General features: G+C 36.6%; 15 protein-coding genes across 20 annotated transcripts; 7 read left to right on the top strand and 8 right to left on the bottom strand.

Moving 5' to 3' along the window:
- The first annotated feature begins 10901 nt into the window (after positions 1-10901).
- On the top strand, positions 10902-26906 carry LOC106142313 (solute carrier family 35 member C2). Its single transcript, XM_013344032.2, has 5 exons — positions 10902-11276; positions 12577-12864; positions 19557-19809; positions 21289-21455; positions 22988-26906. The coding sequence occupies exons 1-5, from the start codon at positions 11091-11093 to the stop codon at positions 23300-23302; spliced, it is 1209 nt and encodes a 402-aa protein (XP_013199486.1). The 5' UTR covers positions 10902-11090; the 3' UTR covers positions 23303-26906.
- A 681-nt stretch (positions 26907-27587) lies between these two features.
- LOC106142306 (F-actin-monooxygenase Mical) lies at positions 27588-86701 on the top strand. Of its 4 annotated transcripts, XM_060953702.1 has the most exons (29): positions 27588-27703; positions 42290-42475; positions 48835-49011; positions 49720-49887; positions 51035-51119; positions 51493-51680; positions 52596-52766; positions 53347-53544; positions 54201-54405; positions 54967-55143; positions 56633-56803; positions 57535-57671; positions 58672-58741; positions 59461-59816; positions 59904-60803; positions 62558-62683; positions 63165-63302; positions 63638-63769; positions 64120-64194; positions 65504-65658; positions 66407-66649; positions 67429-67583; positions 68034-68146; positions 71219-73504; positions 74427-74456; positions 76984-77116; positions 78419-78601; positions 80091-80172; positions 80884-86701. In XM_060953702.1, exons 2-29 carry the CDS (start codon positions 42299-42301, stop codon positions 80918-80920), a joined length of 7068 nt encoding a protein of 2355 aa, XP_060809685.1. In that variant the 5' UTR covers positions 27588-27703; positions 42290-42298; the 3' UTR covers positions 80921-86701. The 4 variants fall into 4 exon arrangements, with proteins under 4 accessions (XP_060809685.1, XP_060809682.1, XP_060809683.1 ...); XM_060953699.1 differs by lacking the exons at positions 27588-27703; positions 42290-42475; positions 59904-60803; positions 74427-74456 and having other exon boundaries at positions 48878-49011; positions 59461-59522; XM_060953700.1 differs by lacking the exons at positions 27588-27703; positions 42290-42475; positions 48835-49011; positions 49720-49887; positions 59904-60803 and adding an exon at positions 50224-50281 and having other exon boundaries at positions 59461-59522.
- Positions 86702-93455: 6754 nt separating this feature from the next.
- LOC106142291 (NADH dehydrogenase [ubiquinone] 1 beta subcomplex subunit 10-like) lies at positions 93456-93932 on the bottom strand. The gene has a single exon (XM_013344007.2). It carries the CDS (start codon positions 93930-93932, stop codon positions 93465-93467), a length of 468 nt encoding a protein of 155 aa, XP_013199461.2. The 3' UTR covers positions 93456-93464.
- A 22141-nt stretch (positions 93933-116073) lies between these two features.
- LOC106142296 (CUB and sushi domain-containing protein 3) lies at positions 116074-149557 on the top strand. The gene is made up of 12 exons (XM_060953827.1): positions 116074-116080; positions 116520-116723; positions 132643-132855; positions 138394-138826; positions 140421-140629; positions 140944-141120; positions 142010-142189; positions 144523-144702; positions 146075-146397; positions 147200-147390; positions 148136-148138; positions 149114-149557. Exons 1-12 carry the CDS (start codon positions 116074-116076, stop codon positions 149448-149450), a joined length of 2457 nt encoding a protein of 818 aa, XP_060809810.1. The 3' UTR covers positions 149451-149557.
- A 3164-nt stretch (positions 149558-152721) lies between these two features.
- On the top strand, positions 152722-168242 carry LOC106142305 (SET and MYND domain-containing protein 4). The gene is made up of 15 exons (XM_060953822.1): positions 152722-153124; positions 153527-153785; positions 154375-154555; positions 156537-156681; positions 157966-158118; positions 159109-159243; positions 159915-160122; positions 160408-160606; positions 161520-161616; positions 162362-162548; positions 163273-163420; positions 164405-164542; positions 165900-165979; positions 167145-167221; positions 168010-168242. The coding sequence occupies exons 1-15, from the start codon at positions 152934-152936 to the stop codon at positions 168200-168202; spliced, it is 2391 nt and encodes a 796-aa protein (XP_060809805.1). The 5' UTR covers positions 152722-152933; the 3' UTR covers positions 168203-168242.
- Positions 168243-176164: 7922 nt separating this feature from the next.
- LOC106142311 (transcriptional repressor CTCF) lies at positions 176165-194831 on the bottom strand. Of its 2 annotated transcripts, none has more exons than XM_013344029.2 (15): positions 194708-194831; positions 193370-193452; positions 192575-192714; positions 191702-191845; positions 190554-190744; positions 189852-190021; positions 189226-189362; positions 185590-185740; positions 184539-184705; positions 183435-183571; positions 182062-182180; positions 181315-181439; positions 179271-179487; positions 178024-178151; positions 176165-177731 (listed from the first exon to the last, which is right to left on the bottom strand). In XM_013344029.2, exons 2-15 carry the CDS (start codon positions 193449-193451, stop codon positions 177675-177677), a joined length of 1965 nt encoding a protein of 654 aa, XP_013199483.2. In that variant the 5' UTR covers position 193452; positions 194708-194831; the 3' UTR covers positions 176165-177674. The 2 variants fall into 2 exon arrangements, with proteins under 2 accessions (XP_013199483.2, XP_013199482.2); XM_013344028.2 differs by lacking the exon at positions 194708-194831 and adding an exon at positions 194293-194641.
- Positions 186116-188844, bottom strand: LOC132903990 (uncharacterized). Of its 2 annotated transcripts, XM_060953839.1 has the most exons (4): positions 187915-188844; positions 187604-187840; positions 187270-187441; positions 186116-187159 (listed from the first exon to the last, which is right to left on the bottom strand). In XM_060953839.1, the coding sequence occupies exons 2-4, from the start codon at positions 187813-187815 to the stop codon at positions 186806-186808; spliced, it is 738 nt and encodes a 245-aa protein (XP_060809822.1). In that variant the 5' UTR covers positions 187816-187840; positions 187915-188844; the 3' UTR covers positions 186116-186805. The 2 variants fall into 2 exon arrangements, 1 of the variants encoding a protein (XP_060809822.1); XR_009657546.1 differs by lacking the exon at positions 187604-187840 and having other exon boundaries at positions 186896-187159.
- A 6549-nt stretch (positions 194832-201380) lies between the features above and the next one.
- Positions 201381-209454, bottom strand: LOC106142312 (zinc finger protein ZFP2). The gene is made up of 2 exons (XM_013344030.2): positions 209216-209454; positions 201381-204358 (listed from the first exon to the last, which is right to left on the bottom strand). The coding sequence occupies exon 2, from the start codon at positions 204309-204311 to the stop codon at positions 203745-203747; it is 567 nt and encodes a 188-aa protein (XP_013199484.1). The 5' UTR covers positions 204312-204358; positions 209216-209454; the 3' UTR covers positions 201381-203744.
- An 18343-nt stretch (positions 209455-227797) lies between these two features.
- On the top strand, positions 227798-228985 carry LOC106142294 (nucleoside diphosphate kinase 7-like). Its single transcript, XM_060953739.1, has one exon. It carries the CDS (start codon positions 227798-227800, stop codon positions 228947-228949), a length of 1152 nt encoding a protein of 383 aa, XP_060809722.1. The 3' UTR covers positions 228950-228985.
- Positions 228986-230457: 1472 nt separating this feature from the next.
- Positions 230458-243008, top strand: LOC106142309 (gamma-soluble NSF attachment protein). Its single transcript, XM_013344027.2, has 8 exons — positions 230458-230678; positions 232601-232668; positions 232868-233022; positions 233683-233838; positions 235379-235449; positions 236593-236740; positions 238415-238654; positions 239286-243008. Exons 1-8 carry the CDS (start codon positions 230626-230628, stop codon positions 239367-239369), a joined length of 975 nt encoding a protein of 324 aa, XP_013199481.1. The 5' UTR covers positions 230458-230625; the 3' UTR covers positions 239370-243008.
- Positions 243009-246483: 3475 nt separating this feature from the next.
- LOC106142308 (uncharacterized) lies at positions 246484-248881 on the bottom strand. The gene is made up of 2 exons (XM_013344026.2): positions 248656-248881; positions 246484-248341 (listed from the first exon to the last, which is right to left on the bottom strand). Exons 1-2 carry the CDS (start codon positions 248786-248788, stop codon positions 247929-247931), a joined length of 546 nt encoding a protein of 181 aa, XP_013199480.1. The 5' UTR covers positions 248789-248881; the 3' UTR covers positions 246484-247928.
- An 8984-nt stretch (positions 248882-257865) lies between these two features.
- Positions 257866-258775, bottom strand: LOC132903940 (uncharacterized). The gene is made up of 2 exons (XM_060953538.1): positions 258421-258775; positions 257866-258146 (listed from the first exon to the last, which is right to left on the bottom strand). Exons 1-2 carry the CDS (start codon positions 258651-258653, stop codon positions 258047-258049), a joined length of 333 nt encoding a protein of 110 aa, XP_060809521.1. The 5' UTR covers positions 258654-258775; the 3' UTR covers positions 257866-258046.
- Positions 258776-261145: 2370 nt separating this feature from the next.
- Positions 261146-264840, bottom strand: LOC106142293 (potassium/sodium hyperpolarization-activated cyclic nucleotide-gated channel 1-like). The gene is made up of 4 exons (XM_060953824.1): positions 264552-264840; positions 263192-264246; positions 262460-262633; positions 261146-261283 (listed from the first exon to the last, which is right to left on the bottom strand). Exons 1-4 carry the CDS (start codon positions 264838-264840, stop codon positions 261161-261163), a joined length of 1641 nt encoding a protein of 546 aa, XP_060809807.1. The 3' UTR covers positions 261146-261160.
- Positions 264841-266566: 1726 nt separating this feature from the next.
- Positions 266567-268074, top strand: LOC106142292 (cyclic nucleotide-gated cation channel alpha-3-like). Its single transcript, XM_013344008.2, has 3 exons — positions 266567-266808; positions 267246-267419; positions 267970-268074. The coding sequence occupies exons 1-3, from the start codon at positions 266617-266619 to the stop codon at positions 268072-268074; spliced, it is 471 nt and encodes a 156-aa protein (XP_013199462.2). The 5' UTR covers positions 266567-266616.
- Positions 268075-272296: 4222 nt separating this feature from the next.
- On the bottom strand, positions 272297-472476 carry LOC106142307 (adenylate cyclase type 6). Its single transcript, XM_060953665.1, has 32 exons — positions 472402-472476; positions 437560-437713; positions 410106-410544; positions 398513-398707; positions 372116-372209; positions 339153-339292; positions 320776-320954; positions 319703-319857; positions 318327-318447; positions 313759-313915; positions 312713-312862; positions 301517-301638; positions 294711-294803; positions 288411-288557; positions 287867-288025; positions 287064-287208; positions 286625-286722; positions 285578-285734; positions 282797-282894; positions 282189-282273; positions 281739-281855; positions 281083-281157; positions 280465-280625; positions 279778-279917; positions 279038-279147; positions 278494-278713; positions 278114-278245; positions 277554-277678; positions 276929-277081; positions 276377-276527; positions 275886-276085; positions 272297-275645 (listed from the first exon to the last, which is right to left on the bottom strand). Exons 3-32 carry the CDS (start codon positions 410208-410210, stop codon positions 275436-275438), a joined length of 4194 nt encoding a protein of 1397 aa, XP_060809648.1. The 5' UTR covers positions 410211-410544; positions 437560-437713; positions 472402-472476; the 3' UTR covers positions 272297-275435.
- Positions 472477-475039: the final 2563 nt, after the last annotated feature.

The following is a 475039-nucleotide window of genomic DNA, read 5'->3' as shown; positions in this document are numbered from 1 at the left end:
TTTAGGCAGATGTTAACGTATAAATGTTATAGGGTTTGTGATGTTGTTGTAAAATTTTTTAACATGAATTGTGCTAAATGATTTTAAAATTGTTGTGTACAAGTACCGTGCGATACATATATGTAGATATTGTCCATTTATTGTGCAATTTTTGCGCAAATTTTAAAGCCGCTTTAAACGTAGGGTCCTGTTGCGTATAGAAATTGATCAGAGATAATATTTACGTTATATATTACAGACCTTGTACATAAATTGAACAATTCCCAGCCTACATATCGTATCTTTACTATAACTAGGTACCGTTTTGAGTACCCGGTGCGATATTCGACGAAATTAGTCCAACTTTTCGGAATAGTCTAGTTTTGTCAAGGTTAAACGAATTCTTCCTACAACGAGCCTTTGCTTAACTTGTTCATCCTGACGCGTGTAGTAAAAAATCGTTGGTTGATAGAAATACACATAGGATAAAATAGTTGGATGCATTAAGTGGTGAGCGTTAAGCGGGCAAAATAAATAATATCACCCGGGGATTTATTCAAGAATTTTGACAGCGATAAGTCTATACATCTACCCTCTTATCTTTGAGACGCGCAGTGGTGAAATAGTTTTCATTTTCTTTTATATTCCTGCAATTTGTTGCTTTAGAATATTTACTATAGTATCAAGAATACGAGGGGTGATCAAAAAGTAGTGATAATCTGTATACATAGGTAGGTATAATAAAATTAATAAAAATATTTTATCTGTACATTTAGTAATTTTGACTGAAATGGATAGAGGGACATTTAGAATGAATAATAGAAAGCAAAAATTTTATTTTCGAATTTTTTTGTCTGTGTTTCTGTATCTATAACCACGCTTATCTCCGAAAGTACGGAACCGATTTACTTAAAACTTTCACCAATTGCTTTGTTTTAACTCAGAAAAACATTTAACGTTTGTTTGAATGGTCACTTGGATCTGCCATCACAATTTGTTCAACTTTTTTTATGGTGTCTTCGCTGGTAGACGTCGACGGGCGTCCCTCACGATGTCATCTTCTGTTGATGTTCTACCCATCTTAAACTCCTTGGACCAACGCGTAACTGTGGAATGTGGAGGAGCAGAGGCTCCCAGTGTTTCCACTAAGTCAGCGTATAAGTCTTTAGTAGACATTTTTAAAGCAGAAGTATTTTATGACGGTCTCACTTCTTGTTTTTCCATTTTCTTTCTATCACTTCGTCGGCTGGTATTCAAATGAATGTGTGTCTCGTAAATTACGACTTATTTAAATGATTTTTATATCGTGAGTTAGTGAGGATACTACGTAATTAAAGTCGCTTTTTGAGATTTTTACCCGCATTACAAGTATGCGATTATCACTACTTTTTGATCACCCCGCGCATATCGATTTTTTTTTAAAGTTGTCAGTTTAGTAACCTGCGTTCTTAAGGCCGCTTGGAGGATTTTCATTTATATTTCTTGTTTGGCTAGGTTGCGTCAAAATGCATTCGATTTTATGTTGCCGTATAGACTTTTGGATCTCTTCTATTTCTTGTTTGGGTAGGTTGCGTCAAAATGCATTCAATTTTATGGTGCCGTATAGAGTTTTGGATCTCTTCTATTTTTATATCGTGAGTTAGTAAGGGTACTACGTAATTAAGTTTTTTACCCGCATTACAAGTAAGTATGCGCTTATCACTATTTTTTGATTATTCCTCTCATATCGTTTTTTTTAAAGTAGTCTTTCTATTAATGTGCGTTCTTTAGGCCGCTTGGAGGATTTTCATTTTAGTTTTTGAATTATTATCATTATTCATTAAGTGCGTGGCCAGATTATTTAGATGTTTGTCCATTTTATTCTTTACTGATATCATTGAGCGTTTACTGCTTTGCAGGTTTAGGTTAGTCTGAAGTAAATATGAAAAAAAAAAGTTCTTCAAGAAGTTTGTTGGAGGATCATTTTAATTTGAGCTATTTTCCATTGTTCTTTCGAAAGTTGTTGCTTTCTTTGAGTAAGTTTTCTTGGCCTTTGGATTTCTTGAATTTCATTCTCCGTCTGGTGGCACAAAAATTAACTATTGCACAACTGGTACACACATTACTGGCATGTCTCAGGCTCCTGTTGCGTTTGGAGCTGAGGTTTTTGTAAAAGGAATACGGCAACATGAAATAATATTTTGGACCTTTGCTTTTCTTACATTTAATTTTCCTTGTAGTTGTACCAAGATAATATTGTTTCGTTCATATTCTTGAAGTATGATTCTCTTGTAACATTGGTGGTGGAGACAATGAGGCTTCAATATCGACTGCAGAGGTGGTTGCATGTGTGGTGCCTTCTCATGACATGACGCTCTAAAATTGCCATTACTACTAGTACTGTAACATTTATTACAATGTACCCTTGGTTTTTTTCTCCTTCACGTTAACCTTTCACGGTTCCACTTAGATTGTTTCGTTCATTTTCTTGAAGAATGATTCCCTTGTGGCAGTGGTGGTGGAGACAATGATGGCTTCAGTATCGACTGCGGAGGTGGTTGTTAGTGTGGTGCCTTATCCTGACGGTTCTGCGGGTCACTGGTTCCAACCTTCACGATGTGATGAAGATACATTTTACTTTTTTACGGTATAAAACCGAAAATCAATTTTCTGTTGCTACGAGTATATGAGCCTTTGGATTTCTTGAATGTCATTCTTGGTCTGGTGGCACAAATATTAACTATTGCACAACTGGTACACACATTACTGGCATGTCTCAGGCTCCTGTTGCGTTTGGAGCTGAGGTTTTTGTAAAAGGAATACGGCAACATGAAATGATATTTTGGACCTTTGGTTTTTTGAGATTTTTACACGCATAACAAGTATGCGATTATCACTATTTCTTGATTATCCCTCTTATATCGGTGTTTTTTAAAGTAGTCTGTCTAGTAACGTGCGTTCTTTAGGCCGGTTGGAGGATTTTCATTTTAGTGCTTTGAATCAATATTCATTAAGTGCGTGGCCAGATTATTTAGATGTTTGTCCATTTTATGATTTCATTGAGTGTTTACTGCTTTGCAGGTTTCGGTTTGTCTGAAGTAAATAAGAACCTAGCGCGCTTCCTTGTGGCATTCCTGCTCGCGATCTGTGTGTAACTTAGTTATTTATTTTCCCTGCTTAACTAAGAAGAATCTTTCGGCAAAGTTAATTTTCACGGAGATGTAATAGTAGAATTAGAGTAGTTTTTTTATTTTGTATAATAAACCTTTCTGCTTAAACTTTTTCGAAGGCTTGGGAAAGATATTAGCAAATTAAACTTATCCTCCAACGGGACCTCCTGAAGATACATCTTTCTCCAGGTCAATCAGCCTGCTGTCAATATTGTCAAATATCAAGTATGGTTTTAAAATAACGATTAACACAGAAATAGCCAAAAGGGAGTTCGTCTGATCTTCGGTTTTATTAATAACGGCATTGTACTCGTACAAAAGAAAAAGTGCAATACTGAAGCAAGGAATCAATAAGGCCTATTAAAAAAATGTATTTTAACTTTAGTGTTTTTTGGTGACTCACCGATCCCAGATAAACCCAGCGAAGATTTTCTGCCCCTGTAGTATGACACGCATGACGCTGTTTTCATCGCTTTTTATTATGACGTGACGATGAAGACTACTATCTCACATGGCTATCCAAGGGATACCCATTTATTCTACTTATGAATGTCCGCTATCCCCCCACCAGCCATGGCTATACCAACCTTCGGGTTATACGAGCCGAATCATGATCGGAATGCGTGGCTCACGCGTTTGCTCTCTGATAGCGCACCCTTTCTTGACTCCCTACAAAATCTTAATATTAGCGCCTTTTAGTTGCGTGTTACTTACCCCTATTCCTGTCATAATAAAAAGCTTAACAGCGATAGATTTTCGCGCGATAAAATCTTCGGCGCGCGTGTTGTACTATCGGGGAAAACCTCGCTGAGTTTTGGTGACTCTCTAAAAACACTTAAGTTAGAAAATTAGATATTAAATGAATTTTAATTCTTTATCTTTAATAGGCCTTACTGTTTTTAATTTTAATAGGCCTTATGGAATTTCCTTCCTCTCCCCATTCTATGCACTTGTTATTGTCTTTAAAGCCGTTATTGCTAAAACCAAATGTGTCTTATAATTAACAGTGATGATTCAGCATCCCCCCACCGCCCATGGCCCTACCAACCTTCCGGTTATACGAGGCGAATCATAGGAGGAGAGCGTGGCTCTCACGTTTGCTCTCTAACAGCGCACCTTTTCTTGGCTAAAAACATATTTATTTAGTGTCCCTTTAGTTCTGCATTACTTACTTCCTATTTTTGAGGGGCTGAGGATACAAGTTACGCGAGGCGGCGTAGCCATGCTATCGCTAATGCTAATGGGGTTAAATATTATTATTTATTTAGATTATGCACTTAAAAGATTATTTTATCTGAATGCTATTTCAGTTACCGTTGTTCTGAAACCGTCAGCTATTTTCATGATTGCGGTCATAAATAGCCATTTCAATTTTATGTTGCTGTACAGACTTTTGGATCTCTTCTATTTCTTGTTTGGCTAGGTTGCGTCAAAATGCATTCAATTTTATGGTCCCGTATAGACTTTTGGATCTCTTCTATTTTTATATCGTGAGTTAGTAAGGGTACTACGTAATTAAGATTTTTACCCGCATTACAAGTAAGTATGCGATTATCACTACTTTTTGATAATGCCTCTCATATCCATTTTTTTAAAGTAGTCTGTCTAGTAACGTGCGTTCTTTAGGCCGCTTGGAGGATTTTTCATTAAGTGCGTGGCCAGATTATTTAGATGTTTGTCCATTTTATTCTTTTCTGATATCATTGAGTGTTTACTGCTTTGCAGGTTTAGGTTAGTCTGAAGTAAATATGAGCCTATGAAAAGTACTTCAAGAAGTTTGTTGGAGGATCATTTTAATTTGAGCTATTTTCCATTGTTCTTTCGAAAGTTGTTGCTTTCTTTGAGTAAGTTTTTGACCAGGATCCGACATTTCTTCGAATTATTATTTTTTTCTTTCTTGCTTTTAATGGTTTAAATGAATTTTTTGCCTTTGGTCTTCTTAGACGAGTTAGTCATTGTCTCGATGAGGTGGCTGTGGTGGTGCATTTGTCTTTATTGCGCTCTAAAATAGCCATTACTACTTGTACTGTAACATTTATTACAATGTACCCTTGGTTTTATTCTACTTCATGTTAACCTTTCACGGTTCCACTTACATGATATTCGTTCATTTTTTTGAAGAATGATTCCCTTGTGGCAGTGGTGGTGGAGACAATGATGGCTTCAGTATCGACTGCGGAGGTGGTTGCAAGTGTGGTGCCTTGTGCTGATGGTTCTGCTGGTGACTGGTTCCAATCGTCACGGTGTGATGAAGATACATTTTTCTTTTTTACGGTTCAAAACCTAAATCAATTTTCTGCTTCTACGAGTAATTGGGCCTTTGGATTTCTTGAATTTCATTCTCCGTCTGGTGGCACAAAATTTAACTATTGCACAGCTATAGCATTTCTGGCATGTCTCAGCTGAGGTTAATGTAAGAGGAATTCGGCAACTTGAAATAATATGTTGGACCTTTGTTTTCTTATATTTAATTTTCGTTGTGGTTCTACCAAGATGATTTGTTTCATAGTTGAGATTTTTGTGGCGTTTGCACTTCTTAGACTAGCAAGTAACGGACAGGGGAGGGAGAGTATCCCCGTGTTTTCGTTATCTCGGCAGTTGTTTATTTATTTACCCGCCATACAAGTATGAGATTATCACTATTTTTCGATAATTTGTCTCATATCCATTTTTTTAAAGTAGTCTGTCTAATAACGTGCGTTCTTTAGGCCGCTTGGAGGATTTTCATTTTAGTTTTTTTAATTATTATCATTATTCATTAAGTGCGTGGCCAGATTATTTAGATGTTTGTCCATTTTATTCTTTTCTGATATCATTCAGTGTTTACTGCTTTGCAGGTTTAGGTTAGGTTAGGTTTAAATTTTTCAAGAAGTTTGTTGGAGGATCATTTTAATTTGAGCTATTTTCCATTGCTCTTTCGAAAGTTGTTGCTTTCTTTGAGTAAGTTTTTGACCAGGATCCGACATTTCTTCGAATTATTATTTTTTCTTTCTGAAAGCTGGATGCTTTTAATGGTTTAAATGAATTTTTTGCCCTTGGGTCTTCTTAGACGAGCTAGTCATTGTCTCGATGAGGTGGCTGTGGTGGTGCATTTGTCTTTATTGCGCTCTAAAATAGCCATTACTACTAGTACTGTAACATTTATTAGAATGTACCCTTGGTTTTATTCTACTTCATGTTAACCTTTCACGGTTCCACTTACATGATATTGTTTCATTCATTTTTTTGAAGAATGGTTCCCTTGTGGCAGTGGTGGTGGAGACAATGATGGCTTCAGTATCGACTGCGGAGGTGGTTGTTAGTGTGGTGCCTTGTCCTGACGGTTCTGCTGGTGACTGGTTCCAATCGTCACGGTGTGATGAAGATACATTTTTCTTTTTTACGGTACAAAACCCAAAGCCTTTGGATTTCTTGAATTTCATTCTCCGCCTGGTGGCACAAAAATTAACTATTGCACAGCTATAGCATTTCTGGCATGTCTCAGCTGAGGTTAATGTAAGAGGAATTCGGCAACATGAAATAATATGTTGGACCTTTGATTTTCTTATATTAAATTTTCGTTTTGGTTCTACTAAGATGATATTGTTTCATAGTTGAGATTTTTGTGGCGTTTGCTCTTCTTGGACTAGCTGGTAACAGAGACAGGGGAGGGAGAGTATTCCCGTGTTTGCGTCATCTCGGCAGTTGTTTATTTATTTACCAGTTCATGTACACAGAAAACATATATGAATGATAATCACAAGAAAGAATAGCCCATAAGTTCTGCTTATTTCTAAAGAAATCTCTTCCAGCTACTCTTTGGCTGGAATTGTCCTGAATATGGTCCAAATTCGTCTTTGGCTGGCAGGTCATTCTCTTGACGAAGTGGTAATTTAGATACATTATTCCATTTTGTGGTACAAAAGTCAGTTCATTTTTCATAAATCTTTGGATACCTTGAATTTCATAATAGGCCTGGTTGTACCAAAATGTTATAGACACTGCTGGCGTTTGATCTTCTTGGTCTAGCTGACCATTCCCTTGATGAGGTGGCTTGCATCTTCTTGGACTGGTAGTTCAAAGTGGTAATAGTAGCTTATTTCTTTATTGTGGTCCAAAATAGTCATTCCAATTTTAAGTGGCTGAATAGACTTTTGGATCTCCTCTTTTTCTTGTTCGGCCCGGCGGCCCAAAATAGCCATTCCTGTTAGTACTGTAAGTATCATTTATTCGGTTTTCTTCTTCTTCATGTTAACTTGGTTTCACCTAGCTGATATTGTGTCCTAAGGCTGTTTGTTTGGTTGTTTTGCTTTTGGTTTTCATCGTCTTAAACTCAGTTTTGGTATTGGTGGCGTTGATCTGGATATTGTTTAAATTCCATCTTAGGCTGTCAGGTCATTCCCTTGATGAGAAGGCAGTGGTCATTTTTTTTCGGTCTAAAGGAGCCTGAAATGGCTTTTAGTTCTTAAAGTGTTTCATTCTTCGCCTGGTTACGCTAGATGGATTTCTTCTGAATCATGTCCAAAATAGCCATTACTGCTAGTATTTTACATTAATTTAACTTCAAATTCGAGTGGCTATTTTGGACTGCAACAGAGGAGAAATGCATCGCCACTAGAACTTCGTCATGAGAATGCCCTGCTAATCCAAGACTTAATGCCAGATATGCCACAGCTGTGCAATACTTAATTTTGGTGCAACCAAATGAAAATACAATATAAGAAATTTAAAGGGCTCTTATAGAACTGAAAGCTGAAATGGCTACTTATAATTCATGTACACCCTGGTTGCACCTAGATGATATTGTTTCATATCTGTGGTTCAGGTTTTCGTGGGAACATGGTTTAACTTCATCATCTTGGACTGGCTGGTCACTCTCTTGAAAAGGCAATAGTAGCTTCTTCCCTTTTTGTGGTCCAAAATCGCCATTTGAATATTTTCTATTTCATTTTCATCGCGGTCGTACCAAAATGATATTGAGCCATTTCTGGTGTTGATTCTCTTCGCTGCGGCCATAGTGAGATCTAGAAGTGAATGAGAAAATATTCTATTTATGTTGTAAATGCGAAAGTTTCTTAAGATGTTTTTTGCTCTTTCACACAAAATGTTCTGAACTGATGAAATTTAGTACAATATTAGCTGGACTAACACATAGGGTACTTTATACTCGACATTCCCACGGGAGCGACGCCCCTTGGTGCAGCTAGAAAGACATGTTTTGTCAACACTCCTGAATAGATCCACTGATCTAAAGAAACGGGCAATAAGGACTTATCTTGCCTCGGAATCATGAATTCATTCGGTGCAACACACCAAAATTATGTTGTTTTTTTATTCTGCAAATTTAAAGCGTTCTGTCTTTTATCTAGGTTTTTTAACTTCTTTAACGACTTCTCGGTCTGGCTTTAGGATAATATTAGCGAATGCCGAACATGAAATAGAAGAGATCCAAAAGTTGTTCGGCCTGGTTGCACCAAAGCTTTATTAAGATTGGATGTGTAATCGCTAATGTTATCCTGGCACCCTGGAGCATAGAACGCACGACGCCATTTTCCTCACGCGACTATCGTTGTTTTGCTTTTTATTAACGATAAAAACTGCATCACTCTTACCATGCTACAGGGGCTGATGCTGTTTCATTAATGCCAGACCAGAAAGACGACAGAAATGCCTCAAATATGAAACAATATCATCTTTGTGGTGCAGACAGACGGAAAATTAAATTCAAGAAATGCGAAGGCCTTTTATTGGCAAATGCATGAAACTAAAGATATTGAACGGATCAAAAAAAAAAATGTTGCAACTGGATTATGCCCGCTGCTTTGCTCACTAATGTATTCATTAAGCAGATTTTTAGATTACCTCCAGGTACACTATGAACCTGGAAAATATTACCAAAATTATTTTTTTTTTCAAATTGACTTTACCAATGAATCTTTCTTTTTTACCCGGGTAGTATCACCTAGTTGCATATAGTGCCTTTACGCACTGTACGTAAAGTGGCACGCAATGTCTTGTGCAGTCAGTGCGTGCCACTATGGTTCAATTTATGTTCCGGGTCTGTACACAGTAAGGTCACGTTTTGAATATAGTAAATACCTAGTTTTTGATGCGTAAAGACATCGCAAATTTTACGCCAACAATATGGTGGCTTTTCAAATATATTTTGAATCAAAGGAATAATGTACCTAATTGCAAATTGACCATGAATCAGAATTTGTAAATGCGGCTGTTTTGTACAGCGCAGATTTGAAAAATGTTAAGTCCATGTACTTTATTTTACATAGTAGGTATTTATTATGAAATAAAGCATACGAAATATGTAATTTTTAGTATTTCTTTTATTCTGTCCTTTATTCTGAAATAGTATCCGGTGGTGGTTTTAAATATTAATTTCAAACATAAAATCTCATGGAGATCAATCATTCATCAATTCAATCATCAACAAATCAATCATCTTTGGTCATGTCGGAGGATGAATGAAGGAAGGTTAACTAAGCAAATATGCAAAGAGAGTGGGAAGGCCTAGAGAAAGTACCTTGATCAAATCGGAGACGGTCTGGCAAAAGATCAGATAAAGAGTATCCCAAACCGACGAGCTTGCATTTTGAATGTAGATAAGAAAAATAATGCAATATGCAGGGATTGCGGCAAGTGGAGAGATGTAGTCTCTGCCTGTACCTCCGGGAAAGAGGCGTGATTTATGTATGTAGGTATGAAATGTACTAAATCTGAAACTACACAAGTCCCAACCTTTCTCTTTTACCCACCTAGTCCCAAAACAACTTAGCTTCAGCACCTTGGAAGTAAATCTGTGCAAGCGCTTGTATGATATCCTCATCCTTTTGGCGTTGATCCTGGTTGCGACCTCAGCTCCCTGAAGAAGAGCCTGGGGTACGCCGATGCCTACGATCCTAGATTTAGTGAGCCAGGTTTCACACGAAGCGACTACCGTCCTGTTTGCCATTCTTCCTCTTGGCTTTAGTCCCGGTTGCATCCTCACCACTCTGAAGAGGAATGCGGGGTATGCCTTTGACCATGGATGCTAGATTGGGTGAGCCAGGCTTTTACACGAAGCGTCTCCCGTCTTAACTCCGCAATCTTTGCAGGGGTACCCAACCCGTAGGTACTGGATCAATCCTGGTTACACATCCAGTTGCCTGAATGAGCAGCTTTCGTCACGATGTTTTCCCTCACCATAAGAGCATCGGTTAGTTTATAAACTAACGGACATAACTTCGAAAATAGAAATTAGTACATGGCCCGGGTGGGATTCGAACCTGTGCCTTTTGAGCCACACGCATTTTAAGTGGACACTGTACCAATACGACCACCGACACTACAATTGGATTGGGCTACATTATATTTGCCTTATAAAGTACGTTTCCTCACAATAAGAGGATCGGTTAGTAGGTAATCAAACTATGTAATGTTAATATTCAGAAAAATTTCAGAAAATGGTCCTGCCTGGTAATTCATTCCCGTTTAAATGTCTCATCAACTCTTTTTGTATCACTTCGGAAAGCTAAAGAGATAGATAGACAGAGTGGATAAGGTCATATCTTAGGGTATCCTAATTAAGGTGTCAAATATGCCTTGTTTTGTTACACTCCGTAAAACTCTTGGTAACGAACATTGAAAGGGCTATATCTTTGGAGACCACTTCCTATTAGGTAGTTGCTTGCAAATATAAAACGCATGTTATTAATTGCTGGCAACATTGTTAACTACGGTTGGCAAAATTGAAATACGTCAAAGTCGTAAGAAGACAGCACTGACTGACGTATTTGTATCTTGGCGTTGGCGTTTGCGTTTGGCAGAAGTGCTGACAAACTGGTACATTTCGGTCGGGTCGTTAGGTCGCTACAATAAATATTACAAAAATAAATTCCTGCTGGCCGTTTGTAACACATAAGACATTATTGGTAGCTGCTATGCAACAAGGTGACATAATAAAAAGAGTACGATCGCCCTGCGCTCGAAATGCCAGGCGCAAAATATGAGCAGCTGCCGCTTAGTGGCGACGCTGACGAAGACGTGTTTACAACTAAACCAAAAGGAAAATGGTCTGAAATTTGCGTGCAGAAGAGCCTTTTATCTCTAGGATTAATACTTCTTTACTTCTCACTGTCTATTGGGCTGACCTTCTACCAGGGATGGCTGTTGAAGGTAAAGAATCCTTATCAGTGTACTAGCCTGTTTTCCTCTATTTTTTGTTTCTGTAAACATTAAGAGGCTTAGTTTGTGATTTTAAGTTTTGGTCGTAGTAAAGGGTTATGGGACTGTGAAGACAATAAATCAAGTTGGTGGTTACAAGATGATAATTTCATTCCACTCAAATTTAAGCTAACATTTTTCTCGGGTAGCATAGAATAACATGATGTTTATCAAGTAATGAGAGAAAAGCTTAGAAAGGTTCCTGGAACCAATAAAAAAAGTATAGGACCACTCCATCTTGTTCCTATAGATGTCGTAAAAGGCGACTAAGGGATAGGCTTATAAACTTGGGAATGTTCTTTTAAGCGAGGGGCTAGTTCTGGCACTATTTGAATCTCAATTCTATCATTAAGCCAGACAGCTGAATGTTGCCTATCAGTCTTTTTAAGACTAATAGCTATGTCTACCCAAAAAAGGGATATAGACGTGACCATATGTATGTATGTAATAATATTAGTTAAAAAAATCAGTCATGTAGGTTTAACTAACACTGTTTAACCTGTAAGAGGTATGATAAATATATATAGTATAGTATGCTATTGTTATCATTGGATGTTAAAAGATTAGTTTATCTTGCACCATAAACATTTCAACAGATAACAATTAAATTTAATTGCTTTTGTCGACATATCTACTTCTGAAATCAATTAATTTATGTATATAGGTTGTTTTTATGTGTGTATTGGTTTTTTATTTTTATACATACATATATAAATAATATATTTTGGTTGAATATAAGAAATCCCAATTGGAAAATATACTATGAACTAAACAAAAGAATTGATATTTAAATAGTGGCCGTTTGTAAGTCCATCACCCACAAGAGGAATCCCAAGTTTATTAGCCTTTCCCTTAATCGTCTTTTACAATATCCATGGCAAATATATGGAGTGGTCCTATTCTTTAGTGCCGAAAATATGGCACCTTTTAATGGTTACCTACTTTAACAGTGGCTTTGAGATAAGATTCTGATAAGACTAATAATCCCATGCATATAATTATGGCATGTGATTTGCGGCACTATATAATAAAAACACTCCATATCTTTACCATGTATGTAGTAAACAGCGACTAAGGGATAGGTTTATAAGCTTGAGATTCCTCCTGTAGACAATTGGCTGTCACTATACGAATCTCAATTCCATCATAAAGCCGTTGAGCCAATTTGGGACGTTTGGCTCTGTCTATCCCGTAAGGGATATAGTAGACATGACTAGCTACATTACAACTAACTCAAAAAAATTCTTTTTAGGAGTTCTCCTACCCGCTAACAGTGGTGATGTACCACCTTGTGGTTAAATGGATGCTATCGGTCCTCGTCCGGACGGTGCTATACTTCATCACCGGCGTTTCCCAGCTAATGCTGCCGTTCATCACCAGTCTCAGGTCCGTGGCTCCCACCGGCCTGGCCAGCGGTATCGATGTTGGCTTCTCCAGTTGGGGCCTACAGCTTGTGACGATATCCTTGTACACCATGACCAAGTCAACCACAATCATATTCATCCTGGGCTTCGCTATTCTACTTGGATTGGAGAAAAAGGTGAGATGTGTTTCTTGTTTTTTTTTTTTTCAACAACAAAAGCGTTAGGCAATATGCTTGAGTAGAAATCAATATGAGAATGGATGAAATGAATGGTTTTTGCAGTTGTTAAGCTCTTAATAATTCAAACTGACTTTTTTATAAACAATATACATTTATCACATATTACGCGACTTAGTCCGGTGGTGTTTTTTTTTTTCGAAATTTAAAAAAGATTCATTCTGTAGATAGCCATTGTAGAGGTAACATACAAACAAATAAAATTATTTCGCACTTATTATTATAGTTGGGATAAGTAGAGATAGCATTCGACTCAGACATTATGTATCTTTATCGTTATTCGTAGGCGTAGTTACAGGGCGAACAGACTATTCTGTTAATGTAATTCTAAATTCTGGTGTCACCAACCATCTAACTGCGTGGGCGCTGCTCAGTCGACCCTTTTTACGCTCATGACAGAGTTTCAAGTTTCAAGTCAATTGTGACTTCCTTTTATTATTAGAATAGAATAGATTTATTTTCAAAATTGGATACAAGGTATCACTTATTGACGGCACATCACTAAAATCTAATTATAACTACTACCGCTTCCAAAGCGCATGTATAGAACAAAGTACACTGCAGCATTTTCACCGGACGTCAATTAACAAATATAGATCTCTTAAATCTAAATCTTGGACGAATGCACATTGTCTACATTAAAAAACATGAATGAATGTAGAACTAATTAGTCATTGGCAAACAATAATAAAAACTAATAGAAATATACTTGAAACTGTAGGCAACCTTCTTCATTTATATTTAATTATTTATTATATTTAACAGGCAAAGTTAGCTGGCATACATATCTGCATGTTTGGTTAGCAAAAAATATCAGAATTTTTTTTTGGAAAATATTTTTATTTGTGTAATCAATTATAATACAGTGCTTCAGTCATTTGATCATTTATCTCCTCTTCTGTCTTATTTAGTATTTTCCAGAACTTTCGTCAATACTTCCTTAAGAAATGATTCCGCGTTCCGAGCATCTTGCTATCATCCAAATGTTATAAGGTAAAATCCTTGGCTAATGATGTGGAGCGAAGCGTGTAAATGCTATTGTTTTTTTACCTCGACAAAAACAATTTTAAAAGTCAGGTGTGTAAAGCGATTTCACGAGTAACTCAACATTTAAATATTTTGTTTTCTTAGTATACTGATATTATAAAGCTGAAGAGTTTGTTTGTTTGTTTGAACGCGCTAATCTAAGGAACTACTCGCCCGAATTGAGTCTTTTTGCGTTGAATAGACCATTTATCGAGGAAGGCTGTAGGCTATATAACATAACGCTGCAACTATGAGGAGCAAAGAATTAATGGAAAATGTGAAAGAAAAATGAGGAAAATTATTCATCCTTGAGGGCTTCAATGATGCCCATAATAACTATTCCACGCGGACGAAGTCGCGGGCACAGCTAGTATATTATACATAGTATACATATATAGTACAAAAATTCACAAATTCGCCTTTATTACCGCGTCATAGAGTTCCGTGCAAGGTAACTTGACATTCTCTGGACTGTACATTCGCCTTGTGGTTATTAGTCAAGAGCGTACCTTGGGTTTTCTCTCTACAGCCAAGAGGAAGGAGATATATTGACCAGGATGAGGAAGATATATTGAAAAGACAGGATCACCTACAATGCATACGAGTATATAATGTAGGTATATACTACTATATTGAAGAGAAAATATATTTATTTTTTGCAAGCTCTCTACTGGAACGATTTTTATGATATTTGACACAGAGACAGATAAAATCTTCAGGCGTAATTGTGATACTTTTGTTCTGGATATTGCCATAGTAGCGAAGTCCCGCTCAGAAGCTTGTATATCAGTGTAAGTACCTATTGAGAGAGAACCTGTACCATTTTGATGATAAAATGTAAAAGAAACCAGCCAAGTAAACACGAAGGGATCTATACAATATAATCACCTAAATATACATGTTCTAATCTGTTTATGAAAATCGAACAAAATTTACTTAAAAATTACCCGCAATTTATTATTTTTTTTTTGTTATATTTGTAGATATTTTTTGTTATAGCGGCAATAAAAAGGCTTGAGTTTAGCAAAAGGGTCCCGCTTTTTAGATACAGAATTCTTATAGACACCAACCTCGCTAGAAAAGGTTTCTAAGATAAATTATCTTAATAACTCTGTGACGAAGGTACAAGAACAGTAGGTAACTTGTTGATAGTTATTTGCTCGAGCGAATTTATATTTTATGCTGATCTAGTTTAAGTTCCGAATAGCTCATCTTCTTATTATCAATTCATTGCAGTGCAGCTAAGCGAATTCCCACTTATGATGGTAAAGGCTAAAGGCTAATTGTTATTTTTATAATTAACCTTGGCTTTGCTTCTTTTTGCCGTTGCATTGAAGTGTGATAGATTATTTTTATGTTTATAGATTCGAATACTTACATATAAAGATACATATAATCACATCTTTATCCCTTGCGGGGTAAACAGAGCCACGTTCCACCACGTTCGGCTGTAGGTATGGCTGAGAACTGGAGCTGAGATTTAAATACTGCTTTTGTTCTAACAGGATATAGTAAAATCACCAGGTGCCGTGTTTTAATGGAATTTCATCTTTCCCATGGATATAGTAAGAGGCGACTAAGTGAAATGCACATTTATCTAGGTGCAGTTTTTCATTTTCATAATGGTTCAGGTTGCGGAGGTCAGACGGGAGTCAACCAATTCATGGTCAAAAAGTGGACCCGGGGCTTTTCTCCGGAGATGTTGAAATGTAACCGGGATTAACACTATCTAGGCCGAAGAGAAAAGCACCTCTCACTTTGGGGCTATGGCTTTTGGGGTTCCCAAAACTGCGTAGGTACCTCAATCTGTTTTATCCCATATACTTTTATGTTAATTTATTCACATGCCGCGTGGTTCCCGGCACCAATAAAAAAATGAATGGGACCACTCCATCTCGTTCCCGTGGATGTCGTAAAAGGCGACTGACGGATAGACTTACAAACTTGGTATTCTTCTTTTAGGCTATGCGTAAGCAATCTGTCATTATTTAAATCTCAATGCTATTATTAAGCCAAACAGCTGAACGTGGCATATCAGTATTTTCAAGACTGTTGGCTCTGTCTACCCTGCAAGGGATATAGACGTGATTATAGGTATGTATGTATATTTATTCACCTACCTATATGTATCCACGGCGGTCAAAGGGTTACAAATGAAGGGCGTAGGTGTCGATAACAACAACAGAATATTCTTAGAATCCATTAATTCCAGACGATCTGTCGTTGAGATAATATGTCTTATTTTCGCTAAAAGTACCAGTAAATATATGTTAAAGTTATTTTTTTGACATCAACCAATGTTTTGAAACCAAAAGATATGACAATTATTAAGTGATGTTTAAGTTACCCATAATAATGAATAAAATTTTGAAATTAGATTTGAAACAAAATATTCACCCATTTTTTTGTTTCTTAGCACAGCGTTTTGATATCAAAGTTTTGTTTTTTAAGCTTTTTTTAACCGCATTGATTCACCCGCGCGATTTTAGCGCCACCTAAATAAGAATACAGATTTTTCGCTAAACTCGCGGTAGCTATAGTTTTTACCGGGATGAATGAACTTATGTCCTTCCCCAGTCGTCTTAATTACGCGAAATTTCAAAAGTATTGGTTCAGTAGATAATGCTTGAAGAGGTAGGAAACAAACAAATTTACTTTACGTTTATAATATTAGCTTGGATTTATACTCGCGGTCTTTTGTCTTTTCCACTCAATCGGGCATATACATACATACATATGGTCACGTCTATATCCCTTGCGGGGTAGACAGAGCCAACAGCCTTGAAATACATAGGGCATATAAAGACAGCATATTTTGTAAGTGATTTCTCTAAGCACCTTTTCAGGCTTACAACTGGGGCAGTCACTTTATCTAAAACCATAACTTTAGTTTAGTAGGTTTAGATATTATTAAAAACACACAGTTTTTAGGAGAATATTGCTAAAGGTTTCTAGATAAATATTATGTAAAATTTATTTGTTTATCACGATTAAGCCTAAGAAGTCAAATTTCATTTGATGTTTTTGGATGTTTGAGATAATAAATCTGTGATAAGCATTTCTACGTAAAATCTTTGTAATAAAGCAAGTAAAATGATGTTAAAAACATTTTTTAAGAAAATGTACCTAAGACTAGGTTGACTAAGCAAATATACAAAGGACTGTTGGAGTGGGAAGGCCTAGATGCAGGCCCCTCTTCCCCACTGGGCACTATGGGCACGTGCCCAGGGCCCCGCGATCGAATGGGGCCCCCTAGTTCCTGCCAGATTACAGAAAAACATTAATTTTGAAAAACTGTTAATAGTGACTTACTACAATACCTACGCTTATTCGCTTTAGTTTGCTGCATGCACATAGCTATACCTTGTACAACACAGCTTGAACTTTTTGAAAGATGGTTCAGTGATGCGAAACAGAAAATATCTATTGGTATAAACAATTATGTTAGCTAAATATGTGGCTGTATGTATGTTTTAAACTATTCAAAATAAATTAATTCATTCATCAAACAATTTTATTGCACTAGACATAAAAACATTGAGTAGGTAAGAGACCATTGTTTTCAGTTAAGACTTTCGGAAAATGCTTGAGTGTTTAACAGGTACTTTTGTGTTGTGTGTCTATTCTTAAGATTATTAACAATTTTTAAAGTTATTGAAATAAAATATTGTTCGTCGTTGCAAAGTTACATCGATTTCAGATTTGATATCCGTAAAAAGATCAAATTATTAAAAACAACTATAAACAGGGTATAAGTACTTCACTCTCGCTAAAAAATGAGGTTTTCCGATATTAGTATAATTTGGTTAATTTAAATACCTATATGTAGGTATAAGAATACAATTAAAACAATACAATTTGATGCGGTGTGGTTTATGTCTTATATAAACTTATTTGGACGTCATAACTACGAAACGAATAAAAAATGAATTAAGAAGTACAATGCTTCAGGAGAGATTAACTAGCTTGTCGCTGATGTCCATAGAATGTGATATCCTCAATACCATAGATTTTGAAGAAGTGATTAACGATTTTGCTCATCTTAAATCTAGAAAGAACCTTTGCAATCAACATAGAATTTATCTAAGGATTTATGCTAAGCGATTTACTTTTGTAAATATTTTTTTATATTTCCTTATATTTTATAGTTAGTACCTAAATAAAAATAAATTAGATCCTACTTTGTCTAATTTCTTTATCTATTATAACTAAATAGTGTTTTCTCAAAGTCATAGGGGCCCCATGATCCTAATGTGCCCAGGGCCTCAAATAGTTTAAAGACGGCCCTGCCTAGATGAACGTATCTTGATCAAATCGGAGACATTTTAGTAAAATATCAGGTCAAGAGTACTAACCCGAAACCGACGAGCTTGCTTGAAGAGAGTTATGAATGTGGTCGAAGCGGGAGAAGTATGCGGGGAGCGTGGCAAGTGTAAAGATGTTGTCTCTGCCTACCCCTCCTGGAAAGAGGCGTGATTATGTATGTATGTATGTATGTATACATATCAATACAAATCCATAAAAAAAATATATATTACTAGAGGCCGCCCGCGACTTCGTCCGCATGGAAACCCTATCAATCCCGCGGGAACTCTGGGATAAAAAGTAGCCTATGTGTTATTCTGGGTCTTCAGCTACCTACATACCAAATTTCATGGTAATCGGTTCAGTAGTTTTTGCGTGAAAGAGTAACAAACATCCATACATCCATACAAACTTTCGCCTTTATAATAGTAGTAGGATAAAAATCTCATATTAATCAGAACAATGTAGAATACCTATGTATTCTCTCTTCCACATTCTATTCTAAGTTTGGATATTTGTAAAGTTGACGTTGTTGAAGAAAATGCTGCAGTACAGTTTGCTACCGCTTCTTCTGCACTGACGCCTTGGAAGCGGCAGCAAACTTAGTTTTAAGTAATTTATTTGACGTCAACCAATGTTGTTAAACCAAAAGTATTGACAATTATTAAGCGATATGAAGTATCCTATAATAATGAATAAAAATTTTGAATTTGAAATTTGAAAAAAAAAATACAAACGAGACGAATTCAAAACCTACTCTATAAGTAAAAACGAATAAAAAAAAATTCACAAGGTTAGAAATATCAATATTTCTGAGTAAAAAAAAATGTCAAGTGTGGACAACCCTTATCAATAAGAGGTATGAAAAATAGATGTTAGCCGATTCTCAGACCTAGGTACTGAATATGCATGCAAAATTTGGTTAAAATCGGTAAAGCCGTTTCCGAGGAGTACGGTACGGAGACAAACATTGTGACACGAGAATTTTATATATAAGAAGATTTGAATTATTCTTGAGTATTTTGACGGCCTCTGTGGCTCAGCGGTAGTACGCTTGTCTGTGACACCGGAGGTCCCGGGTTCGAATCCCGGACAAGGCATGATGAGAAAAGATCTTTTTCTGATTGTCCTGGGTCATGGATCTATATAAGTATTTATTATAAAATATAGTATCGTTGAGTTAGTATCTCGTAACACAAGTTTCGAACTTACTTCGAGGCTAACTCAATCAGTGTAATTTGTCCCGTATATATTTATTTATATTTATATTTATTTAAACAAACGATTGTATCTCTTTCCAGTCCTGGTCTCTCGTCGGCATAGTGTTCATGATATCGTCTGGGCTAATCATGTTCACGTACAAAGCTACTCAGTTCAACCTGCATGGCTTCAACTTCCTATTGTTGGCGTCATTCGCGGCCGGTCTCCGTTGGACCTTCGCGCAGCTCCTGATGCAGAAGTCCAAGCTGGGGCTCCACAATCCTGTCGACATGGTGTTTCATGTCCAGCCCTGGATGTTCGCCTCGCTGTTGCCTTTTATGGTCATGTTTGAAGGTAAACCATACCACCTTAAGAAAATGACTTCATTTAATTTGGTTTTTTGCCGATTTCAAAAAATAATGTATGTATGTTTGTATGTGTGTATGTTTGTCCGCTATTATCTCGCGTTTCGCTGAACGTATTTTGATGCGGTTTTCAGGAAAGTGTTTGTAATACTTAGGAGAAGGTTTCAGAAATTTAACCCACTTCAAAAAAGGAGGATATCGATTGGAAGCGGTTCAATCTTTTCAAATGTTGTTATATTTTCACAGGTATGATTAAAATAACTATCGTTATAGTACACTGGTCGCTCGCTGCTCGTGCAGCTCGTTCAAAATTGTTGTTAAACTGAATCATAGAAAAGTGTTATTCGACGAAGCATTTTTGGCATGAGCACATTTATTCTGGGAATTTCCACAGAAGCGAAATTAGGACTGGGGAAAAGCTAATAAGTATAATCCTTACATACATACATACATATTATAATCACGTCTATATCCCTTGCTGGGTAGACAGAGCCAACAGTCTTGACTACTTATAAAATACAAAAGTAACTATGTCTCTCTGTTAAGCGTTCCCGTCTAAATCACAGAATCGGTTTTGATAAAATTTGGTAAAAAGATAGAGTTGACCGTGAGGAAGAACTGGATTAATTTAATTTGCGAAAAGTGGAACAAAGGGATTAAAAGATGAATGTTTTTATGGACACCGCGCAGACGGAAGACGCAGGCAAAAGCTAGTACCTACTTACAAAATAAACATAAATTTCAGATGATATCGTAACTATAGAATAAATGTAACTTCATTGATTTTCTTGTTTTGAGCCTCCTCGTGTCAATTTAATTATGTATGGCTGTTTGTGTGTGTGCCTTAATCTCCATAATCTGCCCACGATTCGTTCAAGGACAGTAATCCCGTCCGTAACATATCAAATTTATTTATACTTCATTAAACAAAATTATGAGAAATTATATAGCTGCAGAACCTACTTTACAGGCTGTTTCTATCGTTATTATATATACATACATACATACAAACAATCACGTCTATATCCCTTGCGAGGTAGACAGAGCCAACAGTCTTGAAAAGACAGATAGGCCACGTTCGGCTGTTCGGCTTAATGATAGAATTGAGATTCTAATAGTGACAGGTTGCTAGCCCATCGCCCAAAAGATGAATCCCAAGCCCATTCCTTAGTCTCCTTTTACGACATCCACGGTAACGAGAAATGAGAGAAACTGAATGTGAAACCATGATTCAATACGTGTTAGATTCCCCTGCAAAGGATGCGGAGGTCAGACGGGAGTCGCTTCGTGGAGAAACCTGACTCACCCAATCAAAGATTAAAAATTCCTTTTAAAAAAAACGTCTTACATACAACATATAATTTCGTCTTTATCCCTCACGGGGTAGACAGAGCCGGCAGTTCAATGAAATGCCACGTTCAGCTGGCTCAATGGGTGGATCTTAATTTTTTTTTAATTCCTCTTTCAGGCATGACTTGTTTTTACTACCTCCAAAGCCTTGATCATGGCGAGCTTCTGCCTACCATTCTGAAGGTCACCGTCGGCGCCACCATAGCTTTCGCGATGGAAATCAGCGAGTTCCTCGTCGTCACGTACACATCTAGTCTCACGCTGTCCATTGCTGGTATATTTAAGGTAATAAGCCGCTGTCTACCCCCGTTTCTAATGCGGCGAGCTTCTGCCTACCGTCCTGAGGGTCACCGTCGGCGCCACCATAGCGTTCGCGATGGAACTCAGCGAGTTCCTCGTTGTCACGTACACATCTAGTCTCACGCTGTCCATTGCTGGTATATTTAAGGTAATAAGCCGCTGTTTACCCCTGTTTCTAATACAGCGAGCTTCTGCCTACCGTCCTGAGGGTCACCGTCGGCGCCACCATAGCGTTCGCGATGGAAATCAGCGAGTTCCTCGTCGTCACGTACACATCTAGTCTCACGCTGTCCATTGCTGGTATATTTAAGGTAATAAGCCGCTGTCTACCCCTGTTACTAATGCGGCGAGCTTCTGCCTACCGTCCTGAGGGTTACCGTCGGCGCCACCATAGCGTTCGCGATGGAAATCAGCGAGTTCCTCGTCGTCACGTACACATCTAGTCTCACGCTGTCCATTGCTGGTATATTTAAGGTAATAAGCCGCTGTCTACCCCCGTTTCTAATGCAGGGAGCTTCTGCCTACCATCCTGAGAGTTACCGTCGGCGCCACCATAGCGTTCGCGATGGAAATCAGCGAGTTCCTCGTCGTCACGTACACATCTAGTCTCACGCTGTCCATTGCTGGTATATTTAAGGTAATAAGCCGCTGTCTACCCCCGTTTCTAATGCGGCGAGCTTCTGCCTACCGTCCTGAGGGTCACCGTCGGCGCCACCATAGCGTTCGCGATGGAAATCAGCGAGTTCCTCGTCGTCACGTACACATCTAGTCTCACGCTGTCCATTGCTGGTATATTTAAGGTAATAAGCCGCTGTCTACCCCTGTTTCTAATGCGGCGAGCTTCTGCCTACCATCCTGAGGGTCACCGTCGGCGCCACCATAGCGTTCGCGATGGAAATCAGCGAGTTCCTCGTCGTCACGTACACATCTAGTCTCACGCTGTCCATTGCTGGTATATTTAAGGTAATAAGCCGCTGTCTACCCCCGTTTCTAATGCAGCGAGCTTCTGCCTATCATCCTGAGGGTCACCGTCGGCGCCACCATAGCGTTCGCGATGGAAATCAGCGAGTTCCTCGTCGTCACGTACACATCCAGTCTCCGCTGTCTATTGCTGGTTTATTTATGGTAGTGTTGCTAATCGATATTCCAGTATCGATAGTCTATCGATAGTTGAGTAAAAACAATAGAATCGATAGGATTAATGATAGTATCGTTATTATTGACTCTTGCAACTAACTGTCAAAACTCTCGATACTTAGTATTAATAAGTACCTACCTATCGATAAATAAATAAATAATATATACGGGACCAATCACACAGATAGAGTTAGCCTCGAAGTAAGTTCGAAACGTGTGTAACGGGATACTAACCCAACGATACTGTATTTTAAAATAAACACTAATATATCTCCTACCGCTTCCGAAGTGCATGTGTAGAACAAGCAACGGAACAAACTGCACTGCAGCATTTTCGCCGGACCAAGTTATTTATGTTAATGTTTGTTTTTTTTTTTCAGGAAATGTGCATACTAGTCTTAGCTGTAAAAGTTGGTGGGGACAAATTGAGTTCTATCAACGTAGTCGGTCTCGCCGTTTGCTTGCTGGGTATCATCGGCCACATAGTCCACAAGGTGCTTGTTATAAAGGCCGTGGCAGGTACAGTCAGCGCCGTAGATGAGAACTTCGAAGTCATCAGGAATCGGGCTAAAGTTGGTGACGGCAAATCCGAACCGCTCCTAGAGGCCGATCCAAAATGGCCGATAAGCGACGACAGCGACCTCGACACGAACACGGTATTACACGAAATTATACAGAGGAGGGATTTTAAGTAGTACACGTGGAATATCGACTTCAAAGCGCGAATTATTTGACGACGTAAAATGAAAAAAAAAAAAAACAAGTATTTATTTTTCAATTTACGTTTTGAAGTCGGTTGAGTGTCGTCAAATGATTTTTTTTTTGTTAGTAGGAAACGTTTATATCTCGTATTTAAATAAACAATACGAGACATGTTTTATGTAAATCAGTAATAAAAAAAATATTTTATTTTGCAAGATGAGCTGTTCAAAACAAATTACTGTGATGGTTTCCTCTTAATTTTATCTAACCGAATTCTGCTAACATGAAATCAGTGTAGAAATGCCATTTAAAACTTATAAGGCTTTATATGTGTATATCTTATTGTTTAAAATTAATATGAGGCTTCTAAAATTAGCACTGTGTGGATTCTATGTAAACTGATATCTTGTCATGAAGTATGATATTTTTATTTTCAATTTGTATTTCTACCAGCATGGTAAATACTATTCAAATTTTGTTAATGTTCCAAATGTCTAACATCACCATTGAAATAGAATAATATGAGACAATAGAAGTACCATATAAGTAGTACTTGAAATTATAGGAATTTATCTTCATTCGTCTTGCAATTTTCTGTGCAGTTCTAAAGCTGTCAAATAAATCTCATAATTGAGATGCAATATAAAAGATGATGTCTGAAACATCAGTTGCGAGGTCATATCCACCAATACTTGGCGCTTCTATAGTCTTTTAATGTTCCAAAATCTATGGTTATGGTATGCTAAGTGAGGAGATTTGACGAGAACAACAAAAATTAAGGTAAAAAGCCTTTATAATATACAATACAGGGTCACATGTTATTATATACAATCTAGCAGGACTAGATTGCCTACATTATATACTACAGCTTTGTTCATTGCCTTGATGTTCGTGTCATTTTGCGCGTCAGTTTCAAAATAACCAAGTATACAGACTATACAACAAATTATAATGGTTCTCGGATGAAAGTTGACGTCGATATGTAAGTAAAACCTTGTCCGATCCACGAAGGTCGTTTTAGGAGGCATATGTACGTTTTTTTTACCAATTTCCGTCAGAGGATAATTTAAAAGAGATATAAAAAAATATAATGTTACATTTTAGACGGTGAGGATGCCATATTATGACAACACTAACGTGCTGACTTTGTCGCTCGTCTGCAGCACAAGCAGCCATAGAGGCGGCGTTGTCAAAAAATTATAACCTTATTTATTTCTTCCAATCCTTCCTTGTTTTTGAAATATGTCGTTTTCGGATCGAACAGGGTTTTTGTTACATATTGTAAGTACCTATATACATATATTGTTTTAACATATTTCCTCTCGCTTTCCTCTAGTTAATAGGTTGACTAGTTAATTACGTGAAATAAATAGAATAGTATTTTTATATCAACAAGTTTAGAGAAACCGATATTGATAGAACAAGAAAATATCGCCCACTTAGACTATGTTTAAAGATTTCACTGTAACCAATTCTGTCCCTCACTTAACAAAATGTAGATTAACGCTAGATTTTTCACAATTCTCACGCGAGCGAGGTCTCCAAGGAAAATTTATATTTATATAGCATAGGTTAGTGAAAGTGTGTATTATGTAAAATCAATATATTTTTACATTGATAGTCAAATCATTTGACAGATATACAAAAGTAAATATACATATATATATATGAAATATTTTTTGTAACCGAAATACATAATGCTGGTCATTAGTGGACTCCGCGCTTTTTAGCCAACGGTTGCCATTTGTTATTGTACCATTGTTATAAAGTCGATTTTTGTACACTGAATAATTAAATTGACAAGAAATAGAAGTCAGAATAATAGAAAACAATAGAAATGCCATATTGAGAATTGAGAAGCAATACGAAAATTTTTGTCCCGGTTTCCACCAAAGCGGTGAGAAGTGGAGGCTAAATGTGATATGTTTGGAATATGCCCAATCAGTTTTCGTTATTTCCACATCTTCACGCCGCTTAGCTTCAGTGATAATGGATCCTTCCTTTCCTTTCCGCTTTCGTGGAACTTGGGCCTTATGGCGGTAACAACTATCAGTTGCGACGTCATGTTCACCATAAAATACTCGCCATTTCTATGGTTTAATATTGTTATGATTTCTATGGGATAAATTTTCCATAACATAAAAGTAATATATTTATGCCTAGCTGTCTATTGACAAGAATTTGCATATTATATTTGTTAATGCAAACGTTCATATTATATAACTGGATAAACATGGACGCCAGGAGTAAAATTGTACGGCTTTTAAAGGAAATAATTAGCTTGCTGCATGCAGCATTTCGTAAAAATATATACATGTACCTTTGACATTTATTAATTTCAAATCAAAAACTTAAAAAGAGGTAAAACGACATAAAAAAAATCACAGAAATGGCATTAATTGAAATTGAATTTAATCAATTTTTAGTGTGGTCTATCCTTCTTTTTAAGTTTTGAATTAAAATAAAGAGCAAAATAAAATAGTAAACAAAAAACCGATGTAAACGAGTGTTTTAGTAGTAATGATAAGAACAACCATATAAATGATTCCCCCATATCATAAAATCTATGGTTTACCCGCTATAAAAAAAATATATTATATGTAAAAGATACGTTTCTAAGCAGTTTATACAAGTTTGTAATTGTATCGTTGTTGTATATTGTGTGTGTAAACACCATGTTATGATTGTTCATTTAATTGGCAAGTACATTCCCTTGAAATTCCATTTTTCTTATTTTAATTTATAATTTGAATAGTAATGCACTTTGTAAATTGTAGCTTTTACATGAGAAAGTTAGTGTTGCCAACCTCAATGTAGAGTGAAGCTGTTTAAATGAAATTAGCGTTTTTAGATCACATATTCCTTGAAAATTGTCGTCGAATTACCCTTTTTTGAGACAAAATGTAAAAGGAACAAAATAACCGTAAATTTGGATGTTTAAACTGAAAATTGAGTTGTCATAGAGAATAGTTTAGAACCACAGGGCTGGGAATAGACCTGACAATCTTTTTTTTGTTTTTATGAAAACAGCTAAATCTAAGCAATTTTTTTGTGTGGAATTTGCGTCATAAATTTATGTCGAAGTCACTGTTATTTATTTTATTTTCCAAGGTACCTATTTTAATTCAACTATAAAATTTCATATTCAGCTATTTTAATATATTGTTATTTACCTATAAAATAACGCTTACTTTGAAATTAAAATTTATAAACTGAGGTGTGGCGCAATCAGCACATGCTAAAGCTACAATTTCAAAAGTAGTAGGTATTATCCTTATGATATATTTTCTTTTGTTACGAGATTTGTTTTTATTTTAATTGTTATTTTATGTAAATATTTTAAATTAATCGTTTGTGTAAGTACCTATTTCGTTTTGATATATATTGCCTACTTTTGGTGGAAGTAAGCACAAACCATAGAGGGAACAAACCTCTATGGCACAAACTGTACATGGACCAATATTTTGCATTTAAAAATAAATATACATAACAATATGTACAGGATATAGAAATTAAGCTATCTTATGATCTATTGCTTTGATTTGTCGACACAAGATTATTTTGTTAAATTGTGAGTAAATAAACGAATAAAACCAAGGTAGTATGAAGTTATTTTTCAAACATTAGTCAAAATAAATGCCCTAGATATTGAGAGCTTCTAATCTCATAACGCAGAGGGAACCAAGATCATAGGCTTTTCTTTAAAGTTGGGTTGGCTAGGTTTTCTTTTTCAACTTTCTACAATTTTTGGAAGGACAAAGGAAGAACGAAATTTATGTATTTGACGAATATGAGCAATTTGACGACGTATGGGATGTGTATCTTGGATCGAACCGACATACTGTTTAGTAAAATAAAAGAGAGTGAAGGGTACTTCACTAAAGAACATTTGAAACTTCCGAACAAACTCCTTGGCGTATACCAAGAAGGTTGCCTACAGGTTGTTTGATTTGACCTTTGAAAGAACTCCTTTGATCAGATTATTAAGTCAAGTGTAAAAATCTCGTGAATCATTCGACAAGGAATTTTTAAAGCACTTGAGAAATGATGATCGGGATAGATGCTTATGTATACAAATTGGTCACTTAAACATATCAAATTCTTTCTGGATTATGCACATGCGTGGACCTCGGTCGAGAGGGTATACTAACTAGATACACAACAATTTATTTAAGGTAAATTGTAATTTACCATTATATGTATTCGGCAGAAAAAGTGGTAGTCTATGACCTAAACAACAATGGCTTATGCCTATTCAACGACTGTAAAAAAAAGAAACTGACATATGCTGTCATCTCTGATTACTTTGAGACTTTTCCTCTCCTCTCTTGTTAGTTTTTAGCAATGGTCGCAAAAGGAGTGGATTGGTTTTAGTTTCAATTTTTAATTTGCAGGTCAGTAATTTTATATATTTTTTAACAATGACGATTGTTCAGATTTGTTCATTTTTTTCTATAGTTTTAAGAGATTGACACTCGGACCAAATGATAGTCATTTATTGAGATCTTTATTATAATAATTATCTAATTCCGTGGCTACTTTCAGCGTGTTTTACTATGAATTTATAAGCAAAATGTTTTTATTTTCGTACTTCGCTTCACATCATGTTGTAATCTACGTGGGTGGTATTGTTAGTGTGTGATGTGGTACCAATTAGTGTTTTCGCGAATGTTTTTCTAAATTTACTCCGTGCATTCACCTAGGGCAGTCAGCGTAACACTTTTCTGAAAGTGATTAGTGTGCCGATCCCCGATGGCCGAACCTAAATACGAATTTACATTGAAAATAAACGTAGCTGAGACCTTTTGAACCAGTAAGTCACTGATTTAATTGTATTTGAATTATCCAAGTTTAATTACCTTAATAAATATTTTTGTTTGTGTATTATGTTTACTCTAATAAGTTCTGAAAGTTGTTCGATGTCGAACTTAGTACAGTAGCTATCAGATATTCATGATAATAACAAAACTTGTTGTGTGTGACAGATATTATATTATCTGTGACAGTTATAGAGGTTATTTTTGGTACTTGCTCAAGGAAACAAAGGATTTGTTTTTATTTTGTTTATTTGCTTGTGTTCACAAATGGTAATATAAGTAACATTTTAATTAAAAACATATACCTACCTAGTTCTTCTTATCAATATTTGTTTATTTAAATTTAATCCTTTTGTTATTCCTGTTCAGTAGATATAGTTAATTTGTATGTAATCTTGCCAATAAATAACACAAAACCATTACAATCTATCATGTGCCAAGCAACATTATTTTGGGGAATATCTTCTGTTTTCTACTGCTATGTAAGACCAAAAGAGTGATCCAAGTATATAAAATATAAAAGTGATATATACTTTAAATTAAGATAAAGAAATAATACAAGATGTATAATTTATGTTAAGCGGGATGGCTAATTCTTGGATTGAGATATATAAATCATCTAGCTGTGCCCATGACTTTGTCCGCGTGGAATAGTTATTTTGGGCATCATTGAAGCCCTCAAGGATGAATAATGTTGTGTTGTTTTTTTCACATTTTCCATTATCTCTTCACTCCTAATAGTTGCAGCGTGATGTTATGCCTTTCTCGATAAATGGTCTATTCGACACAAAAATAATTTTTCAATTCGAACCAGCTGTTCCTGAAATTAGCGCGTTCAAACAAACAAACAAACTCTTCAGATTTATACTTTCAATTTCAAAAACCTTTTTTATTGCTGACTTACTGATTTACAATTACACATATACAACATATATAATAAAAACACATCAGTATCCATCAGCATATCCTTTAGACACAAAGGCCTCCTCCAGATCTTTCCACTTTTTCCGGTCCCTTGTGAGCCTCACCCACAAGGCACCTGCGGTGTGTCATATACTATCTGCCCATCTCCTTCTATGTTGACCTCTCCTTCTAATTGTTCCACATCTTGGGGTCCAGTCTGTGATCAGTTGTGACCACTTCAGCACTTTGTCACGCATCATGTGGCCTGTCCATCACCACTTCAGTGTTTTCACCTTTATATTAATATCTTCTACTTTTTCTTGTTTTCTATGCTGCAGGTTGTGTCCTAGCATGCTCCTCTCTATGCTTCTTTGGCATGTTTTTAGATTGTTTGAGTTTCTTTTGGTGGCAGCCCAAGTTTGACATCCATCAGTCATTATTGATAGTATGTAGGTATTAAATATCTTCCTTTTGATTGCAATACTGTATTATTTGCTTTTCATTATATCCTTGAGATTTATAATGTTAGTATACATAGATTTGTAGTATTTATTCTATTGGTATTACCTACATAATATCGATCTCAATATGTTTGTTTGTAATATCTTTATTGCACAGAAATTTACATAGTTAAAAGATTAAGTACAAAGTTATAAAAGAAATAAATCACATGCAATGTTAATAAAACATAAATTTGGACGTATCTATAAAAATGTAACGTCATAATAATGTAACTTCAAAATTTCTACTTTTTGAAACTTCACTATGACACACAGTTAATAATGATAATGCAAAAGGTAATGTTGAATGTCACAGAGACAGACCTACAGCACAGAGGGTTGCCGATAAATTATCTAATATTATCAAATTGTAATTTTAAATTTTTATTTATTATTATAGGACATTTTGAACATCACTTAATAATTGTCATATCTTTTAGTTTCGCAACATTGGTTGACGTCAAATAAATTAAGTACTTAAAACTGCAGCTTTTTAAGTTTGGCAATTAGGTACCTATATATTTTTGTTTGTCGTATATATATATAGTAAATGAATCAATTAATGACCCGTATAAAGACGTGATACGGGGACCCGTTACGGGGTAGACAGAGCCAATGTTATGTGTCAAAACAACGTATGTAGAAGGTATTTAGCGGAGGTCGCCTAGTATTTTATACGTCTCTGGCCTCCACACAGTACCTTCATAAGCACATATTATTATGTTTATTTTAATGCATCTGCCTTCCTTGTTTCACTTCAAAAGATTCTTTGTTTGTGACGTCACAGCCGGACGTGCATTGCGCGCACGCATTATTTCAATTAAAATTATAGTATTCAACGCGCTGTGTTGACCATTCAAGGTAAACGCTCGGGATTCGAACTGAGGATCCTTCGTTTCGCTCTGTTTGTGTTTATTATCAGTAGGATTGACTATTTTTTCCTATTTTATTTGTTTAACTATTATATTTCGTTTTAATGAATTATCGCTTAATTATCCAACATGGCCTCTGGGTGTTTGCCATTGGGTTCAAAGTGAAAAAGTGGAGGTAGTACCAACCCGTTTGTGTTCCTAATAACACAACCAAACCTTTCAAATCGTATAATGTAACTTCGTATCTCTGCAAATCGGGTGGAAGCCATAATACCTATGTAAAGAAAAGAAAGAAAACCAAACACGAACGGTTGCAAATAATTCGTGAGATAAGTACCTACTTTAAAATTATATTTAGTATATTTTTCAGAAATCGCTCAAATTCCTTTCACCGCTTTCATGCGGTTTCGAAAGTATAATATATTTTTTTATAAGGAGTGTTAATTATTACTGTGCTACTATTTTTTATTAGATTATATGTTTCTCCTTCATTATATAAACTTCATTAAAAAAAGAGATGCCAGTTTCACTACTCGTCTAAAAGGAAACGTACCGTTTATTACCGTTCCGTCGGGAATTTCGGGAAATTAGATCTTAGTAACGCTAGACCACACAAGGAGTCTACATGCCTTTAATATTTAGACCTAATATTTGGGGTTGGGCGTTGATAACATCAAGTCAATACCGCGTGAATTAAGCGCCATTTTCAAAAAGAGACGAATTAGACGCCCTCTACAAAGCGACGAAATACGCACCACCTAGAAAAAGCAAAGAATTTAGCGCCACCTACAAAAAGCGAGAAATTTAGCGCCACCTACAAAAAGAAAGAAAATTAGCGCCACCAACAAAAAGCGAAGAATTTAACGCCACCAACAAAAAGCGAGAAATTTAGCGCCACCTACAAAAGAATACCAGTTCTTCGCAAATCCCACGGGAACTATAGTTTTTACCGGGATAAAGGCTACATTATGTCCTTCTTAAGACATCATTATATAAACGTGATATTCATGTATATATATCAAGAAGATTTATTCAGTAGAAAAGTGGTAACAAACAAATAAACTTATTTTCACACATATTTGGGATACCTGTGCGGCGGGGTGATGATGAGAAGAGATGGATGGACGGCGTAAAGGATAGTATGAGGAGAAAGGGGGTGACCAGTGAGATGGCAATTGACAGAAGTAATTGGAAAAATCTAACAAACTGTGCCGACCCCGCGTAGAGAGTGGGAAAAGGTAACGACGAAGAAGACCATTGCGGCGGGGTCGACTGACCTGACTGAGCTAACGGTCACGCTAAGGCACATTTAACATGCTCTCCTCTCGTTTTACATAATAACACTACCATCTTGCTCAGCTGTGGCATGTAATTTGTATAGTTATACTTTGGTTATTTACATATATATTACACTAGCTGTGCCCGCGACTTCGTCCGTGTGGAATTATTATTTTAGGCATCATTGAAGCCCTCAAGGATGAATAATTTTCCCCGTATTTTTCACATATTCCATTATTTCTTTGCTCCTTATAGTTGCAGCGTGATGTTGTATAGCCTAAAGCCTTCCTCGATAAATGATCTTTTCAACGCAAAAAATAATTATTCAATTAGAACCAGTAGTTCCTGAGATTAGCGCGTTCTAACAAACTCTTCAAATTTATAATATTAGTATAGATGCGAACGGCATATCAAGTAGCAAGTAACCCTACGATGCCGTGTGGTTCCGTTCGAATGAAATATCTTCACAAATGAATCTAATCACGTCTATATTCCTTGCGGGGTAGACAGAGCTAATAGTCTTGAAAGGACACACTAGCTTTCTCGCGAGGTTTTGTTTCCGTGGAAAATTCCAGAAAAATGTAACCCAAATCATTCCTGAAATTCTGTTCTATCTGTGTACCAAATTTCATCAAAATCGGTACTGAAGTTTGCCACGGCATCGCCCGTAATAAATGCATAGCCTATTATAACACCCGCGGATGCACTTAATTTACTTGTCACTAATTTTAAGTGACGTAAAATTGAAATATAAACTGAAAAAAAAATACGTTCACCCGTTGGTTTCTTCATTTACCTAATTATTGGCTTAATTATAACATTAAACCGCCTCCATGGTCCAGTGATCTAAGTAGTTGCATAACGACTAGAAGGGCATAAATTCTTATTCAGTTTTAATGCTTACATTCTAGGGTTACACTAAGATTGATAAAACTTATGTCTTATCCATTCTCCGGTTTTATATCTTTGGTACTTTCTACGACATGGCTCGAAAGAGAGAGAAAATAAGACTATTGACTTTCAACATCTGCGAATAAGGGAGTATGGGGCCAATCCATGTACTTTCCTTATCTCCTATTATTTAGGGACTAGCTGTGGCCGCGACTTTATCCGCGTAGAATAGTTATTTTGAGCATCATTCAAGCCCTCAAGGATGAATAATTTCCCTCGTTGTTTTTCACATTTACCATTATTTCTTCGCTCCTAATAGTTGCAGCGTGATGTTATATAGCCTAAAGCCTTCCTGAGATTAGCGCGTTCAAACAAACAAACTCTTCAGCTTTATAATATTACGAGTAGTATAGATAATCAAAAATACAAAACATACAGATGAGAAAGTCTATTATTCCTGTCACTATTTGAAAGTCAATCATATCGTAAAGCCAAACAGCTTAACGTCCCCACACATACATACATACATATGGTCACGTCTAACATATCCCATACATATCCCTTGTGGGGTAGACAGAGCCAACAGTCTTGAAAAGACTGATAGGCCACGCTCAGCTTTTTTGGCTTAATGATAGAATTGAGATACCAGGTATACCAGGTGGCCCTTTTAAATGATGTTGGCACTGTCTACCACGTAAGAGTAGACGTGTTTATATGTATGTACAACTAGAGGCCGCCCGCGACTTCGTCCGCATGGAAACCCTATCAATCCCGCGGGAACTCTGGGATAAAAAGTAGCCTATGTGTTATTCTGGGTCTTCAGCTACCTACATACCAAATTTCATGGTAATCGGTTCAGTAGTTTTTGCGTGAAAGAGTAACAAACATCCATACAAACTTTCGCCTTTATAATAGTAGTAGGAAGAGGGAAAAAGGCGTAATTTTACATGTGTAAATTCTACAAAAGGCAATGGAAATGTCGAGTGAAAACAGTAGCATTTTCTCGAGCACCAGATATTCTCGTCCGGGCGTGTTACGGTACAATTGCGAAATATTCGCACACTATTTTTGTAACCTGGACATGTTCCAGCCGCGCCGCGCTTCCTCCCCAACGGAGCCATGTTAGTAAACAAACGAAACGTACCGTTGCTCCGAAACTAATTCCTTTTTTATACAAATGCTGTGTGGTAGAAATAACTGGACGTTTTGAAGCATTTTAGGCGATGGGCGAGCAACCTATCCCTATTTGAATCTCAATTCTTTCATTAAGCCAAATTTTAAACGTTGCCATTCAGTCTTTTCAAGACTGTTGGCTCTGTCTACCCCGCAAGGGATATAGACGTGACCATATGTATATTATGTAATTAAAACTGTAAGTAAACAAAATGTACAGCATTCCCCTGGCAGTCATATTCTAATTTATGACATGTTTCAACTATTCGAAAGGCGAGCCTTGATGACGCCCACTCGGTGAATTACACCAATTTGTTGTTTTGAACCGACTGTTGTTATGTGGGTTAAATTATTGGACAATTAAAACAATTAGTGTGTTAGTATACTCATAAATACAGGACAAAAACTTTTAACATTAAATATTTTGATTCAGTACGTGTAGTCTCTGTAGTGTGAGTGTTTTACGTCGAAATTAAAAAGCGATACAGCTATATTTTTTGACCGAACCACTGGGTTGAAAATTTTGCGTGTAAGTTCCTTATTTGGTCTAGGGATGCACTAAGAGAGGACTCCCCAGAGTTCCCGCGGGAATTAAACGGGATTTTTCAACGCGAGCTTACTCTAGTAGTGTTATGAGACTCTTCCATTCTTGTATTATACCAACTAATATTATGAATGCGAAAGTAAGTTTGTTCGTTAGCCCTTTACTCGTCATATGCTGCTTAATTGAAAAGAGGCGTGATTTTATGTATGTATGCTGCTTAATCTTCTTGAATTGCCGTGTGGTTCCCGGCACCAATACAAAAAAGAATAGGACCACTCCATCTCTTTCCCATGGATGTCGTAAAAGGCGACTAAGGGATAGGCTTACAAACTTGGGATTCTTTTTTAGACGATTGGCTAGCAACCTGTCCCTATTTGAATCTCAATTCTTTCATTAAGCCAAATTTTAAACGTGGCCATTCAGTCTTTTAAAAACTTTTGGCTCTGTCCACCCCGCAAGGGATATAGACGTGACCATATGTATCTTCTTGAATAATCGTAATCTGCAGAAGGACATGGGGTACGTTTCCCGTAAAGTTCCGGTGGGATTTAAAAAAAAAAAACCTGTACTCTTTTGTAGGTGGCGCTATATTCGCGCGAAGCCGCGGGTAAAAGCTAGCTTTCCTATAAACGAACTAAAGTTTTAAAGTTGCTTTATTTTTTTTTTGTCTCTATTATCAAATGTAAAGCTGCTATTGTCTAAATAATTATTTGCGAATGACGCGGCATTGTCTTCTGTCAGATTACCTCGATCCGTGGAGACGATAAAGGGAGCGATAAATTTATCTTATCAAAATACGGTTACCGAGAAGTGCCGTATCGCAACGCGAAACGTTCGTATGCGACGTCTTATTGTTTTTGTACGAAAATCCATAGTTTCATTCTTACATACATACATACATAAGATCACCCCTCTTTCCCTGAGGTGTAGGCAGAGACTACATCTTTCCACTTGCCACGATCTCTGCATACTTCCTTCGCTTCATCCACATACATATACGAGTAGTTTGATTTTTACTGGCTTTTATCCGCCCTAGTGAATTTAAGGCTACCCACAAAAGAAGAATAAAGGATTTTCGCAAATCCCACGGGACATCCGGAATCCCACATTTTTAACCAGTATGAAAAGTACCATATGTCCCTCTCCAGAGACTAATATACATGAAGATTAGTTCAGCAGATAACGCATGAAGGGGTAACAAACTTACTTTCGCATTTAAAATATTAGTTGGTATTTACAAATGTATTTTGACGTACGTAAGATCCAAGGCAAACAAAAACAGTTTTAGTGGATAAAGACAGGGACAAAATAATAGCTAGTACTGTTATAATTTTGAAAAAATATCTTGCTTTTTTCTTTCTCTGATTTTTATGCCATTTTACGTTCTCACTTTCTGGACTTGCAAATTTTGGTAACTAGATATGTATGGATATGTACCTACCGTGATAAAATTATGGAGACCTATAGAGCGGGAAGGCCTAGACTAACGTAACTTGATCGAATCAGAGACGTTTTTGCAAAGGGTCAGGTCTAAACTACCCGAACTCGACGAACTTGCATGAAGAGAGTTAGCAATGTGGATGAAGCGAATAAACTATGCAGGGATCGTGGCAAGTGAAAACATGTGATCTCTTAGTACCCCTCCGGGCAAAAACGTGATTTAATGTATGTGTTATGGTTAAGGTACAAATGCTAAGGTGTCAGTGAGAGTCCCCCGTCTGAGAGTCCTTCGTGTATAAAAACTGGCCTGTGCTGTTATTTGCCAAAGTATTCACAATCGACGGTTGCCTTTCTGAATCTGTAACTAATATTATAAAGCTGAAGAGTTTGTTTGTTTGTTTGAACGCGCTAATCTCAGGAACTACTGGTTTGAATTAAAAAATCTCTCTGATGAATCTTTTTGCTTTGAATAGACCATTTATCGAGGAAGGCTTTAGGCTATATAACATCACGCTGCAACTATAAGAAGCAAAGAAATAATGGAAAATATGAAAAAAAAACGGGGAAAATTATTCATGCTTGAGGGCTTCAATGATGCCCAAAATAACTATTCCACGCGGACGAAGTCGCGGGCATAGCTAGTTATTAATAAGTTGCTTTGACCACAAGTTTAAGAGGTCGTTTGATACCCCGGCTGTGCTCGCATTAATCATTGCAATTAATTATGTGTATCTCATGAAGTTTGTAATGTAATGCCCTTTCGTCTCATTACCGTTATTATCTTAAAATATCTCCTTTGTTTATTTACTGATCTTATCGCTGCATAAATATATAAAAGATAATTGAAACATTGACTTTTCTCTGCGTTGGAATTATAAATGTTGATTTAAAGCTCACTACAGAAAATACTAACGTTAAAATTGAGTCTGTATTTGTGGCTAACTAATTAACTAACCCAGATGGTGTGATGAGAGATTTTTACGCAGAGTTACTGTATTAATAGAATCAAGCTTAGGATATGGGTTTGAATAGTTATTGTGGTTTATCTATTATATTTTTTTTATGTGGTTCTAAGGACATCCATGTTTCAGTTAGGGGTCGTGGTCCAATGCGTGGTGAAATGCCTGCGATCCCATGATGCCCTCAAAATGGCAAGAAGTGCGCACGGAGGGGTTTTAGTTGGTAGGCTGGTATATTAGGTGCCAGGAGTCCCACACTCTCCCGGGTGAAGACCCGGGGGGCTGTCCGTAAAAAGGATTTCCCCTTCGATAACAAAAAGGGTCGTGGTCATCTGCTAAGTTTACCGAGGTGGACCATTCATTTTTATTTGTCTATCGTCCACCTAAGCACACCCGAATGAGCGGGTACATTGGTTTTATTTCATTTCTTGGAACCACTCGGCCATCGCTCGAGTTAGAATTAATCCTGTGAATGAATCACTATTGTTGGAAGTATACGGTACTCCAACTTGGTATTAGAAGTACATCGTAATATTCAATGGCGAATTTGTAGTCATTTCGGGTTTGTCAATGAACTCTTTATATGCTAAACATGTTCTGAACTGCCGCCACTGAAATTGACCGACAGTGAATGAGATTATTACTATGGATCAAGGTCAAATGCCAAGCGTGATGTGATCAAAATGTGCCTTATGAAGTTACAAAGAATTCCTGGTTAATCTTCAATAAGGAATGGTAATGAGACTCTTGAATATCGGGATGACGCAAGGAAGTTGTTTTTCATGGTCATTAATATCATCGAAATTCTAATAAGGAAAAACAATACACATACACATGGTCACGCCTATATCCCTTGCGGGGTAGACAGAGCCAACAGTCTGAAAAGATAAAAAACAAAGGAGTCCGATGGCCTTGTGCCATCGGACTCCTCACCACAGGGTGAGGGAAATAGGACTTTAGGAAGTATAACATATCAAGATATCATATGACAATATATCAAGATATATCAAGATTTTGGATCATCGACAGGACGAAGAATATTTTTTACTTCTTCACATATCAGATCATCTTCATGTGCCGTGTGGTCCGTGCAGTTTAGAAAAGGATCACTCCAAGATCGCTTTCCAATGGATGGCGCATCTATTATCGTGACCCAGAATGTGTTAGGTTCCCCTGCAAAGGTTGCAGAGGTTATACGGAAGTCGGTTCATGAAAAAATCTGACTTACCCAATTCAAGATCATGATTAATAGGTGCACAACATGCCCCTCTTCAGAGAGGTGAAGTAAGATGGTGATGAGGATGTAAACAGGATTAACTCTAGCAAGAAGAAGATTAGATTTGCCGTGTGGTTTCCAGCACCAATACAAAGAAGAAAAGGACCACTGCATCTCTTTCCCATGGATGTCGTAAAAGGCGACTAAGGGATAGGCTTACAAACTTGGGATTCTTTTTATGCGATGGACTAGCAACCTGTCACTATTTGAATCTCAATTCTATCATTAAGCCAAAAAGCTGAACGTGGCCATTTAGTCTTTTCAAGACTGTTGGCTCTGTCTACCCCGCAAGGGATATAGACGTGACCATATGTATGTATGTAGAAGAAGATATGTATGAAATGTGCTTCATGGTAGTACGTAGGAGAATGCACGACAAGATGTATCGGTCACTATCGGTCAAATCTGGTTAACATAAATGGAGGAGAGGAAATGGTGCATTTGTGAATTACAATTCGAGTTTAAGACTACTTGGCACGCAGTGGCGGGTTCGTCGACTTGGTTCGCCAACCGGGGACGGTCAGTGGGCCACGGGTTAGAATAGCCGTTACCGTTTCATTTGTTCGAATCCCGCGGGATGCATACTGATTGGTTGAGTTTTTCTAACTGTTTGTTTCTTTTTCTAATTCAAATCAAAAACGAATTTTGATGAACTGATGTGCTGTATTGTTTTTCACATAATGCGGGTTCTTTGTTGCGTCGTCAGGGTTGGAGTCTGGAGTTTTCGATCTAACTTTTTATTTACTATCTCATCGTTACCTTTTTCCACTCTTAACATGGAGTCAGTAATTTTTAGTTTCTACCAAGTTGTTCTATCACATGCCATTCATTAGTCACTCATTTCCTACTCATGCTTTACGCCATCCATACATCTTTAATTCTGGTCTTCCCCTATTTCTAAAATCTTCCACTTCCATTTAAGGCGCTGCTATTAATATGACTTGTCTCGTCCCGTTACCTACGGGTCTACTCTCTCATATTTGCGCATTGAACACTCGCCACAATGCTTCAGGGCCTGTGGTCGCATTATACTGGTCTACTATGGGTACTAAGAAGTTTTACACGTCAATAAAACATGATAAGAGTCTATCAAAGCTGGTGCCTATCCCACACTACATGCACTGTTATTAATTAAGCCGCTTGGCTGGCTGCACAGTGCGCATGCGTTGCAAAACCCGAGCTTGGTTCCTGAAACTGGGGCGGTACAATCAACACAGATCAACTAATCTAATCATGAGAATTTTTGCTCCGTTAAGAAAGATACATTATTTGCGAGTGTTATAGGCTAAAGTGGTAAAAGGTCAGGTCAAGAGTACCCGAAACCGTCGACCTTGCATGAAGACAGTTATGAATGTGGATGAAGCGAAGGAAGTATGCAGAGATCGTGGCAAGTGGAAAGAGGTAGTGTCTGCCTACCCCTCCGGGAAAGAGGCGTGATTTTATGTATGTGTGTTATAGGCTATTTAATTATATCGGCTAAGTCGTGGTGGTATATTGTCAAATAGCATTGTTAAATGCATTTTTTTATCCGCGACCCACCGATCGTGTACCACATTTGTAAAGCTTTAAAGATATGATTAGGCTTTCTTCTGTAAACACACGGCTACTAAACCACCGGAGGTATGTGTATCCAACACCTCCGAATGAGGAATTAACCTCGTAAAGTATAGACATCAAGCTGTCAATAAATATCAGAATTGGGATGCAGTAATAAAAACGTTACGTTGTCACATCAGTTGCGACGTCTTCATCATTCACCAGTACTTACCACTTCTAATCTTGTATTATTCCGAATTCTATGATTAGTGCCTGTCTTTCACAGATCTTAGCGTAAAGTCACGCATGAATAACGTTTCTTTTAATAAACCTTACATTCTAGATTTTTATTGATTGTTTCATATCATAACCAGTGCCATAGAATTTTTGCGTAGGGTTAAGAATAAAAATGTTTAAAAGTCCATTCTGCATACTGTACAACTAGCCAATAGGCGTAAATAATTATGAGCTCTATGTCTTTGTAATTAGTTCTAGATTGTACTGATGTGTGAGCAGGCAGACAGGTCGTTGTCTGTATGTTCTAGGTTTATGACTAAAGTCAAGAAGTTGCCAATTCATTTGGGTGGCGGCAAATTACGATTATACATTTTGATTATATTGTGGTTCCCGGCTCTTTAAAATAGGACCACTCCATATATTACCATGAATGTCGTAAAATGCGACTAAGGGAAAGGCTATTCTTTTTTTAGGCGATGGGCTGACAACCTGACACTATTTGAATCTCAATTCTATCATTAAGCCAAATAGCTGAATGTGGCCTATCAGTCTTAATAAGACTGTTGGCTCTGTCTACCCCGCAAGGGATATAGACGTGATTATATGTATGTAGTATTTTGTACAGATATGTCATTACATCAGTCATTCAGTGTCCTCTTTTACATACATATGTAGATTGTGTCATGAATCGCGCGTGACGCATTTTTATTTCTGAATCGATATTTCTAAAGTGTTTTGGGCATCGTGAGTCAGGGGTTTGGTGCATTCATTTGAGAGTGAAATAAACGATTAATTTTGATTATTCGCGTACAATAATTAATGTTATCGTTAGTTGAACACAAGCAGTATTGATATCGGCAAAGTTATTCTTGTTTTCAGAACTCTTTATATTGATAACTAGCTGTGCCCGCGACTTCGTCTATATATATTGAGTAAAACTGAAGTGTAGAAGAAAATAAAGTTTTTGTTTTAATATTGTTGAAAGTGAAATTATATAGTAGAAATACATACATATGGTCACCTCTATATACCTTGAGGAGTAGACAGAGCTAACAGTCTTGAAAAGACTGAATTTCCACGTTCAGCTATTTGGCTTAATGATAGAATTGAGATTCAAATAGTGAAAGGTTGCTAGCCCATCGCCTAATAAAGAATCCCAAGTTTGTAAGCCTATCCCTTAGTCGCCTTTTATGACATCCATTGGAAAGAGATGGAGTGGTCCTATTCTTTTTTGTATTAGTGCCGGGAACCACACGGCAACGTGGTCATCCTGTATCTTAAGCCGCGTGTACATTAACTATAAATAGAAACACCAGTCACTGCGTGCGTTGCATATGTCAGTTCCCAACCCGTAGGTATATTTAGATGATTTATTTATACATTCGCGTGATATTAATAGATCTATCTATATGTTTTTGATTATGTGTATGTTTATTACATATATCATGTCATAAACATAATATGCTTACAAGTAGTCGAAAAAAAATAAACAGGTATTATGTTCAAATATTTTTTTGGTGTAAAGTGTTTTAGTTTATAAATTTAATTTATGTACATACATACATATAATCATATAGGTCATCACATCTATTTCTCTTGCGGAGTAGACAGAGCCAACGGGCTTGAAAAGACTGATAGGCCACGTTCAGCAGTTTGGCCTAATGATAGAATTGAGATTCAAATAGTGATAGGTTGCTAGCCTATCGCTGTAAAAGGCGACTAAGGGATAGGCTTATAAACTTGGGAGTCTTCTTGTAGGAGTATCTGCTTTTTTGAGACTATTGGTTCTGTCTACCCCGCAAGGGATATAGACGTGATTATATGTATGAAAGTACTAGCTGTGCCCGCGACTCCATCCGCGTGGAATAGTTATTTTGGGCATCATTGAAGTCCTCAAGAGTGAATAATTTTCCCCGTTTTTTTTTCACATTTTCCATTATTTCTTGGCTTTTAATAGTTGAAGTGTGATGTTATATTGCCTTAAAGCCTTCCTCAATAAATGGTCTATTCAACACAAAAATTTGAATTTTTCAATTTAAACCTGAAAGTTCATGAGATTAGCGCATTCAAACAAACTCTTCAGCTTTATAATATAAGTATAGATAAACAATTATAGGCGGACGACGCCGCAGTCTGAAGCTAGTTTCCCCGTGAATAACACTGCTCATATTCGACTCGGAACGCGTAACGTAAACTATTGCATGAATTTGCATCACATTACATAAACCATAGGTACAATGTGGTATGAGAACTTTCCATACAACAGTACAAAATCTATACTAATATTATGAATGAGAAAGTTTGTGAGTATGTCAGGATGTCAGTATGGATGTTTGTTACTCCTTTCACGCAAAAACTAATGAACCGATTACGATGAAATTTGGCATGTAGGTAGCTGAAGACCCAGAATAACATATAGGCTGCTTTTTATCCCGGAGTTGCCATTCGGTCTTTTCAAGACTGTTGGCTCTGTCTACCCCGCAAGAGATACAAACGTGACCATATGTTAGTATGCATGTTACTCAGAAAAATAATGTCTTTTTGTTCATTTCAGCCCGTTAAGATGAACCGGGGTGGTCGCGTGGAGGTGACGCCGCCGGAGTGCGCGCTGGCGGCCGAGATGTTCGACCACTTCTGCGCAGCCGGCACCATGAAGCAGATCCTGGCACTGCATCGGGAGATCTGCAACACGCTCACTCTGAAACCTAATAGACTCCCGGACTTCTATCCGAAGCTGAAGGTACGTTATACTGACGGTATAGTTTCCATGTGAATATGATAGAATTACTTGAACTTCTTACTGTTGGAACCTGATTATGGAACAGTTGTGGAATGTTCGGCGACTCCTGCGCAACCGGCAATATTAAGCAGATCCTGGCACTGCATCGGGAGATCTGCAACACGCTCACTCTGAAACCTAATAGACTCCCGGACTTCTATCCGAAGCTGAAGGTACGTTATACTGACGGTATAGTTTCCATGTGAATATGATAGAATTACTTGAACTTCTTACTGTTGGAACCTGATTATGGAACAGTTGTGGAATGTTCGGCCACTCCTGCGCAACCGGCAACATTAAGCAGATTCTGGTTCACACTTAAACCTAACAAAATCGCGGACTTCTATCCGAAGCTAAAGGTACGATATACTGACGGTACAGTTTCTATATGAATATGGCCTAATCTGGTCGGTAATAAATGATAACAGGGCCAGCTGTGGATAGAATAACTTAAACTTCTTACTGTTAGACTCTGGTTATGGAATTATGGAACAGACCTTAGATCAATGTTCGGCCACTCCTGCGCAACCGGCTCCATTAAGCAGATCCTGGTTCACGCTTAAACCTAACAAAATCCTGGTCTTTTATCCGAAGCTAAAGGTACGATATACTGACGGTATAGTTTTCATGTGAATATGGCCTAATTTGGTCGGTATTAAATGACAACGGCCAGTTATGGATAGAATTACTTGAACTTCTAACTGTTGGAACCTGGTTATGGAATTATGGAACAGACCTTAGATCAATGTTCGGCCACTCCTGCGCAACCGGCAACATTAAGCAGATCCAGTTCACGCTTAAACCTAACACAATCCCGGTCTTTTATCCGAAACTAAAGGCATGTCATATTGACTGTTCTACTATTATCATGATGTATCATATATGATGAACCCAACCGGGTTAATTCCTCTTAGCAACGGTCACTGGAGGTCATAACAAGCTTAAGTCACACGCAGCTTGGTACCATGATGCCGATCCTCACACAAAATGTATCCTTCTTTAGAGCCTTTGACCAGATCCATCTCAGCTGTTGTACCACCCTTGATGGTACAATATATACATACATATGGTCACGTCTATATCCCTTGCAGGGTAGACAGAGCCAACAGTCTTGAAAAGACTGAATGGCCACGTTCAGCTATTTGGCTTAATGATAGAATTGAGATTCAAATAGTGACAGGTTGCTAGCCCATAGTTTACAAGCCTATCCCTCAGTCGCCTTTTACGACATCCATGGGAAAGAGATGGAGTGGTCCTATTCTTTTTGTAATGGTGCCGCGAAACACACGGTACAATATATTGTTTAAAAATACCTATTATATTAAAAAGCTCGCATGTTTCCCATCGCGTGTCAGCCATAACGGATTATAATTAGTGGTGATCTATTGTTCTATGGTCAGAACAACTTATTCTGTTGACATTTATGCCCGGACAAGGTCAAAGGGCGGTCTTTTTCGTGTGATAACATTGGCACAACAAAATAAGCCTTAAAGCTTTGGTCCTAAGGTTTATTAATTTTATTTGATAAATTTTAGATATAGACAATCTTTTTTATTCACTTGAACAAGATGTCTGCGCACCGGTCTGGACTATATCGATTGGTTGGAATTATAATGAGAGCTGCCGAATTTAAACTCAATTTTTGGCTGGAGACGGCCAAATCACAATCGAATGAATCGGGCTAATGAAACATTATTAATCTTCTTTTCTGCCCAAAGTAAAGAAAAATTTATATACATACATAAAACCACGCCTCTTTCCCGGAGGGGTAGGCAGAGACTACCTCTTTCCACTTGCCACGATCTCTGCATATTTCCTTCGCTTCATCCACATTCATAACTCTCTTCATGCAAGCTCGGCGGTTTCGGGTACTTTTGACCTGACCCTTTACCAGGACGTCCTTAATTTGATCAAGATACGTTCGTCTAGGTCTTCCCACTCCGACCTTTCCCTCCACAATTTATATTACTAAAATTAAAAACATTAGGGCCATGAATAGTAATCATTAGATATTTTAGGGTCGTTTTAAAAATGATTGTCTACCCTGATATTAGAAAACATACAAAATTTCCAATCGAAACACACAACATTCGAACCAATATAACACAAATGATAAAACCATCCTTTTTGAAGTATATTAATAGACTAAATTAGTTCTGCACTCTCAGGCATTGTTTCTTGGAAACAAAAATTTTAAAGCGCGCCGTTGACAGCGCTACATCTAAAATATATTGCATACTGACTGGCTCTATTCTGAGCGTTTCCGAATGAAACAATCTATCAGATTTCATGCGTACTAACTAGATTTCCAGTAACTGGCGCCGGGCCAGGATCGGCGTAAGAGTATAAAGAAACTAGTATTATTTAATAATTTTGATAAATTCAATATTTATAAGCCGCAGATTGATTAAATAAAGATAGAAGTACCTAAATGTAACAATATACCCACAAATAAAAAAATTTACAAACAAAATAAATGAATTGACGAAGCTCCACTTAACTCCACCGACAAGAGTTGAGCTCTTAAATTTTAGAAGTCTTGCAGCTTCGCTCTCGTATTTACCGCCACCTTCAACTTTGACCGCGCGAATTTAGCGCCACCTACAAAAGAATACAGGTTTTTCGCCAATTCCACGGGAACTATAGTTTTTACTGCAATAAAAAGTACCCTATGTCCTTCTCCAGACTTTTAATTATATATACTTACGTACTTGGGATTTTTCTTTTAGGCGACAGTAAAGCAACTTGTCACTATTCGAATCTCAATCTATCTTAAGCCAAATAGCTGAACGTGGCCTATCAGTCCGCTCAGGACTGTTGGCTCTGTCTACCCCGCAAGGGATATAGACGTGATTATATGTATGTATGTATACTTACGTAAAATTTTTAATAAGGTTGGTTCAATTGATTAAGTGTGAAGAGAAACAAAGAAGTTGCTCCTACGGTGAGGGAAAACATTGTGAGGAAACCTGCAAGCAATTGGATGTGTAGCCATGATCGATCCAATACGGGTCAGGTTTCCCCTGCAAAGGTTGCGGAGGTCAGACGGGAGTCGGTTCGTGTAAAAACCTGACCCAAACTAGGATCCATGGTCAATGGCACACCCCGGGCTCCTCTCCAAAGTGGTGAGGATGCAACCGGTGGAAGGTGGAAGAAGAAAACAAGCAAGGTCACAGGCAAGAGCTAGTTAATGATAATATTTTATTCAGCGTATCGACTGGCTTTCAGTCCGCTTTGAAGGTCGAGTTTGTATGTCAAGTGATTTCCTCGTAAATCTGCTACAGAGTGTTAAATTGAATGATTTATTGAAAACGATTTTGTATATTGCTAAGCAAAAAAAAATAATTATACTGATTATTATTATACCTGTCCCTTATTGAATCTCAATTCTATCACTGAGCCAAACGGCTGAACGTATCCTACCTATTACATATACCTATCAGTCTTTTTAAGACTGTCGGCGCTGTCCACCCCGCAAGGGATATAGACGTGATTATATGTATGTATGTATGTGCACACAATTAGGTTAATGAGCACTTGTGTATACAACAGTGCCTTTTTGAAATTTCCTATGAGTTCTGCAACAATCTTATCTCAATTTCCGATTACCCTTTATCTCGTTAATTACATTGTTTTTATCAGATAAGTGATGATAATTTTGCACAGCGATGTTTTGTTTATTTTGTTATGTGTATTGCTATTTTTGCCTGAAGCGAGTTTGTGAATGTTTGGTATGATCAAAACAGTTTAGTTCATTAATTATACACATATATATTTATGCCATATGGTTCTCGGCACCAATAGGAAAAAGAATACTACGACTCCATCTCTTTTTCCATGGATGTCGTAAAAGGCGACTAAGGGATAGGCTTATAAACTTGGGATTCTTCTTTTAGGCGGCAGTCTAGCAATCTGTCACTATTTGAATCTCAATTCAGCTGAACGTGGCTCTTATCAGTCTTTTTAAGACTGTTGGCTCTGTGTACCCCGCAAGGGATATAGACGTGATCATATGTATATATGTATGTTTATAATTATGTATATACAGTATGGCCTTTACGTCACTATTTGAATCTCAATTCTATCATTAAGCCAAATAGCTGAACGTGGCTTTCAGTCTTTTCAAGACTGTTGGCACCGTCTATCCCGCAAGGGATATAGACGTGACCATATGTATATATGTAGAAAAAAGAAACCATTAACGTCGGTACAGTGACGTCTATAAGTGATACCTTGTATCCAATTTTGAAAATAAATCTATTCTATTAGAATTTGTTTATACTGTTAAACATAACTTTACTTTTGGTGCAGACGATTAAAAATCAACTTAGCGGCTGGTCGAAAGCGATTGTCGGCCGTAATTTCCCAGTTGTAACTACTCTGTTTGTATGATGCATACATTCATTGAAATAAATGTTCCGTACCTTATTATCTGACACCACAGACATAGTTCTGGCTAGATACCGCTAGTTCGTAATTTTTACGAACACTAAACACGTCAAGGTTTATTTTTGATTACTGTACAGTCAACAGGGCGAAATAAATGATGATCTCGCTTAATACCACTGAGTTGTCGGGAGATCTTACTGTTTACAGTTCAATACAGCGTGATGAATAATAATTTTGATATAATAGAGTCACGACACTTTACTTATTTAACTTCTACAGATATCGACTGTCTGTGACGACTAAAATAAAACAACAGTTTTAGAAAAAAATCTGTTGGTCTATTTTACCACGTGGACGTACACATTAGCGGGGTCTAGCTATATCTATGTCTGTGGCCGCCACCGGGTGGTTACCATACATGCATATGTATTGTTAATTCGTTTCTCGCGTGCTCATAGATCTAATGGTCATCTAGAGTGTCGCGTTTAGCATTTTTTGTCTAATGCTATATGTATTTTTTTTTAAATCGTAACTTAAGCAAGCGACTTTCCTTTGTCTCGTATTAAAATGGATACAAGGCGCTTTCACTTTGTAATTTTAAAATTATGCGCATGTTTTGTTTTGAATCCGCTTGTTTGCGAAATTCATGACTTTTGTGAATTGCGTAATGTTTTTTGTTTTTTTTTTTATTCTGTAAAATATGAAGAATTCCAACTGGTGGGATTTGGTAACTGTTAATTATTCCGCTCACAAATTTTTCGCTGAGCATATTACAGTTACAAATAACTTGAAACATAAAATATAAAGGCAATCCCATTATTATAAATGTGTAATTAAGTTTGTTAGTTACCTTTTCACAATTAAAGCTCTGAACTAATTTTTATGAAATTTTAAAAAGGACATAAGTTAATTTTTCACACCACCGGCGCCACCCACATTTTAATAAATTTACAATGGCATGAACATGCGTCTCATTTTTGTATTATTCTGTCAGCCAATCAGCACATTTTACACTCAAAACAGCCCCTTGAACCTGAATAAAATCCACATCTTTAGGTTTGAAACCCGAGCCAATGTTCTTGTAACAGTTCAAGGTGAAGAGAAACGTTCTACACTGGACTTTGTATCCAGAGGAGAAAAGGCTGGGAATCTAACTAGGAACATGTTGGATGAGAGAGAAAGGCATGGGATATACTAGAAAATAGAGCGAGAAAGAGTGATAACGGGAATATATCGAGATGTATGAAGTGTCCGTTCTTAAGTTAATATTTTTGTATTTAATTATCTTTGTGTGTATTTGCGAAATTTAACTAATGCTCGTGTGTTAAATACAAGAATAACTGTCTCTGCTGTTGTTTGAAATTTATGTAATTATCGTACATTTTACTGCCTGTGCGAAGATTTATATTATTTATGTCATAATGTTAATACGCGCACTGACGAGACGTTTTATTGCGAACTTGTCACAATTGTTGTTATGTATGTATGTATACTCTCATCTTTTCATTCACTGTGTGACATCTAAATGTATTTTTATTTCTGTTCCAATTGGAAATGAAATATTTTGAATTCATTTATATAACTTAGAAAATAAATCTTATAAATTTGTTATTTCGTTTACGCGATGAGTTATTAAGCTGTTAATGTTTCTAAATTTGGATTTTATCTCAGCTTCCTGCCGGTATTGTGACTTAGGGTCTGTCTACCCTTGATTGATGTGAATAACCTTTTCCTTAAGCTACGATCTTCAAAGCCATTTATACAAAAAACAAAAACAATGTCTAGAGTGAAAAGAGGATAAGCGTGGATGTAGCTAAATATACGGGATCGTGGCAAGTGAAAAATTAAAGTCTCTGACCACCCCCATCCCTTCCCCGAGAAAAAGTGGCGATTTCACATATGATCTAAGAACCTTATTTTAAAATTTACAGGCGAAACTGGCAAGCTCGTGGAAAGCTCAAGCGCTGTTCAAGAAATTCGACGCGCGTGCCAATCACAAGGTGTATCTGAAGGGGCGGGCGTGCTCCTCCACCAGGGCCCTCATCATAGGTGCCGGCCCCTGCGGTCTGAGGGCCGCTATAGAGTGTCAGCTGTTGGGCGCCAAAGTGGTATGTTAATTACGCTAAAGTCTCATTAAGAACTTCGATTTAACGAGCACTAGGTGTATAGGAAGTTAGCTGCTGGACTATTCACGGGCTAATAAAAAGGGCTGAACTTGCTTCTTCATCAGGGCCGTCACCATATGAACCGGTCCGTGCGGATTTAGGGCTCCTATAGAGTTATAGAGTGTTACCTGTTGAGCTATAGTGTTAATGTTAATCATGTGTATGTATGTATGTCGATTAAACTTTATATGGACAAAAGTATGTTTATTATACATTATTATTATCACCCACTCAAAGGTTCTCCGCTTAACCCAATGGTAGACTGTTAGATAATGCTATTAGCATTAAGTACGCCTATTGTACTTCAGGGTTTGGTCATGTGGAGGAGGTTGAATGAAAGCAGGTTGACTTAGCAGATATACAAGGAGAGTGTGGAGGGAAAAGTCGGAGTGGGAAGGCCTAGACGAACGTATCTTGATCAAATTAAGGACGTCCTAGTAAAGGGTCAGGTCAAGAGTACCCGAAATTGCATGAAGAGAGTCATGAATGTGGATGAAGCGAAGGAAGTATGCAGAGATCGTGGCAAGTGGAAAGATGTAGTCTCTGCCTACCAATCCGGGAAATAGGCGTGATTTTATGTATGTATGTATTGTACTTCACAAATTGTAATTGTTTAGATAATGAATAAATAAATAAAACCTCTCGTCCCAGGTGGTAATCGAAAAACGAGATCGTATGTCGCGCAACAACGTACTACATTTATGGCCGTTCGTTATCCAAGACCTCCGTGCTCTCGGCGCGAAGAAGTTCTTCGGCAAGTTCTGCGCAGGCTCCATAGACCATATCAGCATCAGGCAACTGCAATGCATCTTGCTAAAGGTAATAGTCTTCTTAGACCTGAAGGTAGTACCGATTGCATCTTCACTTCTTTGGGTGCTAGTCTGATGTGTATCTTAGACCTGGATTGGTCAGGTTTATGCAAGAAGCGATTCCTTTTCCATTTGTCTCTTTCCAAATTCTGCGTAGGCTCCATAGACCATATCAGCATCAGGCAACTGCAATGCATCTTGCTAAAGATAATAGTCTTCTTAGACCTGATGGTAGTACCGATTGCATGTTCACTTCTTTGGGTGCTAGTCTGATGTGTACCTTAGACCTGGATTTGTCAGGTTTATACAAGAAGCTATTCCTTTTCCATTTGTCTCTTTCCAAATTCTGCGTAGGCTCCATAGACCATATCAGCATCAGGCAACTGCAATGCATCTTGCTAAAGGTAAAAGTCTTCTTAGACCTGAAGGTAGTACCGATTGCATGTTCACTTCTTTGGGTGCTAGTCTGATGTGTACCTTAGACCTGGATTTGTCAGGTTTATACAAGAAGCGATTCCTTTTCCATTTGTCTCTTTTATTTCCAAGTTCTGCGCATGCTCCATAGACCATATCAGCATCAGGCAACTGTAATGCATCTTGCTAAAGGTAATAGTCTTCTTAGACCTGATGGTAGTACCGATTGCATCTTCACTTCTTTGGGGGCTAGTGTAATGTGCACCTTAGACCTGGATTGGTCAGGTTTATACAAGAAGCGATTCCTTTTCCATTTGTCTCTTTTTTTTTTCAAATTCTGCGCCTGCTCCATTGACCATATCAGCATCAGGCAACTGCAGTGCATAATTGACTATTGCTTACACGATTTTTCCGACATCCACGGGAAAGATATGTAAAGATTGGTCCTATTGTAAAACGTGAAGAACCACACGGCACATATGAATCGTGTTATTTTACTTTGCATAAGTTTATTGTGCTTGGTTTTATTTATATTCAAAAATTTTAACAATTATTATACGATACTTCATATCACTTAATAATTGTCATATCTTTTGGTTTCACAACATTGGTTGACGTCAAATTGCATTACTTAACCAATTTTACTGCCGCTTTCAAAGCGTCAGTGCAGAAGAAGCGGTAACAAACTGCACTGCGGCATTTTCTTCAACTATAATAAAATAATATCTTTCTTTTACCAATAGGTGGCGCTACTGTTAGGAGTGGAGTTTCACGAAGGCGTCAGTTTCGAAGAACTACTGGAGCCTACGGACACGGAGAATTCTGAAAGTGATTATATTGTTGTTTTAATTTTTTGATACATACATACATACATATGATCACGTCTTGATCCCTTGCGGGGTAGACAGAGCCAATAGTTTTGAAAAGACTGATAGGTCACGTTCAGCTATTTGGCTTAATGATAGAATTGAGATTCGAATAGTGACAGGTTGCTAGCCAATCGCCTAAAAGAAGAATCCTAAGTTTATGAGCCTACCTCTTAGTCGGCTTTTACGACATCCAAGTGAAAGAGATGGAGTGTAGGTCCTATTCTTTTTTTTTCCTATTGGTGCCGGGAACCGCACGGCATTATTCATTATACATTTGTAGCGGCATTCGGCAGTATACATTTGTAATCCTATCGATATTTTAAAAATTTCAGCACTAGGTTGGCGAGCGCGTGTCTCACCACCGGACCACCCGGTCGGCCTTTACGAGTTCGATTCCCTGCTCGGCGCTGACGGCAAGCGGAACACGCTGCAGGGGTTCAAGCGTAAAGAGTTTCGCGGGAAATTGGCAATGGCGATAACGGCCAATTTTATCAATAGACATTCTGAACAGGAGGCCTCGGTGAGTGGATACCTGCCATTTTTTCTTCACACGTCTTGTGACCTTGCGGGGTTGACAGTGCCGATAGTCACAAGTCTCAAAGTATAGATAGTTAGTATTCCCCTTTAAAATACAATACATTTTACCTTAACATGTCTTGATAACTTACGGGGTTGACAGTGCCAATGGTCACAAGTCTCAAAGTATAGATAGTTAGTATTCCCCCTTTAAAGTACATTACATTTTACCTTAACACGTCTTGATAACTTACGGGGTTGACAGGGCAAATAGGCACAAGTATCAAGGAATGGATAGTTAGTATATAATTTTTACCCTTTATTGCATTATTTTAATCTCAATTCTATCATTAGGCCAAACGGCTGAACGTGGCCTATCAGTCTTTACAAGACTGTTGGCTCTGTCTACCCTGCAAGGGTTATGGACGTGATTATATGTATGTATGTATGTATACTATTTATTAAATAATAAACATATAGTATCGTTACAAGACTGTTGGCTCTGTCTACCTATATAATTTTTACCCTTTATTGCATTATTTTAATCTCAATTCTATCATTAAGCCAAACGGCTGAACGTGGCCTATCAGTCTTTACAAGACTGTTGGCTCTGTCTACCCCGCAAGGGGTATGGACGTGATTATATGTAAGTATGTATGTATACTATTTATTAAATAATAAACATATAGTATCGTTACAAGACTGTTGGCCCTGTCTACCCCGCAAGGGATATGGACGTGATTATACGTAAGTATGTATGTAAACTATTGATTAAATAATAAAAATATAGTATCGTCGAGTTAATATCTCGTAACACAAATATCGAATTTACTTCGTGGCTAAAAAAATCTGTGTAAAATGCCAAGGTAAAAAAAAAATAAAAAAATATGCCTCTTTAAATGTACTTCTTTTGCTTCAGGTGCCAGAGATAAGCGGCGTGGCATTCATTTTCAATCAAAAGTTTTTCAAAGAGTTGTACGAAGTGACGGGTATAGATCTCGAAAACATAGTTTATTACAAGGACGACACACATTACTTCGTCATGACCGCTAAGAAACACAGCCTTTTGGATAAGGGTGTGTTGCTTAACGTGAGTATAATTTCGAATATTTTTTTCTATTATTGTTTGTTTGTAAATACTTTATTGTACTTAACAAATTTTTTGCAGTACATAAAAAGATTATTATGGGACAATTCAATATCATTTAATAATTCTTACATCTTGCACTGCACTCTATCATTTTCTTTAATAACGTCAACTAAAAGTTATAATTATTATCTTATATATAAAAGTCTAGCGTCCTCCGAAACGGCTTGAACTAACTCAATCTGTGTAATCGGTCCAAAAAAAGAAAAAAATTAAAATCTTATTTTTAAATGTAGGTATAGATGATGGAGAATTTAAACTTCGAGCTTCCACTAGAAATTACTAGTTATATATATATATATATATATATATATACATATATATATATATATAGTCAATTGTTTTAAGGATCGGCTAGACAGACTTTATAAAAAATCTCCAAGCATCAAAATTCACACGCATCAGTTTAATGAGCTGCTAGTGTGTCTATAAAGTATATAATAATATAATATCAAAACAACATTTGCCGGGACAGCTAGTATTCTTATATACATATACATATATATCTATATATTCTTCACAGGACTACTCCGAAGTGTCGCGTCTACTAAGCGTGGAGAACGTTGACCGCGCCGCGTTGATGCGTTACGCTCAGGAAGCGGCTAGATTCTCCACCGACGGCCGGCTTCCATTGAGAGACTTCGCACTGAACCATTACGGGGAGCCGGATGTAGCGTTGTTCGATTTCACTTCGATGTACGCCGCCGAGAATGCTAGTATTGTGAGTATAACACGTTGCACCTTTAACCAGAACGATAGTAAACTTTGAACAGAACGATTGTCATCTTTTGTTGGAACGTTCGTTTTTAATGGAACGATTGTCAACATATAGTGATTTCGCATTGAACCAGATGTAGCGTTGTTCGATTTCACTTCGATGTACGCCGCCGAGAATGCTAGTATTGTGAGTATAGCACATGTCAACTTTAACCAGAACGATGGTAAACTTTGAACAGAACGATCGTCATTTTTGTCGGAACGTAGAAACATATAGAGATTTCGCCTTGTGGCCTTTCAGTCTTTTCAAGACTGTTGACTCTGTCTACCCCGCAAGGGATATAGACGTGATAATTGTGTTGCGTATGTACATATGTATGTAGAGAACCACATACATACATATATACCATCCCGCCGGTTCCCCATTAGGGTAGGCAGAGACTATGGATTTCCACTTGCTACGATCCTTGCAGATCTCTGTAAAGACGCTAAAGCAATCTCTTCCAGTCAACCTTACGCGAGAGGAAATTAAAATAGAAAGCCGATTGGAATGATGTCCTGAGCATGAACCTATTAATTATTATTCATTTTGTTCCAATTGTGATACATGAAACGTTCTCACGAGTCATACATGCATCTAAAACAGTCCTATATTAATAGGTATACGAACGTCACGGTCGCCGCCTCCTCTGCCAATTGGTGGGGGACAGTCTACTGGAGCCCTTCTGGCCCACGGGGTCCGGGTGCGCCCGGGGGTTCCTCTCGGCCCTGGACGCGGCCTGGGCCGTCAGGACTTGGGGCCAGAGCCCTACACCTCATCCGTTGGAAGTCATTGCTGAGAGGGAATCGATTTATAGGCTGTTGGGTGAGTGTTTTTGCATTGAGATAAAGACTATTATTTATTTATTTTTAATACTGGCTTTCAGTCCCGGTTGCATTGTAAACAATTTGGGGAGGAGCCCGGGGTATGCCATGGATCCTGGATTGGGTGAGTCAGGTTTTTACAAGAAGCGACTTCCGTCTGACCTCCGCAACCTTTGCAGGGGAGCCTAACCCGTATTGGATCGATCATGATTATATATCCTGTTGCCTGAATGTGCAGGTTTCCTCACGACGTTTTCCCTGACTGTAAAATATAGACTATTAACTTTTACCTTGAAACAGAATCAACACATCATTTCAGCTTCATGACTCCTATAAAGATACTTCTATTTAAATTGGAACAACTACATAAGAATAATAACTTTTCACCCCCAGCTCAAACGACCCCCGAGAACCTTCATCGAGATTTCGGCGCGTTGTAAAATATAGACTATTATAATAACTTTTACCTTGAAACAGAATCTAATTTCAGCTCCATGACTCCTATAAAGATATTTAAATTGAAAAAAAGACATACATAAAAATAATAACTTTTCACCCCCAGCTCAAACGACCCCCGAGAACCTTCATCGAGATTTCGGCGCGTACACCCTTGACCCCGGGACCCGGTATCCGAACCTGAACCGGACGGCCGTGACCCCGCACAGGGTCACAGGGTTCTACGACTCTGATGACCCCCTCCCGTTGGATGCTAAGCCTTCAGCCAGGAAGAGAAGGAGAGGTTTGTAATCTGGGGATCAGTGTATCACACGTTATAATAGAGGTGCGCTGTTCTCGCATTTGCTCTCTCCTCTAAAAGCTGAGCCTTTTATTGACTCCTGTACAAAGTCTCATTTGTGTTCCTTTATTTCTGTATTATTCACCCCCTATTCTAGTTGGGGAACTAAAAATATGTAAAAAAAAATAAGTCAAAAATATCAAGGGGAGAGATTTATGAATGATTGTGATTAAATTATGAAGTCTAGGTCTTTGCCAAAAATATATAGGTTTGTATGACATTAATGTAGTTATGACACATCACTTTAGTTACATATTACGCTACATCCGGTGACAGGGTTCTACGAATCATCAGTCTTCTACGACTAGCAGGCTTCTCGACAGCCAGGAAGAGAAAAAGCCATGTCAAAACTACAAAAAGATATGATCTGTCTTTGCTGTGATAATTTTAATAACATTTTACCTTTTTGTTCCTGTTACATACATACATATGGTCACGTCTATATCCCTTGCGGGGAAGACAGAGCCAACAATAGATGGAATTGAAATTCAAATAGTGACAGGTTGCTAATCCATCGCCTAAAAAAGAATCCCAAGTTTGTAAGCCAATCCCTTAGTCGCTTTTTACGACATCCATGGAAAAGAGATGGAGTCCTATTCTTTTTTGTATTGGTGCCGGGAACCACACGGTATTGGTCCTGTTCATTGAAATAAAATATATTTAATTATTAATTTTCCCTACAATAAGTGCTTTATTCTATTCATCATACATACATACATAAAATCACGTCTCTTTCCCGGAGGGGTAGGCAGATATTACCTCTTTCCACTTGCCACGATCTCTGCACACTTCCATCGCTTCATCCACATTCATAACTCTTCATTTTTCAGTGAACTCTTACTAATATATAAAACAATCGGACTTGAAAAAAAATCAAAACATAATATTTTTTACGATAAATTTTTTTTTGTGCCGTGTGGATCCCGGCACCATTACAAAAAAGAATAGGACCACTCCATCTCTTTCCCACGGATGTCGACTAAGGGATAGGCTTATAAACTTGGGATCCCTCTTTTAGACGACGGGCTAGCAACCTGTCACTATTTGAATCTCAATTCTATCACTAAGCCAAACAGCTGAACGTGGCCTATCAGTCTTTCCAATACTGTTGGCTCTTGTCTACCCCGTAAAGGATATAGACGTGATCATATGTATATATGTATGTACTAGCTGTAGCCCGCGACTTCGTCCGCGTAACCCACACTAAAAATGACGAAGTTTCATACAAACTTGCAACCCCTATTTCACCCCCTTAGGAATAGAATTTCCAAAAATCCTTTTTTAGTGGATCCCTCCTAATTAAAATCTACCTTCCTGCCAAATTTCATCTTTATTGGCTCAGTAGATTTCGAGATTTCGTGATTCCTAAGTGAGTGTTTTTCGCTTTTATATATATAGATGTATGTAATTTTAATATCTTTTTTCTACACAGAATCGGATGTATCCGAAGAGGCTCTCATCAACTGGGTGGGATGGTCGGAAGGTGGTCTTCGGGCTGCCGCCAGTGGTCCAGCTCTGTCAGCGGCCGTGAGACGATACAGACCGGACTTGCTGCCGTGTGGTGCCTCGCCCAGGGCTGTATATCACAGTCTTCATGAGCTCGGTGAGATGATAAACTTGCAATATGGTGGAGAAATGTGCCGTGTGGTTACCGGTACCGATACGAAAAAATCTAATAGGACCACTCCGTCTCGTTTCCATGGATGGCGTAAAAGGCGATTAAGGGATTGGCTTGTGAAATTGCGATCTTTTTTTGAGCGATGGGCTAGCGACCTGTCACTATTTGGATCTCAATTTCATCATTAAGCCGAGCAGCTGAACGTGGCCATTCAGTCTTTTCGGGACTATTGGCTCTGTCTACCCCGTAAGGCATATAGACGTGATTATATGTGTGTATGTATGATCGAGAAATATTAGGAAATACATATGTTTGTACATAAATCACGCCTCTTTCCCGGGGAGGTAGGCAGAGACCACATCTTTCCACTTGCCACGATCCCTGCATACTTATTTCGCTTCATCCACATATAATCACATTATACAAATCCATACATACAATAATCTCATCTATATCCTTTGCGGATCTTAACTCTCTTCGTGCAAGCTCGTCGGTTTCGGGTACTCTTGACCTGACCTTTCACCAGAACGTCTCCGATTTGGTCAAGGTACATTCTAGTCTAGGCCTTCTCACTCCAACAGTCCTATTCACACTACGTGTCTGAAGTAGGCTTCATTAGATGTCTGTAAACATTAACTTACTCTTAAACATTAACTAACTCTTATTTAATTAATTTGTCTGTAAACATTTACGTATTTAATTGATTTCTTGTACAGGCATTGCGCCCCTCCCTTCAGGGGGTACGCTGCGCGATGTTCCCGACGCCAAAATCAGGACGTACTTGTCACGAGTGTACAACTTCTTCAAGGGAGAAGTGCCCCACGTACAACACGACTCCAATGTCTTCGATCAAGTAAACTTCTTTATATTTATATAATACTAGCTGTCCCGGCAAACGTTGTTTTGCCATATAAATAATTTTAAGGGTAAAAAATGTTAAGGGTAGGCAACCCTTATCACTAAGGGGTATGAAAAATAGATGTTAGCCGATTCTCAGACCTACTGAATATGCATGCAAAATTTGGTTAAAATCGGTAAAGCCGTTTCGGAAGAGTACGGAGACAAACATTGTGACACGAGAATTTTATATATAAGATTAGCTTTTACACTTTTAGCGCCATCTACAAAAGAAACGACGAAATTAGCACCACCAACAAAAAGCAATCGAATAAAACGCCACCTACAATGGAAAACAGGTTTATCACAAATCCCATAGTAACTGTTATTATTCTTAATTAGTTAAATACAGTATATAACCCGTGAAGAGGTAACAAACAGACAAATAAACTTTTTGCTTTAGCATTTATAATAACAGTAGGGTAAATCTATACTAATATTATAAAGCTGAAGAGTTTGTTTGTTTGAACGCGCTAATCTCAGGAACTACTGGTTCGAATTAAAAAAATATTTTTGTGTTGAATAGACCATTTATCAAGGAAGGCTTTAGGCTATATAACATCACGCTGCAACTATAAGGAGTGAAGAAATAATGGAAAATTTAAAAAAATATTCATCCTTGAGGGCTTCAATGATGCCCAAAATAACTATTTCACGCGGATGAAGTCGCGGGCACAGCTAGTATCAAATAATACTTGTAATTGCCGAGCGTCGATAGGTAGACAGCTGAAATTTTAGATGCTTAAAATTTTCACAAAATGTTAAGTTGTATAAAATTTTCACAAAATGTTAAGTTGTAAGTTATCTTTCTTAATTAATAATTAAATATAAATAAAGTAATTATCAAAGGGATCTTTTTTTTAATATAGATAATGTATCGGAACCCTACGTGCGCGAGACCGACTCGCGCTTGGCCGCTTTTTTTATTTATCCGACTGTTGTGTGGAATCTTTCAGATCAAACAGTCTCTTCAAAAGGAGAAACATATGCGAAATTCGACCGAGCACTCCGTTTCTGTGTACTCGAGTAAGTAACCACAATATTGATTGAATTGTTTTATGAAATTTATAAACATATAAGTAGGTATTATACGGGACATATTACACAGATTGAGTTAGCCTCGAAGTAAGTTCGAGACTTGTATTACGAGATACTAACTAAACGATACTTTATTTTATTTTAAAATAAATACTTATATAGATAAATATCCAAGACCCGGGCCAATCAGAAAAAGTTATTTTCTCATCACGCCCCGGCCGGGATTCGAACCCGGGACCTCCGGTGTCACAGACAAGCGCACTACCGCTGCGCCACAGAGGCTGTCAATTATATTTATATACATAGAGAATGCGAGATACGAGATCTGATCTTAATCTCAATCAGATCGTAATCAGATGCATCTAAAAATTTGAGTGTATGTTAGTTTATATATATTTTATTTATGTATATATCTATTAATAATTTATTTGAAATTAATTATAATAACGCATCCTTAATGCTTTTTATGTGGGCTGCCTCTTTCATTATGAATTTTCATTTTTATGACCATGCGTATATCCGAGCTCAACAATTTCTCAGCGTATTTTGATTCTGATAAGTCAAATAAAGTGACCAAAAATAAAGCTAGTGACCAAAAAAGAAGCAAGGATGAGTTTCCTCATACATTCACTAAATCAATAATCATCGTGTCAAAAAAAAAAAATTCGATCCTAGCATCTCTCGTTCACGATCACGACTGTTTTCAGACGCGGCGGACGCCGACAAATCGCACTCGAGCTACCGTAAGAAGCGGCGTTCCGTCCGACAAGTAAGTACCGATCCCGCCGACTACATCCGACGAAAAATCGGCCGACTCCAGCTGGACGACATCACCAAACTGGCGCGACTGATCGACGGACACGACGACCTGTCGTCCGACACGCACGCGGACAAACAGACAGACTTACAGGAGCAAATTTTGGCGCTTTTAGATCCTGACGAATCACCCGATCCTAAGGTATTGAGGGAATCGTTAGCGCAACTCTTACAAGGTACAACGAAAACTACGGTGGCTAATACGAAAATATCTAATTACTTTCATGGTAATGGTAACCAGGATAAAGTTAAAACACAACGTAAACTCAAAGGTTTAGATGCGTCTACGTTGAAAATACCAGACTTTTCAGACATATTTCAGGATGGTGAGAAGCCGGTGAAACCTCCGCGGAAATTGAAAGGGCTAGATCTTTCCACTATGAAGATACCTGATTTCTCAGACATTCTGCAGGACGACTCGGCCGATACCGATGTCACTTTGGTGACAGAGACTAAAGCGCAAAAGAAAGAGTTAAAATCGGCCAGTTCTAGTCCAAAAAAGAAGGAATTTATTAGGTCGTCTTCCACGGAAGGCCCCTTTCCGCAGAAAGGGCGACGCCTTTCCGATGTCATGGACTGCCAAAAAAGGAGACATTCGCAAAGTCCCGACGTACGCGCCCCGTTCGCGCGATCAAATTCGGTCGGGTCACCGGAGATAGCTCAAAACACGAAGCGAATCGCGCAAATATTTGAAAATCACAAGCGTAGACACACACCGAGTCCTGAATCACGAACGGTCAGGTCCGGTTCGGTCGGCACTCCGGAGATGGCTTTACGAATGCAACGCATGGCGGAAATCATTGAGGGTAAACGTCGCAACACGCCCAGCCCGGAGAGATCCAAGAGATCGGAGTCGATCGGAAATCCAGAGATGGCGCTGCGGAGGCAGAGGGTCGTAGATCTGATTAAGGGACAGAAACCGAAAGAATTGGTGCAACCCCAGAGAAGAAACTCTGGTGATACTAATATGGCGTTTCGCATGCAACGGGTCTCGGATATGATTCAGAAGAAAAATGCGGAAGTGAAGCGGGCTAAGGGGGGCGGCAGAAGGCGGGCCGCCAGAGAGATCATGCGGCAACGCTTCGAGAAGAGTTTGCAGATGTTGGCGACAGAAGCTAGAGTTGACTTACCATCGGCAGACTTGGAGAACGACTACGGCTTACAGCAGTACCGGGCGAGCGCCCCACACTTTGGCGAGCGCGTGCGCAACCTCGAGAAACAACTGCAACACTACGTGAGAAAAGTTTGACGTTGTGTGACGCATGAACTAACTCGACAAAAGACCCGCAACGTCTCGTGTGATGCACGGTATTAACTTTTAAAAAAAAGTGTGTGCATGAAATAAATTTGGCAATTCATAACGTGTTTCCTTACACTGTGTTCACTAACTTGAAGAAGAGACGGTATGTAGAGTGATATAATATAACGCGATCGCACTCGGAACGTGTGTAAATATTAAGGCTTCGTTTTGGTGACGAGCGTTATTCGGGATTGTCATGTCTTTTATTACATGACCACCCGTTTCGTAGCTGTCATCTCAACATAAAATAATGCAGTTTCTATTGGCAGGGACATGCTATGTAATTTATTCGTGTAATACCTTGGTCATATCTTTTATCAATCAAAAGCGCTATTGATTCAATATTTTTATGTAATAAAGAAATTAACTTTTTTACTAGTATTGCCAGGAATTTATCATGGCATGTTCGTGCAAGATTTGGTCAATTACAAAGCAGCAAAAAGCTTATATTTTCCATTTTCGGTTCCGTCTCGTCTTTCGCACAGGCTATGCGGATGGGCGCTTCGACACGCTAAGATATAATACTACAAAATTAGCTACCATTGTCTGTCTTACTCTATTTATTTTGGTATGAGAGAATTTGAATTAATTGCTCTCTGCGGAACAGGGGTAATGTACTTGCCTCTGAATTCATTAGTCCCGGCTTTGATTTCAGCCCCCTTTATTTACGAACGCTGACAATGCTTATGATATCTCTCTTTCTATCATTTCCAAAGAGACAGAAAGAGATGATAGATAAGACACATGTCATGTCAAGCTTCGTGAATAGACTGTAAATTTTGTCTTTGATTTGTTATAACAAATAGATTTTCTTAGGACTAGTCTCTATTTTGAGACGATAACAATCTTTGTTATTATTCCTAATTTGTTTATACCAATAAATTATTTTCTAGACAATATTATATCATGCCAAAATAAATAGATATATATTTTCCTTTTCTGTCAAATAATCTAGAAGAATGGTGGCTAGTTGTATAGCATCCGCTTTGTTCGAGCGGCGGCCTATTGCTTATAACGTCCGGTTGAATTTCAAGTTAACAATACAGGTTATTACTTGCATGGTATAAAATAATAGGTGTGATCTAATATTGAGTAAAACATCTTCATAGCATGAAAAAAATTGTATGCAATTGATAATTTTTTCCGTATACATTTAAATTTATTTATATTCAAACCTGGCTTCGGATAAAGAGTGTTTTTATATCAAAGATTATGTAGACAAATCTAAGATACACCTGTTAAGGTATATGCCATTATGTAACTGCCTGTATTTGTAAATCAGCAACATTTGTTATCTAGCGACAGCGGCGAGCGAGCGCCCATACGCGGCTACAATCACTGCTGCATTCCAGTCACCCCAAATAATTTGATTCGTAACATTTTTTTTGCGAAACGAAATCCAAATTTGACGTATGATTCGTTAAAACTTCCAAAAAGTAGAATATATGGAATAGTTTTTGCTGTTTGATGTTTTTTTTTTGGTACAAATATTGCCAGATGTCAAAATTTGTTTTAGAGAATTTCACGTTTTCACGGCACGTTCTTCGTTTTCCAACAATATTTACTAAAATGATATCATTCCATAAATGTCATCATTTGGTTTTTCTTTCAAACAAAATTTGTTACGAATCACCCTGACGGACGGAACCAATACGTCAACAGTGTACTAATGCGGTGTCCATTGACAGGAGGAGGGGCGTATCGTGGGCGGTGGGGGGAGAACGGCGGGGGGCGGGGCGCGCGTCGCGAAACTAGCGGCCGAACTGTCCGGCTCTTCAGCCACTAGTGCCGCGCCAAAGTCTTCGAAACCTAAGGTGCTTTTTATATTTTTGTATGTTTGTAACGAATGAACTTGAGAACGAATAGATTGATTTTCATGAAATTTAGGCACATAGAATAGAAGAAAGTGACATAGGCAATGTTTTTGTGGAATTACTCAAGGCTGTAAAGTTCCGCGTAAAAGGTAGTTATTTTACTAATGACATGTGAAGATTAAATGTAAAGTAATAATTTGTAATAACTCTGTTATAAATTTTTCAATTCTTTTTATCTATAAAATACGCTACTATTTCGGGGACCCATGACTTTTAATTAAATTCTACGCTTCAAGGTTGCACATTTTGTAAATCTACAATTTGAGAAATAGTTTACTAACACTAATAAAGTTATCGATAATATTTTCCTTTCGTTTTGTTGTTCGCGGCAAAAAAACATCCCCGCACTACGGTTAGGGAAATACCCTGAAAATAAAACGTTCAAAACTGAAACTATATGTGTTCATTTTTGATATATCAGGACCTGATGCGATCCGTCGGTAAGATTGAGCGTGACGACTGGAACGTGAAGGAGATTGAGAGGAAGATACTGGAGAATAGACTCGGCAGGCCTGAGCCCAGGGCCGCCGAGAAGGTGCCCAAGTGGGATAGGGAGCAGGTGGGTAATCTTGGATACCTTTGAATGCATAGTTTATGATTATTGTTAACATTGAGCGTTCAGAAATTTTATACAATTCGTTGTCGTTCGTAATGCTTAGTTTTTGAACGTTTCCTCATCTGTCACTAATAAATTTATTAATTAAAAAAAAAGCTAGGGATTTTTTTTTATTTGACATTTGTGAATTGGTGAAATTTGTTGAAGTTTGTTTTTAAAAATAAAAAACGAATTCGTCGTCGTTCTTTCCTAACTGTTTAATTTTTTTAATGAGGTTTATTGCATCAACAAAACTTCTTTTTTTTTTTAATTTATTTATGTTTATCTGTTGTGTGCAGTTTCTCGGCCGCCAAAGAAGACTGAAGGAAGGTGACGCCGGCGAAGAGAAATGGTGCGAGATTGACGAGACTCTCAGCAAGTTGGATCAGAAACTGCGCGACTCTGGCCGCCCTGACCACGGCACTAACAAGGTCTGACTTCTGTACATGTTCTCTTTGATATTTTATATCATCTCTACATTCCTAACGGGGTAGACAGAGCCAACAGTGATCATTTCTCTCCTCTGTTCTCGTTCTGTCTTCTTTAGAGTACATACATACATAAAATCACGCCTCTTTCCCGGAGGGGTAGGCAAAGACTACCTCTTTACACTTACCACGAGATCTGCATACTTCCTTCGCTTCATCCACATTCTTTAGTTTCATTTATCTTTATCATTCTTTTCTTCATTTCTTTGGTGTATTTAATATATTTCCTAATTTTCCAATAAACTTCTCGCAACCAACAATAATTATTTGAATATTCATTTGTGTTTTCTCAGGTTGCCAATTTAGCCACGAAGTTTGTGAAGAAGGAGGAGCCTGATAATGTTGCCAAATCCGTGCCAAAGGAAGAGGTGAGAGACTCCTTTAATTACATACATACATACATATAATCACGTCTATATCCCTTGCGGGGTAGACAGAGCCAACAGTCTTGAAAAGACCGATAGGACACGATCAGCTTTTTGACTTTAAGATAGAATTGAGATTCAAATAGTGATACTCCTATAATTAATATTTTAAAAAGCCTTACTATCACGTTTATACCGCCTTGGATGTATGCGACGGCGCGAATAGCGTAACCTACCGCCAAAACACACCGTATGAAAACTCAATAAAATTACAACCGTATTACAATTACATTAAAGTTCAAATCCAAAAACAAGATGGCTCCTGCTATCTCTCATAATAGTAGTACAATAGCGGGCAGTTCTGTTCGCGAGTTCAAATAGCGCGCTCTGATTGGCTCAACAGATAGAAATATTTTCGCGCCATACAACAATTACACGTGCCTTTTTATTGCCGTGCGGTTCCCGGCACCAATACAGAAAAGAATAGGACCACTACATCTTGTTCCCATGGATGTCGTGAAAGGCGACTAAGCGATAGGCTTACAAACTTGGGATTCCTCTTTTAGGCGACGGGCTAGCAACCTGTCACTATTTGAATCTCAATTCTATCATTAAGCCAAATAGCTCAATGTGGACTATCGGTCTTTTCAAGAGTATTGGCTCTTGTCTACCCCGCAAGGGATATAGACGTGATCATATGTATGAATGTATGTACGCAACAATTACACTTCTGCGCAGTTACATCTGTGTAATAAAAAAAAAGTAGTTATTCTGTGCCTTAAGATTAGGACAACGCCTAATTAGCTAGGGCAAATTGATTCAGTGTTTTAAAACCTATGTATATATTTTTTAATTATCTCCAAAAATAGCATTGTATTTGAACAAGATGTTGTTTTCTTGTTCTGTGATATTTACATTTCTTACATTTCTATGAGCTACACCTACCCTTGCGAGATTTCTCCTCAATTAAAAGTCAATAACACATATTATAATAACGTATCTAATTACAATAATTTGTTACCGCTTATTATGCACTGACGCCTTGGAAGCGGCGGTAAACTTAGTTTTAAGTAATTTATTTGACGTCAACCAATGTTGTTAAACCATACGATTTGACAATTATAAAGCTATATGAAGTATCCTATCCTTTGTGGATGAAACGAAGGAAATATGCAGAGATCGTGGCAAGTGGAAAGAGGTTGTCTCTGCCTACCCCTCCGGCAAAGAGGCGTGATTTTATGTATGTATGTATGTATGTATGAAGTATCCTAAAATAATGAATAAAAAATTTTGAATTTTTTGAATTTTACAGCTCAAGAAATCATGGCGCGGCCCGTCATTTGCTGGGATGCAGTGTGCTGCTTGCGGTACTAGAGTGTTCGCGGCCGAAGGTGTGACTGCGGACGGGCTGCATTTACACCGAGCATGCTTCAGATGCGCCGTTTGTAAGACTGTCTTGAGGCCTGGGTGAGTGTTTTTCCTGGATAAATAAACAGAGACTACTTGACCACTTTGTATGGTTGATGATGATGTTTACGTCGATTTTATTTTAAAATTTGTATGACTTACATACATATATAACATACATAAAATCACGCCTCTTTCCCGGAGTGGTAGGCAGAGACTACATCTTTCCACTTGCCACGATCTCTGCATAGTTCCTTCGCTTCATTCACATTCATAACTCTCTTTATGCAAGCTCGGCGGTTTAGGGTACCTTTACAAGTTAGTGTGAGTGTTTTACAAGTTATTATTTCAAAATATTGTAATATGTGGATAATGTGAAAGAAGTATTTGGGGAAGAGAAAGAAGAAGGAATGGAAAAAAGCCTTGACGAACGTATCTTGACCAAATTAAGGACGTCCTAACAAAGGGTCAGGTCAAGAGTACCCGAAACCGCCGAGCTTGTATGAAGAGAGTCATGAATGTGGATGAAGCGACGGAAGTGTGCAGAGATCGTGGCAAGTGGAAAGATTTAGTCTCTGGCTTATTATAAACTTGGGATTCTTCTTTTAGGCGATGGGTAAGCAACCTGTCACTATTTGAATCTCAGTTCTATTATTAAACCGTACAGCTGAACGTGGCCTTCTTTTCAAGACCGTTGGCTGTGTCTACCCCGCAAGGGATATAGATGTGATTATATGTATGTATGATAATAGTTCGACTTCTTACCATCTTAATTTTAAATAATCTTTCTATACTTTTTTCGCAACAGTAACTATACAATGGAACGATACGGCAGCCGCTTAGTCTGCTTACGTCACTCCGGGGTCAATGTCCCCGACGCGATAACCCCGGGGTCATTGGCCCCGCCCCCACCCCGCAGCGAAGCCCCCACCCCCACACCTGAGAGGATCAGCTTGGAGTTGTCCGATAGCGGGGCGAGAGAAATCGATGAAGACGAATGGACTGATAGGAACTTCTTGGCTTCGGAGACGTCTTGCGCTGGTGGACTAAGGTAATTGATGGTTTAAACACTATCCTCTTCTTTATAGTCAATCCCCCTCCCCCCCGCCCTTACCTTCAGGGGGTATCTAGCGGCTTTGATTGTTACGTTATGATAGGGTTTTAAAGCGGACGAAGTCGCGGGCGGCCTCTAGTTGATTATAAATTAATACACTATAGCACACAATCCTTAAAAAAATTTAGTATTAAAAAATCTGGCAGAGATAAGATTTAAGAATTGTATGCTTTATTGTAACACATTAAGATCCATTTTTGAAATATAAACATCTTTAAAATGCCGGATCTAAATTCGGACATTTACGTTTTGTTTGATTTATCTCTCATCTCTGACTTTTTTGTTTATAGGATCGAGTATATTATAAGTATATTATACTATATGTATTCAATTTGTAAATTTAATATACATATGTATAGTGTTTGGTATAATATAATACATTTTATGTCATAATGTGCCGTGTAGTTCCCGGCACCAATACAAAAAAGAATAGGACCACTCCATCTCTTTCCCATGGATGTCGTAAAAGGCGACTAAGGGATAGGCCTACAAACTTGGGATTCTTTTTTAGGCGATGGGCTAGCAGCCTGTCACTCTTTGAATCTCAATTCTATCATTAAGCCAAATAGCTGAACGTGGCCATTCAGTCTTTTCAAGACTGTTGGATCTGTCTACCCCGCAAGGGATATAGACGTGACCATATGTATGTATGTATGTTTATGTAATAAATATTATATACGACTAAAATTTAAATATTCATTCGTAAATTTACGCAGCGACGAAGAAGAATCCAGTTCGGACGAGTACACGGACGCTGACGACAGCGGTGACGACGCGCAACAGTCGCCGCTGCCCGCGCTGACGTCGCAACCGCGACACGACGTATACTTCTCTGACGACTCATTTGGTTACGACGACTATTCCGACACGGGTGAGTTTTTTTTTTTTTAATGTAAATTGTGCTCGGTGAATACTTAGACGGTTGAAACTTGATCAAATCGTAGACTTGATTTTGATGGAAGATCGGGTTAAGAGTACTTTAAAACCAATGAGTTTGTGTACAGAGAGTTATGAATGCGGATGAAGCGAAATAACTATTACACTTTCAAGAAACATACATACACACATAAAATCACGCCTCTCTCCCGGAGTGGTACGCAGAGACTACCTCTTTCCACTTGCCAAGATCTGTGCACACTTCCTTCGCTTCATCCACATTCATAACTCTCTTCATGCAAACTCGGCGGTTTCGGGTACTCTTGACCTGACCCCTTACCAGGACGTCGGTAATTTGATCGAGATACTTCCAAAAAAACAGGCGTGATTTTTGTCGAACTCGATCCAGATATAGATTTACCAATAACATTTTTATTCGCAACAGGCGCAGAATCATCAGGCAACGAGTCGTGTTCGCGCATGCGCGAAGCCCGCGAGGCCCGGCGTCGTGAGGTTCCCCCCAGGCCCGACGCTAGGCCCCCCACTGACAGCAGCGAGGCTAGTAACTGCACCGTCGCCTAGCCTCGACGTCTAGGCTAGGCTAGATCTAGGCTAGGCTAGCCTGCGAGGGAGGTGCGCAATGACCGCACGCCGCCCCCGATATGCGCACAATCATTTTCATTCGTCCGTTTTCGTTACGTGATTCTGAGACTTACTGATGTATTAGATTAGTTCGATGTTATTTTGATGAACTAAAATCTGTTTTTTAAAGGTCTGCTTTACCATCGTCACAGATATGACTGAGTTATTTTGGAATTATTAAATAAGATTCCCTAAAAATATTTTACTTTACCAAAGAGGGTGGAATCTGAAAAAGTGATACATATATTATTTTGATACAATTTCCTTACCTAAAAAAAGACATACCAAAGAGAGAGTCTTTAGCAGCACTACTTAGACACAGATTATAGAAATATACTCAGAACACTCAGTATAATACTTTAACTATACAAATAACTCTTCCAATCTACTTAACTACTCTCACTCGTACGATTAGAGAGAGAGAGAGAGAGAGACGTAACACGTACGTTGATTAACATCCGAGCATGACGTCATAGCTTTATCATTGGGGCGGCGGCGGCGCGGTAAGAGTGTAGTGTGACCACACTAACTTCCGTCTGAGAGAATTTACTGTTTTATTTATTATATATACAAACATATAGTCACGTCTCTTTACCTTGCGAGTTAGACAGAGCAATGAGTCTTGAAAAGTTTAGCTGTATGGCATTATGATGGAATTGAGATTCAAATTGTGACAGGAATAGATTCCAATTTTATAAGCCTTTAGCTGTTAGTCACATTTTACGTCATCTATGGGAAAGATGGAGTGGTCCTATTCTGTTTCTATTGGTGCCGGAAACCACACAGCATTATTGTATATAATTATTATTTTATGACCATTTTAAAGGAAAAGAACAGTTGATACTTATTTATAATTTATTATTAAAAAAAATTAACAGTGAAATATTTCAGAAAATTCATATTGTAGGTCGTGTATAGTAGTACCTAATTTAATTCATTCTATACATTTATATCAACAAAATCCGATGTTTGTAGCATTTTGTATGTTAATAGATGTGTCAGTAGAGTACATTTTTCCTTTTTTATACAGAGAGAAGTTCTTTTTTTACACACGTAACATTACATTTTCCATAAAAATAAAACAGTAAATTCAATTTTAATTTGATGGCGTTTTTTGTTTTTTTTTTATATGTTTTATTGTAACATCATTAATATATCGTTCTATGTCAATGCTTTTAACATAACCTAGAAATTACATGTTGTGAAAACGACTTCCTATTTACTACACCAACTTAAAAGGCAAAAGAGATTTCTGAAAAAAAGTCGAAAATTTAATCCCGGACTCTTGTCATTTTGACAAATGAATTGTTTTATACATAGTATATCTGTACAGTTAAAAAAATTGAAATGTTCTTCTAATTATTTAAATCGTCCCCTTGTCGTTTCGTTCTTGGCAGAACGGTCATAACGGTTATTTTTATTTTACAAACCCACCTGGGCTATGTACCAATGACAATTTTCGAAGATATGTACATTAGTTTGAATACTAACCGATGTTCTTACGGTGAGGAAAAACATCGTGAGGAAATCTTCACATTCAGCCAACTGGATGTGTAGTAATGATCGATCCAATACGGGTAATATTCCCCTGCAAAGGTTGCGGAGGTCAGACGGGAGTCGCTTCGTGTAAACACCTGACACACCCAATCCAGGATCCACGGTCAAAGGCATACCCCGGGCTCCTTTCCAGAGTGGTGAGGATGCAACCGGGACTAAAACCAGGTGGAAGAAGACATTATACAAACCCAAAGACTTCTTAAAGCCGAGAGATAATGATGATCAGATCATGAGCCATTGTAAATTTTACCTTATGCCCAAGACTTATAGCACAAATTTTAATGCGTATCTCTTAGCGGTTGTTATATAAAAAATTGTTAGCCTTTACAGCGGCCTACTACTTTATATGTATATATGTATGATCTATGTATGTATATGTAAATAGCGGTGTTGTTTTATGTGTTTGTGGGTGTTATATAATTAGTATAGTATGCATATATTGTTATATTATATTTATATACAATGCCATCTAGCGGGTAGACGGTAAGTTAGTGTGACACTTGGTTTTGCGCACCTCTATAAAGCGCGTCTTTTTAGCGGAGACTGGGGTGAAGTTATATTCGGATATTTTCCCTTGTATTAAAAGCGATTATTGGATTTTTTTTACTGCAATTCTTTTTAAATGTCTATATTAAAAAAGTTATTTTCTTTTGTATTGAAAGATATTATTGAAATTATTTGACGATAAAAGAAGAAAAATTGACGATAATATGTTTTTGAATCGTCAAATTGAATGAGTACTGAGGTATTTTGTTCTGTGGTCAGTATATACAAAAAAAAATATTATATAGTATATCTTCACCCCGGCTACCCACTTTTCACAACACAATACTTAATGTTTTCTTGTTAATAAAGCAACAATTTCTGCGCAACAAGTCAACAGTTCTATGTGTTAGAAACATTGCTGGAAGAAATTATATTGATTGGAATATTAATCTTAAACATAGAAGTTTTGTTAGAGCTATGCATAAACTTGTATTTTAATTATTATAATCTTATAATTCATGTGATAGTTTCGTTAGGGTTTGCGTTGAAGTGGTTGCTTACTGATAATTATACAATTTATGCGCATGCGCAGATAGTCAGGGCTTATTATATGCGATTATTTTTATTGTGACCGTTGGGCAGTAATGAAATCGTCTATTCTACGACCTGCTATCAAGTTCTGTGTTCAATTAATTGCTTAAAAATGTATTTGTTGAAGTGAATAGATAATGTTTCTATGGTATGTAATTTAAATAAAAGTTAATTTATTTCGTCTTATCAGGAATACCAATATTTTTATTCACTTCATCAGACTGCCATGCAATGTTTTGTTAACAACTCCGTTTCTCGTTTTGGGTTTATAGTTCAATCTCCCAAAACTAGACACTTTCTTTGCTGATCCTTGAGTCGATCAGTGGGTCATTTGGGTGATGCGACTGTAAACAGGTGGAGTCGGAGGAGGAAAGCTCGTCGAGTTCCGTGTCTTCCGCCACCGAAGTGTCCACCGACAGCGAGTTCGCGGAGGAGCCCCCCGCGCCCTCGCCCCCCGCCATCCTCGTCACGGAACCACCCCCCCCAATAGAGTACCCCCTCAGCAGAACAAGATCCGCGGGAGGAATCGCCACGAAACGAGCCCTAGAACTCAAAAAACGATACCTCCTCGGCGAACCTTCCCCGCCAGCAGTGAGAAAGTCCGAATCGACGTCACAAATCGACACCAAACTGGAAGCTTTCCGCTCCAATATAACAGAGTTTCAGAAAATGTTACACCCCGCCCCCTCCCCCACTATACACGTGCAAAGACCGATCGTAACTTTCCAACTCGTCGAAGAAAAGAAAACGCAACCTATGCCCGATATCATCAAGAATTTATGCGACGCACCGGTCGATTTGCTCACAAAAGGAGATTTACCATTTTGCGAGAAAAACTGGAAAGATGAATCTGTAGAGGAGAAGAACGTAGAACCGGACTTAGATTCGGATTCTTTGTCGGAAGACGACTCGTCACACACTGAGACGGCGCCGAACCAATCCGTGCCGAGAGTGGAAGTACACGACGAAGGTGGTGAATTGATTCAGCTCGATAGTCTGACGTTGATCAATAGTTCGGAAGACAATGACGAGAAAGCGTCGGGAACTGTGACGACGACTCTGCCCACTGTGATCGCGGCGGAATCGGAATCGTCGGAGTCTGGACGCGATGCGACCACTTTAGCCATGACGGAGACTGAACTATCAGACTGGGCGGCTGAAAGTGGGGTATTAGAAGACTGCGGACTCGAAGACAGGGAGGAGAGACGACGCGCCGCTCCTAGGACACTGAGTGGGCCGAAAAGTGTTCACGATGCGAAAAACATATCCGCTATAACGTCCCACGTCTGCGGACGATCAAGTCCCGACCCTGTGGTCTTCTCGAACGCCTTCGAAAACTTCGAGTTCGCAGATGAAGGTGAACAGGATCCGTCTTTAGAAACCCCCGCAACCCCTCGAAACGAAGGCTACATGGAATTTGTAGACGACGATTATGACGCGTACTCTCCCAGCAACGATCGGTCCATGAACTTTATAGAAAGCAGCTTCTCAGAAACTGTCCTGAAACCCATCAGCCAAGAAGCTAGTAGCCATGAAATCGTCGATACTACCCCCACCATTGACCCGACCAGCCCAGGAAGTAACACAGATAATCAAGAATTTCCGATTAATGAATACGAAATACCCGAAGATCTGAAGTCACCTCAATTGCTAAAATCGATCGAAAATGTATCTAGTGAAACAGGATCCAGTGAAAAAGAATCAAGTGAAAAATTATCAAGTAAAAAAGATTCAAGCGAGAAAGACTCTAGTGAAAGAGCAACAAATGACAAAAGATCAAGTGAAAAAGATTCTAGTGAAGTAGGATTCAGTGAAAAAGGATCAAGTGAAAAATCGAGTAGCGAAAGCGCAAAAGCAGGTGACGATCGAAAGACGAGTGAAGAAAGTAAAGAATTACCCGCCGTTGAAAGTAAAATCGAATCGCTCAGTCTATCAGACTTATCACCACCTTTAGAGAAAGATAGTTCGGATATGGAACGGAAATCGGTTATGAAGAGTGAGACTTCGATGTCACTATTTGACGAGTCCCTCCTCAACCCTCGGGTAGCTCATTCGCCGAAAAATGTCATCCCATACATGACCAATTCGCCGATAACCTACACCGGGCCCGCGTCGATGCGTCTTTACTCGCCCGCCATCTGTCGCTCGGCCAGCGAGAACTTCACTAGATCCAATTCTAGAAGTACAGACTCGCCATCGCGGAGTATAGAACTGTCGATATCGATAAACTTGAGCTCCGGCTCGATATCGCCAGTCAGTCCCACGCCGCTGCGCGAGACTACAGACAAAGTTCAAGAGATTAAGAGGGAAAGAGAGGAACAGACTGAGGTCGTTCGAAAGCTCGTCTTAGAGCGGCTGGGAAGCGGTCCGCGGGCGGCGAGGAAGTCTTCACGACGAACACGCATCGCCCCGGCGAACATTCCCCCTCCCGTCCCTCCCCCGCCCGTTATGCCGAGCCCCCCTCCTCCCCCTCCCCCGCCAGTTATCCCCTCCCCTCCGCCAAGGCCTGCGCCCCCTTTGATGCCTCTACCTGTCACTCCTTCCTTCTCAGACCCTGAGCTGGCGAGAGAAAGAAGAAGCAAAGGCATCATGAAGAGCATATCAAGTTACCTCAATAGGCGGCTCGGACCACGACACAAGGTAAAAATTTAAATAATTATCTACTCGTATTTAACCTGCATTACGTGCTTCTTGACAGCTCTTGAATGCATCGTGAAAACGGTCTATGTCAACTTCAGAATATTTATTCGATGAAACGTTACAGATTAACAATATTTTGAGGAATCATATTCATTTGAAATATAAAAATCATATTGGTACGTGCATTCATTTGAAGTTTGTTACGATTATAGGAATTGTACGTATCTACAAAATGAGTTATGCGTCGTAATATCTTTTCTCATCCATTGGCACACCATGACATTTGCATAAAGAAAAACATTAAAAGGCACTTCAGGCCTTGCTTTTAGAGCACCCATTTTCAAAATTACGTCATAGATACACACTTTTTTGAAGATGTAATTAATTTAGAAATTCATGAGATGTGTCCGTAATCATAAATGTAAATAATTTTGGGTAGATTAATTACTAAAACAGGGAGAGGTTTAGATTAAGAGTGAGTTGTGTAGGGTGTCCAAAATTCGAATCTGAACAGAATCGGGGTTGCCGTTAATTTGACAATCATATATATATATATATATATATATATATATATATTTAAATATTATATATAAAAATAATATAACATCTGACCAATCCATATGAGAGTATTCTATAGTTGAAATATAGCTAATGACAAAATTTATAATAACGTAATATTTTGAAATGTAATTGACAAACTTGGTCGGCCGCAAAATAATCCTGTTTGAATTAGGGCTGCATTATTTTTATGAATCCTTTTTTTTTGTACCTAAAAAAATAAATATAATAAATACGCAAACTTTCTACAAATACCTGTCAACAAATGTAGATTTATTTACATATTCGCAATAATGGCAACCCTGGGCTGTATTATCAAAATTTAGTTGGACACCGGTAGACTAACCCCAGTTGAACGTTTCAGTGGCGTTCGGAGCCGATCCTGGCGGCGCACGTAAGCAAACATACATGTCGCATGGCTCTGTCTATCATGCTTGGTGATATCTCTTACCGCTTTCAGTTTTTCGTATCATGATCTTGCCGAACGTTTGGTCAAAAGTATTGTTCAAACATTTGACAAAACGAATTTTCGTACGAAACGTTTCATCATAAAATTAATAATTAATGACTGTATAAAATTGGCGTGAATTGGTGAAAGTGACAAAAATGATATGATCTCCATATCATTTCATATTTATTTGACAGCTTTAAAAGTGAACACACACCGTACCTATAGTTTCAAGTAAAGTATAATATGTTTCAATTCCGATTTCCATGGTTCGCGCCAAACGTCAGAAGTTTGTTCAAATATTTGATCAAACATAATGCCGTTTTTCATTTCAGAATCTGGTCAGGTCATGCTGAAAAATAGTCTTACTCTGAATGTCCTAGTTCTATTTTTGCATTTGCATTTATGTTTATATTATTTTGATGTTTAATGAATCGATCCAAGGTCACATTAAATCATGGTGCATGAAATCAATCACTTTCTGTCGTGTGTTGTATTGTATTGTAGGCTGTGGCTTGTTGGCTCAACTTTATTGTAAATATTTCACACTCTCATCATGTTCCATATTTGACAATGAGGTAATATGTAAACAAAGACATTAGTGAACTTTTAAATGCACGTAAGTTGACCGACTCGGTTTATAGATTACGATCAATGCCAGAAATAAGCACTAGTGGTGGACATTCACCATTTTAGATAAACTTATATGCCTTTATATATATATGACTCTGTAAATCAAGAAAAATGTCTTTACAAGAGTAAATAATACAAGTCACAGTAATCTAAGCTATGATACGTGCATAGAAATATGCGCGTCTTTTCTGAGTTGTGTACATTAGTTTGAGTGCTAACCAGTGCTCTTACATCGTGAGGAAACCTGCACATTCAAGCAAATAAATTTGTTACCACAATCAAACATGGGTTAAGTTCCCCTGCAAAGATATTGGAGGTCAGCATCGTTTTTAAATCTGACTCACCCAATCCAGGATCCATGATCTAAGGTGGAACCCAGGCTTGTCTCCAGAGTGGTGGGGATGCAACCGGGACTTACGCTAGGAGGAAGAAGATAATTGATGTGAATAAAATGTAGGGGTTATTCTATAATCTGGAAACCGAGTGGTTATCGTGCGACATCGCGTTAGGTTAAATTACACTAGCTATTTCAAAGTCATTCCATTCATTTACCAATATCATTGTCTGAAAAATTTATGGCTTGTACGGGGTGATTGTCGTGTTATCGTCTTACATCATTATTGCATTAAGTTTTGGAGAAAATAATGTATGTTTAAGAACTTTGGTTGTCGGCTAGTTCTGTCCTTTCAATTTTCCATTATAATTTTTCGTAAGATCGGACATACTTTTAACAATTTAGTGATTTTAACATAATCATTGGTTTTCTAATTAAAATGTGGCATTTATTGAAAATTAGAGGCCGCCCGCGACTTCGTCCGCATGGAAACTCTATCAATCCCGCAGGAACTCCGGGTTAAAAGTAGCCTATACATAGGTATATTATTCTGGGTCTTCAGCTACCTACATACCAAGTTTCATCGTAAGCGGTTCAGTAGTTTTTGCGTGAAAGAGTAACAAACATCCATACTGACATCCTGACGTACTCACAAACTTTCGCTTTCATAATATTAGTAGGATTTATATGTTATTATTCTATTATTCTATGGTTCGTATTAACGTAATATTATAAAACCATATTAAATACCCAGAATAAAAATTTATATCTATTTTTTCCAAAACTGTCTGCAGACAGCACATTATCTAGTATTTCCGATCTTATTTTAAGTCTGTATTCTGTTGGCTACGCATGTGGAACTTAGGCCTCTCAATTTGGCAATTGTTGTTTTAAAACGGCGAATATTTTTCGAACGTTCGTCTCGCCAGTGAGACAAGAACACTATGAAGATTGACGCTGCTTACGCTTGTGTTATTGCATTGATTAAGAACATTTTCCAATTAAATATTTATGTAGAACAAGCATTTCAAAACCCTATTGATTGATTATATAATAGTTTCGAAAAGTTCTTAAGTATTAATTGAGATTATTAGTTTAAGAATAGTTTTAATTTTTTATTATTTAAAGTAAGTATTTTCTTGTAATCAATAATAATGATCAATCCACACTATTAATAAAGAGAAATATTTGAATTTGTGTATATTTGTAACGAATAAACTCAGAAACTACTGGATTAATATTCACGATATTTGGCACAGATATACCTTCAATAGACCTTCGGGAGTGACATATGTTACTTTTTTCTAGAATTTTCCACGTAAGCGTAGTCCCGCGTAATAGCTAGTAAAAAATATAATAGGCCAATAGTCGTTGCTATAATTTTTAAATAACATTTTGGATTTCGTAAATATTACTATTAAAATATATAAAAAAAATGTTGTTTGTCTAAATGTCTAACAGTTTCGAACAACCAATAAAGCATTTCCACGTGTTATGGTATCACAGGACCCCGGTCACCAGTCGCGGACGCCCGCCTCGCACAAGTCCACTGGAGCCCTACAGGAGGCGCCGCCCGTGCCCCCGCCCCCAGCCGGCTACTGCCCGCCCGAGCCCCGGGTTCTGCCCTCAAGACTGCCGGGTATGTTTGTCTGTTTATATACGGCTTGTTTTGATGATTTATTAATAGCTGTTATAGCTTATTGGACTGCTAATATCATACGGTCGTGATTAATACATACATACATACCTACATAAAATCACGCCTCTTTCCACTTGCTACGATCGATGCATACTTCCTTCCCTTCATCCACAATTAATAATTAATTAGTCGTGATTAATATTTGACAATATCCATTTAATTAAAAATGCGAATGTATGTTTGTCTGTCACCTCTTCACAGTTAATAAACTGGGTAGGACATAGGGTAGACGCAGGCGAAGCCGCGGGTTAAAGATACAAATATAAATAAATACATATCGGACAAGACATACGGATGTGGGTAACCCCAAAAAAACAATAGTGTGATACGAACTCAAAGATATATATGTATATGAAATACATCTTATAATATTTGTGTATGAAAAATAAATTTACAGACGGGTTTGTTGTTCTTATTATATTTTACTTTTTGTAAAATTGGAGTTTAGAATACTAGTGTTAAAAACTGGGGTTTGATTTTTATTTATTTATTTGTTCAAACTTATTATTGCACATAAAAAAAATGTACAATTAGGTGAACTTAATGCGATGTGACATTCTCTACCAGTCCAACCTTTAGACCAAACTGAATGGTTAAAAATAAGATCAGTTTAAGATAGATAATTTATGTAGGTATCTGTTGTGTAATTTTGCATCATACATACATACATACATACATAAAATCACACCTCTTTCTCGGAGGGGTAGGCAGAGACTACCTCTTTTCTTTGCATCATAATTCCTATAAAATGTGTAGAACGAGAGGAATGCTTTTATACATCTTTATTTTTATTTTATGTTGTTTGCATAAATGTAGCGTGGTTAATCACTCATATTTAATCAGCCATTGTGCTTTATCTACGAAACATGCATTAAATATTAGAATCATTTTTATTATTTTAATGTATCATTACTTGTTAGTGATGTGCATTCGATACAGACAGATATACAAGTATTTGGTTTCTCATTATTTATAGGCAGAGCTCAAGTTACAATTATTTTAAACGTTAACAATGAATAATTTTCAGTTTTATTATTGTAATATAATAGCTTATTTTACAAAGACTTCATTATTTTTAGTTGAAACTAAAAATACGAAAGTTATAGATAATTTTTATTTTCCCTTGCCTTTGTCTAAAACGTCAATGCACGTCACTGCAGAGTTGTAGTAACATTTTTTGTCTAAAAACATTCGAGCTTACACGTTTAACCCGTCACGTGAAACGACTAACGTCCGCAAAAGGTCCGTCGCAAGCGAGCGTAGCTGTTGACGTGGACGAGCGTGACGCGATGCAGCTGTGGTTCGAGGCTCGGTGGGCGCGGCTTGTCGCTCAGAGGAGATTGCGGGAAGAGCGAGCGGAGCGGGACGAGCTGAGCGCCAGGCGAGTGGCCAGACTTGAGCGCAGGCTCACCAGGCCTCTGTCTGGTAAGTAACTTTACGGATACTGTCGCTTTGGGCAGAAGCTCTGTGGTTCGAGGCTAGGTGGACGTGGCTTGATGCTCCTGCTAATCGGAGCGCGAAGAGCTGAGCGCTAGGCGAGTGGCCAGACTTGAGCGCAGGCTCACCAGGCTTCTGTCTGGTAAGTAACTTTACGTTCGTCTCTCGGATACTGTCTCTTTGGGCAGTAGCTCTGTGGTTCGAGGATAAGTGGGCGTGGCTTGATGCTCCTGCTCACCGGAGCGGGAAGAGCTGAGCGCTAGGCGGGTGGCCAGTGGCTCAAATACTCTAGTTGGTCGGTTGGTTGGTTGGTCTCTACTCTAGTACTCTCTTTGGGTAGTAGCTCTGTGATTCGCGATATCGCTCAGAGGGAGAAGCGAGCAGAGCGAGCTGAGCTGAGCATAAACCGGGTGGCGAGGATTGAGCGGAGATTCACTTCATTATTGAGATGACGAATTAAGCAGCATTTTAAGTGCTGTTATTTGTTTAGTAAGTAACTCTCAAGTTAGCTGCTCAGAGGTGCAAAGCAAGGTCATCCTACACGCAGCTCTGCTCTGGTCAATAGCTCTGTTATCGGCGCTTATTGAAACTTAGAAGAAAGACAGAGACTCTTTGTATCTGGTAACTTACTCATCTACACATTAGCAACATTATTTAAATTCCTTGTTATCAATCGAGAATCACAATTGATTCAATCAATGATCAATATCAATACTGACAGAATTTTCTGTACCAGGCACATCAAAGTAAGTACCAAGTACAAAGCTCGTGTCATATTATATCAGCACATATTCATGCTATTGAATGCCTGTTCTATTTTTGTTTCTCATTTTGATTTAACCACATTTGGCATGAAAACTTTTATAACGAATATTTTTGTTTCATAATTAGAACCTAAAATATACAGTGGGCTACATAGTAAAGTAAATCACCTTTGTCACATCTATGCAGACGCAGACGCAGTCACGCAGGTGTCAACTTTTCAATGTGGCCCACTGTACTTGCCGACCTCCAAAAACTTGCGATTCGAGATATTTATTCACTTTTTAGAGTAGGAGGGGAGAGGGAGGCCACAATAGTAAATCAATGCAGTTTGTTACCGCTTCTTCTACACTGACGCTTTGGAAGCGGCAGTAAACTTAGTTTTAAGTAATTCATTTGACGTCAACCATTATTGTTAAACCATACGATTTGACAATTATTAAGCGATATGAAGTATCCTATAATCCTACTACTATTATAAAGGCGAAAGTTTGTATGGATGTTTGTTACTCTTTCACGCAAAAACTACTGAACCGATTACCATGAAATTTGGTATGTAGGTAGCTGAAGACCCAGAATAACACATAGGCTACTTTTTATCCCAGAGTTCCCGCGGGATTGATAGGGTTTCCATGCGGACGAAGTCGCGGGCGGCCTCTAGTAATGAATAAAAATTTTGAATTTGTTCGATGTGGACCGTTGTGTGGTGTTGCAGCCGAGCAGCAGGCGGCGACGGTGGCCGAGCTGGTGCAGGTGTCAGCGCAGAGGGCGGCCCACAATGCTCTGCTTGATGACAGGTCAGTTTAACGTTGTCTTGAGATGTGGTCTTGTTGTTATCCTAGTGGTCATTTGAGTAAGTGGACATTACGGTCTGATCCGGAAGGGTCGCGACAGATGTGTAATGCTCCTTTTTTATGCCTTTTTCTTTTCATACCTACGTCCAAGTTATTGTTAGATCGTGTTGCAACAGAGGTCAAGATATGATTTTTGTAAGGGAATTTTAGTAGTCACAAATTCCATAGGTTAAGAACTATATATAGAACTGGCTTAAATTAAACTTACTTTTATTCTGATCTACTGACAAAAACCAAAGTCCATGTGATTCAGAGACACTAACTTCTTATTTTAAATTTGTGTGGTTCTCGGCACCAATGAAAAAAGAATAGGACCACTCCATCTCTTTCCCATGGAGGTCGTTAAGGCGACTAAGGGATAGGCTTATAAACGTGGGATTCTTTTTTTGGCAATGGGCTAGCAACCTGTCACTATTTGAATCTCAATTCTATCATTTAGCCAAATAGCTGAACGTGGCCATTCAGTCTTGTCAAGACTGTTGGCTCTGTCTACCCCGCAAGGCATAGTGACCATGTGTATGTATGTTAAAAACATAAGATGTACGAAAAAATAAAAAAAAAATAATCGGAAAAAGAGACTGAACCACTGCGCCACAAAAACCAGCATTCACCATTTCGTTCACGGCTTTAGTATTTTTTCTTTTTCTTTCACAGACGACGCACCGCGGCCGGCGGCGGGTTGGGAGGGTAACCCATCTTGAACCAGACCTTCATCCTGTTGCTTAACCTTATAATATGAGCTTTATTCGTGCTGATAACTGCGTAACCAATATAACAAGGGATGGGCATCTCTTTTTGTTACATTGAACATTGTAACCTGTTTACTTAAAATCAAGATCTTCGGAATCGAGCAATGTATGAAAAACATAGTCATGGAAATAAATGATATTTTGTTAAAATTTTTGTACCTGGTGTAGGTTCTTGCGAAACAAATTTTACTCTTTTTGCATGCAGATATACATTTATATGTAGTTCAAGATATTTTTAATCTGTGCTCATCTGACAGGTATTCGGATGGCACCGTCGCGCAAATGTTTGTAATGGCTTCTAGATCTTTCCGAGACTAAAAGTATTAAGGTATTAACATTTATAATAACTCTTGATTCGATCTAGTATTTAGTTACGTACTAGTTTTATTTATATGACTTTTTGTGTTCTTCCGACGGATTTGAGTTGTGCCTCTTGGGGCACAGTAGACAGTTATAGCTATATATGTTTTATTTAATTAAGTAGCACTTTATTGTAGTCGTTAATTTTATTCTCAGGTCTGAATAGAGACACGGGTCGATTTGAAGAAGATACGATATTTGTACACATTGGGCCAACGCATTGGGCCCAATATGTAGAGGACTATTTTGGGAAACGTTTGGGACGCATCGTAGTTGGTCGTTGGCCCTGTACACATTGGGCCAACGTATTGGACCAAGGCGTCTGCGTTGGCGGTGTGACATTTGCATACTGCTCAATAAATAATCGTTTTTTTTTTTAAGTTTCTACGTTTTGCATGTTATATATTGAAACGTACGTTGTAATAATGTACATGATAATAATGTTGGTTACCAAGTTTTAGTTTTACTGGGGATTTTTTTTGTATATTTTTATGCACGAGATTATAAGAAGAAATTAGGTATAAGAAAAAAACCGGCAGAGAATGCCTTGTGGCATCAAGTCCACCTGTTATACATTTTACGTGCAGAAAATTTTAAATAAATAAATATTTTAATATCTACCAAAAATGGGCTGAAATCGATATCGTGTCTCTATTCATTACTAATAAATAGTTCACCACGTGTAATCAAGCTTTATTTTATACTTAGTTAATTCGGCTGATAGGTCACAAAATCGCAAACCTGCCTAAATCAGGGCGGCCTTTGCAAACTTCGGCAAAACGACCCATTATTGGGCAAACGGTGTGCTAGATATGCCAAAAGTTACATATTTTTATTGTATAGTTGTATTTACTGCTAAATGTATAGAGATTTTAAGGTTATGCGGTGTGCCTACGCATTATTATTCATTTTGATGGCGTGGCGCCAAAGTAATTTTATGTAGACATCGTTGGATTGAAGATTAAGTGTTTTGTTTAATCTTGACTACACTGCGTAGTCTGAAGTTAAGCTGCTTACGGTCGGATATCGCGTTTGGTACATTTTTTTTCTATTACGCGTGTATATTATTGAAATTGATTTTGTTAGATTCGGGTGCTACTTGTGAAAAGTTTATGGCCAGTTTCATACTGAAAAATATCAAAGCAATAATTGTCTCTTTTTGTAAGTGATCTCAGATATTCATCAATCATGTGCCTAAAGTTTTTTTTTAGATGCGTATGGTAATATTCTTCACTCAGAGCCTATATGTGAAACAAACTCAATGTAATGTACTATATGCTTTACCAAAACCATATTTGCCCAAAAGCGGTCAGTACTTTGGCCTTATCTATGATAGATTAGGCCAAGATTATGATAAGATCACAATCAAAAAACTTCCCTCGATCCACTTTGTCAGACGTCGCCACCAGCTGAGGCAATTCGCTGTATATTCGGTAGTGTAATAGTGTAAATTTCTATATATTTTTGTATGCGGGTAGTTAGAGGATCGTGTTGGCTGCAATCACTCATCACAAGGACTCGGCACTTTCAATTTATCATCATATCTAATGATTGCAGTTGACACGACCGTTGGTCTTATTGAACGGATAGAAGCATAGAATTCGGAATAATATAAGACCATAGAAGTGGCAAGTAGAGTGACATCATATCCTTTTTATTTTGCATCTCAATTCTGTGATGTTTTTAACAGTTTTGCTTCTGCGCAGACAACTGTTTGCAAGAGATGCAAGGCGTTGATACTCAAAGTTTAAGGTACAATATAGCATTTCTGCAAAGCACGTGGAATTGATATTCAAATAGTGACAGGTTAAAAGCCTGTCGCCTACAAGCTAAAAGTGGATTTTCTGTCTTTTCTAGATTGTTTGCTCTGTCTACTATATGTTTAGAAGTATAGCCACTTCTATTGTCTTATATTATTCCAATTTCTATGCGTTGAAAGGGTTGCTATTATTACTTTAACATTTATTTCTGTAAAACAAGGAATTCCGCTACAGAATTTTTATATAATCAACTTTATGTATACAAAGGTGTTTTTCTAATTAAACTGTCACTTTGCATTAAACACATTGCGATATGTATAAGGTTTAACGAATACAGTCTACAAAACATAGAAACTGTTAAAAACTTTGTAAAATCATTGATCATTCCGACATCTATAATTCGCATCCCGAAATGAAATTCTGCGAGCATATTTCTAAATGAGAACTGTAAATGTTAGTTTTGATAGCAACCAAGTGTGCATAATTATAGTTGGAGAATACTTTGCAATTAAGGTATATCTATATAATATTTAGATTATTTTTAAACATTATGTTAAACCAATTTAGGTTTTATGTTTCACTCGACATACGTCCTTACTGTACAAACGTTTTATTTTGTAATATATTTGTAATCCGTGCGGGCGGATTAAGGTTAACGTTTTTTGACAGTTGAAATTGATTTTTGGATGCGTTCGGATTATCATACTAAAAATTTAAGGTGTAATTGAGTGATATTTTTTTATTAAATTTCGTATTTTACAATAATACTTAATAGGTATGACCTTTAAAGCATTGAGTTGGTAAGTATAAATACGCATTGTCAGTATTAAGTTGCATAACACAAAAAAAACACTGAAAATGATTAGATATTCTTTAGTATTATGATCCGAATGTTTATATATGTTATTTTTTTTTGGTAAGACATTGTTTATGGTATATTAAAATATACGTTCTCCCCTCTATATCTCAGTTTGTCTAGTTAATTGTATCAGTTTATAAATTAGTATTATTTGACACCTTGGCTACAACACTCATTTTTATTAAAAAAATATATTTTTAGGTTATTTTTTTTTAAGTATTATTAATCAAACTTTAATATTCTGAAAATTATATTAAATATTCAAATCGGTAATAACAATTTTTATTATTACTGTATATATTATGACCCCTAAAAGCTTATATCACGTGCCTAAGAGATTTGTCCATTTTAAAGTACATGACGGTGTATTATTTGATATATGAGTAACTGAGTCATTTGAATATTGAGTTACATAATAAAATTGTATGCGCGTGCGTTTTTATGTATGTAAAACAATAGAGGATATTTTTGTATGATAATGAAATAGATTTACGTATGTAAGTTACTTTTTCATATCAACCGAACAATTCGAAGCAATAACTGTATGTTTTATTTGTTTGTAAGTTATTTTTTTTATCGCTGTGGCGTTAACTAGTGGCCTGTGTTTCGAAATAAATAAACAACATTTATTTGAAAAAGGTATATTTATTTTCCTCCGTAATAAATGGCCTTCAAGGTAAAGTTGTAGCATATAGTATTCTTTGCCAGCCGATGCTGTAGCAGTGACGGAAGGTATCGTGAGGAAACCTGCACATTCAAGTAATTGTACGTGGGACCTACGTGTACAAAATGACCCTCAGTAGATCTGTGAGACAATTTAAACTCTCACAATCGCTTAAATGACCACAGATTTAACATTGTGTGCTACATTTTGTTAATAATAATACTAATGTTTCTTTGACATTTTCTTAATATTGTGTGTTTTGTGGGTTACAAGCTAACGTATGTCATTATTGTCTGTGTATCACATAGGACACTAGTAAACGCATGCGCAGCATCACAGCCACAGACATAGATCCAGCTTTCTTTATTTGTTCAAAATGTTTAACCAACTTTTAGACTTTCTTTTTAAAAGTGTTTCATTAGAAGTTCTTCAGTAGTTGTCATAAACCACAGAAAGAAAATTATTTAAAAAAATTATGATAAAAATATGATGAATAAAACGACCAGTATATGAAAAAAAAAAACAAATAAGTCTGTCGACCCAAACTGCGGTCTTTACAGTAAGTAAAAAGAAATGGTACACTTTTCATACATACGGGTGAACTTGCAGTGTCTAGCTGGTTCTATGTCTGTGGTCATCACACATTCGCGTACAATACTTGATAGCAATGCCTTACAACTTATGTAGGAAGGTGAAATACTTTATATCATACAAAAGTTTTTTTTTTTTAATATAAATATCATAAGTGGTAATATAAAATTATGCAATGCGAATTGTATTTAAGAACAGAAAATAGCAATTAAAAGTAAATTTTTGAACTTATAAGCAATAATTAAAAACATGGTTTTCGTAATAAATATCAATAATCTAAATAAGGTATTATATAAAAAGATTAAAAAGGTATATTATACACAAACAACTCCACGTACAGAAAATACAGTATAAACATCTATAAAAATAACTTTTTTTTAATTTTTAATCATCAGCTGTATATTGCATATTTTTATTTTAAACTATGTCTAAGTTCATTTTAAGCTGTAAAAGGTCATCATTGTGGGCTTACTAATTAGCTTGTTTCTTGAAAACTTAGTTAAGTTAGTGATAGTATATTTTTTTACGTGCATCAAATCAGCCGTACATTTTTTATGAGGATTTACAGTGGGCCACATTGAACGATTCTACTATACTAGACTAATACAGTTTTCTATGTGGCCCACTGTACCTGTGATTGGTTAGGCTACGTTTACACTGCAATCAGAAATTAACTTTTAAGTGACAATGTATTTAATTCTTGTATCTTTGCCCTTCGACTTGGTTTTATATTAATTAACCTATTTTTTTCACTGCAACGGAACTTTATTAATTCTTCTTTCTTAAATATATATATATAAATATTAATGTGACTGATTGACTGACTTGTCCACGCATAGCCCAAATAGCTGAATGCTAGATATTTGTACATGGAACCTCAATGCTAAAATATAATGGATCTTGGATACAATACAGTAAGAGAAGATTTCCCGAAAGTCTAACGGAAAGAAAATAAAACTCCAGTTTTCGTTTCGGCCTTAACTATTATATTTATATTTATTTCATGACGCGAATGAATTGCTGAAATTGTCATTTATATATTATGTATATATTTTTATATTCAGCCATACAGCTGAGCGTGGCCTTTCAGTGTTTTCGAGGCTATTGGCTCTGTGTACCCCGCAGTGGATATAGACGTGGCTATATGTATTTATGTAATTAGATCTAGATTTTATGTGTTTTTCCCTTAGTAGCACTTCCTTTTAATCATACTATCTCGAAACACCCAAAAATTCAAGATGTAAAGCTGTCTGACGGCAAGGGAATTTCTTTTTCTATACTAATATTATAAAGCTGAAGAGTTTGTTTGTTTGTTTGAACGCGTTAATCTCAGGAACTACTGGTTCGAATTGAACAATTCATTTTGTGTTTAATAGACCATTTATCGAGAAAGGCAATAATGGAAAATGTGAAAAAAAAAACGAGGAAAATTATTCCTCCTTGAGGGCTTCAATGGTGCCCAAAATAACTATTCCACGCAGACGAAGTCGCGGGCACAGCTAGTAATTTTATATGACAGTTGGTCCAGAATTGTATGTCACATAGTCTCTATGACTTTCATTCTCCTTTTCCTCAGAAGTAATATGAATAAAAACCAATGTAAGGTTCTACACAAATCGATGTACCTCCTTTTGTACGGTTAGGTAATATGAAAAACTAATACAAAAGTAATATATGACAGTTTGCAGTTTCATTTTTATTTGCCCTCTTCAGTTTAGGGGTTATTATATGTTGGTGTAGCGGGAGTGATGATTCGGGCTCGACCGCCACCAAAGGGAAGATCTTCCGCCAGGCTAGGTGTGATGCCTGGGGAACCGCGCGACAGACGATGTTGTGTCGGAGGTTGTATATATGCTCCAATCTGTGAAATCTTTGCTTGCGCGATTTAGATTTTACGCTTTTTTTTATTTTTAAAGCTGGATACAGGTACCTATCACTTTTTGACTTCACATCACTTTAATGTAATTTTATCTACTACCGCTTCCAAGGCGTCAGTGCAGAAGAAGCGGTAACAAACTGCACTGCAGCATTTTCTTTAACAACATCAACTTCACAACTATTCAAACTTAGATTAAAAATATTAATATTAATTAGATTTCTACGGACCAATCATAATTCGTTTGAAAATGGTCAGAGATATAAAATAAAGAGAAATCCCTGTCTTTAAATAGTCGTAAACGCTATCACTCACGATGCGCCATTAACCCAAAAATATAATCAGCGCAGCCTATGTAAGGATAAGGAAAAGTGCTTCTAGCATTCCTGCGATCGGCCTTCACGAATTTGGACCCTCTTTTATGCGCTATGAGGTGTGGAATGGATCGTGCTGTGATTACATTTTGTAAATGGAAGGTACTGTATCGGAGTTTATCGATTATCCTTTCACGAATGGAATGGGACGTGTAGGAATGCGTCACCGTGATAGTGGAGCATCGGCCCCTTACTGGCTTCAATTTTAGTACGAAGAGAAAAGTTTACTTCTTCCATTGGGAAATTAAGACTGTTAACAATAGGTAAGTATATAAGTAAATAATAAATAAATATATACCGGACAAATAACACAGATTGAGTTAGCCTCGTAGTAAGTTCGAAACTTGCGTTACGAGGTTCTAACAACAGAGAGTTGAGTTTATCGTAATGTCATAATTAAGCAATTAATTATGACATTACAATAAACTTATAGTCAATAACGAAATTAAAATCCATACGAACACACAATTGAAAAGACTGAAAAGCTATGTTCAGCTGTATAGCTTAATAATGGAATTAAGATTCAAATAATGACAGGTCGTTAGCCCATCGCCTAAAAGAAAAATTTCAAGTTTATAAGCCTATCTCTTAGTCGCCTTTTACGACATCCATGATAAAGAGCCGGAGTGGTCCTATTCTTTTTTTTATTGGTGCCGGAAACCACACGGCACTACTATCCTAATAAAAATACACAGGTAATATGCATTATACAAAATGGTGTTCGGTTTCCATGGATGAAATGTGTCTGTCTAAGCAATTGTACGTGTGAAATATATCTAAATGCTTATAAATATCTATATAAAGTTTTGTAGGTACCTAAGCATATCGTGTAAAGCGTGGGAAACTGTTGAAGAAATTGTTGGACTACGTCCAGAATCATAAGAGTATTCATTTTAACTATTAGGCCGCTTCCCTAGGTAAACCGCCCGATAGACTTAAATAGGCTTATTACACTTTGATCACCCAGGTGATATCACCTGGGTGATAATTATTATGTGAAAATATCATATAAAAAATCATTGACGGAATATTATTCCGTATTACAATAAAATACACAATAAAATAAATAAATATATACGGGACAAATTACACTGATTACCTAAGTTAGCCTCGAAGAAGTTCGAGACTTGTGTTACGAGATACTAACTCAACGATACTATATTTTATAATAAATACTTGTACAGATAATCATCCAAGACCCAGGCCAATCAGAATAAGTTTTTTTCTCATCATGCCCTTGTCAGGATTCGAACCCGGTAGGTACCTCCGGTGTCACAGACAAGCGCACTACCGCTGCGCCACAGAGGCCGTATAAATAAGTTAGTAATACCTTTATTTCCTTTTTAAATGTTACTTTGTCCAAATTTTTTACATAATTCGGTAATTTGTAAAAAAATACCCTAATAGAAAACCTTACCCATATCGGACAATGTTTACACATCTATTACCTGATATTTTCACTTATTCTCAAGATTTTCTCATGACCATGATAAGAAGGCGCGGAGTGATCACTAAATCATAAGTAAGTAAATGTTTTATCATTCACTCATTACAAATATATAACAGTAGTAGAGTACAAAGGCGGGCTTATCCTTAAGTGGGATCTCTTCCAGTCAACCTGACATTAAGAGCATACAAAATTGAGGCAAGGGTTAAAAACAGGTCATATACGAGTTATGATGCTTAAGACTTAAACAATTATTTACGTTCATATGTAAATATGTTTGCTAGTTGCGCATCGGGCAACCACGGATCTAAAGATACATAGTATATACATACATATGGCCACGTCTAGATCTTTTGCGGGGTAGACAGAGCCAACAGTCTTAAAAAGACTGAATGTCCACGTTCAGCTTTTTGGCTTAATGATATTATTGAGACAGTGACAGGTTGCTAGCCCATCGCCTTAAAAGAATCCCAAGTTTGTAAGCCTATCCCTTAGTCGCCTTTTGCGACATCCATGGGAAAAAGATGGAGTGGTCCTCTTCTTTTTTGTATTGGTGCCGGGAACCAGACGTAGGTAGACAGAGCCAACAGTCTTTTTACCCCGCATGGGATATAGATGTGGTTATATGTATGTAATAATTTTAAGATACCTGTACGTAGGTCAGATTGAGCACTCTATTATGCACGATAGTTACTCTAGCTATCACGGCAGATCAAATTTACAAGGTGCCACGCGTAGAGAATTCTTGAACATACCTCTAGGGCCTTTGCCAATGGGAGGTCCATTAGAAACTAAGGTTTATTCTGCAGCTTAATGCATTTAGAGCTAGGTTTTAATAGGCAGATAAAAGATCTTACTAATATTGTAAATGCGAAAGTTTGTGAGAATGTAAGTATGTATGTATGGATGTTTGTTACTCTTTCACACCGATACTATTGAACAGATTACGATAAAATTTGGTGTGTAGGCTAGCTGAGGATCCAGAAACATTGGCTACTTTTTATCCCGGAGTTCCCGCGGGATTGGTTGTTACGTCGCGGACGAAGTCGCGGGCGGCCTCTAGTATTCCATAAGTATTTGCAATAGCGCCTTAACAAATGAGGTATGAAATTCAAATAGTTTATTTGTAAAACATAGGTATTTTTTACCCGACTACGGCGAATCAGCAAGGAGGGTTATGATATTAACCTGTAAGTATGAATTGAATTCTTCTTTTAGGCGATGGGCTAGTAACCTTTCAATAATTGAATCTCAATTCTGTCATTAAGCCAAACAGCCTTTCAGTCTTTTCCAGACTATTAGCTCTGTCTACCCCGCAAGGGATATAGACGTGACTATATGTACCATGTAAGAGAGTGAATGCCTAACAAAAGACATAAACGCGTCTTGGTTGTATTATACTTACGTTAAATTGCATTCGAGTAAAGTGTTCTCGTGTCAGAAGTGCCTTAATAAAGTGTCACGTTTGTAGGCGTTCGAAATTTGAATCACGCAGAGCCCGGGGCGCGGGAAATTGGTTATTCGGCACGCGAAATCTCCGCAGGGAGCATAGGTGTGTCACCAGGAGCTAGCAACAATATTTATAGAGTCTGCATTGACACCGTCAATTAATTTCCAGCTGAACTTGGCCTTTCTAAGTACCCTAGATTTTTCGGGATGTTGGCTCTGTCTACCCCGCAAGAGATAATAGACGTACATGTATGTATGTTAATATATGTATGTACCTATGTTAAATGTATGTATGTAAATATTCTCCAGCGGCGAGCTTGTATGAAAACAGTAATGTAGTGCAAATATTGTAGCCTCTGTCTAGGCCTACTCCTCCGGGAAATGCACATGTAAATATTCTCAAATAAGCAACATAGTAAAACTAATGTATTTAGAATAATACATGACAATAGAAGTAAATATAAGTGAACGTGACGCTGAAAATTATATTAGTGACATTGACCATTACTTTATCATCTTACATCCTAATTCTTAAATTAAATTAACGACTGCGCAGAAAATTACGTGCTATGAAGCGATGAAATTCATTCCTATAGTTTCAACTAAAACAAGATACGCATTTTAACCGCCTCAAAAATATAGAATTACCGTTTTGAAAGGGTTACTTTGAAGTTAATGCCCTTTACTCGTATAGTTTCATGAGTTCCAAGGTTTATGTTATATTCAGGTTTGGGCGTAATTAACCCTAATTGTTATCATTTCCCCGTAATAATACGCTGTGAGTTTTTTTATAAATGAGTCAAGTTTGTGACATTTGGTTTGAAATAAAAAATTTATTTTGTCCGGAAGAAATTATTCAAAACTCACAGAATAACATCGAAATTGGTAACTCTATTTGCTTCGAGGTCCCCAGGCCAATGCGTAGGTGGTGGGGTAGTGATGCGCAGGCGCACCTGTCGCTTCCACCGGCTTCAGTACAGCGCCGACCGCCGCGATTCACGCGCGCCATGACAGCGCACCTTAATAAAAAATCGCCGCGTGTGTCCTAACGGAACTGTGAGTTAATATGGATGTGATATACTTGTGTTTTTCATTGCTTTTGCTGCAAGGTGGGTTAACATTTCATTTAATAAAATCATAATTTTTTTTTTGCAAAAAAAAAATTGCTTGTTATTTCTTATTTTTGTAATTAAGATATTAATAACTTATTAATTAAAGTTACTTAATATTTTAATTAATCGAAACATGACATATTTATAAAGTTAAAATCGTCATTCGTTCAAGTAAACAGTCATAACTGGGTCACCGTTCGCTACCAACTTTCCTACTGTCTCTCCGTTTTCGAGAAATCATCTCTCAATGAGATATTTATATTTATCGCCTCTATTACTTATGATATAACGACTTTCTAAGTTTTTTTTTATAAATATTATATTTCAATTAAGAGAAATTACGAAATAGGTATATTAGCATTGCAAGTGTATTCGGAATCTATTTTTACGAAACAAGATAAATTAATACCAACTTAATTTACCATTATAAAAATTAGGTATTCATTCCTTAGTCCAAATTCTCACCTTGTATTTTCTGGAGTTGGAAGACGCCAGCAAGATTAGGAAAGGCAGGTGTCGTACGAGATCTTTCCTTCAATATGAGAACATAGCATTTGTTAAGTTCAAAAATATGCACCGGGAAGGCCAAAGAGGGATTTAGAACCGGTAATATTGTTCAAGTAATCTCAGTCCAAAAAAGTTCTATTCAGCTTAAAATATATATATAAACGAATATAAGTTACATTTTAGCAAAATGACAAAAAAAAACTTACTTATCAGCAAACCCTTCAGGAATACAAGAAGGCAAAAGCAAAATAATCTTCGAGTAAAAACATGACTTGTACCCAATCCAGGATAACAGGCAAAGGCGCGCCCCGGGTTCTCTTCTAGAGCCGGCAATAATACCAAGAAGAAAAATATCACTTAGGTAATAATCCTTTTACAGTCTTTCCCAAAAATTACCATAGATAATAATTTTTTACGGTTATTCACACCGTAAATAGCAAAACGCATAAAAGATCGAAACGGGTGTTCCTTGGCCAATTGTCTCATACGCGTCCCTTACAAATAAAATCTTTAGAAACGAACGAACGTAAAACACCCAAGGAATCGAAGTCCCAAGTCTAGCCATTATTGCTATACCGTTTCAAGTTAAAAGCGACAAGCTTCATTGAGGATTACGTACTTACAAAGTGCGAGTTAAAAAGTTTTAAGTGAAAAGCTTTCTAAGGGATTACGTATATATTGCGAGGAATAACTCGATTAAATTGACGAATCAAGCAAGTAAAATCAATATTTTAAGGACCTATGTGATTTCTTAATACGTACTTTTACTTTACTTTTTTGTTGTCGGACCAAAATAGCGTATAAATTTTTCAAGCAGTGTTTTTTTTCAGCACAGTACTTTCATATAACGATTTCCACTCCTTTAAAAAGAGCTTCCTGTGAATAATGCAACACTTGCAATTAATAAAAGTACCTACCTCTATACAAATACAAATTCGCAAGACTGGTTACGAATCAGTTATGAAGTGTCACCAAATGTTTGGTTTGAGTTATTTATTCGATGTCAACCAACGTTGTGAAACCAAAAGATCTGACAATTATTAAGTGATGTTAGAAATTTTCTCATAAAAATAAACTAAAATTATGAATTTGAATGGTTGAATCGAGAAATGATGAAATCGGTAGAAGTTTGAGATCATTTATTGAAATGAAATCAATTGTTTTGTCTTGCGTTACATCACCATGCAGACGAAAACGACAATAACATTAGGGTTTATTGGCAATGACTACATCATACAAACATACATACATATAATCAAGTCTATATCCCTTGCGGAGTAGACAGAGCCAACAGTCTTGAAAAGACTAACAGGCCACGTTCAGCTTTTTTCCGACGATAGAATTAAGCATCACCTAAAAAGAAGAATCACAATTTTGTAAGCCTATCCCTTAGTCGCCTTTTACGACATCCATGGGAGAGAGATGGGAGTGGTCCTATTCTTTTTCGTACTGGTGCCGGGCACCACACGGCACTAATTTCGATTCACTCATTTTTTAGTCTTATCAGAGAGTGGACCGTAGCGTTTCTCGAAAATCATGCGGTGTTTCTGCTTCATGTAAGCCTTCCTTGCCGTACCATTGGCGCCCAGGTCACCGTATTTGATAAACCAGCATTCTTCAGCGTCCTTGTACCTGTCCAACAGAGATTTGCACTGTGTCAGATGATCAGGGGACTCGTAAAGCATGCAATCCTCGTATCTTTGACGGAGTATGCTCAGTATTTCCGAGTCGACCCGTTTGTCGCGTAAAAATTGCGAGTTGGCCTCGAAATCGCACACGGCGTCGTCGGCGTAACACTGGTCGATGGTTTGCACACGGCGGTACTGCTTGTGGTACCAGGGGTACTTCTCCTGGTTGGGGACCACCACGGTGTCTTTGAACCAGGTGACAGGGCCGTCTATTGTGTCGTACAGTGTCCGCATGAACGCTCTGAAAAGGTTATCGTCCTCTGACATGATTTATATTTGTAATAAATAAATAAATTATTGATTCAGATGTGTTTGTTTCGTGGCGTTTGGTGATGGTGAGACTCGAATACATGTGACAATGACATGACAATAAGCATAATATTTTTAAGGTTTAGTTACAAATAGTTTGGTTACAAGTTGAAAAAGTTCAATGAAATTTCGAGATAGGTATTGTTCTTGTTTTATAGTTTTATTGCACCATAAGAGTAAAACAGAACAAAACAAACAGAAATTCACTAAATGTATTGTGTAAAAAATATTAAGGATATTACTTAATGCAACAGAATTAAACTTAATGGCGTTTACACTTATTAATATTATTTTATTTCTAAAACGGGATTTAAACATTTTAAGTAAGTAATTGTTGAAGCGTCCCGCGATCTCCCCCATTTTTCGACAGGAAGTTCTGTTCCCTAACTTCCGTTTACCAAACAAAGACAGCTGATTCACCTGTTGTTAGTTTTCTTATATTTTTTTTTTTCAAAACCTTTTTATCCGGAATTACACTTTGTTTATCTTGTATTATAAATTATTTCATAACCAGAAAAACCTTAAACAGATTATTACATACATACAATACATAAATAAAATCACACCTTTTCTAGAGGGATAGGCAGAGACTACGTCTTCACTTTTATTACCTACCATTGTGCCAAAAGGTCAGGTCAAGTAAGTACGAGTAACCGCCGAGCTTGCATTTAAAGAATTATGAATGTAAATTAAGCGAAAATAATAACATGCAGAGATGGCAAGATCTCTTTGCAATATTATAAATAGGCTTATTACATAAAAAAAAAAACAAAGGCAAAATCATGACGAAAACAAATCAAAACAACTTATCATTTCATTTCGTACGATCCCGGAGCCGACAGCCGTGAGCCTGCGCAGGAATGCGTTTACCTGCGCCCGCGCACGCGTGATCCCACAAAAAGTGGAATGTCGAATGCCTCTGGACATTCGTTCCTCAATTATATTCTGGAATAAAGATTACGCTTGTATGTCGTTAAACGCGCTCGTCAGCTTAGAAACTTCTGTATGCATTTTGAAACCAGCAAAAAATCCAAAAAATAACTCTTTAATGAATACTTTCGGTATCATAACTGGTCAATGCCAAATCAGTTCAGTCAGTTTGGCTTGTGGGTTGTTATTATAAAGTTAGTTTATTCAATTGATTGTTATATACGACCAAATATCTAACCAGCCTTTTGTATCTGAATTTTCTGAATGTAAATCTCATTTCACATGGCGCTAACGATTTACAATATAATGATACGTTTCATTTTAAATCGTATTTTATCGATTAGAATAGAATAGATTTATTTTCAAAATTGGATACAAGGTATCACTTATTGACGTCACATCACTTAAATCTTATTATTTTATTTTATTTCCGCTTCCAAAGCGCATGTGTAGAAGAAGCGGCGGACAAATTACACTGCAGCATTTTCATCGGACGTCAATTTACAAATATAGATTTTAGATTACTTAGGAATATTTAATATGGCGAGTTTAAAATTCCGCTTTTCTTCTTTATTTTTTAAACTTTGCTCTTGTTGGTGGATTCAAGTAGAGTGCTTGACAATCATCAAATCACAAATATTTATGAAGTATATCCTGTACATACATATAATATATAACCACGTCTTTATTCCTTATGGGTGAGACGGAGCCAAAAGTTTTTAAAAAGGCCACTATGACCACTTTTCTTTTCTGACATGACACCAATTTTTTTCACAGTCTCCATTATTTCTTCGCTCCTAACTCGATAAATGATCTATTCAACACAAAAATATTTTTTTCAATTCGAACCAGAAGTTACTGAGATTAGCGCGTTCAAACACACAAACAAACTCTTCAGCTTTATAATATTAAATATAGATAATATGAACAATACATACATACATACATATGGTCACGTCTATATCCCTTGCGGGGTAAACAGAGCCAACAGTCTTGAAAAGACTGAATGGCCACGTTCAGCTATTTGGCTTAATGATAGAAATGAGATTCAAATAGTGACAGGTTGCTAGCCCATCGCCCAAAAAAGAATCCCAAGTTTGTAAGCCTATCCCTTAGTCGCCTTTTAAGACGTCCATGGGAAAGAGATGAAGTGGTCCTATTCTTTTTTGTAATGGTGCCGGGAACCACACGGCACTAAAGCCTTCCTCGATAAATGGTCTATTCAACACAATAATAATTTTGTCAATTCGAACCAGTATTCCCCGAGATTAGCGCGTTCAAACAAACAAACAAACTCTTCAGCTTTATAATATCAGTATAGATATGAACAATAGACATAGACATGTCAAATCGATATGGAGTACAATGTTTCGGGCGTGTAGTGTACGGCCGGTGCTACTTTCACTCGGTACAGGGTACAGTGGGCTGAGTCATGGCGTGACACAGTTTCCAGTCGCGACAGGTGTCCCTCAGCGTCGTCTTACATGTTTCTTTTTGTTGTCATTTGTAATAGGAACTTAGTTTTTAGTCGTGTTACGTTTTTACCGAAATCCGAAAGGGTAAATATGAAGATTCTGGCATACATATGTACTTATAAATTTAAGACCTTAAAGATTTAATGGTTCAAATTGAATAATTATTTGTGTTGAATAGACCATTAATCGATGAAGACTTTAGGCTGTATAACGCTGAATAGTTGCAGCGTGATGTTATATAGCCTAAGTTAGGAGCGAAGAAATAATGGCAAATGTGAAGGGAAAAAAACGGGGAAAATTATTCATCCTTGAGGGCTTCAATGTTGCCCAAAATAACTATTCCACGCGGACGAAATTGCGGGCAATGCTGGTAGCAAGATAAATATGGAAGGGTTAAAATTGATAGATTTTGTTCACTGGGTCTTGTTTACCCATGGCGCGTCTCATGCACTAACTAACAAACAAACAAACCAACTCTTCAGCTTTATAATATTAGTATAGATTACCCTATTCGTAATTTAGTCAATATTGCTTCATTCCTACTACTACTAAGAAGTAACGTCGTGACACAATTTCTCGTCACATCGCGACAGGTGGCTCTCTATCATTAACTCATCTTTTTTTTTATTGTTATTCTAGTTGTTGTTTTCTTTTTCATCAGCTTTTATTTTTTTATGTTCTAACGGCCATTGATAGAAACCCTTTCTTAGTTCAGTGAGATCTTCTTCATCGTGTCATCATTACTTACTCGTCAACAGGCAGAGTTTTATTGTCATTTTAACGGTTCTGGGTTTAGACTTTGCTCTTATAATATACCTTTCCTAATCCTACTACTATTATAAAGGCGAAAGTTTGTATGGATGTATGGATGTTTGTTACTCTTTCACGCAAAAACTACTGAACCGATTACCATGAAATTTGGTATGTAGGTAGCTGAAGACCCAGAATAACACATAGGCTACTTTTTATCCCGGAGTTCCCGCGGGATTGACTGTTACGTAATGATAGGGTTTCCACGCGGACGGAGTCGCGGGCGGCCTTTAGTAATAAAAAAATAGAAGGTTACATGAAAATAATGGCTTTCCGACGGAATTGACATTAAATAGGGACAAGTTGTAGCTATAATTAGAATTCAACATAACAGTTATAAAGCTTATGATCAATTGATACGCGAGATCCACCTAAATCAAACCAGGGACGTTCTGGTGAAAGGTCAAGAGTACCCGAAACCGCCGAGAAGCATGAACAGCTTATAAATGTGGATGTAGCGTAAGAAGTATGCAGGGATCGTGGCAAATGGTAAGATGTAGTCTCTGCCCAACCCTCCGAGCAAGCGAAGCCACGAGCGCTCGCTAGTAAGCCTTAAAAAGTTACAATGTCGCGAACCAAGGATATCGCTAGTGATCTTCAAGTTCACGAGTAAGGTCGTCGACCCTACGCGTTACCCTGAGAAGTAAAAGTCCAACGATCTGGTGAAAGTGCTCGTAATTAACAAGTGTAACTCGGCCTCTGCAAACGTAGAAATTCGTTATTTTGTTTATTGTTTACCCCCCAGTGTTTGTTTACATTATGTTGTTACTAGAGGCCGCCCGCGACTTCGTCCGCATGGAAACCCTATCAATCCCGCGGGAACTCTGGGATAAAAAGTAGCCTATGTGTTATTCTGGGTCTTCAGCTACCTACATACCAAATTTCATGGTAATCGGTTCAGTAGTTTTTGCGTGAAAGAGTAACAAACATCCATACAAACTTTCGCCTTTATAATAGTAGTAGGATGTGCTTTGACATTGACAGGAACCTCGTGTAGATTTGTAGTTTGATTACTACCAAAATTGGACATTACATACACTCTGTACATCAATTCATTTGAATTGGACATTTCATTTGAAATTATTCTTAGAGTTTATATATTACTAGAGGCCGCCCGCGACTCCCTCCGCGTGGAAACCCTATCATAACTTAACAATCAATCCGGGAAACTCCGGGATAAAAAGTAGCCTATATATTATTCTGGGTCTTCAGCTACCTACATAACCGAAATTCATCGTAATCGGTTGAGTAGTTCTTGCGTTAAAGATTAACAAACATCCATACTGACATACTCACAAACTTTCGCATTTATAATATCATAGTAGCATTATTTATTTTGAAGACTTTTTGTTCTGTCTACTCTGTAAAGGATAATGATTCATGACAAAATTTTCACGAGAAGAGAAACATTTGGAAGACACTATGTTTTATCTTCGCTCCCGGACCAGCACGGAGGCTTGAACCAGCTTAATATGCCTATTTCATAATCACCATAAGTGCTAGGAACCACATAGCTACCTATGTTAATGTTAATCAATACTTGAGATTCATCTTTGAGGCGGTTGGCTAGCAACCTGTCACTGTTTGAATCTCATCTCTATCATTAAACCAAACAGCTGAACATTACTTTTGAGTCTTCTCAAGAATCTTGGCTCTGTCTTGCCGGTGTAGACTTTATGTATATGTATTACTTTTATTTTAGTAAACAAATAATTTTCGCGTCCGAATATTAACATTCCGAAATATTGCACAAAGGTCCACCTCCCCCCCCCCTCCCCTCTTCCCCCGGCGCATCGGGGCCACCAGCTTGGGCAACTTCCCTTAGAAATCAAAGTGGAGTATGTAATATAATGATTGTTGGTCAGATAACATAATTGTTAATAGCTGTTTATGTACGCGCGTTAAACGTCCAAGGTTCTCATACAAGTATGCCAAAATGTGTAACGTTTTATCAATTAATGGATCTACAGTCAACTTCATCATCGGTTTTCTAGTTAGTGTTGATGATCGATAGTTATCTATCGATAAAAAAATTGAGTGAAAGCAAAAGTATCGATAGGACTATCCCGCCACAACACTGGCTTTACCAACCTTCCGATAATTGTCGCCGAATCATGGAGATTCAGAAGAGTTCAGAGCACGCTGCGCTCGCGCATGTTCTCTGACAGCGCACCCTTTTTTTAACTCCCTAGAAAATCTTATAAGTGTCTTTTAGTTGTATGTTACTCTCCTCCTATTCTAGGCTGGGCTGATAATACGGCGTATACGACAATACGGACTAAAGTCCGATAAAAATGCTGCAGTGTAGTTTGTTCCGCCGCTTCTTCTACAGATGCGCTTTGGAAGCGGTTGTAGTTATAATTAGATTGAAGTGATGTGATGAGTGAAGTGATGGGCTAACAACCTGTCACTATTTGATTCTCAATTCTATCATCAAGCCAAAAAGCTCTGACCACGTTCAGAGCTTTTTGTCTTTCTATCAGTCTTTTCAAGACTGCTGGCTCAGTCTACGCCGCAAAGTATATAGATGTGACTAGATAAGAATACCCAACGGTGTCCAGATTCATTAGAATTTTAAATCGGCAAGGCCCGGGTACCGTTTGACCCTAGGCCCTGACCACGAGAGAAACCTGTCTTTTGTAGCCCATCAGGTTGACCATAAGCCACCTGACTAATCGCCATAAACCATAAAAACTGTAAACTTAAAATATACGACGACATTTTTTAAACCAGTTTTAACGGAGGAAAATAGTGATATTGAATAACTGATTTTATACATTCGCGTTGCATTTATAGGTACAATTTATCCAACTAATATTATAAATGCGAATGTTTGTGAGTGTGTCAGGATGTCAGTCAATATGGATGTTTGTTACTCTTTCGCGCAAAAACTACTGAACCGATTACGATGAAATTTGGTATGTAGGTAGCTGAAGACCCAGAATAGCATAAAGGCTACTACTTTTTATCCCGGAGTCTACGCGGACGAAGTCGCGGGCGGCCTCTAGTAAATAATACAGGAGTATTAAAGGCGCGCGCGCGGACGTTTTTTTCTTCTTCAAATTAAAATTCAAAACTTTTATTCATTATTATGGGACATTTCAAACATTTGAATCTAAATTCTACCATTAAGCCAAAAAATCTATTTAAGACCGCTCTAGCTCTGTCTACCCCGCATTTGATAAAGACCTGAATATGTATGTATCTAGTTAAGCTTAGTGAATCAACAGCCAACTAGAGTAGCGTTGAAAATTCCGAAAGAAACAAATTGTTTTTTTCGGTGAAAGAAACGTTTTTTCGTTTTTTACCGTTTTATTGGTTTGTTACATTGAAATATATCAAAATAAAACCTTGGGAAAAAAAGGTTTTATTGAGAAATTCGTCGTTTGTTTCGAAAAAAAAAAACGATTGTTAAACTATATATATATTCTATGTATAATTACCAATTTTTAAAACAATGAAGCATATTGTAAGGTAATCAATACTTTTCCTATCGTATTTTTTCGTTTCTTTCATATTTTTCCGTTTTATTAATAAAAAACATGAAATATTTCATTCTTATCTTTCTTGAAACTTTCGTAAAAAACTTGTATAAATACGAGGGAATTTGAAAAAAACCGGAAAATTTCCCGCTTTTTTCAACCCTAAACTAGAGTCAAACCTGACCTTGACCACGACCTCGGAAGCGGCACGACAAGTCCTGTAATTTCACTTCCATCGCTCACCAACTACCGCCGCGACCCGGTTTCGCCCGAGCTAACTGCGCATTGGACTCGTAACGGCGAATGAATGCCGGCGTCCGCTTACACACGGAATGCCATTACTATGTACCTTAGTAGAGCCTAGATTGTAAATTTACTACTTACATACTATCACGTCTATATCCCTTGCGGGGTAGACAGAGCCAACAGTCTTAAAAGGACTGACAGGCCACGTTTAGCTGTTTGGCTAAATGATAGAAATGAGATTCAAATAGTGACAGGTTGCTAGCCTGTCGCATAAAAGAAGAATCCCAAGTTTATAAGCCAATCTCTTAGTCGCCTTTTACGACATCCATGGGAAAGAGATGGAGTGGTCCTATTCTTTTTCTAATGGTGCCGGGAACCACACGGCACTTACAACTTGGTGCCGATTCATGTTTATGTAATCATGTGTCGAACCGTTAGGAGAATGAAACTGCATAATGCAGAGAGGCGCTAGTTCAAATCTTGCAGTGCAGAAGAAAATGCCGTAGTGCAGTTTGTTACCGCTTCTTCTGCACTGACTCCTTGGAAGCGGCAGTAAACTTAGGCTTAAGGAATTTATTTGACGTCAACCAATGTTGTGAAATCAAAAGATTTCACTATTATTATTAATAACAAAATTTGAATTTTAAAAAGTAGCCTATGTTCTTCCTCAGGGTCAACTCTTAATCTCCTTAGCGAATTTCATCAAAATCGGTTTAGAGGTTTAATCGTGAAAGCGTTACAGACATACAGAGTTACTTTCGCATTTATTAATAATATTATAGTAGGGATCTCGCACGGCGGAAATGAACCCTTAACCTAAACTAAAGGGAATTCGCAGAATTTCGCGTAACGAGAGTAAAAGTCTTTAGTAAAAGTCATAAAACAAACCACAAATTCTAACCGCATCCTCTAAATGTGACCCACAATTCACTAATGTGTACTAAATGTGACTCACAACATGACTAACTTTCGAGTAAGTCGGTAAGAATATGACGTAACACATGCGATTCATCGCGTGAAAGCGCTTTCTTTGTGACGCAAAATTTGCGACCCTAATCCGACGGAATAGAATTCACATGGATGCGTTATGTATTAAAATATACAGTATGGGAACTTTTGATTATATCTTTGTGAGGTCATAAATTATAGGAAAAGCGTGTTAGTGACGCGGTAATAGAGGCCCATTTGCAGTGAAGTCGGTTAGTTGCTGTAAACTATACACGCATAACTATAGTTTTACACGATTACTTAAAATATATATTGAGACTATGTGCCGTGTTATTTTCGGCAATTTAGAATAGAACATATTTTTCCAATGGATTCCGTAAAAGGCGACTAGGGGATGGGCTTCCAAAATTTCAGATTCCTCCTATACGCGACGGGCTAGCAACCTGTCACAATTTGAATCTCAATTCCATCATAAATCTGAACGTGGCCTTTCAGTCTCTTAAGACTTAACTCTGTCTACCGCGCAAAGGACATAAACGTGACCATACCTATGTATTGAGACTATTTTCTCTAGGTTTATTGTCTACCGTAATGTTCTTTGTTTTCGGTGAGGAAAATATCTTGAACCAACCTGTGTGACCCTCATCCAAAGAATTAGGTTCCCATTGCAAAGGTTGTGGAGGTCAGACGGAAAGCATGCGTGCACGCATTAAAGACACTCTCTTATCACAATGTTAGGCAACAAGATTGGTCTTATCAGTCAACGACTGATATAAGATGTCAGGATATTCATAAGCTTAATTGCGGGTAAGTGACTTAAGTGATAAGGGAATGTTGTGATGTGAAAGAAGATGTAGTTACAGGAATAGAAAAGGGTATGTTAAGATGGTTTGGTCTTGTGGAGAGGATGAATGAAAGCAGGTTGACTAAGCAGATATACAAGGAGAGTGTGGAGGGAAAGGTCGGAGTGGGAAGACCTAGACGAACGTATCTTGATCAAATTAAGGACGTAATGGTAAAGGGTCAGGTCTAGAGTACCCGAAACCGCCGAGCTTGCATGAAGAGAGTTATGAATGTGGATGAAGCGAAGGAAGTATGCAGAGATCGTGGTAAGTGGGAAGGGGTAGTCTCTGCCTACCCCTCCGGGAAGGAGGCGTGATTTTATGTATGTATGTAAATTGCGGGTTCAGCTTTCATTACATACAATAGAATAGATTTATTTTCAACATTGGATACATGGTATCACTAATTGACGTCACATCACTTAAATACTTATAATTATTACTCCTACCGCTAATCTTAATGTGTGCTCATTTGTTTCAATAAGGTGAACAATTCTGAAATAATAAATTAATATGCTATGATGTAGGTAGATATGCTGTAGGATCGTTGCAAGTGGAACAAAGATATAATCTCTGCCTACCCTCCAGAAAAGTGATAGGATAAAATAATAACAAGCATAGCATAGCTTGTATGAAGAGAGTTATGAATGTGGATGAAGCGAAAGAAGTATGCAGAGATCGTGGCAAGTGGAAAGAGGTAGTCTCTGCCTACCCCTCCGGGAAAGAGGCGTGATTTTATGTATAATTATGCTAGCCCATCGCCTAAAAAAGAATCCCAAGTTTGTAAGCCTATCCCTTAGTCGCCTTTTACGACATCCATGTAAAAGAGATGGAGAGGTCCTATTCTTTTTTGTATTGGTGCCGGGAACCACACAGCATATTTTATGTATGTATGTGTGTATGAACCTTCGACCAACTATAAACTTTTTGTTTGTGAGTCTAGTTGTTTCTAATGGCCGGTAATTTTATTCTACGCAGCTCTGTCCTACTGAACGACATTGTGTGGACCACAGAGCTGAGCATTTTTAATTTAACTAGCCGGTTGACTAAGCAAATATACAAAGGAAAGAGTTGTTGGAAGTGAGTTATGAATGTGGATGAAGCGAGAGAAGTATGAAGGGATCGTGGCAAGTGGAAATATGTGGTCTCTGCCTACACCTCCGGGAAAGAGGATTTATGAATGTAGGTATGTATGTAAAGTTTAAAATCTATAGCACGGTCCAAAAAGAAGGAAAGAAAATAAATGTACTTATTATTACAAATTTACCGACTAAGTTTTAAATATACAACTTATTTACACATACGTTTTATATTTTAAAGTATTTTTAAACGTCATATGTTTAAATGATAGCCGTGGTTGAATTCCAATTTGATTTGATTTAATTTTTTTGCTAGCTGTGCCTCCACCTTGGGCCGCGTGGAATAGTTATTTTTGGCATCATTGAAGCCCTCATAATTGAATATGATGAAAAATTTTCCCCGTTTTTGTCACATTTTCCATTATTTCTTTGCTCCTTATAGTTTCAGCGTGATGTTATACAGCCTAAAGCCTTCCTCGATAAATGGTCTATTCAACGCAAGAAGAATTTTTAAATTCGAACCAGTAGTTCCTGAGATTAGCGCGTTCAAACAATCAAACGAACTTGTTACGAACTCCATAGAGTGTTCCGAACTCCTTTGTAAAGGACAAACATTTTGTAATTTAAAATAAGAAAAATAAATGACAGTCTGTTTTGAGTGTGCATCATCTTTTCTTTACCAGCGCAAATATTTTACTATTTTCAGCTTATTTCCTATAGAACTCTTCAGCTTTTTAATATTAGTATAGATTTTCTACAATGAATCTGTTTTGCTACCGAGATGAGAATGGAGAAGTAAGTTACTTTTCACGCGAACGGAGCGGCGGGCGAAAGCTATATCATATTATTATTTCGAATCAAATCATTTTTAGTATACTTAATTTGGCAGTGTATCATTCAATCAATGTTTTACTGAACAACCAAATGTTAAAAGCTTCACTGAGACTATAAAGGCACAGTCTGTCTACATATACATACATTTTATTTGTTACAGCCGCCACGAACCCCAACCCTCGGGGTTCGAGGTCGGAATGTCCGTTAGATGGCAGTATCCGATAATGAAACTCGCAATGGTTTTCCACGACGATGCCCTTATATACGCCGGGAAACGATCGCTTGTCAATGATTTAAGAATAAGCCTTATCTCTCTTATAAAATTTTCCTCAATTTTTTGATAGCATTCACTGGGTGAAATCAGTGAATGCTACTTTAATTTACAGTAATGTATTTATTATTGCCGTGTGGTTCCCGGCAATTCAACCCAACAGAAGCAATCCATCTCTTATCCGTGGATGTCGTAAAAGGCGACTAGGGCAATGGCTAATAAACTTAGGATTCTTTTTGTAGGCGATGGGCTGCCAACTATAGTAGAACCGCCTAAATGAGTCCTCGCCCGCGGAGTACAGGGGCGCGGGGGTATGACGACGAAGGGGAACGAAAGAGGTGTGGGCGGCGGTCGAGCGTAGCGTGTAATACAAGGGGCGAAATGTTACTGGACATTTCTTGAGATATGTGACGTCATAGTGGTTAGCGGCAAACAGGTGAAGATTTTTATTAAAAAAATAATAATGGCTATACAAAATTTGAATGAAACAACTGTAAACTATACAACGTGTTCCTTTTGTTATCCCATAACTCCATGGTATCAACGAGACCACGTACATGAATTAAATAGCATAAGCATTTTTCGATTATTGTTATTTTCAAATTTTTATTTTTCATACAAAACAATTCGATAAAAATGTGATTTTATGATATATAGGTATGATATGTAGGTAAAAAAAAGGTAATAAAGTTATGTATGTAATATTTATTTATGCAAAATTTATCAAAATTATAAATCAATCACTTATGTCCATAATATCACTATCACTGGAACTTGATTCTTCACTTTCACAACAGCCATCATCAGAATCATCAGAATCGTCTTGCACATTAATAATAAAATCAACAACTTCATCTAGGACTCCATCATGTTTGCAATATTCGTCTTCGATTTTAATCACGTGTTTAACACAATTCTCCCATTTCTCTTTGGGATATTCAGCAAATAATCTCTCTAATATTTCTTTTTTCTGGTCCAAATTAGAGTCGATACTTTTTTGTGCTAATTGTCCTTTGATATCACCCCAGACCAACTCAATTGGGTTCAGGTCTGGGTGATATGGAGGCAAACGCAATACTTCGTGTCCGTTTCTTTTCAATACCTCGTCAATTTTGTAAATATCTTCTGTGAAATTACTTTTAATTAATTTATATAAGTCATCCTTTCTAAGTTTTTCATCAAAAGGCACGTTATGTCGTCGTAGCCATTCTTGCATAGTTGGCTTGGTAGAAGCCATAGTTGGCTTTTTCTCTTCTCGAACCGAATGATAAGCTGCGTTGTCCATTACTATGACAGAATTTTGCGGTATATTAGGCATGAGCTTTTCATTTATCCATTTACTGAAATTTGCGAAATTCATAGAATCGTGATAATCACCTGTTTTACATTTGGATTTGAATATCACAAGGGCTCCGTCTACAAATCCAATTTGACCTCCACAATGTACGATGATCAAACGGTCCCCTTTACCAATATGAGATAGAACGCCAAGTTCATCCTTTGATTGCCAACATTTTGAAACGTTATGAGACGCGTTTACATAAGTTTCGTCAAGGTATAAAATATGTCTTCCTTCTCTACGATATTTTTTAATAGTATTTAGGTATTTCCACCTCCACGATGTGATATTTGGCTGTTCGATAAGGAGTTTCCTTTTAGATCCGCATTTCTTAAATTTAAAACCTAGATCATGTAATAATAGCCTTAAATATTCCCTGCCGCAGTGTAATATATTCTCTTCTCTAAGTACAGCGTTCAAAGTTTTCAGAGTAGGTATTTTTTTGAAAATTGTGTAAAACTGAGTGACTTTTCTTCTTACCACTCCTTTTGTGAAATCGTCTATTTCCACTCTTTTTCTACGAACCTGTTTTGGTTTTCTCGGTGATTTAAATCTCTCGTTGTCATTTAATGCTTTCCCTTGTTGTACAATTCTAGATACAGTCTTTTCTGATAGTCCAGTAACTTCTGCTACAGTTTTATTTAAAGGTATATCTTGTTTATATTCATCAGAATTTGGGTCGAGTTTCTTTTTTCTAAAATATTCATATACGTTAAACGCCATTTGTTTGCACTGACTATTAATTCTATGTCCGAAAATATTTCGACTCATCTTGAGAATGTAATCTCATGTATAATTTTCACAAGGCGTCCGCAACTGTCAACACGTGTGATCGCTAACCGCGTAGCGAGCGAACTGAGTTTTTACAAGAATGCGCCCGCCGCCCGCACCTCTCTCGGTCCCCTTCGTCGTCATACCCCCGCGCCCCTGTACTCCGCGGGCGAGGACTCATTTAGGCGGTTCTACTATAGTCACTATTTTAATTTAATTTCCATCACTAAGGCGTAAAGCTGAACGTTGCCTGTCAGTTTTTCGACGCTGCTGGCTCTGTCTACCCCGCAAGGGATAGATTATATGAATAATGTATAGGTTGCACAGTTATTATGACTAGTTTATGAATAAATTACTAATCGATGCTCTTTAGTTGAGGGGAACATGCAGGCATTCTTACTTTATTTCTAACTAGAGGCCGCCCGCGACTTCGTCCGCATGGAAACCCTATCAATCCCGCGGGAACTACGGGATGAAAAGTAGCCTATTTGTTATTCTGGGTCTTCAGTTACCTACATACCAAATTTCATCGCAATCGGTTCTGTGGTTTTTGCGTGAAAGACAAACATCCATACTGACATACTTACGAACTTTCGCATTTATAAATTAATAAGTAGGATTCAAAAGAAGACTTGAAATTGACTTGACTTGTGAAAATTTCGTAACGCCTAAAATTCAATTATAGGTACTTCAATATCTTAATACCATAATTATGTCGTACAATCGAACGTGGTCTTTCAGTCTTTTCGGGGCAGCAATGGCTCTGTCTATTCCGCAAAGGATATAGATGAGATTATTGTATGTATGTATTTATATAATGTGATTATGTGAATGAAGCGAAATAAGTATGCAGGGACCGTGGCATGTGGAAGATGTGGTCTCTGCCTACCCCTGCTGGAAAAAGACGTGTTTTATGGATGTGTGTATGTCTACATATGTATGATCTCTGATTTTTGAGAATCACTGGCTGAGACGGCTGAGGCCCGGGGGCAGAAAGTTATAATGATTTTCATTTTTTAAAACGACGGCTAACTAGTGTTGCCAATCGAAAGTCCACTATCGATAGGCTGTCGATAGTTCAGTAAAAGCAATTGTATCGATATGACTATTGACACCCAACAATACTATCGATTGTAGGAATCAAAGATTAATATCGAAAGCAATCGATAAAATCTTTACTATTGCTGCTGACCAATGCAATAATTATCGGTAGGTATCTGTACTATCGATAGTTTCGGTCTATCGATAATTCAAATTATTTTTTTTTTATTCATTATTATGGGACATTTCAACATCACATCTTTTGTTGGTTTCACAATATAGGTAGGCGTCAAATAAATTACTTAGTTACTGTGTAAATTTCTATGCAATAAAGATATTACAAAAAAACAAACAAATTACTTAAAACTAAGTTTACTGCCGCTTCCATACCGTCAGTGCAGAAGAAGCGGTAACAAACTGCACTGCAGCAATTTCTTCAATAACGTCAACTACACAATTATCCAAACTTAGAATAGGAATTTAGACGAGAGAATACATTGTTATGGTTAATTGATTTATACGAAATTGAAATATAGACAGCAATATCGAATCAAGCTCACTATCGATAGACTGAAACTATCAATAGAATTGTAGTTTTATTTAGTTTTGATGTTATTGTACGAAACTGAGCTATCGATACTATCCATGATTTCCGAGGTCAATTATCGATAGTGAAATTATCGACAATTGGGCAACGCTACGGCTAACAGAATGGGCATCTAAATAACTTTAGACTGCCCGCGACCTGATACCGGAGAATACATTTATCTTATCTCGACGCTCATGATTGGTATTCGTCGGATAATGACTTCTTCATTTGAACTGAATAAGATTGATGGAGTTATGATTAAGTTCATTTCTTTATTACATTCATACACATACATAAAATCACGCCTTATTCCCGGAGGGGTAGGCAGAGACAACATCTTTCCACTTGCCTCGATCTCTGCATACTTCCTTCGCTTCATCCGCATTCATAGCTGTCTTCATGCAAGCTCGGCGGTTTCGTGTGGGTAGACTACTATCTACTTTTGACTTGACCCATAAACTGAAATAATGGTTAAACATACATTCATACATATCATCATGGCCTTTTACCTTACGGGGTAGAAAGAGCCGCCTTGGATATACTGTAAGGCCACCTTCAGCTGTGTGGCTTGGTGATGGAATCACAAATGAAAATAGTGTCAGCCCAGTCTGATATGGGAAAATGATAATGGGTTAAAAAAATGGAAAAAATGAATTATCTCAGACGTGAGACGCTGGTACACTGATTATTTTGTTCCCGTGAAAATAATTATCTATTCTTATATCAAATTTCAACAAATTTGTTACGACCATTTTACACAAACGCTAGTACAAACAAAAAATAGCTTAAGCATAGGATGTATCGTGGTTAATGCAATAGCTAAAAGTGCTAGTTCCCTTAGTCGCATTTAACAACATACATACATATGGTCACGTCTATATCCCTTGTGGGGTAGACAGAGCCACCAGTCTTGAAAAGAGTGATCGGCCACGTTCAGCTATTTGGCTTAATGATATAATTGAGATCAAAATAGTGACAGATTGCTAGCCCGTCGCCTAAAAAAAGAATCTCAAGTTTGTAAGCCTATCCCTTAGTCGCCTTTTACGATATCCATGGGAAAGAGATGGAGGTATTGTTGCCGGGAACCACACGGCGGTTAACAACATTAATAGAAAGAGTGGTTCTTTTCTAACGTGCCACAAACTGAACCTATTTATATATCACTTAAAACATCATGGGTCTCGTTTCCCCCCCTAAAATATAGCGGAACTCGGCGTAACGGCCTGTATCTACATTTTAACGACAATAAAAGTATATTTAGCATATAATGTTAGCGAAACATCTGTGATTTACTCTCGATTTAAATATTTAACTGTAGTACAGTCGAGAACATAAGTATATAGGGCTTCGGTGTACAGTCAAATTAATTTTATCAACTGACCGAAAGTAAATTTCCATAAAAATGTACAATTATGAACAATAGCTATGTACATATAATTTTCTAAAAATCTTATCGTTGTACCGTAATAACGTTAAAATTGGTAGGTCAAGTCGAACCTTGATCAATTCGGGCGATAGGTCAGGTCAAGAGTACCCAAAACCGATGAGCTTGCATGAAGATAGTTATTAATATGGTTATTATTGGTAATCATGGTTATTAATAAGTTATAAATCCGGTTCAAATGCGTAATGCACATAATAAGCACATGTTCAGACTATTTTCGAATTGATGCACATTAGTTTGAATACTAACCGATGTTCTCACGGTGATAGAATTGAGATTCAAATATTGACAGGTTTCTAGCCAATCGCCTAAAACAGGAATCCCAATTATATAAGCCTATCCCTTTTACGCATTTAACGACATCCATGGGAAACAGAAGGGGTTGTCCTATACTTTTTTTCTATTGGTGCTGAGAACCACACGGCACAATCATTATATATATTATAAAACTAGAGGCCGCCCGCGACTTCGTCCGCATGGAAACCCTATGAATCCCGCGGGAACTCCGGGATAAAAAGTAGCTTATATATTATTCTAGGTCTTCAGCTACCTACATATCAAATTTCATTATAATCGGTTCAGTAGTTTTTGCGTAAAAGAGTAACAAACATCCATACTGACATACTCACAAAGTTTCGCATTTATAATATTAGTAGGATTTATTTGAAATTACATAGCTGTCATTTGCGTTTTGTTATTCCAAGTCTGATTCTTTTTTGTTATACCACGTTTTATAGTGACTGACGTTTCATGTCAAGTCACACGGGAACGCTGTCGAACGGGATAAAAAGTATCCTATGTCCGTCTCCTGGCTCAAAGCTACCTCCCTACCATTTTTCAGCCAAATCTGTGCTGCCGTTCTTGAGTTATAAGTGGTGTAACTAACACGACTTTCTTTTATATATATAGAAGATTAGGTATGTTGTTCACTGTACTAACGAGTTCTATCGAAACAGTTATTTTAATTGTGAACCTGAAGTTCCGAGCGGTATCGGTTAGCGGTATCTTTGAGAATTATTGTTCTGATTATAATAAACTACTATAGAATTTATAATATGCCGTGTGGTTTACCCGCACTTTAGGACCACACTATTTCTTTCCCATGGATGTCGTTAAATGCGACTAAGGGTATAGTCACATATTTATCTGAGTTTCAGTATGCTTTCATGCTGATCTAGTAGCGAAAACATAGCGTGTGCCAACTGCTTCTCTTCCCGCTCGTGCAAATTGTAAAAGTCAATAAAGGGAAAAGCTCTTAAACTTGGACTCTTCTTTTAGACAATGGGCTAGCAACCTGTCACTATTTGAATCTCAATTCTATCATGAAACCATACAGCTGAACGTGGCCATTCAGTCTTTTCGAAACTGTTGGCTCTGTCTACCTGGTAAGGGATAAAGATGTGATAATATATACCCGTATATATAAAAATAAATAAATATGTAATAATAAGTCGCTACTATCCCTTAACTTAATATGTTTCTTTGAATTACCTGGTTGACTGGAAGAAATCCCTTACAGGGATAAGTCCGCCCTTGCACATCGTTATTTTTAATGAATTTTTTGTACTACTAAAAATTTGTTGCAAATACTTTATTGTACATAAAGTATTTACAAACAATAAGTCAAAAGTCTAGACTTAACACATTCACCGCTCAAACCGAGCCATCAAGAAGAAAGTCAGCGTTTACAAATCAAAACAAGTGCATGTCATCTCACCAAGCAACGGCAGAGTGGCTGCACTTAGTTGCAACACCATTACACCAGTCAAGAAAGCGTGGTGACCCCACACCCGACGTCAAAGCCAAAACGATATCAATGTCAACGGAACAAAGCACAAAATCTAATACAAAAGTCTTAACGCGAGTTAACGTCTTAGATCCCCACGATTCGCGGGATTGTAACCTCACAAAATTAATTTTACCGTCGCGCTTTTCAATTTCCACGTCTTTTGAACTTTATTTACTTAGCGTTAAAGTGGCGTTTCATTTCGTAGTGTTGAGGGAAAACGTGGTAATATTGTTGACAAGTTCCGCATTAGACTCGCGACGAAACTTTCAGGCATTAAAATAATTAAATGATCGTTACTTTATCAAAATAGCTATTTATTTACACCATACACTTTAAACATATATGCGTAATGCAATAAATCTATATTTATTTTTATAAAAGAGGATTAATTAAGGAGGATTTTATTTTTTGCCGTGTGGTACCCGGCACCAATACAAAAAAGAATAGGACCACTCCATCTCTTTCCCATGGAGGTCGTAAAATCTTAAATCTAAATCTCTTAAAAGTATCTTAAAGCTGAATAGCTGAACGTGGCCTATCAGTCTTTTCAAGACTGTTAGCTCTGTCTACCCCGCAAGGGATATAGACGTGATTATATGTATGTAATATAATAGGTTCAAACAGTAACAATATATTTCTTTATATGTATGTATGTAAACAGTATATTATTAAACTTCTTCTGCCACCATCTTTTTTCACTAAAACCACTATCTTATACTATAGATACTAATATTACAGTTAGAAGTTAGTTAGAAGTTTAGTTAAGTTAGAAGAGTTTGTTTGTTTGAACGTGCTTATCTCAAGAACTACTGGTTCGAATTGAAACATTCTTTTTGCGTTTAAGGCTTTAGGCTTTATAACATCTCGCTGCAACTATAAGGAGCAAATAAATAATGGAAAGTGTGAAAAACAAAACGGGGAACATTATTCATCCTTGAGGGCTTCAATGATGCCCAAAATAACAATTCCACGCGGACGAAGTCGCGGGCACAGCTAGTCAATGTGATATGTTTTTAGCTGCCACTCCGTCGCTGTGATGAAATATGATTTGGCGACCTGAAAATCATTATTAAGGCATTAATTCACTGCGGGGTAGACAGAGCAAACAGTCTTGAAAAGACTGAAGGGCCCCTTTCAGCTGTATGGCTTAATGATGGAATTGGGATTTAATTGGTGACAGGTTGCCGTCCCATCGCCTACAAAGATAACCCCAACTTTATTAGCCTTTCCCGCGTCGCGGTCGCAGCTAGTCTCTGATAATATTATCTTATTGTGTCATATGATTAATTATCTATGAGTGTCAATGTCATTGTCAAGAGAGATAGACTAACAGTTTGTAACGGACATACAATAAATCAGTTTGTCATGGCGTCATCATGAGACCGAAGCTTGAATGTTCATAAATTCCTGTATGAAACACTTATCTATATACTTTACATCGTACGAAGTTATATAAATGCAAAAACTGGTAGTCAACCCGCAAAAAGATGGGACCAAAAGCTTCCGACATACTTACTCTGTGTTAGAAGCGGATTCATAGTCATATCTACCAGCAGCAGAACCGCTACTATAGCGCTGACGGCCATCTTGCATCTGAGCTGCCACTTGAGCTGTAAGCCCAGGCTGATGAGCAGCTCAGCCACTATCCTGGTCAGCTCACCAGCTGTGCGCCAACGACGCCAGAGGATGGCGGAGTTCAAGGCGAATAGGGCGGCGCCCGAGCCACAGATGTAGGCCTGAAATTAACATACACTTTGAAATCTATATAAGGTAATATTATAAAGCTGATGAGTTTGTTTGAACGCGCTAAACTCAGGAACTACTGGTTCGAAATGAAAAATTCTTTTTGTGTTGAATAGACCATTTATCGAGGAAAGCTTTATGCTATTTAACATCACGCACCAACTTTAGGAGCGAAGAAATAAAATAAAATGTGAAAAAAAAAACGGGGAAAATTATTCATCCTAGAGGGCTTCAATGATGCATAAAATAACTATGTCATGAGGACGAAGTCGCGGGCACTGCTAGTTTTATGATCAATACTTATATAGGTAGATGAACATCCAAGACCCAGGCCAATTAGAAAAAGTTCGTTTCTCGTCATACCCTGGCCGGAGTTTAAACCCGGGACCTCCGGTGTCACAGGCAAGCGCACTACCGCTGCGTCACAGAGGCCGTCCATCATTGCCAGAGAATAGCAGAGTTTAAAGCGAATACTGCGACTTGTGGGCCACAGATCAGGGCAACTTATACGTCACAAATGTAAAAATTAAAAAAAAAAGACTGACACGTCAGCTGAATTGCAAACTGGAATGAGACGACCATTCCAGTTCCCGACTCTCAACTTTTGTGTCATGTTCCCAGCAGCATTTTTTATATGCCTTACTATTACATTAGTGAAGTTACTAACACGATATTGTTGTCATATACCGTGTGGTACCCGGCACCAATACAAAAAAGAATAGGACCACTCCATCTCTTTCCCACAGATGTCGTAAAAGGCGACTAAGGGATAGGCTTATGAACTTGGGATTCTTTTTTAGGCGATGGGCTAGCAACCTGTCACTATTTGAATCTCAATACCATCATAAAGCCAAACAGCAGAACGTGGCCTATCAGTCTTTTCAATACTGTTCGCTCTGTCTACCGCGCAAGGGATATAGATGTGATTATATGTATGTATGTAGGTTATATTACCTGAAAGGCTTCCGCTCCACAGTCGTTGGTACCCGCGCAGACAGCCAATCCTATCATGCACACTGTATAGGTCACCAGGAGACCCCCAGTCACCGACTGCTCCCAACGGAATATCCTCATCGACCTTGAGAGTTATAGAATAGAATAGATTTATTTTCAAAATTGGATACATAGTATCACTTATTGACGTCACATCAGTTAAATCTAATTATAACTACCTACTACCGCTTCCAAAGCGCATGTGTAGAAGAAGCGGCGGAACAAACTACACTGCAGCATGTTCATCGGACGTCAATATACAAATATAGATCGCTTAAATCTAAATCATGGACGAATGGCCATTGTTTACATTAAAAAACATGAATGAATGTAGAACTAGTTATTTCGATACGAATATTTCGTCAAATAAATAAAGATAAAGATAAAATAAAATATGTACACACTGTACAAATTATGTCAACACCATATAGTTATAAGGAAGTCAATTAATTTTTACCTCCCTATAGAGGTAAATAAATGTCTCGTCGCCTCTAACATAGGAATGAACCACACGGGTTGATAGTTCTGAATCATACATATACATATGAATAGGTACATACACCTTCATTTTAGGCTGTAATAGTCGATTACTTACTTACTGGTCACTGTTTCAGTAATTAGTAAACAAAATCAAGTCTTATATCTTACTGGGAAGACAGGGCCATCAGTCGCAAAAAGAATGAAAGGCCACGTTCGGCTTTATAGTGGAATTGAGATTCAAATAGTGACATGTTGCTAGCCCATCGCCTACGAGAAGAATCCCAAGTTTATAAGCGTGTCCCTTAGTCGCCTTTTACCACATCCATGGGTAAGATGTTATTCTATAACTTACAAGAAGAATCCCAAGTTTATTAGCGTGTCCCTTAGTCGCCTTTTACCACATCCATGGGTAAGATGTTATTCTTTTGATTGAATGATTTTATACTCTATTCTTTAGTGCCGGGAACCACACGGCGCATACTTATCTAAGTATTTCATAATTAAGTTAATTTTATTACCTGACATGCATAGTGATCAAAGACACAATGGCGCCGAGGGTCAGGAGACGGAGGATGAGCATCACGATTCTCTCCTTATCCTCCATCGTAGCGGTCAGCATTTCTTCTAACTGGACCACATGCAAATGGGGCATCTTCGAGCAAAATCTCACAGATTGAAACTCGTGGAAATGATTTAACTAATTATTTAAGTTATTAAGATGCATGGAAAATGTAAACGGTTTATTGTAAACTATATATAAATGTACATATGTCGATTATATAGGTACATATGAATAATGAAATTTTAAATATGACTTGTTGAAAATGACAGATTGGATTTAACTGACAGGATTTGTGCCGTTTTCTTGACAAAGGAAGAAATATATGTACATTTCCTAAGAGGGTAGGCAGAGGCTGTCTTTCATTTATCATCAGAGGTAGAAATTTTAAAAAATAATAAATATCATTCCGTGTAGCTGAGCATTTTTATGATATGCTACGTATGTAAATTAATTAATTAATGAATTCTATCATTAAGCCATATAGCTGAGCGTGGCTAGCAGTCTTTTCAAGACTGTTGGCTCTGTCTACCCCACAAGGGACATAGACGTGACCATATGTATGTACATATGTATGTAAGGACTTGATGGGATGCATGTATGTATGAAATGTGACATAATACTATAAGTATACTTACTTATTTTTATCAACAGTTTCTGAGCTAGAGTGTGAAAAGACAAACAGACGAACATGTGAACCCAGATTCTTTCCTAAGTAATGCGCAACCATCCTTATAACCTAAATTAATGAACGATGTTTTTGTTACACTGTAGCAGTTAAATGTATGTAATGTAAAAATATCTAAGTTTAATAATAAATAAATAAAATAAATGTGCCTCTTACTACAATGCCTACGATAAGAAACACTAAATAATCCAGCCATATTGGTTACAGGTTACGCATCGGCAACATGCCGGTTTCCTGGTGCGCCTGCGCACTCGCAAGTGACTTTCTCGGACGAAGCGCGGGTGGAGGGGACCGTGGCTACCTACACCTGCGAGCGGGGGTTCGAGCTCCTGGGGCCCGCGCGCAGGGTCTGCGGACCCAATGGAAGATGGACCCCTGACGGGATTCCCTTTTGTGGTAAGTTGTTAAAACGATAGACTGGTTCAATGTTGCCCTGCTTAAGTCAAACAGAAATTGCCAAATAAACCACACGCTCTCTCTAGTTTGGGAAATAGAATGAAATAGAATTGTTGCACATCAAGGAAAAGGAAAGGTCGGAGTGGAAAGACCTAGACGAACGTATCTTGATCAAATTAAGGACGTCCTGGTAAAGGGTCAGGTCAAAAGTACCCGAAACCGCCGAGCTTGCATGAAGAGAGTTATGAATGAGGATGAAGCGAAGGAAGTATGCAGAGATCGTGGCAAGTGGAAAGAGGTAGTCTCTGCCTACCCCTCCGGGAAAGAGGCGTGATTTTATGTATGTATGTTGCACATATTTTAAGCACAGAAGTCAATTCTATATAAGGAGACCGCTGAAGTTGAAGAAGGAGACCTGTATAACAGCTTCAAAATAATTCGGAAATCTCATGGTTACGGGGTCTCGACGGAGGTTCTAAATAGGTTTATAACTTCTTTGTTACAAAGCATTTTGTATCTGGCTCGAACTTATTTGCAACTAAAAATAAAGCACCACACATAAATGTTACATACAGTTAAAAAAATTAAAAAAAATTACACCATCAAAATATGGTTTCAATAAGTACTTATCGAATATGTAATGAAATTTATAAGTATCACACGAATTCAAAATAGCAGCAATTAAACAATATTTACTACTCCATCGAAATATTTCGGTACATTATAAAATAATAAGTACTAGTTAACAGCTGAACGTGGCCTGTCAGTCCGTTCATTACTGTTGACCCTGTCTACCCCGCAAGGGATATAGACGTGACTATAAGTATGTATGTAACTACTAGTAAATTTATTTTTAAAAGGTACGAATTTAATTTTTTAAAATGGCAACACTTACTAAATATGGTCGTATTGTTTAAAAAAAAACGGGTGCATTTATCGAACGTATTTAAATTCGCTATTTGCTTTAACATTACGAGTGTTACGCCGCGGGATTCGCTGTCAGAGGCTGACCCACTTTTACTTTCTTCGAGAAATCACTTCTCATGAGCGAGTATCGTCTAAAAAGCGGAAGGCCATTGTCAATATGGATGTCTCCCACCGCTCTCTCTCTCTGCGAAAGTCTATTGTGCCCTTGAAGTCTTCACTGGATGGAAAATCTTCTATGGGTTAGTATTAGATTGTTTTTGTTCAGCACCAATGCAATACGTTATTGGTTAACTGTTATGTATTGCTAATAATTCTGTTGTGTTCTTTTTCTAAAATATTTTTTTTTTCTTTCTTTCTGTCTGTATGTATGATCACGCTTATCTCCGAAAGTATGGAACCGATTTACTTAAAACTTTCACCAATTGCTTTGTTTTAACTCAGAAAAAACATTTAAATTTGGTTTCATCAAAATCGGTTCACTAAAAAAAGTTATCGTCATTTTAATGAACTCAAGGCATGAGTTTGCCTGAAAATAAGTTTACGCGGGAAAATCCGAAATTTACGCGGACGAAGTCGCGGGCAACAGCTAGTTTGAAGTAGTTTTAGAGGTTTTTGGTGAAAATACATAATAAATTTTAAGCTCATCTGCTATGCTTTCAATTTTAATTAAAAGTAGAGAAATTTCAAGTTTACATAATGTGACGTAATTTCCAATTTCCATATTACATTGGTTACGTTATGATGCAGAAATTAATTTCGTTGATTTAATTAATTGTATTAAATTGTTTTGATTGATTCCGCTTATTATCTTTAAGAAAGTTGAGCACAGTCTTCTTCGCATATGTACATACATATATAAAATTCTCGTAATGTGAAAATCACTGGTAGGTGGGATGATACGAGTATTATAGGTAATCATTGAGTAGCTACATAAATCATACGGAATCACCATCATTGTTCACAAACTACCAGGTTGTATATAGTTGCATGTATACATACATATAATAGACAGACATATAAAAGATAGACATTGCCGGGTAGACAGAGACAGCAGTCTTGAAAAGACTGATATTGTGACAGGTTGCTAGCTCATCGCTTAAGAATCCCAAGTTTATAAACCTATCCCTTAGTCGCCTTTAACGACATCCTATTCTTACTTTTATTGGTGCCTGAAACCACACGGCAAATATATAAATAGTTTCACGAACATATTGTGTACAAATTTCAATAAAACGTCTATAATTTTAGGCCAGGTGGAATAACAAAAAGAGATTAACTTTCTCCTAACTATTAAAGTGGAAAATTCTTCATCATCATAATTCCTTTATACTGTTCCGTCAAAGAAATCTTTATACTAATTACATGATATTATTCTTTCTAAACAAAATAATACTCATGTAATCAAAGGTTATTATTAACTAACTATATAAAAACTTTTTGTTTAGTAGTGAGAGTTTAAGAGTTCGTGACTGACAGACAACGCACAGATAAAACTTGTATGTGATGCGAAAATATAGCGTAAATTTTCTTTGGGGACTTTACCCAATACTTAAACGGGTCACGTCTATATACCTTGCGGGGTAGATCACTTAGTCGCCTTATACGACATCCCCGGAAAAGAGATGGAGTGGTTCTAATCTTTTTTCTATTTGTGTCGAGAACCACACGGAACTTTATTATAGGCAAAACATATAAACTTAAAATTGGTTAAGTATCTTTATTCAATGTACATACATACACACATATAGTCACGTCTATATCCCTTATATGCGGGGTAGACAGAGCCAATCTTTAAGAGACTGATAGGCCACGTTTCAATATTCATATCCCGTTTTTGTCTCAATATTATTTTCTAAGATAATCAGATACAACTTCGATAGTACACCCAGTTTGCTCGATCGGTTACAAACAAACAAACAGACAATTACATAAAGCGAGGCACGGACAGACAATGACACCTGCCTACCTGCTATCGCGGTAATAGTAGATAGTGAATACTGACCGACATTGGGTACCGTTACTTGCAAATGACAAGCTGAAGCGGGAATCTTTATATGTATTAAGGCAGAAAACTTTATAATATTTATAAAAAAAATCTTTATTTTTACGTAGAAAATTTTATATTTTACGCAGAAAACTTTATATATAGGTACGCAGAAATCTTTATAATACTTAAAAAAACTTAATATTTACACAGAAAACTTTATATTTATATTTATATATATATATATATATATATAAATATAAATATAGCCAGTTATCGTATATAGTATAGCGACACCGGTCTGACATCGGCAACCATTGCAGGGGACACCAACCGATATTGGATCTGTGGTTGCACGACCAATTACTTGAATATGCAGGTTTCCACACGATATTTTTCCTTACCGTAAAAGCAACGGTTAGTACTTAAACTAATGAAAGTAATGAGTAAAAAGATTATTTTTAAAAAGTGACTGAAATACGATTTTGTTATCACGCTCCATGTCGATTTGAACCACAGACGCTCAACGACGTAATCGCTGTCTCTTGTCACTCGACCCAATGAAAACTTCTCCATATTCTGGAATTTTAAAATGCAAACCATATCACGTTCGCACGCGCCCATGCTGTCGGTCAGTAATGAATGCTCTCTTGATGGCATTCGTAATGAACCGCCATAAATATAAATAGCCTCGGAGGTGTCATTGTGTTGGGAATACGCAAGCGCAATATTAACTTTTTTTAAAGAAAAAAAAAACATGCTTTTTCTTTTTCGTCTAAAGGTTCGGTCGTGGAAATTTGTAGGTGTGGTATATTAATAAATGCGTGATGGAATTGAGATTCAAATAGAGACAGGTTGCTATCCCATCGTCTACAAGGAAAAACCAAAGTTTAGGAGCCTTTCCTTTATTCGCCTTTTACGACATGCATGAGAAAAAGGAAGCTTTTTGTGTTCCGTAGGTGTCCATGTAAAAAAAAGGCTTTTTACAGAGTGGAAATGGCACAAGTTGAAATCTTTATGTGATTATATACTAAAGATTTTTTTTTAATTTTGTCTCTTCATGAGTTTAATAAACCCGATAATCTAATGTTAATCTCTCCTTTCGTTCGCCAATAGCAAAGCCAATAGTAAGCCAGCTATTTCAAAATAACTTCCCTGGTATAGTAGACGCATGCGCAGCTCAAGTTGCAACTGCAACGGTCACGCCATCTGGGGCGGAAAGGTAAAACTTCTGTCGCCGTTAGTACGGTATCACTAGACTTCTAAGGAGTTAGGGATACGATATCAAATTATTTTTGTAGGTGTTCAACTTGGTCAATCGCTTACGCGAGAAATCTTTAATTAAAGAAATCTCGAAATACTATACTTCTAGAATAAAAGGTGGCAACTTGGGATTCTTCTTTTATACGATGGGCTAGCAACTTGCCACTACATTAATCCCAATTCTATCATTAAGCCAAACAGCTGAACGTGGCCTTTCAGTCTTTTCCAAACTGTTGGCTCTGTCTATATTGTAAGTGATAAACACATGACTTTATGTCTGTAACAAAATAAGGAGATGGAAATTTGCTATGATTAGGGAGTTAAGAGTTATTTGCAACACTTTGTTCTCAAGTACAGTTAAGCCCGTCTACATGCGATAACTGGCTGTAAATTGACGCAAATTGAGCAGTCACGCCATCTAGCGGCACCAGCTGTGATCTTATTGGAATATCGATCGCTATAATGTTGTGATCGGCGTTACAATAACGTTTTGCCAAGTCGGGTTCTGGAAACTTTTGAAGATCAAGTTGTAGGTACTATGAAGTTGGCTTGAAACAAATTTGCTGTTGTGTGTGAGGATACAAGCTTAATGAAACTATATCACTAGATAATTTTCCCATGAATGTCGTAAAAAGCGACTAAGGGATAGGCTTACCAACTTGGGATTCTTTTTTAGGCGATGGGCTACCAACCTGTCACTATTTGAATCTCAATTCTATCATTTAGCCAAATAGCTGAACGTGGCCATTCAGTCTTTGCAAGACTGTTGGCTCTGTCTACCCCGCAAGGATGAAGTCCTATTTTCTCTGTGTGTATCTATGTTAGTATGCGCTTCGGAAGACAAAAGACATATTTCAAACTATAAGTAAATCAAATTATTTAAATTTCTATTTTCTTCCTGGACATAAAAGACAGACAGTAATTGTTCTTCAAAAGAGAACCTGACCCAAATTCCTCATATCACGAGAAATGCATTACTTAGCAAGGTGCCGCGAACTGCTAATTTAATATCGTAACGTCCACTTTGCCATCGGGTGGTCATTGACCTCTGAAACAATAGGGAAGACGCCAGTGAGGAAACAAAGGAAACAAGCAAAAATAAAGAACTTTGATTTTAAATAAAATAGTTTTTAACTTTAAATAAAGAACACGAGGTTAACAAACATAGACGCATATCTAGTGTCTTAAAAGGTATGTAGGTACTTAAAATCAGGCACTTTTTCTGGAAAAGTAGGCAGAGACTACTAGTCCACTTCGTTAGGTTAAACGTCGATTTTTCATATTTGTATGACTTACAAAATATATAACATACCTACATAAAATCACACTTCTTTTTCCCGGACGGCTAGGCTGAGACTAAGTAAATAACACTTGCCACGATCCCTGCATAATTAAGAAAATTTCGCTTCATCAACATTCATAACTCTCTTTCATGCAAGCTCGGCGGTTTCGGGTACTGTTGACCTGACCCTTTGCCAGGACGTCCTTAATTTGATCAAGGTACGTTCGTTTAAGTCTTCCCACTCCAATCTATACTAATATTATAAAGCTGAAGAGTTTGTTTGTTTGAACGCGCTAATCTCAGGAACTACTGGTTCGAATTGAAAAATTCTTTTTGTGTTGAATAGACCATTTATCGAGGAAGGCCTTAGGCCATATAACATCACGCTGTAACTATTAAGAGCGAAGAAATAATGGGAAAATCCTTGAGGGCTTCAATGATGCCCAAAATAACTATTCCACGCGGACGAAGTCGCGGGCACAACCAGTGTTGTATATTTACGTACTTAGTCGAATTGCTTTCATTCATCCTCGCCACGTGACCAAACCATCAAGCTCTCATCCTAGCCGCTATACCATAAAATCCACAACTCACTATAAATTAGCACTCTATCACTACGCCAGACAGGCCAACATTATAACTGTTTTAAATCTTAAAAAGTATGGTGCCGTGTGGTTCCCGGCACCAATACAAAAAAGAATAGGACTACTCCATCTCCTTCCCATGGATGTCGTAAAAGGCGACTAAGGGATAGGGTAACAAACTTGGTGTTCTTTTTAGGCGATGGGCTAGCAACCTGTCACTATTTAAATCTCAATTCTATTATTAAGCCAAATAGCTGAACGTGGCTATTCAGTTTTTTCAACAATGTCGGCTCTGTCTGCCCCGCAAAGGAAGACGTGTCGTAAAAGTACGAAAGTAAGAAGGACGTGTTATATTTACATACCTAGAGCGCTCTGTTGAAAGCGAGAGCGTTCTGGCCTCAGAAGAACAATCCTATGGAAGTGCCCTATGCATGTACTTTTCCTGCATACCTAAATAAACAAACCCGGATATAAACATGGCGGACTAGAGATGTTCATTTAGTCGATAATATTTTATCGATGGACGAGTGAGTTAAGATGTTTATTTCCGAATTAAATTTATAAAAAAAAAAAAAAAATTACATCGGGAATCCTTACTATCTTGGCTATAATCTAAGGTCCAACAATATTGTATCTATTACCTATGTCATTCTGATAAAGTGTTTGGAAATCAAATATAATTACATACATAAATAAAATCACGCCTCTTTTCCGGAGGGGTAGGCAGAGACTACCTCTTTCCACTTGCCACGATCTCTGCGTACTTCTTTCGCTTCATCCACATTCATAACTCTCTTCATGCAAGTTCGGCGGTTTCGGGTACTTTTGACCTGACCCTTTACCAGGACGTCCTTAATTTGATCAAGATACGTTCGTCTAGGTCTTCCCACTCCGACCTTTCCCTCCACACTCTCCTTGTATATCTGCTTAGTCATCCCGCTTTCATTCATCCTCTCCACATGACCGAACCATCTCAACATACCCTTTTTTATTCCTGTAACTACATCTTCTTTCACATCACAACATTTCCTTATCACGATGTTCCTTATCCGGTCACTCAATTTCACACCCATCATACTCCTTAACGCTCTCTTTTCCACTGCATTTGTTCTGTTTTCGTGCTTCTTTTGCCATACCCAACTTTCACTCCCATACATTAATGTCGGGACCAACACGCCCCTATACTGGCTGTGGCCAGTCGAGCCTTTTTGGATAGTTTCTGACTGCTCATAAAGGCATGCAAAGCTCCATTCACCATGTTCCCCGCGTTCACTCTCCTTTCAATATCACTATCACACTTGCCATCTGATGTAAACTTTGATCCTAGATATACAAACTCTTTCAATTGCTCAACTTTTTCTCCTCCAATCAAAATATTACATGCTGTCATTTCTTTCTCCATTTCAAAAACCAGTGTTTTAGTTTTACTTACGTTAACTTTCATTCCTTTCTCTTTTAAAGCTTCACGCATACAGTTTACCATCTCCTGTAATTCTTCCGCTGATGACGCCAATATAACCTGATCGATCGGCATAGAGCAGACATTTGACGAGTAACTCATTCATCCTTAATCCAATTTCAGACTCTTTCAAATCTGTCAAACTATCCATAAATAGGTTGGCGGACGAAGTCGCGGGCACAGCTAGTTTATCGATAAGATTCTATGTTCGATGATGTTCAACACTAGCACACGTGTTTATGTTTTCGATGTGAATGAAATATTGAGAATATTACAATTTTTTAAAGCTCACAACAAAGAAGATTAAAAGTAATAAGGTTTTTAAACACATTTCATTAAATACACTGTATGATAGACCATAATTTAACCAAATATTAACCACTTACCGGTGAAAGGTTAAATTCGGCCTATTTTTGCTTTGGCATAAGCCACAATATGCTATTGAACACTTCATTTGTTGTTTATTAACGATTAATATAAGGACAACTTGGTAAACAACAGAAAAACACGGGATTTCCTCGGAAAAACGTAAAATCCTCACGGTGATAACTTCCACGAGTAAGCTAAGCGGGCTACTTAAGATGGCGGTGCTCCAGCACAAACACATCGAAGCCAATGAAGAGGGTGCTGATAAAAGAGTGTAAACGTTTTTTCTCCCGTTAAACCACTGTTGTGAGAAAGAGACAGATATATCAGTTTTTATTTCTGAGTCAAGTTAAACAATTAGGGCACCTCCATAGAATATTATTTCATTGGTTCTGGCAAACGAAGCAAAGTCCGCGCCGCTACCGACGCGGAAGTGACTTGACTTACTGTGTAACTACTGTTATTTTACTGTGAATCAATCAGTTAATTTACTTGCTTTAATAAACTATTTTATTAGGTAAAATGTGTTTAGCGAAGGTTTAACGCAGTTTTTAAAGCGCGGTTAAATACCGCCGTTTCGCTTTTTATTTTGACGTGAAAAGGGACAGCGATAGATAGATAGAGACAAAACGTTTAAATACCACCGTTTCGCTTTTTATTTTGACGTGGAAAGGGACAGCGATAGATAGATATAGACAGAACGTTTATTCGACAGCGTTACAGGCACTAAACAAATAATACGATTGTTTATCGAGCGATAAAAATGTCATCGCGCGTGCGATGCTAGGACACGCAGTTATTATCTCAGAGCGCATACGCAGTTGTGGTTTATTTTTGTGTCCTATTCTTTTTTGTATTGGTGTCGGGAACCATACGGCATAATGTTATATACGCTCAAATAAAAAAAATGGACTAAAGGAAATCTTTGTACAAGGGCACTACTATTTACAATAAACTAAAACAATGGGCCGAACTAAAACCTATCTTAAGTCTTAAGTATAAATATATCTTAAAATATTATATTAGTAAATTTTACTAGTCCGTGGCGCCACAAATTTTACTAAGATAAACCATAACGCGTTTTTACACGACGTCTAAATGTGTTAACGCCATCTAGTGACACATTTTACAATTATTGCACACAAAGAAACTAGCGCCCGACGGCGAACCACGGTACTATTCTTTACACGAATTTATTTTAACTACTAGTTAGTTAGTATTATATACCGATCACAGCATGTGGAAAGATGTAGTCTCTGCCTACCCCTCCGATAAACAGATGTTTTAATATATGTTAGTACTTGTGCCGTGTGGTTTCCGGCACCAATGAAAAAAGAATAGGAAGTGGTCCTATTATTTTTTCATTGGCACATCTCCTTCTCATGGATGTCGTAAAAGGCGACTAAGGGATAGGCTTATAAACTTGGGATTCTCGTTTTAGGCGATGGGCTAGCAACCTGTCACTATTTGAATCTCAATTCTATCATTAAGCCAAATTGTTGAACGTGGCCATTCAGTCCTTTCAAGACTATTGGCTCTGTCTACACCGCAAGGGATATAGACGTGACCATATGTATGTATGTATGTTAGTACTGGTCCCGATGGGCCGCTGGTAACTAGGACAGAGTCATTCACGCGACGCGGTAGTTAACATGAGTGCGGCAGGGCTGCCGATGTTGTGTAAAATAAAACTGATTGACTGACTGACTGAAATATAAAAAAATAGCATAGCCCAAACGGATTATCTAGAATTCACCGCGAATTTAACGCAGTAATGGAAATTGACGGGACGTGATTAAAATCTAGCAATCTGGCCTTTCAGTCTTTGCGAGACTGTTGGCTCTGTCTACCCCGTATGGAATGAAGAAGTGATTATATGTATGAGTTTGTATGCATGTTATCGTAAGAATCTCGCTGTAAATGATGTGACTTCGTATAAAACTGGGAATGAATACACTTCCTAATAACAATAAAAGTGAATAAACTTACTTGCGGGCGTATGCAGTTAATCAGATTTTATTTTGGTCAGTTTTTTAATTGAAAATTATTTGTTTAACTAATTGTTGCCTAGCCAGAATAAATACTTTTTTAAAACTACCTAGATGCCAAAATTTAAATAATAATATTTTTAGTCTTTTTTAATATAATTAATATTAGAATAATTTTTTTTTAATATAATTAATATTATTTAGGAATCATATTTATGTATGTAATTAATGAACTTTTTATATTTATTCAACATATTTATTAACATCTATAATATAATATTTACATTTTAGATTTGTAACACCCACATTCCACATCTAAAAAGTGTTGTAGTGTTTAGAAAACTATTGGTCGGAAAACCCCAATAAGGTTAATGAAAATAATAATAAATATATATGTATTTATTTATGTATTTAAGTTGAAATATTGAACTAGATTCTGAAAACAAGTACTCTATTTAAACCATTTTTATTAACTCCTAAACAAAGGTTTTTGTGTCAGCCCTACATAACGGGTGCGCGTGCGCACTTGTCACTAACGGTGGCGACCGCGACCGGTTCGGACGATCGATGTTCAATCGCATACTATTATACTATACTTTACTACTCTTGAATGAATGAATACATTATTGTGCACGATACAGCAAGAAATTTTATAGTGCCGTTCGGTTTTAAGCATTTTAGAACAGAATTAAACTTTTAACATAATTTGATAATAATACCGTGTACTTTCCGGCACCAATATAAAAAAGAATACGACCAATCTATCTCTTAATAATATTTCTCACTGCTGTCGTAAAAGGCGATTAAGGGATAGGCTTATTAACTTGGGATTCTTTTAGACGATGGGCTAGCAAGCTGTCACTATTTGAATCTCAATTCTATCATTAAGCCAAACAGCTAAACGTGGGCTATCAGTCCTTCAAGACTGCTGGCTTTGTCTACCCCGCAAGGGATATAGACGTGACCATATGTATGTATCTCTCCATCAGTTTGGGCTGTCTGTTGATATGTCAGTCAGTCTGTATCCTATATAAATATAAATGTGATATCTTATATATAAAATTCTCGTGTCACAATGTTCGTCCCCGTACTCTTCCGAAACGGCTTTACCGATTTTAACCAAATTTTGCATGCATATTCAGTAGGTCTGAGAATCGGCCGACATCTATTTTTCAAACACCTCAATGATAAGGGTTGTCCACACTTAATTTTTTTTTTATCTAGAAATTACTTAAAAAAATATTTATAAGGCAAAACAACGTTTGCCGGGACAGCAAATAGATATTTAAAGATTGGATGTGTTCATAAACTGTTATAACAGTTCACATCGATGTGACACTAGCAACATGCGTAATCGATCAATCATATCGATATCTCGAGCGAAACATCGGCTCGATCGCGGTCGGCCACACCGTTACGACACACTTCGCAGGCCCGTTTCCAGGGCTGGATTGCTTACTGCAGTGTAGTTTGTTCCGCCGCTTCTTCTACACACGCGCTTTGAAAGCGGCAGTAGTTATAATTAGATTTAAGTGATGTGACGTCAATAAGTGATACCTTGTATCTAATTTTGAAAATGAATCTATTCTATTCTATTCCATTCTACTATAATTTACTAGTATATAAATTAAATATATACGGGACAAATTACACAGATTGAGTTAGCCTCGAAGTAAGTTTGAGACTTGTGTTACGAGATACTAACTCGACGATACTATATTTTATAATAAATACTTATTATACATAAACACCCAAGACCCAGGCCAATTAGAAAAAGTTCTTTTCTCATCACGCCCTGGCCGGGATTCGAACCCGGGACCTCCGGTGTCACAGACAAGCGTACTACCGCTGCGCCACAGAGGTTATAGGTTATAGATAACTAGTTGAATATTCCTCTTGGATTTTAGTTCCAGTTGTACATATTGATACGTGTATATCCCTTGCGGGGTAGACAGAGACTCAGTATCGAAAAGACTGAAGGCCACGCTGGCTTCATGATGGAATTGAGATTCAAATAGTGACAGGTTGCTAGCCGATCGTCCCAACGAAGAATCGCCCGGTTTATTAGCCTATCCCTTATTCGCCTTTTACGACATCTATGGGAAAGAGATGGAAAACCCAGTTAGTATTTTGTTCTCGGAAACCTAATGCGGTTAACAAAGAGGCTATTGTTATAAAGAAAGGCAACATAAGTTTAGTCACTACGCCATTGTTCCCCACAATACACACGTAATATGTGGTATTACTTACCAAAGAAGTGGTATATAGTCGTATTAACACTGTTATGCGAAGTCTACCCCGCAAGGGATATAGACGTGATTATATATGTATGTAATTATGTATGTATGCCTGAGAATAATCTTTAAACCCCAAAATTACTGTCTAAATTGGGGTAAACCACTACAGAATGTAACAGTTTTGATATTAACTTTTTAAAAGTTTGTTCTTTTTTGTGTTTTTAAATGGCCAGCATCACTATATGTCAGATTTTTTTAAACTGCCTTAATAAAAGGCACGCTAAATATATTAATCAATGCTTACAGCGTTCAGATAAAAATGAGTAAGTTTATCGCATAATTAATTCAAAGTAGGTATCGATAACTCGAAGATTATCACAGACGGCCCAGACAGAGCCAACAGTCTTGAAAAGATTGATAGGCCACGTTCAGCTGTTTGGCTTTATGATGGTATTTAGATTCAAATAGTTACAGGTTGTTAGCCCATCGCCTAAAAGAAGAATCCCAAGTAATCATATAAGCCTATCCCTTAGTCGCCTTTTACGACATCCATGGAAACGAGATGGGGTGTTCCTATTCTTTTTTTTATTGTTGCCGGGAACCACACGGCACTTACTTACTTATAACAATAATCTTAATTGAATGTAAAGCGGCCACGATCAAATGACCATTGAATTGGCAAGTGCTACTTGACTTAAATAAGTTGGTCTGTCCTTGTATGGTGTTCGTATCGAGTTTGATGACGCATGCAAATTGTCACCCGACCCACAGACCCGTGGGGTCAATGGCCCACTGCCGAGAAAGTGGGACGCTTCTAATTATAATTATATATGGATATTCTCGGCTGTGCCTCCGCATACATTTTATAATATCGTTAGTCGGTGTAAGTTTTAAGGACTGAATGCTAATAAGGTGTTAAGTAAATTATAATAATTAGCCCAGTAGGAGTATCGGTTAACGTTCATACTAATCTAGGTAACTATGTTTTTAAAAAAAATATTTAAAATTTTATGAATCTCTAACTTATCTGTAACTTCGGTCAGCGACGCTTTTTATTGTATCGCACACATATAGTTAACTAGCTGTGCCCGCGACTTCGTGCGTGAAATAGTTATTTTGGGCATCATTGAAGCCCTCAAGTATGAATAATTTTCCCCGATTTTTTTCTCATTCTACATTATTTCTTCGCTACTAATAGATGCAGCGTGATGTTATAAAGCCTTCCTCGATAAATGGTCTATTCTACAAAGAATTTTTCAATTCGAACCAATAGTTCCTGAATTAGCGTGTTCAAACAAACAAACTCTTCAGCTTTATAATATTAGTATAGATATAGTAAGTGGACACGAACTTTTATATTTATAGCAATTTTAACGTTTGGGTCGTTAAAGTTATTAAAATAACATCCCCATTCTAAGAGTATTAGGAAATATACAAAATCTAGTAAATAGTATATTTATTTAATCTGTGTGTACAACAGTTGGACTTAATACCACAAGGCGTTCATGTATTGTATATAGTGCATGGGACAAGACAAATTTATGTGAATTTTTGATAGGAAACGTTAATATAATTTAGGCATAAGAGTTTGTTGAAAAATATTCAACGTAATAATAAAAATCAACCACTACAAATCGATATCGACTCCTTTTGTGAAGTCGGATAAATTTCTAAAACCTTCTAGGTAAGTGTAAAACTTCCTGAAAACCGCATAAAAATCGGTTGAGCAAAACGCGAGACAATCGCGGATATACATACTAAGAACAAACAAACATACATACCTACAGGTCAAACTCAGAACCACTTTTTTATTGTAGACGGTTAAAAATCTTCACGACGCAGATACGATGAAAGTTAGACTAGAATAAGTTTCTCAATGTTTAGGTATCCTATCCTAACATTCACTTTAATTCTATAGAAATGTTAATAAATTCTTACTAATTTTATTTTGGAACCGCTGATTCAGAGTAACACTTTCCATATTGAATCATTCATGAATGACTTGGCACAGAAACATTTAGAGAGCTCTGAACAAGGATAAAGCTTTGAACTTTGACACACGTTAAACTTTCTTTCAACTATAAAATTATATTATTTAGAAATATGTATACTTAGTGCCGTGTGGCTCTCGGCACCAATACAAAAAAGAATAGGACCACTCCATCTCTTTCCCATGGATGTCGTAAAAGGCGACTAAGGGATAGGCTTTCAAACTTGGGATTCTTTTTAGGCGATGGGCTAGCAACCTGTCACTAGTTGAATCTCAATACTATCGTTAAGCCAAATAGCTGAACGTGGCCATTCAGTCTTTTCAAGACTGTTGGCTCTGTCTACCCCGCAATGGATATAGACGTGACCATATATGTATATGTATGTATACTTATGAAATCACGCCTCTTTCCCGGCGCGATAGGCAGAGACTACATCTTTTTCACTTCCCACGATCTCTGAAGTAACTTCCATTCTCATCTTACCTCTGTGAATCTTTAATAGTCAACCCAACCCTTATTTCAGTTGCCTAAAATGTGCACGTCTCCTTACAATGTTATCCCTTACATTAATCAAATTGAATATCGGTCATTTTAAACTTGAACAAAAGAGGTAAGTGGGATTCGAACACATAAGTAAGTCGTATATGAATCTGCTATCTTAGCACTCAACCACCGTAGCTCTGATAAATGTAACTTTCATTACAAATAAACTGGTCCACTTGAAATCTCATGTTTTTACCGTTCACATCGGTCCACATTCAGACAACTTGTCACGCGTTAAAACCTACCTGATATAGGTACAGACATTATGCGGATGAAGTAGACAGTACGTGTTACTGATTACCTATTTCCACGGAAGTTTGATTGAAAATAAGTGTATACATTTGTGTAAAGACACATATATACATACATATAATCACGTGTATATCCATTGCGGGATAGACAGAGCCAAAAGGCTAGATAGCTCTTTTAGGAGTTGGGCTAGCAACCGGTCACTAGTTAAATCTCAATCCTATCATTAAGCCGCAGACAGCTAAACGTGGACTTTCATTCTTTTCGAAGCTGTTGGCTCCCGCGTATGGAGTGATCAAGTACATATGTATGTGCCGTGTGGTTCCCGGCACCAATACAAAAAAGAATAGGACCACTCCATCTCTTTCCCATGGATGTCGTAAAAGGCGACTAAGGGACAGGTAGGCTTATAAACTTGTGATTCTTCTTTTAGCCGATGGGCTAGCAACCTGTCACTTTATGAATCTCAATTCTATCATTAAGCCAAACAGCTGAACGTGGCGTTTCAGTCTTTTCAAGACTGTTGGCTCTGTCTACCCGGCAAGGGATATAGACGTGGCCATATGTGTGTATACATACATACAATTAAAAAAAAAACACTTTTGCGTCCAAGTTAATTGGTAGTTGTTTCATGTTAGTACGGTACGATTCATATCCATTATACGAGTAATATCTCATAAGTTATGTAACGTGCGTTATTGAGCATTACTTTCAAACTTGTTTACAGCAAATTGACAGGTTTTCAGCGGACGCCGCGTCGGGCTATACATTACATGTATAAAATCACGCCTCATTGCAGGAGGGGTAGGCAAAGGTATTATATATCTTTCCACTTACCACCCTCCGCTCTCCGCATACTTCCTTCGCTTCATCCACATTCATAACTCTCTTCATGCAAGCTCGGCGGTTACTTACTCTTGACCTGACCCTTTGCCATGACGTCCTTAATTTGATCACTTTTCTTCAAGTAAGGACGTCGGTTTCAGATACCATTGACCTGACCTTTTATGAGAACTGCTGGATTAAAAATAATGAAATTGTTTCAGTGCTCAACGTAGCCGCCGGGAAGGCTCCGATGCAGGTCTCCACGGACGAGGGCGGAGTCCCCCAACGCGCCCTGGACGGCAGCACCGCAGCCTCCTTCAGCGCTGACACCTGCACCCTGACTAAGCAGGAGAGAGTGCCCTGGTGGTACGTCAACCTGCTGGAGCCCTACATGGTACAACTGGTCAGATTGGACTTTGGGAAACCTTGTTGTGGTGAGTCAATTATTAACACATACATACATACATAAAATCACGCCTCTTTCCCGGAGGGGTAGGCAGAGACTACCTCTTTCCACTTGCCACGATCTCTGCATATTTCCTTCGCTTCATCCACATTCATAACTCTCTTCGGCGGTTTCGGGTACTTTTGACCTGACCCTTTACCAGGACGTCCTTAATTTGATCAAGATACGTTCGTCTAGGTCTTCCCACTCCGACCTTTCCCTCCACATCTCCTATTATTAACGATTAAAAATTAAGCATTACCATTCAAAGCGGCAATGCAACCAGCCTTCTGGGCACTTTGCCGTGAGCAGACGATTACTTACACGATTTATTAATTATAACGAGTATTTTTTCTCTTTTCTCTTTTTATTATAATTAATATTGTTTAACTATATTATGTTTATTTTTAAACAGATGTTTGTATATGTAAAATTTGAAGTATTTCGAGAGTGTGCTGTTCAAATCTATTTTTCTTTTTTGTTAAGAAATTTCTTGTATTTATTGTTTATTGCGAAAAATTTAGTACCAGTTCGTCTCCGCCCGTGCTAATCGAGAATCTTATAAATTTCCATTCCCGTGTGTATTTCGAAAAATTCATTTAAAATGAATCTCAACATAAGGAAAGCAATTTAGGCTACGCGTTGATATTTCAGTCACTTAAACCGTATCCCTAAGACACATACTTACATAGATGACCCTCTAAGTACCTAGGTACAAAAAATTGAGAAATTTCAGTTAAATTGCTATAAAACTTTAATAACGTCCAATTTCTCAGCCCAATTGGCATGTATACCCGATGGTCTGCGGCACCCAACCAGACTGGTCCCTCCCAGGTTCGCGGCGCAACCGTGTCAGAACGGCTGCGCGTGCGCATTGGCACGTGACGTGACCGCTGATAGATCCTATATGTTAGAACTGCAACACTGGCTTCCGTAGATAGTGGTTTTAAGCATAGTAAACTCTTACGGTCGGTCATCGTGAGGAAACCTGCACATCTAGGTTACTGGATGGGTCACCTTATGGGTACCATGTAAATTGGGTTGGACGAAGGTTGCGGAGGTCCCAATCCAAGATTTATATCTGTGCACCTTGGGCTCTTCTGATAGGTGAGGATTCATACATACATATATACGGGACAAATTATTCAGATTGAGTTAGCCTCATAGTAAGTTCGAAACTTGAGATACTAACTCAACGATACTAGATTTTAGAATAAATACTTATATAGATAAACATCCAAGACCAATTTGAGAAAGTTCGTTTCTCATCATGCCCTGGCGGGGATTCGAACCCGGGACCTCCGGTGACACAGACAAGTGCACTACCGCTGCGCCACAGAGGCCGTCATGGTCAAAGGAAGCGAGACTACTTGAGATCTGTATTACAAACTTCCAGACATTGATCATCTAGGCTCCACATAGCAGCAGCTGATAACAGCTGCTTATGCAAACTGGCATTAAATAGTATATCCTTTGAGCCGAAAATTTGTATTTATTTATTTCATCAAAACTTATTCTATCATTACAGTCATAAAAACCAATGCGATAGAAAAAGCACCTTATACCTACATTAAATTCTTACACAATATTAACAACTAGCGACCCGCCCCGGCTTCGCACGGGTGCAAAATTATAAATGTTATTATACATAAAAACCTTCCTCTTGAATCACTCTACCTGTTACAAAAAACCGCATCAAAATCCGTTGCGTAATTTTAAAGATTTAAGCATACAGACAAACAGACTGAAATAGCGACTTTGTTTTATACTATGTAGTGATTATAACATAGAACAAAATATATCGTGGTTCTTATAAACTCGCTCAGAGAACAATGAAAAATATCTTTTCTCCCAGCTATTTCGTTGAGAGTGGCCAGTGTCAGTATTGGCAGTTAAAAAGCTGCGTAGGGCTTTTAAAACGGGTAGCCAGTAGTTCAGTTCAAAATCCATCACTATCAGTCCAATCTCATCATTATTACAGTACAGACTAGGATCTGCGGAACGAATTGTCCCTCCAACCCACTCGTTAAAGGGAAGGTACTTGATGTTTTGATGAACTCTGCAACCTGTTTCATTGTCACAGACTTATAGGTAGTGTCTATTGTTAATGAGAAGACAATTCCCAAACTGATAACAACGCTAACGAACCATAAACGCGACCTCTGCTAGGAAGGTCGTCTTATCTAGTTAATTAAGAATGAAGTGCCGTGTGGTTCCTGGAACTTTGGAGCGGAAGCATCTTCCACGTGGACGTTGTAAAACGTTGATTATTTTTACAACATCTAGTTACCTTCCACTAGATTTTTACAACAACAATAATCCAAATGGAGTTAGGTTTTCCTGACTGGCTAAAAGCAGATATAGCCAAAACAAGAGCTTCCAAAATCACAAGCGTACATATAGGACGTACATACATTCTTACATACTCACCTACCAATCCTCTCTTCTTCAATCTCCTTGCGGGGTAGACATAGCCAACAGTCTTGAAACGACTCATAGGCCACGTTCAACTGTATGACTTTATAATGAGTTGGGATTCGAATAGTGACAGATTCCTAACCCATCGCCTTAAAAAAACAATCCCATGTTTATAAGCCTATCCTTTAGTCGCCTTTTACGAAATCTCTTTTTACGAAAAGAGATTTCTGTTGGTTCCGGGAACCACACGGCACATATATGACGTCTTAATTCTAGCACACTCTAAACACTGAAAGGCGACTTGCAGCTGAAATAATTGTAGATTCAGATAAGGTTGCTAGCCCATTGCCAAAGATGAGCTGCGCTCGGTCGCCCAGGTACTGAGGTCTATAACGTTGTATATGTATAATGGCGTATTCAATTTATAAACTGCGTTGTTTATGTGTAACGGCGTAGGCAATTCATAAACTGCTAGATCTGTCATCAATTTTATTAATTGCAGTAAGGCTCTACCATTAACTAGAAAGTATAACTCGAATTTATGAATGAAAAAGCTTTTTATTAGCTTTCTAATGCCCAACTATAGCGTAGACGGTGGCGAACATAATTCAGACTGATGGGACTTCGGGTTAAAAATATTCCCTGTGATTCACCTGTTCCGACTTTTCCCTCATAGAGTGAAAGAGTTTAGTAGCAGACTTCAAAGTAACAATACCCTCCGTAGCAATCCGTAAAAACCTATCGCTATTTCAATGCGCGTGCAATGCTAAAGTTGATAAAACAAATCCTCGGTCTAAGGTTCGATTCCTAGCGTAAAAAAAGAAATAGTAGGTAGGTACTATACTACCTAATTTGTTTACACGTGGTTCTCACAACTATTGTTTTGACGTAGGTACCTATCTTGTTTTTTACACTTTTGTGGAAGCAACTACAAATTCTGACCGTTTATTTTGGACTGTTATAGGTTCATAGTTATATGTTGTTTATTTACTCAAAACGAAACAGTTCGTAGTTACGAAAAATGTGCAAAAAATTTGACCGGTTCAAGACAATATTTTTCATGGTTTTCTAAATAGAAGCATATCGAACTGGAAATGAAAGTCTACATTTAAGGGGGCATTGGCGTGGAAAATTTTCAAATTTGAACTGTACGGATCGTTGATGGAGCGACGGCTTTCCACCCGATATACAATAACGAAAGTACAGAATTGTTCCAATGCGTTTTATGTATCTAATAATAATATTTGTTACAACTTGGGATTCCATTTGTCTCATTCAGAAGTCCAAAGGTAACTCACCTACAGCAATAGTGCTGTTACGTAAAGTAAATTTTGCCGTGTGGTTCCCGGCACCAATAGAAAAAGTGACAATTCCGTCTCTTTCCAATTAAGTTGTAAAAGGCGACTAAACTTCTTATTTGAGGCGATAGGCTAGCAATCTGCCACAATTTGAATCTCAATTCTACCGTCAAGCCAAATAGCCGAACGTGGGTAATCAGTCTTTTAGGTCTATATCCCTTGCGGGGTAGATATAGCCAATAGTCTTAAAAAGACTGATAGGCCACGTTCAGCTGTTTAATGATAGATTTGGGATTATAATAGTGACAGGTCGCTAGCTTGTCGCCTAAAGAAGAATCCCAAGTTTATAAGCATATCCCTTAGTCGCCTTTTACGACATCCTATTGTCCTATTCTTGGTCCTATTGTTTTTCTAATGGTGCCGGTAAACACACGGAACTACTACAAGTTATACTTCTGCACGAATCTATTGTTTACAAACCGAGATTAACCCAGCTACAGATTCGTATTATTATATTAAATTGTTAACCGCGGCGTCGTCGCAAGCCTCAGCGATCCCAAATAAGCATTTCGAAGTGAAAGTTTCAGACGAAAGCCGGGTAGGTATGTCTAAATAGCGGCGTACACGCACTCTATTAAAATATTACGATGTATTACGTGTATAGGTCATGCCATGAGAGACGCCGTTTACGCGGAGAAAGCCGCGCATTCATGCTTGTATGTAGTTTAATAAATTTAATGACATTTATTTGCGGTATGAAACCGCCGAGCTTGCATGAATAGAGTTATGAATGTGGATGAAGCGAAGGAAGTGTGCAGAGATCGTGGCAAGTGGAAAGATGTACCTAGTCTCTGCCTACCCAACCGGAAAAGAGGCGTGTTATGTATGTATGTATTTGCGGAATAAAGCTGTGTAAAGTTTTTGCTAAGTCCATTTTTTTATGTTCACATCATTATGTCTGAATTCTGAAGTAAGTAGACCTATTCAATATAACATAACATATCATCACATCAATATCCCTTGCGGGGTAGACACAGCCAACAGTCTTGTAAAGGCTGAATGGCCACGTTCAGCTGTTTGGCTTAATGATAGAATTGAGATTCAAATAGTGACAGGTTGCTAGCTCATCGCCTAAAAGAGGCGACCATATTATGTATGTATCTTTATAAACATCCCCTGTTGTTACTCCCGGCGACGTCCTGGTCTCTCTAGAGACCTTATAAGCCAGTGTTAACATTGTTACATATCCCAGGTCCCTAGAAGCCCGCAGACACCCCCTCAATATATATCAACATCCCCCTGGCGTAACCTCTGGTTACATCCTCACTTCTATAGAGGACTTTATATAAGCCAGTCTTAACATTGTTACTTTCCCCAGGTGCCAACAAGCCCGCAGACACCCAACTGATAATCAAAATCCCCCTGGCGTCCACACCCAACTTATAATCATCATTCCCCTGGCGTAATTCCCTGGTTACATCTTCACCTCTATAGAGAACTTAATATAAGCCATTCTTAACATTTTTACGTGCCGTGTGGTTCCCGGCACCAATACAAAAAAGAATAGGACCACGCCATCTCTTTCCCATGGATGTCGTAAAAGGCGACTAAGGGAAAGGCTTATAAACTTGGGATTCTTCTTTTAGGCGATGGGCTAGCAACCTGTCACTATTTGAATCTCAATTCTATCATTAAGCCAAATAGCTGAACGTGGCCATTTAGTCTTCAAGACTGTCGGCTCTGTCTACCCCGCATGGTAAATAGACGTGACCATATGTATGTATGTTATTAAAATTGTTACTTTTCCCCAGGTACCAACAAGCCCGCAGTGATCGTGGTCAGAGTGGGCAACAACCGCCCCGACCTGGGCACCAACCCTATCTGCAACCGTTTCACCGGATTCCTGGAAGAAGGCCAGCCTCTCTTCCTGCCTTGCAACCCTCCCATGCCAGGGGCCTTCGTCAGCGTCCACTTAGAAGCCTCAACACCAAGCCAGCTATCCATTTGTGAAGCCTTCGTTTACACTGACCAGGCGCTGCCCATAGAAAGATGCCCACAGTTCAGAGACCAACCCCCAGGAAGCACAGCGACTTATAATGGGAAATGCTACATATTTTATGATAGACAGCCGGCGGATTTCAGAGACGCCTTAGGCTTCTGCCGGTCAAGGGGAGGCAGTCTGGTGGACGAGAGCAACCCAGCGCTCCAGGGATTCATCAGTTGGGAACTGTGGAGACGGCATCGGTAAGTTGGCACTGTGTATTTTGCTTGCGAATTTTGTTTTATGTGGTATTTTCAGGAGTTTACGAGGAGGTTTTTGATATTTAGTTAAGTCTATTTAAGAGTTTTAATTTATTTTATTAAATTTTTATTATTATTATATTATATTGGTATTTTATTAAAATACTTGACTGGTAATTTAATAAAATAAGTGTAATTTTAATAAAATACCTGACTGGTAATTCAAGACATATTAGGTATCCAAAAGAAATTAATTTCAATTTTATCGTTTTGGCACACTCCTCATTCATTATGTACCTACCTATATCAATTATTGTGTAAAAATGTGTTTTTTTTTTTAAATATTTAAACCACGAACAGACACAAGGACGAAGTGAAACTTCCTTTAAAACTTAATTTAAATTACTTGATCTTAATATAAGAATAGATTGTATGTAATGCTTACAATCTATTCTCGTATTGTGACTGATTGCTGGTAGCTAATGCGAAATTGATGTGTATTAGATATATTATTGATTATGTGAAATGTTCACAATCCAATTCACTAAATCTTACACGATTCTGTTCTTAATTTCAATACAACTTCAATTTGTTTATTGCGTGTCTTAGCTTCGTCAGCGTCTCATTATCATCTTTATATAACAGTTGAAGACTTTCATGGATGTCGGATAGATTGGGACGTAAAAAATAAATGTTAAATTTTGTCTATTTAAGTAAACGCAAAAGGTGATTCTCTGACTTAAAATAAAAATTACAAAGGTCCATAAACAGTCATAAACTATTGATATTTCATTGACAAAAATGGTTCGGCTTCTTCTTTATCTAAAATTTGGCGATCAAAATCGCCATTGTTTTAACTAATATAACTATCTATAGCAGCCTTTCTTGAAGTTATTTCATAATACGAACGTAACGAATGAACCTCTGTCGTCATATACGCAAACACCAAGCGGAGTTTTCGCAGAGTATAACAGAATTACAGATCCGTCACGCATTCCGAAACGGCAGGACCACCTGTCGTCAAAGTCCGTTAAGCGCCGCGCCGCCGTGGAAGTCTCATGTGCGGGGAGCCACCTCGCCTTGGTGGTTTATAGGACGTGGCCCATAATTTATCTCGTGAGCAGTGTGTACCATTTAACATCCACCGGCTGGGAAGCACGTCGACTCATAAACTTAGACAAAGCAAACTTTTACTTCCCTTTTTATATATTTGTTCTTTTATATCATATATTTAAGTAGGTATCAAATGTTGGTAACCCAAGAAAATAAGCGTCTCAATATTTTGAATTTGAACAATGTTTTAATATATGTACCTATGGCCATGCGAATTGTAGCGAGTCTCTTTTCAATGCAATCAATATTTTAAATAAATTCAATTATGAACTAAATAACAGAGAGAATAAGAGAATTTTTATAAAAACCTGCTACTTACTATCAATCAAGAAACCGATATTTCCTTAACAACCTTTAATAAACACTTATATAAGCTACTTAATTCCATCATTATTTTCAACTTCGCAATCTGCAAATTCCATAGCTGATATTTTTAGACGATATACCAGCATTACCAGAATTGACCACCGAATGTGTTCGACAGAAGCGACAGCAGCAGCCAATACTGGATGGGAGCCGTCCGCGACCCCCAGGATCCCACCAACTGGAAGTGGGTCAACGGGAATGACGTCACAGTGTCCTTCTGGAACGCCCCGGGGGGCACCGAGGACTGCGCCAGGTTTGACGGGAGCAAGGGCTGGCTGTGGGCAGACACCGACTGCCAGGCGAGACTGAACTACATATGCCAGCATCGTAAGTCTCTTTTTAGTTGGTACAGCATTGCGAACTTGAATCATTGTGTTATTCTGTGCGAATTGCATTGCGAACTCTGATTTCATTGATGGGATATCAACCAATGGGTCTACCAAATTTCCGTTTGGGTTCCAACAACGACCCGAGTAATGAAAGTGATGCGCTGTTCTGGACTTTATGTCTTTGACAGCGCGCTCTTTCTTTACTACCTATAAGTTCTGGGTTATGTATTTTTCCTATTAAGTTGATTGCGCTGTGGCGAATGATTTTTGATGTCCAATTTTCTGGTTCTTAGAAAACTATATGTTCCACAGAACCCAAAGCGTGTGGTAGGCCTGAACAGCCGCCTAACTCGACCATGACCACGGAGAGCTTCGAAGTGGGGGCTTCAGTGGAGTACTCTTGTGATGAGGGACATCTGCTCGTGGGACCCACGGTCAGGACCTGTCTGGATACTGGCTTTTACGACGAGTTCCCGCCAGTTTGTAAACGTAAGTGTTGTTTTGACAGCGTCCATAATAGAATAAACTTTGCTTAACATATATGGTCACGTCTACGTCCCTTGCGGGGTATACAGAGCCAACAGTCTTGAAAAGACTGAATGACCACGTTCAGCTATTTGGCCTAATGATAGAATTGAGATTCAAATAGTGACAGGTTGCTGGCCCATCGCCTAAAAAAGAATCCCAAGTTTGTAAGCCTATCCCTTAGTCGCCTTTTACGACATCCATGGGAAAGAAATGGAGTGGTCCTATTCTTTTTTGTATTTGTGCCGGCAACCACACGGCACATAAACGGCAACTTTGCTAAACGTCTGCATAATTATCATCCACCTAGCGCATGTACCGCGGTTCAATTTTTTCCCCCTATAACCTAACATTCCAAGATTTCTCCCGTCTCACCTACGTGGCCCTGATAACAGTAAAACTGGGATGATGGTGACTAATGACTGTTGCATTTTTCGAATGTGAACTTAACAATTCAAGCCGTTTTTCACTACATCTACCACATTAAATAAAATTCCTTGATAAATCATCGATTAGTCCAAATAACATAGTTGTAAGTGTATTAATATAATAAATAATATATATATATATATATATAGGACAAATTACACAGATTGAGTTAGCCTCGAAGTAAGTTCGAGACTTGTGTTACGAGATACTAACTCAACGATAGGTACTTTATTTTATAATAAATACTTATATGGATAAACATCCAAGACCCAGGCCAATCAGAGAAAGTTCTTTTCTCATCATGCCCTGACCGGGATTCGAACCCGGGACCTCCGGTGACACAGACAAGTGTACTACCGCTGCGCCACAGAGGCCGTCAAGTGTGTTATATGATGTTTGTCCTACAAACGACTGACTTACCCAGGTATCGAATGCGGCTTCCCCGCCGAGATAGCCCACGGATCCTATTCCCTGATCAACGGGTCTGTGTCCTACTTATCACACGTGCAGTACGCTTGCGATGTCGGGTACGAGATGGCGGGACGGTCACGATTGGTTTGCGATATCGACGAGAGGTGGAATGGACCACCACCAAGATGCGAAGGTGAGTCACGTCTATATCCCTTGTGGGGTAGACAGAGCCAACAGTCTTGAAAAGACTGCTAGGCCACGTTCAGCTGTTTGGCTTAGTGATAGAATTGAGATTCAAATAGTGACAGGTTGCTAGCCCATCGCCTATAGAAGAATCCCAAGTTTAATAGTATATCCCTTAGTCGCCTTTTACGACATCCATGGGAAAGAGATGGAGTGGTCCTATCCTTTTTTCCATTGGTGCCGGGAACTACACGGCTAATAATAATAAGGTTAGAGATAGGAATAGTTATAGGGACTGATATACATCATCGCTAGTGTTTTGTTTCGTTGTTACCTGAATGCTATCGATGTGGAACCAGCTCTCCGAGTAGAAAAGACGTAGGTAAAGATGTAGGTAATAGGCGTTCTTATGGATAACAGTCTTCTTTAGAAGTAATGTCTTATATGAGAGCTTGTAACAGGAGGAGTTATTTTGGGCATCATTGAAGCCCTCAAGGATGATTAATTTTCCCCGTTTTCTTTTTCACATTTTCCATTATTTCTTTGCTCCTTATAGTTGCAGCGTGATGTTATATAGCATAAAGCCGATAAATAGTCTATTCAATGCAAAAAGAATTTTTCAAATAGAACCAGGAGTTCCTGAGATTAGCGCGTTCAAACAAACAAACAAATTCTTCAGCTTTATAATATTAGTATAGATAACCGGACGGTCGATGGAGCCATTGGTGGTAGAATAGTGTATTTAAAGTCATAATTTTTTTACCAAATAATATGAAACGTTATCATTATTCTAAAAACACAAATTGATCAATTTGTCGTACGATATTATCACTTAATGGTATAAAGATAATCTGGACGGCTGTTTCTCAAGTCCGTACCGTGACACCATGTCACAAGTCAATGGGAGTCGGCTTTCCTTCACAATCAGACCTAGAAACGTGATGCTATCGCCTCCTAGCGGCAACGCGACGATTACCGCCATCTGATAGTTTGATGGAACAACGAAGGTGTAGAAATAAATAAATATAATACGGGACAAATTACACAGATAGAGTTAGCCTCGAAGTAAGTTCGAAATTTGTGTTATGAGGTGCTAACTCGAACGATACTATTATTTCATAATAAATACTTAGATAGATAAACATCCGATGTCACAGACTAGAGTATTACCGCTGCGCCACAGAGGCTGTCTAAATAGGTATTAAGTGAAGTTGGCAGCAAATCGACGGTTCAAAGGCTATTTGGTTCATATTGGTATATGGCCAATTGAGTTAATCTGTGGGTTATTTATTGTGTTAAAGTAAGCATACCATCTTATGGAATTTATGATTAATAAAACAACATACAAAAATGACGCCTCTTTCCTGGTGGGGTAGGTAGAGGCTATATGTTTTCACTTGTCACGATCCCTGCATACTGCTTTCGCTTCATCCATATTCATAACTCTTATCATGCAAGTTCGTCGGTTTCGGGAACTATTGACTTAAAACAATGATTTTAACAATAGTGCGAGTTGTACGACATTAAACGAGTCTAACGTATTTGTACGGAATTGCATTAGTGTCATTCCGTACAAAGTCGTTATCACTTTTTGGTCTGACAAAGTATTTTTATCGCTTTCATTTGTATTTCGAGCCATAATAAAAGTTTTAACGAGAAATAAAATAAAACGATTCAAAGAAATTGAAACATGAACATATATCTTTTTGGTCTTTGAACATTTTGTATGGTCTTCGCTGCTTAATTTCTGCACCTAACTGTGTTCTGTGCGGTCGCTCTCCCGTATGGGAACGCGACGTTTTTCACATGAAGCGAGCTTTCTCTGAGCGGAATTGAAATAACAACGTGACAAGAGTTATTTCACTTCTTTTAATTTTCAATGTTACAATACAATTTTGAGTGACAGCGTCGCGCGATTTTTTTGTTGGGACTTGTGGCGTAGAGATGTCACCATACTGCTACTGCTATACAAAATATTAAAAAAAAAACTAGGAACATAGGTACCTATTGACAAATTAGCCATCGTTAATGGTTCGCTTCTGTGGACATTGCCAAAAAAATAGCCTATTTGACCTCTCATTTACTGTGATTATGGATAGGATGGATGCAAAATATCCAACCCCTGTAGAATGGCAAGCGAGACTCCGTTTTTAACGCGCGAAAAACTGACGCGGTAGCGTGTCCAGAATATAAGCAGCACTTCCACAATGTTTCGTACTTATTTCTATAACTCGTTCGCTTATTAGTTTTACTTTTTTTTCTCCGCTAACAAACTGCTATACGATACTATAACGGAAATCAAATCAGGAAAATTATTACCAACATACAACCATCTTTACACAGTGATCCACTGCGAAGACCCGCCCCAGATCCCGAACGGTCGCGTCTCCCTCCCTCAGAACACTTCGGTATTTGGATCCGTGGCTGAGTACGCGTGTCTCCGGGGCTTCAAGCTGCAAGGATCCCGCAGGATAGCCTGTCTCGCCACCGGAGTGTGGGACAAGCCGGCACCTCATTGTATAGGTAAAAAATATTACATATGATCACGTCTATATTCCTTGTGGAGTAGACAGAGCCAACAGTCTTGAAAAGACTGATTGAAATAGTGACAGGTTGCTAGCCCATCGCCTAAAAAAAGAATCCCAAGTTTGTAAGCCTATCCTATCTAATAAATAATAATAATAAATATGTACATACGGGACAAATTACACAGATTGCGTTAGCCTAGAAGCAAGTTCGAAACTTGTGTTTTTAGTTTTGAGAGCCTTCTCTTTCTATGAAATATTGGCATAATATTTTTACTACATAGATACCTACTGCTTGAACAAATTACAAACATTTCATGTCGAATAAATTTGCTGGAAGGTATCATTAAAAATTTTAATTAGGTACAATATACATATAATCCTATATCCCTTGCATGGTAGACAGAGCCAACAATCTTGAAAAGATGGATTGATGGCCAACGTTCAGCTTGTTGGCTTAATGATAGAACTAAGACATAAATAGTGGCAGGTTGCTAGCCTGTCGCCTTTAAGAAGAATCCCAAGTTAATAAGCCCTAGTCGCCTCTTACGACATCCATGGGGAAGAGATGGAGTGGACCTGATTCTATATTCTATTCAAATTCAAAAAATTCAAAATTTTTTATTCATTATTATACATACATACATACATACATATGATCACGTCTATATCCCTTGCGGGGTAGACAGAGCCAACAGTCTTGAAAAGACTGAATGGCCACGTTCAGCTATTTGGCTTAATGATAGAACCGAGATTCAAATAGTGACAGGTTGCTAGCCCATCGCCTAAAAGAGGAATCCTAAGTTTATAAGCCTATCCCTTAGTCGCCTTTTACGACATCCATGGGAAAGAGATGGAGTGGTCCTATTCTTTTTTGTAATAGTGCCGGGAACCACACGGCACTGTAATAGTGCCGGGAACCACACGGCACATTCATTATTATAGGATATTATTATATCGCTTAATAATTGTCGTATGGTTTAACAACTTGGTTGACGTCAAATAAATTACTTAAAAACTAAGTTAACTGCCGCTTCCAAGGCGTCAGTGCAGAAGAAGCGGTAACAAACTGCACTGCAGCATTTTCATCAACAACGTCAACTTCACAATATTAAATTATACTTAGAATAGAATGTGGACGGGAGAATACATTGTTCACGGGAGATTTATATATTTATGAGATTTAATATTGAAAAAAGAAAAAAAAATATATATATATATATTATGGATTGCCAATTTTAAAAAGATTTATGTACAGAGTGTACTGAAATTTTGATTTAAGTTCAAATTAAACTACTATTAATGCCGGGAACCACACGGCAATTTATTTTCAAATTTATGTAAATCACATTCCATTATTCTTTTTTTAGCGGAAGAACGCAGCACAACGACATCAAGCACAACCACTTCAACCACCGCTACACCTTCTACAACCACCCCTCCCCCCGCTACGTTACCCACTACCCCTCGCTTAGTCTTACCGTCACGAAGACCGGCTCCTCGCCCCTCGTCCCCCGCGCCCTTCGTTCCCCCTGAGTCTAAACGGCCACGCCCGAAGACCACGACAGAACGGACCACAACGAAAGTGTATGAAAGACCACCTGAAAGAAAGGTGACGGTGGGCGATGCGCAAGAGTCGCCTACGAGCCACGTCCCGCATATCATCGTGGCTAGCCATCCAAGAGAGAATCAGGTAATTGATAATGACATTAACAAATTTAAAACGATTTTAACGTAAGGTATAATCAATAGAAATTGGTTTCTGACCACGATTATGCAGTGGGTCCTGATACTGGTAGGTAACTTCGTCTGGATAAATAATTCAAATAAATTACTTAAAACTAAGTTTACTGCCGCTTCCAAGGCGTCAGTGCAGAAGAAGCGGTAACAAACTGCACTGCAGCATTTTCTACAACAACGTCAACTTCACAATATCAATATGTTGTTGTAGCTACTAGGTAAAAGAACCTGCTTATTATCATAGTCATCTTTTACGACTTTCACGGCAAAGAGATTGAGTGGTCCTATTCTAATTACTAAGTAAAAGATATGTTTATGTAGATACAGCTTAATATGCGGGCCGACTAAAAAACTGTTCTATTGTAATTTAGATCGTTATCCAAACAGTTTAGAAAACTTCAGCCTTATGTGATGACATTTTAAAATATGGTGGGACAAAGCGTGATTCGCCATTTTGGGAAGCGAGCCTCGGATGTGACGAACGTGAGTGAAAGTGTTTGTTTACGCGAATCAATTAGATGCGGTTGACACGACATGCTTCATCACGCCGATGAGCCTCGTTAGAGCGAATGTCGCTTTTTTTACCAGACTACAAAAAAGGGTCTCACGGATTTTAACCATAACAGATTGCCAGAATTTTTTAATAGTACCATTATTGTATAGCCTTGTTTCTCTTGCCAAGTCAAATGTTTGGTATAAAAAAAGAAAAAAATAAATTAAATGGAAGCTAAAATATTCCAAATTTAAATTTTCAGATTCTCGGCAGCGGCAACAACATTCGCGCGGAACAGACTCCTCGCGTCAACGTTCCGTTATCCGTAGATGGCGAAAGAAGAGAAACGGTTGGCGCCAGATTGAACCTCGGCGCCGTTGTTGCACTAGGAGCGTTTGGCGCTCTTGTTTTCTTAGTGGCCATTATTACCACCATTGTAATCCTTGTAAGGAGGTGAGTTATTGCTTCGATTCGAAATTTAAACGGAAATAGTGTTGTGCGGGCCATTCGAAGAATGTGATACCACAGTTATAAATACTCATCGAATTCCCACGTACTTAGTGCTCAGCTAGGAATTTTGCGATAAACGTTAATATACTTACATAAACGTTATGCGTTTGGCTAGTTAACTCACATGTATTTGTTAATCATGAATATGTTTTCGTCATTTAGGTACCTACTTAGGATAGTCGTCACCCAGATAGAATATTTTAAAATGACAAACTTATTGGTATCTGACTTCAGCGGTTTCCTTTTCGTCTCCTCTCAGCCCCTATTGGTATGACATGAGTACCTTAAAATATAAAACCTCTTACTTTCCATTTCAACAACCAACTTACTTTCTTAATTCTTATGTTAGACAAAGTAATTAGCCTTTTAAAATATTGTAGATGAAAAAGAATGAAGGAGGCAAGATATGAAGATAAGCCCTAATTGTAGATGAATAAGGTTATTTATGAATATAATGTTTTAAACTCTCATATACTCTTCAAGAAAGAAGACAGTCTTCATAAACTTCATTTAAACTTAGAACACACAAAGGGATTATTCCATGATAATTAAAATGAAAATATTCGAATTTCAATTAAATTAAACCCGTATTATTGGCCTCAGCGGAGGTCAGAAGCATCCTCCAGCGGCAGTCCGCGAGCTACCCTCAAGATGGTACACCCTCCTGGCCCTTCCGTTCCCGGACCAGCAGGTCGGGAGGCGGGAATTCGTGAGGGCCCATCGACACACACACCGCGCAGGACATTTCTCCAATCCTTTATAGCGTGCGTTTATATTTTAAGGTACAGCGCGTCGACATGGTGGCTGATAGGACGAAAAAAGTGTATAAAAAGGTGTATGTAATAAATAGGTGGTCAGTATCAAACTTCGAAATTTAAACTTCCTAATTTTTTTTTTTTAATTTTAATTTAGGATCAATACGTAGACACAATACTTTAAGCAAATGAATAAGTGCGTTCAGTCTATATTTTGTTTAAGCAGACCTATCGATGGTGAACGTTAAGATAACGTAGCTTATGCTAAACTTTTGTTTACGATATAAACGATTCCAGTGTTAGGGCATTCTATCGTAGCCACCGTGTCAGGCAGCGCAGCACAGCACGGCACGAAAAAGCACGCCAACGCGCACTCCGTCACGTAAAAGTAAAAATCACTCGTTTATATAGGCGATACTTTATTTAAAAAAAGAATAACGTTTCGTTTCACAAATAGTATAAGTAACTTATAAATAGTTAGTTAATACGACTTGAATAGCGATTTACAATGTACAAATAATTACAATTTGTTGCACAATCACTACCACTGTATATACAAAAACACTATTTGTTACACACATATCTAGTATTTTTTTATGTCTAGCACAATGTTCCTATGTTTACAGAATACAAAATATACCTATTTATGTTTAACTATATTTGTTTTAAATTACGACTATACATATACTTACGTAAATTTATACCTACTGTTCAAATTAAAGCCCTATAGGTAAACTCCATAGCACTATTCTGGTAAAACTACATAATAAATAACACATAATGTACTAGCGAGTTAATACCTAGGCATAACAGAGACGGTCTACTCGTGTTAAATCAATTAGACCATCGTCCAGCTGTCTAACTAACAATACAGAATGTTCTAGAAAAATAACGGTTCTTCTTACCGACAGGAAAAACCACGACGGCAAACGCTATCGTCACCACGTCTCGCCCGACTGCAACACCGTAGCGTCACTAGACTCATCGTCATCAGAGTCGCGGAGCGGCCTCAACCGGTACTACAGGCAGGCCTGGGAGGAACTGCATGAGGCCGCGGGCGGAAAACATGGCCATAGGAGACACGACAGGGAGGCCCCCAAGGACGGCTCTGAACTCGTGGTGTCCGACGTCTACCCCGCCCCCCACGCGAGGGACAAACGGCGACACCACCACCACCACCACCACCGCGAGTCCAGACACTCCGACTGGCCTCATCGTCCCCACCATAATCATAAGCCTAGATATTAATTTAGATTTAAGATCAATATTCGATGTTGTTACAGGGTCGCTTTTAACCGTTATGAAAACGGTTCTAAATTCAAATTAATACTTTTTTTTAACGTTTCTTTATACGAAAGCGGATAAAAAAAAAATTTGACAGTGAAGTTATCGATTCCCTCCAGGATTCGTTGTTTTTGACATTTTCCATTGTCTAAGTTTGACCATAAAGAAAAACATTGGTAAATTTTACTTTTTTCTGGTAAATTGTAAGAAGTATTTTCTATTTGACTAGGTACTTTGATGTCTTAATGTGATCTAGCTGTTATCTAAAATGCAGCTAGCATTAATAAAACTGAACCAAATAACTGCGCAGGTTTTCATTATCTTATTCTTTGTTGATTTACGCCCATGTTAATTATAAATATAAAACAAAATATCGTACACTACCCCTGTGTTATTATTATACTTATTATAAAAATAATTATTCATGATTACTCTAGACTTCTAAAGTATTTTATTAATTAATAATTTATTTACAAAACTTTTTGCTTATCTATGATTACCTTGATCTTTTCTTAGACATTTTCACTTGCAGAATCTATAGGACCAATTCACATTCAAAAATCATCATTTTTATGTTAAAACCTAGGTACCTTATATGTAATCGAATATAAAATTATATGTAAATAATTATATTTTTAAGATGAGATTGAAGTTAATCATTGTTCTTGCTCTAACTTTCTTTTGTGACTCGTTTTAAACATAATTGTAAGATAAAAACTGTGAAAATATAATCAATGTGTAATAGGTTAGGTACCTTTATAGTAAGTATATACTTATTAAAAATAATGTGGTATAAATTTAGTTAGTGGACTTTCAAGAAAAATAAAGCTTGTTATTGGGAACTGGTCTTGTAATGTTTATGGGTTACAAAATGCAGGAAATTATATAAAAAAAATTCATTTTTTTAAATCGTGCTGAATTATAGGTACGTAACCAAAACAAAATATGTTAAGATATAGTAAAATGAAAGAAACACCGCTTATAAGGGGTGGCATAGGGATCGGAGGGTAAAGGGGAAAAGTGCCCCAGGGTACCAGACTGCATGAGCTCCCCGGCTTCATAATGATTGATTTTAATAATTCCTGCCGCTTTTATCAAAGAAAGAAAGGAAGTATCATGTTTTTTTTTAGAACTACTGCTGACAATTATTCAAACATTTTTTATGTACCTAATGCCTACACAAGTACTTTTGGTTGTTACACAGCTATGCCACAACCCACAAATCATTATAAAACAGCTCCCAATGTCGGGTATCGCTCAATATTATGACATGTATGCTCATATCTACAAATGGTACAAAGTATTTTTTAATTTGTATTGCTCGAAAACAGTAGTACAAGTCATTGTATCGGCGAGTACGTTGGTTTGAATCGTAAATAATAATGTGCCATTACACAGGCAGACATCATTTAGTAAGATTTCTAACGAACGTTTTATAGGTTTAAAAATTTAAAATAATTTACTTTTCTAGCGTTTTTATTGCCACAGATTAAAAATCAAGCATCAAAATAGACCAAATAACAGCGATGATAAAATAAAATTATGTTAGCTAAAATGTAAGCGTTGTGATTGGTTGAAATGACACAACTCCGCTTCTGCGAAAAACCATATCAATTATTTGTCGTCGTATTATTCATATTAAACCTTTATTGTGTTTTGGTAACAATATGATTTTATTTTGAATATTGTGAAGAAAACGTTCGATGTTAATCTTACCTACTTTAAAACGTAAGGAAATTCACTTCATTTTCATATTATAATTTGTTTTCGTGGGGCCAAACGTCTACTGACACATGTATTTTAATGCTACATTAAATTAAAAATGCATCTTTAATACATATTGTCAAAGTGCATTTTCACTTAACCCCACTAAATACTTTTCGAATGTGATCCGTTCGTTTATAAAAATATTACTCTATTAAATTTTGAACAGTAGACACTGGTCTCTAATTAAGTAAACCGTTAAATTAAAGATGGGAAACTGCATTAAAGCGTCGTTTACTGAAAACCAGTGGAATACTAGTTATTTGTAAAATACAGCTTTAGTTTACTAAAAGTTGTGTTAACTCGCTTTATCGCTCGTGAAATATTTTAAACGTCATCTGAAAGTTTACATTTATTTAACGCTGATGGACATTTGTAATAATGTAGGTATAATATAATAAAATAATTAACTAATTGGAAACAAGAAATATATATATCAGTGAACTACTTATTCTCTTTTTTCCAAAGTACGTTCACTTTATTTCACGAGCCTGCACAATCTATACATAGGTAGGTACACGATTACCTAATTACTAACTTTACCTAACTTTATGTAAATAATAATATTTTAAAATGTGAAATACTTAATTGTGCAAGGATATTTTAATATAAGCACATTAGCGTAGTATTAAGTATAATAATAAATCGACAATTCTATTTATTGAGTACGAAATAGCAAATAGTTTCGATTTATATTTGTATTAAATCGCTTAGAGGATTTTGTGCATATACGTTCTACCTACAACGAAGTGAAAAAAACGATGATAAGTAGATATAAAACATTTGCAAATGAATGGATAACGGTGAAAGAAATTGTGTCAAATTGTATTGCATCGAAATGGGTATACTATAAATAAATTTGTGATTATCTGTACTTTATGTGGTTTCATTTGTTGTATAAATAAAATCTCAATATCATAATTATTACAATATACAACTTCATAAATTTTAAAACATCACTTTATTTACCTACATAGAAAGTAATTTTCCTAAAACTTTTTGACGTTTGTGAGCGCAGAAAACTCGTACCCTTTGCGATAAATATAGGTGCCAGTGATAAATAAATGGGGTCAGTTGCTAATGTCCTCTTCATATATATTGCTACGCCACTACCCATAAAATAACAGGTATCACTCAATATCAATAAACATTCGATAAGTATTATTTCGAATGAATTAATTCTGTGATATTACAGATTCTTTATTTTCTCAAGCCAATGCATTGGTAGATAGATATACATACTTAGTAAGTATTTATTAGTGTTCCGCAGTTTCAATTATATCATTCTTTTCGAGAGTCGTCGGCTCTCGATAAATAAATGTATAATATAATCTGTCACAGATTTAAATAAAAATATGTGTAATTATTTTAACAAAATTATCTGTCATGATTTTGGCTAGAAAGGAACGTAACACTCAGTCAAATGTCAAAACAACAACAATCTGTCAATATCTGAATCTGTCGGTTGAGGGAAAATAATTGTGAATAATTGGAAGGGGTGGAATTTGGTTGAGGAAGGGTGGATGAAATCAAACTCCTTGCACTGCACTGCACTCAAGTTAGGAATTGGAAGACAATATTCAATAGCGTTATAGATTTTAGAAATAAGATATTAGGTATAATGTTATGCTAAAATTAATGGCCTAATAAGTTTAATTTGAAAAAATTTTGGTGTTAGTGGTCATGCCTTTACAAAGTGCCGATAACATGTCGAATTCCTCGCACAAAATGAAAAAAGTAAAGCTACGCGACGACTGCGTTAAACGATGGGAAATAATGCTGCTTCTACTCTCTTCAGAAGAGAAGAAAATCGACAGAACGAGGGAGAACGAAATTGACACTATAAATTACTTCTACAACAATGAGCGCGTAAGGTAATATTCAACTTTTCTTAGCGTGTTGACTCAAGGAGATCATTATTACAAGGATCAGTATAGTTATGTGATCAGTCGCATCCTACAGATAGATATTCAGTGTACAGGTGGTAGAACTTATAGGGCAGAATAGTGTACAATTTCAAGAACACTCAATAGTATTGGTATCAAAGCTTGTGGTTCAACAAACATAGCATAAAAGTGAAAACAGTCTTGAAAGGCCATGTTAAACTGCTTGGCTTACTGATAGAATTAACATTTAAATAGTGACAGGTTGCTAGACCATTGCAAAAACACCGCCATTTACAATATACACGGAAAAAAGATTGAGTGGTCCTATAATTTTTCTATTGATGCTGGGAACCACACAGTACTTATATTTGTTTACTCATTATTCCATAGAAAGATTCTATTTCATTGGTTGGAAGAGCTGCACATGGGGAATGCAAAGAAGATTTCAGAAGTCCACACGGCTCAGAAATGTGACGAGATCTCCAACTTGTGGAAGGAACGCGGCAATGAAAAGTTCAGGATGGCTTGCTACGAAGAGAGCTGGGAATTCTATTCTAACAGCGTGTTGTACGCGCACCAGGACGGAGATGTCTTCCCTTTGGCTTTGGGCAACAGGTCTGCTGCCTTGTTGAAGATGAAGAAATTTAAGGTGAGTCATTTGGAAAGGAATATTTAATAATTATTGTTTTATTTTGCTTCATTTACTTAATGGCTTTTAAAAGGCTGTTAAAAGCTGGTCATTGGGAATTGTTAAGTACCTAATGTAAGAATATACATATAGATGTGAAATAAAAATTATTAATTTCAAAGAATGCGTATGGCAAACAAAACGTAATTATAGCATAGTAAATGAATGAAATAGAAGATACAGAGTGTAAACGAGACAGAATAAAAATATGACTTAATAGTTAGGCTGTCTGTTGTATGTCAATTAGGTGGTGACTTCTTTTATATATTAACTAGCTTTAACCCAGGGATACGACTTTAAAATAATACAGATATTTCGGAATTCCCACGGGAATATAGTTTATTACCTCGAAAAATACCCTATGTCCTTCTTCAGATTCTTAATTTCTTTAAATATATACATATTTAAAATTTCAAGAATATTGGTTCGGTAGATAACTCGCGATAAAACAACAAACAAATAAACTTATTATATTAGTACTAGTATGATATAGACTTATAAAGATATAGACTTTGCACAAAAAATTTATTCACTAAACATCGCTTTACAGGAGAGCTTGTCAGACATAGAACTGGCGTTGACGCACGGCTTCCCGACCGACAAACGCCACAGATTGCTGCTCCGACAGGCGGATTGCCACTTCGAACTCCAAGACAGGGAGAAGTCGCACGAGGCGCTCCAACAAGCCGTCGCACACGCAGCTAGTCTGCGCTTGTCTAAGTCTGATGCAGGTAATGTTTATAAAACTTACTTTCGAGGAGGTTCATCTCATTTCGGCACTAAATTCTACATGTCATACATATGGTCACGGCTATATCCCTTGCGGGGTAGACAGCCATAGTCTTGAACAGACTGAATGGCCACGTTCAGCTATTTGGCTTAATTATAGAATTGAGAAATTCGTATTGAAATAACTAGTTCGACATTCATTCATGTTTTTTAATGTAGGCAATGTGCATTCGTCCATGATTTAGATTTAAGTGATCTATATTTGTATATAGACGTCCGATGAAAATGCTGCGGTGTAGTTTGTTCCGCCGCTTCTTCTACACATGCGCTTTGTAAGCGGTAGTAGTTATAATTAGATTTAAGTGATGTGACGTCAATAAGTGATACCTTGTATCTTATTTTGACAATAAATCTATTCTATTCTAAAATGTAGGTACTTTTAATTTATAGGTACATACGTAAAATCAAGCCTCTTTCCCGAAAGGGTAGGCAGACTTACCAAATTTACAAGGAGAGTTGGAAGGCTTGCATGAACGTGCTATAGCAACTTGCGAATTAAGTAAAGAAAACACGATTAACAAAATAAATATATATAGGATACTATTTTTACAATACACTAACTTAAAATATAATCGATGGAAAAATTGTGAAAAGAAACAAAAAACTATTAAACAAAAACGCAACGAAATTCATAGAAGATTCCGCGATTTCAAATTGCCGGGCGCTAGGTATTCTATTAAGAGACAGGACCGTATTCTAGGGGCCGGACTCAGCAGAAAGTTAAATACGATATAATTTACAAATAAATAAAAACTTTAAATATTAATTATAAAACAAATTTTAAACTTAACCTAATACCCGCTATAGTACTTATGAACAAATCAGGCACGACTTGGCGGATGGTCAGGTCAAGAGTATTGAAGAGCTTACATGAAGAGAGGTACGAGTGTACCAAGCAAAGGAATTGCGGTAATAATCGGAATATTGCGTTCTGCGCGGGCAATTATGCTATACACACACACACACACATGGTCACGTCTATATCCCTTGCGGGGTAGACAGAGCCAACTGTCTTGAAAAGACTGAATGGCCACGTTCAGCTATTTGGCTTAATGATAGAATTGAGATTCAAATAGTGACAGGTTGCTAACCCATCGCCTAAAAAAGAATCCCAAGTTTGTAAGCCTATCGCTTAGTCGCCTTTTACGACATCCATGGGAAAGAGATGGAGTGGTCCTATTCTTTTTTATATTGGTGCCGGGAACCACACGGCACTGTTTTTTTTTGTACAATAAAGTTTAAATAAATAAATTAAAAAAAAAACAGTATGTTTCTGCCAAGTAGTAATATCTCGGTCTACCACTCCGGGAAATACGCGTGATTTTGATAATATATTGATTAATGACTATATGGGGCATTGTTTATCTTTATTGAAGTAATCAACAGCACATCATCCTACCCAAATTTCAAGTCTTGAAAAGACTGATAGGACCGAGCTCGGCTAGATTCTATCTGAAAGCCAAATATGTTCAGCTATTTGGCTTTCAAATAGAATTGTAATTCAAACAGTGACAAGTTGCTAGCCCATCGCCTAAAAGAAGAATCCCAAATTTAAAAGTCTATCCCTTAGTCGTTTTTACGGCATCCATGGGAAAGAGATAGAGTGGTCCTATTATTTTTTTGTATTGGTGCCGGGAACCACACGGCACTTATTCTTTGTTCCAAGTTCATAATATAAGTTTCTTTTTGTACCATGTAATTATACCGGAACAAAATAAGTAAGTAAATAAGAATAGTCTTTTTTCCATTGGTACCGCCGGGAACCGCACGGCACTTATTCTTTGTTCCAAGTTCATAATGACTTTTTGTACCATGTAATTATACCAGAACAAAATAAGTAAGTAAATAAGAATACCTAGTCTTTTTTTCCATTGGTACCGCCAGGAACCACACGGCACTTATAAGTTTCCACTGTATTTATAGCGGAGTTCGAGCGTTACGTGAAGAAGCTGGAAGACAGTCTCCAGCACACCCCGTTGCTGCAGCCTGATGCTGATGAGCCGCTGCCATCGTGCCTCAACGGAGACAACCCTAACTTCGTCGCCGCCTCTAAAGCCTTGGAGCTTAGGTAAATAAATCTATACTAATATTATAAAGCTGAAGAGTTTGTTTGTTTGTTTGAACGCGCTTATATCAGGAAGTACTGGTTTGAATTGAAAAATTATTTTTGTGTTGTACAGACCATTCTTCGAGGCAGGCTTTGGGGTATATTATATCATGCTGCATCTATACTAATATTATAAAGCTGAAGAGTTTGTTTGTTTGTTTGTTTTAACTCGCTAATCTCAGGAACTACTGGTTAGAATTGAAAAATAATTTTTGTGTTGTATAGACCATTCATCGAGGAAGGCCCTAGGCTATATTATATCTCGCTGCAACTATTAGGAGCGAAGAAGTAATGGAGAATGTGAAGAAAATTGGGGAAAATTATTCATCCTTGAGGGCTTCAATGATGCCCTAAATAACCATTCTACGCGGACGGAGTCGCGTGCACAGCTAGTCTATACTAATATTATAAAGCTGAAGAGTTTGTTTGTTTGTTTGAACGCGCTAATCTCAGGAACTACTGGTTCGAATTGAAAAATTATTTTTGTGTTGTATAGACCATTCATCGAGGGAGGTTTTAGGCTATATAATATCATGCTGCAACTATTAGGAGCGAAGGAATAATGCAAAATGTGAAAAAAAAACGGGGAAAATTATTCATCCTTGAGGGCTTCAATGGTGCCGAACATAACTATTTCACAGCTAGTACTAATAATATAGCTTCACCAAAAATGTTGCACAACTCGTTATATTGCGGATTTATTAAAAGTGAATTAGAATAATGAGTGTTGCCAGTTCAATATTTTAATTCCCAACGTTGGTGTTATGATAGAATGATAGAATTGAGATTCAACTAGTGACAGGTTGCTAGTCCACCCTAAAAAGAATCCCAAGTTTGTAAGCCTATCCCTTAGTCGCCTTTTACGACATCCATGTGAAATAGATGGAGTGGTCCTATTCTTTTTTGTATTGGTGCCGGGAACCACACGGCACATTTATTTTATACTAATATATATATATATATATATATACATACATATATGTATATATACTAGCTGTCCCGGCAAACGTTGTTTTGCAATACAAATAATATTGAAGTTATGTCTAGTTAAAAAAAATGTTACGGTGGACAACCCTTAACACTTAGGGGTATGAAAATATATATAGATGTTAGCCGATTCTCAGACCTACTGAATATGCATGCAAAATTTTGGTTAAAATCGGTAAAGCCGTTTCGGAGGTGTACGGAGACAAACATTGTGACACGAGAATTTTATATATAAGAAGATGTATCTTTTTCTAACAGACGTAGCGACACAGCGGGCAGGTACGTGGTGGCTGCGCAAGAGTTGCGGCGCGGCGACGTCATCTTCTCAGAGGAGCCGTACGCGTGGGTAGCGTTGCCTTCCAAGCAGCCTATATGCGAGACATGCTGTACGATAACATACAGTCCTGTGCCGTGAGTTCATAAATAAATAAATAATAAATATATGTATATGGGACAAATTACACTGATTGAGTTAGCCTCGAAGTAAGTTCGAGACTTGTGTTACGAGATACTAACTCAACGATACTATTTTTCATAATAAATACATTTATAGATAAACATCCAAGACCCAGGTCAATCGGAAAAAGTTATTTTCTCATCACGCCCTGGATTCCATTCCGCCCAGGATTCGAACCCGGGACCTCCGGTGTCACAGACAAGCGTACTACCGCTGCGCCACAGAGGCCGTCAAAGTTCATCTCCCCTCTCTTTCATCTGACGACGGTGGCGACCGCTTGTCTGTGACACCGGAGGTCCCGGGTTCGAATCCCGGCCGGGGCGCGATGAGAAAAGAACTTTCTCTGATTGGTCTGGGTCTTGGATGTTTATCTATATATGTATTTAATATGAAATATAGTATCGTTGAGTTAGTATCTCGTAACACAAGTATCGAACTTACTTCGAGGCTAACTAAATCTGTGTAATTTGTCCCGTATATATTTATATTTATTTATATTTCATCACGTGAAACAAAGCATCCTGCTATTCTCAGTTCCCGCTGGAATTTCGCGAATCCTCAAAGTGCTCCCCTAGACCATATAAGAAACCTACATGACCATTTTCATATATCTAGCTGGACTCAGCAGGTTTGTTTGGGTGTTGAAGCCAGTCTTTATTACTTACGGGTTAGACAGAGCCAACAGTTTCGCAAAGACAGAAAGGTTCAGCTGTATGGCCTAATGATGGAATCGAGATTTAAATAGTGACAGGTTACTAGCCTATTGCCTACATAAAGAATCTGAAATTTATAAGCTTATCCCTTAGTCGATTTTATGATATCCATTGGTAAGAAATGGAGTGGTCCCATTCTAATGTGCCAGGAACCATTTGGTCATAATCTAATTACAAATAAAAAATATATAGAACATAGTTTTAATTTGATTACGTGTTTTTTTTTAACAGTTGCGCCATCTGTTCCCGTAGCGTGTACTGTTCCCTGTCGTGCCGCTCCCGCGGGAATCCCTTCCACCGCTGGGAATGCGTGGGAATGCAAGCCGACCTCTTCGGGGCCATCGGTATAGCGCATTTAGCTATAAGGTGAGTTAAATTAATATGTACTTAAATTGGTGATACTGGCCTAAATTTAGTCATTATTTTTTTTTATATTCCAATTTCAAACAAATTTGTATTAAATATAAATCATAAAGATGAACGATTCAAATTATTTATGTATTGAGTAATTTGAAAGTGGTACTACTGGCCACTAAGAAAAAAAGAAGTAAAATAGAATATTGCACAAAATATTTAAAAAAGAGAAGTGCGTATTTTACAATGTAAAATGTATTAATTTAGTTAATTTTTTATAATTTCATGGATTAATACCTAATACTAAAAATATAATTTCAGTGAGTTATTTCAGAAAGTGCAGTTTTAATTTCTATAAAAACAAGTTCCGACAAAGATCATCGAATAGTTCTGTATATTAAACATATTGAATTCCAATTTAAATTTAAATGTAAATTTTAGAATTTATAACTTTGATGTCCTGATGTTTCTTTGTTTTTCTATTTTATTTAAATTCAGGTACTTAAATGTTAGAACTGGACACGCTTTTCCTTGAATATTGTATTTATTTTGTATATACATACATACATACATAAAATCACGCCTCTTTCCCGGAGGGGTAGGCAGAGACTACCTCTTTCCACTTGCCACGATCTCTAATATTATTATTATTTTGTATATATATATATATATATCTTTTTCAGAGTATTACTTATAACAGCGAACGCGGGGTTTCCCCCCGTCCCCTGCGGTCAACCCCCGCCCACCACCGCCGAGGAACTGTTCGCCGCGTACTCTAAGGTCGATGACCTCAACATATACAGGGCGGACTCACCGCCATTCTACAGGATGTTCAATCTCGTGACCAATTTCGATAAGATGAACAATTTCGATTATATACAGTATGCTTTGGTAAGTATTTAAAGGTTTTTTTTTTCTTGCCAAGTTCCCCTAGTTTACAAATTTTCTCACCCCCACCTTCTCTAAGGGGGCAATATAGGGGGTCAGCTCTTATTTATATTTTACCAGTGAACTTTTTCAAGGAACGAATTCGCGGGCAACATCTAGTGTTATTATTAAGTGCATTAATATTCTTAGCTGAACGTGGCCATTCAGTCTTTTCCGGACTATTGGCTCTGTCTACCCCGTAAGGGATATAGACGTGACTATATGTATGTATTAATATTCTTTTTTTAGACAGCAGTGATGCTAACGATTTACTTGGAGAGCTACACGGAGTTCTTCGAGCATCTCACGTCTAGAATGCCGTACAGGCTGACAGAGCCCCAGCTGAAGACTTTCTCCGCGGCGCTCATGTTGCGAAGTCTCGGACAGCTCGTGTGTAATGGACACGCGACCTTGTCGCTGATGACCTTCGATGATGATGACGCTAAAGGTGATGATAATATGTTTCTTCTTCTGGTCTTAGTCCCGGTTGCATCCTCACCACTCTTGAGAGGAGCCCGGGGTGTGCCTTTGACCGTGGATCCTGGATCGGGTGAGTCAGGTTTTTACACGAAGCGACTCCCGTCTGACCTCCGCAACCTTTGCAGGTAAACCTAACCCGTATTGGATCGATCATGGTTACACATCCAGTTGCCTGAATGTGCAGGTTACCTCATGATGTTTTCCCTCACCGTAAGTGAACCGGTTAGTATTCAAACTAATATTATTACCTATTCTATTTTATATTGGTGCCGGGAACCACACGGCATCATACTTACATATTATTGAAAATTTTGTTTTTATCTCTAAATGTCATATAAATTGGTAGGAAGAATAGGACCACTCCATCTCTTTCCCATGGATGTCGTAAAAGGCGACTAAGGAATAGGTTTACAAACTTGAGATTATTTTTTTAGGCGATGGGCTAGCAACCTCTATAGTCACTATTCGAATCTCAATTCTATCTTAAATCCAAATAGCCGAACGTGGCCTATCAGTCCGCTCAAGACTGTTGGCTCTGTTTACCCCGCAAGGCATATAGACGTGATTATATGTATGTATGACTTTTGGAGTTTAATCGTTACAAACAAGAATACAAGTATTTTCTGACTGAGTAATGTTATATAGTATGTAAAAACATATATTATATATATGTGGGATTACTACTCAGTTAGATTTAGCAAAACAAATATTTTCTTTCAGTTTCTTTAAAAGGTTTTTTCATTCACACTCCTTGACATTTTACGTCATTTTTTTCTTCCAAAATAAATGTTGCCAGTGCTAGCAATAACTAAAAATAACGAAACAACTCAAATAAAAAACGTTCTCAACCCACATACCTACTGATATATGAATTGTTCCAGGGTGCACGGTGTCCGAACAGGAAGTGAGGCGAGCGACCGCCATATATCCGTCGGCGGCCATGATGAATCACTCTTGCGATCCTAATATCATCAACACGTATGTATACCGAGTGAACGGCAGTGCCGTGTGGGTCCCCGGCGCTTTAGAATAGGACGAATACCATGTGTGTCGTAAAAGGCGACTAAGGAAATGTTTAATTAACTTGAGATTCTACTTTTAGGCGACGGGCTAGCAAATCGAACAGCTGAACGTGGCCTATCAGTATTTTCGAAACTGCTGGCTTTGTCTACCCCGCAAGGGATATAGACGTGATTTTAAATTTATGTGTAATAAAATGTATTCTTATCTATTCATCTGCATTTTTGATAGAACTGGCCAGAAAGACTGATATCCACCGACAGTTAGCGACATTGTTTGTCTATATTTCTGCCTTACAAAGTTATTATTATTATTTATTTTTTGGTTTAACTATAACTCTGACCCCCCCTTTATTGTCAGTTTTTAATGTGACAATTAATGTTGCAATAATGTTTTTTTTTATTTTAAAACTCTGTAATTATCATATTTTAATGGTACCTATGTCTCAAGTAAAGATTTATTATTATGTTTATTTGACGTCAAACCAATGTTGTTAAACCAAAAGATTTGACAATTATTAAGCGATATGATATGAGATCGTGGCAAGTGGAAAGAGGTAGTCTCTGCCCACCACTCCGGGAAAGGGGCGTGATTTTATGTATGTATGAACTATTATATCCTATAATAATGAATAAAAATTTTTGAATTCGAATTAGAATTTTGTCGTGCCATTGAGCATCACATCAATCTTTGTCACTTTCAGTTTTCACAACAACCGCCTCATAATCCGTTGCGGCCGAGAACTTCACCCCGGAGCGGAAGTGCTCAATTGCTACGGGCCGCACAAGGCCAGGGAGCCTACGGCGCATCGCCGGGCGCAGTTGAAGGCTCAATACATGTTCAATTGTAACTGCGCGGCGTGTAGCGACGGCCAGAGGAAGGATTTTGTGGTAAGAATCTCAGGCACAAACATAAACACAAGCACAAACACACACACACTAACACAAATGAAACACAGACACAGACACGAACATAAACACAAGCACAAACACACAGACTAACACAAATGAAACACAAACACGGACAGAGACACAAACACAAACACACACACACTAACACAAATGAAACACAGACACAGACACGAACATAAACACAAGCACAAACACACAGACTAACACAAATGAAACATAAACACAGACACGGACACAGATACAAACATAAACACAAGCACAAACACACACACTAACACAAATGAACATAAACACAGACACGGACACAGATACAAACATAAACACAAGCACAAACACACACTAACACAAATGAAACACAAACACAGACACGGACACAGACACAAACATAAACACAAGCACAAACACACACACTAACACAAATGAAACACAAACACAGACACGGACACAGACACAAACATAAACACAAACACACACACTAACACAAATGAAACACAAACACAAATACGGACACGGACACAGATATAAACACAAAAACACATACACTAACACAAATGAAACACAAACACAGACACAAACACTATAGTTTAAGTTCTATTTTTACTTTTTCATAAACAAAGAGAAATTTAGTACTTAAAGGCACTTTTTATTCCTAGAGTCATCCGCGTAATATTCACATAATATAATATGTTTATTATGTCACCAGTTGCTATTCACCGCGTACGCGTGTCAGTCGTGCAAGGGCCCCGTGGTTTGTGGCGGTAGGAGGGCCGCGTGCCCCCAGTGTCACGCCGAATTCCAGCTGGACAGGGCGTTGGCGGCTATAGATCACGCGGACGAGTTGTTGGCTCAGGGTGAGGTGGATTTCATTTCAAAAAAAAAAAAAAAAACATACATACATACATATAATCACCAAGTCTATATCCCTTGCGGGGTAGACAGAGCCTACAGTCTTGTAAAGACTGATAGGCCACGTTCAGCTATTTGGCTTTAAGATAGGATTGAGATTCAAATAATGACAGGTTGCTAGCTCATCGCCTAAAAGAAGAATTCCAAGTTTATAAGCCTACCCCTTAGTCGGCTTTTACGACATCCATGAGAAAGAGATGGAGTGGTCCTATTCTTTGTTGTATTGGTGCTGGGAACCACACGGCAAAAAAAATTTTGTATATTTAAATTTTGGCGCCTTCCATTATGGCGACATGTGTCAATGTCATTTGTATCTCTTCTTCCCTTCAAAAATAAACGCTATACTGTGTGGCTGCATAAGTGTGCTATTATTTAAATCGTTTAATAATATTATATTTAAATTGCTATCATATAATTAAATCAACAATAAATAAATATATAGTGCAGTGTGGTTCCCGGCATTAGTAGAATAAAAGAATATGCCCAGTCCATCTCTTTCCCATGGATGTCGTTAAAGGCTACTAAGGGATATGCTTATATACTTGGGCCAGCCCATCTCGTTCCCATGGATGTCGTAAAAGGCGACTAAGGGATATGCTTATTTACTTGGGATTCTTCTTTTAGGCGATGGGCTAGCAACCTGTCACTATTTGAATCTTAATACAATCATTAAGCTGAACGTGCCCTTACAGTCTTTTGACGACTGTTTGCTCTGTCTACCCCACAAGGGTATATACCCGCTACTATCTGTATAAATATATACCTACGGGAAAATTACACACACATTGAGTTAGCCTCAAAATTCGAGTTCGAGACTTGTGTTACGAGATACTCGTATCTCGTTTTAAAGAAGTTTTTAATATTTTCTTTTATTTAAAATATTTTTTGTTAGCTGACTTGCAATTCTAATATATCTTGTAATATTCAAGCGGACAGCGCGGGCACACTGGAGCAGAAATGCGAGCGGAGCCAGGCGGCGTTCCGAGTGAAGCAACAGGTGTGGCACAGGCACCACACGGGCCTCAGGGCATTGGCAGACCGCCTGGCTAGATATTACGCGGATCTAGGTATGGTATTATGAACGCTTGATGTTGGTTTCCCTATACAGGGTGACTTTTAATTCAACTGCATAAATTTAACTGTTAAGTGTACTCATCTAAAGGATATTTAAAAACGTTAAAAGAAAAATATCGGTACATGTTTCAGAAAGTACGAAAAAAAATAAAAGTATCAAAATCCACGATCCTAAATACGTCATATCACCCCGCCAGCCGGCGGAAAAGCGACGCGTAAGATTCAGAGGTCAACGACACAATACATTCAGCTGAGCGATCTCGACAACTCTGTACTTTACTTGATCTTGATACTAGAAAAATAATTTATTTTTCAGACATTTATTAACATGTTTAGTTTTAATTTATTTTTGTAGTATTGGTCTTTAATAAAGCGTGTGACGTAGTTTTTGAGGGTTTTTTAAATGTGTTGAAAATGATGACGTTTAATTTAAATAAAAATAGGCTCAAACAGCTCAGAAACATGGGTGTAGTGTATGTTTAAAAGGATGCAGTTGTTTTAAATGTCACCATGTCTATATACATACATAAAATCACGCCTCTTTCCCGGAGGGGTAGGCAGAGACTACATCTTTCCACTTGCCACGATCTCTGCATACTTCCTTTGCTTCATCCACATTCATAACTCTCTTCATGCAAGCTCGGCGGTTTCGGGTACTTTTGACCTGACCCTATATGTATATATAACATACATACATGTGGTCACGTCTATATCCCCTGTGGGGTAGACAGAGCCAACAGTCTTGAAAAGACTGATGGGCCACGTTCAGCTGTTTGGCTCAGTGATAGAATTGAGATTGAAATAGTGACAGGTTGCAACCCCATCGCCTAAAAGAAGAATCCCAAGTTTAATAGTTTAACCCTTAGTCGCCTTTTACGATATCCATGGGAATGAGATGGAGTGGTCCTATTATTTTTTTTCTATTGGTGCCGGGAACCACACGGCTATCGTATATATAACACTGTACTCAATTCTAAAATCAAGCCAAAAAGCTGAACGTGACCTATCAGTCTTTTCATGACTGTCATCCTATTATTGAAATCCAATTTTCAAAGGGGGATTTTTTGGAACGAAGTTAAAAAACATAGTTCTATCACGATTAGTTAGTTATACGTATACGCCATAGCAGCGGTTGCCATGATGTTGTTTATTAGAGAGATGTCAAAAATAATTTTCATTGTTACATGTTTTTAATTTATACGTTGAATAACATTGACATCTTAAACTGATTTTTTTCTCCTAGGAATTAAATAACTTTATAACTATACTTCCTACACACGCATATGAATTTTTACAGCAATACAAAAATCTTCATATATGTATTTTTCTATACCTACATATTTTTTTCAGGTGATTTCACAAAAAGCGTGGAACTCATCAAACAGAATATACAGAGTCTGGAATATCAATATGGTTCCTTCAGCGTCGAGGTATGTGCGTCATCTTCCCTCCTCGCTTTAGTCCCGGTTGCATCCTCCATTTTCTGGAGGTGGGCGTTGAGATCTGCAACACAGTTTCATAACTTCTGCAGATGTCATCGTTATCCTATGTTACTTAAATTGTACTTGTTCTTGTTTCCAAATTAAATATTTTTCATTTTCATTTTCGTTTGTCGGCGTCTGTGGCGCAGCGGTAGTACGCTTGTCTGTGACACCGGAGGTCCCGGGTTCGAATCCCGGCCAGGGCGTGATGAGAAACGAACTTTTTCTGATTGGCCTGAGTCTTGGATACATACATACATAAAATCACGCCTCTTTCCCGGTGGGGTAGGCAGAGACTACCTCTTTCCACTTGCCACGATCCCTGCATATTTCCTTGAGTCTTGGATGTTTATTTATATAAGTATTTATTATTAAATATAGTATCGTTGAGTTAGTATCTCGTAACACAAGTCTCGAACTTGCTTCGAGGCTAACTCAATCAGTGTAATTAGTCCCGTACATATTTATTTATTTATTTATCCTCACCACTCTGGAGAAGAGCCCGAGGTGTGCCTTTGACCGTGGATCCTGGATTGGGTGAGTCAGGTGTTTACACGAAGCGACTCCCGTCTGACCTCCGCAACCTTTGCAGGGGAACCTAACCCGCATTGAATCGATCATGGTTACACATCCAGTTGCCTGAATGTGCAGGTTTCCTCACGATGTTTTCCCTCGCCGTAAGTGCATCGGTTAGTATTCAAACTAATGTAAATAATTTGGAAAAATGTCATTGGTAGATGGCCGAGGTGGATCGTTATGTACTTTTTGTTAACCGTCTTCAAAATGAAGAGGTTTATCACGTCTTTTTTCCGTCGTCGTCCGATGAAAATGCTGCAGTGTAGTTTGTTCCGCCGCTTCATCTACACATGCGCTTTGGAAGCGGTAGTAGTTATAATTAGATAGATAGATAAAAACTTTTATTCAGTTGCTACAGACATAAAATACAGAGTTAAACAAAACATTATAAAAAACACAGTTGAGATGCATTTGCGTGCAATTACACAATTAGATTTAAGTGTGACGTCAATAAGTGATACCTTTTATCCAATTTTGATAATAAATCTATTCTATTCGTTAGAGACGTGATAATACAAACTAATGATATTGTTCCCAGGTGGCGCACGAGCTGAGGAAGCTGGCTGAAGTAATGCTGACGAGGATCATAAGGTCACCCCACAATCCTGATTACAGGTCAGAATGACTTTTATTATATAAAATTAAATCAAAAATTTTCGTGTGGTTCCCGGCACTAATGAAAAAAAAAAGAATAGGACCACTCCATCTCTTTCCCATGGATGTCGTAAAATGCGATTAAGGGTTAGGCTTATAAGCTTGCGATTCTTCTTTTAGGCGATAGGCTAGCAACCTGTCACTGTTTCAATCTCAATTCTATCTTAAAGCCAAACAGCTGAACGTGGCCTGTCAGCCTTTCAAGATCGCTGGCTCTGTCTACCCCGCAAGGGATATAGACGTGATTATAAACATATATAAGTAACCTGTCACTATTTCAATCTCAATTCTATCATTAAGCAAAATAGCTGAATGGCCTATCAGTCTTTTCAAGACTGTTGGCTCTGTCTACACCGCAACAGATATAGAAGTGATTATAAAGATATATAGAACATACATACATATAGTCACGTCTATATCCCTTACGGGGTAGACAGAGCCAACAGTCCCGAAAAGACTGAATGACCACGTTCAGCTGCTCGGCTTGTTGATGGAATTGAGATCCAAATAGTGACAGGTTGCTAGCCCATCGCCTAAAAAAAGGATCGCAATTTTATAAGCCTATCCCTTAGTCACTTTTTACGACAAGAGATGGAGTGGTCCTATTCTTTTTGTTTTGGTGCTGGGGACCACACGGCATTACAAGATACAAGATATATAGAAAGATAATTTTTTTTATTGTCGAAAACAAGTAACCATTCTTCGATGACACGTCAACGTTAAAAGTAAATTTTAATTCCTCATCACAGAGATTGGTGTCTCGAAACGCACAAAATAACAAAGAAGGCGGTCCAGCTTTTGGACCTGAACTACGGGTGTTGGGAACCTTTGGTGAAGCGGCTGAAGGAGCAGGAGGCCACGGTGGCGGCTCTGCTGGCCAGCAACAGGGCTCCCAATGACGACTGCATACACCATAACCTACATTATAACCTCAAAATATAGCTTTGAGTGTTGTTGAGGTTCATTTCTATCTGATCGGAATGATGTAGTATACATTTATAATTATATTTATAAATATATATATATATGTATATATAATCATGTCTCTGTCTCTCATGGACAACAGGGCTCCCAATGACGACTGCATACACCATAACCTACATTATAACCTCAAAATATAGCTTTGAGCGCGAGTTGTTCTATCTGATCGGAATAAAGTATGCATGTATAAATCTATATATAATTATATTGTATTATCTACATATATATATACAGGGTGACTTTTAATTCAACTGCATAAATTTAACTGTTAAGTGTACTCATCTAAAGGATATTTAAAAACGTTAAAAGAAAAATATCGGTTCATATTTCAGAAAGTACGAAAAAAAATAAAAGTATCAAAAACCCACGATCCTAAATACGTCATATCACCCCGGCCGGCGGAAAAGCGACGCGTAAGATTCAGAGGTCAACGACACAATTCATTCAGCTGAGCGATCTCGACAACTCTGTACTTTACTTGATCTTGTTACTAGAAAAATAATTTATTTTTCAGACATTTATTTACATGTTTAGTTTTTAATTTCTTTTTGTAGTATTGGTCTTTAATAAAGCGTGTGACGTAGTTTTTGAGGGTCTTTAAATGTGAAAATGATGATGTTTAATTTAAATAAAAATAGGCTCAAACAGCTCAGAAGCATGGGTATAGTCTATGTTTAAAAGGATGCAGTTGTTTTAAATGTCACCCTGTATACAGTATTATTGTCCTGATATACATATATACATTCATATATACCTGATATATACATTCATAAAATCATGTATCTGTCTTACGGGGTAGACACGAGTCAAGTCTAACAGACTAATCGGAATAATACAAGACTATTAAAATTATATGTTATCAGGATTATTACACGATATAGGATGTTTTATATTATCCTGTAGTTACAAATATATAATATTATATATATATGTAACATGTAACAAAGGAACAGCTCCACACGAATAAAACGAAATATCTCTATTATCGGCGTAACTTTAATTTAAATTTCAAATCTCCAGACCTAGCGGTTTGGGTTGTGAGTTACAGTCAGTCAGTCACTTTTTTAGATACGGATATTTTGTAGACACTTACACGATAGAAGTTTTTTGACCGCAACTTCATAGGCGCCATTTTTTCATTGTTGCCAGCAAAGTTGAAAGCAAAAAAAAATAACTAGACCAGCTAATATTGAGACTTAGATTCGATAATTTTAAAATACATTAAATAGATTACCAACGAATTTTATTATTTTTATATTTGTTTTCTACAATTATAAAACATACGGATGCTACATAAATAGATATATATTAATACTATATAGACGAATATGACAAAAAAGCAATATACCTATATAATTACATATTTTTTGTACAAACGTGTCTCACAGCATTAGAACAGCCAGCGAAAATCTATCGCTATCCCGTTTCAATTCACAATGAAAAGTGAAACGGCGATAGATTTTCGCGCGATGAAAACGGCGTCGCGCGTCATATGCTACGAGGGTAGTTAATGAAAATTAAATATAAGGCCTTTTATAGTGGATTCTAAGTAGGTATATCGTATTTAAAAATTAACAGCAATAATATGAATTTACAAGTATGCACGCACAATTTGTGAGTATTTCGCAATACATTTCTCACTAGTTCGTTATTCGTTTAACTTTTTCATAAGATAATATTAAGTCGTAACATTCATTAGTTGTAATTAACGAAATTATATGTACGAGTAGCTATACTAACTATGCAAATTGCAAATTCTTCTATTCTATTCTATTCTTACAGCAAATCATATGGTAAAATAAAATAAATATTGTTGACACCGGCGAGTTCTACAAAGAAAGACCTTTTTTTTTGTTGAAATTCAGTAGACCTGTCCTGTAACCATGGAATCTGCAAAAAATGTTGAAAATCATTTAGGTGTGTTTAATTGGTGACAAAATAAGACATATTTTTTATGTATTATTACACTTTCTAATTAGGTATGGCTTTGCGTAACTTGTCATCTTATATATAAAATTCTCGTGTCACAATGTTCGTTCCCGTACTCCTCCAAAACGGCTTGACCGATTCTCATGAGATTTTGTGAGCATATTGAGTAGGTCTGAGAATCGGCCAACATCTATTTTTCATACCCCTTGGTGATAAGGGTTGTCCACCCTTAACATTTTTTTGTACTAGAAATTACTTAGGTAAACATTATTTATATGGCAAAACAACATTTGCTAGTTTACTATACTATTATCGTAGATATAGAGTACAGTAGTTTTTTTATAGCTAAAATATATTCAGTTCGTTCTCGTTGGTAAAGCCTAATGGCTTTAAAACATACAGGGTGTCTGGTAAATCGCGTTACATATTTAAGGGCATAGTACGCTTAACTTTATAAAACTTTATTTTCTTCTTTATTTGGAACGAGAATAACGATACTGAGTGCCCCCTTTCAATAAGTACCGCTATTTACCACACACCCTATAGAAAGAGAGATAATGAGTCTTTTTGACGACGTTTGTGAATCGACCCTTGTATATACATATATATATTTACTTATTTAGAAAATATAAAAATAGAATTAAATTTCTCGATACTTGGATACGACAGCTTGTGTTTTAAATAATGTAAAGTGGAAAATTATAACAAATTTTTTTTATTATATATATTACTTATTATATCCGTCACTGCTATTCAGTACAAAATATAATCGAAATAAGTAATCGACGATGTTAAGACCAATTGCAACCAGTGAATTGATAAAATGTAATTTTAATATTATACCTATAATAATGTTATTTTCATATTGTATATATTTAGTGTAATAATGGCAGTAATTTCACTAAGTCAGTGCGTCCGCTTGGTCCTCAATTTCATTGTAAAAAATATTATAGGACAATTTCATAAATTAAGACGAATATTTTTGAAGAGGAAATATTTTCCTATAATTTTTTTAGCAGGTAGAATTTTTTTGTAGTTAAGCAGCAATAAGAGTAAATGTAATCTTCGTGTGACTTATATTTGAACTAGGGTATGACTTATAAGTTTATAAATATAAGAAAATAACCACAAGATAAGACTTTCCTGTATGCTCAAATCTCGTATTCATTTGCAAATTATTTTTTCATCAAAATATACTCGCTAAAGAAAACAAGTTTAAGTTGGTGTGGTATATAAAGTGTCGATTAAAAGTGTTTATTTTTATGAAAACTTGAGCATATAGTCGACTCTTAACTATGTAACTTACAAATATTTCTTAGATTTAGATTTCAAGACTATAACGAGCACTAATTTTTGTTCTCGTCAAGAAACTAAGGCCTAATTTCAGCGTGCGTTTCGATCACTTGTAATGAGACGGTGACCAGTACCAAAGGCTGTCCTAGACCTGGGTACTCGGTTTCTGATCATGTCAGTACCGGTACAGGTCTACCACTTTTTTAAGTTACATCGGCATTGTTCGACGGCGCAGAATAGTACAACCGACCGCCGAATCTGGCCGAATGAAAACTTTAGGGAAATAACGAACTTATTGCTACTACATAGGATTTGAAATCCCAAAACAAGAGTCGTGTATCTCGCTCGTTGTACACCTACCGCGACGCCGCGACGGCGTGGCGCTCCTGCGAACTCCAGACATGGCGCATACGCAATTAGCCTATAGAGAACGGTTTTGATCCCGCGTTCAAATGGCGCACTGTGATTGGCGCAGATATTTTCGCGCCATGACAAAAATTGATTTCTGCGCAGGTACATCGGTGTAACTTATTAAAGTGGTGGTACTGTACCACAATGTCTACATTAAGACAAGTGCACCAATATGAATTGATCTCAGAATGATGAGAAGAATATTTGATAATACTTTAATTACGAGTGCATAGATAGATATACACTGTAGACTTAAAATATAGGTGGAATAAAGAAACGAATAGTGAGATTTTAATATTTGCAGTAGTTTAATAGATTGTATAAAATAACGCATTTTCATATTGTTATATTTTTCAGACATGTATTTATGATCAATTTTGTTTTAATTATCTATTATTATTATGTAAAATACATTGCATATACCATTTGCGATATACCAATGGTATTTTATGCTGTAATATTTAAAAAAACCGCGTGGTACCTATGTTTTGATAAAAAGCAATTTTAGAAGTATGCACCTGCAACTATTTCGCAGAGAGCCATACCTAGTAAGGACTGGCTTCCACTATTCATCCCATGAATATATGTATTTGTATCAAATTTTTATAACTTACGCAAAAAACGAGATAAGATTAGCATCGCTTACGTAATACACGTTCATGGCTAGTGGCTTAATTTTTTTAATTTATTGCTTATATAACAATTGAAGAATTTGAAACATAACCTGACTACAAACTCCTTTCCTTCTTGTAAGACACGATCGCGCGGAAAACTATCGCTGTCCCGTATCACGTCATAATAAAAAGCGAAAAAGCGATAGTTTTGCGCGCGATAAAAAAGGTCGTCGCGCGTATCCATACTATGGAGGCTAAGGCTGGAACGTGATTATAGGCTCTAACAAGACGGACGGCATTTCAGTTATCATCCAACGGATAATTCCCGTTCAGTGGACATGCAAACCTACCTCGCAGTCATACAGTTAAATTGTATTCGGCGTGTAGTCGTGTGACTGTATACGAATTGCAATTTGCCGTTGAAATGCGGACAGTCTGCATAGCGCTATGATTCTGGACCTCAAAAGCACGTAACGACTTAGCAACAGCAAGTTGATAAGTTACCTACATAGTAAAGACAAAAGGTACCGGCAAGCTGATTTTGATAATGATTCTTAAAGCGTGTTTTGTTATTTGTTCTTCGTTTCTATTTAATTGTTTTAGGCTTCTAGTCTATGTACCTAATATAAAAAAAAATGTTATAATGACACACTTTATTAATGTATTTTCATCTACTTACATAATTACTGGTTTGCAGTGCCTATGATATAATCCAATATGTATTTAATATGTCATTTCCATACATATGTATTTGTGTCATTATATATATTATAGATTTTAAATGTGTTTTACTTAATCCTTTACAAAATGCGAGTAAAAAAAACAACCCAGCCTTGTTGAATCGATTTATTTCATCGATGAATTAAGTTTACAATTGTTGCAACTTGCATCTTGGCCTATCTTATACACTAAACAACTATACAACAAACAATTAAATTTGTATTACATATTTCCATAAGCGATGTCATGACTACCGCGCACTATTACGTGCGCAATATAATAATCTAGTTCTATTTATATGTGCAATGTGTCTATTAATGAAAAAGTGGTACAAAAAGTAAATTGTACATATATCCACGGCCCCATTTTATTTTTGGGCGAAACGTATAATTTGCCAAATGAATGTCAAATGTTTGAAAATTGTATCTTTATTAAATGGTTTTATTTAGCTCACCCCGTTTGTTTTATTTAATTCAGGGCCGCAGATAGAATTATAATCCTAATAGAGACGCGGACAGGCTTATAATTCTTAATTTATTCGTCCCGTTCCTTATCCCACAATAGGCTAGATGACTCATTTTTTCCAAAAAATATATACTTAATTACATTTTGAATATCTATAAAGTCTCAAAAATTAATTTAAAATCATACATTCAGTCAGAAAAGTATCGGGAATGGATTATTTATTTATGGTTCCAAATTCAAATTTTTGTTTTTTTTGTTGTTATTAGATTGGCACAACTGTTTTCCATTTTGGCGCGGAGTTTGAGTTGCATCTGTTGTTTACATTAAATACAGTGCTATTTTTAGTTATATCATATCTAGTGTGTATTGCTAATTTCATAATGGATAAAAACATCGAACAAAGAGTTTGTCTTAAATTTTGCATTGCCAATGGAATATCGTGTTCGGAGTCACTGAAAATGTTACAGAAGGCTTACGGTGAATCGACTTTATCAAAAACTCGTGCTTATGAGTGGTACAAAGCGTTCAAAAGCGGTCGAGATGTGATGGAAGATTTGCCTCGCTCTGGTAGGCCATCAACGTCTGCAACTGAAGTTAACATCGCAAAAGTGAAGGAAATAGTGACTGAAAATCCTCATTCAACTTTGAGAGAGATAGCCACCGAATTTTCTGTATCTCACGAGTCGATCCGTACCATTTTAACTAATAATTTGGGTATGAAACATGTTGCCGCTCGGCTAGTCCCAAAAGACCTGAATTTTTTTTCAAAAACTCAATCGCATGAGAGTCGCTGTTTATTTATTTATTTATTTATTTACATGCTAGAACGAGTCAATTCCGACCCAACATTCATGAAACGCATTGTTACTGGTGACGAGACGTGGGTTTACGAGTTTGACATGCAAACTAGTCAACAAGCTTCGGAGTGGCGCCTTCCAACTGAACCGAAACCGAAAAAACCACGCCAAAGTCGTTCAAAAGTCAAAGTCATGTTGACTGTTTTCTTTGACTATCGCGGTGTTGTGCACTCGGAATTCTTGCCGGAAGGTCAAACGGTAAATAAGGAATATTATTTGAGTGTTATGCGGCGTTTAAGAGAGCAAATCCGACGAAAAAGGCCAGATTTGTGGAAAGAAAATTCTTGGATTTTGCACCATGATAATGCACCTTCGCACAAGGCCATCATTGTGAACGAATTTTTAACCAAACACTCAACAAATACCATCGAGCAACCACCATATTCACCAGATATGGCTCCAGCCGACTTTTTTCTTTTTCCTAAACTCAAATTACCACTTCGTGGCACCCGTTTTCAATCGGTAGAAGACATAAAAGAGAATTCGCGGCGAGAACTGACCTCAATTCCGGAAACAGCGTTTAAAAAATGTTTTGATGATTGGATTATTCGTTGGCGTAAGTGTATCGTTTTTAAAGGAGCATATTTTGAAGGTGATAAAATAAATTTGGATGAATAACAAACAGTTTGTGTATTATTGATCTTTTCCTGCTACTTTCTTGACAGAGTAGTACTTTTCAAAAACGGAACAAATCGAATTCTCTGTCCGCCATGTTAGTCTTAACTGTGCTCTGACGTCATTGTTAACTCTCATAAAGTTTGAAGATAAAATCATGAAAAATATTGTTTACTATAGTTGTTATAAATAAATATTCCCCGAGCTTCATTTGAAGTAGGACACTGTACTGGCATTTGTAAATTAGAAACCAGTGAAAATTAAGCTCAAAGATTCCGTTAAATACATACATACATACAACCCAAGCTAATAAAAGCGTAGTAAAAAGAGGCTACTGTTACCTACAAACTCTTTTTAAATTCTGTCCATGAGATTATCTTATTTACAATAAGTAGCATCGAATCATGGACGACGGCGTTTTTTGACATATCAAATTAAACATGAAAAAATATTTTTAAAATGGGGTTCCTAGATTAATCTCGCGCTATTAATTATAAAAATTGATTTTGATTTCCTGAGATTATTAATACGATAGGAAATATTAATTAAATATAGGAAAATTTAGAGTCAACTAGCTCATTTCCGGATTCAACAACCTATCAAATAACATAATAAATGATGATACATAGTCATATAAAAATCAACGTGTGCCAGACGATAATTCTATAGTTACACATCCATCTGGCGAGAAATTAGATACTTATTACTAATCAAGTGTCTTGTTCACAACAAAATTAAGTGTTTTTTTTTTATATATTAGAAAATATAACTACACATTACGTTGTAAATCTTAAAATAATATTTACTATTTCTGTACATAGTGACAAAAGTTATCATTCCGCGATTGGAAGAGAAATATACTTTACCAATCAGACACACAACGATTAGTAATAATACTATTACTCGACGTAAAATAGTATTGCAACGATAAGCAACACTGCTACCTTAACAACCCATGAAAGTCAGCCGGACTAAGGTCTCCCCATAAAATGTTTTGGGGAGACCTTAGTCCGGCTGACTTAGGGGGGAATTTAACCTATACTTCCCGCGTGTGGATCGAGAACGCAACCTTTGCAAGAAAACCTAATGCATATTGGATCGATCATGGTTACACATCCAGTTTTCTGAATGTGCAGGTTTCCTCACGATGTTTTTCCCTCACAGTATTCAAACTTATGAGTAAGTAACTTCGAAAATGAATGAATAAATGAAAAAAGGGATGGCCAACCTGTATTATTTACGCCATACGTATTTTAACCTTGCAGATTCAACCACCGACTGTCTTAATGAGTAGCAGTGTTACTCAATGGTACTACTAATTGTGGTGCGTCTAATCGGAAACAATCGAAAATAACAGGTACCCGCTTGTAATAATGATCATGTCAGCATTCATGCTTATTTATACATAAGTTTTTTTTTTACAACGATAAAAATATTACATAATTATGATTGTAGCATCATTGGCGGAATGTCAAATTTATACGGGTTATGTCACAAATTGCCACTTTTATTATTTTATTGAGGAACATTAAATTACTATTTAAACAATGTGGGGTTCCGGTTTTATACATAAAAAAGAAGCCAAAGATGTCATGTTATGATATATATATGTTAAAAATGTCACAAGATACAGGGCATCTGATGATGATCAATGTCAAATCAAATGTTCCCTTACAATCAAGACCCAAGGGATGTAAACCCAAAGAGCCGTCAAAATAAAGAAGTGACGTGGCATATGACGTCACAAATATTCTTACACACTGTACGTTGTACACTCAACAACACATCAACCTACCCAAATTTACCGCAATTTTACCTATATTACGGCATCATAGTGCCATGCATGCATGCAGTATGCAGTAACTTTTCATACGACTGTATGTTATGTATTCGTCCTTTTCCGAAGATGGTATCGTGCCAGACACCAAAACAGAACATAATACAATAGAAATACATACTAAGAAGAAAAATCTTTCCTCAATTCTTAAGTTTCAATAGAATATATGTGTCAACATAATTATTTTTCATGATAATTTATTATAATGTCAGATTTTACATAAAAATCTTGATTTATATAATTTCATACAATATTTTGGAACAATAAGACTATAGGTATATATGATACATATATATTATATTAAATCTTATATTGTTTATAAGACTATACAGATGGTTGTGACGCCATAACCTTTATATCTTGTATATATGTATTTATGTACTTGTTTCAGTATTCGCAAAATGTCATCTCACGTGTCCTATGCAGTTTATCAGTTCAAGCCCTTAGCCCGTGTTTTTACAGTGCATGTTTTATATTGAACTGATAATGGACGATAAAAAAATATTTCAACGTCTACATACAGTAACAAAAATGTTATTCGTTTTTTCACAGTCCATTCAAAACTGGAACCCACAACGGCTATTGCGTGATTGGACTAAACAATGACAGATCGAAATTCAAATTGAAAAGAGGACATCCACGTTCGATTGGCGGTGTTGCCAGTTCATGCTGCGAAAAAGTACCAACTAATTTTAACCCAGACGGAGAACGATTTTCTCATTGAATTCTTCTTCGGGCTCTTCCTCCTCCTGAAAAGAAAAAATAAATTTAACAAACTAGCACTAATACATATAATCACGTCTATATTCCTTTCAGGGTAGACAGAACAGGCTTAAAAGACTGAAAGGCCATGCTTAATGGTGCAATTGTGATTCGAATTATTGACATTAGATAACGATTAGTGACAGGTTGCTAGCCCATCGCCTGCAAGAATATCCCTTAGTCGCCTGTGGTTTGCGACATCCAAGGGAATGATAGTGAGTGGTCCTATTCTAGTGTCGGCAACCACACGGCAGAGTTTTACATATATTTCATACTCACGTCGAACCCGAAGCAAGTGTCAACATCCTTCTCCAATTTAATGTTCCGCTCGGCCGCCCGCGCCGCCACCACCACCTGCTTCACATCCTTCACTTCTTGTTCTTCCTCATCTTCTTCTTCTTCCTCTTCTAGAAAAACAAATTTATCCGTGTGATAATGCATAATAACAAAATGAGTGTAGGTGGTTGAATAGGTAAGGTTTGCCCGGTGAAAAATGCATGATACGCATATGTCATAAGTTTTTTTTATTAATTTATTTGTTTAATCTTTAGGTTTATTTTGTCACTTATGTTTTAAGTCTTTTTTTTGGCTTTCTAGTTTCTTTGCAATTTGACACAATTCAAACTAGTTGTCCAATATTTTTTTACTTGTTTTGAAGACACAAATGGTTTTTTCTATATTTAAATATATTTATTTATATTATATTAAATTGAATTATTTGAAAATCTATATTTGCATTGGAATAGCCTTCTGGTTTGTTTGGAATTTGATACAACTCGGCTTCCAGTGACTATTTTTGAACTATGTACATTAGTTTGAATACTACTCGATGCTCTTACGGCGAGGGAAAACATTTTGAGCGAAACTGCACATACGGGCAATTGGATGTGTAATCATGATTGATCCAATATGGGTAAGGTTACCCTGTGAAGATGGAGAAGAGACCCTTTAGGAGGTCAGATGGGAGTCGCTTCGTGTACAAACCTCACTCACTCAATCCAGGATCCACTGTCAAAATATATAACCCAGGCTCCTCTTAAGAATTACAAGGTTGCAACCGGGACTAAAGCCAGGAGGGAAATGAGGAAGAAAATGCATAATTTCAGGTTAAAGTTTATATTATTTTAATGATCTCCAGGAACATGTATTGTTGCAAACCTTAAAATTGCAGACTTGTGTCTTCCGTCTGAGGTGACACTGGCTAACAAATAGATCCAATCACAAAATAAAAAGAAATAAGCTTGGCGCAAGAAAATTAAAGGTGTTCCCCCACTATGTTACACTAACTTGCGACTTCGGCAAAGCAAATATCCCAACTACTAAGTAAGTTTGACTGCTTTTGTCTCTCCACGCATTATCCACTAAACTAATCTTGAAATTTTGCGTATAAACAATTAAATCTGGAGAAGGGTACCGTGTCCTTACGACCAGGTAAAAACAAAAGTTAAAATGCCAAAATAAAAAAAAAATAAAAAAAATTACGCCACTTTATAATTTTTTTTTTAATTGTCCATGTACAAAGGTACCTTGCTCCTCCTCCATATAATCGGGCGCCACCAGCGCCACCTGCTGCTCGCTGCCGTCTTCCAGCTGGATCACCTCGAGGAACACGTACTGCTCCCCGTCGCCGTCCGACACCGGAACTATCTCCCCCCTCTTCAACTGATCGATGCCCAGCTTCACGATGTTGGCAGCTGCCTCTTCCTCCTCGTTTCCTGACTCCTCGTGCTCCGGCGACATAGGCTGGTGGGAAGAATTAGAATTTTTTTTAATATAATTTGCGAGCGTCGTTGATTTTATTTACAGATTACATCTGTGATACATTAAAAATATAAATATTTGTGTTTCAGTATAATTATTTATGAGTAAAAAATATTTTCCAATTCATAATTTGATTTTGCTAGAGGCTGAAAAATATTTCGCATCCGCAATTATCATATTTATAAAATTGGGACCAATTTTCTTATCAAGATTTTATTCAAAAGGCTCTTTAAAAATGTTATATGTGAGCTATATAGAAATGGAACATTACAGTTGGCAAAATAGAATGTTAGTTAATGGACCACATAACCAAAAAGCATAAAATAGGGAATTTAATTGGAACGCACAGTTTGCAAAAAAAGTCACAAGCTTAGCTGCTATGGCGCGCGGAGCATGGTATCTTATTGCTATTATAAAATATATTCTAAAATGGACTCTTCCGGCCTCCATTTACAAGAACTGCCTCCATTTTTTAATTTAATACATAAAATATTAACAAGACAGCACAAAATACAATTTACTTTCGCAGCGTTTTGTTTTTTTTGACTGAATATAAAATATGGGCCAATATTTTTTTTACAATATACGCATAATACCATAATTTATTATGTGTTATTACGAATGTCAAACTGGAGTCGTTTCGTGCAAATCCCTACTTATCCAAAGAGGTAACCTTTCTCCAGAAAGTTAAGACTGTCATCTGGATTAATGCCAGGAGAAAGAATATAAAAACAATGAAAAGAATTGATTTTTAGAAACACTTGGCCAATAAAAAAATGTATTGTAAAACATTACAGATAGCATCGTGTATATAAGAAAGTTCTTCTAACACTTCTAGACTAGATATTAAAATTTTTATTGTTTATCTCTCCCACATCGCGTGAAAAAATAAAAACAAAAAATGATATACTGACAAATCACGAACTTGCGTATTTATAAAATAAGTGGGATATCCGCTGAACATTCGCAGTAAGTTATAATAAGAGGTGATTTCGCAAAATACATTAAATCGCAAAGCATGTGTCGCAGGAGTATAACAAAAATAGAAATTTGTTTAATTAAACATTTTGATCAAATCACGGGTCATATCAAAACAAAAACACTTTTATTATTCCTCTAAACAAATCGAGTGGTTGGACAGATACCATTACGGGATTGAAGGAAAATATTTTTAATATAAAGAATCTGACTCTCATTAATGAAAGAGAGTGAGTCAGGCAATTTTTAAGTTCGCTAGGCATCAAAATCGGTTCGATACTTTGAGAGTTAATAATGATGTTATGATTACAGAATTTATCAGAATCGCGAGGTCTACATTCATGGTGCACATCAGTCCACAACTTGTGTTAGAATATTCGCGTGGCCGCACCGAGCGATTATAAAATATATGAAATAGATATAATATATATTCGCTATGGCAATAGAATTTTGTTAGAGCTAAAATTAAAATAAAATTTAAAAAGAAAAATTAAGCACTTCTTTCGCGCGCTAAGCTTGGTTTATTGGTTTAAGATGCTAGACTGCGGTAAAATAGGTCTAGTTTATTATACCAGCAAGGACAACAACAAAAAATTAAACAATGTTTTTGAAAACTATAAAAAAAATTAATTACTCTGAGGTCTCTTCAATTAATTATTTAGTATCTTTTAAGTTCATCTTTTAGGCGATGTGCTCTTAAAGCCAAATAACTGAACGTGGCCTATCAGTCTTTTCAAGACTGTTGGCTGTCTAGCCCGCAAGGAATATATACACGTGACTATATGTATGTACGTATCTTTAAAGTACAATACAATACAACGTAATACTGACCTCTTCCACATGTATTTCTCCATCAATGATCTTGACCTGCCTCTGCCTGCCGATCTTCAGCGCCATGGCCCGCTCCTGGTGGCCGGAGTCAGGGTCGTGGACGGCCAAATGCCGGATCAGGTTGCCTGAAAACAATTATAATTGAACTAGCCATCCCGCAAACGTTAATTAAGGACGTCCTGGTAAAGGGTCAGGTCAAAAGTACCCGAAACCGCCGAGCTTGTATGAAGAGAGTTATGAATGTGGATGAAGCAAAGGAAATATGCAGATATCGTGGCAAGTGGAAAGAGGTAGTCTCTGCCTACCCCTCCGGGAAAGAGGCGTGATTTTATGTATGTATGTATGTATCCCGCAAACGTTTTGTTTTGCCATATAAATAATTTTCAAATAATTTCTAGTTAAAAAAAATGTTAAGGGTGGACAATCATTAAGGGGTATGAAAAATAGATGTTGGCCGATTCTCAGACCTACTGGATATGCTCACCAAATTTCATGAGAATAAATAGGTCAAGCCGTTTCGTGGGACAACGGGAACGAACATTGTGACACGAGAATTTTATATATATGATTTAGGAAAATCAAAGCAGTAACATGTCAGCTGCTATTTCGCTGATAATATTGAACCTTAAAGGTACACAAGGTTTATACATAATGCTAATAGCATTCCCTACTTTTTAACTTTTAGAAAATAGCGTACCGATATATAAATCTGTATGAATTAAAGATAATCCAGCTAAGTGTTCTCACCTTTATGTGCAAAGGTCCGTTTACATTCGTGGCAAGTGTGCGTCTTTTCCTTGGGCGGCTTGGCCACGTAATTCGGATTGTGGTATATGTTTTGATGCCGCCGCAGCAACTGCTTTTGCCTAATAAAACCAAATAAAAAAATTTGCATTCATATAAAATATTCTAATTTTCAATTATTCTTAAGCAAATGAAGATATTAATAAACACACTTTCCCATTAATAATATGTACTACTAGCTTTTCGACTCGGCACGGATGGCATTCATAGATAATATTTTTTAATGTCAGTATGGATGTTTGTTACTCTTTCACGCAAAAACTGAACTACTACTGAACCGATTACAATGAAATTTGGTATGTAGGTAGCTCTGAAGACCCAGAATAACATATAAGCTAGGTACTTTTTATCACGGAGTCCCCACCGGAACGATTTCACGCGGACGAAGTCGCGGGGGGCCTCTAGTAAGTAATAAAGCAATTCCTAGCGATTCGTCAAGGTTTTATTGTCTTTTTCCTCCTTGCCGTAGTGACGGTAACATCCTCATCACTCTGGTGAGGAGTCCGGGCTACGCTCTTGACCATGAATCCCGGATTGGGCTAGTCAGTTATTTACATAAAACGACACTCCCATCTGACTGTAATTAACAATAGTAAGGTAAGTTTAAACAAACAATTTTCAATTTGAGTAACTAGCAAACAGCTGAATGTGGCCATTCACTCCTTACAAGACAGTCGGCCCTGTCTACCCCGCTAGGGATATAGACGTGACCATATGTATGTATATACATAATTTGTACATATTTTATTTTATCTTTATTTATTTGACGGAACATTCGTATTGAAATAACTAGTTCTACATTCATTCATGTTTTTTAATGTAGACTTAGCATTCGTCCATGATTTAGATTTAAGAGATCTATATTTGTACATTGACGTCCTATGAAAATGCTGCAGTGTAGTTTGTTCCGCCGCTTCTTCTACACATGCGCTTTGGAAGCTGTAGTAGTTATAATTTAGAATTTAGTGATGCGACGTCAACAAGTGATACCTTGTATCCATCCAATTTTAAAAAATAAATCTAATCTATTCTATTCTATGCATGTGTGTAACTAGCTGTGCCCGCGACTCGGTCCGCGTGGAATAGTTATTTTGGGTATTATTGGAGCCCTCAAGGGGTTTTTCACGTTTTCCATTATTTCTTCGGTCCTAATAGTTGCAGCGTGATGTAATACAGCCTAAAGCCTTCCTTGATAAATGGTCTATTCAACACAAAAATATTCTTTTCAATTCGAACCAGTAGTTCCTGAGATTAGCGCGTTCAAACAAACAAACTCTTCAGCTTTATAATATTAGTATAGATTCGAAGTAACCCACCTGAACGACTGGTCGCACAGATCGCAAACGAACGGCTTCTCGTCAGTGTGCTTCAGCATGTGAGACTTGAGATGTCTGAGCGTGGTCGAAGCGTACGGGCACAGTTCGCACTTGTAGCACTTCTCGCCTTCGTGTGTCTGTGAAACCGTTCAACCGTTTTTCATTAACAATTTATAAATCTGCCGTGGTATAACTAAAATGCCGTTATCTGACATCAGGATTTACACCTTACACCTTTACCAGTAAAATAAGAAAAAAAAATCACTTTCGATCTGTATATACGACTTTTTGGTACCTTTAAGTCATTAATAGGCGTTCTCATTGATGAATGGCATCAGTTTAAATTTTTACCGCAGTTTTTGACGTTTTACTTAAAACAAGGATTTGGCAGATAACGGCATTTTAGTTATACCAGGGCAGAAATGTACTTATGCACTAGATGTGTATATGTATGTGGGAGAAGTTTTGTTTTTTTATTTTTATTTTTAAATCCTTTTTGCTGGCTTGACCTCTTACTTATTTTTACACTGGCAACATTAAGACATAGAATAGAAAGTCTGTGGTACGATGTAAGACGTTGTGTTTTTTAAAAAGACCAATAAAATAAGAAGATTTACGATATAATTCCGCATTGTTTTAATTTCATTCCCACATATATACATACATATATATAGTCACGCAGCGGGGTAGACAGGGCCAACAGTCCTGAAGAGACTGACAGGCCACGTTCAGCTGTTTGGCTTTGAATGATAAAATTGAGATTCAAATAGTGACAGGTTGCTAGCACGAAAAAACGTTAAAAGCATATCCCTTAGTCGCCTCCTACTCCCATAACCCCACAAACTAGTCATTGGTATATTTCACTTCCATCCATTTCATTAGCATATGTGACCTCGTATATTAAATAAATAAATAAAAAGCCTTTATTTCCGAACTTTTGACATTTTTACATAATTAAAACAAAGTAATTAAAACTAAAGTCTACATTTAACTACAAAAGGTCTCTCAGTTCGGTGTGCCTTATGGCAAAGGCCTCCTCCAGACCTCGTATATTACTTTATAGAATTCCGCTTCAAAACATGTCAATAAAATCTTTGACCTTACCTTATTGTGAACTTTGCAAGAGTAGCGGTCGGGGAAAGATTTTCCGCATCGTTTGCACTTCAGCGGTTTGTCAGAAGTGTGCAGTTTCTGAACGTGTATGCGGAGGTCAGTTTTGCGACCACATTTGGCCGGGCATAGCTCACAAGCGAACACAGGCTTTTCGGCAACTGTTGAAATTAATTAAAGATTTAAATCATAAGATCCTTGATGTAAATAAACGAGATTTGAATTACTTAGTGCCAGGTGGTTCCCGGCACCATTACAAAAAAGAATAGGACCACTCCATCTCTTTCCATCGGATGTCGTAAAAGGCGACTAAGGGATAGGCTTATAAACTTGGGATTTCTCTTTTAGGCGATGGGCTAGCAACCTGTCACTATTTGAATCTCAATTCTATCACTAAGCCAAACAGCTGAGCATGGCCTATCAGTCTTTTCAAGACTGGTGTCTCTGTCTACCCCGCTAGGGATATAGACGTGATCATATGTATGTATGTATGTGTTGAATTACTTAAATGCATTTCTATTTATAAAATAAACTTATTCAATTAAGTAGTTATTTTCAAAACTGAACATTGTAAAGTTTTAAAAAATATAAAATCATTCTTATTTTTTTTCGTCCAGGCGTTAGTCCTGGTTACATCTTCACCTCTCGCCCGGTTTTGGGAGGTGTCTTCATAAAACTAGACTCCATAACAACCTCCGCAATCTTTTGCAGAACTTAAACCATTATTGGATCATGGTTACACATCCAGTTGCCTGTAGGTTTCTTCGCGATGTTGTCGCTCCCCGTAAGAGCATCGGTTAGCATTCAAACTAATGTTAACTCAGAAAACCATTGGTATATTTAGGAGTTAGGATCTAGCTAGGATTTGAACCTACGCCCTCCACTCGAGTCACGCGTTTTTAAGTCAGGCATCTAAGCGAGCCCCTTCTAAACTGTCACGCTTCAAGGGAAAGACATTTAGATTTTCATTCGCTATTGAACCAGGCATTTTCCTTCCATCTCACCCGATGGCAAGAGACGATCAAGATGAAAATTAAAGACTTACCATTGTGTATGAGTTTGTGTGCTTTCAGCGAGTTGGACTGAGCGAAACACATGTTGCAGTGATCGCACTTGTAAGGCTTCTCCCCCGTGTGCGTTCGAAGGTGACGCTTCAGCTTGAACATGTCCGGAGAGGCGTACGTGCAGTGTGGGCACTGTCAAAGAAAAGGTAACTTTACAAAATTATTCGATCAATAGCGAACCGGTACGACTTTGAATGGATAGCGTTATTGATTACCATACAAATAGGGAACATGCAATAATTTTAGTTTTGATTTCATTTTAAAGAATTCCATGTAAAATAAGTCTTAACATATTAAAAAAATTAAAACAATCTAATTTATCGTAAAAAAATGCGGCTTTAAACTGATCGTTTAAATTTTCGCGCCAAAACGGACCTACACTTCCAATGACGTCACACGTGTCTGACACTGGTCGTGCTTGCCTTCGTTGATTACAGTGTTTCCACAATGAGGGGAATTCCCCTTTTAAGGGGTAATCAGGGTCCAGAGGGGAAGAAAATGGGGAAATTTTAGGTAATCATATATTAATTTTTATTATATATAAAATTATATCGACGGCCTCTTTGGCGCAGCGGTAGTACGCTTGTCTGTGACACCAGAGGTCCCGGGTTCGAATCCCGGTCAGGGCATGATGAGAAAAGAACTTTTTCTGATTGGTTTGGGTCTTGGATGTTTATCTATATAAGTATTTATTATAAAATATACAAAGTATCGTTGAGTTAGTATCTCGTAACACAGTCTCGAACTTACTTCGAGGCTAACTCAATCAGTGTAATTTGTCCCGTATATATTTATAAAAAATATATTTAAAAATTAAACTTTTAGTTACAACAAAAGTGCCAAAACTACAGCAAAATAATTTTTGAGGGGAAAAAAGTTCTGAAAAGTGGAAATCGGAATTGAGGCATGGGGAAAGAAAATTTTTATAGTGGAAACACTGGTTGATTATCATAAATTGCAAATTTTCTCGACTTTCCACTAAGTTTTTTGTAATAATTTAAAATGGAATATCCATCCACATCAAGTGATCACAAGACATAATACCGAAAAAATTCGGATAAAAAGTCGTGTTGATTCATGTTTTGTGCCTATGTGTCCATCTACTTTAACAAAGTTTCTAAATGCCTGTGTAGATCATTTTCTCATACCCCAAATAGACTATAGTATAATCATTTGTTGTGCACTTGTTAATCACCTTTAATTAAAATTGAATAAAAAACAATATTTTCGAAGCATAGTTTTATTTAATAAATTTATGAAATATTTGAAAAACAAAAAAATGTGCTTATATATTATATATATATCTTTTAATTTCGGAAATACAGCATCTATCCAGAATTTCTTTGCAATATTCATTACAGATACAATGCTGTTATCATATGGCACACAACATTTTGGTGTTATTTTATTGTATTTCACATAGGAAAGTATGGCAGCTTCGGTTGAAGGATATTTGACTTCTATTGTATAATTTTCAGTAAGCCCGTCAGGTGTTGCTCCAAAAATAGGATACTCGGCATTAAGAAGTAGTCCAGCTTCTTCAATTTCAATCTGAATTGCAGAAACAAAAATATGAATTATGTACTACAAAAGCCTTGAACCAAACATTACAAATTTCTTTTATTCATAATATTCAAACAAACAAAAACCACCGAACTTACCTTTTCTTTCTTGCTTACTACTTTGAGAACTTTTTTTTCTAGTATTTTCCCTCTACTCATCGCAATGGAAGTAAATTTTGAATGTTCTCCCATAATTGCGTTCAGAAGGGAACCATTTATAGTTCTACAGTGAGCGGCTTCATAAAGAGTTGAGCCAGTAATTCTGCCGTACCTGTAAAATAGAAAAATAAACTTATATACAGCTAATATGCCAATCAAGTTTATGTTATGTGAGTATGATAATGAGTTTATTTTGTCAAAATATTTTTTTTATTCATGGTATTTTAGTGATAAATACAATAAACAAAACTAAGCTAGAAGTCTTACTACTTACCTCAACTCAAACAACATTGGTGAATCACTTTGATGTTTGGTGGTGGAAAATACCATATTTATATTATCAGTGGTCATTTGCTTTGATAATGCTTCAAGAAATGATTCTGGAGAGTCCAACTTTCCAATCAAGCTTGAACACACCTTATGAATGCTTGTCTTATTGAAAGTAGCGAAGAATACTTCCCTGACAATCTTTTTTATTGACAGCATCTACAAATTCTTATAAAATATCCACCTAAAAATATGCAGTTATTATTGTAACACACATTTAACTTCTTTTCAATCTCTTTAAATAAAAAAGCTGCTTACTTGAGAGAAACTGTGATTGACTGAAACTTGACCCATTTCTTTGGCTTTTATGACAGATTTTCCAGAAGCACATGTAGATAATTTCGACTTCTTCCAATAGCATGTGACGGACGTAATTAGAGGCTGCTCAGACCTTCTGTGCACCATAGCAATAGTGCAGCAGCATGCTTGCACCCACTTGTATATGATAAAGTTTTAGTCATGATAATAAATACCTCATAGCATTTAAAATAATCTTCTTTATGAACAGTTTAATTATTCATTAATGTCGTAATACTTGACCTGCAGAAGCTGCACAATCTTCGCATTGGCAGGACAGAACTAAGCTTTGTGCTTCATTTATTACAGCTGTAACACGATAACCTTCTTTTCGTACTTTGTGCTCTGGAGTAACTCGACTTTTCACTGTACATAATTAATCCATCTCCATCTCTTTTAATTTGCACATAACCGATTGCGTTATCGCCGTAAGATTCTCTCGTTGAGCTAAATTATAACTGCTATGTTTAGAAATTGCTGAATAAAATGCAAACAACGTTTAAAAACATTCATGCATACCGTACTAATTTAGTGCCTTTCATTTCTACACTTGAAAACTCTGCACTCACGACAAAAAATTTTTTTTTGGTAAATTTTTGGAGTCTGTTTTATTAAATCTAACTTCCATTTTTATTAAAAACGTAAATAATACGTAAATAAAGCACTACTGCCTATTAATCGCAAAGTTAACTTCTAAAAGTTGACACAGCACGAGTGACGTCACTGAACGCTGATTGGTGTTTTGAAATGCGTTTCGTTTAACGTAATTTTAATTCGTAATAATTGCTAAAAATCAACATAATTTAAAATAAAAACGTTGAAGAAGTTCTTCTTTTATATTTTTTTAACATTTTATACGTAAAATTTTCATAAATATCATATTTGCATCTTCCCTATTTTCATAAACCGTTTTGGTATTTATATAGTATCTTATGTTAGAACGTTATTTGCAACTATATGCATACCAAATTTTTTTTTAATCGATTAACTAATAACACAAAGTATAGAAATGTTGCAAAATGATTGGAAACAGTATCACAGTGTAATATTTTTAAACTTAAAAAGAGACATTGATACTAGACATTTCGATACTGTTATTTCTAAAATTGCGACTATGAGAGAAAAAAGTTATAATACCTACCAAATAGGGCCGTTCTTCTCCAAAAACATTTATTTAAATTTTCTATACGACTGAAAAGTAAATATTAAGGGCCGTTCTTATCCCTAAACAGTAATTCAAATTTCCTATACAACTAAAAAGTAAATAATAACCTGATAAGGTCGTTCTCCAGTGTGGCATCGAACGTGACGGCGTAGCTTAGACAGTTCCACAGACGCGTAGTCGCATTCCGAACACTTGTGCGGCTTCTCGTGCGTGTGTTTGTACCGGACGTGGCGCACGAGTTCACCTGATCAACATAAATTAATGATAATAAACTTATTACGGTCTAATCCTCCTTAGGTTGATTGCTCACTGCCGAGTATTACGATGTACATACATACATGTGATCATGTCTTTATTGTACATACATACATACATGTGATCACGTCTTTATTGTACATACATAAATGTGAATCTCGCGAAGACTGAAAGGGCATGTTGAGAAGTACGGTTTAATGATGGAGTTGAGATTCAAATGATGATTTGTGATGTTTTTATAAATCATAGGTAATCAAATCACGTCTGTATCCCCTGCGGGGTAGACAGAGCCAACAGTACCATAAAGAATGTGAGGCAATGTTTAGCTGTGTGTCTTAATGATATAAGAATAGGTAAAGAGCAATTTATTTACAAAAATTACCATAGCTCAAATTGTGTAACCAACTAAATAAACTATGGATGGACGAAACTAATTATCAAAACTAACAGTAACAAATGACAAATTTCAGCAACTCACCGGACGTCGTGAATGGACTCTTGCAATACTTGCAGATGTGCGGTTTGACTCCGTTGTGCATGTTCAAATGATTCTGCAACGAGGCGACAGTCTTGAAACCGCGCTCGCACACATTGCACTTGTGCGGGCGGTCCTCAGAGTGAGTCTTCATGTGGCGAAGGAGGAGGTACCTGGGGCACAATCGACGGTTAATTAAATATAGAAACGTTGTGAGGAAGTGCCGTGTGGTTCCCGGCACCAGTACAAAAAAGAATAGGACCACTCCATCTATTTCCCATGGATGTCGTTAAAGGCGACTAAGGGACAGGCTTAAAAACTTGGGTTTCTTCTTTTAGGCGATGGGCTAGCAACCTGTCACTATTTGAATCTCAATTCTATCATTAAGCCAAATAGCTGAACATGGCCATTCAGTCTTTTCAAGACTGTTGGCTCTGTCTACCTCTCAAGGGATATAGACGTGACCATATGTATGTATGTATGCATGCTGTGAGGTAAGCTGCACAATCAAGAAACTGGATGTGTAACCATGATTGATCCAAGGTTAACCTGCAAAGGTTGCAGAAGTCAGACGGGAGTCGCTTCATAATAAATACCTGACTCACCCAATCCAGGATCCATGGTCAAAGGCATTACACAGGGCTCCTTTCCAGACTGCTGAGGATGCAACCGGGACTAAAGCCAGGAAGATTTAAAAATAATTACCTCCTGTGACTGGTGTATGTACAGAAACTGCATGTGAAATGTGGCCTCAAGTACTGACGGGAGGTCTTCTTGCCACCAGTGACCGGCTTCGGTTTCTTCTCAAGCAGCTCCTCGGCTTCGGACTGTTGTTGCTCCTCATCGTTGGCCTCCTCCTCGTCAAATATGTACACATCATCGTTCTTCTCTTCTTGCTGGTTGGACAAATGGCTTTGTTCAATTTTTATTTTATTTACTGCATATCATTTTGTTCAGTTCAGTTCTGACTACTGCAAAAGGCACTGGCTTATAAATTGGCACAACATGAACCCCGTCGGGTTTTGAGTGGAACGGCAAGCGGTTTTGTCAATTTAATTAAGTATAATTTGATTTAATTCAATTTGATTTGTTCATTTAATTAAGTTTACTTCTAAATGTGAAGTTCATTCTTATCATTTTAATTACATAATTTGACAACTTGATTTGATCTGTGTTCAATTGGATGTTTGTTGCAACTAGTAACACCAAATTTATTATTCTTATAAGAAATGTTTTGTGTAATGGCAACATCAACATCTTGTTTGTGTAAAAACACGTGTAATGGACGCTTTTTTTACCGCAGTGAGGAACCATCAGCCCCACACGAATAATACGCAGTCAATGAAGGTCGGCATAATGTTAGACTTGAACTTATTGCAATGTGTTTGTGGATATTCACCTAATTACTCAAGATATTCATTCAATTGCAGTAATTCTAACAAAAGCCCATTTATCTCATTCCATCACATCTACATATTTTAGGGGTGTATTATACTTTTTCCAATCGGGTGATTACACATTTTCATATCCTACTAAGTAACCTGTAAGGATGTGTGGATGTATGTTTTTCACACTGAACTTGCCGACTGACGGATTTTGATGAAATTTGTTAAATATATAGAATATAACCTGGAATAACGTTATATTTAAATTATATTTCAATATTAAAGGCGTAATTTTATTCCGTACAAATAGTATGTCTACTGTACAAATATTTTCAGTATCCAAAACGGTTAATACAACAAAGATAATTATTTGACTAATAAAAATTTAAATTTTTAATACATTTATCCAGAGATCCCATAGCGCAGCTAGTTTAGAATATGACAGAGAGAGAGAGATGTTTGACTTACTTCCACCTTTCCCACTTGATCTTGAACCACAAGAACATAGCTGACCTCCCCAGTGCTGGTCTCCGATGGCATGATGGTGACGGTCTGGTAACGGTCCCCGTCCACCATCATCTGCTCATCTTCAGGCATTGCCGCTTCTATGTTCTGATGACAATATTATATTTATTTATTATTAAAATTTCGATTAAATCAATAAAAACAACGTCTATTCCACATTTCTATTCTAATTGTAAGTTTGAATAACTGAAAAGATGACGTTTTTTGAAAAAAAAAAAAAACTACAGTATGTTAAATACCATTTCCTTGATCTGCTTTCATTCAACCATTTAAGAATTCCCTTGTCTATTCCTGTCACCTTAATTTCTTTCACACTACGACATTTCCAATTATACACTGTGCTTCTTCTGCCAAACTTTAAGTTCCATACATTAGTGTTGGGACCTACACCATTTTATCCACTGTCAGAAAAGCCTTTTATAGTTTCTGATTGCCCACAGGCTGGATAGGATAACTAGATTCTGGGAACATGGACCAATGAGTGTTTAACACGTTAAGCGCCAAGGTACCTCCGAGGCAAATGTTGTGGAAATTGCAATTTTATTTGCTTATATCTTACATCCCATGATACGAAAATACTATGTGAACTTAATTTTATTTTTTTACCTGTTCTCCTAACCTGTTTTTTTTTAAGTTGTATCATATGATATTCACCATGTTCCCAGCATACAATCTCCTTTCAATACCACTATTATCACACTTTCCATCTGTTGCAAACTTGGATCGTAGATATTTTTACAAACTCTTCCAGTTGCTCCACTTTTTTACACTTTTAAAACTAGACTTATGTTATTAATAGAAACCAATAGCGCTAACCTGCACATTTTCTTGAGAGACTGTTGCGGGCAAGGAGACAATGTTCTGGTTGTCCCCTGCGGGCTGGTAATAATAGCGCCCCTCCTCGTCCACAAAGTAAGTGATACCTGCGTTGGCATCCTGTTCTTCTTCACCATTCACTGTTATACAATTTAACTTTTAGTCTTTGGCTTGTCTATGAAAATCTAGATTTTGTTCTGCCAGTGTTAAAATTTGTAGGGATGGAATTCACATCCATGAAGAAAAATAATTATTTAAGACATGACCATATTAATATATGTACGTACTTATTAGGTCTTCTATGTTAGTCTGGGACCAAAAGAAAAACATAGATAGAATCCTGCTGCTTCTTCTCTTATGTAGATGGTAAAAGTCAATCAAAAGATAAAGCATCATATAACCAGTACAAATATTCCTATTCTAGGGTTAGACATAGTTCTCTTAGGTTACGGCGGTTAGACAGCAGTCGCTCTGTGTAAAAACAAATTAGTAACCTCGTCAAATCTAAGATAGGACAGGAGTAGTGGACCTCGGACTCTGCAGACGGACACTGGATCTAACCAGGAATACATACACTTAGACAAAGAATGTTATAGTAGCAAAAACAGCGAGGTACTGCTCTTGTGAATCTTAGATGATAGCTTAGCACTATCTTTGAATCTCAATTCCGTCCGGCCATACATTGCCTTCTCATTCTTGGCTATAGGCTCTGTTTAAGCCTAAGGCAATATGTGATTGTATCTTCAACAGTGACAAATAAATAGAAACAAATGTTACGAATCTAGCATTACTCACCAGTGAGGACAGTAGCTGTGTTGCTTTGATTGATGAAAGTCGGAATAAGGCTCTTGCCTTTCCCCTTTTTATCTGGAGGCATCCTGGTAACAAATATTGAGCGATGAGTTTGTTATAGTAAATTTTTATTGCACAGAAATTTACACAGTTACAAGAAATAGAACATAGTCATAAAAGTGTTTTGTTAAATGTAGACATAGAAGAAATAAAGGTTATTAGTTCGGGCTGAATCCACTTTATACATACATAAAGGCATACAGTTGCCAAAGATAGTACGGGCATTAAATTAATCTGTTAATCTAAAAGCAATATAAGTAATTCTACTAAGATTTTTATTAGTTTTGTCTTTGCAGTCCTATCCGAAAACTTATACTTAAAAGAGTTTTTAAGTATTTAGTATTTTGATGCTTATTCTTTATAAATGGAATTAATTATGAAGGATGGTTTGTCAGTTTCTTTTCCTAAAGAGACATTTGGCTTCTAATCCAGGTTCCTATTCAGGAGGAAGTCAACTCATACACTGCACAAAAGTACTCACCTACAGTGCAAATAAAATTGAATATTAAATATTTTAAGCCTATGTTAATGATTTTGGAGGAAAGAACACAATATTATTGGTCAAAACACGGGGCGCTCCTAGTAGATATATACACCTACGTGGATCTAACACCTACGCTTTACAAAATCAATACAGTTTTCAGCTTTTATGTAGGCAGTTCGCAATAAAGTCGATGAAGATGCCCATTATTAAAAATAACTACAGATACAACACCTTTGTTTTATTAATCCGAATTGAATAGCCTTATCGACAATTAGGTATTTATCAATCCTATGACTGAATTTACTAGCATAAACCATAATAATTTTTTTTTTATATATTATATGCAAATCCACATGTGATATCGGAATAAAATTTCGCCTACCTGAACACTTTCCCTGGAGTTTTAACACTTTTCATGAATTTATCATAACTGATGGGGAGTTACAACTTCAAGGATTAGAAATCAAGTAGGAGGGCCGCCATCTTAGTAACATGTAGTTTTGCTTCATGGTATCGTATCGAGTATCACAGAAAACAATAATAAAACACAATAATTCACAAAATATAATCAACATCCACAATAAACAAAACAAATTAGCGCCACAATCTGAAAACTAGAAAAGATCACAGACGGCGCTGTCGTCTATGTGAAGTTATTCTTCTGACAATGAATTCATGGAATTTTCATGTAATTAATCCAATCTTTGTTCTAACGTATATGCACTATTATTACTGAAATATTGGTTAAAATTACTAACACTGAAAAAAACACGTAAAACAAACACTAAAATAGATACCTGAGTGCCTTTTTAGAGCTTCTAAAATTTCTCAATGGGGGCGTTTCAATCAATTTCGACGAGGCGATAGTGACGCCGTAATGGCGGCGGATATGAGAACTACAAGTGAACCGGAAACAGTTGGGTAATGTTGCCAGAACAAGGAAAAAATTGACTTTTTAAAAATGTTTTCTACGGCAATGGATAAAAGTATTTTTACATGAAAATATAACCAACCTGGATAATTAAAACTCAAAACTCTGATGAACTTTTTCTTTGCATATCTTAAAAATCAGTTCTAATAGAATTAGAAACATTATTTCCTTTTAGACTCCTTTCGTTTCATTTCCAATAATGGTCTCTATGGTCTATTGCGTAGCGGCGGTAGCGGTAAGAAGTGCGCTTGTCTGTAACACCCAAGGTGACACTGGAGGTCCCGGGTTCAATTCGAATCCCAGCCAGGGCATAATAAGAAACGAAGTTTCTCTGATTGGTCTAGGTCTTGCATGTAAATTAATCTATTTGTATTAATTATATAATAAACAATGTAGAGTATAAGTAAAGTTTCGTTTAATTTCTCGTTATACAAGGTTTGAACTTACTTCGAAGCTTATTTAATCTGTGTAATGTGTCCCGTACATATTTATATTGGTAATTTTTCCTCTGATATAATAATATTTGATATTTCTATCCTTTCTTACTTTTCAGTTGACTTTAAACAGAGAGAGAGAGAGAAAGAGAGAGAGAGAGAGAAAGAACATAATATTTAATTTATGTAATCGTATGTATGTAACACATATAATAGCTTCGTTCGTGACACGAAACAGTAAGGAAAATTTAAACGTTGAAAATATATTTTAAAAGTTTTACGTATCTCTTTGTAGATACCTTATATATCAATTCATTGAAAAAAAAACATATATAATAGTTACCTAGTCTGTCATTTTATGAATCTCATTTTCATGCAAAAGCCAGCTGAAAGTAAGGGATGAATACGTGATATTTATTTATGTTGGTACCTTGGTAGACATTTCATATGCATGTAATTATGCCTCTTTCCCGGAGCGGTAGGCGGAGACTAGGAACATCTTTGCTAAGACCCCATACTTCTTTTTGTTTTGGTAGGTACCTATAGATAATTTATCTTTTCCCAACATAAATTATAGTTCCAAGCGCTATTTTAGGTGCTATACTTTTAGGTATAGAATAGAACTTAAAGCTTAGGGTACGTCTAGTGCAATTTTGGTACTTAGCTTCCAGATTTATAACGAGGTATAGTAGGGTAGGGGCGATTTTGGGGAGATTTCATCGAACGGCTTCGTTAGGTACCTATGCGAGCATAATTGTATGCACTGTATTTGGGTACCAGATTATACGGTACAGTCGACGGCAAACAAAAGACTTGCTTTTCAAATTCAATTTCAAAATTTCAATCATCACTTTATCATTGTCATCGTATATTTTGGTTTCACAACATTGGTTGACGTCGAATAAATTAATTATAACTAAGTAGGTTCACTACCGTTTCCAAAGCGTCAGTGTTAAAGAAGCGGTAACAAACTGCACTGCAGAATTTTTCTCAACAACGTCAACTTCACAACTATCCAAATCTAGAATTAGAATTGAAATCATCATAATTTTAGTTTGTTTGAAAAGGGGTCACGTCGCATGATTTTTTGCAGTTGACTATACCTTCATTATAATCTCAGGTCAGACGGGGGTAGCTTCATGTGAAAACCTAATTCCATTGTAGTCACAGGAGGGTCCCGGACTGACCTCCAGAGTCAGAAAGCAACAGGAATTACTTTAATGATGTTATTACACCTTTTATCGTAATATCATTTTCTGGCGTATTTACATAAGTACATAAAATCACACCTCTTTCTCGGAGGGGTAGGCAGACACCACTTCTTTGCACTTGCCATGATCCCTGCATACTTTTTTCGCTTCATCTATATATTTTTATAGGTACACCTGCATAGCATGACATGGTAATAATAAGTACCTGGGTGACCAAGCGGAGCGGAAAAATTATTTTTCCCGGACGTGAGACCTAAGCTGGGTCAAGTAATTGCCCCAACGTGCACCTATACTTCAAATTTCAACGGAATCGATAATGCCGTTTTTCGAAAACTCGAGTATAAATATGTATATATAGGTATTATATTATACAAATATTTCTTGTATTATATGAGGTAGTCTCTGCCTACCCCTCCGGGAAAGAGGCGTGATTTTATGTATGTATGTTTCTTGTATAATAAGTAAAGGATTAATTAATTCCGGCACCTCGGGAGGGTAGAATACGCGCACAAACTGTGCCTACATAGATAGACCTATTGTTAACACATTCTATTCAAGGAATATTATTGCTTCAAATTCTAGAAATTCAATACGTAGGCTAGCAACTACATTTAATTTTCATTTCTGTATTTTGGCCTCTGTGGCGCAGCGGTAGTACCTACGCTTGTCTGTGACATCGGAGGTCCCGGGTTCGAATCCCGGCCAAGGCATGATGCGAAAAGAACTTTTTCTGATTGGCCTGGGTCTTGGATGTTTATCTATTTAAGTATTTATTATTAAATATAGTATCGTTGAGTTAGTATCTCGTAAATAAAGTCTCGAACTTACTTCGAGGCTAACTCAATCTGTGTAATTTGTCCAGTATATATTTATTTATTTATTGTTTTGTGATGTGCTAGCAACTGTCACTACTTATTTGAATCTCAATTCTATAATAACATCAGAACGTGGCCATTCAGTCTTTTCAAAACTTTTGGCTCTGTCTACCTAGTAAGGGATATAGACGTGACCATATGTATGTATGTAGGTTTTGATGTAATGGGATTTTATTAAGGTTCTATGTGTTACCTACCTAATGGTAACACATAGAACCTTAATAAAATCCCATTAAATAACATTACATAACCTAATGGTTATGTTATTAGGTTAGGTTCTAAGTATATGTAGGACCACTCCATCTCATTCCCATGGGTGTCGTAAAAGGCGAATAAGGGATAGGTTTATAAACTTGGGATTCTTCTTTTAGGTGATGTGTTAGCAACCTGTCACTATTTGAATCACAATTCTATCATTAAGTCAAACAGCTGTATCAGTCTTTTCAAGACTTTCGGTTCTGTCTACCCCGCAAGGGATATAGACGTGATTGTATGTATGTATTTTATTTAATTACCTGAAACTAGACGGCACATCTGAGAGTAATGTAACTAACTAATGCGATAGCTCGCAAAGCCGATACCAATACGTTGGTTGTCTGTCTGTCTGACCGATGAAATTTGTAAAGGGTGGTAATAAAATTACCGTGCATTGGAGGATAAACATCAACACAACTATCTACACATAATCATTCATTTCATTCATTTTCGACTCATTATCTAACACTAGCTGTGCCCGTGAAATAGTTATTTTGGGCATCATTAAAGCCTTCAAGGATGAATAATTTCCCCCGTTTTTTTCACATTTTCCATTATTTCTTCGCTCCTAAAAGTTGCAGCGTGATGTTATATATCCTAAAGCGATCGATAAATGGTCTATTCAACACAAAAAGAATTTTTCAATTCGAACTAGTAGTTCCTGAGATTAGCGCGTTCAAACAAACAAATAAAAAAACAAACAAACTCTTCAGCTTTATAATATTAGTATAGATAATCACGTCTCTATCTATAGCCATGTACAACAAAAAAGAGTTCCTATTATATTTTACTTGCCGTGTGGTTCTCGACATCGCATCAATAAAAAAAATAATAGAACCACTAAATCTCATTTCTATGGATGTCGAAAAAGGCAACTAAGAGATAGGCTCATAAACTTGGAATTCTTCTTTAAGGCGATGGGCTAAGCAAACTGTCACTATTTGAATCTCAATTCCACAATTGAACCATACCTACAGCTGAACGTGCCCTTTCAGTCTTTTCGAGACCGTTGGCTCTGTCTACCCCGCAAGGGATTACAGGCCGGAAGTACTCCTGTACTGAATAATTAAAGTAGATGCGGTGATTCAACTTTCCACGCGAACTATGTCTCCTGGACAGCTAAGTATTAATAAAAAAAATTGTCTTTATAAATGTGCCGTGTGGTTCCCGGCACCAATACAAAAAAAAATACGACCACTCCATCTCTTTCCCATGGATGTCGTAAAAGGCGACTAAGGGATAGGCTTATAAAATTGCGATCCTTTTTTTAGGCAACGGGCTAGCAACCTGTCACTATTTGGATTTCAATACAATCATTAAGCCGAGTAGCTGAACGTGGCCATTCAGTCATTTCGGGACTATTGGCTCTGTCTACCCCGTAAGGGATATAGACGTGACTATATGTAGGTATGTATGTATATATAATGTAGTTAAGTTAGGCGTTGGGCTGGCTTCGCAGGTCTGCCGCCTGCTGTTAATTAATCGGGTTTGTCCCCCCTGCTATATCTATGGAAAAAGTCTATGTAGTCTATGCATGTCACCGACAGTCTATGCCCCGGGGCACTCCACACCTCGGAACACCTAGGATAAGTGAGCTGCCCACTCTCCGTAGTATAAAAAATCATAGTAAAATTATAAATGCGAAAGTAAGTTTGTTTGTTTGTTTTCTTTTCACGCGTTATCTACTTACACAACGAATCTTCTTGAAATTTCGGATATACATATGTATAGATATAGTTCAGAGTATGGAGAAGGACATAGGGCACCATTCATATGTTATAATTTTAACCAGCCTGCGACTCATTCGTATTTTTTCTTGTAAAGATTTTAATTTTTTATTTCGACAGAAAATCTCTAAACTAATAGGTATTACTTACATTAACTCAATTCTATCATTAAGCCAATGAGCTGAACGTGGCCTATCTTTTCAAATCTTTTGGCACTGTTTGCCTCACAAGGGATGTAGACGTGACTGTATGTATGTATTACACAAAATGCGGAAGTAATTTTATTTCTTTCTTTGTTTTCTCTTCACGCGTTATCTAGTGAACCAAGCTTCTTGAAATTATGCGTACATAGGATACTATTCATCCCGGTTAAAACTAAAATTCTGTATTCTTATGTAAGTGGTGCCGTGTGGTTCCCGGCACCAATACAAAAAAGAAGAGGACCACCCCATCTCTTTCCCATGGATGTCGTAAAAGGCGACTAAGGGATAGGCTTACAAACTTGGGACTATTTTTTAGGCGATGGGTTAGCAACCTGTCACTATTTGAATCTCAATTCTACTTATCATTAAGCCAAATAGCTGAACGTGGCCATTCAGTCTCTTCAAGACTGTTGGCTCTGTCTACCCCGCAAGGGATATAGACGTGACCATATGTATGAATGAATGTGGTGCTTAATTCGCGCGGGCGAAACTGTGGGTTATAAGCGAATACTTTCATCACTCACCCATCTCCTCTCTCTACTTTTGCGCCTGAGTAAGGTAAAGCATCATTAGAACAAGATGATGTGAATGTCCATTCTGTACATTAATAGTTAGGTATTATTTATTATTTGCTTTAACGTACTACAGCCCCGTACCACGGCACGCACGACGCCATTTTTACTGCGCGAAAATCTATCGCTGTTTCGCTCTTTATTATGACGTGAAACGGGACAGCGATAGTTTTTCGCGCGGGAAAAAATGGCGTCGCGCGTGCCATGGTACTGGGGCAGCTTTGATTTACCTGAATGCGATATTGCATACTCGCACCTACGCAAATTATTCAACGATGCAGAACAAATTCAATTAGTTATATAAAAAATCCTTTAACTTTTATGTAATATGTTTTCAATAATTTTAATACTTATATTCAATTATTCATTTTGCAACGATTTATTTTATTTTATTTTTTTTTTTACATGTTGTACAACTTTCGGATTTAAGTAAATTAAGGATTTAATTTTTGAACAAGCTTTACGTCTGCGATAAATACATAGATGTATATGTATACATATTATAAGTAGGTAGGTAGTCTTATGTAATCGAATAGGTACCTAATAGATTATCTGGAACTCTTGATTCAGCACCTTACCCGAAGTCCGCTATAAAAAATTGTGCATCTAGATCATGTTCTTAGGATTTTGTAATAAAAGATTTTTTTCTTATAGACGGTTCTAGAAAAAATAACGAAGATAATACTCTAGAATTTTGAAAAAAGAACATACTCCTACTCCATACTCGTTAGGTTAATGATATCTATAGGGGTTGCAATAATGTTTTTTTTTTACCATGACAATATTTTGTATATTATTTACTTCCAAAATAGTGTTCTATCAGCAAAATTTTCATTCTGATATTTAGGTAGATATAAGATAATTTTGATGAAAATTATAATGGTTTATACGTGTACAACCTTTCGTGAGTCTGACTTGCGCTTGGCCGTATAATAATATATTCATACATACATATATCATGTCTATATTCCTTGCGGTGTTGACAGAGCCAATAGTCTTGAAAAAGCTGAAAGGCCACGCTCATCTACATAATAACCTATATGGCTTTATGATGGAATTGAGATTCAAATAATGAAAGGTTTTTCGCCCATCGCCAAGAGTAATCCCAAGTTTATAAGCTTATCCCTTAGTTGCCTTTCACGACATATATACCTACCTATATTCGAATCTGTGTATATTCTATAGTATAATGAAATAAAATAAATTTTTATTTTTTTCTTTCACATTTATTTAATGAAGAATGACGTTAAAATGCATCGTCTAAACACAGTAGTCTTAAGTAACAAAAACTTTATCACAGTACTAAAACTTAAATGTCCTCTTTCATGGACTAGTTGAAAAACTTGAAAACCAATAAATTATACAACACTTAAATCTAAAATAATAATAAAAAAAACAGTTTCGTATAAGATTTAGAAAAACACTTCAAAAACCTAAATGTAATTCCAAATTAAGAAATGACGACGCCATTTTTTCTTATTGAACTAAGTAGGTATAGATTAAATATGTAGTGTAATGTCATAAGGGTTCCATGCATGAAAATAAAAGTTCTACCTTTGTGGTTGTATTACGTAAGTAGTACTTATTCTTTTCAATAAAAGGTACCCATTAAAAGCCTCTAATTATTACATATGTATGAGATTAAAATGATTGGATTTGTATCACTTAATTCTATTGAAATTACGTTACAATACCGGATTGGCCAGTTATTTGAATATTATATAAATTTTGGTATTTAGTGGTTACTACTGCTTATATTTCTACCAAATAATATTAAGTACAATAACAAATACAGGACAAGACATAATAATATGACTTAAATAATTGTTTGTATTTAAAAAAAAACAACTTATTCTATTTGGAACTTAACCAAGCTTAAGCTTATAAGTAATTAAAGTAAACAAAAATTATACCTTAATTATACAGATGAGTAGGACAGAGCTAACGCCAGTGTTTAAAAAGCCACGTTATCCTTCAGGCTTGCATGTAGGTTTTGTAAGTTTTAATTAATTATTATTTTAGGTTCATATCCATGCTTCATTTAACTGGAGTTTCATTTTGTCAAAGTGAAATAGAGATTAGGTATGAATAAGTTATATGAAAGTTCACGCTTACTACATAGCCTGTAACGGTTATATTTTTTCATCTCTTTTATTATTTCTTGGCCAATATAAAAAAAAGTAATTTTTTTTTTTAATACGTATAACATTCTTCTTTAATAAAACAAATTAAAAACAAAGCGACTGAATTTCTTATTGAAATGATTCTGTGAATAAAATATGACCGATATCATTTATAATTGCAACGTAAAATTTTGACGATAAAATTGAAATACGTAAGTATCAGTATTTTAAAGTCAAGCAAAAGTTAATGAGACATAAAATAATGTTTAAATTTTAAAATTAAATATTGACATTCAGAAATATTTGCACAGTTTTAATATTATTTATTCAGAAAGAGAGGAACTGATATTATTCTTAAAAAGGACCTGCTTATTTTTAACTTGTCGATGCGTTGTCTACCTCTGAGTGAATTAAAAGTCTTACATTGCAGAAAATATTATTATTGTATTAACTAAACAGAATGTCTTTTAAATTACTACAAAATAACGAAACATAACTTTTTGAAATTTAGATCGTACAAAATTGTCATATTGAATCAAATTCTTGTTAGTATAATTAATTTATATTGACTTTTTTTTACGGCTGGACGCATTGTAGGTATTACGTTTTGCCAAAAAGTAAAAACAAAGGAAGCTACATTAATAGTTTAAAAAATATTGAAAAATATAAAAGTACTTAGGTACAGTATACAGTTTATAAATTTAGAATTTTTTGGATTATACCCAAAAAATTCTATTAAGACTTATGATCTATGTAAGTAGGTACATATAAGGATATTATAGGTAAGAAATGCGACATGATAACTACATTAAGAAGCGTCATGAAGGAGTAAACTAATCGAGTCGAGGCTCGTCTCCAAAGAAAAGGCCACGGAATGCCTACTTAGACCTACGCATAAAGCCTACCCTACGAGTACTATATGACCTTAACATTATTTTGGCACAAAATGAAAAATCTATTCAAAAATAAAATACACGCACCCCTAACAACCTACTTTTTTATAACTACATAACACCGAACGATACAAATCTAAAGCATATGATAACAGCGGCTAGGAAATAATTATAACAGTTTCTTTAAAAACAATAATAAAAAGTACCAGTTCAAATTAAAAATTAAAGTAATAAACGATTAAGTAAAATGTAGAGATTCCGGAAATTTGTTGTTTTTTAAGTAAGATCCTGATAAGTTTTGAATTTTTGGCAAATGCTTAAAGCAATGCCGCATACTCCTCAATTATATACCAAAAAATAATCAATAAAATAATAAACATAGAATATTTAAAAACTACAAAAAATAAAATGAATAGAACAGCAATATTGAATTCCCTTAAGGTAAACATATCGCTTTGCGCGGAGCAGGACTTCGCTGAGCAAGCAGTTGCAAGAGATGAAGTCTCGCGCTCGCAAGGAGATATGTCTTACCGCGCTGCGGCTGACTCACGCCGGAACTTTGGAATGAAGGCAGTCTTGAGAAGTCGATCGGACGCGGAATGTGACAGCTTCAAGCTGGCTGGGAGCGTCGCGAGTGCGTCCTCATGTGTCGCGTGATCATATCTCGGCGACAGGCGGCGTAGGGGCAAGACGGACACCGGTACGGCTTCTCTCCGGTGTGGGTCCTTTGGTGCGTGGCGAGGTGATCCGATCGGGAGAACACCTGTCCGCACGCCGTGCAAGTGTACGGTTTGATGCCGCTGTGGAGCCTCGCGTGCCGCGTCAGCATATCAGACCGGGCGAACCTGCGACTGCATACTTCGCACTCGTACGCGCGTACGGCCTCGGACGCTCTGTTGCGGTGTCTAGATGCCACGTGTTTCGCGAGCCGGTCGTGGACAGCGAATGACTGGCCGCATGCGCCGCAAGCGAACGCCTGGCCGTCCGGGACGTCTGATTTGATTGACAGATCGAGGGGCGCCTCGTCTTGTTCTTTGTGCTGGTCGAGCAGCAGCCAGCGCGGGGGAGGGTAGTGGTTGTTGTTCCTCATTTGGACGGCTAGTTTGTCGAGGAGCCGGGACAGCCGCCTCCGTTTGTGGAGGTGGCGCGGGCTGGTCGGCGCCGACACCTCGGCCATGCTACGGCCGTGCGCGAGCTCGGTGCTCGCCAGCGGTGGGCTCCAGCCTGCAACAATACATGCATTGCTTAATACATATTTTATTATTTAAGTAATAAATGTTCATGGCTTACCTAACATTAATAAGTATCTTTACAATATTTAAAGTATATACCTATAAATATTTTTATTATAAGCATATTAACATTGATATGTGTATTTATATTTATAATAAATTGTTTATAAGTATTTATAATTATTAATAGCAGTTTTTCATCAAAAGTGAAGTAGATTATTTAAAATCTGGTTTGTAAATAATATTATAAAATAATAAATTTATATTTATCAGGATTCATATAAAATTAATTATCAACAGACTATATACCTACTACTTATTAATTAACTATTAATTCGAATACAATATTTTGTAACGAAAATAATGTTTACTTGCTGAATTTTGATACGGGTAATTACAGTTACTGTTCCACGTTGAATGCCGTGGAAATCTGACCCCCCTTCCTCCCTCCTTCATATTCCATACTATCGAGTAATTGTTTTTATTTTGCCCTTATTTGGGTGTAATATGATAAAAGAAAAATATATCCATGTTATAAACATACTTTCATAAAAACACACGTTAATTGTTATTTCTCCGTACTGATTATTTCTTGTTTACGTTTTTCTTTTTGCTGCGAGGTAATACATATAAGTACCTAATATTACAAAAGCTGTTGTGGTGGGTGTTAGGTAGGCAAGAAGATATCGTATAAATTTTGCTCAAATCTTTTCAAAATATTAAGTTATATTTCATACTTCTGAAGTTTTAGGTAGGTATGAAATTTTAATAACTTAATTATATTGAAAACATATTTTAAAACGTATAATCGTTTTAAAATCAAACTCGAACAAGTCAAACTCGAAAGTGAACAGTTAATTTATAAAATATTATTGAAAAAAAAAATATATATATATGTACAAATAAATCATAAATAAATCAATGGCAGGTGATGTTACTTTTTGCGTTTTTAACAAATTGGTAAAATATTAAGTAAACAGATAATGTTGCACCTTTGCCGCATCTGTCCCCATCTTAAGGTTATCCCGGGGCTGCGATTGGTGAGTTTATCGAAATCCCTGGACCAATAGGGTGCCACGGTTTCTTAAGGCCCCCTAATGTTTGATTATAAAGAAACTGAACGGTTTTTTGCCAATGCAAAAGAGGCGGTACAGCGGAAGAGAAAAATAATGAGCGTATAGAATTGAAACTGTATCGTAACTTATACTTACGGTAATAATTAAATATTTATTTTTAATTATTAAGAATTTTTTAAATTACTTCAGTGTCTTTTGAGTGTGTTTTATTTTTAAAAATTTTCTTTTTCGTGTATCAACACTAAATTAAAAAAAAATATGCAATAAAAGGTTGTCTTATTAAAAAAAAAAAGAAGAATACCTACTAACCTATGTAAGTTAGTACGTAGAAAAATATTTATATCTTATATATAAATATTTATAACAAATTGAGATGTAGTCAAATAATAAAAAGTCAAAATTACAATATATTAAAAGTATGAACAACCCCATATTTATTATTGCGTAAAAGTAAATCAACGTCCTTGAGCACTTTAATTTTAAACTACATATACTTTTAAAATATATATAAATTAATTACAATGAATAAATAAATTTATTTAAGCAAAGGGAACATAATTTCACTAACAAATATTACATATATTATTTTTAATACATTATCTCATTTCTCTATGATCGTACGATTACTTGCAATTATGAGTGACACTTTTGTTATCTATTTAATTTATGGTGAGGGTAGCAGACTGGTTTCTGGATTATGGTCCACCCTATGGCCAGATGGGCTAGTGTAAGTGCTTTCAATAGAGCTTTGTGTTACCTGGCTATTGTGTACTTACAAAGCTTTTGGGATGATCCATAAGTAGGTACATATTTATTTTTAAGTGTCCATATAAATAAACGTGATTTTTTCATATGTTTTGCCCAATATTAAGATCGGGAAAAATATTCACAGAACATTTAATTGTTTATTACCTTCCAAAATTAATAATTAAATAACAATAAAGTAAATTATTATTTTTTTGTTTACAATGTGTCATAACTGGCAAGTTATAAAAAAAGAACAAGAAAATTTTAAACTGCGCATTGGATTCTTTTTTGCAATTTTATAACTAGAACATAGGTATCTATAATAGAACCAAATTGTTATACAATCCTACTACTATTATAAAGGCGAAAGTTTGTATGGATGTATGGATGTTTGTTACTCTTTCACGCAAAAACTCCTGAACCGATTACCATGAAATTTGGTATGTAGGTAGCTGAAGACCCAGAATAACACATAGGCTACTTTTTATCTCAGAGTTCCCGCGGGATTGATAGGGTTTCCATGCGGACGAAGTCGCGGGCGGCCTCTAGTTAATTTATAAATACGTTCATCCGTTTATTACATTGCAGTGCCAGTTTCAAGTTAAACCAAAATGCAGTTTTACTTCATCCCAAGATCATCTACAGTTTATTTCCATGTCCAAGTTTTACTTTTTATGAAGTGTTTCGACAGTCTTCAGCAGAAGAGCGTATTTTGTTTATCGACAACGCCTTTTTATTAATTTCTTTGAACTTATAAGGAGTGGACCGTGGACCGATTGGCGCTAGATGGCGTTGTTATAAAAACTCAAGAAATGGCATGGCATTTGGTATTTCTTCATATTAGATTTCTCAATAAACGTGAATATTAAAAAATTAAAAATTTAAGTAACAAACGTGATGATGGTACGGAACCCATCGTGCGCGAGTCCGACTCGCACTTAGCCGGTTTTTATCTTCTTTTATGTGTTAGTAAATACTTTACCTACTTTTTGTGACATCAAAGAAATCAAGTAAGTACGTTTAAGTAGATTTAGTATTTTAAAAGAAACTTTACAGACAAACATTACTATGACTTCGAAAGATACTTTGACAAGATCTTTTAAAGATCGTATTCAAATGTTTTGTGTTTTTTTTATTTTTATTTTATTTCCAAGTTGCGCGTCGGTGACCGCTTTCTAACTTTATAAAATCTTTTTGTATGATTCTACTGAGAAAGCAATCGTAAATACATTTCGATTTCAGAAAGAGATAATATCATAATTTATGAGAAATATATTTTTAGATGCAGAGCAATGAGCTCCTTATACAGAATTACACTTAGATTTAAAAATATCTGATTAATTTCTTTTAACATTTTTAAGTTAATTTAATGAAAAGTGTCCTTAGCTTGTAATAGTTTGAATAAGTATAATTTTATATAAAATTTCTTCTTTATAAACTATTAATTATATGTAATACCTACCTACCTACTTACTTAATAGGTACTGTATAAAATATTCTATAAACAACAAGGATTCTCAAACTTAGGTAAGTAAGTAGGTACTTATCTTTTTAAAACACCAAATCTAGGTTATTTGTATATAACAGCGTTGATTGAAAATTGTAGATACATTAGGTATATTTATTTTGTGACATCGTACTGTTTTGTTTTCTTGAAAGTCTGGAAAACAAAACAGAGATACGATCTAACGACAACTGAAACAAAACAACTAGGAAACATACGAAAAAGAATTCTTTCAGGAGCAAAGATTCTTTGATTAATTTGTTTTTTTTTTCTTTTAATTTATATCTTGCATTAAAATTATCAGCCATTAATGACTTGTGTACTCTACTATTAGATACTAGCCATTATCCGCACCTTCGCCCTCGTGAATTTACAAAAAAGCGACAAATTTAGCGCCACCTACAAAACAATACAGGTATTTCGCAAATCCCACGGAATTGATACCCTATGTCCTTCTCCAGACTACTAATTATGTAGGTGTATGTGATATTTTAAGAAGATTAATTCAGTTGTTAACACGTGAAGAGGTAACAAACAAACAAATAAACTTACTTTTGCATTTAGTTGAGATGGGAACCATCCCATATATATATAGGTATACATAGCTACCAAGGTATATTGTTTGGTTTCGGCTTTGAGATAATTGATAATGAAGTCCAAACGTAGATCATAGAACTGTTAGTTAGTTGCTTTTCCATTTTCTGTAGTATCTTGATTTGGTCATATTACATCACTTTCCGATTTTTATGTCACAAATCCGCCATTGTTTGTATGATGCTATTCTTTTTAGATATTTTGAAGTAGAACAAATAATTTATAATTAGGTAAAGTTTACGTAACTTATTGACCCAATGTCTTTCTTTCAGGATTTATCGACAGTTTGGTTTATTGTTAAAATGTTTAGCTGTTTGTATTACCCTATCTACTGAACTAATTGTTGGTAGGTAGTTCTACCTACCACTTTTGCTTAGGTATCCCAAAAATTGTATTGTTATAAAGATTAGGTTAGGTTGCATTTTTTGTGCAGCAGTTGCATTTTAGATAATCATTGTTTACTGTTTTGATTATTAAGGTGACATGACGTTGTAAGCTACCCGCTATTTGTAAATTCAGCGAAAGTATGCCTAGTTAAGAACCAAGTAGGTATATTCTTTTTTTAATTAAGATTTTTATTTTGCAATATCTGAGCGCACATTGAATTAAGGCTTATAAATTATATTATCAGGTATAATTTTATTCTGTGATAAATCTGAAATCCGCTATGGTTTCACCATATTATCTGTTTAATCTTGTTGTAAATGTTAAATTGTATGTTTAATGAATTCTTATTTAATACTGTATTCTTTTTGGGCAGGTGGAAGGTAAGTATAGGTATTGTCTTCTTTGAATTCTTTTTTACTTGTGATAAAAAGTTTAAAACCAACAACATTACAAAATATAACCCTGTCAGCACGGATCTCCGCACAGAATACCTACTTGATCTATAGTTAACTTCAAAATAACACTGTGAATAGCTACGTACATGATTCAAAACGTTCAAAATGCACTTTCCAGAGTCAGGAATCCGATGCATCTATCCAAAATCGTTTCTCACAATTCGCGAATGTGTGTTTGTGGATGCACTTGGTTTAGCAAAAGTGTAGGTGCGTACGGTGAACGGTACGTAAGGTCGTCGGGTCGGGCGTGCGACCGCCGACCGGTCTGTGCGCCCCCGCGCACCGGCTTCTAAATTTATCACAACACACGTCTTACTCGTGTCGCGGCCCGCGTTCGACTGATCTGACGGCCGCCCCCGCGCACCTGTAGCGCCGCGAATTGCACTCCGACGCATGTGGAAGCCTGCGCTTGCGCCGGTTTGCGCGACAGCGGGTGCATCTTTTTTTAATGACACATTTTTGTATCTATAATGCTGGCTCTGCTTAATAAAACCGCCAGGTCTGGTAATCAGCTCAGCACGTCAAATCGTGATAGGTGATATAGCATTTCATGTTCATCATTCTACTTACTACATATACCTACTTATATTGTAATATTCAGTTAGTAGTTATGTTTGTAGTAAGGTACCTATATATGGATTCAAAATGTAGATACCTAAAAAACGACCTACTTAAGCAACTAAAAGCTAAACATATTATGCAAATTACTGAAGTCTGAATAAGTATCTATAAGTTGACTTAAATACATACACATCTGCTAACAGAACATATTTAGCATAGACCTACTAAAATTAAATTTATTTCATAAAAAATATGGGTTCTGTTTACAATATCGGGAAGGACGTGAGAATCAACATTTATATGAATCCGAAGAGAAATATTTGCAACGATAATCGATTTTAGCATGTAAAGTATTAATTTCTCCGGTTCTTACAAAAAAAGTTCAATTTTTATTTTATTTTTTTGATCTAGAAAATAAATACCTATTAGTATTTGAATTCACATGTTGTGGATCTGTACACTTTTTATTTTTAACCGACTTCAATAAAGATGTAGGTTCTCGATAAAAACCGTATTTTCTTTTGCTTGAACTAGAAAAAATACCTACTTTAGTTTTATTTTGAAAACCCGTCAAACTTGCTGTTTCTGATTTCATAATTAAAAATTATTTTGGGCACAGAGCTTCCCTTTACTAATTTAATCAATTTATTTGCACTAAATAACCTATTATAAGCTGTATTAAACAATGTCATTTCATCAATCTGATTAACAGTATCCATTAAAAGCTTTGCAACTTTCTTTGTTTTTTCGACCCCAATATATCAATTACTAGAGCTTTAATATAACTTCCGTATTCATTTCATTGCTAATTGCCAATATGGAGCTTTTGCGAAATTGAATGTTTAAAATTAAAAAAGAATTAATTTAAAAATAATTAAATTTTAACATTTTGTATGTTATGTTACGTGGTACTTTAATATAGATTTCAATTACACACTGATGTAATATGTAATATATATATTTATATGTAATTAATATACATATTCAAAGTCTATTTGGGCAGTAAACAATTTTGATAAAACATAAGAAATACAACAAAGTTACTTATCAAAACATTTGAAGTCAACTGGTTTTAAAAAAATTGTCTAGGGTCAACACGCCATTCTAGACGTAGCTACGAGTAGGTAGATAAGTATTACTTAGTTGGAATTTTATAATCTGATCAACAAACTATAAAAAAGCAATCGCAAATAGCAATTAAATCGCAATGCAGCAAATAATAAAAAAAATATTGTGTATATAAACGTGTGACTAACATTTGCGAAAAAAAAACAAAGGAATTGGCGGGAAACCGCAAAACTTACTTGTCAAACTTAGCGCCAGGGCGGCCTTCGAGTCTAACATCGCGTTCATTTTTTAAAGTTTGAAAAAAAAAAGAATATACCGAACTGTACAAACAACACAACACTGAAATTTAAAAATAAAAAAAAAACAAAAGTCGGGCTTGCGGAGTTGCGTCCGTGCCGAAGTTTACACACGGAATGACTAGTAAGCAATCACGGCCGTACAAGAAAAATAATAAGATTATTGTCCATGGTCTCAAGAAGGGGCCGGACCTGGCAGATGTAGGGGTTGCGTCGTGGGAACGGGGGTGGTCCCGGGCGTTCAGCTGCCTGTGGGAGTGCATAATGACGTCATGAGGTCAAAAGGTTGAGGTTCACCGTTTTGGAATCTGCGCTTGCTGTACTAAAAAATATGCAAATAGTGTATAGAGTCATAGAAGTAACTAATGAAGGGAACAAGAACTCCATACCTAGCCAGATTGAAATGTCTACCTTCCGATTTTTGTATTTAAAAATTAAATTTTCCTTTGTAATATTTTTCACTTGATGTCGAACTGATTTGCTTGTGGTGAGAAAATGTCCATCAGCTCCTCAGCTTTTTAAGTTTCTCTATAAAAAATTGACTGTGAACTTCTTAGGTCAAAGAATAAATTAATTCTTTATAATTTCTTTAATTAATAAATTAATTCTTTTTATTAATTAAATAGATAATAAATAAATGAATTAATAATTTTATAAAGTTACATTAAAAATATTAAATTTTTAATAATTCCTGTTTGAATGAATTATTAAATTATAAAATATTTTCAGAGAATAAGCATTGCCATTCAACGCGTCAATGCTACCAGCCTTTCGGGGCATATTGCCGCGGAAAAAGAATTAAGCTAAGGGACTAAACAATTTATAAATTTATATAATATAGGATATAAAATAGATCCTTAATTACTAAAATTGAAATTATCAATTATAAAAAGAACCTTAAAATTAAATATACATTTCGTCCCGGTACACCTACTAAGTATAACTACCCAAATTAAATAATGTGTAGTATCTTTTACTAATAAAACTATCTTTTCTAAGTTGCAACATACACTTCAATACTAACAAAGCGCTCTTAACTTAATGATAGAAATGGTTGGCACTTGACTTCTCAATAGGTTGAGAATGGAAACAGTTCTATTTCAATTTTTCCCGCCCGATGGAAATGTTATGAAAATATTCCTCTACTTTTTCCCGGATTACGTTTCATAAGCTTTCAATTGTTTTGTTTACGATTGCAAAATATACATTCAGTCAGAAAAGTATCGGGAATGGATTATTTATTTATGGTTCCAAATTCAAATTTTTATTTTTTTTGTTGTTGTTAGATTGGCACAACTGTTTTCCATTTTGGCGCGGAGTTTGAGTTGCATCTGTTGTTTACATTAAATACAGTGCTATTTTTAGTTATATCATATCTAGTGTGTATTGCTAATTTCATAATGGATAAAAACATCGAACAAAGAGTTTGTCTTAAATTTTGCATTGCCAATGGAATATCGTGTTCGGAGTCACTGAAAATGTTACAGAAGGCTTACGGTGAATCGTCTTTATGAAAAACTCGTGCTTATGAGTGGTACAAAGCGTTCAAAAGCGGTCGAGATGTGATGGAAGATTTGCCTCGCTCTGGTAGGCCATCAACGTCTGCAACTGAAGTTAACATCGCAAAAGTGAAGGAAATAGTGACTGAAAATCCTCATTCAACTTTGAGAGAGATAGCCACCGAACTTTCTGTATCTCACGAGTCGATCCGTACCATTTTAACTAATAATTTGGGTATGAAACATGTTGCCGCTCGGCTAGTCCCAAAAGACCTGAATTTTTTTCAAAAACTCAATCGCATGAGAGTCGCTGAGGACACGCTAGAACGAGTCAATTCCGACCCAACATTCATGAAACGCATTGTTACTGGTGACGAGACGTGGGTTTATGAGTTTGACATGCAAACTAGTCAACAAGCTTCGGAGTGGCGCCTTCCAACTGAACCGAAACCGAAAAAACCACGCCAAAGTCGTTCAAAAGTCAAAGTCATGTTGACTGTTTTCTTTGACTATCGCGGTGTTGTGCACTCGGAATTCTTGCCGGAAGGTCAAACGGTAAATAAGGAATATTATTTGAGTGTTATGCGGCGTTTAAGAGAGCAAATCCGACGAAAAAGGCCAGATTTGTGGAAAGAAAATTCTTGGATTTTGCACCATGATAATGCACCTTCGCACAAGGCCATCATTGTGAACGAATTTTTAACCAAACACTCAACAAATACCATCGAGCAACCACCATATTCACCAGATATGGCTCCAGCCGACTTTTTTATTTTTCCTAAACTCAAATTACCACTTCGTGGCACCCGTTTTCAATCGGTAGAAGACATAAAAGAGAATTCGCGGCGAGAACTGACCTCAATTCCGGAAACAGCGTTTAAAAAATGTTTTGATGATTGAATTATTCGTTGGCGTAAGTGTATCGTTTCTAAAGGAGCATATTTTGAAGGTGATAAAATAAATTTGGATGAATAACAAACAGTGTGTGTATTATTGATCTTTTCCTGCTACTTTCTTGACAGAGTAGTACAATAGCATTTTGCCAAGTAAGTACTTACACGCTTACATTGGTACAAAAATTTTATTGTAAGTACACGGTAAAAATATCAATATTTTTATCATTTATACTTCGAAATATGACTTTATAAGTAGCGTTGTTTAGATTTTAAGTTTTATGTCTTAATACTATACTGTAAACGTATGTTTATAATTTATAAATAAACTAGCTGTGCCCGCGACTTCGTCCGCTTAGAATAGTTATTTTGGGCATCATTGAAGCCCTCAAGTTTTTTCACATTTTCCATTATTTCTTCGCTCCTAATAGTTGCAGAGTGATGATAAATAGCCTAAAAGTTGCGGCGTGTGTATAGCCTAAAGCTTTCCTCGATAAATGGTCTATTCACCACAAAAAGAGTTTTTCAATTCGAACCAGTAGTTCCTGAGATTAGCGCGTTCAAACAAACAAACAAACTCTTCAGCTTTATAATATGAGTAGGTAGGTATAGATTCTAACGACTTACCTAATCACGGGCTCTTTTTCCTTAGAAGTAAGACTGGGATAAGCGTCTGTACAGTACGATCTAATATCTTCTAACTTAATATTGGATTTCCATTAAAAACAGAGTATCAGAAAAACCTAGTGAATTAAAAAAAAAAAAAAACATTATCCACTTCGCTAAGGATTTAATTTATTTACCAGTACCCGCAGTGGGGGCGGATTAAATACAGGCTTTTTGGCTACCTCCTAGGTCCCCTCGGATTACCTATCAGACACCCTAGCCGTCCATTCTGGTGATTAACCAATTTTTATTACACTGTAAACATAGGTGATATTACAGATGTGCGGTCTCGGCAATTCAGAATAGAACATCTTTTTTTCAATTAATGTCGTAAAAGTAGAGTGAGGATAAATGTGCAGTTTACAGCTTTATGAGTTTCTTTGGAAAGGATGCGGAGGTTAGACGGGAGTCGCTTCGTGTAAAACTTACCCATTATAGTCATAAGGCGCAACTTTTCAATTTCAAAATCCAAATTCAAAATTTTTATTAATTATTATAGGACACTTCGTATCACTTAATAATTGTCATTATCTTTTAGTTTCACAAAATTGGTTGACGTCAAATTATTACTTAAAACTAAGTTTACTGCCGCTTCCAAAGCGTCAGTGGAGAAGAAGCGCTACCAAACTGCACTGCAGCATTTTATTCACCAACGTTAACTTCACACATATCCAAAGTTAGGATAGAAATGTGGACGAGAGAATACATTCAGTCAGAAAAGTATCGGGAATGGATTATTTATTTATGGTTCCAAATTCAAATTTTTGTTTTTTTTGTTGTTGTTAGATTGGCACAACTGTTTTCCATTTTGGCGCGGAGTTTGAGTTGCATCTGTTGTTTACATTAAATACAGTGCTATTTTTAGTTATATCATATCTAGTGTGTATTGCTAATTTCATAATGGATAAAAACATCGAACAAAGAGTTTGTCTTAAATTTTGCATTGCCAATGGAATATCGTGTTCGGAGTCACTGAAAATGTTACAGAAGGCTTACGGTGAATCGACTTTATCAAAAACTCGTGCTTATGAGTGGTACAAAGCGTTCAAAAGCGGTCGAGATGTGATGGAAGATTTGCCTCGCTCTGGTAGGCCATCAACGTCTGCAACTGAAGTTAACATCGCAAAAGTGAAGGAAATAGTGACTGAAAATCCTCATTCAACTTTGAGAGAGATAGCCACCGAACTTTCTGTATCTCACGAGTCGATCCGTACCATTTTAACTAATAATTTGGGTATGAAACATGTTGCCGCTCGGCTAGTCCCAAAAGACCTGAATTTTTTTCAAAAACTCAATCGCATGAGAGTCGCTGAGGACATGCTAGAACGAGTCAATTCCGACCCAACATTCATGAAACGCATTGTTACTGGTGACGAGACGTGGGTTTACGAGCTTGACATGCAAACTAGTCAACAAGCTTCGGAGTGGCGCCTTCCAACTGAACCGAAACCGAAAAAACCACGCCAAAGTCGTTCAAAAGTCAAAGTGATGTTGACTGTTTTCTTTGACTATCGCGGTGTTGTGCACTCGGAATTCTTGCCGGAAGGTCAAACGGTAAATAAGGAATATTATTTGAGTGTTATGCGGCGTTTAAGAGAGCAAATCCGACGAAAAAGGCCAGATTTGTGGAAAGAAAATTCTTGGATTTTGCACCATGATAATGCACCTTCGCACAAGGCCATCATTGTGAACGAATTTTTAACCAAACACTCAACAAATACCATCGAGCAACCACCATATTCACCAGATATGGCTCCAGCCGACTTTTTTCTTTTTCCTAAACTCAAATTACCACTTCGTGGCACCCGTTTTCAATCGGTAGAAGACATAAAAGAGAATTCGCGGCGAGAACTGACCTCAATTCCGGAAACAGCGTTTAAAAAATGTTTTGATGATTGGATTATTCGTTGGCGTAAGTGTATCGTTTCTAAAGGAGCATATTTTGAAGGTGATAAAATAAATTTGGATGAATAACAAACAGTTTGTGTATTATTGATCTTTTCCTGCTACTTTCTTGACAGAGTAGTACATTGTTCAGATTAATTGATTAGGTAAATGAAATACGTACCTATTAAAATAAAAAAAAAAAATGTGCCGTGTGGTTCCCGGCAACAATAGAAAAAAGAATAGGACCACTCCATCTCTTTACCATTGATGTCGTAAAAGGCGACTAAGGGATAGGCTTATAAACTTGGGATTATTTTTTTAAGCGATGGGCTAGCAACCTGAACCTCAATTCTATCTTAAAGCTAAATAGCTGAACGTGGCCTATCAATCTTTACAAGACTGTTGGCTCTGTCTACCCCGCAAGGTATATAGACGTGATTATATGTATGTTTATGTCAAAAAACCCATACTTCTCTCTAGAAATGTGAGAATTTAACTGGACGAAGAAGAGAAATTTAAAAATAAATGTTTCTATCAATATTGTTGGTTCTACAGAGTTATTTGGCACCAATTTATAATTCAACAATTCATTCGCGATTCATAATTTGCGTACTACAAATGCTTCATAATTCACAACTGTATTGTTCCGCTATTTGTGACAACTAATAGGCTTTAACTGATATTTAAATATGTTGCAGCTGTTGTGTTGATAATTTGCTTGAATTTAAGTTAGGTAAGTATCTAAGTGAAATGTTATATAAATTATAGGTACCTAGATTAGGTACTTTTGAACAAAAATAGCCAAAATCGGTACATGCGTTCTGGAGCTTCGATGCTAAAGAAATCATCTTTAATAGCTGTACATGTAATCAAGTCTTTATCTCTTACGGGGTAGACAGAGCCTATAGACTCGCAGAGACTGAAAGTCCACGCTCACCTGCATGACTCAATACCTAATGGAATTGAGATTCGAATAGTGACGGTTTGCTAACCCATCGCCCAGAGGAACTTCAAGTTTATAAACCCATCCCTAAGTCGCCTTTTACGACAGAGAGGTGGCAGATCTATTCGAAAGTGTCGGGAATCACACGGCGAACTTATAACAGCCCGTCGTTTTTGCGAAGAAAAAAATAAAAATAAAGCCTAGGTTTCGGACTATAGGTCTGCTCAAATATACACACACTGAAATTGGAAGCCCTCGAAAAAGCTCGTTATTTATTGCAGTTCAGTTATTACAACGTCCATAGGGGAAAATAATATTTTTATTCAAATTTCTTTTTTATTTTTATTTTTTTTAATCTCTTCGTCAGTGTTTCGTGTTTGGAATGCCTAATGGTTTAACGGTAAAAGCTTTTGAACCATATTTAAACCTACATAACTAGCAATACAACACACATCGCAAGCCCTTACGGGGCAGACGGAGACAATAGTTACAACTCTACAAGCATCAAAATTGATCACAGGTAATAGACAAACCTTTTTTTTTATTTAGGTACTTATTGTATTTTGAAATCTGAATTGGAAACTGTTGCGATGACACTTCGGATAGTTCTATACATTTTCTTAGCATAATATTCAAATATAACGTATTACACGTCTTTATCGCTTACGAGGTAGACAAAGCCAATATTTACAAGACTTCAAGGCCGCTTTTAGCTGGATGATTTATATTTATAATCATTGTTGTCAGAAGGTTTCATTCTCTGCAGGCCTAACTAACGGTAGCTTGAGTCTAATTCTGTTGCTGGTAGATAACTATTTTTTTAATGTTTTTTTTTGTATACATAAAAATATTATAAAATTGTAATTTAAGAAATTTCAATAAATAAATTGATAATTATAATCGCAAAAAATAATGCAAGAGAATTTGCGGGGTTATTTTAAAGAAAGCCTGCGGCTAAAGCTATAGTAAGTAACGTGCATTCCCACGCGCGCCGCGGCATGAGCCGAGCCCTGCCCACCTGGCTGGGGGCTGAATAAAGGAATAAACTTATATCGGTAAGTACTTTCGTTCCGAATAATTTTATAGGAATTCGCAAGGAAACGGTTTTTCTACGACCTTAAATATATGCGAGTGATGCATGTCGTCCAAGTAAAAAATAACTAAACAAATAAATAATTAATGTAACAAAGTACTTTGCCGTTTTTTTTTTAATTACATTTTTAATTTTTATCACTTAGTTTCTCTAAGATATATAACATTGGTTTTTTGTTGTTGATTTTTTTTAACTTTTAAGTTTACATAATCTATACAATTAAAAAAATATATTTGACGTCTTTGGTGAAAATTCTGCGATGTAGTTTGTTCAGACGGCTTGGTTCCGACGCTTCTTCTATTTATAGGTATTTGCGTTTTTTTGTGTTGATACAAAAAAAAAGAATTAGAAAAAGCGCCAGAGACTAAAGCCTTCTAAAATTTCTAAAGGAGGAAGGAGCGTTTTTTTGTGATTCCGTTAATCACGTGAAAACTACAAATCATTTTTAATAAACATTTTTATAAATAAAAAATAATATTTCTATTTTTAATGTAGTGTACTATGCATACATTTAGGAATGTTATTCAAATTCCGTTTTTTCATGGGACTGTGCTAGTATCCATGGAAAAAAAAATCACGTACACATTGCCAGTACAAAAAATTATTTACCTTTTTTTTCTGGGATATTCCCACGATGATGGCACGGGCGCCACACCTGGCTGGCGCTTCACCCTTGTTCATGCACGTTGCACAATATACATTATACACCCCCGCATGACTTTGTACCCTCGGGAACTAGTGCCGAAAGTAGAGGTGACCATACAAATCGAACTTATAACTTATTTTTTATGTGTATCTAAATAATTTTGTGTAATTTTTTTTTTGTGAATTGGTGTGATTTAATTTTTTTTTTATTTGCATCAAGTCTTTTCTTCTTTATTTACGTCCTCCAGAAGTGCACCTCTATGATGACGTCTGTTATAATTATCATGGATTTTTCAAGTTTTGAAAATACGAAGCTAGTCTCTAGTCTGTCCTCTGTATTATTTGAAGGGAACCAAATATAATATGAACCGGTTCTGAATCTCCGGTATTCTCAAGATGTTTTCCCTCATTGTAAGAACGTCGAATAGCAAACAAACTATATGCACTACAAATCTTGAAGAAGAGTCATTATAAGCCGTGGCCATGATAATTGACTACTTACCAATCAACTTGATCCAGAAATACATTTTGTTAGTACCTAATACCTATGTAACTTGATAACTTTAGATCTTACGAGTATGTTACGTTCCCATGGATGTCGTAAAAGGCGACTGAGGGGTTGGCTTATAAACTTGGGATTCTTCTTTTAGGCGATAGGCTAGCAGCCTGTCACTAATTGAGTCTTTTCAAGACTGTTGGCTCTGTCTACCCCGCAAGGGATATAGACGTTATTATACGTATGTATGAATGTAGGTATGTTTAAATATTGAGTCTTTTTTCTAATTATTAATCTACTATATGTTTATTGACAAATGTTAGTCAAAGGTCTAGTCAAGATTTAAATTTCTTAGATCTTACGAGTATGTTACGTTCCCATGGATGTCGTAAAAGGCGACTGAGGGATTGGCTTATAAACTTGGGATTCTTCTTTTAGACGATGGGCTACCAACCTGTCACTATTTAAATCCCTTCGATTGATTTCATTGACTTCAGCTTATTCAAGATTGTTGTCTCTGTCTACCCCGTACGGAATGAACTCGTGATTGTACGTATGCACCTATCACATTTTTTTTTTTACCCTACGCACAGAACCGCACCTTACTGTGTCATCTTAGGTCACTGACGTTCTCTCGTACAATGCGTGGGAGTTTGGGGTGTGAGCGCCGCCAGGTGTTACACTCGTGCTGTAAATTTTGCTGACTGTGAGAACTTTGAGATTCTTGAGACTCCCTCGATTAACTATACATACATACATATGTTCACGTCTATATCCCTTGCCGGGTAGACAGAGCCAACAGTCTTGAAAGGACTGAATTTCCACGTTCAGCTAATGATAGAATTGAGATTCAAATAGTGACAGGTTGCTAGCCCATCGCCTAAAAAAGAATGCCAAGTTTGTAAGCCTATCCCTTTGTCGCCTTTTACGACATCCATAGGAAAGAGATGGGGTGGTCCTATTATTTTTTGTATTGGTGCCGGGAACCACACGGCACTATGATAACTATGATTTACTATGGTTACTTAAAAGGTACATAGGTACCTACTTTGGTTAACTATCACATAAACTTATGATATAGTTAACCAAATGAATATATCTATATAAGGTAACAAACATACATACATATAGTCACATCTATATCCCTTGCGGGGTAGACAGAGCAAACAGCCTTCAAGGGATTGATAGGCCACGTTCAGCTGTTTGGCTTTATGATAATATTGAGAAATCAATTCAAATAGTGACAGGTTGCTAGCCCATCGCCTTAAAGAATCCCAAGTTTCGCCGTTTACGACATCCATGGGAAAAACGTGGATTGGTCCTATTATGTTTTCTATTGTGGCCGGGAACCACACGGCACTAAAACGTATAAGGTAACCAAAAAATAAATGTAGGTATTTTCTCTAAAATAAGTCATACAGTTGGAGTAGCCTTCGGGTCGAGGGTTTTTTGTCTCATACATACGTATAATTAATAAACGATCATGAATTACTGCGGCGCAATAAAAAGTTATTGTAATGTATATAATCATACTCACTTTCGGGGTAGACAGAGCCATATAATCTTGAAAGGCCACGTGAAAAATATTGTAAATTTTAACTACTTTTGTCTGCCTGTTGGTTAAATATTAAATAAAAAAAAAACAAAGTATAATAATGCAACTAGGTATACTATCGAAAAGTAATTTTTTTATTCAATTCTCATTTTTTGTAAAGTCATCTATTCGCATGCTATCTAACGAACGGTTAAAATAATTATTAATTCTTAACAAAAAAAAATATACAAAATAAATAAAAGCAAGTAAACCGGTATTTACATACATACATATATACATAAAATCACTCCTCTTTCCCGGAGGGTAGGCAGAGACTACATCTTTCCACTTGCCACGATCTCCGCATACTTCCTTCGCTTCATCCACATTCATAACTCTCTTCATGCAAGCTCACCGGTTTCGGGTAAACCGGTATTTACAGAAACTAAACCACAGAACTAAACCCTCTCCCTCTTTCTATTATTGTTTACGAAAATTTAACACAGAACTGAATTGTGAGAGGACATTAATTCCTAGCAGTTTGATAGTGCGAAAAGCATAGAGGGAGCCGTGGGAATCACCCTCCGCCTTGTAGGGTAGGGGAGTCAGTTCACACGAACCCACCTGCCTTTGCTTGCTAATAATACCGGTGTCCTACGATTCAGAGGTGATTTTTTTGAGGAACTAGATTGATTAATATGTAAGTAAGCTAATGAAGTAGTCTCTGCCTACCTCTGCGGGAGAAAGGCTATATAACATCACGCTGCAACTTATAGGAGAGACGAAATAATAGAAAAATGTGAAAAAAGCGGGAATAAATATTCCTACTTGAGGGTTTCAATGATGCCCAAAATAACTATTCCACACGGACGAAGTCGCGGGCACAACTAGTATATAATATATGTACAATTTTCCCGCGGATAAATACTGTAATATTGAGAAATTATTCAAAATTCAAAAATTCAAAATTCAAAATTTTTATTCATTATTATAGGATATTATTATATCGCTTAATAATTGTCGTATGGTTTAACAACTTGGTTGACGTCAAATAAATTACTTAAAAACTAAGTTTACTGCCGCTTCCAAGGCGTCAGTGCAGAAGAAGCGGTAACAAACTGCACTGCAGCATTTTCATCAACAACGTCAACTTCACAATATTAAATTATACTTAGAATAGAATGTGGACGGGAGAATACATTGTTCACGGGAGATTTGTATATTTATGAGATTTAATATCGAAAAAAGAAAAAAAAAATATATATATATATATATTATGGATTGCCAATTTTAAAAAGATTTATGTACAGAGTGTACTGAAATTTTGATTTAAGTTCAAATTAAACTACAATTAATTACGAGGTTCCTGTGCCAAGCTCGAGCCAGATGTTTTTATCATTAAGGTAATCATCAGTCCTATAATAAGCCTTCCCACAAAGTACTTTCTTTACATACTCTTTGAATTTTCGGTTGGGCATATCAAGAACAGACTCCGGCAACCTATTATAAAATCGTATACAGTTCCCCATAAATGATTTACTGACTTTGCTAAGCCTATGAAACGGCATGATATTATAAAAAAAACAGCTGTATGATATGATAAGAATACCTTCTCCATTTATAAAAAGACAATTGGTCTTTCACATAGAATCTTGTAAACGTGTGGATATCAGACGTAATGACGGAACGGCCGAGTTTGCAGAAAACGATACTTCCCACGCTGGCGGTAGTCTCGGAAAAAGTACCAACTGAATATTTTAACATTTTTGAATTAACTTTATTTTATGTAATTTAAATTGTAAAGAAAAAAATATATTGTAATTTTGTTATGTTTTTTTTTGCAATTTTTTTCGTTTTTACATTGTTTATATAAAATTCATTTAATTTTTTAAAATCTTTTCGTGGAGTCAAAAAGCGGAATCCGGATAAAAATACATTTTTGTAATGTTTTGCGATAAATGATAGTGGACGCAAGCGGAACTACAGGTAGGTATTTTTAAATTATCAGATGTGTAGCGGGAGCGATGATTCGGCTCGACCGCCCGCTAAAGGGAAGATCTTCCGTCAGGCTAGGTGTTATGCCTGGGGAACGCGGCTCCGACGATGTTATATCGGAGGTTGTATATATGCTCCAATCCGTGAAATCTTTGCTTGCGCAATTTTTGACGCTGAGACGAGACTTTTCGCTGTTATTGACTGATGGCAACGCGTGATTGTATTTTTGTGACTACTGGCATACCTATAGATGTCACTACAGATGGTTTATTTATTTATGAACTCAAACTCAAAAATATTTATTGCAACATGTGGTTGGAAATATATTTTAATAGTAACAAATCTTCAGTTTTCAGCATGCAATATTATTTATCATTGATAATATTAACGTTAGTATAACCCATATTACGAAAAAGATACAGACAAAAAAAAATAAACTTTAAACATAACATTACATAGAACATCACTAAGTTATTTACCTTGCTGGATATTCGCCTATTAAAAAAATGCTTTTTATGACACGATGAGGAAAAACAAAATTAGGTAGGATTCATAAAATAATATTTGTAATCGGCAAAACTCAGTTGGTCCCACATACATGACACACGTGGTGTTATCTCTGAAACTTTGCTAATATTTGATGATATCGCATAAAAACACAATCATATACAGACTTGACACGTAGGGTAACTTATCTGTATATTATATAAAGGGAAAAGTGACTGACAATATCTATGAGCGCAAAAAAAAACTACTGAATACATTTTGCTGAAATTTGACAAGGTACCATGGCGATACCTATTATAATCTAGGCGTGCGCTAAGGGACGATTTGCACACATTCCTGACATAGCTATCCGTGCGAATAAGCAAAATTATGTATATTTGTACTTTATCATAAGGAAAATTCAATAGAAACAATGTACCTATCACTTATCCTACAATCAATTGCATTATAATCTAGGCGTGCGCTAAGGGACGATTTGCACACATTCCTGACATAGCTATCCGTGCGAATAAGCAAAATTATGTATATTTGTACTTTATCATAAGGAAAATTCAATAGAAACAATGTACCTTCACTTATCCTACAATCAATTGCTTTCTCCGTGAAGTACTGCGATCACTTTTAAAAAAATAGGTACCTATGTACCTAACTAAATAATAAATATACTTATTATACGGGATAAATTACATAAATTGGGTTAGCCTCGAAGTGAGTCCAAAACTTGTGTTACGAGATACCAACTCACGAGATAATATATTTTATAATGAATATTTATAAAGATAAATATCCAACACCCAGGTACATCAGAGAAAGTTCGTTTCTCATCATACCCTGGACGGGATTTGAACCCGGGACCTTCGGTGTCTCTCCGTCTCTTTAGTTCAGACGGTAAATTTTATCTACTAGTGTACCACAATTTGGGATTCTTTTTTAGGCGATGGGCTAGCAACCTGTCACTATTTGAATCTCAATTCTATCATTAAGCCAAATAGCTGAACGTGGCCATTCAGTCTTTTCAAGATTTTTGGCTCTGTCTACCCCGCAAGGGATATAGACGTGACAATATGTATGTATGTAGTTAAGGTTCATTTTGTCCAAAAAACTGAAAGGTCACATGAGGTAAGTAATTTTGTTTAGAATTGAATAGAATCGATTTATTTTCAAAATTGGATACAAGGTACCTATTACTTATTGACGTCACATCACTTAAATCTAATTATAACTACGAGTACTACCGCTTCCAAAGAGCATGTGTAGAAGAAGCGGCGGAACAACCTACACTGCAGCATTTTCATCGGACGTCAATATACAAATATACCTAGATCTCTTAAATCTAAATCATGGACGAATCCACATTGTCTGCATTAAAAAAACATGAATGAATGTACAACTATTTATTTAAATACGAATATTTCTTATTGAAATAACCACGCAAATTGAAATTAAGATCTTGTTCCAACCAGAAACTACATAACATTCATCGATAATTAAATTACAGAAATCGGTATGTCGGAATAATCCAATGTTTAATTTGAATGACCGACCCTCGGTACAGACAGACAGAGTGATATAAATGTATCTATCATAATCAGTGTTCAGTTACATGTTACGAACGGTATGTTCGTAATAGGTGGTCACGGCTGTGTACGGAACTAAGGGGTTGTATAGTGGGGTGCGGCTCCAAATATACACACACGTGTTTTCTATCAAAAGCCTCTGGCAATAATTTGCGAATGAAATGAAATATCTGAAAGCCTGTCTCACACATCGGTTTTGATAATATTTTGATGTAAAGTTCAGTTTGAAGCGATATTTTTGTCGATGTCGAATTTATTACATACATACATATGGTCACGTCTATATCCCTTGCGGGGTAGACAGAGCCAACAGTCTTGTAAAGACTGAATGGCCACGTTCAGCTATTTGGCTTAATGATCAAATTGAGATTCAAATAGTGACAGTAGAACAGTGACGTCGAATTAATTGGTTTATGTACTTAATAGGTAATAAACATTATAATTGAAGCAATATTAGATGTGCCGTGTGGTGCTGACACTTTAGAACAGAATCCCTACATATATTTTGCATGGATGTCGTAAAAAGCGACTAAGGGACACTTAAGGTTGCTAGCTCATCGATTGCAAGAGGAATTCAAAATTTAGCGCGGGCCCAGCTAGTGACAAATATATTGATAGTTAGGTGTATGACAGGCTTAAAATGAGATATCTATAAAACTGACCCCCCTTCCCCCCACTTCAGAAGTCTATAAAAACTATGCTCTCCGTATGGTCGTTTAAGAGTGATATTTCGAACACACAAATCCTGGTGAATTAAAAAAAAAAAGGAACAGTTATCTATGTGGCTTTTCTTTTTTCTGTCTGTGGTATTGCGCGGGATATTCACTTGTTTGCTGATCAATAATTATTTATTGATGATTTATTGGATTTCTGTAATATCTATGTACGAATATAAAATCAGAATTTAATTTTTTTTACTATGGCAATCATCAAAGATGGGTAATGTAGTAAGTAGTAAAAGTAAAGGTAGAGTAAGAGTAAAGGTCAGGTCAAGAGTACCCGAAACCGCCGAGCTTGCATGAAGAGAGTTATGAATGTGGATGAAGCGAAGGAATTGTGCAGAGATCGTGGCAAGTGGAAAGAGGTAGTCTCTGCCTACCCCACGAGAGTAAAAGTTGTGAGTAGTAAGAGTGACGAGTCGGTGGTCGAACTGTTATGCTCTCTGATTGAAAAGCGTGATGCACAGGAAGGCGCAGGTTCAAATCTAACTCCGGCTGTTTCAATGACTCTTCAGAAGTATATACAAGTTTACATATAAAGATTGAGAAATAATAAATCAGGTATTTACACGAAGGGACTCCCGTCTGATCTTTGCCACCTTTACTAGCGAATGTGACTGGATGATTATGCCTAGGTATTCCCTTATTCGCATTTTACAACATCCAAAGGACAGATCTCAATTCTATCGTTAAGCCTATCAGCTGATCGTGGCCTGCCTGTCTTTCAAGATGTCGGCTCTGTCTGCCCCGCAAGGGATATAGACGTAGACGTAGATGAAATGGTCTTATCAACTGCCGAGATCCACACGCCACGATATAATTTTACTAATACATACATACATATGGTCACGTCTATATCCGTTGCGGGGTAGACAGAGCCAACAGTCTTGAAAAGACTGAATGGCCACGTTCAGCTATTTGGCTTAATGATAGAATTGAGATTCAAATAGTGACAGGTTGCTAGCCCATCGCCTAAAAAAGAATGCCAAGTTTGTAAGCCTATCCCTTAGTCGCCTTTTACGACATCTATGGGAAAGAGATGGAATGGTCCTATTCTTTTATGCATTGGTGCCGGGAACCACACGGCATTTTCCTAATATGCCGTTATAATAGTTTAAATTATTTACCGTTGCTTCAATAGCCTTTCCGTTTCACCCCTGCTTAAATCGGCGGGCGGCGGCGGGGTGTTTAGTTTATCCCACGTCAGTGTTGCTATTATTATTAATTCAAATCCTACCATGTACCGTTTGAACACCTGCTTATCGGTGAATTGTAGGTACGTGGAATTGAAGGGGAGATGGCCAAGTTTGAGGGGGATAACTTAAGACTCGACAATAATGCCAAGTAAACAATAAAAAAAGCAATTACGGCACTATATTGCGGCGATTGTATAGAATAGATTTATTTTCAATGTAGTCGATGATGTAATGATTTCTTTTGTCAATTTTAAATCAAAGGTGACGCAAGTTTTAAATATTTGAATCAACACGGAAAGTAGGAAAATAGTTACAAAATTTTCTCTTAATAATCAAATGTGTTAACTTGGATTATTTACCTATTCACTATACTATAATATAGTTTACTATACACGTTAAAAAGGACTGATTAATACTTAATTATCATAACCTACTTTAAGCTGATTCTGATCTGATTCACCTGAGACACCTGTAGGGTACCTAATCGAAGAACTCAATACTATTATTAAATATTTTACTGACTTTTTAAATTAACTTTTAAAAAAGTCATTGCGTTGTTTGAATTTTGTGATTTTAATAGATACTTAATTAAAATATGTCTACAATGCATATACATATGGGTCAAATATAGTAATTCATAGGTAGTTTGGACTCTCAGAAGTAAAAATACCTACCTACTTCTTTATCTTTCTTCTTCATCTTTGTCTTCTTTTATACCATACATTTGTATGTAAGATAAAAAGTCTATTCTACTTATGTATGTACGTAAGTAGAACGTACATAAAATCTCGCCTTTTTCTCGAACGGGTAGACAGAGACTACATCTTTCCACCTTGCCACGATCTCTGCATAGTTACTTCTTTAACTTTGACCTTTTTCTTTAACCTTTTTATCAATGACATAATGTCAAATAGGTACCATTAAAGTGAGGTCTAGATGTCTGCAACGATGTCTGTTTCATTGATTAGTTTTTTCTTGTTTTTAGGTATATGTACCTACTGAGTTTTGATATTTTATTTAGCTGATACTATTTTGGGGTAATTTATTTCATAATATTGTTTATTTTCGAAGTACCTATTTAATTCTTACAAAAATGGTTTATGACTTTTTTGATAAACATATTTTCCTCTGCGAGATGTATGTCGAGGAAGCAGACAAGATACAGAAGTTGATTCTGAATTTCTTCCCATTTGATAATTCGATTCAAATAGTTGATCCGGAACGTGGTAAATTTCTACTGCGAAGGATGCAGCTGCCCACTCTGAAATTAGAAATGTTGCAAGTGGGCAACATTGTTAACATATTCTCCAAACTACTCCTTATAACGGACTGCGCACCTATTACACGTAAAAAGCTATTCAAAAACTTCGAAAAGACATTTGCTCTCATCAAACCATGCTCACCAAACATCCACGGAAACATCATCACGTTTATTTTAAAGAACGGCTTCCGCATAACACGTATGAAAAACGCGAGAGTGACTAAAGATTTCACAGTATTAATGTACAAAAACATATCGAACAACGAGAAGTTGCCGATTATTATCGATTATCTAACAAGTGGTGAAGTAATAGGACTTGAATTAGTCGGTCCCAACGCCGTGGCTAAGTGGCGCAACTGTCTGGGCGCCACCGATCCGAAAGAGGCTGCCCCTGGGACCCTTAGGTATCTCTTTGGTGAGAACACGCTTAGAAATGTTGCACACGGCTGCAATGACGTTGAAGATGCCAAAATAATACTAGACGAGTTTTTTGGTTATGTCAACAATATACCTAAAGTACCATTCCGAGCTACGTTTAGAAATTGCACTTGCTGCGTGATCAAACCGCACGCAATCTTTGACGGACATTTCGGCTCGATTATAGAAATAATATCTACATCGGGGAAATTTTATATATCAGCAATGGCCATGTTTAGGGTGAACGTTGCAAACGCTAAAGAGTTTTTCGAAGTGTACGAGGGAGTGTTGCCAGAATATGAGGAGATGGCAATTCATTTGTCGGAAGACAAATGTCTCGCATTAGAAGTTAAAGCTCTTGATCCTAATGTGAATTGTGTTTGTGAATTTAGGAAGCTGTGTGGACCCCGAGATCCGGAATTGTGTAGGCAACTCTATCCGGATACAATAAGAGCTAAATTTGGTAAAACTATTCTCCACAATGCTGTCCATTGCACGGACCTACCAGAAGACGGTGAAACAGAAGTTGAATATTTCTTCAAACTTATTTCTGTTAGTAGTGATTAATGAATTTTTTCCTTTGTATTGGATATTTTAGTGAGTTTTGAGATCCATCTATCGGATGGAAAGCAAGATAAAGGTATTAAGGTGGTAAACGCAAGCTTGAATAATGGCCTATTCAATCAACTTTTGTTTTATTTTATTTACATAAACTTTTCCGTAAAAAGTATTATAAAAAGTCCTAAAAACCCATATACCTATAGTCTTATCTAACTTGTCATAATTCGGACTGTCAGGATCGGGCTTATAATTAGGAATTACATCTAACAAATAATTAATCAACTATTGGGTAAGTCAGGTTTTAAAAAAAAACGACTCCCATATGACCTCCACGACCTTCCCTTATTGGATCATAATAAAAGCTGCACTACATGAATGTTCTTTTTCCCTTAGTAGCCTTTTACGGGTTCCATATGAGAAATAGAGTTGCATCATGTGCTGGGCCCGGCAAACGGTGTGTGAGGGTCGGTTTATACAATTTGTCTCCGGGTTCCTAGACCAAGCGGCATCAAGCTATATACGAGTAAGTATATATACAATCCATAGCTATCCATAATGCAATAGTAATCTATGTCATTTAGTTTATGACGGCCATGTAATACCTATTAGCTTTTTGCTTTATCAGTATGTTCAGTGTTACTATGAATGTATGTGACTATTCAATCTCTGCAAGACTTTTGGCTCTGTCTACCCGGTACAAAGTCATATAGACGTGTTTATGATGTATAAGTATGTATATTCGTTAAGTTGTTACCTTTTTGTATTGCTGCAACTCACACCCTAATAAATTTGTATTCCATATGTACATTGTAAATTGTGTGTAGCAAATCAAATAAATGAATTATCTATAACTATCCATAGGTTCATCCTCCATCAACAGAATCAGATATTTGTCTACGTACATACAGGTATTAAGGTATTAAACGAACGTCCCTCATTTTTCAATCGTCTTCTTCTATTTTTAACCGGGGCACAATTTTATTACGGTCGGGGCGCGACACCCCGGGGGCATATTTCATATTGAACACCTAGGGTTCTAGGTAACATGCTAACTTTAGTCTGGGCTTGCCAGGGATAAAACAAATTGCGCCATTTTCATCGTGTAGTCGACGTAAGTACATCATGTATGTACACAAAACGAACACATCAGTTACCCCGGGAGGTTTTCTGAAATGTAGGTACATGTAAAAATATTATACTGAAATATTTGGTGTTTATCATCATGAAAGCATAAAGAACCCATGAAAGGACATAAAAAAGATCTTGAAGTCAATTATTTAGCGGCACAGCCGCTCATTTGTACCATGAATCTTTACTTAAAAACGTTAATAAATAGCCTTCTCTGTACGTAGCTCACTAAACTTGAACCTCTTCAGGTTTTATTTATTAAGTAGCATACAGAATAAGCAGAATAGCAAATAGTTAGGCAGACAACATGAGGAAAAACGTAAAAAAGTAAAATGTCACTGTCAGCTGGCCTGACTTCAGACTGTCAATGTCACAATGATAATCGTTTCTTTCTTTCTTTCCTTTCTTCACAGTTTGTCTCTGTTTGTCTGTCCATGGTTTGTCTCACTCTGTGAATCATTATTGATTTTTCTTATAATTTTATCTTCGGCTTCTCACAATCATATTTTACTTGTGTTAAATCTTTAAATCCTGCAATCTCTCATCTTTTCGCTATGTCCGCCAAGCTTCATGAGGCCCAAGAACATTGTAAAGCTGCTGAGAAATTGTGAGTAAAAACATTTCATAAAACTGTTTTTAGGACACGCATTTACCCTGTTTGGAATAAATTCTTAAGTCATGATAGTTTAATTAGCAAGACTGAACTCATTTGTTCAGCGCCACAAATATCATTCTTGCTTGCTAATTAAATAATACTAAAATTTTATAATTTACTTAAGATGTTTTTATATATTTGTATTTGGTCTTAAAGTGAAGAAAAAGCAGTGTGTACCAATTGTTTCTCTTTTCGCAAATATTGTAACAGTCCGTCAAGAGAAAATATTATAAACTTGTTTTGCATAGATTGTAATAGTCAAGGGTACACTTTATTAACTTGGGATCTTCTTTTGGAGCTAGCAACCTAGCAATGTCTTTGAATAGCAATTCTATCACTAAACTGATCCTCTTACTTTATATAGTCCCTGTTGCACCCTTCACTATAGTGTTTCTGCACCCTTTATAGTGCTTCGGACCTGGGTCCACTTTCTTATCTCACCTTAATTCTGTTTAACATTTTTTGGACACTGTGTCTTCATTATTTCATTACTTTTAGTATTATTTACCATTTCTTTTTCTCATTTTTCTACTAGTTGTATGCATCAGCGAATTGTAATAGTTTTTTAAATATTTTGCCCTTAGACACACCTGTTTTAAGATAATGAACTGGATCTGTTCTATTTGTGTACACATTATGTTGTTTTTTATTGTTTATGATCTGTTTGGTATTAAGTAAATATATAAAAATGTGTCCCGTCTGCGGCATCTTCAGTTTTCAGACCATCACAAAGCTATTCTATCTATCCTTCAAATGTGGCCTTAGAGTTTTATGACGTACATACAGTCACGCCTATAAAGACGTAACTGTATGTACGTCATAAAACTCTACCTACTACTCTACTACTACTACCCTGCAAGGGATAACCCTTGTAGGGTAGACAGAGCCAGCAGTCTTGAAAAGACTGAAAGGCTACATTCAGTTTTATGGTTTAATGATGGAACAGAGATTGGAATAGTGACATCTCAACAAGAGGAATCTCAAGCTAATAGCCCATCCCTAAGTCGCCTTTTACGACATCCATGGGAATAGAAGGATATAAACTGGTCATATGATTTTTTCTATTAGTGCCAGGAAACACAGCACCAATTTCATGACTTTGACTCATTATACATATTCCTAAGAATAAGAAGAAAGAATAGATTGTCTATGTCAGTAGATAGATATATGTATAGTCAAGTATAAATCACTGTTTCTTCTGTAATTTTGATGCTGATGCGAATTTTAAAACTAATAAACAATTTTAAAATAAACTGTCATAAAGTTATTTACTGTGGGCTGGTAGATTTGGAATTGAGTATTTTTTTTATTTAAGAGTTAACTTTTGTCTGTGGAGTAGAGTGAAGCTCACAGTTGAGCCAAATAAATAAAATAAGACTGCTTTGAAATAATTTTTCAAGTCGTATAAAGAATTTTTCGTAGTTGGTTAAAAATGAGACCACTTTATTATTTCCCACGGATGTTGTAAGAGGTGACAGGTATTACAAAAGCACTAAAAAGATTTATTTTATTGTTATTTTTTGTATTTAATGACAAGAATTGTTTTTAACATTGCTATTGCGATTATCCTTATTATTTATTTTTATCTTATAAATATTTAAAAAAAAGTTATTTAAAAAAGGTACACCTAATTAAGTACCTACTTGGAAATATGAATTTTATACATTTACTAGCGACCCGCCCCGGCTTCGCACGGGTGCAAAATTATAAATGTTATTATACATAAAAACCTTCCTCTTGAATCACTCTACCTGTTACAAAAAACCGCATCAAAATTCGTTGCGTAATTTGAAAGATTTAAGCATACAGACAAACAGACTAAAATAGCGACTTTGTTTTATACTATGTAGTGATATATTCTTTTTTCATTATAGCTTGAAAACATCTCTGCTGAAATGGAAACCGGACTTTGACTCGGCCGCGGACGAGTACAGTCAAGCAGGTTTGTGTTCTGATCTATACTAATATTATAAAGCTGAAGAGTTAGTTTGTTTGAACGCGCTAATCTCAGGAACTACTAAAAAACAGTGAAAAATCCTTGAGAGCTTCAATGATGCCCAAAATAACAATTCCACCGGACGAAGTTGCGGGCACAGCTAGGTATATATGTATAATACTTAAAAAATGTTATGTTCTTCCAGCGCAATGCTACCGCATCGCTCGCGACCTGAACAAGGCCAAGGAATGTCATCTGAAGGCGTCCGAGAATTATCAGAAGAATCGCTCCTTCTTCCACGCCGCCAAGGCGTTGGAAAACGCCATCATAGTCACCAAAGAAACGGCTAGTCCGGAAGAGGTATGTATATTATAGTTAGGAGTCATCTCGACAGTAGGTATATATGCGACGGCTCATAATAGCGGGTCAGATTATAAATGCGCTACCGCTGAATCAAACCGAACGAGAACTCAATAAAATAACGACACTATTACAAGTAAATTAAACTTAAAATACAAAAGCAAAATGTCTACTGCCCTCTCGCTCATAATAGTTCCGTTGGCACGTTCAAATTGTGCGCTCTGATTGGCTCAACTTTTCAAATAATTTCACGCTATACAAAAATTAGACTCGCAGATCGCATCGGTGTAACTTATGTAGTAATTCTGTAAGAAACAATAAAAAAATGATAGAGAAACCATGATAAACATAAAATTAAAATAGAATTATGTACTGTGAAAAATTACGTAATTAGGTGCCGTGTGGTTCGCGGCACCAATATAAAAAAGGACCTCATCTCAATCCTTTCTCATGGATGTTGTATAAGGAGACTATGGTATAGGCTTACAAACTTGGGATTCCTCTTTTAGGCTAGATCTCAATTTCAATTTCATCATACAGTCATACAGCTGAACGTGGCCTTCCTGTGGCTCTGTCTAATCCGCAAATTATATAGACATGACTATATTTATGTATGTGTATATATATATATATACATATATATATGTGAATTTCTTTCAGATATACAACCTAGCTTTGGAGTCGTCAAAGTTGTACCAGCAGTACGGATCAGGCGACTCCGGCGCAAGTGTTCTGGACAAAGGTGCCAAGATAATCGAGGAGAGCAGGCCGGAACTGGCGGCCAAGTTGTATCAGATGGCCGCTGACGTATCCTCGGTCAGTATTTATTTATTATTTATTTATTACTAGCGACCCGCCCCGGCTTCGCACGGGTACAAAGCTGAGAGTCGTAAAAAGTAAATGACAAAAAAATGTTTGATATCCTTGAGTGATATATATACCATCGTGGAGTTTTCTATAGACCTATTCAATGTGTACAAATAATTAGTACATTATTTTAAAAAATCTCATAGGGTTCAGCCTGCGTTTGCAATGTAAGCGGAAAAAATATGGTAATTAACGACATCACATTAGAAACCTCAAAAATAACAGTATTTCTCCACTATTCAATGGATGTTATTATACATAAAAACCTTCCTCTTGAATCACTCTGTTACAAAAAACCGCATCAAAATCCGTTGCGTAATTTTAAAGATTTAAGCGTACAGACAAACAGACTAAAATAGCGACTTTGTTTTATACTATGTAGTGATTAAACTTAGATATTTTTACATTTCATACATTTAACTGCTACAGTGTAACAAAAACCATTATATGTAGGTTTGAATGTACACTGGCACTCATCGTTGTACATCCATAAAATGTAAAATAGTTTTACAAATGCAATGCTACGCATCGCACTTAGCAAAATACAAGTGAAGAATGTCTCGGTACCACACGGGGTGAATTACGCTTGCTGAATTTTATAAAGAAAGTATTTTTTTAATTTTGTTTTAAGATTTTTTGGTATTAATTTCTTCTTTCAATGTTGATGGTACGTTTGTACTTGCGTACGTTTTTACTTTTCGTCAGTATTTGAACTTGTTACCTTTTAAACTGACGTGCCCCAAGAGAGCCTTGCTGCTAATTGTGTGCCAATAAATACATACATACATAAAGACACGCCTCTTTCCCGGAGGGGTAGGCAGAGACTACCTCTTTCCACTTGCCACGATCTCTGCACACTTCGCTTCATCCACATTCATAACTCTCTTCATGCAAGCTCGGCGGTTTCGGGTACTTTTGACCTGACCCTTTACCATACTAATAAATCAATATATACGGAACAAATTACAAAGATTGAGTTAGACTCGAAGTAAGTTAGAGACTTGTGTTACGAGATACTAACTCAACGATACTATATTTTATAATAAATACTTATATAGATAAACATCTAAGACCCAGGGCGATCAGAAAAAGTTCTTTTCTCATTACGCCCTGGCCGGGATTCGAACCCGGGACCTCCGGTGTCGCAGACAAGCGTACTACCGCTGCGCCACAGAGGCCGTCAATGGTCTTAAAATTGAGGACGTTGCGAACGGGACTGAGTGGAAGCCAAAAGGTCGGAAAGCGGTTTTGAACTTGATAAATTCTGATATAGGTATAATTAATGCATTTAAATTGTAAAAGGAAGCTTCCTTTTACACGTTACAGCCAATTGAATAAATGCATTAATTATAAATCAGAATTTATCAAGTTCAAAATAAAACACTGCCGGCACTGCCGTGTGGTTCCCGGCAATTTAATTGATGTGCCGTGACGGCGCTAACCATTGGTACCTATATCGGTAGATTTAACTGTTAAGTGTTTATTGCAGTCTGAAAGCAGCCAACATCAAGGTTCCGAATACATAAGCAAGTCATCGAGGATACTCGTCCGGCTTCAAATGTAAGTTTACATCTTATAATATAAAAGTCTCGTGTCACAATGTTCGTTCCCGCACTCCTCCGAAACGGCTTGACCGATTCTCATGAAATTTTGTTAGCATATTGAGTGGGTCTGAAAATCGGTCAACATTTATATATACATATATTTTCATACCCCTTAGTGATAATGGTTGTCTACCCTTAACATTTTTTTTTAACTAGAAATTACTTAATAATTATTTATATGGAAAAACAACGTTTTCCGGGATAGTTAATATATATAGTCAAGTCTATATCCCTTGCGGGGTAGACAGAGCCAGCATAATTGATGGGCCATGTTCAGCTGTTTGGCTTTAAGATAGAATTGAGATTCAAATAGTGACATGTTGCTAGCCCATCGCCTAAAAGAAGAATCCCAAGTTTGGGTATAAGCCTACCCCTTAGTCGCCTTCTACGACATCCATGGGAAGGAGATAGAGTGGTCCTATTCTTTTTTTTTTATTAGTGCCGGGAACCACACGGCAAAGTTTACATCTTATATATAAAATTCTCGTGTCACAATGTTTGTTCCCGTACTCCTCCGAAACGGCTTGACCGATTCTCATGAAATTTTGTTAGCATATTGAGTGGGTCTGAAAATCGGTCAACATTTATATATACATATATTTTCATACCCCTTAGTGATAATGATTGTCTACCCTTAACATTTTTTTTTAACTAGAAATTACTTAAAAATTATTTGTATGGCAAAACAACGTTTTCCGGGACAGTTAATATATATAGTCAAGTCTATATACCTTGCGGGGTAGACAGAGCCAGCATGATTGATGGGCCATGTTCAGCTGTTTGGCTTTATGATGGAATTGAGATTCAAATAGTGACAGGTTGCTAGCCCATCGCCTAAAAGAAGAATCCCAAGTTTACAAGCCTATTCCTTAGTCGCCTTTTACGACATCCATAAGAACGAGATGGAGTGGTCCTATTCTTTTTTCTATTGGTGCCGGGAACCACGGTACGGCACGGTATTTTTTTAATTATTAATATCTCATATTAACTAATCAATTATTATTATTTTTTTATTGGTGCCGGGAACCACACGACAAAGATACGTTCGTGTACGTTTTCCACCAGAATTCGAGGGTTTCATTCAAGTTATTGCTTACAGGTATGACCAAGCCGTGGACAGTATTCGCCACGAGATAGGGTTCCATCAGGAAGCTCAGAATGTTGGCGCCATCGGTAGGCTCACTGTCGCCATTGTTCTCGTTCAGTTGGCCAGGGGTGACGCTGTCGCAGCTGAGAAAGCCTATAAGGTTTCAAATTTTATATATATATGTATATTATTCTATAAGGTTTTAAATTCTTAAGACTCTGTGAGTTTCGGGCGTTTCATAAAAAGGGCGCAGTCGGTAGGCTCACTGTGGCAATTGTTCTCGCGCAGTTGGCCAGGGTTATATATATATATATATATATATATATTATGAAGTTCGTTGGTAGTAATAACTTCTTCCCTATTATAAGATATAATTAAACATACAGTGTACATCTTTTTATTCAAGGATTGATCGGTGAAAACACATTCAGTGACATTATAATATAGATTATAAACTCCTTTCTAGTATAAGCACACAATATGCTCCCTTAATCTATATAACACTATGCCACCTGTAACTATAACATTTTATAGTAGGTCAGTATCGACAAGCCCTTATGTTGTAACCACCCAAAGCCACATTCTGCACATCCAAACACTGTCAGTCTCTATCATTTCACATCTAACGCCTAACTGTAAAATAAAACCATAGCAAAATATAACTAACCACTACCAACAAACTTCATATTATTCTATAAGGTTTTAAATTCTTAACACTCTGTGAATTTCGGGCGTTTCATAAAAAGGGCGCAGTCGGTAGGCTAAATAAGTAAATGTATATACGGGGACAAATTACACTGATCGAGTTAGCCTCGAAGTAAGTTCGAGACTTGTGTTACGAGATACTAACTCAACGATACTATTTTTTATAATAAATATCTACTTATATAGATAAACATCCAAGACCCAGGCCAATCGGAAAAAGTTCTTTTCTCATCATGCCCTGGCCGGGATTCGAACCCGGAACCTCGCGTCACAGACAAGCGTACTACCGCTGCGCCACAGAGGCCGTAACTGTGGCTATTGTATTTGTGAACGTAGGAGTCGCTGATAAAGCCTATTGAGTTAATATCATACCTACATACCATGACGCCTGTTTCCCATTGGGGTAGGCAGATACTATAGAATTCCACTTGCTGCGATCCTTAGAGACCTCTCCCGCTTCCTCCACACTCATTACTCTTTTCATGCATATTCGACGATTACGGGTACTCCTAACATCTCCCTTTTTCAAGACATTCTAAATTTGTTCCTTGAAATTTCGACGAGGACAGTAAACTATTAGAAATGATATTAAAATGATACAGTAAAATAATAACAGCAAAATATCATGCTATGATGATAAGTAAAATATCAGTAATATATTGAAGTGGGACAGGTAAATATCACTACTCATGATATCGCGGTTTATTTTTTACCTATTTTTCAATGAGTTATCAATCGTGGCGCCTTTTGTAGCCTAAGTATTATGACCTAGGCTAATTCTAACAATGACTGTGGATTATTAATGAAAATGTACATTTTTTTTACGTTATTCGTTAACGTTTTTGTATTGGTGCCGTGTGGTTCCCGACACCAATACAAAAAAAAGAATAGGACCACTCCATGTCTTTCCCGTGGATGTCGTAAAAGGCGACTAAGGGATAGGCTTACAAACTTGGGATTCTTTTTTAGGCGATAGGCTAGCAACCTGTCACTATTTGAATCTCAATTCTATCATTGAGCCAAATAGCTGAACGTGGCCATTCAGTCTTTTCAAGACTGTTGGCTCTGTCTACCCCGCAAGGGATATAGACGTGACCATATGTAAAAGTATGTATGTATTCGTTAACAGGAATGGGGCAACAATTGCGAAGCGCCCGAGATGCAAACTATTGAGCAGCTCCTCCAAGCTTACGACGAGGAAGACCGTGAGTCCGCCAAGAGGGCGCTGGCGTCGCCGTTCATTCGCAACATGGACGTGGAGTACGCCCGGTTGGCCACCACCATTCCACTGCCAGAGGGCATTGACCCCGCGCCAAAGGCTCAGGTCAGGGAGAACGCCGCACCGTCCTATGTCAGCCCGAGTGTCGCTGTGAGTTCACTTTTGTATTTAGAACGTTGTTAAGTTTAGTTATTTGTGACCGGGAGGGCGCTAGTGTCGCCTAGGAAAATTGCTGTGGAGTCGTACAAGAGGGCGCTGGCATCGTCTTTCATAAAGACAGAGGCCTCATGTCAGCCCGAGCGTCGCTGTGAGTACAGTTGTCTTTTTTCTTCTTCTTCCTTCTGGTTGTAGACCTGGATTCATTCTCACCACTGTGGAGAGGAGCCTGAGGTACGTCATTGACCATGGATTGGGTGAGTCGGGTTTTACCACCTGACCTCCGCGACCTTTGCAAGGGAAGCTAAAACATTATTGGCTTTAATCATTCGTACTGATGAGTACAGTGTAATTCACATTACATTTACTCAGTCAATGAAAGGTTTCTTTAAAGGCCCTTGTACACATTGGCTCGACCCATTGGGTATATTTTTCGGTTGACGAATAGTATCGAATTGATGAGATGATCAATGTATAAAGACTGTGTGTGTGGACGCGCAATAACCGATAACATTCGGTTTTTCAGCTAAAGTTCGCGCTAACTACGATTTTTACACAAAGATTTTTTTTTCATTGGCCCAATGTGTACAGGCGCGTTAAAAAAACTAAAATCTTGTTATTACAGAAATATGGTGGTGAGGAATCTCCATACGAGCCGGTGACATATGAAGAAAAGAAGAAGGGCGACGAAGAAGAAGATTTATGTTAAAGAGGCTAATAAAAATGTTTCGGCAGTCGCACAATGGTAAGGCCTGAATCTTTATCAAGTGTGTAAAAAATAAATGTACCAATAAAAGTCATGAAAAAAAAAAAACTATCTGGCAGTCTAAAAAATAAAAATAATTAAAACAAAATTAAAAAAAAAATATTTTTTCGTTCTTTAAATTTAGAATTTTTTTTTCTGTTCCCATCTCTTGACGTGTCTGGGTGGAATAGAAAGGTGAGGGGTAGTAAAGATTTTCAAGGTAATCACATTTGGAATAATCACTCACTCAGTCACAAATCCAACTTCTTTGGTTTCGATAGATATTTTTCTTTAAACATTTTGGCTTCCATAACTGTCTACTTGCTATAGAAAGACTACAGACTTAAAAAAAAATTCCACTGTGACTCTTCACACACACTATTGTCACATTTATTTTTTATAAACTTTACTATCGTATTGTCTATGTATCTATATGGATGCGTTGTAAAGACGATTTTATGTATTGCGTATTTTTTATGAAAATATTTTCAACAAGAGAAAATGTCTACTTTGATTTGCGTAGCTTAATAAAACATTAAGACATATTTGTTTATATGAATCAAATTGGTCTTTATACTTGATAAGCTACTATTTGGTCGGCATCTATTATAAAATTTCATATAAAATTAAGCAAAATTTACTTATTTTGAACTTGCTCAAAGTATTGGAAAAGTCAGTTTAAATTTCTTAATAATAATAATCGTTTATTTCACCATAAAACAGTATGACTGGGTATATATCTCAGTATCGGGAGTTACAGATTTATTATACGGTGGGTTGGCAGCTGAATTAGGATAAGAATATAGGTTGCCAACTCTCCATCCCAAATAGAAATGAGATGTTTAAAACATTGACAAAGTTATTATTTTTTATTAAAAAAAAAAAACTTTTCACCTTTAACTTTAGTACATCGAATACAGTTCCCGGCATGTCAGTTGACATATGCGCAATTTTGTTTATGGCCGGCCACTATAGCGTTGCGCACATTCCGCCATTTTGTATCAACTTAATATAGGCACTAAAAAGCGTGTCACAAAATTAAATCTTAATTTATTATTGTTGTCGCAATATACGATACTAGGAGGCGGAGGAAAGCTTAGTACGTACCGGTTCTCATAACTTACCGGTATTAAAAGTACCTATTTCTAGGGCATATTTCTATGCCCCTCCATGTATTGTATATTGTATAATTTACTTATAATTGTTGTCGCAAAGCTTTAATGTTTGGGTGTTTATAAGAAATTATAAGAAATATTATGTATATTTTGTAATTTTATTTTAGATGAAAATTAAAATTCTAATTAATATATAGTAGTATATTATTAATTAATTTAATATTTTTTTTACTGATTGTAACATACTTTTGCGTAACAATTTATTTTATCAATATACTTATATAATATAGGTGCTTACATTTAGTGAATTATTCATCAATAGATAAATTAACTATTTTCGTATTTGTAAAGTATATTTACTGCGTTAAATATCATAGGTTCTGCAAATTAAGTGCAAATAATTCAGTTTGTATACACTGAAGACGTGGTACATTCCACCTGTATGTGGTTGATATGCTGCACTCCATTCGCCGAGACGCCGAGACGTCAAAAATGTAAATGGACTTTATTTGAGACTAGCTTTTACCAGCAGCTTCGCCGGCGCGTATTCAAAGCCTGACGCGCTTATTTATATGAATTTTAGCGCCACCAACACCTTTTGTTTATTTTTAAGTTGGTACTCTAAGATCAACTCGCGCGAATTTGGCACCATCAACAAAAGAATGCACGTTTTTCGCAAGTCTCACGGGAATTTTAGATTTCGCCTAGATAAAAAGTACCTTATGTCCTTCTTTAAATTCTTATATATATTTTTAAAATTTCAAGAAGATTTAACCAATCTTCTTGTTAAAATTTTAGAATGTAGATAACGCGTGAAGAGGTAACAAACAAATAAACTTACTTTCGCATTTATGATAACTTGGGATGGGATTGAGTGTTCTCACTCTCGCTTACCGTCAAGCAGAATGAGGTCAACCACACATTTTCCAATAAAAAATTAAAACATTTAACTACAATTTAGTATAGAACACGAGAGTAAAAAAAAAAACAATATACCTAGCTATAAAAATTTAATGTTTTCGTAATATCTTGTAAGCATAAACTTTTTTGGGTAAATAAACCAGACTTATTATTTGCACTTAATTTATACGGACGATATTATTATAGATTTTAATCAAACTAATAGCATTTTCTTAGACCGCAGCCTAATGTTTGTATAGTTATAAATATTTCCATAAGTCAATTTGATCTTACCTTGAATATAAGTAGATTGAATGTATATAATTACATATATATCTTTGTTCCATATGCGTACAGACAAATTTTTGGATTTAATGTTATCTCACATATATATTATTTTAACCGACTTTACAAAGGAGGACGTTCTCGATTCGACTACAATATTTTTTGTCCATAAATATTTATTATTATAATATAATTATAATCTAATGTTGCTTAGTCATATAAATAGGTGTATTTGTTAATGTCACATTACTGTCATTGATGCTCTTAATGCATTTACGGTAGCCTTTTTAACGGTTCCCCACAAGGAACTTTCTTGAAGTAATTTCCTTGTAAACAGCATAAAGAACATAACGTAAAGAACTTATGAGAGTGCTACACTGTTGTTTATTATATTCACTGCAAATAAAATAAGAGATGTTATCTTTTTTAAACTTAATTTTACGGCAATGGATACTATTTAACATCCATGTTATTTTTTTTCTAAACTATTAGATAATAATTAAAAAAAAATTCAAGTAAGATTTTTTTTATGCAGTTCATGTCTATCTTACTCCTGAGGGGTTAGTGTGAGTTTTACTCGATCAAACGAATCGAGTAAGAAATCGCGAATTTGTATGGAACTGCATTAGTGCCATGCGTCACCACCAGGTGGCGCTGATCTAATCACATACAAATTCGCGTTAAATTGCTCGACTCGTTTGATCGAGTACTTGCACCAACCAATCTGGTAATGTTTATATGTTATTTCACATTGAATATGTATTATTATTATTTTAGTTTTCTCTGTACAGTGAGGTTTTATCATATACGGTATGATAAAAAAGGTTTTATGAGTTTATATAGGTAACAGTATGTCCACGCGGAGGGAATGTTAATTTTTGATTGTTAAATTATGTTGTCCGCGGTCGTAAAATTAATATAAAAATGGAGCATCAGACTCTTGGATTTTTGGCCTACAATGAGAAATGTAAAGACCGTTCCGTACAGTTCACAGTGCCGGCATGTCAGTGTCAGTGAAAAATTATTGTGTTGCATGTCAGTGTCAGTGGAAAATGAAAGTGTGACATGTCAGTGTCAGTGAAAAATGATAGTATTGCCAGCCGACCGACAGCATTCACTTTTCACAGACACCGATAGTTATTTGCACTGTAATGTGCGGATCGGCCTAACATAATTTTGATAAATTTAATAGGTAGATCTATGATATAAATTGCTTCAGCTTTGTAAAAAAAAAGAATTATCGGATAGTGATATTTCCAGCAATAATGGAAACTAAAGGGATTGATCTTTATAATATAACCACGGACATACATTTACAAGAAGTAAGATGCTTTGATGATGAGCATTAAGATATCTAAAATGGGTATTAGAATAATACGCGTAAATATATTAAAGTTGGATTTTCTGAATCGAGTGTTGAAATATTAAATTTCAAACTTCGTCAAACACCCTGTTGACAATAACCAAAAAATATAATTTCGCGCGTATAATAAAGGAAAGAACATATTTTTTTCTTTTCATGACAAATCTTCTTAGAATAGAATAGTTTATGTAATTGTGTGATTTTATTTATTTATAAATTAATTAGGTATTAATGTAGTTGTCAAAGGGAAAGCTATCTTATCTAGTAATGTATGGCCGTGGTGGTTAACTACTTAAGTATATTGAGAGAGAAAATATTTACCAAGATTCTTGGCATTAAGAAACTTTTTTGTAGACAAAAGTGAGATAATTAAGGTACAATGTTCCATCATATTGTTAAAGGCGTATATATATTCACAAGTATTGTATACAATTCGCTGAATTAACTCGAAGCGGATAAAAATCGCGCCTAGCGGGTCCATCCTAAAGTATAAAAGGTACCCTTGATGTTTAAAAAAATAATTGTCTCGTGTATAAAATATGTACTTACCTATGTAATAAGTGTGAGTAGTTACAAATATGTAACGGTTAGTTCAGGCATATAAGCATTGAATGTATGGCGAAAGAAATTGGAGCGGAAGCGAAATTTCGGGACTATTTTAAGTCCAGCGGGGCGAGCGTGGCGCGATGCCGTTGTTATCGCACGATAAAAACCGTCGCTCTTTCGTTTTTATAAAAACTGAATAACCCGAAATTTTATCGCGCGATAGAAACAGCGTCGCGCGTGCCGTGGTAGCCTCGCAGGTTAGGAATAACGAAGAATATGCCGTCATTCTCATTTCCTTATCTCCTGTTAAAATATGTAGCGTACAGTTGTCCCCACAAATCTATTATTGTTTCCTTTGAAATTAACAATGTTTTTGTCCAATTATTTTGCAACTGTATGGGGACGCCCGCATAATACGAAAAACTACTATAATTCCCGTTCCCTCGGGAATTTCGGGAAATTCTCGATGATTATGATTATTCCTTTCTAGATGTCTCTCGACCCACGGTTTTAGCGGAGCGTTGATATGTCATTAACTTTCTTTTATAAATTTAGAGATGTGGGATTCGGAAAATTTAACGCATATATGTCTAAACTAATTATTTGTGTAATAATTGTACTACTTTAATGTTAAAATCCTATCATTATTTTGTTAGTATCATTAGTGAAAGAACACAGGTAGGTATTTTTGTTTTTTTAAATGTCATTCTTGCATTAAAGCAGGCATCGGATGCTGGTGTTATATTTCAAATTAAAGAACAAAAATATTTAAATGACAGTGAAGTTTGTGTTATCTCTAGTTAATATACTCTCAATATAAGGCATACTGGAAATCCTTCATTCTAATTAAATGTGACATAAATATGTAATTGGTTTTATTTTAGTGACAAGAGCTCAAAATATGGTGTTTTTGTGTGGTTTTTCCTTTATAATTGATTTTTGACCTGACCAACAATGCCCCTCTGGTCTGAATAGCCTGCATTGGTTTTGTGGCACCCTACCTTCAATTTATTAAATATTAAAGTACCAAGACACATTGACATGATTTAATTGCCTCGTTGGCTTACTGTCTCTAAATAATTTAACAAGTATTTTACATTAGTTTTTAACTTTATTTGTTTATCAAAATAATTACTATGAGGGACAAATACTAAAAGAAATCATGTCAGCGAATAAAATTTCATGGAGGGCGTTACAAAATAAAGTGAAAAAATTAAAATTTCAATAAAACAAAAGTAATATTCATTGCCATTTCTCTATTTGAACTTTAACTATTGCTACTTGTTACATATTCTGGCGAACTACTGTATACAATTTTAAAAACAATGATTGAAGATACAGTAAAAAAAAAAATGTTTTTTCTTTTTACAAAATTAAGGTATTCGCATATAAAATATCAAGATAATTCTTAAAATATTTAAAAAAGACACGGCCACGGCCCTGATTAACTACATTATACTTATACGAATACTGTATTCCCGATAAAATCTATGTTTATTCCTTATAAACATTAAAAGAAATGCCTTCCATTATCATTTGATAGCGAAACGTCATAGCATATTTATCCAATAGGGTATTTTTTTTAAATTATGTCTTACCTGACCTAAAATTTACAATTAAATCCACCTTTACAAAAAATCGTTCTATACTAAATGACAAATGTCAAACCGCTGTTACCTAATTCTATTGGCGTTATACGTTACGCTCATGTTAATCTAACTCAGATTATTCTGTATCTGAGCTAAAATGACGATTAAATCCTCCTTAAAAAAAAACAACCCATACAAAATGACGCTTGATAAAGCGCTGTAAATTCTATTGGCGTTACGATAACGTTGATCTTAGATTAGTCAAAATCTGACATAAAATTACGATTAAATTCTGCATTACAAAAAAGTGCAATACATGTAAATGACAAACTGTCAAAGCGCATAAATTCTATTGGCGGTATACTTGATAGGTCTAACAAGCAATAGTATAAAAAAAATCTAAATTTACACACAGTTAATTTATGTATATAATTATTTTTATATTTTCTGCCACGCATCTTGCTATATAGTATAAATTGATCATAGAAATAATCATGAGATTTGAGACTTATATCATTTTCAAATGCGCAGTTCTGCTCTCATTTGAAATAAATAATTTAATTAAAAACAAAGAAATATTATGTGCTACATTAAGTTACTAGATAATATTATTTTAAATGAGGACAGCACTGCGCCGTATTCTGATGGTCTTCTGTTATTAGATATATAGGTACATAAATATAATAACTTCTTTATCCCTTACGGGGCAGGCAGAGCCAACAGTCCCAAAAAGACTGAACGCGCCAAGTTCAGCTATATAATGATAGAATTGAAAAATAGCTAGCCTATCGCCTAAAAAAGGGATTAAAATTCATTGTTACATTATTAGATCAGAATAAAATTATAATTATACCTAAAAAATACATCATAGCCGTGGCAGGAACGAGGCTCGCCCAGGGCCCTAAATATTGTTGCATACATTATCTATGGATTTGAATACACACGTTCGTACTAATATCTTTAGCAGGAATCAATCCAAATTTTTTTTACTCAGTATGAGACTCGAACGTCCCAGGCACAGCCCTGATGTATGGGAATAACGTAGATAACTTACTACGAGTATTTCATTTCAAAACACAAATTCGGAATTTGAATCTTACACTTTAAAACACTTAGGGACACGTCTACGGCTAGATACAAAAAGGAAATTTCTTTCAAAGGAACAGTTACTGATATTGGTATCCTATTATTGTTACGATATACTCGTACAATCAAATATTATAAACTGTTACATAGGTAAATACCTATTTTTTACAGAACTTACACAGGTATGTAAGTAGTAAGGAAGACACTACAGTCCAGTCAGGAAACAGATAAGCCCGACTGCTAATAAAATGGTTCAACATGCAAGTTAGTATTGACTGTTCCCAAATGTATCACCCTGATTTTCTCAGACATCTGTGTATAATATCTGCAATCTGACCTGTAACTAGTCCCTCCCCGCGAATTTGTGAGGTCACAAGTTCGCGAGATATTCACAATTGTGTGCTACTTAATCGATTTTGTTTTCCCACGGACTTAAAAATTAGAAATTTAATCTGACATTAGGATGACAGATCTTGCATGCCTTATTGGTTTAATCAAAATCAGACCAGTGGGTCTAAACTTATTGGGTTACAAACATACATACGAAAATATTTTTTTTTCACTTCATGTGATATGCAGACCTCACTTGCTTCACTCAATATTTCCAACGTACAGTTTTTAAATTATATATTTCATTTTAAATAATATTGAAAATTCGCTAAAGACAGTGATAAATGGACATAGCAGAGTACAGGCAGATTGTTCTAAAGAAGGTAGGTGTCCTTTAGAGGTGCACTTGGTCACTGGTAAACTGCAATGATCAAGAGCTATTATTATACTCGCAATGCTCACCAAAGTTCTTATTGGGTTGAAGTCTGGATAGTGTCATCGCAGCAAATACTATAACTATAAGACTTGAGACATGTTCACATTTCTACTAAGACTTGAGACAAAAGATAATGGCCACCTTTAGCCATAAAGTTTTGCTTACTGTTGGCAGTGTACAGGTGAGTAAGTTGCCTTTTACAAACAATTTTAATGGTATTTTCATAATGTTTAAAGAACAACATAGTTTCACATGACATAACTAAAGTTTATCAAATAAGTAGAAACTTGCATTTGGCTGCTTAACTTTTCAGCGTCCTAAGTACTGATCCATGCACTGGCCTCAACTGCTTAAGAACTGCTCAGTGCTCGCTCTACCGGCCACGTTTTTTTATCTTGAGTATTAAATGCATTAATATACGTTTGGAAATATTCCTTTCTCACTCAAAAAATTGATTTCCCAAAGCAGATGCGGGTGTAAATAGGCTCGAATCCCGGGTTCAGTATCTCAGAGGTTAATTGTATAAAATTAAAATATATTCTTATCATAAACGCTAAAAGTTTACAGACATGGTAGACATAAGTTCGCAGACAGCCTTTATAAAATATACTCAACAATACAGTGCACAAATAATGTGGATTATTTTAGATGACAATTCAGTCATTGCTGACATACCAACTTTTCTTTGCATGTGAATAATAACCTAAAAGTTAGCAGCTATAAGCTAGTAACCAAAGTTTATGGATATCTAGCATATGTCCGTCTGTCCATGTAACGGCTACCCAACATGATATGATGGGCTCAATGCTAAACCGTTATCTACAGACATTCCAGTCTTAGAAAAATTATACTTATTACACTTAACTACAAAGTCTAGGATTGTATGTTTTTGTGACTAAACATAGAGTGAATGTAGGGAGCTACCATCGGAGGCACAGGCTGTGTTGGTTCAGGGACAGCTTCTTTCTCTTTAGTATTCTTAGTTTTTCTAAACTGGAAGCCATTTTTCCGTAGAATCTTGCGCAACGTCTCTCTAGAACCTTTGAAATTAATCTCCTCCTTTAGAATTTGTAGCAACTTGTTTATGGTAGGCACTTCTTTTTTAAATGCGTAGAATTCGTGTATTTTTCGTCTGATCACTTGCAAGTCATATTCATCCACTTCAATTTTGCCTTTAGTTCGTACTCTTTTCTTGGGGCCTTTTTTCAGTGACTCTGGATCCAATAGACCTTGTTCAACCAGGCGAGCTTCCTTGACTATATTCAATACTGTCCTTTCAGAGACTCCTAGAAAAAGTGGTATTAATTAAGACCTACAGAAATTTACTTTTAAATAATAATTGTTTCGTTTGTGATACGTAAGAAATAAGTCAAACCTCTTTGTTAAATTTGTCTTCCAATTCTAAGTTTTAGATACCTAAATAAAAATCTTTTCTCGGAAGCTTTTTTTTTAAGTAAATTAAAATTCCAAAGCACTTTTGTGGGACGGATTTCTTCCAATATTAGTGTTTCTAAGTGAAAAGCACAATCAAATGCTTCTTTTAATCTTAAACTTATGGCATAAATAATCTAAATAAATACATTTTATTAGATAAACTGACCTGTAGCTGCTGAAACACGTAAGTACACTTTGCTGAGCGGGATTATTGGCACTTGCATGCGTTTTTCCTCGTCCATAAATTCTTTAACCCGTAATATTATGTCACGCACTTCAGTTGTTATGTTTTTAGGCATTTTCGGACACAAAAGTAACAAAATAACAATCAATGGCCGCTAAATACCTTGGTACAAACAAGCTAACAAGAAAAGAAAGAATTTACAACTCCTAGAATATTGACAATGACATTTGATTGTCAATAGAACAATTTTTTTTAATCTTGCACATAATAGAATAGAACAATTTTTTTTTTTAATCTTGCATTGATTCTGCCAGTCATCTCGTTGGTTGACACACGTATTTTCGTCAAATCGCGATATTTATTGTTTTCCTTATTTGTTCTCTTCCCATTTCATCCTTTACTCGGTTGTGGATACAGAACACAATAAGGTAAGTAAGTTATTTAGTTGTAATTCGCACCTACTCCATCACTCCGTGATGGAGTTGGGTGACGAAGAAGGCCCCCCAGACTGGGGAGGTACGAGTTCTTCTTTCAGGAAGAAATCCTCTACGCCTCGCCCTTCTAAGCGACCTGCCGAATCTGCAATAGAATCGGAACCAAAAAAAACTTCTCCCCCATCGGACTCAATCCAATCTGTTTTTCATCGTCCGGGTTTTGAACCGGACTCTATCATTAAATATACCGACGAAGACGATGCTCCGTTTATCGTATATGTTACGAGGATGGAACCCGATCCTTCTGCGGGTCTATCTATTAAGCTGCTTATTAGAATAAGTGAAAGCAGAGAGTGCAGTGAGTACGTTAGTTTATTTTATTTAGATAAAATCTTAAATACACATAAGATATGACAGAGCAGATGACAGAAGAGAATAAACAGTAGTTCTTATTTTTAATCTACATGACACAATATACAATGGCCAGGGTGTTCGTTATTGATATTGAAACCATGAAGGTTTAACACCCCCCCGCAATGCGAACATCCTGTATATTAAACAAACATATATAAAATAGTTAAAGACAATATCAAAGTTTAAAAAATAAATCTTTACAGTACACACATCAATAACAAAATAACACCAAAACAATATATAATAGAAACACAATTAACACTCTAACCTAAACCTAAAGAATTAGAACATTTTATGTGTTTAGGCTTCGGCAACGGTTTGGTTAAAATGTCGGCAATCATTGATTGGGTTGGAACAAATTTAAGTTCGAACTCATGCCGTGATATTGCGTCTCGAATAAAGTGGTGTTTAATGTCGATATGTTTTGTGCGTGCATGATATGTGTTGTTATGAGCTAATTTAATGGAACTTTGATTGTCTGTATGAATGACTATGGGATGAGTATGGATGGCAAAGACATCAGTTATGAGAGTTTTGAGATAAATAGCTTCTTTGCAAGCATCCGCCAGAGCCATATATTCAGCTTCTGTTGTGGAAAGCGCTATTGTACGCTGCTTGCGAGCTTCCCATGAAATAGGACCTCCACTCATCAAAAAAACGTAACCTGTAAATGACCTACGATCCACAAGATTGTTTCCATAGTCTGCATCTACATAACAAACAGGATAAAAAGTGTCTGTCTTCTTATAACTAAGTTTTAGATTTTTAGTACCTTTCAAATATCGAAGAATACGTTTAGCGGCCTTCCAGTGTACCCCCCCGTAATGTGCATTGAACTGGGAAAGGTATGAGACTGAGTGAGCTATATCAGGTCTCGTACATATGGCAATGTACATTAAAGAGCCGATAAGTTCTTGAAAGGGAACTTCAACTTTTTCTTCCTCTTTTTCAGGTAAAGTTAGTTTTACACCTGGTTCAAGTGGTGTTGCGACAGAAATTGCTTCAGTCATATTATATTTTTCTAAAAGCTTTTCAATATATTTGGTTTGATCTAAAGTTATAGAGCCTTTTTCTTGTATAACTCTCATACCAAGACAATCTTTTAGATTACCAAGATCTTTTATAATAAATTGTTTCTTAAGTTCATTTTGAAAACAATATTTGAGATTATCATTAGTACTTACAATGAAAAAATCATCAACAAATACAGCTATCAAAAGGAGATCATTACCATCACGCTTGTAGTAAAGGCAATGTTCATTTGCTGTTTGTGTAAGCGACATTTTACGCATTGCTTCACAGACTTTTATGTTCCACTGTCGTGGAGCCTGTTTAAGACCGTAAATGGCTTTCTTGAGAAGACACACTTTTTCCTTAGGATTATTGGAGAATCCGTCAGGTTGCTCCATATAAATTTCTTCTTCAAGATCACCATTAAGAAAAGCTGTTTCCACATCTAAGTGATCAACTTTCAGTCCATGATGTGCAGCAAAAGCTATTAAAAGACGAACTGATGATAATCGGGCTACAGGAGAAAATGTTTCGCCATAATCTACCCCTGCTACCTGTGTAAAGCCTTTAGCAACTAACCTTGCTTTGTATTTAGTAACGTTACCACTTGTGTCCTTTTTAATTTTGAAGACCCATTTGCATTTTGTTGTTTTTCTACCAACAGGCCTGTCGACGAGAATCCATGTCCCATGTTTTGTCAAAGAATCATATTCAGCCTTCATGGCTTCTAACCATTTTTCTTTGCATGGGTGTTCAGTAACTTCCTTATAACATTCTGGTTCTTCTTCAGATGTCAGATATAAATTTTCACTGAATCTCTCAGGAGGACGTCTTGACCGAGTAGAATACCTCCTAATTGACTCAGGAACTTGATCATCAGACTCAGGAGAAGAATTTACAGGAGTAACAATTTCTTCCGTGTACTCTGATGATGACAGCTGTGGAGTTTCTGAACTAACTGGCTGAAGTTCTTCCTCTAAAACTGGATGTTGGTCAACAAAAGGTAGTTGCTCGTCAACTAAAGGAACAAGAACATCTTCTGCTTGTGAAGTAGGTAACTCTTCATCGTTGTACATTTTGTCTTCCAAGAAGACACCATCTCTCGCACTTATTATAACGCGCGGATTCTTTGGATTTATAAGGCGATATCCTTTACTTTCCGCACAATATCCTACGAAAATGCATGATTGGGTTTTTGATTCCAGCTTTGTACGCTTTTCTTTAGGCACGAGAACATGGGCTACGCATCCAAACACTTTGAGATGAGAAAGATCTACCTTCCGTTTAGTCCATAGTTCTTCTGGAATGTTGTTATTTAAAGATTGCGTAGGAACACGATTCTTTAAATATATTGCTGTATTGACAGCTTCACCCCAATATGCTAAAGGTAGTTTGGAGTCTTTAAGCATTGATCTAGCTTTCTCGATTATAGTCCTGTTAGCACGCTCTGAGATACCGTTCTGTTGAGGAGTGTACGGTATCGTTGTTTGGTGAATTATACCGTTCTCCTTCAGAAAAGCCGTCATCTCCTTATTAACGTATTCGCGACCGTTATCTGAACGCAGAACTTTTACTCGCTCACCAGTTTGATTTTCTACTAAATGCTTAAACTCTACAAACTTTGTAAAAACATCAGCCTTTGATTTTAAAAGATATCCAAAAGTTTTGCGACTAAAATCGTCTGTAAAAGTAAGTAAGTAAAGAGCCCCACCCCATGAGTGCGTACTCATAGGTCCACATAAGTCCGAATGAATTAACTGCAAGACTTTGCTTGATTTGCTCTTAGACTTCTTTGGAAAAGGTTTTTTCGCAAGTTTTCCTTGTAAACACGGAATACACGTTTTATTATACAAACCAGAATAATCTATTCCTGTACACTTCTTTTTCAAGATATGCATACTTTTCTGATTAAGATGACCAAGTCGTCTATGCCAAAGCATAGCAGACTCCTTGGTAGGTGTATAAAAAACATGCGAACTTTTTGTATCGAGTCTATACATACCTTTATGATACGACCCTGTTGCAATGACATTTCCTGTCACTTGACATCCGCCTCTCTGAATTATTTGTGCCCCATTATTTGTAAATAAAATATCGAAACCCTTTTTAACCATATTGCTAACGGATAGCAAATTTGTAGCTAGACCAGGAATGTACAAAACATCGCTAATGTTACTTACGCTATCGGAAACTTGGCAGCTTACATCACCTTTGCCTTGACTTAATAGCTGCTCCTTATTTGCAACTATAATTGGTGAAATGTGGCGATGCATATTCACAAACCAATCTTTTCTATTGGACATATGGGAGGACGCTCCAGAATCTATGTACCAATCTTGTGAATCTGTGGGAAGAGCATTAGTGAAACAAGATGAAAGTGTAAGTTTTGAAGTGTAATTTGAACAATCTTGTGAAATAAAATTTGAACTGTTTGTTGCCGAATTATTCTTTTTGCTTTTATTTCTACACTCCGAAACCAAATGCCCTGACTTCTTGCAGTACTTGCAGAACTTCTTTTTCTTGTCCTTGCTGTGTAGCGCTGCATCCACAGTGCTTGTAGGTACTGCTGCTGGAGAAGTACGTATGTCCTCCTTTAAGAGTGCTGCCACCACATTTTCCGTCGTCAGCTTAGTATTAGCATGCTCTAAGGCCATAACTAACGAGTGGTACCGTTCTGGTAATCCAGCAAGCAATATAATTGCTAAGAATTCATCGTCTACGCCTGCTCCTATTGCTACCAGTTCTTGTTGTATAGCAAGACTAGAGTTAACATAATTTTGCATACCTCCTGGCTTGTTGAACTCATTAGACAACAGTTTTTTCATAAGGGTTAGTCTTCTTGTGAGACCACTATCTGCATATGCCTTTTTCAAACGGTTAAATGTTTCATAAGCCGTTTTCGCAGATTTTATTATGGGATACACCGATTCGTCACATGTAAGGCAAATTTTTGCTTTCGCTTTCGCATCTTTGCGCTTTACCTCAGGATCAGAAGTATCAACTTCTTTGATGACGACATCCCAGAGATCTTGATCTATCAACATGCATTCTATACTGAATGCCCAGTTAGGGAAATTACTCCCCGTCAACTTCTTGAATGTAGTTGACGAACTTGGCGCTGTCATATTGAGAAGATTTTTATCCACATTACTCATTATTCAATTTTCACGTACCTTACAAATTGGATGTCCCATAACCTATTAGAATAAGTGAAAGCAGAGAGTGCAGTGAGTACGTTAGTTTATTTTATTTAGATAAAATCTTAAATACACATAAGATATGACAGAGCAGATGACAGAAGAGAATAAACAGTAGTTCTTATTTTTAATCTACATGACACAATATACAATGGCCAGGGTGTTCGTTATTGATATTGAAACCATGAAGGTTTAACACTGCTTAAATTTGCTCAATTTCTGCATCAAAATTCTGTCAGTGGTATCAAATCTGGGGGACTTAAACTCATGGGCAGGAACAAAATTTCAATCGAATTTACAGATAGGGACTCTGCCAATTCTTTTTTAGAAAATCCTTTACTCCCAAATAATAAATATACTGCGTCTGTCCCGAGATTCAATATCTCTCGCATGGGAGTTGTTAGAGATATCCCTACGGACTGGACTCTTGAAGAATTAATTAATAATATTTCTGTTCCGCCCAACTGTGGTCAGGTAGTAATGGCCAGACGTCTTAACTCCAAATCAAAGAAACCTGACTCCTCCGTTTCCTGGTTCCCAACCACTACTGTTGTCCTTACTTTCCGTGGACATGTCCTCCCGGAAAGAGTTTTTTGTTTCCATACCTCTCTCCCTGTATCAGTCTACCTCCTCCCCACAATCCAATGTAGGAACTGCTGTAAATTTGGTCATATCAGCAAACAGTGCCGCTCCAAACCACGCTGCTATAGGTGTGGCCAATTCCAACACTCAGGTGATTCATGCTCCTCAGATGTTCCTTTATTATGTTTATTCTGCGGGAATTCCCATCTTGCTACTGACCCATCCTGCCCCGAACATATTAGGCAGAAACAAATAAAAGTTATCATGGCAAACGATAACATTAGTTACTCTGAGGCAGCAATGAAAATTCCTCAAAAACGTTCTTTTTCACAAGTTGCTGCTGCAGATACCCCTGCTTCCTCCCAATTCTACTCCTCCCAATCTCCAGTCTCCTCTCCACAACGCCCACCAAACCCTCCCCGCTCTTCAGCCCCCAATCTGTCTTCCTCTTACAAAAAAACGATTACAATTTCCCCTAAAACCAGACCAGAGCTTGGTAAGTCTTATGACATTCAGGCTCTCAGAGAAATTACCGCAACTCCAAAATCTTCCCTTCCCAATGGTTGTGCGTGTTCTTGCCAACACCAGGACCCTTCCACTGCTTTATCTCCAAATGATAACCTATTTGAGATTTTAGCAGACGCCCTTATCCAATTTTTATCACGAGATGTTGATATGTTACCGCCCAATACCATTTCTCGTCTTCAACAAATAATCGTTCCCATCCTTTCCAAACATAATGGACCAAGTTCTTCTTCAGTGGAATACTAGGAGTGTATCCAAAAAGAAACCTGATTTAGTCTTCTTAATCAATAGATACAATCCCATTATAGTTGCCATTGCTGAAACGTGCCTTAAACGCACGTCTCACTTCCATATCCCACACTACTCTTGTTTTCGAGATGATAGAGATGATGGTTGGGCAGGCTGCGCTTTGTTAGTCTCTCAATCCATCACCTTCACTCAAGTTCCTATTCCCCCTCACAGCTCTTCCTTCCATGTTGTTGCTGTGAGAGCCTTAGAAATATCCTTTGTTTCTGTTTACCTCCCTCACCCTCACCACTCTATTGTCCTGGAACTACAGTCTATTCTATCTTCTATCCCTACTCCCCTTATCATATTAGGTGACTTTAACATACGTAGCACCCTCTGGGGCTGCCCCTTTGACGATTCAATTTTTCCTGTCTTTCTTGATCTTCTTGACAACATAAACCTTTGCACTTTAAATGATGGCTCTATCACCCGCCGGTCTCCTCCGTCCCAAAATGCCAGTATCCCAGACCTTACCCTAACATCCCCCCAACTTGCTCCTCTATTGCTTTGGCGGGTCTTACCTACTTCTTATGGTAGTGATCATTTTCCAGTCCTTACCACACTAATTAAATCCATTTCCAAGGTTTCGCCCCTTCCTCCTCTTCTTAAATACAAAACCGAAAAGGCAGACTGGGACAAGTTCTCAACTTGCCTCAAGGTTCTTACTTCCTCCCTTCCCTCTCCCTCTAGCCAAAACTTTTTACAGGTGTATGAAGAGTTCATATCTGCTGTTATTTCTGCTGCAGATGAATCAATCCCAATTAAAAATGCTTCACACAACAAAATTCCCTCCCCTCCATGGTGGGACTCTGAATGCTCCGAATTTATCAGGAAAAGAAACAAAGCTGAGAAAGATTTTAATAGTGACCCCACCTTGACAAATTATCTACTTGTTCGTAAAACAATGGCACAGACTAAGCGTCTATTGTCCCAAAAAAAACACCTTGGCTGGAAGTCCTTTTGTGAGTCCATTTCCCCCAAATCCTCTCTTTCAAGTGTCTGGAAGAAAATTAAATCTTTTAGAAGAGCCACAGCTTATCAAGACTCCTCTTCTAATGACACTTCACCTTGGCTCAATGATTTTATAAATAGACTTTCCCCTCTAACCGCTCCTGCTTTGGACGAACTTCCATACTCCTCATATAACTGTCCTTCCCCAACCATCCTAGATGATCCCTTCTCCCTCCAAGAATTATTATCCGCTCTGGACGGTCTCAAGGATTCCTCCCCTGGTATTGACGGCATTCCCTTTTCTTTCATTACCAACGCTCCTCTTCCTTCCAAATTATACCTCCTGTCCATTTTAAATCATATCTTCCTGTCTGGGTCTGTCCCAGAATCATGGAAGAACCAAATTATTATTCCCATTCTTAAACCAGGGAGGAACCCTCTAGACCCCCTCAGCTATAGACCCATTGCCCTCTCATCGGTAATACATAAAATTATGGAACACCTCATCAAAAATCGATTAGAATGGTTTATTGAATCAAAGGGCATACTTCCAAATACTCAATTTGGCTTTAGAAGAGGTATGGGAACTCTGGACAGCCTGAGCATCCTGGTCTCCCATATAAGAGTGGCATTCTCTAAAAACGAACATGTGGTAGGCGTTTTTCTTGACATAACTTCAGCATATGATAACGTTCAACTTCCTATTCTCAGGCAAAAATTGCATAAGCTGAGTATTCCAGTGAGGCTGATTAATATCATGTGTAATATACTCATGGATCGTCACATAATTGTCCGTTTGCAGGGTTCTCTTCTTCCCCCTCGCTCTGTTTGGAAGGGTCTTCCACAGGGCTCTGTACTTAGTCCCATATTGTATAATTTATATACTTCTGACCTAGATCAGTCTGTCAATTGCTTTTGCAATATTCTTCAATATGCTGATGATATAGTTCTTTTCGCTTCTTCGGACTCCTTTGATGACATTAGCCGTCGTTTAAATTCAGCTCTTTTTTACCTCAACACCTGGTTAGAAGACCATGGATTATCTATCTCCCCGCTTAAATCAAACTGTGTCGTCTTTACTCGGAAGAGATCTTTGCCCCTATTAACTATTTCGATTAATAATGAAACTATCCCTCAAAAAGACAGTTGTAAATTTTTAGGAATTACCTTAGACTCCAAACTAACAGGTGTTACTCACTTAAACCATGTTGTCCAAAAAGCTGAAAAGGGAGTTAATGTCATGAGGTCTCTCTCTGGGGTCCGCTGGGGCTCCCACCCCTATAGTCAAAAATTAATTTATAATGCCCTTGTACGTAGCCATTTTGACTACGGTGCCTTCTTATTAGAACCATGCAACAAATTAGCTTTGGCGAAATTAGACAAAATTCAACATAAATGTCTCAGAATTATAACCGGTGCTATGAAATCTTCTCCAACAAATGCCCTTCAGGTTGAATGTTTGGATCCTCCTCTTGTATTAAGGAGACAATTTTTAGCTGATAGATTTCTTTACAAAACAATCCAATTATTTTCTCATCCCTTATTAGAAATACTTAACTCTCTATCAGACTATTGTCATACCTCTTCTTATTGGGTTAACAAAGATCACCCCCCTTTGGTTAAAAGCTTCGATAAAATAGATAACCTTCCCCACCCAGTTGCCCAATTCTCCAAAAATCCTATCTTTGATATTGACTTCCACCCTCTCATCTTCCAACCTAATGTTCTTCTAAACATAGGACTATCCAAGAATCTTCCTGGTGCTGATAGGATATTCAACATTTGTGAGAAATGGTCTGATTGGACCCTCATTTTTACGGATGCTTCCAAATTATCTCAGGACTCTAATGTTGGTGCAGCAGTTTGGATACCTAAATTCAATCTTTTACTAAGTTTTAAATATCTTTCACAATCCTCTATATTTACTGGAGAATCCATTGCTCTCTTTGAAGCTGTTCAATTTGTTTTATCTCACAATTTGGACAAATCACTTATCCTCTCAGACTCTTTGAGCTGCCTCCAAGATATTTTGAAACGACCCTTCCATGCAAAGGATAACTTTCCAATTACCCTGAAAATAAGAGAAACCTTATATAAATGTCAGTCTTCCAGTATTAATGTAGTTATTGCTTGGATTCCAAGCCATTCAGGAATCAAGGGTAATGAAACAGTAGATATGTGGGCTAAACAAGCTTCTACTTCAGGTTCTGACTGCCACAAATTTCATTACTCTCGAGACCTTAGACTTCTGGCTAAACCACAATTAATGACTAATTGGAATAGACAATGGCAACATTCTCGTCAGCAAAAAGGTGTCTGGTATGGAAATATCCAACCAAACTTACCCAAAGTCCCTTGGTTCTTCCGGCATCGAAACTTGGAGAAGTGGGTAACGTCGGTTATTATCCGAATGCGACTTGGCCATGTATGTATCCCTGTCTTCCTCCATAAACTCCGAATTAGAGATACTTCTATCTGTGAATGTGGCCTGGATGAAGGTAGTCTTAATCACATAATTTTCAACTGCCCCAAACTTGTGGTCCATCTTCGTAACATAATTCCGTCTAACATTCCCCATCTAAATTTAGACACTAATTCATTTCTTTCTCTTGTCCACACTCGGTTCTGTTATATAATTGCAAAGTTCATAACTAAAAATAACCTAAAACTATAGTTCCCATTACAAATTTATTTATTTTTTTAACTTCCGAAATCTCCCTATTAAGTATATCCCTTGTTTTGCACAACTTTTATACCTTACACACTCACTACACATTATAATCATTAACTTGTCTTCTCTTTTACTAACAATACCTACTTGTTGTGTTTGTCTTTTTGTGTTTGTACATTTGTTAACCTTCTCCTTTCAGATTGTATACCGTCCATTTTTGTAACTTCGTGTCTCTTCAAACCATGACATTGGCAGAATCACCGAAAGTCCGGTGGAAGCCATAATATAGAAAAGAAAGAAAGAAAGAATCTTGCATTGCTGAGATCAAAGGAAGGAAAGAAATAATACATGGAGATTTTTCGTTAGCCACTTGTAAAGGCAGAAACTACCTAGGTATATAAAAATAACTTGTAGCCGACAGACAGTAAACGGTGGGAAAGAAGAAGGAAATGAACACGTTTTCATTGAAATCAAAACCATAGCTAAATCAATTTTTATAATACAGGGGTATCCTCCAGGGGAGCCTTGGGTCCGGAATAAAGTTTCTCTGCTGGCTTATTATGATTATATAGAAAACAAAAATATTATAGAGTGCTATAATTTGCAGGTCACTTCTCTTAAGCGAATCTTCTGAATAGACCTAGCAATTATTGTTTCATTTTTCAAGGGAAGTGGTCATACTTGTAATAGAGATATCAATCTGACCCACTAAACGGTCTTCCGAACTGGAAGGAACTCTTTATAAAATTTATCGGTTAAAATCAAACTTGATACCTACTTACCTTACCTACTACTCGTAAATAAACTTTATCGAAACTGTTACTCTGGTATAGTCCAGTGTGATGCCTGATAGAGTATGCTGGTAGGTACTCTGATGATGTTTCGCCTTGATGATGAAGCAGATGGCAACCCTGATGATGGAACAAGCGGCTACTACCACAGTACTCATGCGTGTCATCAACCCCATGCCGTGAGTACTGTGGCAGTGGTCGCCTGCCTCACGTCTACTTCAAATACTTGAGATATTTCTTATATCTTCTGTTCAATGACATCTAGAAACCACATTTTTTTGCTGACAGGTAGGTAGGTCCTAGGTCCTAGGCTCGACGGACGAAATATTGCTTTACATTATGTTCCTCAGATATCTTGCCTATCAGCGTAGGTACCAAGACGGTTCTGTGAAATTTCTGCACAGGCTGACTGCCATAAATGACAAAACTTAGCGAAAAATATAATTTACAACAACGAACGTTTAATGCTTTTTTTGACATGATTACGTATGATGTTGTTTTGTTCTGTCATTAATCCACTCCTTTTATCCTTTATGTTCGTAACAAAGGAGTTATTATTGAAAATTAATTACTTAAGTACTATCTGAATTTATGTAAACGAAATAATCTATTATATATAAAATTCTCGTAAAACCTATATATAAAACTAGAGGCCGTCCGCGACTTCGTCCGCGTGGAATCAATCCCGCGGGAACTCCGGGATAAAAAGTAGCCTATATAATATTCTGGGTCTTCAGCTACATACCAAATTTCATCGTAATCGGTTCATTAGTTTTTGCGTGAAAGAGTAACAAACATCCATACAAGTTCAGATGCCTGTGGTAATAAATAATACTTATTAATTCTTTGTCATTTCAAGACTGTTGGCTCTGTCTACTCCGCACGGGATATAGACGTGATAATATGTATGTTGAGTAGGTTGGTCTAAGAATCGGCGTTTTCCGGGACAGCTAGTAAGATTTAAGAAAATATTACGTCGATTGATTTATCAGATTTTTGGAAATTGTAGCCTGCGCAAGAACAAGATTAGTTATTGCTTTTCATAACAACCGATTTTAAAACTCATTAAGATATTATTAAAAAACTAGAGATGTCAATCAGGGCTTCCCCGCCTTGGAGCAGAATCCCGTGTTGCTCTTAGTGGAAGCTCAAAGTTTTAATTTTAGATCGTCTGTAGGTTATTTACATACATACATAAAACCACGCCTCTTTCCCGGAGGGGTAGGCAGAGACTACCTCTTTCCACTTGCCACGAGCTCTGTATACTTCCTTCGCTTCATCCACATTCATAACGCTCTTCATGCAAGCTCGGCGGTTTCGGGTACTTTTGACCTAACCCTTTACCAGGATGTCCTTAATTTGATCAAGATACGTTCGTCTAGGTCTTCCCACTCCGACCTTTCCCTCCACACTCTCCTTGTATATCTGCTTTGTCAACCTGCTGTAGGTTATTTACCTACATTTTAAAATAAGGTTTTAAAATTTGGCCAGTTATAGTTTCGGAGGAGTAGGTACGGGAACGAACATTGTGACACGAGAATTTTAAGATTAAGGCGTAAGTACAACAAGATAAAGTCTAATATCAAGATTTATAATTTTAATTTAGTACGCATAAAAGATTTATTAGCTCAATCTGGCGACAGGCCAAGCATTATACTTCCTCTTCAGTTTTAATCGCAAGGAATAAAAAAGCTTCGGATAATCCCTCATCATATGCCTGAAGGAAATCTTTTCTACGACCAGGATCTGAAACAAGAATTTCGTATATTATACCACTAGCACTATAGCACTAATGAATAAATAAGAATACAACCACTCCATCTCTTTCCCATGGATGTAGTGAAAGGCGACTAAGGGATAGGCTTATAAACTTGGTATTCTTCTTTAAGGCGATGGGCTAGCAACCTGTCACTATTTGAATCTCAATTCTATCTTAAAGCCAAATAGCTAAACGTGGCCTATCAGTTTTTTCAAGACTTTTGGCTCTATCTACCCCGCAAGTGATATAGACGTAATTATATGTATGTATATTTTGAAAATTAGAAAATAAATAGGTACATGTATGTGTGGTTCCCGGTACCAATAGAAAAAAGAATAGAACCACTCTTTCCCATGGATGTCGTAAGAGATAACCAAGGGAATACCAGTTACATTACCCGGGCTGTGCCTTCTGATCGTGATCCTGCATTGGATGACCCTGATTTTGTCACTTGGAACCATTGCAGGGGAACCTAACCTTAAGGAGGAATCTGCACCAGATATACATACCTATGTACTTAGTTGCCGTTTTTAATATCCATGGTGTGGCGAAAGCTATACGCCACTAGTCACAAAAATAAAAAATAGAATCACGCGACGCTATCAGTCGTTAACAGCGAAAAACCTAAATCGCGCAAGCAAAGATTTCACGGATTGGAGCTACCACCTCCGACACAACATCGTCTGTCGCGCGGTTCCCCAGCCATAACACCTAGCCTGGCGGAAGATCTTCCCTATGGTGGCGGTCGAGCCGAATCATCGCTCCCGCTACATTGGTGACCCCGACGTGACGATGGAAATGAAGTGGCACTTATTCTAAAGTGCGTAAAACCACACGGCATTCGCAGTGGCGTAACTATACCATTCGTGGCCCGTGGCAAATTCATCGGATATGTACGTTCTAAAACTGGGTTACAACCCTTTTTTTACAAAAGCTTTGAATTTTTAATATTTTTTTTACTTGTGTAGGAATCTTAGTAGGTAACAAAAATAAATCAAAGACTAAAACTTTTTTTTACTAAACATGTATGATAAATAAGAAATGTTGGGAGTTGGGATCCTCCTCTGACCGGGGGCCCCTTCCGGCTGGGGGCCCGTGGCATTTTGCCGACTTGCCACTCTGTAGTTACGCCACTGGGCATTCGTAAACTATCCAAATATAACCTTGCAGTCGGAGACCGCTATGACGTGTGAAGTCTTGATCTCTCTGTCAGTCACGAGCGACAGTTCTCCGAAATAGTCACCGTCGATGAGGTGGCCCACTTCCTCGTTCTGAAGAGAGTACACTGCCAGTACACCAGCATACAGTATCATCAGACCGTCGGCTGGCACCCCCACCTGATGGGTGGAAATGAAACTCTTATCCATACATCCCAAGTAATATTATCTACATACATATGGTCACGTCTATATCCTTTGTGGGATAGTCAAAGGAAACAGTCTTGATAAGACTACTGATACGCCACGTTCAGCTATTTGGCTTAATGATAGAATTGAGATTCAAATAGACAGACAGGTTGACAGGTTGCTCGCCCATCGCCTAAAAAAGGAATCCCAAGTTTGTAAGCCTATCCCTTAGTAAGTAATATTAAATATTGCAAATGTGGCAGTAAGTTTGTTTGTATCCTGTTCACACGTTATTTGTGATTTCCGGCACCAATATAAAAAAGAATAGGACCACTCCATCTCTTTCCCATGGATGTCGTAAAAGGCGACTAAGGGATAGGCTTACAAACTTGGGATTCTTTTTTAGGCGATGGGCTAACAACCTGTCACTATTTGAATCTCAATTCTATCATTAAGCCAAATAGATGAACGTGGCCATTCAGTCTTTTCAAGACTGGTGAAGTGCATGGTACCACACGGCAAATTGCTCTTTTAAAATAACATATTTACCTCTGCAATCAAATCGTTCTTCAGGTAGATTTGTTCAGTTATCAAACGAACTAACTTTTCAATGACTTCCTTCGGCCAGTCGCTGAAGTAAGGTATCCGTAACACGTACCGGCTGAAGCTCTGCCATCTTATTTCATCTTTCAAAACAGTTGGCAACGATAGGTTCAAGCTGTTTTTTTGTTCCATCAGTTTTATTTTTGCCGGAATAAAGTTAAAGTAGTCTTTTATTTGCGCACGTATATCTTCGGACAGCTGCTTTGCTTGTATCAAATTTGACAAATATTGCTCATTTTTATAGACCTCATCATCGAAATAGTTCTCACGAGTAATACAACAGAACATTTCGAACGCCAACCACACGGTGCTAATTAAAATCAACGTGTAAGCTGTAAACTTCATCAATGGATGCGGATATATAACAGCGTATTTGTAATTTGTAGTTTTTAATGTCAAGCTGAAACTCGGTCGTGCCAAGAAATTCATTATTCTCCAAAAATGAGCATTTATATACATCATGTTAGTAAAATTCACCTTTTCTACATATATAAAGCTGAATAAAGCGTCGAAGAAAGATGAGTTGTGAGTCGGCGTCGAGACAGCGGAGGTTTTCATGACTTGGATAAGACATATAATGTCGCTGTAGTGCAGAAACTGAGAAATCGCTAGGCAAATGATGACTCCTATTCGTATGAAATGAAAACACATAGTTTCGTAATAAGACATCCTATCTCGCTTCCAGTATGAGGATAGTTCATACACTCTGAATAAGTTGATAATTGTGAGAAAATTTATAACACAGTTGAAATAATTGGCCTTGCAGAGCGCACAGTTTATGTTTTTGCCGTACCGCAAGAACATGATGAAAACAAGAGGTATGGCAGACAAGCTGTGGAAGAATAGCTTGGTGGAGCAGTAGTTTAATAACACGTGATATCCATCAAGGACTATCTTCTTGCAAACATTATGTTTGAAACCAGTTCGAGCGTTGATGTATATATCCAGAATTACAAACAGTTCGAGCAACATGGCGAGATAAAATATTATTTTGGGAAAATCTAGAAAAAGAATGGATGTCGCGATATATATAAGAATTTGGTGCAGTATAATGATACTTAGAAAAATTATGTCCCAAAAATTTCTGAAACAAAAAAATTACAGCTCTTGAATGGGAAACGCAATTGAACAAAGATTATTCTGTTGAATTTCATAGTCAGGATAAATAACCACTCCATTATACACTTAAATTTTCCGTTTTACTAAGCAGAGAACCTCCATTTCGATTAGCCCCACAACATCATACTCCCTAAATGATAACCATGAACCACTTTATCTATTAACTATTCATTGTAATTGAATATACGTGTGCGAAGAAAAACTAACCGGAATTTGCTCAATGGATGTATGCACCCTCGATGCCTTCGGAAATGTATCATGCGGTTCATTCTCATAGCATGGGTACTGTTGTAGTAGTCCCCTGCTCTTTCGTCTGAATAGGACAGCAGGAACAAGTCGTGCCACCGTCTCCTCAAAGAAGCACTCCAATTCATGCCTCTTATGTCGATGTCCAAAACATCTCGCTCGCTGACAATCAAACAGGCGTGATCGTAATATGATTCATGAAATCTATATTTACGAGCATTTCTACTCATTTTGGAATAATTCGTTTTGAAGAAATTGGTAAAAATAAATGACTATATGACTGAATCAATATCAATTTTATTTTCATACTTCACAACCATGGAGATAATATTGTTTCCATTAAAACTACCCCCTGAAGAGGTAGGTATTAAAATTTCTCTGAAGAAATGCAAAATATATTATGAAGAAATTTGAGGTATGTCAAATAAAAACATGATGACTTGAGATCTCAGTTTGATTATCAAAGAATAGAAGATGTTATAACGTTATTAAAAAGTCGTACAAGTTATAATTGTTAGGATGTTTAGAAATCGTAGAGATGAATTTCACGAGTCTTATTACGACCATGCTTGTTTGATATTAACAGAACGTGATGTGTTGGACACAGAAATTTCTGGTGATGGCTGGAAGAATCAATTCAAGAGGTTTTGGTATGATCTCATTCTGCTCTCGTATTCCAATGAGAGCGCAGGTGATTGTTACCATAGTACTCATGGTATGAGAATGGATCGCACTCGCCACTACCACAGATATCTTGGATGCATTCATCCTCTGAGTAAATTTCGGTGAGCATTTTGCATTATATGTCGGGCGTAACGCATGATTTGTACTGCTAGGAAAGTTCAACTTAAAGGCTTGGATAATCTGGAATACTATTAATATTCACTTTTTCCTAATTCAGAAAAGATGACGGGTCGTGTCTTCTTCTTCTTTTTTTCTCTTAAAATGGTCGTAAGAAGATGTATTATTTTCTACCGTAATTTTTATTTAAAAGTGTAGCTTCTAGTTTTTTATGTCCTTCCGTTAGTCTGCCTTAGTACTAGTACCAATACTTATATCATATACATTACTACAAATTGGTTTATTGTTTCAGAACCTTCTGGAGTGCATTTATGCTGTACGGTTTGATGATTTACAAAATTACTGTCTTTTCTCTGACATCATTCATTGCAGCCACAGTGCCAAAACCTATTTGTTACCTCTCTGTAGTGTTTGAAGCATGTATGCTCCTAGATTTGTATATCAACGCCCGAACAGGATTTATTGACAGTGTGACCAGAAAAGTTATACTTGATAAACAATTTGCTTTACTACATTACTGCTCTACCAAGCTGTTCTTTCATTCTGTGACAGCTATACCTTTTGTGTTCATCATGTTCCTGCGATACGGCAAAGAGATCAACTGTTCAATTTGTAGATCAAATTACTTCAACTGTGTGATCAGTTTCTCTACAGTTATCAGTTTTTTCAGACTATACGAACTATCGTCATACTGGAACCGATTCAGAAAGTCTAAGGAAATATTTTTTCATTTTCTTCGTTTAGTCGTCATTTTAATCTTTAGTGTAATTCAGTTTCTGCACGTTCGTGACACAGTATCCCTAGTTAGGGTTATGACCAACAAATCGCTGGGGAACGGAGAGGATGCTTATTATAAAGACTTGGTTTACATAAAACATTCAAATATGTTTTCGGATGCAATAGTGTCATATAACCAATTTTGGAGAATACTACATTTTTTGATGAATCCTTGTTTTAAAATTGATGAATTAAAAGATGATATTTATACAATGTATCCGTTATTGACACTAGCTGCGTACGGGTTACAGAGCATTAGTTTTGTTTGGATATTCATCGAAGGTGTTAATTGTATGACCCGCAAGAGATACTTTGATGATGAGAAGGAAAGAAGCAAAAACTATTTATTGCATTTAGTCAAGTCTCGCCAGTTGCCAGATGAGTTCCGATCAAGGATAAATCAATATTATAACTATAATGAAGTGATAATGACGTTGATGGAAGAGAAGAAATTGAGCCGGCATCTGCCAGAGGTGTTGAAACATGAAATCCTTTGGCACAGCTACAGTCGTCTGATTAATAGGATACCTTATTTCACCGATTGGCCAATAGAGTTGATCGAGAAGCTAGTGATTATGGAGAAGCAATTGATTTACTTGGAGCACGACTTGATTGCTGATGTGAGTCAGTAATTTTTATGTCAAAGTAAAAAAATATGAGTTATATGGGATTTTTAAATAGAATAAACATTGTGTTTGATGTCCGTTCTAAAAAGCGTGTGTACCAAGGTTTGATTTCACCTCAGTTTTGCTATTTTCGATATAGGTATGTATCAATAATGACGTTTAATTGTGTCAAAGACTAGGTTAGCATTCACCGATGATATTATTATCGGTTATTGAAAGCAACAAGAAAACAGGATTTGTTTTGGTTATCACTTTATACTTCAGAATCTTGTTCAATATATGATAGAAGAATAATAAATGACTCTTAAGATCGTATATTTGATCAGTATTAATCATATATCTTAACTTCTATTTTCTTATATGAGGTAAACCAACGTTAGAAAAAGAGGAAATATTAGACATCTTAATAACATTCGTAAATTTAATCCTAGGTCGGTTTGCCAGGGGAAGGTCTAATGATAGTGTACAGCGGCGTGCTGGCTGTGTACACCTCGCAGAAGGTGGAAGTGGGACATCTGATCGACGGCGACTACTTCGGGGAACTCTCGCTGGTGACCGACCAGGAAGTCAGGACGTCCTCATTCGTGGCGGTTTCAAAATGTAAGGTAACGTACGCTCTTTTTTCCTTCTAGCTATTGTCTCATATTGATATTAAACCGCTTTCTCAGAGTACTAGCTTCCCACTTGCCACTGTCCACATTTATCAGCCTTTTTGTGGAAGCTCGTCTATTTAGAACATACACCATTTTCGTCGTCCTATCTTTTGCGTCATACATACATAAAATGACTCCCGAAGGTTTACATGTCATGATCTTAAGAATTGTGCAAAACATTTACATGTCATGATCTTAAGAATTGTGCAAAACAATTCTTAAGATCACGACGTAAACCTTCGGGAGTATGTTTATGCGCTAAGCTGACTTTTGACTTATCAAGGTAAGTTCACTCATAGGATTCGGAACAATGAAGATAAACTAGTCTTACTAGTCCCATTGGGTTGTCCCGAAGTGGGGCCAGTGGAACGATTTGTTCCAACAGTTCCATGGGATAATAGTGACATTCAAGCTACAGGCCAATTGTTAGCAAAATTAATAGTTAAGCGATTAGGACAAGAACCCAGAATTTTTAAACTCAAGAACTGTTTATTTCTTCTAGGTTCTGCTTTTGGAGAAAATTAGATTCAGGCAGTTGATGAGAAGTTATCCGGACCTTTTTTACGCGATGCGAGACAAGATCTTCGAAGAATATAGAGAAGTTTAAGAATATTAACTACTACAATTTGATCATGTATGTTCAAATAGTTTAGTAGAATAATTTGTGTATTTATTATAACACTAGACGTTTCCCAGGCATTTCGGCTCTCCCGTAGAACGAATGTCTACCCCAATAAAAAATAGCCTAAATTACCTCTGAAGGTCTATTCTATAATACTCGTAGGTACTTAATTGAAGTTTTATTTTTAAACAAAATTTGTCTTCGCCTTTATATAGATAGTTAACACTACAAACGTTTAATAACTCCAAACATTTAATAGACTTTTGCTTTAGTTAGCCAATTTTTTCTGGGACACAGACTGCTAAATGGTCTAATACTGAAATAATGAAATGTTAGAAAAATACAAAACAAACACTTCTATAGTCTTTGCCTTCCTCCTAGCATGAATCCTCGTTTACATTCTCAACTCTTTAGAGAAGAATCCTGGGTGCGCGGCTTTTGACCATGACCCTGGATTAGATTTAGGGGTACCTCACTACCTAGGGGCCTAAAGGGAACAAATTATATATAAGCTGCGTGTGCATAGTGTGAAGTGGAATATCGAAGGATACGGTGAGGTTATATTTGGATTAGGAAATAAAACTATACAGTCACTACACGTAACACCATTTATTACAATGATAGAAAGGAGGCATGTTACATATTATAATTAAACTATCATTAAATCGAAACGATATATTTTTCTAACCAACAATAATTCAGGGCGTGCGATGCTTCGAGCTTTATTTCTGATTTCAAACCACATCAATTAGGATGCAATAAAATAAGGCAACGTCGGGTAGTTATACCTATCTATTTAAACCCTGGCCACTCTCTTTGACCGTTCCTATTCATCCTTGATCAAACCCATTTTCTTTTCCATTTCTGGCACAAAATCGCGAAATAACATCATTTAAATTGACCCGTGATTTAAGAAAAAAGAAATGCTCTTTTAAAGCACGGGTCAATTTTTTGCGAGCCAAATTAAGGTGGTCATTTATTTAATGTCTTTCCATCATTTTGTTTAACCTGAAGATAGTCTGTCATCATCGTTTCTGAATTCTATTTACTGTTCCCCTTCGACCGCGTACGAAACTTTCGGTTCTTTCCACCAAGTCCTCACTATGCTCAGCACTATCTGACCACAAACGTCACCATAGGTGGTAAATTGACTCCAAGCAGCGCACGCCCAAAATTTAACCAACTGTGACTGCATTCATACCTATATGTAAGTATATTTTAAATTTTCATCATGATCGCACTTCAAGGAATATTATATAGCACCTCATCTTTAAACAGGTTTCAACCCGAAATTTATATGATCACGATCCATTTGTTGAATGAAAATATCAATATCATCAACAAATCTTCAGTTCGCACTATAGAAATCAGAATAATATAAGACATCAGAATTGTCCGTATTTTGAAACGGTCATCGTCTTGCATTGGACGCAATATTCTGTGCCTCTGGTGTCACAATACTATCATTTGCGATGAAACACTTAACACTTTTGATGTCTTATATATTCCATATTATTTGGTTCGCACACTATGCTCGTAAATGCTTTACTTATAAATATGATTCAGTCACATTAACATACTTTCGATACAGCGATGCTAGTACTCCAGTGAAGATCAAAAAAAGATCATGGCTTTTTAATGTACTCTGTAATTAAGAATCGATTTCAGTGATATAATTATGATTATCATTGATATTGTTAGCTTCATATATCAGTACGCTTTAGTCTCAGTTTTTATTCATTACAAGACATTTGAAATCTTGATCATAATTCAATATTATTCTGGAGACTAGCATCAATTAGTGCCTTTTGGTTATACCGACGTCAGACACTCCCGCATTACTGGTGTTATTCGCCGTCACATCACAAAATATCGTATAACATTCGTCTTTTGAGTAACTTTTGGTTAAAATTGGCATTTCGACACCACGAACTTCTTTTTCAGATGCATGTCCAGTATAATAACCTTAACATCAGATAACCCTTTAATTATAAATGATGAGTAAATTGTATCGAAAAAAATCATACTATAATAATGGGAGAACTGATGTATATTAAAAGTATAAACATAAAAATCATTCTAAATGATAAAAGTAAGAAAAACAAAATCCATACTGGAACAATCTTTATCACTAATGGTTCAAAATTGATATAAAAAGTTCCTTTTGCCTCTGCAGACAGTTCACAAATAATATTAAGCAATGAGGACTATCCCTTTCTTTTAGACTGCTTTTAAGCAGTCTTTTTACAGACGAATATTCATACGATTTTGTAATGTGGCGGTTTGGCACAAACAAGTCATACTTAATTAGGCCGAAAAAGATTTTAAGTTCCACTTAAACTAAATAGGTCAGTATCTCTCAAATATACAGATTACGTAGACGTAGTAAATTATTCTAATAATACAATAAGTAAATATAATTATTCAAAAGAAGATGGTAGCGGCGATAATGGATAATATAAATTAAAAAAAAAAGAACTAACAAAACTTATTTCATGAAAATGTTTTGAAAGTCAAAGTCGAACGTCTTTAATTTTACAGTAATTTTTAAGTGTACAGATAATGAGAGTATTTCACAAAATTTATCGATTTCTAAATAATGTTTCTATATAATAGACTGACGAAGACTAAATGATTCATAACGATGATAATGAAAAGTAAGCCTCCTCTACCGCCGCAACCTACCTCGCACATCTGTCAGTAAATGACGTCGACTTAGTCGAAGTATTAATAATGCTAATTAAATCGAGGAACTATTATTATAACACACAGATTAGCAGGTCAGTCACAATTTTAAGGAGATACAGTGCACAAAGGCTTTGTCAATAGCAGTGATTCATGACAGAAATGTTCAAAACTAAAAAGCATATAGCACCAAAATTTTAGATAATGCAAGGCGATGCGGTAGTTAGACGAACAATGGAAGGACCCGTTAAGAAAAGCATCTAATATAGGTTCAAAATCTTATCGAGCCATGAACCAACACTGACGAATTATGTACATGAGTTTAATTAATAACCGATGCACCTTTTGAGGAAAACATCGCGGTAAGCAAGTGTTGGGCACACAATTTGCGAAGTGTCGTTTCATGTAAAGATCTGACTTGACCAATCTAGGTTCGTGAAAATAATGATGATAAGGATGGTGACGTTAAACGACCACATTCTCATAAAACGCGATTTGGTCACAAATTACTGCTGTTGACCAACCGTAATACTTAAGAATAACAGTGGCAGAAAATGCACAAAGTATTAGATTTAATATTAATAATAAGGCCAGTTCCTTTAATTTTAGGAATCAATGCGGCCATATGCTTTCATAATTTTCTGCCACTCTGGCTATCGATATATGGGTTATATAATATTATTATCATAGACGCTGATTATTCTATAGTGACAGAGTGCCGGGGTTGAAACTTATTCGAGAGAACACATTTATATAATAACGTTACTAATTATATCAACTACATTATAATGTCTTAAGCGTAACATTGACGGGAGAGGGGTGGACACCGAGTGCATATCTGGATTAATATTGATAGAAATACTGTAGAAAATATGGCGAAATTTGATCGCACGCAGTACACGCTTCATAAGATTGCTGGTTTTAAAAACGGTGGAGACTGTTGTATCGTGATTTTGTATGTCCATTATTATAATAAGAGACCTGAAGTTAAAACATCTCTTACTGGAAAATAAGAGGTAAATGAACATGAGTCTTCAACAAAATGTATAAAGCGTGTAGCTACATCTTATTCTTATACCCATGGAAACACTGTCAAGATTTCAGAAGACACTTATTCCATTTATAAATTTAATAAAGAAAGCATTAAACAGATTGACAATCTCGATATTGATTACGTGAGACGTAATGATACAGGGAAAACTTTAGCGATTCAGCATAGGATTCTTTCTTAACAATGTTTCAATGATATTGTTGTATGAACTTGATAACTATTACGTAATTAGACATATTTATTAGCAAGTGGGAATAGAATATAAATATAGAGAGCCAGAGCCACTGCGATACGTGGGTCATCCCCGCGGGTAACCATCCAAATCGAACCTGACAAAGACACAAAATGCAAACAAACTATAGTTTGAGAATCCGCTGACAGATTCACGTAAACAGAATTTACGACATGGTACGGAGGTGGTAAACTATAAAAAAGGATCATAAACAGAGACATATTGCTACGTTTGTATTTAATCATTGAACAAAACTTAAATAGTAGCAAATTATGATAGAACTTTCCATCTGTACGTTCCACTCTTTACAAATCCTCTCCTTGGCTCCACTGTTGTCTTTGCAATAACAGAAGCATTAACACCAATTAGAACATTAAATATTTGCAGCTCACTTGCATATCGCCCGCGAAAATATACAGTGTGGAGCATAAATGTCGTAACATATAACATTTACCGGGCCTAAGTTGTGGAAGATCTAGATTCTGTTGATATATTTGTACAGGTACTAAATAGATAGACATTTACTATAGCTAAGGTTACGTACAACGTTCTTATACTTGGTAGGTACTTGGAAGCACATCTTGTTGTGATATGAAATCCCGAAATGTACTTCTCTTGACTTAACTTTAGAAGTAGGTCCAATGTAGGTCTACAGTAAGGGATATTGATATTGTTCCAGATACCTACCGTCGCGTGGCTCATCGGCATTCCGGCAGACTTACTTCAAAATGGCAACGAAATGAAGATGTAATTTGTTGAACTACAAGTTATGTTTGAGAATTATCTGAAAATGAAAACGATCTGTGTATTCAGTTTGTTGAACTGTACACATTTGGACAACGAAGAATAGCCGCTAAACTGACAAAACGCATAATTCTTATAAGAAAAAGAGCCATCTTGATGTAATTCTGTAACAATTCTTTGAATTCCCACTAAAGTTATTTATATTATCATACATATTTGTAATAATAAAACAAACAATAAAAATAATTCTTAAATGTAATAGTAAATAAGTATTTGGTTGCGTAATTTGGTACGGACATGAGTGGATGTTTTTGAAAGTATTTAAAAAAAAGACGATTATTCAAAATAATCAAATAAAATATAGGTAACTTTATCAAGTCAAAAGCAATTACTTTGTAGTGATTGGACATGTACATAATATAAAAGAATACTCAACTTCATCTAAAAAAACCGAAACATACAACCTTGTAATAATGTAACATGTTGAAAAAGTGAATATAGTACCTATATTTATGTAATACTATCTATATGTATATACAAAATTATAGATCTTGTTGTAAGATTCGATAAATATATCATTAATAAAGAAAGGATATATGCTGACATGAGCAATACATGAATGCTCTTGAAATTTATGCTTACAAGGCATAAAAATAGATTTAGAGCCGATAAACCTTAGGAAATAAGCTACAAAAATTACAACAACTAAATTTGCAAACGAAGCAATTAAGACAGTATCTTTAAATACCTTATGGACCCGGGGATTGGTCGAATGTCAAACAACAAAAAAGTAATCGGCTCCGAAATTTTCAGAAATTTTATCAATCTTTTGAAGATCGAATATAAAGCTCATTTTAAGTAAATTCATATATTTATTCTAAATGTTTAATCCAATTACAGCATATTTACAAGGCGGTGTGACCGCGAAATGTATTATTTGCGTATATATATATATATATATATATATATAATAGAAACACTACATAACCCGGTTATTTTCCGGTAAATACATATTACATCGTATACATTTTTAATTTGACTAAATTAACTGCGGCAAGGAGCACGCCCATACAAACCTTATTCGGTGGTCCCAAAATATTACTCGCACTACCAAATCTCGAGGTTAATTCATGTAAAATTTCTTCCCGAATCTTCTCGAAATCTTTCTTATCATATCATGTTCCAACCGCCTACTCCGTTTATAATCATTTAGTTAACTACCTACCTAAAGTCATTACAATTGTTTCCGTAGCTGACATAGACATTTTAATAGCTATAACTTACCACAAAATTTTGACAAAAATTTGATACTTCCGCAATAGCCAATGCCGCAGTTTGGATTATTTAATTATATTTACACTGTACAATAATTTTATATTACGAAAATGCAATAAAACTCACCAAAATATCAAGTAGCAAGAGTCAGAGATAAAGTCGTCAAAGTAGATAGAGGTCATCATTGAAGATGATAGTGAAATTTGGCTAAACCTATATGAAGTTGTTATACGCAGATAATATTAAATTACGTATTTATTTTAAGCTACATTAAATAGAAATTTTAATAATGATATTTTGATAACACTGCCTCCCACTGCTTGATACGGCGCACGTCCCGTTTGAAGAAACGAACAAATATGCAGAAACAGAATATCGGTATTTTAATAACAGATAAGTTCTTAAACTAATTTCTTAAAATATATTTTTGAGATTTTGATCTGTTGCAATATTAATTATAAATGAAATAGTGTTATTTAAGTTTTGGATAAATTATGATGAATTACTTTTACCATTTGCACAAACGAAATTTCGCCATTAATATTTTTTAATATTACTTTTTGAACTGCATATTCTATTAAAGTTTAAAAGTACCAGTAAACTGTTCCCTCATACATTCTGTTTCCAAAACGCATTGCAGCAACATTCTGTTATTAGTCTCATAAGAAATTGTACTTGTGTCATCCAGGCTTCCTCTTGGTTATATTTTATTTAATATTTACATCATAATAAGCGACATCCATTACTATTTAATTTTTTTTTGTATTTTTCCGTATTTTTATTTTATTTTGCTGATATGCTTAGATCAATGGTTCTGTACAATTGGTTAGGGGAGAGGTGGTCGATTTAACAAAATTGTTGATAAATCTTCAAGCTCTATTGTAAGCATTGGGATAAGTGCTAAATTTGAAAATCTGATATAATTTTGGAAAATAATATTGTTAATTTCCGACAAGATGCTGAATGAAAGCAAGTATAATACAACAATATCTACTTATAGTAATAACAAAGAATAGACATTAAGTACAATTACAAATATACATCATTCTTCGAACTCTGTTCAATTCAAAAGTGACATTGTCACCATACTAACTACCCTTTGGATTTAATCGCTATCAATTATACATATTATAATATCAATAAATTCGTAAGCGTATCCGATTATGAGAACCGTGCTATGACGTTCCGTTGTAAAGTTCATTGTATTGTGTTCAGTCTTCACCTTGGGGTCGATCCGGTTTTTGCCAAATTCTGGAGCTTTATGAATTGCACAACGCTCCAGAATGTGGTCATGATATTCGTCAAAATCAGGGAATATGTGTCAAGTCCGGGTATAATTAATGTCGTATCCGTGATAGTTTAACCGGCGAGTCCATCGCCGGGTGTCGAGTCATACATTGAGTGCATGGGGTTCTCAATCACGTTGATGGCCTTCTTGTACTTGTCGCCATGCTTGCGGCGGAAGAGGAAGTCGGCCAGGCTGGCAGCCCGCCGGGGAGCCCCATGCTCCAAGAGAGCCTCAATCTCTCCGCTACTACGAGATTCTACCACGCTGCGGCGAGGTCCATCCTATTACACATTCAATAACTTTGAGCGTAGTTAAGCTATTTTGATAGACTAATCTAAATCAGAGAATCAGTATTATTATTTATTACTTTGAATTCAATAAAGATTTATAGGATTACGTTTTCTTCCTTAAGTCTTTCTCCAGCATTGGAGTACAGAAATTTGATACACATTTTGGAAACTCGAGAATGTTCTTGTATATATGTATCATCATTAGTGTAAGTATCAGAGTTCTAAATTTACCTCCTTGCCAAGTTCAATGGATCTTGCTCGGGCATGAAGCATGGAGAGCACCGCCGGCAGTGGCACAGCCGTCGCATCAGCGAATGAGTGGGGGCGTTCCAGCTTGCGAAGGACGCGCGCTCGCACTGCGCTTGCGACGCTCTCGCGGGATGAGCTCGCGCCGTTCGCTAGCTGTGGGCTCATTGAGCCGTTCTGATTTTCTGAAAATCCGCAATATATCTACTTATTTCAAGTTTTTTTTAACAAAGAAAGACACAATATCAAGTGAAGGATTAGACTTAACAACAACGACACGAAACTCTGTTTTAAATGAAGATCTAGTACTGAAAGAGGATATAATAATAAGAAATCATTACTTGCTGAGGATTTTAATGTGAGAGAAGAGAGAAAAGCCGGCAAGCGAATTTAGGACTCAGAAACCCAGCAGCTGCCGATTAATCTACTGATATCCAGAAAGATGAGACAGAGATATTTTTTAACAATGCCCTTACCCCTTGGGATTGAAGCACGTGGTGAGTGTCCAGCATCCTCGTCTGTGCAGCCCTCTGACAGGGTCTCCAGGGGGCGGTGTTCTGGCCCACGGCCGTTCTGGTCGCTGCTGCCACCAACATCCCCGTCCGTGGATGTTGACGGCGTCGGATTCTGAAGCAGTGGTTTCTATATAATTTGCGTGCACGGAGAATATTTAGTAGACTTGAGAAGCGATTTGGTTTTCGCAGATATTGTTTCTATGGTTTTGGGTAAGTAAACGTGGTAAAACTTAAGATTTTACGATTTTCCTATATGTAAGATTGTAGGAGTTAATCTACGGTAAATAAGCAATGTTCTATAAAATGATAACAGAGGTGGATTTTGGAAAAGTTCTATTGGTTTTGTTTCTGGATTTTTATTAAAAATTTTATTAATTGATTTTGCATGTAAATTAAAGTCAGTCAGTCAATCATATTTGTAACAACTGATAAAGTATACTGAGTGAGCAGCTGATAAACTTCTATTGTTATATCTCTTGTTAACATAAAATCAATATTTTTTTGTGCACTTACGTTGTAAATATCCCTAGCGCCAGGGTCAGCCGAATCCCCGACTCCCTCCAAGAAGAAGGTGACCATGTTGCCCTTCCCCTTCACATCCACAGTCCCCCGGCAACGAAGGCTGTAGCCTCGTGTTGACAGAATATCGAACACCTCTTGTGTCACCTGTACAATAATTTTGGGTAACACGGAGCAAGCGATACACTTTCGCGCCAGCAAATCATCAATATGTACGAAATGTGAGTAATAAGAGACTGAAAACTATTTTATTGTGGTACCACAATCGCTCAGCCATATTTGTTAATTTGTTTCATTCAATGATGATGCCACAAAATTATAACTAAAGAATATATGTATATTAAAAAAATCTACATCTTTGGAGTTGCAATTTTCAAATAGTGATCAGAAGTATAAAATCTTTATTGCAAAAAAGGTCACAAAAAATGGTTGACACGAGGTCATTTAAATTTATGATCAATAATTACACTTGGGAAAAGAACATGAAATAACAGTAACAATAAAAAATCCTTATTTCAATCGTGTCATTTCCACGTCTGTGTTTTAAATTTCTATTTAAAAATCCCTTTCCGAATTGTAATTCTTTGATCATTTACCACCAGTATCTTCGTTTTTATACCTGGATGTGATCCAGGAGGCCCGTGGAGTCCATGCGGGAGGCCACATTGACGGCGTTGCCCCAGATGTCATATTGTGGCTTGCGAGCACCAATCACACCCGCCACGACCGGCCCAATGTTGATTCCTGACGAAATAGTGATCTCATGCCTAACTATTGTTTATTTATCTTACAACACCATCTCGCGAATATAGCAGAATATCATCTAAGTAAACCAAAAGTAGGCTCGATAAATGTATTTGTTAATTATTTATTTATAAAACGAATAAGAAATAGATATTATTTAATTGCCAAAGTCTCCAATAAATAATAATTTCAATTTCACAAACAAGACTTGCCATGAAAAATCTGTTCCATTCGCATTTGCTGGAAATCGCATAGCAAAACAATCATTGTATATTAGACAGAGCAGACCAGAAATATAAACAAAAATACGAAGTTTTCATCACTATATACATGTATTAAAAATTGTATTAATGAAAATTAAGTAGAATCTTTTAATTCAATTCAAATATTAATATTTTATTTTTCTGGTCTTGTTTCGTTAAAAGTTTGACTTACCGATGCGGATGCGGAAGCTGTTGAAGGAATGCTCGTTGACATACTGCAGTTGTTCACGCAGACGCAGTGCATAGTCGGCCATCGCTGTTACATGCCGGTAGCCACGGAGGTCACGAGTCGCAGCAGTAAGCCCTAACGAACCATTGAAAATTTCATAGGAATAAAAATTATTAAAAAAGCCATACCTTTAAGAATTTGTTTTATATTACTAGAGTATACCTACAGATAAATCAATAATTTCGTATTTGTAATTGAATACCTACATTATATAATCATATTATTAAAAAAGCTATTACTAATGAGAGAACTTATAACAGTGACTGAAAAAAATGTGGAAAAAATTCTATAAGACCGCTCAAGACAAAAAAAAGGTGACAAACCTGACGCTGCCATGTAGGTAGCGCCTGTGCTCTTGATCTTCTCAATGTATTTGAACTGCTCCTCGGCTAGAATCTCATCGAAGTCTGCAATGATCTCGTTCAGGAGCCGCAGGCACTCGACACCCTCGTTGTTGCCCTCGAGTTCAACGTAGAATTCAGAGAAGTTGGGAATGGAAGCGAACATAACGCAGACCGACTCGCATTGCTCGTGGTATAGTTCCTACGGAAGAAAAATACCATTTTTATTTATTTATTTATTTATTGACAATAACCAACCCTATCATTACAGTGTTACCTAATGCGATAGAATAGCTAATTATATTACGCAATTTATGTGTACTTATGAGGATAATTCATATAAACATAGCTCTTGTGAAGTCAAAGTACAGTTGAACAAGTCTATGCTATGTTTTGTAGTACCTTACCTAAAAATGTAAATGTAATACTTTGAATTGTACAATAAAGTTATGATTGTTACCCATAATGTTATTAAATTTATTATAATAAATATTTTCCTTAGTAGACCAAGAAAGGGTGTACTTACATCAATGTTCTTGTCGCTGCATAGGAAGTGCTGAGCGACATGTTCGGGCAAGATGTTAGCGAGCAGTTTGCGATTGTACGCCTCCAAGTGTTCCATCTCCTCTTTCTCGTCTGTATAAATTTTAAACAGGTTAACATTAGGTATTTTTATTAATATGATTCCTTTTTTTTATGAAATGCTTATATTTATTAGAGAAGTTTCATCGTGATCTTTACCTTTAAGCGACTCTCTAACCCTCTACGCAAAAATGACACAACCAAGACCTTTCCGGACAAACTCACAGAAATGAAAAAATAAAATATGGCTTCAGATATCCAGCGAAGAATAGTATCATAATAATATCACCGTGTGCCGTGTGGTTCCCGGCACTAATATAAAAAAGAATAGGACCACTCCATCTCTTTCCCGTGGATGTCGTAAAAGGCGACTAAGGGATAGGCTTACAAACTTGGGATTCTTTTTTAGGCGATTGTCTGTCACTATTTGAATCTCAATTCTATCATTAAGCCAAATAGATGAACGTGGCCATTCAGTCTTTTCAAGACTATTGGCTCTGTCTGTCTTACCCCGCAGGGAATATAGACGTGACCATATGTATGAATGTATGTAATGATAAGGAAATAAAGTTAATAATCAAATTAATTCAATCGTGGCAAGTGGAAAGAGGTAGTCTCTGCCTACCCCTCCGGGAAAGAGGCGTGATTTTATGTATGTATGTACATATGTATCAAATTGATTACTGTTGGCTTGCAGTTTCCAGATGAAGTCTAGGCGGTAGGTGCTCTCGGTTTGCTGGGAATGCAGGATCAGCGCTACGGTGGCGGCCAGGGCAATCACGATGTTCATCAATTGCTGGTTCCAGTCCAGACCGCAGTGGTGGCTGTACATCAGGAGAATTTATATTAATACTACTACTGATGATCGGACTTCGTTTGCAGACGATGGCAGTAGCTTTTGTTGTAAAATCTGTTACTTAGTATAGTTAAGTTTGTGATATCAAATAAAATATTTTTCTTTCTTTTTTTCTTTCTTTCTTGATTGATCAGTTAGGTAGGTACTTGTCATTTTTATTAATAATTGATGTTTGATTATAATAATAAATAAGTGCCATGTGGTTCCCGGCACTATTAGAAAAAGAATAGGACTACTCCATCTCTTTCCCACGGATGTCGTAAAAGGCGACTAAGGGATTGGCTTATTAACTTGGGATTCTTCTTTTAGGCGACAGGCTAGCAACCTGTCACTATTTGAATCTCATTTCTATCATTTAGCCAAACAGCCAAACGTGGCCTATCAGTCTTTTTTAAGACTGTTGGCTCTGTCTACCCCGCAAGGGATATAGACGTGATTGTATATATGCATGATTATAATAAGGCTTCAGTAGTGGAGACATCAAAATATGAAGAGAAATAAGAAAAAATACGTACGGGAAGCCCTGAAAGTACTCCTCGTAGTAAAATTGTTCCTGGAGTGTGATGGCCACATACACCGACGCGATGATCAGCAGCAAAATTGTCTTCACCAAAGTGATCAGGATTTGGTGAACGGCGCATAGGAACATCGCGAGCAATGTCAGATGTAGGTAATGCTGAAAAAAGAAGTTATTTTTTAATCGGAAATCGTAAGTGAAGTACCTACTTTCTATGCAATTAAGAATGTTTTTAAGTATTATTCATTTATTTATTTAATTTTTTTAAATTATTATTTTATAATAATAAGTAGTTATATAAAAAATAATTAAGTTTTCTACCAGCAGCGGAATTGGACTTAAGCTATTAAGTTCAAGATATTAATATTGAGTATAGTCATTATTCATTAATAATTAAGAAACTCAAGCCGAGTTTCAATCGAGTACGTTTTTTTTTTGTGGAATATCCCAATTTATTGTTTTATCTTTATTTTCCCTTAGGTAAATTGTTTCCGAAGATGTTCCTGTGGTATGTTAAAGAAAAGTATTTTTCTTAGATATAAACACGTTTTTTATATATTTAGACAATTTTTTTTTATGCAACAATGTTATTAAATGTAACATTATATAAACCAACCTCATTCATATCGTACAGGCAGAAAATGCTCTCATCAATCTGCTTGGGCCGGTCCTCGAAGTACATGCTGTGAATCTGTAGAGAACATTATAATAGTTTCATAGGTGTGTGAGAGATACCAACATATTGAAAAAAAAAACAGATAAAAGTGATAATGGAGGAAGCTCTACTAACTCCACCCACCGACAAGAGTTAGCTCTTAAATTTTAGAAGAAAGGTGTGCGAGAACGATGATCCACTTAGGTAACTAGTTTTCAGACCATTTATATTGTAGACATACTTTAAGGAAAACAATTGCACCTTTACTTATAGTCATTAAACCAAACAGCTGAACGTAGCCTTTCAGTCTTATCAAAACTGTTGTATCTGCGTACCACGCAACGGCTACACCTAAATGTCTACGTGTATGTATGCTACTTATAACCTAAACATTTAATGTAAGTAGGTATTAAAGTTTAATATTATTAGGCTTATAAACTTGGGATTCTTCTTTTAGGCGATGGGCTAGCAACCCGTCACTATTTGAATCTCAATTCTATCATTGAGCCAAATAGCTGAACGTGGCCTATCAGTCTTTTCAAGACTGTTGGCTCTGTCTACCCCGTAAGGGACAGAGACGTGATCATATGTATGTATTAAAGTTTTCAAATCATTACCATGATGACCTGGATCTGCAAGATGAGCGCGCCCATTACCAGCACTGACATGAGCTGAGCGAGGGTCCTGTTATTGTGTACCCTCAATGAGACACGACGAATGCGAGCGTTCACATGCTGTGACAATATAATCTAAATTATTGACTGCACGATAGAAGAAATAGAGGTAACTTGTATTAGTCAAATAAAAAATATATATTAAATCATCACTGGCAGCACTTATTGATCAAAGTCCTTAGCTTTAGGACTTAAGATATTCTTTAAAAAAATAATAATATTAAATCATCACTGGTAGCGCCTATTAGTCAAAGTCCTTAGTCTTGAGACTTGAGGTATTTTTATAAAAAAAATAATATTAAATCATCACCGGCAGCACTTATTGGTCAAAGTCCTTAATCTTGAGACTTGAGGTATTCTTACAATGTAAAAAAGTAAAAATAATAAACTGACCTTGAAATCAATGCAGAATATGAGGTAACTGACGACAATTGGCACGATGGAGCAGACACCAATCATGACAAGGCTTACCAGGGAGCTGCGTGATAAGAACATTTAGTTTCAGTACACATTGATTTATTTATTGATTGATTGATTGATTTATTCGCAAGACCAATAATCGTTTACAAAAAATAGCGCCACGCATTTAAAACAAATGGTCAATTGCGGGTACTCATTTATACAAGACACTAATACAATAAAAAAAAAAGTAACATTAATCGCTAAACATTCAACAATAACTATTTAAAAAGGAATGAGTAAAGTAAAAAAGAAGAATTTAGAGAATTTATTGGTGAGCGAATGAAATTTGACACAAATATCGATTGATAGTGATACGAAGCGAACGATGTCGCGGGCCAAAGCTGGTAAACTAATATGATGACTTACATCCACATTCATAACTCTCTTCATGCAAGCTCGGCGGTTTCGGGTACTTTTGACCTCACCCTTTACCAGGACGTCCTTAATTTGATCAAGATACGTTCGTCTAGGTCTTCCCACTCCGCCTACCCCTCCGGGAAGGAGGCGTGATTTTATGTTTGTATGTATGTATGACTTACATCTTGTAGGCGAACAGTTGGATGATGATAACGGCAACATACACTGCCAGCGTGCAAGAGAAGTACGCCTTCAGCATGCGATCTCGCTCGACAGTGTACTGTAAAATGAGAAATTCATTATTAATATTTAAAAAAAATCGCATGTGCCGTGTGGGAACCACAATCTTATTCTATTAAATCTAATTTTCAATTGTTTGTGGTAAAATGAGAAATTCATTATTAATATTTTAAAAAAGCGCATGTGCCGTGTGGTTCGTGTGGTTTTTTAACTAATAGAACGAACGAACGAACTAATAGATTTATATGGCACTAATAGAAAATTGAATAGGGCCACTCCATCTCTTTTCTAAATTGTCAAAGGCCACTTAGGGATAGGCTTGTTAACTTGGGATTCTTCTTTTAGGCGATGGGCTAGCAACCTGTCACTATTTCAATCACAATTCTATCATCAAGCCAAACCGCTGAACGTGGCTTATCAGTCTCACAAGACTGTTGGCTCTGTCTACCCCGTAAGGGATATAGACGTGACCATATGTATGTATGTATTCTGATAGACACTGTGCCGTGTGGTTTCCGGTACTTTGAAATAGAACCACGCCATTTCAATCCCATGGATGTCTTAAAGGCGACTAAGGTATGGGCTTGTGAACTTGGGATTCCTCTCGTGGGCGACGGGCTGGCAACCTGTCACTATTTGAATCTCAATACCATCGTAAAGCCATGCAGCAGAGCGTGGCCTTTCAGTCTTTTCAAGATTTGCAGGCTTTGTCTCGGAAGGGGTGTGGATGTGACTAGGTATAGGTGGGTAAAAAAGGTAATTGGTTAATAAGGTTTTTGAAATGCATAAGACCTTATTCATTGTTAATTTAATGATATACGAGGACACTGTATTCAGCCTTTTCCAACAAGAAAGAAAAATTTTTACGTAGGTACAACGAATTTATGAAAAATGGGAAAAACGTGCTAGAAATGTCACTCACTTTATATCCTAGACGATTTATTTTATTTTGGTTTAAAAAAAAAATAAAACTTACTCTTTTTTTAAAAGCATTTAATTACCTTTCTTTTTTGTGTCAGAACATTTCTTTAAGGTTTTGTATTTATCTCGTAAAGCGATATTTTATAAGACGCACTTAGGTATCTAAAAATTAAAAAAAAATAAAAAAAATATGGCGTCTGTAGCCGTATTTCCACAAGAACTGGCAACTTTTTAAATCTATCATTTTATGAAAACGAACTGTCCAAGAACGAACTTGTTCAACAAATGAAGCACTCAGATAATTGGAGCCGTCTCTGGTACAAGTCAAGCCGGACACTTCATATAATGAGGGTTTAAAAGATACACCAGCGGTTGTCTTGATATGTTTACTGTTTGAAAAAATAACACAGTGACATTAAGTATAGAGAACTCGTAGGGAGTCAAGAAAGTTGAGCAGATGGAAAAGGCCTTTGAATTGGCGCTGGTATTAAACAATGAAGGAACAGATATTCGAGGATACATCTGGAGTAAACAAATATTCGAAGATTTTGGTGAAATTATGTCGAAGTAAATGGCTTATGTTAAGTTGTAGTAATCAAATTTTTAAGCTGATTTGGACGCCTCAGCGAAGCGTAGACGGCCTCGCGATATGGACCGACGATGTGCCTCAACAGCAACGCACGCGCAACGCCGTTTTTATAGCGCGATGAAAACGGCGTCGCGCGTGTCATGCTACGAAGGCGTGAGAAGTTTGCGGGATAACGTTGGATGCAGGTTGCTTCCATCATTTTTTTCACAGCTAGGTGGAAATTATTGTGGTAGGCCTATACATACGAGTATGTAATATGTTCAGCAGTTGACGTCCTAACGGCTATGATGATGTTGATGAGAAGCCTAAGGAAAAACGTCTTGTTTTCTTATTCGTGATTATTTTTCTCAATGATAATTGTCTCCCTTTCAGCATTGCGTTATTACCAGTCAGACATTACAGTCTAGTTTCCGTAACAGATCTTTCTCACGACTAATTAATTAGAAGCCGAGAGCAATTAGCTATAAGCTTTCTTCAAAGAGATATTGAAGGAATGCAAATTAAATGAATAAAATACCTTTGTCTGATATTAAATGTTCAAAGGTATTACTGTAAGAAGATTAAGGATTTTAATCTTATACATATCTGTATCTTGAAATAGTTATTAAATTAATAAGTAATTGAATTACTCGGTTTTTTTATATTTCTGCTGCTTAAAACCTATATTTATAACGTTACTAACGTAACCCTAACGTTATTTTATACAGTTACGAAAACAGTTATCTACTACATGGTATTTTTTATTTTCTACAACGGCAACACAGTGACTTCAGATTAAATCATCTATTTTATTGGCTAATTTGAGTTTGGATCTTTCTGTAAAACTTGCCCTTACAAAAAACTACACTTGATCGAGAACTTTTCTGAATTTATTTTGTATAACTCACTCAACTACAGGAGATAAACTTATAGGAATCCTTTAGGGACAATGCACGGAAAACCTACAAAATCTTATTAATTTATTACACTTACTGTAATTAACTAGTTTTACAAGCCTAATTTAATATTGTTACTAAATGTTACAATATTAAATTAAGCTGTTAAAATTGTAAATTCACCCAGAGTAACAATAAATAGAGTCTTCTAATTATGTCATCTTCTTTTCCAGCTTACTCTCAGCCTTGAGCTTGTCTCATCACCTCATTCCAGATCCTGACCTCATCCGTCCATGTGGTAAATGGTGTGCTCACAAGAGAATATTACGTCTTCTTACCTTGCGCTCCTGGGCCTTGTCACGGAAGGTCAGCGTAAATGGTTGGCAGTGATCTGCTCGGAGACGGTCAATGGATCTCGCATCGATGGCCTTCATCAGATACTCGTTCACCTCGTCTTCTGGCTTCTTGTTCTCGTTGCTGGAATCCGCGCCGATCCTGATGCGATAATCGAATTTCATTATAATCTCAATACGATTGAGGTGAATCATGTATTAGCGTAAGTTTTTATTGTGTTTATTCGCGGGGCCTTACTCATGCCGTGTGGTTCCCGGCACCAATACAAAAAAGAATGGGACCACTCCACCTCTTTCCCATGGATGTCGTAAAAGGCGACTAATGGATAGGCTTTAATACTTGGGATTCTTTTTTTGGCGATGGGCTAGCAACCTGTCAGTATTTGAATCTCAATTCTATCTTAAAGCCAAATAGCTGAACGTGGCCTATCAGTCTTTACAAGACTGTTGGCTCTGTCTACCCCGCAAGGGATATAGACGTGATAATATTTATGTATGTATGTATGTATGCTTAACTCATGTGGGAATTCTAGAAAGCCAAGGTTACTCCTATTAATCTGTTCTATTTCTGTGCCAAATTGTTGTCAAATTTGGTCAAGTAGTTTTCGAGTTGAATCTTAACAAACAAAATTACAACTTTACTTAATAGACTACTGGAAAAAAATTCTTTAGCAACACTACTTAAGTGCCCATATACTAAATTGCTTCTTAGTCTAAGGTCTAGTTGTACTTTTTTCCATCTGCCCTGGTATAACTAAAATGCCGTTATCTGCCAAATCCTTGTTTTAAGTAAAACGTCATAAATGCGGTAAAAAATTAAACTGATGCCATTCATCAATGAGAACGCCTATTAATGACTTAAAGGTACCAAAAAGTCGTATATATATATACAGATCGAAAGAGTTTTTTTTTCTTATTCTACTGGTAAAAAAGGTGAAAATCCTGATGTCAGATAACGGCATTTTAGTTATACCACGGCAGCCATGATGTACATTTATAAATATATATTTTTAAAATGTCTACGGTACTTACTTGGAGGAGTGTTTGCCATGTTGGGAGCCGTGACCCATCACGCGCATCTCCTTCGACACATTTCCATTCAGTGAGAACGAGTGTTGGGGCTTCTTGTCCTAAAATCAAAATTGAAAACCATTAACCACAAAATTTTCTTTGATTTTTTTTGACCTGTGTTGTGCACGGCACCAATACAAAAAAAGAATAGGACCACTCCATCTCTTTCCCATGGATGTCGTAAAAAGCGACTAAGGGATATGCTTACAAACATGGCATTCTTTTTTAGGCGATGGGCTAGCAACCTGTCACTATTCGAATCTCAATACTATCATTAACCCGTACAACGTGGCCTACCAGTCTTTCAAGACCGCTGCCTCTGTCTACCCCGTTAAAGATAAAGACGTGACTATATGAATGTAGGTATGTCATTTCAATAGATGCCGTTAAAATAGCTTACCACTCGGCTGGTGTCATCAGGGACAATCAGGAAGGTTTCAATATTGTTGTCCTTGAGGTAGGTGTTCCTCTGACCACCGTGTCCCGGCTCCACCTTGTAATCGTCACCCAGGCACTTCAGCGTCTCCTTGGTGATGTGGACACGTCTGTTCAGGGATGGAAATCATGAAAATAATTGTATATTTATATATACGAGACAAATTACACAGATTGACTTAGTTAGCCCTGAAGTAAGAAACTTGCGTTACGAGATACTAACTCAACGATACTATATTTCATAATAAATACTTATATAGATAAACATCCGAGACCCAGGCCAATCAGAAAAAGTTATTCTCTCATCATGCCCTGGCCTGGATTCGAACCCAGGACCTCCGGTGTCACAGACAAGCGCACTGCCGTTGCGCCACAGTGGCTGTTAAACTGTTTTCTTTTCATTGTGTTCGCAGAAACAGCTGTATTTGTGTCTACGTTAAAAAAAAAAACTGTCGTACGAATTATAGGGCAGAACAGAAATAGTAATTTAATAGATATAACTTAAATTTAATTTATTGAAATGTAAAAAGACGTGATAATGTGCCCGCGAATGCCTTTTTTATGAATTTGCGCGCGCGCAGATTTAGCGCCAACAATCATATATAGAATATATATATACATATATATATATATACTACCCCGCATGGGATATAGACGTGACTATATGTATGTAGATGATGCAAAAACAGTACAGTAGTGCTCATGACAAATGAAAATAAATAGTCACTACCTACCCCTCCGGGAATATGACGTCATTATACAACTTACCCAGCAACGCCGCCGCTCTCCATGTAGTTGGCCAGGGTGACGTCATTCGACCACACATCGAACTGCCACTTGCGCAGTCCCAGCACCACGCAGTGTACCCGGCCGGTGTGGATGCCCACGCGCATGTTCACATTCACCGCCATCACCTCGCGGACCAAACTGTTAAAGATTAAATCATTTTTAAAACGTACATACATAAGTACATACATACATATAATACATATTGTCTATATCCCTTGCGCGGTAGACAGAGCCAACACAGTATTTAAAAGACTGATTGATAGGCACCAAGAGAAAAAATAATGGGACTACTTCTTCTCTTTCCACGGATGTCGTAAAAGGCGACTAAGGGATAGGCTTATAAACTTTTAGACGATGTGTTAGCAACCTGTCACTATTTGAATCTCAATTCTATCATTAAGCCAAACAGCTGAACGTGGCCATTCAGTCTTTTCAAAACTATTGGCTCTGTCTACCCCGCAAGGGATATATACCTGACCGTATGCATGTATGTATAAAGTAAAACGGAAGGTTAGGTACTCACGCAATCGCGTCAATCATGTCGAGCCCCATCTCAACGCAGCACTTGGCATGGTCGTCACGTGCCTCGGGCAGCCCGGAGACGCAGTAATAGCAGTCTCCGAGGAGTTTGATGCGAAGGCAGTGGTGCTCGGCGGCCAGGCGGTCAAATCTGTTGCCAAAATTACATGTAGGTCAGGACGGCCTCTGTGGCTCAGCGGTAGTACGCTTGTCTGTGACACCGCAGGTCCCGGGTTCGAATCCCGGCCGGGGCGTGATGAGAAAAGAACTTTTTGTGATTGTCCTGGGTCTTGGATGTTTATGTATGTAAGTATTTATTATAAAATATAGTATCGTTGAGTTAGTATCTCGTAACGCAAGTTTCGAACTTACTGCGAGGTTAACTCAATCAGTGTAATTTGTCCCGTATATATTTATATTTATTTTTTTATTTATATTTATATGAACTCTGGTAATAAATAAATATATACGGGACGAATGTGAATGAATGAATGTGGATGAAGCGAAGGAAGTATGCGCAGAGATAGTGGCAAGTGGAAAGAGGTAGTCTCTGCCTACCCCTCCGGGAAAGAGGCGTGATTTTATGTATGTATGTATATACGGGACAAATAACACAGATTGAGTTAGCCTCGAATTAAATTCGAGACTTGTGTTACTGGCCAATCTGAGAAAGTTAGTTTCGCATCACGCCCTGGCCGGGATTCGAACCCGGGACCTCCGATGTCACAGACAAGCGCACTACCGCTGCGCCACTGCGGCCGTCCAAGTAATGAGTAGCAATTTCATGTTCTAACTTCTTATAATAAAGGTGTATCGTCAACGCCCTATAAAAAAGGAGGTGATTAATACAGAATACACTTTAAAATACACGAAGTACGTAAAGGGAAACTAAAGAGAATGTTGCTGAGAGTTAAGAAAGGGTTGCGCTGTTGGACGAATATAACAACTTCGCCTTTTATACTTAAAAGCTAGTTTTATCTAAGTCTGGTAAAAATCTTGTAACACATCTGTTTTTTATCATAATAAGCTTAACTAAATAATCATTATCTATACCTACTAATATTATAAAGCTGAAGAGTTTGTTTGTTTGAACGCGCTAATCTCAGGAACTACTGGTTCGAATTGAAAAATTGTTTTTATGTTGAATAGACCATTTATCGCTATATAACATCACGGCACAACTATAAAGAGCGAAGAAATAATGGAAAATGTGAAAAAAAAACGGGGAAAAATATTCATCCTTGAGGGCTTCAATGATGCCCAAAATAACTATTCCACGCGGACGAAGTCGCGGGCACAGCTAGTTTTCAATAATTTTTCCAAAGATTATGTGGACGTTGGGACGAGACACGATAAATCGATTCTAAAACATCTGTGTACTTCATAAAAGTAAAAAAAACAAGCAGAGAATATAATATTTCACCGGTCGAAATTACCCTTGATTCGGGGAGAATGTAAAGAAAGCGAACATACAATAAGCTGGCAATAAAACAGCAGTTGGTAGGTACTACTATTTTAAATTCACCAAGATATTGGATCGTTACAGAAATTGTAACTCCATTTTACCACTTTAATATTCAACGTGGTTTATTAAATCCATAAAACGGAGCCATCTTTTCCAATAAAGACCAATCTACTTGTGTCGTTTCTTACTGGTCGGAAGGGATCCGAATGCCGTGGTCACATTGAGACATTATAAGATGTTGACTTCTCAAAAATAAAATTCGCAAAACGACAGGTGAAAATAAAACGATTCGCAAAATCACCATTTTACACCTATCTGTAAAATTGGATGCCTATGATGATCAGGCTCGGGCTCTGTCTATCCCGCAAGGGATATAGACATGACGATCTATATCAATTGCAGGGTAGACAGAGATGTTAGGCTAAATGATAGAATTGAGAGTCAAAATTGACAGTTTCCTAAGCCCAAAAGAAGAATCCCAATTTAATAAGCCCTTAGTCACCTTTAACGACATCCATGGAAAACAGATGGAGTCATCATATTCCTTTTTATATAGGTGCCGGGAACCACACGGCACTGTTTCCATGATTTTCCATAAATCTTTATGTTAATCCCAAACAACCACTTACTTTTGGTAACCCCAAGTCGTTTTGCAAAACGTACACATCGTGACCGGTACCTTAACCCCAAAATGAAGTCGTAAAAACGGTCTAAACAGGTAGGAATTAACCAGCGGCCGTTTGGCAACCGTTACCAACGCAAAATGCAACCGTTCATTGGATTACGAGCGCTTAAATAGAGTAAAGGCCTTTTCACATTGGTATATTTCTAAAACTAGTAACATTTAACAAAGATTTGTGGTATCTTTGAATTTGGATTGTTAAACTATATAATTATACTAGAGGTTGCTAGTACATCGCCTTAAAAAATTATCTCAAGTTTGTAAGCCCATGCCTTGGTCGCCTTTTACGACATCCATGAGAAGGCGATGGAGTGTTCCTATTCTTTTTTTTTTGTATTCGTGCCGGGAACCACACGGCACGGCATGGGCTATATTTTGTCCAAAATCCCTGCATACTTCTTTCGCTTCATCCACATTCATCACTCTCCTCATGCAAGCTCGTCGGTTTCTGAACTTTCGCCTTTTTGATTACAGTTCGTTCGTTTAGGCCTTTCCCTTCCAACGTTCCGCATTTTCAAATGGAACACTTCATTTTGAAAGTGCTTCCGTCCACACGGCACAAAATTCGCTCTTTTTTAACTCTTCACAGAAAATAAACTAGAGGGCGTTGTAACTTGAAAGAATTACTTCAATGACATAAATCTCCCGGCGTCAGGACTATCTCGTTACTCCGGAGTCATAAATTGAGACTGCAGTATATTGCATCGGATAGTTTACGCCTTTACGACGCATCCCAGACGTGTTCGAGAATTCTCAAAGTCCAACGTGAAATAGAGGTTCAATTTTCAAAGTGTGTCTTCATTATACGCCGTAGTTTTTTCTAGAACGACTTTGAATTATCGTATCATCAATAGAAACTACACACACATAAATGAAATCTCTTTCCCGAAGGGGTAGGTAGAGACCACATCTATCCACTTGCCACGACCCTGAATTCTTCTTTCGCATTTATAAAATGCGAAAGTAAATTTGTTAGATACCTCTTCACGCGTTATCTACTGAACTAAACTGATGCGTATATAATTAAGAATCTAGTGAAAGAAAAGGGTAAGGCTTCACCCAATTAAAACCTAAAGTTTCCGAGGGATTTAGGAAAACCTGTATTCTTTTGTAGGCGGCGCAAAATCAGCGCGTTCGAGTGGCGCAAAATCAGCGCGGCTCAAGCTGCTGGTGAAAGCAAGTATTCCATACATACATAAAATCACGCCTCTTTCCCGGAGGGGTAGGCAGAGACTACCTCTTTCCACTTGCCACGATCTCTGCATACTTCCTTCGCTTCATCCACATTCATAACTCTCTTCATGCAAACTCGGCGGTTTCGGGTACTTTTGACCTGACCCTTTACCAGGACGTCCTTAATTTGATCAAGATACGTTCGTCTAGGTCTTCCCACTCCGACCTTTCCCTCCACACTCTCCTTGTATATCTGCTTCGTAAGCAAGTATTACAATAAGACTGAAAATACTAGTTCCCATTTGCATTTTATCGCGGAGCTGTGACAGCGGGTCATCTCGTTAGCAGTAGCCGGTGTCCGTTGCTTGATGGATGGTAACCCTTACCTGATAAATACGCCTGTTGGCCCCGTTCAGGATTATGAAATATCCTATAGCTCGCATGGACGATAAATCAGCGAAAATAAAGCGGAGACCACATGGTGTGACACACGTTTAGATAGATGACATTTTTACCTGGTCGCATTTTATTTGGAAGACGAAAATCGACACATTTGCAATGTGGTCTAGGGTCATAATTTATCTTCCGATACCTGATAAAAAGCGCCTGTTCCCCGTCCAGGATTATGAAATATCCTATAGCTCGCATGGACGATAAATCAGCGAAAATAAAGCGGAGACCACATGGTGTGACACACGTTTAGATAGATGACATTTTTACATGGTCGCGATTTGTTTGGAAGACGAAAATCGACACATTTGCAATTTGGTCTACGGTCATAATTTATCTTTCGATACCTGATAAAAAGCGCCTGTTCCCCGTCCAGGATTATGTAATATCCTAGCTCGCATGGACGATAAATCAGCGAAAATAAAGTGGAGACCACATGGTGTGTGACACACTTTGAGATATAAGATTTTTTTTTTAATTTGTAAGACGAAAATCTGCCACACTTGCAGTCTGGCGTGATATGACGATTTATATTCTTTACCACGTTGAAAATGATTAAATATCTTATTGTACTTGACACATCCTCTTAATATGTAGCTGTTTTTTGGCTATATTCTATTAGGAACCAATTAGCATTATAACATATGTATATGAAGTCACGGCCAATAGCTTGTTTTCGTAAAATGCAATAGAAATAAAAATGTATACAGTCACAGCAGACAAACAACCTATAACACGGTTACTTTAACGTCCTGAAAATCAACTCTTTTTCACACTGTATTATTTAATAACTATTTTCTTTTATGTGTTTTGAAAAATTAAACTACTACTATCTTAACAGTTTTAAAGTGAACAAGTCACAGAATTCTAAAGCACACTCACATACACACACACACATTGTTCTAAAGACAGTTTAATATCTTGCAAGTAATCGAGAACGGCCATCATCAAAACGGTTTCAATTTTCCCTTGTATATGGTGCACGCGACAGGCCTGATAACTCCGAATGGCTGGCATCAAAGGCTCTGTACGTTTTAATTTATCTGCGGGCTCCCCCCTCGACGCACAGTGTGCACCGTGCTTTAATTCAGCGGACATGTAAATCAATGTTGATTTGGATCGGCCCCCGCGTAATTAGATTTCGGTCGCTGGTCGTCCGTCATGTTTAAATTGGTACTAAGCTGGTTTGATAAACGGCCGTTGACTAAACAGGGTCGGGAACTTGTAAGCATCGTAAGCTTGCCATACTCCTTCCTCGTTGTGGAGAGGTCAGTGCGTAAATTTATTTTGGGGGACGAGTAGTGTGTTACAGTCTTTAGTAAGCTAATGAGATGGTACTCGAAACGAATTAGCGCTCTTACAAAGAATTAATCTCCTCTTCTAACATACATATGTACATACATACGGTCACGTCTATATCAATTGCGGGGTAGACAGAGCCAACAGTCTTGAAAAGACTGAATGGCCACGTTCAGCTATTTGGCTTAATGATATAATTGAGATTAAAATAGTGACAGGTTGCTAGCCCATTGCCTTAAAAAAGAATCCCAAGTTTGTAGGCCTATCCCTTAGTCGCCTTTTACGACATCCATGGGAAAGAGATGGAGTGGTCCTATTCTTTTTTTCATTGGTACCGAGAACCACACAGCACCTTTTCTAACCAGGTTTCAACGTGAGTTTGACTAAAATATTAACATTTTACAGTTAAGTAAATCAGTGATTTCAGATCATGGTGAAGTATAATATAAGCCTTGTAAGATTATTTTATTCCACCTTCGTCACCACGATGGTGACAAACATTTTGAGCCAAACCTGTCCCGCCTAATTATTCTACACTTCGGTTTTATAAAGGCGTTGTGCTGGCAACCTGTCAGTTTGTCTGAATGTTGGTTACGAGTACATCTGTAGGAAGTATAGTTACAAATTTCGTAATTCCTAAAGAAGATAGAAGGAGAAAAGAGGAGAGAAATAATCAGTTTAAAATCACAATATGCCAAAACCATGGCAACCGTTGCTATGGCGTATAACAAGAAGGTTGCCTATACATCATTAAGCTATCCACCTTTTTGTGGGTTTTCAGTCTTTTCGAGTCGATAAGTACTGAGTTTGTTTAATTGGAGTTACAGAAGTTTAAACATAAACATCAATATATATATATAAAAAGAGAATGACTGACTGACGTATCAACGCACACCCCAAACCGCTGGGTCTAGAGACTTGAAATTTAGGGTGTAGGTTCTTTATGTAGTCATGGGGTGGACTGAGAGAGGAATTCCCGAAATTCCCGCGGGAACAGAAATTCCTTTTGACGATGGCGGAGCCGAGGTGTCTTCAAGTCACTACATAGTATAAAACAAAGTCGCTATTTTAGTCTGTTTGTCTGTATGCTTAAATCTTTATAATTACGCAACGGATTTTGATGCGGTTTTTTGTAACAGGTAGAGTGATTCAAGAGGAAGGTTTTTATGCATATTTTTTTCCGAATTTTGCACCCGTGCGAAGCCGGGGCGGGTCGCTAGCATGATATAAATTACCTGGCAAAGAGTTCGTTGAGCAGGCGGACCAGCTCCTCAGCGGTGCACTGGTCCGACAGCGATGTGAAGCCGCAGATGTCCGCAAACAGAATGCTGCAAAATCAAAATTTTATTATTCAGAAAATAGGCCATCGCAGGCACTTTTTTACGTCATTTTACATTAAAAAAAAATTAATTTAAGTTGTAAATGGTCAGGTCAAGAGTACCAGAAACCGTCGAACTTGCATGAAGAGAGTTATGAGAGGTGTACACGGATCGTGGCAAGTGGTAAAAGGTTGTCTCTGCCTACCCCTCCGGGAAAGAGGCGTGATTTTATTAGGTATGTATGTATGTAAATTTAAGTTACCTATATCCAATAGTGCCGTGTGGTTCCCGGCACAGAGCCAACACTGTTGTTGTCTTTTCAATACTGTTGGCTACCACGCAAGGAATATAGACGTGATAATATGTATGTATGATAGTGTATTCTAATTTATCCCTAAACGAATAAATCGACAATAAGACCCGTGTAAACATTTGCGTGCGTGATCACCGACGGGCCGGCGCGTGCCCGGAATGTGATGCGACTCGGTGCGATCCGGTGCGACCCGATGCGACCCGGTGCGACCCGGATAAGCCGGTAAACAGCCCAACACATTGGTCGCAGTGCAATCGTTTTGTGTGACATATTATGTTTCGATAAAGTGCAATTAGCGTCTATATATCCATACAGAGATGAATGTATGCAGAGATCGTGGCAAGTGGAAAGAGGTAGTCTGTGCCTACCCCTCCGGGAAAGAGGCGTGATTTTATGTATGTATGTATGTATATCCATACATATAGCCGTCCATACATAATACACATGTGCCGTGTGGTTCCTAGCAACAATAGAAAAAAGAATAGGACCACTCCATCTCTCTCCCATGGATATCGTAAAAGGCGATTAAGGGGTAGGCTTATAAACTTGGGATTCTTCTTTTAGGCGATGGGCTAAAAACCTGTCATTATTTAAATCTCAATTTTATCTTAAACCCAAATAGCTGAACGTGGCCTATCAGTCTTTTCAAGCCTGTTGGCTCTGTCTACCCCGCAAGGGATATAGACGTGATTATATGTCTTATATGTAGACATATAGCCAACACAGTCTTGAAAAGACTGATAGGCCACGTTCAGCTGTTTGGCTTAGTGATAGAATTGAGATTGAAATAGTGACAGGTTGCTAGCCTATTGGTCGAGCCTGTCGAAAGAACAAGACGCGATTTTATGTATGTCTGTATGTATATTATATTTAAGATTCACTGCCTACGTTTCAAAGTAAACGCCCAGTAAATTGTCGAACGAACTACTTGTAACGTTTTCAGCTAACAGTTTATATTGTTCGAGTGAATTGTGCAAGTAGATTGACGAGTGGGCTTTAATTAAACTCGTAACTGTAATGATGCTAATCCTAGTAGGATATTATAAATGCAAAAGTTTGTATGTCAGTATGGATGTTTGTTACTCTTTCACGAAAAAACTACTGAACCGATTACGATGAAATTAGGTAGGTAGGTAGCTGAAGACCCAGAATAACATAGGCTTCTTTTTTTCCCGGAGTTCCCGCGAGATTGATAGGGTTTCCATGCGGACGAAGTTGCGGACGGCCTCTAGTTTACCATAAAAACGGGATTTAATCGATAGACTTATAACAACAACTATCACCAAAATAAAAATATTAAAAATAACATTGATAAATTATGCAGAAATCGTAGAAAAATAAATAAATAAATAAATAACACAGATTGAGTTAGCCTCGAAGTAACTTTTGACCTGACCCTTTACCTTTATAAACAAACTATATAATATAAATATATACGGGACAAATTACACAGATTGAGTTAGCCTCGATGTAAGTTCGAGACTTGTGTTACGAGATAAAAACTCAACCGATACTATATTTTATAATAAATACTTATAAACAGACCCAGGCCAATCAGAAAAAGTTCTTTCCTCATCAAGCCCTGGCTGGGATTCGAACCCGGAACCTCCGGTGTCACAGACAAACATACTACCGCTGCGACACAGAGATCATTCTAAAAAAATAATTAAGATAATCAAAAAAAATTATCTTTTTAAAGTCAGTACTATACTGGGAAATCAGGATGTATAATAAATATATTTGGTATAAGTAACATATCGGGAAATTAGGATGTAATATAATTATAATAATTGGTGGTACATATGTATTTTGGACGGCTTACGTTTTTATTGTTTCCAAAAAAAAAAAAATCATTTTCAACGCCTTTATCTCTTAAATGGCCTTAAATGACATGACTTTGAAGGTCACGTTTAGCTGGATGGCGTCATAAAGGATTCAGAGATTTGTTAGCTCAATGCTTATTTATACTTGCCTAGTGTAAACTTATTATCGAATACAATTAGAAGCGTCATAATTAACGTGTGATTCAACAAATATGGCGTGAAATAGATAATTAGAGGCATGTTTGGTTTAATTTACGAAACAGAGGGTGGAAATCGAACAATTAATTAATGCGGGGTTCGTATGCCAATTACTATTTTCGGTTAATTATATCAAAGAAAATACCGTGTGAAGCTCTAAATAAGATTTTACGAAAGACGAACGAACCTTTGATTTGCCACAGAAATGAACCTTCAATTAACTCCCAATATTTCTATTGTATATAGTCCATTGCTTTAGGTACGAAGTAAAGATAAATAAATAAAAAGTCTTTATTGAACAAATTTTTTTTAAGTCAGAAGAATAGCGATCAGAATTCTATGTAAATATGAAAGTAGTTATATAAATTGCCTACGAAATGATACTGTCACTCTAAGGAGAAATATAAAAATCCATCGGCTTTTTATACAATTGGTACATATATATATTATAAATAAAAATTGTAACATGTTGCGAAAAATGCTCAAATTAGGAAAGGTAGGACTTTTTTACAAAACGAATTTCAACAATGGCTGTACATTGAAAATAACCAATTTTTATTTTGTCAGAGAGGTATGATGGCATCTCAATAAACGAACTTTTCACAAAGCAATTTGTAAAACAATGCTTTTTTTTGTGTTCGCGTACTTTTCAAAGGTTTATTCAAAATGCCAATACGAAAAACGAAATGGAAAAATTAACGCGATTTTTTTGTTTTTTTTTTCTTTTTGTTTGAATAACATGCCAGCATTTTTTTAAGTTGTTGTATATTATTCCGTTTGTTTGTCGTTGAGAGGTTTGAAAATAGAATTTTTACACGGATATCTTTGAATCAGTCATAAACACGAATAGAAATATGGTAAAAAAGATTTTCTAAACGGATTTCATTTGTATCTATTCCATTATTAAAAAAAATATGTTATGTCTAATAATTAGAATTATGTCGGTGGCTCGCGAAATTATTGATGCTTATACATATGTAATACTGCAAAACTTCATCGACTGATGATTTAAAAAAAATTGTACCATGTTATACTTAATACTTTTCTTACATCTTGCAATAAGAAGATCTAATAAAAGCGAACGATCGAGCAAACGATCTTTATTGTAACACGAATTTAATTAAATAATTAGATATTCACCACTCGAAAAACACAAAAGAAGGATTAAAGTATAGACAATAAAATTTTATTAGAAATCCATACCAATGCAAACAGCACGACTACTGACATGGTATTGACATGATGTTGTTCGCATTCACTTGACCTGTCCCCTGGCTAACTGTAATTGAGAGTGGGGTGTCGGACACCGCTGACGGCTCTCAAGTGAGCTCTGACACGACATCTGTACACTGTCATGTTTTGTTATTCAAAGTGGATGTTGTTTTATTTTTTTGCAGCGATACGAGGGATTCGAATGTACTATTGCTTTTTTTTTTGGAGGTTTTTTTAAGGTTTGGTTTTGTTAGTGTAGTAACGTGGCATTTCAGTGTTTTTAGGACTGTTGGCTCTATACACCCCGTAAGAGATAAAGACGTTATTAAATGTATGTACGCGTTGTTTGTTTCGTTGTTATCTTTACGATAGGAATTAAGTTGATTGAGAATCATTTTGTTTCTGCCGCATGTGTTTGTTATGGATAATTTGATAAATCTGTTTGTTTTCTTTATATTTTTGGTTTGGTCATTTAACCCCTATCATCACACTGAGCTGTGTAGGGATCGTCAAAATTGAAGTCACTGTCTACCCCTTCGGGGTAAGAGGCTTTATATGCTTCTGGTGTTAGTACCGGTTGTGTTCTCACTTCTCCGGAGAATAACCGGGTGCTTTTACGACCATGACTCCGGATTGGTTTTGTGTGATTGTTTTGGTTTGGAGTCAGGTTTTTACAAAGCGCGACAAAGATTTGATCTCCACAACCTTTGCAGGGGAATATATGTCAAGGGAATGAAGAATCTGTCCCTACCCCTCCGGGAAAGATGCGTTATTATATTTATGTATTTATAAAGTAATTCAATCCCTCTCCGTACATATGTAAATTTCACAAAACACTTAACTATTCATTTTAAGATACAGTTAATAAACTACGAGTTACATATTTTAACAATGCTAACGTCAACTCAACTAGACCGCAGATGTTAATAACGCATAGTTAATGAAATCAACTTTGAACAAGCTATACAAAGGTTTTAGCTATGATGAATATTTGTAGTTGAAATCCGGGCAATCCTCTTAGGAAATTATACAATGGAAACTGGGGATGCATCTGCTTTTAGAGTTGGGAGATTCGACTGAATTTTAACTGACAATGCAAGCCAAGCTAATAGGATCTAGGGTCTTGAAGTTATAAGGGCTTTTGATCGTCATAATGCTGAATTCTATTCAGCTTACGAAACCACGTTTAGATATTTTCTGCTGGAGCATTTATCCTTAAGTTCACAAGTGGTAACTTAATTGATTCGAGAACTTTTTTTTTAAACTATTCCATTCTATTTATATAATTGGGGTTCCGTAAGTCCGTGTAGCACAATTTAAAAAAAAAAAGAATACGACCTTTCCTTCTCTTTCCCATGGATGTCGTAACAGGCGACTAATATCACCTTTTACGACGTCCACTGGAAAGATATGGAGTGCTTTTATTTTAATATGACATAAACCACACTACACTTTAAAAAAAGAAATTTGTTTAATATAACAAAGAAATAAAGAAAAAAAAAACAACAGTGCTACTACAAAGAACATTCTCGAATTTACTTTTTAAATATGAAAAGCACAGATTGGCCGACTGGAGCGATGCGTCAAAATGAAACGTTACGACTTCCAAGTTTGCGTTAACTAAACTACGTTCTACCCTATACACCCGAGTCACATAATTTTCCTAAAAGGTTTCTGATAGCGGAACTAATAAGAGAGAGCTACATTGGCTGAGTAGCGCGGCGTAGGATGCAAAATATTGGAAATATTGTGAAGGGGACCGGAGTATGGTAATCATTGAGGGTACGATTGAGGTAGAAATAAGGTTTTTTTTTTATGATGAATAAGGAAAATAGAACAAACTATCCCTACTCACTACATCAATAAATTCACATGACGCGATATGTATATGTGTAGGTAGGTATGTATGTCTTGTGAATTTATTGATGTAGTATAGTAGGTATACTAGAAATTTAGTTTCGTCTGCAGATAGAGACGTACTTTTTATTTTTGAATAGTATGCTGAGAGTTATACAAACATATATATAGTCACGTCTATATACCATTGCGGGGTAGACTGATTCAACAGTCCTGAAGAGACTGATAGGCCACGTTCAGTTGATTGGCTTTATAATAGAATTGCGCTTCAAATAGTGACAGGTTGTTAGCCCATCGCCTGTAAGAAGAATCCCAAGTTTATGAGCCTATCCCTTGGTCGAGAGATGGAGTGGTGTTATTTTTTTCATATTGGTGCCGGGAACCACACGGCAGAATCTCGATTCTATCATTCAGCATAACAGTTGAACGTGGCCTATCAGTCTTTTAAGACTGTTGGCTCTGTCTACCCCGCAAGGGATATAGACGTGAAAAATATCTTCTCAGTTTGTTGTAAAGTCATAATGTATGAGAGATCTAGCGGTCAGAACTACATCCGTGTAAGGAAGCCACTCTGAAATATTACTTCACGGAGAGATGATAATATCAGTAGTATACATATTGAATAGACGAGATGAAAAGGACCTTAAGTTTTCGCGGAACTCATATACATATAAACATATATATACATATAAACGTTGATCACTCAATACATTTGCAGTAGTTTCAATGCGACTTCGAAATACAGTAAGGAACGATGGTTATTGAGATTCAAACAGTGGAAGTGCTATGGAATCTAGCTGTGCCCGCGACTTCGTTCTCGTGGAACACTTATTTTGAGCATCATTGAAGCCCTCAAGGATGAATAATTTTCCGTGGATTATTTTCACATTCTCCATTATTTCTTCGTTCCTTATAGTTGTAGCGTGATGTTATATAGCCTAAAGCCTTCCTCGATAAATGGTCTATTCAACACAAAAAGAATTATTCAATTCGAACCATTATTTCCTGAGATTAGCGTGTTCAAACAAACAAACAAACTCTTCAACTTTATAATATTAGTATAGATTAAGATAATTACGTACGAACGAATCTAAATTCTATCATTAAACCAAATAGCTGAACGTGGCCATTCAGTCTTTTCAAGACTGTTGGCTCTGTCTACCCCGCAAGGGATATATACGTGATTATATGTATGTATGTATGTTTATTTGTTTGTTACCTCTTCACGGGTAATCTACTGAAACAATCTTGTCAAAATTTTGTGACCATATGTATATATGTATGTATGTATGTATGTTTGTATGTATGTAATTAAGTACCTGACGTTCTCATATCGCTGAATGTAGATCTTGTGGAACTGCTCCTGGCGCGGTTGATTGGCGATGTCGGCCTTCATCTCCACGGCCACGTGGCGGGGCAGCACAGACAGCAGGAGACGCTCCTGGACAGAATGACACACATCATAGCTGGTAACAAACTATAGAGGGTTTCGGCTTTAATGGCAACTTTTTCTTATTGGCCTGGGTCTTGGATGTTTATCTATATAAGTATTTATTATAAAATATAGTATCGTTGAGTTAGTATCTCGTAACACAAGTTTCGAACTTACTTCGAGGCTAACTCAATCAATATTTATATTTATATTTATTTATATTTAATCATTTAGGTGCTGCTTTCTGATTCGTGAACTCTGGGCACAAGCGTCTCGGGTTCGCCTCCAACTGGCCTTAAAACCGTGCCGTGTGGTTCCAGGCACCAATACAAAAAAAAAAAAGAATAGGACCACTACATCTGGTTCCCATGGATGTCGTAAAAGGCGACTAAGGGATAGGCTTACAAACTTGGAATTCTTTTTTAGGGCGATGGGATAGCAACCTGTCACACATTTGAATCTCAATTCTATCATTAAAAACAACAGCTGATCGAAGCTTAATATTGATCTTTCCGAGGCTGTTGGCTCTGTCTACCCCGTAAGGGATATATAGACATCTCATATTAGCGTATTAGTTTTGGTCTTAACGTGTATTATCGATACAAAATAGTAACGGATAGAATTCTGTAATTGAAATATATTAGTGAAAATCGATATAGGAAATTTATCAACCTAAGTCTAATAGACGCTCTAATTCCATCTGTCTGTATGTTTGTACTCGCATCACGAATTCGTGACTAGAATTAAGTCTATTAATCCGATTTGAAAGCGGTTTTCTCAGATGTCTTAGGTTTGGTTAAACTTTAAAACTGGCATCAAAAAACAAATTGTCCCTTCCCTACTCTAACTCTAAGGGACATAACCATTGTATTCGTCCGTATTTTCAGTAATTTTTTACGGCGAACTAAGTCGCGGGCAACAGCTACAGTGTTCACATGAATCCGAATTGAATCCCTGCACATAACCAATGATGCTAATAGGCAATTCGGCATAACGGGCACTCTCTGATCACATTTGACCGACTGATTCACTCGCAAAGGCGGATTAAGGTACACGGGGAATGTGCAAATGGAGATTCCATTATTGGATGTACACTGTACGGACTGTAGAACCAGTACGGACATACATACATGTAAACATAAAATCACGCCTCTTTCCCGGAGGGGTAGGCAGAGACTACCTCTTTCCACTTGCCACGATCTCTGCATACATCCTTCGCTTCGTCCACATTCATAACTCTCTTCATGCAAGCTCGGCGGTTTCGGGTACTTTCGACCTGACCCTTTATCAGTACGGACATGAGCTAGTAACAAACTATAGAGGGTTTTGGATTTAATCATTAAGGTGCTCCTTTCTGATGCGTAAACTCTGGGTACCAGCGTCTCGGGTTTACCTTCAACTAGCTTTAAAACCATGCCGTGTGGTTACCGGCACCAATACAAAAAATAATAGGACCACTCCATCTCTTTCCCATGGATGTCGTAAAAGGCGACTAAGGGAAAGGCTTATAAACTTGGGATTCTTCTTTTAAGCGATGGGCTAGAAACCTGTCAACCTTTGAATCTCAATTCTATCATTAAGCCAAATAGCTGAACGTGGCCATTCAGTCTTTTCAAGACTGTTGGCTCTGTCTACCCCGCAAGGGATATAGACGTGACCATATGTATGTATAGGTATGTATGTATGTAGCTTTAAAACGTGGTTTCGTGAATTTAGCGCCACTAAGAATACTGGTTAACATATCCGATATGAATATGAATTCACGTTAATATATCCACAACCAAAAAAAAAAAAAGAAAAACACTAATATTTACAATAGTGTGCATCGACCCTTAAGGCAAAAGCTACTCAAAATACGTTCCATATACGAGCGAAATTCAGCAACTGAAGGGTTTAAGGAGATTATCTTCTGTATCAGCGGCGTTGTGTTCGCAAATACCGAATTGCAATGCTCCAGGTAAACAGATTCGCTGAACTCATCCACTGAAGGACTCATTACTAAAGCGTAGCAACGAGAAGTTAATTTAATATCCTCCATTTTGCAGTCTCGATTAAATCAGAACGAATTGTTGAGGTAAAGGAGTTGAGTGCTGCAAATTTTTAAACAGCGTTTAAAGAAATAATGCTAGAAAATTTAAATATCCGAGTGAAGGTATTTTTTTTTTTATTTGCGCGGATTAACTAAAACCCTTGTCAGACAAAAGGCATCGTTGTGCTTTTAAGGTTAACAATTTTCAACGTGTAAAAATGACATAGGGTTTTGTTAAAGTCTCAGATTACTTATTACATACTTATAGGCCTTACAGCCATCATTAAGACTATCGTTCACCATCAGCTGAACGTGGACTTACACCCTTTTCAATATGTTGGCTCTGTCTAACCGGTGAGAGATAATACATACATACATAAAATCACGCCTCTTTCCCGGAGGGGTAGGCAGAGACTATGATTACGACATATATTATTAATTATGCACACAAACCAATGCCTTTCTTTACATTTTCCTAAATGAGTGAGGGATAAAGACGTAATTATTATAATTTTTTTTGTATCTGGCAATATATATGGGCCCTTCCAATAATAACGTGGTAGACAGATCAGAGATTCTATTCTAAGTATAATTTAATATTGTGAAGTTGACGTTGTTGAAGAAAATGCTGCAGTGCAGTTTGTTACCGCTTCTTCTGCACTGACGCCTTGGAAGCGGCAGTAAACTTAGTTTTTAAGTAATTTAATTGACGTCAACCAATGTTGTTAAACCATACGACAATTATTAAGCGATATATAGTATCCTATATTAATGAATAAAAATTTTGAATTTTGAAATTTGAATTTTTGAATTTGACAGAGCCAATAGTTTCGAAAATACTGCAAACGCACGTTAACTTGGACAGTTAAGTGATGGAGTTGAGACCTATATACAGTGACTGTGTCAGGTCATCGCCTAAAAGAAGAATCCCATGTTTATTAAACCAGTATTTTATTCTATAAAAACCCTTGTTTAGGCTTCTCACACCCTATTTTTTACGGATGTTTGTGAAAATGACGAATGACTTTCCTGGTGAATGATCTTTTTCAGATTGACGTGGGTCTTGGGTGTTTTGCCATTACATTGTTATTTGTTAGAAAATGCGATATCCTTGAGTTAGTTTCCCATATCACACGTCTCGAATATACTTTGAAGCAGCTCAATTTGAGTGATTTATATTTTTTTTTGGGGTCAAATTACGAGTTATTTTTACAACACTGGAGGGCAAACTTTAAGTGACTAGTTTACGAAAAATATATAAAATTATTAACTATTGTTTTTTTTTTGTTCTGTTCTGTGTTCTTGAAAGTTATAAAAAAATAAATGCTGTTCACAAAATATGTTCGCAAAATATGTTTTTTCTGTCTATCTCTCTGTTACTGGAACTCTGTCTGTTACTGGAGAATATATATGTATATATATTATTAATTAGGTATAGAAACCAATGTCTTTCTTTACGTTTTCCTGTCGTGGGCCTATTGGAAGGAATTTCTCTAGAAATAAGAAGTGGTCTTAAACTAAATTTCTCTTTAGTTTAAGTTCTATTCTCATTATTTTTCCTTGATGTACATAGATATATAAATAAAAACAGCCTAGCATTGCCATCTTTATCGGGGTTAAAGTGGCACACTGAAGAAATCTTAACTCGAAAGATGACATGGTAACCGAAATATTTATAACAAGAAATTACTGAGGCGAGTTGAAGACTGACATCTCAATCTCGGACCCGAAAGCATAGCTGCGAATGGTGAAAACGGGAACACGCATAGATGTTAGTGTGAGAGATTCTTCATGTGTGTCTTGGGCTTTATTCTAAAATTGATCTGATCGGTTAAATTTCGAACACGAGAGTACTTACGCGCGTTATATGCGGGATTAATTACACGTTACAAATTTAGGCAGGCATTAACGTGAGACATCCATGTTTGAGAAACTCGGCTGTGTTATCTATGAATTATACATCTAAGGTATTTTGATAAAATTGAGACGTAAATTTTTGACACAGTAAGCACGTTATATTGCCTGATTGATGCTTTAATAATCGTTATTATACTGGTTTGGAGATTTGAGGATATGATGAATTAAGTATAAGTGTTAATATTATATTTGCGCTGTTTTATGATTGTAAGTATACGAGTATGTTTGGGACTAGGATATTCATCTTGTGCAGCTTTTACCATGATCCTAAATGGATTAAGTTCCCCTGCAAAGCGTGTGAAAGTCTACGCGAGTCACTTGGTGTAAAAAAACCCAATCCAGTAACAAAATCGCACCTTAAGCCCTCTGTAAAGTCGAAAATTCCAAAAAAAGAGGTTGTAATTTTCACTCAATTTCGTAGATTTTATTTAAAATAGGCTGTGCGCCGCCCGTTGGCGGCCAATCAGGTCGTTATTCAGGTGCTCAAATGGGTTTACAGTCCTTCGCTTTCGAGGCAGATTTACGATTTGGTGCGGAAAATATTGCGGGGGAAATGAAAATGAGCGCAGACGCCGCCGTCGCTAAAGTGTAAAAGCACACCGTTTACAGCTTTTTATTCAAAATTAGGAAGGTATATTAAATTCAAATATCTGCACGAATAAATCTAATTGCCGCATGGTTCCAGTAGCACCAGTACAAAAAAGAATAGGATAACTCCATTTCTTTCCCGTGGATGTCGTAAAAGGCGACTAAGGGATACGCTTACAAACTTGCGATTCTTTTTTTTTAGACGATGGGCTAGCGACCTGTCACTATTTGAATCTCAATTCTATCATCGAGCCGAACAGTTGAACGTGGCTTATCAGTATTTTAAGACTGTTGGCTCTGTCTGCCCAGCAAGGGATATGGACGTGAATATACGTATGTATATATATCAAAACGACCTATATATATATAATAGGGTATAGCTTGTGGATATTAGACCTTCCCATATCACAAACGGGCTCCGGGGTCCACCCTTATTAACAAAAAAACCACAAAATAAATGTGACTAAGCCAGTCCTTGTGAGAATGAAGATATTTTTGGCGTCCGGAGAAAAATAAAAAAAGAAATCGAGAAAATATACGACACGAAGACCAAGGAGAAATCCATTTTTTTTTAAACTGACGCCATGAAAATAATAGCCGGCAATCCGTAGCCGCGCTCAATGGTAGCCTGTATGCGACCATGCGTGCTTCTATGCACAGATTGCTGTGGTTGTACCCGGCCACAGTATAAGGTAATGTCAGTACGTTGACATCTATCCAGATTGCAATATTAAATCTAGCTTTTTTCACGCGAGCGCGAAACTAGCGCCACATACACGCACGAAGTAAGCAACAAACCACTTTACAAAATAATTCCGGGTTTTTTTGGCGAATCTCACAGGAACTATATTTTTTACCGGGATGAAAATTATTCAATTTCAAGAATGAAGAAAATCATGAAGAAGTGACCAAATTAGATGGGATAGGATTAGTAACTGAGAGATGTCTTTGCTTGAAAGATATCGAGCGAAAAACTATCGCTGTTTTTCGCACGATGAAAACGACTTAGCGCGTGCCTAGCTTCGGAGGTTGGTTTAGATAAATCAGGTTTTTACACGAACCTATTTCAATTCCACTTTCGCATTCTATGCAAGATGACCCAGTAATCTGACTGACTAACACAAGTTTCCTGACTACGTTTTTCTTGCCGTAATTAAAAGTTCAGGTATGTAGGTATATTTCCGAGAAAATTCATTTTTATACCACGATTGAGGAAATAAAGGGAAAAGTACCTATCTGACCTCCGTGACCACACATGTAGACTTATTTACTGCTGTCTAGTATAAATAATGAAACTGAAATAACAACGAGCCGGTTATTGAAACATTGTAAATGCAGAAAGCAGTATTTTTTCATGCGTACCACCTACTTTGTATTTTTCTCTAATGAAAAACACACAGTACTTATAAGAGGGAGTTAAAATATATTATTTGCTAGAACATTTTTACATATTGTTATATACTGATTGTTAAATGATACATACATACATATGTTCACGTCTATATCCCTTGCGGGGTAGTCAGAGCCAACAGTCTTGAAAAGACTGACCGGCCACGTTCAGCTATTTGGCTTAATGATAGAATTGAGATTTAAATAGTGACAGGTTGCTAGCCCATCGCCTAAAAAAGAATCCCAAGTTTGTAAGCCTATCCTTTAGTCGCCTTTTACGACATCCATGGGAAAGAGATGGAGTGGTCCTATTCTTTTTTGTATTGGTGCCGGGAACCCCACGGCACTTAAATGATGTTCTTTGTACAGTAAATGTGACTATATTTGAGTGTATTGAAAAGGCGCATCCTGGGCTCTTCTACAGAGAGGTGAGGATGATGAATAGAATAGAATAGATTTATTTTCGAATTTGGATACAAGGTATCACTTATTGACGTCACATCACTTAAATCTAATTATAACTACTACCGCTTCAACAAAGCGCATGTGTAGAAGAAGCGGCGGAACAAACTACACTGCAGCATTATCACTGGACGTGATGTGACCGGGTCTAACGGCCGGAGGAAGAGGGAAAATGTAATGAAATGTATTAAAATTTATTTAATTGTTGTAATAAGTAAGTCTTTTACAAAAATCTCTTTCCTTATGTACTCTACGCCTAAACTTTCGGGAGAGAATCGTGATATAATATAATATCTACATCTTTTAAGAATGAAATTAATTAATTAAACATGTGGTTCTCGGCACCAACAGAAAAAAAGGACCACTGCATCTCTTTCCCGGTGGATGTCGTAAAAGGCGAATAAGGGATAGGCTTATAAACTTGGAATTCTTCTTTTAGACGACAGCTAGCAACCTGCCACAATTTGAATCTCAATTCTATCATTAAGCAAAACAGCTGAACGTGGCCTATCAGTCTTTTTAAGACTGTTGGCTCTGTCTACCCCGCAAGGGATTAGACGTGAAAATATATATTTATACATGTATGAAAAATGTTGTATGTAAGTAGTACATGTATGATAAGACTTAAATGTCTCGCGTCATCACGTGCCTAACACACTACAATCTAATTAAATCCACTACTGTCATTGGTCCCCCTTTCTCGCTCAACGCGTCACTCGCCGGACGATTTTCCATTGTCTCCGCTGTGATTGGCGCGCATGGTGGTGACGTGGCCACCAGACGCAATAACGCTCCAATGAGTAACCATTTGTGAAACAATTTGCCGTTCCGAATTCGAATTTCCGAATTAGGCAGAGACCCATGTTAATTTAATGATTTGTTTGGTTTGGTATAGATAGATAGTCGTGATAATGCAAAACAAATAACACAGATTTAGCTTACTAACCCGAAGTGACTTCCAGATACGAGTATTATGCCGAATACTTAATTCTTCTTCTTAAATTTAAAAGCTAACTCTTGTCGGTGGAGTTAAGTGGAGCGTCCTCCATTCATCTCTTTTCTCTGTTATTTCTTTTTTTTTATCAGTATGTCGTAACGTCAAATAAAAATAATAAATTATTAACACAAAATTTTACGAGGTGAAATTGTCTAGATAAATATTTTAGACCTAAGCCAATTAAAATAAAATAAGTATTCATGTTGATTTGATCAAAAATACAATTTAACCCCGATCACGTTATAATAAAAAGCTTCTCTTCCCCGTGGATGTCGTAAAAGGCGACTAAGGGATATGCTTATAAAGTTGAGATTCTTCTTTTAGGCGATGGGCTAACTGTCACTATTTGAATCTCAACTCTATCAATAAGCCAAACAGCTGAATGTGATCATTCTTATCAAGACTGTTGGCTCCGTCTAACCCGTAAGGGATGTAGACGTGATCAAATGTATGTATGTTTGTATAAATGTTGTACAATTTTTACCCAGGAATTCTAGCCAAAAACCTCATATAAAATTAATACAACTTTTTTAAGGCCGTCCTCCAAATAGTCTCGATTTATATGCGTTGTCGAGATATCAATAAACATAAGGAAATGATCCGTGTGGTTCCCGGCACCAATACAAAAAAGAAAAGGACCACTCCATCTCTTTCCCATGGATGTCGTAAAAGGCGACTAAGGGATAGGCTTATAAAATTGCGATCCTTTTTTTTTTTAGGCGATGGGCTAGCAACCTGTCACTATTTGGATCTCAATTCCATCATTAAGCCGAGCAGCAGAATGTGGCCATTCAGTCTTTTCAAGACTGTTGGCTCCGTCTAACCCGTAAGGAATAAAGACGTGATTATATGTATGTATTACTCAAAAATTCTAGCTAAAAAAAACCTCATATAAAATTAACAATTTTTTTAAGCCCGCTTAGAGGAGCTGTCTCGATTTATATCCGTTGTCGAAATATCAATAAACATAAGGAAAACGTAGTATAAAACCTTGCAGTATCGCTGAGGACACATGCTAGACTGATCACAAGTAACGAGATACTAACGGGAGGTACACTACACACGTGTCACTAATAAATCTGAAAATAGTCCCATTTTATGAGCATGGGGTTCCACTTGCCGTCACCCGTTATAAATTTATGGCTATGTCCAGAGTCATAATGTACGTAAGTACGTATGCAAATCTGATACAGATCTGATCCTACATATATTCACGTCTATACCCCGTGCGGGGTAGACAGAGCCAACAGTCTTAAAATACTGATAGGCCACGTTCAGCTATGCAAATTAGGATTCGCAATAATCTGAGTAAGTAAGTAATATAGTCTGTTGACTGAAAAGGTCTCGAGTTTGATTCTCCGTCAGGCTGTAATGTACGTACATACATATACATATAATAATCACGTCTTTCTCTCTTGTTGGGTAGACAGGGTGATTGCCGGCACCAATGAAAAAAGAACTGGGACCACTCCATCTCTTTCCTATGGATGGCGTAAAAGGCGACTAAGGGACAGGCTAAATTCTTCTTTTAGTCGATGGTCCAGCATTAAAGTGGCCCGCAAATCAGTATTTTCAAGACTGTCAGCTCTGTCCAATCCGCAAGGGATATGGACGAGATTATATGTGTGTATACATTCAGAAATAGGTAGGTATTGATAAACTGTGTTTACCAACTCAATTTCAATGGCGATCAATACCGAAAGCTATATTGGACATTTGACATTGAAGAAATTACAAGATAATTAAGTTTAACGTTTAATTAAATAATGGATGTCGTTTCAATGACATTTAAAAAAATTTTAATTGCTTATCAAGGTTGATATTCCAATATGGGTATTACCAAGGAAACATACATGCACACATATGGTCACATCTATATCTCTTGCGGTGTATACAAATCCAAAAGTTATGAAAAACTTCTTTAAAGAGTCTTGTAAGGTCACGTTCAGCTAGATAAATGCTTAGCTAATACTTAGATGGAATTGAAATTCAAATAGTGATAGGTTGCTAGCCCATCACATACAACAGGAATCCTAAGTTAAAAACCTATCCCTTAGTCTTTTATGCGATGGGCTAGCAACCTGTCACTATTTGAATCTCAATTCTATCATTAAGTCTAAAAGCAGCTCAGTCTTTTCAAGACTGTTGGCTCTGACTACCCCACAAGGGATAAATACGTGATTATGTGAATGAAATATGAATGAATTAATGCACATTACAGATCGCTGTATTTTTTTCGTTTATTATATTAAGCATGTTTTCTTCGTATGTGCCGTGTGGTTTCCGGTACTTTAGACCACCACCACATCTTTCCTACGGATGTCGGGATTTCCTAAGGAAACGCTTATAAGGCTAGCAACATATCACTATTTGAATCGCAATTTTATTTCAAGCTAAACAGCTGAACGTGGCCTTTCAGTGTTTTCAAGACTTTTGGCTCTGTCTACCCCAAGTAAGGCGCAAATCCCTGCAAGGGACATCAACGTGACGATACCTATGTATGTATGTATGTAATAAGGAAATAAAGTCAAAATATTAACACTTCACAGCGTCTTCTAGTTGAAGGGATGCAAATTGTTACAAAGTGAACTAAGATAAGTGCACAAACTTAAGTGCAGTACGGCCAGTAAAGCGAAGTGCAATTTCATAACAGTTTCGATTCACAAAGGCACTTGTACTGAACTGTATCTTCAAAAGTTTAAAACATTATTGAAGTAGGAATAGGTACATGGCTCTTGACGGCTTCTCAAACAGCGCGCTGAAACTAACAAAGTTTTATGTCGACGGCCTCTGTGGCGCAGCGGTAGTACGCTTGTCTGTGACATCGGAGGTCCCGGGTTCGAATCCCGGCAAGTGCATGTTGAGAAATGAACTTTTTCTGATTGGCCTGGGTCTTGGATGTTTATCTACATATATAAGTATTTATTTTAAAATATAGTATCGCTGAGTTAGTATCTCGTAACACAACTCTCTCGTAATCTCGAACTTATTTCGAGGCTAACTCAATCAGTGTTATTTGTCCCATATATATTTACTTATTTATTATTTTATTACTCTGTGATATTACAGCATTTTATGTAAGAGTCTTTAGACGGCGCTTTGTGGCTCTCTATATATGATATTTTAAAGTGCGCACACTCATGAACAGAGTAGTATGTTGCAGCCTTTCTTAGTCCGGTTCACGGGTGGACAAATACTAGGTTAATGAAGAGTTATATTTCTGCGATACATCATCATGTGCCGTGTGGTTCCCAGCACTAATAGAAAAAAGAATAGGGCCACTCCATCTCTTTCCTATGGATAGGCTTATTAACTTGGAATTCTTCTTTTAGGCGATGGGCTAGCAACCTGTAACTATTTGAATGTCAATTCTATCATCAAGCCTAACAGCTGAACGTGGCTTATCAGTCTTTCAAGACTGTTGTATGTATGTATGATTATAACTCATCATAACCAAAACTTATGCAGGATATCGAGTGGAAATTAAGGACGTCCTGGTAAAGGGTCAGGTCAAAAGTACCCGAAAGCGCCGAGCTTGCATGAAGAGAGTTATGAATGTGGATGAAGCGAAGGAAATATGCAGAGAACGTGGCAAGTGGAAAGAGGTAGTCTCTGCCTACCCCTCCGGGAAAGAGGCGTGATTTTATGTATGTATGTATAACCAAAACTTATGCAGGATATCGAGTGAAAAACCAAGTTACCTGTTGCTGGTTCTCCCTCTGCGTGACGAGCCTCGCCTCCACGCAGTCCCGGGTCTCCAGGAAGGCCCGGCGCTGCGCCAGCTCCCGTGGGTAGTGGGTCATCACGCCAGCCACGTTGCAGGCAATGAGGGTCGCCACGCTGCAGTAGATCTGGTGAAGAATAACGTGTTGAACATCTTCAAGAGTTCTCGGCAAGGTCGAGTCGGATACCTTCAAAACAAGGAAAATTCTGGACTTGTCCTCATCTGGTCATAACTGGATAGTTTTACCCGTTCAAACCCATTCAGTAAGAACCGTACAAAAAGTAAGTTCTTACCAGCTAAACTCGATTATAGAATAACTCTTCTCACCATCCAAAATTTAAATTACAAGGTTGCCAGGACTTAATAAAACACAGCTGGTTTATACTCCTCAGATGGATAATGATTTGTCCCTTGTGAGCCAACTATGTAGATATTAACAGCAGTGATGTGGCCTCTCAACGTGGCCTGTGGATATGAGTAGTCTCTCGTAGGGTAGTTACCACGGATTCTTACCTCGATATCCCTAATCTCGTTAAACGTAGAGATGTTGACAGCAGCGAGAGAGCAGATGTTGAGCAGTCTCTTGTAGGGCAGCTAGATATTACCACGGTTTCTCACCTAGAAGATGCTGGACTCCTTCAACGTGAATCTAGCTCTGATGTAGATCGTAGCAAGTACTATCCTCCCAAAAGTGGTCTCGTGTGTTATGAGCAGTCTCTCGTAGGGCAGCTAGATGTTACCACGGTTTCTCACCTAGAAGTTGCTGGACTCCTTCAACGTGAATCTAGCTCTGATGTAGATCGTAGCAAGTACTATCCTCCCAAAAGTGGTCTCGTATGTTATGAGCAGTCTCTCGTATGACAGCTAGATGTTACCACGGTTTCTCACCTAGAAGATGCTGGACTCCTTCAACGTGAGTTTAGCTCTGATGTTGACTGCAGCGAGTGCTATCCTCCCAAAAAGGGTCTTGTTTGCTAAGGGCAGTCTCTCGTAGGGCAGCTAAATGTTACCACGGTTTCTCACCTCGACATCGCTGGTCTCGTCAAATGCGAGTCGGGCTCCGATGTTGACGGCAGCGAGTGCTATCCCTCCCAATGTAGCCTCGTGCAGCCGGACCGGCAGCGCGGAGTAAGTGACGTATGTAAAGAATGCACATGCTCCCGCGCTGACGCTCAGCGACCTATTAACAATAAGAACATTACCATAATTAGTAAGAGGTCTTCAAAATGTTACCATTCCATAGATGCAAAATTAGTATCGAAGGCGATAATATCAGAACCAACGATGTTAGGTACATATCGTACAAAAGTTCTTTATATCAATCGATACACGAACAATTATATTACAATTACAAGGACTTCATTGTCGAATGGGAAAAGAAACAGCTGCTATAGCTATTTTATATTTTTTGACCTGATTACACTAAGAAGGGACATCACAAAAGAAAAATACCGGTCAAGCGCGAATCGGATTAGGCATCAGGGGTTGCGTAGCATTAAAATAAGAAATATGCTACTATATACAACGATAAAAGCTAATTACTATTTCTATGATAATATTTATATGTATACAACTTTAGAAGCTTATAAAGAAATATGTATATGGACCTAATCAAAGTATCAGACATGCGACAAAGATATTTCCTCCACCGAAAACAATTTTTATTTCTTTTATTGCACGCTTCGTGTAAAAACCTGACTCATCCAATCCAGGATCCATGGTCAAGGCATACCCCGGGCTCCTCCTCAGAGTGGTGAGGATGCAACCGGGACTAAAGACAGGAGTAAGAAGAAGTCTCTGCCTATATGATAGTATTTATGTATTGAAAGATTTGTCTTAAATTAAGAGGCGTGATTTTATCTAAATTAGTTTGTAGAGATCCGTCGAATTCACTTAAGTTCTTTCCAAATTTCAACCTTATAGTACTATATACATCGCATAGATTTATTATAAAATCATTGTGACAAAAGGCTGGCTACGGAACCCTGACAAAGCAATTACAATCCTCACGTCTTTGATAAGGACATTTATTAAATTGTCCGTTCGTGGGTCGACCTTCTACAGGTTAATTCTCGCAAACCTAGTTTCTTTTTGTCTCAGCTATTCGCCTCGTGAAAGTGACCTTAATTTTGGGCGCCTAAGTATCGCATAGTTCTTTGTTTTTCGGAGGATAAAATGGTCCTGTTTTTAACTTGCTATTGCTGGCGACTTTGCTCGACCTTATATTTCTATAAATTTTAATTTTGTATAAGCAATATAGTATATGTAAAGTTTCGTGAAAATCCGTTCAGTATTTTTATTTTAAAATGACAAACATAGATTCACACATGCTTACAAACTTACTCATAATATATAATATTATATTAGTATGAATAAGAATAAAAATGCTAAACACACATCACGTCTATATCTCTTATGGGGTAGACAGAGATTATGGTTTAGCAATGAAATTATGTCGTGTGGTTCGCGGCACCAAAGGCAACTGAGGGATAGGCTTATAAACTTGCGATTCCTCTTAGCAACCTGTCACTATTCGAATCTCAATTCCGTCATAAAGCCATACAGTTGAACGTGTCCTTTCAGTCTTTTCAAGACTGTTGGCTCTGTCTGCCCCGCAAGGGAAATTGACCTGAATATATGTATGTTTTATGATTCGGAGATTGTGTAAGATTTATAATGATCGAACCTAGAACTTATAGTTCAAGGGAGGGACACTAGGTACTACTGGGTCATAAAAGCAAGAAATATCACTGTAACACATACATACAAAAAAAAGTATTTAATTATATTCGGTCAGTTTAACCTAAACAGAAAACGGCAAAAGATCCTAGTTATTAATTTCAGTAATAATATTTTTTTTTCAAGGAAACATATTACAAAATTTACTTAACTAGATATATGTACAAATTCTCTTCTGTGCCGTGTGGTTCCCGGCACCAATAGAAAAAAGAATAGGACTACTCCATCTCTTCCCCACGGATGTCGTAAAAGGCGACTAAGGGATTGGTTTATAAACTTGGGATTCTTCTTTTAGGCGATGGGCAAGCAACCTGTCACTATTTGAATCTCAATTCTATCAAAAAGTCAAACAGCTGAACGTGGCCTTTCAGTCTTTTCAAGACTGTTGGCTCTGTCTACACCGGTAAGGGATATAGACGTGACCATATGTATGTATACATACATACATATGTATTACACATGTATTACATACATACATACATATGTATTGTAGATTTAACTCGAAATTTACGCGGACGAAGTCGCGGGCAACAGCTAGTGGGCAATAAAGATAATTAGTATTGTATAGTATTGTACAAAATTTACTTAACTATATTATATGTACAAATTCTCTTCTGTTATTTTCTTAAATGATCGAATTCTGTAGCGATGGCGCGGCGCCGATTTACTCTGCCGAAATGTATCCGCACCAATTAATTCCAAGTGTGTTTAATTTCACCAAATTATAATGAACGCACAGTTCATTTGCTCGGTGTAATGAGATTTTCAGAAGCAGCTTTTGGCGGTAAACTATATCCTATTTATATTATTATATGTATATTTACATTATTATCCTGTCTACTTTCTATTATTAAGTATTATAAATGCGAAATTTTGTAAGTATGTATGGATGTTTGTTACTCTTTCACGCAAATACTACCTACTGAACAGATTACGGTAAAATTTGGTATGTAGGTAGCTAAAGATCCTGAATAACACAAAGCACTAGTTAAATGGTTAAGGTTGCATTACATAACAAACAAACCAAAAAGCTAAAAAGATAAACTAGTGAGAGCGAGAGAGGGAGAGGGAGAGAGTCAAGAGTACCCGAAACCGCCGAACTTGTATGAAGAGAGTTATGAATGTGGACGAATCAAAGGAAGTGTGCAGAGATCGTGGCAAGTGGAAAGAGGTAGTCTCTGCCTACCCCTCCAGGAAAGAGGCGTGATTTTATGTTTTTATGTATGTATGCAAAAACCTAAAACACTATTAACAAAAAAACATGCAGCTACAACAAATAAAATAATAATAAAAAAAAACCCATTGGATCGATCATGGTTACGCATCCAGTTGCCTGAATGTGCAGGTCTCCTCGCGATGTCGTCTCTCACCGCAAAAGCATCGATTAGTATTATTTGACGTCAACCAATGTTGTGAAACCAAACGTTTCGACAATTACTAAGCGATATGTAGTATCCTATAGATAATAATTAATAAAAATTTTGAATTTGAATTTATTCAAACTAATGTACCTACAAAACGCAAATAGCCGATAGGTACATGGCCGATGTGGGATTCGAACCTGTGCCTTTCTGCGCATCACGCATTTTAAGATTTAGCATACCCATTCAATCACAGACGCTCTAACCCACACGGCCCATGACAATATTAGGTGTTAAATATGGCTCAATCATAGCATAATACATACTTAAATACATATCAGGTCAAGTCTATATCCCTTGCGGGGTAGACAGAGCCAGTAGTCTTGAAAACACTGAATGGCCACGTTCAGCTATTTGGCTTAAAGATAGAATTGAGATTCAAATAGTGACAGGTTGCTAGCCCATCGCCTAAAAAAGAATCCCAAGTTTGTAAGCCCTATCCCTTAGGCGCCTTTTACGACATACATGGGAAAGAGATGGAGTGGTCCTATTCTTTTTTGTATTGGTGCCGGCACCAGGCACACATATGTAGCATAATTTCTGTTTATAATCGTTAACCGGCGAATTAATTATTAACAACATAATTACTTACAACCTACGCTCAGTTAGGATTTACATTTCAGTTTATAACTACTGCAAACATATAATATTAAATTGTGATACTAATAATATGTATTCAATGAAGCTAATACATTTTATAAGGTTTGCTTCGGACTGTACCAACACATTTTATATTCGTGTAGGTATGTATGTTGTATATATTTTTGTATTTATATAATAAATTTAATGAAGCCCGGGTGTAAATAATTATAATTATATGGCATAAATACGATTGTACCTTTATTTGGTCTTAAATTGTCCGTACACCGATATAGATCCCTTCATGGGATAAGTCCGCCATTGCAAGTGATTTGTTTCTTTTATAACTACTCGTATGTACTTACAATTTTCTTGTTACTGTGTAAATTTCTATGCTATAAAGATATTACAAACAAACAAATATTTTTTTAAATATTTGGTGCAAAATTATTTGCCTATGACTTCAAAAAAAAAGACGAGAAGTTTCTCAATTCGGCCAGTATTATTTTTATATGTGTAAATCAATTCAATTCGCTTGATTCTTTAATTATATGACGCAGAATGTTTGCCATTTGTTCCCCCATATAAATTTTATTTATTCTTCTTCTTCTTCGTCGTTACCTCTTCCCACTTTCTACGCGGGGTCGGCACAGTATGTTAGTTTTTATCCAATTACTTCTGTCAATTGCCATCTCACTGGTCACTCCCTTTCTCCTCATACTATCCTTTACGCCGTCCATCCATCTCTTTTTCGGTCTTCCCCTATTTCTTGAACCTTTCACTTCCATAAATTTTATTTATACCGTAGTGTATAACTAACTTGGCAACTATACCTCCTACACCATGTTTTACCTCAGTACAGTGGTGACGGCTAACGACAGCTCGATCAGGAGGAAAGTGACCAGCACCACGTAGGAGATGGTCAGTAGGTAGATCTCGTTCATGGCCGGCCGGCTGAGGCATGCAAGGAGACCTGGGAATTGAGGTGATGAATTAGTGAACTGAAACATACATACATACATATAATCACGTCTATATCCCTTGCGGGGTAGACAGAGCCAACAGTCTTGTAAAGACTAGTAATAGGCCACGTTCACCTGTTTGGCTTTAAGATGCAATTGAGATTCAAATAGTGACAGGTTGCTAGCCCATCGCCTTAAAGAAGAATCCCAAGTTTATAAGATTTTTCTATTCGTGTCGGGAACCACACGGCAATGCTGGGAACCACACGGCAAAAGAAATTAGTAAACTGAAACATTTTACTCTTAGTAGCGCCGTGTGGTTCCCGGAATTTGCCGTGTAGTTGCTGGCATTTTAGAATAGGATCACTACATCTCTTTCTTATGGATGTCGTTAAAGGGATAGGCTAATGCATACATACATATGGTCACGTCTATAATATATATATATATATATATATATATATATATATATATATATCTATCGATAGGCTAATAAACTTAGGATTCTCTCTTTAGGGCGATGGGCTAGCGACCTGTCACACATCAAAATCACAATTCCATCATTAAGTCATACAGCTGATCGTGGCCTTCCAATTTTTCGAGATTGTGAGCTCTGTCTACCCCATGGGGGATAAACGCGTGACTGTATGTAGGTATGTATATATGCCATTATAATGCTTGAAACCAATGTGTCATCGTCTTGCTTTGCACATATGGTAAGCTGTCAGACAAATCTGAGAATTTAGAACGGGCTTCAACTCAGGAACGTGCTGGCAAAAGGTTAGGTCAAGAGCACCTTACCCTCAAAAACGAACTGGCATGAAGGGAATTAGGAGTTTCGACAAAGCGTAATAAGTTTATGCAAAAATCATAGCTCAAAAGCAGAGACTAGTCTGTCCTCCGGAAAGGATCTGTCACTATTTAAATCTCAATTCTATCAGTGTGAATGGGACTGTTGGAGTAGGAAGGCTAAGGCGAACATACCTTGATTAAATCGAAGAGATTCTATCACAAATTTAGGCCACAATTACCCGTTACCGACGAGCTCGCATGAAGAGTTATGAACGTGGATGAAGCGAAAGAAGTATGCAGGTATCACGGCAAGTGGAAAGATGTAGTCTTCGCCTGCCACTACGCGAAAGAGGTGTGATTTATTTATGACATACGTACAAACGTGGATGAAGCGAAAGAAGTATGCAGGTATCATGGCAAGTGGAAAGATGTAGTCTTCGTGAAAGAGGTGTGATTTATTTATGACATACGTACATCCATAAACGAGAGCTGTTATTCCAAAAACGACCACGTTGACGATGTGGCCCACCCTCTCCTTCTCGTGATACGCCCGGCGGAGAGTGGAGTTGGAGTCGAATAACTCTCCCATACCGCGCAGTGGATATTCGGTACTAGTACCAAAACTGGTGCTGGAAAAGAAGAATTAGTCAGTATCCGAAGGTACACAGTATATATTTATTACATTTCAGAACATCCGAAATGTTTGATTCTAATTGAAATTGCTTGAGGAAAACTTCTAGTGCCGTGTGGTTCCCAGCATTTTGGGAATAGGATTATTTCAACATTGTTTATACCATATGGGTTAGGTTCCACTGCAAAGGTTACGAAGGTCAGATGGGAGTCGCTTCGTGTAAAAACCTCACCCAATCCAGGATCATGATTAAAAGACGCGCCCCAGACTTATGCTTTTTCAGGATGGAAAGAAGGAAGAACATTCAGAGGAAAAGCTTCATTTTACAGCCGTTTGAGAATTGACTGACCACGATCTTGGATTAAGCCAACTTTCTAACGAAACGACTCAAGAGTCACTCACTATGTAATATACTTGAATAATCATGTGCTCTCTTACTCTTCTCTACGTTTGCCGTCAAAACATATGCTAATTATTACATAATTGTTATATGTGCCGTGTGGTTCCCGGCACCAACACAAAAAGAATAGGACCTATCCATCTCTTTCCCATGGATGTCGTAAAAGGCGACTAAGGAATAGGCTTACAAACTTGGGATTCTTTTTTAGGCGATGAGTTTGCAACCTGTCCCTATTTGAATCTCTATACTATCATTAAGCCAAATAGCTGAACTTGGCCCTTCAGTCTTTTCAAGACTGTTGGCTCTGTCTACTCCGCAAGGGTCAGAATAGAAGAAATAGAATTGAGATTCAAATAGTGACAAGTTGCTAGCCCATTGCCTAAAAGAGGAATCCCAAGTTTATAAGCCTATCCCTTAGTCGCCTTTTACGACATCCATGGGAAACAGATGGAGTGGTCCTATTCTTTTTTGTAATGGTGCCGGGAACCACACGGTTGTTATATACATAATTCTCACCTTAAAATGTCTGTGTCCATGAAAGCTGAGTCATTCTGGGTTTTTGCTCCGTCCGACATGAAAACAGTACGCAGTTGGACTATCATCAACGCTACTGTCACCGCTAGAAGCAGACCGATGAGGTGAGTCATGTTGGTCTGGTTCATGCGTAGAAAGTAACGTTGGTAAAGCATCTCCACCTGTTGGGCAAAGAGAACAACAAATGTAGTACCTAACGCATTTTCAATGTGCAAAGTGAATCAAAATTATTGTAGGCTACTTCGTATCGCTTAATAATTGTCAATACGTTTGGTTTCACAACATTGGTTGACATCAAATAATTTACTTAAAATTAAGTTTACTGCCGTTTCCAAGGCGTCAGTGCAGAAGAAGCGGTAACAAATTGCACTGCAGCATTGTCTTCAACAACGTCAACTTCACAAATGTCCAAACTTAGAATAGAACGTGGACGAGAGATAACATTGGTCAGATTAATATATTTATATGAGATTTTAATAATATATATATATATATATATATATATATATATATATATATTTTATGATCATCATATATATATATATATATATATATATATATATGTTTTATGGATGAGATGAATGAAAACTAAGAGTGGAATAGAGGTACATGATTTAATGTATTTTTGTAAATTGTAAATAGGTCAAGTTGACCTATTTACATTTTGTATTACATTAAAAAATCTCATATAAATATATTAATCTGAACAATGTCAAGAGTGCCCGAAACCACCAAGCTTGCATGAAGAGAGTTATGAATGTGGATGAAGCGAAGGAAGTGTGCAGAGATCGTGGCAAGTGGAAAGATGTAGTCTCTGCCTACCCCTCCAGGGAAAAGGCGTGAGTTCATGTATGTTTGTAAATAGGTACGTCATTTAGAATAGAAACACTCCATATCCTTCCCATGGATATCGTAAAAGATTAATAAGGGATTACTTGGGATTCCTCTTGTAGTAGTTGAGCTAGCAACGTATCACTATTTGAATCTCAGTTCCATCACTAAGCCATACAGCTGAACGTGGTCATTCAGTTTTCGAGACTGTTGGCTCTGTCTACCCCGCGAGTATATAGACGTGACTATATGTATTTTATAAAGAGAAAAAAATAATAAACTAAGATGAAAAGTTTTCAATTTATATAAAATAAACAATTCATCCGTACAATACAGTAGGAAATGGCCGCGGATGGTATTCTATTAAATTAAATATATTAAAAGAAATCAACCAGTTTCGTTCGGTATTATTTATACAAAGGAAAAATACCATTTGTTTGAATTATAGATCAAAGGCGAGGTATAGGTTGAAGATGAATATTCTCTTACAAATTGACTTCTCGACGGTAGAATGCCTTTGGAATGTAAATTGAAATGTTAGTAGCTTTCAACACCGGGTTTGCACGCATTAATATAAATCTCCATTAAAATTTTGTTATAGTTATCAGTCGCTGCACACGACGAACGTATCTTGATCAAATTAAGGACATCGAGGCAAAGGGTCAGGTCAAGAGTACCCGAAACCGCCGAGGAAGTATGCAGAGATGATGTAGTCTCTGCCTACTCCTCCGGGAAAATTTAATTATTGTACAGTTGACGTTATTGAAGAAAATGCTGCAGTTCACTTTGTTTCCGCTTTTACTGCACCAGCGCATTGGTAGCGGCGAAAAACTCAGTTTTTAACCAACTTAAAAAAAAGAGGAGGTTCTAAATTCGACCGTATTTGAAGTGATTTATTCGACGTCAACCAATTTAGAATTCGACTTAACTCGTCGTTTTCGGGTCAACAGTTTAAATCACAAAACCATTTGGCAGCCTTGATTTATTTGGACAAGTAAATTTATCGTCTTACAAAGCTCTCCCGTCATAGCGTTTTCCCGAATAACAATCTCAAGTTGTCTCATAGTTTAAAAGTACACGGTCCGCTGAAGACATGTAGGTATAACGTCTTGATAAATTACGGAGCAGACAGAGTCATTATTTTGTTTTTGTTTTTTATTGACATGTCATTATTTTGTTGCTATGGCGTATACCAAGAAGGTTGCCAACATTTGTTATAAAATATTTAAACTTTGACGGTTAGCTTTGTCTACCCCGCTACTATGGTCGTGATTATATGTATGTATGTATGTATTTAAACTTTAAACAAACATTTCTCACAATACACACGTGGACCAAATGTTTATCACTCCATAACGAATGTACGCGATGAAACAATCAAGACTTATTGTTGTTAGCATTGAAAATGATATTCCCTTGTTTTCCCTTACCTCAGCCAGTTATTTACGTATAATTAGGATTCGGCCCAGGCCCCTTGTTGTTGTTTACAATTACAGTGCAAACACGAGACGGGACAAAGCGACGGTATTGCGAATAACTCGGAACCACAGATCAAGGAATGTGTGGTAAGTTGGCAAAAAAATAAATAAATAAATAAATGCCGTGTGCTTACCGGCGCTTTAGAATTTAACCACTCCATGTCTTACCCATAGATGCCGTGAAAGGTTTATTTATTTGAGCAATATTAAAGGAATTATGTTAACGTACTTATAATGTAGAAATCTTTACGAATATAGAGAGAGGATATTGAGTACTTTTCTTTTCAAACCCAAAGGTTGATTGGAAGAGATTGCATTAGCGATAAGTCCACTTTTGTACCATCTCTATCTGTTTTGTATGTTTTACTCTTATGGTGCAATAAAGAGTTTTATCTATCTATCATATTGAAAAAAAAAATCTCTTATGATTTGTAATGTAAGCGGTCGAATACGCGCTCAAATGTCATTAATTGAAACCTATGCCTTAACCCTATACCCATATGATTCAAAGGAAAACCGTGTATTTGTATTAATGAGAATGCATATTATCTTATTAAGACTTATACAAAAAATATAGATGTTTATAAGACTTTAACGTAAGATTTTTATCATAATAACAGATTATAATCAGGCCAGATCTGCCAATATCTATAATCTGCGTAACGAACCCACACACATCACATCGCGTCATTTTCGCTCAAAGGCACGTTAACAATGGTATGCCAACTACAATGAAATTTCCTTTGAGGTCTCCCGTTGGGAGAAAAACCTGGATTTGACCTACCGCTGTGACTAAAATTATAAGCAGTTCTGATAAATAAATAAACATATACGGGACAAATTACACAGATTGAGTTAGCCTCGAAGTAAGTTCGAGACTTGTGTTATGAGATACTAACTCAACGATACTCTATTTTATAATAAATACTTATATAGATAAACATCCAAGACCCAGGCCAATCAGAAAAAGTTCTTTACTCAACATGCCCTGGCCGGGATTCGAACCCGGGACCTCCGGTGTCACAGACAAGCGTCTGTGACGTCGGAGGCCGTCAAACTATATAACTGTAGAAATAACATACAACCTTTTGACGCAGCGTTAAACCGAATTTCCTGTTTACTCTTAGAAAGGGGCATTCGAAAAAAAAAGACCTAATATTGTATTTGACCTCAGGCAACTACTAATCAAAGGTCTAGTCGGTGAGTCTGTTATATTTTAAGTGCGAAATTTTGTTTGAATATGGTTAATAGCCTATGATAGACTATGTTTGCTGAAAAATTCCACGGAGGCGAAAATAGTTTAGATAAACGCGGGCGAAGCTGTGGGTAAAAGTTAGTTAAGTATTAATAAAATACGAGACAAGACATTCAGATTCAGCTAGCCCAATACAAGATTGTGTTACTAACTCAACGATACTGTATATTATACTATAATAAATATTTACACATATAAAAGTTGTTTGTACATCGTGACCTGAGCCGGGGCTCGAATCTTTTTTGGGTCCAGATGAGAATCGAACCACTTCGCCAAACATGCCGTCAAAGTATAAACAATTAATTCATAATGAACCATTAAACACAACAGCGTACAAACACACATTGTTAGGCTGCTGAAATGACCACCCTGTGTAAACATTTGTGTATATCGTTCAGGACCCGACAGCCTCGCACCCGCTCATCTTTCAGCAACTCATTTTGATAAATACATACATAATACATATAGTCACGTCTATATACTCGTGGGGTAGACAGAGCCAACAGTCTCGAAAAAAACTGAATCACCACGTTCAGCTGTTTGGTTTAGTGATGGAACTGAGATTCAAATTGTGACACGTTGCTAGCCCAACGCCTACAATAGGAAGCCCAAGTTACCCCTTAATAATCTTTTACGATATCCATGGAAAAGATATGGAGTGGTGCTATTTTAAAATGACGTACCTATTTACATACATAAAATCACGCCTCTTACCCGAGGCAGAGACTACATTTTTCCACTTGCCACGATCTCTGCATACTTCCTTCGCTTAATCCACATTCAAAACTCTCTTCATGCAAGCTCGGCGGTTTCGGGTACTCTTGACCTGACCAGGATGTCCTTAATTAATCAAGATACATTCGTCTAGGCCTTCCCACTCCGACCTTTCGCACCACACTCTCCTTGTATAACTGCTTAGTCAACCTAATTTCATTCATTCTCTCCACATGACCAAACCATCTTAACATACCCTTATCATACATAAATAATAAATACATAAATAAAATATTGGCTTGAGAAAACTTAGAGGGGATTAAAATCAATTTTTTAATTTTTTTGCCGTGTGGTCTCCGGCACTAATGCAAGAAAGAATAGGACCACTCCATCTCTTTCCCATGGATGTCGTATGTATGTATGTATCTCGGATTTATCAAGTCGAGTGGGTGCGGCGCTGACCCGTTGGTCGCCGGGCCGACAGCCGGCGACACATTTCACGCGTCCTCTCGTACGTGTCCGGATTCCGGAATTCCGGCCCGGAATGCTTTCAGTCCGGCCCTGAGACTTTTACGACGACGTCGTACTTATCTTGTTCCAATAATAAAATAATATTTTTGTACAATATTGGCTTCTTGTTGTATCTTAGTCGTTGCCATCATATTTTTATAGAGTGAAACGCAGAAAATACGAATTTAAATTTTAAAGACTAAGTTCTTAAGCTATCGTAAGTATACCTTTGTAATTAGAAGTCAGCGCCAAATAAGTTTAAAAATATTATTAATAGAATTTGATTCGGTTGCCCACTCAAAATTCCTTATTCATCTTCAATTGTTTTTTTTTTCACCTTAACTGTTATTGTTTGATTATATTCTCATATTAGGAAAACGTACAGTCCGTCGTCCGTCGTCAAAAAACTAATTCTTCACTTAAAACAGAATTTTTTTATCTCATACTGATATTATTACAGAATACGATTGGGATAAGTCCGCCATTGTACATATTCTCCTAAATCCCATATCTGTTTTATATTTTGTTACATTTCTTTATATGTACAGTTAACAAACAAATAAACCTCTCAACATCCGCATTGTGCATAATCTGTGTTAAAAACCATTAAATCTTAACAGTCTCCAAAAGTACACATAGCGTGTGATGCTGTCAATATGAGAATTCTTAACGTTTTATGATGTACATGCGAGATCTGAGAGGCTTCTATGGCACTCTCATTTTCAATACTCATAAAGCCAATTCATTTGACAGCTGGTCCTGTGGGCCGTTAACGGTGGGGAGGAATACAAATTTTAGATGGTGGCCTGAAATATATGTCATCGTGTCCCGAATTAAAAGTAATAACTATTTAAACATTGTAAAAACTTTGAAAGAATCGTAATCGTAAGTGTATTCGTGTCAATGTACTTTCACAATCTTAAACTATGCTTGTACACGTTCTGGGATGGCACCTCCAGGTACAAACGGAAGGAAGTTGAGGATTGATTAAGCTTTAATAAATAAGGTACATAAATAATATGTATTAAGTTTATATTTACTTCAAAGCAATTTTGTTTTTCAAAAATTTCTATGAATCTGGTGATCTGGAAATTATTATTTTATAAATAATTCGTTGTTGTTTCTAAATTAAGTAAACTGTCTTTTTGCACTTTATTCAATTAATAATCCAATGACTTTGGATGAAGAGTATGCAGGGATCGTGGCTAGTGAGAAGATGAAGTCTCTGCCTACTCCCCCGGAATAGAGTCTAGAAATGTACGGTTTGGTATAATTTGTCTTGATATATCACCGAAATTTAACTTATTTTCGGGACGACAAGACCAGGAAACTAGGGCCATGATGTAAAGTACACAAGAAAAATACTATATCACTTTAAAGTGATTAATTCATATTATATTACTCCTAATACTTAACTAAGTGCCAGTTTCTTCACGTTTTTCTGGAGGACTTTGGGATAACCTAATTTTAGGCCAGGATGTGAATTACATGAACCGTATAATGCGCTCCTACGATCCAGACGTTCAATTACTTATTCCGTGCTCACATTTGGTTTTAGGGCGTAATGGAGCAATTTAAGAGACATTCCACCAAAAATACGAGCATTAGCTTTTAAAGGTGTTTACTTAAAAATAAAAAATACTACTGCACAGCAGCATTTTCTTCAATAAAGTCAACTTCCTGGTAATTTACTGTGAAATCTCAGTATTTTCGAGACTGTTGCTTCTGTCTGAATGGAGATGGATGGAGAAAGCTCCACTTACTCCACCGACAAGAGTAAGCTCCGAAATTTAAGAAGAGAAGTTTTTGTCTACCCCTTCAAGGTAGGAGACGTAGGCGCGCGCGCGTGTGTAACTTAGGAATATATTAACCCCTGATTAATCCTACTACTATTATAAAGGCGAAAGTTTGTATGGATGTATGGATGTTTGTTACTCTTTCACGCAAAAACTACTGAACCGGTTACCATGAAATTTGGTATGTAGGTAGCTGAAGACCCAGAATAACACATATGCTACTTTTTATCCCAGAGTTCCCGCGGGATTGATAGGGTTTCCATGCGGACGAAGTCGCGGGCGGCCTCTAGTATTATAAATGCGAAAGTTTGTGAGTATGCCAGAATGTCAGTACGTATTATAAATGCGAAAGTTTGTGAGTATGCCAGAATGTCAGTACGGATGTTTGTTACTCTTTCACGCAAAAACTACTGAACCGATTACGATGAAATTTGGTATGTAGGTAGCTGAATACCCAGAATAACATATAGGCTACTTTTTATCCCGGAGTTCCCGCGAGATTGATAGGGTTTCCATGCGGACGAAGTCGCGGGCGGCCTCCAGTATTTAATAAAAAAAGATCGAACCACACAAATACACTGCAATGAATGGAAATCACAATGGATGCCTGTGTCGTATAGTTTTTATGCAAAAATTATTGGATGCATTCTTTGAGTCGCAGCCAAAGGTCGCAATCACGGGCAGGAGATTGCTTCCCCCCTCCCCCTACCCCCCTCCCCTCCTTCTCCTGTTCCCTTAGGACCGTACTCAGTTTCCAAACGTAACATTTGTTGTATGTATATATTTCTCTTACTAGTAAATAGTCGAAATAATTAAAACTTATAAAAATAGGGACGAACTTGTCGCTTTTTTTACTTAATTATCTAGTTCCTTTTTCGTTTGACGGTCGACTGGAAATAATTCCTTCATGGGATAAGTCCGTTATAGTGCCAACTGCTTCACTTTCCGCGCAGATTATAGAAATCCATCAGAGTCTACCAGCTAACTGTTGACTAAGGGAGACGGCTTTTTATTGAGATTCTTCTTTTAGGCGATGGGCTAGCAACCTGTCACTATTTGAATCTCAATTCTATCATTAATTCATTAAGCTTAACAGCTGAACGTGGCCTGTCAGTCTTAGCTATGGGCTAGCAATCTGTCACTACCTTTGAATCTCAATCCCAACTTATATTATTAATGAGAAAGTAAGTTTGTCTGTTTGTTTGTTGTCTCTTTACGCCTTAACTACTGAACCAAATCTTCTTAAAATTTTGCGTACCTATATACAATTAAGAGTCTGGAGAAGGGACATAGGGCACCTTTCGTTCCGGTAAATCTTAAAATTCCTGGGAATTTCGCGGAATACCTCTATTCTTGTATAGGTGGCGCTAAATTCGCGCGGTAAAAGTTAGATTACTATAAAATGTGCTTGCTCTAACGCCGCCCTCTAGAGACTAGACTTGGCACTAAGTTTCTATCGAGTAATAATAACATGTAGTTACGTTGTTACGTGACTTCCCTAAGGGCATTTCTATTGTGTGTCGCTATTAAGAATCTTTATATACCTACACAAAACTTACATACAATCACAACTTTAGCATTGATGTGGTAGACAGAGTCAAAAATCTTTTTAACACCGTACATTACATTAGTGCCGTGTGGTTTCCGGCACCAATACAAAAAAGAATAGGACCACTCCATCTCTTTCCCATGGATGTCGTAAAAGCCGACTAAGGGGTAGGCTTATAAACTTGGGATTCTTCTTTTAGGCGATGGGCTAGCAACCTGTCACTATTTGAATCTCAATCCTATCTTAAAGCCAAATAGCTGAACGTGGCCTATCAGTCTTTACAAGACTGTAGGCTCTGTCTACCCCGCAAGGGATATAGACGTGATTGTATGTATGTATGTATGTATGTACCATACATTATTATATGTAGGTATGCAGTGAAGTGATAGGAATGATATTAATTATTTGCGTGGAGTGGTTAAGTCTAACGGGAGCATGTTAATATCTTTTCTGTACTTCATATTTCTCACTCTATGACACCTTATTAATTCCGCCGGCCAATTTTAATCCCATCATCATGATGAGATTTTTCCCCTAAATTGCTGCACAGTTGTTTACCTGGTAAACATGCTTATGTTTTCATTCTCGAGGTGTAAATGTAAACAAAAAACATCTGCCTGTCACAGTGGTCTCCCAATTAGCGAGAGCGCAGTGTGCAGAACAAACATACTGCAGAAGTTGCTTGAAATTGTAAAGAAAGACAAAGATATTTTGCAACGTTAAAAATAATGAAAAAAGAACAACATGGAATTTTATATAATATTAAATCCTTTCTTAATGCACCTTTAGACCACCACATAGATCTGTATAATTTGTCCCGTATATTTTTAAGGAACCTACTTAAAATTTTTCAGTGCCGTGTGGTTCCAATTACTTGTCCACCAATCATCTATCATCGACCATCCAACGAAATAATATCTTTCTAATTGATGTCGTAAAGGGCGACTAAGGGAAAGGCAACAATCTTGGGATTCTTCTTGTAGGCGATGGAATCTCAATTCTATCATTAGGCCATATAGCTGAAAGCGGCTTTACAGTCTATTGAAGACCGTAGCATCTGTCTATCCCACACGGGATAAGAATAGACGTGATTATGTGTATATATGCCAAATTTCATCGAATCTCATCATTTCTAAATACAGCGGTTAAGGCCGAACAATCAGTCAGTCATTCAATCAGTTTACTCTAAGGTATATATCAAAAAAAATTGTGAAATTTTGGACAGAAGCGAAAATTTCACATGTAAGGACCTAATATATACACATATATATAGTTGATATGACGAATATATGTGTATATATATATATGTGTGTCTATACAAAATTATATTAACATCCATTCAGTGTTACAGTTGTGAATTAATAGAATTCCTTTCAATAAACAGATGAAAACAGCAGTAATTAATAATCCTTTGACACGCAGACCCACAAAGCAATTTTGATACATTAGTACGTAATTGAGAATTGACGGAATCCTTGTCGAATTGTTCCCGGCACTGTAAAATCAGTTGTATCGTATGAGGCGACTAAGGGTACTGCCCTTTCATATAGTGTAACAATCAAAATGTGATAAGTAATTGTGTAACTAAATAATTGATAAGTACTGGGTCTCTAAATAATGTGATAGGAGTAAGTACTGAGGGACTTAATATAATATTGTAAGTGGTATAAAGATTAAAGTGTCGTGTGGTTCTCGGCATCAATATAAAAAAGTATAGGACCACACCGTCTCTTTTCCATGAATGTCATAAAAGATGACTAAGGGATGGGCTTTTAAACTTGGGATATTTCCCTGGGAGACCTAAATCAGTTCTATAATAAAGCCTAACAGCTGCAGGAGTAGATTGACTAAGGTTGACAAGCTACTGTCGTTAATCTCCTCTTCATGCCCAAGCCATCAGAATATCCCAGATTTGAACAATTCTACGTTTTTCTAGGCCTTCCCCTTCCAACATTTCTATTTACACTATTCTCATGCATTTTGTGCGTCAGCCAACTATTATCATTCATCCACTTTACGTGACCTAACTATTAGAGCATACCCTTTTTGATTCCTGTCACTATTTTTTTTTACATCGCAACATTCCTTTAACACAATTGTAAGTTAAAATAAAATGAGATGTATACACATGTGCAGTGTGGTTCCCGGCACCTATAGGAAAAAGAATAGGACCACTCTATCACTTTTCCTGTGGAGCTACTAATGGATAGTCTTATTTATACACTTGGGATTCTTCTTTTAGGCGACAGGCGAGCAACCTGTCACTATTTGAATCTCAATTCTATCATTAAGCCAAATAGCTGAACGCGGCCTATCAATCTTTTTGAGACTGTTGGCTCTGTCTACCACGCAAGGGATATAGACGTGACCATATGTATTTATGTATGTATGTAACAACATGAAAACATGTACGTGTTATAGATGTGAGCGACAATTATTGCAAAAACGTAACGGAACGCCGACAATTACCGCAACACTTTGTTGTAGCAAATTACCCGTGAAATGGAACGTATCGCTTAAAATAAAGAGTGAACGGAATAATTGTATCGTTCGTTCTGATTGACGTATTACCGTATTGACGTATTTGGTGTGACTGGACAGTCACACCACTGGATCAATGCAAATGTATTTAAAAAAACAAGAACACTGACTGATATATATTTTGACTATGTGATGATTCTAAATTTGACGTATGAGTTCTTTATGAGGTCTAAGAGTGCAGAGGATTTTCTGGAGGTTCAGAAAGCGGGAAGGAAAATTTATGTAATTTTTCAATTATACTTTAACTAGAGGCCGCCCGCGACTTCGTCCGCATGGAAACCCTATCAATCCCGCGGGAACTCTGGGATAAAAAGTAGCCTATGTGTTATTCTGGGTCTTCAGCTACCTACATACCAAATTTCATGGTAATCGGTTCAGTAGTTTTTGCGTGAAAGAGTAACAAACATCCATACATCCATACAAACTTTCGCCTTTATAATAGTAGTAGGATAAATAATAGAATAGAATAGATTTATCTTCATAACTTGGAAACAAGGTATCACTTATTGACGTCATGTCACTTAAATCTAATTATAACTACTGCCGCTTCCAAAGCGCATGACATGTGTAGAAGAAGCGGCGGAACAAACTACGCTGCAGCATTTTCACCGGACGTTAATTTACAAATAAATGTAGGTTTTAAACGCGCACGTAATGTAACCTAATTTTATCTTGGGCTTTAAAATCATGATACAATGAGTCGTGGCCGCCGAGAGATTAGAACCAGTTCACAAAGCGAAAGTTTAATATAACAGTTATATTTCAATTATAAAAAAGATCATGCGCATTAGGCGTTGAAATTAAGGTATCACACTATATAACCTAACGTAAACCTAAGCACTAAGGTGCACAATTACTAATTAGCTTGCCTATAAGGTTCGTTTCTGTAAAAAACCTGACTTACCTAAGTATGCAAGGATCGTGACGAATGGAAGGAAGTAGACTGCCTACTCCTCCGAAAAAGACTTTATGTATGTCAATACAGATTTCGTAATGGCAATTATAAAACCATGACCAATGGAAGGAGGTAGACTCCGCCTACCTCTCCGAAAAAGACTTTACATATGCATGCCAATACAGATTTCTTAATGGGCAATTATAAAACCGTGCTTATTTCCCGGTTATTCCCCGTTATTTTCCGTCACGGCGACCGCTTAATAGAAACAGTGTCGTGTTACTGAACGGGTCAGTAACACACGCCAATCAGTGTGCGGGATAGTTAATAACATGCAGAGTTCAACTTTAAGAGCTTATAATTTAAAGTTGTTTATTTATTTAAACTTCATTGCACAAATTACAAATGTATGTATAGCACAATTGGCGGACTTAATGCTAGAAGCATTATCTACCAGTCAACCATTGGGTCTTACAGAGAACTTAATGTGGGGTTAAACTAAATAAATATATTTATACCTACACAAAATATAAAATAAAATAATTATAATATACATACATAAAAACTACAATAGATAAACAATATACATAAATAAATAGGTGCAGCGATTACCGAAATGAGATGTTGTTCTATGAAATGAAATGTTGTTCTATTATATATCTGGTTATAATTAAATTTGATTTGCCATGTTCAATAATTATTTGTATTTATTGCTTACCACATAAGAAGAGCGGGTTCTCCAAACACAAGTAGTATTTATACTTAAATGGAGATCCCATTCTAAACGAGATACTGTAAAGGAGTTAAAATAAATAAACTTTTCATTTCATTTCATTTCACATATATCGGTCAAGTGCGTGTCGGCGCGTTGAGTCAGCAGTCAGACAGCCCTCGAAGTGTGGTCGGGAATGGAAAACCCAGGCTCCCCTTTCAAGATTTAACAGGGACCACGCCAAAAGCCGTATTTTTTACACTGGTATCTTTGAAAACACATGTGACCCTAGATGACCTCGGTTTTTTTAAAAGATAATGTTGTACTTTGAAACAAAACTTTGAATTCCCCGAAACCGCCGAGCTTGCATGAAGAGAGTTATGAATGTGGATGAAGCGAAGCAAGTATGCAGAGATCGTGGCAAGTGGAAAGAGGTAGTCTCTGCCTACCCCTCCGGGAAAGAGGCGTGAATTTATGTATGTATGTATCATGTTGTACAATACATACATTCCAACTAAACCTATCTAATATATTATCCTTGAAAACACATATGATCCTAGATGACCTCAGATTTTCATAAAGAACATGTTGTAAAATACATTATGTGTATTCCAACTAATCCTAACTAATACGGTATCCTTGAAAACACATATGACCTCGGATTTTTTTTAATGATTATTTTGTACAATATATTCCAACTAAACCTAACTAATATTGTCTGTTTGTCACCACTTCACGGGACATCTACCTACTGAACTAATCTCCTTGGAATATCAAGTATATACGAGTATAAATAAGAGTTTGAAGAAGGACATACATACATGACACCTATCATGCCGGTAAAAACTATATTGTTCCCGCGGTATTTGGGAAAACCTTGAATTCTTTTGTAAGTGGCGCCAAATTCGTCCCTATTTCTAGGCGGCGTTTAATTCGTTGCTTTTTTTTCTCCAAATTTTGTTCAAATCGCAAAATTCACGTGATCGTAGCTGCCGGTGAAAGCTAGTTCATAATATTCCTTGATAAAACAATATCCTTTCCAAACAAGAAACAAAACGGAAGAAATACATACAAATACACCTCTTCCATATTGCATTAACTGTAAGTTAGCTTAACACAATAAAGTATTTCCTTGGAGCGAGTGACCACTGGGAAATTACCCGTACACCAACACGCTTCACTTTAAAGTTAAATTATAAACTTATAAGATACTTATTTACCAACGCAGTTTCAATCCCAAGGGGTTTAAGATTTACAAACAGTATGTTATTATATTACTAGCGACCCGCCCCGGCATCGCACGGGTGCAATGCTGATACTACATACACTACAGAGAAAAAGATCTATATTAAATCAACATTCATTCATACATACATATAATCACGTCTATATCCCTTGCGGGGTGGACAGAGCCAACAGTCTTGTAAAGACGTTCTCCCGTTTTCAAGACATTCGAAATTTGTTCCTTGAAAGTTCGACGAGGCCGGCCCTGTCACACTTTTACAGTCAGCTCTGTTTATTTCGTTAGGCTTAATAGGTGTTTTTATAAAAAAAAAAAAGTTACAACATTAAAAAAAAAAACTTTACCATAAATAAATAAACAAATACGAAACGTTTAAGCTTACGTCGTAACATTTTATTATTTATTTTCCTTCACAACAGCAGTAAACAAATGTCACAGGCCGTACAGCCGGCTATCCGGCACCCGGATTGTTCTGTATTTTATTCACAACTAGCGACCCGCCCCGGCTTCGCACGGTTGCAAAATTCGGAAAAAAATATACATAAAAACCTTCCTCTTGAATCACTCTACCTGTTACAAAAAAACGCATCAAAATCCGTTGCGTAATTTTAAAGATTTAAGCATACAGACATACAGACTAAAATAGCGACTTTGCTTTATACTATGTAGTTATATTCCTTCACAACAGCAGTAAACAAATGTCACAGTCCGTACAGCCGGCTATCCGGCAGCCGGATTGTTCTGTATTTTATTCACAATACATATTTATGACCGTGTCGTAATGCATTCTGTTCGGGAGCTCAGGAGGGACTCTGCTCTCATCCTGTACTCTCTAATTTACATTTAGATCCAGGTGGCTGTAAAGTTACTTCTTTCAAGTTAAATCTTTGTGGATTTCGGCTGGAATTTAAACGTGACATTGTCCTAGCTGTATGTTTCTATTATGTCTGTATTTTTTTTTAATTTTAGAGAGTCGTGATTAAGACTGATTTAAAGTAATAGTAATTAGCATACATCTCCGGTTAAGAGGCGTGGTTATTTAATCAGATGTCAATGAAGCGAAAGAAGTATGCAGATATCGTGGCAAGTGATAAGGTGTGTAGTCTCTGCCTACCCCTCCGGGAAAAAGGCGTGATTTTATGTTGCCCTCAATGATGAATAATTTTCCCCATTTTTTACATATTCCATTATTTCTTTGCTCCTTATAGTTGCAGCGTGATGTTATATAGCCTAAAGCCTTCCTAGATAAATGATCTATTCAACGCAAAAATAATTTTTCAATTTTAACCAGTAGTTCCTGAGATTAGCGCGTTCAAACAAACAAACTCTTCAGCTTTATAATATTAGATTATATGTAGATGTGGATTTTAAAGGGCAGGTTTTAAGTATTAGTTTTTAACAAATGTTATTATGTGATCCAAAAATATAGAGTACTATGAAATAGGTAACAAAAGATTTGCTTCGACGGTAACTACTCGTATTATTAAGGAACCCTTTCGCTCTCTTTATGAAATAAGCAATTTCAGCAGTGAGCATTCAACTCAATTCTTTGCATGGCGGCAGGTTTTGGAGAAAATTGCAGCATTTATAGCCGCAGGTGTTCCGCCTGAATTGGCAAGACATTGTAGACTTGAATGGCCTAATACTCCAGTAGGTAAGAATTGAAATTTTGTAACCATTGCTTATTGCAATATGGCGGATTCACAAACTTTCTATCCATAATGAGTCTTTCTATTCATAACGAGTGTCAGATAGAAATGTGATGGGTGATAAAACAAAAAACAAATCTGGATTAATCTCACAGATTGCGCAAATCCTAAATAGAATTTGAGACCTGTGTTATGAAATATTAAGTCAACAATGCTATTTTATTATAACAAATACTGTGTATATAATACTCGTATGCCCAAGAATCGAGAAAAAAATTATCATTTCATCACGACTGACCGAGAATTGAGGCAAGAATACATCCACCGCACCATGCAGGCATGGCCGTCAATACAAACATAAAAACTTAACAAGAAAAAAAAAGAAAAAAGAATTCAAATCGAATTTGAAATATTTGAGGAATCACAGAACATGTACCTATAAAAAACCTCCTACATAAAAACAACGCCAGTGAACCCACAAAAATGTGGAGCTATAAATAATAAAATTCCCTATTTTTATCCAGCAATTTTCAATTAAAGATAATAGGGAACAAGAGCTTAAACAACGGTATCAGCTTTAGAAGTGAGCGCAGACAATGATCTCATAGTGATAGTTACATTCATTCATATAAACACGTCTATATTCCTTGCGGGGTAGATAAAGCCAGCAGTCTTGAAATACTGAAAGGCCACGTTCAGCTATTAGGTATAACGATAGAATTGAGATTCAAATAGTGACAGGTAGCTAACCCATCGTCTAAAAAAGAAACTCAATTTTGTAAGCCTATCCTTAGTCTCCTTTTACGACATCCATGGGAAAGAGATGGAGTGGTTCCATTCTTTATTGTATTGGTGCCGGGAACCACACGGCACTTAAAGTTTTAACGTTATAATAATCAGTGTTATATTTCAATTCATACTAATAAATTCCCTACGTTATCTCAATTACCCAACTACCTATAACCGACTTAACTTCATCAAAATTATACGGAACTCATTCGCTTAAAAAAAAAATGTACAGCGTGCACAAAAGTATTTTACGAAAACGAGTAGGAAACACGACTAATGGCTGCACGCGGCCATTTTTGGCACGGCCCGCGTTCCGTGCCGAGATCGTGAGATACGGCGGGGAATTATGGGATCCATGTTTTTTTTTTTTTGTATCGTTCCTTTTCAGATATTTGCAGCAACACCACATAAATAAGCACTCTGATCGGGGAAAACGTTAATGGAAGGTTAGTATTCTTAAACATGTTGATTTGATATCAATCGGCTTGTAGTATTACATACATACATATGTATATATAATCACGTTTATATCCCTCGCGGGGTAGTCAGAGCCAACAGTGTTGAAATGACTGATAGGCCACGTTCAGCTGTTTGGCTCAATGTTAGAATTGAGATTCAAATAGTGACAGGTTGCGAGCGCATCGCCTAAAAGAAGAATTCGAAGTTTACGAATATAATCCTATCCCTTAGTCGCCTTATATGACATCTATGGGAACGAGATGGACTGGTCTTTCTTTTTATTGGTGCCACGGTGCCAGGAACCACACGGAATATTTCCTTGATATGAACATGCAAAAATAAAATGTTATCTTATTTTTGCATGTTCATAAAAAAAATTATACCACTCTCTAATACTTTTGTAATTCAAATTCGAATGATAAATAATTCAATCATCAAACATTTTCAGGAATTATACGGAAATACGTAAAATATTTCACATGTTGCAATATAGTAATCCTGGCGTACGTAGAATAGCGAAATGCGATGTATCAGAATTCTTTCAGAGGTTTGTTTTGTGAAAAAGGCCTTCGCTGGCTATTCTCCAATGCAAAAATACAATGAGAAAAACAAGTAACTAAAAGCAAAGGTAACTGAGTACTTTAACGTGTATCTAAAAGCAGACTAGTCGAATACTTTTTAACAAAGGAGATGTGTAAAAAGAATTGTAATTGAATTGTCTGCTGTTTTAATTCTAACATCCGCACGCGAATTAGTTCGCATATAAGTAAACTGATGTCTAAACATTAAAACTGACCGTAATAAGTTACTAGTAAGGTTGTGATTGTTTTAATCCCCTCAGCACTGTATACAAACATTCGCATATCTATATTTATATAATAAAGCTGAAGAGTTTGTTTGTTTGTTTGAACGCGCTAATCTCGGGAAATACTGGTTCGAATTGAAAAATTTTGCGTTGAATAGACCATATATCGAGGAAGGCTTTACGCTATATAACATTACCCTGAAACTATAAGGAGCAAAGAAATAATGGAAAATGTAAAAAAAAATTGAGGGAAGTTGCGGACACAGCTAGTAAAACATAAGTACCCATTATTCGTACTACTTATACTAAATCATCTGCAAAGGATTTTATCGAGGTGAAACTACGTTATATATGTATAGTCACGTCTATGTCCCTAGAGGGGTAGACAGAGCCAACTGTCTCGAAAAGATTTAAAGGCCACGCTCAGCTGTATGGTTTTATGATGGAACTGAGATCCAAATAGTGACATATTGCTAATCGGTCGCCAACAAGTGGAATCCCAAATGTATAAGGCTAACCCTCAGTCGCCTTTTACGACATCCAAAGATAGCGGAGCGGTTCTATTCTAAAGTGCCAGAAACCCGGCACAAACCACGTTAGTTTCTTGGTTTCTTTTCTCTTTACAAAAAAAAAATCATTCAATTAAAAATGTTGGTTATAAAATACAACATTGCGAATCAAAGTGCAACACATTGTATGTAAATTTTTATACGCAGACTTCACACAGCGATAACAGTTGAAGGAGCGGGTCTTTTTAATAAACTACCCTCTCTTATAAAACCTATCGATTCACTCGCCGTTTTTAAAAAAACGACTTGCGAAACATATAACCACAAATGTCCCTATTAAAATGTAAAACTGGTTTGGGTGTACGAGCTATTGTGCTTAATAACTTAGTAGTAAGTTTGTAATTGTAGTTTGTTGTTTTATTTCATTTTTTTATCTAACTTTTGAATATGTATACTTTTATTTTATTATGTAACCGTTTCAAGGCAACGAACGAACATCTATAATATTATTGTAAATAGTAATTTAAGTTCTCATGTAAGTGACAACTTGTCTTTATGAGAATAAATGTCTTTAAACCACATCACACAAATAACTAATGAATAATAAAAATAATAAATACTCACGTGCAAATTATCGAATCGATTCGATGCACATAGAGATTTCACCAAACGTTGGCTCGTCAGGGTCAGGTCTCGGCAACAATTGGCATTGTCCTCATTTCTGGCGACGACGCCGCCAGCGCAGCCGCTCTCAACGCCACCTTCTGGAGACAAAAAAAATTAATTGTTTAGTATGCTTTATTTTTATTGTCTATCAATTTTTATTTATTTATTTAAATTTCATAGCACGAGGTAAACATAGCCAACAGTCTCGAAAAGACTGAAAGGTCACGTGCAGCCGTTTGGCTCAAAGAAAAAAATAAAATAACGACAGATTTCTTGCACATTGCATAAAAGAAGAATCCCATGTTTATTAATAGCCTTTCCCTTGACTGACATTTACGATCTGCACGGGATAAGGTTTTTTTTTTTAAATATGTGCATGGTAAATAAGGTCGACAACGGGATATTTGATTTGACCATCACCGTAAGGGCATCGTTATCAACCTTAATTTACTATCTCTCAAATAATAACAGTATTCCTTAATTTGTGCCGTTTGGTTCCCTGCCCCAATAGACAAGAGAATAGAACCACTCCATCTCTTTCCCCGTAGATGTCGTAAAAGGCGACTAAGGGATAAGCTTATAAACTTGGGATTCTTCTTTTTGGCTAGCAACCTGTCACTAGGCCAAACAGCTGAACCCTATCAGTCTTTTCAAGACTGTTGGCTTTGTCTTCCCCGCAAGGGATATTGTATGTATGTATTCCTCAAATTCATACACTCTATGCGAACCGTTTCCACTCCAAGTCTAGTTGAGAACTTACGCCACGTGACCGGAAGGCATCCTCGGAGTGGCGACTTGAACCCGTGACGTCACGCACCACAGATTAACAATATGGACGTGTTCAGAAACTTTTGTACGTGGCGATAGAAACGCCTAATGATACAACGTTATAATTGATACTCTCTTATATCTGATCAAGATATGTATGATGATTTATTTATTTACTTTTTCTTGTTTTAGACACTGAAAATTAATTAATTTGTTAAAATACATACATATAGTCACGTCTGAAGCAGGTAGTGCTAAATTTGTGCGAGCGAAGCTGGGGTAAAAGTTAATGTTATGATAAAAGATAATATGAGTTACTAAATGTTTTTACAAGTTTTATTTTGATAACGCAAAAATTGAACCCCAGATGTTACTTCCATTTATAAGAAAATTGCCAAGAGCGAATAAAAATCAACAGAGTACAAAAGATCTCAACATCTGTCGGGATTCACATATATATTATTCTTTTCGTAATAATCTCATAAATATACATACCTACATACCAATCACAAATACATAATTCTTATTATGTAATATATGTGTAATATGTATACATTTGATCATAATGATAATGAGATAAGCGGATAATAAGAATCCTTATAAATCATTTCCTTACAAAATTGATTCGGCATTATATTAAGTTATATGTGAAAAGGTAAATATATATAATTGCCTGATGTTAGCATTGCCCCTTGGGAGCGCTACGCGACATGCGCTACGGCGTAGCCGCTACGAAAGATCTCGTAGACGATATTTCGAGACATTGATTTGATAGATGTTATAAATCTTTCTTCAAAGTTTCCTTACATAGAAAGCAATTAGATTAATTGACAAATGATCGGCTTTACTATAATTAAATATTTATTAAAACGCAGTTTTAAATTTAAATTTTTATGTAACCATACAATATAATGTTATTAAAACAGAAAAATATTATATAATATATTGATTAGTTTAAATAAACTCGATCTTAAAAATTAACCTTCCTAGCACTAATCTGTCCTGTAGCTATCGCTGTTTCGCTTTTTCTTAGGACGTGAAAATAAGACAGCTATAGCTTTTCGCTTGATAAAAACAGCGTCGCGCGTGTCATGCTACGAGGGTTGCAAGCTACGAATATGGCTACGACACTGACTCGAAATCGTAGCGTGGTCGTAGCGGCGTAGCGCTTGCTACGATGCTATCTGCTACACTTTTCTACGCAAAACAAATACGTTAGCAAGAAATTGTGAAGTCCCCCATTCAATATACCAGAAGTCAAACAGACAGATAATATACTCAAATGATATGCCTTTTTTCTGGAAGGGTAGGCAGAGATTGTGCCTATTTCCTTGCCTCGATCCCTGCATACTTGCAATGTATTCATGAATTCTCATTGTTTAAGAGTACTTTTTACTGGATCTTATCGAGAACCTTCTTTTTTTAAAGTTACCACTTACACATACATAGTCACGTCTATATCCATTGCGGAGTAGACATAGCCAACATTCTTGAAAAGAATGAAAGGCCACGTTCAGTTGTATGGCTCGATGTTAGAATTGAGATTCAAATAGTGACAGGTTGCTAGCCAATCGCTTAAAATAGTAATCCCAAGTATTTAAGCCTATCCTTAATCGCCTTTTACGATAAACGTAGGAACAAAATATAGAGTAGTTCTATTCCAAAGTGTTGGAAATCACACGGCACCACTTAGATACGCCTATAAAATTGTCTTTTGTAGGAAGTAAACTTAAGATTAAGAATATTTTACGATAAAAATTATTTTGACATTCTTCATAGTTTTTTCAAGACTGTTGGCTCAGTCTACCCCGCAAGGGATATAGACGTGACCATAAATAATATGAATGTTGACATTCTTCCTAACTAAACAAAATCCATGGCAACCGTTGCTATAGCGTATACCAAGAAGGCTGCCTACATCTTTATACATACATAAAATCACGCCTCTTTCCCAGAGACGTAGGCAGAGACTACCTCTTTCCACTTGCCACGATCTCTGCATACTTCCTTCGCTTCATCCACATTCATAACTCTTCATGCAAGCTCGGCGGTTTCGTGTACTTCTGACCTGACCCTTTATCATCACAATATTCCTATATCTACAATTGTATCAATCAATTTTACACAGATTCTCTACTCCTCAGACTTTCCACTGTCACGTGGGCAATAGTTTCCGAAACCCGGGTCACGAGGTCGCGGGCGACATAAACAGTTTAACGTCCATTTTATGAACATCTCGAGTTCAGGTAGTTCGCCTAATTTTATTAAGGCGCCGTAAAAGATCACGTTTGATTGTGATTTATATTGCCAGTTACCGCGTTCTTGTGTACAGTAGAGGATCGACAGTCGACACACTAAAGGGTTGGTCTGAGATACAAAGCAACATGAAAACTAGCTTTCCATTCGCGTGGTTTCTTTTTTAGTAATTAAACAAGCGTTTGATTGTAATTTATATTGCCAGTTACCGCGTTCTTGTGTACAGTAGAGGATCGACAGTCGACACCCTAAAGGGTTGGTCTGAGATACAAAGCAACATGAAAACTAGCTTTCCATTCGCGTGGTTTCTTTTTTAGTAATTAAACAAGCTTATGTTCTTTTTCACTACACACAAATGTCATTAAAAGCATGTATTTTGTAAATACATACATATAATCACGTTTATATCCCTTGCGGGGTAGACTGAATGGCCACGTTCAGCTATTTGGCTTCACGATAGAATTGAGATTCAACTAGTGACTATTTTATAAATACATCACGTCTATATCCGTTGCTGGGTAGACAGCGGCAACAGTCTTGAAAAGACTAATAAAGCACGTTCAGCTGTTAGGCTTAACGATAGAATTAGGATTCATATAGTGACAGGTTGCCGGCCCATCGCCTAAACGAAGAATCCCGAGTTTGCAAACCTATCCTACAGTCGCCTTTTACGACATCCATAGGAACGAGTAGGAGTGGACCTATTCTTTTTCGTTTGTTTGTTTGTTATATCGTTATTGCTTAGAAATTAACACAGTAACAAGAAAATAGTACATAGTTATAAAAGAGACTTCATCACTTGCAATGGCGGACATATCCCATGTAGGGATCTCTCTCTTTTTTCTATTTTGGTGCCGCAAACCGCACGGCATTTTGTAAATATACGATCGCGAACTTCTTCCATTGGCACCTCGTAACTCTGCCACAAGAATCTGCCACTAACGACCCGCATTATGCGAGTGCGCCCCTCATAACGTACCCCCCCGCCCCCCCTCCAATGGTAATCCGAACACTTACACATGTCGTTAAACTAAGGCCGAGTTCACATACATACATAAAATCATTTTTTGACGAAGGAGTAGGCAGAGATATATAATACAAATTGTCTTTATTGCCCATAAAACAAACATATGAAGTAGAAACATATATTATTTCTTCTACTACTAATATATATAAAATACATAAATATAAATTAATATATATTACTCGTATAAAAAATAAAATAAAAACAAACTTATAATAAAATTAGCTTCAAATTTTTCTTCTTAATATAAAAGAGCGAACAAGCTCGCAACAGCAGTCCCATTTAAATATAGAATGTGCCATTTTTATGGTCGCTTTATCGACGTCGGATATTTTATTGCGCAATTTTGCTCAGTAGACATTTTTTTTTGTTCCTTTAACGAAATTTTCTTTCGAGTTGACTTTTTTTCAAGATGTCGTTTGGCTAGGGCGTGTTTGGTGGATAGCACAGACGGCCTTTATTTTAAGACTGTTAATTAAAACGTCAACTTAGATGGTTTGAAAAGAGGCAGTCTATCAACACACACACATACACATAATCACGTCTATATCCCTTGCGAGGTAGACAGAGCCAACAGTCTTGAAAAGCCTGATAGGCCACGTTCAGCTGTTTGGCTTTGATGATGGAATTGAGATTCAAATAGTGACAGGTTGCTAGCCCATCGCCTAAAAACGAAAATCCCAAGTTTGTAAGCCTATCCCTTAGTCGCGTTTTACGACATCCATGGAAAAGAGATGGAGTGGTCCTATTCTTTTTTGTGTTGGTGCCGGGAACCACACGGCACTGTCTTAAAAAAAGGATACAATAAAATAAAACGGACCATAATGTTCTGTAAGTAGGTACTCAAATAATCTATGACAGTTCACGACGAAGCTACACCTGTATCCTGTAGCGAATAAAGGAACAAAAGAGTCCTTCCTACCCTCCATGACAATAGCAAATTATGTTGGTACCTTATTTTCAGGATGATAATGAAGGAAGTGGGATTTTCAAAGAAATAATAATACTTTTTAGTAGACAAATTTTGAACAAATAAACATGTTTGGTAAATTTACTTTAAACTTTCCCGTTTAAAATTTATCAGGTAAATTGTAAACAGGATATCTTCTAAAGCGAATATTTCCATCAACATAAGGTTTTATTAGTTGAAAGTACCTACATTATGTTAATAAATATTAATGGTTAAATAATAGGTAAATAATAATGATGATGATATAATTTGTATTTATGACTATTCACAAATTTAGTTCCAGACTTATGTTAAGAAAACAAATCATTAAATCATTCATTCTAATATGAGATTATTTATTACACAATATTTTTACAAAAAAATCTTGAAGGTTTTACCGCAGCAACAGAGAGCCCGAAAAAACTGTGTATTATATTATAATAATGCAATTTTATGTATACATACATAGGTATAGTCACATCTATATCCCTTGCGGGGTAGACAGAGCCAACAGTCTTGAAAAGACTGATGGGCCACGTTCAGCTTATTGGCTTGATGACAGAATTGAGATTCAAATAGTGACAGGTTGCTAGCACATCGCCTAAAAGAGGAATCCCAAGTATACTAGTCTATCTCTTAGTCGCCATTTACGACATTGTTGGGAAAGTGATGGAGTGGTCCTATTTATATATCTATTATTTTAATTTTATTAAGTACATTGTTAGAATATAACCAGGACTATCATATAGGGTATTTAATCCCACTTTTATGACAAAAATTCCCAAAGACCCAATGCCTCGGGGCGCAGTTAGTTAACGCCTATATAACTATCGACGAATCGTTCAAAAATAAAAAGCTCCCAAACACACGACGGCGACTAAAAAATTTTCATCGAATCGTTCGCAGAATATATAATATAAATATATACGGGACAAATTACACTGATTGAGTTAGCCTCGAAGTAAGTTCGAAACTTGTGTTACGAGATACTAACTCAACAGAAAAGCAGAAAAAGCAAACGATTGTCGAATAAATGTCTCAGTCTCTTCACCCATCTTCAGCCCTTTGTTATTTGTACTTTACCTAGAAAATATAACAAAAGAACCCCCTGATAATAGATAGCAGGTTATTTACGGTAATTATTTCCACGGCGATGATTCGTCGGGGCTTCGGCAACATCTCGGTTCACAAGTTTCGGCACAGATCAGGTTACGACAAAAGATCCGGGAGATTTTGTTGTGATACGGATAACCAATAAAAATACGCGAACTTTACATACATACATACAGTCACATCTATATCCCTTGCGAAGTAAACAGAGCTAACAGTCTTGAAAAGACTGATAGGCTCGTTCAGCTATTTGGCTTTGAGATAGAATTGAGATTCAATTTCGACGCGAACTTTGTTTGTGTAAATACTAATTTCGTATCATTAAGTTCATCTGTCTGAGATATTTCTAGGCTTAAATTTAGTATGCTCTGTCTACCCCGTAAGGAAAAAGACTGTGATGAAATGTATGTATCATGGCGTGAAAATGGAATATATAAAACATTAACCATCATAAAAAGAGAGGGAGAGGTATAATTAAAAAAAAAGTCTTCTGAGTACTTTTGACAAATTGTCAATAATATTACACTTAGTGAAAATAAATTGTATTAATAAAAAAAAAAAATTAAATATACAAATATAACAAAATACGAGAAAAGAATTTACCGGAGGAGCAAATTTTACTCTTGTCGGTCGAGTTAAGTGGAGCAAGAGTCAAATTTGCTTTTGAATATAAGAAGATTTACAAACATGGATTAGTTTACACATCAACAGTGACATTTAAATAAAGATAAGAAGATGAGGAAATGGTATAGATTAAAAACATTCTTAAAAACTCCATCGGACAAACTCGATCACATGAAACAAAGGGTTCGCGAGGCGTCGGAGATGCGGCGGCGGAAAAAGTTGGTCAGTCAGTCGGAAAATTCGGGTCAACGGCTCTTTGTCGCACAACTGAAGCCAAAGATACCTTTGTCATTTAGTTGCCTGCCTGCCTTTCAATCGTTTTATACCTTGAACTTTCATTGGAAGAAAAATAAAGAATTCAACAGTGGCTTTTAAAGACGAATTTGCATGAAAAGATCAATAAATGTAGTGAAATCCCAACTAATGTTATAAAAAATGCGAATGTTTATTTTGTTCTTTGTTCTATCTCAATTCTGTCATAAAGCCAAATTGCTGAACGTGGTCTTTTCAAAACTATTGGCTCTGTCTACCCCGCAAGGGATATAGACGTGGTTATATGTATGTATGTTTGTTTGTTTGTTGTTACCTCTTCACGGGTTATCTACTGAACCAATCTTGATAAAATTTTGCGTATTTATAAGTAATAGTCTGGAGAAGGATAGAAGAAGAACTTAATGTTCCCGTGGGATTTGCGAAGAACCTGAATTCTTTTGTACGTGGCGCTAAATTCTGGTAAAGCTGCGGGTGAGAGATAGTAAATATATAAAGTAAGTGGAAATATGTAGTCTTTGTCCACCCCGCCTGTGTCTAGGACGCGTGCCAATAAATATAAATGTAAAATGTATCAAGAAAATATTTATTAACTTACGAATCTTCACTTTGGCTACGGGCTAGCAACCTGTCAATATTTGAATCTCATTTCCATCATAAAGCCGCATACAGATAAACGTATGCCTTTCAGAGTTGACGGCCTCTGTGGCGTAGTGATAGTGCGCTTGTCTGCGACACCGGAGGTCCCGGGTTCGAATCCCGGTCAGGGCATGATGAGAAAAGAACTTCTTCTGGTTGACTTGGGTCCTGGATTTTCATCTATATAAGTATTTATTATAAAATATAGTATCGTTGAGTTAGTATCTCGAACACAGGTCTCGAACTTACTTCGAGGTTAACTCAATCAGTGTAATTTGTCCCGGTATATATTTATATTTATTATTAGCTCAGTCTTAAGGGTCAGGTCAAAAGTACCCGAAACCGCCGAGCTTGCATGAAGAGAGTTATGAATGTGGATGAAGCGAAGGAAGTATGCAGAGATCGTGGCAAGTGGAAAGAGCTACCTCTCTCAGAGACTACTCTCTGCCTACCCCTCCGGGAAAGAGTCGTGTTTATATGCATGTATGTATGTACTCAGTCTTCCAAGACCGTTCGCTCTGTCTACCCCGTAAGAGACAAAGACGTACACGATTAATATGCACGTTTTGTGTGCCCTCTAAATAATGAATGGTGTACACTTCGGAGCCGCAAGGGCTAAGGGTTACAGGAGGGTCGAGGGTTCATTAACGACGCTTAGCGATCGATTAATTTCGTGCCGTTGACGTGTGTTATAGGTATACAGGTTCAGGATTCGGAAAACGATAAACATTTATAGGGATAGGCTTACAAACTTGGGATTCTTTTTTAGGCGATGGGCTAGCAACCTGTCACTATTTGAATCTCAATTCTATCATTTAGCCAAATAGCTGAACGTGGTCATTCAGTCTTTTCAAGACTGCTGGCTCTGTCTACCCCGCGAGGGACATAGACGTGACCATATGTATGTATGTATACATTTATTATTTACGGTGTAGACAGAGCAAATAGCCGTAAAGACTGTAAATGTATTGAGATTCAAATTGTAACTTTGCTTTGTGGTTGCTAGCCCATCGTCTGAAAAAAAAAAGGATCGCAATTTTATAAGCCTATCCCTTAGTCGCCTTTTACGACACTGTTTGGATCTCAATTCCATCATTAAGCAGCTGAACGTGGCCATTTAGTCTTTTCAGGACTATTGGCTCTGTTTACCCCGTAAGGGATATAGACGTGACTATATGTATGTATGTATAAACATTTATTATTTGCGGTGTAGACAGAGCAAATAGCCGCAAAAACTGTAAGTGTATTGAGATTCAAATTGTAATAGGTTGCTAGCCCATCGTCTAAAAAAAAAGATCGCAATCTTATAAGCATATCCCTTAGTCGCCTTTTACGACACTGTTTGGATCGCAATTCCGTCATTAATCCGAGCAGCTGAACGTGGCCATTCAGTCTTTACGGGACTATTGGCTCTGTCTACCCCGTAAGGGATATAGTCGTGACTACATGTATGTATGTATTCAAATTGTGACAGATTTGCAGCTAATCGTCTTAAAAGAAATATACAGGCGAATTGAGAACCTCCTTCTGTGGTGTTTTAGTAAAACGTCGCAGGCAAGAGTAATGAGACATGATGAAAAAAATTATAGAATAAAGACAAACTGTTATTTAGACTAGTTTTACAAGTTAAGAGGGGTCGCGGGTTTAGCTATAGTATAGCATATAATATAAACTATAGTTTAGCACGAGATCCAGCTAGTGGCCGCTGAAGGATAGACTACTTAACTTGTTGAAAGTTATTGTGTGTGGTTAATTGGAATGGTAATCTAAATCTCTGCCTACCCCTCCGGGAAAGAGGCGTGATTTTATGTATGTATGTATGTATCTAAAGGTATCGGAGCGCGTGCGCACGTTTTTATAAACCTCTCGGACTGAGGAGAAGGAGCGCCAGGGAGACCGAAACGGCACGACGTCACACTCCTTTTTCAAAGTCGGTTAAAATCCCAGTAATTGAGGGGCACCAGGTTTCAAAAGCAGAAATACGAATTTCAATTACTATATTTTAAAAAAGAAATTCCTGAGCTTATTCCAGGAACGTTGAAATAATTACTCATACCAACATACCTATTGGAAAATACAAAAATACGCGTGAATTTCAATTTATAACAACAAACAGAATTTTCGATACAATTAAATATCTACATATTTCGTGTGAAATTTTCCACATGATATCATATATTGAATCACCTATAATTTTACTATTTTGGGTTTGATGAATAATATTTCGTATTTTGCTCGGGGATTGGTTTAATTAATTATTATATTTTATGTACGAGTACATTACAAATGTATTTGTAGTTGATTCGCGACAAATGAATTGTATGTTTCATCCAATTTACCATTAACAGAATTAAGTGTATTTTTAATTCCCACACTAAACAAATAGTGTCTATAAATACAAATTAAATGGTACCGGGGTAGACAGAGCCAACAGTCTTGATAAGACTGATAGGCCACGTTCAGCTTTTGGCTTGATGATAGAATTGAGATTCAAATAGTGACATTTTGCTAGCCCATCGCCTAAAAGAAGAATGTAAAGTTTATACTCCAATCTATGGAAGAAAGAATTAATAAATAAATAAAATAAATATATACGGGACAAATTACACTGATTGAGTTAGTCTCGAGGTAAGTTCGAGACTTGTGTTACGAGATACTAACTATAGATGAACATCCAAGACCCAGTCCAATCAGAAAAAAATCTTTTCTCATCATGCCCTGGCCGGGATTCGAACCCGGGACCTCCGGTGTCACAGACAAGCGTACTACCGCTGCGCCACAGAGGCCGTTAGAGAAGGAGTGGTCCTAATCTTATTTTTAATGGTGCCGGGAACCACACGGCACTTGTTGTTTTCCTATACTAGCTTTTGGCCGGTGCTCTTACCCAGAAATTAAGAAACCTTTTTCGACTTCGGGATATTTTCTTTTTATTATTGTAACAGATTTCATTGTTATATAGCAAATTTTATTTTATAATTTTATTACATTTCCCGTGAACATATTATTATAAAATTCAAAGGACAAACTTAGTGACTTAAGACAGTGTTCCAGACAAAGTTTACTCAACGAAAGATGATCTAAGTGACACAGAAGTATTTTAATAACGTATCTTTAAAAAATCTATAAAACTTACTCTACTTTTAAGTAAGTAAATACTTATCTGTTTGTGTTAAAAATAGAAACATGTTGTTTCTCAAAATAACATGAATACAAAAGCCATTCTAAAGCCACCGAGGAGACATATTGTTTACTATTTCTATGAAAACTATTCCTTCAAGTCCAAAGTTTTTACTGCACCTACTCACGCCACTTACGCCCACTCAGTGTTGCCGACAACAAGTTATAAAAATTAACATTTTGAAGAAAACATTAACTGAATGTCAGCTACAACGTCTAGGTCTAGATAATAAAAAAAAATTGCCAAGTTGCTTTCTTATATTGGTCTTGGTCTAGTGAAGAAGTTCCGATTTTCAAAAATAGTAGAAATCTATATCAGGTTTATTGAAAATGGTACATACATGTCAAAACAATTTTACAGTAGGTACCTAATACTGTTTTGGATTAAAACACTGAAAACCGAGACAAAAATTAGTAAATCTACAGTTAAAATTGAGGTGTTGGCTACACAACGCCCACTTGAGCAGAAAAAGATCAGACTCCAAACGTAAACTTTTGTTGAGGGTGTAAGTATAGCTTCACAAATGTAAGCAAGATAAGCGTGGATGTATGTATGATGAATTATAGAGCGCGCGAACTAAAAAAATAACAGAGAAATTAATTTTTAACCTAATTGAATTTAGAAAAGATACATACCTACATACATATGCTCACGTCTATATCCCTTGCGAGGTAGACAGAGCCAATACTCTTGAAAAGACTGAATGGCCACGTTCAGCTATTTGGCTTAATGATAGAATTGAGATTCAAATAGTGACAGGTTGCTAGCTCATCGCCTAAACAAGAATCCCAAGTTTGTAAGCCTATACCGTAGTTGCCTTTTACGACATCCATGGGGAAGAGATGGAGTGGTCCTATTATATATATAATAGCAAAATATCTTTTCTAAAGTGCCGTGTGGTTCCCGGCACCAATACACAAAAGAATAGGACCACTCCATCTCTTTCCCACGGATGTCGTAAAATGCGACTAAGGGATAGTCTTACAAACTTGGGATTCTTTTTTAAGCGATGGGTTAGCAACCTGTCACTATTTGAATCTCAATTATATCATCAAGGGAAATAGCTGAACGTGGCCTATCAGTGTTTTCAAGACTGTTGGCTCTGTCTACCCCGCAAGGGATATAGATGTGACCATATGTATGTATGTATGTAGAGGTGACTGTTGGTCTCGGGCAGGCCTCGTCGAACTTAAATGACCAAATTTCGAATACGTCTTATAAAAGGGAGATGTTAGGAGTACCCGTTCACGTCGAATATGCACATTGATCATGATCGTAGAATGAGGAAATCCATAGTCTCTGCCTACCCCAATGGGAGACAGACGCGATGTATGTTCACTCTAAGGTGTAATCCTGATATTAATAATTCAGACAATGCTCTTATACATTATGTATAGTTAACTAAGCCGAACATTCTGTTTATATCTTCACCTCTGCTTTTATAATATACACTTTGATTTGTTCAACTTATCCATAATGTCATGTAAAAAAAGTTTAAAGACACAAAATTGTTGTGATTAATCAATGGCTCTTTGTTTAATTTTTCACGAAATTAATAATAATTATGTCTATATGTAACACACTTACATTTGTAAAATAATTTCCTTGTTTTTTTTCTTTTTGAGAAAACTTTATTGGTTTACACATCATAGTATAATATAATATTAATAGGCAACCATGTAACTGTTTTGTTACCCTAATAAAGACAAATAAATAAATACACCCACTTAAAACACAACCCTTAACGTGCATTTCACAAGCAACCTTTATTACTAACAAGTAACCTTTTATAGTATAGAATTAGTTACACAAAGTTCACAGATAATACTGCCACTTATCCGCATCAAGGAAAATAAGTTATTAGCTTGCGGCTCCACTGAGGCGGAGACATGCGGAGCTGAGGAGCAGAGCTGTGAAAAGAGGCACGTGATTCCACTGAGGCGGAGACGAGCGGAGCGGAGAAGAGCAGAGCTGTGAAAAGAGGCACGTGATTCCACTGAGGCGGAGACGAGCGGAGCTGAGAGGAGCAGAGCTGTGAAAAGAGGCACGTGACTCCACTGAGGCGGAGACGAGCGGAGCTGAGAGGAGCAGAGCTGTGAAAAGAGGCGCGTGATTCCACTGAGGCGGAGACGAGCGGAGCTGAGAGGAGCAGAGCTGTGAAAAGAGGCACGTGATTCCACTGAGGCGGAGACGAGCGGAGCTGAGAGGAGCAGAGCTGTGAAAAGAGGCACGTGATTCCACTGAGGCGGAGACGAGCGGAGCTGAGAGGAGCGGAGCTGTGAAAAGAGGCACGTGATTCCACTGAGGCGGAGACGAGCGGAGCTGAGAGGAGCAGAGCTGTGAAAAGAGGCACGTGATTCCACTGAGGCGGAGACGAGCGGAGCTGAGAGGAGCAGAGCTGTGAAAAGAGGCACGTGATTCCACTGAGGCGGAGACGAGCGGAGCTGAGAGGAGCAGAGCTGTGAAAAGAGGCACGTGATTCCACTGAGGCGGAGACGAGCGAAGCTGAGAGGAGCAGAGCTGTGAAAAGAGGCACGTGATTCCACTGAGGCGGAGACGAGCGGAGCTGAGAGGAGCGGAGCTGTGAAAAGAGGCGCGTGATTCCACTGAGGCGGAGACGAGCGGAGCTGAGAGGAGCAGAGCTGTCGATTTCTACCACGTCACTTCGCCGCTCGTCTCCGCTTGACTGTTTCCATTGAAGTAGAGCGGAGACGAGATGTGGATTTCATGTAATATGATTGGTCGATTATCTTGAAGGATGTCCTGGTAAAGGGTCGGGTCAAAGTACCCGAAACCGCCGAGCTTGCATGAAGAGAGTTATGAATGTGAATGAAGCGAAGGAAATATGCAGAGATCGTGGCAAGTGGAAAGTGGTAGTCTCTGCCTACCCCTCCGGGAAAGAGGCGTGATTTTATGTATGTATGTATGTATGATTGATCGATCCCCATACGTCTCCTCTCCGCTCCGCTCGTCTCCGCCTCAGTGGAGCCGCAGCCTTATCCGAGGACCCAGCGCCTACATTGACTATTGTTAAGATTAATACGTTGCTATTTTAAACCGCCAAGGAAAATGTGGAGTTGGATTCGACTGAGTTTGTCTTTATCAAAGATTTCGAGTATGACAAAAAAGAAAAACATTTATTTCTATGTATTTTCAGACGACAACAAAATGGTGATGTCAATTCGACTAAAGTTAGCTTTTTTTTGTTAAAGATTTTAAGGATAAATACATTTCTATTTTTGACTTCACATAAAAAGGTCTAATTACGAGTAATTCGACTGTATTTTGATTTTATTTTGTCAAAAGTTTTAATTTAATTAGCGTGTATATTTTTTTGAACGAAAATAAGAAGGCGTAGATAATTCGACTGTACTTTGTTTTTTTTTTGCCAAAGATTTAAAATATTACGATTCTATTTTTCACCGAAATTAAATAAGCGGAGCTAATTGTATGGACGTCCCTTTTTCTGTTTAACATTGTGATATTAAATATTTTAATACAATAAAATAAGCAATACAAAAGGATGCAAATAATTCCACTGATTATTGTTTTTCACACAAACAACTCAGCGTCTGGGATTCAAAGTTCGGTGTCTCCGTAAATCTAATAGTGACTAGACTTATTAATTTTATTTGTTCCTTTATTGCTTACTGGTTGAATGGAAGAGACCCCTTCATGGGGTAAGTCAACTGTTATAATTTATTATTTTCCTTCAAAACTGTTTGTATCAGCTGCTACATACATATATGTACCACATCTATATCCCCTGCGGGGTAAGCAGAGCCAACGCCAAGCCATACCGCCATCCATGGGAAAGTGATCCAGTGGTCTTATTAGTATGCAGAGATCGTGGCAAGTAGAAAGAGATAGTCTCTGCCTACCCCTCCGGGAAAGAGGCGTGATTTTATGTATGTATGGTCATATTATATTATAAAATATTTTAAAAAAGGCCAAAGTAAATTACTAGTTTCACAAAGCGGCCGCGGTAACTGATAATGCGGCCACATCGCGGCTTACGAAGGCTTTAGGAAGGCATTTAGCTTGGGTTCTTATACTTCTTCAATTCTCGAGATCTGACCGATATATACTTAATTACCTGCAAACATTTAAAGACGTCTTTTTAGAGGAGGGACAGGCAGAGACTACATCTCATCAATTAACACGAACTTGCCTGCAAACATTTAAAGACGTCTTTTTCGAGGAGGGATAGGCAGAGACTACATCTCATCAATTAACACGATATTACCTGCAAATATTTAAAGACGTCTCTTTCGAGGAGGGAACGGCAGAGACTACATCTCATCAATTAATACGAACTCTGCCTACTCCTTTTACTTAATCTACACAACACTAATCGTTTATCTCTCATTAGCTCGAAGTTTAATATACTCTTCATCTAATCTTTCGCCAATACGGGTAGCTTTTAACAAATAATGGTATCTTAATATGCATTTTAAGGCAGAATAGATAAGGTGACTAGTACAAAAGTATATTCATAGCTTCAAGCTTGGAATTACCAGAATATTGCGGGCAGATCGTGTAGTCACTAAATTGTTGAAAAGACGTTAGATTTCGATTTTAAAAGATTTCTTTAACCATACATGACAAATGTTGACCGTGTCATTTATAAAAGTAATATATACTATTTTTTTCATCATAAATATTAAGAAAAAAAATCTATTTTTAAAAAGTGAATTAAGATTTGTTAATTAAGCAAACTAATACATTTACCCAATGGCTTTTAATGTCCGTAGCCTATAGGCTATGAATAAATGGATAGTGAGCGGGGCTATAAAGCTTTGTCCACTGACGTCCCTAATTATTTATGTATGCCCAAGTTCCCCGCTTCCCTTTACATCAAAGTCTGTAATCAAGAAATTTCGGCTCATAATTAAGGTCTACGAGTAATTATCCTTTCCTATTAATTATATAAGGAAATCTTCTCACAATATGTAAACATAAGGAAATCTTCTCACAATATGTAAACATATACCTACCTACTTAGGGATAATAATGAAAATATATTTAGTTGGTTGCCGTGTGAAAAAAGAGTTGGACCACTCCATCTCATTTCCCATGGATGTCGTAAGAGGCGACTAAGGGATAGGCTTATAATATTCTTTAAGGCGGTGGGCTAGCAACCTGTGTCACTATTTGAATCTTATTTCTATTCCCAAGCCAAAAAGCTGAACGTGGCCATTCAGTCTTTTCAAGACTGTTGGCTCTGTCTACCCCGCAAGGGATATAGACGTGACCTGACCATATATATATATACCACCGACGCTGAATAGCATTGAACATACATATTACGTCTGAATTACAAAAGCTCTTGTTTATACACACACACCATTGTAACATAATCGAGCATGTGCGCCCGACCTGAATCTCCAAGTTACGGAGACATCATTGTCCAGCTTGGCCATTGTCAACGCGCATTGTGTCCCACGGGACGCGTTAGGGGGGAACACTTCATTATGTAATAAAGCATCATCACATAGCCTCCTTACAAAATGTCCGTTATAACGCAACAATACAAACGCAAAGGTTTAGCCGCCGCGCCGTGAAATGTTCGGCGCGCGAATTGATAACAATTCTGAAATAATTCTCTGTATATGTTTGGTCATATTTTTTTATGAATTCGTAGGTTAGTTAATTTTATATTATTTATTTATTTATTTAAATCGGGACTGGTATTCGATATCCGGTAAGGTTCATCTTTGAAAGTTGTATTTTCTGATTGGCTTGGATTTGGGAAATTTATTTTTGTAAAAAATAATATTATACAATACTAATATCCAGTAATGCAATGGACATATTTTTAACAATACAATTTAAATATCGCGTCTGGATATTTTTGTGAATATTACAATTTTTTTCCATTTCAATGTTTTTTTAACTGTTCTGTCTGTTTTAACTCTGTCTACCCCGCAAGGGATATATACGTGATTATATGTATGTACGTATGTGCAATTTTTCATATGCTTACTTATTATAATCATCGCTAATGTTACTATGATCTTACATACATACATAGTAATTATCACTTAATTTTCCTCTACAGAGTGGACATACCAGTCTCAAAAACCCTGAAAATGTTTAATTGAATACGTCAAAGATAGAGAGAATTTAAGGAGAATTTTTGGCCATTTTGTTTCAGAATATTGGACCGGGCTCAGAATCGAAATGTTACAACCGCTTAAAGTTAATTTACTTGTAAGCTATATAAAGCCAAAGCTTTGTAAGCTATATATCCAAAGCTACGGTGAAATTCACACTAATGAAAAAATGAAAGTCAGTCAGAACAACATTGTGTCAAATTATTTTGTACATACACACATATAATCACGTCTATATCCCTTGCGAGGTAGACAGAGCCGACAGAGTTGAAAAGACTGATAGGCCACGTTCAGCTATTTGGCTATAAGATAGAATTGAGATTCAAATAGTGACAGGTTGCTAGTACATCGCCTAAACGAAGAATACCAGTTTTATAAGCCCATCCCTTAGTCGCCTTTAACGACATCCATGGGAAAGAGATGGAGTGGTCCTATTTTTTTTTGCTATCGGTGCCGGGAACCACACGGCCCACACGGCCACACGGCAATTCATTTGTAACTAAAGAAAATAATTAACTAGGAGAATTTCAAGATTCTATCGGAGATTTTTTTTTCTTTGCTCATTCCAAAGAGCAAGCTTGTGATGTGACGACGGTGGAATTACAAAATGAACATTTTCCGAGTCGTTTCTTTGTGAAGTGATCTTTTCTTTGATCCGCGATACATTCTTCCGGCCAACCAATATTTCTGCTCGAAACGCGACAACTTAGTACTTTGATTTGGGAAAATATGAACCACAAAAGCCCCGTGATTCGTGGTGGGTGTGACGCTTGTAGGTAAATGTCGAAGGTTTTTTTTACGTATTTCATTTACATGAACATCTTGCTCAGAAATTAGTATCTGCCGGGAACCACACGGCACTGCCAGTTTAGTTATAATTACAGTAATTTGGTTCACCTCACACTAATCTAAGATAATATTTACGTTATTTAGAGTTAGTGAGTCAGAAGCCGGGGGGTGAATGAGATAAGGTTAACTAACCAAACAAACAAGGCGAATAAAAGTGATCAGCGATGTTCTTCAGAGAGGTCAGGTCAAGAGTACCCTAAATCCAGGAGTTTTCATTTAACTATTGATGGTTTTAGATAAAGCGATCTGATGAGAGAAAGATGTGGTCTCTGCCTATTATATTTATGACCTTTTCAGTTAATTAAATTGTTACATACATACACATAGTCACCAGAGCCAAAAGTCTTGAAAAGACTGATAGGCCGCGTTCAGCTTTTCGGCTTGATGATAGGATTGAGATTCAAATAGTGACAGGTTGCTAGCCCATCGCCTGAAAGAACAATCCCAAAATCATAAGCATACCCCTTAGTCGCCTTTTACGTCATCCATGGGAAAGAGAAGGAATGGTCCTATTCTTTGTTTTTTATTAGTGCCGGGAACCACACGTCTCGGCGATGGAATTGTTACGACACAGTAAAATTAACATCCGACAATCCATTCTACTAATATTATAAATGCGAAATTTTTTGAGTATGTCAGGATGTCAGTATGGATGTTTGTTACTCTTTCACACAAAAACTACTGAACCGATTACGATGAAATTTGGTATGTAGGTAGCTTTTTACCCCGGAGCTCCCGCGGGATTGATTCCACGCGCACGAAGTCGCGGGCGGCCTCTAGTATTTAATAATGAGAAAAAGCTCTACCTACGCCAAATTTAAGCAAAATTGAGAATATATAAAAAACATTCATTCACATATTTATCGTTTCAATCAAGCAAGCAAATTTCCATCAAAAATATGCCCGTAAGTAGTTACCGAAAGGATCGACCACAACCAATTATTCCCAATCTATAATATTAATGGCCATTTTTCTTTCAGCAACCTTCGACGTTACCCTATGATAATCGAATTTATTTTCTATTTATTTTATAATAACGTTTCTTTTACAAAGTGAATGTTAAATAATGGATAGCTGCCGGCGCTTCCTGCAAATGGCAGAACAATATATTTTTTTTCTTTTTTTTGCCATCTGTAATTCGATATTCTTTACTACTGCAGGCTAAAATACTAGCTGACGTTCCAATGTGCTCTCGGCTTTAGTTCCGGACGCGTCCACAGTTCTCTAGAAAGGGTTCCCGATTTGCACCTATGACCATTATCCTAGAAAAAGTCAGGCAATAACATATCGCGATTTTTAAAAGTAAAAACTATTTATTTCGTCTCCGTAGGCACAGAAAAATTACAAAAAAATGTACAAAATATTGGTGGAGACTGGCGTCTGTTAAAGACTCAAGCCTGTGTAACAGTACGCCATGCTCTCACAGCGGTTGAAGAAGCGGTTAAACAATACAAATATTAAACGCGCACGTAACGTTTCTTTAAACTTTACTTACAAACTTGTAAACTGTCACTATTTGAATATCAATTCTATCATTAAGCCAAATAGCTGAACGTGGCCATTCAGTCTTTTCAAGACTATTGGCTCTGTCTACCCCGCAAGGGATATAGACGTGACCATATGTATGTATGTATGTAAGTATCTCCTTAAGTTGTCTTGGAAAAGTATTGTTAGTATAGAATAGGAAAACCTTTTTCTATATCAATGATCTTTTGTTAATATTTTCGCAACATGGAATATTAGCGGCTGGCGCCGAAGATACTCGGCACCCGAATTTTGTCGAACAACAAACAAAAATGATAAATCATTAGGTATTATGATAACAGAAATGAAATATTTTGCAAAGAGTTCCATAACATAGGGACAATAAATTTTTTTTGTAAATAAAAATAGTATGTAGTCACGTTTATATCCCTTGCGGGTAAGACAGAGACAACAATCTTGAAAAGACTGATAGGCCACGTTCGGCTTGTTGGATTATTAATAGAATTGAGATTCAAATAGTGACATAGTATGTAGTCACGTCTATATCCCTTGCGGGTAAGACAGAGACAACAATCTTGAAAAGACTGATAGGCCACGTTCGGCTTGTTGGCTTATTAATAGAATTGAGATGAATAGTGACAGGTTGCTAGCCCATCGCCTGAAAGATGAATTACCAAGTTTAAAAGCCTTTCCTTCAGTCGACTTTAACGAAATCCATTAGAAGGATATTGTGGATGGAGTGGAGGATAGAGAATCAAAATATCAGCTTAAAGATACGTTGTCTCCGCAGTACAGAACTCCCATTCAAACCAGGTTTTTTAAATACTTTTAATCCCACCATTTTGTTATAGATAACTCCTAAAGGTAAATTTGTGCCTTCTATAGTTATTTATGGCAGGTATGATTTCAAATTACTAATTATATAATTTAAGTCTAAACTAAAGATTTCATCATAAAAATTTTAATTATTTTTATAACTATCACTTTAGATGGTCTCTGCTATTACATCTACAATTTGGGATAAAGATCACACAAATGTACATCACATACAAACATACAAGCACACGACTAACTGACGAAAATCAGTTACCAAAATTTTCTGAAGCCAACCACAATAAACGAAGGTGACATATTCTATTACTGAAAAAACATTTTGCATTACACATCTCTCTTTTTCTTTAATCCAAAGTAGGTAAGCGGAGGTGACATATTCCGTTTTGATGGAAATTAGACAATTCACATGTTGACGCAAATAACATTTTACTTTTCAAATCTCCCCTTTTCCTTAATCCAAAGTAGGTCAAATAAAGGTCGTATACTTTGAAGGGTGCAAAAGGGGTGCGGGGCGGGGGTAAACTAGTAAGGTAGAAGCGACGTAGCCTCCGGCCCTACATCGGCCCTTTTTAGAAGTTCTGCTTACAGGTATTTACTTGCTGAGAGCTATTGTGGAGTTCGCTTTGTTTAAACTACCTTTTAAGGTTATATTTATATCATTCATTAGATATATACGTGCCGTGTGGTTCCCGGCACCAATACAAAAAAGAATAGGACCACTCCATCTCTTTCCCATGGATGTCGTAAAAGGCGACTAAGGGATAGGCTTACAAACTTGGGATTCTTTTCTAGGCGATGGGCTAGCAACCTGTCACTATTTGAATCTCAATTCTATCATTAAGCCAAATAGCTGAACGTGGCCATTCAGTCTTTTCAAAACTGTTGGCTCTGTCTACCCCGCAAGAGATATAGACGTGACCAAATGTATGTTTGTATGCATTCATTATATTAATAAAAATGCGAAAATGTGTGTGTATGTTACGCCAACACACAATGTTGAAGAAGAAGAATGCAAAGTTACAAATTATAATAACACTGCTGTTTTTGGTAGAGGGTTGATGAGAAGCAAATTACAATAGCGACATTCGCTTCTTAATCTGTACGCATGACATGTTCCTTATTCAAAGATCACGTGTGCGTATGCTGTTCCATTATTATGTAAATGTGCTTTATACGACTCGATATCAAATGTATTGACAAAACATTTCAATACGATCAATTTTATGTAGCTAATGCCATTCATCTTGGCTCTCAAGGTGGATTAGTAGCGAAAAAAAACAAAGTGCATGCTTTTCTACCCGCGTAGATTGTAAAAGTCAGTCAAAGGAAAGGGATTTTTTACTAAGCATTTATATTTCATACATAAATACATTCCATTTTGCCGTGTGGTTCCCGGCACCAATAGAAAAAAGAATAGGACCACTCCATCTCTTTCCCATGGATGTCGTAAAAGGCGACTAAGGGATAGGCTCACAAACTTGGGATTCTTCTTTTAGGCGATGGGCTAGCAACCTGTCACTATTTGAATCTCAATTCCATCTTAAAGCCAAACAGCTAAACGTGGCCTATTAGTCTTTACAAGACTGTTGGCTCTGTCTACCCCGCAAGGGATATAGACGTGATTATATGTATGTATGTATGTAAATACATTCCATCACGCCTGTTTGCTATTGGGGTAGGCAGAGACTATGGATTTCCACTTGCTACGATCCTTACAGACCCCTCCCGCTTCCTCTACACTCATTACTGTTTTCATGCATATTCGATGATTACGGGTACTCCTAAAATCTCCCTTTTTCAAGACATTTGAAATTTGGAAAAAAAAAATTAAACTCTTTAACAGTCACCTCTGCCTTATAAATTCCTTTCGTTAGCCAGTCTTCATCCATTCTCCCGACATGTCCAAACCATCATATATACTTTTCAATTTTGGTCACTACATACTCTTTCACTCCACACATTTATGTAGACAGGGGCGACAGTCTCGAAAAATCAGGCTAAATTCTCTTGAAAGAGGTATTCCTTCGCATATTTGTGTCCTCTATGTAAGAATGCTGAACGGGCTGAACCGAGCGGCTTGCAGCAAGGCGTAAACAAGTTCGCTAAGTCCACTATTTCTGATTCTCAATACGCTTCAAACGAGCGAAGTCTACCAATCAAATTGGGACAAAAAACATTTTTTGTATGTACGTTTGTAACGCGATAACTTTAGAAACCAGTGCCGCCGTTTTTATCGCGCGTAGAAGAACTGTTACGGTCCAAATGTACTTATCTTTTAGGATTCATTTGAAGACACGGAGAATAAAGTTATTGTATTATTTTTAAATTTTTTTTGTCCCTTTTTAATTAAACGTTATGTTTCACAATAGCTTTATTGGTCATGGTGTAGCTAATTTTATACCTACTCTTTCTCTTTAAACCTGTATTGTACTTTTTTCGTTTCAATTACATTCACAACTCTTTTCATAAAAGCGTCCGAGCTTTGACGATTGTTAATAATTCTGTTATGTACCTACTCTTGACCTGATCTTTCAGTGTTACCCACACTAAACTTAAAATGGTGTCCTTACACTCAAAGGTTTAAAAAAAGCGAACTAAGCCATATGCACACGCGTCGAACTACATTCCGAATTTCTGCTTGCAATCACCGCACTGGTGACATACTCATATTTCAAAGGCCGTCCTTACTCCGCATCCGAGTAACAGGTACGTCGAATTTCAGAGCCAACTTTGTGTTTAAACGTCGAAAGTGGGACACGTATTTCCTCGCGCAAAATACCCAGTGTGTACCTGGTTTATATGCGTATTTCCCCCGTTTCAATTTATTCTTCACGAGTATCTACTTATGCCTTCTTTCGGGCCATTTTCGCGTGCTTTGGGGTCACGACCGCCATTTGTTTTCTATGTTAAGAGGCTTAAATGAGAAACCAAGTTTTCTAAGCCTGTTAGGTACCAAATTTTTAGTATAAACTTATTTTGGTATGTGAGATCGAAGAAGGTTTATTATGTACGTTGCTATATCGTTTACTTTATGGTGGGCGTAATCACCGAGCGATTGACGTCTGATCATTGTAACATGATTCTAAAAGTCCGAGATAAGATATAGGCAGGTTACGTGCGTATTTAATACCTATATTAATTACAAATAAGGTAAAGTATAATTTTCATACGAGTAAGCTAAATCAATGTGGCAATCTCCGGAGGTATAACATTTACTAAAATACCTTCATTGTGCTTTTAATGCAGAAAAATACAATTCGCTTATTGTTATGTTTAAATTTAAAACACTGCATTACACTAACCACACATTAAAAAGCACTCATGTGGCCATTTCATTGACATACTAGAATCCATACCATTAATGTATGCCTCTTACATTAATAATGCACTTTTACGTAGCGGTTACAGCTGCTTCATTAAAACCAAAAACTGAATATACTTCTTGCATAAATAATTTGTTTAAAAATCTTTTTTTTTGATGATGTAATTGAACGATCAGAAGTGAATGAAACTTAGTCTGAATAACTCAGTAATACAATTATATAATATCCCAACTCATAATAAATGTGAAAGTAAGTTATATATACGAGTAGTTTGGATCGACTGAATTAATCTTCTTGAAATACCACGTGTAAATAATTAAGAGTATTCTTTTAGTAGATGGCGCTTAATTCGCGCGAGCATAGACAATAAGCGAAAAAAGAATTGGGCCATAATCAACAAATCATTTGATCGGCGATAAGAAAATAAAGGGAATTTTCGTGAGAAAAAGCATTAAAGGTGGCTCTCGGAATAGGGTGAGGGGACTATTTGAATTGCTAATTGGACTAGAGGCTGCGACGTTTGTGAAAATGAAAAAAAGAGTTCATTCTTATATTCCTTTCACATCTTAACATTCTGCCCTTGCAAGAACACTTACATACCTACATATAATCACGTCTTTATCCCGTACTGGGTAGACGGAGCCAACAGTCCTGACACGATCGTAATGATTCGAAACGTCTGACATAAAACAAAGGTATACGTTACGTGCGAGTTTAATACCTATAATAATGTAGTATTTATCTTCTTCTTGTATCTATGTAATACTCGTAGATTCACCTATTATTCTTGTATTAGTTCATTCACCGGCAAAAATTGAGCTGTATTAATCTCCGAAACTTGTACATTATTTATTCCCCTTACAAAAAGCATTGTTTACAAAAATAACTTCTACTCGAACCCGGTAACCCGATTTGGGAATCAGGGCTCGCGCGCCCTTGGATGCCGTCAATCACACGCCTTCCCCCATCTGTCACATTTGTTACAATAGACATTTTTTTTTTCTTAAGAATCTCGAGGCAAAAGTGAATATTTTTAAAAAGCAAAGTTCTGATGTAATCGTGGATACTGCGTAACAATAACATCCCTTAGGTCAAACCCCTTGAGTGTACGCGTTCGTACTTAACCAACTTTGAAAAAGAATGGATAATGCAGTTGATTGATTAGAAAGCTTTAAGGGAGTAATTTTGGGATAATGAATCTTCATAATCTCAACACGATTATAATGCAAACAAAAAAGTTAAGATTTATCGAAAAAATTAGAACGCCCTACTTTCTGGATTTTCTTTTTTTTATAAGCTTGCCCTCGACTTCGTCCACCTTAAATCTCTACAAAATTTTATTTATTATGTACTTAGGTCGCCAAACAACTGAAAGTGGCCTATCAGTATTTTCTAGACTTTAAGGCATGATTATATGTATAGTAGCAGCTTATAGTTGTAGCTTTTTCCAGCAGCTTCGCCAGAGTGAATTTAGCGTCATCTACAAAAAGCGACGAATATAAATTGAACGCTAACAAAAAATCTACGAATATAGCGCCACCTACAAAAAAATACAGGTTATCCCGACGGATCCCTAAATATATTGTAAGACGTGCATAACCAGTATATCCCTATTCCACGTTAATGTCTCCTTTTGTTTGCGATGTTCACGTCGAGAGTCGTGTTACGATGTTGTTTTATGGGACTTTCTATTACTATAAAGTTCAGTCTTAAGAATTTTATGAACCGCGCAATGAGTATAATAATATTTGTATAATATCAAAAGAAATTACTTGAATGTAGAGGTTTAGTCGCGATGCAATCAAACTTATAAAAGCTTAACAGAAAAGAGTAATAAAATTTACAAATATGTGTGTGATTGTTACCACCGAATTAATAAATTTCATTTACTAATGGTACATTATTCATTTCATATTTAATCAAGTTATGCCTAACAGGTAAAAAGTCATCGAGTTACATAAAAGCAAAAAATGTTTTGCTTCAATTTCAAGTTGATTTGTAGGAAAAACGGTACAAGTTCATACCTTATCAGTTTACTTATACGATACTTTTTAAGCAGGGTATAAAGAGGTAGGTGTATACAACAGACATCTGTGTGACCATCGATACATATTGTTGTAACAATGTGGCTGTAAGCCTCTGTGCGAAGCAATCAGTGTCAATTATGGATGATTGGGCAATCAGTTGCACGAGAGATAACCTGCTTGAGATGGCATCAAAGAGTTAATCAATGGGAAATAGACTTCTGATATAGATGTTAGATAGATAGATTATATGAAACGTTAGTTCGACAGTGCTACCACAAAAGCAATTACAAATGACGCGATGAATAATTCTTAAAACTATAACACAGGTTTGATGTAGTACTGAAAGAGCACAAAAATGCTGAGTTTAAGTTATCACCGATTCAACAGATGATAAGCTGTGTCGCTTCGTTAGCGAGTGGTTAAAAAAAATTTTTCTCTAAATTTAATGGATTTAACAAAATCTTTACTCCCTCAGTTTAATGAAACAGAAATGTTTATTCAATCTTATTATTTTCACATCCATTACTATCGATCCGAGGTCAAATATAAACTAATACGCTTTTAAATTATCAAACAAAAAATGGTTGACTTAATTTAGTTTTAATGCTTCTAGCATAAAGTCCAACTATTGTGCTATACATTATGTAAATAAACCTAGACGGCTTTAAAAATGTAACGAAAAAATTGACGTAGATAACTAAATTTTATTAAAAATCGGTTCCGAAGTTCCTGTAATTATATCTTTCTTTACATCACAACATACAAACACCCTGTTTATTACACTGTAGAGAGAAAACGTATGTACAAATTAATCTATAAATAGTTTCTAACGTTCCCCGTAATGGGTGGCTGGTACACACGGCTGCTAGAACTCAATACCAATTAGTTGTAATTGCACAATCAGAGGGGTACAGTCGGCCGCATATCAAGCTATCCTTTATAGAACTGTATAAGACTGCCACCGATGTTAAGATTCCCGGCGCTCAAGAATAGGACCACTCCATTTCTTTTCCGCGGATGTCCAAAAAGGCGACTGAAGATGTGATCATATCTATATATATACATCAGACGCGGAAATAGAGGCTAATTTGTAGTGAATCTGGATAGGTTGATATGCTGTAGACTGTACACTAGACAGAAACGTGGCTTGCAGCTCGGAAGCAGTCTCAATTCAATCAACTTTCCCCCCCGCAAGAAATGTTCCATACGTCATTTACATGTTAAACACGGAAAATAGGTTGTATCCCTTTTTTTTCATTTTATTTCATTCACACTGTGCAAATGTTTAATGGATGTAAATAATTGTAATTGGTTGCCAATTTTAGATAGAAGATTTTATTCATTTTTTATTTTATTGAATTCATCAGTTTATAATGAAAATTGTAATTTATTGGCGTGTATTTGATTAAAATAAAAAAAGGTTCACCAACGTTATCTAATCTTGAAAAGAAGCATCGCTCTCAATTTTATTTATTTCTTTTAAATCCGATCACCATTCATAAATTGATGTATAAAGCTCAGAACTGTAAAAAAGGTTTTCACAAATTGGAAGATATATAACTACAACCTATACATACAACCTCTGACTCAACATCTTAGTTCCGGCAGTTCCCCAGGCACAACACCTAGCCTGGCTGAAGATCTTCAATTTGTAGCGGTTGGACGCGAAACATGGTTACCGCTACATAATCTCAACCCCACGAATTTACACTGAAATTTAGCCAAAGCCGCGTGTCACGTGCTTACTGTTATAATCTGTGTTTTACGAAACGTTAATCTCTAAGCTGAAACATTGCATGCATATCACGAAATGTTTATTCAGAATATGCATCATGCATCATCTAAATATTTGATATCCCGTTTGAAATTTCAATGTGACGTTTATCAGATGTATCCGATACGAGTACTAGCTTTTACCCGATACTTTGCCGGCGTGAATTTTGCGCCATCTATACAAAAGAGATGATTGTTACTTTAGTCGCCGCTTATAACTTGGGAGCGATACGTATGTTCCTGTTTATATAATTGTTAAAGCAATACAATATTTCCACGAGAAGAAAAATATAACTAGCACAGAAAATATACGTTATCGACATGTTATACCAACGTCGTCTCGTTACTATGAAAACAGGGAGAGAAAACATTGATACAAAATAAAGTGAGAACAAATAGTTACTAAACACAGCGAATATATATATATATATTCCGGATGGGTACTTATATCAACTGTGTGGTTCCGGCGGAAGATACAAGTATCGCTCTCTCTCTCTTGTTTTATTTCCACACTTACAAACTTATCGAAACATATCGTTCTCGGTAGACAGAGTACGGGCGAATGGGGTAGAAAGAGGTACTTGTCTCCACTCGGCAACGTTCAGCTTGATGGGAAAGAAAAAATTTAAATCGCCTTAATGAAGATTCCAAAGTTTACGAATCTTTTTGATTGAATTTAACACAATTATATTTGCGGGAAATGAAACAAAGTTACACTTACACTATGTTTTTTCCTCACTACCAGACGAACATGAAAACCTTATGAATGGATAAAAATATACACGCTTTTACCCACAGCTTCGCTTGCGCGAATTTAGCGCCACCTACAAAAGTATACAGGGATTTCGTTAATATCACAGGAACTATAGTTTTTATCGGGATATTTAAGTACTATATGTCCTGCTCCAGACTTTTAATTATATATACGCAAAATTAGAGATTGGTCAAGTAGATTGGTTCAGTAGACAACACGCGAAGAGACAACAAACAAACATATAAACTTACTATCGCATTTATAATATTAGTTGGGATTACACAACAAACTTAGTCTCAACTTATTTCCACCTTGTACCTATTTCTGTTCTCTGGATAATTTGCGAAATTACAAAGAGTCGATGTTAAATTCCGGAATATAATTTTAAAAATATACGGTGTCTTATTATTGCTTGTTATATTGTACATGTTTTAGAAATTCTTTGTGAGAATATTCTAGGAAACGTTTTCACTATACAAATATTATGGCGTTCTGAACTGAGGGGAGCCGCCTGCCGTTTCATTACGTAATTTTCATAGAATTTTTCTCACTCTCTTGAAATTTGTCGGAAAATTATAAGGGAGCAAGATTTCTGCAAAAGTTATACTTATAAGAAATGAATTTTAAAAGCTGCCTACCCAATGCAACACTGTCACTGTATGTTTTGTAAAAATTCTGAGGTATGTTGCCTAAATGCCTACTTGAGCTGAAACTACTAAACATATATGTATATTAGTACAAAATTAAATTACTGAAAGTTGTTTAATTGAGAAATGCCTGGTCTGGTGACCAAAACTTATTTAATTTTAATATTAAAATAGAACTGTTTTCAACATTAACACGGCTAAATTAAAAATTGTTCCGAAGTTTGACATTAGAGGTCGAAAAATCGAAAACAAGGGCAGTACCTACAACAAGTAGAAAGAAACAACACCAACTAACAACAAAACCTTTATACAAAAACCACATCAAATAAATTCAAGTAAAAGTTTGACTTTTACAACGTGAATAGCCTACACTTTCGCCGGCATAGTTTTTCAATTCAAGTTTCAAACACGATTTCGCAACAATTAGAGGGTACAAGGTTCGCTCCCCGGGTCCGCGGGGTTCGTTGCGCAGAAAATTGCGATTTCAATCAGTTTTAAACTTGCTCGTAGGTGAGCCTCCCCCTGATGCCGAGGGAGTGGTGAAGATAAAAGAAATAGGTAGATATATATATGTACTCGTACTTATATATATATATATATATATAATTTTTAGGTTTTTTCGTGTAAATGAATAATATAAATTATAAAAAAATGCTTCAAAAAGAACCAGTCCAGCCGGTTTGATATTTCTCGTGCGTGTCGTAAAAGTAAATTTCATTGAGTGTAACAACCATTGTTTTCCCGATTATCAGGAGGGAACTAAACAAAATAAAAATAGTGGATGATGAATCTCAATGAACCAATGAAGGTAAATGATGATGAAACCGAATACAAAACGGAACGTAAATTGAATTAAAAATTTAACTAGTCCTACTACTATTATAAAGGCGAAAGTTTGTATGGATGTTTGTTACTCTTTCACGCAAAAACTACTGAACCGATTACCATGAAATTTGGTATGTAGGTAGCTGAAGACCCAGAATAACACATAGGCTACTTTTTATCCCAGAGTTCCCGCGGGATTGATAGGGTTTCTATGCGGACGAAGTCGCGGGCGGCCTCTAGTATATTATATTTTTCAGGATATATTTTAATAGCTACAGTTACCTTGCCATATCTCCTCTTTCCCTGAACATAGGACTACCCTAGTCAGCGAACGTGCCTTGACGGTAGCCAGGTCATTTGTCTTCCATGACCCAGTGGAATAACGCGGGTCTGAATACGCAACTGAATTCATTCGTTCTGTGGAGCGGAATTAACTAGATTGCAATGAAGAAATTACTATAAAGTTTAAAGCAATCAAATGTTTACACGATTTTGATTGCAATTTTTATTCAAATTGTTCTTGTACTTATTGACACGAATAATCACATCATTTATCATTATTCTCAAACAGGCCTATGATACTCCTGAAGTACTTTATTCCTTTATGCGAAAGAACCGCATTCAAATCGAAGTATTTTTTTCCGTTTTACGAGTACAAACATACAGACAGACAGACAGACAGGTAGACAGAAATTCTAATTTCTTTTGGATTCTTATAAGGATCAAATGTCTTTTTATCAATATCTTTCGAGTAAGTATAGATAGTTATGTGTTATATTGCCGTGTGGTTCCCGGCACCAATAGAAAAAATAATAGGACGATTCCATGTTTTATGTAATTAAGATTCTTCTTTTAGGCGATGGGCTAGCAACCTGTCACTATTTGAAACTCAATTCAATCATTAAGCCAAGCGTGGTCTATCACGCAAGGGATATAGACGTCATTATATGTATAATATGTATGGACAGTTATCTTTATTATTGGCATAGATATGGATGCTTTTAACAGTAACTAAATTAAACTCTACAAAACATACAATTTCAATTTTAAATGCAAACAATTTAATACAGTCTAACTATAAAGTTATTTGCCAATACTTGGAAAGTAAGATTTAAAATCAAAGGAGTATGTAATCATATTAAGTGTTTTGAATTGCTGTCCTATCATAATGGGTTGCATTTGAATTTGCTATTCTATTTGGCCTGTATCCCTTCAAAGACGTTTTAATAAATGTAACTTGAATCACTAGTAAAGTACCTGGGTGACCGGAACTAAGTGTTTTTTGTTAAATACGTACATATTACAAATGTCATCAGAAAACCCACCAATTATTGTAACCTAGTAAAATTTATTGTATGGGAAATTGATTGGGTTAAAATATGGAAAAAATTATCGTAAAAGACTACTAAAGGACAAACTTAACTTGGGATTTTTCTTGTTGGCGATGGGGCTGGCAACCTGTCACTAGGTATTTGAATCTCAATTCCATCGTAATGCCATACGGCTGAGTCAAGACTGTTGGCTTTGTCTACCCCGCATGGGATATAGACGTGACAATATGTATGTAAAAATAAATTTTCCCAACGGACGGACCCAGAGAGATCTTTTTTTTAACTAAAGTGCACACTTCTATAAGTAATATTTCAAATTTCCACAAAATCGTAAGTGCAGTTCTGGAAAATGAGTTTACCAATACTAAATTATAGTATTTCATAGATAATGAGTTCACCAATACTAAATAGAATTTTATCGATATAATAGGACAGAATACAGTAAAGTTAGAACTGCCACAGGCTACATACATATATGTATAAGTTCGATAATGTTAAACGAAACAAGTTGTAACATAAATACGCGATATGTTGCTACATGAGGACCCGGGGCTCCTCCCCAGGGAGGTCGTAACTAGGGCAAAGGCCTCAAGGTTGACGGAGTTTCGAAGGCCTAAAACGTATTTAGACTACAGGCATTTTGGGGCATAAGTAGGCAGTAGCAAATACTTTTCATAGGTTTTTATTTTCTGGACCATAAAGGTTTAAAAAAACAACAACAATAGCTCAATTAAACTATTGTGTGCACATACATACATATGGTCACGTTTATATCTCAGAGGTAGACAGAGCCAACAGTTTTGAAAAGACCGAATGGCCACATTCAGCTATTTGGCTTAATGATAGAATTGAGATTCAAATAGTGACACGTTGCTAACCCATCGCCTAAAAAAGAATCCCAAGTTTGTAAGCCTATCCCTTAGTCGCCTTTTCCGATACCCATGGGAAAGAGATGGAGTTGTTCTATTCTTTTTTGTATTGGTGCCGGGAACCACACGGCACTGTGTATAAGCACGATTGGTCTTTACAGTAAAAATAAGAAGTCTCATTCCATGCCGACTAACAATTCAACTCCTTAAGGTCGCCATTTTTGTTTAAATGTATTTAATACCTCGTGGAAATGTTAGGAGGAGAATCTCGGCTTCTTTTACTTGAGGAGTGGACCTTAGGATTTTATAATATTGGTGTTGTGGATCGACTGAACCCTATATCCGTCATCTGGACTTCAGCTACTCGAGTCTGTCTCATTTGACGGGTAAAATGACCTAGAATTCTCCACTTGTAGGCTTGGATGAGGAGTAACACCTAACGTATCAAAAGGGAAACCTTGTAATAAAATTGGGTGTTATAATTTTACCAAATTTCCAACAAAAAAAATTGAAGTGTGGGAATCTATGCTGTCGGTGCACAGAAAAATCGAATTAGATAAAGCGGCACTCCCGGCCGAGAGCTGTCTCGCTGAATGCGCGTACCGAAAACTCGATGTCCAAAAAATTTCTGCGACTTTCTGCACTATTTTAATTTTATTTTTCTTTTCAACTTAAAGGTTATTCTGTTCGTTTCATCAATATAATAAAGCTGAAGAGTTTGTTTGTTTGTTTGTTTGAACGCGCTAATCTCAGGAACTACTGGTTCGAATTGAAAAATTATTTTTGTGTTGAATAGACCATTTATCGAGGAAGGCTTTATACTCGTACCATCACGCTGCAACTATTAGGAGCGAAGAAATAATGGAAAATGTGAAAAAAAAACGGGGAAAATTATTCATCCTTGAATTGGCTTCAATGATGCCCAAAACCTATTCCACGCGGACGAAGTCGCGGGCACAGCTAGTATTTTATAAAGTTAAGTGTGTGCATGACGTACAATGTCCTTAAATATGTAACGCGATTTACCAATAATGTAATTTATTGTTTATTTTACTGCATCTCAATGCTTTTTATGTGCGCTGCCTTTTTAATTATGGATTTTCCTTTATATTTTGGTTGACTGGAAGAAATCCCATTGGGGATAAGTCCGCCATTGTATGTACATATTCTTCTAAATCCAATAACTGTTTTGTAATTTGTTTTATTTATTTTTATGTGCAACAAAGAGTTTACAAACAAACAAACAAACAATGTAAATATGAAGACTTACCTTCACCGAGGAGCGGCTGTATGTCTGCGTCAGGCCTGCCAGCCGGGCACAGCGGCAGCGCCGGCGACGACGCCGCACCGCCATCTGTTTCCACCTGCAACAAAAATACCGATAATTAACATACATACATACATGAACATACATTCAAACGTACCTACATACATGTACCGTGTAGTTCCCGGCACCAATACAAAAAAGAATAGGACCAATACATCTCTTTCCCATGAATATCGTAAAAGGCGACTAAGGGATAGGCTATAGCCTAAGCATTTACTTACTTAGAAACTTGGGATTCTTTTTGAGGCGATGGGCTAGCAACCTGTCACTAGTTGAATCTCAATTCAATCGGTAAGCCAAATAGCTGAACCTGGCCATTCAGTCTTTTCAAGACTATTGATCGGTAGACAGAGCCAACAGTCTTGAAAAGACTGAAAGGCCACGTTGAACTGTTTAGCTTAATGATAGAATTGATTTACAAAACGTCTCCTATTTGATCAAAAATACCTTGGTTTCCTGGTAAACCTTCCTTAGACTTAACTAGTTTAGGCTAAGAGCGATCTTAAACAAAATGAAGCCAGTGAAAGCTATATAAAGTAAAATTTAGCTCATGCAAACAAATTGGCAGAAGCAAATTGTGTGCATAACTAGTGGCGGATATACGCAAGCAAATTTATGACGAAGTGCTTACAACTTGGACTTCAGTTAAACAACGTTTTACTCATATATACATATCATCACGTCTATATCCCTTACGGGGTAGACAGAGCCAACAGTCTTGAAAAGACTGAAAGGCCACGTTCAGCTGTTTGGCTTTTTGATAGAATTGAGATTCAAATAGGGACAGGTTGCTAGCCCATCGTCCAAAAGAAGAATCCCAAGTTTATAAACCAATCCCTTAGTCGCCTTTTACGACATCCGTAGGGAAGAGATGGAGTAGTCCTATTCTTTTTTCTATTGGTGCCGGGAACCACACGGCACATTGTGGCTTTAGCTGTATGTCTGGGTACGTAAATATGTCAGCCCCTTTTTTCGTTTCTAAACAGACAGAGTATAATATGACAGATGATTCATTATTTATGAATAAATGGTAACACTCAAATTTTGTAAGAAATTTCTTTGCAACGGAAACATAGATGTGCAAATATATGATGTATAAATCATGATCATAGCGGAGATGTTCAGGACAAAAGTCAGGTTAAAAGTACTCTAAACCGACTGTGCTTATTCAAGCCTTTTTCCCGGAGGGGTAGGCAGAGTCTACATCTGTGTGCCTTGTTTAAAATGATTGATGATTGCGTGTGAATCAATGCAATTTGGTGGAAAGATCCTACTACTATTATAAAGGCGAAAGTTTGTATGGATGTTTGTTACTCTTTCACGCAAAAACTATTGAACCGATTACCATGAAATTTGGTATGTAGGTAGCTGAAGACCCAGAATAATACATAGGCTACTTTTTATCCCAGAGTTCCCGCGGGATTGATAGGGTTTCCATGCGGACGAAGTCGCGGGCGGCCTCTAGTAATTATATATACCTATATATATATATATATATATTAAGTATAGCTTATATCTGTATTATTAGTAATTTAAGTAATGAACTTTAATTATCATAAACTATTTGCGCCCCGGGGCTTTGCTCTCGTGAGAATTTAGAAATAAGATTTGCCCTGTGTATTTTACGCCTGTTTGGCTGCTTTTTTACGTGAAGAAGTAAAAAACAGTAAGGACATACCTACCTCCGTCCTCACATTAATAATATTACATTTTTACAATATAAGGCGCCAAGTAGGTATGCATAGAATAGACAGTTGAAATTTCTCTAAGAAATTTTAATACAGACATTATTATTTTAGTGAACATCGATACTTATTCAAATATCCGTGCCACATCAAAAGAAGTTAAGATGAAAGCTGTGAGTGAACGAATTATAATAATATTGATACACATTTTGTGTACCAAGAAAGGGTTATAAGGGTCTGGTTTAGCTTTAGACGAAACGGGAGAGCAAACTTAATCAAGATTCAATTACTTATATTTATTCTATGTTTGTAATAATAATTAATTTACAGATTTAAACTTGTGTTAATTTTACTAGATTTGCTACAGCTTAATCTGCGAAGGACAGAAATTTCGGTCCGGTAGGCATTCCCTAAAAAAAAAAAAAAACTACACACACGCACACATAGTCACGTCTATATTCCCTGCGGTGTTGACAGAGCGAAGAGAATTGCCTTGAATGGCTTAATAATAGAATTTAGATTGAAATACTGACAGGTTGAAAATCCATCGCCTGCAAGAAGAATACCAAATTTATTATCCTTTCCTTAGTACCCTTTTAAAACATCTACGGGTGGAATAAAATAAAACGTTGTTTTGCTTTAAAAATATTTTTTAATTATTTTCTAGTTAAATAAAATTGTTAACGGTGGACAACCCTTATCACTAAGGGGTATGAAAAATTGATAGCCGATTCTCAGACCTACTCAATATGCTCACAAAATTACTCAAACGCTCACAAACTCCTCTTTCGGAGGAGTACGGGAACGAACATTGTGACACGAGCATTTTTATATATAAAACTAGCTGTGCCTGCGACTTCGTACGAACAAACAAACATACTGTTCAGCTTTATAATATTAGTACAGATTATACCGTGGTCAATGTGTAAGCTGCTCTCGTATACCCATCATCAGTCGTCTAGCTAGTGTCACCATCACCACATTGTACAGCAACATCACCATCATAATACCACTTAAATACCACACTGTGCGCAAAATAACATGTATAGACAACATATTTCTATGTTATTGTAGCGAAAACCTTAATATCATCATCGATTTACTGCAAAAATATTGTTGTCCACTTGACATTGTCATTGGTTTTTTTTTAAGCGACAAATTCAGATCGGAGTAACCATAAAGCAGATTCATTTAAACACTATATACTATATTGGGGCCGTGAGGTTCCCGGTGCCGATATAAAAAAAGAATAGCACATCTCTTTTCCTGGATGTCGTAAAAGGCGAATAAGGGATAGGCTTACAAACTTGGGATTCATCTTTTATGCAACCTGACACTATTTTATTTATTTATTTATTTTATTTTATTTTATTCGGAAAACTGAACAGTACAAATCTTCTTTAATGTTAATAAAACAAATAACAAAAAGCACAATTATGAAGTCAACTATTTGAATATCAATCCTATAATAAGTCTTTCAAGACTGCAAGCTCTGTTTACCCCGCTAGGGATATAGACGTGATTATATGATGGATGGATTTAAAAACAAATGTTTTTAAAATTATACAAATATTACTCTCTGCTCATTAGATATTTTTTTCCAAAGTTACAACAAATCAAGTGCACGAACAGGCAGTAACTATGCAATCGACTGAATTTTTAACGACCAATTCGTCTCGGACGACAAGCACGTGAACGGAACGCTACACGCCTCCGACACGATGCTAACAAAGATATGTTGGAACATGTTACAACTCAATCGAACGCAGTGAACAAACAATTTTGTTCTACATTCATTCATGTAGATTTAATGTTGACAATGTGCATTCGTCCACGATTTAGATTTAAGAGATCTATATTTGTAAATTCCTATGAAAATGCTGCAAACTTCGCATCTGTTATACTTGGCAACTTAAAATGATGCTATCACTTGGGATTACTCCGGATCGCTGAATTCCAACTCTGAACCGAAAGTTTACATCGAATTCGAATATTTTTCAAATAAATACCTAAGTTTTCGCTGAGCAGTTTGCATAAACTTGCATAGGGTAAGATCTATGAAGAAGATCAAGTTTAGGAAAAGTTTTAACTATATTGAAGATGAACGAGGAAAGATTCTCTGTGAAGCACATGCATATAATTATGCAGAACACGGCACACCTATTTGCTATCGTGGGTTTCTGTCTTTGCGCACATGATCAATGTAGTTTTAAGAGCGTCAGGTATCGAACAGTTACGGTGCCCGACTAAAGAAAGCGTGGTGCACATCATATTCAAATTATAGCGCGCGGTCGTAAACCAATTACTTTTCTGTAATAGTTTATATAAACAATACTCTTGATGAGGGTAGAAACTATCATTCATACTATACATAAATTTTTTTAAGTAGCTTTACTTGTGTTGACCGACATCTCCAAACGTCACACGCCATCGACCAATCACAGCGAAGAATGCAACGCGCTCAGCCAATAGCGTAGAGTGAAAATCACGCAAGCAATGACTTCAAAGAGCGTATACACAATCTCCGACTCAACATCTTCGGAGCTGCGGTTCCCCAGCCATAACACATAACCTAGTGAAAGAACTACCCTTTAGTGATTGTACATACATACATATAGTCACGTCTATATCCCTTGCGGGGTAGACAGAGCCAACAGTCTTGAAAAAACTGAAGCTACTTGGCTTAATGATAGAATTAAGATTCAAATAGTGACAGGTTGCTAGCTCATCGCCAAAAAAAGAATCCCATGGGAAAGAAATGGAATGGTTCTATTCTTTTTTGTATTAATGCCGGGAACCACACGGCGATTGTCAAGCCCAATACATATTTCGGTTCCGCTACAAACAGTTCCACAACAGATGCTCATGAACAACTTAACTGCATCTAAATATAGCTGCCAGAGATGCAAAGTTAGCTATTAAGTGCTTCATTAAAAAGTTTGAAGTGCATCCTCTATGTGTAACTTAAGCAACTAATACTCAGTTAGGCTAAAGGATAGTTACGAAGAGTTTATGAACTATCTTTTTCATTTTAACTCTATAAAATGGCAGCAAATTTTATAATGGCTTGGTGGAGTTGTAACCTTTGTTTTTAACCTTCATTGTTTAAATTTGTGATTTCAAACGAAATAAATTATCAGTGCCGTTCATAAGTGCCGTGTGGTTCCCGGCACCAAAACAGAAAAGAATAGGACCTCTCCATCTCTTTCCCATGGATGTCATAAAAGGCGACTAAGGGATAGGCTTATAAAATTGCGATCCTTATTTTAGGCGATGGGCTAGCAACCTGTCACTATTTGGATCTCAATTCCATCATCAAGCCGAGCAGCTGAACGTGGCCATTCAGTCTTTTCGGGACTGTTGGCTCTGTCTACCCCGTAAGGGATATAGACGTGACTATATGTATGTATTGTATGTATAATATATCATACCGTTTAGCACCCTCTTCTTCTATCATCTTCTTCATTCTCGTGGCATTAATCCCGGTTACTCTTATCATCTGTAGAAGGCTGATTCTGGATTGGGTGAGTCAGATTTTGACTTTCGCAAACATTGCAGGGAACCCTTAATGAATCATTGTAAAACTAAACTATATCAATGTACCTGTTATCATCACATTTGGTCACATCAATACGAAAGATATGTGAGATCCTGTTCGATTGGCGAGAACCACACGGCAATCTTTCGCTACCGTCCGGTACCATTTTAATACATACATATAATCACGTCTATATCCCTTGCGGGGTAGACAGAGCCAACAGTCTTGAAAATACTGATAGGCCACGTTCAGTTATTTGGCTTTAAGATACAATTGAGACTCAAATAGTGATAGGTTGCTAGCCCGTCGCTTAAAACAAGAATCCCAAGTTTATAAGCCTATACCTTAGTCGCCTTTTACGACATTCATGGGAAATAGATGGAGTGGTCCTATTCTTTTTTCTATTATTGCCGGGAACCGCACGGCACATTTTAATATTTCTTTTAAATACAGAAACATCGTTTTCTAATAAAGTCTAAGTAAACAAACTTATGTATTCAGCGAGCGTTCACCGTAGAAGCTCATTGCAGTAGGGACGTGACTATGCCACTTCGTTCTTCTTTAGCAAATGATGAATTCCATTGTCCCAGGTTCGAATCTCGCTGAAGATTATTTGGAATCATTTTTATTTATGGTTTTATGCGAGTCGACGGATACATGAATTCTTGAATACAGAACAATTATCAGCGTGGCTCAGACTATTCTTGGAGGACATCAAGAACTTTTTAAATAATTTTTTATGTAAATAAGTTTAAAAAGCCTTTGGCACGACTCAAACCTGTGACTACACAGTGGAAGGTGTGAACAAACATAAAAAAATGGCTTGTTTAACATAAGTACGTTTATAGTTTTTGGTAGGATAATTTTTACAGCTTTTATGACTACACTTCTTAGTTTCTTTGTTCTTCAGCAGATAATAAATAATAGCTCAGAGTATTGTTTTTAGTTGTTCAAGCTTACATATATACATACATATAATCACGTCTATATGCCTTGCGGTGTAGAAAGAACCAACAGTCTTGATAAGATTGAAAGGCGACGTTCAGCTGTTTGGCTTATAATGATAGAATTGAAAGTGAGATTGTTAGCCAAAAAAAGAATACCAAGATTATAAGCCTATCCCTCAGTCTGCATTTACGACATCTATGGGAAATAGACGGAGTGGTCTTATTCTTTTTTCTATTGGTTATTTTAAGCTTACTTTTAACAAAATCCTCCCACCAACTTACATAAATATCAAAATACATGAGAATTTTCAAGATAAAAAGGCTAGAACGATCTCATTAGATTCAAACCACGTCTCCATTACCTCACAAATATTTCCATTCTTAGTAGACTTTCAAAAAATTGGGCTCAAAGGAAAAATCAAAAGAAAAAATAATTAAATTTGTAACATTTTATCACGAATCCAGCGATTACGCGATGAGTCGTAGCGATTTCGTCTCTCGAGGCGCGATTTTGAAAGTCGCTGAGATTTGAAGAATGCGATTATCTTGGGATAAAATGCTAATGTCTGTTTGGAATCAAGAATCGCTTTAGATCTAATGCGAAGACTTAATATTATAGATAGATAGATAAAACTCTTTATTGCACCAACAGAGTGCCGTGTGGTTCCCGGCACCATTAGAAAAGAAAGAAAAGGACCACTCCATCTCTTTCCCATGGATAACGTAAAAGGCGACTAAGGGATAGGCTTATAAACTTGAGATTCTTCTTTTAGGCGACAGACTAGCAACCTGTCACTATTTGAATCTCAATTCTATCATTAAGCCAAACAGCTATTAATAAATAAGCCATGTGCTTATCAGTCTTTCAAGGCTGTTGACTCTGTCTACCCCGCAAGGAATATGGACGTTATTATGTAGTTATGTAAAGAATACAGCTTTTTCGCAAATCTCCCAGGAATTGCAGATTTTACCGTGAGTAAAATTCCCTTTCTCTAAACTCTTTAATTAAACATAAGCTCTACCTACCCCAACTGGTTAGGCTTGATGGCATCTACATATATATGTCTATTTTCAAAATATTTCATTACAAATTGAATAAATAATAGCAATTATTATTCGGATACATGAGGATGTGCCGTGTGGTTCCCGGCAACAATACAAAAAAGAATAGGACCACTCCATCTCTTTCCCATGGATGTCGAAAAAGGCGACTAAGGGATAGGCTTATAAACTTGAGATTCTTTTTTTAGGCGATGGGCTAGCAACCTGTCACTATTTGAATCTCAATCCTATCTTAAAGCCAAATAGCTGAACGTGGCCTATCAGTCTTTACAAGACTGTATGCCCTGTCTACCCCGCAAGGGATATAGACGTGATTATATGTATGTATGTATGTATACATGAGAAACCCTTTAACTAGAATACCGTAGTGAGCTTGCACAAGTTTTAATTGCGTTTGTATTGAGAATATATATATATATATATATAGAGGAGGAAAAACAAAAGTTTGGTCAGTCAAATCAATTTGCTGCAAACTCCATCCAAGGTTCGTTTTAATGACGTCGCCTTAAATAATAATGAACCAGCTCCTTAAGTTTGATTCTTGTTTTTAGCCGACTTCGAAAGTGGACGGGTAATTTCGATAACTTTTTTCAGGAAATACTCTTGTTTGCGATGCTTTGGACTAAAGTTATTATGTGTATTAGTTATTAAGTGTGTTGCAAATATAACATTTTAATGATTTGAGTTTAATGTAATATAAATTATTATTTAATCTTAATTAACCAACTCTTTTTTTATTCACATCTATATTTTTATATATAGCTATACCTATATATATTATAGCTGAAGTGTTTGTTTGTTTGTTTGAACGCGCAAATATCAGGAACTATTGGTTCGAATTGAAAAATTATTTTTGTGTTTACTAGATTATTTATCGAGGAAGGCTTTAGGCTATCATCATGCTGCAACTATTAGGAGCGAAGAAATAATGGAAAATGTGAAAAAAACGGGGAAAATTATTCCTCCTTAAATGATGCCCAAAATAATTTATCCACGCGGACGAAGTCGCGGGCACAGCTAGTAATAATATAAAATGGATGTGGCGAATTGAATTCATACTAAAAATGCAGAGTTCTGTCTGTAAATTTTTTGCAAAGCTAAACCACTGGAGCGATATTGATAAAAATCGGTAGGATCGATGAACCGAGGTCTTACATAGGCTACGTTTTCTCTAAAAATTTCCACAGGAACGAAGCCTCAGGCACAAGTTGAAAATTAAAAAAGAAATACTCCATTTGCCTATCATTTTCAAAAATTAAAAAAAAATTGAATAATTCATGCACACACATTATGTTTAACATCATCTTCTTTTGAATTTACTCTATACAAAATTGCGCAATTTGGATCATAGAATTTTTGAGACAAACCTGTGAACCGATCCCGCACTCTTCAAAGATATTGTTTATCAAATTGTTTATGAAAATAAGTCTCAAAACGCTTACGATGGTGCAAGATTACTCTCGTGTCATGTTCAAAATAAGTATGTATAAAAATGAGACAAAATTACATTTGTGTCGTGTATGCAAAGCGTACCTTAGTGGGTTTTACATATTTTTATAATATCTCTGTTTCAATTTTTTAAATAAAGTCATGTCTTTGCCCCTTGCGAGGTAGACGTAGAGGTAGAGGTCTCAAAAAGACTAAGGGGCCACTTTCAGCTTTATCGCTTAATGATGGAATTGAGATTCAAATAGTGTCAAGTTGCTAGCCAATCGCTTAAAAGAAGAATATCAAGATTATAAGCCCATCCCTTTGTCGCCTTTTACGATATCTATGGGAAAGAAACGGAGTAGTCCTTAGTATTCTTTATTTTATTGATATTTTAAGCTTACTTCTAACGAACTTAACTACATGATAGAATTGCGGCTTGGATAGTGGCAGGTTGCTAGCAGCCCATCTCCCAAAAGAATGAAAAGTTTATTAACCTACCACTTAGTCGCCTGTTACGACATCAATGGGAAATAGACGGAGTGATCCTACGGGAACCACACGGTACTAGATTTGAACGAGATGTATAGATGATAGGAAGCACCTCAGTAGTGTATAACCTTAAAAAAGGAATTATCAGAATCGCTACACAATTGGCTGAGCAATTACGTAAAGCCGCGTTCACACCGAGCCACAAAAAGCCAACTAACGTTCGTGCAGAGCCCTTATACAAATTGCACGCGCGTGTCGTCTCGTTATCGATGACAGAACACAAACTTCAAAGGGAAATCTAGTGAAAAAAATCACGTACAACCTAAAACGAATAGAAAAATAACGTCCGCTTTTTTGTAACATAGATAACGTTGGTTATTGGTCTGATAACTATACTCGTACTAATAAAGAGTTTGTTTGTTTGAACGCGCTAATATAAACTACTGATTCAAAATTATTTTTGTGTTGAATGTGGCGACATCTCTACGCCACTCGTCACAACATACAATCAGCACATAACCAGATAAGGCACACTATAAGATAAAGTTTAGAGATAAAGTTAGATAGCAAAACGCACGTCCTTTATTAGTATATAAGCAACCGATATATGTAAAATAGACACACTTAAAACCATTACGTGTTTCACTACATCTCCTTGCCGGACCATCGGCAAATTGGTGACCCCGACAAACAGCAAGCAACTGACCAAGAAGAAAATTCGTCAAAACAAAATGTACACCTCGGCACAATCACCCTGCAAATCAAGCAACAACGCACAAGAAACCTTCACACCTTCGTAAGATGCGAGGGCTGAGTAAGGAAAAATTCGGCGACGACACCATAAAACTCCTATGGTTGAGGCTTTTACCGCCATCCGTAACCACGGTCCTGGCTGTCACAGAAAACATGGACGTCAACAAAATGAGCGAGATCGCCGACAAAATATTAGCAAACTCACAGATTACAGAAGTATCAGCCGTGAATCAAAACAAAACAAATGACGACACAATGACGTGCATATTAGCGCAATTAGCAAATATGCGAGTAGAACTGAATGCAATTCAGCAAGGTCATCGACGCAGCGGTCAAGATTATTACAATCGTCAGCATTATCCATTAAGGTCAAGATCAAGAACAAACAGTCGGGAAAGAAGACACCTTTGTTTCTATCACGAAAAATTCAGAAAATACGCGAAGAAATGCGTAAAACCTTGTGATTGGAAACAGGAAACTAACTCAGGAAATCAGGGAAACTAATTCAAGCATCCGCTGTTTAATTTAATTAATTTTAATTATATAGCGATTAATCAGTGGCGCCATCTCTACGCCACTCGTTTCTCCATCATCATCATCTCCAATCCTCAGCCATCACTCCTCACTCTGCAAGCAGTCTCACAGCAAGCCAGCAACTGGGTATCGCAGCAGGTCCATCGCAGCCGACTCACCGAGCTTCCTGGTCCTGTCTCCACCCGCACTCACTCTCATCGACTTCAGCGACCGACGCATCTACCGCAGCCCACGCCTGGATCTCTTCGACGGCCGCTCTTCTCTCCAGCGTGGCAGCTCTGCACGATTTCTCTCGGCGCCAACAAGTCGACTTCGCTCTCTACTGTCTCGACTCACCGCAGACTACGAGCAACGCAACGGCTCACTCCTGACTCACTAGGACTTCGAGCAACTTCCGACTCACTGGAAGACAACTGGCACTTGCAAGCTACAACTGAAGCACAGATTGCACAGCAAGATCAAGACTTCAGACCTCCGGTCTTGGGGGGGAGTACTGTGGCGACATCTCTACGCCACTCGTCACAACATACAATCAGCACATAACCAGATAAGGCACACTATAAGATAAAGTTTAGAGATAAAGTTAGATAGCAAAACGCACGTCCTTTATTAGTATATAAGCAACCGATATATGTAAAATAGACACACTTAAAACCATTACGTGTTTCACTACATCTCCTTGCCGGACCATCGGCAAATTGAATAGACCATTTATCGAGGAAGGCTTTAGGCATCACGCTGCAATTATAAAGAGCGAAGTAATAATGAAAAATATGAAAAAACGGGGTAAATTATGCATCCTTGAGGGCTTTAATATAAATATAACCAAAATAACTATTCCACGCGGACGAAGTCGCGGGCCCAGCTATCTCTCCATTAAAATATTGGACGACGCGGCGTGGGCAGGGATTCCCGTATATATCACCCGTACATGGTCAATATCCCCACCCTTCGCACCTTGCGCTTCGCCAAATCTTTCATCACGCGAACGGCTGTGATTTGGAATTCTCTCCCCACACCACTCTTCCCCGATACATTCAACTTGGGGATTTCCAAGGCAAGAGTGAGTAGGCATTATTAGAGCTTGCGTGTACCACCTGAGCTAAAAATATGGCCGAGTTCAATCAGCTGATCGAGTTTCGTCAAGAATGAATGACGTCTCTTTTCCTGTATTGAAATTTTGTGAAAAAAAAACGTCATTATCTTAAACTCAAGGCCTTAAAATAACGCAAAATTTCTAAAAGTGTTAACGCACATGGATAAAGGCAATTTTACCTAGCCCATTGAACCAGCGATGGCCAAAACATTCGTTGGCTTTCTTAAGCCCGTGTGAACGCAGCTTGACCAAAAAACACAACAAAACATCGAAAAATACAAAGTTCAACTGATTACCTTTTTTGAACTCGGTTAAAAATACCACGTAAGTACTTATTTTCGGCGGAAGAATCTTCAAAAACCAACTTTGTAATGAATCCCGCTTTTGATTATATCGCTATTATGTCAAGCATTCCGCTTTGATGTTATGAAATTTGCTTGTTTTAGTTGCGAACATTTTTTCGACGGTGTACCGTTAGGGAAAACAATTTTATGTTTATTTACCGCGAATTATTCACAATAAATCTACTTTTACACGGAACTTCGCTCGCTCGAGATTTACCAGAAAAAAGTAGCCTGCGTTTGATACCTAAATTACAAATCAAATTATCGATACACGATGTCACCAAAATCACATTCACTACTAGATTTTTACAACAAGGATTTATGTGCGTTGGTTCGTACTTCACATTTACATATGTTGTATATCATTACACCGCCCTGTACTTAAAGACATCTGTGTAGGTCCAAGATTCGACTAGGTACTAGAGAATCCAGGGCCAGTTATATATTTATTCAAGAGCAAATTAAGTTTAAATCAAAAGTTCTAAAGAGTTTTATATAACAGTTACTGAAAACAATAGAATACAGTATCGGTATATACAACTTAATCGCCAGTTAACCAAACAGTACCTGGGTGACCGAGGAATGCTCGGTGGACTTCAGAAACTTTTGTGAATTTAAAGAGAACCGCCTTGAAGTAGGTTTAAGAATACGAATGTCAAGGGGGTCTAAACTAAGAAAACAGTTGAAATATCGATGAGAATTTTTTAAGATCCTATTTAGTAATCCTAAGATTAATAATAATTATATAAATATATTAATTGCTAATTTTTGTCCAAAACTTGTTAAATAAAATCAGTATAATTATAATTCTATTTATAATGAATACCACGGAACATTGTAACATGATTCGAAATGTCCGAGATAAAATAAAGGTACGTTACGTGCGCGTTTAATACCTGTATTGTTTATAGATTACAATGCTTTGCGATGGTTTAAAATCAAAAATATGATTTTTTTTAATCAAAAATACTAAACCAACAAACACCAGTTGTAAAATTAATCTGGAAATAATTCTAACCAAAGTTTCGTCTGCATATTGCATTGAAAGAGGACCTTTGATAAATTACGTCGGTAAAACAAAATGGCCGCCCTTTGTGGGAATGTGGTTTAACGAAATGAGTGGTTTTTGTTCTAAACTTGAAACTTTACAAACAAGAGAAAACAACTTTTTATCTGGTGATTGCATTAATCATGCAAGAATTGGTGGTTAGGTAAGCTTCCACGCTGGTCTGGTTGCAAAGAAAAACGCAATATGTATGTAGGTATATCAGCTGCTTTTCCTAAATTGTAAAAATATTAGCATACATACATACATACGGTCACGTCTATATCCCTTGCGGGGTAGACAGAGTGGTCCTACTCTTTTTTTTTTGGTGCCGGGAACCACACGATCCCTTGCGGGGTAGACAGAGTGGTCCTATTTATTTTTTTTGTTTTGGTTACCACACGGGATTACTTATTGCATAATATATTTCTAGAATCTAATATAACGTGAAAAAATTGATGTATACGTATTTTATACAGGGCTGTCAATCTGCGTAAATCAGAGTTCCGAAATCAGCGGAAATAAAATTCTAGTCTTGTAACGCATTTTGCAAACGAACAAATGTCATAAAATTCTTGATTGACAAATGTATTTGAACTTAAATGTTATACGGTATGCTACAATACATTACCTATGGCTTAATTCTTATGCTAATAGATAGAGAGACCCGGTTTTGAGTGAAAAGGAATAAACATACACACATTTATCCTCATTGAACACGCATTTATGATGCATACATACATATAATCACGTCTATGTCCCTTGCGGGGTAGACAGTGCCACCAGTCTTGAAAAGACTGATAGGCCACGTTCAGTTGTTTGGCTTAATGATAGAATTGAGATTCAAATAGTGAGATGTTGCTAGCCCATCTCCTAAAAAACATAATCCCAAGTTTATAAGCCTATCCTTTAGTCGCCTTTTACGACATCCATGGGAACAAGATGGAGAGGTCCTTTTCTTTTTTTTTATTGGTGCCGGACACCACACGGCATTTATGAGGAATAACAGAATTTAAGGAGAGCTGACAACCCTAGTTACGTCTTATCCGTATTTATTAGCCGCGACTGACTGACTAACTAACTATAGAAGCTGATGCTCAACTTCCGAGAGCCAGTCAGAACACAAACGGCAAGTTTGCAAGTTCCCGAGATAAGGCTTCCTGCTGAGATGTTTATCAGTTAGGTATGTATGTATGTATGTAGTTTAGAACTGTTTGTCAATGTTATGCCGTGTGGTTCCCGGCACGAATGGAAAAATAAAAAGGACCACTCCATCTCTTTCCCCGTGGATGTCGTAAAATGCGATCAAGGGATAGACTTATAAACTTGCGATTTTTCTTTTAGGCGACAGGCCAGCAACCTGTCACTATTTGAAACACATTTCGATAATTAATCCAAAGAGCTGAAAGTGGCCTTTCAGTCTTTTCAAGACTGTTGGCTCTGTCTACCCCGCAAGGGATATAGACGTGATTATATGAATGTAATTATGTATGTATGTCAATGTTATTCGTACTTTGCAGACCCCGCAGCGAGACACGCGCGAAGTCGTTTTTATCGCGCGAAAAACTATCGCTGTCCCGTTTCGCGTCAGAATAAAAAGCGAAACAGCAGCATAGCAAATGATGACGTTCCATGTAATTTAACACCTTACGGCTTCATTGTAAAGCACATTTTCGCGTGCAATTAACGTCCAAATTATTATTTCATTCCACAAATCCTGCAATTAAAATAATAAAGTATCAAATTCCTTTTAAATTGTTGATGAAACGTTCATTATAATTAAAATTTAATTAATGTACCTTATGTGAGTAGAACATAAAGTATTTAATACCGTAGCTTGTGGTTTCACGGATATTATAAAATTGAATCACGGGATTATTATAAGCTTATGATTCTTATTTGTTCATAATATTTATAAAGGTATGTAGAAACGTAGTTTGCTCACACTAAGTTTCTTAATTTACGTACATACATACACATAATCACGCCTCTTTCCCGGAGGGGTAGGCAGAGACTACCTCTTTCCACTTGCCACGAACTCTGCACACTTCCTTGGCTTCATCCACATTCATAACTCTCTTCATGCAAGCTCGGCGGTTTCGGGTACTCTTGACCAAGTTCTCTAAGTTTACGTAATGTTCGGTTATTCCCTTAATCGCCTTCTACAACCCACGAGGAAGAGAAGCGCCGGGAACCATATAGCACATATATGTTATAAAGATAAATATCCTGGTTCTGAAAATAACGCTGTTACCTCTTGATCACTAAACTCCTGAATGACCCACCTTTTCTATATCTGATGGTATCCACCACAGAGTGCGATATACCATAAAGATACTGAGAATGAGGTACCTTAGACATTGTCCCTTGCTGAGGAATGCTCTTACGGTTAGGGAAAACATCGTGAGGAAACTAGCACATTCAGACAACTAGACGTGTAAGCATGATCTAAGATGTATTATGATCTGCAAAGGTTACCATGGTTAGACGTTATGAGGGAGTGGCTCTGCAAAATACCTAACGTCCTTACAGTTATCCAAGATCATGGTTACAAGTGGACCCCTAATCCTCTCCAGAAACGTGATGATGTAACCCGAAAAATCCCAAGGATTCCTCTTGCCGTATGTCCTAGAAGTGGTGATAATGTCCCGGTCATGAAAATATTGATACATACATACATATAATCACGTCTATATCCCTTGCGGGGTAGACAAAGCCAACAACAATCTTGCAAAGACTGATAGGCCACGTTCAGCTATTTGGCTTTAAGATAGAATTGAGATTCAAATAGTGGCAGGTTGCTAGCCCATCGCCTAAAAGAAGAATCTCAAGTTTATAAGCCTACCCCTTAGTCGCCTTTTACGACATCCACGGGAGAGAGATGGAGTGGTCCTATTTTTTTTTCTATTGGTGCCGAGAACCACACGGCACTAACGGCGAAAATATCGATGTCGACATCGAACCCCCGAATGGCCCACCCTATCCATGTCTAAAGTTGGGCCCATTTAAAACAATTTGGGCAACATGAATATTTATTGGTTTGTACAGAGGCCTTATTTCAACATGAGGCAGGCGCCTTTAGCGATAACATGGGACGTGTATTGGGAAATTACTTTCACTCCACTTTGTACATTTGTGTTTTTAATTTTAACCATTTGCTTGGAATAGAATAGACATACATACGTAAATACATATAGTCACGTCTTTATCCCGTGCGGGGTAGACAGAGTCACCAGTCTTCGAAAGACTGATAGGCCACATTCAGATTTTTGGCTTGACGATAGAATTAAAATTCAAATAGTGACAGGTTGCTAGCCCATCGCCTAAAAGAAGAATCCCAAGTTTATAAGCCTACCCTTTAGTCGCCTTTTACGACATCCATGGGAAAGGGATGGAGTGGTCCTATTCTTTATTTTTATTAATGCCGGGAACCACACGGCCATATAATAGAATAGATTTATTTTCAAAATTGGATACAAGATATCACTTATTGACGTCACATCACTTAAGTCTAATTATAACTACTACTAAAAAAAAACAAGAATATGTTATTTATAGTTATTAAGTAGACAAGTACCATAGTTCTCGTGAAATTCGCAAAAGAAACATGTAATCCTTTGTACATACATACATACATATAATCACGTCTATATCCCTTGCGGGGTAGACAGAGCCTTTAATCCTTTGTAGGTGGCGCTAAATTAGCGCGGGCGAAGCTGCGTACAAAATCTAGTCTACTCTATTTAGAGACATATTTGATGTCACTATAACGATCAGAACTGCGATGAAAAGGGTCGGTACATATCTAATTATACAAAGGGTACTTACAATAGAATGTTTAGACACGGGTTTTGGAGATATATGGTGAATTCGAACAAAGTTCGGGCGCCGAAGTTCTATAGACATACATACATACAGTTGAAGCCATACAAAGCTGTTCCTACAAAACAAAATTAACTTCAGCTTCAGTAGGTATACCTTAGATGGTATTGTTTATATTACCAACTCGCTTTTGCATACAACTTCACCCGCCCGAATATATTTATCTGAATTTTCGCAAATCACACGGGAAATATAGTAATTACTATATCCTGCTTCAGACTCTTACTAAATACGCGAAATTTCAAGATAATTGGTACAAAAAGCGAGTCGGATTCACACACGATAGACTCCGTACCATCATTACATATATACATATATGTTCACGTCTATATTCCTTGTAGGATAGACAGAGCCAACAGTCTTGAAAAGCCTGATAGGCCACGTTCGGCTATTTGGTTTTATCATAGAATTTAAACCATCATCATCTTTGTTACTTAAATATTTATTGAGAATCACGTTTCATTTTTTTAAAAGCGAACAAAATTCTTCTATTCAATTTCTTTATAGATAAAGAAAATACTTGAGAGATGTAATATGTAGTAAAAGTAATAAATACTATTGTAATTTACTAAAATAGACAAAATTTCATCCCAAAAATAAAGTTAAAAAGACAGTTTAATATATTTTTTATCTAAATTTTCCTTAAAATGTCTTATAATCTTCCTTGTTCCGAATCTTATTTTGGCGAATATTAGCGTAAATTCCGCCCGCCAAACGTACAGAAAATTAACAAATTTTGTGTAATAAAAAATTATAATTACTTTAATGCGCTGTACATTACGCTGTGATAAATTTATTCCCATTTATAATGAAACATTGTAATATATGAGGCCTTCTTTAGAGAATTAAACGAGTAATTTGCACTTGATAATTCATCACCACGAGGGGGAAAGAATTTTCTTCATTTGTTTAAAAAACTTTGTAGCCTTCGGTGATTAATTTATATAATGTACATATATACTAATATTATAAAGCTGAAGAGTAAGTTTGTTTGTTTTTAGGAATTACAGGTTCGAATTGAAAAATTCTTTTTGTGTTGAAAAGACCATTGTTCGAGGAAGGTTAAGGCTATAAAACATCACGCTGCACCTACTAGGAGCGAAGAAATAATGGAAATTTTGAAAAAAATCTGGGAATATTATTCGTCCTTGAGGACTTCAATGGTGCCCGAAATAACTTTTTCGCGCCACCTAAAAAAACAATAAAGGTTTCTCGCAAATCTCACGAGAGCAATAGTTTTCAGCGGTATGAAAAGAGTAGAATAATAGATCCAATGGTTACAAGACTACGTTCAGCTCGCACTTATAATAGAATTAAGAGTAATAGGATGCTAGCACGTCGCCTTAAAGAAGAATCCTCGTCCACCGCAGCATGGCACGCGCGGTGATCTCTTAAGCGTGAAAAACTATCTCCAACCCGTTTTACGTCATAATAAAAAGAAAAACAGTTATATTTTCAGCGATTTATAAACGGCGTCGCGCGTGTTATGGCAAGTGGTTTATTAATTTTACATTTTACTATTAAAAATCATCATTTAATGTTATTATTATGAATTTAATAGCATAAATCCTTACATTTAATGCATAATTTGATCTTAATCGTCCAATAACAGGTCAATTAATAATATTGCATTAATCTCACGCGGGCTTGTTATATTAATTTCTCAACAAAGCGATTGCAGATTACATGTAAATTACTATTAATATCATTGTTAAATTACAGGGGATTAAACAGGTTATATTAAGTATTTATGACTGACGGGGTGGACAGAGTCAACAGTATAATGGTGTCACGTTTAGCTGAATGGTGGCATTGAGATTCTGAGCCACAGGTTGATAGGCTATCCCATTCGTTTAAAGTTTTTTTGAACGTTGAATTTTAAATTATTGTACTTATCGAAATCGTACATACATACATACATACATATGATCACGTCTATATCCCTTGCGGGGTAGACAGAGCCAACAGTCTTGAAAAGACTGAATGGCCACGCTCAGCTATTTGGCTTAATGATAGAACCGAGATTCAAATAGTGACAGGTTGCTAGCCCATCGCCTAAAAGAGGAATCCTAAGTTTATAAGCCTATCCCTTAGTCGCCTTTTACGACATCCATGGGAAAGAGATGGAGTGGTCCTATTCTTTTTTGTAATAGTGCCGGGAACCACACGGCATCGAAATCGTTCTTACGATTTAGCCGTGAAGGTTTAACATACAGACAGAGTTTTGAGAAGATTCCCAGCTTGTAACGTTGATATGCTGTATTTGGAAATGAAAATAATTAAATCGTAGGACAGAAGGCTTATTTTAACTGTTTGAACGTCAAAAATGGCTGACGTTTTTGTCACCTTTTCTCAGAATTTTGTCTGAACAGAAATACAAAGCGCGTTTATGGCTTACCGCTTCATATTTTAAATTTTTAACCAAGAAATGAAGAATTTTCGTAGACTTGTTACGTACTTTTATTTGAATAAAAATACGATATTTTTTTGTCACAACAGAGTTGTATAGTATTGTAATGGGAGCGATGATTCGGCTGGACCGCCACCAAAGGAAAGATCTTACGTCAGGCTAGGTGTTATGCCTGGGAACCGCGGCTCCGACGATGATGTGTCGGAGGTTATATATATATAGCTCCAATCCGTGAAATCTTTGCTTGCGCGATTTAGGATTTTTGCTGTTTTTGACTGATAGCGTCGCGTGATTGTTTTTTTTTTGTGACTTGTTGCAAATAGATTTCGCCACAGTATAATACTTGTATATAAAAGAGAATAGGACCACTCCATCTCTTTCCCGTGGATGTCGTAAATGGCGACTAAGGGATAGGCTTACAAACTTGGGATTCTTATTTTAGGCGATGGGCTAGCGACCTGTCACTATTTGAATCTCAATTCTATCATTAAGTCAAATAGCTGAACGTGGCCATTCAGACTTTTCAAGACTGTTGGCTTTGTCTACCCCGCAAGGGATATAGACGTGGCCATATGAATGAATGTATAATACTCGTATATATATTGGTTTCAGTGCTGACCAATGGTCCTGCGGTGAGGAAAAACATCGTGAGGAAACCTGCAAATCCCTGCAACTGAATGCACTGCTGCATGATCCAATGCGGGTTAGGTTCCCATGCAAAGGTTGCGGAGGTCTGATGAAAGTCTCTTCGTGTAATAACCTGACTCACCCGATACAGAATCCATAGCTAAGGGCGAAAGTCAGGCTCCTCTCCAGAAAGGTGAGGATGTATCTAGTCGGGACTAACTCCAAGAGACAGAAATATTTTAACAACAAAAACATGTTAAAAACAATACCTACATTTTTATATTTCACATAGCTACAGCTGTTCAACATTTCTTGTACATTTCTTGACTACATATATAAATTTTTTTCTCTAAAAATTAGAAAAACATTGACAACCTTTACATTGTTTTTCTCTAAAAAAAAATAGAGAGAAAAATATAAAAGTTCAACAAAAGCACAAAAATCGGTTCGACTTACAACTTCCTTATAAGCTCATCAGTGGAATTATACCGAAATGGAAAAAGTTACCGCAAAATTGAACGGAACCCTTACTCCGTCCCTATTTACATTTATAAGGATATGAAAGGGATATAAAAGGGGCGAGATCCACATTTTTAGGCAGTCAAATACTTCACACATAGAACTTTTTTCAATTGCAAAGGCAAAAGGAGAGTTTTATTTGAACGGCTGCCTTCGGTTGCAGATTATTTCTAGATTTGCTTAAAATAATGGAATTAAGATTAATTTATATTCTAAAAGAACAACGTGATAATAAAAAATATATTAATATGTAATAATTATATGGAAATTATATGTGCCGTGTAGTTCCCGGCACCAATACAAAAAAGAATAGGACCACTCCATCTCTTTCCCATGGATGTCGTAAAAGGCGACTAAGGGATAGGCTTACAAACTTGGGCTTCTCCTTTTAGGCGATGGGCTAGCAACCTGTCACTATTTGAATCTCAATTCTATTATCAAGCTGAAGATCCTATCAGTCTTTTAAACACTGTTGGCTCTGTCTACCCCGCAAGGGATACAGACGTGACTATATATAAGATTATATATTTTTCCGAATCCCCCTGTACTTCAAGATAAGTATACGAATATAAGTATCGCAACGAAAGTTTTCGTGAAAGCGCCCAATTAATTATATCCCGTACTTATTTCTCCATCACTCACAAACTTATTTCCGTAACGCTGAACCACAGGGAATTATTATTATTTCCCACAGTTGGTAATAACTTTCTTTCACAAAGACTTAATTGCTGGACCCTTGGAGCTTTTGGAAGCTTTTCCGCCTCCCCCATACATATTCACGTCGTCTCCAGCTGAATATTAAGCTGAAAATTATTACCGTGGTGCCGAAAAATCCGTGAATATGAATGTGACCTTTAGTTATGTGAACATAATATATTGACAGTGTGACTGGTTATTAAATTTTTTTTAAAGGATGTGTAATGTAGAAGTGCCGTGTGTTTCCCGGCACCTAAACAAAAAAGAATTGGACAGCTCCATCTCTTTCCCATGGTTGTCGTAAAAGGCGACTAAGGGATAGGCTTACAAACTTGGGATTCTTTTTTAGGCGATGGGTTTGCAACCTGTCACTATTTGAATCTCAATTCTATCATTAAGCCAAATAGCTGAACGTGGCCATTCAGTCTTTTCAAGACTGTTGGCTCTGTCGACCCCGCGAGGGATAAAGACGTGATCGTATGTATGTTAAATAAAAAACAATTCTCAATCACTATTTGCACCATATCTCTTCGTTTTAACAGTCCATACATATCAGCCAAAACTCGACAAATACTGTCACCTTCAAATATTTATCGCCGGCACACCAGCAACGACAAACACTCCGTTCCTATGCTCACAACACAGCCAATTTTTGGTTACACCTTCCATTGCAAAAGCCTTTTGAAATACATACATATTTACACTAGCTGTGCCCGCGACTTCGTCCGAAATAATTATTTTGGATGTCATTGAAGGGATCCTGCCGATTTTTATCAATATCGTACAACGGAGAATAATCACGACAGACTCTTCCACGCGTACGAAGTCGCGGGCAACAGCTAGTAGTTTATAAACACGTTGCGATAGCATTTCTTTAAAACATTACCTTTTGACGGCTGTTTATAAAATGGAATACATATAATTATACTTGAGGCCGTCCGCGATTTCATCCGCATGGAAACCCCATAAATCCAGAAAGTAGCCTACATGTTATTCTGGGTCTTCATCTACCAAATTTCATCGTGATCGGTTCAGTAATTTTAGCGTGATAGAGTAACAAACATCCATACTGACATTCTCACAAAGTTTCGCATTTATAATATTAGAAGGTTGTCAAATCAGCTTTACCGTACCGTTCTATATCTTATTCAGTGTACTGAATTCCTATTCAAAACTGAAGCCCCATTTCGCTCACATAAAAATGGCGTCTGCACTTTTCGATATCGTCGTATGGCGACAGGGTCACTTTTTCAGTATTCATAGGTTAGCGGCCTGTAAGTGGACCTTTGGCAATGTATTCCCAACTAGCTGTGCCCGCGACTTCATCCGCGTGGTATAGTTATTTTGGGCATCATTGAGCTTGCATGAAGAGAGTTATGAATGTGGATGAAGCGAGGGAAGTATGCAAAGAGCGTGGCAAGTGGAAAGAGGTAGTCTCTGCCTACCCCTCCGGGAAAGAGGCGTGATTTTTTATGTATGTATGTATCATTGAAGCCGTCAAGGATGAATAATTTTCCTCGTTTTTTTCACATTTTCCATTATTTCTTCGCTCCTAATGGTTGCAGCGTGATGTTATATAGCCTAAAGCCTTCCTGGATAAGTGGTCTATTCAACACAAAAAGAATTTTTTAAATTCCAACTAGTAGTTCTTAAGATTAGCGCGTTCAAACATATAAACTCTTCAGCTTTATAATATTAGTATAGATGTAACGCCGTGAGGTTTTAGGCACATTAGAATGTGACCACTCCATGTCTTTCTCATAAATGTCGTAAAAGGCGACTAAGAGCAAGGCATATATACTTTGGATTCTTCTAGTAAGCAATGGGCTAGCAACCTATCACTATTTGAATCACAATTCCATCACTAAGCCATACAATTGAACGTGACCTTTCAGTATTTTTGAAACTGTAGGCTCTGTCTACCTTTACGGTAAACCTGACTATATACATTATATGTATTTATGTAAAATCGAGTGAACATAAATTCAGTGAACTGATAGCGAATCTGTGTCTTTCACAGCTGAGCAGAAATTGGACTTTCGGCCTTTTTAAAATTGTTGGCTCTGTCGACCCCGCTAGGAATAAAGACGTGATTATATATATGTTCGCAGGCGTCATATGTTGAGTCGAGAAACCATTTCAGTATTCATAGGTTAGCAGCCGGTTAGTGGCCTTTTGTCTCTATTCCATGCTTTTATGCTGATCATAGATACGTCACGGCGCTTGTTAGAAATTGAGACTGTGAGAGCTCTGTATGAGTAGAATTTTTTTCATCCTTCTAGTACACATACGTTACGTCTATATCCCTTGTGGGCTAGACAGAGCGAACAGTCTTGAAAAGACTGATAGGCCACGTTCAGCTATTTGGCTTAATGATAGAATTGAGATTCAAATAGTTACAGGTTGCTAGCCCATCGCCTATAAAAAGAATCCCAAGTTTGTAAGCCTATACCTTAGTCGCCTTTTACGACATCCCTGGGAAAGAGATGTAGTGGTCCAATTCTTTTTTGTATTGGTGCCGGGAACCAATAATATCCTTAGATTTAAAAGTACCCGAAACCGCCGAGCTTGTATGAAGAGAGTTATGAATGTGGACGAAGCGAAAGAAGTATGCAGAGATCGTGGCAAGTGGAAAGAGGTAGTCTCTGCCTACCCCTCCGGGAAAGAGGCGTGATTTTATGTATGTATGTATGTATTTAAAAGCAAGTTATTGCAATTAAATCTGTCTGGGATCAGCTTTATATAGATTTGAAACATTAGGGAACAAAAAATGTAATCAAAAGTAAGAATTACACTCAGTCAATTATGATCACGTACGTATGCATGTAAGGAAGTATTTTTTGCAAATTCCCATTTGAGCAAGTCCCGGGCAAAAGGTAGCGTTCAAATAAAAAAGGGGATAACCTTTTCGAATTTATTATTTTGATGTTATCCATATCGGAAACCACTTCGTGTTTGAATAAGGGACCGTAGAGTACAAATTAGGGATTATCCCAGGAATATTTATTCTAAAACTTGGTCACCCTTCAGATTATTTTGCGGTGGAATGAATAACCATTTATTTAGGATACTACTGAGGTTGGTTTGACATAAATACATACATTTGATCACGTGCCGTGTGGTTCACGGCACCAATACAAAAAAAAATTATAGGACCACTCCATCTCTTTCCCATGGATGTCGTAAAAGGCGACTAAGGGATAGGCTCACAAACTTGTGATTGTTTTTAGGCGATGGGTTAACAACCTGTCAGACACTATTTGAATCTCAATTATATCATTAAGCCAAATAGCTGAACGTGGCCATTCAGTATTTTCAAGACTGTGTCAGGCTGCTCAGGCTCTGTCTACCCCGCAAGGGATATAGACGTGACCATATGTATGTATGTATATGATCACGTCTATATCCCTTGTGGAGTAGACAGAGCTAACAGTCTTGAAAATACTGATAGGCCACGTTCAGCTATTTGGCTTAATGAAAATTGGTTTGACGAGTAGTTGAAACCAGTTTTGTAATCAAAAAATTTCAGATTAGAAAATATTTGATAGAGTATTTTTATGTTCAGGTACTATACGTGTAGTGGTAGAAATAAGGGGACTCTAAATCGATTGACATGGCGTGTTTTGAATAGAATCCAGAACGGTAGAATGTTGCCGTGCGGTTCTCCACGCCTTAGAATAGGTCCACTCCTTCTCTTTCCCATGACTATCGTAAAAAGCGACTAAGGGAACTAATATCCCATGGATTTTATTTTCGCATTTTCGAAGTTAGTCCCATTGTAAAATTTGTTCAATTTGTTTATTCCTATATTGTGAAAGTAAACACTGTATCAATCTTCTAAGTCCATTAGTTGAAATTTTAATTAAGAAAACAATTAATCTCGGAGTCAGCACTTTTGTTTTATAATTAGTTTTTTCGATGTGGCCATATTTTTTAGAGCATTCTTGATTCGCCTTTTTATTTCTATACTATTTATAAGGCTGAAAAAAATACACCTAATATCTACATACAGTTCTCATACTGGTTAGAAAAAGAACTGGCACAGTTTTTGCTGTTTTTCTGCATGTGCTGATTGTAGAAGTCAATAAAAGGACAACTTATAATCTCAACTAATATTATAAATGCGATAGTGACTGTTCCTTGAAATTGACGCTAGTCTCAAGGGCGTTGCTAGTGCTTAGGTAGTTTTTAGCTTGTAGCTTTCTTTATAAATACTTATGTATATATTAGACACTAGCTGTACTCGCAACATCGTCCGCGTGTAATAGTTATTTTGGGCATCATTGAAACCCTCAAGGGTGAATAATTTTTTCCGTTTTTTTTTTCATTGTCCATTATTTCTTTGCTCCTTATAGTTGCAGCGTGATGTTATTATAGCCTAAAGCCTCGATAAATGGTCTACGCAAAAAGAATTTATCAATTCGAACCAGTAGTTCCCGAGATTAGTGCGTTCAAACAAACAAACAAACTCTACAGATTTATAATATTAGTATCAATAAATTTAATTTGTTGAAATGTAAAATGACGTGAAAAAGAGAGAAAGGACTTTTTCTGAAAAAAAAAATTGATTTTGAATTTGCTTTTTTTTGTATTCTACGCAGGCGAATAATATTTGGGAATTTTGACAAGTATTCTGGAGAGCCGAAACATTTAAATACACTTTTGGTTTTTAAGAATTTCTGGATATTTGGAAATGAGTCATTCCTCAGAGAGAATTTTTGAAATTCTCACGGGAGCAACGTCTCTGATAAAGTCCAGTTAAGTGTAACTAATTAGATGACCTTAGACACATAGTCATTGTTGCTTTTTGTGATACTAAGTATTATTATCCATGCTATTATTGTTTTTCTATGATTCAGTCTACGAGTAATTATGTCTGTGTCTAAACAATTACCCGGTCATAGTTTCAGATATATTTATCACAAATTCGTTTGAAGATGTTCACATTTACTAATCCTCTCTTCTTGGAAATTTCTTACTTTCGTAATTTTTTTTCCCGGAGTTTTACTTTTTTTCCCGGAGTTTTACTGTTTTATACCGGAGTACCCACGGGAATGATAGGGTCATGCGGACGAAGTCGCGGGCGGCCTCTAGTTATGAAATATAGTATCGTTCGGTAAGCATCTCGTCACTCAAGTCTTAAACTTACTTCGAGGTTAGCCTCGAAGTAAGTTTAAGACTTGAGACTCAATCTGTGTAATTTGTAATTATTCTGATCTATTAAGTATATATCTGATTCATTTATAGTGCCACATATTCGCGTTTAAGCAAAATGTACTTACGGTTGGACTTTTCTTGCTTCGGCTTGATGAGAAGTGTTCTATCACTTCCCAATTTGACTTCTTCGGCGCAGGAGTGTCCGCCGGTGAGGGCGACGCCCTGGCCGGGGCGGAAGGGGTGCTCCGCCCCGAGTCGTCAGCGGCGCGCGCCGTGGCCGCCGAACGCAGGGATGCGCATCGGCGCCCGCGCAGCGCCTCCTGTAAAGGAAAGGTGGGTAGTGCAAGTGTATATGGTTATGGGCAGTGAGCTTCGTGCAATCGGTGTTTGGTCGTGATGCATGCCCTATTCATTTGTTGCACAGATTCAGGAAAAATAAGATTGTAATGGCGGATCTGGTCCGTGAAGGGATCTCTTGCAGTCGACCAAGAGAATAAAGCAATAAAGAATATAGGTAATTAAGTTAGTTAATAAGTTATGTTTAATATTATAATGAAACGAGATTCTGTTTGAGGAGATTAAACTTAGTGTTTCGAATAATATTTTTTTAAGGTTCCGTGCGAGAATGTGTGCGCAATATACCTATAGCATACCATAGACTCTGATCCAATCACCAGTCTCTCAAAATGAGCCCTATTACGAAACCAGTCTTTGTTTGAAGTAAGAAAGTACATTTGTAGCAATAACATTCTTTATAATTCAATGGTTTTTCTTTGTTTGAAAATCATATCTATACTAATATTATAAAGCTGAAAAGTTTGTTTGTTTGTTTGAACGCGCTATTCTCAGGAACTACTGGTTCAAATTGAGAAATTATTTTTGTGTTGAATAGACCATTTATCGAGGAAGGCTTTAGGCTATATAACATCACGCTGCAACTATTAGGAGCGAAGAAATATTGGAAAATGTGAAAAAACGGGGAAATTTAATAATACTTGAGGGCTTTAATGATGCCCAAAACAACTATTCCACTCGGACGGAGTCGCGGGCACAGCTAGTACTTAATAATCACGTTATATTTGATACAGTTTCCTTGGCTAGTTATTATTTAAGAACAACGAAGTAGGTACTCTTCAGTTTACTTGTTGTTTATATATATATATATATATATATATATATATATATATATATATATATATATATGTATGTATATAAATATTATATTATATACGTGTGTTGAATTTTCACAGGTAATCGATTTTTAATGGAATAATTTGAAACGTCGATTCCGAAAATATGATCCAATGGCGCCGCGGTCATAATGTATTCCTTGAAATACACACACATTTGGTCACGGCTATATCCCTATCGGGGAAGACAGAGCCAACAGTCTTGAAAAGACTGAATGGCTGAATTTGTATATAGAAGAGTTTGGCATTCGATTTTTATTGGTAGAATTCCGTTCCCTTTGATAAAAAGCAATCAACCGATTTGTAAACTAGACTTCTATTTCAAAAAGTTTGCAGAAATATAGGGAAATTAAAAAAAGAAGTTATTTTGAATCGAACGCTATTGGAATGCTGGAGTACCTATCGAAAGGATTTCCAATATCAATTAATTCTCATACTTCGAACGGTCATTAGATTCGGAACATTATGTCTGCTTTAGTTTATTTTAAATAGCCAATATTTTAATTGTTTTCGCCCGGAACTTCGGTGCCGTGTGGTTCCCGGCACCAATACAAAAAAGGATAGGACCACTCTACTCTCTTTCTCATGGATGTCGTAAAAGGCGACTAAGGGATAGGCTTACAAACTTTGGATTCTTTTTAGGCGATGGACTAGCAACCTGGCTTTATTTGAATCTCAATTATATCATTAAGCCCAACAGCTGAACGTGGCCAATTTTTCTTTTCGAGACTGTTGGCTCTGTCTACGCCGCAAGGGATATAGACGTGATTATATGTATACATGTACTTATGTAATGCCCTGATAAATAAGTCTTGTTAGACGGAAAACAAGTCGCATACAAAATGGGAAAATTTTAATTTCCGGGTCTTATAAGATTCTCAACGTTAATTAAAATAATGTATACTTAATGTTCTAAAAATACTTTGTAACAAAGCCCTTTATCAAAACCACGCATCCCCATAATTATTTATGTAATTAGATCGGGTTTTATTACGGAGTACCTACACAAGGTGTATACCTTATGAGGTATAAGGCGTCGATGGTTGAGCCGTTAAAATGGCCGAATAATAATGGAACGTCCAGGTTTCAATCCTACATTGGTCATGAACCAATAATTGTTTTTTGATTTATGTACATTAGTGCTAAACGACGATTTTATGGTATAAAAAAATATCATGGGAACGCCTGCACATTCAGGAACTGGGTGGTTAATATGCACATTCACGCAGTTGCCCCAATGTGCAATAGTTTAATGATAGAATTGAGATTTAATTAGTGACAGGTTGCTAGCCCATCGCCTTAAATCAGTATCCCAAGTTTATAAACCTATCCCTTAGTCGGCTGTTACGACATCCATGGTAAAGAGATGGAGTGGTCCTATTCTTTTTTCTACTAGTGCCGGGAACCACACGGCACCGGGGCATCACATTATAGATTCTTCTTAGAATTATCTTCTTGTCGGCGATAAGCTAGCAACCTGTCACTATTTTAATCTCAATACCATTATTGTGCCATATACCTGACCATGGCCCTTCAGTCTTGTAAAGACTGTGGGCTCTGTCTACCCCGTAAGGAATATAGACGTGAAATTATGTACGTTTATAATAATCTTGTGCAGTGTTGTCCCCGGCACTATAGAATAGGAACACTCCATCTCTTCCATGGATGTCGTAAAAGGCGACTAAGGGAAAAGCTGATAAACTCGGGATTCTTCTTGGTTAGCAACCTGTCACGACGTGACTATATTTTGTATATATGTAAGAGTCATTGGTACAGTGACCTTATAGAATTACAACCTGTGTATCCTCCTTTTTTAGTGGAGCACATTAAACCGTTCGGCCACTGACGCGCCCCCTCTAATACCTTGAATACTATTGAACCGATTTTGATGCCCAATGAACTTGAAAATTACATTAACATTGTACCTACGTACAAAATTAATTAATTGCACGAAGCGATTCCCGTCTGACCTCCATTACGGTAACCGAATCGGTAATTCAAAAGGGACTAACCCTGTTTTATTCATTCTAGAGATCGTCCGCGACTTCGTCCGTGTGTGTATCTATTTTCAATTTGGAAAAAATTGACGGCCTCTGTGGCGCAGCGGTAGTGCGCTTGTCTGTGACACCGGAGGTCCCGAGTTCGAATCCCGGCTCGGGTCTTGGATGTTTATCTATATAAGTATTTATTATAAAATGTATTATCGTTGAGTTAGTATCTCGTAACACAAGTCTCGAACTTACTTCGAGGCTAACTCAGTCTGTGTAATTTGTTCCATATATATTTATATTTATTTATTTATCCCGGAGGAACCCCGAGTAACTAGTAGCCTATGAGTTATCCTGGATCTTTAACTACCTACATACCAAATTTCATCGTTAAAGGCTCAGTTGTATTTGCGTGAAAGAATAACATATGAATTACTTAAAACCAGAAGTGCGTACAGAAGAAGCGGTAACAAACTGCACTGCAGCATTTTCTTCAATTTCTTCTCAATTATCCAAACTTACAATATAAATGTTGACGAGAGAATACATTTTGGTCTACCTAATTTACAATATTCATTTTATAGAATACAGGGATAGGCTTATAAACTTGGGATTCTTCTTTTAGGCGATGGGCTAGCAACCCGTCACTATTTGAATCTCAATTCTATCATTAAGCCAAACAGCTGAACGTGGCCTATCGAACTTTTGAAGACTGTTGGCTCTGTCTACCCCGTAAGGGATAAAGACGTGATCATATGTATGTATGTATTTAATACAACACAATTTTGCGCTATGTCTACTTTCGCGCGTTAGTCTAGTATTACAGATTCAGATCAACCTGATTATTCAGATTATCTGAATTCTGTCAGACACACTGTCACAGGTATTTCTACCCCAATACCTGCGTGTTAACAATTTTCACGTCTCATTGCCCGCTGTATTTAGACTCATATTTATAGCTAACGAATCGAATGAGACATCAACAAATTATATATTGAAAAAAAAACGGGCGGTTTGAGAAACTACTCCTTTTTTTAAGTCGGTTAATAATACATAATAGGATTGACTGTTAACTGATTGACTCACATATTAACGCATAGCCCAAATTGCTAGATCTAGAAATGTTAAACTTGGCATGTAGGTGTCTTGACGATTGTCGTAAAATGCGACTAAATATAGGGCACCATATCTATATGGGGATTTTAGAAAAATTACGGTAAATTATTAACTCCCAAAGCGTTCATAACCTTCTTTTTTGTTCGTTCATAAAATAAACCTAATTGATATCCCTGTTAAAGAGGCTTGTGTTAAAATGTTCCTATAATGTTCAATATTTCGGTCCATAATCATAAAAAAGTTATCAAAGAACGGTGATTTTTAATAAAAGTTTGTAAAACCAACAATCTCTGAGCACTTTTTTGGCAATTCAACATCTGAAAGTATTCCAATATAAACATTTTCAGGTAGCGGGCAAATGTTCCGCCTTATTGACACCATGAGGCTTTAATAAAAAGAGGACATAGAGTTAATTTGAATTTTATGTAATTGTATTTAAATATATTATGTTATATTCTCTCACTAGCTATATGCAGGTCTGTTCGGAAAAGTAGCCAAGTATTAAAAAAACAGTAATCTTATATAATAATTTATAAAGTAATAATAAAAAATATTTTTTTTAATAAGTCTAAACGAAAGATTTAAGAAACATAATTATTATTAGATATTACACGCGGCTGCATGAAAACTTTGTGTCTTTCTTCGTTCTCCACACTATATGTATGGAAAAAATTAAAATTTGTTCAGTGGTTTACAACTGGAAGACTAACAGACAAACACACAATCACATTTATTAAATTAGTTTAGAATTTCTAGTAAGAGTTTCTGTTTTTACATTTATTTTGTTACATATTTTTCTATTGTTATAAAAATAATGATTTATTTTTTTTCTCGAAAAGACAGACACGTGGGGAACGTAGCTTATTCGGGAATTTTCCCAATTTGCTTAACTTACTCTTCCGTTGACGATAACAATGTAATATACGGCCATTTGTCGCTTACCAATCCACTGCCTATGTCTCCCGTTGACAAACACTTTTATTTTGATGTTTCTTTTTTTTTGATATACCATATTTCATCAAAAATGTAATTTAAAATCTAAGATAATAAAAAAAATTCTTCTTTCGCAACCGGTTGCCATTCAAAATTCCTTTTTCACAACTGATTGCGAAACTGAGTTACCTCGGCGGCCGAATATTTATACCAGTAATCGGGCGGGTCGAAAGGGAAAACTATATAAATAATCAGGAAGTATGTACCGTATGGTTCTTACAACTTTAGAGTAGGCGTAAACGGCGACTAACGATTCGATAGATTAGGTCAGGTTTTTACACCAAGCGACTTCTGACCCGACTGACCTCCGCTACGTTTGCAGAGGTACCTAACTTACATCGTTTTATCACGATATATTTCATCACCGTCAGAATTAGTTAGCAAATTAACTTACTTGGTAAAATACTCAGAAAAGAGATTGCGCACGCACATGGCCACAAAACACTTTAAAAAATCTCAATTTTATCATAAAACTCAACATGGCCTTTCAGTCTTTTCATAACTGTTGGCTCTGTCTACCCCGCAAGGGTACGTGATTATATGTATGGATGTTAATAAAGTATGTAAATTTGAAGTGAACGTCTCACGATATAACTAAATCGTAGAGTGGAACAGTATGGAGGCAGGGTATCCTATTGGCACTAACTCCAAAACGAATAAACCTAGCTTGCTTATAAGCAGCTAAATATATATAATAGGTTGTAATTTACTTCTTCGTCCTACCTCCTCAGATATAACTTTGAGCTTTACTTCGAAACTAATAGAGACTAATTTCTGTATTCGTATAATCTCTTCTGTTGTCTGTCTGGATATGAAATCTCTATTCTGCCGAGAATTGAGTTAATAGCGAGTGATGGTACTCAATCAATCATAATTTCCACTTTCGTAAGAAAAAAGTTACGTTTTCAGGAAAATCCCAACTACTAATAAATGCGAAAGTAAGTTTATTTGTTTGTTTGTACCTCTTCGTGGGTTATCTTCTGAATCTGGGGGCACGGCAGTGTCCCAGCCAAGTCGAGCAAAAAAAGCGGCACAGCTTTAATCTTCTTGAAATATCACCTATGTAATTAAGGGTCTGGAGAAGGTAATAGGGTACCTTACATCCCGGTAAAACTATAGTTCCCGTGGGATTCGCGAAAACCGGTATTCTTTTGTAGGTGGCGCTAAATGTGTCGCTTTTTGTAGACGACGTAAATTCGTCGCTTTTTATAGTTGGCGATAAATTCATATAAAACCGTAAAGGATAAAGACGAGATAAATTTAAATTGAATAAAAGAAAAAAAGGACGTACATACATACCATCATCTCTCAGTGGGGTAGGCAGATACTATGGATTTCCACTTGCTACGATCCTTACAGACCTCTCCCGCTTCTTCCACACTCATCACTCTTTTCATGAATATTCGACGATTCCAAGTACGCCTAACATCAAAATTAAATTTAGAAATAAAATATATTTCTATACTATAACGAGAATACGCCATAATTCGAAGACTTGTTGTCCCAAAAACCTTTGTCCACTAAAAACAATTATAATTTAAGATACTTAATCTAAAATTCTATTAGCTAGTACAAAGAAACATTAGCTTCTCAAACAACTTCTTTGATTGTGTTTATATTTCCCTTCTGTTTATCAGCCTGTGATTTTAAGGTTGCACAAAGATATCATTTAGCAGAACTCATGCATTAAACAAACACTCTTAAACATACATACATCACGTCTTTAGAGGCGTAGGCAGAGACTACAACTTTCCACTTGTCACTATCTCTGCACACTTCTCTCGGTTCATCCACATTCATAACTCTCTTCATTCTACTTCGGCGGTTTCGGGTACTTTTGACCTGACCTTTTGCCATAACGTCCTTAATCTGATCAAGATACATTCGTCTAGATCTCTTACACGTAACACATTTATATCTTAAATGTTACCTACTTAAAGTATGTATGTATGTATGTTAAAGTATTTATGTAGTAATAGATATAAGTAGGTATTTTTATGAGATAAATTTACTTTCCTCTATTGATAAATTTTCTCTGTTAAATTATTAATTTGCCCGAAGACGCACCACTTAACTCCATCGACAAGAGTTAAATATAAGAAGAAATTATTATTTAAAGAAAAAAGTACTGTCATATCACTGAAATTTAGCTATGCTTGGCCTTTGAGTTGACTTGTGACTTACCCCTGTCCAACCTCAGAATGAATACGTGATACGAGTAGGCATTTATGATTGATTAATAAAACTGGTTAACGATTTTTGAACACCAAAACAATATTATAACAGCTGAACAGCAGCCTTACAGCTGAACGTGGCCTGTCGGTCTTTCAAGACTGCTCTGTCTGCCCCGCAAGAGACATAGACGATAATATGTATGTATCTACAATATTATAAATATTTTCAGGAATTGAGTACAATTGTTTATTTGTAACTGTATTTAAAGGCACAATAAATACGCGAGTTCTAATAATATATATTTCACTTCACATTTATTATCTTTCAGAAAAACATCACAATTAAGTAAATGGCGTAGTATGTGTATTCTATCTAAGTAAGGACTCCTAAATTCTTAAGTAGGTTTTGACTAAAGCAAGCCTGGAGAACCTAAAATAAAGTAAATTTCCCGAAAAAACAATATCAAAATCTTATTTTCTAATACGTCGGCTGGCTCTACGCAAAACACGCTGGCACTAGCGTAGCTCGAAATGAACGACTTTGGGCATCAACATATTACAGTTTTTCTTACTAATACAACGGCATATTTTAACCGCAGATATATAAACTTAGCTATTGAGATAAAATTGACATAACTTGCTTAAAATTTTAGCCATCCGTATGTAACGCCTTTTGTAAGACTAATAATATCTTTAATACGTTAGTCTTAAGCATTAAATTTGGATTAAATTAAACTGTAAAAGTGGTAAGACAGCTAAATGTATCGTCGACACAGGAAATTATCACAATCATCAATTACTCTAACATTTCCATCATATTTGACAGGATTACGATTCGGAGACGCGAGAAAAACATTTTCACAGTTGGGTAAAAAATTAAAACGTGGCCCATCAGTCTCTTCAAGACTGTTGCCTCTGTCTACCCCGTAAGGGATATAGACGTGATTATATGTATGTAAAAAATAAAGGGTATACAAAGGGGCGCCGTAAATATATCTACCCGTTCCTAAAAACCATCTAGGGCCGTCACAGTCACCAGGGCTGCCTAACCTATTTCACAATCATGGCTTGATAAGGGTCGCGCTCGCATATTTTCCTACCCTCGTATTTTTATGTTTCTTTTGCATCAGTTGCTTTTTGTGGCGTTTGCTGTGTTATTTTTGTTGGGTTTATGATAAAGGACCACTGATTTTCGTAGATCAGTGGATTTACATAAACAAACTCGGTTACATGTCGTGTCACTCATAATAAGTAACAAATAAACATACATTTGCCGTGTGCTTCCCGGCACCAATACAAAAAAGAATAGGACTACTCCATCTCTTTCCCATGGATGTCGTTAAAGGCGACTAAGAGATAGGCTTACAAACTTGGGATTCTTTTTTAGGCGATGGGCTAGCAACCTGTCACTATTTCAATCTCACTTCTATCCTCAAGGGAATACTATGTACGTATAAACATATATGAAGTTAATCTTTCAATATTATTTACTGGTTATTGGTGTTATAATATATTTATTTCTTCTTTATTGTAACCATTACAATTTTTTAAGTGCAATAGGCGGAATAAATGTTAATAGCATCATCTAACAGTCTACCATTGGGTTAAAAGCAGAGAACTTGTGGGCGATAATCTTTTCTCATATTGCTCATGCATCAGTAATCATATCTTATGCATACTTTGATGGTAAAGATTGGAGTTGATGATGAAGAAGGTTGCGACCAATCACGTCGGGATCACCAATGTAGCGGGAGCGATGATTCGGCTCGACCGCCACCAAAGGGAAGATCTTCCGCCAGGCTAGATGTTATGCCTGGGGAACCGCGGCTGCGACGGTGTTGTGTCGGAGGTTGTATTTATGATCCAATCCGTGAAATCTTTGCTTGCGCGATTTAGGTTTTTCGTTTTTTTTACTGATAGCTGTGGCGTTATATTTGTGGCGTATATATGTAGATATCGCCACAACTTCTTACGCTTCATTCACATTCATCAGTCTCTTCATGTAAGCTTATCGGTTATTTTGGTTAGTACTGATAGTCCAGACGATTCACCAAATACACTTTATTATTTTCGGCCTCAACTTCCATATTTCTTTATTTTAATTTTCATGATATATCTTGCAAAACAAACGTGATGCCTCGTTGAAAATTAAATCATCGATCATCTTTTGTAGTAATAAAAATTGAAAACGTTCCCTAAGTAGGTACCTGCTTATCAAATTTAAGCAAAATCAAGTCAATAACTTTAAGAGCTAACGCGTAACAAACATACATACAAAAATTTTAGTCCAAAAGTTAGGCAAGACTGAACAGGTATTATTTGAGCTTGGACCTCGACGCTTACTTCCAGGCAGATTTAAGTCTAACGCAGTCAATTAATCATAAAAAAATTCAATAATTTTCCTCTGGCATTCCATTTTAAGCACGTGTCCCGCCTACTATATGTTGAGTACACATACACACACACACACATACACATGGTCACGTCTATATCCCTTGCGGGGTAGACAGAGCCAACAGTCTTGAAAAGACTGAATGGCCACGTACAGCTATTTGGCTAAATGATAGAATTGAGATTAGAGTAGTGACCGGTTGCTAGCCCATCGCCTAAAAAAGAATCCCAAGTTGGTAAGCCTATCCCTTATTGTCACCACCGTCTCATTTCCATGGATGTCGTAAAAAGCGACTGAGGGATAGGCTTATAAACTTAAGATTCTTCTTTTGGGCGATGGGCTAGCAACCAGTCACTGTTTTAATCTCAATTCTACCATTAAGCCAAACAGGTGAACGTGGCCTATGAGACTTTACAAGACTGTTGGCTCTGACTACCCCGCAAGGGATATAGACGTGACTCATTTCGTCACGTAAGTAACCGCGATGGGCTAGCGACCTGTCACATTTGAAACTCAATTTTATAATAAAGCCAAACAACTGCACGTGACCTTACCTATATATCTTGTGTAGGTAAATGAAAAAAGTGCCGTGTGGCTCCCGGCACCAATACAAAAAAGAATAGGACCACTCCATCTCTTTCCCATGGATGTCGTAAAAAGCGACTAAGGGATAGGCTTACAAACTTGTGATTCTTTTTTAGACGATGGGCTAGCAACCTGTCACTAGTTGGATCTCAATTCTGTCGTTAAGCCAAATAGCTGAACGTGGCCATTCAGTCTTTTCAAGACTGTCGGCTCTGTCTGCTCCGCAAGGGATATAGCCGTGACCATATGTATGTATGCATGTATGTAAACGAAAAAAAAAAGTAGCTATTGTTCACGAAAATCTTCACCTCAAGAATTCTGGACTAAAATTAGATCCATCACATTCAATGCTCCAACCGTGAATCCAGAATAAATAAGCTGTCGAAATATTTAAACAGTTCAATGTTCACGTTTATGAAAAACTATGAAATCTAGTTGGCAGTCGAAAGATGCATAGTTTATGAAATCACTAGCTGTGCAAGCGACTTCGTCCGCGTGGAATAGTTTATTTCGGGCATCATTGAAGCCCTCAAAGATTTTTCACATTTTCCATTATCTCTTTGCGCCTTATAGTTGCAGCGTGATGTTATATAGCCTAAAGCCTTCCTCGATACATACATACATAAAATCACGCCTCTTTCCCGGAGGGGTAGGCAGAGACTACCTCTTTCCACTTGCCACGATCCCTGCATACTTCCTTTGCTTCATCCACATTCATAACTCTCTTCATGTAAGCTCGGCGGTTTCGGGTACTTTTGACCTGACCCTTTACCAGGACGTCCTTAATTTGATCAAGATAATAATCTTCCTCGATAAATGGTCTATATTCATTAAAATATACATATTTGGTTTTTTTTTCAGTATAACATACTTTTTTAAAATTAACATGATCCTCATGCTTTTAAGTCAGGCCACTTATAGAGATCCATACTAATATTATGAATATTTACTACATATAGTCGCGTCTATATCCCATGCGGGATAAACAGAGCCAACAATCTTTGACAGAATGATAGGCGCACGCTCAGCTTCTTGGCTCGATGATAGAATTGAGATTACATAATTTTTTATAGTTATAGTATTAATACAATAGTCGCATCTATATCCCTTGCGGGGTAGACAGAGCCAACAATCAGACAGAATGATAGGCGCACGGTCAGCTTCTTGGCTCGACGATAGAATTGAGATTACCTACATAATTTTTGTTCAAAACCGCTATATCGTTATTGCTATTATAGTTATTCCAAAAAAAAAAAGAAAAAAAAAAATGGTATACTTACGACGCTATGGCCGCTTCGACTCCTCAGGCTGAGCCGCATCTTCCAATCCCTTTTGGAAGACGGCCCACCCTCGGAGCTGAACGATCTTTTTATAGGCATAGACATTATGCCGGCGCACGCACAACACTATCCCGCGGGGAACACTTTGCGTCTCTGTCGCACCATTGTCTTTGACGACACAACGTCATATAGTCACTAAAAAGAACGTAGTCCACATTTTTTTTTTTCAGTTCGTCACATCTCTAGTATAGTCAATGTATACATTACGGATACGGCATTGTGATATATATTTACAAATTTACATAGTTCAAACGCACTATTATATTTACACTAAGATAATTATACATACACGAAACGCTAAACATAGTTTATAAGGGTATTTACACACATACACTACACGACAAGAAGTAAGAAGAAAAAAACGAAGAAGTACGAAGATCTGAAACAAAGAAAGAATACGTTAATGACTTATATTTCATTTATCTATTGCTAGCTTTAAGCTCAATCTACACGCGCGAATTTAGCGAGACCTACAGAAGAGTACAGGTTTTTCGCAAATCCCACAGGAAATTTAGTGTTTACTGGGAAAATAAGTGACATTATATAGTTTTCCAGGCTCTTAATTATATTATCTACTAAATTTCATGAAAATTGGTTCAGTAGAAGACACGTGAAGGGACAATTAACGAATAAACTTTCTTCCGCATTTATTAGTTGGGATTAAATTGAATAATTATTAGATAACTCGTAAAAATTGAGAGGTGCAAATGTTTAGAATATGAACATTATTACTAGAAAATAAAATAAACACGATTTTTTATATAAAAAATTTGTGTTAAAAAAAATATATCACAAGCAAATAAAAGTTCACCAGACTCCATCAAAGCGTCACAAAGCAGTCGAATTGGAGGGGACTCTGTCGACCCCCACCGCTCATCGAAATTCCAATTTCATTCCTTTGTTCCGGAGATTCGAGGGAACAAACGGACCAGTAAAGCTCCTATACTGGGTACAATAAAACAATTTCGGAAAACTGGCTGACTCTCTTATATGCGTTAGTCGCAGTATAAAGGATGAAAAAAAAACAAAAATGGCTCCCTGGGGCCAATTGAAATTGTGTATGGAGTATGTGAAGTAATCAACGCCTAATGGAGTTTCAAGACATACATACATGTTATCACGTCTTTATCCCTTGCGAAGTAGACAGAGCCAACAGTCTTGTAAAGATGGCCACGTTCAGCTATTTGGCATAATGATAGAATTGAAATTCAAAAGTGAGAGGTTGCTAGCCCATCGCCTAAAAAAAGAATCCCAAGTTTGTAAGCCTATCCCTTAGTCGCCTTTTACAACATTCATGGGAAAGAAATGGAGTGGTGTTATTCTTTTTTGTATTGGTGCCAGAAACCACACGGCACGGCACGGTTTAACAGTACTTACTAACAACAAAATGAATTATTCAAACCTACATATTTAGTTTTACAAACCAATTATTTGTTTTATATAAATAAACTTTTTAGTTTCCTTAAAAACAAGGATACTACAAAGAGATAGGCTTATAAACTTGGGATTCTTCTTGTGGTCAATAAAACCATACAGCTGAGCGCGTGGTTTTTTCTGTCTTTTAAAGATTGCTAGGTCTGCCTTCCCCGCAAGGGATATAGACGTGCACATATGTATGTAAAAAAGATTAGTGATTTTGAAAAAAAATTATCATAATGTAATATTTGCGAATAAAAAAAACTACGTGGTATGAAAAATGATTATTTTTAACATACACATTCAAGCCTGATGTAGACATGCAAATAGTAACTTGATAAATTATTATATAACAACAGTAATTTGATATCGGAATGCACTGACTTCATAGCATTTGCCATATGCAGGAAAGCCTGTTACAGCACATAGGATTATAAATGATAAACACTTGTTAAAATTATGCTATAAATTTATTTATTTAAACTTCATTGCACACACATGTATAGTACAATTAGCGGAATTAATACTAGAAGCTGAACTACAGCTGAACGTGGCCTGTCAGCCTTTCAAGGTTGCTGGCTCTGTCTACCCCGCAAGGGATATAGACGTGATTAAATGTATGTATGTATAAACATACATAAAACTACAATACATAAATTATTAGGTGCAGCGATTACCGAAATGAGTGAAAAGGCTTATAGGTATTTAATACTCTCGCAACTCAAGAGAAACCTGTATACCCGTGATTTGAAACTACTCGTAGAACGACTTGGGGAGTTCCTGTCTTGTATTTTTGACTAAACAAAATATTCTGTTAAACGTTAATAATTGAAATTTTTCTTATTCATCAGTCAACTGGGACGTTTGAATAATTGTTTGTCAGAATTTTAAGCAAATAACTTAGATAGCCGTCTAGAATAACTAATTTATTTTCATGTTCAGCACAAAAGTTATGATGTAGGCTTTATGTTTCTTTTGAAGTGACGCATATTCCACGCCCACTTTTGGGTTCACAGGGAATATACAAACTTTCTAAATTTTAATTATAATGTTGTGTCAGTGTTTGTGGTATGTTTTAGACTACATAGCGTTCTAAATTATTACAAGGGTCTGTTTTCAGAATTCTGAATTATAAGGGTAATTTGTACTACTCGTTTTTCAGTATGACAAACTTGCTAGTTGAATAAAGAATGAGACTTTCTATAGGTACCTAACTTTCACTGTAACCATTGCAGTTATAACCCGTGCAGAAGTTACGCAGGTCAGATGAAAGTCGCTTCCTGTAAAATCTGACTCAACCGACCCAGGAGGCATGGTCAAACGCCTGCCGACTCCTCTCCAGAGTGTTGAAGATGTAATCATAACTAAGGCTAAAAGGAAAATGCCAAGAGTAGAGGAGTTCTTCAGTCCTCTCTTAGTTCACCTCTCAGTTCACCTGTTAGTTCACATCTTAGTTCACATCTTAGTTCACATCTTAGTTCACATCTTAGTTCACATCTTAGTTCACCTATCAGCTCACCTCTCAATTCACCTCTCAGTACACCTCTCAGTACCCCTCTCAGTTCAGCTCTCAGTTCACCTCTCAGTCCACCTCTCAGTTCATCTCTCAGTTTACCTCTCAGTTCACCTCTTAGTTCACCTTGCACCAAGCGTTGATATATTAGACAATCAGTCTCATCATTTTACATTCAGATTTCAAACCAAGTCTTCATTTAAGCGAAAAAATACCCAAAAATAGAACCGATAAAATAATTTCCTCCGTTCTAATTAAATACGGCAGTAAGGGTGTTGTTAATCAAAGGCCATTACAGCCGGTATCGAGACAAATTGGACAGGCTCCATTTACATGGATGCTCGTTATAACCGACTTACGAAAAGGTGTTTAATGGATTAAATAGTGAACTTGACGATATACGAGTATGTCTTGATGGCTTGTATGTTGGTTTGTTGTTTGTTTAGTGTTCGAAAATATCGATTCGAAATGAAAGTCTAGATGCTAAAGGCCTCTGCGGCTCAGCTATAGTGCCCTTGTCTGTGACACCGGAGGTCCCGGGTTCGAATCCCGCCCAGGGCTTGATGAGAAACGAAGTATTTCTGATTGGTCTTGGATGTTTCTCTATATAAGTATTTTAAAATATGTAGCATCTTGTAACTGAAGTTTTTCACTTTGAGCCTAACTCGATAACGAACTAATCGTCAGAACATCGGTTAGTATTCAAAATAATGTCCATAACTTTGAAGAGAGTCATTGGTACATGGTCGAGGTGGGAATCGAACCTGTGCCTTTCTGCGCATCACATTTCTGTGCATTTTAACCGGGCATCTTACCGATTCGACAATCGATGCTCAAATTGGATAAAAATTAGTTGTCAATTGGTAAAAAATATTATGAATTAAATAAATTATATTCTTCTAGGTTGTGCGTGTCGCTAGCATTGTTTTCAGGAAAGGGCGAAATTAAATACGACAATAAGAATCGTTAATCAAACCCGAGTGGTAGGTATCGAGTTTCAAACAAATTGGTCGTTGAAATAAATCGATAAAAGGAATTAATTGAATTCGATTGTAGGTTCTAACTGTGGACGACAAACCGAACAAATATTATATATTTTTTCTTCTAACCCGAGTGTTTCTCTATTCTGAGTATTGTACATTAGTTTGAGTGCTCACCGATGCGGTAAGGAAAGACATTGTGAGGAAACAATAAGAGTAAGGTTCCCCTGCAAAGTTTGTGGAGGTCAGACGGAAGCTGCCTCGTGTAACATACACGAGGCAGCTTCTGTCTGACCGATGAAAATCTGTCTTATAACGGTGTAAAAAAAATAACGGTGGTTCAAAAGCGCATAGAGCATGCATGTTTATGTTTAATCAGTAAATTTCCTCTTTAAAATGTATCTACCCTCATTTAATTGTATTTTAAGTATGTGATTATATAGGCAAATAAAGGTTTTGTCTATACATATTTATTCAAGCGAACATAAATTAAAACTGTCACTGAAAGGGTCATAACTGCTAAACGTTATTAATGAACTCATAAACTCGACATGCACTAACCGTTTTATGACGTCATAAAAACACTAACGTGTTATTATTGTATGAGACCCTTGTTTTGCCTTCATTTAGTACTGTTTTATTTTATATTAGACTTTTCCCGTGACTTCACTCGGTTGCCCTAGGCGCCCTTTTTCGTACATACAGCGATATGTTTTCTATTCACGCAGAAATTTTGGAAAGCCTCGTAAAAAACGCTACACTGTTCAATGCACGTCATACTAAATGCTAAATTTATAATATTTATAATCAAATAGCTTTTTCTAGCGAAATTTTTCGTCAAAAGCACATCCCGCGAGAAAAGTATTTTTCCCTGATACACAATCTATCCATCAAGTTTCATCGTAATCCACCCAGAAGTTCTTGCGTGTCGCTTGAATATAAAGACAAACAATTTTTTTCTTTATTTTGTATAGGGTGCTATGATTCGAGTTCGACCGTCACATAGGGAAGAACTTCCACCAGACTATTTGTTTACCTGGCTAGATGTTTACCTGAGGAATTACGAGACAGATGACATTGAGTAGGATTGGTTGTATTTATATTTCAATCCGCGGAAATTTTGCTTGCAGTATTTAGCAAACGCGCTGTGATTGGCCGGTGGCTTGTGACGTTCGGATATGTCGACACAATTCCATTTTCGAATTCGTTAAAACTTGTCCGTTCTCGAGTTCCGCACTTGGATCCCGAACCGCTAAGTGTACAAATAGTTTGGGATTCTGCCCATAATGGACATTTTTCCTTTAATTGTGTTACGCTTTGTTAGCTTAGGACGGTTCGGCAAATAGTGTGTTTGCACAACTGATGTATTTGATATTTGACATCCCTATCAGTAAGGTGAGATGGAATAATGAATACAAGCATTGCAATAGACACCCACGTATTGACGGCCTCTGTGGCGCAGCGGTAGTGCGCTTGTCTGTGTCACCGGGGGTCCCGGGTTCGAATCCCGGCCAGGGCATGATGAGAAAATATGAACTTTCTCTGATTGGCCTTTGTCTTGGATGTTTATCTATATAAGTATTTATTATAAAATATAGTATCGTTGAGTTAGTATCTCGTAACACAAGTTTCGAACTTACTTTGAGGCTAACTCAATCTGTGTAATTTGTCCCGTATATTTTTATTATTTATTTATTTATTACGTATTAAGTCTTTATCTCTTGCGGGAAAGCCAGAGTAATCACAAGTCTTGGAGGCCACGGTTGGCTGGTTTCATAGAACTATCAGGCATTTAAGTAATATGAAAAAGTATAGATATCTTAAGATTCATTAATTTATAAAGAACAAATGATTGATGAACATATGAAATGAACAGATGATATTACAACCATAAGTTGCGACGTCTCATTCACCAGCACTTATCACTTCTATAAATTCAGAACTCTATGACGGCGGCGCATGTAAAATTGTTTTACCGATAACAGATTATAGAACAGTAACCCTTAGTAATTGCTATCGACTGTTATCGATTATCGCCTATCGTATGCGATCGCTATCGTTGTTGTAAAACAACTTGATACTCTGTTATCCTGTTATCAAAACGGAAATTGTTGCATTTTCGTTGCATCCTTATTGCGTGAGTTGTAAAGTCGGGAATGGTTTGGCTGAGTTTGTGGAATGCCTGTTTTATTAAATTAAGCAGTAGATAGTACTAATTCGCGTGGTAAATGTTGTTGATTGCATTTTTTTTGTTTGTTTTTATGCGATGATTAAAATAGGAGGGATTTTTTTTACATTTCATTGATTGTATTGCTAATTGATGCTTTTACAGCAAGGGAATAGATGGTGGGAACCTTCCAAGGATAGGGCAGCTGGAACTATAGAATTACATAATCCTTCTAATATTATAAATGCGAAAGTTTGTGAGTATGTCAGTATGGATGTTTGTTACTCTTTCACCCTAAAACTACTGAGCAGATTACGATGAAATTTGGTATTTAGGTAGCTGAAGACCCAGAATAACATATAGGCTACTTTTTATCCCGGAGTTGCCATGCGGACGAAGTCGCGGCGGCCTCTAGTATCTGATACGGGGGTTAACGTGAAATTAACCCATTTCAGATATAATGTAGTTTATTTGAATCTCAGTTCTATTATAATTAAATCAAATTAAAACTAAAGCTAAAACTACTTATAAAAATAAAGAAAAAAGATACTTACAAACTAATTAATTTAAAACTAAATCTTTTTTCTTTCTTTTTATAAGTAGTTTTAGTTTTAAATTAATTAGTTTGTAAGTATCTTTTTTCTTTCTTTTTGTATGTAGTTTTAGCTTTAGTTTTAATTTGATTTAATTATAATATTTATAATAAAAATTCTATTATTAAATCAAACAGCTCTTTGGACTGTTGGTCCTACCTCGCAAAGGATATAGACGTGATTGTATGTATGTATATTTTTATTTTAAGAGAGATAGTTTCGGACTGCCCCAGGTTCATCTTCAAAAAGATGGGGACCTAACCAGCCCCCATGTAAAAATCGCGTGACGCGCGAAAAACTATTGCAGTTCCGTTTTACGTCATAATAAAAAGCGAAAGAGCAATAGTTTTTCGCGGAATAAAAAGTAACGGAAGATTGCGATGATATTTTGAAGATTAATATATGTATCTTCTTCCGTCACATTATTTATTGTGATGTCAAATGTCAAAGATGACTGAATCCCAAATAGGATTCTGTTAGAATTTTCTTCATTCAAGTACTAAGCACTGAAATCTACCTTTAACCAATCAACATAAAAAGAATTAATTTTATACGTAGGTACATTCATCTATAAAAATCTGCCATTTAAAATATTCATCCGCGTTTTTCCTCGGAAAACTTAGGACTACAAATTATATAATATTAAAATAAAAGTCCCTATTCAATCTCCGTTTTTGAAAAATTGAAGAGAAATTCAACAATTTGTAATTGGTCGAGCCAACACAATAATCACTCGAGATCGGCGCCTTATTTCCCAAGGCGCACGAAATTGATTCTCTGAATTTATCAGAACATTAAAAGTATAGAAATAGAGTCGTCTCAAAATGAAATATTATGTAGCTTCAAATTCAAATTCAAAAATTGTATTCATTATTATAAGATACTTCATATCGCTTAATAATTGTTAAATCTTTTGGTTTCACAAAATTAGTTGACGACAAATAAATTACTTAAAACTAAGTTTACTGCCTCTACCAAGGCGTCAGTGCAGAAGAAGCGGTAACTAACTGCACTGCAGCATTTTCTTCAACAACGTCAACTTCACTAATATCCAAACTTAGAGTAGAATGTGGACGAGAGAATACATTGTTCAGATTAATTTATTTACATGAGATTTTTTAAGGAAAAAGAGGTGTGATTTTATGTATGTATGTATATATGAGATTTTAATAATAAATAAACAAATATAAGTATAAAAAAGAATTATGGATTGCACAAAAAACTCCCGAAATAAACTTGGAATTTTTCTTTTAGGCCATGGGCTAAGCAACCTTCACTATTTTCAATTCACGATCATTGCCACGGGAGGAAGGCCCGGTAAAATTTTATTAGAACTATGTCTCTACACATTTCAATATTTTGTAAGATAAACTGTAGTGAACCTTTTTTGTCCATTTAATTTAAAAGATCTTAATTTTAATACCTACTGCTTAATAATTATAAATTCGTTTATATTTTACCTGCAGATGATTGAAATTATGTATAGGCTTTGATAAAAAAAAATTAATTACCCACAAATCGCGAGGGAAGAAATTCACTCAAATTTCAATCTAATCAGATTCACAATAAAGTTTAGCTTTACAAAATATATTCTAGCCGTTTGGTAAGGTTGGATAGACCTACTTTTAATAGATTTTAGTAAACACCAATAGAAGCCGAAAATAAGATTGTTAGAATTCCTGTCCATCTGTGTGTATGTTTGTACTCTCATCACACGAAAACTATTACTCCGATTTTAATGCAGATTTCTCATTAATGTTAGCCTTGGCCCAACTTTAAAATTAGTCTACAAAAATTTCTACTCCCACCCCTCTAAATCTATACCATACTAATATTATAAAGCTGAAGAGTTTGTTTGTTTATTTGTTTGAACGCGCTTATCTCAGGAACTAATGGTTCGAATTGAAAAATTATTTTTGTGTTGAAAAGACCATTTATCGAGGAAGACTTAAGGCTATATAACATCACGCTACAACTATTAGGAGCGAAGAAATAATTGGAAATATGAAAAAAACGGGGGAAATTATTCATCCTAATAACTTTTCCACGCGGACGAAGTCGTGGGTACTACTAGTAGGCAATATTGGTAAGCAGGGTTAAGTACTGCGATTTTTAATTGCCTTTTACGGCGAACGGAAGCGCTGTCAGCAGCTAATACTCTATGAAAATAATAACTTACGAGCATTTTATTGTCTCTAACATAATTTAAAAGCTCATGTAGCGTGCTAGAACTTCAAAGAAATTAAAGTTTCAGCGGTCTTCATAAAGGCGTATAAAGTGAGCTGATGCTTAGCCGCAAACAAGCTTTGAAGGTAGCTTATAAAAAAAAACCAGATAAGTGCGAGTCGGATTCACTCACAAAGGGTTCCGTACCATCATTATATTTGTAACTTAAATATTTATTTTATTATTTTTTTATATTCACGTTTTTTACCAGTTTATAAAAAAATCTACCCAATAATTGCTTAAAATTATGATTATCGTATGGGAGCCCCCTTTAATAATTAATTTATAGTAATTCAATTATGTATTATGAATGGTAATAGACAAGTAAACATTCTGTGAGAATTTTAAGCGTCTACCTGTTACCGGTATAAATGTTGAGCAATTAATTAGAAAAAGACACGCTTTTTTGTCTTAAAAAATATATTTATGTATATATTTTTAAATTTTTAGTTTTTTTTATTATAGCTGCAACGGAAATACATAATTTGTGAAAATTTCAGCTTTTTAATCATCGTGGTTTATGGGACACAGCCTGCTCACAGACAGGCAGCGAATTTAGTGTAAGGGTCCCATTACCTTTTATGTGTGGAACCCTAAAAATGGATAAAAGCCTTGAGTTTAATTTAAGTTTGATTTTAACGCCAGCAGATTTATATCGGATTATATTAAAACTTAACTTTTTCCCAGGGATTTTTTCCGCAGGATTATAAATGTCTTTAGAAGACAGACATGGTAAAGTCATTAAAAGTATCATACAAAATATCGAAGATTGATTATATTTGATGTTGGACAAAAAAATACAAAGAGAATGCCAGCTGCTTTACTTACCGCGCATACATAAATACACATACATATAGATAGTTACGTCTATATCCCTTGCGGGGTAGACAGAGCAGTCTTGAATAGACTGATAGGCCACGTTCAGCTTATTGGCTTTATAATAGAATTGATATTCAAGTAGTAATGAAATAATCTTCTTGAAATATCAAGTATATATAATATATATAATTATTAAAAGTCTGGAGAAGGACAGGGTCCTTTTCATCCCGTTAAAAACTAAAGATCCCGTGGGATTTACGAAAAACCTGTATTCTTTTGAAAGTGGTACAAACTTCGCCGCTATTTTGTAGATGGCGTTTAATTTGTCGCTTTTCATTAATGGCGCTAAATTCGCTCGGGCGAGGCTGCGGTTATAAGCTGGTGCTTTTATAAACGTGATATCTCATCTTCTCTCTCTTTCTACCAATCCAGTGAACCGCAAAGCTAGAATAAGAGAGAAAACAACACATAATGCATTTCAATGTGAATAACGGCGCAGGAGTTCGTTTGAATTGTGCCGTGTGGTTCCCGGCACCAATACTTAAGAGAATAGGACCACTCCCTCCATGGATGTCGTAAAAGGCGACTAAGGGATAAGCTTACAAACTTGAGATTCTTTTTTAGGCGATGTGGCTAGCAACCTGTCACTATTTCAATCTCAATTCTATCATTAAGCCAAATAGCTGAACGTGGCCATTCAGTCTTTTCAAGACTCTGTCTTCCTTTTGGCAATGGATATAGACGTGGCCATATATATGTATAAATTCGTTTGAAAGTTGAGGTTGAAAACGTGACCTGGCCGTGAACTCTCGAGTCAATTTGGCTGCGATCTTGGCTCGGAGTGACCAAAATAGGGCATAGTTCCAAGGTTACTGGTAACGTTTTTGGACAGAATCCACGGGAGTGCTGTAAGCGAAGGCTGATTAAAGTTGTTACTTAGCTAAATTTTGTGTCAGACATATATTTAGTGGATGAAGTTGTAAAGTGCAGAATCTTTAGCCAAAACGTAACAATAAAGTAGCGTTACTTTGAAATATTTATGTCAAGAAAAAAGTATGTTGTTACTTTTACTGATACATTTTAGTTCCATTGCGTTTTTTTTTTTTGATTTTATGATTCTTTTATTTTAAATAACTTTTATTACAACACTACTTAATTAATTTAAGGAACATCCCCTGACGCAACGGAAAACACAAGTTTCTTGAAAGGAATTCCCAGACTTTATTGTACTGGTTAGTAAATCAGTCAATCTTTTATAATCTTTTAAATATTTCTCACTTAATTTATTCTTCATTCATAGGAATCGAGGAAGAAAAGTTTTTTTTTTTAATTCACAATAATTTGACTTCAAAGATAGCCATGTTAAGTGTTTTAATAATTAGATTATTAAAACACTTAATCTAGGGGCTATCTTCCAATATTTTAGTGAAATTTTCAGGAAACACACAAAAGTGGTATTATGTCTCCGGAATGGGGTTGGTTACACACACGGACATCTAAAAATAAAAAAGGCAATTCACTATCCACGCATTATTTAAGTGAATAAAAATAACCAGTGAACAAATTCCAACCCACTTTTCAAATTTGTAAAGTCGACTGCAGAGAAACATGACCCCCTATTCATACAAATATCAAATTATAGGATCATAAATTGTGACATTATAATTATTATTCACTCCATGATTAAGATTCGGGGTCAAAACTTTGAAAATTGAAGTCTGATATAATTATTATTAGCAATAACTCGAATTTGCTCTTAACTACGTTCCTAAGAGAAATAAATAAAATCTTTAAAAAGAATTATAAAAAAAGGTTTCATTGACGACAATTAATGTTTTTACATTGTCTCCAATTTTAAAATATAAATATTTTGGAATTATTGACAACCTGACGCCGTCTCCCAGAGGAAAACATTAAAGCAACTTGGGAATAATGTAGAGAAAAATACTATTTATAAAATAAACATATATTGGTTGCTATTTTAACAAAAAACTAACTTAAAATATATTGAACGAAAAAATGTGACAAGAAACAAAAAAGCAACGAAATTCATGGAATCCGCGATTTCAAAATGCCGGGCGCTAGATATTCCATTAAGGACAGGACCGTATCTAGGGGCCGGACTCAGCAGAAACTAAAATACAAAATAATTTATAAATATTAAAAATCTTTAAATATTAACAATAGTACAAATTTTATAATACCCGCTACACTACCCCCCTGCTGAAAAGTATTTCTGAGTTTCAGTTAGATATTTGAGTCTACAACGACCAGATTATCCGATAAAAAGATTATTCTGAGCTCAGGATGGGGCGTTATCCGTTATGGTAACCAGCGATGCAATAACGTTATAATTCTCTATTTTGCCATTCAAAATCAGCTTAAAAACACATTTTGCGATATTTGCTTAATTTTTTTAAATACATACATAATCCCTTGCGGGGTATACAAAGCAAACAGATATGAAATTACTGAAACGCCACGTTCAGCTGTATGGCTTAATGGTAGAATTAAGATTATATTAAATAGATTCAAGTGACATTTCACTACCTGCAAGTTTTTTAGCCTTTCCCTTAGTCGCCTTTTACGACATTCTGGGTAAGATGTGGAGTTTTCCCATTTTAAAGTGCCAAGAACCATACATCAATATAAATATAAATACATACGGGACAAATTACACTCATTGAGTTAGCCTCGAAGTAAGTTCGAAACTTGTGTTAAGAGATACTAACTCAATGATAATATATTTTATAATAAATACTTATATAGATAAATATCCAAGATACAGGCCAATCAGAGAAAGTTCGTTTCTCATCATGCCTTCACCGGGATTCGAACCCGGGACATACTGTGTCATAGACAACCTCACTACCGCTGCGCCACAGAGGCCATAAAACTAAAAAATACGAGTATATAGCCGACCTAAAGGGGTCGAATTGAATTGAAGAAACTCCTCCTTTTTTGAACTCGGTTCAAAATAAACTTGATAAATAATCATTATAATGTAACCCCACATTTGTTCCCTATTCTATTTTATCCCACAGGAGCCGGGTAACTAAATAACCAGCCGTCATGACAACCGGTCCGGCGGCCGGATAACCGGATTACAATCGTACACGTAACGGGCTCGCTTTGACGAGCGAAATCGGACAGTATTGAGTCACGATAAATAAAAGCTTCAGTTGGAGTTAAAAGAAGCTTTTGCATGGAGAGAATTACTGAGAACTCGTCTACATAAATATATCTTGTCACTATCCCTTACGGGGTAGACAGACCAAAGTCTCGAAGAATCAAAGGTCACACTCAGCTGAATGCACTGATAAATCTTTTTGATTTAATGTTAATTCCATCGGTTAGAAGGAACGTACATATACATACATACATATGTCACGTCTATATCCCTAACGGGGTAGAAAGGTTACGTTTGGCTGTTCAATGATAGAATTGAGATTCAAATAGTAATAGGTTGTTTGCCCATCTCGCCTAAAAGAATAATCCCAAGTTTTTCCAAAAAATTCACGCTTAGAAGGAAGTGCTTCTAATTTCATACATTTATAATTATGCTTTTACGGATTAGAAATTTAAAAAAAAACGCGACCTATACGTCAATTTATAAATTGTAAATTTAAACCCTCTATTCCGGACAATACATTAATAGTGAACGGTCAGCACAACGCATTAAAGTCGTACATATTTTATGTACAATATCCGGTACATTTCACATTCACCGGTTTAAAACAACAGCGGCTCGAGTCTGTAAAATAAAAATAGTGTGTAGATATGGTGTCGATAGAGTTTAAGGGGTATCAGCTCATACCCTGGGCTCCTCTCGAGAAAAATGAGAATGTAGTCGGAACTAATGCCAGGAGGAAGAAGAAATTTTTAGTGGAAGGGCTCTGTCCAGAATGTTTTTAAAATTTTATATAAAACCTCCTTACATGTCACTGGCCAGTTAGAAAAATTGAATAAGTATGTTTTATTTCCATAATGGAACCAAATGAAAATAATTCAAAAAGGTATTACGCAATATAGTTCACGAGTGCATGTTTTTTATATTACATTTAATAATAACTTTGTACAAATATTGTTAAATCCAGTGTAAAAATACAGATTTCTTAGTTTCAAGCATCTAGAGTTTATTTGTCTCGAATTTTTTACCTATATTTAAGTGACAAACCAATTCTTAGTACTGAAAAATATCTTCTTTTTCAAAATTTATAATTGGGTTTATAGTTTTGCAAAAGCCGTAATTATCGCTATCATGAAAATGACAAGAATGCATCTTCTATTTTTCTTTTTTTTTCAGAAAATACCTTAGTATTTACCATTTTTATCTTAATATTGTCACTTTAGAGAACTTACTTAATTTACGATAACCCTAAACATTAAAATTTATCACATGAATTAATGAATTCAAATCAAACATTTTCTTTTTAATATACCGACAGAACTCATAAAAATTTATCACATTTACGGAATCACAAATTCTACACTAGCGCCTTTAGCGGCTAATCCATACATATGCGGTGGCGGAATATACATATAATATTTTAACAGGCTTGACCCCCAGTTCGCGAGCTTATTGAACAAGTAATAAGTATTTATATTTATGAGTAATAAGGCTATCTCGTAAAAGTAAACGGAAATTGTTCCTTCATATTTAACTACTTATTTGTATTTTCATAACGAAATTTTTCACAAATTAGAAAATATTACAACTTATTTCTAAAGTCTATCAGAAGTTTGAGGAGTTTTTTTTTTACAATGACCAATAAAAATAACAAATATCAATCAATAAAATCCTATCTAATATACGTTTAAACCTAAGTAAAATTATACATTTTGTATATTCTACTACAGTTACATGACATTGAATTACATAAAATCAGGATAGGCAGGCAGAAACCATAATTTTCCACTTGCATCGTAGGTACCCTAAAAATACAAAATATATTGATGAATTTTTAGTTCTAAATCCTCTGTAATCCGGCAAAGCTTTTTGTTTACAATGTTTCAAACACCACAAATTTGAGCGCGCTTTTTTAGGTATAACGTGTGTGCATTTTTAAATTCTGCAAACGTGACTAGAAATAATAGTTTACTACTGTTTGACCCTGTCAAAAACAGCTGAACGTGGCCTATCAGTCTTTTGAAGACTGTTGGCTCTGTTACTCCGCAAGGGATACAGATGTGATTATATGTGTGTGTTTAAATATGTAAATAATAGTTTTATTTATTTGTTTGTCGGCCAAAATAGTGTACTCCTTTGGTCATAAAGATATATTTTATGTTATTTTTATGTGGGATAGGTAGAGACTACTTTCCACTTGCTAGAATCCCAGCGTACTTATGCTCAAAGAACCTGATACTTGTTAGTAAGCTGAACGTTCAAGGTTCTCTTAACCTGACACTTCACCAGGACTTTTTATTCCTCTAGGCTATTGTTTAGTAAACCTGCTTCATTAATATTATCAAAATAAACAAACCAAAATTCCTTGTTCTATTCCGATCTTAGTTACATTACTTTATCACACCTCTTTTAACCAACACCAATTTTACACCTCTTAATTTATTCCAATCATACTTTTTAACGCTCTCTATTTTACCGTTACTCTAATTCTGCCTGGACTACCTTTTTAACACACATATGTTGACAAAGAATTCCCCAAATTTCCCACGAGAACAACGCTTGAGATAACAGCTAGAGTTTGCCGCATAGCAATATTATTTTCAAGACTGCATCAATGCAAATATCAAAATGAAATTCTATGCAGGAGTATAAATTCTTCAGAGTTTTTTGAAATGCTAAGTATGTTTCTATTTCAGCAGTTGTTTCTTATAGCGACTAGAGTACGCCCGCAGCTCCGCCCGCGTAAGAAAAATGATTTCGTTAATTTCCCATCTGACGGAAATTTTGGGAATTCCGGTCTTAGTATGCATGTGAAGAACTTTCATGGCAAATTACTAATCATAAAGATTCCGTGGCTGTGCTTTGATGGACAGTCAGTCATTATCCTCTTTATGACATATATAATATATAACCCCTCAACAGCCTAAATGAGCAATGAGTTGCACTGTTGAACACATAATTATGACCAGCCATATTTTGTAAGCCAAGATTCCAAATGCTGTGAAAATTTTCAAGTTTTTTTATAATTAATGAGTATTTTTGTAATCAACTCACTAAAATGTTACCTTAAAAAGATGGAAAATATACATCCTAAAAACATATTTTATATATATTATTACTTAGGTTTCTTCGTTTCGAACTCCCGAGACTGTTGACTCTGTCTTCCCCGTATTAAAATTATAATACATAGATATACATATAGCTGACAAGCCTCCACCTAAATGCGACGTTTGAAATTCAATTTCTCAAAACTCCAACTGTTATTGATGTCCAAATACAATTATTCGTCACTCAATGCGGAATACTAACTCGTGCGATAATCTCATTTGATTGCTACCACAGAGCAAGTGAGTATATTTCACACCACCCCCTTTGCTCTGTGATTGTTTGATACTAAAGCAAAATCAACGGCATTCTAAAATGAATATTGGTAAACCCGGTTGGTAGTTTTATATACAGTTTTAAGCTTAGCTTCGAATTTAATCTAAGGAAAGCAATTATTTCTTTTAAATTATTAATTTTTTTTCTTCGGAGACGTTCTAGCAAAAGGTCAGGTCAAGTGTATGAGAAAATGAGCTTGCAACGCAAGCAATAGACGAATCTGGATGAAGCGAAAGAAGTATGCAGGGATCATGGCTGATGAAAGATGTAGTCCCTGCCTATCCCTCCGGGGAAGAGTTTGTTATGATTTTCTTTGTTAGTTCGTTGGTAATCTAACAAATGAAGTACCCGAATAAAAAGAAGTTTAGAATTGCTTTTTTATACTGTTATGAACTGACCCTAATTCAAAATACTGCTTATAATGTCAAAGAAAATAATTGTGTTTTAAATTTGAATAAAAAAATATAACCGGCCGTTATAACTTACTATGAGTGAGCATCAATACCTAAAATAAACTTTTATTTTATATTTTGTGTAGGTATAAATATATTTATTTAGTTTGACCCCACATAAAGTTCTCTGTCAGACCCAATGGTTGACTGGTAGATAATGCTTCTAGCATTAAGTCCGCCAATTGTGCTATACATTTGTATTTTGTGCAATGAAGTTTAAATAAATAAATAAAAATAAGATACTGCCAATGGAACAGTATCCCAAAATATCGTATCTTTGTCGCGGAACAGGTGACAGTGATACAAGTATCGGAAATATCACGTACCACAGATAAATATGTAGCTTCGAAAATACCGCGCGCCTTTAATATTTTACACGCGCGCCATTTTGGTATATCTATTCGTTTGTGAAACAACAAGATTTCACTGAAATAGTAGATTGTGTCATGCACTGAAAAGGGTGAAAACGTAAAACGCAAATGTTTTGTTTGGAATGTTGGCAGAATTTAGGTAAATTATTTGGCAATAATTTTTAAAGAAAACAATAAGTCATGGGTTACGTGTCGTGTGGGTTCCGACACTTTAGAATAGAACAATTTCATATACATATTTCCCATGGATTCCATAAAAGGTGACTATGGTAAAGGTTTGTTAACTTGGGATTCCTCTTGTACGCGATGGAATAGCGACCTGTCACTATTTGAATCTCAATTCTATCATTAAGCCTAACAGCTAAACGTGGCCTATCAGTCTTTCAAGACTGTCTACCCCGCAAGGGATATGATCGTGATTATATAAATGAATGAATGTGAATTCTGCCCAATATCCTCTCGTTCGGGAGCTTCAAATCACTTAGCTGTGATTGAGATATACGTGGAGTGGGCCAATTTTTGAACAACACTCTCTTATAAGTACGTAAGTACATTTTAATTAATTGTGAGAAGACAGTGTTAAGATTTCGAACGTTTAAACAGTTTTTTATTTAAATTAAAAATAGAAGTATTGAATTGTTGTTTGTAACTATTTATATATATATCACGGCCGCTGTGGCGCAGCGGTAGTAGGACGCTTGTCTGTGACACCGGAGGTCCCGGAGGTTCGAATCCCGGCCAGGGCATGCAGAGAAAATAACTTTTCTAATTAGCCTGTGTCTAAGATGTTTATCTACATAAGTGTTTATTATAAAACATAGTATTATTGAGTATATCTCTTAACACAAGTCTCGAACTTACTTCGAGGCTAACTCAATCAGTTCAATTTGCCCCGTATATACATATTTACTTATTATTATTATGAAATTATGCATATACATGACTATGCTGCAGGCAAAAGCCAGTTCGTCCGATAAACATAAAAGTTATAATAAATAATCAATATCTAACATGAAAATTAATACAAAATCCCACATCCGAGCGTTCCCCGGGGCATGGCGCGCCACATTAAAATCTAGTTTCAAAGTATGATTAGAAAATCGCATCAGGGGAGCCCGGAGCAATATGTTGGTCGCATCGTATAAACTTGATACTGATGACTTTTATTTCTCACTATTTTTCCTAAGTTCTTCCTGTGGGAATTTGGAATGGAGACTAACTAATGTTATAACTGTGAAAGTAAGTTTGCTTGTAACCTTTTAACTATAGTTACTATCTATAGTTTTTTTTCTGTGATAAAATGTATGTATTTTGATTTAAACCTGAATCAAAATTCAGTACACTCTGTACATGAATCTTTTTAAAATTGGCAATCTATAACAAATTATATTTTATTTATATATTATTAAAATCATATATAAATGAATTAATCTGAACAATGCATTCTCTCGTCCACATTTCTATTCTATATAATGTAATTAAGCAGAGATAGTGACAAGTGAAAAGGTGTAGTCTCTGCCTACTCCTGCGAAAAAAGGTGTGATTTTATGTACCTATGTATGTAAGTATAAAAGAAAATTCTAGCGGGGAAACTAGTACTTACAAAATATATGTGCTTCCGTTGTATGATAAGGCGAAGTTCCCCTCTCTTTTGGGGGGGAATCTATGAATCACAATTATTGGCCCGACGCCAGGGCACAGATTATATATTGACTTGGCAGGGTCAAGGTCAGCATTGGCTGGCCAAGGCCTGTTTTTCATTCTTCTCTAAGTATATCAATAAGTATAAATACATACATATTAACACGTGGGAAGACCTAGACGAACGTATCTTGATCAAATAAAGGAAGTCCTGGTAAAGGGTCAGCAGGCCAATTCTGCTATTTGTTAACCGAAACAGTTCGGCTTGGTTGCAGTTGCGTTTATATTGTCAAACGGTATTCCAGTAACTTTACGTTGATAGCTGAAACGCAAATGAAACGGAAGCGGTTGGTTATTTGCTGCCGATGCAAAACCGTAACTTTGGACAATTCAACCAATGCAGAACCGTTGCGTTTCGGCCGGACCAACTGTCAAAAACTTATCAGAATACGAAATAATAGCCGAACGGCAAACGGAAGGTAACGTGTCCTTTAGCAGAATACGACAACTAAACCGTTTCGGCTGCGGAACCAATGCGTTACGGCTTCGTTTTGACAAATTGTTAGTAGAATACCAAAAGTTGTAATCAATGCGTTTCAGATCCGTTTCGGATTAAAATAAAATAGCAGAATTGACATGCAGGTCAAAAGTACCCGAAACCACCAAGCTTGCATGAAGAGAGTTATGAATGTGGATAAAGCGAATGAAGTATGCAGAGATCGTGGCAAGTGGAAAGAGGTAGTCTCTACCTACCCCTCCGGGAAAGAGGCCTACCCCTTACGGAGTAGAAAGAAACAACAGACCGAAAGGCCAAGTTCAGCTGTAAGATTCAAATAGTGACAGGTTGCTAGCCCATCGCCTACAAACTATTGGCGATCTTTTTTTTTTTTTTGGCTTCTGTTGACAATTTTTATTAACTTTATTGGTATTGGTTGTATATTTGAACGTATTTTTGGGGGAAAAAACTCAGGGACCGTGGGGCCCATCTGCCTACCAGCTTTTCTGATAATTGTCGAAAAAGCTGATTGGTACATGACAAATTACACATATTTAGTTAGCCTCGAAGTAAGTTCGAGACTTGTGTTACGAGATACTAACTCAACGTTGTCATATTTTATAATGAATACTTATATAAATAAACATCCAAGACCCAGGCCAATCAGAAAAAGTTCTTTTCTCATTATGCCCTGACCGGGATTCGAACCCGGGACGTCCGGTGTTGTAACACCGGAGGTCCCGGGTTCGAATCCCGGGATGTACGTACGTACGTAAGTACGCTTGTCTGTAGACAAACGTACTACCGCTGCGCCACAGAGGCCGTCGAAATGATACATCGATTTCATATTGATACACAAATGTTACTAATTTTATCTCGAGTCTTTAACTCAGCCTTTTCACACAAAACTGTGCATCAAGTTGTTAAAAAAAAACGAAACTTAATGCATTCAATACATTCAAATTACACCGTACCAACGTCTCAAATCTGGGTTATACCTACCTACATTTAATTAATAAATTGTAAAGTTTATTTTAAACATTAAATTGATGAGATGAAGACATGACGTCTAATAATAAGTTAAATGCTTCAAAACTTACGAGAAACACTGAGAAACACTCGGCCTTTTGAAATTTCGTTGATTCCAAATTAATAAGCCAAATGTTTATTTACGAACTTACATTAATAAGTTTCTTGAAGCGAGCGGCTCAGCAGAGAACTTCGTAATATGCAGTAATTAAAATATTCAACATGCATGAACTGTAGTAGTAAGTACTGTGTAATTTAATTTGTTTATTGAAACTTTCCACTTATCATGTTATTTAAGATGATTTTGTCAATAAAGATTAAATTTATTTTCAAATCTTTAATTATTTAAAATTTACGCTTTCAGATTTCTTCCACAGATTAGTTTTGACAACAACATTAATCAGCTTATACCAAGGCATCACCTCATAATACCTATAATAAATATTAGTAATACATAGAAAACATGAGTTTTATCAAGTTCAGAAATGCGTTTTTCATTTTCAAAAATTATTATCTGTCAGATTACCTTTAATACAGCCTATAATTCATATTTATATCATTATTATTTTTACAGTTATCGCACCAACCGTACATTCATCTCATTCAGCCTTCAAGGATGAATAAATTTCCCCGTTTTTCACATGTTTATTATTCGCTCCTTAAAATTGCATCGTGATGTTATATACCCTAAAGTCTTCCACGATAAATGGTCTATTCAACACAAAAAGAATGTTTCAATACAAACCAGTAGTTCCTGAGATTAAGGCGTTCAAACAAACAAACTCGTCAGCTGTATAATATTTGTATAGATAAATATATTACAAAGAAAAAGACTTATCAAGGCGACAAATCGTTTGACAAATCTCTCTAGAGGATCCTCTTTATTTGAGATTAGGAATTGATCGCGCACTGATAATCCAGCCTCAGGGGGATACTTTACACATTATTTTAGGGCGAAAAAACATTTTAGGTTTGTATGTATGTTTGTAACGCGATAACTTTAGAACCGTTGTAAAGTTGTTGGTGTACGTGTCTGTTGTTGACGACATTTAAAATATACATACATACATATATCATGTCTATATCCCCTGCGGGGTAGACAGAGCCAACAGTCTTGAAAAAACTTAATGGCCACGTTCAGCTATTTGGCTTAATGATAGAATTGAGATTCAAGTAGTGACAGGTTGCTAACTCATCACCTAAAAAAGAAACCTAAGTTTGTAAGCCTATCTCTTAGTCGCCTTTTACGACATCCATGGGAAAGGGATGGAGTGGTCCTATTCTTTTTTTGTATTGGTGCCGGGAACCACACGGCACTATTAAGTCAGTAGAATTAGTCAATATTTTTTTTAAGATCGTGGGTCATCAAAATGTATATCAACACTTACAAATATAAGAGAGTAAGATGCCATGTCAATGATATTATTTTGTATAAACACCAACGTCTAGGAAATAAAAATCTACGACTAAGGGGACTCCCAGTTGAAAAATGTATGTTTTAAGCAGTAACATGTGACATGCTTTGATGATACATTAATTAATTAAGCACATAAAGTCGTCAGTTGTTTGTCGTTTCCGATATTTATTTTGACAGACACGTTTACAAGACACCTACCTACATAACGCAACACAGATTTTACATTGTAATTTATAAGAGGCACGATTTAAAATCAATTAAACAAAGCAATGTATTCTCTCGTGCACATTACTCACTCAAGTCCAGACAATCGTGAAGTTGACGTTAATGGAGAAAATGCTGCAGTGCAGTTTGTTACCGCTTCTTCTGAACTGACGCTTTGGAAGCGGCAGTAAACTTAGTTTTAAGTTATTTGTTTGACGCCAACCAATGTTGTGAAACAAAAAGATACGACAATTATGATCACTTCATAAGTGTCATATCTTTTGGTTGTATATCCATTGCGGGGTAGACAGAGCCAACAGTCTTGAAGAGACTGATAGGCCACGTTCAGCTGTTTGGCTTTATGATAGAATTGAGATTCAAATAGAGACAGGTTGCTAGCCCATCGCCTAAAATAAGAATCCCAAGTTTATAAGCATATCCCTTAGTCGCCTCTTACGACATCCATGGGAAATGAGATGTAGTGGTCCCATTCTTTTTTATATTAGTGCCGGGTACCACACGGCACCAGATAAAGAATAAAGGGAACTTTTAATATCTGAAACCAAATTATTCAGTAGCTAAGTTTTATTAATTGTTATATCCTCGAAACGAAATTACTTTTCCATCTCAAATTAGTTTATGAGAACGTTATGAAAATTTTATTTATCTCAAACGACTTTTGAACAAAGGAAATTGCATTTTTTATGCTTTGTCGTTCGTTCTATAAAAATGACAACAATTTTTTTGGAAAAGCTCAAGTATTGAACTTACTTTTGATTAGGGTGATTATTTCAATAATTATATAATATATTTATTATGTTTTACCAATTTCATTTTTTAGTCTGCCTCTCTTTCTATGTATAAAATATTAACTTTTAATGTACATACATATAATTTGATGGCCTCTATGGCGCAGCGGTAGTGTGCTTGTCTGTGACACCGGGGGGCCCAAGTTCGAAACCCGATCAAGGCATAATGAGCAACAACCTTTTTTCAATCGGCCTAGGTCTTAAGTGTTTATTTATATAAGTATTTATTATAAATTATAGTATCGTTATTATAAAAGTTATTATCGTGTGACACAAGTCTCTAGCTTACTTCGATTTTTATTTATGAACGACCAGTTAATTTTCATTTGATTTTTTTAATGAATTACTTTAAATTATAAGCAAGTGACTGAAACATAAAAATGGAATCACTGGAAGTGATTACATACCTGAAACAACTATTACTTATTTAAATGTAATCTAATTTCGGGCTCCAAGAGTGAATCTCTCAATATTCCCACGCAAAACGGAATTTTGCACATCCTTGATTTTTTCAAAGTGTAAATCTAGTGGGAATATAAAAATAGCCCTTCAAAATCGTGTTAGATCTTATAAAAGCCACGTGATCTGATCGACCGCCTTAATTCGGCCAAGGGCATCGCGTGTGTTCCCCAATTTTCGACATTTTACCCCAAGAACGTTGAACTTAGTGATTTGATGGGCGCACAGAGTATACACCGTCATTGATAGAGTGCGCCATGACATATATTGAAAAATACCGGCCAAGTTCGAATCGGACTCAAGCACGAAGGGTTCCGTACCATCGTAATCATGCTCGGTGATCGTCGGAAAAATCATAAACTTTAAACTTTGGTACAAAAATAGCTGAGAGGATAATATTATATATTTTTGGAACCTCAAAATTGTGACCTGGCCAGTGTTGATCTAAGCGAATGGACTCAAAATTAAAGAAGCTTACTTAAAGCTTAAAGAAATTATTTCTAAAGAGAAATCGCAAGCGAAAGCAAGCAAAAGATTTTCCCTTACAAATAAGGTTAAACGTAACACAATGTTTTCAGTACTAAGTCAATCTATTGTGCTCTTACAAATTGTATTTCTACAATAACATTTGAAGCGGAGAAAATATCTTGACTTTTTTAACCACTCCTTGCATTGACTCTTTGGATTTTTGTTCTTTTTTTTCTCAAGTACTTGAACCAGGTAGTGTACTACAAATATTTTTTTCTTATCATTAAACTCAAATGGATGCGCTTATTTGTATGGTTCAGTCAAGTGGAGAGGATAATTGAAATTTATTGAATGATGTTTATTAAGGAAACATACAAGAAAAATGTGAATTTAAATGTATTTTGACCAATCGCGAATCGTCAAATCATGATGAACATGAAGACAGTGATAAATCGTGACAAGTGAAAAGATTATCCGTCTATCCTTCCTGGAAAGAGGCGTTATTTTATTAACATACTATATATTCTCTAATAAATAAATAATAATAAAAAAAAAACATTCTTTTTTTTCAAATAACAAGGGCTAAGGCGCACTCTAGTAAATCTCATACAATTTCAATAAGCAGCATTACGTAACGATATATAAATAACTGAAGTGTACCTTTATCTTAAAAGAGCTTTTATCCTAGGCTTCATTCCCGTTGGAATTTTGGGATTAAAATATCCTGTGCGTCAATTTATTTTTATCCACCCTTGTTCCAAATTTAAACCCTACTCGGTACCTTCACGGCATATAGTGATACCAAAGATTTTGTTTTTAAAAAGTGAGGTCAATATTTGTGTAAAATTGTCATTTAAATTCATGATTGGATGTAAACTTCTGGTTTCATCTTCTATGTGAACATACTTTGTATGTAAGTAGTATATCTGAATCCTTACATACAAGTATAATAAAATTGTATCTAACCATGTGATGTTTGTGCTTGAAAGATATTGCCAATAAATAGTCTTGGTTCAAGATACGTTTATTGGTACAGAAAAGTCACTGGTCAAAAGGCTGAACCGATTTTTATGGAATTTGGGATGAAGTTCATGACCCGACGAATAGCTAATACCTACCTATAATTTACATTTTCGCAGTTCGTTAAAAAAAAACCGAATTGGTAGGCGAACGTATTAGGGTTTGCATTAAGTCTTTTATGCATGAAACTTTTTAATATTTTTTGTGTCAAAAATTTCTAATGTTTTGCCACCAGCCGTATTGTCAATTTCTTTGATATTGCTAAAAATTAATGTAAATATTTCAGATTTTCTTATTTAAATTGATATTTTCGTAAAGAAAATTTGTTAACTAATATTTTTCTTATTATTTTTTTTAACCCCTCGCTTTGGTACATGAATGCCCTATTTCGGATTATACATAAAAACGTTGCTTATTCAAGCGTGTACGACTGATACAAATCAAATCATTTATTTTGTAAAACAGAGGTAACATAAATAAACCACTTTGCGACGTAGGTACATTATGTTTCAGGTTTTTAGGCTTTGTTCCATTCTCAGTTTTAACATTTTTATTTGAGCGAGAGGAATATTAATGTGACGGGAGCACGTAAATTAGAGATGTTAGACGTCTCGATTTTGGTAAAATGCTTTTGTCATGATAAACCATTTCCAACACTTTCAGGACGCTCGCTGTCTAGATATTAAATTTTTGATACCATGCTTTATATATAAATATATATATATTATATTTTCTCTCTCTGCCTTCTCTGTAAGGGATATAGACGTTTTATACCTATATAAATTTAAAAATATTTATAAATCGTATAACACGTTTTTATCCGTTACAGGGAGCCAATATTATCAAAAAAGTAAGCTGGATTGATTTCGATCTTAGTGGTGTAATACTAAATTATGGTAATATACCGATCACTTTAAAATCATAAAATATCATATTTTGTTTGTAATAATATCGATCAAACTTTGTTGTAGAGAAAAGCAAAAAAAGATTTGCAATTTATTACTATTTTTTTAAATCTATTATTTTTCGAAATTTATTTTGTGTTTTATTTTATTTCTTTTTTTCTTGCCTTTTCAGTTTGTTCTCCAATAATCTGATAACTTTAAAGACCGACTAGTTTCAAAGTTAGTGAGCTTTATTAATTAATACTGTTTTATGATTTGTTTCAGAAGATCCTATTAGAAGCAGAAACGTTTTATACATTCATACTAAAACGAAATCACGCTACTTTCCCGGAGGGGCAGGCAGAGATTGCCATGATCGCTGCATATTCTCTCTTTGAATTATATCATTTGTTCGTTAAAGTTAATAATAACATAGTCGTCATTACTTTTGTGACAGAGAGGAAATTCAAATTACCTATTTTCTTTCGTTATATTTCCAGATTTCTTTTTTTGACATGGCAGTTTTTGTGACATGAAAGAATTTCAAATATTCATAATAAATCATTATAAATGATTTTATAGTTTCAAATGTGAACGGATGCTCTTATAGTGAAAAAACATTGTAAAGAAACCGGATCACTTCGGGCAACTGAAAGTGTTGCCATAATCGCACCTAAGTTAGTTTCCCCTGATAAGAAGGCAAGAGGCCGTAGTTACGTGCAAACATTACCCTTCAGATTTTTTATCTTAGGCAGAACCCAAAATCCTTCTGAGGCAAGACAAATCTATGAAAATTCCAAGGGAATTACGAAGGTGACGGTTATAACATTAACTTCGCCCAACTAATATTTAAAACGGGTAGTATTTTTTGTCTTCAGAATATAATACATAGAACGAAACCTTAAATAACGTTATTATTTAATCTGTTACGTAGCAGTGCTACGAGGTGAAAGTTTAGGTTTTTTATTTTAACAATCATAACTAGAATATTATTACAAAACATGTTTAAATCTTTAAGTCTGTTACCTAACTTTTTCTCCAAAACACCTTTTATTTCACGTCCAATTAAAAGAATATACAAATAGAAAAGATTTATTTTCATAATTGGATACAAGGTATCACTTAATGACGTCACATCACTTAAATCTTATTAAAACTACTGCGTTAGAATAAATGGCAATGGAAAAATACCTATTTTTGATTAGAAAAATAATAGCTATAGCGGATAATGTCGGTTGGTTAGCAGGAGGGCAAACAAAAGGTACACGGGATCGATTCCGGAACAACAATAGACACAAATTGGGAAAAATAACAAAAGTTTGAGTGACGCCGGCGGGAGGCGAGACGTGGGTCAGAAAAAACTGGTGTAAGATTAACTTCCGGGATGAAATTTTATTCAATTGTCCTTGATTTTCATAGCGAAAAGCTATTGAATTTGATTTGGAATGCATATATAAAAAAAATATTTAAAACTGTTAAAAAATTTCACGCAAGAAATTAAAAAAAAAACGTGATACGGTAGTTTTTAATTCGCGGGTCTATTTTACATTAAATACCTACAAAATGTGGAAAATCGTACAAATTTTATGAGTTATTTTGCCAAATACTAAAACACTTAAAACAATTAAAAGAAAAATAATTTCCTTGATAGTCTGACGTAATTTAAAAATTTGAATTGATTTTTTTTTAAATTAAAGTAAGTTCAAAATAATTTTTATCTTAGATTAAAACACATTAAACAACATATAAAAAGCATTTTTAAAATAAACTCATTTATAAAGCTTTAAAAATAAACCGTTCACATTCATAGCATAAAACAAATTAAAAAAAAACACAAAACAAAACAAAATAATAACATTTTTAAATATAGAAAGATAAAAAAAATTTGAATGAAATTAAAAAAAGAACATCAATCTTACCTTAGTCCGCGCGCAAACTCGCCGGTAACTTTAGCTGAACGGAGCGAACGCGTTACGTTGAGAGCTAACGGCGCACGAATGGATGCCGCCGGCCGCTCGCGGACGCCCTGCCAATCTGTTGCGCGACGCATGCGCATACGAATCACCCAGCCTCCTGAAAATTTGCAAGTATTATCACTTTAACCGTGACTGCAACCAAAACATAAGAAAGTAAGAAATATATGTCCATACATTACAATCACGTCTATATCCCTTTCAGGGTAGACGGAGCCAACAGTCTTGAAAGATTTATAGGCTACTGTCAGCTGTTTTGCTCAATGATAGAATGGATAGAATTATTTTATTAACAGCATCTTTATTATACATACATACATACATATGGTCACGTCCATATCCTTTGCGGGGTAGACAGAGCCAACAGTCTTGAAAAGACTGAATGGCCACGTTCAGCTTTTTGACTTAATGATAGAATTGAGATTCAAATAGTGACAGGTTGCTAACCCAACGCCTAAAAAAGAATCCCAAGTTTGTAACCCTATCCCTTAGTCGCCTTTTACGACGTCCATGGGAAAGAGATGGAGTGGTCCTATTCTTTTTTGTATTGGTGCCGGGAACCACACGGCACATCTTTATCATCCAAATAAAAATCCTTGTATGGTTCCTCAAATGAAGAAGCGTGGTTGTAACTATAGGTATGACCTATGTCTGCGAGTCGGGACTCGGCAAATCAGAATACAAAATTATTCGCATTGAAATCAGTTACAAATGCTGTGACAGAATAGTTCATATGCGTTATAGAATATTTTTCATCTCATCGTTTTTATAATAAGGCTATATTAGGTGGTAGGATTTAGATACCCGAATTAAAAGCGTGGTTTACAGGTTCAAATCTTACCCCGAACATATACTTTTCATGTGTCCTCAACGTACGTAAACATACCTACTATATTTAAGTCTTTACGGAGTAGACAGAGCTAACAGTACCGAAGAAACTGAAAGGCCACGAAGTTATATTTAATGGTGGAATTAAACTTAGCTGAACTATTTATTCTCTCGGTCGCCTTTTACGGCATACATGGGATAGAGATGTAGTGATCCTTTTCAAGTGAACTCGAATGCCAATCCATAATTTTTCTTTATTTAAATTTCATATAAGTCACAGCTAATCCTACTAATATTATAAATGCGAAAGTTTGTGAGTGTCAGTATGGACGTTTGTTACTCTTTCACGCAAAAACTACTGAACCGATTACAATGAATTTGGTATGTAGGTAGCTGAAGACCAACAATAACATGTAGGCTACTTTTTATCCCGGAGTTCCCGCGGGATTCATTCCACGCGGACGAAGTCGCGGGCGGCCTCTAGTATATTAATAAATAATAATCATCACGCCTATTTCTTTGTGGACGATTGTTCTTAGTACATTTTATACAGAAGCATGATAAGGGAATGTTGTGATGTGAAAGAAGATGTAGTTACAGGAATAGAAAAGGGTATGTTGAGATGGTTCGGTCATGTGGAGAGGATGAATGAAAACTGGTTGACTAAGCAGATATACAAGGAGAGTGTGGAGGGAAAGGTCGGGGTGGGAAGACCTAGACGAACATATCTTGATCAAATTAAGGACGTCCTGGTGAAGGGTCAGGTCAAAAGTGCCCGAAACCGCCGAGCTTGTATGAAGTGAGTTATGAATGTGGAAGAAGCGAAGGAAGTATGCAGAGATCGTGGCAAGTGAAAAGATGTAGTCTCTGCCTGCCCCTCCGGGAAAGAGGCGTGATTTTATGTATGTATGCATTATATACAGAAATAAATTCAAGTTTACCCTTCATACACCTTGTGATGGTGACGCGTGCGGCCGCATTGAATTATTCAAAAGAAAACTTTAAATTTCCAATTTGGGCGGTTTACACTGTTGTTGTTGAATCGTAATGGGTGCAGTAATATAATAAAAATATCGTATAATGATGAGCCTTTTACGAAATCCATGAGATGTCGTGTGTGCCGTGTGGTTTCCGGCATCAATGGTCCACCACTCCATCTCTTTTCCACCTTGATCTTTACCTATAAGCCATTTTCAATTGTTTGGCTTAACAATACAATTGAGATTCAATAAGTATCACATAAAAGAAGAATCACAAGTTTATAAGCCGATCCCTTAGTCGCCTTTTACCATGGAAAAGAGCTGGTGTGGTCCCATTGTTTGTTTCTAATGGTGCCGGGGACCACACGGCACATATCGAAACAAAACAGAATAAATTATATCTAGAACAACGATACTCAATTTAACTGGACTGAATCGCGAGTAAATTGCACGGGAATTACATCTAATTGGACAAATTTAGTACTCATCAATCGTTGATTTAGAATTTCGAGTTAAGTTTTCTCCATTCGCCCCTTATAGTTGAATCGAATTTCAATTCAGCATTATTTTAGAAAGTTGCAAAATCTAAAGAGAAAAAAATAGAGGTAGGCTTATAAACTTGGGATTCTTCTTTTAGGCGATGGGCTAGCAACCTGTCACTATTTGAATCTCAATTCTATCTTAAAGCCCAATAACCGAACGTGGCCTATCAGTCTTTTCAAGACCGTTGGCTCTGTCTACCCCGCAAGGGATATAGACGCGATTATATGTATGTACGTATGCCCCTTATAGTTGAATCAAATTTCGATTTTCAAGCATTCTTTTTGAAAGGTTGCAAATTTCAATACGCATAAAAAATATCTATGTTCAGATGTATAGCTCAACTAGCTATCACACGCAGCTTTGTGTGTGTGCGGGTGCAGTGAATTATATATAGCGCTATATATATAGTATGTATAAGAAGCAACAAATTAAACGCCAAATTCACCGCCACTTACAAAAGAATAGGGGTTTTTCGGAAATACCACGGGTATTATAGTTTTTACCTGATTGAAAAGTACCCCTTGTCATTCTCCAGACTCTTAATTATTGAAACGTCAATTTCAAGAAGATTAATTCTGAAGATAACCCGTGGAAAGATAACAAACAAAAGAAATACACTTTCACATTTATAATATTAGTTTGGACGATGGAATCACAATCAAATAAGTTTCAAGTCCATATGGGTACGCAGATAAAGAATCCCAAGTTTAATAGCCTTTGTTCTTAATTGAAAATGTCAGCAACACTGATATTTATTATTTAATTGATTTAAAATAATTGTAATAAATAATCTTTACTGTTAATATTAATAATTAAATGTAATTGATTATATAATATTAAAACATAATTTAATTTAAAAAGTTGTAAGTATTTGTTTTGACTAAAAAAAGAGAGGGGCGCATCAAAAGATGGCGCCCTTTTAGTGATCTGAAAAACACAAAATGGAGGAGTCGTATAAAAGGTGACACAGTGGTTGGACGTGAATAAGTATTGTAAGAAGTCAAGTGCCTTTAGTATAAGTGCTATTTTGTGAACAAGATTAAAATATATGCTGTAAAAGTGAGTACCTTGTTTCTTTTAAAAACTAATCTTGGTAGTACATCTGAAAACTATAGTAACGTAGGCCTGATGTTGACATTTTCAGAAGTGGGATGGCTAATGTCCGAATAAGATTGAGTAGGATTCTCTTTTCAACACAAGACTTGTTTTTATTTTAATTTGTGTTCAAATTAATATATATATATATTTTTTTTTTTTTTCTGTGGGTACCTACTTATCCACGCACAAAATTTTCGTTGTCCTTGTTTAGCCCTTGATTTCCTATACATGGATAAAAGTTTTCTTTTTCTTTTACCAAGAACAAAAACGTATTGAACTTTAGAAAGTTATTGGATAATAACTGCTAAACGTAGATATTTAATTCTATTTTATATGCCCAATTATATTTCCTTCTCTTTTATTATTTTATTTTTATTCTTTTTCCTCATTATAAATATGAAGAAGAACTTCATATAACATTGTTTTATTTAAACAGTTTACCGCGCGTGTAATATTTATGGCATTTCAGTGAGCGGTCGTGAAGCATATACACCAACGTACCCCGGTGACATCGGACACCGTTCAAGGAGCCATAACAGGCGGTCGTCGTCACGACGGGAGCTGCGACCTGCAACGCGCAGCCGCTCTCCAAGGCGCGACTCTGGGAACGGAGGAAGAAGAGATCGCGTCAGCGGCGAGGAGCGCAACTCTCGGTCCGAGGTGAGACAGTTGCGAAGTCCAATTTCGGTTAACAGATCCTGTTGTCATACTATAGAAAAATCGACACATCTAATCAGCACATGCCGTTCACGCAGCCGTGCAAATAGCCGCACACACGATACCAACTTAAGCCGTACAAGGACGGATGACGAGACACGTGGTCGGGTACCTCTCATCCGTAGTCATAATGACACTCACAGTAGAGCTGTTAACCGGGAGCTGACCCAAGCATTGTCCCATACGGATAATCGATCACGCGATCGGTCCGTAAGCCGCGTTCATAACCGGAAGCACGGTCAACTGCGCGGCCATGCACACGGTCAGACAAATGATCATTTGCGGTGTCGTCAGGAGATCCGAGTACGTAGCCGGTCAAATAGCCAAACGCCCGAACGCAAAAAACGTGGTCCAACGAACTCGTAGAACAACTGTTCTAGCTGTATAAATCCGGGTAGTACCCAAGTTCGTAATATAGATAGTATACGCGAACTTTTAGATGCCATAAAATCTGTTAATCGGAATGATTCTTTAAATTTAGATAAGTTAGGGAACATGCATAATACCGTACCTGAATTCGACCCTTCGAGAAAAGAACAGACGATGACCATGTGGCTCCATAAAGTAAACGAGTGCTCAACTATTTATGGATGGACAGAAAAACAGCTAATACACTTTGCATTACCGAAACTACGCGGGGTTGCACAACGTTGGTATGAGGGTTTATCTTCTGTCCTTTTCTCGTGGGAACAATGGCAAGAAAAATTACTAGCAGCATTTCCGTCGGAAGAGAATTATGGGCAAATGCTGAGCGATATGCTGGCCAAGCGTGCTAAGTTTGGTGACTCATTGGAAGCGTACTATTATGACAAAATTGCATTAATTAATAGGTGCGGTATAACTGGAAGAAGGGCCGTAGAATGTGTTTTACACGGGATTGATGACCGTTCTGTTAGGCTAGGCGCTGAAGCGGTGCAATACGAGGACCCTGATAGGCTTTTAGCTTATTTAAGGAACGCTAGAAATAGTAAACCTTTAATTGACCGGAAATTTAAGAATCTACCAAATACTAGACCCCAAGATATGAAGTCGACAGCTAGGGGACCTCGCTGTTTTAACTGTAAACAAGAGGGACACACCGCTGCTCAATGTACCCAACCAATAAAAAGGTGCGGTAGATGTCATAAAATGGGTCACGATACCGAGCAGTGTTATTCAAAATTACCGTCTACTGCAGAAAAGTCAGTTTTGGCAGTATTAAATAATAACATAGGCAATAAATATAATAAGACCATAGAAATTGACAATGTTTCTTTTCACGCTTTTATTGATTTTGGCAGCGAATGTTGCATGATTCGCATATCTGATTACAAAAGCATTCCAAACTATAGTGATTTTGACACTGAAGGGCTACCATGTCTAAAAGGTTTTGGAAATTCGTCAGTTCAAGCGCTTGGTAAGCGTCAAGTCAGTATAGTTATTGATGAGGTAGAAGCTGAGGTAGAATTATTCGTTGTACCTGATGAAGTTATGACCATTCCAGTCATGATAGGACAATCATTCACAGAACAGCCTCACATACTTGTGTTTAAAACAAGTGAAAAACTACAACTATTACAGATTAGCGACGAAATAAGACATAATCCAAAGGTCAAACTTTTTTGTAGTAATGATGTGACATTATCTGGAGGCACATCTGTAGTAGAGGTGAATTCTTGTCCTAAAATGGTTGGTGAGGTATATGTAGAAGGCAGCTTTCGAATATTAAATAATGTAAGGTTCTCTGTCCCCTCGGGTTTATTTTATTTAAGTGAAAGAGGTATTGGCAGAATTTTAGTTAATGTTCCTTCAGATAAGACTGTGTCCTTTCCGAAGGGACATTTAATCGCTCGTGGGCGTGTTGCAAGGGAAGAAAGTAACAACAACGGTACTGTCTCTAACCCGTCAGTTATGAAAGTATCTGAGACTGAGGGCAGTACAGGTATAGTTAGTAGTGACGTTAGAATCGGTGATAGGATCTCTGAGGAAGAAAGAAAACAATTGTTAGGCCTTCTTAATAAATACCGAAAGTGTTTTGCATACAATTTGTCAGAGTTGGGCAAAACCACGGTAGGGGAAATGACAATAAGCTTAACTGATGATGGTCCAGTAGTTTACAGGCCATACAGGTTGTCAATCAAAGAAAAGGAGGTTGTGCGGGATATGGTTACAGAGCTTCTAGACAATGGAATCGTACGGCCTTCCACCTCATCATACGCGAGCCCCATCGTCTTGGTACGAAAGAAAACCGGTGAATACAGGTTATGTATAGATTATCGTGCCCTCAATAAAAAGACCGTCAAGGAAAATTACCCTATGCCACTAATAGATGACCAGCTGGATGTTCTAGCTGGTCATCAATTTTACAGTACGCTTGACTTAGCATCTGGCTACTACCAGGTCCCAATTCGAAATGAAGATGTGCACAAAACAGCGTTTGTGACGCCGGACGGTCATTTCGAGTTTACCCGAATGCCGTTTGGCCTTGCAAACGCTCCTGCGACCTTCCAACGCATTATGAACCAAGTGCTAGGTTCTGCGCGTCATAGAGAAGCTCTAGCGTACTTGGATGACGTCATAATTCCGGCAAAAGATTTCCCAGAAGGATTGAATAGACTAGAGAATGTATTAAAATTATTTCTGAATGCAGGACTAACTCTTAAAATGTCAAAATGTATGTTTTTTGGTAGCAATGTCGATTACTTAGGGTTTGAAGTCTCTCGCGAGGGTATACGACCGGGATCTAAGAAGATCGAAGCTGTAAAACGGTTCCCAACTCCAATAAATCAACATAATGTAAGGCAATTTTTAGGACTAGCTAGTTTTTTCCGGCGCTTTGTACCTGGGTTTTCTATTATAGCCAAGCCACTTACACAATTGCTTAGAAAGAATGTAACATGGAGTTGGGGACCAGAACAAGATAATGCTTTTCAGACTTTACAAGATAAATTGACTCAGAAGCCAATATTGGCCCTTTACGACCCAAAGGCCTTAACTGAGTTGCATACCGATGCTTGCAAAGTAGGTCTCGGGGGCATTCTCCTGCAGCGCAACACTGATGGTCTACTTTGCCCTGTTGCCTATTTTAGTAAACAGACTACCCCTGAGGAGCAGAATTACTCCTCTTATGATCTGGAAACTCTTGCGGTTGTGTCTTCTTTGCGTAAATTTAGAGTTTACTTAATTGGAATTAAGTTTAAGATAATTACAGACTGCAACTCCCTCCGCGCAACCTTCCAAAAACGCGATATGATACCACGAGTAGCAAGGTGGTGGGAGTTAATGCAAGAATTTCATTTTGATATCGAATATAGGGCCGGAGTTTCAATGGCACATGTTGACGCGCTTAGCCGTAACCCAGTTTCAAATAATTCAACGGATACATATCTTATTAGGAATATCAATGAAGAGAGTTGGCTTATTACTGTACAAAACGCTGATTCAGAGATTCAAAGAATTATCAAAATTCTTGAGGATCCTAGCCTTGATGATCTCATTGATATAAAATCAAACTATAAAATTAAGAATTTAAAATTGTTTAGAATAACTCCACAAGGGGATCGTTGGGTAGTACCTAAAGGCGTTCGCTGGCAAGTGGTAAAATATAATCATGATGATATCGGACACTTTTCAGTAGACAAAACTCTTGAAAAGGTTAAAGCATCTTACTGGTTCCCTAAAATGCGTTCTTTTATAAAAAAATATGTAACTTCGTGCCTAGAGTGCACTTATTCAAAATCATCTGGTGGTAAAAAGCCAGGACTTATGCACCCTATTCAAAAAGTTGATATCCCTTTTGACACTATACATATCGACCACGTTGGTCCGTTTGTGCGAAGTAGTAGAGGTAATATGCACATTTTAGTAGTGGTAGATGCTTATACTAAATATATCTATATGAAACCTGTTAGAAACACAAAATCTTACAACTCCATTAGAGTTCTTCGGGAATATTTTGGTTTATTTGGTGTTCCACGGCGATTAATTTCGGATCGTGGTACCTCCTTTACCAGTACTAGCTTCAAAAGGTTTATGAATGAAAAAGGTATTAAGCACATACTCAATGCAGTCGCGACACCTAGGGCAAACGGGCAGGTAGAGCGGTATAATAAGGTAATAGTGGATGCACTAACCGCTAGTTCCATAGGAACTGCCGACAACAAATGGGATGATCACCTACCGGAGGTTCAGTGGGGTATGAATAATACCTTTAACAAAGGTATCAACCGGACCCCTTCTGAAGCTTTGTTTGGAACAAGACCTGTCGGTTCAAGTGAGAGTAGGGTTTTGTCAGAGTTAGTCGAAGATACTAGACCTATTGATGAAACGGATACGAGTAGGACTGAAATGAGACAGGAGATCAATGAACATATTAAGTCTTGTCAACAAAGAGAAAAACGTACTTTTGATAGGAAACGTTGTCAACCCGTCAGTTATAAAATTGGAGACCTGGTTAGAGTAGAACGACAGGTGCCAGCTTCTGGCCACAGCAAAAAGCTCGTACCTAAACATCAGGGTCCTTACAGAATCACGGCCATTCTTGATCATGATCGCTTCCAAGTAGAAGACACTCCACTCACAAAAAAAAGTGGTAGGCGTTTTTCTACCATTGTAGCTATCGATAAAATAAAGCCCTGGCTTAGTTTTAACCGACCGCATGAACATGAGTTATTATCTTCCAGTGAGTCAACGGAAAATGAGTCAGCAGACTAGTTGTAAAAATATACTTAAATAATAAATTGTAATTGTATACATTAGATGTAATAACGATGAAAAGTGATTAATGGAATTCGGTATTTTATTTTATAATAGAATAATTAATTGTTATTTTTGTTAAAATGCACTTAAACATTATTTTTACACACATAGCTCAAATTATTAATTAAGAATCCTGTATTATTATATATTTAACGCACTACTAGGACAACCCTGGTCCTAACGCATTACTAGGACAACCCTGGTCCTAACGCACTACTAGGACAACCCTGGTCCTAACGCATTACTAGGACAACCCTGGTCCTAACACACTACTAGGACAACCCTGGTCCTAACACACTACTAGGACAACCCTGGTCCTAACACACTACTAGGACAACCCTGGTCCTAACACACTACTAGGACAACCCTGGTCCTAACGCACTACTAGGACAACCCTGGTCCTAACGCATTACTAGGACAACCCTGGTCCTAACGCACTATTCGGACAACCCTGGTCCTAACACACTACCTAGTAAGTTACTTAATTGTGATAACCATGATCCCAATGAATTAATTAGTACCATGATTGTCAATAATCTACTATGAAAGTAAAATAAATCGGTTAAAATATATGTACATATAACATGTTATTAAACAAAATTGTTTATTATATATAAAATTTAAAACGTATTGTTAGAATTGAAATTGATTAACATTACTTATATACTATTAAAATATGTATGAGGTCATACAGGTTATATCAGATGGCCGACTGTCAGCAACACTGATATTTATTATTTAATTGATTTAAAATAATTGTAATAAATAATCTTTACTGTTAATATTAATAATTAAATGTAATTGATTATATAATATTAAAACATAATTTAATTTAAAAAGTTGTAAGTATTTGTTTTGACTAAAAAAAGAGAGGGGCGCATCAAAAGATGGCGCCCTTTTAGTGATCTGAAAAACACAAAATGGAGGAGTCGTATAAAAGGTGACACAGTGGTTGGACGTGAATAAGTATTGTAAGAAGTCAAGTGCCTTTAGTATAAGTGCTATTTTGTGAACAAGATTAAAATATATGCTGTAAAAGTGAGTACCTTGTTTCTTTTAAAAACTAATCTTGGTAGTACATCTGAAAACTATAGTAACGTAGGCCTGATGTTGACAAAAATTTATGAATAGAATAATTTTCAAAATTGGATACAACTTATCACTTATTGACGTCACATCACTTATATTTAATTCAGGTTCCAAAGCGCATGTGTAGAAGAATCGGCGAAACAAACAACACTGCAGCATTTTGACCGTACGTCATTTTACATATATAGAACGCTCAAATCTAAATCGTGAGCGAATGCAAATTGTCTACATTAAAAATATATAAGTACCTATATAAATCGAATGATTTCATAACGATAATAAAAACGGGAATTAACGATATGGCTCTGTCTACCCCGCAAGGGATATTAACGTGACCATATGTATGTATGTATTAACGATAACATACCGTTTTTTTTCCTGACGTTACGAGCGGGCTACGCCGACCCTGATCTCAAGATGACTAGTATACGAATACCAATGTTATATCTTTGTTGACGAGGTGGAATCTTCATGCACCGGCGCATAGGCATGATATTAATTTTTCACCGAGTACCGTCAGATCATAAAACTGTCACATAATGTTCGATTTTTTTATTTTATTTAACCGACTGCGTACTAAATGATGTAATTTGTTCTTGCAACCACTGATGATGACTATTTAAGACCCACCTCCCGATCAAAATTATTCGGGTGTTTTTTTTTATCAAATAAATTTTTCGCGTTAATTCCTGTTTCTATACAATAAAAAAGTATTATTTTATTTAATGATTCTCCGTTGATCGCATAAACTTCTTATATAGAAATAAATTTAAATACAATACATACATACATAGAGAAGGATATGAACGTGATTAACGTTCATATCCTTTGCGCGGTAGCTCTGTTTACTCCGCGTGGGATTTAGACGTGATTATATGTAAGTATGTATGTATAGAACTATACTAATAATAAAACTGCCTAATTAAAATAAAGTTAAATTATTTATTTATTTATCCACCATTAAATGATAAAGACATACTTACATATAAAAAAAATCAATGAACGTTTCCTTTAATGAACTCGAGATATGATGTATCTACATATTTTTATAAAGTTTCTATCTAAATGTTATCACTTATTAAAAGTTTTCTAGAAATATCGATACATTCAGTTGACACTGCAACTAGATAGTCATTCCAATTAAACCGTTCCAAATCACGGCCTTTCATTTCCTCTATAGCGGGAGAATTTCCGATAATCCCTTTTTGCACCCTGCACATCCAATAAATGGTAGTCGCGTCGCGTCGCGTCGCGTCGAGTCGCGTCGCGTCTCGTCGTGTCGTGTCGCTCACAGACAGTCTTTGAGCGACGCGATGCTCAAGTAGTTTTAAAAGAAAGCATCTAGAGTATTTTTGTTTTATAAAATTTCAATAGACAATAAACTTACTAAAATAGAATAGTATGTCAGGCGTCGATGGTCAAACGGTTAAGGTGACCGGCTAAATGCACAAGTAATGCGTGAGGGGGAGTTCAAATCCTACCTCGGTCATGTCCCAATGATTCTTTTTTGAGTTATGTGAGATGAGTGCCAACCGATGCTTTTACGGTGAGGGAAAAACCATCATAAGAAACCTGCACATTCAGGCAACTGAATGTGTCACCATGATCCAACATGAATTAAGTTCCCTTGTAAGTTTCGGAGGTCATATGGGAGTCGCTTCGTGTAAAAACCTTACTCATTTAATCCAGTCTTATGGTCGTAAAAGCGTATATAAAATCACGTTCTCTTTCCAGGAAGAGAAGTCAGAGACTACATCTTTCCACTTGCCTTGGTCCTTGCATATTTTTTCGCTATATCCATTCTTAAGTCATCAATTAAAGGTGCTGTGTGTTTTCTTAACCTGACCTTTCGCCAGTACGACCCCCATCACAAAGTTAATTATAAATAATGTTTCAAATCTATATCCTGTGGTTAAACGTTTAAATGTTTATTTAATTCTTAATATGTTTATTATGAATATTGAATTATTAAGTTAATATTTTGGCATTAAATTATTTAGTTCATGAAATTAATAATATTCTGTTCAAAACCAAAATAAATTAGTTCGCGCGTATGTAATACAGTCTACTTGACAAGCACAAGTTTGCTTAATTTCACTTTATCCCAAATCAAATAACAGCGGCCAATGGCATCAAAGGAAATAGAGGACAAAAGTGATGTCTTTCAAAAGATTTTTCAATCAGCTAGAAGTATGTATGTACATGAAAAAACGTTCTAAGTTACTTTTTTACCGATCTTATACCAATAATAGCTTTCATATGTAATTAAAAACAAAAAAAAAACAAAAAAAATATAATTTCAGCACACTGACACTGACTGATCGAGGTATCCCGTGAACATTCAACGTGACAATGCAACTAGCCTTCTGGGCACGCTGCCGCAGGCAAACGATTTACAGGGACTACACAATTCATAAATTAGCACGAACTTTATTTGATATCGTTATATATTAAAATTTTTGGTCAGCTTTCAGTAAACTTTTACGGCGAACGAAGTCGCGGCCTATAGCTGGTAAAAAGAAAGAACTATATCCGATGAAAAAATAAGGGTAGCAACGATTTTTTAATGATGAAAGTAGACTATATTGTTGATAACTGTTTTTTACATTGTATTAAATAATAGTTGTCTTTAGACGAACAAAAGATCGAAAAATTGCTCTGAGTCATTTCTTTCCTAGCAGATTTCTCCTGCTATAGAGCGTGGAAACGCAGCAAGCAACTTAGAAACTTTAGGCCTGAAAAGACATACATACATACATATGGTCACGTCTATGTCCCTTTCGGGGTAGACAGGGCCAACAGTCTTGAAAAGACTGAAAGGCCAGGTTCAGCTATTTGGCTGGAAAGACAAAGGGTCATTAATACAGCATTTTTAACGAAGCTTGCTTGCGCATATAAATCTTCGTGTAATTTAAACGAAATATGTTGTGGATATTTGTTACCAGACTTTTGGTTAAGCAAAAATAAATTCCTCTATTTTGTATGTCGTCTGTGAACAGAAGTCCAAAGTTCGAAGCTGGCAGCGTCAGTTAATTAATACTTGCATACTGTTGACTATCTCTGAAGTACGGAACCAATTCTAACTACATACTTGTAGGGGTCGTGTGTCTATATGTTCGTGTAAGTGTATATGAGTCATCAACTTTACACACAGCGACTTAAACGGAGGTTTAATGGGAGTCGCATCGTGTAAAACCTGACTCACCCAATGATCCATGATCCATTCATGGATCCATGGTCAAGCGCGTATTCCGGGCCCCTCTCCATAGTGGTGGGGTTGTAACCGGGACTATAGACAGAAGGAAGAAGAAGATATGACAGAATGCAAAGCGTTATTACTACAGTTCATTCCATTTCACAACACCCGTCTGACTTCTGCAACGTTTGCAAAAAAACCTAACCCATGTTTGATCATGGACACATTAGCCTGAATGTCCAGATTTCCTCACGATGATCTCTTACCGTATGAAAATAGAACTTTTTGTTATTGCCTTGGATCTACGGTATATCTATAATATGTAACTGTATGTATAACTGCTTAAAAATATAGTAGATATAATGTAGTATTTTTGAGTTAATATCAATAACAATAGTCATGTTAATTCTTTAGAGCTAGCTCAATTTGTGAGATTTCCTTTGATCCCGTGGAAATTATGGAATAAAAAGTACCTATTGTGTTATTTCAAGTTATATTTAGCGTGAAAGAGTAAAACACACATCCACTTTCGCGTTTTTAATATTCTATTAAAAAGATAATATTTGTTGAAACGATATTTTTATTACGTTTCATAACTCCTAAGAAGCTGCTACCTCAATAAAAGTGTATCAAATAGAATTAAGCGCTTAGTAAACGGTGAAAGCACAATAATAAGTCTACTATAAAAGGCGGCAGCTTTGCGTTGCAACAATAAAGAGTTTTATCTCAGTAACAAGTTACCGCTAACAAGTTCATAAGACTGTTGATGCTTGTACTTGTTAAATAAATATTATTAAAGTTTCATGAAATAAATACAATTTGATCGTTCAATTAGGTACTGAATGCATAAGTACTTCTTTTATATACAGACTAGCTGTGCCCCCAACTTCGTCCGCGTGGAATAGTTATTTTGGGTATCTTTGAAGAATGATTAATTTTCCCCGTTTTTTTCACATATTCCATTATTTCTTTGCTCCTAATAGTTGTAGCGTGATGTTATACAGCCTAAAGCCTTCCTCGATAAATGGTCTATTGAATGCAAAAATATTTTTTCAATTCGAACCAGTACTTCCTGAGATAAACGCGTTCAAACAAACAAACTTTTCAGCTTTATAATATTGGTATAGATAACGTGGCAAGTGGAAAGATTAAGACTCTCTCTGCCTACCCGATCATGTCACAACATGTGATACATTTGCATTAACAGCAGAAAGCCTTGAGATATAGTCATATATAGATATACTCATGTCTGTGCCAATTCGTCATCCAACTGCGCTACTTCATTTCAAAACTAAGACCCTAAGCTTACGCAAGCTCTTCATATATAATGTTGTTCGCAGGTTTCACCGTCATTCTGCACAAACCTTACTGTCTGACACTAGAAGATATCGGTTTAATGTACCCCTATGTAAGACTCGCTTTGCTCAAAGATTATACAACTTTCTAGCCCCAAGAATATATACCATCCTTCAAAACAGATTAAACATTATAAAGTACACTAACAGACAATTAAAAGATAAGTTATTTAACTATTTACTCCCTCTAAATGAATATGATATAGATCACCTCTTCACACCATTAAAATAATGAAAAAAAAAAAAAAAAAAAAAAAAAAACCGAAAGACATATTAACAAAAAAAATAAATAAATAAATAAATAAAAATAAGGCATAAGGCTCTCCAACGCAAGAGAAATATAAATTTAAATAAAAAAAAAAAAAAAAAAAAAAAAAATATTACACGAGTATTTATATATGCGTTTGTGTCTATATGTATCTTGTATATTTTTATATATGTATGCATGCCCTTAAATATATATTTTTTTTTTTTTTTCTCTTTATATTGTATGTTCCTATATTGTTTATCTTATACACCCAACGCAAGCATCTCGGTTCTATAGATATAATTAAATAACAATAGAAGCCTATTCTGGGAGGTGGGGATCTGGTGTCTTGTACGACAGGCAGTTTAAGCCTATTTCAAGCGCCAGTCTTCACAAAATTTACAGTAATTTACTATTTTATTATAAGTAGTAGTATAAGTAACTTGCATGTACCAAATGTAAAAATCTTGTGAAGAAAATAAATAAATTTATTATTATTATTTATTATAGTATTACCCTTGTCTCTACCAACCTTCCGATTATCGTCGTGGAATCATGTTCGGAATGATGAAATGATCATGTTCTTGATGTTGTTCATGTTGTTGATGAATCGATCATGTTCTCTGACAGCACACCCTTTCCTGACTCCCTACAAAGTCTTTTAGTGTCCCTCTAGTTCTGTATTACTCACTTCCTATTTTGGAAGAGGCTGGTATAGGTAACCTTGTGTACTGCTGAATAAGTTCGATTTTCATGAACGATAAAGTATTGTACATTATGGTAAGCCTTCTTTGTCCTGGCTTTAGTCCCGGTTGCATCTTCATCACTCTGGAGAGAAGCCCTGAGTATGCTATTGACCATGGGTCCCGGATAAGGCATCTGGAAGACTACGAGTTCGAATTCGCGGATAATATAATCGAGAAATAAAATTTGCTATCGAATATAAAATAAAGCAGACATGACGAAATCTAATGATCGATCAATAAATGAGATTTAAATGATATTGGAAACCTTTCGATACTTCAGCATTCCAATAGCGTTCGATTCAAAATATGTACCTAACTTTTTATTTCGATATTCTTCTTCATATTTTTGCAATAGTGGACACTTTCGCCGACACCCGCAATTAATGTCGCGACGAACTCAGTCGATTGCTTGTTAATAATGAGACCGGAATCCTAGCAAATCACAATAAGTATTAAGACGTAAAAACCATAACCAGCCATAACCATAACTAACAGCTAAAACAATTGACATGTCAAAATGTACATATACCTAACAAAAACAAACAATGGTAGTCCCAATGAGGAAGCTCGCTCAATGCGCTGAAATAATTGATTGATGCAATTTGTGAAGTCTTCCTTGCATTGGCCCCCTCCCGCGCCTCGCCCCTCCGCGCTGGAAGGTTTCTGGGTTAGAACAAAATAGGGATAGAAATAAAACTGTTTATAATAAACCTAAACATCACCTACAATAAATCAGCTTGTAGTTGACCGATTGATATAAAGATCTGCAGCTTAGGTAGCATAAATCTTTTCTTTCTTATAATCTAGTCTACCTTTTCATCGAATTTCATTAATATTTGTTTAGCTGGAGGGGCAAGAAACAAAATAAAAATTGTTATAACCAACAAAACTCTTGTTAAGAGAAAAATATATTTTATTCCTTTTTCCCATTATATTTCCAGTGCGCAATTTCTTACATACAAGCAAATCAATTTGACATATTCTTAGAAAATGTTGCTTTCAATTTTACAAACATTTATTGCACTAATGAGAGTACTTACTTGGTTGAGAAAATATGTTTTCAATATATTTTCTTGGAAACAGTTAGTTAGTTTCTAGGAAAATTCATGAAGTTTATTCTCCGCATAAAATAATAGAGTGATATGATAACTTGATAAATACAGGCACTGTATGAAAATCTTATATATAAAATTCTCGTGTTACAACGAACATTGTTCCCGTACTCATCCGAAACGGTTTGACCGATTCTCATGAAATTTTGTAAGCATATTGTAGTCTGCTAGGTCTGAGAATCGGTCAATATCTATTTTTTATAGGGTTCTCACTTCATCTCTTTCCCATGGATGTCGTAAAAGGCGACTAAGGGATAGGCTGATAAACTTGGAATTCTTCTTTTAAGCGATGGGCTAGCAACCTATCACTATTTGAATCTCAATATATCATTAAGCCAAACAGCTGAAAGTGGCCCATTGGTCTTTTCAAGACTCTTGGCTCTGTCTAGCCCGCAAGGGATATAGACATGATTATAAGTATGTGTGTATTTTTAGTTCACGTACGGAGGATGGATTAAAGGTTTTATTTCAATGCGCTTCGTAAATAATGCAACATGAAACCGAGCCAATGGTATTATAATACGCTTGTGGTAATTTTGTTTGCATTTGTATGAATTATTTATAAAGAGGCGCTCATTACGCGAGTTTCAGGCTTTACATATATACAAACATACATAAAAACACGCCTCTTTCCCGGTGGGGTAGGCAGAGACTACATCTTTCCACTTGCCACGATATCGGCATACTTCCTTCGCTTTATCGTCATTCATAACTCATGAATTTCAATGAGAGAGAGATAGACTTTCCACTTTCGAAGATCCATGCATACCTACTTCATCTTTGCGACATGAGTTATATATGTACATACATAAAAAAATCACGTCTATATCCCTTACGGGGCAGACAGAGCCAATGGTCTTCAAAAGGCAGAAAAGGCCACGTACGGCTACACGGCTGATAGAATTGAGATTCAAAAAGCGACAGATTGCTGGCCCATCGCCTACTGGAAGAATTTTATTAGACCCATCGTAAATGGCGACTAAGGGAAGTCGCCATTTACGGCAAAGATTTGGAGTGGTCGGATTAAGTGAAAAGTGATTTGTAAATATATTATACATATACTAGAGGCCGCCCGCGACTTGGTCCGCATGGAAACCCTATCAATCCCGCGGGAAGTCCGGGATAAAAAGCAGCCTATACGTTGTTCTGGGTGTTACCTACATACCAAATTTCATCGTAATCGGTTCAGTAGTTTCTCCGTGAAAGTCTATCAAACATCCATACCGACGTACTCGCAAACTTTCGCATTTAAACTCGTAAAATTAAGTAGGATACCAGTCGCTCCCGAGCGATCCTATTGATTTTCGGTAGCAAATTCGATTCTCGCGGTAACACTACGGAATGATACAATTATCATGTTGCCTCCGACGTGTGCCAACCCTTTGTGGCGGGCCCAACTTCATTATAATGTAAATGCAATTAATGTTGAAACGCAAGAGATTTCATTTCGGACATAATACAGTTACGTCGCTCGTTCGGAAATTCGACACTACATTTTATTAAAATTTTCGATGTAAAACTGTAAAGAGGAGGATATTTGTCATAATGACTGAGAGAGATGCGATTGCGATTATGCTGAGCTGTAGGTACATTAGTTAGACTACTAACCGATGCTCTTACGGTGAGGAGAAAATCGTGATATAAATAGATATAGATATCAAAAATCAAAATCAAATCAAAAAATCTTTATTTTTCTCTACAATCTATAAATACATTAACAAAGTAAACAATATGTTGCAAATTACATTAAAGATTGTGAGAGACTAGTGCCTAAACTAAGCAAAGCTTGTATCTCAGAACACTAGCCTCTCCCCACTTGGTGTACATAGTGTCATATTGTTATTAAAAAGTAAAAGTATAAAGAAAAACAATAAAACATCGAGAAGCAATCTTTGAATCAATATATATAACAAAAGAAGAAAATTTTTTTTAAATGATTTATGTAATTTCTCAAATTAAGCAATAGACTGTAACAAATTTTCTGTACAATTATAATCAAGACCTAATAAGTATTCTTTGATAGTCTTTTTACATAAGAATTTACTTTGAAGATGAATTTCCAATGTGCGATTAATCCCATTATACAGGAACGGACCTAGGTAACAATAAAAACGATGAGAAAAGACCGTATTAAAAGCAGAAGTCTGAATTTTAGGGGGACGCCGAGATTGACAGTTGTTTGTAGACATATATCTATTTTCCTGATGTTGCTTGATGATTGTATTCAAGATAAAAAGTTGGCGAACAGTTAGCACTTGCGACTCTTGATAAAGGACTGTTGTCGGATATATATTTATTTATTTATTTATATTTTCGGTTTTGCCATTACCTATACATCTTATCTATTATAAAGCTGAAGAATTTGAAGAATTTGTTTGTTTGAACGCGCTAACCTCAGGAACTACTGGTCCGAATTGAAAAATTCTTTTTGCGTCGACTAGACCATTTATCGAGAAAGACTTTAGGTTAATAACATCACGCTGCAACTATAAGGAGCAAAGAAATAATGGAAAATGTGAAAAAAAAACGGGGAAAATTATTCATCCTTGAGGGCTTCAATGATGCCCATAATAACTATTCCACTCGGACACAGCTAGTAAGTATTATATGATTATATAATCTATGAAACCTTTGCTATACATATTAAGATATTTTATATTTTTAAAACTGTACCAATAAATATATAAATAAGTAAATATTAATTTATTATAAAGAAACTGTATCGAATGTAAATAATCGCCTTATGTCCACGGCAGCGGAGTCGCGGGCAGTAGCCGGTCTGAAATGAGCCGTGTCTAATAGGTACTAGTAATAACTGCTTCATGGACAATTTCGCGGTGCATCGCCTTCCAGTCACGCAACGTCTCAGCTATTGTCATTGTCACGGGTAAGGCGGGTCGTGTACTGAATGCCTAGCGGTTTAAACATATATTACACTAGAGGCCGCCCGCAACTTCGTCCGCATGGAAAGCCTATCAATCACGCGGAAACTGCAGGATAAAAAGTTATATGTTATTCTGGGTCTTCAGCTACCTGCATACCGAATTTCATCGTAATCGGTTTAGTAGTTTTTGCGTGAATGAGTAACAAACATCCATACTGACATACTCACAAACTTTCGCATTTATAAGTATCAGTAGGCTATTGGTTGTAATGTGTATATATACAGATATACCAATATATATATATATATATATATATATATATATATATATATATACTTACAAACTTAAGGCTTACAAACTTGAGATTCTTTTTTTAGGCGATAGGCTAGCAACTTGTCGCTATTCGAATCTCAATTCTATCTTAAAGCCAAATAGCTGAACGTGGCCTATCAGTCCGCTCAGGACTGTTGGCTCTGTCTACCCCGTAAGGGATATAGACGTGATTGTATGTATGTATATATATATACACTTCATTCCAACCAAAGTTATAAATGCAATGAATCTCAATTCTATCATGACGCCAAACAGCTGAACGTGGCCTATTGGTCTTTTCGAGACTGTTGTCTTTGTCTACCCCGCAAAATGTGAAAGTGAGTTCATATATTTGTAACCACTTCGCAGGTTATCTATGGAATAAATCTTCTTGAAATATAACGTTAATATAATAATTATTAAGAATCTGGAGCAGGGCATAGGGTACATAATAGGAAAATGAGTAGAAATATCATATCTCCTTAAATAAAATAGAATTAATTAAACCTACATCTTTACTAAATTTTTTTCACAAATATTGCTCGATTCGCTAGTAAATATGTCATTATTTCTTTTATAGATTTTTTTTTTGTTTCGATAATCTTGTATAGAAATAATGACGTTACCGTCGAGACGAAAGCGGCGGGCGTTCTTCGATCAAGTGGGTAATCTTGAGACTGTAAATCGGTCAACCTAAGATTAGATTGACTCTAACCTAAGACTATTTTTCTTAGGATTATTTATTGTGACCTAAATATTTGTAGGTCAAACAGCAGTGCCGGCTAATTATTTGAAACTAGCCGTGCCAGCGACTTTGTTCGCGTAGAATAATTATTTTGGACATCATTGAAACCTTCAAGGATGAATAATTTTCTCCGTTTTTTTTTTTCACATTTTCCGTTATTCTGTTGTTCCTTATAGTTGTAGCGTGATATTATATAGCCTAAAGCCTTTCTTGATAAATGGTCTATAAGAGACATACTCACAAATTTTAGCATTTTAGAATAGAATAGATTTATTTTCAAAATTGGATACAAGGTATCACTTATTGACGTCACATCACTTAAATCTAATTATAACTACTACCGCTTCCAAAGCGCATGTGTCGAAGAAGCGGCGGAACAAACTACACTGCAGCATTTTCATTTATAATACTCGTATTAGTAGGATAAATTTATACCATAGAGTCAATTAATATTAAAATATTCTGTGATAAACTTTAGTGTACGTCAACCCTTAGTTAACCTTCTTGGAAGACACACTCACAGCTATTATGTCGTAATTACATCTATAACCGATTGTACACAGCAACTTGTTATCATTATAGGTACTTTAAAGATTGCTACCGTGACTTCTAGACTTCTAATGCACTGCATTTCAAGTCACAAGTAAGTATTTATTTTATAAACTTCATACATTCCGTGTGGTACCCGGCACCAATACAAAAAGAATAGGACCACTCCATCTCTTACCCATGGATGTCGTAAAAGGCGTCTAAGAGATAGGCTTACAAACCTGGGATTCTTTTTTTATGCGATGGGTTAGCAACCTGTCACTATTTGAATCTCAATTCTATCATTAAGCCAAATAGCTTAACGTGGCCGTTCAGTCTTTTCAAGACTGTTGGCTCTGTCTACCATATGTATGTATGTATGTACATTCAAATGACTAAAGGACAATTTTAAAAAGAAATATTTTTTTTATAATTTCAATGATAAATGAACCGGCACTAAAAATAGCCTCATGTGCTCCATCTCTTTCCGTTGGACGTTGTGAAAGGCGACAAAAATAGCGAAAAACCTGAATCGCGCAAGCAAAGATTTCACGGATTGGAGCAATATATACAACCGCTGACACAACATCGTCGGAGCCGCGGTTCCCCAGGCATAACACTTAGCCTGGCGGACGATCTTCCCTTTGGTGGCGGTCGAGCCGAACTATCACTCCCGCTACAGTTTCTCAAGAAATTTGAATATTTTATTTATTTAAACTTTATGAACGTAAAATGTACTTATGCCACAAGGCATTCTCTGGCAGTCGAACCTTTGGTACAAGCTGAGATGGATGTAACCAAAATTTACGCCAGGAAAAAGAAGAAATTATGTATGGCTATAAAATTTGGAATAATTATGCTTGGTTATCCGCTAGCACTATAGTGTGCAGTTCCATCAACAAGCCATACAGCTGAATGAGGCCTTTGGATGTCGGCTCTGTCTACCCCGTAAGGAATAAGACGTGGTATATCTATATAGGTATGATATCATCTAGCTTAAAATGGTGCACCATGTAACCATTGGCTCTGGCTGCCTCGTAAGAGACAATGACGTGTTATATTTGACTGCGCGCGCGCGTGTTTGCGTGTTTATGTGCGCGTTTGCATTTGTGTGTGTGTGTGTGTGTGTGTGTGTGTCTGTGTTAAAAAGTCTATTACAGAGACTAGGTACATCTTCCTACTTGTAATCTATCTAATGCATTCCTTTACTTTGCCATGCAAGCTCATGTTTCAATATATGTATACCATGTATCATCAAAAACAAAAGTGATAGGGTATAAAATTTCCGAGAGTTGAGCCCGTGAATACGGGTCATCGCTGAATTATTTATGATCTCATCCGTTATCAAGTAACTCGTACTTCTTCAGATTTCGACGCTGTTACGTTTTGGTGTTACGACGTAGAAAACGATCCTTTGCCAATTTCGTGACCGCCGAATTGAAATAAAAATATTATGGTGACAAATAAAAATGTATGTATTACCCGACTGAAGCAAAGAGTAAGGTTTTTAATGTGTCTTTATTTCCTTATATCTAACAAACGTAATGTGACGGAATTCTATGATTAAATTATCATCAAATTTGTATTGACAGTCGTAAATATACATTAAACTTACTTTAGCCCGCGTCACGTTAAATTACGTTAAGAAGACTATTTTCAATACAAACATTAAATATCGCCTCTTTCCGGAGGGGTAGGCAGAGATACCTTTCCACTTGCCACGATCCCTGCATACTTCTTATGCTTCACCCACATTTATAATTCTCTTCATGCAAACTCGTCGTTTTCCGGTATCCTTACTTGTACAAACAAACTTATATTCGCATTTTAAATATAAGTATGGAATATAAATATATAACCCAACATTCTAGCACTTCAAATTGTGTGAGAATATTATCATTTCAACGTGGTCTTTAACTCTTTTCAATATCGTTGACTCTGTCTACGCCGCGAGGGATATAGACGTGACTATATGTATTTATTATATGTCCATGTTAACTTCAGACTTCATCCAATGCAGATAAAACTAATCGCAGAACATACAGAATTTAGATGAGGTAGAAACCCTTAAAACTATGATTAAAGTTAATAACACGGATTAATCTCAGCTCGGTTGGAATATTAAATTCAAAGGCCACAAGTTTTGATGAGAGCAGCCTTTTCACTGCAGATTTGAACCCAGACCCTAATAGCGATATGCCGATGCCGCGTCTTCCGCACTGATGTTTATTAATCTTCGTTTTAAATTAGAAGTAGGTAGACAGAGACAACAGGCTTAAAAAAAATTATAAGCCACGTTCAGCCATTTAGCTTGATGACAGGATTGAGATTCTCGCCCGTCGCCTCAAGAAGAATCCCAAGGATAATCTTGAGGCGATTCGTAAAAGGCGACTAAGGGATAGGGTTTTATAACCCTATCCCTTAGTCGCCTTTTACGACATCCATGGGAAAGAGATGGAGTGGCCCTATTCTTTTTTGTATTGGTGCCGGGAACCACACGGCACTTAAAAAAAATATTTTTCTAATTCACAATAGGAACGAACGAATTCATAGAGAGAACGTTAAAAGCGGAAAATGAATGAATGAATTAAAAATTGACATCGCATACGCATAATAATAAGCACAAAGCGCAACTTTTCATCTCGGAATTCAATGGGAACTGTACATACCTACGTATTCCTCATTAATATAATTGAAAAAAAAAATCTTTGCAAATATGTATGGAATACTCGTTTTTTTTTTGTTCCCTTTTATCGTAAATTCTGTGTGGAATTTAATAACATTTTACAGGAAACGAAGGTAAATAGCGTAGTCATAATTGTGTTTTTGATGTTAAAATGTTCGTTGCGTTGGCGTAGCAACCCTTATCTTTGTTATAACCTCCTAATAGAAATCGTTTCCTATCTAACATGATTCAATATAATACGAGTATTATGGGGTCATTCATTTTCTTGGATTGGATAAGTTAGATCTTCACACGAAGTGATTCCTGTCTGGCCTCCGCAACCCATAATAACATAACATATAATCACGTCTACATCCCCTGCGGGGCAGACAGAGTCATCAAAAGACTGAAAGGTCAGCTGTTTGGCTTAATGATAGAATAACAGCAGGTTACTAGCCCTTATCCTAAAATTGAAATCCTAAGTATATAAGCCTATCCCCCAGTCACCTTATACGACATCCACGGGATACGTGTACGCTAATAATAGTATCTTAGCTGACTTACACAAATATTGATGATGAGCAATTGTGAACGGTATTGGAGACATTTGCAAAATATCACGCCTCTTTCCCGGAGGGATAAGCAGAGACTACGTTTTACCAATTGCCACTACCCTTGCATACTTCTTTCGCTTCATTCACATTTACAACTCTTTCAGAATAAGCTCATTGGCTTCGGGTAATTACTCTTGACCTGACCTTTTGCCAGAACGTCCCCCGATTTAATTTGAGTACGTTAGTCTTTTACATTTCAAAATTAGAACGTGAAAAAACAACATTCTTTAAACAATCGTGGAACAATAAGTTGAGAAACAGTGGACCACTGTTCGAAATTCAAACTTGGAATACTCATCGACCTATTCCCAAAATAGAACTAATGGATAATGCATCCCGATAGAACTTATCAGATTATCCGTGTCTTAAGATTAAGCAATAGAAGTTCCTCACTTTTTATAGGAATTTATGCCTTAAAATAAAGTAGTGTGGTGTATTTTCAAACGTTAAGTTTTAAAATTTTTGTATCGCAGGTCACGGACCAAGTATTCTTAAGGGTTTAAGGTGACACCTTTTAGATATACGACCGTCTTTGTTTATTTATTTGTTAGGCGTAATCTGGGCCCTTAGACCATTAGGACGTGACTTGAAGACATCTTGTACTAAAGATGCGTGAATTACTATCATACATTACTTGGTGATAGCGTGACAATTTGTTAATGTTTACGTGTTGAAGTAGACTTAGAGTAAAAATTATGATTTTTAAAGTGCTTGTCTGTCTGCATATTTGTACTCGCATTACACGAAAACTATTGCAAAGATTTGAATTCGGTCTTCTGAGATGTGTTTGGCTTGGAGCAATTTAAAAGTGATTTATAAAAAAACAATCTCTCCGCCTCTCGAAGAGGCCAACACGAGGGTTCAATTTTTTTATTGAGATTTTCAGTGAACTATACGTGTGTTGACGGTGGATGAAGTCACGGACACTATAAAAAATAATATAAAAAGACATGTGTTGTCACCCAGCTCCGGTCGTTTTAATATAATCTGAATATATAATATTTATAAAAAAAAAATATTCATCCTTAAGGGCTTTAATGATGATGGTAAAAAAAACAATTCCACGCGGAGGAAGTCGCGGGCACAGCTAGTAAAATCTAAATAGTATTATTTAAAAATACCATTTCCAACATGGAACAATCTCGAAACTACGTCCAATCAAAATTCGCACCCTATTTTTTTAGGCAGTCGTGCCGAAATAAAGAACATCCGCTATCAAAGCCCCGCACTCTAAACATTCACCCGGCAACGAATTTCCCATGAAATTTTTTTTAATTCCTTTCTCTCAACCAATTCGATTTTTTTCACTGGCGACCGTTCCACTCTGTGATGAATAAGAATCAATCAATTCATTTGTACTGTGTTCCGGCATAATACTTTTTGTAACAAAAAATGTTAACCCTTCGTTAATTATTACGTTTTAAAAGAAGTAAGGACTATTTCACACAAAACCCTTATTTGAACATTATTAATGTGCCAACGAAACTTATATAAAGGGTGATGACGAAAAGGTAATGTGTATGTAAGTTAAAAAAAGAATACGGTAACAATAGTTTTCACCGGGAATGAAACACTTTGTCCTTCTCCAAACTTTTAATTATATATATACGCAAATTTTAACGAAGATTTGTTTAATAGATAACGTGTGAAGAGACAACAAACAAATGAACTTACTACTTTAATATTCCAGATAATACTATCTAACTAAATTCATACGTAAATTAATCGAAATCAAATAATAAATCATCGATCAAGCGTGCCGTGAAATTGTAACAGACAGATATGAACTTTCACATTTACAATATTAGTATGGATGGTATCGGGTCCCGAAATTCTCCTAAAGGGTGCCTTGTCGCAAAAGGGGGCTTAGCATCAGCGGTTTGCCTCTGACCGCAAGAAACTCCAACACAAATTATTAGTTCGAAACTTTGCATCAAACAGGAATTGACTTAATTTTAACAACTAACCTTGTCCAACTATTCATTTAAATTTTGACAGATAATTTATAGTTATAAAGTAACTGATATGATTTGTAACGACAGTTGATTTCATTTACTTCTTAAATTTAAGAGTTAACTCTTGTCGGTGGAGTTGAGTTTAAGACAATCGAATTAACACCTTAAAAACTTATTATCGATTTAAAAATTTTAATTTTAATTTTTACGGATTTATATCACTCACGTTTAGTTTCGAGAATTTTACGAATTTTGACATCAATATTTATTGCTAAAGTAATTATAGGTAGGTAACTCCCTACATTTTACATTGAGTTGTTAAACGATTAATTTCGATTCGATAATTTATATTAAAACCTTTGTCCAATCACTAGCTACGAGTTACGAGTGAGTTTTGAACAATGACATGATATAAAAATGATTGAATTTTAATAACTTAAACGACAAAGGTACTTTGTTACGTTAAGTCAAATTTTTACATGCAGCTTCGGTTTATTCGGTAAATATTAAATTCTTAAAGTATAAAATTATTAAAATAGCAGATTCTCAATATAGCCGAAGTACAATCAATAACAAAGTGGAAAGCGTTGGACGAACTGACCATCGTCACACATACATACATACATATCATCACGTCTATATCCCTTAAGGGGGAGACAGAGCCAAAAGTCTTGAAAAGACGTTCAGTTGTTTGGCTAGTGCAATAGAGACAGGTTGCTAACCCATCGCCTTAAAGAAGAATCCTAAGTTTATAAGCCATGGCCATCCTTAAAATACATTAAAAACAAAAAAAGAGTACCTACTTATTACAAGAATCTATTATTTTACGAATAAACTACGTCATGCCGTGTAGTTCCCGGCACCAATACAAAAAAGAATAGGACCACTCCATCTTTTTCCCACGGATGTCATAAAAGGCGACTGAGGGATAAGCTTACAAACTTGGGATTCTTTTTTAGGCGATGGGCTAGCAACCCGTCACTATTTGAGTCTCAATATTATCATTAAGCCAAATAGTTGAACGTGGCCATTCAGTCATTTCAAGACTGTTGGCTCAAGTTGGCAAGGTATGTATGTAGAGCAGGAGGTGGGATTATGTATGGATATAAGTTAGATATATATTTTGTTAACAGAATAACAGGGGAACCTCCTTTGGTTTCTATATTCCGTAGACGTCGTACGACCGTCCGCAAGGTTGGCATGGCGACCGCCTCCAATCGGATTAGACACGCTAAACTTCACGAGAAATTCTGACCAAAATCATCAGCGTGAACAGTAAACAGTTAAATACGTATTTTGTTCTGGTATAATTACATGGTAAGTACAAAAAGAAACTAATATTATTATGAACATGTAACAAAGAATAAAATAGCCAGATAGTAAATTCTAGACTGAAGTTATGGGATACATACATGCGTATGTTGCCGTCTATACCCCTTGCGGGGTAGACAAAGCCAATAGTCTTGAAAAGACTGAAAGGCCACGTACAGCTTAGCTTAGTGATAGAATTGAAATTCAAATATTGACAGGTTGCTAGTCCATCGCTCAAAAGAAGAATCCAAAGTTTATTAACCTATATCCCTTAGTCGATTCTACAACATCCACGGGAAATTAAAATTAAATTTTAAAATAACAAGAAAGGCCTGCTTAATTACCTATACAAATATTATCAATCTTTAATTACATTATAAATCTTTACGCGTAAGCATTTTAATCATAACCATGTTATATTTTTGAGTTCGATAACATGAAAATATTCACGGGCATTCTAAAACTATAGATAAAAGATAACAATGTATGTTACGAAGTGGCAGTCATAGTGTTAAGTTACATAATATAATCTTATCCGCAATGAATTCGATAGCGATGCGGCGCCGAACGCCTACCTACTCAAATGTGTTGAGTTTTAATTAAAATTCCTTATAATCATCCTTGCCGTAGCCGTGTGGTTCTCAGCACTTTAGAATAGGACCACTCCTACACTTTCACATGGCTGGCGTAAAAGGTGACTAACGGATAGGCTAATAAACTTGAGATTCTTCTTTTAGGCGATGTACTACCGATGTGGTACTAATTGAATCTTAATTTCATTATTAAGCCTTACAGCTGAACGTGGCCTTTCAGCCTTTTGAAGTTTAATGGCTCTGTCCACTCCGTATGAGTATAGACGTGATTGTACGTATGCATCATCCTTCTGGCGACTGTGATGATTTTGTCTAAAGAGCCGATGATTTTATCTAGGAGAGCCGATGATTTTGTCTAAAGAGCCGATGATTTTGTCTAGGAGAGCCGATGATTTTGTCTAAAGAGCCGATGATTTTATCTAGGAGAGCCGATGATTTTGTCTAAAGAGCCGATGATTTTGTCAAAGAGCCGATAATTTTATCTAGAAGAGCCGATGCTTTTGTCAAAGAGCCGTTGATTGTATCTAGGAGAGCCGATGATTTTGTCTAGGAGAGCCGATGATTTTGTCTAGGAGAGCCGATGATTTTGTCTAGGAGATCCCATGGATCCGTCTTTATTTCGGAAATGGGTCCCTATTGTGTTCAAGTGGCATAATCTTTATTGAGCATCTTACGGTGAAGGAAAACATCGTGAGGAAACCCACACAGTCAGACAACTGGATGAGTATCCAAGATCAATCCAATACGCGTAAAGTTCACCGTAAGGGACGTCACGTTTTTGTATATACAAATGTCTGTTTAATTCTTTATAATATTAAATTGAAGTGCCGTGTGGTTCCCGGCACCAATACAAAAAAGAATAGGACCACTCCATCTCTTTCCCATGGATGTCGTAAAAGGCGACTAAGGGATAGGCTTACAAACTTGGGATTCTTTTTTAGGCGATGGGCTAGCAACCTGTCACTAGTTGAATCTCAATTCTATCGTTAAGCCAAATAGCTGAACGTGGCCATTCAGTCTTTTCAAGACTGTTGGCTCTGTCTACCCCGCATGGGATATAGACGTGACGGTATGTATGTATGTATTAAATTGAATTGTCGTAAAAGGCGACTAGCGAATAGGCTTACAAACTTGGGATTCTTTTTTAGGCGACGGCTAGCAACCTGTCTCTATTTGAATCTCAATTCTATCATTAAGCCAAATAGTTATCAGTCTCTTCAAGACTGTGGGCTCTGTCTACCCCACAAGGGATATAGACGTGACCATATGTATGTATGTATTAAATTGAATGGGAACTTATAAAGACCCTTTCAGGACTAGACACTGTGGCTCGAGCGAAATCCGAGATTAGTAGAAAATCTAGATCAGCTTTGATCATGGTTACTCGTTCAGATGACTGAAATGTGCAAGATTTCCCACGATGTTCCCTCCCTGTAAGGGGCATCCGTTGCATTCAGAGAAATCTTAACTATAACTAGCTGTGCCCGCGACTCCATCAGCGTGGAATAGTTATTTTGGACATCATTGAAGCCCTCAAGGGTGAATAATTTTCCCCGTTTTTTTTTTTCACATTTTCCATTATTTATTCGCTTCTAATAGTTGCAGCATGATGTTTTATAGCCTAAAGCCTTCCTCGATAAATGGTGTATTCAACAGAAAAAACATTTTCAATTCATTCAAATCAATTGGAACCAGTAGTTCCTGAGATTATCGCGTTCAAACAAACAAACTCTTCAGCTACATCTAAACTCCATAAGCTGCAAACGAAAAAATACTAAAACGCGCAAGCAATGTTTCTACGGATTTGAGCATAAATAAACGGTCTTATTCTATTTTCTAGTAGTGCCGAGAACCACACGACACTGTATACCCGGTTCTCGATTTTAAATCCCGAGGTATAGAAAGTATTGGTATTTGACGTACTGTGAAATTGGCAAAGTTTTAACGATCGGCTCACAGCTAGACAGCAATCTGATAGGAAATGTTTTGATGGACTAGTTGTTAGTACTTTTATCCTTTAGTTGCATCCTACGACTTTTCATAGAAGAGATAATGAGTGGCCGGTTTTTTACTTTACTGGAAGCTTTATACAGATTTTGACGGCCTCTGTGGCGCAGCGGTGAATACGCTTGTCTGTGACACCGGAGGTCCCGGGTTCTAATCCCGGTAAGGGCATGATGAGGAACAAACTTACTCCGATTAGTCTGGGTCTTGGATGTTTATCTATATAAGTATTTATTATAAATTATGGTATCGTTGAGTTAGTATCTCGTAACACAAGTCTCGAACTTACTTCGAGGCTAACTCAATCTGTGTAATTTGTCCCGTATATATTTATTTATTTTATTTATATGGCCTTTTGCGCAATGATGATATTTTTTATTAATTTATTAATTCTTTATTTTAACATATACAACTTGTAAATTACAATAGACTGAGTGTTAATAGCATTATCTAACAGTCTACCATTAGGTTAAACAGAGAACCTTTGTGTGGGTGATATTAGATAATATCATATGTATTATATAGTCACGACTATAACCCTTGCGGGGTAGACAAAGCCAATATTCTTAAAAATACTGAAAAGCCATGTTCTGCTTACCCTCCTATAAATATAGTATATATTAGGTTTGCAGAAATAACATCCATTCGCTTGCCATAATCCCCGCATAATAATTTCACTCCATTCACATTCATTATTTTGTTCGTGACAACTCGTCGGTTTGAAATACTTTTGACCACGAAATTCCCGAAACTAGTCGCCTAGGACTTTCCTTCAATTCCTATATTTATCAAATAGTTGCGTAAAACATAAGCGAGTAAGGCTATACCTATGTGCAATGGAAGTTCTAAGTTCAGTGTATCACGCACGAGCTTAGACTAGTGATATCACTAAGATAGACTAAGGATATCATCGATAGTGTCCTCGATAATCTAAGTTTCAGTAGAGTAGAATATCGTTTGTTTATAATATCTAAAATTACCTAATATTTCACATGAAAAATTACAAGTTATCAAGTTGAATAAAATAAATAATCAGTATTGAATTTATCCCGTGAAGAAATCTCTTCCAGAATAAACTAATTTCCAAAGCCTTCGTGCATTTAAATCATAAAAGTTTTTTACCATTAAAATAATTAACATTACTAGATAATCTTGAAATATTGAGTGTTTTACTTTCTGCAAAAAGTCAGGTTAAAAGTGCCCGTAACCGCCGAGCGTACATGATGAGACACGTGTGAATGAAGCGAAAGGAGCATACAGAGTTCATGGCAAATTAAAGGTTGTATAAGTCTCTGCCTACCCATATGCCTGCCTATACATACATATGGTCACGTCTATTACCCTTGCGGGGCAGACAGAGCCAACAGTCTTGATAAGACTGAATTGCCACGTTCAGCTATTTGGCTTAATGATAGAATTGAGATTCAAATAGTGACAGTTTGATAGCCCATCGCCTAAAAGAGAATGCCAAGTTTGTAAGCCTATCCTAGCCGAGATGGAGTGGTCCTATTCTTTTTTGTATTGGTGCCGGGAACCACACGGCTCCACTGTACTGTATATTATGTAAATAACATCGATCACCTATCGGTACATCACTAGCCAACACTTGAACAACTCCAACGAGTTAGTTATACGAAGTTTCCTTCAATCAGTTCGATCACTGATTTGTTGTATAGTTCGTAGGAGTTCTTAGTTCTGAGTCCAGTCATGTGTTATATCTGGCTAATTAGTTTGAGTGCAGCCTGGATATCTTCTGAATAGCTGTGCCCGCAACTTCGTCCGCATGGAATAGTTATTTTGGGCATCGTTGAATCCCTCAAGGATGAATAATTTCCCCCGTTTTTTTAATTCACATTTTCCATTATTTCTTTGCTCCTTATAGTTGCAGCGTGATGTTATATAGTCTAAAGCCTTCCTCGTATTTTTTTTTCCATTCGAAAGAATAGTTCCTGAGATTAGCGCACAACAAACTTTTCAGGTTTATAATATTAGTATAGATTCAGTTGAGAGAAAGTTTAAGGTAAGTTTAAGTAAATATGTTCTAATCTTATCACGTTAATGTACCTACTTATTACTCTTTTCTGCCTTATGTTCGTCAATTTGATTGAATACTCTATACTATGCTCTTAATGAAGAATCTTGGAGGTTTATGCAACTGAAGTACAAACATGATTAAAAAAAATCGCCTAGAAGTAAGTTCGAGACTTGTGTTACGAGATACTAACCAACCAACGCCATATTTTATTTATTTATTTAAACTTCATGCACGTAAAATGTACAACAATTTTATAATTAATACTTTTAATAGATAAACATCCAAAACCCAGGTCAATCAGAGAAAGTTCGTTTCTTATCATGCCCTGGTCGGGATTCGAACCCGGGACGTCCGGTGTCAAAGACAAGCGCACTATCGCCGTGCCACAGAGGTCGTCAAAAATGGATCAGGTTTATCTGCAAAGGTTATGGAGGTCAGACGGGAGTCGCTTTGTGAAAATACCTGACTTAGATTCTCCAGGAACCTGACCATGCAATCGGGTCTAGCGCAAGGATCATAATAATATTAAAATCTTAAAATCTAGTATGTATAACATTTATATATATATTTCAGTTTCATTTTGTTAGAAGGTTATGAAAGTAAACCTAAATTCGAGGAATCACATGCCTTCTTCAAATTAATTTTGATAATTTCCTAATTAAGATTATAACAAAAAAATATATTGTACGCGCACATTATTTTCGTACCTGCGACCACTAGATTATCAAACTAACAACTAAACTACCAGACTACTATAGAGTAATCCTAAATATAACCGTCTGACATGAGTGGATATCAGTGTAACATAAAAGTTATTTTTATGTAAGTTATATTTTATACTAGCTTTAACCCGCATATTCGCTCGCGCTAATTTAGCGCCATCGTGATTTATTATCGACACTTACACCATTTATTTCTAATTAAGTAGACACTATAAGACCTACACGCGGGAATTTAGCACCATCTATAAAAAATGTAGGTTTTTCGCAAATCCCACGGGAACTTTTAGTTTTTAAAGGTATGAAAAGTACCCTATGTCCTTCTTCAGTAGGTATATATAGTCAATCATAGTAACATAAGTAGGTATCTATACAAAAAAATTCAAGAGATTGGTTCATTGCTGTTTGGGTCTTGGATGTTTATCTATATAAGTAGATATTTATTATAAGTATATAGTACCGTTGAGTTAGTATCTCGTAACACAAGTCTCGAACTTACTTCGAGGCTAACTCAATCTGTGTAATTTGTCCCGTATATATTTATTTATTTATTTATTATTGCTGACCTGTAAAGAGGTAACAAATAGTAACATTAGATCCTGTGGTATGACTTGAAATAATTACCTAATTAAATATAATTTCAATCAACTGCCTACTTTTCCATCCTCTTTTCGATGCTATCATGTTAAACAAAAATAAATATAATTACACCTCTTTTCATGAGAGGTAGGATGAAGCTACATCTATCCACGTGTCACAATAAAATATATCTACTTCTTTTGCTTCATTTATATTTATCAATCTTTATATGCAAGCTCGTCCGTTAATCATATAAATTAATTCGCCTTCAAGACGAATCCCAACTTCATTAGCCTTTTCCTTAGCCGCCTTTACGACATCCATGGGAAAGAGGGAGTGGTCTTATTCAGAAGTGCCGGTAACCACACGGCACAACACAACCACCAACGCTTCATATCGTAAAAAGTCAAATAGTCGTAAAACTCACTTACATAAGGTAAAAGCAAAACAAATATAACAAATAATTATCCTTGAGTGAGATTAATCAATAGACAATCATCCGCCATTACTATTGAAAATAAACATCACAAAACAACTGTCATCTTCTACGGGCGTTTTTTTTTCACAATGTCACAATAGTTTCCGAGAAAAATCCGGTTTTTCATAGCGCACTAGCGCCCTCTGTTTCATGGCCGCGGCTTTACTGAAATACCTTGTAAAACATAATACACTGTGGTTTAAACTGAACAAAATTAAGTAAACATACGAGCAGACTCCGTTAGTACTTTTGTCGTGAGTAAATACGACGCGTCATTTTGTCAAGTTCATTCAAATGTAGGAAATAAGTATTTGTGTACACAAATTCAAAGGTACATTACCATGAAAATAAATATATGTATAACAGTCGTATAATATTTAAGAATGAAGTGTCGAAAAGAATTCGGCGTACTTCTATTTATAAATTTGGAAGCGTGAAAAATTAAATTGAGGATAGCGCACCGGTATCAAAGATAAGCATATCCCACCTGATACATTAAGACTGTTATGGTAAATATGCTTTAGGATGAGATGGCCTTGATATCTTTCCATTATGACTCACACGGCCTTAAACAAAATCAGAAATCGGAATACGTTTTTATCTCCCATTCAAACCCATCGGTCACGGCGTGAATTAAAAAAAAAATTGAAAATTCATAAAGAAATGGTCGTGGAAAAATGGCGCGTGTTTTGACAGTTGTAGTGATGAGGTACTTACGGGCGTAGTGTTGTGCTCGGGACTCGATTGCGTTGGGATATCGATGGATATAGCGTGCGTACGCGACGAGAGCGGATAACAGACTGAAGCGCGCGCGGGGTGATAACCGTGTGCTGATAAGAACGGCGTCACCAGGTGAGAGCTGAGACAACGCTGGTTTCGTCATTGTCAATGAGGAATGACGTTACACCGTTTTTGTCAGCACGAAAATACCTTTATTTTTTGTTTGTTAACTCCATTGTGCGGGATTAAGAATACACTACATATTTATATCTGTTGTCCAAATCTTGTGTGATGTCTCCTTGATTTGTATGTCTCCTTTTCAAAAGTGATAGACCCTGAGATTAGTGATGACCCTTTCTCAAAATGAGAGGTGTTATAGTTAACTTAAATGTTATTTAGTATGTATGTATATATGCGTCAATATAGGGCAATGCCAACGCCGTGTGGTTCCCGGCACAAATTAAAAAAAGAATATATCAACTCCTTCTCTTTCCCATGGAAGCTGAACGTGGCATATCAGACTATTGGCTCTGTATAACCCACAAGGGATATAGACGTGACTACGTGTATGTATGTTTCTTTCTTATGCGATTTAAAATGGTATGTTACCATATATAAACCCTCAACTAAGTACATATTATACTTGGTACCGTACAACTCATAAAACATGAAGTTATTTTCAGCTCACACACAGACAGAAGTACTTATTAATACTCGTATGTTGCGAGGTACAAGACCGGTGTGATCAAACAAAACTAATGAAACCGTCCTAAGCGTGGGAAGAGTTGACCAAACCCACTAATTGCAGGAGACTCTGTTGGTACGTAAAAATCCTACGGCAAATTCGCTTTGAAAATTTGCTTTTTTAAAGAAACTTTAAGGACATATAATAATATGTATATCAGCTACAGTGATTCAAAATACGCATTATGCTGATGCCTCATGGGTCCACTCAAACCAAGAAAGCGACCATTAAATTTTAATAAAGGGCCTACCTAATTTTATTTAAAGTCTACAACAAGAAAAGTATGGCACAAAATAACACAATTTTTTGTCGTTTCTCGTAAAAAAAAAAAAAAACATAAAATGTCACTCTTTTGTCATGGTGGTAGACAGAGACTACTTTTCACTTGCCACAATCCCTGAATACTTCTATCGTTGCATCCGCATTCATAACTTACTTCAGTCAAGTCAAGAGCCTTCAGATCAACAGAATGTCCCAAATTAGTATCTTCCTATTCGAAATTCGATTTTCATGAAAAGAACATGTGCCGTGTGGTTCCCGGCACCAGTAAAAAAAAGAATAGGACCACTCCATCTCTTTCCCATGGATGTCGTAAAAGGCGACTAAGGGATAGGCTTATAAACTTGGGATTTTTTTGGGCGATGGGCTGGCAACCTGTCACTATTTGGATCTCAATTCTATCATTAAGCCAAATAGCTGATCGTGGCCATTTAGTCTTTTCAAGACTGTTGGCTCTGTCTACCTCGCAAGGGATATAGCTAGCAAGGGCTAGCCCATCGCCTAAAAAAAGAATCCCAAATTTATAAGCCTAACCCTAAGTCGCTTTTTACGACATCCATGGGAGAGAGATGGAGTGGTCCTATTCTTTTTTCTATTGGTGCCGGGAATCACATGGCACGGTTGTTCCAAGATAAAACTCATTATATACATCTACTTGTAAAGCGCGCCTTCCATTAAGCCTCTTTTAAAATTTAATCCCGAGTCAACATTGGATTAACTCAAAAACAAAGTAAAATAATTAAATGAAAAAATAGAAGTTGCCTCTCGTAAGAATTCATTAAAAACAAAAAGAAACTGTTTAATTAAACAGTCCGAGTTGTAAAATTTATTTTAGCCGTTTTTCCTGAACAGGTAGGTAAGTGTGTTTCGCTATGTAGGATGTAATGTTGAAAAGTTTTTCCAATCAGTTTCAAAGATTACATACGATGTAAATATAAGATTATTTACCTATGCATTCTTTAAAATTATTTCGGAATGATTCTCCTATAACTTTATTCGCACACGTAAGCCAAATCAAAAATACTGAAGCTAATTTTTATCTTGATACTAGCTGTGCCCGCGACTTCGTCTGCGTAGAATAGTTATTTTAGGCATCATTGAAAGCCCTCAAGGATCAATAATTTCCCCCGTTTTTTTCACATATTCCATTATTTCTTTGCTTCTACTAGTTGCAGCGTGTTATACTCGTATAGCCTAAAGCCTTCCTCGATAAATGGTTTATTCAATACAAAAATAATTTTTAGATTGGAACCAGTAGTTCCTGAGATAAGCGCGTTCAAACATACAAAGTCTTCAGCTTTAAAATATTAGTATAGATATATTATTCGGTTACGTTTCAAATCAAATGTTGTCGGTATCTTTACTTAACGCACCTTTAGTTTTGCCAAAAGTTTCATTTGTAACTTGTTTTCGCCCGCACCACGTATGTCTTTTCACATACGAGTAGATACTCCACTGTTGTATATATGTGTGAATAAGTATCATGATGGTCGATTTAGTATTTAAACTGTGAAACAAACAAACTTACTTTCACATTTAAAGAATGCAATGCCGCTTACCGGTGAGATTTGATTCAATAGATTCTTTAGGTAAGAGAGAATATGATTTTTT

Source organism: Amyelois transitella, chromosome Z, assembly GCF_032362555.1.
Source record: "Amyelois transitella isolate CPQ chromosome Z, ilAmyTran1.1, whole genome shotgun sequence".
Classification (NCBI taxonomy): Eukaryota; Metazoa; Arthropoda; class Insecta; order Lepidoptera; family Pyralidae; genus Amyelois; species Amyelois transitella.
The sequence above is the reverse complement of the archived record's forward strand: the minus strand, read 5'-3'. Positions and strand labels throughout refer to the sequence as shown.

What these genes read in the sequence shown, in the direction of transcription:
- LOC106142292 (XM_013344008.2), top strand. Translation starts at nt 266,617, where the DNA reads ATGACGTTGATGGAAGAGAAGAAATTGAGCCGGCATCTGCCAGAGGTG. An exon ending in AGCACGACTTGATTGCTGAT is followed by an intron (nt 266,809 to 267,245) that starts GTGAGTCAGTAA and finishes ATTTAATCCTAG; the next exon opens with GTCGGTTTGCCAGGGGAAGG. An exon ending in TGGCGGTTTCAAAATGTAAG is followed by an intron (nt 267,420 to 267,969) that starts GTAACGTACGCT and finishes TATTTCTTCTAG; the next exon opens with GTTCTGCTTTTGGAGAAAAT.
- LOC106142311 (XM_013344028.2), bottom strand. Translation starts at nt 194,327, where the DNA reads ATGAAAAGTGTTAAAACTCCAGGGAAAGTGTTCAG. An exon ending in ACTCCAGGGAAAGTGTTCAG is followed by an intron (nt 193,453 to 194,292) that starts GTAGGCGAAATT and finishes ATTTGTTACCAG; the next exon opens with GATGCCTCCAGATAAAAAGG. An exon ending in CTGTGCGACCAGTCGTTCAG is followed by an intron (nt 182,181 to 183,434) that starts GTGGGTTACTTC and finishes TGGTTTTATTAG; the next exon opens with GCAAAAGCAGTTGCTGCGGC.
- LOC106142306 (XM_060953702.1), top strand. Translation starts at nt 42,299, where the DNA reads ATGAACCGGGGTGGTCGCGTGGAGGTGACGCCGCCGGAGTGCGCGCTG. An exon ending in ATAAGGGTGTGTTGCTTAAC is followed by an intron (nt 52,767 to 53,346) that starts GTGAGTATAATT and finishes TATTCTTCACAG; the next exon opens with GACTACTCCGAAGTGTCGCG. An exon ending in GGCTCGGACCACGACACAAG is followed by an intron (nt 73,505 to 74,426) that starts GTAAAAATTTAA and finishes TGAACGTTTCAG; the next exon opens with TGGCGTTCGGAGCCGATCCT.
- LOC106142307 (XM_060953665.1), bottom strand. Translation starts at nt 410,210, where the DNA reads ATGTCTATGCCTATAAAAAGATCGTTCAGCTCCGAGGGTGGGCCGTCT. An exon ending in CTGGAAACTGCAAGCCAACA is followed by an intron (nt 279,148 to 279,777) that starts GTAATCAATTTG and finishes AAATTTATACAG; the next exon opens with ACGAGAAAGAGGAGATGGAA. An exon ending in CCATTGAACTTGGCAAGGAG is followed by an intron (nt 275,646 to 275,885) that starts GTAAATTTAGAA and finishes AATGTGTAATAG; the next exon opens with GATGGACCTCGCCGCAGCGT.
- LOC106142294 (XM_060953739.1), top strand. Translation starts at nt 227,798, where the DNA reads ATGGTTTATGACTTTTTTGATAAACATATTTTCCTCTGCGAGATGTAT.
- LOC106142293 (XM_060953824.1), bottom strand. Translation starts at nt 264,840, where the DNA reads ATGAGTAGAAATGCTCGTAAATATAGATTTCATGAATCATATTACGAT. An exon ending in AGAACGATTTGATTGCAGAG is followed by an intron (nt 262,634 to 263,191) that starts GTAAATATGTTA and finishes TCCACCCATCAG; the next exon opens with GTGGGGGTGCCAGCCGACGG. An exon ending in TAGCGGTCTCCGACTGCAAG is followed by an intron (nt 261,284 to 262,459) that starts GTTATATTTGGA and finishes TTCTTGTTTCAG; the next exon opens with ATCCTGGTCGTAGAAAAGAT.
- LOC106142313 (XM_013344032.2), top strand. Translation starts at nt 11,091, where the DNA reads ATGCCAGGCGCAAAATATGAGCAGCTGCCGCTTAGTGGCGACGCTGAC. An exon ending in TACTTGGATTGGAGAAAAAG is followed by an intron (nt 12,865 to 19,556) that starts GTGAGATGTGTT and finishes ATCTCTTTCCAG; the next exon opens with TCCTGGTCTCTCGTCGGCAT. An exon ending in TTTTATGGTCATGTTTGAAG is followed by an intron (nt 19,810 to 21,288) that starts GTAAACCATACC and finishes TTCCTCTTTCAG; the next exon opens with GCATGACTTGTTTTTACTAC.
- LOC106142296 (XM_060953827.1), top strand. An exon ending in CTTTGGGAAACCTTGTTGTG is followed by an intron (nt 132,856 to 138,393) that starts GTGAGTCAATTA and finishes ACTTTTCCCCAG; the next exon opens with GTACCAACAAGCCCGCAGTG. An exon ending in ACCACCACCAAGATGCGAAG is followed by an intron (nt 142,190 to 144,522) that starts GTGAGTCACGTC and finishes ATCTTTACACAG; the next exon opens with TGATCCACTGCGAAGACCCG.
- LOC106142308 (XM_013344026.2), bottom strand. Translation starts at nt 248,788, where the DNA reads ATGCCTAAAAACATAACAACTGAAGTGCGTGACATAATATTACGGGTT. An exon ending in ACGTGTTTCAGCAGCTACAG is followed by an intron (nt 248,342 to 248,655) that starts GTCAGTTTATCT and finishes CACTTTTTCTAG; the next exon opens with GAGTCTCTGAAAGGACAGTA.
- LOC106142305 (XM_060953822.1), top strand. Translation starts at nt 152,934, where the DNA reads ATGCCTTTACAAAGTGCCGATAACATGTCGAATTCCTCGCACAAAATG. An exon ending in TCTAAAGCCTTGGAGCTTAG is followed by an intron (nt 156,682 to 157,965) that starts GTAAATAAATCT and finishes TTTTTCTAACAG; the next exon opens with ACGTAGCGACACAGCGGGCA. An exon ending in GGACGAGTTGTTGGCTCAGG is followed by an intron (nt 163,421 to 164,404) that starts GTGAGGTGGATT and finishes GTAATATTCAAG; the next exon opens with CGGACAGCGCGGGCACACTG.
- LOC132903940 (XM_060953538.1), bottom strand. Translation starts at nt 258,653, where the DNA reads ATGGGGAATGTTAGACGGAATTATGTTACGAAGATGGACCACAAGTTT. An exon ending in GAAGAACCAAGGGACTTTGG is followed by an intron (nt 258,147 to 258,420) that starts GTAAGTTTGGTT and finishes TCTTATTTTCAG; the next exon opens with GGTAATTGGAAAGTTATCCT.
- LOC106142312 (XM_013344030.2), bottom strand. Translation starts at nt 204,311, where the DNA reads ATGGCCGAGGTGTCGGCGCCGACCAGCCCGCGCCACCTCCACAAACGG.
- LOC106142309 (XM_013344027.2), top strand. Translation starts at nt 230,626, where the DNA reads ATGTCCGCCAAGCTTCATGAGGCCCAAGAACATTGTAAAGCTGCTGAG. An exon ending in TGTAAAGCTGCTGAGAAATT is followed by an intron (nt 230,679 to 232,600) that starts GTGAGTAAAAAC and finishes TTTTCATTATAG; the next exon opens with CTTGAAAACATCTCTGCTGA. An exon ending in CAGCTGAGAAAGCCTATAAG is followed by an intron (nt 236,741 to 238,414) that starts GTTTCAAATTTT and finishes ATTCGTTAACAG; the next exon opens with GAATGGGGCAACAATTGCGA.
- LOC132903990 (XM_060953839.1), bottom strand. Translation starts at nt 187,815, where the DNA reads ATGCTGTCAATAAAAAAGATTGTCAGGGAAGTATTCTTCGCTACTTTC. An exon ending in CCAATGTTGTTTGAGTTGAG is followed by an intron (nt 187,442 to 187,603) that starts GTAAGTAGTAAG and finishes TCTATTTTACAG; the next exon opens with GTACGGCAGAATTACTGGCT. An exon ending in TAGTAAGCAAGAAAGAAAAG is followed by an intron (nt 187,160 to 187,269) that starts GTAAGTTCGGTG and finishes TCTGCAATTCAG; the next exon opens with ATTGAAATTGAAGAAGCTGG.
- LOC106142291 (XM_013344007.2), bottom strand. Translation starts at nt 93,932, where the DNA reads ATGTCAGAGGACGATAACCTTTTCAGAGCGTTCATGCGGACACTGTAC.